General features: G+C 40.2%; 5 protein-coding genes across 39 annotated transcripts; 2 read left to right on the top strand and 3 right to left on the bottom strand.

Annotated features, from left to right (window-relative positions):
- Window positions 1–97,599: 97,599 nt before the first annotated feature.
- On the bottom strand, window positions 97,600–112,812 carry RTL9 (retrotransposon Gag like 9). Its single transcript, XM_015443884.4, has 3 exons — window positions 108,676–112,812; window positions 99,281–103,375; window positions 97,600–98,739 (listed from the first exon to the last, which is right to left on the bottom strand). Exons 2-3 carry the CDS (start codon window positions 103,322–103,324, stop codon window positions 98,620–98,622), a joined length of 4,164 nt encoding a protein of 1,387 aa, XP_015299370.3. The 5' UTR covers window positions 103,325–103,375; window positions 108,676–112,812; the 3' UTR covers window positions 97,600–98,619.
- Window positions 112,813–113,586: 774 nt separating this feature from the next.
- AMMECR1 (AMMECR nuclear protein 1) lies at window positions 113,587–371,902 on the top strand. 6 transcript variants are annotated; one of them, XM_074029417.1, is made up of 7 exons: window positions 113,587–114,034; window positions 127,073–127,218; window positions 295,319–295,429; window positions 342,604–342,718; window positions 363,516–363,606; window positions 365,005–365,101; window positions 369,629–371,902. In XM_074029417.1, the coding sequence occupies exons 3-7, from the start codon at window positions 295,389–295,391 to the stop codon at window positions 369,867–369,869; spliced, it is 585 nt and encodes a 194-aa protein (XP_073885518.1). In that variant the 5' UTR covers window positions 113,587–114,034; window positions 127,073–127,218; window positions 295,319–295,388; the 3' UTR covers window positions 369,870–371,902. The 6 variants fall into 6 exon arrangements, with proteins under 6 accessions (XP_073885518.1, XP_065394869.1, XP_005594419.1 ...); XM_065538797.1 differs by lacking the exons at window positions 113,587–114,034; window positions 127,073–127,218 and adding an exon at window positions 232,617–233,103; XM_005594362.5 differs by lacking the exons at window positions 113,587–114,034; window positions 127,073–127,218 and adding an exon at window positions 232,617–233,103 and having other exon boundaries at window positions 367,408–371,902.
- GNG5B (G protein subunit gamma 5B) lies at window positions 193,966–206,825 on the top strand. The gene is made up of 2 exons (XM_074029428.1): window positions 193,966–194,059; window positions 206,455–206,825. The coding sequence occupies exons 1-2, from the start codon at window positions 193,966–193,968 to the stop codon at window positions 206,739–206,741; spliced, it is 381 nt and encodes a 126-aa protein (XP_073885529.1). The 3' UTR covers window positions 206,742–206,825.
- On the bottom strand, window positions 216,436–566,782 carry TMEM164 (transmembrane protein 164). Of its 30 annotated transcripts, none has more exons than XR_012429941.1 (9): window positions 566,019–566,083; window positions 565,037–565,701; window positions 502,113–502,162; window positions 458,144–458,210; window positions 422,518–422,596; window positions 394,506–394,606; window positions 392,575–392,783; window positions 219,638–220,176; window positions 216,436–217,668 (listed from the first exon to the last, which is right to left on the bottom strand). XR_012429941.1 is itself a non-coding variant. In XM_074029420.1 (9 exons), the coding sequence occupies exons 3-8, from the start codon at window positions 523,409–523,411 to the stop codon at window positions 392,577–392,579; spliced, it is 588 nt and encodes a 195-aa protein (XP_073885521.1). In that variant the 5' UTR covers window positions 523,412–523,455; window positions 565,037–565,318; window positions 566,726–566,782; the 3' UTR covers window positions 371,198–383,702; window positions 392,575–392,576. The 30 variants fall into 30 exon arrangements, 23 of the variants coding, with proteins under 23 accessions (XP_073885519.1, XP_073885521.1, XP_073885524.1 ...); XR_012429940.1 differs by having other exon boundaries at window positions 219,638–220,173; XM_074029420.1 differs by lacking the exons at window positions 216,436–217,668; window positions 219,638–220,176; window positions 566,019–566,083 and adding exons at window positions 371,198–383,702; window positions 523,328–523,455; window positions 566,726–566,782 and having other exon boundaries at window positions 565,037–565,318.
- LOC107128492 (uncharacterized) lies at window positions 388,214–390,228 on the bottom strand. The gene is made up of 2 exons (XM_015443779.4): window positions 390,184–390,228; window positions 388,214–390,085 (listed from the first exon to the last, which is right to left on the bottom strand). The coding sequence occupies exons 1-2, from the start codon at window positions 390,226–390,228 to the stop codon at window positions 389,600–389,602; spliced, it is 531 nt and encodes a 176-aa protein (XP_015299265.2). The 3' UTR covers window positions 388,214–389,599.
- Window positions 566,783–576,716: the final 9,934 nt, after the last annotated feature.

Here is a 576,716-nt window from a genome sequence, read left to right as displayed (position 1 = left end):
GGCCACAGAAGGCAGACCTTGATGTTCTAATTGAGATTCTATCCTCGGATGACTGTGGAGAATGTAAAATACCTCATATATAATCTGGGCTGCTTCCACTAGTGTCCAAACTTGCTGCCAGAAGAGGGGAATCAAACACTGGCAGGCTTTGACTTTTGAAAATGACTGTTTAAAATTACACAAATAATACCTGGTCATTGAGAAAACAAGTAGAGTATAAATAAATCAAGAAGTCATAAAAATGATCAGAAACTCAGGGATAACTACTGTTAATATCAATATTCTAGACCTTTTTCCAAGCATACATATACATGTATTTTTCAAATCTTGAAATTATAATGTACATTTTTTTCACTTAGCATATATTATAAAGATTCTTTCTTTCAAGACATACAGGTCTACATTATAGTTGCAGAGAACAGACAGTGAATATGTAATTATTGGGATGATTATTCTAAAAGTGGGACTCCAGGGTCAAGGAGTATGTTCATTTTAAGATTTATGATCTTACCTTTTCCTGACATTTAGTATTATCATACAAAAATAACAATAATTATTATTACTACTAAGAGCAGCAATTATTGAGATCTTACAATATGCCAAACATTATTTTAAGCATTCTATACATATTATCTCCATTTAATCCTGTAAACTAAAAATAAAATCGTAAGCCTCCCAATAATTGAACAGATGCCTTCTTGGTCAAGGGGACCCCAGAGAAATCTGAAAAATTGAGTTTTTGATCATGATGGGAAGGGAGGTCAAACACACCTCGTTATACCTCCTCCCTTTTTGTGTCTAGGCACAACTGAGCGGTAGTAATGTTAAAATGGAGATGATAAGACTGACAAGACAGAGTCTTCGTGGCAATAAGATGCTTAATTATAAACAAGACCTAAGGCCATGCTAGGGAAGAGTTAAGTCAGACTCATAGTGTTTTCCTGGGTGTGGAACAGGGAGAGAGGAAGAACAAGAATGGGATGACTACTAATGCTTACGCAGTTTCTTTTTGGAGATGATGAAAGTGTTCTAAAATTAAACTGTGGTGATGGTTGCACAACTTGGTGAATATGTTTTAAAAACCCTATTGGATTATATAATTAGAATGGGTTAATTTTATGGTATGTATCTTAGAGCTCAGTAATGTTGTTTTTGTAAAAGCTTATATACATAAAAGTGGTTAAGTTTGCTTCACACCACTTTGCCAGGAGTTTTGATCACATGTGATGGAGTCTTTTTGTGGTCTTAGTAGATGAAGATCAGATAAAAGATCAGTCCCTCTCCTGAGTCGTGTTAACCAGATTGCACCATAGCCCTCTAGGATCTTTGTAATCAAGTTGTCTGTTTTGAGTCTTATTAGTCATGGGAATACTCATTGTCCTGTGGTCTGCCACATTCAGGATAATTTCATGCTGCAAATGAATCATATTAGAAAGCAAAAACCTTGTCTATTCTATTTTCCATTGTATCCACAGTACCTGTATGGTACATATTAGGTGCTCAATAAATATCTGATGAATGAATAAATTGATGGATAAATAGACAACAGAATTAGTTGTGGCAAGATTTCGTAACTAGAAAGACTTGAAAATTTGAATCTCATGTCCACTACTTACTAAATATGCAACATCCAGCAAATCACTTAAATTCTCTCAAACCCCATTTCTTGTAAAATAGGGAAAATAATACCTCCTTCATAAGCAGTAAGGTTTAACTGAGGCAATACATGCTATGTGATAACTCAGTAAATGTTAGTTTCCTTCCCTTTTCTTCACCAATTAGAGAAGACTTGAGGCACTGCAGAGTTAACTACTGATAAATAGATTTATGTTCAGTCCTGAGGTGGCAGTAAACATGAGCATTGACACTTTCCTAAGCACAAATTTAATGTCATGTGATATCTGTCCTCAATCGTGGAAGCTGGCAGTGAAATTTGAGCCCATAAAATGCCAGAATTGGGAGGGCTCTTTGTAAGAGATCATCTAGTCCAAGCATTATACTTGACAGAGAATTCTCAAATGCCACGACATTAGTGAGCCATTTGGAGACTCTGGCTTAATAAAAATGAGTACGCAAAGAAGTAGCTGGCAAGGTGAATGGCAGACATCTGAGGGACCATTAGCGAGAAATTCCAGGAATGATTTATTGTCCTCACCCCTGAAAAAGACCCCTGTGATATTTGACAGCTTAATCACCATGGGTGTATTTATACAGGGTGAGGCAAAGGTCACTGTACAAGAGAGAACCACTAGAGGAACAGGTGTTGATCTTCAACCTTCTAAATATATTAGTCAAAGCCGAATGTCTGCAGCTGGGAAAAAAAAAAAAAAAAAAAAAAAAACAGTCAGCATATTTATACAAGATCCTGCTTACACTTCAATTTTAAATTTTAAATTTGAAGAAGGACCAAATTTTAGTTTTATCATTCAATCTTGGACCTCGTTTTCGTATGAAGAAACTTTCTAAATTTGGTTCCCTGATGTCCAGTGAAAGGTGGTATAAAACTAAAAGAGATAGATAGTATATTTATTATTAAGGTCCCAAATGGAGAATCAAAATGATAGCTAATGAAAGAAATAATTGCCTCATTTGGAAAGTAAATAAAATAATTAATTTACTAACTTGTTTTCCATAGTTAACTTCAAGTGTGACAGATATGTCTATTTTTATTGTATGGAGAAAATGTATGTCACAGAGTCTGTCTCTTTATTTATAAAATACACAGAAGCATCAAGGATGATACTGGAAACCTAAGAGGAAAAACAACACTAGGAGGCAGTAGAGCCTAGTGGTTAGGAGCAAAGGCTTGTTATTCAGTCAAGATCAAAGTCTAGGCTGATGTAGGAAATAATCAAACATTCCACTGACACACACACACACACATACACACACATACCACAAACTCACACATTCCGGATATACAGAAATGTCTTTTTTTTTTGAGACAGAGTCTCACTCCATTGCCCAGTGGCGCGATCTTGGCTCACTGCAAGCTCCACCTCCTGGAGGCAGAGCTCACGCCACTCTCCTGCCTCAGCCTCCCCAGTAGCTGGGACTACAGGTGCCTGCCAGCACGCCCAGCTAATTGTTTGTATTTTTAGTAGAGACGGGGTTTCACCGTGTTAGCTAGGATGGTCTCGATCTCCTGACCTCCTGATCCGCCCGCCTCCGCCTCCGCCTCCCAAAGTGCTGGGATTACAGGCGTGAGCCACCGCGCCCAGCAAGTTTAATACTCTGACTATGGTAAATTTTAAGCTGCCATGACATTACTGGGAAAAGATGCACAACAGCATACCATTATGTAGCATTTCCTCCATTCAGATACAATAGATGTAAATAACCTCAAGAACATAAATACTAGTAAAATGTAGTAAACTAATTAAGGATTGACAGGTTTGGGTGTGAATTCAGTTTGTTTTTAATATAATTTAATTATAATTTTATAAAATGTAATTTTAATAATAGTTGTCTTAACAGCCAGATGGCAAATTTTCTGAAAACATTACAATTGTTCATCGCTAGCTGATAGGAGCTGGCTCCAGCACACCACTGGTTAACCCAAAGAATGTATAAAGAAGGAAATGATAATTAATAATTTTTTTTTTTTTTTTGGAAACGGAGTCTCGCTCTGTTGCCCAGGCTGGAGTGCAGTGGTGTGATCTCGGCTCACTGCAAGCTCCGCCTCCCGGGTTCACACCATTCTCCTGCCTCAGCCTCCCAAGTAGCTGGGAACACAGACACCCGCCACCACCCGACTAATTTTTTGCATTTTTAGTAGAGACAGGGTTTCACCGTGTTAGCCAGGATGGTCTTGATCTCCTGACCTCGTGATCCGCCCCCCTCGGCCTCCCAAAGTGCTGGGATTACAGGCGTGAGCCACTGCTCCCGTCCTTAATAAAATTTTTAAATGGACAAATTATAGGGGTGATGAACAAAACTAAAAGCTCCTTCTTTGAAAAGATTAATATAATAGTCAAATATGTGTCAAGACCAATGAAGAAAACAGAAAAGATACAAATAAAGCACATTAGGAATGCAAAATGGGATAAATGCATACATATAAAGCAGAAAGTTTTAAATTATTAGAGAATACTATGTATGGCAATGATTTATGCTGATGATTTAGAGGAATGGATAATTTTCTAGAAAAATTTCATTTAACAAAATTGTCTCAAGAAACCAAAAATGTGAATATACTAATGACCATTAAAGAAAATAGACTTGAAATTGAAAATATCACTCCAAAAACAGATCTGCCCAGGCGGGTTTTGTGGGTGAATTTTACCAAACCCTCAAGGAAATGATAATGTCATCTTTTAAAAACTCTTCTATGAAATAGAAAAAGATTAAGAGATACCCATATTATTTTATTTGCTGGTATAACCTTGATACTAAAACAGAACAAAAACAGTAAGAAAAGTACACATTGGCCTCCTTTATGAACAGAAACTAAAAACAAAATCCTAAATAAAATTTAAATAAAACTCACAAATCAAATCAAATCCATCAGTGTATAGATACAACCACCATCTTAACCAAATATATCCAGGAATGCAAGGATAATTCAACATTAGGAAATCTATCAAGTCACTGGATTACTGGAATCACTGAGAATTGGCCATTGTGGTTGCCATGTTGAACAGGTATCTTCACTAGAGCAGATTAACATGGCTTCAGGTATATAGTTTGTGTCCATTGATTTAGAACATGTATTATTTTCTATCCCCTTCGGAAAAAGGTATCAGAAACAGATTGCATTCACATGGAATGGAAAAAAATAAACATCTACAATTTTGCCCCAGGTACATTTTAACTCTTTTGCTTTCTGTCATAATACAGTCTAAAGAGATCTGGACCATCTTCACATTTCGGGACATCACATAGATTCATTGCACTTTTGACATCATGCTCATTGGGCAGAATGGGCAAAGAGGTGACTTAATCACTGGAGGACTTGGCAAGACACACGTGTGCTGCACATGGTGAAAGATAAATCCTACAAAGTTTCAGAGACCTGCCATTTTGTTAAAATTTTTAAGGTTCCGGTGGTCAGGGACATGCCGAAATATCCATTCCATAGCAAAAGAATACTTGCAGCATCTTGCATTCCTTACTACAAAGGAGGAACCACAATATCTAATACATCTCTTTGAGTTCTAGAGGTGACACATTCTACAGTGGCCCATATGCTGGATGACAGAGAATGCTGTCAACTTTGAGTGGAACTAGGAGAAAAAGAGGGCTCTGCAACAGATTAAGGTTATGATTCAAGCTGCTCTTCTGTTTGCAGCATATGATTTGAAAGACCCTACGACATGGAGGTTCCAGTGGTGAGAAAAAAATCTACGTAAAATTAATGGCAAATTGTGGTGGAAAAATCACAGTGCTGGTCTCTGAGATTCTGGAGCAAGACCATCTGCAGCAGAAAATTACATACCTTTTAAGAAACACCTCTTGGAATGTTGCTGGGCCCTAATAGAGATGGAGCACTTAACTATGTGACATTAAGTGATAATGAACCCAGAACTGCTTGTTATGGCCTGAGTTTTGTAATACTCAACAAGGCATAAAGTCAGTCTGGTCCAGCAGTAGTCCATCATAAGACAGAAATTGTACTCCAGGATTGAGATATAAAAGGATCAGAGGACAATAGTAAGCTACATGAGCAGGTAAACTAGACCCCGCCCCAACCCCCCACCCACTACCACCACCATGTCACCCATGGTGTGCTAGCACTCTTCCTTCGGCTTGCTCCTATGGCTATATGGGTCACAGGTTGGGTATAGGTACCTAAATAATAAACAGATCACAGTATGTACAACATTTTTATGCAGTGTCTTCTAAAACTTTATTGAAGAACATAAGAGTAGACCTAAATAAATTGAGACATAAACCATGACAATTATCTTAAGATTCTTCATAAATGTTAATCAATCCCAAACAAAAATCTCAATAGTGTTTTTTTGGTATAACTTGACAAACTGATTCTAAAATTTGTATGGAAGGATTCAGGTTCAAAATTAGCCAAGAAAATCCTATAATGCACAGAAGAGCTTGCCTACCAAATAGCATGGATTTTTATAAAACAATATAGTGATGGCACAGGAATAGTCAAATAGATCGATACAACAGAAAAAAATCCAGTAGTAGAATCATATATATATATATATATACATATATATATATATATATAGGAATTTCATGTACGATACAAATAGTTTTATAGATCAGTGGAGAAAGGATAAACTGTTCAGTAATTGGTATTGGGATAATTAACTTTACTTTGTAAGGAAGCAAACCAATTTCCACATTGGCTAAACCATTTTACATGCCCACTAACAAAGTATGAGGTTTCTGGTTTTCTCCATACCTTTACCAACAACTTGTCTTAAAAAAATTTTTTTTTGTTTACTACAGTCTTCCTGGTAAGTGTGAAGTGATATCTACTTGTGGTTTTAATTTGTATTTCCATAGTGAGTAATTGATTAATGATGTTGGGATTTTTTTTATGTGATTTTTGGCCATCTGTATATCTTCTTTGGAGAAATGTATCTGTAAGTTCTTTAGCCATTTTTAAATTGGTTGTTTGTCTTTTTGTTGTTTAGTTATAGGAGTTCTTTCTATATTCTGGATATTAAACCATTATCAGATATATGATTTACCAATATTTTCCTCCACTCTACAGATTGCTTTTTTACTTTTTTTATTTGTAATTTGTAATTTTTGTGGGCATACAGTAGATGTTTATATTTATGGGTTACATGAGATATTTTGAAACAGGCATGGAATGTGAAATAATCACATCAGGGTAAATGAGGTATCCATAATCTCAAGCATTTATCCTTTGTGTTACAAACCATCTAGCTATATACCCTTTTAGTTATTTTTGAATGTACAGTTAAATTATTTTTTACTAGCAAATACTGTTGTGCTAGCAAATACTAAGCCTTATTCGTTTGTTCTATTTTTTGTACTCATTAACCATCCCCAATTACCTCCCACTCCCTCCCCCACTACCCGTTCCTGCCTCTGATAACCATCCTTGTATTCTCTATTTCCACGTGTTCAATTGTTTTGAGTTTTAGCTCCCACAAATAAGTGACAACATGCAACATATGTCTTTCTATGCCTAGCTTATTTCACTTAGCATAAAGACTTCCAGGTTCATCCATGTTTTTGCAACTGACAGGATCTTATTCTTTTTTATGCCTGAACAATATTCCACTGTGTATATGTACCACATTTTCTTTATTCATTCATTTGTTGATGAAGTCTTAGATTGCTTCCAAATAATGGCTATTATAGATAGTGCCAAAATAAACATGGGAGTGCAGATATCTCTTCGACATACTGATTTTCTTACATTTACATATATACCTAGGAGTGAGATTACTGGATTGTATGGTGGCTATATTTATAGTTTTTTGAGGAACCTTCAAACTGTAGTCCATAGTGGTTGTATTAACTTACATTTCCACCAACAGTGAATGAGGGCTCCCTTTTCTCCACAACCTCCCTAGGCATTTGTTATTGCCCAGTTTTTGAATAAAAGCCATTTTAACTGAGGTGAGATAATATCTCATTGTAATTTTGATTTTCATTTCTCTGATGACCAATGATGTTGAGTACCTTTTCATACCTGTTTGCCATTTGTATGACTTCTTTTGAGAAATATCTACTAAGATTTCCTGCCCATTTTTAATCAGATCATTAGAATTTTTCCTATAGAATTGTTTGAGCTCTTTTCATATTCTGGTTATTAACCACTTGTCAGACAGGTAGTTTGCAAATGTATCCTCCCATTCTGTGGATTGTCTCTTCACTTTGTTAATTGTTTCTTTTGCTGTGCAGAAGCTTTTTTACTTGTGATCCCATTTGTCCATTTTTGCTTTGGTTGCCAGCACTTGTGAGGTATTACTCAAAAGATCTTTTTGTTGGTGGTGTTTTGATTTGGTTTTTTTTGTTGTTTTATTTTTGGTTTTTGTTTTTGTTTTTGTTTTTGTTTTGAGACATGGTCTTACTCTGTCACCCAGACTGGAGCACAATGGCAGTGGTGTAATCTCCGCTCACTGCAACCTCTACTTCCTGAGCTCAAACGATCCTCATGCCTCAGCCCCCCAAGTAGCTGGGACTACAGGCATGTGCCACCACGCCTGGCTAGTTTTTGTATTTTTTGTGAAGACAGGGTTTCACCATGTTGCCTGGGCTGGTCTTGAACTCCTGGACTCAAAGGATCAACCCACCTCAGCCTCCCAAAGTCCTAGGATTACAGACATGAACCATTGTGCCCAGCCTACTCAAGAAATGTTTGCCCAGTCCAATGTCCTTGAGAGTTTCCCCAGTGTTTTCTTATAGTAGTTTCATAGTTTGAGGTCTTAGATTTAAGTCTTTAATACATTTTGATTTGATTTTTGTATATGGTGAGAAATATGTGTATAGTTTCATTCCTCTGCATAGGGATATCCAGTTTTTCCAGCACCATTTATTAAAGAGACTATGATTTCCCCAATGTACGTTCTTGCCATCTTTGTTAAAAGTGAGTTGGCTGTAGATGTATGAATTCATTTCTGGGTTCTCCATTCTGTTCCGTTATCTATGTGTGTGTGTTTATGCCAAAACCATGCTGTTTTGGTTACTACAGCTCTGTAGTTTAATTTAAAGTTGGTAATGTGATTCTTCCAGTTTGGTTCTGTTTTATTAGAATAGCTATTGCAATTTTGGGTCTTTTATGGTTCCCTATAGATTTTAGGACTGTTTTTTTCTATTTCTGGGAAGAATGTCATTGGTATTTTGATAAGGATTGCATTAAGTCTGTGTTTTGCTTTGGTAGTATAAACATTTCAACAATATTCATTCTTCTAATCCATGAATATGGAATTTTCTTTTCCTTTTGTGTGTGTCCTCTTCAATTTCTTGTGTTAATGTTTTATAGGTTTCATTTTAGAGATCTTTAACTTTTTTTTTTTTTTTTTTTTTTTTTTTTTTTTTTTTTTTTTTGAGATGGAGTCTTGCTCTGTCACCCAGGCTGGAGTGCAGTGGTGTGATCTTGGCTCACTGCAAGCTCCGCCTCCCGGGTTCACACCATTCTCCTGCCTCAGCCTCCCGAGTAGCTGGTACTACAGGTGCCCTTCACCACACCTGGCTAATTTTTATTTTATTTTTTGTATTTTCAGTAGAGATGAGATTTCACCATGTTAGTCAGGATGGTTTCGATCTTCTGACCTTGTAATCTGCCTGCCTTGGCCTACCAAAGTGCTGGGATTACAGGCATGAGCCACACCATGCCCGGCCTCTTTCACTTCTTTAGTTAAAATAATTCCTAGATATTTTATTTTATTTGTAGCTATTGTAAATGGGATTACTTTTTTTATAGTGTTTGCTGATGGCATATAGACATGCTATTAATTTTTGTATGTTGATTTTTGTATCCTACAATTTTATTGTATTTGTTTATCAGTTATAAAAGTTTTCTCTGTTGAGTCTTCAGATTTTTCCAAACGTAAGATTACATCATCTGCAAACAAGGATAATTTGACATTTATTTTCCATTTTGATGTCCTTCTTTCTCTTATCTGATTGCTCTAGCTAGGATGTGCACTACTATGTTGAATAACATGAGTGTCAGTGGGCATCCTTATCATGTTCCAGATCTTAGTGGAAAGGCTTTCAGTTTTTCCCTATTCAGTATGATATGAGCTGTGGGTCTGTCATATATGACATTTATTATACTGAGTTATGTTTCTTCTATACCAAGGCTTTTCAAGGTTTTTAACATGAAGGGATGTTGAATTTAAACAAATGATTTTTCAGCATCAACTGCAAAGATTATATGATTTTTCTCCTTCATTTTTTTGATATGATGTATTACATTAATTGAATTGCAAAGTTTCAACCATACTTGCATTCCTGGGACAAATCCTACATCGTCATGATGAATAATTTTTTTACTGTGTTGTTGAATTTTGTTTTCTAAAGTTTTGTTGAGGATGTTTGCATCAATACTTATCAGTGATATTGGCCTATAGTTTTATTTGATGTGTTTTTGTCTGATTCAGTTTCAGGATAATACTGGCATCATAAAATGAGTTTGGAAGTATTCCCTTCTGTCTCCATTTTTGCACCAATATTCACCAGTGATATTGGCCTATAGTATTCTTTTGTTGGTGTGTCTTTGTTTGATTTTGGTATCAGACCTCACAGAATAACTTTGGAAGTATTTCCTCCTCCCCTATTTTTCAGAATAGTTTGAGTAGGATTGTTATTAGTTCTTCTCTAAATGTTTGGTAGAATATAGTGGTTCAGGGCCAAGATGGCCTACTAAAAACAGTGGCATTCGAGGCTCCCATTGAAAAGAATTGTAATAAGAGTGTGAATCCTTCACTGGCAACTAAGGTATCCAGGTTTTCTTATCAGAACTGACTAGGAGGCTGGTGTGATCCATGGAGAGGGAGGAAGAACAGTGTGGTGTGGTGGCCCACCTGAGAGCCACATGGGACAGGGGAGCCCCTTCCCCCCCAACCAAAGGAGGCAGTGAGTGAGGATGCTACCCAGTTTTTCCACGGAACTGTGCAACCCAGGGATCAGAAGATCCCACTCACGCACCTACGCCATCAGGTCGTAGTGTCCCAACGGTGGAGCTGTGCAGATTCTCAAATACCTCTCAGCTAGAATCTGCTTAAGCCTACTGAGCTACTGGGGGAAGGGGTGACCAGCACCACAGCTGTGGCAGCCTGCTGTCTATGCCATTTGAGTTCCTTGAGGGAAGGGCAGCAGCCAGCGCTGGGACCCACAACTGTCTAACAAGCTAAGCTCCCTGGGCAGGGGAAGGGAAGCATCCCTCTGTATAGCTCCAGGCTGCATTTTTCCCTTGCTGGAGACAGGGAGGCTGGAAGGCTTGGTCCCAAGACATGTCACCCACAGCCCAACACACCAGCTGTGGCAGACTGTGACAAGAGTGCCCCTTCAGGCCTGACCCTGACTCATCCTTCCTCATTGGGTGGGGCTTCCCTGCAGGAACTCCAATAACTCCAGCCAGATGCTCAGGGAGAGAACCCAGATTTCCCTGAACCTGAGCTCGTAGGGGGAGGGCTGCCCACAGTCTCTCAGTCTCTGTGGACCAGCAGACTTAGCCTTTTCTCCTGGTAGTTCTGAGAAATCTGAGCATCCAGATGAGTGGGTTTTCCCCCAGTGAAGCACACCACCTCCACCAAGTGACACAAAAGAGACTGGAGGCCAATATTTAACATCCTTAAAGAAAATAATTTTCAACCCAGAATTTCATAACCAGCCAAACTAAGCTTCATAAATGGAGGAGAAATAAAATCCTTTACAGACAAGCAAATGCTGAGGGATTATGTCACCACCAGGCCTCCCTTCCAAGGGCTCCTGAAGGCATCACTAAACATGGAAAGAAAAACCCAGTACCAACCCCTGCAAAAACACATGAAAATATGAAGACCAATGACACTATTAAGCAACTGCATCAACTAGTATGCAAAATAACCAGCTAGCATCATGATGACAGGATCAAATTTACACTTAACAATATTGGCCTTAAATGTAAATGGCTAAATGTCACAACTAAAAGGCACGGACAGGCAAATTGGATAAAGAGTGAAGACCCATCGGTGTGCTGTATTCAGGAGTCCCATCTCATGTGCAAAGACATACATAGGCTCAAAATAAAGGGATGGAGAAAAGTTTACCAAGCAAATAGAAAGAAAAAAAAAAAGCAGAGGTTGCAATCCTAGTCTCTGACAAAACAGGCTTTAAACCAACAAAGATTCAAAAAAAAATAAAATAAAAAGACAAAGAAGGTCATTACATAATGGTAAACAGAACAATTCAACAAGAAGAGCTAACTATTCTAAATATACAAGCACCCAATACAAGAGCACCCAGATTCATACAAGTTCTTAGAGATCTACAAAGAGACTTAGACTCCCACACAATAATAGTGGAAGATTTTAGCACGCCACTGTCAATATTAGACAGATCAACGAGACGAAAAATTGACAAGGATATTCAGGACTTGAACTCAGCTCTGGACCAAGAGGACCTAATAGACATTTACAGAACTCTGCATCCACCCCAAATCAACAGAATATACTTTTTTCTCAGCACCACATAGCTCTTATTCTAAAATCATCCACATAATTAAAAGTATAACACTCCTCAGCAAATGTAAAAGAACGGAAATCATAACAGTCTCTCAGACCACAGTGCAATCAAATTAAAACTCAGGATTAAGAAACTCACAATGATGAGTTAATGGTTGCAGCACACCAACATGGCACATGTATACATATGTAACAAAACTGCATGTTGTGCACATGTACCCTAGAACTTAAAGTATAATTAAAAGAAAAAAAGAGTCCTTTTAGAAAGAGGAGCAGGATGCTGGGAAAGGAAAAGATGAGAAATAGGACAGTTATAACATTATTAAATTTGTATAAATCTGACTTGGAACAAAAACTTAAAGAAGACCAAATCATGTGAGATAAATATGCTGAAGTATTAAAATGGGACTCTTTTTCTAGCAGTTTACAACTGACAATAGAAATTAACATTCATGTAAAAGTACAACAAAAATCTGTACAATAAACTGAGATGTAATAATAATGGACAAATACAAATATACATGCTTTATGTGAAAAGTTTAAAAAAAAAAAAAAACTCACTCAAAACCACACAACTACATGGAAATGGAAAAACCTGCTCCTGAATGATTGGGTAAATAAGAAAAAGGAAGGCAGAAATAAAGATGTTCTTTGAAACCAAAGAGAACAAAGACACAACATAACAGAATCTCTGGGACACATTTAAAGCAGTGTGTAGAGGGAAATATATATGCCCAGAAGAGAAAGCAGAAAAGATCTAAAACTGACATCCTAACATCACAATTAAAAGAACTAGAGAAGCAAGAGCAAACAAATTCCAAAACTAACAGAAGACAATACATAACTAAAATCAGAGCAGAACTGAAGGAGATAGAGACACAAAAAAACCCTTCAAAAAATCTGTGAATCCAGGAGCTGGTTTTTTTGAAAAGATCAACAAAATAAATAGACTGCTAGCCAGACTAATAAAGAAAAGATAGAAGAATCAAATAGATGCAATAAAAAATGATAAAGGGTATATCACCACCAATCCCACAGAAATACAAACTACCATCAGCGAGCACTATATATACCTCTACACAAATAAACTATAAAAGCTAGAAGAAATGGGTAAATTCCTGGACACATACACCCTCCCAAGACTAAACCAGAAAGAAGTTGAATCCCTGAATAGACCAATAACAAGTTCTAAAATTAAGGCAGCAATTAATAGCCTACAAAAAAAAAAAAAAAAAAAAAAAAAGTCCTGGACCACATGGATTCACAGCCTAATTCTACCAGAGGTACAAAGAGAAACTGCTATTATTCCTTCTGAAACTATTTCAAACAATAGAAAAAGAGGGAATCCTCTCTAACTTATTTTATGAGGCCAGCATCATCCTGATACCAAAACCTGGCAGAGACACAACAAAAAAAGAAAACTTCAGGCCAATATCCCTGATGAATATCAATGTGAAAATCCTCAATAGAATACTGACAAACTGAATCAAAAAACCTATCCACCCTGATCAAGTCAGCTTCATCCCTAGGATGCAACACTGTTTCAACATACACAAATCAATAAATATGATCCATCACATAAACAGAGCCAATGACAAAAACCATATGATTATCTCAATAGATGCAGAAAAGGCCTTCGACAAAATTCTACAGTGCTTCATGCTAAAAACTCTCAATAAACTAGGTACGGATGGAATGCATTTGAAAATAATAAGAGCTAATTATGAAAAAACCCACAGCCAATATCATACTGAGTGGCCAAAATCTGAAAGCATTCCTTTTGAAAACTGGCACAAGACAAGAATGCCCTGTCTCTCCACTCCTATTCAACATAGTATTGAAAGTTCTGTCCAGGGCAATAAGGCAAGAGAAAGAAATAAAGCGTATTCAATTAGAAAAAGAGGAAGTCAAATTGTCTCTCTTTGCAGATGACATGATTGTATATTTAGAAAACCCCATCACCTCAGCCTGAAATCTCCTTAAGCTGATAAGCAACTTCAGCAAAGTCTCAGGACACGAAATCAATGTGTACAAATCACAAGCATTCCTATACACCAATAACAGACAAACAGAGAGCCAAATCATGAGTGAACTCCCATTCACAATTGCTACAAAGAGAATAAAATACCTAGGAATACAACTTACAAGGGATGTGAAGGACCTCTTCAAGGAGAACTACAAACCACTGCTCAAGGAAATAAGAGAGGACCACAAACAAATGGAAAAACATTTCACACTCATGGAAAGGAAGAATCAATATCATGAAAATGGCCATACTGCCCAAAGTAATTTATAGATTATATGCTATCCCATCAAGCTACCATTAACTTTGTTCACAGAATCGGAAAAAAACTACTTTAAATTTCTTATGGAAACAAAGAGGAGCCCATATAGCCAAGACAGTCCTAAACAAACAGAACTAAGTGGGAGGCATCATGCTACCTGACTTCAAACTATACTACAAGACTACCGTAACCAAAACAGCAAGGTACTGGTACCAAAACAGATATATAGATCAATGGAACAGAACAGAAGCCTCAGAAATAACCCCACACATCTACCACCATCTGATCTTTCACAAACCTGACAAAAACAAGCAATGGGGAAAGGATTCCCTGTTTAATAAATGATGCTGGGAAAACTGGCTAGCCATATGCAGAAAGCTGAAACTGTATCCCTTCCTTACACCTTATACAAAAATTAACTCAAGATGAATTAGAAACGTAAATGTTAGACCTAAAACCATAAAAACCCTAGAAGAAAACCTAGGCAATACCATTCAAGACATAGACATGGGCAAAGACTTCATTATTAAAACACCAAAAGCAATGGCAACAAAAGCCAAAATTGTCAAATGGGATCTAATTAAACTAAAGAGCTTCTGCACAGCAAAAGAAACTATCATACGAGTAAACAGGCAACCTACGGAATGGGAGAAAATTTTTGCAATCTATCCACCTGACAAAAGGCTAATACCCTGCATCTACAAAGAACTTAAACAAATTTACAAGAAAAAAACAACCCCATCAAAAAGTGGGCAAAGGACACGAACAGACACTTCTTAAAAGAAGACATTAATGCAGTCCACAAACATACGAAAAAAATCTCATCATCACTGGCCATTAGACAAATGCAAATCAAAACCACAATGAGATACCATCTCATGCCAGGTAGAATGGCAATAATTAAAGTCAGGAAACAACAGATGTTGGAGAGGATATGGGGAAATAGGAATACTTTTACATTGTTGGTGGGAGTGTAAATTAGTTCAACCATTGTGGAAGACAATGTGGCAATTCCTCAAGGATCTAGAACTAGAAATACCATTTGACTCAGCCATCCTATTACTGGGTATATACCCAAAGGATTATAAATCATGCTGCTATAAAGACACATGCACACGTATGGTTGTTGCGGCACTATTCACAATAGCAAAGACTTGGAACCAACCCAAATGTCCATTAATGACAGACTGGATTAAGAAAATGTGGCACATATATACCATGGAATACTATGCATCCATTAAAAAGGATGAGTTCATGTCCTTTGTAGGGACATGGATGAAGCTGGAAACCATCATTCTCAGCAAACTATTGCAAGGACAAAAAACCAAACACCACATGTTCTCACTCATAGGTGGGAATTGATCAATGAGAACACTTGGACACAGGAAGGGGAACATCACACACTGGGGCCTGTTGTGGGGTGTGGGGAGCGGGGAGGGATAGCATTAGGAGATATACCTCATGTAATTGACAAGTTAATGGGTACAGCACACCAACATGGCACATGTATACGTATATAACAAACCTGCACATTGTGCACATGTACTCTAGAACTAAAGCATAATAAAAAAAAAATAGAAGATATTTATGCAGCCAACAAGTACATGAAAAAAGCTCAACATCACTGGTCATTAGAGAAATGCAAATGAAAACAACAATTAAATACCACCTCTTGCCAGTTAGAATGGTGATCACTAAAAAGTCAGGAAACAACAGATGCTGGAGAGGATGTGGAGAAATATGAGCACTTTTACACTGTTGGTGGGAGTGTAAATTAGTGTAAGACAGTGTGGCGATCCCTCAAGGATCTAGAACTAGAAATACCATTTGACCAAGCAATCCCATTAGTGGGTATATACCCAAAGGATTATAAATCACTCTATTATAAAGACACATGCACATATATGTTTATTGCAGCACTGTTCACAATAGCAAAGACTTGGAACCAACCATTTCTAATTACATTGTTTGATTTTTTACCATTGAGTTTTAAGAGTTCTTTATATATTCTAGATACTAGTTCTTTTTGGCACACATAGTTTAGAAATATCTTCTACCAGTCTGTAGCTTGCCTTTTCATCCTCTTCATGTAGACTTTACATAACAAATGCTTTTAATTTTGATGAGGTCCAATTCATCAGTTTTTCCTTTATGGAATATGTTTTGGTGTAAAATCTAAAAACTCTCTGCCCAGTCCTAGATCCCAAAAATTTCTTCTCTGTTTTTTTCTAAAAGTTTTATAGTTTTAAACCCTGAAAGACAACTGGGCAATCCCATTCAGGAGATAGGCATGGGCTAAGATTTCATGACGAAGACACCAAAAGCAATTGCAACAAAAGCAAAAATTGACAAATAGAGTCTAATTAAACTAAAGAGCTTCTGTGCAGCAAAAGAAACTATCAACAGAGTAAACAGGCAGCCTACAGAATGGGAGAAAACATGTACAGTCTATATGTCTGACAAATGCCTAACATCCATTATCTATAAGGAACTTTAACAAATGTATAAGAAAACAAACAACCCCATTAAAAATGGGTAAATGACATGAACAGACACTTTTCAAAAGAAGACATATGTGCAGCCAGCAATTATATGAAAAAAAAAGCTCAGTATCACTGATTAGAGAAAGGTAATTCAAAACCACAATGCAACACCATCTCACACCAGTCAGAATGACTATTGTTATATAATATGTATTATATATAGTTTTATTATATGATAAATGACTATTATTAAGAAGTCAAAAAGTAACACATGCTAGTGAGGTTGTGGAGAAAAAGGAACTCATACACTGTTCGTGGGAGTGTAAATTAGTTCAACCATTGTGGAAGAGAGTGTGCTGATTCCTCAAAGACCTAAAGACAGAGCTACTATTTGACCCAGCAATACCATTACTGGGTATATACCCAAAGGAATATAAATCATTCTATTGTAAAGACACATGCATGTACATGTTCATTGCAGCACTATTCACAATAGCAAAGACATGGAATCAACGTAAAGGCCCATCAGTGATAGACTGGATAAAGAAAATGTAGTGCATATACATGGAATACCATGGAATACTATGCAGCCATTAAAAAATATCTTTTGCAGGGATATGGATGGAGCTGGAGGCCATTATCCCTAGCGAACTAATGCAGGAACAGAAAACCTTAATGTTCTCCCTTATAAGTGGAAGCTAAATGATGAGAACACATGGACACATAGAGGGGAACAACACACACTGGGGCTTATCAGAGCATTGGGAGTGGGAGGAGGGAGAGGATCAGGAAAAATATCTAATGGATACTAGGCTTACTACCTGGGTGATGAAATAATCTGTGCATCAAACCCCCATGACACCTGCGTAACAATCCTGAACTTGTACCCCTGAACTTAAAAGTTTAAAAAATAGAAGTTTTATAGGTTTATGTTTTACATTTATAGTCTATGATCCATTTTGAGTTAATTTTTAATATTTAACCATTTTTTTATATTGGGTACCCACAGATATAAAGATGGGACCAACAGGCACTGGAGATTCCAAAAGGGAGGATCGAGGGGGCTACAGGTTGAATAACTACCTATTGGGTACTGTGTACACTACTTGAGTGATGAGATAAATAGAAGCCCAAACCTCAGCATCATGTAATATACTCATGAAACAAAACTGCACATGCATACCCTGAATCTAAATTAAAAAATAAAAATAAAAATGAATTTAAAATAAACAATTTTAAAAATAATTATATCAATTTTTGTAACTTTTTGAGGATGAGGTTTTTATTTTTTACTTATGGATGTCTAGTTGCTCTGACTCTTTTTATGTAAAAGGCTATCTTACTTCTATTGAACTGCTTTTGCAACTTCGTCAACAATATAATTGTGTGTGTTGCTATTCTATTCCATTATCTATATGCCACCTACCTATGTGTCAATACCACACTATCTTAATTATTTTAACCGTAGAGAAGGAGTTAATATTACAGTAATTTATCCCACTTTATTCTGTTTTACAAGATTGTTTTAGCTATTCTAGGACCTGTGCCTTTCTATGTAAATTTTAAAATAAACCTGTCAATGTCTACAAAATAAATACCTTGCTAGGATTGTGATAAGAATTGTATTAAACCTAAATATTAATTTGATGATAATTGACATTTTTACTATGCTGAGTCTTCTGATCCATGAAGACACTATGTCTTTCCATTTAATTAGGTCTTCCCTGATTTCTTTTTTTTTTTTTTTTTTATTATACTTTAAGTTCTAGGGTACATGTGCATAACATGCAGGTTTGTTACGTATGTATACTTGTGCCATGTTGGTGTGCTGCACCCATCAACTCGTCAGCACCCATCAACTCGTCATTTACATCAGGTATAACTCCCAATGCAATCCCTCCCCCCTCCCCCCTCCCCATGATAGGCCCTGGTGTGTGATGTTCCCCTTCCCGAGTCCAAGTGATCTCATTGTTCAGTTCCCACCTATGAGTGAGAACATGCGGTGTTTGGTTTGGTCTTCCCTGATTTCTTTAATCAGTGTTTTCTAATTTAAGCATTCAGATCCTATGTGTTTTGTTAAGTTCATACTTACATATTTCATTTATTTCAAAGTAACTGTAAATAGTTTGTGTTTTTAATTTTATTTCCTGCATGATCTTTTTTTAGTATATAGAAATGCAATTTATTTTTGAGTTTTGATCTTATATCCTGTGACCTTGCTAAATTCATTTGTTAGTTCTAAGGAAATTTTTTGTAGGTTATTTGGGGTTTTCTACGTAGACAGTTCTGCCATCTGTAAATGAGAACATTTTATTTCTTCTTTTCCAACAGGTATGCCTTTTATTTCTTGTTCTTGCCTTATTGCAGTGGCTAGAACTTCCAGTATGATGTTAAATAATAGTAACGAGATGAAAATCCTGGCCTTTTCCTCAATCTTAGGAAAAAGAGGATTCAAAATTTCACTATTAAATATGACATTAGCTGTACTTTTTTTGTAGATGCTCTTTATCAGGTGTAGGTAATTATTCTTTGTTCTTTGTCCTAAGTTGCTGAGAGTTTTTATCATGAATTGGTGCTAGATTTTTGCCAAATGCTTTTTGCACATCAATTGATATGATCATATGATTCTCCTTCTTTAACTTGTTGACATGTTGGATTACATTGACTGAATTTTTAATGTAATTTTTATAATTATTATAAGTAGTAACTACTGAACACTGATAGTCTTATCTCATTTATAAATAGCAATAGTCATGTGAGATGGGTACTATTATTATCAGCCTAATTGTACAAAGGAAAAAAATAAACTTAGGTTAGGGAACTTGTGTAACATCAGTCAATAAAAGGCAAATTTGGGAAGCGAACCCTGGACTGGTTTACATCATTTACTTTGCCTTCCCACTCTGTTAGCCTCCCTTCAAGTGCTTATCAGAAGTTCTTTAGTATGGGAGCTTCTACTGTTGCGTAAATAAACGAGGAACTTGACTATACTAATTTTGGCTCTTTACAAAGATTAGGAGCCTCTCCTTTCTTGTTCTTGAACTTGAACAACAATCCATTTCCTGGAAATCGTTAAAACTGTTGCTGAGTCAGAGCCACAGCTCTTGAAAATGTCTTCTTGAGAACTGTGGATGGGTGGGGGTCACAGAGGCAGTGATGATTAAACTCAATTATTCCAATTTCAGGATTAGCTTGAGTGGCTGACTGAGCCTCCCATCCTAGAGATAATACTGTCTTATCGAGCTGCCCTTAAAAGGATTCATATGTGTGCAAAATCCGTCATTCTCCTTTAGCGACATACTGGAATTACGGATCCTCTGATGACTCAGAAGGGGCTTTCAAAGCAGAGTAGGAAAAGCTACTTCATGTAATTATTTTCCCCAAATGATTAAATTAAGCTTATTTCTCTGCTGATGGAATTTTCTTCATTTTTTCAAATAAACAACCGCAGGATTTTTTTTCCCTCTAGTTTGCTGAATACTATACTTACAGACAAAAGAGATGTCTGACATAAACACTTTGGTAGCAGAATTTACAGTGTTTATTAGATTTCCCTTTGTTTTCTTGATTAATCCAAATAAACATTTCCCTCCTCTTTTAAAGGAAAAAAGTATTTGGGGCCAACTCTTTGAGATCATTTCTCTCTCCCTCTCGCTCTTGCCCTTGCTCTCACTCTTGCTCTTGTTCTCTCTCACTCTCTTTGTTTCTTTTTAACCCATGACCCCACCCTCTGTATCTCACATGTATCTCTTTCTTCACAAGCTCTCCTCCCTAACTCAGTTTTTTTTCTTTTAATTTCAGATAGAAATTTTAAAGACCTGTGTCCCAGCTTCTTTAGTTTTTATTCCTCCAAAAATGGCTTCAATGACTATGTCTCATAGTATTTTGCTCAGTGGACTTGAGTTTTGCACTTACCTCCCTTCCCCTTAAAAGCTATGATGCCCACCGCGGATCACGAAGTCAGGAGATCGAGACCATCCTGGCTAATATGGTGAAACCCCGTCTCTACTAAAATACAAAACTCAGCTAGGTGTGGTGGCAGGTGCCTGTGGTCCCAGCTACTTGGGAGGCTGAGGCAGGAGAATGGTGTGAACCTGGGGAGCGGAGCTTGCAGTGCCACTGCACTCCAGCCTGGGTGACAGAGCAAGACTGTCTCAAAAGAAAAGAAAAAAAAAGTTATGACCCCCACCAGTTCATGGGCAGTCGGGAGCCATTTCACCCTGAAGGTATCAGAAAAGGGGCTCACTTCTTGACTTCCCTCCAGTGAGTCCAAAGCCTGAGGGATTTCTTTTATTTGGTTTCCTGGGCTCATTTACACTATCTCCTCATTTTCCATCTCTGTCTGAGAACCTTAGTCAATTGAACAAGCTCTCATATGTTCATCCAAAGCAGAAGTAAAGAAAAAAAAAAAGCAAAATGAACCACTGCATCCAGTTGTTTGTGATCCACATTCTGTGGAGGTGAAAGAACCCCTTTCTAGAAAAGTAATTGGGCCAGCCAAGAGCTGCCATTTAGTGCTGGCAAAGTGGACAGCTGCCTCCTGAGGACTAATAACCAACGTCCCTACTTACTCAGAGTCAGATCTTTAGATCTCTTTCTGTCCCAGTCATGGAGGGCCTGACAGGGCAGATATAAGGAAGAGTAGAGGCACATTGGCTGTCATCTTCCTAGAGAGGGAAATTACCTGAGCAGGTGCAGCCATAGGAAGGAGGAGAGAGAGCTGAGGGGTACAGTGTCCCAGGCCCTTGTAGGCAGTGGATGAAAAATCACACTGCAGCATGAGGAAGGCCTCAGGAAGAGTGAGCTGAGGTTTCTCTAAGCTAACAGTAGCAATATTGCAAACTTGCTCTTGGCTCACTCTAGCCAAAGTCTAACCCCAAATCTTGTGTTTTCCTTGGCTAAATAATGTTCCCTGTCATGTCCAGGTGATTTCCCCAAGGCCTCTTCAGAAGTATTTGTGTGTCCTGGCCATCCGACCTGCTGCTTTTTTTTTTTTTTTTTTTTTTTTGGAGACAGAGTCTCACTCTGTCACCCAGGTAGAGTGCAGTGGCACAATCATAACCTTTACATTCTGTAACCTTTAACTTCTGGCTGTAATCATATCAACCTTTAACTTGACTGTAACCTTTAACTTCTGAGCTCAAGACATCCTCCTGCCTCAGACTCCCAAGAAGGTGAGACTACATATGTATGCCACCATGCCTGGCTCATTTTTAAAAATGCTTTGTAGAGACAGAGTCTCACTATGTTGCCCAGGCTGGTCTTGAACTCCTGGGCTCATGTGATCCTCCCACCCTGGCTTCCCAAAGTGTTTGAATTACAGGTAAGAGTCACGATGCCTGGCCTCCAAATTCTATTTCTCTCACAGAGAAGAATTCCATAAGGAATAGTAATGTGTAGCTGAGTGAACCTTTAGCTGGTAAGATATTCTGGATTCTGACAGCTGCAGGATAAGAACACATTTCGTGGCCACCATTAATGAATGTGTTTGTGGCTCCAGCAATGTATCTCCAAAAAAATATATGCTGATTGGCTAAACCATAGAAGTTAGTTTGGCCTGGGCTGGACTGGACCAGGTTAGAGCAGAGGCAAGCATTGTGAGATATTCATAATACTGACGTTGGCTGGGATATAAGCATCTCCCCTGCCTCATCACCTCCATACCTCCAATTATAAAAATAATGGGACAGAAGGTAGCTAAAGACAGTGTAAAAGCTGAAGTTGCAAAATTGAGGGCATTCTTGTGGAGAAGGGGAGAGAACGGAGATGGAATAAGATAAGCCTTTACATAGAAAGAAGCTCAGAACTCTCTGGCTAGGCAGGAATTGACAGTTAGGTTTCAAGAAGTCTGAGGAGCAGATAATTTTGGTGATTGGATAAAGTTAGGTCAAAGACCAAGGGATCAGGGGTGTTCTGGTGGTTAGAAAAGCCAGTCCAACCAGGGGCTACTTACTAGGGAATGAGTTGCCCTTAGGAGGTGTTATACCAAATTTTTTTCTGGAATAGGAACACCTCCCGGATACACCAATTGCAATAATGACCAATCAACATTTATTGAGCCCAAGGTATGTACCTGTGCTTGATCAGGGTTTAAGACACTAGACCATGAGTTCACAGCCCAGTGGTGGAATTTCCATCACAATCCAAGGTGCTTACCACCTCCTGATTGCTGGGCTCCATCTTGGGGATTTAGCAGTGAACAAAGCAGTGTGGCCTCTAGAGACAGACTTGTTTGCCAAAATATTTTTCTTCTTTTTCCCAAGCACATGATTAGATTACATTCCCCAGCCTTTTTTTGAAGTTACATGTGGTTATGTGATTGCATTCCAGCAAACAGAAGAGAACAGAGGTGATGTGTGCCACTTATAGACCTTGCCCATAAAAACACCTAAGGTGCGTGATCTTGTCTACTTTCTCCCATTAGTGGGCTAATGGACGGGGACTTTGGAAGCCACATACAAAAGAAGCTAGCTTCCCATCACCTCGGTCCTAAATGACTTCACGGAGCAGAACATGTAACACTGCCACCTACTCTTGCTATCACCAACTATATGTGAGTGAAAAATAAACTTTACTTTGTTAAACCATTGAGATTGAGATTTGGGGATTTTTCTCTTCCTGGAGCTAGCATTATCTTTTTAAGTGTAAGTTTTTAAAAGTTTTTTAATTGACAAATAATAATTGTAAATATTTATGGGATACATAGTGGTGTTTTAACACATATAATGTATCATAACCAGATCAGGGTCATTAGTATATCCATCATCTCAAATATTTATCATTTCTTTGTAAGGAACATTCAATATCCTCCTTCTAGCTACTTGAAACTATATGACACATTATTGCTAACAATATCTTAACTCCAAAATCAGTGGTCCTTGCTCTCATGGAGCTTGCCATATAGTGGGTATAAAGTAGAAGAGTTTCTAGAGTCCTGTGGAAACATAAAGGAAGAAGCAATCAATTTGGCGTAGGGCAATAGCAGAAGACTTCTCATAGACTGTAACATTTGAGATAAGTCTTAAAGGAGAAAAAGATTCCCCATAAGAGATAGTAAGTCAGCCTGGGGGCAGCATATGCAAAGGCTCTAAGATTAGAGAGCTCAATGAGACTATGGCTGAAGAGCAGAAGGTGGTGGGGTTGAATGAGACCCATCAGGATTCAAGCACTGATGAGAAATGAAAAACTGCCAGGCCACTGTGGGGATATATGCCTAAGTGACCCCAGGCATCAGTGTATTTAGAAACATCTGGAGGCTGGGTGGAGGCCAGCATGAGACAGTCTCTTTCATGACGTCAATCCAAGTGAATCCCCAGACAAGAAGACCACGGGCCAAGAAATAAAGGCTGTGACCTTGGTTCTTGCTCTTGGTAAGTCTGGATTTTCTGACCCTTACACTGTACCCTTTCCTTCAACACTTTCACCCCTATTTTTACTGGGAAAGGAATTCAATTAGTGGTCTTGCCCTAACCCCTCCCATTTACAGAGAATGTTCTTCTAGGCAACAATCCACAGGCTGTGTTCTGCAGCTGTGGCCTGTGAACACCTTCCAGGAGGCAGAATCCTAGGAGGCAAAAAGTCGAAAGAAAAGAGCAGCCACCTGCATGTCTTGTTGTGTCTGATTAATTTCAAACAAATATTCCAATGTTTCAGATGTTCCTGGACAGCTCTCCAACATCCTGCAATTAACCTAAATCGATATGCTCCATACAGGAAGATGGAATGAAGGTGACTCCAATCTCAGGGATGAAAATAAATAAGTAAAACCATAGGCTGAACTGGAAGGGAGCTTTGAGATCACCCCAGTTGAAATGCCTTGTGTAACAGATGAGAAAACTGAGGTTCAGGAAGGGGTCATAGCTTGTCTTATGTCAGAGTGAGTCAGGAGCACAGACTGGGCCTCCAGGTCTCAATTCCCAGCCCAGTGCTCTTTCCACTATACTAATCAAGCATCTAGACCACTTGGAAGAAGCATGCTGAAAGCTACTGAGGAAGAGAATAGTGGGTGGTTCCAAGGCAGGAAAGTTTAATATCCAGCCAAAATGTTACAGACAAGAGTCAGTCACATGCTTTCTGTTTATAGTCTTTCCACTGGGCTGTGTGTGTCTGAGAACAACAGGCAGAGGAAAAATTAATTTAATTCAAGCCTGTGCCTGGTCTAGTTTGTAGAGGAAGGAAACAGTCATCTCTCTGATATAACTTGTGGGGTGCTGATGAGCCTCTCCTGGCCCAGATGGTCTTCCCCATCAACCTACTATTTCAGGTATGTATTAACTCTCCTATAGGCCGCCTTTAAAAGAGCCTTGGAAAGAAAACACTGAATGCTGTTTCCAGCGACTAAAATCTTGTGAATTAGGTCACTATTTGATTTTCAGGGATTCTATAAATCCACACCGAGGAAAGTAGCAAATGATGTAAGCCAGGAATCTGACCAATAGATCATGGAGTGCTTGGATTTCCTTAGAACTCTCCTGTCCACCTAGAGAAAGTGCCTGCTTTGGAGACTAACTGCAGTGAGAAAAGAGCCTAGAGAAATGGATGGGGCATAGAAATCCAGACAGCCTCACACTGCAAGTCCCAGGGAGCTCTGCTTTGTGCCCATTTCAGTTGTATTTACTGTCATCCTGAGGTCTCGCTGACCACACCCTTGAATTCACCACACAAGAAGTCATTTTTTCACCCCTTCTTGCACCTGGATTCACCATGATCATTCCTCCTTCTGATCCCTGATGTTAGTATAATGTGTGATAGCTTATAAAACTCTCTCTCCCTGTATCTTACAAGGCAGATAACACAGGTAGTCTCATGCTTATAATTTTACAAACAGGAAACCCGTGGCTCAGAGAGATTTTGTGACTTGAACAAAGTCAAAAAAGAAATAGAAGTCATTTTCAAGTCAACCTGGAACCTAAGTGTTCTTTCTGTCTCCAAATCACATCTTCTTTCTCTACACCAGAACTTCCCAAAGTGTTCTTCATAGAGCACAAGTTTATGGAGAATTACATTGGCAGAAAGAGAGGTTCCATGATCTAATAAGCTTTTGCTTATTTTTCTAACCTCTTTGTGTTGATACACTAGGCACATCAGCATGTCAAAGGATCCGAGAAGTTAACCTGTATAATCTAGAGTGTTCAAAAGTTACTTATGAATAAAAAAAGCTCACATTAATCAGGCAGTTACTGTGCCAGGCCCTGTGCTAAGAATTTTACTTGCATTAGCTTATTTTGTTCTTCACACAATCTTATGGTCTTCATACTGTGTTTACCCCATTTTACCAATAATGAAACTGAGGCTCTGAGAGATAAGGTGATTTTCCCAAGTTAGTACAGTGAGAACAAGACGAGAAGGGTTCCCAAAACCAGCAGACTATTATAATGTTTACCCACAGAAACTTTCTACCCATAAACTCTGTTTACATCCCTCAGAATTAGCCTCTTGCAAAGGCAATTTTGAGAAATACAGTCCCACTTTCACCAACTTCTTACCTATAACCTTGACTTGTTCCTACTGCCTCATCTTTCAACACCCAGAGTCACCCATAAATGATGTTACTTTCAACCACTGATCAGTGAACCCACAGACTGGAGCATAAGTCAGATATTTGGCTACTGGGGGAAGCAAAAGGTATGGAGAGCATGAGCACTGTGCCAGGAAAGTAGCCAAAGAGTGAGGCCGTGATAGATGAGACAGAAGGGCATCACCAATCAAACATGCCTGTTTCACAGTTTTGTTTGTTCTGTATGTTCAGAGGCCAAATCAGAACAGAATTTCCAGTTGAATCTATCAAGCCCATCTTCTCTCTACTCATCACAGTAACTGGGGTGATATATATCCACTGTGATGTCTGCTACTGGTTGCAATGCCAGGTAAATTGACCAAGGTTGCTTGGTTCAATCAAAAGTAGTGATTGAAACCACTGTATAATGATCCCACCACTGGGCGTGGGCACACACACACACACACACACACACACACACACACACACACACAGAAATTCACAGGGCCAAGAAGACTGGCTGGTGAGGTGGATTCAGTCAAACAACTAGTCAATATAGTGGAGAGAAAAAAATTAGTAAGTCAAAGGAAATGCCTGACTAAACTGGTCTGTCAATTCAACCCACTCACTCAGTCATCAGAAAAGCTCCAAAAGACACAGTTCAGTTGTCTTTAGACATATGGAGAGAGATAATGAGACAGAACTCAGAGGGGAAAAGGTGAATTGCAACACAAAATATTTAGGTTAAATGTAAGAAAAAGCTTTTTGATACACTTGTGAATGAGAACAAGCTATACTTCTCTGTCAGTGCCTGCCTTGTTTCACTTAAGGTAATAACCTTCAATTCCATCCATTTTGCTGCAAAAGGCATATTTTATTCTTTTTATGGCTGAAATAGTATTCTATTGCATATATATACCACATTTTCTTTAATCAACAATTGATGGACACTTATGTTGATTCCATATTTTATCTGTTGTTAATAGTATTGCAATAAACATATGAGTGCAGGTGTCTTTTTCATATATAGATTTCTTTCCTTTTGGTTGATACCCAGTAGTGGGACTGCTGAATTCATTGGTAGTTCTATTTTTAGTTATTTGAGAAATTTCCATACTGTTTTACATAAAGGTTGTACTAATTTACATTTCCACCAACAGTGTATGAAAAATTTCCTTTACTCTGCATCCTCACCAACATCTGTTGGGGTTTTGTTTTTGTTTTTGTTTTTGTTTTTTGTCTTTTTAATCATAGCTATTCTGACTGGAGTAAGATGATATCTCATTGTGGTTTTGATTTGCATTTCTCTAGTGATTAGTGATGTTCAGCATTTTTTCATATACGGGTTGGTAATTTGTTTGTCTTCTTCTGAAAAATGTCTGTTCATGTCCTTTGCCCAATTTTAAATGGGATTATCTGTGTGGTTTTTGTTGTTCTTGTTGAGTTGTTTGAGTTCCTTGTACATTCTGGATATCAATCTCCTGTTGAATGAATAGTTTGCAAATATTTTCTTAAATTCTGCAGGCTGTCTGTTCATTCTGTTGATAATTTCTTTTGCTGTGCAGAAGCTTCTGAGTTTAACAAAGTCCCATTTGTCTTTTTGTTTCTGTTGCCTGTGCTTTTGAGGTTCTTTGCCAAGACCAATGTCCAGAAGAGTTTTCCCTAGGTTTTCTTCTAGTTTTTTATGGTTTTGAGTCTTATGTTTAAGTCTTTAATCCATCTTGTGTTCATTTTTGTACATGGTAAGAGATAGGGTTCCAGTTTCATTCTTCTGCATATGGCAACATAATTTTCCCAGCACCATTTATTGAAGAGAATGTTCTTTTCCCAGTATATGCTTTTGATGGCTTTGTCAAAGATCAATGGGCTGTAAATATATGGCTTTATTTCTGGGTTATCTATTCTGTTCCATTGATCTATGTGTCTTTTTATACCAGTACCATGCTGCTTTGGTTACTATAGCCTTGTAATATAATTTGAAGTCAGATAATGTGATGCCTCCAGCTTTATTCTTTTTGCTCAGGATTGCTTTGGTTATTTGGACTTTTTTTTTTTTTTTTTTTTGGTTGCATATGAATTTTAGAATTAGTTTTTCTAATTTGGTCAAAAGTTAACATTGGTATTTTTATAGGGATTACATTACATGTGTAGATTGCTTTGGACAGTGTGGTTATTTTAACAAAAATAACAAAGCAAAGTTAGAATCAGTGTCTTGACTTTTAGACTTTTAGGCATGTTGAGATGATTTTTTTTTCTTTTTTTCTTTTTTTTTTTTTTTTTAATCTCTGCTCACTGAAAGCTCCACCTCCTGGGTTCATGCCATTCTCCTGCCTCAGCCTCCCAAGTAACTAGGCCTACAGGCACCCACCACCACGCCCGGCTAATTTTTTGTATTTTTAGTAGAGATGGGGTTTCACCATGTTGGCCAGGATGGTCTTGATCTCCTGGCCTCATGATCCGCCCACCTTGGCCTCCCAAAGTGCTGGGATTACAGGTGTGAGCCACCGTGCTGGCCTGAGATGCTCTCTTTCTAACAAAGCCAACTGGGATCCTGAAAAAGCTGTCTTCTTGCTGCCAGACAAGTCTGGCTGATTCTCATATCAATCAGATATTAACCTAATATTAATTGACACTAGTTAGATATTAATCCAATCTATAAGCACGGGATTTTTTTCCATTTGTTTGTGTCATCTCTGATTTCTTTAATCAGTATTGTGTAGTTTTCCTTGTAGACATCTCTCAACTCCTTGGTTAAATTTATTCCTAGATATTTTTTTGGGTAGCTGTTATAAATGAGATTGCCTCCTACATTTCTTTCTCAGCTAGATCATTATTGGTGTATAACACTACTAAATTTTGTACTTTGATTTTGCATCCTGCAACTTTAATGAATTTTTTTATTAAATCTAATATTTTTTGGGTGGAATCTTTAGGTTTTTCTAGATATAAAATTATATCATTGACAAACAAGGATAATTTGACTTCCTCTTTTCCAATTTGAATGCCTTTTATTTCTTTCTCTTACCTAATTATTCTGGCTAGGGCTTCCAGTACTATGTTGAATAGAAGTGATGAAAGTGGGCATCCTTGTCCTGTTCCAGTTATTAGAGAAAAGGTTTTCAACATTTCCCCATTCAGTATAATGTTAGCTCTGCATTTCTTGTATATGGTCTTTATTATTTTGAGGTATGTTCATTCTGCACCTAGTTTGTTGAGAGTTTTTATTATGAAGCTATATTGAATTTTATCAAATGCTTTTTTGAATCTATTGAAATGATCATATGATTTTTGTCCTTGATTCTGTTTATATAATGTATCACATAATTGATTTGCATATGTTGAACCATCCTTGCATTCCTGGTATAAAACCCACCTGATCAAGGTGTATTATCTTTTTGATATGCTGTTGGTTTCAGTTAACTAGTATTTTGTTAAGAAATTTTACATCTATGTTCATCAGAGATATTGGTTCAACAGAGACATTTCCTTTTGTTGTTATGTTCTATCCTGCTTTTGGTATTAGCATGATAATGGCTTCATAAAATGATTTAAGGAGGATTCCATCTTTCTCCATCTTGTGGAATAGTGCCGAAAGGATTAGTACCAATTCTAATTTGAATGTCTGGTAGAGTTCAGCTCTGAATCTGTCTGGTCCTGGACTTTTTCATTGGTAATATTTTTATTACAATTTCAATCTTGCTGCTTGTTATTGGACTGTTCAGGGTTTCTATTTCTTCCTGATTTAAGATAGGAGGGTTTTGTCTTTCCAGGAATTTATCCGTCTCCTCTAGTTTTTCTAGGGATGTTTGGGATACTATATGAGGAACAGCCAGACCTGCCTGGCAGCAAGAAGAAGACAGCTGTTTCAGATTCAGGGATAGCTTTGTCAAAAAGAGACCATCTCAAGGTGTCTAAAGGTCAAATCACTGATCCTGACTTTGTTTGTTATTTTTGTTAGAATGTAGAAAGTATGAGATATAAGAAGCCCCCTTTATTTTAAAAAAGTGGGTGAAAAGAGCCACATGAAAAAAAAACACAACCTTCCTTTTTTATTTTTTCTAAAAAAAAAAAAAAGGTGAAAAATTTTTAAGTTCCTAAAATTACTATGTCATGGTTACTTGTTAGATAATTTCACTAATGCAATTAGAAATAAAAGCAAAGTACTTGATATTCCAATTAGGCCAAGGCCATAGGAGAATGGAAGTTGCTTGAGTTGCTTGACATATGCAGATGGAATGGCAGGTCAGCTTTTTAACATCTGATGTGTGTGAGAAATATTCTCTATCCAAGATCTTTTGGTAAGATCATGGTATTTCAGATGTATTTCATGGTATTTCAGCTATAGTTCTAAAGCTGGGTGCACACAATCACCAACCATAGTGATATGTATTTATACATTTCCCTCTTTTAGCTATTTCTTTATTAAAATGGTTCATCTGCTCATAACTGTTATACCTGTGGACTGTCATTGTATACCTGAGTGTTCATGCTTGCAAAAATATGTATGTTGTTATTGCCTATTTTGTTGCATGAAGTGGCCTATGAAGTATTCTATCATGTTTGTATGTTTCTCAAATAAATCTCTCTTTTTAAGATGTAAGTAAATATCTTTTAAAGTATTTCAACTTATTTTTTCTAGAATTATATTTGCAGGATTTTGATTTTTGGGATTCTAGAATTCAAGAATTTTTAACTTTTGGGATTTCAATATTTGGGATTATGGTGTTTGGGATTGTGTCTTTCAAGATTATGATCACCTCCCTCTGAAAATTACCACCTAAGAAAAATTAAAATTTTTCACGGGTGCTGAAAGGTAAAAAGGGAACCAGCTATATTCTGCCAGCAGTAAGTCAGTTGGCACCAGCTTTGTCTGTGAAGAATGAGACACCATCCACCCCTAAAATAAAGCAAATCAAAAACGAACAATGACTTGGAACCCACAGTTGATGTGGAAAACTTTTTGTTTATCGAATGCATCAGGGGATCTACTCTTGGGGAGCTCATTAACTTAATTGGATTTACAGCTCCATTCCCTCAGGGCTCATTTTGCCATTCTGAAACAAGAATGGAGGAAATAGCCAACATGTACCAGTTATCTGTTGCTGTATCACAAACCACTGCCAAATTTAGTGATTTAAAACAACCACCAGTTATTTGGCTCATGTTCTGTGGTCCCCCAGGGCCAGGATTACAGGGAGCTGAAGTGAGCTTCCTAGGGCACAAAACTGAAGGAAGCATTCACTCTTATGGTCATGCTGGCAACCCTGTACTTGCATGACCCTCAAAGTTAGTGCCTCTTCTCATTTTTTGCTTTGAGTGCCTCACTTGTCTCACCACAGTCCCAGCCCTGATGGTTCTTGTCTAAACCAGGTGGGGTAATCACTGCTGGAGTCTCTTTTTCCTTTTCTCTTGAAAGAAACTTATTTTTTCACCCTGAAAAATCTTTTTTTGTTTGTTTTTGCCAAGTAATTTTAGCCCTACTCACTCTATGTGTTTTGCAGGCCATACAAAGACTCTATTTGCCTATAGGTTATTTGTAATACAGTTGACCCTTGAACAACACTGGATTAAGAGTGCTGACCTCCACCCACAAGCAGTGAAAGACTTGTGTATAACTTTTGACTCCCCAAAAGCTTAACTTCTAATAGCCTACTGTTGACTGGAAGCCTTACCAATAATATAAACAGTCGATTAACATATATTTTGTATGTTGTACCTAGTATATACTGTATCCTTATAATAAAGTAAGCTGGAAAAGAGTTTGCTATTAAGAAAATCATTAGGAAGATAAAATATATTTACTATTCACTAAGCAGAAGTGGCTCATCATAAAGGTCTTCATCTTTATCATGTTCATGCTGAGAAGGCTGAGGAAAAGGAGGAGTTGGTCTTAATATCTCAGGAGTGGCAGAGGCAGAAGAAAACTTGTGTATAAATAAACCTACTCAGTTCAAACTCATGTTATCCAATAGTCGACTGTATTCTGATTTTTACCAATTTCTTCATTTTCTTTCTATAATAACTGAAGTGAATTATAAACCCAGTTGAAATGATAGAAATTAGGCAGTACTTTAGAGTGCCTATTTGATTTATTGGTTAAAATAATTGGTACAGTTTAATTAAACTACAATATAATCTACCCCATGTCTGGGGGAACATTGGAACTACTTGACGGTTCTTTCATATTCACATCTCCTCCTGGAAAAAGTAATGATTTTATAATAAAGCCGTATGCAAACACAATGTATCCTGAAAAATGTTAATGATATTTTTTATAATTGGTCAAATGGGGGAAAATCTCTATTGGTATTAAGTAGACATATTAATGTTATTCACTCCACTGCTAAAAAAGGTAACAACACTACAAAGACTTTTCGTATCCAAGTTTTAAATCAACTTAATGTTATAGACTATTAATTTTCCCCAGGAGCCAACAGATGAATAATTTGAAAATGGACACTATAATGGTGCATATATAAAAAGAAAACTATAAAGCATTTTAAAATATCAACTCTGAGTTTTATGGGTCATTAGCTCTCCAATTCCACTGGGTTCTTTTATGCTCTTGTAATCAGCTTGCCAGTCAGCTAGCGGCTAGATGATCAAAAATAGTCTCACTCTCTTATCCAGCATTTCTTAGGCTATTGGCGGAAGCAATAAGGGTGACTGGACCACAGATCTGTCTTTATTCAGCAGGTTACAACAGGTTTCTTCACTTGTGTCCTTCACAGGATTTCTATAAACAATGAAAGAGAACAAGTCCCAATGTGCAAATAATTTTCAAATGTCTGTTTACATGTTCTATATAGTCCCATGGTCAAGGAAAGTCACACAGTCAAACCCAGATTCAGTAGAGACAGGGATTATACAAGGATATGGAACAGAGAAATATGAACACATTTGTAGTCGTTGCTATACCAATCTACTACAAGGCCCAAAGGTGAATTACAGAAATAGAAGAGAATGGCTCTGGTGAATGCATCAACCAAATAAAGAACTAAATTTTAATCAAGAGAGGTCCAGAGAAGGATTTTCTCCAGACTGCATAAGCCACACAAGAAGGAACTTCCTCACTGAAGAAATGAAGTTGGATTGATGTTGCATATATATCCCTCAGAGGTTCACACGTGAAATTTCAAAGAACCTGTCTCATGTGTGAATTGTTCCCTAAATCACTCCCTGGCCAGAACCCTGAGAAGGATATCTCCAACACTCCCACAGGGCATACATCACAGAAGGGCTTAGGGATTCTACCTATTGCAATTCCTCCTCTCCACTAGGTTGAGAATCCTTGTTTTAGAGGAAAAGCAACCTTAACTCTTACCCCTAAATATATAAATACCATTTCGCCATTGGATGTAAGCACTACTTCCGTCTGAAACTCAACCGCTCTCCAAATCTGTATCCAGTTGCATAAACAAAGGGAAGTTACATTTTTCTTAATTGGTTCAAGGTAGAATTTGACATATAAACCAATAAAAGAAATACCTAAATATTTTCTCCTCCTTCTAACCTCATCTCCTATTTAGTTAACTCCTATTTAACTCCTAATCTCCTATTTTTTTTTTCATTGAAGTATTTATTACGTACCATCATAGACCAGGTACAGTTCTAGGTACTTGAGTATTAGTAAATAAACATGATCATCACAGAGGATGCACAGGAAGCAGTTAATAAATTCAAGAGGAATTTAGCCTCACAAATTATGAAATATTGGGAAATCATTCATCATGTAAAAACTGGATATAAAAAGAAACTTTTCCTGTAAGAGCCTCTTCAAAAAATAAGATAAAAACCTACAGCCAAGCCAATAAAATAGAGCACATATCTCAGCAGAACTGCAGACAATTATGCTGGTATTACTACTTTTAGTTGGTGTTGTGCTGGAGGTTGAAATGAGTCCAGTAAAGCAAGGAAAATATATATATGTATAACCTAACGACTAAAGTGGAAAAATAAGAGTCGTTACTTACAGATTATGTGATTGTCTATGTGGAAACGGAAAAGAATCACACCAAGTACTTTGGACTGAATGATAACCCCGAAAATTCATATGTTGAAGCTTCAAATCCCAATGTGACTGTATGTGAAAATAGAGTCTTTAGGAAGTATCATGAAATGATGTCAAGAGATGGGTGGGGGAGAAGAAGGGGGAGAGAGAGATGGTGGGGAGAGAGGACAGAGGAGGAAGGAGAGAGGAGAAAGAGAGAGACACATTTGCTGGTTTCCATCCTGTGAAGACATGAGGAAGTGGGTATTTACATACCAGGAAGAGAGCTCTCACCAGAAGTTGACCATGCTGGTACTCTGATCTCAGACTTCCGGCCTCGAGAAATGTGAGACTATAATGATTTTTTATTTTTTTCATACGGAATCTTGCTGTCACCCAGGCTGGAGTGCAGTGGCTAGATCTCAGCTCACTGCAAGCTCCGCTTCCTGGGTTTACGCCATTCTCCTGCCTCAGCAGGAGTAGCTGGGACTACAGGCACCCGCCACCTCGCCCAGCTAGTTTTTTTTTTTTTTTTTTTTTTTGTATTTTTTAGTAGAGATGGGGTTTCACTGTGTTAGCCAGGATGGTCTCGACCTCCTGACCTCGTGATCCACCCGTCTCAGCCTCCCAAAGTGCTGGGATTACAGGCTTGAGCTACCGCGCCCGGCAGAATATAATGTTTTTAACCTATATGTTTTATTTACAATTAAATGAATTTGCAAGCCATTTGGTCTGTGGTATTTTGTTATGGTGGACTGAGCTCATTAAGGCAGATTAAAAACAAAGAAACAACAAAACTAAAAATGTGAAGCAGCTTTGAAAGTGACAAATGAGTAGTGGCTGGAAAAATTGTGATGTGCAAGCTGGAAATAAGGTTGGCAAGGGTGATTCTGGTGAGGTGTCATTGGGGAATGAGGAACATGCTATTGGGGAATGAGGAACTTGCTATTGGGAAATAAGACAACCCTTGATATGAAGCGGTGAAGAACTTGGCAGAACTGTATTCTAGCATTTTGTGCAAGGTAGAGCTCGAGAGAGATAAAATTAGGTATTTATCACTAACATCTGTAATTGAAGTGTTAAAAGACACAGGAAGCTTCATTCTTCCTGACTGCTTACAGGGAAATCCAAAGAGGAGACTTGAATTGCAGAAGCAACTATTAAGGAAAAAGGAACCAGAACCTGGAGATTTGGAAAATTCTCAGCCTATCCATACCGCAAAAATTAGAAAACTTGTGCTGAAGAGAATCCTGAATGTGTGGCTGAACAATCATTTGATAAAGAGATCATGAGTGGGATTCATGGACTATATCAGCCATCTTAACAGAAGTGAGGAGAGAGACTGGATTATACTAATCTCCTATTTAACTCCCATATCTATCTGGAATTTGGAACCAGATACAGTGAACCACATTGCCCCAAATGTGTCTCCAAGCAACTCTGTGGCTATTTTGATGGTGATAAAAGATGTTTTATCCCTTCTTTGGAACTCTGAAGAGCAGAGTTCTGAAGAGCATTTTCCTTGCCTGCTAGGTATTTTCAATCAAACATTGACAACACTGTTATATGTAAATGGGGAGACAAAGGAACAATTGGATCGCTATAGAATCAGTCACTTTACCTTATATGGTGTGAAAGCTTATCCCAAAACAAATCACTTGGAGCAATTGTCAAAGACATCAAGGGTTTATTCTGAAAGTGTCAGCAGTTTCAGTCACTCATTCTTCCCTGGAAATCATTCCAGATGAAGAGGATCTGAGCAGCTCATTTTCACGTGGTAGAACCAGAAAGCACATTATTCACTGGCAAGATGAGCTGACTGTATTTTATCCATCAACAGTTATTCCCCAGGCAGATTATCAGAATGCAGCTGTTGAAGTAATCATGGAAAAATGTATTCCCACACATGTAAGATAGGTCATCTTCAGATGAAAGACCTTGCAACTGAGGCAGGGCTTATTTGAGAATAAGCACTCGGAGCCCAGTTTTAAGAAAACTCCTACATTGTTTGCTTAACAAAGGATCTGAAGTGGTAATGGGGGCACCAGGGAAAAAGTTACCCCAGACATTACAGCACATGCAGCTTGCCAGAGATGGATCAATTCCAGCAAGAGCCAGCACATTCTCTAAAATAGTGGGTATTTTCCTGCCATTGTGTAGTAGCAACTTTTCCCTTTCACCAAATTTTGACTGTAAATGAGAAAGAAATAGGCCCTTTCAAAACTGAAGGCAATTAATTCCTGCAAGCAAAGTTTCCAAAACTGTTTCCATGACCTTCCCTATGATCCCTAACAACATTGCTCATTCTAGAAAAAAAAAAAAAAAAAAAATGTCATTTAAGGACCAATGTTTTCCATCTGCTATTTGAGTTCTCACACTGATTTAATAGGCGTTGGTAGAGTTACCACTAAATTTTTGAAACACAATTAATTTTGATCATTTGCCACATGTGTGAAGGAAGGTATCCCGCCAGGACGTTGGACTTAATCAAGATAATGGTCTTTGGCCTATTCTTTGGGAAGAAGAAAAGTCATTGGATTGTATCATGACTATATGAGACAGGTAAAGTAGGGTTTGAATGCTAGCCAAAGGAGTTTGGGCTGAGCTTACCCCTCCACAGACATACTTTCTGATTCATTTATACTGATTGTCTTGTTGCCCTTCTAACTTTTATGCTTCTAATTCCTATATTTCCTGTGTTGTTTCTCCACTTGGAATTATTTTCCTCTGTTTCCTTTGCCTATGAACATCCTAATACATTTCAAAACCTAGATCAAGTTCTCTGTCTCCTGAAAAACCTTCCTTGACTGCCTCAGACTAAGGCCATCTCTCTCCGTAATCAATAATACCCACACTAGCATTTAGCTGTATACATCTTGTATTGCTCTATGCTGGTTTCTTAAGTCTTAGCTTTGCCCCCCTAATTTGATTCCAAAATCCTCAATGGCAGGAACGATATATGTTATGTTGTTCATTAAATACTTTTTCTTCTACACACACACACACACACACACACGAGTGTCTTCACACAAGTGAAAATAAATGTTAATTATCTAATGTGTCAGTAAGGGATCATTGAAGGCTCTTCTGTAGGTAGATAGGATTTTAATGAGAGCGAAAACCTCAGAATTATTTTGAAACAAATTTAAGGAAACATAAAATATATCATATTGCTTTCCAAACTGATAAATCATATCCCAGCACAATTAGTTAAATTGATTCATCCTACGTGGAAAATTTGTACAGATGTGTCTACTTTGAGGAAGGGTGATAATTTCTGTTTTCTTTGTTCACATGTACATGTAGTCATTTTGGTTGGATAGTCAATCAGTTAAGTGACTGTGATTTATGAGCCACTATTTCCTTCTTTTCAACCAGTGGTTATAATGTCAGACATATATAAAATCTCTGTGGTGAAAGTGCCTGCCATAAGAGCCAAGCTAGCCCAGTGATATAAGCGGTGTCACCACAGTCAGGATGGCAGCATGGGTAATAAAATAATTCTGAACTGGAGAATCAGGAAAGTCAAGTTCAAGTTTAGTCCCTGATATAGCTAGGTGATTAATTAATTAATCACTTCACCTCTCTGTGTCTGTTTACTCATCTGTAAAGAGAGGATCAACAGCTCAAAAAAGCCAAGATGATAAAGAGTCACCGCACCTTAAATCTGGCTGAGATGATGTCTGAACAGACAGAAGGAAATTTTTTTCCACCAGCTCTGGGCTGTACCACAGCTACAACATACTAGGTATAGCTGATAGGCATCAGAAACAGTGCACTACCGTGGGGTTCATCCATCTGGCAAAGACTGGCACATTGTGCTTTATGAACTCGAGCTATGTTGAAAACACAAGCTAGTTTTAGCTTATTACTGTCTTAGTTCACCCTCATGTCATCTGAGTCTTTATGGAAAGGGATGTTCTCTAGAGCAGGGAATTTTATTGAATGCCGTAAATATGAGCTGTCACCTCATGTCAAAGTTTTCAGCTTTGGTATGGCTTAAAATAATTCTCTTTTAGGAAGAAATTCAAATGTTTAATTGCACAGGCTGTGTTTTATCACTGTGTGTTGGGGAAATAGAGGGATAAAGATTAATTATGTTGGTCAGATGAGTATTGTACCTCCCCCCACCCTGAAAAATAAAAAAACACTGCTAACAACAACCTACAGATGTTAACTGGAAGAATGGGCTAAACCAGTATGTAAAAATTTTATGCAATTATTCATTCATTTAACAGATGCTTTCCTGAGTACATAATCTACATCAGGAATTGTGTTAACTACTGCTTTATTAAAAGACAAAATATGGTTCTTGTTCTCCATCCAGGGTTCTGTCTCCTGTTCCTACTGCCTTTTCTGGATTCCATGGTGAAGATTCTGGGTATATTAGGGCTGTAGGTTGACCTCTTTGGGCTTCCAAGTTAAAGCCCTGCTACTCATGCAAGGGTTAACCCATCTGAGAGGATAAAGCTTCATGCAGAAGTCTTCACCCTATTTCTCAGTTATCAGAGTCAAAGTGCACAAATATCAAAAAAAGAAAAGTTAAAAGAAAGGGAGAAAAGCAAGCAAAAATTATACTAAGAATGTAAACCGAATAAATTTTTAAATAGCCATGAAAATCATGTTAGTCAGCCACAAAAAGGTCAGATGAGTCAAAGTTTCTATGAGCTTTCATGGACTATATGATACTTCTTTCCTCAGCCAAGACTGGTGTTCTTGGATCTCCACGGTTCTCATCCACTGTGGGGAGGCCCAGAGATGTCCATTATGGACATAAAAGTCCCAAATATTGAATCATTGTTGGCTTCTAAGAAGGAGAGAGCAAAAATGAGAGCAAAAACCTCATTCTTCAGGGTCTCAACAACCATTTGTTTAATGTTCCAGTAGTTGGCATTGAGGGATAGAAAATGAAATAATGGGTATCCCCATGGCTGAACAGAACAGAGCAACTGGTCATCCACAGGTGAGTGACATTTGAAAATCTAGGTAGAAAGTCAATATCCAGGCAATATGTTGGCAAATAGCAGGGCCCCAACCACTGGGCAATGTGTATATGACAGGATTCCTATGCCAAGAGGACATAGACAAAGTGTAACTGGGCACTAGATAGTTAAGACAAAATGAACAATCGAGAAACAAGACTGAAGGGAAGATAACAGAGCTAGAACACAAAGTCAGGTCTCACCTAAAACAAGATTAACCTAATACCCTTTTCCAGAATATTAGACAAGGTGACTGTTAGTCCTTTCTGACCATAGTCAGGATTGGTCCTAGAGAATGGGTCGAGCCGAAGCCTGCCAGAAGGAGTCAAGCAGCTTCAGTTCTGGGAAGGGGAGACAACACAAGCTTGAAAGCAAACAGCATGTGATACTCAGAGTCCTGCCCTCTAACAGGAAGCTAATAAAAAGAATCAAGCCAAGGTATTATTGGCTAACTATGTCAACCTTTTCCAGAGCACTCTTACATTTTAATCTAATAAAAGAAATAACTATGTAAATATATGTAAATGTATTTCTGGATGGATTTGAGGGGAAGGTGCAGAAAGTAAGAAAAAGCCTAAGTGTTACCAAGTCTAGGAGTCCAGAGATACAAATTACCTACTTTGTGTAATGTGAATGTTTTGCCTAGATTGCAATTTGAGACTATATTCTGGGAATATGGATTTCTATAGAATTGAATCTGCCTGCTCATCCTAACCTCTGAGAGAAAACAAAGATATGGAGCAGTGGGTGAGGCATCCAAAGATATGGAGCATTGAAAGCAGCCACCTGAAACCCATCTGGATTTGGGTTTGCTATTTTAGGAGTCAGAAACTGTTTATCAGAAACCGTGACATAAAAAATTCTAAATTTTACAACTTGGCTCCATGTTTGCTATTTGTGCTGGCCCATGTCTGTTCTCCTGCAGTGATTAGCCTTCCTATGCCCCTGCTTATTCTCCTGTAGTGATTAGCCTTCAAACCTCTAGAGCGAGGATCAGCAAACTTTCTGTTAAGTGGCAAACAGTAAATATTTCAGACATTGTAGAACATCAAAGTCTTTATTACAACTGCTCACCTCTGTCATTATAATGCAAAAGCAATCATAGACAGAAAATAAACCAATGAGTGTGGCTGCATTCTAATAAAACTTTATTTGCAAAAATAAGTAGTGGCCTCAGATTTGGACAGTGAAGTGTAATTCACTGACCTCTGCTCTGGACTCCCAAATGGACTATAGACTTATCATTAGAAACAGCAGCAGGGTGAGGCACCAGGAAGATTGCAAGCCACTCTGCAACCAAGTTTGGGCAGAAAGAGTCCGAGTAAGTCAGCTATGGAGGAAACGGAAGCAGTCAGAAACTTTGGGCCCTGCTACTGCAAAGAAAGAAAGGATCTCAGAAAGTAGGTATGGCTCTTACAATGAGATTGAGGTTGATCAGTTGGAAAACCTTGTGTGGGACTCTCTGGTCAATGCTTCACATGGTACTTCTGAAATTATAGCAGAAAACTACTTCCTTTACTTATCCATAGGGCCAATTCTGGAAGGAAAAAAATTTAGATGAAAGAAAAGTAAAGAAGGAAAATTAGCTCAAGGAAGCTTGGAAACAAAGTCTGACTTCCCTTTATTGAAAGAACTTGGGCAAGAAGATATCTGAGAGTATCTGGGACCCTGGCACAGCCCTGTGGCTCTGAGGCCTACAGGGAGATTTGAAAATGCAGATTATAGTTATAACAGCCAAAGGAGTAATTAGCAGTCATTAAAAGAACTCCTTTTGAGGTATGAATTAAACTGTTGAGTTTTTCTTAAACTTCTGTGAATGTACAAATGTTACATTTTGTTCTTCAGGGTTCTTAGGGACTAATAAGTATGCAGACAACCCTAAACCACACTTAAAATACAAAATAGATGTATATGGGTGAAGAAACATGTACATATGCTTAGAGATTTTTCTATTAAGACATATTTTCAACTGTGCCCTACAAATAACAACTGGATCCTAGACATGCAGCCAAAGTTTGTAGAATCCAACTCTAGTCCCCGTGAAAACAAAAACTTCTGTTTCTCACTGTCTTCTGATATCCTAGCAAACACTCAAAGGTGAGGGCTATTAGGAGACAAAGGATTTGCTATCCCAAGGAGAAAGAGTTACAATGGGCGAACAACCCAAACTTCAGTCTCCCTCAAGTCAAAATGATCTGATCCTGTTACTACTTAACTCTCTCCAGAAAGAGAAAGGCACACCCAAAAGGACTGTTCCAACTTAGTCACAATCATGGGGTAAGCCAGCTAAGTAACTTAGGGATGGAGGGGAAGGGAAGTTTACAAAAACACACCCTCAAGCATGTGCATGTACTCTACAGCCAAAATGAATCTGAAGAAGAAACAACTCCTCATTTTCCACATAGTTTTCATTAGGTTTTCTCTCTTTTGTTGTGTGAGCAGAAGACAGTCTCCTTGGTAAATAAGGAAGGCTTGAAACAGAATCTAGACAGAGCTCATGAATCAGACATGATGGAAAATTGGTGACTCTAATTCATTAACCCAAGCCCATGACCCCTCAATGGCAGAGAACTAGAAATTCAACTCTCTTGGTTTATGGAGCCATCTGCATAAGCTGGGACAACTTAGAAACACTAAGACATTTCAAATACACTCAGTTTAATCATGTGCCTGTAGATTAGGCCTTAATATAAAGAGACTCCATCTATTGCAAACTCGTTTGCACAAAGGCATGCTCATATATGTTATGAACGGTGCTTCAAATATGGCTCTCCTTATACCAAGACCATGTTCACAAAAAAATAGTCAACTATTTTGACTGAATAGACCAGAAACAATTTAAGATTTATTCTACCTGCTAGCCAGGTATTAACTAGTAGAATTCTTGGAAATTACTATGAAGACTATATGATTTATTATACATTAAATACCTCATTATTCTATGAGAGAAAATGAGCCTAATTTGTGGCAACAGAGATGTGGTCTTGACAACAAAAAGTCCTTCTGATATGGTTTGGCTCTGTGTTTTGGCCCCACCCAAACCTCATCTTGAATTGTAATCCCCATGTATGGAAGCAGGGACCTGTAATCCCCACTTCTCAAGGGAGGGAGGTGATTAGATCATGGAGGCAGTTTCCCCCATGCTGTTCTCATGAAAGTGAGTGAGTTCTCATGAGATCTGATGCTTTTATAAGTGTTTGGCAAGTTCCTCCTTTGCTTGCTTCTCTCTCCTGACACCTTATGAAGAGGTACCTGCTTCCACTTCACCTTCCACTGTGATTGTAAGTTTCCTGAGGCCTCCCCAGCCATATGGAACTGTGAGTCAATTAAACCTCTTTTGTTTATTATCTACCCAGTCTCAGGTAACGTCTTTAGAGCAGTGTGAGAATGGACTAATACAATGCCATAGTGTTTACTCATTAAAATAGGTTAGCCATTGACTTGAAAGTGGATGGGCACACTTGAGGTCTACCCCAGATCTACTACTTGTTTTCTTACGTAAACCTAGGCATGTCACTTAGCCCTCTGATCTGCAGTTCCTCACCTGTAAAGTGGAATACTGGTACCTATTTTGCATGGTTGTGGCAAAGATTAAAGTGAAATGAGACCATTGCATTGACTGTAACTGAAAGCATGCTTCAATTTAACCAGTGTTTATTGAAAGGCTACCATGTGCCAGACACTGGGAGTTACAAAGATGTAGACAAGAGCTCTTGGGTTAGTGAATGAAATATCCACATACACAATATGGTAGAGTGCTGTGAAAGCCCAGGAAGAAAGAGCAACTAACACGTGGGGAAGTTTGAGGTTGACTTTGATAATTTTGCCTCTAAATAGGAAGAAGTGTGCGGTGGGCTACTCTTAAGAGGGTGGTGGTTGTCTAGGGAGTGTATTCCAAACAAGCAACACACTGTGAAGCAGGGCAAGGTCTAAATAAAATCTTCAATGACATGAAGCACTTGAAAAACATACAGTGCCCATAATGCCCCTACTCCATAAGTAATTCAAAATCGAAATTTTGTGTAAGGTACTACAACTAGGTTCTGAATTTATCCAAGGAAATAATAAGCAATTATATAATGCTTACAGCGTTCCAGGCATTGTGGTAGGCATTTTACATTTGCTAACTCGTCTTATCTTTATAACAATTCTATGAGACAGGTATCATTACTGTCCCCCATTTTACAGATGAAAAAATAGGTTACATAGAGATCAATTAACTTTCCCAAGGTCACATTTTTGATAAGCATCAGAGACAGGATTTGAACCAAGTTTATGTTCTTAATTGCCATGTTATTCAGCCACTTTGAGCTCTCTCTCTTTCCTCTCTCACCCTCCTCTCTCCCTCCCTCCGACCCTCCCTTCCTTCCCTTCCTTCCTGTCTTCTGAGAAATCAAATATCAGCAATTTGGCCCTTACAGCTGCTTTTCTTAAACAACTTTAGACATCAAGGAAATGTATTCATCCTTCTCAAACTGTAACTTGTGTGATTGTATGATGACAGAATATAAAGTCAGAGACTAAACAAGGCTCATCTTCATGGAACATCGATTTTAGCAAAGCATATAATGGAGCTAAAATTTACTGAGTATTTAATATAACTCAGTCATTTAGGCTTCAATACAACCCCATGAAGTTGGTAATATGATTATGTCCACTTTAATGATAAGAAACTGAGACTTACAGAGACTAAGTAACTTGTCCAAGTTAACATAGTTAATAAGCAATAGAGGTAGCCTAACTTGAATCCTAACTTGAAGCCTGACAACTGATGCCAAATATTCTTAACTACTATGCTCCATATCTTTAAAGCATAGATAGATAGTAGAAAACAAAATGCATATACATAACAGTTGGAAGAAATGTCCAACTTGTAGCCAACTTGTTCAGGCAATAACCTCAGATCCCAATGATAGAGCAAAAATACTGTCTTGTGAGCACCAAATTCTGGTTCCCTGTGTTAGTTAGGGTCCCAAAAATAAACCGACGACACATTCAGGTTAGGAGAATTTCAGGGGAGTTGCAATAAGAGACTATATGAAAGTAAATGAAACATAGGGGACACACAATGGATAGTGCAATAACTCAGAGCTATTAGCAAAGCTGTTATCAGACCTAGATCTGAAGAGACAACAGGGAAGAATAGTTACTAAAGTTAGAAGAAAGTGGTGTAGAGAAGGCTGCCTTGAGAGAAGTGGTGACCTTTGGTTGAGGGACACAGCCATCCCAAGGAAAACTCATAGCAAGAGAACCAAAGGAATCAATAACCTGAACTCATTCTCATCCTTCCCTCTGACCTCCTGCGGCAGCATCCTATTAGCCAAACTCAGCCAGATGCCAGAGGGCAAGGGAGTTGGTTGATGTAATGGTGTAGTTCAGATTATGGAGGCCAGAGAGCAGGAAAGAAAGGGGAAAAGACTGGATTTGGAAATGGCAAATAGAAGATAACCAGCACAGTTTCCTTGTGAGGCTGTGAGACCTACCAGAATGTAGTTACCACTTTCTCAGTCTGTTGATACCATGGAGACTCAACATAAGTGACCTCCAGGTCATCATTCCAGCTCACAAACACTAAAATTCACAGTGTGTTAAGATATCACTAGTTGCTCTAATAAGCTCAAAACTCTCAGTGTCATAACACAGTAAAAGTATTTCACAGTTCAATGTGAATGTTTCTGGATACGAAGGGCTTCCGCATCGCATCGACATCAAGAACCCAAATCCTTCCATCTCATGCCTCTGCCCTCCTGGGGGAGCTTGGAATTTTCTCTATTCAGCCAGCAGATGAAGAAATAGACTAAAGTCACTGCTTCTTAACTACTTTGGTGTAAAATAACACAAAGCAATTCCTCTAAAGTTCAATTAGAATTAGTGATATGGCCCCATCTAAATGTGAAGGGGGCTGGGATATGCAGTTCCTGGCTAGATAGCTGCTATTCAACAGCAACCCCCCACTGTGAAATGGCAGCAGGAATCTTTGGGGGTCAGTAAGGCATCTTTGTCACAGGTAGCTTTTCAGACTAATATAAATGTAAATTATTTATACAGACTAACAACATCCTACCAACCATTTAATCAAGCAGTTATTGCAGGACGCTATAATGGTAGGCATTGTGTGGAAGAGAAAGGAATATGTGCAAGCATAGTAACTATCCTTAAAAGATTTACAATGTTTGCAGGTAAAATATCTAAAATTGAATCAATTATTCAGTTGTTTTCCAGTTCCTGATGCTTGGGTACCATGGAAATATAAACATACGAATGGTTGATTTAACTAATTCTTTTTTTTTTTCATTTAGATGTTTGCAGGCTTTCTACACAAACTCAAATAATTCTCTTTCTGATTAACATTGATCCATCAGTTTTGTTAAGCTACCAGTAACTTATTTGTTTACTCAGAAAATATAGTCAAGCATTTTGTCTGTAGCTGTAGCAACAGCGTTGGGTCCCATAATCACTACAGATTAGCCCCCTTAGAATTTTAAGGCCATTCATTTAATCCCAAGAAATAGTTACTAAGGAGCCTAATTTTATTATCTCATAGAAAAAAAAGAATTCCAATCATTTAAATGTAATTTTACCCCCAAGTTTTCAACCTCTAATTCAATTTTTATTGATTTAGGGTTTTTCTTTTTTCCTTCCATATATCCTTTAAGGGCACCTTAGTTATTTTATTCTTTGAGATTGAATTTTGTGAAAAAGAGCAGCGACACACAGATCAGGTTTGGTTTGTAAAAGTCAAAAGCTGCCTGGCAGAACAATTAGTAAGGAGACTGTGAGAAAGACTGGAATCCACAGATACAGACAAACATCTGCATTCCTGGCATGCCAGTCTCGTGTTTTGTTGGAGGAAATATTACACTTCTAATGATGTGAATATGTGATGTTTGTTTTTCTTCTTTAGATCAATAAAAGGCCATAGTAAGTTTCAAAATAAATAAAGCAGCAGCTACAGCGGGCTGCCACTGAGGACATAGCACAAAATCTATGGAGGCTCCATTCAAAGCTTGGATAATTGAAGTTTGCAGTTACTTTAAAAATTTAAAATTAGCCTGCCAAACTTTCAGCCTCCCCATGTACCACCCAAGAGTTGCTCACAAGAAGCAAGACCAGCTCCTGCAAATTGCAGCTGCTTTTCCTGGTCTTTCCTTAAGAGATATTAATTAGCAGTGAAAGGGTTGTAGATCTATGATAGAAGGAAGAGGAGCTCAAAGCCTAGTAAAAGCCCTACATCATGGAGAGATTACCATTGCTACCATACAATGCAGATCAGATGAAATTAAAATAAACTATCTGACAGAATTCACTGAATATGGGGCTCTGCTGACTGGCTACACTTCCTCTAGCACAGCCTTTTCACCATTTCAGTGGAAATGAAAAAGGGCCTTAAGATATTGTACACTGGAGAGGAACCAGTCCAACAGCCAGTCTTGTGCTTAGACAGAACAAGTGGCCATTATGAAGTGTTGTTTTGGTGTTCCAGAAAGATCTTCCTGCCCAAAATAGCTATTCTTCTTCACTTCTGTGCCTAAATTCCTTTCAAGAAAACCAAAGCTCTTTCTTTCACAAATTGAAATAAAATGAAAATATTAATCTTATCAGGGTGCCTGGGGCTCTGATGCTTGCCCAAACATTTGGCCAAACATTGTTCCAGGTGTTTCCAGATGAGGTTAATATTAGAATAGACGAATTCAGTAAAGCAGATTGCCCTCCTTAATGTGGGTGAATTCATCCAATCATTTGTGGGCCTGAATAGAACAAAAAGGCTGAGTAAGAGGGAACTGCTCTGCCTGACTGCTTGAGTTGCGACATCAGTTTTTTCCCTGCCTTCAGACTAAAAATTGAAACATGAGTTCTTCCTGGATCCCAAGCCTGCCAGCCTTTGGACTGGAATGACTCTGTATCTCCAGCTTGCCAACTACAGATCTTGGGACTTATCAGCCTCCATAATTGTGTGAATTAATTCAATGTGTGTGTGTATATATGTGTGTGTGTGTATGTATGTGTGTACGTGTGTGTGTGTGTGTGTGTGTGTGTGTAATCTACCCATCCTACCCATCCTATTGGTCTATTTCTCTGGATAACCCTGACTAATTTAACAAATGCAACTTATCATTTCAAAAAATTTATGGTTATTGCTTTTTGTGTATCTAAAGAAACCTTTATCAACTGCAAGATCTTAAAGACTTTCTTGTATATTTTATTCTATAATTTCTACATTTGACTTTTACATTTGGTCCATGATCCACTTTAACTTAATTTTGTGTATGAAGTGAGGTATGAACTGAAGTTCTCTTTCTCTCTTTAAAGTAGTTGTGCCTCAAATCCTTTTTCAAAAAATAATAAACTTCATTTTTTAGAGCAATTTTAGGTTCACATGGAAATGCTAGGAGGCCGAGGTGGATGGATCACCTTAGGTCAGGAGTTCAAGACCAGCCTGGCCAACATGGCAAAACCCTGTCTCTACTAAAAACACAAAAATTAGCCAGGCGTGGTGGTGCGTGCCTGTAATCCCAGCTACTCGGGAGGCTGAGGCAGGAGAATCATTTGAATACGGGAGGCAGAGGTTACAGTGAGCCAAGATCACACTACTGCTCTCCAGCCTGGGCGACAGAGTGAGATTCTGTCTCAAAAATAAAATATAATAAAATAGAAAAGAAGAAAATTGAGTGGAAAGTACACAGATATCTCACTCCCTCCTCTAACCTCCCCAGCATCAATATCATTTGCTACAACCAATGAACCTACACTGAGAACATCATTATCAACACAAATCCATAGTTTGCATTGTTTCACTCTTTGTGTTGTAGTGTACGAGTTTTGACAAATGTATATTGACATATATCTATAATTATGGCATCATACAGAATAGTTTCATTGCCCTAAAACTTCTTTGTGCCCCACTTTTTATCCCTTCATCTCCTCAAGTCACTGGCAGCCACCAATCTTTTTACTGTCCTTGTAGTTCTGACTTTTCCAGAATGTGATATAGTTAGACTCGTAGAATATGTATGTAGCCTTTTCAGATTGGCTTCTTTCACTTAGTAATATACATTCAAGTTTTTTCCATGTCTTTTCATGGCTGGGCAGCTCATTTATTTTAAGTGTTAAATAACATTCTATTGTCTGGAAGTATCACAGTTTACTTAATCCATTCACCTACTGAAGTTTTGGTAATTATGAATAAAACTGCTACAAATATTTGTTTGTAGGTTGTTGCATGCACATACATTTTCAACTTTTGTATTTAACTTTGCATGAAATTTCCAAACTGCCTTCCAAAATGAGGGTACCATTTTGCACGCCCACCAGCAGTGAATGAGAATTACTGTTACCCCACATGTTCACAAGCATTTGGTGGTGTCAGTGTTTTGGATATTGACCACTCTAATATGCATGTAGTGGTATCTCACTGTTGTTTTAATTTGCAATTTCCTAGTGAAATTTGATTTTGAGCACCTTTTCATAAGTTTAATTTGCCATCTGTATATCTTCTTTGATGAGGTGTCTGTTTAGACCTTTTGTCCATTTTTTAATTGGATTTTTCATTTTCTTATTGTTTAGTTTTATGGGTTCTTTGTACGTTTAAAGTAACAATCTTCTATCAAAGATATATTTGCAATTTTTTTTCAGTCTGTGCCTTATCTTCTCACTCTCTTCCTAGTGTCTTTCACAGAGCAGAACTTTTTAATTTTAATGAAAGTCTAACTTATCAACTTTTTTCAAAGATATTTTATCAAAGGCACAATCAATGAGAATCATCGCCAGATCCAAGGTTATCAAAGGTTATCAAGGTTATCTATGTTATCTTCTAGGAGTTTTACAGTTTTGTGTTTTACATTTAAACCTATGATTCATTTTGAGTTAATTTTTCTGAAGGGTGTAAGGTCTATATCTGGATTTTTTCGTGTGCATGTTTGATATCCAGTTGTTCCCGAACCATTTAGTCTCTTTGGACTATCCTTTCCCCCATTAGATTGTCTTCACTCCTTTGTCAAAGATTTGTTGACTATATTTGTGTAAGTCTCTGTGTGGGCTTTCTATTATGTTTCATTGATCCATTTGTCTATTCTCTCACCAACAACCCACTGTCTTATTGCTGTAGCTTTACAGTAAGTCTTGAAGTTGGGTAGTGCCAGCCCTACAATTTTGTTCTTCTCCTTCAATATTGTGTTAGCTGATATAGATCTTTTTGCTTTTCCATAGAAACATTTGAACCAGTTTATCAATACGCACAAAATAACACTGGGATTTGACTGGGATTGCATTGAATCTATAGTCAAGTTTGGGAAAGTTGACATCTAACCAATATTGAGTATTCCTTTTTATGAACGTGAAATACCTTTCCAGTTATTTGTATCTTCTTTGATTTCTTTCATCAGAGTTTTCTAATTTTTTCATAGATCTTGGACATATTTTTGTTAGATTTATTCCTAAGTATTTCATTTTTCTCATGTTAATTAAATGGTCTAAGTGTTTCTAATTTCAAATCTCAATTGTTCATTGCTGGTATATAGGAAAGCAATTGATTTTTCTATATTAACCTTGTATCCTGCGACCTTGCTATAATCATTTATTATTTCTGGGAAGTTTATTTGTTTGTTTTTGTCAATTCTTTGAGATTTTCTACATAATCATGTCATCTGTGAATACTGACAGTTTTATTTCTTCCTTCTCAATCTGTATATCATTTCTTTTCTTATTGCATTAGTTAGGAGTTTCAATACAGTGTTGAGTAGGAGTGGTGAGATGGGACATTTTTGCCTTGATCCTGATCTTAGAGGGAAAGCATCCAGTTTCTCATGACTAAATATGATGTCAGCTGTAGGTTTTTTATAGATGATCTTTATCCAATTGGGGAAGTTCCCTTTTCTTCCTAGTTTTCTGAGAGTTTTTATCATGAATTGAAGTTAGATTATCAAATGCGTTTTCTGTATCTATTGATATGATCATGGGATTTTTCTTCTTTAGCTTGTTGATGTGATGAATTACCTTAATTTCTTTTTGAATGTTGAACTAGCCTTTCATAACTGGAATCAACCCCTGTTGGTCATGGTATATAATTCTTTTTATATATTGTTGTATTCTATTTGCTAATATTTTGTTAAGGATGTTTGCAACTATATCCATGCAAAGTATTAGTCTGTAGTTTTCATTTCTTGTAATGTTTTTGTCTGCTATTGGTTCTAGGGTAATGCTAGCCTTATAGAATGAGTTAGAAATATTCCTTCTTCTTCTACCTTCTTTGCCTACCCCAAGATAATAAAGACTTTCTTTTATATTTCCTGCTAGAATTTTTATATTTAGCATTTATATTTTATATTTGGGTCCATGATTCACTTTAAGTTATTTATTTTTCTTTTTGTATGAAATGAGGTATGAGGCCGGGTGCAGTCGCTAACGCCTATAATCCCAGCACTTTGGGAGGCCAAAGCAGGTGTTCAAGAAGTCAGGAGTTCAAGACCAGTTTGGCCAACATGGTGAAACTCCATCTCTACTAAAAATACAAAAATTTGCCAGGACTGGTGATGTGTGCCTGTAATCCCAGATACTCGGGAGGCTGAGGCAGTAGAACTGCTTGAACCTCTGAGGCAGAGGTTGCAGTGAGCCAAGATCCCACCACTGCACTCTAGCCTGAAGGCGATGGAGTAAGACTCTGTACAGAAAGGAAAAGGAAGGGAAAGGGAAAGGGAAAGGGAAAGGGAAAGGGAAAGGGAAAGGGAAGGGAAGGAAAGAAAGGAAAGGAGGAAGGGGGAAGGGAAGAGAAGGGAAGAGAAGAAGGGAAGAGAAGGGAAGAGGAGGAGGGAAGAGAAGGGAAGAGAAGGGAAGGGAGGGGAAGGGAAGGGAAGGGCAAAGGAAAGAAAGGGGAAAGGAAAGGAGAAAGAAAAGGAAAGGGGAAAGGAAAGGAGAAAGAAAAGAAAAGGAACGAGGTATGAGTTGAGGTTAATTTTCTTTTTCTTTCATCATTGGATATTCATTAGTCTCAGCAACATTTATTGTGTGGCTCCATTTCTGGACTCTAGTCTGTTTCATTAATATGTGTGCCTATGTTTATACTGATAGCATGTTTACTTGACTACTGTAACATTATATACAGTCTTGAAACAGTATCAATCATCCAACTTTGTTCTTATTCAAAATTATTTTGGATATTCTAGGTTCTTTGCATTTCCATATGAATTTCAAAATCACTTTGTCATTTTCTCCAAAGCACTGCTGAATTTTTTCTTGAGATTGCATTGAATCTATGGTTCTATTAGGGAAAATGAACATCTTAGCAATATTGAGTCTTCTGACACATTCAAATAATGTGTCCCTCTGTTTATTTAAGTCCTCTTTGGTTTGTCTCAGCTATGTTTTCTACTTTTCATTGTCCAGATCTTACATGTATTTTGTTAAATTTATCCCTAAGCATTTCATAATTTTGATACTATAATAAATGGTACTATTTTATTTAATTACAATTTCCAAATTTTATTCATGGCATACAATTGATTTTCATATATTGACTTCGTATCTTGCATCCGTGTAAAATGTATCCATTAATTTTAGTAGTCTTTCTGTAGATTCTTTAGGATTCCCTATGAACATAATCATGTTGCCTAGGAATAAAGATATTTTCATATCTTTCTCCTTAATATTTATTGCTTTTATTTCTATTTTGCCTCATTGCACTGCCTATAACCTATAATAAAATCTTACTTATTCATAAATTTAGTGAGAAAGCATTCACTATATCACCATTTTGTAGGACATTAACTGTCTTTTTTGTGTAGATGGCCTTTATCAAATTGAGGAATTTACTTCCTTTTCATAATTTATGTGTGTGTATATATAAATATATATATTCATAAGTAAACATTGGTTTTTACCAAATGATTGTTCTTCATTGAGATTATTGTAAGTTTTTTATCCTTTGGTCTTTAATGTACTGAGTCACATTGATTTTTTAATGTTAAAGCAATTTCGCATTTCTGGGGTAAACCCCACTTGGAGATGATGTATTATCCATTTTATATATTACAGCATTTGATTTGCTAATATTGTCTTAAGGATTTTTGTGCCTATGATTATGAGGTATATTGGTCTGTAATTTTCTTCACATATTAATCTAATTTTGATGTCAGGGTTATGATGGTCTCTGTTTTCTGACAGTATTTTTATGAGAGTGATATGATTTCTTCTATAAATACTTAATAAAATTCACTCTCTGGGCTTGGGGTTCTCTTTGAAGAAAGGTTTTTCATTATGAATTCAATGTATTTAATAGATATCTATCTGAATTTTTCTATTTATCCTTGGGTTAGTTTTAGCAAGTTGCTTATTTTAAGGAATTTGCCCATTTCATCTATGTTGTCAAATTTATTGGCCTAAACTTGTTTACAATATTCCCTTATTATCATTTTAATGTTTGTAGATTCTTTAGTGACAAAGATTGCTCCAATTTGTATATTCTCTTTTCCTAACTGGTCTTGCTATGGGTTTATCAATTTTATTAATCATTTCAAAGAGCAAACATTTTGCTTATATATTAATTTTTTATTATTTATCTAATTTTTACATCATTGGTTTCTGCTCTAACCTTTATTATTTTTTAAATTTTACTTACTTCAAGTTTAATTGGCTCTTCTTGGGTTTTGCTCTGGCAAGCAGTTAATTCATTGCCAGCTATTCTTGATGCTGTCAAGGATTCGTTTTAGGCTTTATTAGGGTGAAGCTAGATTGGTGATTACTCTAAAAGGTGGTCCTTACTCCTAAATTGTGTTTTTTCTTGAGCCCCAACTAAATGCCCAGGATATCAATGAGGTCTCTCCACTCTGAATGGTCCAATTCTTCAACACTCTCCAGGACTGTGCTACCTCTAGTATCTTCATTCAACTCTCAAACTTGCTGTAGCTCAGTCTCATGGAGTCTCACTCTATACATGTAAAAACAAAACTTTTGCCAAAGACACACATGGAAACACCTCTCAATAAATTTATGGGAACTCTTTCTGTGCAGTTCATTCCTCTTTGGTACTCTACTCTGCAATTTTCATCTGCCTCAATAACCCCAAAATTTAATCTCTGCCTCATCAGCTCAAGAGTATTGTCATATTCCATTTGGGATCCACTTTCCTGTGCTGTGTTCAGGAAATTGTCCCCGGATAAGTAACCAGAGTGACCATGGGACTCGTCCTATTATAAGTTTCAGTTTTCTTGGAGATCACTCTCTTACACTGCTTATTAGCTGATACCTGGAAACAATTGCCTCATACATTTGTCCACTTTCCCAGCTGTGTACAGTAGATGCACAAGTCTGGTACTAGTTTCTCTACAATGCCTAGAAGCAAAAATCCTCAATGACTTGTTTTTGTTTCCAATATTTCTACTTGATCCTTAACAAAAAAACTTACCAATATTCATTCATAGTATCCTGTTCCTATTTAATGGACTCTATTCCTTCATCAATTTTAACATTATAAACGTTCTTATTTTACATCCTCATTTAGAATATCCTACTATACCTATTTATTCAAGTATGAATTTCCCTTTGATCAGTGTCTGGAGTGTTTTGGCCTCAGATATTTCCATATGTTTTATAATTTTTGTTTGCAAGGTCATCTTTAGTAGAACTTATATTTTTAGAAGTCCTTCATGTGCCTCTGTGCTAGGTTCCCAGTGGGACCATTTTGTTTGCCTCTGCCAAGAACATATGAAATTCATAGTTTCAAACTAGATTTTAGGTTAACTTTTGATTCAGTGATTCCCCATCATGTGTGCAGTGCCAATTAGGATCTCACACCCACGTAGGCCCAAATACCATTCATGGATGGTGCAAAGCTTTTTCAGCACCAAGTTCTAAGCAGGAAGGCCAGTTTTAGCTCTCTGGCGTGTACTGCACACCCTATACTCCCATGTGAATATTTAAAATCTCAGTCCTTTAGGCCTATGTTCATTCCTTTTGCCCTCACAGCCTCCCTTATGGCTCCGTGATTTCTCTTTCTTTGTGATACTTAGAAGATCACTTTGTTGTTTTTAAACTTAACTATGTATTTTTAATATTTATTGCTGTAATTCTATATGCTTAGAATAAAAGTGGCAGACCATCAGTTTTAGTTCTTTACTTGAGCTGCCTGTACACAGAACCTTGTCTGGCCCCTACCTCTGCCCTTCGCAATTGCAACATCTTGCCTGCAAGCCTAATAATAGCTAATGTAAATAATTTCTTCTTCTTCTTCTTCCCTCTCTCTTTTTTTTTTTTTTTTTTTTTTTTTTCTGAGACAGAGTCTAGCTCTATCACCCAGACTGTAGTGCAGTGGCGTAATCTGGGCTCACTACAACCTCCACCTCCCAGGTTCACACGATTCTCCTGCCTCAGCCTCCTGAGTAGCTGGGATTACAGGCGCACGCCACCACGCCTGGCTAATTTTAGTATTTTTAGTAGAGACAGGGTTTCACCATGTTGGTCAGGCTGGTCTCAAACTCCTGACCTCGTGATCAGCCCACCTCGGCCTCCCACACTGCTGGGATTACAGGCCTCAGCCACCACACCCGGCCTAATTTAAATAATTTCTAACAAGTATTAAGCACCTACTGTGTGCCAAGCATTGAGCTTGATGCAATATTATTAGTTCAGTTAATCATCACAGCTACTCCTTGAGGTAGGTTCTAATACTATGCAAATTTTATACACATGAGGAATTTAAACATCAAAGATGTTGTGACCCTTATACAGGTATTAAGTGGTAGAACCAGATTTAAGTATGTGCCTACAACAACTATGCTATATGGTCTTAACTAGTGAACTCTCAAGATTGAACTTTTAGAGTGACCAACTATGTCCAGAACTGTCCTGGTTTTAGCACTGTACGTTCTACATCCTAGGAAACCCCTGCGTCCTGAGTACCTGGATAATTGGTCACCTTTGTTTATCTGACAGTAATTTACTAGTCACAACCTATATGGATTTTGCCTTCCAAGAAATGACTGGTGACAATAAATGCAGAATTCACTTACTATGGTGATACCTGAGACCAATCTAATTACCTTTCAGTGAAACCATCAACTCTGGTTCATCTAAAAGGTGGAACAATCACAAGAACATGGCAGGATTATTTACTGTGCCTCACTGATATATTTGAGAAAAAAATGCCACCGTAAGTGGAGACACAGGCCCAAGTTTTTCCATCACCCTGTCATTCTTGAAGTTCACTGCAATTAACGCTGTTTACCATATTCCTTTGAGATCCTACCTAATTGGAACCTACTAACTAGATTAGACTATGTCAAATGGCCTCTTCAATTTAGAAGTGACAATAGGGTACTGGCAGTTTTCTGGTATATTTGATCAGTGTAGGCAATCAACCCACATAGATTGGTGCATCCAAGTGGACTTTAAGAGGCTAGAGTTATTTGCTTTACTTGTCTTCACATTAGACACAATCTCAGCTAGCTTACTGCAAATCTTCTTTTAATGTTGAGTAAGCCCAAGCTAAATGGCCTTTCTCATAACTCTGTCAGGCCCTCAGCCCCTAAAATCCCAAGGAGAGTGTTTGGGTTTAAGGAACAGGACCAAAAGTGACACTTGAAAAGTTCAAAAATGTACTCAACCAAATTGGCAATATCTATCTACCTGGAAAAAGATTTTTAGTGAATTAGATGAATCATATTTCTCTATACTTATGCAATAAATTGTCACTAGTGGGCTGACTGTACATCTTTGCTTTCTGATGTATCTAACTTACTACTAAAAAGGCACTAAGGGAAATTGCAGCCCAACATTTCTTAAGCTTCCTCAAGATGAAAGGTCTTATACAAGGGCATTGTATGAGTATGGTCTTTAAAATAACATAAGCTATTTCTAAAAGTCTCAAAGCTACCTGCAATTTTACCTGTAATTGCTTCTGACTCTAAAAGCTAGAATTACAAGCATGATTTTAAAGCTTTTCTTGATGCCCAACTGGTAAGCATTTTGTTTGGCTCTCTTGGTTTCTTTTAATTCACTTTGGTTGCTCTGAGTTTCTCAGTGGTTTCAAACGTGAAATGCAATTGAACTTACTGGTATCTCTTTCTTTGATTGCATTCGGCTGCCTGGAAAATCAGGTATTTTTCAAAACTAAGATCTAAAAGTGTTTTTCTATTCTACTGTTATGAAACCAGAATGTGGTAATATTTTCAAAAGTTGTGCAAACAACTGAACTTAATTCAAGTTTACAGAGTATCCAAATAAGCAAAAGTTATTTTTTTATATATAATTTTTAAAAATTAATTTTTAAAATTGAATCTGCCTATTAGAGGGAATTTTTATTAAATTAGTGTTTAATACCAAATTGTTAGCTGTTGTCCAAGTCATTGCACAGGGAAAACCTTACCCATTTCCTTCCTATAGTGCAGACCCTCCAAATATATTCTTGTTCTCTTTTCCACTTGATCCTTGGAAACAACACAACTCTTTCTTTGGCAGCCCTTGCACAGTGTCTTCTCTGGGTCCTAAACAAATATTTTTGTTATCTAAACTATATAGCTAAAACATTGGAAAGGGAAGAATGGAGAAAAACTAAACTCAAAATGTTATCATCATTAAGACTGTAAGTATTGGTGGGTCATGAATATGAATAGAGGAGCAGGAATTGGGTGCATTACCATAGAAGGTAGGGCTTGGAGCTAGTGTGAAAGATGAGCTGGGTTTCAGGAGTCAGGTGTGCAAACACATACCGCAGGTTAGTGTATAGAAGTTGCACATGCCTAGGCACCATTGAAAAACTATTTATTGAGCACCAACTATGTACCAAGGACTATTCTAGGTGCTTGGGATACAGCAGTGAATATGACAGACAAAAATCCCTGCTGTACTAGAGCTTGTATTCTAATGCCATTAAGATGTCACTTCCTGCCAAATTGAGCATCCAAATGCTTTGACTTTGTCCTTTCATCTCTATTCCCACTACCACAGCCCCAGTTTTGTCCTAAATTTCCTCCTGTCCAAGTAACGATCACCTCCTAACTAGTTGCCTAATCTCCAAGTTAACATCCCTGAAACCCACCCACCTAATTGCCAACAAATTAATTCTTCCAAAGCACATCTTTAAGTATATTACTCTCCTGCTCCAGAACCTTCAATAGTTTCCCATTATTTTGAATTAATCCTAAAACTCTTTAATATGGCATTTGGGGCCATTCACAAAATGGCCCCAAACTACCTTCCCAGCCTTATATCACACCACTGATCTACCCCTACATTTCAGCTATTCTGTACCTTCTCAGCTTCATTTATTTCCCTACCTTATTCCCTTTGACTTGAATTCTGTTCCCACAAACAATCCCACATGTCCAAATCATACTTGTCCTTCACAGTCTATCTGGCAGCTTAAAGTGGATAATCACTGACAATCTGTATATGTGATCTCCTTTTCATTCATATGACCTCCTCATCCACAGAGTGATTTTCTTAGCTTGCTTTTTCCCAGCTTTCTCCCAAGAATCAAATCCTAGTCCAGGAGCTGGGGACCTTACAGCATGTGGACAGAACTACTCCATGATGACCTAACTGATTGAGTTGAGTAGTGTAATTAAGTGCCGCCTGCCCTAGGTATCCTGCACTGTCCTGGTGAACAGACTTGTCCTGGTTTCTGGCTCCCTCTTCCTTGTCTGCCACATGTGGCACTACGTTCTGAATGTTTGTGTCCCCTTGAAATTCATCTGTTGAACTCTTAGCCCCCAAGATGATGTTATTAGCAGGTGGTAGGGTCTTTGGGACCCCATCAGAGTGGAACCTTCACGAATGGGATGAGTGCTTTTGTAAAAGAGACCTGAGAGGCAACCCCTCACCACTTTCACCATGTGGGGACACAGCAAGAAGGTGTCATCTATGAGAAAGTGGGCCCTCCACAGGCAGCACCGGCACCTTGATCTTGGACTCCCCAGACTCAAAACTGTAAAAAATAATTTCTGTTGTTTATAATTTACTCAGTCTAAGATATTTTGTTGTAGCAGTTCAAATGGATTAAGACATGTAGTACTAAGAAACTTCATATCTTGTGACCAAGACCTCAAATGACAATGATGGTTTCACTTCATCTACCAACTAACTCCACGACTCTTCCTTCATTGGCTACTTGCTAAGATCATTAAGTGTGAGGAATTACACTCAGGTAATTCTCTCTATAAACAGGTAATAGTATAGTAGTCTATATGCAGAGCTCACCTTCAGTGCCAAAATTTAAAAATTTCAGATAATCTGCCTTCCCCTCCCCATTTTGCCGATTGTCCAGGCTGTCCAGAATCCAGAAAGCTATTCAGGATCCACTGCATCCTATAGTTACTCGTGTCAGCATTCATATGGGCAGCCCCATAAAAGTGATTCATGATTGTTGCTCATGAACTAACACTCACCCCAATTCCCCCCAACAATATTTTCAACCAAAGCCCTTTGTTTGGTGACTCTCTAAAGCAACAACAATTTTGACTAGAAAATATAAAATACTCATAATATAATAAATTATGAGAAGACTCACAACATTATAACGATGATGATAATAATAGGTAAAATCCATTAAGTGTTCAGTATATGCCAGGCACTGTGCCAAGTACTTTGCCTGTATTATCTCAATTCTTACAATGCTAGGAGGTAGACACTATACTATTTTTGTCTCCATTTTACAGATGAGAGAACTGAAGCACACAGAGATAATAGTAACTTGTAAAATGTCACACAGCTACAAAGTAGCAGTAACCTTGACATCTGCTGATTGTGTTCCTATAGTCATTGCTCCCTGGGATGTCAACTTCAAACCCCTTTCTCTGGCTTTCAGGGCCCTTGACTAACAACAATCCTCTTATTCTAATTTCTGAGTACTGCTGAATAAGGACTCTTCCCTTTAGCTAAGCTAATTATCCCCACTCTGGAGAATAGTATTTCTTCAATTTGGGAGGTCTTTCTTTTATTTTCCCCTGCTCTCTGGCCTTCTTCCTTTTCAAAGCACACTTCCAAACACACCTCTAGGAAGGCTTACATTAATCAACTCCATCTCTACTATTTAGCCTAGAAAATCTATTAAGAAATGTAGGAGCATTAAAACATCACCAACCAGTTCACAATGCTATTCAAAGAGCTGTCCTGCCCTGCCCTTGGCCTCTAGGTTAAGAATGACTCTGACTTCATTCACTCAAAAAAATATTTACTAGGAGCCTATATTATATGTGAGACATAATTTTAGGCTTTGAGGATACCACAGTGAGCAATTATTGCCTTGGTGGGCTTACATCCTGGTTGGGGAGACGATGAACAAAATAAATAGGTCATTGTCATAGTATGTTAGATAGCAGTGAGTACTAAGGAGAAGAATAAAGAGGGAAACATAGTAGGGGGTGTTTTGTAAGGGTGAGGGTTGCAATTTTTAATAGAGTGGGTAACGTAAACCTCACTGAGAAGATGATGTTTGACATAATTCATGTAAAGGCCAGAGATGACCCACCTAACATCCACTTCTAAACACTTGATTTTTCAGCCTCCACCAGGAAAATTAGTTCAAATGTGGTTGCATGTTGAAAGTGGATTTTAAAATAGTTACTTTTCATGTTCAACTGTAGGTGGCAGTGGCCAACAATTGTAGAAAAACAAATCAATAAGGCAGCTGAGGGAATTACAATAACAAACTGCTGCAACTGAGAATGTTGCTTCAATAGCTATTTACTAATATGAACAGATTCTCTTTAGGGAGAAGAGCAAGCCTTCAGCAAAGCTGGAAGTGAGTGCCATTTCAGCATATGACTTAATGCCAGAGGTATTCTGAATCAATAAAGATGCATTGCCTATTTAACTTGAATATAACTTTTCTGTTTTGCTGACAATTATTTGTGGGTGGAAAATGCATCAAAAATACGTGTTTGAGGTAACAAGAGACATAGATTAATTTCAAACATATAAACAAATATGTTTTGAAGTTCAATGAAAACAAATTTGTTTTGGAGTCAACACCTAATATTCTACATTACAGCCTAAAGTCTAGTTTTTTGTTTGTTTTTTGGGTTTTTGTTTGTTTGTTTGTTTTGTTTTTTTTTGAGATGGAGTCTCACTCTGTCACCCAGACTGGAGTGCAGTGGCACCATCTCGGCTCACTGCAACCTCTGCCTCCTGGGTTCAAGCAATTCTTCTGCCTCAGCCTCCCTAGTAGCTGGAACTACAGGTGCGAGCCACCACGCTAATTTTTGTATTTTTAGTAGAGACAGGGTGTCACCATATTGGCCAGGCTGGTCTCAAACTCCTAGATCTCATGATCCGCCCACCTTGGCCTCCTGAAGCTCTGGGATTACAGGCATGAGCCACTGCGCCCGACCCTAAAGTCTAGTTTTTAAGCCAAATAATAAACCCATTAAGATAGAAGTACAGAACAGAAATATTGACACATTCTTCACACTGAGAAAATGCATAATCCAAATTAATGCAATTTGAGTCCTGCATTTCCATAATTTTTTACGTATTTGCCACACTGCTTAAATGCTTTTCAAGAGGATTTTTTAAAAGTTGATGGAGGAAAGAAAGAAATGGACCTAGATATTGAATCCTGGCCTTGGCCAATTCAGTTACTCTTCACCAACGTTAAGTATACATATATACTGAAAGGTCAGACTACATCCTAATTACTGCATTCTTCTAGGAAATGAGAAAAAAAAAGCCAAAAAAAGCCTTGTTCTTTAGTATTCCTTCCATGAAGCATGAACATTTCATTGTCCTTCTACCATTTGAGTCTTCTCTTCTTCTGAGATACTTGTGGGAATTTGTCTTCCATAGATTCTTCCAGCAGAATCTTGATTTTCCTTGGCTTGCTTCAGTCCCAGTCATCCACAAAGGAATAGTTGGAGGGCAATAACACTTTTGAAGAAAATAGTATAATCTTTGTGTTTTCATGTGGTTTTCATTCTGTGTTAGATTTCTTGTCCTCACCATGGTGTCTCACTACATATATTCTTTTCCCCAATCTGCCCGCTCTTGGTATCTGTATTATTCTTCTTCGAGAAGCTCTTCTCCCAAGTATCTAATCCATCATCATGGTTCTCCTAGCCATCAGCTTTTCTTCTCTCCATACTCGTCCATATACATGACTCCCAACTCTGGCTCTAGCAGAAATCTCTCCCTGGGACTACAGTCCTATTTCTCCAGCTCTATATGGCCCGTGTCAGTGGTCCTTGGTCACCTCAAAATCAAGCTTATTTCAATATAAACCCATGATTTTCTCAAAAAATTGTTCCCTTTTTTTGTCTCCCCAGTCATCAAAGCTTGAAATCTTGGAGTGAGTCATTTTTGACTCTTTCTTCTTCTTCTTGTGTCATAGTCAAGCAGCATTCAAGTCCTCTAGTCTTAGTTCTTACTATTGACCATATGATTTAGTGAATGGCCCCTTCAACCTCCATGTCGCATGTAAGTAAATTCATCAATATGATCATATTTAGCCCCATGTGTTAATTTTGTTGATACCTCTGACATACACTCCTTACTCATACTTTCTATTCATCACACCAACATCATAGTTTAGGATTTCATCACTTAAGACAATATGGTCACTTTGGGGAGACTCTTGTGTCCTCTCTAAATGTGATACTTTGCATGTTTAATCTCTCAGAGATGAGCAGAATAACTATTCAATTAGTGTGGTGATGTTTAGTCTTAAGTGTCATAACAAAATACTAAAAACCCACAGAGCAATACCACATCTACAGTATTATATGCATGAAAGAATGATGCATATAAGTTAACAACAACAAATCATAAAAAGTTAATAGACTTTATAACTATAATGAAATAAATCAAAGAGTATCAAAACTAAGGGCAAAAGAAAAAAGTACTGCTATGTAATCAATGGTCTTAAAGTTCAGGCTTGATACAGCAGATACAGGGTCAAGAGTCACCTCAGCAGACTCTGGTGCCAGGCAGGTCCCTGCAGACTGAAGTTCCAGGACAACCCCCTCAAGACACAGGTTCCAACTAAAATAAATATATAAATAAAAATAAATAAATGAAAATTGATTTTCAAAAAAGGATTATAAAAGAGCATTGTGAATAATTGTATGAAAAATTCTGCTAGAACAACCCAAGTAGATAATAAAGATATAATGGACAAATTCTTAGAAACACACAACCAACAAAGATTGAATCATGAAGAAATAGATAATCTGAATAGACCTATAACTGGTAAGCAGATTGAATCAGTAATCAAAAACCTCCAAATGAAGAAAAACTCAAGACCAGATGGCTTCACAGATGAATTCTACCAACATTAAAGAATAATTAACACCAATATTTCTCAAACTCTTCCAAAAACTTCAAGATGAGAAGATGCTTTCTAACTCATTCTATGAGGCCAGCATTATTACCCTGATATCAAAGCTAGAGAAACACTGCAAGAAAAGGAAACTACAAACCAATATACTTCATGGATATTGACGCAGAAATCCTCAATAAAACACTAGCAAACCGAATTCGACAACATATAAAAAGGATTTTAGACCATGACCACATGGGATTTATGCCTGCAATACAAGGATGGTTCAGCATATGAAAATCAAAGCAATATATGACATAAACAGAATGAAGGGCAAGAAGGTATATGATCATCTCAATTGATGCAGTAGAAGCATTTCACAAATATTCAATATTTTTTCATAATAAAAAGAAAACTCTGGACTAACTAGGAATAAAATAAAACTACCTCAACATATGAAAGGCCATATATGCAAAACCCACAGCTAAAATCATGCTCAACGGTGAGAGACAAAGCTTTTCTTCTAAGATCAGCAACAAGACAGTGGTGCCCTTTCTCATCACTTTTATTTAACATAGTATTGGAAGTCCCAGCCAGAGCAATTCAGCAAGGAAGGGAGGAAGGAAGGAAGGAAGGAAGGAAGGAAGGAAGGAAGGAAGGAAGGAAGGAAGGAAGGAAGGAAGGAAGGAAGGAAGGAAGGAAAGAGAAAGAAAGAAAGAGCAAGAAAGAAAGAAAGAAAGAAAGAAAGAGGCCGGGTGCGGTGGCTCAAGCCTATAATCCCAGCACTTTGGGAGGCCGAGACGGGCGAATCATGAGGTCAGGAGATCGAGACCATCCTGGCTAACACGGTGAAACCCCGTCTCTACTAAAAAATACAAAAACTAGCCGGGTGAGGTGGCGGGCACCTGTAGTCCCAGCTACTCGGGAGGCTGAGGCAGGAGAATGGCCTAAACCCGGGAGGCAGAGCTTGCAGTGAGCTGAGATCCGGCCACTGCACTCCAGCCTGGATGACAGAGCCAGACTCCGTCTCAAAAAAAAAGAAAGAAAGAAAGAGAAAGAAAGAAAGAGAGAGAGAAAGCAAGAAAGAAAGAGAGAGAGAAAGCAAGAAAGAAAGAAGAAAAGAGAAATAAATGCTATCCAAATTGAAAAGAAAAAAATAAAATTATTTTTTTCAAAAATAACATGATCTTATGTGCAGAAAATACTAAAGATTCCCTAAGGAAACTGTTAGAACTAATAAACTAATTCAACAAAATTGCAGGACACAAAATCAACACAGAAAAATTAGTTGCTTTAACAATGAACGATTAGAAAAGAAAATTAAGAAAACAATTTCATTTACAATTGCATCAAAAAGAATAAAATGCTTAGGAATAAACTTAACCAAAGAGGTGAAAGACTTTTTCACTGAAAACTGCAAAATATTGCTGAAAAATAATTTTTAAAACCTCCAAAATCGGAAAGACAACCCATGCCCTGTTCACAACTGGAAGACTCAATATCATTAAGATATCAGAGGGGATTAAGATGGCAGATAGGAGGCAGGACTAGCTTGCAGCCCCCACCTGGACAGAGAGAGCAGTGTGTGCAGACTTACATCATTAACTTTTGCTCCAAGAACTACCACAGGAACATACCAGAAAAGTCGAGATAATCCACAGACCCTTTTAAGGGCAGGATCACTGCTGCAGGCTCCCTGAGATGCCAAAAACCTGTAAATCTGCTTGCTTTCTCAGCGGGGAGGCTGGTGGTCTGGGGCAAGTTCTCAGCCCTGGTCACCAGCCACCTGGAAATAGACTCAGTGCTGTTGAGGGGGCATAGTGGGAGTGAGACTGGACGTTAGGACTGTGAGCTGCATGGGAGTGGGATGAGGACTGTGACTGCCGGCTTTCCCCCACTTCCCTGGCAACCCGTATGACTCGGCAGAGGCAGCCATAATCCCCCTGGGAACATAACTCCATTGGATTAGGAAACACACCCCCATTCCCCACAGCAGCTGCAGGAAGCCCAGCCCAAAGAAAGGCTGAGCTCAGACATGCCTATCTCTGCCCCCACCTGGTGGTCTTTCTATACCTGCCCTGGTAAATCTCTTGGGAGCTCTATGACCCTGCCCACCACCTGAGAAACCTGAATGCTTAACCAGGTATCCCTAGGGCAAGTTTGCCTCCTCCCTATAGGACCACAACTGATGCACTCTTGAAAGTACCTACCTCCTGGCTGGAGGCCAACCAACACAAAACCAGCCCACTAAACAAAAACACAAGCAAGGACCCTCACAGAGTCTACTTCACTCCCCTGCTACCTCCACTGGAGTAGGTGCTGGTATCCATGGCTGCAAGACCTGAAGATGGATCACATCACAAGACTCTTTGCAGACACTCCCAGTACCAGCCCGGAGCCCAGGAGCTCTGCTGGGTGACTAGACCCAGAAGAGCAAAACAATCACTACAGTTCAGCTCTCAGGAAGCCACATCCCTGGGGGAAGGGGGCTAGCACTACATCAGTGGAGCACCCCGTGGGACAAAAGAGTCTGAATAGCACCACTTGAATCCTAGATCTTCCCTCTGACATAGTCTACTCAAATGAAAAGAAAACAGAAAAGCAATTCTGGTAATATAATCAAATGAGATTCTTTAACCACCCCCACCCACCCAAAAGATCATATCAGCTCACCAGCAATGGACCCAAGACAAAATCTCTGAATTGCCAGAAAAAGAAATCAGAAGGTTGATTATTAAGCTAATCTAGGAGGCACCAGAGAAAGGTGAAGTCCAACCAATAGAAATAAAAAATATGATACAGAATATGAAAGGAAAATTCTTCAGTGAAGTAGATGGCATAAATAAAACACAATCACAACTTCTGGAAATCAAGGACACACTCAGAGAAATGCAAAATGCACTGGAAAGTCTCAGCAATAGAATGGAACAAGCAGAAGAAAAACTTCAGAGCTCAAAGACAAGGCTTTTGAATTAACCCAATCCATCAGATGAAGAAAAAAGAATTTTTAAAAATGAATGAAACCTCAAAGAAGTTTGGGAATATCGAGTGGCGCCCAAGATGGCCAAATAGGAACAGCTCCAGCCTCCAGCTCCCAACATGAATGACACAGAAGACGGATAATTTCTGCATTTTCAGCTGAGGTATAAGGTTCATCTCACTGGGGCGGGTCAGACAGTTGATGCTGGTCTGCGAGTGCAGCCCAACCAGTGAGAGCTGAAGCAGGGCGAGGCATCACCTCACCTGAGAAGTGCAAGGGGGAAGGGAATTCCTTTTCCTAGCCAAGGGAAATTGAGACATACAACACCTGGAAAATTGGGTAACTCCCACCCTAATACTGCACTTTACCAAGGGTCTTAGCAAATGGCACACCAGGAGATTATATCCCACACCTGGCCTGGAGGGTCCCATGCCCATGGAGCCTTCCTCATTGCTAGCACAGCAGTCAGAGATCTAACTGCAAGGCGGCAGCGAGGCTGGGGGAGGAGCGCCCGCCATTGCTGAGGCTTAAGTAGATAAACAAAGCCACCAGGAAGCTCGAATTGGGTGGAGCCCACCGCAGCTCAAGGAGGCCTGCCTGCCTCTGTAGACTCCACCTCTGGGGACAGGGCATAGCTAAACAAAAAGCAGCAGAAACCTCTGCAGATGTAAAAGTCCCTGTCTGATAGCTTTGAAGAAAGCAGTGGTTCTCCAGAGGTTGAGATCTGAGAATGGACAGACTTAAGTGGGTCCCTGACCCCTGAGTAGCCTAACTGGGAGACATCCCCCACTAGTTGCAGACCGGCACATCACACCTCACACAGCTGGGTACACCCTGAGACGAAGCTTTCAGAGCAAGAATCAGACAGCAACACTTGATGTTCAGCAATATTCTATCTTCTGCAGCCTCCGCTCCTGATACCCAGGCAAACAGGGTCTGGAGTGGACCTCAAGCAAACTCCAACAGATCTACAGCTGAGGATCCTGACTGTTGGAAGGAAAACTAACAAACAGAAAGGGCATCCACACCAAAACCCCATCAGTATGTCACCAGCATCAAAGACCAAAGGCAGATAAAACCACAAAGATTGGGAAAAAGCAGTGCAGAAAAGCTGGAAATTCAAAAAATCAGAGTGCATCTCCCCCTCCAAAGGAACGCAACTCATTGCCAGCAATGGAACAAAGCTGGACGGAGAATGACTTTGACGAGTTGAGAGAAGAAGGCTTCAGTCGATCAAACCTTTCAGAGCTAAAGGAGGAACTACATAACCAGTGCAAAGAAACTAAAAACCTTGAAAAAAGAATGGATGAATGGATAACTAGAATAATCAATGCAGAGAAGACTTTAAAAGAACTGACAGAGATGAAAACCATGACATGAGAACTACGTGACAAATGCACAACCTTCAGTAACCGACTCAATCAACTGGAAGAAAGATTATCAGTGATTGAAGATCAAATGAATGAAATGAAGCGAGAAGAGAAATGTAGAGAAAAAAGAGTAAAAAGAAATGAACAAAGCCTCCAAGAAATATGGGATTATGTGAAAAGACCAAATCTACATCTGATTGGTGTGCCTGAAAGTGATGGGGAAAATGGAATCAAGTTGGAAAACACTCTGCAGGATATCATCCAGGAGAACTTCCCCAACCTAGTAAGGCAGGCCAACATTCAAATTCAGGAAATACAGAGAACGCCACAAAGATACTCCTCGAGAAGAGCAGCTCCAAGACACATAATTGTCAGATTCAGCAAAGTTGAAATTAAGGAAAAAATGTTAAGGGCAGCCAGAGAAAAAGGTCAGGTTACCCACAAAGGGAAGCCCATCAGACTAACAGCAGATCTCTCGGCAGAAACTCTCCAAGCCAGAAGAGAGGGGGCCAATATTCAACATTCTTAAAGAAAAGAATTTTCAACCCAGAATTTCATATCCAGCCAAACTAAGTTTCATAAGTGAAGGAGAAATAAAATCCTTTAGAGACAAGCAAATGCTGAGAGATTTTGTCACCACCAGGCCTGCCCTACAGGAGCTCCTGAAGGAAGCACTAAACATGGAAAGGAACAACAGGTACCAGCCATTGCAAAAACATGTCAAAATGTAAAGTCCATTGATGCTAGGAAGAAACTGCATCAACTAACAAGCAAAATAACCAACTAATATCATAATGACAGGATCAAGTTCACACATAACAATATTAACCTTAAATGTAAATGGACTAAATGGTCCAATTAAAAGACACAGACTGGCAAATTGGATAAAGAGTCAAGATCCATCAGTTTGCTGTATTCAGGAGACCCATCTCACATGCAGAGACACACACGGGCTCAAAATAAAGGGATGGAGGAAGATCTACCAAGCAAATGGAAAACAAAAAAAAAGAAGGGGTTGCAATCCTAGTCTCTGATAAAACAGACTTTAAACCATCAAAGATCAAAAGAGACAAAGAAGGCCATTACATAATGGTAAAGGGATCAATTCATCAGGAAGAGCTAACTATCCTAAATATATATGCACCCTATACAGGAGCACCCAGATTCATAAAACAAGTCCTTAGAGACTTACAAAGAGACTAAGACTCCCATACAATAATAATGGGAGACTTCAACACCCCACTGTCAACATTAGACAGATCAACGATACAGAAAGTTAACAAGGATATCCAGGAATTGAACTCATCTCTACACCAAGCAGACTTAATAGACATCTACAGAACTCTCCACCCCAAAGCAACAGAATATACATTCTTCTCAGTGTCCTTTCTACACTTCATCATTAAGCATCATTAATTATCAGAGAAATGCAAATTCTATTCAAATGCAAATCAAAACCACAATGAGATACCATCCCACACCAGTCAGAATGGCTATTATTAAAAAGTCAAAAAAATAACAGATACTGGCAAGTTTACAGAGGAAGGGGAATGCTTACACACTGTTGATGGGAATGTAAATTAGCTCAGCCACTGTGGAAAGCAGTTTGGAGGTCTCTCAAACAATTTAGAATTACCATTCAACCCAGCAATTCCATTACTGGGCATATACCCAAATAAATATAAATCATCCTACCATAAAGATACATACACATATATGTTTATCATAGCACCATTCACCATAACAAAGACATGGAATCAATCTAGAGGCCCGTCCAAGACTCCTTCTGCTTGAGAAAAGCAGAGGATACAGTAAATGGGACTTTGTCTTGCACCAGCTCAGCCACCGTGGGGTAGAGCAGCAAGCATGCTCTTGAGGTTTCTGATTGCAGGATGTGGCTCTTGGATGACATTTCTGGACCTGCCCTGGTTCAGAGGGGATTCCACTGCCCTGAAAGATGAGTCCCAGGCCAGGCAGCATTTACCACAAGCTGACTGAAGAGCCCTTGGGCCTTAGGAGAATATCAGTGGTAATCTGGAAGTACGTCCTGTGGGCCTGTGGTGGCAGTGGCCACAGGGTGAGGTTCCTCCTCCTGTGAAAGTGGGAGGGAAGAGTGGAAAGACTGTTTCGTGGTTTGAGTGCCAGCTCAGCTGAAGTACAATAGAACACCAAGTAGATTTCTAAGGTTTTCTACTCTAGTCCGTGACTCCCAGACAGCACCTCGGGACCCAGGCCTGGGAGAACTCACCACCCCGAAGGGAAGGACACAGGCCTGGCTAGCTTTATCACCTGCTGATTGTAGAGCCCCAGGGCTTTGAGTGAACATAGGCAGTAGCCAGGGATTGGTTACAGCAGTTCTTGGACAAGACCTAGTGCGGCATTGGCTTCAGGTCTGACTCAGTGCAGTCCTAGTGGTGGTGGCCTCAGGGGTGCTTATGTCACTCCACCCCAAGCTTCAGGCTCAGAACAGAGAGAGAGATTTTGTTCATTTGGGAGAAAGTAAGGGAAGAGAACAAGAGTCTCTGCCTGGTAATCCAGAGAATTCTCCCAGATCTTGTTCAAGACCATCAAGGCAACACCTCTACAAGTCTGCAAGAACCACAGCATTACTGGGCTTGGGGTTCCCCATAAACCAGATGGAGCTTAGATCACAACACCCAAGTCCTTTCAAATATCTGGAAAGCTTTCCCAAGGAGGATGGGTACAAACAAGCCCAGACTACAATGACTATAATAAATACTTAACTATTCAATGCCCAGACATAGACAAACATCTACAGGTATTAAGACAATCCAGGAAAATATGACTTCACCAAATGAACTAAACAAAATACCAATCCTGGAGAAACAGGGATATGTAGCAACCTAGATGACCATCAGTGGTGAACTGGATAAAGAAAATGTAGGACATATACACTGTGGAGTACTATGCAGGCATTAACAAGAATGAAATTATAATTATGTCCCTTGCAGCAACACAGATGCAGCTGGAGGCCACTATCTTAAATGAATTAATGCAGGAAAAGAAAACCAAATACTACAGGTTCTTACTTATAAGCGGGAGCTAAACACTGAATACACATGGACACAAAGAAGGGAACAATAGACATCAGGGCCTACTTGAGGGTGGGAGGTGGGAGAAGGGTGAGGATCAATAAACTACTTATTAGATACTATGCTCACTACTGGAGTAACAAAATAAGTTGTACACCCAACCCCAGCAATACACAATTTACTCATATAACAAACCTGAACATGTACCCATGAAGCTAAAACAAAAGTTGGAAGGAAAATGAATTTGTCCATTTCACCTATGTTATCGAATTTATTGGCATATAATTGTTCATAGCATTCCTTTATAATCCTTTTTTATTTCTGTAAGGTTGTTAATAACGTCATCTCTTTTATTTATGATTCTAATAATTTGAGTCATCTTTTTTCCTTGTGCAATCCACCTAAGGATTTGTCAATTGTGTTAATCCTTTCAAAGAACACAATTTTTGTTTCAACAAAAGAACCAACTTTTGTTTTTGTTGATTCTCCCTATCGTCTTTCTATTCCTATATCATTTATTTCCACTCTAGTATTTATTATTTCATTCCTTCTGTTTACTTTAGGTTTAGTTTGCTCTTCTTTTTCCAGTGTCTTAAGGTGTAAGATTAGGTTACTAATTTAAGATCTTTTTTTAATTAGAGCTATAAATTTCTCTCTAAGAACAGTTTTACTGTATCCCACAAGTTTTGGTATAATGTGTCTTCATTTTCATTAATCTCAAAGCATTTTCTAATTACTTAAGAATATATTGCTTAATTTCTACACATTAGTAACAGCTCAAAGAAGGCTTCTTACCCCATCCATACCATCTCCTTCCCTATTGGTTGCCTTCATTCTTGTCCATAGCAATAACTGATGGTAACATAAGCAGAGTGCAAGTGTCCTCATGCCCCGCTTTTTATTCTTCTTTCTCTACTACAGATTGACATTGTTAAAGAGGGTCTTTCCTCTATCAGTTGACTGTGTGTATCTTAGGAAAAAGCCTAAAATATATTTTGTTTTTGCCAAGTGCCTCTGAAGCCTCAGATGCTACCTTAAAGTGTTGCCCAGGATGGTTTTATATTCCTGAGCTCAAGCAATCTGCCCACCTCGGCCTTCCAAAGTGCTGGGAATACCGATGTAAGCCACAGCGTCTGGCCCAACAATTACAATTTTTTGGAAATAAGGCTTTATGGGGGAACTTCAAATGCATTTTGCCTCCTCATGACTGCCTGGCTTCTGGGTCTCACAACAGCCATGGTTGTGAAGCTGTTGATTTTCAAGGCTACCTCTGTGCTGGGGTGAGAGACATGGAAATAGAACAAGTTTAAATGCCACAAAGCTCACTATTCTTGTCAAGATTTATTGATTTTTCCTGAATGAATAGTTATCACAACTTTGGTTAATTTCCAGAGTTTTTTAAAAGGTTGATTTTGATATTTTTTCCTAGTTCATTGTTGCTTTTATGAAGGAGTGGATTTTTGGAAGTCCTTACTCTACCAATCCAGAAATACTCTTATAGCAGTGCTTTAATCATAAAATGTTTGTTATTTTATGAACAAGGTCCAAGTACCCCCAAACCTGTTATACATATATACCACTCACACCCACATATATCACATTAATAGCTACACACACACAAAGAGGGGGAGAGAAAAGAGTTTTCATTCCATTCAATCAACAGCCAAGTGGGTTGAGGTAAAGGAGGGAGATGCTTCAAAAGTCAGTTTTTCTCTTGCCTTCATTCTGTGAATACCTCAAACACCCCATGCAGGTAGATAACAATCTAAACCATGGAAGCCATTACTGACCCGTGTACCTCCGATCTTAAAGAAATCATTGTTGGCTTAATGAAAATAGTCAGTAGACTAAAAAGGAGCTGCCCGGGAAAGATTTTTAATATACTTAACCTCCTCTCTGTTTCTTTTATGTTTATTGTTATGGCTTCTATGTTTGATATGACTTTATAGAATATAGCTTCAAGCAACATAAATATGTAACTACTCTTCTTAATTGTATAATTCTTTCCAATGCCTACTTAATTTAGAGTGAATTTTTTTTCTTCCTGCCTTGAGTAGAATTCTTATTTCAATTCACTTTGGGAAACATTCTGAGGTAGCATCTGAAGCTTCAGAGGCACTTGGCAAAAACAAAATATAGTTAAGGCTTTTTCCTAAGATACATACAGTCAACTGATAGAAGCAAGACCCTCTTTAACAGTGTCAATCTGTAGTAGAGAAAGAAGGATAAAAGTGGGGACATGAGGACACTTGTGTTCTTCTTATTTTACCATTAGTTACTGCTATGGAGAGGAATGCAGGTAACCAATTGGGAAGGAGAATGGTATGAATGGAGTAAGAAGCCTTCTTTGAGCTGTTATAAAACATTTCCCCTTACACTGGTTTTGAACCCTTATCAATGCTAAGACCTCTTTAAATTCTTCTAAATCTATCAATTATATATTCACAAAATCAAAAATAACTCAGGTTGGAAGAGACCTTAGATTTCATAAAGTCCAGTCCCCATACTATCTAATACTTCAAATTCATCTACAACACATCTGCCTAGTGAGCTTTCAACTTCTGTTTGCTCACTTCCAGTGATGGGAGAGCTCATTACCTCTTGAGGCAATTTATTTCTTCTTTAAATTGTGCTGAACATTAATAAATTATTTTTTATATTGAATTAAGAGCAGTTGCCATGGAATACCCCCTGCCACATACACACGTGTGCAGTGTTATGAATTACCATTTAGAGAAATAAAGATGACATCTAATCCCTCTTCCCATATAGCACAATGATGTCCATCCAAGTCTTCTCTTCTCCAAGTAAAACATTCTTCGCTCTTTTATCACACCTCTTAGACCCAGCTAGTTTTACTGTATATTAAGTTCCAATGTGTTGGTAAATGTTTAACAACTGCCTTTCTGGGGAAGGAAGGATGAGGGTGGATGGGTGTTGATTTGTAGTATTTGCCAATTTCTGTAGTGTAAATACTTCCATCATGGCTGATTTTAAGCTACCAAAATGATGTCGCTGAAAGCAGTTAGGAAGAGATGCACATAATTAGTGCTAATCAACTGCTGCAAGTCAGCCTCGGCACACTGGTCTTGGTCACTTTATCCCTACTCAGTCCTTTGGAGTCAACTCTACAGCAAGTATTTGATCTACCTAAGACCAGACATTAACCCAGGGTACATGGGATACGTGTTCCACTCCCTTGAATGAAAGTAGGCTTTCTACATTCTTCACCCTCTGCTCTCCATGAATGTATGGAAATTCATCAGCCCCTTGCCAAATCAGAAAACAGAGTCAACTGGGGATCTACAATGTCTTTCTCAATAGATTGGCAATTCAATGTCATGTTCTCTAGTGGTCAGAAAGAGTTAATGTGACTCTTTGTACCCATATTGTCTATATGTCATGGCCAATCTGCCAGAGTAAATAAATTCTTCCTGAATCAAGAGGAGGGATTAGGTTCAGAGTACAATCAGCCCTCCATATCTACACATTCAACCAACTGCAGATAGAAAATAATTGAAAATAATGATAAAAATAACAATACAACAACAAAAATAATGCAAATTTTAAAAATACAGTAAAACAACTATTTACATAGTGTTTATATTTTATTAGGTATTGTAAGCAATCTAGAAATGATTTAAAGTATACAGGAGGATGCGTAGGTTATATGCACCATATTATATAAGGGACTTGAGCATCCACAGATTTTGGTATCTATGGGGATCCTAGAATCAATCCCTCATGGATGTAGAGGGGATGTCTGTATAATTCATTCCTTCTAAAGGCACAGTTAATCTCATATACAGCCTATTCTTCAGTCCTCATTCATCAGAAAAAAACTCTCAGACTTCCTTTATCTATATCCAAAACTCTAAACTCCAACTGGCTGGTACTAGTGAGTTATGGCTCACACTGCTTTCTGGTGAGTGATGAATTTACTTGGTTGGGCATTCAATTGACTTTACTGTCTCACATGGAAGTCTTGATAGGTCACCTTAAAAATTCAGTTGGCAGCATTTGTCCATTTTCCAATGACTTTTAGGTGTCATACTGAAGATAAAACAAATGGTATTTTATATAGAAATACATACTCAGACATTTAGAAGTGGCTGAATCTACCAAAACAGAAACTTGGGGCAAGCATCCGGCCATGCTTTACCTTTCACTCCAATTGTTTGGGAAGCTGTATTAAGCTCTTCTTTCTGGGCCTCATGGTCCAGAGATTCTGGAGCTTTTGTCTCTTTTCACTTTTCCTTGTACTGCTGGAAGACAAACTGGTAGAAATAAGCAAGAAGAGATTATTCTCAGTCAAATGAGATTTTCACGGTTAAAATATAGTGATACAAAAATTTTATTTAGTCCAGTGGTCCTCAATCCTATTCTACATTGGAATTACCTGTGGAGCTTTAAAAAAAAACAAAAACAAACAAAAACAAAAACAAAAACAAAAAACTTATGCCTGAGGCTACCCCCAGAGTTTCTGATTAATCTGGGAAGTAACCTGAGCATCAGGACTTTCAAAGCTCTACTGTTGTTGCACCATCAAAATCGGGAACCATTGATTTAGACAACTGATTTGTGTTGTCTAAAAACTTTTTCACTACTGCTTTTGTAACCAATTAATGCTGACTTAGTGATTTAAAACAGCACAAATTTATTACCTTATAGTTCTGGAGGTCAGAAATCTGAAATGGGTCTCACTGGGCTAAAATCAAGGGGTAAGCAGAACTGTGTTCCTTCTGGAGGTTCTAGGGGGTAATCTACTTTCTTACCTTTTCCAGCTTCTAGAGGCCACCTGTATTCCTTGCATCATGGTCCTCCTCCTCTATCTTCAAGGCCAGTAACATCAAGTCGAGTTCTTCTCTTCTCATGCTACATCATTCTGGTTCTCCCTCTACTGCCTCTCTCTTCCTCTTATAAAGGCACTTGTGATTACACTGGGCCCACACATATAATCCAGGCTAACCTCTCAATCTCAAGACCAGCTAATTTGCTACCTTAATTCCCATTTGACATTTAACATAACATATCCATAGTTTCCAAGAAATAGGATATGGATATCTTTGTGGAGTCATTGACCTGTCTATCATACTTGGGTCTCTCCTGGATCATCTATAACAATTCTTCACGGAAGGCAAAGGGATTAGGTGGAGAAATGCATAACAAAGAGAAAATAGCTAAATCAATTTTGCTTTCCTTCAGAGCACCTGAAGAGAGACACAGTCACACATTTGTGTTTAGATGCTCATTTAGTGATATATGTAGTCAATAAACACTTATGATTGAGGCAAATATACACTAGTCACTCAATAAATGCCCAATGAATGAATGAATGAATGAATGAATGAATGGCTGATTATATGTTTCTGAATGTGAATTTCCTCAAGTTTTCTACACATCTCTGTCTTGAATTATCTGTGGCCCAGATTTTTTTTGTTAACAAAAGAGCATCACTGTCCTGTCAAGATCAAACCTTCACTACAACACAGTTTGGGCAAACAGAAATATTAAAGGCTGAGGTGTCCATGATAGAGATAGAATCCTCAATAGCAAGGCCAAGTGAAAGCAACAGCAGCAGCAGGAATAGTGGTCAATGACTTCTGGGCCTCATCACAGCCTTTGGTGGCACATGACCTCCTCTTCCTCGTGTCAGAAATGAAGATAGTATTTGATGTTCTGTACCACCTTGAAGTCTTATTAGTTCAACAAGCCAAATGGTATAAAACAAAATCCCTGAAAATTGACAACATGAAGCAGTTACTTTGGTAGATAATGCTATCAGCATTTGGCTCTATAATACTCAAGAACTGCAGCTCTGAATCCTTACAATCCCATTTCTGCCGGGGCCAGTTTTCATCCAACATTTGTCTCTCCAGTTCAAAAGAATTTGGCTTTTCCACATGGTTCATACATTCATGCACCTTGGATCCTGAGAATGTGGCCATTTTAATTAGGGTCTAGAAATCCTGATGCTAATTCAAATGCTAGTGAATGACCTCTGCTCCTGTCTGAGCACCTAATTGTATTCTCATTTCAGAATTTGGGCTGGGGTAATGTCTGCAAAAGCCTGCTAGAGTGCTAAAGGGAAAAATGACAGACTCCAAATGGTTTCTGACTGTATTCTTTGTGCATACCTATGAGGCATCCTCCAGAACACTCAGAAAAACCTTTTCAGGTTTTAGAGACCAGAGTCAGCAAAATGTGGTTTATTCTTCATAGTTCACAACTCACTTTGCCATTCTGAGATTCAACTCCATTGCCTCCATAACAGGGTTTTGCTGGGTACCCCTGTATTTGCTGGCTACTGTCACCTCTGCTAGGTACTGCTTCTGTTTCCATGGGCTGCCACTTGGAGTCCTCAAGGCATCAAATCTTCATGGAGTTCTATGGTGAAATGAAGGGAATGAGTCTCTCATTTTATTTACACTCTGTCAAAGGAGGGATGAGTTACAAACACATCTAAGTGACATAAAACAGTGTTTTCCAGATTGATCCTTCTCTCCCCAACTAAGGCTGTGTAATTGGAGCCTGCCAGCCTGGTTCCTGTCCAGTTAGAATAAATTTTTTCCCGGATGCTTCTCAGTCCCTCATGCAGGTAGAGTTGCATGCAAGGATACATCTAAGTCCCAAACACAGGCACAATTTAAACTTAGAATTGGACTTCTTGCTATATAAGGTTGATCTTTTTGGTCCTTCCCAAAGTATTGGCTAAGAGGTTAACGGTCTTCTCTCCAGAGGGAAATTGAAAGCTTGAGTCAAGGCCATGAGAAGAGCTGAGATCTTGGTCTTGTTAATACTTGGATTCCTTCCCTAAATAACATCTACAACTTTTTCTGCAGACATCACCAGGAGTTCCTCATAGGGTCAAGTGTTTTTATCAAAGATCATGTATCTCAATTATTTTAATGTATCCAGTGAATTTTCTAATCAGGATTCTGGGGAAAAAAGTATTTGAATTGAGGTGAGTAAAGGAAGGAGAATTTTGTCAGAGAGCGCAGATACATGGAAATACAAATACCTCTTTTGGCCACATCTGAAGTTGTGGAATCCCAAAGCATTTCTGAGGAAAGAAGGTGGTGGTGGTAAATCAAATAACTGATTTTAGAATTTTAAACCACTAGCTAATAATTTTGCAATTAAGCAGTTGTTTACATTGAATTATTGGCTTTTAAAAATATCCAACTATTTGAACACATTAAACTGCCATTTGTTTATTTTCCCCCACCAAACCTGTTGGAGTATATGTGAAAACAAAGTGTAAATTCATTTCCTAAAAATTGGGAAAAATTAGTGGACCCAGAGCAACTAGTAGAGTATAATGTAGAAATGTAAGGACAGAATCAGTTGGAAAAGGAAGATGGAAATCAAAACTTCAAAAGAGAACTCTGAACATCATTACAGTCATGCCAGAATTCCTGACTATGAACCACATATACAAAAATTAGGTCTGGAGCAAGGGCATTGCTAGAACACAGCTTTCCCAGTACTTCTACCTTGAAATGTCTAGTTGGAGGCCATGAGATAGATTAGCTGAGTTTCAATTTGTTTTAAAGAAGGAAATATTTTTCTTTTAAAAATCAGAAGAGAACTGCCTTTTTATAAGAAGGCATAGTAATTAAGAGAACAACTTGTGAATTTAGACAGACCTGTTTTTAAATCTACTATCCCCCACTTAACAGCTGTGTAAACTTGCAACATTTCTGAGCGTTCCTGATAAGAGAAAGATAGTAGTCCACCAAAGTTTGTACTCCCCCTTCCTTAGAGTACAATTGTTACAGGGAAGCGGCTGCCCAGTAAAAAACTACATTTTCCTGTTCTCCTTGCATCTAGATGAGGCCATGTGACTAGTTTCCACTAATGAAATAGAATCTAAGGCCCTACTGTATAGTCAAGGCACAGCATGGAAGGAGCCAGTGTTTCCTGAAACACTTTATGGAGAAAGCTACCCACGAATCAAGAACACCAACACTGGATTATTATACGAGTGAGAAGTAAACTTCTATTGTGTTAAGCAACTGAAACTTTCAGGTTCATTTGTGGCAGTAGTTATAGATCTCTAACACAGATTCTGAATCCCCACTCTAAAATGAGACTATGGATGTGTGCATACAGGCAGTTGTGTGTGTCACCAGATTTACTATCTAAGAGGTCATCAGAGAGAGCTGTGTCAGTAGAATGAGGACTGACATAGAGGACTGATATGGTTTGGCTTTGTGTCCCCACCCAAAACTCATCTCAAATTGTAATCCCTAGGAGTTTAAGGAGGAGCCTGGTGGGAGGTGATTGGATCATGGGAGTGGTTTCCCCCATGCTGTTTGGATGATAGTCAGTATGTTCTCATGAGATCTGATGATTTTATAAGTGTTTGGCAAGTTCCTCCTCTGCTCACTTGACTCTCTCCTGCCACCCTGTGAAGAAGGTGCCTGCTTCCCTTTCCACTATGATTGTAAGTTTTCTGAGGCTTCCCCAGCCACACGGAACTGTGAGTCAATTAAACCTCATTCCTTCATAAATTATCCAATCTCTGGCAGTCCTTTATAGCAGTGTGAAAACAGACTAATACAAGGACACAGAGGACTTTGGTTTGATGACAAGGGCTAGTAGATAGGCAGGTGTTAGAAATATTTGATTGTGAAAGTCCTTTTTCTAGGAGTGTTATCTGACATAAATCCTGTTCCCAGTGAAGAATCCGTAAAAGGAGAGCACTTTTCTACACCTAATGAGCTCCGAAAAATGTTGGATAGGAGGCAGGGCTAACTTGCAACTCCCACTCAGATGGACAGAGCAGCGTGTGGAAACTCACAACAGCACTAATGATCAGGGAAATGCAAATCAAAACCACAATGAGACATCACCATACTCCTACAAGAATGGCCATAATCAAAAAAATTAAAACATAATAGATTTTCGCATGGATGTGGTGAAAAGGGAACACTTTTACACTGTTGATGGGAATGTAAACTAGTACAATCACTATGGCAAACTGTGTGGAGATTCCTTAAAGAAATAAAAGTAGATCTACCATTTGATCCAGCAATCTCACTAATAGGTATCTACTCAGAGGAAAAGAAGTCATTATACGAAAAAGGTATTTTCACACACATGTTTATAGCAGCACAATTTGCAATTGCAAAAATATGGAACCAGCCCAAATGCTCATTGATCAACAAGTGGATAAAGAAAATGTGATTTATACATATACATATATATACATGTATGTATCCCGTGGAATACCACTCAGCCATAAAAAGGAATGAAATAATGGCATTCGCAGCAACCTGGATGGAATTGGAGACTATTATTCTAAGTGAAGTAACCAGAATGTAAAACCAAACATCGTATGTTCTCACTCATAAGTGGGAGCTAAGCTATGAGGACACAAAGGCATAAGAATGATACAGTGGACTTTGGAGACTCAGGAGAAAGAGTGGCAGGGTGAGGGGTAAAAGACTATACATTGGGTACCATGTATACTAATCAGGTGATGGGTGCACCAAAATCTCAGAAATAACCACTGAAGAATTTATTCATGTAACCAAACACCACCTGTTCCACAAAAACCTATTGAAATTTTTAAAAATTTTAAAAATAAAAAAAGAAAGCTAATGAGCTCCAAGCTGTAGAAGTCTATACTATGCTGTCATCTCTCAAAGGGAAGGTCTTATTTATCTTTACACCCCTAGTGCTTACCTCTTATGCTAGCACACTGTAAGTAAGCAATAAAATCTTGTTAACCAAAACATCAACTGGTGAATAAATATATAAAATGTGGCGTGTGATATATAATGGAATGTTCTTTGGCAATAAAAAAAGAAGTCTGGAGTGGCAGGCAAGATGGCTGAATAAGAATAGCTCCAGTCTGCAGCTCCCAGTGAGATAAATGTAGAAGGCAGATGATTTCTGCATTTCCAACTGAGGTATCTGGCTCATCTCATTGGGACTGGTTAAACAGTGGGTGCAGCCCACGAGGGTGAGCAGAAGCAGGGTGGGGCATCAGCTCACCCAGGAAACACAATGGGTCAAGGAACTCCCTCCCCTAGCCAAGGGAAGCCATGAGGGAATGTGCCATGAGGAATGGTGCATTCTGGCCCAGATACTATGCTTTTGCCACAGTCTTTGCAACCCACAGACCAGGAGATTCCCTCTGGTGCCCACACCACCAGGGCCCTGGGTTTCAAGCAAAAAACGGGGTGGCCATTTGGGCAGACACTGAGCTAGCTGCAGGAGTTTATTTTCATACACCAGTGGCACCAGGAAAACCAGTGAGACAGAGCTGTTCATTCCCCAGGAAAAGGGGCTGAAGCCAGGGAGCCAAGTGGTCTAGCTCAGTGTATCCCACCCCCATTGAGCCCAGCAAACTAAGATCCACTGGCCTGAAATTCTCACTGCCAGCACAGCAGCCTGAAGCTGACCTGGGATGCTCCAGCTTTGTGGGGGAAGAGGTGTCTGCCATTACTGAGGCTTGAGTAGGCAGTTTTCCCCTCACAGCATAAACAAAGCCACCAGGAAGTTTGAACTGGGTGGAGCCCACCAAAGCTTGGCAAAGTCGCTGTACCAAGACTGCCTCTCTAGATTCCTCCTCTCTGGGCAGGGCATCTCTGAAAGAAAGGTAGCAGCCTCAGTCAGGGGCTTATAGATAAAACTCACATCTCGTTGGGACAGAGCACCTGGGGGAAGGGGTGGCTGTGGGCGCAGCTTCAGCAGACTTAAACGTTCCTGCCTGCCTGCTCTGAAGAGAGCAGCACAGCACTTTCTCAAGTGGGTCCCTGACCCCCATGCCTCCTGATTGGGAGACACCTCCCAGCAGGGGTCAACAGACACCTCATACAGGAGAGCTCTGGCTGGCATCTGGTGAGTGCCCCTCTGGGACAAAGCTTCCAGAGGAAGGAACAGGCAGCAATCTTTGCTGTTCTGCAGCCTCTGCTGGTGATATCCAGGCAACAGGGTCTGAAGTGGACCTCCAGCAAACTCCAGCAAACCTGAAGCAGAGGGGTCTGACTGATAGAAGGAAAACTAACAAACAGAAAGGAATGGCATCAACATCAACAAAAAGGACATCCACACCAAAGCCCCATCTGAAGATCACCAACATCAAAGACCAAAGGTAGATAAATCCATGAAAATGGGGAGAAACCAGCACAAAAAGGATGAAAATTGCAAAAACCAGAATGCCACTTCTCCTCCAAAGGATCACAATTCCTCACCAGCAAGGGAGCAAAACTGGACAGAGAATGACTTTGATGAATTAACAGAAGTAGGCTTCAGAAGGTGGGTAATAACAAACTCCTCTGAGTTAAAGCAGCATGTTCTAACCCAATGCAAGGAAGCTAAGAACCTTGAAAAAAGGTTAGAGAAATTGCTAACTAGAATAACCAGTTTAGAGAAGAACATAAATGACTTGATGGAGCTGAGAAACACAGCACGAGAACTTTGTGAAGCATACACAAGTATCGACAGCCAAATTGATCAAGTGGAAGAAAGGCTATCAGAGATTGAAGATCAACTTAATGAAATAAAGCATGAAGACAGGATTAGAGAAAAAGGAATGAACAAAGCCTCCAAGAAATATAGGACTATGTGAAAAGACCAAATCTACATTTGTTTGGTGTACCTGAAAGTAACAAGGAGAATGGAAGCAAGTTGGAAAACACTCTTCAGGATATTATCCAGGAGAACTTCTCCAGCCTAGCAAGACAGGTCAACATTCAAATTCAGGAAACACAGAGAACACCACAAAGATACTCCTTGAGACGAGCAACCCCAAGACACGTAATCATCAGATTCACCAATGTTGAAATGAAGGAAGAAATGCTAAGGGCAGCCAGAGAGAAAGCTGGGGTTACCCACAAAGGGAAGCCCGCCAGACTAACAGTGGATCTCCCTGTAGAAACCCTACAAGCCAGAAGAGAGTGGGGGACAATATTCAACATTCTTAAAAAAAAAAAAAGAATATTCAACCCGGAATTTCATATCCAGTCAAACTAAGCTTCATAAGTGAAGGAGAAATAAAATCCTTTAGAGACAAGCAAATGCTGAGAGATTTTGTCACCACCAGGCCTGCCTTACAAGAGCTCCTGAAGGAAGCACTAAACATGGACAGTAACAATCGGCACCAGCCACTGCAAACACATACCAAATTGCAAGGACCATCAACACTATGAAGAAACTGCATCAACTAAGGGGCAAAATAACCAGTGAGCATCATAATAACAGGATCAAATTCACATATAACAATATTAACCTTAAAAGTAGATGGGCTAAATGGCTTAATGCCCCAATTAAAAGATGCAGACTGGCAAATTAGATAAAGAGTCAAGAATGATTGGTGTGCTGTATTCAGGAGACCCATCTCACATACCAAGACACACATACATAGGCTCAAAATAAAGGGATGGAGGAATATTTACCAAGCACATGGAAAGAAAAAAAAAAAAAAAACCGGTTGCAATCCTAGTCCGTGATAAAACAGACTTTAAACCAACAACGATCAAAAAAGACAAAGAATGCCATTACATAATGGTAAAGGGTTCAATACAACGAGAAAAGTTAACTGTCCTAAATATATATGCACTCAATACAGGACCACCCAGATTCATACAGTAAGTCCCTAGAGATGTACAAAGAGACTTAGACTCCACATAATAATAGTGGGAGACTTTAACAACCCACTGTCAATATTAGACAGATCAATGAGACAGAATATTAACAAGGATATTCAGGACTTGAACCCAGCTCTGGACCAAGTAGACCTAATAGACATCTACAGAACTCTCCACCCCAAATCAACAGAATATACATTCTTCTCAGCACCACATCACACTTATTCTAAAACTGACCGCATAATTGGACATACCTCAGCAAATGCAAAATAACAGAAGTCATAACAGTCTCTCAGACCACAATGCAATCAAATTAGAACTCAGGATTAAGAAACTCACTCAAAACTGTACAACTACATGGAAACTGAGCAACCTGCTCCTGAATGACTACTGGCTAAATAACGAAATTAAGGCAGAAATAAATAAGTTATTGGAAACCAATGAGAACAAAGACACAACATACCAGAATCTCTGGGACACAACAAAAGCAGTGTTTACAGGGAAATTTATAGCACTAAATGTACACAGGAGAAAGCAGGAAAGATATAAAATCAACACCCTAACATTTCAATTAAAAGAACTAGAGAAGAAAGAGCAACCAATTTCAAAAGATAGCAGAAGACAAGAAATAACTAAGATCAAAGCAGAAATGAAGGAGATAGAGACATGAAAAACCCTTCAAAAAAATTAATGAATTCAGGAGCTGTTTTTTGGAAAACATTAACAAAATAGATAGACCATTAGCCAGACACGTAAAGAAGAAAAGAGAGAAGAATTAAATAGACACAATAAAAAATGATAAAAGGGAGATCACCACTGATCCCACAGAAATACAAACTACCATCAGAGAATACTATAAACACCTCTACACATATAAACTAGAAAATCTAGAAGAAATGCATAAATTCCTGGATAAATACACCCTCCCAAGATGAAACCAGGAAGAAGTCGAATCCCTGAATAGAACAATAACAAGTTCTGGAATTGAGGCAGTAATTAATAGCCTACCATCCAAAAAAAGCCCAGGACCAGATGCATTCACAGCCGAATTATACCAGAGGTACAAAGAGGAGCTGGTACCATTCCTTCCGAAACTATTCCAAACAACCAAAAAAGAAGGATTCCTCCCTAACTCATTTTATGAGGCCAGCATCATCCTGATAGCAAAACCTGGCAGAGACACACAAAAAAAGAAAATATCAGGCCAATATCCCCAATGAACATTGATACAAAAATCCTCAATAAAATACTGGCAAACCGAATCCAGCAGGACATCAAAAAGCTTATCCACCACAATCAAATCGGCTTCATCCCTGGGAGCCAAGGCTGTTTCAACATACATAAATCAATAAACGTAATCCACCACATAAACAGAACCAATGACAAGAACCACATGATTATCTCAATAGCTGCAGAAAAGGCCTTTGATAAAATTCAACACCCCTTCATGCTAAAAACTTTCAATAAACTAGGTATTCATGGAATGTATCTCAAAATAGTAAGAGCTATTTATGACAAACCCACAGCCAATATCATACTGAATGGGCAAAAGCTGGAAGTATTCACTTTGAAAAACCTGCACAAGACAAGGATGCCCTCTCTCACCACTCCTTTTCAACATAGGAGTTCTGGCCAGGGCAGTCAGGCAAGAGAAAGAAATAAAGCACATTTAAATAGGAAGCGAGGAAGTCAAATTGTCTTTCTTTGCAAATGACATGATTGCGTATTTAGAAAACCCCACTGTCTCAGATGAAAATCTCTTTTAGCTGATAAGCAACTTCAGCAAAGTCTCAGGATACAAAATCAACATGCAAAAATCACAAGCATTCCTATACACTAGTAGTAGACAAACAGAAATCCAAATCATGAGTGAACTCCCATTCACAATTGCTACAAAAAGAATAAAATACCTAGGAATACAACTTGCAAGGGATGTGAAGGACCTCATCAAGGAGAACTACAAACCACTGCTCAAGGAAATAAGAGAGAACACAAACAAATAGAAAATCATTCCATGCTCATGGATAGGAATAATCAATATGGTGAAAATGGCCATAGTGCCTAAATTAATTTATAGATTATATGCTATCCCCATCAAGCTACCATTGACTTTTTTCACAGAATCAGAATAAACTACTTTAAATTTCATATGGAACCAAAAAAGAGCCCATATCGCCAAGATAATCATAAGCAAAAAGAACAAAGCTGGAGGCATCATGCTACCTGACTTCAAACTATACTACAAGGCTACAGTAACCAAAACAACATGGTACTGGTACCAAAACAGATATATAGACCAATGGAACAGAACAGAGGCCTCAAATAACACCACATGTCTACAACCATCTGATCTTTGACAAATCTGACAAAAACAAGAAATAGGGAAAGGATTCCCTACTTTATAAATGGTGTTGGGAAAACTGGCTAGCCATATGCATAAAACTGAAACTGGACCCCTTCCTTACACCTTATACAAAAATTAACTCAAGGTGGATTAAAGAATTAAACGTAAGACCTAAAACCGTAAAAACCCTAGAAGAAAACCTAGGCAATACCACTAAAGACATAGGCACGGGCAAAGACATCATGACTAAAAGACCTAAAGCAATGGCAACAAAAGCCGGAATCAACAAATGAGATCTAATTAAACTAAAGAGCTTCTGCACAGCAAAGAAACTCTCATCAGTGTGAACAGGCAACCTACAGAATGGGAGAAAATGTTTGCAATCTATCCATCTGACAAAGGGCTAATATCCTGAATGTACAAAGAACTTATACAAATTTACAAGAAAAAACAAACAACCCCATCAAAAAGTGGGCAAAGGATATGAACAGACACTTCTCAAAAGAAGACATTTATGCAGCCAACAGACAGATGAAAAAATGCTCATCATCACTGGTCGTTAGAGAAATGCAAATCAAAACCATAATGAGATACCATCTCACACCAGTTAGAATGGGGATCATTACAAAGTCAGGAAACAACAGGTGCTGGAGAGGATGTGGAGAAATAGGAATGCTTTTCACTGTTGGTGAGAGTGTAAATTAATTTAACCATTGTGGGAGACAGTGTGGCGATTCCTCAAGGATCTAGAACCAGAAATACCATTTGACCCAGCAATCCCATTATTGGGTATATACCCAAAGGATTATAAATCATTCTACTGTAAAGACACATGCACACTTATGTTTATTGCAGCACAGTTCACAATAGCAAAGACTTGGGACCAACCCAAATGCCCATCAATGATAGACTGGATAAAGAAAATGTGACACATATACACCATGGAATACTCTGCAGCCATAAAAAAAGGATGAGTTCATGTCTTTTGCAGGGACATGGATGAAACTGGAAACCATCATTCTCAGCAAACTAACACAAGAGCAAAAAACAAAACACACCGTGTTCTCACTCATAAGTGGGAGTTGAACAATGAGAACACATGGACACGGGGAGGAGAACATCACACACACATTGCCTGTCGGGAGTTGAGAAGCTAGGGGAAGGATAGCATTAGGAGAAATACCCAATGTAGATGACGGGTTGATGAGTGCAGCAAACCACCATGACATGTTTATACCTATGTAACAAACCTGCACTTTCTGCACATGTATCTCAGGACTTAAATTATAATTTAAAATTTTTTTCTAAAAAGTAAAAAAAAAAAAAAGAGTCCTGATACATGCTACAACATGGACAGATATTGAAGAAAATGCTCAGTAAAAGAAGCCAGCCCTAAAAGTATGATGTCATTTGTATGTAGTGTCCATAAGAGGCAAATCTATACAGGCAAGAAGGTAGATTAGTGGTTTCAGGAGGCTAGGGAGGTGGTGGGAAATGGGGAATGATTGCTAATGGGTACAGGCCTTCTTTTGTGGGGGTGATAAAAACATTCCAAAATTGATTGTAGTATTGATTGCACAACTCTGTGAATATACTAAAAACCATTGAATTGTTCATTGCAAATGAGTGGATTATGTAATATGTCAACTATATCTCAGCAAAACTGTTATACAAAAATAAAAAGAAAAAAAGGAAGATTTGATTGTGAAAGAAATTGAATGCTTCAGGAAATGCCTAGGTCAGCAGGCAGACTGAGAGTAGTTTCTGCATCCAAATCTAAGCTCTAACACTTTACCAGCTGTGACCTTGCACAAATCACTTCGCTTCTCTGTACTTTTGTCTTATCTTTATTATTATAATCATTACAATTTACATGTGTAGAAATGGAGATGCCAGTAAGACAGCATGTCCAACAGGAAAATCAGGCTCAGAGCCAAATGGTCTAAGCACATCCAGGCTTCACCTCTGTCAGCTTTGTCATCAGAACTATTTGTCATTTCTGGTTCTCAGTTTTCACATCTCTAAATTGGGAATAGGACATACTTTATCTACAGGGTTGTTGGTGATATTCAAGAGAAATAATTTTTGAAAGAGTTTTTTAAAGCATAAAATGATATTGTAGAGGTTGGATTCCCCAATAGTCAAACTGCTTTTAGCAATTATCCACTTAGTCTAGCAATGAATGCCACTGTAATAAACAAGTCTGCAACCTCTCTTCGGGAGAGAATAAAACCAGCACCATTGCTTTACATTCATACCTCTTGTTTTTAACCACACTTAGTATTACTCAGCTTGAGCATACATCATTCACTAGACTTGATTCTTAAAGATTTCTGAACATTTCCAAAATCAAATCTACCTTCAAAGCAAGAAGATCTGCTGAGGGTATTGGGTGAATGTGTCTTGGCAACAAAGGCAGTTCTAAAGGAGGCATTGCACAGCTGGTTTTTGCATTTTAATCCAATCTGTAAAATAGTACTTTGCATATTAAAGGATCCTCACAATAGTTTTTCCATGGGTATCATCAATGACACTGGTAAGTAGGGTTCATACTGTTCTCAATTTAGAGATGTGCACACTGAGTACCAGAAAAACTACATGACTTAACTCTGGTCATATGCATTATGAGTGGCAGAACCTGGACATAATTCAAACTATCTTGCTTGCAAATGGGTATATGCCTTCCCAAATGCCTATCTTGAAGGAAGAAACAGTCATTTGGTTGTCATATGCTTATTTTAATGTCACTTGCCAATGATTGCAAATGACTGAGATGACAGTGACTGAACTAACAGAGTAGTGGATATATAAAGGACAAAGAAAAGTGGGTGGAGGTAAAATCAATGAAACTTTTTTTATCGTTGGCTGTGGGAGCTTGAGGGTTAAAAAAAAAAAAGACATTTAGAATGATTCTGAATTAGAGGATATGTCTTGCTTTATCCACCCAGCAGCCTCCTCTATTCTTCTGGGAATTGTCTCTCTGCCCACTCCAATTTTCTGTCCCAGCAGGAGCTGCGATGTTCCCACATGACCCTCTCCCTTGGGCCATAAAGAAATGCTCTAGGGGGTGAACACTTGGCTCAACTTCACTGGTAAGGCCCCTTTTGCTCACTTTTTGTGCTGTGGTCCCAGAGAACTCAATCAATCATCACTCCCCAAGTAGCTATAAGTTGTAACATTGTAGAGCTACGCTGTCCAATAGAAACATAATGTGAGCCAAGTATGTAATTTTAAATTTTCTAATTGCCACATTCAAAAAGAAACATGTGAAGCTAATTCTAATAATATATTTTACTTAGCACAATACATCCAATATGTTATCACCTTAACATGCAATCAATGTTTTCTTAATTAATGAGATTTTTTGCATTCTTTGTTTTTCTACCTTCAAAATTCAGCGAATGCTTTCCACTTATAGTCAGTGTATCTCAATTTGAACTAGTCACATTTCAAGTGCTCAATATACACATGTGACTGGTGGTTGCCATATTCGTGTAGGACTAGAGGCCTAAATGGTCCACCATGTGGAGAAAGTCAACCTACAGAATGAAAAGATGTCGATGTTCAGAGAGATGCAGAGATGCGAAGCAGGAAGAAAAAAACAAGAATGCTGGTGGCATTCAACTGCCTGATTCTAGGAGTTCTTGAGGATCAGCTGTACACTCCCCACCCCCAGGACCAGTCATTGCCTGGATATTCTATGAGGTATCCCAGGTTTTCAAAAATAATATCCTGCATTGTTTCTTAAATATATATTATTATTATCATTATTAATAATAAATTAAAACTACTTGCATGACTTTACCTTAAGGATGGCAATTTTTAAAATTTATACACCCACACCCTTGTTCTTAGCAGACATTAGTAATAAATTGCTTGCTTGCACTTTCTTATGGATAGTAAATGTGACTTGAGAATCCTTCTGAACAATGCTCTACCACTACCAAGTAACTGGAGTACATGTTAAGTGAAAATGTATCTGCCCCCCTACTTATAGTTGCAATGTGTATATTTTCTTCTTTCCCTTGATGAATGGTGATAGACCTGTCATTAGGAGCACATTACATGTGAGGCAACCCCTGCATCTCCTAGAAATAGTTTGTGTGCATACTGAGGTTGAGGGAGCATGACTTCAGAGGGTGACTGAAGAATCTGCAATAGCCAAAGGAGACAGAGCTAGAAATACATGGTTTGAACAGTTATTGTGGCCATACACAGTATATTTTTTCCCCAGTTTTGAGTGGCTTGGGATGCCACCCTGACATATAGAAACTTACGGACTGTAAAATATGGCAAGTAATCAAAAGATTTAATTGGGAACCTCTGAAATTTTGTTTGTTTGTTTGTTTGTTTGTTTTTTGAGACAGAGTCTCCCTCTGTTGCCCAGGCTGGAGTGCAGTGGTGTGATCTCAGCTCACTGCAACCTCCGCCTCCCAGGTTCAAGCCATTCTCCTGCCTCAGTCTCCCAAGTAACTGGAATTACAAGCATGTGCTACCACACCCATCTACTTTTTGCATGTTTCGTACAGACAGGGTTTCACCATATTGGCCAGGCTGGTCTTGAAATCCTGACCTCAAGTGGTCAACCCGCCTCGGCCTCCCAAAATTCTAGAATTACAGGCGTGAGTCACCGCACCTGGCCTGGATAATTATTTATAACAAACCAATTTCCTAAGTATTCCATTATTGGACTGTAATAAATATAAGCGAAGGAAGGAAGAGCCTGAAAATAATAAATGCCCTGATAAGAAATTTTGTCACTGAACCTGTGAAGCAAACCTCTGGAGGAGATTTCCGGTGAACTTGAGCATTTCCCTGGTGATGCTGGTGGAAATTTCCAAGAGGAAAATATATTTGTGCAACTGTATCCAAAGGAGACCAAAATCAAATAGGTTTGATTAGAAATAAAAGTATAAAATCTTTATTTTTCCGCCTTAAATTTGTTAACGGAAAATGAAATCTGCAGGGGGCCAGAAGCACTCTTCTTCTGGTTTCTCTACAGTTTTTCAGAAATTACCTGCCCTTTGTAAGAATGCCACTTATGGAAGAGGAAGAAACTATATTTTTAAATTAAAGAATTCTGAGCCAGTCACACCCCAGACAGCATTATTAGAATAATTACTGAAACAATGCTGCCCTCTAGCAATGGCTCAGAGTGGGCTTCCCCCAGCAATCTGCTCCCCAGGCCACTTAGACACCTTCCTACACCTGATGCATGTCCAAAGGGGAAGGGAATTATCACCTGGTCTGGCTCCCAAATGAGAGTCAAACAATGGTAAAGATGAGATAACTGAGGCCCAGAACGGTCAAGTAACTTCCCACAAAGTGGCACAGGTTGTCACTGGCACAGCTGGAATTTGGAACCCAGATTTTTAAGTCATTTTATTATTCTCCCGACTCCCGTCTTCCCCTCTCTTCCCTCTTCCTCTTCCTCCCTTCCCTCTCAGAGTGGAAGTGTTTTGGGGGATTAAGTTATGGAGAAACTCTGAGGGGTGTCAGGAAAAAAAAGGGTCCTATTCCAATCAGTGACCACAGTAATGAATTCTGCATTTAGGTTATTTTAGATTTTGGTGGAAGAAGGAAGAATCTGTAAGAGAGAGGCCACATTTCCCTGGGAATTCTCTTTTCAGTTCAGGTTCCTGGGCCTCCAGCAAACCTTAAAATATTAATATAAGTCCACACTCACCTTTGTTCTCAGGTAATTGCTGTTGCACAAGGCAGCAGTTGAAAGTTGTTATGGGTCTAAGCAAGGCCAGGAGTATCTGCCTGCAAACTCACTCCAACATCCTAAAGCCAATCACAAAAGATCACATGAAATATGATTCCATTTATATGAAATGTGCAGAATAAGTAAATTTCATATAAAGTGGTTTGGGGCAATAGCATATTGCCTAAAGTGGTTTGGGGCAATAGCATATATAAGAGTGGGCTAGAGAGCAAGGAGTACCATGGCTTCTCCCAGCATATTCTCCAAAGTGGAGCCTCCCAACAATATTCATGGCAATATGTTGCAGGATGGTTATCTTTGTAATAAAAACGTATCAGAGGAAAGCTCGACATCATTATCCATCACAGAAATGCAATTCAAAACCACAGAGAGATACCACTTCACACCCACTGGGGTAGCTATAATCAAAAAATCAGATAATAACAAGTGTTGACAAGGATGTGGAGAACTTGGAATGGTTACATACTGTTTGTGGGAATGTAAAATAGTGCAACTGCTTTGGAAAACAGTCTGGCAGTTCCTCAAAAGGTGAAATGTAAAGTTATCATATGCTCCAGCAATTCTACTCCTAGATATCTACCCAACAGAAATTAAAACATACGTTCACACAAAAACTTGTACACGAGTGTTCCTAGCAGCAACATTCATAACAGCCAAAAGGTAGAAACAGCCAAATGTCCACCAACTGAGTAACATATACACAAATGTGGTATATACATACAAGGACATATTATTTAGCTAGAAAAAGGAATGAAGTAATGATACGTGCTACAATACAGATGAACCTTGAAAACACTACGCTAAGTGAAAGAAGCCAATCACAAAAGATCACACGAAATATGATTCCATTTATATGAAATGTGCAGAATAAGTAAATCTATAGAGACAGAAAATAGATTAGTGGCTTCCAGGGGCTGAGGAGAGGGGGGAGAATGAGAAGTCACTGTTAAAAAGTATAGGGTTGCTTTTTGGGGTGATGAAAATGTTCTGAAATTAGATTATGTTGATGGTCGTGCAACTATGTGCATACACCAAAAAACATTGAACTATACAATTTACTTTTTATTTATTTATTTTCTTAGAGATAGGGTATCACTCTGTTACCCAGGCTGGAGTACAGTGGTGCAGTGATAGCTCACTGAAGCCTCAAACTCTTGGTCTCAAGCAATCTTCCTGCCTCAGCCTCCCAAGTAGCTAGGACTACAGGCATGTGCCACCACACTTGGATAATTTAAATTTTGTTTTCTAGAGACAGGATCTCACTATGTTGCCCGGGCTTGTCTCAAACTTCTCGCCTCAAGTGATCCTCCCTACTAGGCCTCCCAAAGTACTGAGATTACAGGTGTGAACCACTCCACCCAGCCTGAACTACACATTTTAAATGGGTGACGTATATGGAATGTGAATTATGTCTTAATAAAGCTGTTACCAAAATATAATAAATTTTTAAAAAGCTATTAGAGGAAATTGTGGGAAAACAAGGGTCAGTCTGTTTAATATCCACTTACACATCAGTGCTTAAACCAGTGAAATTTTCAGCAAAGTTTGTCAAAGGGCAGGGGCTTCTTTCTTGTAAATTTTGTCAGCTTTCCCAGGCCCAGCCTAGTTCAAAGTACAGCACGTTTTTTGAGAATGGGCGAATTGTCTCAGTTTTGTCAGAAAATGTTTTTGTTTCATTCTTATTCTTGCGTGATAGTTGAGCAGAGCAGAGTGTATGGAATTTAGAGGTCCAGAGTTTTGCTCCTCAAACACTGTATATAGTTAGCCTAGATCTCTTCTCACTCCACTACACAAGCCTTAGAGAGCTCAACAGCTTATTGCTTTGCTGTTAAGATCCCTCGTTGTTTGTTGTCCCTGGGGATGTTCCTTCTTCATGTCAGGCTCAGTTGTGAGTTTTTTCTCACACTTCACCCAACATTTCTCTGAGTCTGCAATGGGAAAAAGCCACTCTAGGTTGTCTCTACCAAGTTGCCAAAACCAGAAACGTCTGGTGCCTTTTTAGTGTGCGTATTCCCCCTCAATGTTAAAACTAGGTTAACCTTCCGTGGGAGGGGGGTGCTGTTGGAAGGCAGTGATATGGAGTATCTAAAGGACTAATCATTTTTCTTCCTTACCCACATTTCCCCTTTCCTGAGGGAGAAGTGAAAAGGAGGGAGAAATAAGTGATGAGAAAGAAGTGTCAGCTATTGGTGTAATCATAAAAATGCCTTCCAGCTTCAGAATCCTATACCCTTCCACACAGAATCTGGGTCCAAGATGCGTATCTGCTCAAAGGGAAGATGTTTAGGGAAGAATCTTATCCTCCTTCTTAGGCCAGAGCTCAGAACAGAGACTACTGCACTCTGAGGCTACAGTGAGATCCTTGGCAGAATCTCTTGAGCTCAATAGAATTCTGCAACTCTTGATTCTTTTCCTTGAATATTGAAGACATTCCCCCAAATACCTCCAGGAAGATTCACATCTGGATCTAAGACAGAGAAAGAGAAAAGCAGGGCCATTTTTGCTCAGACCTCCAACTTTATGAACTTCAAATATCGGTTGCTGTTCGGTGGCAAATTTGTTCAGGAGAAGAGGGTGAATGCTCACAGGAGCCATCTGGCTCTGAATAACGAAGCTGTACATACAGTGGAGCATTGCATGTGTAGGCTCTAGGGTCAGATTGCACGTGCTCAAATCCCAGCTCTGCTGCCTCTTAGCTCTGTTGCCTTGGGCCAGTTACTTAGCCTTTCTGTGACTCAGATTCCTGGTCTGTAAAATAGGATTAATGAGACCATCCACTTCTCAGGCTTGTTGTAAAGATTACATGAGATAATCTAGATAATTTAATTAGTCTAGCGCTTGAGCCTGTGTTAAGTGCTCAATAGTTAAGTGCTCCATAGGTGCTAATATTAAACTGTGGCTTTTGCCAGTTTTCTATGTTGGATTTACTTGTAAATCTGCCCTCACAGTTTAAATAGAACCCCTAAAGAGATTGGATTCTGAATATGTCCCAACTAGTCCTATCCTAACCCATGCACTTCCCAACACCCTCATGGCCAAGCAAATGTAAGAGAGCAAACATTCTTTTCTTCTGTCTTCTTAGTTCTGTAATTGGGACCTGAAAATCACACTAATAAAAGACAGATTTTAACAGGAGGAAAGAAATGCAAATTTTGTTTGATATTAATATTTCAATTGTTACATGCACAGGGGCTTTCAGAGAAAAGAACTGAAGACACAAAGAAGTGGTAAGATCTGGAGGCTTATATGCCATTTTAACAAAGGGTGATAATTTATGGAGAAGTGACAAGACAAAGGAAAAGAGGTTTGGGCTTCTAGGGGAAGTAAATTGTGGGAAGGTAAATATGAGTGTCTTGGGTGACAGGTACACTAAAATCTCAGTCTTCATCACTATACAATTCATCCATGTAACCAAAAACCACTTGTACCCTCAAAAACTATATATATAATATATATAATACATATCATGTGTATTATATATTATATATATATATATGAAACTAATAGAAGATACAGGTTGTTTTAGAAAAGTTTGTTTATACAGACCTATGTTCGTGCTGACTTTCTGTCTCTAGTGATGATGGTTGTTTTTTCATGGTACAGGAGAGGAGAGGAGAAACATCTTCACAAAGGGAAATTTACGTCCTACTTTAACGCATATGGGGGTGCAAAGAACTCTTTCTGCATTTGCTACTCCTTAATTGCACTTCTTAATTGCCCTCAGCTCAAAATAATCACAATGCTAAAGTGACACATTTGGGAATGGCATAGTCTGATCCCCCTCAACAGACAGTAACAAGCTCTTACATTTGTATGTCTTGCATTTGATTTTTCCAAGCACTATCACAAATCTTTACCCCACAATGCTGCGAGGTTTGCAGAACAATAATTACTCCTATTTTAGAGAAGAGGAAACTGAAGTCTCAAGAGATACAGTGTCCTGCCTGTTTAAAACTATCCAGCTTGTTAGAGGGAGAGACAGAAGTACTCAAAGTCAAGTCTTGGCTGGGCGTGGTAGCTCTCATCTGTAAATCCCATCACTTCGGGAGACCAAGGCGGACACATCACTGGAGGTCAGGAGTTCGAGACCAGCCTGGTCAACATGGCAAAACCCTGTCTCTACTAAAAATAACAAAAATTAGCCAGGCATGGTGGCAGGCACCTGTAATCCCAGCTACTCGGGAGGCTGAGGCACCAGAATCACTTGAACTCACGAGGCAGAGGTTGCAATGAGCTGACATTGCACCACTGCACTCCAGCCTGGGCAGCAGAGCAAGATTTTGTCTAAAAAAATTTAAAAATTAAAAAAAAAAAAGACAGAAAAAGAAAAGTCTCCCCATCCAGTGTCATTTCAAACTACTACAGTATCTATTCTATAAATCTTCCCTTTGGTCATAAGAGATCTAGCAGCTTGCTTCCCCTGTCCCACAATTGTTCAAGTTGCTTTCAGACCATGTGAGGAGGAAGAAAACACACAATCCATAGGGGGACTAGTCTCTCTATAGCATGAGTTATTTTATCTGTAATATTCTGATGGCAGAATGAGGTTGAAAGTGCCTCAATGTCTGAAGCAATGGTGTATTGGAAGAAATGGAGGGGAAGGGTCCCTCATTTGATCTGATCAAAGTAGTCCAGTGTAGTCCAGTAGTCCAGTGGACTGAGCCTGGCTGAGCCCAAAATGAAACTCAGAAATGACTGGAAACTGTCTGAGGCATTCATCATTCAGCAGCAGCCTGAGCCTGAGCCTGTACTTGTATGGGAATAGTGGTCTTTAAGAGAAAGTTCTCTATGCTGTTCCCTGAGGAGCAGAAACAGAGACAAGGTTGGTGGGTGACAGGATGGCAGAAGGATGAAGGAAGAGGAAAGGTTGACATTTGCTCTCCCACTGTGCCCCAAAGATTGGTTGTGTGGAGAGGGTTCCTGGCATTTCATCACCTGGAACAAAGTGATTTGGAAGAAATCTGGATTTACAGCACCTTGGGTGAGTCTCTACTCAGCAGGAGTAGAGACCAGGTAGAAGAACACAGAAATGGGGACTGAAGCATGGGTCTGGATAGAGGACCTGAGGGCCTTTGTTCTTGGCACAGGAACCAAGTCTGAACGTTTGAGCAAGGGCAGGGAGATGTTGCTGCAGGTAGAAGCTGAAACTGTTTTTCTTATGCAGGCCTCACTGAGACGTGTGGTAGAAGCAATGTTTTTTTGGGTGTCCAGGTGATAATGTGTGGCACAGAATTCCAAGAGGCATTTCCACCCTTCGGGGGGAGCCATCAGTTCCGTCAGCCAAGGCTACCAAAGAGAAGGCAGCACCACTTAGGCTCCACTCAGGTGTGCAGCTGTGAACACTCCAGAATCCACGCCTCCTCTGACGAGGGGTTTCTGTGTTCTCACAGCCAGAAGCACCTGCCAGTATCTGGGTGGGGTGTAGTGGCTCCCCTCAAGTGGCAATGTGGGCAGCTGACCCCCATGGGACAGGGTAGGAGTCAAAGAACAACAGGAGAGGACTATCTCAGAGCATGTGAAACTTCTGAAATCTGCCACAAATAATTGGGGGAAACCTTCAAGGGATTGAGACCCTGTAACACAGGTGGTGACAGTGGTCCATCACATCCAAGATTTTCCTGCTTATGGGACATTATTTTTGCCCACGGACCAGTGAGGCCTGGAAAAACTTGAAACTCCATTTTATAGCAGATGAAATGGTGTCAAGTACTTGGGCATATAATAGCCCAGCTCCATGTAGATGCTGAGGGGCTCTTGAAACATTTCTAAATAAAACCTTTAGGATAGGTAGAAGAACAGGGACTGAGCTCTGGCAGGGTACGATTGGGCTTCATTTGTTCCATTTATCTCTAGTGACGTTAGCTTGAAGGAGAGGACAGCAAAAACAATAAGAAGAAGAATGGCTAGGGAGAAAAATAAATAAAAGAATTGCCATCCTTCTCCATTAGCATGGCTATAAGAAAATAAGGTTCATTTTTAGGACATTGTCCTTTCTGTATACATTTTCCAGGCATAAGTTGCAAATTCTATATTATCCATTTCTTTTTCAGCAAAGAGAAAACTCGACAGTGCTTTTCCTAGCTAAAAGCAATCCTGGCCGAAAAAGGACGTCCAAACTCCACTCGGTCTTGGACTGGGCTAGGTGTGAGCCAACAGACCCAGAGAAGAGGGGGAAAGCTGGGTCCCCAGGGGCCAGCCATCTCTCTGGAATTCGTATTTCCTGACTTATCGCACCTTCTCTTTCCTGAGGCAAAAGCACTGGTGATTGAGGCAGCTGCAGGCAACCCACACAGCCAGATTCTTATGTACAGTATCAAGGGGCTGCCAATTTGTCTGCCAATCTGTCTTTCCTGAGTATCATTTTCCTCTTCCTGAAATCAGACCCAAAGTTAAGGGTAATGGAGCAGAGGACTTGAGTCCTGGAGCAGTGGACTTGAGTACTCAGAGAAGGTTAGGTCTCTGTCCATGAATTACCATCTCTACTGCCACCACCCTAGATTAAGTCACCCAGCCAGTCAGTTACGTGGACTATTGAAGTAGAGGGCTCAGCGGCTCTCTGATCCCTTCCTCCATCCTGTCTCCAAACTGTTGCCAATTTAACTATCCAAAATAAGTTTCTAATCATGTCTCTCCTACTGTTGTTGAAAGATTATTGAGTAACTCAATTATATGGACTACTATTGAATACATAAATTGGTCCTATTTGCATCAAATTCCCCATTGTCCTGATTTCTTCTCTTCACAGCTTTCACAATTCCAATCTAAATTCAGTGTGTTCTTGTTCTCCCCACTCCATTGGAATGGAATGTTCATATCAGCAGGATTCTTATCTGTCTGTCCCCCAAACAGTAGCTGACATAAGTTACATAACTAATATTGGTGGAATAAAGGACTCAGTAAATCAAATTCTAGGAGCCACAATGAACTCTTTTTTCATAAATGAAGTTTATTTACTTTTATAATTATAAATGTAATACATGCTTACTGTAGAGAATCTGAAAAGTATAGAGAAGTAGAAAGAAGAAAATAAAAACTACCCATAACCCCACCACCTGAAGGCAAACACTGCTCACATTATGTTCTAACTATCTATGCCTGTTTATAGACCAAGACCCTCATCAAGAGTGCTGGCCATGAAGCACAACAGCCAAGGGGAGTGAGAGCAATCAACAACTGAGGGGGTCACCCAGAGGTCAGAGCTGGAGAACGCGCACTGAGGGACACAACAAAGGCCAGAAACAACAGATCAAGAGGTCAGAAGCTGACAACACAAGAACAAGTTGTGTTACTGTAAGAATGTAGTGAGATGGTGCTTGTCAAGAGTTTAGCCCAATGCCTGTCACATGATAGATACATTATCAATAACTGGTAGCCATCATACTATCACTATAATTATTATTATGGGTCAAAACGAATGGTTCAGGATGGATACTATAAACAGGGCAAGGACCCTGGAGACCCATTTTAGGTGCTATGAGTTGGGGCATACAGGGCAAGTCTACTGGGTTACTAGGGTGGTATAGGAGTGGGCATCACTCTCCTTATAGGCTCCCCTGCCAGGTGAAATAGAACCAGGGCTTCCTCAAGTTTGCCTGCTGACACATGGCAAGATACACTAAGGGGTTTTGAGGTAAGATATGATTTATCCTGCCTAGACTTCTCCCTGGACCAAGAACTAGTACTGGCCTCGGTGGTGATGGGAGTTCAAAACTTCATACACCATACACTCCTGTGGTCCACACTCTGATTGTCAGGGCAGGTCATAGGCATGTGGGTGAAAGAGAAGGTCAAATCAGCCAAGTGAGAGGTAAGGTGGGATGTGCCTGGAGCAGGAGGCTGAAGGGTGAAGGCAACAAGGTTTATGATGTAGTTGAATGGAATGGGTCCAGGAACCAGTCCTCCAGTTAGCAGTCGAGTCAGGTATCACAGGAGAAGATTCCATGGAGTTTTACTTGTTGGTATGGGCCTTCTGATGATGGCCTGTGCTCTGTCCAAGGTGGTCATGAAGACCTTCTTGGGGGTCTCCGTGCTCTTTCAGGTAGTAACAGCGTTTGGGAACATGCTGGTGCTGCAAGTGAGAAAAAGACAACAGAGGTAAGAGCCACACTTACTATGACAAGGGATGTTCTGCCTGGATAAGTTCTGTAACCTAGCAGATCAAGGCACTTTGCTAATTTGTCTGACTTGCATACAGTGTGACCAAGGAGTAGGCTATTCTAATTCCTTAGTGACCTGACTCCACAGCACCTGTTGCTGTAGATGGGCCCCAGCTCCCAAAAGACCCGTTTATTAGAATTGGACTTGGAACAAGGGGAGAATTGGAACTGAGCCCAGCCAGTTCCCTCATAATGAGAAGAATTCGTACTTCAACTATCCCACGTCCTCAGTAACTTGGGCAGGACATTGTTCCTTAAAGTAGTTAACATACCCAAAATAACTGCAGAGCCATGCTCACTTGATGAAACTCCAGCTTAGGGTTTAATGGTCTAGGAGCTCCATGCCTCCCCCTTGCCTCTTCCCGATTCTACTCAAGGAAGCAGGATGTATTCCTTGTCGTGACCTCCTCATTTCTCTGCTCAAAATCCTTCGGTGGATTTCCCCCTCATTACCTCCTCAGTCTGCTGCTGAGAGCTCAGTTCATCCTCCATGGCCTCCTCATTATTCCGCTTACAGGCTGTTGGCAGAACCTGGCTTGAGTTGCCTGGGGAATCCTTCTCTTCAGCCAGCTGGCACTCGGTGTACAGAGACCTGTCTATCAGCTCCTTTAGGCTGCCAGCCACCTTCAGGAAGATCCGACCCATTTTGGTGGTAACAGCTTCTGAGAGTCCTTCCAGAAATCTGGTCCGTAGAATGGCATCAGACCAAGACAAATGTCGGGCCAGCAGCAGGAAGTCAGTGGCATACTGCCTGACTGACTTTTGGCCCTGTTTGGGATGGCAAAGAACAGCACTGAGGATGTCTATCTCAGATAGGGAGTCATATACGCCCTGGGATCTTCTCAGGAAAGACTTATTTTCATCTGAGAGAGGTTCTCCTACCTCCATCTGCAAGATGAACCACCTCTCTGCTGCTCCCAGATGAAGAGACACCAGAAATGCCATTCTCTCTGAATCGTCCAAAAACCCCTTCATTTGCTTCTCCTCATCAATCTCCATCTCTTCCTCCACAGAGCATGAGCCCCGGGCTGCTTCCTGCTCTTCTAAGAGGTAACAGAGTGCTGGGGTCAACATTCCGAAGGATGGCACTTCCTTTGGTGGTGGTTTCGTAGTTTCAGGAGTTGTGGCAGTCATGTGCGGTGTGGGCTTTGATCCAGAGGCTGTGATGTTACTGTGAGAGATGGACGCCTCTCCAGAGTCTGTGGCTTTGGTTTCCAGAGTGGACATCACTCCAAAGGCTGTCTGTGGTGTGGACATTGTTCTGGGGCCTGAGGCCCTCATTAGTGGTATGGACCTCCCTCTAGAGTCTGTGGCTGTCATTTGTGGCATGGACATCCCCATGCCACATCCAGAGGCTGTGGCTCTCGGTAGTGGCATGGGCATCGATCCAGAAATTGAGGGTCTCATAAATGATGTGGACATTGCTCCAGAAGCAGAGGCTCTAATTGGTGCTGTGGCCATCCCTCCAGACACTGTGTATGTTGTTTGTGGCAAGGACATAGATCTAGAGTTCGCAACACTGGTTTGCAATGTGGACATTGCTCCAGAGGCCATGGTTTCCATTAGCGGCATAGATATCTCTCCAGAATCCATGGCTGACATTAAAGGCATGGGCATTGTTCCAGAGGCCGGGGCTCTCGTTAGTGGCTTGGACATCCCTCCAGAGACCATGGCTGTTGTTTGTGCAGTGGACATATGTCCAGAGGCTGAAGCTCTCATTAACTCTGTGGACACAGTGTCACAGGCTGAGGGTCTCCTTAGTGGTGTGGACATAGTTCCAGAGGCTGGAGCTCTTACTAGTGGTGGGGACATCCCTCCAGAGGCTGGGGCTCGCACTGGTAGTGTGTACATGTCTCCAGAAGCTGTGGGCATCATTTGTGATGTGGATGTCACTCTAGAGCCTGGGGCTCTCATCAGTGGCATGGACATCCCTCCAGAGGCTGTGGATCTTGTTAGTGGCATGGACATTGCTCCAGAGATGGGAGCCTTCACTTGTGGCATGGACATCATTCCAGAGGCTGTGGTTGTCATTTGTGGAGCAGACATGGCTCCATAAGCTGAGGATCTCAGAGACGTGGGTACCTCTCCAGAAGCTGGAGCTCTCATTAGTGGTAGGGACATCTTTCCAGAGGATGGAGCTCTTTTGAGCCGTGAGGGCCTCTCTCCAGAGTCTGAGGTTCTCATTAGTGGTGTGGACATTGTTTCAGAGGTCCAGGCTCTCATTGTTGGTGTGGACATCACATCAGAGTTTGGGGCACTCATCTGCATCCCTCCAGCAGTCATGGATCTCATGGGAGACATGGACATCCCTCCAGGATCTTGGGTGCTCATTGGCTGACCGAGCATCTTTCCAGAGGCTTTGGCTCTCATTAGTGAGGCAGGCGTTACTCCCGGGTCTTGAGCTCTCATTAGTGGCATGGACATCCCTCCAGAGACTGTGGCTGTCATTTGTGATGTGGTCATTGCTCCAGAAGCTGTGTCTCTCATTAGCAGCGCAGACAACCCTCCAGAGACTGTGTCTGTCATTTGCGGCATGGACAGAGCTCCAGAAGCTGTGTCTCTCATTAGCAGTGTGGGCATTGCCTCAGAAGCTGTGGTTGCCATTTGTTCCGTGAACATCGTTCCTGAGGCTTTGGGTGTCATTAGTGGCTTGGACAATGCTCCAGAGGCCAGAGCTCTCATTTGTGGACAGGACATCACTCCTGAGGCTGTGTCTCTCATTAACAGGGTGGATGTTGATCCAGAGGTTTGGGCTGTCATTAGTGGGGTGGACATTGCTCCAGAAGTCATGGCTCTCATCTGTGGTGCAGATGTCAATCCTGAGGCCATGGTTCTCATTTGTGGCATGGACATTGCTTCAGAGACAGGGGCTCTCATTTGCAGCATGGACATTGATCCAGAGGCTGGGACTGTCAATTGTGGCACGGACATTGTTTCAGAGGCTGTGTCCATAACTCGTTGGGTGGACATTGCTCCAGAAGCTGGAGCTCTCCTCCGTGGCTTGGACTTCTTTCCAGAGGCTGTGGCTCTCGTGTGTCGTTTTGCCACAGCTTTCAGAGAGCCTGTGGGCATTGCTCCAGAAGTTTTGGCCATTGTTAACTGTGCGGACATTACTCTAGAGGCTGTGGTTGACATTTGCTCTGTGGACATCACTCCAGAGCTTGGGACTGTCATCAGTGAGGTGGTCATGGCTCCAGAGGCTGGAACTGTCTTCTGCAATGTAGACATATTTCCAGAGGCTGGGGCTCCCATTAGCGGTGTGGACATTGCTCCAGAGTCTAAAGCTCTTACTGGTGGTGCAGGCATCTCCCCAGAGGCTGTTGCTCTCATTGGCAGAGAAGATACGATTTCAGAGTCTATATTTTGTGTTGACCATGGGGACATCACTCCAGAGCCTGGGGCTGGCATCGTTTGGGTGGGCATCACTCCAGAGGGTAGAGCTGTCATTACTGCTGGGGACATTGCTTCAGCATCTGGAGCTGGCTTTGGTAATGTGGACATTTCTCCAGCATCTGGGACTGACAGTAGCGGTGTGGACATTACTTCAGAACCTGGAGTTGACATTAAAAGTGAAGACATTATTCCAGAGTCTAGGTCTGACATGAGAGGGGTAGGTATTCCCCCAGAGTTCTGGGTGCTTGTTGGCTGGGGTGATGTTCCTCCAGAAGCTAGGGCTGACATTATCAGTGAGGATATTGCTTCAGAGTCCGTGCCTGACATTAGCAGTGAAGATATCTCTCCAGAGGCTAGAGCAGTCATCAGCACTTTGGACATTGCTTCGGTGTCTTCATCTGTAATTTGCAATGGGGACATTGCCTCAGAGCTGGGAGCTGGCACTGGCTGTGTAGACATCACTCCAGGATTCATATCTTGCATTAGAATTGGGGATATCTCTCCAGAATCTGGGGCTAGCATGAATGGTGTGGACATTGCCTCAGAGGATGAAGTGCTCATTATAGGTGTAGACATCGCTCCAGAGGATGGAGCTGGCATTGCCAATGGTGATATCTCTGCAGAATCTGGTGCTACCATTAGTGTTGTGGACATCGTTCCAAAGTCAGGAATTGTCATCATCCCTGGGGACATTACCCCATACTCTGAAGCGGACAGCAATGGCGACAATGTTCCAGAATCTAAGGCTGGCATTAGCAATGGGGACAGTGCCCCAGGGTCTGAGGCTGGCATTAGCAATGGGGAAAGTGTCCCAGAGTCTGAGGCTGGCATTAGGGGTGGGGACAATGCTCCAGAGTTTGGTACTCCCATTAGAGGTGCAGACATGGTGTCAAAGGCTGGAGATGTCATCAACTGTGTGGATGTCCCTGCAGGGTCTGAGGCTGAAGTTGAGACTATAGGCAACTGTACATGAGAATGCAGAATCTGTACGTCTGCTCTGGTCTCCGTCATTGGTCCAGAGAAGGCCATCTGCTTGTTTTGGGGCTCAACATTTTCCTCCTTCATTGTATTGTTGAATCGCAGTGAATGTAAGGGTATTGACATATCTGCCACAGCCACAGGACAGTGTGGAAGGAGCCCAAGCGGCAAGAAAACCTGTAAATAAGAAACAAGTTTAGAGGTCAAAAGTCAGTATCAAGAAGATCGGGAAATAGACAAATTGCTCATGGAGACCCGTTTTTATGCGTTCTCAGGTATACGGCATTGAAGGTGAGGCTATCAGATTAAAGAAGCTGTGAAGCAATGAACAACTTTGGCGTTGGAGCAAATATCCCTTCTGCCTCTATCCTTTTCAAACCAACCCACAGCCTCTCAGTTTGTAAATGCTGTAAACGCCAGCAACCTCCGCAGCCAGGAGCCTGGGCAGTCCTGACTCAAATAAAGCAGCAGCACCACCTTCTGGCCAAGTGTGAGAAATGCAGGTTCCTGGCCTGTATTCTATCCCACGGCAGTCCTCACAAGCCAGCCAAGGTACTGGCAGACCTGAATAAGAAAGTCCTTTGCCCCAGGATAATCATTAGTTCCTGGAGTTCATTGAATTCTGCCAACGGTTTAATCCTCATTTTACTACTCTGATGGCCCTGAATGTTCTCCTCAGGAAAAGGGAGACATTTATCTGATCAATGACTGAGAGCAACATTCCATGAACTGAAAATTCTGCTTATTGTCTTCATTATTCTTATTAATAACAGCAACCACCACCCCATTACTACTATTTATTTATTGCTTCACATAGTATGTGCCAGGCACTGTACTTTAGACAACTGTTCACAACTTCCTATAACATAAGGGCCTTTGTAAGCATTATCCCATTTGGTTCTTGCAATCTCCTGGGCAATAGATACTATTATCCCCATTTTACCAGCTTTCTCAGATTATCCAGGGTCAAGGCTAAAATAGGGTCACTGCAACAGTAACAAACTGTATATCATTGACTGTGACCCCCTCCTGGGGGTTGCCTAGTGTTTGGCATCCCTGAGCTTGCATTCAATTATTTCTCTGACATCCTAGACCATGGGTCACTTAGAGCCCAGTCTCTAGCATGTCCAAGTTTCAAGTTTCTCTGATGACATGGGGGTGGGCGATCCAGAGCCTCACCCCTCCAGTCTGCTCCAATAGGCAGCCCCAGAAGGGGCTTTTGGACACACGACTTGGAAGCCAATGCAAATATTACACAATGTTGACATGTCCCCACAGCCTGCTCATGCCAAAAGCAGAAAACTTGCTACTTTGGGACAATGTCACAAAAGTCATCAACCTCATGGAATTGTGATTCCATAATAATGAGAAAACTTGCAACAGAAATGCTAACAGTGAACATTTCTTTAGCATGCACTGACTGGCAAACACTGTGCTAGGCACTTTACATGTATCATCTCATGTGGTCCCCATAGCAACACTAAGAGATTTCGGTTGTACCCGTCCTTTATCTTACAAATATGAAAATTCGGACCCAGAGAAGCTTGATAATTTGCCTGCGGTCACATAGATTCCTGGCTCCATCCACAGAGCCCCCTACTCTTCACCGCTGTGCTATAAAGATCCACCTCTCCCCCTTACTCAGTCACACTACCAAGTCCCCTGCCTCTGTCTCCAGCCTGGACAACCCCAAGATGGGTTGTCGCAAAAGAAATGCGGGCCTTCTGCTGACACCCTGGTTATTGTAATAATCGGTGCAATGGGAAAGATGAGTCAAAAGAGTGGCCATAGACCTCCACCTCCCATCTTCAGAAAAATTTCTGAACATGCCACAGTTTCCCACCAGGCAAAAGCCAGAAAGATCTTACCTTGCCAGTGACGGAGAAGAGGGAGAGAGTATCCTTTGCACCCCTAGCTCTTTTACTATGGCCAATTAACTTATACCTCGTGCCCAGCCAGTTCATTAAAGACCCAGTACCAACAGCTGTTCTCTGCAATATCCCTTTGCTATCCCCTGCCACGCCCCCCTGCCTGCCAGCCAGCCTGCCCGCCCACCCGCCCCACTGCTCCTGACTTGCTACTGCTTGCTCTGTCTCTCTGGTCCCAGATTCCTGCCTCTATATAGGCTCTGACATTTGCCTCTGGCCGCCTTTCACTTGACAGTCCTCCAGAAGCTCCGCTTTAGCACTTGGCCTATGCAACTCCACCCCTCTTCCCTGTCACCCCAAACAGTCCCACCAGCGTATGCCCCACCCCACTCTACCCAAAGAAAAGAGGAGACTGACACAATTAAAAAGATGCGATGAAAAGGGTCCCAGCTCAGGAAACAAGATATGTGCCCTGTGCGGTTGAGTAGACACAGGAGTCCTGGGACCCAGACACTGCAACTGATACGACGTGGAAGCACAGGCAGAGGGCTCGAGGGAAAGAAACTGAGGCTGGAGATTGAGTGGAACAGCATCAGAAACGTTCAAAGAGGTTCAGGTGCAGGGAAAGAGGGTTTGGGAGGATGGACAGTGGGGGCTGGCAAGCAAACACCTTAACAGAGCCCTGTAATGGTGATCATAACAAAGGCAATTTACCCCAGGGTCAGAGACACAGAGAAAAATCCAGCAACCAGATCCCTGCCACAGGACTAGGATTCAACAGAAAGGCTCCATGGATTTCAGACAGCTAGCAAGAAAAACATACCAGCCTTGAGCATACCAGGTGAGGGCTTGTTCATACAAATAGGGCTACAGCCTGCTTTCTAGAACTGGGGCACAAGGTCAGAGTGGAGCTAGCAGAAAGGTTTACCGGAGTACTCCAGTTTTCCTGAATTGGTGCACTCAGTCTAAGGGGAGAAACCCTCAGTCTAAGGAGAATTGGTCCCTGAGCCTTGGATAGGGCAAAGCCTCCAGGTGAAGTTCAAGCAGCCCAGGTATAGGGATATAGAGTTTGACAAGGGAGGCATTCAGGTCGTTATAAACCTCATCATTAGCAACCAACAACAACTGAGCACTTGGGCTAAGCACTACACATGCATTATGTAATTCCGACCTCCCAGCAACACGCGTAAGGTAGGCATTGAGGTCATTCCCATTTTATACATGAGGAAATGGGCTTGGAGAAGGCTATGTGACCACAGTCACATAAAATAATAATAATAATAATAATTTTTTAAAAGCCCAGATTTCAGCCCTGGCCATTCTGTTTCCAAAATAATTTTATCTCTTTGTAATCAGACAAGTGATTAGAAACTCAGAGTACTCTACTCACTGCCATCGCCCCCACATCCCCACACCACAAAGCAAGGAAACTTTCTTACTACAAATAGCTGAATCCTTGTAGTAATAATAACAACAACAACTGATATTCCTTGAACTCTTCCCATATGCCAAGAATGGGGCTGAGGGCTTCACCAGCATTATCTCATTTGATCTTTACAATTACCCTGTGAGCTAGATCCTTTAAATTCTCAGTACACAGGTAAGGAAACTGAGCCTCCGTGAGATGAATTGACATGACCAAAAGCACACAGCTCTGTGTGACTCCAGAGCTCACTATAGTATACTACACAAAAGAAAAATTCCAGTCACTCTCCTCTCCCCTCAAAGAAAAAAATTAAATACATAAAAGTCACAGAATAGCCATTCTATTAACAATGGCCTCACAACAACTATTATTATTATTATTAACACACCTAACAATAAAAGCTAACATTTACTGTGCCAGGCCCTGTGCTAAGTACTTTACCTACATGATATCATTTGACACTCACAACATACTACAAGGTAGGTTCTATTAGCCCCTTCATTTTCCAGATGAGAAACCAGAGAAACAGAGAGGTTAACTAGCTTTCCCAATGTCACACAGCTGCAGGGCACTGTTTATGTTCTAATGCAACAATTTTGGAAATAACCTAAGTGTCTAATGTTAGGATACAACTCATTTAATGATTAAATGAATCATGGTGCAATTGTAGCAGCCATTATTATAGCCATTGAAAATATATTCTAATGTGTACATGAGGATCTGATTATCATAAAGATAAATACGTAGACTTTTGCATAGAAAAAAAATAAAATCTGGAAAGATGTATACCAAATGCCAACAGTGGCCATAGTTGAATGATGGGATTAGAGGGGATTTTTTATTTTTATTTTCCTTATCTGTATTTTCTCATTGGTCTATAATGGACCCATAATACAAAAAGAGAAAAACTAATAAAAGTTAATTTTTTTTTTTTAAAGATATGTTTCCCTAGGGTTCTTTCTCAAGCCCTTTTCACTCCATTCCTTGCAAGCTCTCTCTAGGAATCCCCAACATCCACCCCCCTCCCCAACCCAAGCAACCTTTCTACCCCAACAAGCTTAATGGTTGTACCACTTTATTTTGTGTTTTATTTTTGGTTTGTTTTTAAAAATAATTTCTTCTTTCTCTAACTTTTATTTATGTTTAATAATTACATAAGTAATCTAGGAATATAGTCTTAGGATAAAGACTTGAAATCCTCCATACAGATAAAGCTAAAGTCCTGAAAATGCCCCACCCCACCCACCCCCCATCCTCCGCAAGTCCCATTCCTCTGTCTGTTCACAGTTGGGTGTGTCTCCTTCCAAACTTTCTCTAGCTGCAATGGCATTCAGAGTTCATATCATTCAATTGCTTGCAGAACCCAGTGTGTGCAAAGAGCTGCAGTTAGAAAACCATGCTGGCACTGGTCACTCCAGGGTTCCAAGTTCTGGCCCATTGTGACTATTTTCATCAGCCCGCTTCTAAGGAGGCTACTGAGAGAGGGTTCTTGCTTGCTCAGCCCATGTGAGGCATAGACTTCTGTTCTATTAAAGCCAGAGTCTCTAGGAACACAGAGAAGAGAGGCCTTCTAAGGAAAGAAAAGCCCAGAATTTGCTGCTTAGCATCTCTCAGGTCCCTCACGTCCCACCCAGTCTGCACTGATCAATACGGCTAGGAGGTGTCATGCTCCTGCCGCCTCACAAAAGGTAATTGAGTTTAGGGGATTGCATGGCTAGCTGCTCGGGGAAATAAGAATAAACAAGAGCTGGTTCAATATGTCAACAAATAGCTTTCCAGCTGTTGAAAATAAGCCTTTACCTAGATTCTCAACAATATTCTCTCCCCAAGCCCTAGCAAATAGGCAACCAGATAACTGAAAACAGACAACCTAAGGCTAAAGAAATACCTGGTCTACTTTAGGATCTTCTGCCTTCCTTGATCATTCAGGGAAGTAGAAACTCTCCCTACTTCCTTCCTCCCCCACAGCCCTGACACTTAAAATGCCCATCGGCTCTTTATAAATAAAGAGGGGGAAATAGCTAGCATTTACTGAGTGCTTACTATGCCAGGCACTATGTTAAACACTTTACATACCTCATCTTATTTATTGAACGATAAACCAATAAAGTGGTTTTTTTACTCCCATTTTCTAAATCATCTGAAGAACTGAACTACAGAGAAATGAAAATGAAGTAACTTACCTTGGCTCTCACCGCTGAGAGGGAGTGAAGCTGGGCTTGTCACTCGGGTCTGTCTGACTCAGCCAGTGCTCTTAACTCACAGGAGAGTCACACACTGTCTTCAAGTCTCTGAAGGGCTGTCATATGGAAGAGAGGGTAGGTGTGTTCCGGGTAGCTCCAAAGAAAAGGATTTGACTGTTAGTTGGGAATTATGCTTTCATTGGATGTGCTGCAAATTCCCCAAACAACATGTATATGCATGTCCAACTCTATAGGGAAAAGAACATTATAAGAAGAGCAAACGGAACTGCCTTGCATTAGGTGCCGGCCTGAAGGATCTGTGGAATCAAAGAGAACAGGAGGGATACCAGAGGACTGCAAATGGGCAGTGTCCCAATTTTCTTAAATAAGGAAACTACAGACCAGTATACCGTAAACTCCAGAGCTGTAAGCTTGATGTCAGTCCTCGGAGAGATTCTGCTGCAGATTACGAAGCAGGTAATTTATAAGCACTTAGAACATAAGTGGCAATAGGAGGTACCTAGAGATACTAGCAGAACACTCAAAATTAGACCAGTTCCCAGACTTGCAGCTAATGCAACCCAAAATTTGAGGGGCTGATATTGAACTCCCAGATTTTTATTTTCCCAAGTAAAAGCATTAAGGAACAAAACAACCACAAGTCATCATTTTCTAAAAAGAAAGGGCTTCAATGTCAAAAGAGAAGGAAATAACCTCAGAATAAAGAATAATACATCAAATAGATTCCTCTTCTCTGCGAAACATTTTCTACCTAGTCCTCAGGCTTTCTCATTGCAAGGTGGACTGCTGCAATTTTCCTGGAAGATGGGCACTTGTCCAAGGACCTGCTTTAGAGAATCACTCAGAGTTAAAATATCAACACAGAGAAGATCATATACCTGTAAAACAGGAAGTCTTTCTGGCCAGAAGAGAGAAGAACAGAGTTTGACCTTAGCCTAAATGAGGACATTAACACAGATAAACTATCCACAGGAACGGACAGAGAGAAATAAAAGTTGCCAAGTGCGGATTCAAGCCCTGCTGAGGCGGGACTTGGCCATCACATTTGACCTGTGCCACCCCTTGGACCACATGTCTCTCTTGTAGGAATATGTGTCTGATGCTATTAAGCATTTGGACCACAAATCAGTTTCTGGCTTGAGACTCTCCAAGCAAACTTCAGACCACTAGTCTTCCCAGGGAGAGTTCTTAAAGCAGAAAAATTCAAAACCAGTTGAATACCATTGCCAGAGTGGGAGTTCTGCAACAACCTAGAAGGAGGTCCCTAGTCTTGATCCTCTTCTGATTAGCATTTTTAATCAATGGTGTAAATAAAGGCATGGACGGGATTCTTACACAAATTCTCTAGGGCTGAGAAGAACCTCTATGATCAGCCTAGCAAGTAGGTTTACATTTTAAGCTCCATGGTTTACAATATGTCTATCTGCATTTGGTAATTTTCTCTCATGTTCTTTGTTGCCAGAGCACTGAGTTTCTACAGTTTACGCACCTCATGGAAAATGCTTAGTGAACATATGCTAGCTCTGCACCCACCCTGAAGTGCAGATCCGATCATGTTTACAACTACTGGGCATTCATCTCAATCGTATCTTCTGTCAAATAACTGGTAACAATGTAGACTTCCTTGATGAGAGAAGAGAACAAACTAATGTCCTCTTCTTTACATAACTGGCCCCATTTCCAAGACTTTAAATTGGAATTTAACCACATCTGTTGACATTGACCTTCATTCTGTAGGTAAAGGTAGCACAGTACACAGTACTTGCCATACCCTCTGAAACTGCATTTCTCAAAATAAAAGTGTGATGGGGAAACCCTGCATCAAGTGCTCCCTGGGAAAACTCCTAAAACACAGATTTGTAAGGGGAGGGAGGCTCCATCCTCAAAGAGCAGATTCAATATAGGTCTGGGGTGACGCCAAGGAACCTGCATTTAACCCAAGTGATTCTGAAACACTAGAGTTTCAGAACCACTGGCTTTGAGGTTCCTACACTCTGATTTTAACTTCAAACAGGCCTGGGCTTGAACCCCAATACTTCAAGTTATTTCACCTCAGTTTCCTCATCTGTAAAACAGGCATAATAACAGTACCTACCTCGCATGCTCTTTGAATGTTTTAAACAAAACAACGTGTAAAGAATCTGGCACATAGCTGAAGTTCAGTAATCTCTCCTGGTCCTGCTTATCCGGGGTCCCTGCTGCCTGCCTTCTCTGTGTTCAGCTTCTGCCCTTGCTGCCAATTGCTCACTCTTTCTAGGTCTGGTATTCAAACTCCCCAAGAGAGAGACTCTCATTGGTCTAAATTCAGTAACTGTACTTGCTAGGCAAAGTTCTCACCCAGGTTCCTTCATAGGCTATTTGCCAGCCTATAGAGTGACTGCTCATGGATCAGATGCCCTCTCCTGGCTCAAGTGGCTATTGCTAGGGGGAAGCAGGATCACGTGGTACCAAGCATAGTCACCTATTCATAAGAAACTGCTACTTCCCTCAGCTAGGGTCTGTGGATGGAAACTCCTTAGAAGGGGCTTGTGGGTGTGGCAGGAATTCTGAGGCTTAGTCCATCCAGTACACCTAGGCCTCTCATTTATCCAGCCTGCCAAAGGAATGAAGTACTGAAGTTCACTGAAGTCTCTATTTAATTCTGACTTTTCATCTCCATCAGGCCAGGAACACAAGTTTTTTAAAAACTAGACCACAGTCAAGGAAAAAACAAGATATAACCCTAAAATTAGACTCTTCTGTTTCTAGAGCACGTTTTTAAGTTTCCAAAGCACTTTCACATCTATTTACTCATTGCAGAGCTTGAAAACTGGCAGCCACAGGCTAAATTCAGACTGCAGACAGATTTTATTTGACCCGTACAATGTTTTTAACATTTTTTAAAATTAGTTGCCAACATTTAAAAGTCAGGAAATTTCAGATAGAAAGCTAGATTTCTGGCTTCTCTGAAACACACACACACACACATACACACGCGCACGCGTGCACATACACACACACACACACAGAAAGACTTTGATCCAAATTCCAATATAGCAACAATCAGCCAGAGCTGAACAACCTGCTCCCTGTAGGTGAGGCATGTGCTCACCAGTTTGCCTCAGTACCCATAGGGCCACCTTTACTTTTTCAGTGACCTGCTCGGCCCCTATAGGCATTTAAAGCCTCAATTTAACCCCATGGATTAGGCAGAGAAGGTGGATAAGAGCGGAAATGTGTGGGTTGGAATCCCAGCATTGCTCCTAACTGGCTTTGGGACCCTGGGCAAGTGATTTAACCTCTGAATCTCAGTTTTCTCATCTATGAAATGGGGATGATAAAATAATACTTCTTACCTCATAGGCTTATTGGGCCAGCTAAATGAGTTAATGCATAGTTAGAACAATGCCTGGTACATTACATGCACAAAATAAGTATTAACTTCCTTCATCGTCCACAATTTCCTATGTGCCTCTCTGATATCCTAAAGCTTCTGAAAACTGAAATTTTGTGGCAAGCTCATTTGGTGGCAAAACTAGGCCTGAAATGACATGAGGCTATTCATTTATCCCATTTAGAAATATTAATGAGTTTGATGACAGGGTATAATCTTGGATCTCATTAAGGTGTGATATATATGTTATATGTACCACATTGCTTTTCTAAAATCCAAATATTTTGAACTCTAAAACATGTCTAGCTCCAACAGTTTCAGATAAGGGATTGTGGACCTGTATTATTACTACTTTGTATACCCACTTGACAGATGGGAAAACTGAGCTGCTAAGCATTGAGCTACTTGCCAAAAGTCCCACAACTTGAAAGTGGAAACTATTTAGACTCTTAGACATGAAGCTCATAGTGCCTAGTACTGTGGGATGTCTTGGGCTCACTATAGGCAGGTGGATGCAGGTAGTGGCTACCAATCAGGGACTTTGAAGAACTGAAAAATGTCACCACTTACTGAAAGTGCCAAACCCTGCCCTTTGTAGCATTCTTTCAACTCTTTGAGTTACTCTTTACACCATTTGGGTTAGAATTAGGAAGAAGATTATTGTCTTCAGTTAACAGAAGAGGAAACTGAGGTCCAGAGAAGAGAAGTGACTCGCCCAAATTCATACAGCAAAAGACAGGCAGAGTTGGGATTCGAAACCAAATTCTGGGCTTTTTCTTCTTAAACCCCAGGGCCAATCCAAGAATGACATATGCTGACCTTTCCACATACTGAACCACACTCTCTGCAGACAATCCTAAGGTTTTTGACATACCTGATGAAAGGACAGTGTCCCAAGATCTCAGCAAATATAAAAATGAGACAGCATGTCTGGGTGGACCTCATCCTTCCCAGGACCACAGGCAGCAATGTACAGACACGATCCAGTCAGAAGCTAGGGAGGGGAGATTTCTCAAATCCCAAGAAAATCACAGAGACCCTACTGTTTGCTCTTCTCTGTTGATTTTTAAGAAGCTGACATTTACTTATGCCAAAGGCCAAAAGAAATGAAAAATCTACTGAAAAGGGAATTTCATCAGTCATGGAGCAATAACCTAAAGAAACCTTTGCATAGTATCAGTTCCTTTGTTTGAAATGCAGAAAACAGAGCACTGCTATTTCATACTGTTAGCGCATCAGAGACCTGGGCATGAAAACAGCATCCTCAGGACCTCTTTCCAAACCCCTGCCTCACCACAGAGGAGCTCTCTGACACTGCTACCAACTTCAGCAAGTTGGAAACAAGAAGGCAGGACATGACCCAAGTGACCTCATGTCACTCCTAAGCTCATGGCTTGAGTTCCTCCTACCAACAAATCTGCACTTTGATCACACACCCACAGCGACCCAGATCTTTAAATTCAGCAATTCTTTCTCAGGTTTCAGCAAGGCATTGGCAGCCTGAGCTATTTTGGGACACTTTCTCTGCTGTGGATGCCACTTTCGGAATACGCCAGGAACATGCTAAGGACCTGGAGCTCTCTACCCTGGACCCGTTTTCGGGTTTGCTTGCTCTCTCTCTCTCTTTCTCTGGGCTAATCGTTTAGAGGACAGTCGCTCCTGCCAACCTAATCCCATGAGCCTGACTACCTTGCCGGGCCACAGGCTCAAAGAGGCAGTGTGGCTGCCAGCACCCTCACGGGAAGGGGCACGGAGGCACCAGGCAGTCTGGCAGGATGAGAGACATCCTGGGGGTGGTCTGAGTTTGGATGTGGGCTGAGAAGACAAAGCAGGGGGCTTTCGGGGGACAAGATTTTCCAAACATCTTATTCTTAGGATCATCACTTCCTAATCTGATGCAACTGACTCGGCAGGCATTCGGGAGCCTGTAAGCTCCATTTTCCTGTTCCAAATTCTTCTGCACCTGTAAGTACCGGGCTTACTCATGCTCATGCTGTCTTTTGGGGAGGGGGAGAAGAAAGCAGGGCCTGGGGAAGGTCATCATTATCTGACTCAGGTGTGGGCAGGTCCATGGCGTTAGAAGAATTTCTGACATCCCCACCGCTCCCCTTCACCCGAAACTGCTTCTTAGTTTGGAAAATGAAAATGCCTGTTCCTTCTTTCCCAACCTCACCACCCCACCACCCCCCACCACAGCATACCAGAAACTCCACCCGTCCTTTGGGGTCTTCTGTTCATCAATGTTGTGCACACCTGATTTCTTATGTTGGACTTAATGGGAGAAGTGCACCCTTGGCATTTGAATGTCTTAAATGCAACCACAGCTATTATTGTGGGCACAGCCCCTGCTGGCTTCTCCATCTTTTATGCTGTCATTTGCTGAAACAGTGAAAGATGTTGTAAGCGGTAGGGTATAAATAAAAATCTAGAAACTCCTCCATGGTAAAAAGGAAGAGCAATGTGGTTAATTCTCAACGCAGTTAGAAATACTGCCACAATGGGGAGGCTCCACGCTGTGCCACGAATGGTCCCTTTCAATGCTTTCCTATTTTAATGGAAAGAGAGGCCAAAATAACTAAGGGCTCCCTAGGAAAGGAGCATTTCTGATGTTTTTACTGCTTTCCAGAGAGAGGACATTGTCTCTGGCCGGCTTGTCAGTCCCTGAAGCAGCTCCAATGGCTGCTCACAAAGGGAGAATCAGCCCTTCTTTTCCTTCTGCTGGGGACTGCTGAAGTCCCCTCAAATTAGCCCAGGATGACAAAGCCAGGCCCTGCTACCTACCCTCTTCCCCTAACACTGAGACCAAATCATTCTTAAGGATACGTAACTTGTTTGGAGGGGAGGGGAATATCTTGGCTAAGAAGCCTTCTGGAAAACCTGCCATGACCCATACTGAAAATTGTGCTCTTCTCTAAACTTTCATATGACCTCAGCCATGAATAGGAATAAAAGAAGGCAAGCACATTTTGCCCTTTTATTTCCACAGAGCACAATAGAAGGAACATTGTCCTTAGCAAAGGCAAAGGATAAGATGTTCCTTTGGCCAAGGCTGGCTGCCTTTAGTTTCTCTGATTGGCAAAATAAACAGCTTCTAATTTGTGTTCTAAAAGGGCTGGTTCTGAAGAGGATTTGAGAAGAACAATGTTAATATCAGTACTAAAAAAATCAAGACAGGAATTCCACCTTATGTCTGGTGGAGACTGGATTTGTTTTCAGGCTATAGGACAAAACGAGTCTCAGGAGGAATTTGTTTCTGACTTCACTACCGCCTGTTTGCTTGGTCCTTGGTAATTCATGAAGTTTCTTAGCTCTCCTCCTTCTAAGGAGCTCTGAGAAAATGATGCTTGGATCATAGAGGTTCATTGTCTGGAAGACTTTTGATCAAAGCCCTGAGTGCTGGGGTGGGGGCAGGTTACGGATTCTGATTATAACCAAAATAATCCAAGTCCTGTCTTGGCGGAAGCCTGAATTTTATGTCCACCTTGCGGCATTCCAGGAGCATTAAGAATGTTCCATCAGCCTTTCCAATCTCTCCATCCGCTCCCAAGGGCTTGAACATTTTTAAGTATATAATTCTTTTGACTCAGGGCTTTGGCATCAGTTAAAATGCCAACCTCTTGGGAGGATCAGTCTCTTAAATCTCCCATCCTGAAAGCAGGTTCTGATAGAGGGACAAAGAGAGAGGAGGAACATTAAATCATTCTAGGTACAAACATGAGCCTCAGAACAGGAGTCTGCAAGAAGGACCCAGGCAAGGCCAAAGTTCCAAGAAGCTCTGTTGGCAGAAAGGGAAGATTCTATTCTTGCTAAAATGGAGTACAGGCAACTTATTGGGGCAGAGACTCAGGATTTGGGGAATAAGAAAAGACCCACTTAATGTAACCGGGGTATAATAAGGAGGAAGAATCTCATGTACTAACATAGGATAAGAGATAGGCGAACTCCCTGCAAAGGTACCCTTAGGCTGAATTGCCCGAGTCACTGAACAAGGGCTCCAAAAATGTTACGAGGCCTCAGTACATGGAACAAATAGATTTAACAATCTGCTGCCCCTACAATCCTGGCATTTCTTCAGCCCAGAGTGGGTAGGTCAAAGGAGGGGACCACACTAAGACTTAGACTTTTGAGACCTTCTTCCCACCCTTTCCTTCCTCTGATACCAGCACTGAACTCATTCCCAAGGAGATTCATGGTAGATACAGTGATTCACTTCATTTACCAAGAGCTATAAGGTATGAAGAGGGGTTGCCCATGTACAGCCACAGGTCAAAGATGCAGCATCCCCACAGCTCTATGTGGGCTCCTTCCTAAGGCCTAGTGGACACGGTTTGGATTAAAACCACTTGGGTGCAAAATCTGGCTAAGCCACTTACTAGTTGTGTGGCCTTGGGCAAGTGGTATAATCTATCTAAATCTCATCTGTAAAATGGGCACGGTAATAGGAGCTATCATATAATGTTGTGAAGACTGAATGTGATGATGCCTGTACAGCCCAGTACAGTGCCTAGTACAAAGGAAATGCTTAACAAAAATCAGCAATGATTAATATTCCTGGCTCTCTGCTTATGCTTCATTGCCTGAGGATAGGTTATAACAGCAGATCATCCCACTCTGTGCAAGTCTCACAACTGCAGGGGTCAGGGGCTCACCATCTCCTTCAGTTAATGTCACCCTCTCACCTTTTCCTCCAAGTCCCACTAGAGAGCATTCCTAAGCCTTTCCTCCCGCTAGTTCTGATCTGCTCCATCTCCCAGCTAACTGAATAGATGGATTCACTGCTAAAGATTCATGAAATCATTTCCTTGGCTTTCCCCAACCACAGACTGAGCTTTGCTACCCACCTCCTAGTGGTGAAATGGAATCACTTCTGGGAGAGCAGGGTCCAGAAGGATTCAACTCCTGAAGCACTAACAAAGCAAAAGGAGCCCTACAGAAAACTTTGGGTCTCTGGTTCCTGTACAGCTCACTGCAGCTATGGCATCACTCTGAAGCCACGGTCACTCCCACTGTGACTCTCAGCTCCTGAGGCTGCTGGCCCATAGCTGCTCTCCTCCTCCAATAGCCCCACTCTCTACCTCCCTCAGGGGACTCCCTTGTCTAGGCCCCAGGGTACTAAGGCTTCCAGAGGCTTTCCATAGCTTCCTCTCTCTGTCCCTCCCCATCCTCTCCTGGGGATACAGAGTTCACTCTTTCAAGGGATGTGGTGACAAGCAGCTCAGCTTTCTGTACAGGCATGCCCTCAGCATGTTCTCTGCGTTCTAGTCTTCTCTGCTTCTCTGCTCAGCAGGAAAGAGGAGTGGGAAGCACCTCTAGTTAGGCTTATGGTACTTCTAGAACCAGAAGACAAGACTATATCCTGTCAAAGTAGACTTTGATGGTTCTCAAAGTAATTCAGCCTGAGAGTTCACTAAAATGCATATTCCGGCAGCTACCTCTATAGAGATACAGAGTGGGTTTGTGCTTCAGCCCTAGAATCTGCATGTTTACAGAGCTCTCCTTAAGCCACACCTTAAGAAACAGTGCACTCGATCTTGGGGAATGGGGGTAAGGGGTGGGGAGGAAAGTCACACAGCTGGGTCCCATAATGAACCCCAACCTACATCCTGACTCTCCAGGAGCACATGGAAATGCCTTCGAAGTCCTGACCCTGTCTTGTCCAAGCAGCAGCTCCTAAGCTACTTCACAAAGACCCTGAGTAGTTTCAGTTATCTAGACTCCAGACCTAAATCAGCGATGCTAGCAGTCTGAGGTGCAAAACACACAGCGATTCTTCATTTAGAACCATTTTGAGCTAGTTGGGGCTATAGACGACGTTACTGGTTAATAGCACAGTGGAGCCACACTGGCAGGCTTTGACTCTCAGTCTAAGCCTCTTATAGGCTGTGTGACCTTGAACAACTTACTCAATCTCTCTGTGATTTGCTCTTCACCTGTAAAATGGAGACAGTAATAATATCTCATAGTACTGTTCGTGTGGAATTATGAATTACTTCATGTAACCTGTTTAGAACCATGCCTCGCCTCAGCAAAATGTCTGCTATTCTTGTTACTATAAATATTATACATATATATAAACAGGGTTTATAATATTTGTGAGGAATAAATGAGATGATGAGTGTAAAATGTTCAGAACTATTATTGGTATGGTTCCAGGGATTTAACAGAGAAATCAGTAGAAGTCCTCAAGGTGTCAGAGACCAAGGCCATCCTGGATAAATATTCTGATAATGGGATTAGTCAAGGGTCATTCAGAGACTCAGAAAGAAAGTGGCAGTTAGGGTTCTCTTACATCCAGAGTGTAACTAAAACTCTCATGCCTAACTTGTTGCTATAGATTTTGGGATTATGGGATTTTGTTCTGGGACCTGCTAGGTCTAATTAAAGTGTTAGGACTCCTAGGAGACCGGCTGTGGTTTGCACAGACAGGAGCTTGAAAAATGCTGTCATGAATGTGCTCCCAGCTCTGCAAAAGTGGAGACGCAGTCAGTAGCACTGAGTGCTCCAGGGGTCACTGTAGACTTGTGGTCTTTGTCCTTGCTGCCCCAAATCCACAGCTGTCAATTTATTAGGTTTTGTTAGAAGACACTCCCACACTAAAGAACTCCAGAGCTGAAGTGACTGTCCTGTTTTGCTTCATGGCACCTGTGCGGGCATGAGTTCTGTGCACAGAGCTCCTTCCTTCTTCTCTCCCTCCCTCCCTCCTTCTTCCGCCCCTTCTTCCCCCTTCCCTCCCTCCTTCCTCCTCCCCCCTCCCTCTTTCCTCCCCTTCTTTCCTCCCTTCCTCCCTACCTCCCTCCCTCCATCCCTCCCTTCCTTCTATCACTAGCCTGAGTGCAGCCCTAGAACAAGGGCCATGATCATGAGGGGAAGGGGATGATGTTTCTGGGAAGGTCCAAAGAAGGCTATCTCCTCACTCCGGGCTGGTGTCCCCCAACACCTCCCTCATTAAATACTGGGGTTCACCTGGCTCTGTCCCTAGCCCTTGCCTTGGAGGAGTAAAATGGGAGAGGAGAAACCCCATCCAGTCCCATGAGGTCAACTAATACCCCTTGACCGTGGTGGCCATCCAGCCCCCATGTCTCGCCTTGGCTCAAAACCAAGATTCCCAGTTTCCTGCTGGACATGTCCACTATCTAGCATCCCAAACCAAACAAGTCCAAACGGACCTTGTCACCTGTCTCCCCTCACTCTCCCTCTCTACTAACAGTCTTGTGTTCCCTGCCTCAGTTGACAGTGTCACCACAGACCCAAGCTGGAACCTCAGGATTCTTGTCACCTTTTCCCTCTCCTTGACCCCATGACAGCCAGCCCTGAGGTTTCTACCTATTGGCATGTGCCTTGAGCCATCCCCTCCTCTCGGCTCTCACTGCCACAGTCGTGGTTCAGAGCCTGTTCCGCTTCTTGCCCAGACCCTGGAGATGGTCTCCCAATTGGTCTGCCTGCAGCTGGCCTCTCTTCCCTCCAATCCTTCCACACCCTGGTGCGGCAAGGACTGTCTTCCTAGTCTGTCCCGAATCTACCTTAATGAAAAGCTCCAGTGGCTCCCTCTTGCTCACAGAACAAAACCGTCAACTTGGCCAACAGGGCTCTGAATAGTTGACCGCAAACACTCGTCTGCTTCCCTCCTGCTGCTGCCAGTGGTGCACCCAGCTACAATTGTCCTGCCGTTTGAAACATGCACTAGGCTCTGTCCCGTAAATACTGTTCGCTTTGCCTGGAATGTCTTCCCCTGCCTCTACTGTTCCTCTTGACATAACCTGCCATCCCTCAAGATGCTGCTCAATCCTCCTTCATCTGTGGAGCCTTCCTCAACTTCCGCAGAGAGGTTCCTCTACCACAGCACCCTTGGACCATGAGGGCTTATGTGTGCCTTGGTCCCTCCCACTAGATAGGGAAAGCCCCAAAGTTTGCCTAGAACCATCTTGAATTCTTCTTTATGTTCTCAGTACCCACAAGCTTGGATAAAATAAGGTACTGGTTTCCTCATTTGTAAACTGGAAATAAAAAGAATAGTTGCTACGCCCTGTAGTTAGAAGAAAGAAATGAGATAATTCATATAATATGCCGATAATGACAATGAAAATGATGATGATAAGAAGAAAGGCTAGTTAACACTCATTCAGTGCTTTCTAAGTGTCACTGTCCTAAGCTCTTTTCATGATTGAGAATGAGCAAAATAGATGAGTCAATCCCTGGAAAGTGATTGTGTATGTGTTTGTGTGTATATGTTCACGTACATAAGTGATACACATAATACAAATGATCTATGTATAACATATAAACTTCACAATGTGCCTGGTGTTTATTAGGAGCTCCAGTTTTTCCCTTTCTTCCCCCGTCTCCCTGCCCTTCCTCATTACCCTTCCTAGTCATCCTCACATCCCCTTCTACCCCAGGGCTGCGATAAGAGAGATGAATTCAGAAGGGGGTCCCTGTGTCATTGTCGCTGACAAGAGACTGCTTAGTGGAAGAGAGAAAAGTCCTTGGAATGGCCTTTGGACTTGGTATCTAAGAGTTGTCTCCCCATTCAAGTTATCACTTCTTTGAGGACAGGGGCTATGCAATACCCCTGTTGTGTCTCCCATAAGCACCAGCACAGTGGTGGGCACATAACAAGTACTCAGTAAACTATCTGAGGTCAGGCTCGGCTTGAGGGTCCTGGTTTTCAGCACTCTCAGCGTTTTCAGCAATCACTGAGGCAGGTCTTGGAGCCACAGCTGACAGGTTCTCACGAGCTCATAGACAGCAGCAGCTGGAGCCACCCGGGAGCAGCCCTCTTGGCAGTGCTCTGCTGGGGATGGGCCACCAGGCCAGGAGGTCGAGGACTTGCTTCCCGGACACAAGTCTGCCACTAACTGTCTGGGTTAGCCTGTGCAAATCTCTCCACCTCCCTGAACCACAGGGTCCTCACCTATAAAATGCTGCTCCTAGAAGCGTCTGAGGATGCATGACATGGCAGCTGTGAAAGCTCTTTGCCAAAAGGCTGTGCAGAAGTGAGGTGTTGCTAATTTCAAGTGCTGGGACTTCACTCACTTGGAAACATTCAGGAAGCGGGGGTGGGGAAAGAGAGAGCAGGGACTTGCATATCCAGGACATATGGGGGCCTATATTTGTTGTCCTCCTGCTTAATAGCATTAGTGATTCAAGCTGGTGCTGCCTGTGGAACACTCTGTCTTTTGGGATCCTCAGGGACAGGAGGGGTTTCAGAGCAGCAAGGCTGCAGCCAGCGCACAATACAGTGAAAAATAGAGTGATAGCAATGAGGCGCCACGCTCACAGGTTCATACACATGCATTTGCACTCCTGACGGCCCCCAACGCTGCCTCGCAACAGCAGCTGGGGCTAATTACAGCCAGACAGACAGCGCCTTCTCCAGCTCACCCTTGGGGATTGCCTGATCTCTCAGAAGGGGTGCTGCTGATGCCACAGCTAAGTGCCTAGAAAGAACCCGGTGGGGGGTAGAGTGGTACAAGGGAGTAGGAAGCCACCATGTGGCTCGTCGTCTTGTGAGTGTGGGTAGAGAGGAGGAGATGAAATGGAAGAGAGCTGGCTGAGATACAGATGCAGCTTTGTGTTAACAGATGTGCTCTCCTGGCAAGAGGGAGCCAAGGCACTTAGCCCCTCCCTTCTCCTTCATCTGGATCCACCCAGGGATCCCCTCTTAACTCTTCTCCCTCTTAAATCCCCAGCTTCCTCTTCAACTCAGCATCTGGCATAAAGCTCAAGAAATGTTGAATAAATGAATGGGCGAATAAACACACAAACCCTCCCCAAACCCTTAGTACTCCCAAACCCTGTTCCCACCTCACAGGCTGTAATGACTCCACAAGCCCTTTCCTCTGCTTTTCTTTCTATATACTCCCTTTGGACAGTGTCAACTCTCACCTAATATGCTTTTAACTCCCAAATCTCTCCTGGTAGCCCAGACCTTGCCAGCTGCCCAAATGTTCCCCATGCTCCTCAAACCTAACATGCCCCACATTAGAATCTTCAGCAATGACTTCCCCTGGGGTTTTCTAGCAGTGAGTCCTGGTCTGTCAAGGGCATATGAGAAAGAAGGGCCTGCTGTATGCCCCCTCCCCCCACCAGCAGGACAGGGGCAATGAGTACATTGGCAAAGTCATCAGGGCAAACTTCTGATCCCGGGGTCTGTCTTTACACCAGGACACCAAAGTTCTTCCCATCAACCTTTTAACTGTCAGCCCTCCCTCCCACCCATAAGGAAAGCCAAATTAAGAATGAACTGCCAAATTGGAGCTAACTGCCCAATGTGGGCTTCTAATTGGAACCAAGCAAATTGTTTATATAAAGAAAAACCCTTGAAAAGAAGCCCATGTGAACTGGTGAAGTTATTTCTTCTTCAACATGCACTCTCTCTCCCAATCCCGCTCTCATTGCTTCAGAATCCTGGTATTCCTCCCACCTTCATCCCTCAGCCAGCACACACACACACACACACACACACACACACACACACACACACAGCCTTCCCCTCATTTTCCTTCTCATGAACCTTCACTTCATGTTGGAGCCCTGTCCCCATGATCACTGCAAACCCCCAAGTAAATATTGAACCAAGATTGGTGAAAACTGGAGATATTATTTCACCAAAGCAGTGTTAGAGGGAAGGCCCCCAGAATGTTTACTGAGAGTTCACAAATTATTTCCTGATCTTGGCAAAGATAGAAAATAAAGCCCCCCTTTCCTCCAGGTCCTCCTAGATTTGAAGAGCAGCCAAAGGAATGGATTACAAACACAGTGGCCCTTGGTTTCTGACCGCCTCAGGGCCTATGAAGGCAAAATCCAAGTTTCTTTATTCCTTTTCTCAGGGAGTCTTGAGTATTATACACTAGTACAAATGCAATGTGTCACTATAACCAGCTCTGTTATGACCACATCTAGGGATTTTTAGTTTTTAACACAGGGTGAAAGATGTCTCACCAATTTCAGTTTGACATGCAAGATGCAAAGTAATTTATTCAAAGCACTCCTGTGTTTAATTTCAAAACGGTCATTTATTCACTCAGCAAATCTCTGTTGAGCATTCAAAGAGCTGTAATTCATAGTTCCTGCTTTCAAACTACTCCTTTTCTAGCTGGGAAATGAAAACCCTACATACAAGGGTTAACTGACAACACAAGACCATGCCAAGTTCCTTCTCATGCCTGGTGTGGCCTATATGGCTCCCGTAGTTTTGGCAGTACTGAAAATTTCCACTCTATTGCTTCTGTCACTACTGTTGATCTCTTCTCCAATACAGGGTGGTGAGTAAATGTGTCTCTAGGGTGCCTGGGTTCATAGCTGTGTTCTGCCATTCACTCACTATGTGACCTTGGCCAAGTTATTCAGCCTGTCTGAGTCTGGTGCCTCCTCTGTAATGTGAAGACAATAATAGTAACCTACCTCACAGCATCATGGTGAGAATTAAATGAGTTAGTACACACAAAGCACTTAGAATGATATCTGACACATAATAATGGCTCAATAAATGCTAGTAATTATTATTTTCCTGATGTGCCTACTGTTCTTTAATACCAGAGGTCACAGTTCTTATTGGGCTTCAAGAGAAGCTGGTAAAGTATTCATTCATGCACTCAATCAACAAATATATGTTGAGCATCTACAAGTCCTTGAGTTAAGCCCTGGGGTCATATACACAAAGAAGACATGACCCTTGCCTTTGGGACTAAACAATTCACTGGAAGAAGTCCTGGATTAATAGTGCCCTGATGCACCTGGAAGAACCAAACACAAATCCTCCCTGGAAGAACATGCCCACAACCCAGTTTTCATAGGATTACCAAGGATAAAGTCAGATTGAACATGAACTCATAATCCAAAATTACAAAGAACATGATGAAGCCAGAAACAATGAAAACAGAATCAGGTCTTCAAAGACCTCAGGTATTGCAATTAGGTGATATAAAATATAAAATAAGTTTTACATGTGTTAAAAAACAAAAGAAGATTTTGAAAACATTACCAAAGAACAAGATACTAACAAAAACTAACTTTTTCTGGCCAGGTGTGATGGCTCATGCCTGTAATCCCAGCACTTTGGGAGGCCAGGGCGGGTGGATCACTTGAGGTCAGGAGTTCAAGACCAGCCTGGCCAACATGGTGAAACCCCATCCCTACTAACAATACAAAACTAGCTGGGCATGGTGGCATGTGCCCGTAATCCCAGCTACTTGGGAGGCTGAGGCAGGAGAATCACTTGAACCCAGGAGGCGGAGGGTGCAGTGAGCCAAGATCGCATGCCACTGCACTCCTGCCTGGGCAACAGAGGGAGACTCTGTCAAAAAAAAAAAAAAAAAAAAAAAAAAAAAAAAAAACTTTTTCCTCTAAGTATCATCTTTTTATAGATGGCAAAGTTAGGGCTCAGAGAAGTGAGGTGACTCCTTCAATGTTACATAGCTAATAATGAGGGATTTAAATCAGGTTTTCAGTGTCTACTGTTTTTTGGCAAATTCAATGACTGGAGTTGTATTATTTCTTCCCTGAGTCACTCAACAAGTGAGATGATTACAAAGTGCTATGCTAAGTCTATAAAAACAAAAACAAAAAAACATAAAGATGAACAAAATAGAGTCCTTGCCCTCAAGTAGCTTAAAATTCAGTAGAGAAGCAAGACTATACACATATAAAAATAATTATTAATAGCAGGCTGTGTAGTAGAAACTACTGTGGTCTGGAACAGTAGGAGACGAGACTTGAGCAATTCTTGAAGAACAGGGTGAATCTACAGGGAAGACAAGCTTTGAATTGGCCAGTGGGGTAGAAGAGATGGAACAGCCTGACAAAAGCCATGGAGAAAGTGAACTTACAGAGCAGTTGAAGGAGGAGCAAGTGCATTTGGCCAGTGTGCTGGATATATATAGGGGCAGACCTGTGCCGTCGCATAGGACCCTGCACTCAGAAGTGCCCCACGCTTGGTTTAATGCTCTGCTTTGCCGCTATCTTGAAATCCTTGATTATTTTTAACACAGGGTTCCACATTTTCATTTTTCACCAGGACCCACAGATGATATGGCTGGTCTTCCATAGGGGAATCAGGGGGAGGTATGGTTGGGAAGGCAGACCACTCTGGGGAAGGAAGGATCTGGAATTCCACTTTGATATTTGCCCTGCAGACAATGAGGAATGACTGAAAGTGTTTGAGCAGGGGAGGGATAGGGTGACTATAGTTTTAGAAAGCCACATCTTGGAGAGCAGGGAGTGTTCAGATGGCATCAGAGAAAGGAGAGATGGGAAATAGTCAGAAGGCTATTGCAATAAAGCAACGGGGGCCTGGACAGAAATAGTGGCTGAAGATATGGAGAAGAGGAAAAGGTCTTCATTGATTCAGTTGTTTATTCTGCAGATGGTTATGGCTACTGAGCACCTATAATGTGTTAGTCATTGGGCTAGGAGCTGGGATACAGGAATGTACAAGGCACTATCCCTAACCTCAAGTTACTTACAGTTCAGTGAGGGAGGCAGATAAGTAAACAGACTATGGTAGCCTGATAGCCCCGTGTGCTAAGGGCTGGGATCAGATTACATTTAGATTGTTGTGGGAGCCTAGAGAAAGGGTCCAGACAGAGAATCCTGAGACTCCCAAGAAGTGATATCTGAGCTGCATCCTGAAGGCCACAGACAAGGCACAGAAGGTCACTCCAAAAAGAGGGAACAGGACATACGGAATCATGGAACATCTACTGTGTGCCACGCTGGGGATCCTAGCTCTCAGACTGGTAGAGAAAGCAGACAACTAACCAGAGAAGAACAAGAGAATGTGTCCATTGCTATGATGGGGACACTGTGGGAGTACAGAGGAGGGGCATCTAACCCGGACTGGATGGGCAGGGAAAACTGTTCCTTTGAGGTGTCTTCTGAGTTATGTGTTGTAGATGAGATGGTGTTAGCTGGGTGAAGGGAGGGAGGAAGGGATGGGCACAGCAGTGGGAGTTATGTGTGCAAATGCACAGAGGTAAGAGACCGTGTGTGGCTCTAAGAGAATTGTAAATGACTCCCTGTGATTCAATTCTAGAATGAACAAGCGAGAGCATGGGAGCGGGGGTGGTTATGACCAAAGAGATAGGCCTTAAATGCCAAGCTAAAGAGTTTGGACTTCATCCTATAGAGCAATAGTTCTCAGCCTTGACTCTATATTAGAAGCACCTGGGGAACTTTTAAAAAATACTTATGACTGGATCCCACCCCTAGAAAATGATTTAATTAGTCTGCAGGAGAGGCATTAGAACTTTTAAAAGCTCCCTCCATTTATTTGAATGTGCAGCCAGGATTGAGAACCATGGCTCTAGGGGGCCAGTTCTCAAATTTGAGTGGTCATCAGAATCACCTGGAGGGCTGTTAAACACAGAGTGGGTGAGCACTCAGAGTTTCTGATTCAGTAGGTACTCTAATGAGTACGTACTCTAACAAGTTGCCAGAGATGCTGGCGTTGCTGGCCCCAGGACCCACATTTTGAGAGCCTCAAGTCTCAGGTGTTGTGAGGCTATTTGCAAGTGTTAAGTGGAGGGGGTGGAGGTGTGAAATTATTTGATTTGCATGTTTGAAAGATCACTCAGGCCACTTTGAGGAGAATGGTCACAGAGGAGAAAGGAGAGAAGGTGAGAAAATATTAAGGTATTGTAGGAATCAAGGCAAGAGATGTCTGGAGGTGGGAGGAGTCCTGACCTAAAGCCCTGGCAGTAGGAATGGTGAAAATGGGTGACATTCAAGCAATGCTTAGGAAATACACTTAGCAGGGCTTAGTGACTGACTGAATGTAGAGGTAAGAAATAAAGATGAGTGAACTACAACTCTTGGGTTTTTGCCTTGGGCAACCAGTGACTCCAATTTTACTAGGCATGGTAGTTACTGTAACAAAAAGTAAAATGTGTTATCAGGCTTAGGGTAGGACATGGGAGAGGAGGGCATTTCTGCCCTCAAATCTCAGCAATAGTCCCAGGGAATTCAACAGGCATCTCTCATTGTCCACTCAATCCCTATTTTCAGCACCAGGAGTCCTCGCCTTGACCGTAATCAACTTGGGATTCTCCTCAAAGTACTTAGAAAGGAAGAGGAAGACGGTGACTACACTGACATGATGGCCACTCACCCAAGCTCCAGGTATGAAGCCTGCTCCTCTGGAATTACTCTAGGTATGTTTACTTTATTCTTTCGTCATTTTAACAAATATGTATAGGGCTGCTGCCTAGAGGAATTTAAAAATATTCAGACGCCATGTCTCACACATAGGTAAGGAATTCATATCTCCTTTTACATAACCAACAAAGCAAATGCAGCTTAAGGACAGCCTGAAAAATAATTCATTCTACATAGATTTAAAATGTCTATAAATGAGCAGTTTTCCAGTGCATCATTGGTCGTGACTATTTGTAAGTCTCCTCCGTGGGCAAGTAGACTACCAGCAATCAACAAGACCAGCAGGAATGATGGATGGGATAATTGTCCATTAGGGTACAGATAACTTTTGTATCGTGGGAGGGTTCGACAAGATAGAGACATGATAGATGGAGGAAGAGTTAGCTAATATAATAGGAGTTGCAGCTCCATTTCTGGTAGTAACTATTCTCTGGCTGAATTAATGATTAATCAAAGACACATTCTCATTTGAAACACTTTGGTCACCGGTGCACAACCCCCGCTTTAGGTTAAATTTAATAGCATCATTAAAAACTGCTGTTCGAGACATTCAAATTACTTCTCTCCAGAAGAAATCAAGCCACAATACAGAATGCTTTTGTGAACCCCTGGAGGGCAAGGGCCACGCAGGGTGTGTGTGTGTGTGTGTGTGTGTGTGTGTGTGTGTGTGTGTGTGTGTTTGTGTGTGTGTGTGTGTGTGTGTTTGTGTGTGTGTGTGTGCACGCGTGCTAAACTTGTAATTCCTCAATGCCTAGCACAGGAGCTGACACAGAGCAATCAATAAATGTTTGTTAAAGTGAAGTGAAATGAATACATTTGTCCATTCATCTGTTTATTCCTTCGACAGACATTCATTAAATACAGGAATTAAAGAGCTCAGGCCCTGGACCTAGGTGCTTCAGGCTTCAAATTCCAGCTCCAACCAGCTATATGATCTTGAGCAAATGACTTAGCTTCTCTCAGCCTGATGCCTGCTCTGTAATGTGAGGGAAATAATAGTACTTGCTCCTGTAGGGCTGCGTGAGGATTAAATGAATTAGTGAGTGTTTAGCACAGGCCCTGGCCCATAGTAAGTACTCATTATAGGGCAACTGTTGTTGTTGTTGTATATGTTAGGCTAGGCTTTTCTCAAGTAACTAGGTCATTAGAAGAAGCACAGAACCTCTTAAGAAATGACAAGGCTTTTGGCCAAAGCTGGTTTTCATTAAAGTGGTTATTTATGGTTCCCAGCCCAGAGCCTCACTCCCCTAGGCCTGCCATTCCTGGCCTGGTGCCCTCCTGTGGCAGCACAGGCTGTCTTTAGGTGGGTTGTGCTCTCTAGAGAAGCCTGAGAAATCGCGGAGTGGGAAGGTGAAGGAAGAAGGTAAGAGCTGGCCAGGATTCAATTACCCATCAACATGCAACCCCTGCCACACCCCCATCATTAACTCCCTTGGTTGCCTTTCTATGCTTTTGTATAGCTCTTCCTGGCAACATTTCTACCTACTAATTGCTATTTCTAATGTTTATCCTCTTGGCTCAGTTGAACAAGATTATCCTTGATTTTAATTTTAATTTTCAGGTGACATAGTAGAGAAAACTTGACTTGGGAGTTGGGTCAGGAGGCAAGGGAGGTGATACAACTCAGTGATTCTAAGAGGATTCTGACATAGAAACAACTGGTCACTGAAGAGCTGTGTGACCTAGACATTACCTAATGTCTCTGAGCCTCAGCTGTAGAAAAGAGAAAGTGACAATACTGGTTGTCAAGATTAAATGAAAACCACCTAGCATACTGCCTGGTTAACAGTCAAGTACTCAATAAATGGTGACTATGACTATTATTTTGAGGTCCTTGATCTGGAAACAGAAGCCCAGAGAGATTAAGGGGACAACACTCATGTTGTTATTTGGTGGCAGAGCCTTGTTGCTCCTTGTTCTCACTACTAAACCAGGCCTGCCTCTTTCAAACCTTTTACAGAACCCCATTTACACATATTCTGATATACTATTTATAATTACATGCATGGTTTTTTGCATGTAGATTTAATAAATTCAAATGTATTCATCCCATAGTTGTCTGCCTGGAAGTTCTTATGAACAACTCCAGGGCAGGATCCATAGGCTGCTCATCAAATATGTGCTCAATAAATGATTGGTGAGTGAATGTTAAGCTTGCAGTCAATTACCTACCTGACTTATGGATGTCCCATACCTCCTGTGTTACATTACAAGCAGTGCAGAAAAGTAGAATGGGTGCAATGGACTCATGCAGGCCTGGGTTTAAATTCTATAACTGGTAGCTGGGTTCAAAGAACCTAGGAGTGCTGGAAAAATGCAGTTCTGGATAAATAGAGGAGGAGAAACAGTAGCAGTAGTAGTAATAGTAGTAGCAGCAGCAACAGCAGCAGTAGTAACTATCAACAAAAAGTGGAGTAAGGAAACTTTTCTAAGAATGAATTTTGTCCTCAAGAGCTGTGACAGGCCCACAGTGTGCTATGTGGAGGAAGTATAGTGTAAGTGAGTCAGATAAACCTGGGTTTGAATCCTAGCTCTCAACTTATTAACTGAGTGTGACTTTGCATTATGTTTCCTGAGCCTCAGTCTCTTGACTGTAAAATTAAGATAATGATAGTACCTACCTCACAGCTTTGTGGCGAGGATGAAATAAGATATGGTATATAAAGCATATCATAGCACAACACCTCACTCATAATAATGTCTCAAAAAAGCTATTTGATGAATTAATGAAAGTGTATCTTTAGCAAAATGCCATAAAAAAAAAAAAACTACAGACATCCTTTAGCATCTGCCTGAGAGGAGAAGGAGGAAGAGACAATTCCAAATAAGAACTGTCTCAACACTTAACCACCTGTTTCTTACCATGCAACATCTAACATTGAAAGCACTGGAAAAATAGCGTGATCAGTACAAACCATTCCCAGTGAATGCATAGAGAGAAACTCCTGCTTCACAGCCACACAGTTGCTGGACCTGAGTGAGTCCCTCAGAGTGTGAATAAATGTTTGAAAAGACAAATACAGGGCCTGACACATGTGGAATAGTTGATCAGCTTAGTTCCTTTCCTACCCTTCTCCCAAATGGGTAGAAACAAACACATCACTAACCAACAAAGCAGCAACAGAAAAACTGAGTTAAAGTGGTTGAGAACTGATTATGGCAGTGACCTTACTGAATGGACCCTTCACTCTTGGCTCTAGTGTGGCCTGCCAGCCTGGAGAGCCTCTCAGGCTGAGCAATTAACCCTAGCAGAAAAGTCATGATGCCACCACATCTTCTCCTTCTCCTCTCTTCTCTCTTCTCCCTTCTCTCTTCTCTTCTCTTCTCTTGTCTTCTCCTCTCCTCCTCCTCCTCCTCCTACTCCTCCTCCTTCCTCTTCTTCTTCTTCTTCTTCTTCTTCTTCTTCTTCTTCTTCTTCTTCTTCTTCTTCTTTCGTCTTCGTCTTCATCTTCATCTTCGTCATTGTCTTTGTCCTCTTCCTCTTTCTTTTTCTGTTTTTTGTTTTTTGGGTTTTTTTTTTTTTTTTTTTTTTTTTTTTTGAGACCAAGTCTCACTCTGTTGCCTATGCTGGAGTGCAATGGCACAATCTCAGCTCACTGCAACCTCTGCCTCCCAGGTTCAAGCAATTCCCCTGCTTCCGCCTCCCGAGGAGCTGGGATTACAGGCATGTGCTACCACGCCCAGCTAATTTTTGTATTTTTAGTAGGGACAGGGTTTCGCCATGTTGGCCAGGCTGGTCTCCAACACCTGACCTCAGGTGATCCGCCTGCCTTGGCCACCCAAAGTGCTGGGATTACAGGCATGAGACACCGTGCCCAGCCTCCTCTTTCTTCTTTATGAGCGTGGAGGGTACAGGACATGATGGGGTGGGATCAACTCATGGCCTAGGCTACAAAAGCTGTCTTTTCTCCTCTTTCTGTTCTTTGCCCCTCAGCCCCCAGTTCTTGTTTGGACATGCACTGAGAATAGCATTTAGGATTCCTGCATTCTCTATCTCTTTTTTAATGTTTGGATTGGCTATTCGCCAAGGCAACTGAATAGCATTTTCAAGGAGCAAGTGAGTTTGGGGAAGATCTCTTATCTTTTCCAATATATTAACTCCATGTGAATTAAAGCCATCAGAGACCCTCTTGGAAAGAGCATATAAGTTCTCCCAGGGCTTCCAAATTAAAGTCCCTACAGGAGACCCAACACGGTTGTCATTTTTAAGGGAAAAATACCCAGGCATGGTAGTTGCTGCTAGGAAATTTGAGAAGTGACCGGCAGGTTACATTTCTGAGGTGAAAACCACTTTGTGTTCTTTGTGAGCAAGTTTGATGTGTGGCATTGCAGTCATGGGTGTGAAACATCTGGTTTTAACCAGAATGTGGGTGATTTGCTCACAAGTGGGGAGGACAGGCAAATATGGCTTTGCCTCCTGGTCTCGTATCTGGCCCAGACGTGCAAATTCCAATCTGCAAACTCATTCTTCTCTGCCAGGATTCAATAGGTTAATGTCAGCAACTGGCAGAGGTCTGCCTGTGGTTACAGTGAGTGGCACATGGCAACAGGTAAGGACAACAAAAGGCTGCCAGAAAAGGGAGCCCAGCTTGTCTGAGGGCCAGGTAATCTGACTTGCCAGTCAGGGGAGGGAAGACGTCCTGGTTCTGGGCCAATACTGGAGGTACAGAGAACAGAACCAGAAGAAACCTGGACAGGGAAAAAGAGACGACAGGTACGATTTGTTGAGCACTTACTCTGTGCCAGGCACTATGCCAAGTCTGGGTGTGTTCTCTCATTTGATCCCAGCAAGAGCCCCATTTTCCAGAAAGGGAAGCTGCAGCCATAAGGCAAAAACAGATCAAAACTGGGAACTTAGAACAACACAAATACCAAAGCACCAAGAAGGCAAAGCAGTTGGAGCTAGTTGCCAAGAAAACTTCAGGAATCTGTGTTCCTTATAGCCATGGCCACTGGGATTTGTTGATTTGCATCTAAGCCACTCCATCCCTTCAGCTGACTCCCTTATTGAGTCAACTTTTCCTGTCATACCTCAAGGTGGTTGGCAAAGGCACAGAGCTGGTTTGGCAAGGACCGGGACCAGAAGAGGGATGAACAGGTGTCTGCAACAGATTCCTCTGAACAATACTTTAATGGCTATATGCCATAAAACTCAGGCTAGCGTGCCAGTAGAAGAGGATCGATGAGTTGCAATGGCGCATGAATTTGAGCTTTGTTTACACTTCTATAATCAATGTTACTCATTGCCTTATGTGGAAATAAGATTTTCTGCCATCAGTAATACCTGTCGATAAATGCAAATATGCTTGAATTTACTTAGCAGAGACCCCTGCTTAAGCATAGTGACAATTGCAATGAAAGCACAAGTCCCACTGAAACTAGCACACAACACAAGTCGCAACACAACTCTGACCCGTGGCTTATCTACATAGTCTTCCCTCACAGACATTAGGTCTCATTTGTTCTTGAGCCAAAATTGTCCTTGGCTCTGATCAGCAGTTAGTGAACAAATGACACTGTATTGCAGCATCCTGCCACTAGGGTGCACAACTCCCACACGCATGAAAAGCAAGCATCTCTCACCTTCAGACTGCTGTGCCTACAAGCAGCAAAGTCCAAGTGCATGAAAAGAGTTAAATCCTGCTTGGTCCCTTGAAGGGCTAGAAAGCATTTTAAAGGTGACATACATCAGAGCGATCCATTTACACTGGCTGGGCTGTGCAACAAAGTCAGAGGGGCTGGATGAGAACCTTAAACAATGACAACACAATTGCATTCCCAGCTGTGTTAAATGACCAGCATATCATGATTGCCTTTTCACGCAAATATCAATGACATAATCCTAACAGGCTTGCAGCTCTCTCGCTGGTGTAATAAAACAATGACCCAATTATTTTCAAGGGCTGAGGCAGCAGATGCAATGACTGGGTATGTTGTGCAGGGCGCTGTGTGTGATGGACGGGGCACAGTAGGGCAGCAAACTGTGTGCTGAGGATCGGAAACCTGCTTCCCGAGCCAAAACTCCTGCCATTCATCTGGTCGGAATAAAAATAAAGCCATTCAGTATGAAAGTTCCCACTTGTTCTCACGACGGAGGCCAGTTGGGAAAATGTGGTGCAGCGATGACTGAAGCAAATTCTGTTTAAAAAACCAGCCGGTTTGTGGGTATTTGTTTATTTATAACTGCCCCACCACCACCTCCCCACACCCTGCCTCATTCTGCAAAGGATTTGAGATGGGCTTGGAACACTGAAAGTTTGTTTAAGTCCTAAACAGGTCCAGCTACTTTTTAGACTGATGACAAAATGAAACCTTTGGGATCAAGCGCCTTGCTCCATGGAACACTGCTTTGGTTTTCCCAGTCAGAGCTAGTCCTCCTTGTACCCTGTGGTGAGAGGGACCTCTTGCACCAGAATACCCTTGTGCCCAGTGTTATGCTTGACCAGGGAAATACACATGAGTCCATAAGCCTGAAGCCTGAAAATTATTGAGGAATATGGATCCACTTACTCCCTCACTAATTTGCTCATTCAACGAATATTCCTTGGTAGCTATTCCAGAACAAGCTCTCTTCCAGGCACAGGGGAAGCAAAAATGGAGAAGATCCAGTCTCTGCACTTGAGAATCTCCTCATAGGAAGGACAGACAAGTAAACAAACCCCTGTTCTGCAATGTGGCCAGTGCTGTAGTAGAATGGTGCCTGGGGGTGGCGTGGGAGGTGTAGGGTAACATGAGGTAGGGGCTGCAGGTGAGATGATTTAGTTTGTGGACTTGGACTCAGACTGCCTTGGGTTCAACTTTTGGTCCTGCCTCTTGCTAGCTGTGTGACCTTGGGCACTTTACTTAACATCCCAGAGCCTCAATTCCTTCATCTGTTAAATGGAGCTAATAATAGAGTTGACGTCGTTGGGTTATTATGAGGATTAAATGAGATAATCTGTGTAGAACACTTAGAACAGTTCCTGGCACATAGTAAATACCCAATAAAAACTTAGCTTTTATGCTTTTTATTTCTTTGTTTAATTTCATAAGACTGTGTCTGGCGATGAGACTCAAAGGACTGGTTTCTAAAACAGAACTGTTTTCAACAAACTCTTCCCTTTTAGCCTGATTTTTTTCCTATGGAATGACACAGTTCTGCCATAATTTTTCCCTCAGCAACCATATGTCTGGCAAGAACCTCAGGAAGAAAATATTTTCCAGATGGTTTTGCTTATGTCAGCCTACTATGTGCCAAGCACCACTCTAGAGGAGAGGGATACATTGCTGAGTGACACAGACAAGGTCCCTGTCCTCTTGGAGCTTACATTCCAGTGGGAGAGACATACCATAAAAAGACAAATATAAATAGACATAATTACCCAGAGCAGTAAGTGGGGTTAAGGAAGCATTGCTAATAAAATACATGTAAGGGAGGAACAGGAGGCATCTAACTGTGGGTGGTCAGAGAAGGCTCATCTCAGGAGGTAACATTAAGCTGAGACTGAAAGGTTAGGAAGGAGCCTCCCATGCCAAAAGCAAGAGGAAGGGCAGTCCAGGCAGGAGCACATGCAAAGGCCCTGGGGCAGGAAAAGACTTTGAGAATGCTCCAGAAATGGAAAGACCAGTGTGGCTAAGACACACAGCCCTGGGAGGGAGGTAAAGCCAGCAGGATTAGTACATGCATTTTGAAGCTGAGGAAATGGAAAGCCCAGAGAGATGAATGGACTTACCCACAATGCCTTGCACAAGGTAGGCGCTCCATATGTTGTAGAATTCACAGTCGGTAGGGCGGGGCTGAGGCCCTTTGCCTTCCAAATCGGACTGAGATTTCCCACCACAACTAGGAATCAGCTACCCAGGGAGACTGAAACATACAGTCGTTTTTGTTGGTGAGTCATAGGCAATGCACATTAGAGTGTGGGGTCGAGTGGCCCCAGCTGCTGCCTGTGTGTATAAAGAGCGGGGGTGGGCTCAGGCCGTGGCTGAAGCTTTTTAGCATGTTTATGATGAGCTGAAAGAACTCACTGCTTAATTTAAAATACGGCTCACACATACACATACAATTCAGCAGCTGGAGGAGCTGCCAGGAAATGAGACTAAGTGTAGAAAATTGGAGGATCAGGAATATCAGGTATTCGGCTCGGTTTCCCAGCTCCCATGGGCTGTCTCTCATCCCATAAGGTCCCATCTTCCCTAACAAACTCTGGGAGGTCAAGACATGGTTGGGGACCGAGGCAGTTTGGGGGAAGGGAGGCCTCGCCAGAGCCCTTGACGCCAGCTACACTGATTGCCCCACCCGGCCTTAAGCTTGCCTGCCTTCCTCTCGTTCATGTTCCTTGAAATCTGAGGCTGGGAAAACTCATTTGGCCCTCATCGCAAGCTGCCTGTGCTAGCTGCTGCTTTTCCTGATTGTGTGTATCTTGCCTCCTCAACCACACGGGGGCCTTCGGCACACACTTGAGGAATTGAGTTGTTTTCTTTTGTATTCACTGCAGCTCTCAGCACAGTAGTATTTACACAGTGAGAGTCTCGAGGGTGTTTGCTCATGGGTTGCAAGATAGTATCATTTGAAAAGCCTTTGGGGCAGAGTACCTGCTCTTAATAAGAACCTCAACTTGACAAAAATGTGGAAGACCATCAGGTGTATCTCTGGTTTCCTTCATATTGTTCCTCTACACCCAGAGTCCCCAGCCTGCATGCTGGATGAACCTACAACCTCTCAATCAAAATGCTCCACAAGTCATCTCCTTGGGTTCTTTGCTCAGATTATCCCTTCTAACTGGGATACCCTCTCTCCCAACTGTACCAAGCATAACCCCATCTCACCCTTCAAGGCTAAATGTAAATGCCATCTCTGGCATGAAGCCTTTCCAGGCACAATTCATTGTTCTTGCCCCTGAACATACCACCCCGTGTCTACCTCTTTTATGGTACAGGCTGGTGGACTGGAATGACCTGGTTTCAAATTCCAACTCCATCACTTCCCAAGGCTACCTCCATTTTCTCTTCTAGAAAAAGGGATAACAACATCAGCCTCAATGAGATGTTGGAAGTTGCCAATAAAATAATATCTGCAGCCCACATAGCACAAGACTCGGCCTCCAGAGCTCAGTAAGTGTTTTTTGTCATCATCATCATCTTCATCATCTCTGAGAAGCAGAAGAATGTAATAGTTCCAGGACTGGTTTGGTCACTTCTTAACCATGTGACCTTGGGCCAGTCTCTTCCTCTCTGAGGCTCTGTTTCCTCATGTGTGTCAAATGAAGGGATAATAGTTTACCCACCTCCATCACAAAACCTGCTGGGAAGATGCAAAGACATAATAATGTAGGCAAGGCAAACTACTAAGCACAGGGCTTATCACATTAAAGAAAATGCTCGTTTGGGTCTACACACCTCTACAACCTAGAAAACTCCTTTAAGGGCACAGACAGTATTTTACTTATCTTTGCATCTCTTGCTGCCTAGCCTAGCCCAGAACCTCTGCAGCTGGCAGACTCACAATAAATCATTGTTGAATTGAATTGAAAACCCAAACCAGATGTGCCTCCTCCCCTGTCAAATGAAGCTTTCAAGCTGGTGGGTTGGGCCTGCTGCCTCTTCATCCCCCCTCCCTCCAAGCTGAGCAGCCACCATTGTCTAGGCCTGGCTCTGGGGAATGAGGCAGTGCTGAGAGGAGGGACTCAGAGTAGGGAAGGATAGATGGGACTAGGTGGGATGAGCGCAGTAGGGAAGAGCACTCCGTCTGTTCCTGGTGACCCCAAGCAGACTGCCTTTGAAGGGTGCTATCCTGAAGTATCTGTTGAATGAAAAGTGGTGACAGTCCAAAAGCCCTTTGCCACCAGCGCCTAGCTGTGGAGGAAACCCAGCTCTCCCCACAAAACCAAAAACTGGAAGTAAATGAAGATATCGGGAGAAAGCTTCCTCTTCCTTTAGCAAAGAGAGTGATACAGACGTTCAGAGAGGTTCAGCTCTGAAATAATGAGGCCAGGATTTGAAGGTGAGTTCAGCTGGCACCATGGGCATGCTTTAACCACTGGGCAACCTTGCCTCTAAGATAGTCTTGCTATAGAAGGACGGAGTATGTATTCGCTCTTCCCACCAACCCCACAGGACCCTTAGAAGCAGAACGTAGAGCTTTAATGGTGGACAGTACTTTAAAAAGTACAAATCTGTTACAAAACCACAAAAAGAGACCCATGTCTTCAGTGTTTCTGAGCCAGAGCTATGTAGACAGGGCACAGGGGGTAGCATGCTAACCAGCACAGAGTCAAGGGAATGGGCCACACACCTGAACGTGGCCACTTGGATTGTAACTCTGGCTTTGTCACATGCTAGCCTGACTGACCCCAGGCAAGTGATTTAACACCCCTGTGCCCCCATTTTCTCACCTGTCATATGATATTAATAATAGTACCTCCTCACAGGGTTGTCTATGAGGAGTAAATAATCTAACATTTGTAAAGCAGTTATCATGTGCCCAGGACATGGTAAACACTAAACAACTGTTCGTTAAGTCAAAATAAATACATACCTCTGTCCCTTTGTAGCCAGACTAGTCTAGAGGCACTGTTGCCAAATGATTAGCACATGCCCATGGAACCAGCTGAACTTGGCTTCAAATCCTAGTCTCATGGTTTCAGAGTTGAGCCTCTATGAAACTCAGTTTGACCATCTCTACCATGAGAACAATAACAGTCCCTTCCCCACAGGCTGTTGAGAGTTTTAAATGAGATATCTCCAAAGTCCAGAACACAGTGCCTTGCCATGGCAGAGTGAGTAAGCGCCCAATTGAGGCAGAGTATTCATCATCTGAGTCTGCTTCCCATCTTTTGCCTCTTCTGAGTTAACACACAATATATAGTTTCGGAAATCTTGCAGCAGTAAAGGAACAATTTCATCATTTTGCCAATGAAATTCCTAAACATTTTATTCAAGAGCCAGAAAAGGCAAACATTTTTGGTCATTTCTAAACCACTGAAATATGGACAATCAGTTTCCCCACTCAGCAAACCTGACTCCCAAAGCTGTAGAAGTCACTTTGCAGGACAAAATGGAAGGAATGAGTATTTTACTGCAAACAAAAGCCATCTTTGTTTGCGGCCCAGCTTTGGGAGAAAATAAATACCTCAACCCAGGAGCTTGGAAAATTCTTGAAAGTTCTCATTTTATTCCAGCAAATCCAACCTAATTGGCAAGATACCTGACCATGCAAACCTGAGTCAGAATGAGTCGCCTTTACCCACCCGTCTCCCCACGGCACCCAGAACCCAGCAGAGTACATTGGACATCAATACATATTGGTTGTCGGTTCCTGCATGGGAGCCCCAGATTCCATTTCTACAATGTCTGCTACATTGCCAAAACAATCCAAAAGCAGTACTAAAGAACATTTTGAAAATGGGGAAAAAAGCATCCATCACTCACCACTCTAACACAACTCTTAATTTTGTGTGGAAAGTTCTCTTCCAGTCTTTATCCACGTGCAGACATATTTTTATAGCACTGTAGTCATAGGGAAAAACTGCAGCAGCTTCAGCCAAGAATCAGATACCATACAGCTCATGTCACTAAACTTTCCAAGTGAGAGCTTTTTCTTCTCTCATTCACTCCATTCATTCATTCATTCAGTCATTCAGCTAACATAGATTTCACCATGGCTCTGGTGCTACGGCCCTGGGGAGTGCAGAGATGACTAAGGCACAATCCCAGTTCTCAAGCTGCTTCCAGTTTAATGGGGGAAACAGACAAGACAGCAGGAAATTATAACACACTGAGATAAACATGAATGCTGAGAAAGCACACAAGAGGAGCATTTAAGGTGCACAGGAAAGGGTGTGGAGGATGGGGAGGCAGAACATATATATATATATGCTTTTTTCTTTCTTCAGAAGAAAGCAAGGTGTCATCAGGTGACCAAAAATAGTTCTGTGTGACTGCATGGGCAAGTGGTAGTGGATGCAGTGAGAAAGGAAGGAGGGGGCCAAATCATTAAGATCAAAGGTTTCTGTTTCATTCTGAAGACTGAGGGGAAGCTCTGGAAGGACTTTAAGCAGAGTAGTAGCACAGTCAAGTGTGCATTTTAGAAAGATTGTCCCAGCAACAGAATGGAAGGTAGATTGTAGGCCATGAGATAGGTAACAGTGGAGCCATTTAGCAGCTTGTCACAATAATTCATCAAGATAAGGAAGGTCTAAACGAATGAGATGGCTTCTCCACGTACAAATTGTGTCACGTTAGTGAGTGACTTAACCTGTCTGTGCCTCAGCTTCCTCCTCTGTAAAGCAAAAATAACAGGAGTATTGACCTTGCAGAGCTGCTGGCAGGATTAAATGAAATACTGCATGCAAAGCACCTGGCACAGTGGCTGGTACCTAGAAGACACTCAATACATGTCACTTCCCCTTTCCCCTCATCCTTTTTCCTCCACTTCACCCTTTCTTAAAGGCTGGCATGGTATGGAGCATGGATGTGGCCAAGGCAGACTCTAACTCAGACAGTCTGACTCCAGAGGGCTATGGAGAAAGTTTGCAAGTGCTATTGTCAGGACAGTTAGTTAGAAGGATTGTTTAGCTGAGTCGAGGGGCCCCGCTGAGGTTGGAAACTATGACTTTCTGGTGGGACTAACCAACAAAGTGATGGGATTTTCTCCAGCAATGTTCCTCCATCTGGGCATAAGCACAGAGGAGGAAACTGTCCGTTAAATTTATCCAGACTTGGGATTTTGCCTCATGGATGCAGCAGAAAGACACAGGGCAAGGGAGTTGGGGATATACACAAGATTCTGAAAGCAAACAGACCTTACTTCAAATCTCATCTCTGCTGTGCGACTTTGGGTAAGTCATTCAACCTCTCTGAGCCTCAGTCACCTCATTAAAAGGAAAACCACAAGAGTACCTTCCTCATAAAGTTATTGTGAGGATAACATGAGATTATTGAAATGATGTCATAAGATGGGTAGTAAATGCCTGACATATACATATTCGTTGTTATTCTTATCATCATCATTTTGGAGGATGGAGAGGGAAGGTAGTAAGGTGAAAGGGGCTGATGGGATGGAAGAAATGAATGGAGGGGGCTCAGAAACCTGGAGAGCCTCCTGAGGTAAAAAGAAGAGTGTTGAGGCCAGCCAGCAAGGTGTAGATGGTAGGGGGTTCTGACTGATGATGAAGCATGGTAAGGCTAGGATGAGAGTGTGTCCTGTACATGGATCACGATGTCCAACTCACCCAGAATGATGTCAGGACTTGGGGTGGAGAAGAAGACAGTGAGCCAGATGTCGAACTCTTCTTTGAATGTGGGGAAGGGGGGCTGACCAGGAGGGGATGGTTATAAAGAAGCGTCAACGAGGAGAGAAGTAGCCAGATGGCATGAGAAGGAGGAGTTCTTGGCTGAGGACGGAGGACTAACAGCCTGGAAGCAAACAGGGGAAGCTAGAGCACAGATCCCACCTCCTAGCCCTAGGGTGCCTGTATTGTGGGAGTGTGAACAGTGTCCACTAGAGGGCGCTGGTGGCAAAGCCGTGAGATCCGCCGTGGAGACTCAGGTTTCAGCACTTCAGGCCCCGAGGTAGACAATAGTGTTCTGTAAAATTTATCCAGGGTGCAGGGGGAATTGTTTACTGCAAGGTGGAGGCTTCCAGAGGGTACTGAGAAGAGTGAGAGAGGGTGGTAGTGGGGAGGTGGATGAGTCGGGGTGGCGGGGATGGGAGCACTGAGCAGTATGAGGATGGTATGGGAGAGGACAGATGACGAGCAAGGAGGCTTAACGTTTGGGCTGTGGCCAAGAACTGGGGGATGTGAAGCCTGGTGGGATTAACTGTCCTCGGAATTCCAAATGGAGCTTTTTTTCCCCTTTACATCTTTTGTTTATTATAAAAGTAACACATGCTTGTTTCAAACAACTCTAATTATTGCTCAAGGGAAAATCTACCTCTCCTATTCTACTCCGCAGTGTTGACAGTCTGTCTATCCTTCCAGTCTTTTCCTGTATGTGTAACATATAATACCCTTAACAAAAATCAGATCCTACTATACTTACTCTTCTGCAACTTGCTTTTATCACAATACTATATTGGAGATGTCATTGCACATCAGTATTTAAAGACCTTGCTTGTCTTTATTTGGGGCTACATCATCATTGTCGTCATTATACTAGTAGTTGAAATATAATATAGCAATTATTAAATGCTCTGTGCCAGGTCCTATCTCAATATTTCACATGAATTATCTTATTTACTCTTCACAACTTCATGAATGGTTATTTTTCCCATTTTACAGATGAGAAAAGGCACAGAGAGGTTAGAAACTTGGTCGAGGTCGCATAGCTCATAAAAGCTAGAGGAGGAAGTCAAACCTAGGCAGTCTAACCAAGGCTCAAACTCTTAATCATTAGCATAGTAATGCTTAGTATGTCATTATTGGGATGTATTATAGATGATTTAACCAGTCCTTCACCGAGGTCATTTAGTTTTTTCAATTTGTTCCTATTTACAAATAATGTTTAAATGAACATCCTTATACATGGAGCATTTTGCAAAGATAAACTCCTAAGAGAGGACTTGCTGACTCAAAGAACATTTCCAGTTGTCCTCCAGGTGTGCATCAAGAGTGAATGAGTGTGCCTGTTTCACCACATTCTCACAAACCCTGGGTTTTCGTGACCTTTTAAATGTTTGCCAATTTGAGAGGTAAAAACTGACATCTCAGTCATCTCAATATTGTTTTAATTTGCATTTCTTAATTATTACTGATTGGAATTCCTTTTAATAGGGCATAGGCCCTTTGGGTTTCCTCTGTGAATTGCCTGTTCATTATTCTTTGAGCATTTTGCTAGTGAATTGTTCATCATTTTCTCATTGATCTATAGAAGTTCATTTATTCATTCCTTCAACAAGTATTTACTGAGTACCTACTGTATGCCAGGCACCAGTCTAGCACTAGAAATATAATAGTGAGTAAGCAAAGCCTGAGCTTTCATGAAGCTAACATGTAAGCAGAGGAAATAATAGAAAAGCAAACAGCTAAATCATGTCATTGCAAATCATGGTAAGTACTGTAAAGAAAATAACACACCTCTTACAATGGAGCTGTTGGAGTATTCTGAATAATAAACCATTGTCTTCCTTCTATGTTGTGACTTTATCCTGGTTTATATGTTGTCTTTCCACTTTGCATGAGATATCTTTCACCATACTCAAGTTGTTAAAATTTTGCATAGTCAAATCTATCATTCAGTTTCTTGTTGCTTTGCAAAGACTCCCTACCTCAATATTCTCTTATGCCTTCTTCTAATCTTTTAATGGTTCTCTTTTTAACATCTAAATCTGACCTAATTGGATTATATTTTGGAATAAGGAGTGAGATAAAGATTCAGCTTTATATTTTGATGGCAGGCTGGTTGTCACAGTAAATGGCACCATGCATTAAATTGTGCATCCTTTTCCCCAGAAATGTTGAGGCTGAGGCCCAAGAAGGGGCAACTCTTGCCCAGGGTCATGTAGCAAATTAGTGGTGACCAAACTCTTCCTAGATCTTGGGACTGCTGACTTCCATGCCAGTGATACACAACTGAACTCATTACAGCTCCATTCTCTGGTGCACTTGAACTGTCTTCCCTGACCCACGCCAAGGTTCACTGCCGGAGGCCACAGCATTTTTCCTTTCCAATGGACCCCCTGACTTCTCTTGCTCAGAGATACAAGTGCAGTGACCCATGGCAGCTCTGTTGCTTATAAATAGGCAGACACTTGCTGATTGCTGCTGAAATACCTCACATTAAGGCAGCTTTGGACACAGAAGACTGGAGGCAGAGAGCAGATAAATTTGCCATTTAGGAACCAAAATAGGAAGTGTCTAATTTTAAATAAAGAGATTTGGCATTGCTTTCATCCAGTTGCTAATGGAGCAGCTGCCATCGTGGAGCCTTTCAAGGAGGCTGCCTTGAATTATGCCAAAATGATAAGCTTGTGGCTTGGAGGCTGCCGGGACTTGTCCCAAGGCCCCAGCTACAACAGATCTAGGATCCAAAAGGTTATCTTGAAAGGACAGGTGACTACATCAAAACCAACGCAGCTTGACCTGACATCCCATTTCACTTAATATTTCCCTTCTCCCTCCATACTTCCCAAAGCTGTGGACATTTTGTCTGTGGAAAGCTGCTACCCCCAGGAGACAGGCATCTGGGAGAGCATCTCCACAGAAAAAGAAAAGTGAAGTGGGAGTTGATGACATTCAGGCTACTTGAGACAACAATTTTTAAAAGCTTCTATTTTCCTTCAGTTACCAGGAGATTTTCGGTCAAACTGTTCGAACAAAATAGGTGGATAATTACCTCCATTATTTCACTTGGCTTTTTATGGATAGACATCGTCAAAGATATTGGCGAGTTCTTCTTGTCCTACTAATCTTGATGGGTATTTTGTTGATTCACTTCCAAACTCTGAAGTAAATGTACTGCTTATTATAAGGAGAAACAACCTTTAAGATGCCCTCTGTCCTCTACCTCTAGGCAGAGTGAGCAGCAGCTTGTACAGTGAAATTTAAGGTCCTTCTTCCCACACTAATAATGTCAGATCGTCCCACCACCAATACAGTGGAGAAAAAACTCCGAGTTCCATTTCCAATTCTGCCATGACTTGCTATGTGACCCGGGGCAAGTCATCATCCCTTCAGTGACTCAGCTGGCTACCCATAAAATGAGGAAGTCAGTTTGAGTGGTTGCCCTAACTAGGTTCCTCATCGAAATCACCAGTGATACTGTTAATAATATGCAGATAATTCAAGTCCTCATCTCAGACTTACTGAATCAGACTCTGAGGATTAGGAGCCACACTGTATCTGTATTTCACCAGCATTCCTGGTAATTCCATTGTACAGCCAGGTTTGGGATCTAGTGAACCAGATGACCTCAGGGTCCCTTCTGCTCCTGACAACAGGCGGTTCAATACCTCCCTCTGTACTTATGCATCATATCTCTAAGTGAGGTGCTGCCCCCTGCCCTTCATGCTAAGTGGGAGCCCATTCTCTCATCAGGAGCCCTGAAGGCTTTAGCGATTCATTTGTCAGATATTTAGCAGTTACCTTTGAGGACAGGACCCAGAAGGAAGGAGTACACATATTATTTATGGGATCAGGGGAGTGGAAAAAAAAAAAAAAAAAAAAACCAGCAGCAGCAACAACAGAAAAATAAGGGGGCTGGATCTGCCTGAAGGCCAAAACAGCCTGAGATCTTAATGGGAGCATGGAGGGCATTGACAGATTATACATACAATACTCGAGCCTCATTTTCCCTGGTATCCTCTCTGTCTTGGCCAGACAAAACAATGCAAAGAGGTACAGCCAAGCTGGAAAACAGCCCTCTTTTTAGGCAGTGAGGTCTTTGGGCCCCTATGATTGATACCAGCAAGTGAGAATGTAAACACAACTCTTCACTACTGGGACCATCTGACGTCAGTCCCTTGGCTCCAGCATGTCTCGAGATAAGAGGACTGTAAGAAGCCCTGGGCCTTGACATTAGGACGCTCTAGCTTTGAGGCAAACTCAGAACTACAGTTTCTCTTCTGATAACTGGGATCCTGCCCTCTTTTGGTGCTCAAAAGTCCCCATCTCCTGCCAGTGTTATACACCCCGACTATGCTGACCTACATGCCTGACTCCAGCTGTGTGCTTGCATACACATTCATTATTCATTATTTATAAGCACCTCAGTTAATTAGGCCAAACGGAAGCAAAACAGACATGGTCCTGACCCTCACGAAGCCATCAGGCTAGCACAGTGGTGTTCAACCTTATCAGACTTAACATCCTCTTTTTTATAATAAATCTGCTTTTGCTTCACCCCTTTACTATCCTGAAATTAAATTTCTAGGTACTATAATCTACCTACACTCATAAGTTCAAAAAGATAGATATATGTCCTGCCATAGAAAGAGAAAATAAAGCAATCCATAATAAAACACTATGTATTTAATTATGTAAATGCTCACACAGGACTACATTGAAAGATTAAATGAAGTGGTCAGAAGCTTGTGCCTTTATATAGAATCCCCATGAATGCAACAGTTATGGACACAAACTGATATGCTGTATTGATCAATTCCAAAAGCAACATCACAACTGTTGACACGATTTCCTGAAATGGTGAATGAATGAGTCTGTATGAACCTCTGTAACCGTGTAATATTCCATATTTTTACAGAATAGTTCATTAAAACTGTCAGGTCGGGGCGGGGGAAGCAAAACTCTTTGTACTTAGGTATAAAACATTTATAGTAAAAGTTTAGATAATTAGAAAAGCAGATTTCAGCTCCATAGAAGTCCAGCAGAACATTCAAAAATCATTCGGGATGCTACACTATTTTTCATTTTGCAAGTCTGTTGTGGGCATTTGAGAACATCTAGCATCCCCATTTCCAGTCCTCTGAATATCCTCTTGCATTTTCCAAAAGTCCCCTAGGGGGCAGTATTGTCTCAGTTGAGCGCCACCAGTCTAGTCATTCAGTTTCAGTGGGACTGGGGTTTTGTCTGGTTCTTCCCAGGCTCCGAACTCCTTCACCCTTGCCTCCAAGGACTAGAGTCTCATCCTTGCTACTAGCACCTGGTAGGATTCCTAAGCCTCACCTACTCCTGCTCAGTTCAGCTAGGCTGGGCAGGACCTCTGCTTTCACCAAAGTCAAGAGCTTCTCTAAATTGGTATCTGTTGTGGCCACTCTCTTTGGGTGCCCCACTAAACAGCTGCAGTTGAGTTTCCTGCTCCATCCCAAGAGGGTGCATTTTGCGGCATATGCCAGCTCTTCCACTCTGAACCTCCAATCTCCAGTCCCCAGACACTATCATCACCCATGGACCCAGGTTGTTGATAGTCAGTAGAACAGGTCCAACTACAGCAAGGTTTGAACTTGTGCCTCACCAGAACCCTGTGGCCTTTTGCCTTCAACTAGATCCCCTTCTGATATTGAAACAGGGAATAATTATCTTCTGCAAATAGAAAGGAAATGAGAGTCAGACCTTCTGTTAGGGCCCTCTTCTACCAGCCTTTAAATAGTTTTCTTGTCAGCCTCACGCAGATAGCCCCAAACCATTTGAGAAGCCAGCACAGTTCCCTGCAAAGCACTGTAGCAAAAAGACTATGTACTCTGGAATCAGGCGGACCTGAGTTCAAGTCCAGGGTCTATCTCATACTGCTTAAAGACAAAGAAATTCACTTAGACTCTCTGAGCTGCAGTTTGCTCACCTGGAAAAATGGCAACAACAATGAATGTCTATAAGATGCTTAACACAGTACCTGCCACGTAGTAATCTGCTAGTAAATGGTTGTTATCTTTATTATTCTAGCAATCACATGGTATGTGCTGAAAACTGGCTTCTGCTGACCTTATCTGTCCTATCCTATATATTTCCACTGTATCTTCTAGACCAAAGCAGAGGTTCCTGTGGGGCTCACTAGGATGAATCTGCATCCTGGGTTGAAGTTCCAACAGTGAGAAATGCCAAGCTGGTAAAATCTTAAGGACTCTCTTCTCTCAGCCATCAAGAATGTATTTTTATTTTTTCTATTCTGTCTCATTCCACAAAGAAAATCTGTTATGTAGCATTGAGAAAACCAGGATGGGGAAGCAGAATTAACTAGAAACTATACTTAAACAGGTTTCCACTTTCCTATAAAATTCAAGAATTGTCTGCAAAGGTGGCTGGTGAAATTGGCAGCATTGTTAATCACCTAAAGCAGCATCTGCACAATACCAGAGCTTTCCGAGGAAAAGGAGAAAAACACAATCAATCATCCAGGTGCCAAAGAAGGCATTCAGCTCCTGTGCAGAGATGATATTAAAAAGTTATCTCAGTGCAAGCAGCTAGATTAAGACAACAGACATCTTGAAGGTTCTAACCTATTTGCTTAGCATTAAGAAATGGTGTTGAACAACCCAAAAACTATTGCACGAAACGTCCACACATTCATCAATCAGTCAATATTTATGGAGTACACACTGTATGCCAGGCCCTATGAGAACTATAGAAAGCAGAGGAGCATAAGACTTTCCAGAACCAAAAAGAAGAACACTTTTACACTGTTGGTGGGAGTGTAAATTAGTTCAACCATTGTGGAAGACACTGTGGCGATTCCTCAAGGATCTAGAACTAGAAATACCATTTGACCCAACAATCCCATTACTGGGCATATACGCAAAGGATTACAAATCATTCTACGATAAAGATACATGCACACATATGTTTATTGCAGCACTGTTCACAATAGCAAAGACTTGGAACCAACCCAAATGTCCATCAATGATAGACTGGATAAAGAGAATGTGGCACATATACACCATGGAATATTATGCAGCCATGAAAAAGAATGAGTTCACATCCTTTGCAGGGACATGGATGAAGCTGGAAACCACCATTCTCAGCAAACTATCACAAGATCAGAAAACCAAACACCGCATGTTCTCACTCATAAGTGGGAGCTGAACAATGAGAACACATGGAAACAAGGAGGGGCCTGTGGGGTGTGGGGGTCTAGGGGAGAGATAACATTAGGAGAAATATCTAATGTAGGTGATGGGTTGATGGGTGCAGCAAACCACCATGGCACGCGTATACCTAAGTAACAAAACTGCAAGTTCTGCACATGTAACCCAGAACTTAAAGGAAAAAACAAAAACAAAAACAAAAAAACTTTCCAGAACCTTCCTTAAAGAACTTACTATCCAATTTGGGGAGTAGGGGGTGGAGGTGGAGTGAAAAGAACAAATCTCTAAACAAAGCAATAGAAAGCCCTTCAGCTAGGGTTTTCAGAGTAAGCTAACATCCTTTTCGTTACTGTAATTACAGTCTCATAAAATTAAGCAGACCAGATGTTCTGCGATTTGGTAAAAGAGAAAATATAGTCGAGCTTATTAAAGGGGCTGTTTGACTTTACAAGGACTTGCACACCATGGTTCAGAACCAGGTGTTGGTGTCAGGTAGATCTGGGTTTAAGTTCTGGCTCCTCCACTTACTAGCTGGGTGATCTTGCCCATGTTGTCCATCTTCTCTGAGCCAGTTTCTTCCTATGGAAATTGAGGGTAATAGCAATACCTTTTTGGAAGGATCATCGTGAAGATTAATAGAGATACCTTATATAAAACACTTAGCATAGAGCCTGTCACACAGTTAATGTTCCCTTAAAAAGCAGCTTATTATAATCATTAAAAGACAGAGAATGACTATCACTAGCATTTGCCAAGGACATCTGGAAACTCTGAAAGAAAATTCCAACCTCTTCTATTAGCAATGGGGACAGGTTTCCCTCCCTTCTGGAGCACTAACATTCTTGGAGAAACAGCCAGCTGGACGTGGTAAGATGGTGAGGTAAACAAAGCGTTTCTCTAAAAGTTCCATACCTTCTCCTCCTAGGTTAATTTGGCTTTATGCTGCCACCCACTTGCCCAGGAGGGGCTCCTTTCAGCCATTGAGGCCCTCTCTGGGAGCTCTTGGGCATCCAATTTTAATATTCCCCGCTTTACAAGCTCCCTTTGCAATTTGGCATTCTACATCTTCTTGCCTGAGGGATAACAACACAAGAAAGGATAGAAAAATTGCAATTTGACCTTTTTAAAAAGAATGACCTGTATGCAAAATCCCAACAGTGCCTCTTAGAAAATACATTTACACAAAACCCCACAAAAGGCTCTGACTCATGCTTGGGGGAAGCAACAAGCACACCGGAATATATTTTTCGAATGTAACTGACAGAACTGTATCTCTGAATCTCCATCACAGTATGTATAGTTTCCACCCCAAAAGTAAACACTTTAGGCTATTAGGAGAAATGACAATGGCAGTTTCAACAGAATGCGGATGACAGAATTTGCTTCCGAAAATGCTACTATGTGTATTTTGTTGTTTCCTGGTTATTAATATAATACATTTTGCTTCTGAGTCAAATGTTTTTACTTATGCCAAGAAAAATTGTGAGTTACAGGAAGTCTAACAGGCTTAATTAGTGAGTTTAACTTAATCCGGTGATTTTGCAGCAACCCTGACAGAATCAGGTTCACTCCCTGAATTTAATGGGAAGTGGTCAGAAATGGCCTTTAGGAACCTTATTAGAGAAAAGGCACATGATGCACACAAACAAGGCTGGTTCTCCCAAGGTAAAAATAATAGGCTGAGGTACCGTAATTATCAACAGTGGTTTTTGTATGCAGGTGCCTATTGCAGGTGTTACCTGTTGCTTTCAGCTTTTGTAATTACAGTTTCTTATGATCAGACAGTGCTGTTTTCCCTTCCTATTACCAACCAGCATGCTCAGGAGAAAGTCATTCATGCCCCTAGAGTTTGTCCTGCAAGTGTATTTTTAAAGGCAAAGCTTCTTAGCCCAGCCAAATGAAACTGATTGGAAAAGCACCATAGAAACCAGAGACCTATTATGTGTAATAGCTGGGCTCTTTGCAACCCTATCCTAAGCACTAGGCCACTATTTCAGAAGGAAAGAACCTGTAAAGACTTCAGAAGACAGCAAGGAAGATGATTAAGGGATTGGAAAAGAGGATCTAGGGGAAAAGGTTAAAGGTATTAGGATTATAAGGACGATTTAGCCTCAAGAGGGAAAAAATGAAGGAGCCTGACCAACTGTTCTTCCTCGCTATTGATGGCACAGAATAAACGAATGGTAGCATGACGTACTTTAGTTTAGATGTAAGAAAGAACATGACAACAAGTCTCCTGAATCACTAAAGACTGTTCGTTCTTCATTCCTAAAACATTAGTCGAGCTTCCACCCCATGCTGGACTGTGTACTGAGCACCGGAGAAGAAGTTCACAGGCTAATGAGGGAGACATGCCAAACAGATCATTATAAGACAGTGGGAGGCATAGTATAATTGAAGGAATTCAGAATGCTTTGGACTTTTAAAAGGTGATAGGGTGTATATGGCACATATATATCACCTCCAGTAGGGTCTGAGGCAGTACCCAGTAATCACGTACATTGATATTTCTGAAGCAAAAACACATGAATATTCACACAGGGTGTGAAAAATAAAGACTATAAATAACCTCATGCCAGTTCAAGTTGCGCTGCCAAATGAGTTTGTCATAAACTTACAAAGGCTCTCAGTTTCCAGAGCTTTTGGGTTTTTGGAATGATAGCTATGAGACTATGAGTCTGGGTAAGGGGAGTCTGGCCCAGCACCAGGATCTGGGAATGACAGGGAGCTTCAGAATGCGGGCAGAGACTGTGTCTCGAATGTGCCCCAATTCTGCTGCCCTGGTATCATGGACATGTTTGGAGGAGCCGGGCATGTGCATGTGTGTGTGTGCACGCGCGCGCGCGTGTGTGTGTGTGTCTGTGTGTGTCCGTGTATACAGTAGGAGGAAGCTCCCTGCTGCTCCTCAGGTCAAGTCCACTTTCAGTGGCTCCTAGCAACATGCTTTGAAAGAATGAGGTCTTTATCAACCAAATAATCAGTAAATGGGTTTTGTTATTGTTTTCAAATTATTTAGCTCCATAGTCCCTATGAATATCCCCACAAATTTTGTAGAATAAGCATCCTCTGTGAGGTTTGCAATGTGTGGTGGAATCCCTGGGGTTGGGGGGTGTCGCATCTCTGGCCTTCCTTTTTCAGCTGTGTTCTGTGAAGAGCAGGGGCAGGGAAAGCCTGGCCTCCCAACTCCCTCTCTCATACCTACTCCCAAGGATGGCAGAGCCTGCCTAGCTAGTGATAAAGAAAGCTGAAAAGCCTACAGGGAGGGGCACCTGAGCTTCTGCTTATCTGGATTGGGGAACACCCAATTATCCTCTACCAGCCAAGCAGCTTCACGTAGGGGCTAACCTCCCTTAAAGGGGAACACCCACTGAACCCTGTCACACCCTCAGAAGTTGTTTGCTTCCTGAAGAAAAGGGGGAAGTCCTTGAGCTCATTCTTCTGTTCCTAATCATGAAAGGAGACACCCCCCTTTCAGAAACTATTTTCTTTTGTCACTTACCCCCAACTATCACCTATACCTAAGCTCAAAAAAATAACTAAAGCCCTCTTTTTGTCTTTAGACCTCCCTCTAAAAGCATGTCCTCCTCTCTGGACTGGTCCTCCTCTCCACCCTCTGGGAATCCAAGCCCACATATTTCAGGATGAGATCAGCCTCCAGCCACTCCCTCTGAGGCCTGGCTTCCCAACCTTGATGACTCCAAAGCACACATCTGTTGCAACACACAGGGCCCACCCCTAGGCAAATTGGAGCTGGGGACACAGCTCTCAGTCAGCTGAGCTCCCACACTCACATGCCCCACCCATGCTAGCACAGCCTTCCTCTTCCTTGGGGAGTAGCCTCCCTGGAACCCCTCTGTCTCCTCTCCCTGACAGGAAAGGCTCTGATCAAGGAATTTGCACTCAGATATAAATAATAACCCTGCCTTACCAAGGCAACCCTGACAGACAAACCTTGCAATTTGACTCAAAGGAATTGTATGCCGACCATGACGGTTTCTGGCATCACTCATAGGCAAAAAAGAAATATTTATAGGCAAGGTGAGCCTTCTTAGTGCTCATCAGATTATGATGTAGGGCCACCAAGTCAGCTCTTGTCTTCTTGATCTAAGAGAGACCATAGCAACATTCCTCAGAGGAAGGGATTCTGTTTCACTCTGTTTTCCCATTCAAATCAGGTCATGCAGTTGGATATCAAGAGAGATTATCTGGAATTGGGATTGAGCTGGAGAGTGTGGGACAGAGGGTTGCCAAAGGTTGAGCATACTGGAGGAAGGGAGTTGGGAAAGGAAAGGGAGACTTTGAAGAAAGATACTTGTTGGTGAGAAGAGGAAAAGAAACAAAGAAGCAAAGAGAGCCCTGGGTGGTTATGGGGGTGAGGCAGAAGACTAGTAAAAATGAATTTAAGGGAACAGTTAACATTTTTACATGCTTATTTTGTACTGGACACCGTAACTGTGTTATCTCATGTCATCATCACAACACATCTAGGAGATGAGAACTATTATTAGATCCATTTTACAGGGGAGGAAACAAAGGCTCACTGAGATTAATTGTGGGAAATCACGCAATCAGTGAATGGCAGAGCCAAGATTCAAATGCTTATTGATCTGACTCCAGGGCCCTCAGCCATCTGAGAAAGGGGCCAAACACCTTTTGGTTGTAGGGGGAGCCTCCCTGGTGTATCTTGATAGAGGCCCCCAGGCAACCCCTTCCCCTTACCACAACACAGAAACACCTATATGCCTCCCGTGGGAGCTGCCTGCTCCTAAGCTAAAGACTGCTTTCTGGGAGGGTATCAATAAATGTAATATGTGCTCTGGAAAAGGTTAGGTTAAGGCAGTTTACCTGCAGAAAACACAAACCAGAGGTCAAGGTCCTAAAGGAGTTGGGAAGGAGACGCTCTCAGCAGGATGGGCTGTAGGAGCCGTAGTAGGTGTTGCAGTGTGTAGGTGGCACTGTAGCACCGAGTCCCCGAGACAGACTGGGAGTCTGAAGACGCTAAAGACAAACTTGGCTTATTTCACCATTTTGCCCAGAGCTGACTCTGCTCGCCATACACACAAGCGAGGGAAGAGTGCACAGTGCAAGGGAGCTGATGCAGGTGTTGGAGCCTAGGTTCAAATCCTAGCTTTGCAGCCTACTTGCTATGTATCTTTGTTACTCCTCTGAATGTGGCAAGTGACTGGTCTAAATTTTCCACTTTCATCTGTAAAACGAGGATGAAAATAAAAACATCGACTTGAGATGTATGATTGTTTGGCTCAGCACAATGTCTGGTACTTAAAAGAAATTCATTAAATATCATGTCCATCTACCCTGCTCTTCACCACCTCTTGGAAGAAAAGGGAGTCCAAATTTAAAAGCTCTGGAAGTAGCCTCTAAAGATGACGAAGAACTGGGAACATTCATTGATTCATTTACCACATAATCCCTGAATCCCTCTTTTGTGCCCTAGAGACTCAGACATAAATAAAATAGTCCCTGTTCTCCAGGAGCTCACATTCAAGTGGGCGAAGATCCAACAAACTCTTGCCATACAATATAAAACATTATAATAGAGATAAATTTAGGAGGGCTCTGAGGGTACCTAAGGGCACTGAGAAAGCTTCACAGAGAAAATATTTGCGAGACAAGCAGCAATTGTTAGGCAGACAAGAAAAGAGAGTGTATTCCAAGTAAAGGGAATACCATATGTTAAGGGACAAAACATGACAGATTTAAGTGGAGCTGGAACATCAGTTCAGGACGTAGTGAGGACTGGTGAGAGATTACACTGGAGGAGGAGTCAGAAGAGGTAGGGTATTACTGAGTGACACCTCTGAGCAGAGAAAAGATGATATTCAAAATTTATGATAACCAATATGGCATGGGCATTAACCAATTAGAAAGGACTCAGAACAGTAAGGAAAACCATATTGGGGCCTCTAAGGAAGGGATTCCTTATATTTAGAATAGTTTTGACAACTGAAGTGAATATAGGTAGATAAATAATGGATTGGCTATCACTGAGGCTTCCATGTTGTTTGAACATTTAGCCTGACAGGAACAGTAATATCTGGCATACAAGTTATCTACTCAGTGGCACGTAATACTATTTTGCAGAAACAGTTTTAGAAATTGCACCCAAATCTGTGTGTAAGAGATTCTTCACTGTGCTGCCAAAACTTGGGTATCTATTCAGTAGAATGTCAGGAAAGAAGATTACAGCATCTCAGTAGCTCCTGTAAGCACACAGAGCACAGCCACACACATAACATGTCCCTAATCAATGTTGAATTGCTCTAATGAAGTCAGTTGAATTGACTGTCTTTCCTTTGAAATGTGATCCCTGTCAATTTCTTTGAAATGTTGTATCTCATGATTCTAATTAACTCACCTCTTCCCCTTATCTTATTCATTGCCTTTGCTAATAATGTCAGATATTCTTAGGATAGAGAAGGAACATTTTTTAATTATCTTCAAACTCCATAGAACTCCCTCTTAGTTAATTATCTTCTTATTCTCCCTGACTCATCCATGGTCATCCCACACTATAGTCTTATGCTAGCAAGGATTTTATTCTCTGACCTGTTGTTTTTCTGAGCCTCCCAAGTGAGAGAATCAGTAATGCGGACTAGCCACACAATGAGATTATATTAATCATTTATTTGTAAGTGAACCAGGTCGCCTTTCACATCAGCTCTCCTAACATGTCAATTTTTATCACATCTAATATGAAACAGCCCAAAGAAATCAGTTCCATCTAAGTAATGACCTGTGGACAAATCTTTTTAAGAAAATTAGTAAGCACAAAAATGATTTTTTTCACTCCAGTTTAGTCTTAATCGAAGCAATGGGACCAAGGTCATCTCCACCTGCTGTGAGGGCAAATTCAACATTGTGTTTGCAGGAAGTGAGACCACAAGGTTTAGGCTTTGGAGCCAGACCAGCCTACATTTAAATTCCAGCTTTACCACTTGCTCACTGTGGACCTTAGGTAAGTTTTAAAAATTCACTTAGCCTAGACTTCTGCCATTTCTAAGTTTGGGGATAAACGTACCTACCTTGAAGGGTTGTTGTGAGAATTTAAAGTAAGGTACAGAAAGTGGAATATGCTTAGGAGAGTACCTGGCAATGAGTAGACACTCATTAGGTGATACACTGTATTATATTATTATTGTTATTGTGAGTCCATTTTAAACCAGAAAGAACAAGAGACCATGAGTCAGGAGCCTGAGTTCTGTTCTGAGCTGTACCACTAATGAGGCAGAGACATTCACTGAGAGATGGCTAATAGGTAACACGAGTTCCACCACTCTCCTAGTCAACATCTATGGCAGGCATCAGTAATCAATCATAGCATTTTTTTCCTAATGAGCAAAGACATAGATTTAGAATCATTCTCAGCACTGGATTCCAAACAGTCTCTACTGCTCAATTAAAGTTGGCAAATGAAATGAAACTTATTTGCCTTCCCTAGATTAAATGGTCTTAGATGTACCTTTTAGTGTTAACATACTATGGATCTATGGGAGAAATCCTCTCTGATAATGTTTACAACCCAACTATGAGGTGAAGTGAAGGGTTCAAGGTTCAGAGAGTGACTTAATATAATGAGTTAGAAACAAATAATTCAACTTGGTGTTGTGATACAGTTAAGATCAACTGGATTTATGCCTGTTTCTTCTGCTGTGTCCTAGCTCTATGACCTTGGGCAAGTCACTAACCTCTCTGAGCCCCAGTTTATCAATTGTAAAAACAGACATAAGATGATTTTGTAAGATGTTAACATCAGGAGAAACTGAGTGAAGGATACATAGGGATTCTCTGTACTCTCTTTTCAACTGTCCTGTAAATCTAAAATTATTCTAAGATTTAAAAATTTATTTTTTAATGGGCAGAAGGGCATCTGCCTTGAGGAGTTGTGGAGAGTAAACGAAATAAGGTGTGGGGAAGCACATAAGTAGTTTGATGTCTTTCTTTTCCCCCTCCCAGCCATCTCCCTTCACCTACACATTCAAACTTGTAGAACACCTGAGGAATCAGGAGATATGTTTTCGGGACTGTGGTGCCAGCAGGTTTACCTGCCTGACAGCATTGCAGTTCAGAGCCTGGCTGCCAAGCTGAAGCCTTGCAGGCAAGAAGGTTGGGTTTACACAGTCCTGGGAGCCAATGAATGCATCACACACTGCCAGAAAGCAAAATGGCCGACTTGCCTTTGTTGGAGTCAGCCTATGCGTGGGAGGCGGCGGGATGGAGCATGCAGGAGGAAGTGAAATAAGAGGACTGGGGTAGAATCTGGATGATAAGACTTGCAGGTAGTCAAGGAAGCGGGTTCGTGCTCCACCCACCCCCTTTTCCTTACAACTCTTTCTTGTCAGCTTTAGAATCATTCTGTTGAGTAAATGCACTGTTTCCAAATAGACCCTAACATATCCAAATAAGTTACTTGGGGTTGGCGGGGAGGAGGAGACCCGTGCTATGTTCAGGCCTGTTTGCGCCCCAAGTCCATTCCTTCCTTTTCACATCTCTGCTCTTGTAGCAGAGAAGCGGTTGGGGCAGGTTGGCCTTTGCAGGCTGTTCCCCAGGCTCTGATGGGTTTGGCCAATGGAAGGCACTGTTAGGATATTAGAAAGCAAAAGGGAGAAATAAACCAGGGTATTTCTCTCTCCCTCCCCCTCTGCTTCATGTGGTGTCCCCAGCAGTGACTGTGTCTCTTTTTGTGGCTCTGGCTCTGCTGACCAGGTTACTGTGGCTCAAGTTTCTACTAAGTGTCCCAGCCCTGAGGTTCTAGCCAAGGAACAGTAGCAGCTCCCTGCTGTGACTAATCTCTAGGTTGCTTCATTGTCCTCTGCTTGGCATCACAGCTTTTCCATCACCTGTGTAATCAATTCCCTGCATTGAATTCCTTTTCCCTTAAATAAATACTCAGTGATTTCTATTTTCCTGGTTGGACTCAGACTGATCAGTCATCTACTCGCCAACAGCAATGATTCCTTCTTTCCACTAGCTAGTTTGTATTTTGGAACACAAGGCTCTGAGAGACTTACTTGGAAAATTCTGGCTGGGATATCAGGGGAGTGGAAGAGGTCTAGAGAATTAGACATGGAGGTCAAGCTCAGGAGAGCCCAGCACATAAAAGTAAGTCTTTGGAACAAGAAGGAGGCAGGAACAGAAAAGCAGTTAAGCTAGTCCTTCTGCTTCTCACATTTGCCCTGTCCCAGACTGTGGCTGCTCTGGGAGTCATCTGCTTTGGCAGAGAGCTAGTCCAAGCCTAGAAAGAGAGGAGAAATGAGGGCTCTCGAGTCAGCTCCAGGAACATGGAAAAAAAGAAGAGAAAAACTCATGGGTGTGGCCAGCCTGCCTGTAGGTGGTTGTTGCAATCCAGTCAGATGGAGGAAAACAAACATAGGCATCCAACTGATCCCATCAATCAGGCTGTTCTCATGGGTGAAGTGCAATGACTTCAACAGCAACAGAAAACACATGGTACTGTCCCCAGGACACGAGTCCCTTCACTTAATTTCCTTGCAAACTGTGTTTGGGGCTGTATAGACCCAGCCACAGTGCTTGAGTCCCATTTATCAGTCACTAATTGACTGTGTGACCTTGTACAAGGCCCTTAATAGCTCTGTGTCTCCATTCTTCTTTATAAAACAGGGAGAGGGGAATCTGGCCCCCTGCTTACCTAAAAGGGCACATTTTGAGTACCCAATACACATCAAACTGTAATTCTAGCTCTGAGGAGGTACAAGAGGAGATGCCTGAGAAATGCTTCCTGTTGGGGACTGGGAAAGAAAGTAGAATGGAGGAACTCCAGTGTAGTGCTCAAGAGCATGGTTTGAAGGGAATTATTGTTAGTTTTGTGACAGGGGGATAATAATTTTATCATTGTATGTAAAAATATCCCTATTTTTGAGTTGCATAATGAAACATGTAAGGGTAAAGCATAAAAGGGAAAAAGAAAAAGAGGTAGGTAAAGCTAACATAGAAAATCATGATAGATGTTGAATCTGGGTGATGGATACCTGGGGGTTCATTTTACTATATTTTTTACTTTTGTGTATGTATTTGAAAATTTCCATAATAACTTTTTTCAAGCATGTATTTTAGAGTCAGACCAGGGTTCAGCCCCATTCATTCAGGCAACAAATAGTATGACTAATACTGGATGCCAGGCCCTGAGCTTTGACTCAGTGGTGGTGGGCGGACGGGGCACAAAACAGGTCAAGTCAGGATTCCAAAGTGAAGAAAAGGCATTTGGATATTAGATAATCAGACAAAAATTGAAAAGTGCCCACTTCACCTCTCTATGTTCTTTGTAAAGTACTTTTCTGCTTGGAAAGGCAGAGTTTTGTCTGAAAAGTTCTTCCATAAGCCCTGGAGGCAAGAACCACCTCCAGTCTAGAAGGACACTGGAGCTGTCTTTTACTGGCCTCCAGTGGCCAGCAGCTAGGCAGACCTGGAGCCCTCCACATTGGAGATCACTGACTTCTGGTGTGGGCTGCATTACCAGTTTCCTGAGCAACTCATGTAGGACCCCCATCCTTATCCCCAGGAGATTTCAGGGCCTCCTTAGGTCACAAGCAAATTGCCATCTCACTCTCTCACCTGTCTCTCCCCCTCAAACATGCACAGGATTATGTAATTGAAATAGAGAAAAAAAAAAAAAAAAAGATTGTCTCAAAATTTAGACCTGTGTTTCAATCCCCGCTTTATCACTTACTATCAGTGTGACTTTGAGCAAGTCACCTCCAGGCTCTGAGCTTTTGTATCCTCTTCTGTTAAATCATGACAAAATGGTACTTCCCTTGTAGGATGACATGAGGATTACCAAGGAAACGCAGGCAAAGTACTTAGCACAGTGCCAGGTAGGTGGTATGTCCTCCAAAATCTGGGCACTGCTATTGTTCAGGGAGAGGAGAGGAAACAGTCTAGCCTCTGCCCTGGTGAAGAGGGGAAAAGACAGGAGTTGAGGTCTCGGAATCACAGCCCGGTGATGAAGCATGCAATGGTCCTCTTCAATGTGGGCTTTGAGACAAAAGATCAGATTCATCTCCCCACTAGGCTAGGGAGAGCAGAAGTGGACACCCTCTGGTTTAGGGGCACCCTCGAAATTTAGAGGACACCCAAAAAGGAAAGCCAGTTCTGAGCCCATTGCCAAAACGTTTGGCTTCCCACAAAGCAGCCCCTGAAACAACCTACACACACTCCCCACCTTCCATGACAAATGCTTTTCCCACACCCTGGCAGTTATCTAGAAACAGCCCTGAAACTGAGCAGGTTCTTTGGCCCTGTAACAGTTCCAGATCCCAAAGCTCCAGCTGCTAGCTCAGGATCTGGGAGTATAAGCCTAGGGCTGCCTGAGGCTGGCACACCACCGGCTGAATCACACACAGCCCCGCTATCCCCCATATGCTGGCTGGACATATAGAGGGATGGCCTCCTCTTCCTGGAGGCCAAGTAGAATGTTACAGAAGCAACCCTGGTGCCGCAACTTACAGATTCCATTTTCCAGTTGAGAAGGCAGAAGCACGGAGAGGTTAAGTGAGTCATCCACCAGGAGCAGATGCATGCGCAAAAGCCGGCAAGGGGCTCTAGGCCTCCTCGTCCTTCAGCCGGCCTTCTTGCCCTTTGCTCTCTGCTGTCTCTGAGTACAGTAAGTCCTCACTGAACGTCCTTGACAGGTTCTTGGGAACTGGACTTTAAGTGAAACAACGAATAACAAAACTAATTTTACTGTAGGTTAATTGATGTAAACAAGAGTTAAGTACCCACAGCTTATTTCTAATCACAAAAAATATCACCAAACTTCTAAATAAAGATCCAAACACCAGCCTGGGCAACATGGTGAAACCCTGTCTCTACTAAAAATACAAAAATTTAGCCAGGCATGGTGGCACATGTCTGTAGTCCCAGCTACTCAGGAGGCTGAGGTGGGGGGATCACCTGAATCCTGGGAGGTTGCAGCTGCAGTGAGCTGTGATTGCGCCACTACACTCCAGCCTGGGTGAGAGGAGGGAGACCCTGTCTCAAAAACAAACAAAAAAAACCAAATAAACAAAAACCACCCAAACACTTATAATATTAAACATTAATAAGTTAATTAAACGTTAACAATAAGTGTAAGCTACACATACATTTAGGAAAGATTAATAAGAACAAGTAAGAGAATTATTTTCCTAATTTTTGGTGAATCAATGAGTGACAGCGGTTGTAGCGACGGCGGGTCAGGTCAAGGAATAAACATTTGCAAAGTAAAATCATAAGGAGCCCCTCCTGCCACCCAGTATTTCCAGAAGAATCACAAAAGTGGCAACTCACTAAGCGCTTTCCTATCGTGTCATTTATTGTCATGGGTTTGTATGGTCATTGTGTACTTTACAAGTTTTCATTTTCCAATAATTTGTATTCACTCATTCAGTTATTTTCTAACCGGCTTATTCCAGTTCGGGGTCACAGGTGGCCAGAGCCCATCCTGGCAACACAAGGAGCACGAAAGGTGGGAACCACCCTGGACAGGACGCCATCCTGTCCATGGACAGTGGCCCTGGGGAAAACCAAATTTTCCCCATTAACATTATAATTAAAGGGCTTTGAACAAAACAACATTATTCAAGGACCTGCTGTATAGGTTTGTGCCAAGTAGTTCTCAGGCCAGGGTAGGCCAAGAGGCGGATGAAGAGAGAAGAGGGATGAACTCTAGAAGAAGAAACTTTTAGAAGCACCAGTGGGATGATGATATGGCAAATAGCACAGGCCTTAGGAGTGAGGGACAGAGGGGCTTGGAGCCTGGTTTCTGCTCTTCCTGGTTGTGTGACCTTGAGCAGTGTACTTTATCTCACTGAGCTTCAGCCTCCTCACTTGTAAACTGAAGATAATAGTATCTGCCTTGTAGGGCTGTTGTGAGGATCAGAGATGAAAATAAAGCACCTGGTACATAGTAATTGCTCAATAATAATAATGATCAACTAGGGTCTGCTCTCTGCCAGGCTCTGGGATAAGCACTTTACATGCCTTAATTTATTAATTTCTCATAACAACTATGAGGTAAATACTGTTATTAGCCCTTTGTGTAGATGAGGAAAGTGAGGGTCCTGGAAGTTAACTGGTCCAAAAAGACCCAGCTAATTAATGACGGTACCAGGATTTGAACCCATGTAGTTGGACTTCACAATCAGCTCTCTTAAGTGCTTTAGTTCTTGCCTTGTTTTCATGGGAGATGCAATCTCCGGTGGGAAGCAGGCCCAAGAAGAGGGACAATGTGCAAATTGTGCAAATGTGGTCTTAATCCAGGAAGCAAGGCTTGTTTCTGCACATGTCCCCATAAAGAAGTTTCAGAGGGAAGGCTAAAGCCCAGGCCCTTGCATCTGTTGCACATGTCTTTAGCCATATGCTTTCTAATCCACCCACAAACTCACAACCCCAGCTCAAACACTCAAACTCACATATATATACCATCAAGTCTTTTTATTGCTGTCTCTTTAATGCTTCCTTGCCTTTTTAATTTCATGGAACACAAAGAAAAATATATTTTTCAGGCCTAAAGGGTGTAAATGATCAATATCTTGGTACATCAATTGAGTCACTTTACTGTAACCCAAAGTACAGCACTTTGCTGTAACCCCTCTATATACTCTGGGCACAATGATCTGAATATAAATTTCCTGTCAAACACAGGCTCAAAAGGCACTCTTGCGTGAGCCCTTGTAAATGTATTAATGTATGCTATTGGCTTCTTTAAAAATTGTGGTAGAAGGCTGGGCACAGTGGCTCATGCCTATAATCCTAGTCCTTTGGGAGGCCGAAGTGAGAGGACTGCTTGAGGCCAGGAGTTCAAGACCAACCTGGACACCAAAGCAAGGCCTTGTCTCTACAAAAATAAAAATAAAATAAATTAACCAGACATGATGGCACATGACTGTAAGTTCTAACTACTTGGGAGGCTGAGGTGGGAGGATCACTTGAGCCCAGGAGTTTGAGGCTGCGGTGAGCCATGATTACACCATTGCACACAGACTGGGTGATAGAGTGAGACCTTGTCTCAAAAAACAAAACAAAACAAAACAAAACAAAACGAAACAAAACACCTGTGGTAGAAATGTGAGCATTTAAATCTTTCACTACATTTTGGGTTCTGGACCCATTTTCTCCCATGTACATTTGAAGCTGATAGTTGAATAATTACTTGACACTTAATGTGATGCTGTACATTTTTAGACATGCTATTTTAAATGTCAAATCAATATGAATTTATTTGTCAGTCTTTCCTACAAGCATGGATCATAATAAACTCATCCACGATTCATGAGAATGTAAAATATACTCTCATGGGAACTTTATCTTAATTCAATATTATTGGTCTTTTAAAATGAAACATTATCTGTTTTCCCTTTTGAACAGAGTTCATTGGTAACTGTTCATCACAGGAGAAGCATAATATTTTTCACGTTTTTTAAGCCTTTGACAAAATCAGGGATGAAATCTGGTTATGTGTTTATGATGCCAAAACATCTGGATGAATTAAAAAAGGGGAAGAGGATGCTGTTCAATGACTAGGCTGTTCGGTCCAAGTACTACTTGCCAACATCTGGGTGTCTGGCACAAGAGAGTTGACAGTATGTCCTTTTCATTCACATGTTATGGCTTTGTATATATAGATGGTTTCTCACTAAAGACAACTTAGATGCCTCTTTGATTAGGGAATATACCAGAAGTTTAAAGTGGAAGTGGTGGGAGGAAGAGAAAATTACAGCAGAAGACATTCCTAAAACGGTTCTGCCACTGCCATAGAGTTGTAGTCTGAGCAAAAGCCAGAAGTAGGAATGTGCAAGATTTCTACATTAAAGTAGTACTGGGAGGCTGCAATAATGTTATAGAAAATTGTGGCTACTATACAAATCATAGAAAGGGGGAAGAGAAATCTTTAATGTACCACTTATCAGAAAACTATTTAGTCTAAATCAGCACTTATTAATCCATGTTCACTGTAGACTGATGTGGTGCCCCCAAGCATGATGGTTGGGAAAACAATGATTTGATCATGAATTCAGCAGTCCAGGGCCCATGTGGCAGTCACATGTATTCTTAATACACTATTCAACTGTAGCTCAGAATTGAGTTGGTGGACATTCACAGCCTCAGCGTGAATGTGGGGAAAACCAAAAAAGGGGACTTCCTTCTATAAAACCAAACCCAAAAAAGCTCAGTAGACAGGCTGAAAATCAGCCTGGGAGAAAAGAGCTTTCAGTACACCTTTTAACACTGAAGATCACTAGAAAATAACCCAAAGTTCTGGAAGGAAGGAAGGAAACAGGCAAAGAGAAAGAGCTTCAAAATTATTCTCTCCATTCCCAATCCCAGAGTAAATCAGGCACCTTTTGAAGTCGAGGCTATGCTGAATAACCATGTTGCAGTTGACCAAAAAATGGGTATGAGAAGGTAGCAACCAGCTGCTGTTCACCACTGAAGCTGGTTCAAGAATAAATAATTTTCAACAGTCGTGGGAAAGAAAGGCATACTACAGAAAGGATTTACAAGGGAGACACAAGAAGCTTCCTTCTTGGAAGCCCTTATGATCAAATTCTAGATGAAAGAACAATTTCACCTTCATGACTGATAAGTTTGTTTGACTAGATTAATTAACTGTTTGTTTAGAGTGACCAGATAATTTTGTCATTACAGCTCAACCCCTCCTGAAACTAAACATGATCTAAGAACTCAGCAGAGCCATCTCTATTTTGCTGGACGACAGCATGTGAGATTTCTATTTAGCCCTCTGCTTTTTGGATCTACAGCAGTGGAGAGTCCCCTGAGATCCTCTGTGGGCATATTCAAGTTCACCTACGTACATGAGATCTGATTTCAAGATAAAATATTTTAAAAAACACTTCTGAGCTGCTACTTCTCAAATATTGTGGTTAAAAGCAGTGTTGATGTTCTCATCATTCTTTTATGCAATCAAATAGGTAATCAGAGTTATTAAAATATATGTATATATTTCAATGCAATTAAATATTATTTTTACTTTGAAATTTTAAAAAAGGCAGAAAGCTTGTAAACATTTATTTTATTTTTCAACTTGAATTGACCCTTGTGTTTAAAAAAAATAGGTTTTCATTATGGATCTACAAGGGACTCCATGTTTCATATATTTATGTACCTTGTAGGAATTCAGTAAATATAATTCAGCCTTGAATCCCATCAGTTTCTTTTCAAACATTGTTTAATGTAGGCATGTGTTTTATTTAAATATCAATGTAGATCTTTTATGGCATCCTGCCACATATAACTTGCAATGTTTCTCCATTGGATCAAGTTTGTATCTTGTTCAAGTGAAGAAAAACAACTAATGGTTAATTGCGGGACAAACACACTTCACACACTTCCAATACTCTGTGGTAAACAAGCGAGCTGACTCAGTGTCCTTGGTGAAATAAAACTTTCTCCTAGAGCCAGGAATCAAATAAACACAGGATGTATCTATGCTTCTCAGCCTTTTGTTTTCAGATGGAATCATGGTCTGTAATGACCCGACTGTCTGACTTCTTATTTTTCCTTCCTTCCTTCTTTCTGCTGTTCCTCCTCTCCTCCCTCCCTCCCTTCCTCCTTTCCTCCCTTCCTCCCTTCCTCCTTTTCTCCCTTTCTACTTTCTCCCTTTCTCCCTTCCTTTCTACCAAACTCTCAGCATAAAGCTTCTCATGTTTCTGGCTTTGAAGGTTGAATAGCTGTTACACAAGGTAACATGAGAAAAAAAAAAGCAAAAAGAGATTGAATAACCTTAAGGGTATGGTAAACTAGATTTTAAAAAATTGACTACGTGAGATTTTATTTACTTATTTTGGCTGGAGCTACTGGCTGCTACCATTTGCAAAGGGATGATAAATTTCAGTCATACCCATCTTTTTCATGGTAGCAAGCCAACTTGTGGCAGACCTAAGTGGCAGAGACAGAACAAAATCCCAGATGTTTTGACTCTCAGTCCAGTGCTGTTTCCACTGTTGCAAGCAACCTCATCTATTGATAAAATATTGTGGCATTTCAGGTGTAAACTAATGAGAGTTTCCTAAACAACATTTTACAGAAAAACAGTTAACAAAGGATCTTTTGTCAACTAAGTCTGAATATTCTGCATAAATTAATAAAATAAATACTGCATATTCTGTATTTCCTTGGAGATTTGCAGTGCATTCATTCACATTTTAAAGGCTCTTAGAAGCCATAAAGAACCCTGTTCAATTTTCTTTAACTCAAAATGTTCCAACTTCTTTGACTATGGATCCTTTTTAATCTCATTGCATACCTATTAATATCTTCTAGGGTTCCACAGTGCACATTTTGGGAAACACTAGTAAAATGAATCAGGAATATGTGAATTAAAAAGTACTTATTCTTTGGACACTGCTTAAAAAGATATGATACCCCTGGTACTGGAATCCGACCATTCTGGTTTCCTAGCCAATTCACACTCTCCCCACTACATACATCACACAGTTTCCTCATGGACTTTTTGCTTCCAGTTGCTAACTGTGCTCAGATTTCTCTAATTAGCTACTCTTGAGCCAATTACCTGGCAGAGCAATGGTTCTTAAAGTGTGGTCCCTGGACCAGAATCATCAGCATCACCTGAGAACTTATTAGAACTGCATATTTGTGGACCCCACTCACTTCAGACCTACTGAATCAGAAACTCAGGGGTGGGATATAGCAATCTGTGTTTTAAGAAGCCCTCCAGGGGCTTTTGATGCACCCTCATGCCTGAGAACCACTGATCTTCTAAGGCAAGGCTTTAAATCACTTTTCCTATACCTGCTATTATTTCATCCTTCCTCTTACCATTCAGAAAACAGCCAAGACAAAGTAAGGTACATCCTAGCGACATGTGCCTACATAATGGTCTCCTCCCTGTCCCTCCCCAGGATCTATGCCAAGAAGCTGCCCCACAAACTCATTGCAAAGCTGAGACTTCTTAAAGGTACCAGACCTTTGTCTCTGAACAATAAACACATTTTAACACACCTAGGTTTGGAAGGATGGTTACATACTGAGCTCTTCACAATCCTATCAATCAATAACAAATATCACCTCAGTGCCTATTTAGTACAAAGCAGTGTGCTCCATGTCACGGGCTTTCATAGAAAAACTTGATGTGGGTTCCTCTGCAGTTTGGGATGTTACAATGTCATTGAAGAGAGATAACGATCATATCAAAAATCGTCCAACAACACAAAGCAGTAATTAGGAAGTGCCAGAAGAATGCTACTGAACAATATGCATCCAGACTGTAAAGACAGATTGTTGAAAGAACATTCCGTTGAGAAGTAGAGAACATGGGTTTTAGCCCTCCCTCTTCCAGTTAATAGCCCTGTGGCCTGCGGCAAGTCAAAATCTCTGCGGGTTTTAGTTGATATTCTAAATCAAGTTGTAAATTAAGAGTAATATTATAATACCATACATCCCCAAAGGCAGGGAATAGAAACAGATGCACTCTTAAGATACCTTTTAGTCTAAGAACTATGATTCTAGGAAGTTAGGAAGTCTCAAATTGAATTCTGCAGGTGCAAGCAGGGATGCCATTGGCCATGGTCCTAGAGAATGCATGTTCCAATGCAGGGTGGCCAGGTCTTCTGATTTTTCTAGAGAAACTGGAAATTAATATTTTATGTGAAATTTGTCCACTTAAATGTTTTAGCAGCTAGTTCTAATATTTTAATTGGGCCAAACCAAATGTGTCTGTAAGCCAGATGTGGCTTGTTAACTTTGTTAATTGGTAACCTCTGGACTAGACAGAGGCCATGTAAGTCTTCACTGGAAAGGTGGGACTGTGGGGATTTCTGGAGAGGTTGAAAAGAAATGGTGGTATCAATTTAATCATTAATATGCCTCATCTCAAAAACAGTCAATATTTTTTTTCTCTTCAAGTCTTTGTTTAGTATTACACAGGCATGGCTGTAGTTAATTATAGACTGCTTAGATCCCTTCTCCTTAAAGCTTTCCCCGACCACCTCAGCCCCAAGTGCTTTCTCCCTCCCTTGAGTTCCCATAGCAATCCTTTTCCATGCAATTCATTTGGAAATTAATCATACAGTGCCCTGTGGCATCTTTTCTGTTGTGGTCCTGAACTGCTATTTAAATATGTTCTAATTATTTAAGTTTCCACATGTTTGCATCTTCTCTTCTGAGTTACAAAGCTTTTTGAGAATAGAGGTTAGGTCTTATTCCCCCACAGTGCCTGGCACAGAGGAGAAGCTTGATCTGTTTTAAATTTAATTTCAAAGGAGTGCAGGAGCAGGGTAGTGTACCATAGGGTACATCAGGTGATTTTAGATCTCATTCTTTCCAATACAATCTGTCCTCTTTATTATATGTGAACTTATAAATGTCTATTTAATAATAATAGCTTCAAGAAAATTCAAAAACAATTCACAGAATGACAGAATATTCACAAACGTATCTGACAAGAGATTTGCATGCAGAATATATAAGAACTGTTACAGCTCAATAATAAAAAGACAACCCAGTTTTAAAATGGGCAAAGAATTTGTAGGGACATTTCTCCAAAGTAGACATAAGAATGGCCAATAAGCACATGAAAAGATACTCAACCTCATTAGCCATCATGGAAATGCAAATCAAAACCACAATGAGATACTACTTTACACACAGTAGGATGGCTATAATAATAAAATAAAATAAAACAACAAGTGTTGGTGAAGATGTGGAAAAATTGAAACCCTCATTCCCACTACTGGAGGGAATTTTAAAGAGTGCAGGCTCTTTGGAAAATAGTTTGGTGGTTCCTCAAACCATTAAACATAGTGTTACCATATGATCCAGCAATTCCACTCCCAGATATATACCCAAGAGATTTAAAAACATACCTTTACACAAAAACTTGTAAATGAATATTCATAGCAGCATTATTCATACTAGCCAAAAGATAGAACCAATCCAAAATGTCAATCAACTGATAAAATGGAAAAAAAAGTGATATATTCATATAATGAACTATTATTCAGCCTTAAAAAGGAAGTAAGCTCTAATACATATACAACATGGATGAACCTTTAAAACATTATGCTATGTTCTCACTTGTAAGTGGAAGCTAAACATTGGGTACACATGGACATAAATATGGGAACGACAGACACTGGAGACTACTAGACGGGGGAGGGAGGGATCTGGGCAAGGCCTGAAAAACTACCTATTGGATGCTTACTCTCTGGGTGATGGGATCAGCTGCACCCCAAATCTCAGCATCATGCAATATACCCATGTAACAAACCTGGACATGTACACCCTGAATCGAAAATGCAAGTTGCAATTTTTAAAAAGACAGTTATGCTAAGTGAGAGAAGCTAGTCATAGAAGACCACCTATTGTATGAGTTCATTTATACAAAATGTCCAGAAGAGGCAAATCTGTAGAGACAGAAAGTAGGTTAGTGATTACCTGGAGCTGGGAAGGGGGAGAGGGAGCTGCAGGGACGGAAATGGCTGCCAGTGGGTATGAGGTTCCTTTTTGGGGTAATGAATATTTTCTAAAAATTAGATTATGGTGATGGTTATACAACTCTGTGAAATACTAAAAATGACTGAACCGTACACTTTAAATAGGTGAATTTTGTGGTTTTACAGTATGTGAATTATATCTCAATAAAGCTGTTTTTAAAAGCTAATATTTGTATAGCACCTACCACGTGCCAGACATTCTTTTAAGTGTTCTGTATGTATTAACTCATTTAACCCTCACAAAATCCTAAGAGGTAGGTAAGTACTTTTATTGTTTCTATTTGACAGATGGAGAAATGGAGGGATGCAAATGTTAAGTAATTGCCTGAGGTCTCACAGCTAGTTGGTGGTGGAGCTGGGATTCAAATTCAGGCCATCTGGATCTAGAGTGTTATGTTCTTCAATACAGTGCTACATCGGAACTGAATAGTCAACACTTGTTATTTTTCTATTATTCTGCTGGAACTATGATAGAGTCTTAGGCTTTCAAAGTGTCTTCTCTGCACAGACTTGGGCTACACTAGATGTGAGTGTGTGGAAAGCTGGTTAGCAAATAAACCAAACAAAGGAAAGAGGCAACAGAATAAGAAAGAGGGGTGAATACATAGCCATTCTGATTCCCCAGGTGTTTTGCACCTCTTTATTTTGCCCATTTCAGGAAGGGTATGCACCTTGCACCTAATATGAAAGATACTATGTCCAATGAGCTATGGTGGGGGGTTGGGCAAATCCTTATAGAAAAGCTCTTATAGTGACTCAGCCAGCCACATCTGTCACCTTCTGGAGGATGGTGACCCAGTTCAGAGTGAGCCATGATATAGAATGGAGATGACTCACATTTTCCTCTGGATTCCTAGGAACAAACAGAGTATCTGCCTGGATTCCCTTGATCCTCAAGTTCCAGAAGATGGCTGGGTTCATTCATTCAAGTAAAAGTATTTATTAAGTTAAATGCAAAGGGATACAAAGTTGGCAATAAAAACCATTTAGTGAGTGCTTACTATGTGCTACGCTTTATATGTACTAAGTTATTTAATTCTTAAAATATCCCTGTGAGGTAGGTACTCTTATTATTACCCTCATTTTATAGATGAGGAAACTGGAGCTCAGGAGGATTGAGGTCATACAATTATGAGCAGAATCAAGATCCAAACCCAAATCTCTCAGATTCCAGTGCTTTTTTCACTATAATATACTGACCCCAACAAATGTTTAATGAGCCCATATTTAACACCAGGCACTATGGGGGAGAGAGTAATACAACGGTTCTGCCCTCAAAACACTTTAAACCAGCTTGGAAGACAAGACACAGACACAACAAAAGTTAAGTAATGCTATAATAGTGCTATATAATAACACATGTATATTACATATACAAGTAGGTTAAATATATGATAACAGTGAAACAATAGAAGAAATGATGATGTATAATATTTACTAACATTTGCAATGTGTCAGGTTCTGTCCTAAAGGCTTTACAAGTATCATCTTATTTACTCTGTTTTATACATGACGAAGCTGAATCAAAGAGAGGCGAAGTAATTGGCTCAACATCACATAGCTTATAAGTGGCAGAGTAAGAACTCAAACCCAGGCAGTCTGCCTCCAGAGCCCATCCCTTTAGTTGTTATATTGTTTTGCCATGATAAGGATGGTGCTATCATAGGGACATGGAAAAATGCTATGAGAGCTCAAAGGAGGATTAATTAATTCTATCTGGAACAGTCTGGAAAGAGTTCCCAGAAGAGGCAATAGTTGCGCAGGGTCTTAAAGGAGAGTAGGAATTTACTGGCGAGATAAGAGTAAGGATGTCCTAAGGAGAAGAAACAGCTTGTGCATGAATTTCTGCAAAGGCTTGATTTATCTGAGGAATGTTGGAAAGTTCAGTATGACTGGAGTTTAGGGTATGTCAGGATTGTGAAGGGGTGGGGAGAAGCAGTAAAAGTGGAAGATGAAACTGGAGTGGTAGACTGAGTAATAAGAAAGTGAGGACCTTATATACAGTAGAAGAATTCATTAAAATGAGCTCTAATATGATGTCTGCTGTAAGATTCTGCCCCTTTTTATTTACCCCTGATTTGGGAAAAGGCCCCTTTCCTCTCTCCAAGCTTGGGAAATGAATTTTGCTAAGCAAAGATAGGAGTTCTTGAAGGGAGGAGGGTGTGAAATGTATACTCTTTGGAAAGGAGATGGGCCATGATGGAAAAGAAGACTGTTGTGGGCAAGCCTCCTGGGAAGAAGACCCTCTTATATTCAACTGAGAAAGGGACAGATAACCTTCTCCAATCTACCATCAGGTTGGGTGCAATCTTAAGTAACTCATCTCATATACACGCACTCTGGGAAGAGGGGTGGTTCTGAGATGAGGAGGAAAAAGCTATTAGTTGGCTTTTTGCAAGAGTTTCTGATCCCAGACTTAGCTCCTTAGTCGTCTCTTCATCCGTGGGTCTAGGGGAACCCTTTGATTCCGCTCCCACTGCATCATGTAAAACTGAGTGAGTTCTACTGTACCTTATAGGCCATGGGTCACCAAAGAAGGTTTATAAGCCAGAGAGTATAGGAAGCTCAATATTGGGGCAGATTGAAGCCTCAACTAGAGGAAGGAAGAAACTAATCAGAGGCAGGAAGCCTGGTCCAGCTGAGAAATGACATGGAATTCAATTAACACAGTGGCCCCGTGAGTGGAAATGGGGAGAAGGGCTTTGATTCAGGCAACCCTTCTGGGGTAGACTTGTAGGAATGGGTGACAAATTGAATGCAGAGGAAAAGGGAAGGAGAAAAAGAGAGGACTCTAAGAGATAACCCACTAATCTGCCAAACTAATGACCAGTGGGAGGTTTGTTTTCAACTCATCTACTTTTAGTGTGGCCTTCTAATGCAGGGAGACGGCCTTGGTTGTCAGACTGCAATGATATATCAAAACCAGCTATGAGTTACACCCTTCCTTCCTATTTCCTTTCTACTTTTCCTTTTAGTTTAACCTTCAAATCCATGGTTCTCCACTTCATCCTTTTTAGTTTCTCTTCTGCTATTTTAAGAAAGGGAATCAGAAAGTATTAAAGTGCCATTTTCACAAGCTTCATCCATGTCTCCCAGATCCTGGATGCCTTTGTTTCTTATTGTTGTCGGTGGTGTTTGGGTTGCTGGGTTGTTTTTTTTCCTGTACAATTAGAACATTGCTTATTCACCCTCTGTTCAATAAAGTTCATCATGACCCATTGTGCTCTTTCTTCCCAGACTTGTATATAATTATCTTGTGTTTGTGTGTGGTTTGTTTCTTCTATGTTTTTTCCACATGGCCGTCTGAATTTTCACTAAAGTATTGAAAAACAAAGAGAGAATTCTGACCAAAGCATAGGCCTGGAGTGAATAAAGAATTCTTAGGAAAGAATTTTTAAAAATACTATCAACAGCGTAGATTCAGACTTAAATCAGATTAATCTGCCTAAAATGCACCTGTTTATTTTTTTTTAATTTTTATTTTAGATTCAGGGGGTACATGTGCAGGTTTATTACAAGGGTATATTGCATGATGCTAAGGTTTGGGCTTCTATTGATTCCATCACCCAGATAGTTTTTGGAGTCCTTAATGTTTATCGTTCTCATCTTTATGTCCATGTGTACCCAAGGTTTAGCTCCCACTTATAAGTGAGAATATGTGATATTTTGATTTTTTTGCATTAATTTGCTTAGGATAATGGCCTTCAGCACATCCATGTTCCCATAAAGGACATGATTTTGTTAATTTTTATGACTGGGTAGTATTCCATGGTGCAGGTGTACCACATTTTCTTTATCCAATCCACTATCGATGGGCACCTATGTTGACTCCATGTCTTTACTATTGTGAATAGTGCTGTGATGAACATACAAGTTCAGGTGTCTTCTTGGTAGAATGATTTATTTTCCTTTGGATGTATACTCAGTAAGAGGACTGCTGGATCAAATGGTATTTCTATTTTTAGATCTTTGAGAAATCTTTAACTGCTTTCCACAGTGGCTGAACTAACTTACATTGCCACCAACAATGTATAAGCATTCCCTTTTCTCTGCAACCTCTTCAGCATCTGCTGTTTTTGACGTTTTGCCATTCTGACTGGTGTGAGATGGTATCTCATTGTGGTTTTGATTTGCATTTCTCTGATAATTAGTAATGATGAACATTTTTTCATGTTTGTTGGCCACTTGTATGTCTTCTTTTGAAAAGTGTCTGTTCATGTCCTTGGCCCTCTTTTCAGTGGGGTTGTTTTTTGCTTGTTGACTTAAGTTCCTTATAGATTCTGGATATTAGTCCTTTGTCGGATGCATAGTTTACCAATATTTTATCCAGTTCTGTAGGGTATCTGTTTACTCTGTCGATAGCTTCTTTTGCTGTGCAGAAGCTCTTTGGTTTAATTAGATCCCACTTGTCAATTTTTGCTTTTGTTGTAACTGCTTTTGATGACTTAGTCATAAATTCTTTGCCTAGGCTGATGTCTAAAGGGTATTTCCTAGGTTTTCTTCTAGAATTTTTATAGTTTGAAGTCTTACATTTAAGTCTTTAATCAATCTTGAGTTAATTTTTGTATATGATGATAGCTAGAGATCCAGTTTCAATCTTCTGCATATGGCTAGCCAGTTATCCCAGCACCATTTATTGCAGAGAGAGTCCTGTCCCCATTGCTTATTTTTAGTCAACTTTGTCAAAGATTACTTGGTTGTAGGTGTGTGGCTTTGTTTCTGCATTCTCTATCTTGTTTCATTGATCTATATGTCTTTTTCTGTACCAGCAACATGCTATTTTGGTTCCTGTAGCCTTGTAGTATAGTTTAAAGTTGGGTAATGTGATGCCTCCAGCTTTGTTCTTTTGGCTTTGGTTTACTTTGACTATGTGGGCTCTTTTTAAATTCCATATGAATTTTAAAATCTTTCTTTAAATCTGTGAAAAGTGACATTAGTTATTTGATAGGAATAGCGTTGAATCTGTAGATTGCTTTGAGCAGTATGGCCATTTTAACAATATTGATTCTTCTGATTAATGAGTATGGAATGTTTTTCCATTTATCTGTGTTGTCTCTGATTTCTTTCAGCAGTGTATGGTAATTCTCCCTGTAGAGATCTTTCACCTCTTTGGTTAGATGTATTCCTAGGTATTTAAATTTTTTTGTATGACTGTTGTAAATGGATTGCATTCTTGATTTGGCTCTCTGATTATGTTGTTTTCCTACTACAAAATGTTTTACTGCCCCTTCAAGACAATGGAAGGAAGTTCAAGTTTCTAATCCTTGTGTGTTCTGTCCCGAACACAATTTTGCGACCTTAATTCCTACTACTGTCCTATGTGTAGCTACATTTTCCCATGTCTGTACCTTTATGCATACTATCTTTCTCACCCTGCCCCATTCCCATCTGTTGAAATACCAACTGTACCAGAATGCCTGGGAAATCTGATGGGGATAAGGAATCAGACCCGTGTTTCAAAGTCAGATTTGCTGCTTACTGACTGAGAGATGTTGGGCAAGTCATTTCCTCTCACAGAGACTCAGTTTCCTCATCTGTAAATAAGAATTATAATAATCTCTTCTGAAAGTTGTAGTGAGAAATAAATTATATGATATATATAGCTACATCTACCCAGCACTCATCAAATGGTAGACGCTCAATAAATTATTAAATTGATATGTTTAGGGGATTTGAAAAGACCATTCAAAGGCCATCCATGCATTTCAAATCACAAATCCCTGAATTTTAGTTCATCAGTACTGGGAAGTCTGTCTAAATGAAAAATGGTCCTTTTTTGCTTCCCCATTTACCATTGCTTTCCTCATCCCTCAGGAGTATGTTTACATGTGCATGTGTGTGTGAAAGAGGGTATGTATGTGTTAGAGAGGGCTGGGTATTTACTTTGGCAGCCACATTTTGGAATGAGTTGAAAAAACAAGACTTGTTTTTAAAATACATAAAATCACAAGCTTGGGAAGTTGAGTCACTTTAAAGAAGGCCCGGAGTGGATCCAGAAAAGAAAAATAGGGCTCAGCAGAAAGCCACGAGAGGCTGCCATGTTCTTTAGTTCCGAAGTCACAATTTGTCACGGAGGAAAGTCTCTTAAAATGAAGGTAGCAGCCTAACAGAAGACTTCTGTGACTCAGAATTTCAAAGAATATGAAAAGAATAACTGAAGGCAAGATTTTTTTTTGTTTTTCTCTGTTCCTCATGGAGAAAGAATTAATATCAGATGAAAATCAGAATCTCACCAAACCATTTACTAAGAAAGTAGGCCAAGTAAAGACTCTCCTTGAAAACTATAATAGAAATGGAAAACAATCAAGAATGGAACACTAGAGAGCAATTGAAAGGTACAATGAAAAGCAGATGGGGGTGGTATGATAATGAGTATCACGAAAGAGCTAGCATGTTCTTTAAAAATCAGGGAAAGGTCTCCAAACTTTATTTGAGTAGTGAGAAAAATGGTGGGACCAGATGGCCAGAGTGAGCAGGCCCCATGGAGAAGCTGTGCTTGCTGTTAGGAGAGGTTAATGTTTCACGAGACTGGCAGAGGCAGCAGTGGGCAGCAGGGGTGGGGGTGGACGGGTGTCCAGCAGGTGCCATTTCAGTGTCTTCTCCATGGAGAAGCTGTGTTTGCTGTTAGGAAAGGTTAATGTTTCACAAGACTGGCAGAGCCAGCAGTGGGAAGCGGGAGTCGAGGGTGGACGGGTGTACAGCAGGCGCCATTTCAGGGTCTCTAAGGACCATTCAAATGAAATTGGTGGCATGTGTCTTGGGCATTAAAGAATGAATAGGCTGATGAACAGAGATCTCTGTGGCAGGTAGTTAATTCCAGATGGAAGAAACACTGATGCTAGAAAATATAAGGTGTGTTCTGAAAACAAAGAATGGTCGTTTGGCAGAAGCTAAAGCTATGTGCAGACGAGTAATGGGAAAGAAGGTGGAAAAGAAAGATAGGCAAACATATAAGCATAGAAAGCTTTGAATGCCAGGATGAGGAACTAGTACGTTACTCATTAGGCAAAAGGGAAACTTTAAGGATCTTTTGCCAAAAGCTGTGGTTTAGAGAGATGACTGGTAGCTATGTTTAGGATACTTTGGATATGGGGAGATTGGATGTGGAGTGACTGTTTAGGAGGCTATCGCAACAGTCAAGGAGAGAGTGGATGAAGAGCTGAACTAGGGTACTGCCACAAGGGATGGAGTGGAGGGAGAAATGTGAATGAAAATAAACATCTATTAAAATAAGTAATTATTCAATGAACTTCCATGACCTACTTTTTTCCTCCCTCCAACATTAAGGACCTTCCCATACCCAAAGATAGGTTATGATAGAAATATTTAGCATTTATAGCACCACAGCTGAGCCTTGTAGCCAAAAAAATGGGCAGAATAACGCAAGATTTATGTAAGATTTCAAAATGAATGTCCACAAGGAAATCAGGATCTTGAAGAAAAGGACAAAAGAGGAGAGGTTTTCAAGATGGAGGTAGATATTAAAATTCAAACTCCCTGTACAAATCAAAAATGTGTGCAGATGTATGGCTTATGCAATCTAGTGAAAAGAGAAGTTATGATAGCAGCCCAAGGCCAAATAAAAAGTAATTTTTCAAACAAAAGTAAAAGAAATGTTCCACCAGTCCTGAGTAAGAAAATACTGTGCAGCACATGGACATGGGCGGGGATTAGTACATAACAGTTCCAGCCTTTTCCAAGTTAATTACTAGTTTGATTGGAGTGGTTTTTATTATTAAAAAGAAAAAAAGAAAGCCAAGAAATTCAGTGATTTACTGCAATGTTCCCTTAGTTCTCATACCATTCTTTCTATGTTGTGTAAGGGACAATGAAGTTCCTGGAAAACTGTAGGTATCGGTGTTACGCTATTCTGGCCATTTCACAGAATTTTAAAGAGGTGGGATGGTGGGGTTTGCAGACAAATAGAAAGATATTAAGGTTGTTGCTATTCCAAGTGACTAATGCATATAGCTCTACTGGGCATGAGTGAATTTTATTCTTAGTCCTGATCTCATGAAATGTCCTTGTGGGTAAAACACTCAACTAGCAGGATTCCAAGATTGGACTTGGGCAGTTATCTCCTGTGAGTATCTTCAAGGCTAGGAGAAAAGCTTGAGGGCCCTGTTCTCCTGGAAAGTTTATTGTTATTACTATCTACTAGTGATCCCACTCCACTTTCACCCACTGCCTACCACTACTGCAGTGCTGTAGTTAGCAGCATTAGAGTGGGAAGTGGTTTCCATGCCCCTAGGTGGGTCTGGCAGATTTGGCTATTGGTCCATTAAGTGCTCAAGGAAAGGCAAATGATCCAATGTCACACCATCGCCACTCCCAACGGCTTAAAAACACAACCAACAGTTAACATTTATGGAGGGCTTACCCAGTGCCAGATACACTTGACTTGCCTCCTTCCCCACACCCCTGCAAGGCAGGTACTATGATCATACTCTAGATGACAGAACAGTCGCAGGGAGGTTTAAGTGATTTGTTCAAAAGCAAATAGCTAGCTAGTAATTGCCAGAGCCAGGATTTGAACCCACATCTGTGTAATTCTTTTCATTACACTTCACCTTCACTAAAAGAGTTTCTTTTTTGTTTTCTTTTGAGTGTTGGTGCTGCCTCATAGGGCAGAGCATGTTTTCTGTGTCCCAGATGATCATAGCACCATGACTTTCTCCGAGTCCTCTTATAAAATTCTTTCTCATCTGAAGCCTCTAAAGTGTCATGTTAGCTACCTTGGGATGCTCCCTTAACCCAGTAGTGCTAATAGAATAGAGCCATGGAGTATCAGATGAAGGCCATCTGGTCCTGTGCATCAGCTCATGCTGACGCCTCACTCTGACATCCCTGTCTGGAGGCAGGCTAACTTCTGCTTGCAAACTACCAGTCAAGACCAGCTTCCTGGACATAAGGCCATTTCATTTTGCACTGGGCCCTGCAAATTACATAGCAATCCTGCGTCTAGTGATGAGAAACTCATTAGCTCAGGAGGCAGCCCATTCCATCTTTGAATTGCTGTCTCTTAGCAAAGGCATCCTTATGGTGTAAAGAAATCTATTTATCTGCAGTTTTTTCCCACTGGCTTCAGAGACAAAAAGATTTGGGAGAAAATGTCTGGTTCTGCAACCTCCTTACCATGGTTTTAAGCAAGTCATTTCACCTTTCTGAATCTCAGTTTCCACATCACTAAAATGAGAATACTACTACCTTCTTTGAAGGGTTTTCTGTTTTGTTTTGTTTTGTTTTTTAAGGACAGACAAGACATAGCATTACTGTATGTAGTCAATGAATGGTAACTAGAACTGACATCAATATTAGCCCTACCATGAACACATTGCATGCAAATGACAGAACATGGTTCAGAACACAGATCCTGATGTGTTATTTACCTCACTCAAAATGTCTTATACTTTTCCTTTTCTTCTTACTTTCCATGCTAAGAAAACTTGAAATCATTAGCCCACTTATGATTTCACCCTTAAAGTACTACAAATAGCATTCTAATTTAATTTAAAAAATAATAATTGTGAGTAGTAGCTGTAGTATTTTACCATTGGACAGCTCAGTGTTTTAAGTTCATGTAATATTTCCCCATCCCTGATTTCATTTGAAGTTTATAATAACTCTGTGAGGCAGGCAGGGCAGGCTCTAATTGATTCATTCATTCATTCATCTATTCATCCAAAATTTACTGAGCCCCTACTATGTGCTAGGCCCTGTACCAGTGACTAGAGATACAATGATGAACATGGCAGATCTGGTTGCCACCCTCTAGAGTTTGTATTCTAGGTTGTTTGCAGAGAAAGAAACTAGCCTCAGTGTTTAAGTAATCTGCACAAGGTTGTGCGGTTAGTAGGGGTAGAGCTGAGACTAGAACTAAGGGTTCCTGTTGCTCATTCCAGTGTATATTCCACTTTCTCATTCTATCTCTTGTTCCCCTACATCCAGCATCTTTCCTTCTTATATTTCCCACTCAGCTCTAAAGCACCCTGAATTTGCTAGTAGAGTATTCTGCCTAAATACCATTTTTAGTCTTGCAATTCCAGTTTTATTACACTTAGTTCTCACTAGTCAGGCAGTTTAACATCAAGTCACCCTAGTGTCCCTGAGCTATTTGTTAAGCGTGACTACTTGCTATATAACCTATCCAGTAACGCAGAAACAGGAGAACTAGGGGCCTGCATTACTTCACCCAGCCTCCTTCCTCCTTCCTGTGTTAGTTAACCTTTCTCTGGCCAGTCAGATAGCACATAATTTCCTTTAAAAAGGCTGAAGGGACTTCCAATTGCCCATGTATAATATCATATGCAGACACTCTCCCTGGCTTCCTAGGCCCTCCATAATCTTGCCCCACCCCTTCCCTTGAACCTTATCTCTTTACTCACCCACCCTCCACATAACCACCCCAAGCTCATTTCCTATCCTATGGTCTATTCATGCACCTTATCACTCTTCTTACCTCCATCCCACAAACACAGAAGCTGTCCTTTGCACCCTCCACTGAAAATAAATTCTATGCAACCTAAGTCCTACTTCCTTTATGAAACCTTCTTTAACAGCTCTAGCTCTCAATGATCTCACCAATATCTTAATAACCCTGCTTCTAAGTTTTAAAGATTAATTGCCTAAGTACATGTTAAAGAGGACCTCATTTGATAGCCTTTCATTTGAAAAAGTCCTGGGGATTTTAATTGGTCTTATGCTTAATAGAAATCAATAGTGGTGATACAGTTACAAATATATAAATAAATAGATAGCTGGGGGATCCAATCTCAGGTTGTACTAAAATAAATATATGTTTAGATTGAGAGAAATAATACTAGACTCATTAATTCACTCACTCATGCATTTAAAACATACTCACTTTTTTAATGTGCATGTACCCTGGCCCAGAAATTCCATGTTTAGGAATCTATTCTACAGAAATATTTTGCAGCATTGTTTGTCTATAGTAGGTTTCAAGATTTTCATTTTATCTTTGATGTTCTACAGTTTCACCCTGTTGCATCTACAGGGTATCAATTTGTCTTTACTCTGCTTAGAACTAGGTACATGGTTTTAATCTCAGGACTAATGTCCTGTTCAGTTTTAGAAAATTAACAGCTATTTCTCTTTGAACATTATCTCTTCCTATTTTTTCTGGAGCTTTATTAGATGAATGTGAAGTTTCTTGTTATATCATGTGTGTCTTCTATTTTCCCTTTCATATTTAGCATTTTTATAGTGCCATGCTATATTCTATGATTATCTCAGCTCTATTTGTTATTCCATTTGTTCTCTCTTCACTCGTAACGTATTTGTAGTTTAAACTGTCAATTGGCTTTTTAAATATTTCATTGAGGCTAGAACTAAAATCTTACAATGCTCATCCCAAATTTTCTATATTCTTCATTTCTGGCCTATTTATTTGGTGTACACACACTGAGGAAAGTTGTGCTCTTGCCTTATGTATTGTGTTCCTGTTTTACATCTTGAAACCTTCAAACATACAACATGAGGGCTATGAAAAGAAGGGAAAAACCCAAAAAATAAAGTCCTTTCAGATTACTGTATTATCTGTAGTTCCTTGGGACATAATTCTCCCATTTCTTGTATATAGCAACTAACTAATTCCAGTCAATTTCCTCATGTGCTTTATCTTTTTTTTGCATGTGAGCTTATCTTCTGCAGGAACTGTTTTCTGTTAGAACCCTGCTGTGAGAATTGGACTCTGAGTTATGGAGGTGGGCCTACAGGCGGTTTTTCATTTGCCTGTGCTAGAGTTTCATTGTGTTCCTGCTCTGAGCCAGGTTTTATCTTAAGTTCTCACCCCAGGGTGCCTGCCTTATGTGGGTACTGCGAATTTTGGTTTCATACTAGTGTGCAGCTCAGATTTAAAGTTTTAAACTTCTTATGGGTGAGTTTATTTCCACCTCATCCTAAGGAAGATGACCTACATCCTGTTTGTGGAGAAGCAGTATAGCACATTTACTTACAGGCATGGTCCTAGAGTCAGGATGCCTGCGTCTGAATTTTACATCTGCCACCTCCTAGCTGGGCAAGTTACTTAAATGTTTTATTCCCTACTTATAAAATGGAATCTATAATAGTACCTAATATCATAGGGTTTCTGTGATGGTTAAATAAATAAATACATGTAAAACATGTAGAACAATGCTTGGCACATAGTAAGTACTAAATAAGATTTGTTATTATTGAGCCCCTGACTATTTGAGAAATCTGCTTTTAAATAATAAATGGGGCAGCATCCTTCTACTCCTTGTTTTACGCAGGAAGAACAATTCTAACTCAATTCTAAGCCCTACAGAAGACTTATAACCTCATCCTTTAAGGAATATACCTGGTCCCATTTTTCCTGTGAGTGGTGACATTTCAATTTATGCTCATTGCTGTGACTGTGAGTTTTCTCTGGTCTCTGGAATCTGACAGTTTTCCTTTCTTGCTTCTGGAGTTCAGCCATATATTTTTGGGCTTAAATTTGATCCAGTATGTCTCTGTGTTTTAAGCTGTGTTGCTTTTAACAGTGAAAATATTAGATAAACTAATAATAGAGAATTCGTTAAATAAATTACAGCAAATTCATCAAATGAAATACAGTGCATCCATAAAATATAACGAAGTAGGTCTGTATACTTACATGGACTGATATAGAAATACAGCCGTGTTGTTAAGCAAAAAAGAAAAAAAAAAAAGCAAGGAACAGAAAAATATGTGAGTCTACATTTTATGTACACAAACTTAAGCCTTTATGTGCATAAAAGTATACTGGAAGGACGCACAGCAAAAACCATTACCACTGTTACTTCTAGCATGGATGTGAAGGGCAGTGCCACTTTTATTACTTTTTTCTTTTCATTTTAATTTTAAAAAAATAATGTGTAGGCGTTTCTTTTAAAATCAAATAATTTGAAATAAATAAAAAGCAAATATCCTCCTTCCTTGATTTTATATCCTCCTCACAAAGCAAAAAAGATAACCAATACTCACCAAACATCTACTTGGCCAGGAGTTGAGAAAACAATAATGAATAGGCTTCATTCCCAATGATAAGAAACCCAAGATCTAAACACAGGGTGTTGTAAAAAATGTTCTCAAGGAGGTGGGGGAATAGTTAACTTTCTCAGAGGAAATGATATCTAGGAATGCACCACATTGTCCCAGGAGCTGGGACCTTAACAATGGGGAATATACCAAGTACACAAGGGAGTTGAAGGCATTTGTAATAGTAAAGGATCTAGTAGGAAATTGAGGGCATATTCAACAGGGAAGTGAGTGGAGTTTAATGAAGGGACTGTTTATAACAGTGTGAGCATTGTCAAGGGAAAGCAGAAAGGATGGTGAAGCACCCCAGAGAGCGCTTACCACCCTGAGACCTGAAGAGCCAAAGGGAGAGAGCAGTTAACCAGAACCTAGCCGTAGCTATACTCACAGCAGATCCTTCTAACAGGCTGAAGCCAAGCTGCACGCACTCCATAAAGAGGGAGCCAGGAGAAGAAATACCCAGACTTTAACCTGTCTCTGATCTCCAATTCCCTGTTAGTGCCTTACACTGGCCATATCCAAGAAGAATTCAGAGGACAAGGAAGCCAATTCATATGGTTATCAGAGGCTGGGAAGGTAGTGGGTGGCTGCGGGGAGTTGGGGATGGTCAATGTGTACAAAAAATAGAAAGAATGAATAAGATCTACTATTTGATAGCACAACAGGGTGACTATAGCCAGTGATAACTGTACATTTAAAAATAATTTAAGGACTGTAATTGGATTGTTTGCAACTCAATGAGTAAATGCTTCAGGGTATGGATACCCCATTCTTCATGATGTGCTTATTTCACATTGCATGCCTGTATCAGAACATCTCATGTGCCCCAAAAATATATACACCAACTATGTACCCACAATAACTAAAAATAGTTTTTAATGCAGTCTATAAAGGTCAGTCTTGGGAGGCACACAAAGAGGGTGAAGAAGGGTGAAAACTGGATCTTTAAGGGCCATATGGGAACTCTCTATGTTCCTCTCAATTTTGCTGTTAACCTAAAACTGCTCTAAAAAATAGTCTATTTTTAAAAGTGGATCTTGAGGGGCAAATAAAGAATATTCCACAAAGGCATTTTATACAGAGAGAGCCATATTGGCAAGGGAATAATAGCAAGGAATCTTAAGGGGTATTTGAGATGCAGGCACTACCTTAGTTTGATTAAATTGTCAGGCCTATGGGGAGGACAAAAGTAATTGATAGAGTGCAGAAGATGTGAAAGGAGTATCAACAAACTGTAGGAGGTCCAAATTTTTAGATTTGCAAGCTGCCTGCCCATAGTCCAAAACTGTCCTGAAAATATTTTTTGTTTGATTATGGATGTGTTATACGTGAGTTTGAATGTGAACATCTTCGCCAGGTGGACTCCACAGGTCCCACCACTTGCCATTGTCTCACATCTGATCCACTTCACTTTTTAAAATTATCAACTTGCCCCGATGGCATTTGAGGAAGAAACCCACATTAGAGCATGGAGGGAAAGCCTACAGGTTTGGAAACCAGGTCAAATTAGGAAAAGTTAAGAAAATTAAGTCATTAACTTTAGAAAAGGGATGACTTAGAAAATGATGGTTTCCTCAGGCTAACCAAAAGCTAACATAAAGAAGAGAGAATAGGCCGGGCACAGTGGCTCACGCTTGTAATCCCAGCACTTTTGGAGGCTGAAGCGGTGGATCACGTGAGGTCAGGAGTTCGTGACCAGCCTGGCCAACATGGTGAAACCCTGTCTCTACTAAAAATACAAAAATTAGCCAGGCATGGTGGCAGGTGCCTGTAATCCTAGCTACTGGGGAGGCTGAGGCAGGAGAATCACTTGAACCTGGGAGCCAGAGTTTGCAGTGAACCGATATTGTGCCATTGTACTCCAGCCTGGGTGACAAGAGTGATACTATCTTTAAAAATAAATAAATACATAACAATTTTTTAAAAAATTAAAAAGAGAGAGAGAGAATAGATTCATTTTATGTTGTCCCTTCATCCATTTCACAAGTTACCTGTTGTATGTCCTCTATGTACCAGGTCCTGACAGAACTGCTCCAAAAAGTGGAAATAGGGCTAAAGGGTAGGTGTTTCAGGAAGGCAGATTCAGACTCAATACAGTGGTTCTTACACATTTTGGGTCTCAGATTCCTTTCAATCTGATCAAAGATATGGGCCTGCTCTGCTAAAAGATGTACACGTACACATGCACACAGCTGTCAACATGCAGTTTCAGGAGATTCATAGACCCAATGAAACCCATACATGGACTCCAGACTAAGAATCTCTGGAGAATACAGTAGCCATACTGATACAACTGTAGCTATTAAAAAGAATGAGGTAGAATAAAGTGAGAAAAAAGAAATGTAAAAAATAGTGTGTACAGCTTAAAAATGAATTATACACACAGAGGTATGTGTGTATAATATATATGCTATCTCTAAAAATTTCACAATAAACTAGTAAGAGTGTTTGCCTCCAGGAAGGGATCTTGGTGTCTGGGGGCAGAGGGAGACTCTAGCTTTTACCTTGAGTGTGATCACATGCCCCAGGCTGATGTCAGCAGAGGAGTGACATCATCTAACTTCTGTTTCTAAAAAAAATTGTGCCTTAATTCCGGTTTAAAAATGCTGGTGGCTTGGAATAAGTTGGTAGTAGCGGGAGGTGGTAGAATATACTTTTCACTACTTGCTCTTTGAACATTTGGCACTTTGTATCATGTATACCTAATACCTATTCAAAAAATATTATGTATCAGAAAAGGACCCTTGGGAAAGATCTTTCTTTTTCTTTTCTTTCTTTCTTTGTTTTCGTTTTTGTTTTTGTTTTTGTTCTTGAGACAGAGTCTTGCTCTGTTGCCCAGGCTGTAGTGCAGTGGTGCCATCTCTGCTCACTTCAACCTCTGCCCCCTGGGTTCAAGTGATTCTCCCACCACAGCCTACCAAGTAGCTAGGACCACAGGCATGTGCCACCACACCTGGCTGAATTTTTGTATTTTAGTAGAGATGGGGTTTCACTCTGTCAGCCAGGATGGTCTTGATTTCCTGACTTCCTGATCTGCCCACCTCAACCTCCCATAGTGCTGTGATTACAGGCGTGAGCCACCGCACCCGGCCACAAAGATCTTTTTAGGAATTAAATAGCTTCAATAATGGAGTACTTTGCTTAAGAATGTATGGAACTTCCTGGAAGTCCTCATGTAAAGATTAACTCACTACCAGACATGCAGTGTCACAGAGTTTGGCACTGGGAGGGGGATTGCTGTAGATGATGAAGGATATCTGTGTCCATCTGAAGATGCCAGGAATCTTGGAATTCCTATTGTACTTGGAATCATTCTTTATTATAATAAGTTGAAATGTATTGAGCATCTATTATGTGCTAGCCACCACATTACACACTGGGGATACACGCAACAAAATAAAATTCCTGCCTTCCTGAAGCTTACATGCTAGTGGTGAAGATAGACAATAAACAAGCAATATTATTATATCAGAAAATGACAAGTACTATGGAGAAAAAAATAAAGCAGGGTAAAGTGGTAGGAAGCATGTAGAGAGTGGCAATTTTTTAAAAAGATGGTAAAGAAAGTATCACTGATAAAGTGTCATTTGCACAGAGATTTGACAGAAGCAAGTGAGTAAGCATGACACTCTATGAGGAAGAAACATCCTAGTTAGAGGGAAAAGCAGTGGACCTCTGGGAGTTTTCTTGGTATGTCTGAGAAACAGCAAGTAAGCCATATGGCTGGTCTCAGTAATCAAAGAGGAGAGTGGCGGGGCATGAGGTCAGAGAGGTAATAGGAATGAAGGTAGCTCATGTAGAATCCTGTAGGTCATTCTAAAGATTTTGGCTTTTATTGTGAACAATATAAAAGGCCACAGAGGGTTTTGAGCAGGAGCATGACATGATCTGATTTACATGTTTAATGGATTTTGTAATGATCCAAGTAAGAAATGATGCTGGCTTGGATTAAGGTTATAGCAGTAGAGAAGTGTTCAGATTCTAAATATACTTTTAGGCCAGGTACAGTGGTTCATACCTGTAATCCCAACAATTTGAGAGGCTGAGGTGGGAAAATAACTTTAGGCCAGAAGTTCAAGACCAGACTGGGCAACAAAGCAAGAGGTCTGTTTCTACAAAATAATAACAATAACAATAACAACAATAATAATAATTAGCCAGGTACTGTGGTGAGTACCTGTAGTTCCAACTACTGGGAAATCGGAGGTGGGAGGATCCCTTGAGCCCAGGAGCCTGAAGTTATAGTGAGCTATGATTGTGCCACTCCATTCCAGCCTGGGTGACAGCGTGAGATGCTATTTCTAAATAAATAAATTTTGAACTATTCAGCTGAAAGTATTGCTGATGGATAGGATCTGGAGTGTGAGAGAAAAAGGGAGTCAAGGCAGACTCCAAGGCTGGCCTAAATAACCAGAAGAATGGATAAAGAAGGCTGTGGGAGAAGCAGGTATAAGGAAAATAGTCACTTTGGCCTTGGATAATTTCAAGTTGAGATGCCAATCAGACAACCTAGTTATCAGAAAAATGAAGACATACCTGTAGAGGATATTAAGAAATAGTAGCTAGTGAAGTAGAAAGAGAGCCAAGAATTGCACGGTGTCCTGGAAGCCAAGTGGAAGAAAAAAGTGTTTCAAGGAGAGAGTGATAAACTGTGTCAAATGGCGCTGTTGGGTGAAAAAAAAAATGAGAATCGTAAAATGACCATTGAATTTAATACTGAGGAGATATTGTTGACCTTGATATGAATCATTTTGGTGGAGTGATGATGGCAAAAGCCTGACTGGAGAGGATTCAAAAGAAAATGAGAGGAGAGAAATTGGAACTAATGAGCAGCGACAACTCATTCCAGAATTTTTGCTCTAAGGAAGACAGAAATGGGGCTGTGGCTTGGGTGAAGAGAACAGATTTTTTAAACATTGAAGACGTTGTTCAATGAAAGAAAAATTGATGTCATGAGGGAGGAGTGAATGACTTGAGTAATGACCTTGATTAGGCAAAAAGAAATAAAATCTAGTGCATAAGTAGAGGAGTCAGCATTCAGTGGAATCCCAGACAGTTCACTCACAGTGACAAGAGGGAAGGCAGAGTGTGTGGATACAAATACAAATAGGTTGGTGGGAGTTCTTTTCTGACAACTTCTATTTTCTCAGTGAAATAGGAAGCAACGTAGCAGCTGAAAGGGAAAATGTAGAAAGAAGTGTTGGAAGTTTGAGGAAAGGAAAGATGTAAAACAGTCATCCAGGAGCATTCAGGAATGAATGGATGAAATAACTGTAGTGAAGTTAGCGGATAGTACTAAGGGCCCATTTGAAGTTAGTGGTCATGAATCTAAGCAAGACTGGTTAGCACGGTTATAAGCTTTTATCCAATCTCATTCAGGTGCTGGGGCAGGTTGGGAATACAGAGAGTAGGATTTAACAACGATTGGATGTCTGTTATTCCAATCACACGAAAGCAGAGAGAGCCCAGGGAAGCTAGGGTGTAAGCTAAATAGTGACTTTAAGGATGGATATAGAATCTAAGCTGAGCAAAGAAGAAAATGGAGACACTAGGGAGTTGAGGGTCAGCACTCTGTGGTTTAGCATATAATTGTTCTCTTAACTTCTATCATGTAAGGGCTGCAAAGTGTCCATTCTTGTTAGCAAGTCACTTTGTTAGCAAGTCACTAGTCACGTTGGAGTAGTGTTCTCATAATTGCATTTCTCAGAACCACTAGTCCCTCACCACCATCCCTGTCACAAAAATTTTTAAATCCAGTAACCCCATTAGTTTTTGGAGATTCACATTATCTGTTGACCTATTAAGGACTCTGAATATTCTCGCAGCCAGTAGACCACATTTGACTAATCCAGTGCTTTGTAACATTGCTTGTTCATGGAGCTCTTTACATAATACTGTCAACATTGATCCTCAGAAACTAGTACTCCATGGAATACATTTTGAGAAATGCTAGCTTAAGAAGCATGTTGGGGATTGGAAGCTGACTTTTAGGACAAAACCTTTGTTGGGCCAGAGTCACAGCAGCTTTTCTCCAAGACAATATGCATGGCAGGAGCCAACACATGTCCTCCCCAGGCCATCTCACTATTCCGCAGCTGAGCCAGTCCGCAGAGATTTCGGTTCTATCTCGGTTCTATCTAGTTCCCCTAAAGCCAAATAAACCTAATATTGTCAATACAGCTAATTCCCTAGTTTTCAGCTGAAGTTTCCTGATGTTATATTTTCAATAATTCAAGAGATAGTATTGTCACAATGCACTGGAAGCAGTATGCGTATTTACTAACCACTTCCTTGTGTCAGGCACTATGCTTGGCACTTTGCATATATTACCTCACTCACTCTATGTAATAATATTGTGAGAAGGTATATGTTATTAGAAAACACCCAGAAAGATCATGAGCAACTAATTTTCTTCAGAAATTTCTTGCCTGGAAGAAGGAAAATAGGTTCAGTCTGTAACAAGCAATGTGTTTTGCACAAACAGATTTGAAACCCTAGGAACATTCTTAGAATCAGAATGTTGGAGCCAAAAGGAACCTTAGAGATCAGTTTAAGATATTAGAGAGAGGTTATTGCATTCTCCCCAAAAGTTATTATGTAAATTGTCTCAGGAGAGCAGGATTAAGAAATCTTGCCATAACTGCCTTTGCTTTCATTTAAATTAAGTCATATGAAATGATATTGTCACATGAACTAAAGCATACAGATCATGCTGCAAGAATGCAATATGGTGAGTGATTATTGGCTGGAATTGCAAATGAACATTTGGAGTTTATTCTGTATTTCAATGTCATGGAAGCCTGATTTCACCAGAAGGCAATGATTCTCAAACTTGAATGTGTATCAGAATTATTCCAGAGTCTTGTTTTAAAATACAGGCTCCTGACCCTATCTTCAGATATACTAACTCAGTAGGCCTACTACAAGGACCAGGAAACTGACATTTTTAACTAGCTCCCCAGGTGTCACTCAGTGGACCCCCACAATAGGTGGCCCACAAACTGATCACAATCTGAGAAAGACATCCCTAGGAATATTTTATTCATAATTAAGGTGTGAGCAGGACAGTGTCAACTGGTCAGCTAGGGCAATTGCCCTGCAAAGACACTGATGTAGAGGTACAAGAAGTCCCTACTGTTTCTAGATTCCCATTTTTCTACAGAATCCTTGTCTTAATGTGATAATGAACTCCTAGAGACATCTTCCTTGTGACTTGATGCAGGGAGCTAAGGCTCGGGAACAAATACAGTAGGCACTACTGGGAATATTTCTGGATATGATATAAAGGTACATAAAAATTCACCCTGTAAGCTCTTAGATGATTAGACATTGTTCTGTAGACTCAGAATATTGTGCTATACCATTATATTATGGTCACATATATAGTCAAGAAATTAGTATGGCTGGTAGGCTGTGGGATGCTTACACTCTAAATGGACCTTGGTCCTCAGGATCCATTCATCAGCTTCACAGGTTCCAAAACTCAATTTTGTCCATTTTAACCAGGGATTGATCAGGCTCTACAGGACAAATTTCACACAACCTAAACTTATAAGGCAATAATTTGGAAGCCAAAATGTCAATTGATTAATTCATCTTCATAAATCCCAGTAGGAAATCTACTTAGGAAACCAAATAAAGACAAAAGGCTGTTTGTTTGGTGGGAGCAGCCTGCTTTAGTTAGTGGAAAGAGCCAGAGTTTTGGAGTCAGATAAGCTAAAGTCCCAGCTAGGCTATATGTAGTGGGTTGAATTGTGTCCCCGCCCCCAAAAGTTACATCCAACTGGAACCGCAAAATGTGAACTTATTTAGAATATGACTCTTTGCTGATGTATGTAAGATAAGGATTTCTACATGAGATCATCCTGGATTAGGGTGGGCTCTAAATCCAATGATAAGTGTCCCTATAAGAGACAGGGCACAGAGACAAGGAAGAAGCCCATCTGAAGACAGAGGCAGGGATTGGAATGATGCTACCACAAGCCAAGCAACACCTGGAACCGCTAGGAAGAGGCAAGTAACAGAATCTCCCCTAGAGCCTGTGTAGGGAGCATGGCCCTGCCAACACCTTGATTTTGAACTTCTGGCCTCCAGAACTGTGACAGTATAAATATCTGCTGTTTTAAGCCACCAAGTTTGTAGCAATTTGTTATGGCAGTCACAGTAAACTAATATACCACTCATTTCGTTTTATGGGCTTAAGTCACATAACCTCTCTGAGCCTCAGTTTTGTCATTTGAAAATGGAACTAATAATAGAACTCTATGATATCATAGAGTTGCTTTGAGGATTAAATAAGATACTTTATGTAAAGTGTTTGGCTCAGTGTAGGCACTAGTTGTATGGTGACTGTTATTACTGGTGAGTGAAGAGATAGTATATTATGTTGGGTGATCTGAAAAGATGGAGTCATGTAGTTTATTCAGTCTGTTGCATCCATCCATCATCCTATCAGAAAGCCAATAAATGTGTCAGTAGGCCAGGGCACAGAGTAATAAAAGCAACTTCTCTTTCTAATTATTTTTATTTTTCTTTCTATAATGGTCAAATAACTTGTTTGTACATGTCACAATATCATGAACCCCGTCTTAGTTATATGGACTTTCCCAGCCATAGCATTTCCAAGGCTACAGTTGTGTTTTCCACTGATTACATTTTAGAGCATTACTTCTTAATGACATATAGGGAGGTCCCTTATCTATCAGTAAATACTTTTCTGTGGGCAGCCAATCTCATTTCTACAGTGGGCAATTTCTTTGTCAGCTTAAGCCCCTGAGAATGGCATGTTTCTACCCTATCGGTTGACCTTAATTCTAGAGTTGGTGGCCCTATTCGCTCTCAGTCTGTAGCCCTCGGTCCATTTTTCAAAACTCCACAAATTCACAGTGCTGTGTCTACTTTCTCACCCACCTGTTTGTAAACAGAAAATTCCTTAGCTTCTGCATCTGACACTGCATTCCCATCCATATAGCCCCAATTAGTGTTACCTCTGGAAGGCTAAGGAGATCATGCCCTATTCATTCTTGTAGGTACTGCCTAGTGTGCTGCATGGCATATGGTAAATATTTGTGGAGGTGATGAAAAACAATGGATAAATCTTGGCTCTAGAGTTAGGCAGACCTGGATTGAAATACTAACTTCCTTTTCTGCTGGTTGTGGGGCCTTGAGCAAATTACTTCTGCTTTTGGTACCTCAGTTCCTTCATCTATAAAATTATGATAGTATATATCACTTAGGTGTTTTATAAGAATTAAATGAATAAATATATATAAAGCCCCCAGCATAATACCACATACATAGTGAATGTTTGGTAAATGTTAACAATGTGTGGAAGACTATATAAAATAATGAATGAATGAATGTGCATTTTCAATAGGAAGTCATATAACTACAGGATATCTTTAGTGCCTGTAAGAGATCCAGGGAAGTATGAAAGAATAGTCAGTAAGAACTGGTAAATACTTCATTTATCATATTTCCTACCATGTGATTCTTACCATTAGGAGTACATGAAAGCTGAAGTTTTTCAGAACAGACCATTCACATTAAATGCATGGAAGGAAAATAACATCTCATATCATAACAGTAACAGTTGCCTAGCTTCTGGGAGTACTTCAGAATATGATTAAGTGTTGAAAAGTGTAGAGTTGTCAATAGAAGCTATTGCTAGCAGTTGTTTCAAATTAATTAAAAATACTGATTTCAGCGTTCTGGTTTTAGTACAGAGTATTTGAGTTATTATTGTTATTAGCGGGAGTCTGAGTCAGGAGGGTTAAATAGACAAATGACAACAGTAAAGGAAGTCAGATGAAATTTCACACATCAGGAGAGTTGCACAGGCAATGAAAGCAACTTTTACTTTATATGACAAGTTTAACTGTTAGTGTAGGGATGAGGGGAAAAAGAAGGAACGAGAATTGATATGCCGCAAACCCATCCAAAGCTAGATTCTGCTCAGGATTCTGCACCATCAATGACTCTGTTATATATATTTTTTATTCCACAGCTCTCCAATCTCCCACTGATTCATTCATTCAGTAAAATATATCATGTGCCTACTATGTGCCAGGTACTATACTAGATGTTGGAGATATAGCAGCAAACAAAAGTCCTTGCCCTCCTGGAATTTACATTCTAGGAGGGGTCAGTACACTATGGTCCATTAGCCAAATCTAGCCTGCCCCCTGTTTTGGTAAATATAGTTTTATTGGAACACAGTCATGCTCATTTATGGCAGCTTTTGTATAACAATAATAGAGGTAGGTAGTTGTGTTAAAGACTGCGTGACTCACAAAGCCTAAAATATTTATTATCTGGACCTTTACAGAAAAAGTTTTCCAGCTCCTGTTTTAGCAGAAGGAGATAGATGATAAACAAATAAATAGATAAACATATATCATCTGGTAGTATTCAAAGTATAAAGAAATAAAACATGGAAGGCAGATAGAAAATGGCGAGAAGGCACTTGCAATACTGAATATGGTAGTCAGAGAAGATTTTACCAAGTTGGATATTTGATCCATCACCTGAAGGACGTGAATATGTCAATATCTGGGTTGTATACAGCATTATGGGCCATTATGAGGGGTTTTGTTGTTACTGAGTGTCAGATGGGAAGCCATTGGAGGAGTTTTGAGCAGAGGAATGACATGATCTGACATTCACATAATAAAATTATCCTGGTTCCAAAAAGCAGTGAGAGAATAATAGACTTAAGTGATGGTGTCAAGAACAGAAGCAAGGAGAACAGTTGGAAGGCTAGTGCAATATAATCCAGGAAGCAGATCATTGTGATATAAACCAGGATAGTAGCAATGAAAAAATGGTCAGATTCTAGATATATTCTGAAGGTAGAACCAATAAGATTTGCTGATCAAATAAATTTAGGATATGAAAGAGGGAAAAATCAAGATTGATTCCTAGGTCTTCTGCCTGAGCAACTGGAAGAATGAAATTGGTATTTAGGGAGTTGGCGAAGACTGTGAGGAGCAGATTTTGTGAGTGCAGCAGGTTTTATTGGGGGTGGTGGGCAGGGGCAGTTTTGAACATGGTAAGTTACTATTACTATTAGGTAAGATACCTGTTAGGCATGCAAGTTGATATGTCCAGCAGGCAGTTGGGCATATAAGTATGGAGATACAGATTTGTGACTCATCAGCAAATAGATAGTATATTAAGCCACGAAGATCAGAGCATCACTAAGAAGATAAAGGACAGAAGAGATCTTAGGCTTTAAACCTTCCTCTACCTTTCAACTCCAGAAGTTAGTCCATGACAAAATCCTGTCAATTCTTCCTATATAATGTCTCTCAATTCACCATTTTCCTTCCATTCCCACTGCTACCATTATAGTCCAGGATCTCACCTTGTCTTACTTGGCTTTTAAAATAGCCTCCTAACTGGTTTCCTTGCTTCCAAACGTCAACTTGAAACTCATCATCTCATTTGTCCTTCCCCTCCAAAAAAACTTTCTACTTCTCCTGGGCTCTCTATCTTAGAGAATGGCATCACTATTCATAAGCATTTGCTCAAACTTGAAAATTTGAAATCCTCTTTGTCACCTCCCTTCTACTCTCCATTGTGCAATTCCATTAACAAACCCTGACTTTCTTACCTTCAAAATATAACTCAATTCTGCCCACCATTCTCTGTCTCTGTTACTATCAATCTAGTTCAAGATAACATCACCTCCCATCTAGACAACAGTAATAGGCTCTTGACTACTCTTCTTCCCTCTAGTTAATCTTCCATATGGAAACCAGTGGAATCTTTCTAAAACAGTGCTATGTATATTTTGCCTACCTATTCTGTAGGTCCACAGAATAAAATTCAACAGCCCTTCATCATTTGCCCATAACTTTTCCTTCCAATGGTATCTACTATGGCTTCTCTGGAAATTCCCTTCATTTCATCCCTGTGACCTTGTCAGTGGTCTTTAGACCCACCATGACCACAGTGTGCCCCAATACCTAGTGCAGACCTTCCCAAACATATTACAAGTGTCTAAGCCTATGAGATTTCTCCTCTCTCCTCAGCTGAGCCCAGAGGCAGTGCTGTTGAAACTCCTAGGATGCTTGCCTCTAGATGTCAAACTGCTTCCTCCATTCATCCTAGTGTGCTTTACAAATACTATGCTTTTCTCTGCATGCCATGACACAATAAAGGTTGTGAAGGACTGCTTTAATGCACACCATTCCCACGGTTTGGAAAGTGCTGCTCCACTCTCTTCTCTAAGTTCTAAGTACCCTTCTATGCCAAATTCAAGTCTCACCTTTCTCATAGAGCGGTCTTTGATGCTACATGGCCAGCATCAAAATTCTTGTACGATGTGACCAGACCACTCAGTTGGCACTTAGTATATGTGCTGCTATTTAACTTTTTATGGTGAGACCTTATCTCATTGTGTTGTCTGTTGCTTAAGAGCAACAATTTTTATACCGACTTTTGCAGCCAGTGCCTTAACATACAGCAAGACACTCAGTATATTTTTACGATATTAATGAATAAACAAATTAATGAATAGATAAATTCCATCAGATGATGCAATGGACAAGAACATTAGATTCAGAATCAGAGAATCTGGATTCTAGTCCAATTTGCCACTAGATGGTTGTGTGAGACTTCAGGAAAGTTGCTTGCCTTAGTTGCCTCATTCACAAAATAGGAACAATACTTCCCATTGTGACTTCCCAAGTTGAGATGGGATAATTTATGGAAAAAATATTTGGCAAATGAAAAGAGCATGTCGTTCATGAGTGATGCCAAAGAAGGCAGTGTGGAGGATAAAGAATGAGCTCAAAGAAGCTGCAGAAAATATTAGAGGATTCATGGGTGAAAAAAAAAGCCAAAGGGGTAAGGGAAATTTGCTAGCAAAGTAGACTTGCCCAGGAGTGATTGAGAAAGGATGATGAACACAGAAGAAAGAAAAATCAAGTTTCTGTTGAGAAGCAATATAACACAGCCACTAGATCCAGACTGCCTAGGTTCAAAGCCTGGCTCTGGCACTTAACCAGCTGTGTGACCTTGAACAAGTTACTTAACATCTCTGAACCTCAGTTTACTCATGTGTATTATGGGGGTAATAATAACGCCTATTTTCAGGGAAGTGTTATAAGATGTAAAGGAGTTAATATTTATAAAGTGCTTAGAGCAGTGCAGACCAGTGCCTAGCATATAGAGCATTATAGAAGAACATGTTAGATAAAATAATAATCTTCTCCTTACCAGGCAATACTCCAATCCTCATGGCTGGCACTTTCTCCTGGGACCTGGAGCAGGGCTCACGAAAGTTCTGACTTGCTCTCCAGTGGACACGTCTCCTTTCCACATTCCAGAACCCAGTCCTCTGAGCTTAGCCTATCTCACTGCTCAAAGGACACTATGTTTCCCAGCCTACAAAGTTTCTTTTCAATTCTTCAGCCTTTTTCAAAACCCAATAGAGTTCCTTGTGAGAACAGATAGGAGTGAATTCCATAAGCTCCCAGAAGCAAATACAGACGGTATAATCTAATCTTTTAGAGCAATGGCTTTGTAATCAAGCAAAAGAGAGTTTGAATCAGGGCTCTGTAAATGACCAACTGGGTGACCTTGGACAAATCCAAGGTCTGAGCCTCAGCTTGCTTGTCTTTAAAATGAGGCCTCACAGGTGGTTGTCAGGATCAAATGAGAAAATGGACATGATGCATTCTGTATAGGGCCTGGCATGTGGCAAGCACTCAGAAAGTGTTAGCTCTTATCATTAATAATTCCTAGGATTATGGGTCTCGATTTTCCCAACTCTAGAATGTAATTTAATAGCACTATAGCTCTTATCCACTATTCCTCTGTCATCTCAATTTGACCCTTCCAAACTAAAAAAGTGCAAAAAAATATTCTTGGAGTGATAAGTTGACAACACTCTGCATTTTACACTCCATTTGAGGTTTATGCCCAGTTCAAAAGAGTTACAGAGAAAGAACCCACAACTCTAAGTATGCTTCAGATTTCCATATGTCTGTAAATGCCTCAAAGACAGCAGTGGTCCTCTTAGCCTAGGGTGAACATCAAAATCACCTATTTTTATTTTTAATTTCATTAAATATGATTCTTCTGAAAAAATGGCAAAGAAAAAAATTTTTGTTTCAAAATCCTTGCCTTTACCCTAGAAATGATACTCCTCATGAAGCAAATGTCCAATGGGGAGACAGTGGGCCAGGCAAGTATATTTTGCAAAAGTTATCCAAGTCAGTGTCATAAGCACCCCTGATGTGAGAGAGGGACTGGAACATGCATTTGGAGGATGAGGCCAGGGTCTTGCCTTGAGAAGAAATCCAAGAAGGGCAAGTATAACCATTCTGCCTCCCACACAATGTGGGTGTGTAGAAACATGCCCTGCACCCACAGGGAAAAGCATAGTATTTTCTCCTCCATGCATTAATCACAGAGGATTTCCCTCCTGTGATTGATGATACAAGCATCATCCTTGACACATCAGTTGAAGAACTGTACTCAGTGAGAATACAAGATTCATCCAGCTTTGAAAATGTAACTATATCTAACAACTGGATTAAATATATTTCATGCCTAAAGATCTAATACTATTTAATGCCTACAGCAAGGAAGAATGATTACCAAATAATTTAATTATTTTTGGTTTACACATCTGTCATCAAAGCTAATCGTTTGCTGGCAGAAACTGACCATTTGGTCTTGACCATGATCACTAATGAGTGTACTTGCATTTCATATCAAGAAATCAGTCTCTCAAATGCTTCTAATCAAATAAATTAAAAGCTGAAATATTTTCAAAAAGTGTAAAAAGGCACAATTTATAAGATTTATGAAGCGGTTACTTTTTCTTTTCTGATTTTATGTATATATATCACTCAACACTTGCTGTGCAACATATTAGATACACCTACATTACTTTGGAGGACCACCAAACACTTGATTTTCCCATGTACTTATCTAAAAATTTTATTAAATTTTCATTTAAATCTTTCAAAAATAGAGTGTTAAGTTTCATGTATATGTGTGATCTATACTAATACATCTAAGCTAATGTATACATACTCAGTTCTCATTTTTCTATTTGCAAAATTCAAACTAATGAATTGGCTTGAAAAAAGAAGACAGAAATGAAGAATTTTGAAAAGTAATTCTCAAAAATGCTTAAAAATAGATGCTAAATTCATTGAGCTACTCATTTCAATATTTTAATATAAGAATGCAAAATTTATAATGTAGTAGTTAGGTACACAGACTCGAAAATCAGGGAGAAGTGATTCCATTTTCCTTCCACTCTCTTGCTAACCATGCAACCTCAGGCAAGTAACTTCATTCTCTGAGCTTTAGTTATCCCATCTGTAAAATGAGAATAATAATATTATATGTCATAAGGTTGATGTGGGCGTTAAATATAATACATACAAAATATTATTATTTTTTCCTCTCAAAATTATTTTTAATTGACAAATGATAAGGTGTATATATATATATATATATATATATGTGATGTAAAATGTGATGTTTTGATCTATGTATATATTATAGAAAGATTCAATCAAGCTAATGAACATATCTATCACCTCACTAATTTATCATTCTTTTGTGGTAAGAACACTAAAAAGCTATTCTTTTAGCAATTTTGAAATATACAATACATTATTATTAACTGTGGTTACTATGTAGTGCAATACATCACTAAAAGTTATTCCTCTAGTTGGCCGGGCCTAGTGGCTCACGCTTGTAATCCCAGCACTTTGGAAGGCTGAGGCAGGTGGATCACCTAAGGTCAGGAGTTAGAGACCAGCCTGGCCAACATGGTGAAACCCCATCTCCACTAAAAAAAATACAAAAATCAGCTGGGTGTAGTGGTACATGCCTGTAATCCCATCTACTCAGGGGGCTGTGGCAGGAGACTCGCCTGAACCCAAGAGGCAGAGCCTGTGGCAGGAGACTCGCTTGTGAACCCAGGAGGCGGAGGTTGCAGTTAGCCGAGATAGTGCCACTGCACTCCAGCCTGGGCAACAGAGTAGGACTCCATCTCAAAAACAAAAACAAACAAACAGAAAAAACGTTATGGTCCAGTCTCACTGAAATTTTATATAATTTGATCAACATCTTCCCTTTCCCCAACCCTCCTCCTCCCCACTAACCTCTGGTAACCACCTTTCTGTTCTTTGTTTCTATGAGATCCACTTTTTAAGATTTCACATAGGAGATGACACAATATTTGTCTTTCTGTGCTTGGCTTATTTCACGTAGCATAATATCCTCCAGTTCCATCCATGTTGTTTTGAATGATAGAATTTTCTTATTTTTTAAGGCCATATAGTATTCCATTGTGTATAGGTACTACATTTTCTTTATCCATTCATCTGTTGATGGACATTTGGGTTGCTTCCACATCTTGACTATTGTGAATAATACTAAAATGAACATGGGAGTGCAGATATCTCTTTGACATACTGATCTCAATTCCTTTGGATTTATACCCACAAGTGGCATTGCTGTATCATACGGCAATTCTATTTTTAGTTTTTTGAGGAACCTTTATACTATTTTCCAAATGGTTATACGAATTCACCTTCCAATCAACAGTGTGCAGGGGTTCTCTTTTCACCATATTCTCACCAACGCTTATCACTCATCTTTTTGATAATAGACATTTTAACAGATGATACCTCATTGTGGTTTTACTTTGCATTTCCCTGATGACTATAGATGTTGAGCATTTTTTTTCTCATATCTGTTGGCAATTCACAACTCTTAAGAAATGTCTATCCAAATCCCTTGCCCATGTTTTTAAATTTAGAAAAAATGTTTAGAGACAGAGTTTTGCTCTGTTGCCCAGACTGAAGTGTGATGGCACAATTACAGCTCATTGCAACCTCCAGCTTCCAGACTCAGGAGATCCTCCCACCTCAGCAACCTGAGTAGCTAGGACTACAGGTGTGTACCACCACATCCTGCTAATTAAAAAATAATGTGTAGAGACAGGGGTCTTGCTTCGTTGCCCAGGCTGGTCTTGAACTCTTGCCTTGCCCATTTTTTAATCAGGTTGTTTTCTTGCGATTGAATTGTTTGATTTCCTTATATATTTTGGATATTAGTCCCTTGTCAGATGTATGTTTCCCAGTATTTTCTACCAATCTGTGAGCTGTCTCTTCACTCTGTTAATTGTTTCATTTGCTGTGCAAAAGCTTTTTAGTTTGATGCAATCTCATTTGTCTAATGTTGCTTTTGTCGCCTATGTCTGTGCTTTTGTTGCCTCTGATTTTTCTTGTTGCCAAGAAATCATTGTCCAGACCAATGCTGTGGATCTTTTTCCCTATTTTCTTGTAGTAGGTTTACAGTTTCAGGTCTTATGTTCAAGTTTATTTATTTTGAGTTGGTGAGAGATAGGGGTCTAGTTTCATTCCTCTGCATGTGGATATCCGGTTTTCCCAACACCATTTATTGAAAAGACTGTCCTTTCCCAATCGTATAGTCTTGGCGCCTTTGTTGAAAGTCAATTTATCATAAATACTTGGGTTTCTTTCTAGGCTTTCTATCATGTTCCATTGGTTGATATGTCTGTCTTTATGCCAGTATCATGCTGTTTTGATTACAATAGCTTTATTTAATATACAGTTATCTCTTGGTATCCATAAGTGATTGGTTCCAAGATGTCCCACATATAATAAAATCCACAAATGCTCAATTTCCTGATATAAAGTGGAATAGTATTTGTGTATGACCTATGCACATCCTCCTGCACACTTTAAATCATCTCTAGATTATTTATAATACCTAATACAATGTAAATGTTATGTGAAGAGTTCTTATACTATATTGTTTAAAGGGAATAATAACAAGAAAAAAGTCTGTACATGTACAGTACAGACACTTTTTTGGTAATATTTTTGATCCACAGATGGTCAAATCCACAGGTGCAAAACCCATGGATGCAGAGGGCTGACTGTATGCTGAAATCAGGGAGTGTGATGCCTCACCCTTGTTCTTTTTACTCAAAGTTGCTTTGGCTATTAAGAGTTTTTCTGGTTCCATATGAATTTTAGGTTGTTATTTTTGTGAAAAATGACATTGGAATTTTGACAGGAATTTCATTGAATCTGTAGATCACTTTGGGTGGTATGGAAATTTTAATAGTACTAATTATTCCAATGCATGAGCATGGGATATCTTTCCACATATTTGTGTTTTCTTCAATTTATTTCATCAATATTTTATAGTTTTTACTATACAGATCTTTCACCTACTTGGTTAAAGTTACTTCTAAACATTTTATTTTTTGATGCTATTATAAATAGGATTTTCTTAGTTTCTTTTTTAGATAGTTCATTGTTAGTATATAGAAATACTACTAATTTTTGCATATTTTGTAACCTGAAACTTTACTGAATTTGTTCATCAGTTCTAACAGATTTTGGTAGGGTCTTTATGGTTTTCTTTCATTCTCAAGTACACATAGAACACTCTCCATGATAGATCATGTTAGGCCACAAAATATGTCTTTACAAATTTAAGATTGAAATTATATTATTTTCTCTGACCACAATGGCATGAAAGTAGAAATCAACGACAGGAGGAACCTTAAAAAACTCATAAATATGTGGAAATTAAACAATATGTTCCTGTACAATCAATGAGTCAAATAAGAAATTCAAAAGGAAACTTTGAAATATGTTGAGATAAACAAGAACGGAATGGAATAAGAACGGAAACATAACATTCCAAAATTTATGGGATGCAGCAAAAGTAGTCATAGGAGGGAAGTTTATAGCAATAAATGCCTGCAACGTAATAGAAGAAAGCTCTTAAATAAACAATCTAACATTACACCTCAAGGAACTAGGAAAAGAAGATCAAAGTAAGCCCAAACTTAGCAGAAGGAAGGAAATAACAAAGATTAAAGCAGAAATAAACAAAATAGAGATGAAAAAAATTAGAAAACATTAACAAAACTGAAAGTTTGTTTTTAAAAAAGATAAAATTGACAAACTGTTAGCCAGACTAACAAAGAAAAAAAGAGAGAAGACTCAAATAAACAAGATCAGAAATGAAAGAGAAGACATAACAACTAATACCACAGAAATACAAAATATCATAAGATACTACTATGAACAACTTTACACAAGTAAATTGGATAACCTAGAACAAATGGATGAATTCCTAGAAAAGTACAACCTACCAAGACGAAATCAGAAGACATATAAAAGTTTTACAACAATGCCTGGCATTGTAGTAAGTGAATAATAAATGCTATAAGTTTTGTTAATATTTCTACCAGAATGTAAGCTTCATGGTGGCAGTTTTTTTTTACACCTTCTCTGTTTGGTTCTCAGTGGCTAACACAGTGCATGTTCAATAAATATTTGTTGGGTGAATTAATTTATGTGACAGCTATCTATCTGAAAGTCTTAGGGGAACTGCTTATTAATTATGCCACTGCTTCTAATCACACTTGGCAGCTGCATGAGTAACTCAAGGTGAAATTTTTAGAGGCTTTCTTGAGAAATAATTCACATACCATATGCTCTCTCCATTCAAAGTGTTGAATTAAATGGCTTTTAGTATATTCAAAGACTTGTGCAAACATCACCATAATTAATTTTAGAACATTATCATCACCCCACAAAGAAACTCCATGCCCATCAGTAGTCACTCCCATTACCTGGCAAACCCTCTCTCCACCCCACCCCTAGGGCACCACCAACGACTTCCTGCCAATATAGATTTGCTTATTCTAAACATTTCTTATGCATAGACTCGTATAATAGATGGGTTTTGTGACTAGTTTCTTTCATTTAGAATAATATTTTCAAGGTTCATTATATGTTATAGAATGTATCAGTATTCCATTCATTTCCATTGTATGGATAGACCACCTTTTGTTTATCCATTCATCAGCTGGTGGATATTGGAGCTGTTTCCACTTTTTGGCTATAACGCAACCATGAACATTCATATCCAAGTTTTTGTGTGAACATGTATTTTCATTTATCTTGGGTATATACCTAGGAGTAGAATTTATGGGTCATATAATAACTCTATGTTTAACTCTTTGAGAAAATGCCAGACAATCTTCCACAGAGGCTGTACCATTTAATATTCCCTTTAGGTTCCATTTTCTCCTCATCTTTGCCAATACTTGTTATTATCTCTTTAAAAAAAAAAAATTATAACCACCCTAGAGGGTATGAAGGGGTATCTCATGGTGGTTTGGGTTTGCATTTCTCTAACAATTATGCTGAACATCTTTTTCTTGTGCTGATTGGCTGTTTGTATATCTTCTCTGTAGAAATGTACATTCAGATCTTTTGCTTTGCCTGTTTTTAAATTGGGTTGTCTTTTTTATTGAGTTGTGTAAGAATTATATATTCTGGATACAAGTGCTTATCAAACATGGTTTGCAAACACTTTCACATCTTATTCTCTGGGTTGTCTTTTAATTTCCTTTGATTCATTAAAATTTTTAATTATGATTTAGTCAGTTTATCATTTTTTCTCTTATTGCTTATGCTTTTTGGTGTCCTATTTAAGAAAGTATTGCCTAATTCAAAGCTATGAAGACTTACATTTATGTTTCCTTTTAATAGTGCTGTAATTTTAGCCTTACATTTGGATCTTCACTCCATTTTGAGTTAATTTTTGTATATAGTGTGAGGAAGGGGTCCAACCTCATTCTTTTGCATGTGAAGATACAGTTGTCTCAGCACTATTTGCTAAAAATACTCTGTTTTCCTCGTGGAAATGTCTGGGTGCCCTTGATGAAAATCTATCAAACATAAATGTAAGAGTTTATCCCTGGACCCTTCATTCTATTCCATTGAATAGATCTATGTGTCTATCCTTATGTCAGTACCATACTGATTGTTGCAGCTTTGTAGTAAGTTTTGAAATTGGGAAGTGTGCATCCTCCAACTAATGTCTTTTTTAAGATTGTTTTGGCTATTCTGGAGCCCTTGCATTTCCGTATGAATTTTAAGATCATCATGTCAATTTTTGCAAAGAAGCCGCCGAGATTTTGACAGGGATTGTGTTGAATCTATAGATTAGTTAGAGTAGTATTGCTATCTTAACAATATTGTCTCCTGCACACAATGAACATGGAATTTATTTCCATTTACTTATGTTTTCTTCCACTTCTTTCAAAAATGTTTCATAGTTTTCAGTGTACATTCTTATACTTTCTTGGATACATTTATTCCTATTTTATTCTTTTGATGCAATGAAATCCTTTTCTTTTCTTTTTTGAGACAGGGTTTCACTCTGTTGCTCAGGCTGGAGTGTAGCGGTGCGATCATGACTCACTGCAGTCTCAACTGCCCAGGCTCAAGTGATCCTCCTGCCTCAACCTCCTGAGTAGCTGGGATCACAGGGTGTGTGCCACCATGCCCAGCTAATTTTTTTATTATTATTTGTGGAGATGGAGGTCTCACTATGCTGTTCAGGCTGTTCTCAAACTCCTGGGCTCAAGCAACAATCCCACCTTAGCCTCCCAAAGTGCTGAGATTACAGGCATGAGTCACCATGCCCAACCTGGAATCGTTTTCTTAATTTCATTTTCAGATTGTTCATTGCTAGTGTGTAGAAACACAACTGATTTTTGTATATTTCTCCTGCAAATTGCTGAACTCTTTTATTTACTTTAATAATTATTTTGTGGGTTCTTTAGGGTTGTCTGTGTATATGATCAAGCTATCTTCAAATAGATATCATTTGGATTCTTCCTTTCCAAACTGGAGGCCTATTATTTCTTTTTCTTCCCTAATTGCCCTGTTGAGAACTTCCAGTACAGTGTTAGGTAGAAGTGGAGTGAGTGAACATCCTCCTCTTGTTCCTGATCTTAGCAGAAGAGTTTTACTATTTCACCATTAAGTATGATATTATCCGTCGGGTCTCTATAGGTACCTTTTATCAGGTTGAGGAGTAAGGTGAACTTTATTTGAAACTAGAAGCCCCTCACCAAAGATGGAAACCTCAGGCCCACTTTTATTTTCTCTCCTCTGGTATGGCACAATTCTTCTGTTTCATATTCTCAAAACAGGGCAAGAATGTCTTAAGGGACAGACCTATACCTTATTCTGGATTTCAAACTGGGGAACATTTCACTTCAGATGGAAGTATTTTTGAAAGATAGCCTACTGAGAATTGTATAGATACTTAAGAATTCATTTGTAAAGCATAAGATGGCAGGCTTTCTTTGAGCCCCAACTTTATTTAGCTTGATTAAGTCTGGGTTCTACCAGTATACGTCATCTTTTCCGTAATCTCGTTGATGGGAGAATGGGAAATGGGAGACACATACAGGACTTTCTTACACATGATCCCTAGAGATGCAGTGGCATGTATGATAAGACTGCCTGGGTTCATTCAAATCCTTGCTCTGCCACTTACACATTTGACAAGTAATGTGTATGTATCTCAGTTTCCTCATTTTGAAAAATTAAGATGATAAAACTATAACAATAATAATACCTAACTCAGAATTGTTGTGAGAAATAAATGAATTATTATATACAAAAAGTACTTAGAACAGTATAAAAATACTAAAAATAGTCCCAGCACCATTGTAAACTCCATTTATGTACTTGCAATTAGGCTATGTTGTTCAGTAATAACAACACAGGTTTAAGAGCCAGATAAATCCATGTTGAAATTCCTGCCCAACTGCTTTTACCAGCTGAATTTGGTATAAAAATACAAATGAACTGAATTTTGTTCTCCTCAAAATTCATATGTTGAGGCCCTAATCTCCAATGTGGTAGTATTTGGAGGTTAGACCTTTGAGAGGGCAACTGGGTTTGGGAGGTAATTGGGTTTGCCATGTGAGAAAACCAGGAAGAAGGCCTGCACCACACTGAGCACACTGGCACCGTAATCTCAATCTTGGACTTCTCAGTTTCCAAAACTGTGAGAAATAAATGTTTGTTGTTTAAGCCACTCAATCTGGGGTATTCTTGATATAGCAGCCTCAACAGGTTAAGAGACCAGCTATGCGGCCTCTGACGAATTAATCTCTCTGAGATTTATTTTTTCATACCTAATCGCGTACAGAACCTACTTTTCAGGGTTATTATAAGGCATGCATTAGATAATTCCTGTGAAATATCTAACTCAAGATAATTGTTGAACAAATGGCAACTATTATTGTTGTTATTTTATTTTTATTTTCTTGTTTTAAGGCCAATGAGGTCCTATCACTGAACTTCTTTTGATCATTTAACAATTCAGGCCTGGGGATGATAACAGCAAATGGCATAAGGGGCTTTTAGTTTTTTTAAAGTAATATATACTTGTGAAAAATTCAAATTTTACAAAAAGTGAAAAGTAAAAACCTGTTTTCACATGCATTTCCCCACCCATTTTACTTCCCCTTTCTCAGGGATAACAACAACGAAAAGAATTTGACTTATATCCATCCAGACCTTTTTCTATGCATATACATAAATGTGAATTATACATAAGAACACATACACATACATATATATTTCTACATAAATTATACCTTATTATATATTGTTTTATGAGTTTCTAATTTTACTCGACAGTATATTTTTGATATCTTTCCATTTGAGCCCATAAAAATCTACCTCATTCTTCTTAATAGCAATTCAATAACCCAAGAGATGGAAGTATCACTGGTTTACTTTTTAAAAATCTTTAATAATTGCTGCCAAGATAATATCATAAGTCTCTAGTTGCAGTGCACTTTTTCTCTCAAAGCCTGTGTTTAACAATGTAGTATGTAAATGTGTAGTTTAAAGCAAATTCATAGTTTGCATGGATCATGAGCGTTTTGTTGAATTCTAGGTTATAGGGACAGAATGGAAAACTAAGTACTTAGGCAAAAAGGGACTGCTTTAGATAGGTCAGAAGAAAAAACAAGTCACCTAAATTATTACCAGCTTTTGAATTATTTTTCCTGGTGGGTTCTAGTATCGAAAGAATAAATGAAAAAGAAGACTGAAATGGAAATCAGTAAGTTCAACAAAGCCTTGAAAAGCTTATTAAATACAAAGTAACTGCGGATCTGGTGGAAAAAGAGCACTGAAGTTACTACAATAATTAATCTTTTGTACTGAGAAGTTGCTATAATAATAATTCTTTTGGATGAGAAACTGGCCAAAATAATTGAGAAATGCCAAAAAAAAAAAAAAAAAAAAAGTAACCATGTAGTCAAATCATTACATTTACATAAATAAATTCACAAAAGAGAAATTAAAATTAATGCTTCCAGAATAAGCAAAATACATTGTGTCAATATCCAACAGGTCCAAACTGTCTGTGTGCTACTAATGGAAGTGTCAGAATTCTGAGCAAGTATTCACAAAGATCAGAAGTGTCATAACACTGAAGCCATGTGATTATAAGAGAAGAAAATCTGTATAGATGGAATCGTGTGTATAGATGGAAATGTCACTCACTGTAGTATCTGAGCAGGAGGTTGTAATCAAAGCAGTTAGCAATTAGAAAGTACAGGGCCCTAACTCCCACAGAATTTTTGGTACAAGCAGCTCTGACAGTACACAGAACTGTTGTAAGATACTTCGTGAGAAAGCTTTGTCAGTGGTAATGCCTGCTTTAATGACATCTGGAAACAGCTGTTTTTCTCCAAAAGGCAGCAATATGTCTAAGCCTGCCAAATACAGATAATAAGGTGCTTACCTATCATTAACAAAATTATGCTTTCCTTATTGACAAAAAAGATCTGTTCACATTGTGAGGAGAATACATTAGAATTAGCGAAGAACTAACAATTGAAAAGTATCACACAGATGGCTGCCAAGCAGTGCTTTCCAGCCCAAAATCTGCAACCCTCTAAGGTGGCTACAATTATCCTGAGGTTCACCATGAGGTTTTTTTTTTAATATCTCAAAACAAAATTATATATTATGTACTTTAAATACAAATATATATGCCATAGAGCATTTCGAAGAAAGGGGAAAGATGGCATGAAAACAAGCTAACAATAGCAGGACATTATAAACTTCCACAAGGTTGGGAGCCACCAATAGTAAGATTCAGTAGCAATTTTTGTGAATTCAGAGCATTATGCCAGGGTACGTTGTCAAAATGTCTGAAATTTTATTTTAATGTCAGCAACAAAATTATCCATTCATTGAAGAAATATTTATTGAGGGAATACTATATGTCAGGTACCAATACACAAATTGCCTGCCAGAAAGTTTGTATCCTCAATGTATAGGAATGCTGGTTTTCCTGAGCCCTTCTAATAACATCTTAAAAATGATATTTAGCGGCCCCGCCGACCCACGGCCCACGGCCCGCGACCCACCGACCCACCCACCCACGAATCGGCCCGGCCCTTGCATTCACCATATCTGGCTCCTCCAGCGTCGCCGCTATGAAGAAAGTGGTTCAACAGCTCCAGCTGGAGGCCGGGCTCAACAGCGTAAAAGTTTCCCAGGCAGCTGCAGACTTGAAACAATTCTGTCTGCAGAATGCTCAACATGACCCTCTGCTGACTGGAGTATCTTCAAGTACAAATCCCTTCAGACCCCAGAAAGTCTGTTCCTTTTTGTAGTAAAATGAATCTTTCAAAGGTTTCCCAAACCACTTCTTATGATCCAGTGAATATTTAAGAGAGACACTTTTGAAGCCTGTACAAAAACTTGTCCCTGTAACACATGTGCCATGATATACAAAATTCTACTTTTGTCAGTCTTTAACATCTACCTCTGAATTTTCATGAATTTCTATTTCACAAGGGTAATTGTTTTATATACACTGGCAGCAGCATACAATAAAACTTAGTGTGCAAGTTTTAAAAAATGATATTTAGCAATATCATATTAGTGAAAAATAGTCTTATTGTGGTTTATTATTTCTTTGAATACTAGTGAGATTTGACACTTTTTCATGTTTATTGATTATATGACCATATGTAGTTCCTTTTTAAATAATCTACTCATAGCCTGTGTCCACTTTTTTTTAAACTCATCCATGTTTCTGTTTATATATAGGATAACAAATTCAAGAACAATGGGAAAGTAACATATAAAACCTTAATAGGAAATACAATAGAGATTTCAAAACACTACTATTTGACTTTTTATGCAAAACTTCAATATTCCAACATTTTTTCTCACTTGCTGCATAAAGCACACAACTTGAAATGCTAAATAATTGTGTTACTGTATGTATGACCTTGTTTATTATCTACCATAGACATCAAGATGATCATAGTTAATACCAATTTAAGCTTTACAGAATACTGTTTTAGGCCCAATATTGATCAGAGAATCTTGTATTTATGGCATCAGGTTATAAAGATCTATTCAAAACCATTTTTGTCAAAATTTAAACACTGGAACAAAAGTCAAGTTGTTTCTAAATGAGACACAAAATAATTCTTGCTAATACTACAAATTTTGTCCCATGGATAATACTATTGTCTTTTTAAAAAAAAATTATTTCAATTTTTATTTTAGATTCAGGAACACATGGGCAGGCTTGTTAGCTGGGTATACTGTGTGATGCTGAGGTTTGGGGTATGGATGGTCCCATCACCCAGGTAGCGAGCAGAGTACCCAGTAGGTAGTTTTTCAGCTCTTGGTCCCCACCCTCCCTCTCCAGTGTCTATTGTTCCCATGTGTCCTCAGGTATTACTATTTTCAAGTTTTTTTTCTTTACATGAAACTACTGAAAGCAAAAGTATGTCATGTTTACAGGTTACTCTATACATTTATCATTATATTAATAAATGTCTTAAGTAATTAAGTAGTATATTAAGGCCATAAACCAAGTCTTTATCTCATATCAAAGGACTATTGTTATTCAATCATCTAGAAAATTCATTTTAGGCCGAGTGCAGCGGCTCATGCTTGTAATCCCAGCACTTTGGGAGGCCGAGGTGGGCAGATCATCAAGTCAGGAGTTCGAGACCATCCTGACCAACATGGTGAAACCCCGTCTCTACTAAAAATACAAAAATTAGCCAGGCGTGGTGGCGTGTGCCTGTAATCCCAGCTACTCAGGAGGCTGAGACAGGAGAATCACTTGAACCTGGGAGGCGGAGGGTGCAGTGAGCTGAGATTGCACCACTGCACTCCAGCCTGGGCGACAGAGTGAGACTCTGTCTCAAAACAAAAGAAAATTCATTTTAATGTATGCCCATTTTTTTAATGGTCTTTTAGTTATTGATTCTAAAAGGCTCTTTATATATTACTTTGTCATCTGTCTGACATTATTACCCCCTAGTGGATGCCTGAAATGGGAAATAGTACTGTACCTTGTATATACTATGTTTTTTCCCATACATACATATCTACGATAAAGTTTAATTTATAAATTAGGCACTATAGAGATTAATAACAATAGAACAATTATAACAATATATTTTAATAAAAGTTATTTTTTTCTTTACTGAGAATATTTAGCTTTTATTTATTTATTTATTTCTGTTTTTTAAAAATGAGACAGGGTCTCACTCTGTCGCCAGGAATGAGGTGGCATGATCTCAGCTTACTGCAGCCTCGACCTCTCAGGCTCAAGCAATCCTCCCACCTCAGCCCCACAGGCTGCTGGGACTACAGGCCTGTGTCACTATGCCTGACTAATTTTTGTATTTTTTGTAGAGACGAGGTTTCACCATGTGGCCTAGGTTGGTCTCAAACTCATGAACTCAAGCGATCCACCTGCCTTGTCCTCCCAAAGTGTTGGGATTACAGGCGTGAGCCACCGTGCCTTGCCTACATTTTCATTGAAAGGAAGCACTTTACAGCTTTTCTTTGGCATGTCCGAATTTCCAGCCTCACTACTCTTGCAGTCTGGGGCACTTATTAAGTAAAATAAGAGTTACTTGAACACAAGCACTGTGATACCACAACAGTCGATCTGATAACTGAGATGGCTACTAATTGACTAATCGGTGAGTAGTTTAGACTGCATGGTTACCCTGACAAAGGGAAGATTCATGTCTCAGGGGACAGAGCAGGATGGTGCAAGATTTCATCACCCTACTTAAAATCGTCCATAATTTAAAACTTATGAATTGTTTATTTCTGAAATTTTCCATTTAATATTTTCAGACCACAGTTGGCTGTGGGTAATTGAAACCACTGAAAGTGAAACCATGTATAAAGGGGGATTACTATATATTTGAGTAAGAGCTTCTAGAGACTGCTAAATTTGCTCCGTAACTATCAGAGTGGAAGTCAACTAATGCTGTCAAATATTTTTATAAGGCCTGTGAGTATTCTGGAATTATTTTGATGCTGTTCACTTCTCCTGTTTCTGTATTAAATCTAATTTTATGTACACAAAACCAGATTATGTTACAGTCAAACAGATTCCAGGAATGTTCCACAAACAATATTGTTCAGTAGTCAATAGAGGACAAATTGGACTATAATCTTGCCAGTGACTTCAAACAAAGTGAAACAAAACATAAAAAACTAAAACATGTTACTATAGTTGCCGCCATCAACTTCCTCATCATTCTTGAAGTTGGTATTAATAGCAGCATCTTTGGAATATTTCAGCACTTTTTCAGTATTACATTTATGTAGAAAGGTCTGTGCTGGCATTTAAGCCAAACTCTATCACCCTGCTTTAAAAAGTCTTAGCAGGCATACACAATTACATCTTGGAGCTTTATGGATATGACAGCAATATTGACCTTTTCACAAGAAATGGCAAAAGCTAATTTGAGGCAAAATCAGTGCTGCTCAGAAACTTGAGCCATCATCCCTGATGACATGTAAGTATTAAAATCTCCATAGAATTATTTTCTTTCTGTGATACAGGGTCAACAAACAATTGCTGAATGCCTAATATGTGCCAGATGCTTTTCCATACAACCTTTTCCAATCCTCACCACTCATCTATAACATAGGTATCTTCATTTCCATATGAGGAAATTGTAACTCAGAGAGGTTATATGATTTGTTCATGGTCACACTAGTAACTATAAAGTGGCAGAGATGGGACCTGAAGCCAAATTTTCCAGTTCTGAAAATCTAGCGTTCTTTTGATTGTACCACAGTTACCCTCTTCAGCAAGACTGGATGAGACAGTGTGGATGCCCCAGGCAGGCTTATGTTCTGGTGCCTCTTCACCTGAATATATTTAAAATATTTGGTCAACATTTACTTAATAAGAGTAGGGAGAGACTGAGTTTCTATTTTAAATAGTGTATGCCTTTTTCCTTATGTTTGAAATAAAAAATTCACTGCCCACACTTATAACAATAATAGCTGTCGTTTATTGAGTGTTTACCATATGTCAGGAACTATGCTAACCACTTTACATGCATTATCTCATTTAATCCTAGGAGGTGAGCATTGTTATCATCATCATCATCATCACCACCACCACCACCACCATCATCATCCCCGTTTAATATGTGAGGCCCAAAGTTTAAGTCACTTAGCCAAGATCACACAGCTAGTAAGCGGTGGAGCCAGGATTTAATCTCTGGTAGGCTCACATCTGAGCCTATGAGCTTAACCACTATGTTGCGTGTGTGTGTGTGTGTGCGTGTGTGTGTGTGTGTTTTGCCTTCAACTACAGCAAAAAATCCTAAATTGGCATTTTAGATTACTTATTTATTACTTCCATTTCTTTTGTTTGTCACTCAAAACTAAATATAATGGCAGTAACTTACAGGGATAATTATAAAATCAGGTAACTTACCGGTATATAGTTATAAAATCACATTCAGGCCAGGTGTGGTGGCTCACGCCTGTAATCCCAGCACTTTGGGAAGCTGAGGCGGGCAGATCACCTGAGGTGGGGAGTTCGAGACCAGCCTGACCAACATGGAGAAACCCCGTCTCTACTAAAACTACAAAATTAACCGGGTGTGGTGGCGCATGCCTGTAATCCCAACTACTCGGGAGGCTGAGGCAGGAGAATCACTTGAACCCAGGAGGCAGAGGTTGTAGTGAGCCAAGATCGCGCCATTGCACTCCAGCCTAGGCAACAAGAGCGAAACTCCATCTCCAAAAAAATAATAGTAATAATAAATAAATAAATAAATCACATTCAAAAGACCTTAGAATTTCGCCTCCCTCTTTTTTTTTCTTTTTGACAACAAACCATTTCCCACTTTTCTGTAGTTTTTATTTTGTCCTCAGTGTCCTTTCGCAATTCTCCAAACCAGGTAACTTTGGGGAATGTATAGTAAAGGATTTAAAATTTGGATAAGGAAATTAACCCTTCGTTCTTGATAAAGAGCATTGCAACATGCAGTATTTTGTTTCTCAATATCAGGTGATCGTGGAGAGTTGCTTACTTTCAGCAACTCCCAGCTTGCTAATCTCACCGTTGGTGGCACACCCTTTAACTTGCACACACTTGTCAAGAAAATGGTGTGGTTGGCACCAGTGAGGACTGGCTTGCTTTTGCTTTTAATTTTTTACTCAAAGGTCCCAGCCTCCTTAGGTGAAAGAAGTGGCCAATTTTCATTTCACCAATTACTTTAGGAAGTACTGGCAGAAACCCAAGGTATGCAGCACCATATTTATGTTTTATTCCAGGGATTTTTAAACATCCCTTTTAAATTGGCACCCCAGGCAGCTCCCTGGCTGACCCATTGCTTAATTCTCCTCTCTGTCTCAGGAAGGCTATGGAGGAATTGATGGGTCTAATTAGGTATGCAGAACTAGAGAGTTGATGAAGAAGAAGGATATGGTTTGGATACATGTATATTGATTCAAATATTAAAGGACAATTTTCTATGAGTTTCAGCTGACCCTGAAAACCCATTGAGTGGATTTACCTCCCCTGCCATTTGTAAACAGGCGAAACCTGATTATAATGAATATCAGAGGGCAGCTGGAGCCTGTAGGTTGACTACTGATGTTAAGGGCTGTGTAATTACAATGCAATTTTATTACCAGGCATTTCATACATATAATTATAATGAGGTTTAGATAATTTAGAAAAACAGCTGATCATAAGCAGTGTCAGGCCATCTACAATCTGAGCTTCACCTTTGTGTTAATTAAAGCAAAATCTTCAAGTAGAACTGGAAATGAAGGGGTCACACCCAGTGAAATGTCTCTCCCACCCTGGCTTCTTGTCTGTCCACTCATTGTTTGTACTTCTGTGGAAAACTCAAAATTTCACTGCCTGGTACTTCTGTGTTCAAAGATCACTCCTCTTCCCTTCTCCATTCTTTGTGGGTAAAAGTCTGCTTTAGGTCTTCTTTTTTCTCGAATTTCTTATTGTGTTAGAATACATGAAAGATAAAACGTACCATCTTAACTTTTTACATTTATAGTTCAGTGGTATTAAACACATCATAATGTTGAACAACCATCACCACCATCCATCTCCATAACGCTTTTCATCTTGTACAACTGAAACTTTGTACCCATTAAACAATAACTCCCCATTCTTGCCTTCCCTCGGTCCCTGGCAATCACTGTTCTGTTTTCTGTCTCCGTGATTTTGACTATTCTAAGGACCTCATATAGGTAGAATCATACAGTATTTGACTTTTTGTGACTGGCTTATTTCACTTAGCATAATGTCCTCAAGGTTCACCCATGCTGTAGCATATTGCAGAGTTTCCTTCCTTGTTAAGGCTGAATAATGTTTCATTGTATGTATATACCACATTTTGCTTATCCATTCATCTGTTGATGGACACTTGAGTTGCTTCCTGTTTTAGCTATTATGAATAACGCTGCTATGAAAATAAGTGTACAAATATCTCTTCAAGGCACTGTTTTCAATTCATTTGGGTATATACCCATAAGCAAAATTGATGGATCATATGATTCTATTTTTTATTTTTTTAGGAACTGCCATACTGTTTCCCACCAACTGTACATGAGGGTTCAATTTTGTCTACATCTTCACCAATACTTGTTATTTTCTGTTTATTGATAGTAACCATCCTATGCTTTGGGTCTTAATAAGATGTCTCTGACTAGGATTGAGATTTTCAAATCAAGTGTAGAAAGTGGAGGCAGTTTTGTGTCTTTATACCTGAAAAAACAAACTCTTCTTCAAATGCTGAAGAAAAATATAGTGATGACATTTTAGAATTTCAAATGAGCACGAATAGTCTAAAAATGGAACAGAATGTTTGAAATGGAAACTGCCCCAGAAAACTTGAATAATTAGAGCTATAATGTATTTTGAGCACCTACTATGTGACAGACACCAGGAAAAGCACTTCCCACATATATTATCTCATTTAATCCTTTCAATAACTCTTTTAAGAAATGGGTCCTAGAGTCCCCATCTTTGCAGATGAGGAAACTAAGGTGTAGACAGGTTTAAACTACTTGCCCAAGGTCACATAGCAATTAAATGGCAGAGCTGGAATTCAGATCCAGGAATGACTAACTCTAGAGGCTTTTCACTTATCCACCAAGAGGACCTGCCATTTCCTTAGACATTTATAGGCTCTAAAATAATTTCTTTGTGGAAGGAATTCAAAGGCAAGAGAGTCAAATCAATATTTCCATCTGTGTATAATCTGCATAATTTTTGACATATCCAAGAATAACATAAATTACAGGAAGGGTATTTGGGCATTCTCTCTCTCATTCCCTGGGGGTGGGGGTGGCAGCCTTCCCTACCTCAGGTTCATCCCATAAGCCTATCCAGGGTCCATTGTTGGCCAACCAAGTTGATCTCTGGAAAGTGACTTGGCGTGGCTCTTCCTACGTTAATTTCATCAAAGCAATAATAATCATGAAATCATGGGCTGGATATTAGATGTTTTTTGTTTTTAGTTTTTTTTTTTTTTTTTTTTGAGACCTGCTCTGTCGCCTGCCTGGGTTCACTGCAACCTCCGCCTCCCAGGATCAAGCAATTCTCCTGCCTCAGCCTCCTGAGTAGTTGGGACTACAGAAACGTGCGACCACACGTGGCTAATTTTTTATTTTTATTTTTATTTTTATTTTTAGTAGATACAGGGTTTCACCATGTTGATCAGGCTGGCCTTGAACTCCTGATCTCAGATGATCCACTTATCTCAGCCTCTCTAAGTGACTTTCCAACCTTGACATGCAATGAAACACCTAACCTCTAAAAACAGCTCAAAAAGGTTGACACTGGTTTAGGCAGGATGGTAATTTGCCAATCCTTGCTCACTTTCTCCTTCTGCAGTCTCCAGTCTTTGCTTAACTGTCCTCCATTGTTGAGAGATTTTTCATAGCTTTTCAGAAGAAACGGGCACTTCCAAGAGAGCAACCTGCTTTTATTTCTGCAGCTACTGATCTTCATCATCCAACTTAGGTGTTACATCCTTAGAAATGAGGCTCTCTCTGACCTTTCTCTGACCACCTAATCCAAGGTAATCCCCCATAAAGTTTCCCTGCTTTATTTTTCTTGTAGAACTAGGTTATCACGATTTGAAATCATCTTATATGTTTGTTGACTTGCATGCTGCTAGTCTCCCCACTAAACAAGCTCCGGGAGGTTCATGGCATCTAGCATAATGCCTCGCATGTACTAAACACTCAAAAAGTATTTGTCAAATGAATGTACATGATGAATTAGGGATTCTAAAATTGGGATAGGGCTTTGGAGCTGATGAAATAGAGGCAACACAAGGAAAGCTGAACTTGGGTGATGCAAATTTATCCAACTATGGTAAAGTGGAAACTGATATGGTAAAGTACAACACTGTCTGAGGTTCTTACATCACTCATTCTTTCTTGAGCACATACTATATTCAGGGCATTGTGCTAAACTGTCAGTGGTGGGCTGCTATAGAGCTCTGGGACCTATGCCATAGGCAACCCCTAGTTTGATTCATTTATCTCATGTTTATTGAGTGACTACTACATGTGAAGCACCATTCTATGCTGGATATCATAGTAATCAGGACAAAGTTCCTGCCCCGTAGTGAGGAATGTATGTGTCAAATCATAATCAGACATGGTATTTTTTCCCAGATGGCATTTCCTAGTGATCGTTTGACTTTCCAGCAAATTCAGATCTTTGCTCCCAAGGTGATCTTGGAATCATTTCTCCACCACCCTCCCCCTGCCCACTGTTACTTTTATATTGATACCAGCTACCAATTATTGGGTATGCACAGTGTTAGGCACTGTGCTGAGGGCTTTACATTCATTATATGATTGAATCTTCCCAATAACCTCACGAAGAAGGTACTATCATTACCCCCATTTTACAAGGCTGAAATTAAATGATGTGTCTAATATCATGTAGTTGTTATGTGGTAGAATGGATTCAAAGCTGGACCAAGTGTCCCCTAGAGTTGTGCAATGCAGTCACCATCCAGAGTCAGTGTCCTTAACCATCAGTGTGCAATGGTGCCTCTTATATATTACATATGCCCTCCCTTCACTTAGGCAATCTGATTCTGCAGACTCTGGCAACCCAGACACTCTCAGGTTATAGGGTTTGCCCAAGGAGCTGGCAATGAAGCAGGCAGAAATGTTCTAAGATCTGACTCTGTGGTCCAGAACATGAGGCATCAGCAACTATATGTTATGACACAGTTGTTACAGTTCATTACATCCTAGGAATAACACTGTCCTCAGTAAAGATCAAATTATTGAAGATGTAGTTCATAATGGAAACTATATATCTGGACTTCTTTCATTTGAAAGCGATTAAACAAAAGGAAGTTAAAGAAAAGCTGAGGAAAACAACTAGTGCATTTGTAGAGAAAATATTAAAAACATATCTCAATACAGGCAATCTAGATTAAGACAATAAATATATTTGTGCTATCAGTTTTATAATAATACATCCTTTAGGTTCAATATAGAACTAAAGCTATCAAATATGGTTCTTTTTCACACTGATTTCTGTAATTTACTAACATATATTCATTTGTTTTGTGCCTTTTCAAAGCAATTTTTCTTACCTTATTTAATTCTTGTGTCATAAAAATCTTGTAAGGTAGAGGGAAGGCATTATCTTTGTTTTTAAAAAGTATAAATTTAAGGTACAAAGTGAGCAAGTAAGTGACCAACAACACCGAATTAGAATTGTAGCCATGAAATTTGGTCCACACAACCAGGGTGCAAAAATGTCACATTTCTTTCTTTTTTTGGCAATGATTTATTGAATATGGCACCAAAAGCACAAACAACAAAAGAAAAAAGAGGTAAGCTGGACATTATGAAAATTCAAAACTTTTGTATATCAAAGAATACCAACAGAGTGATAAGGCAATCCATGAAATAAAAAGAAACATTTTAAAATATTATATCTGATAAGGAATTGATATCCATAATATATAAGGAACTCCTACCACACAACAACAAAAGCAAACAACCTGATTTTATTTTATTTTATTATACTTTAAGTTCTGGGGTACATGTGCAGAACGTGCAGGTTTGTTACATAGGTAGACACGTGCCACGGTGGTTTGCTGTACCCATAAACCTGTTACCTACATTAGGTATTTCTCCTAATGCTATCCCTCCCCCTGGCCCCCGCCCCCCGAGAGGCCCCAGTGTGTGATGAGCCCTGCCCCTCCATGTCCATGTGTTCTCATTGTTCAACTCTCACTTATGAGTGAGAACATGCAGTGCTTCCTTTTCTGTTTTTGTGTTAGTTTACTGAGAATGATGATTTCCAGCTTCATCCATGTCCCTGCAAAGGACATGAACTCCTTTTTTATGGTTGCATAGTATTCCATGGTGTATATGTGCCAAATTTTCTTTATCCAGTCTATCATTGATAGGCATTTGGGTTGGTTCCAAGTCTTTGCTATTGTGAACAGTGCTGCAATAAACATACGTGTGCATGTGTCTTTATATTCATAATCCTTTGGTTATATAACCAGTAATGGGATTGCTGGTGTTCCTATTTCTCCACATCCTCTCCAGCACCTGTTGTTTCCTGACTTTTTTATGATCGCCATTTTAACTGGCAAAAAATGTCACATTTCTTTATATCCCTACAACAATCTGCTCGGAAACTTTCACCTTTCTAGCTGGCTAAAAATTCCATCTCACTCATGGTTTTTATCTCCCTTTGTCAAGGTTGTATGAAGACCCTAGCAAATGATACCCAGAACACAACTTTCAGTGTAGGCCCTATGCCCTTTTGTGCATACCCAATATTGTTGATATGTTTGTCAGGCAAATCCCCTTAAAGTTAGACAGGGTAGCTGCTTCTGTGCCACCCTTGCACATTGGTGGTGATAGTGGGGTGTTTTGGCTGAGGTTGGCATCCTCATGGACTAGTATTCAGACTTTCTTAAGTGTACCATGTCTCCATTCTCTCTTGAGATCTTGTATCTTCTTTAGGACACTAAAAGGCAGCAAAAGTAGTCCTTGATGCTCATGGAATCTACCATTACTCCCATCTCCTCTCTGGTACCGGAGAAGCTCAACTTCTATGTCAGACAGCTTATCCCACCTCTACTCAAAAGCATTCACCTGTTAACCCTCTGGGACAAGTCAGTATACTTTTCCTCAATGAACCTAGGCTTCTGAAATCAAAAGCTCTGGATTCAGGTGATCTTCCTGAACTTCCGATTTTGACCTTGCAAGCAAAAGCACCTAAGAAAGGGGAACAGAAGGGCTTGTCTATGTTTTGATTTGTAGGAGGGAAAAAGATCTACAACAAGGGCAAATTATTTAAAAATAATATTTGAATACATAATCCTTCCCCAAGCCCTGCTACATATCTTAATGGGAGTTTTTAATTTGAGGCATGGTACTAGTAAGCAGCAGTAATAATGGATCTACGGTTTTGCAGTTGATTTCAATATTGTATGTATTTATTAAACACACACAATGCTACTACTGCTGTACTATGTATTGCACGGCATGTTTAAGAAGAAAAAGATATATTATTTTGTCTTTGAGATGTAAAGAAATGAATCCACAATATGCTCTTTGACAGCCTGCTGCTGGTAACTTTCAGATCCCACTACCTAAGGGGCTAAAATTTTCTTTTCTTTAGAATATGAAAAAAATAATTTCATAGATATAATTATTTTATTTAGAGACTGTCCTTTATGGAGAGTATTTTCCTTCTTTATTTTCTACTTCTTGTAGTCACTCAAGAAACATTATATGCTAGTCATGGGGCCAGTGACATAAAGATTCATAACATTGTCCTTGGCCTCAAGGAAGGGAGACTAGGTGGTGGAAGGGAATAGATCTATAATATCAGAGTGGCCTGATAGAGGAGGCAATATTTAATTTAGGGCTTAAAGCATGAGTTGAAGTTTATTAGTAAAGAAGTGGGGAGGAACATTTCAAAAAGAGGAAACAGCATGGGCAAAGAAGGGAATAAAATAAATTTCCTAAAATAAAAATAGAGAAGTGAAAATACATAGCATACTCAAGGAACTGCCAATAATCTGACCGGAGTACAAAGTCTGGGGGCGGGGGGGTTAATGGTGAAAGACAAGGCTAGAGAACTAGTGTGGAGTGTGATTGTAAATGTTCCTATATGCAATGCTAGAGAGTTTGGGGTTCTCCTTATAGGCCATGAGAAATTAACCAAAGGTTTTAAGCAGGAAAGTGATAAGATCAGAACAATGTTTTCTGAATATTCCTTCTGACGGAGGTGCCAAAAATAGACTGAACATAGAGAGAGTAGTCATATGGCTCTCGGCAGGAGCTGATGAAATAAGGCAATAGAAGTGGAATGGATTTAAGGTAATATTGATGGACTTAGTATGAGAATGAGAGATAAGTAAGAGTTAAAGATGACTCCCAAGCCTGGGTAATCAGGTAGATAGAGAGGCCATTAACCAAAATAGGGAATACCCAAGAAGGCCAAGGTTGTGTATAATAAGTTTTTGTCTCAGATAAGTTGAATTTCAGGTGTCTTTGGGATATCCATGTGAAACTATCTAGTAAGCCAATTGAAAACTCAGCCTACAGCCTGGTTAGAGAAGTCAGGGTTGGAGTTAAGATATTTGGGATTCATCAGCATACACATGTTGAGTAAATTGATGGCAATAAATGTAGAGCAAAAGGAAAAAAGTCTGAGGATAGAGGCCTGAAGGACAGGTAGCTGGAGTAAGAGAAGACCCTAAAAGAGAGTTTGGGGTTCTCCTTGTAGACCATGAGAAAGAAAGCAACAATCAGATGAGGGCTATTAGAGAAACACAGAAGAAGAGAGGTCCTCAAAGGAAAGGGTGGTCTTTAGTAAACACAGAGTAGAGGTCTGACAGGACAAGGACTAGAAGGGCTATTATGAATTGGGCAATTTAGACATCACTGGTGACTTTTGTTGGAGCAGTAGTAGGGGCATAAGCCAAATTGCTATGGTTTGAGGGTTAAAGAGAAGATGAGGAGGGTGGAAACAGTATATGAGAGTTATTCTTTCAAGAAGGCTGGCAGTAAACAGAAAGTGAGAAATAAGTTGGCAACACAGTAGGCAAAGGTAATATGGAAGAATGTCTATGGAGAGTAAGAGTGAAGAAATGAGAGAGAAAAGGGTTAATGCATGGAGTCAAATCTCAGACAAGTTAGTGGAGGATGGGTTTTAGTCCAATACTTCTCAAACTACCTGTGGTGAAGGATCAGGTTTTCAAATTTTCAAGCTGTTGAGATTGGTACTTCTGTAAAATATAATAAAAATGAGTTACTAGAAAAAATGCAGTACAAAAACAAAGACATTCAAAATATAAACCCCAATTTTTCATTATTAGAGCCAATGAACATAAAATTAATTTATCAATTTGCTATGGAAGTTTCTAAATTCTTACTCTTAATTTCAGTGCTTAGGCTGTTGTAGATCAGTATCAAACAGTTTGAGGATTGGAAGGGGTCCATGACCACACCTTGAGTAACACTATTCTAGACCATAGGTAGAGAGAGCAGGAAAGGACGTAAGAAAGAACACCCCTTCTTCCAAGAGAGGAGGAAAGCAGGAAAAGGATGAAAAACAGAGGAAACTTCAGAATGAAATGAAGAAGGGTTGAATGGATTCTCACCTGAAAGTCTTTTTTTTTGTTGTGAAGTAGGAAGCTTCATTTTCCGAAATGATTAAAGGATGAAGAGGTTGGAGTGGGAGGATTGAAGTGTAGTAACGGGTTGAAACAGCTGCTGTGGGAAATCAGAAAGGGAACTGAATAAAGATGAATTAAAGATTTGTAGAACAATAGAGAAGACCCAGCTGAGGCTGAAAATCATAAATTTTTTATGGAGCCAATCAGCTCAATTTTGTGATTTATTTTTTCTAACAGTTTTACATCCTCAGAGCAGGGGTGGAGAAAACATATGATAGAATACTGGTACTATGGTGGGCTAGATATACAAACTGTCCCACGGAAAACACTTAAAAATGCTTAAAAGCACTTAAAAACATGAAATTCATTTATGTTTCATATACACCTTAAACACATAGCCTGAAGGTAATTTTATACAATATTTTAAATAATTTTGTGCATGAAACAAAGTTTGTATACATTGAACAAAGCAAAGGTGTCATTATTTCAGCAACCCAGGTAGACAATGTGGTTGTTTGGTATCACCATCATTCCTGACTCTGAATTTATATGCTACTGATAAGCAATCATTTTCTTACAGTTATTCTCACATAAGTACTTAACAGTTTTAAAAAATGACATACCATTAATATAGTGAAAAAATTACGTGTTCAGTGTAACGAAGCAGCACAGTGGCATCACCAGAATACCAGGATCAGCTGTTAAACAACAAACAATGGCAGGCTTTCGGTCTCCACCTACAATGCTGTGTTTTGATTAAAAGGTTACTGTACATTGTATTTTATTTTTTTAAGGTGAGAAGACACAGAAACAGTTGAAGGACCAGGAAGTGGGTCCTATAAAGATGAGAAGGCATTCTGCTGGATGGCTTTAAAAAAATATTTCCTCCAAAGTCATCTGCCTGATTAACAATGGATTTTTTCTAGAACAACTCCATCAAAAAGTGGGCGAAGGATATGAACAGACATTTCTCAAAAGAAGACATTTATGTGGCCAACAAACATATGAAAAAAAGCTCATCATCACTGACCATTAGAGAAACGCAAATCAAAACCACAATGAGATACCATTTCATGCCTCTTAAAATGGCGATCAGTAAAAAGTCAGGAAACAACAGATGCTGGAGAGGATGTGGAGAAATAGGAACGCTTTTACATTGTTGGTGGGAGTGCAAATTAGTTCAACCATCGTGGAAGACAGTGTGGTGATTCCTCAAGGATCTAGAACCAGAAATACCATTTGACTGAGCTATCCCATTACTGGGTATGTACCCAAAGGATTATAAATCATTCTACTATAAAGATGCATGCACCCGTATGTTTACTGCAGCACTATTCACAATAGCAAAGACTTGGGACCAACCCAAATGCCCATCAATGATAGACTGGATAAAGAAAATGTGGCACATACATACCATGGAATACTATGCAGCCATAAAAAAGGATGAGTTCATGTCCTTTGCAGGGACATGGATGAAGCTGGAAACGATCTTTCTCAGCAAACTAACACAGGAACAGAAAACCAAACACTGCATGTTCTCACTCATAAGTGGGAGTTGAATACTGAGAACTCATGGACACAGGGAGGGGCTCATCACACACCGGGGCCTGTCGGCGGGTGGGGGCTAGGGGAGGGATAGCATTAGGAGAAATACCTAATGTAGATGACAGGTTTATGGGTGCAGCAAACCACCATGGCACGTCTATACCTATGTTACAAACCTGCATGTTCTGCACATGTACCCCAGAACTTAAAGTATAATAATAAAAATAAAGTCAAACACCAAAAAAAAAAAAAGAAAGAAAGAAAGAAAGAAAGAAGGAAAGAAAGAAAAGAAAGAAAGAAAGAAAGAAAGAAAGAAAGAAAGAAAGAAAGAAAGAAAGAAAGAAAGAAAGAAAGGAAGAAAGAAAAAAGAAATAGACGTTTGTTTTACTAAGCCATTATATCTTTGGGTCTACTTGTTAGAACACTTTATTTAGCTGGTACAGGCATTTAAGTTAGACACATTCTTTTATGTAATCTTTATAACCATTTTAAGAAGTATGTACTGATATGCAATTTAAGAGATAAGGAAAATAAAGTTAAATTACTTGCTTGAAGTTGTGCAGTAAATGAATGGGTGATATGCTAAAGGCCCAAGAAGATGTTTGCTACAGCCCCAGCCAAGCTATGCTCATAGTAATCACTAGGCCTTGTTGTTGATTTGGGGAGCAAAAGTTTGCTGAAGCAGTAAAAATATCATGACATCAAAATTTTCGCTGGAGCCTCAAGGCTAGTTTATAAAATTAACACCCTTCCTCTTTACCTTTTAACTATTTCTCTCACTCCATAACTCTATAAACAGCATTTTGTTGCCTGTCTTTTCTCTGTGTTCATCATTTCCATCCAGATCGGTTCTTATTCTTTTCTAGTAGGCCCTATTACATTGATCTCCTTACTTATGAGACTAGAAAAGAATAATAATCGATGCTTTGAGGTCTCAGTATTTGCTCTTTTCAGGATAGAAGTGTTTCTGTTCAAGAATTGCTTGTAAGTATATTTCACTGAACACTGTAGTGATGACCATCAAAGAAATAATATTAATAATGATAATAACAACTACTTAAAATAATATTTCTAGGAACTATCCCTAATTAAATAAAAACCCTCCTTTGACCTAGTGCTCTTCTACAGCTACCATCTCATTTCTTTGTTCCTCTTCGGAGTCAAGTATTTCAACAGAGTTGTCTATATACACTATCTACAGCTCCCCACCACCCCATTCACTTTTCAATGCACTCCAGTCTGACTTCTGGCCCTGCCACTCTAATGAAACTACTCATGTTATTGCAACACGCAACATGCATGTTGCCAAATCTAATAGACTCTTCTCTATCCTCATTTTATTTGAAGTCCCTGCAGTATTTAACATCATTAGCCATTCTCCCTTCTTAAAAGATTTTCTTGTTTGGATATTGTGACACAACACTCTGCTGGCTTTCCCACTACGTCAGTTGCTACTCTTGTTTAGTCTCATTGGCCAGTTCATCCCAATATTGTGCAGTCTCAAGACTCAATCCTGGTTTTCACTTTTTTCTTTATAGTCCTTCTCTATTTTGTGTTGTCCAGACCATGGCTTCTAATACTATCTGTATGCTAACTCCTAAATTGATTTATCTAGTCTTGATTCATGACACGCATATCTGTCTACCTATTTCATATCCCTATTTGCGTATTTAGTGGACACCTTAAACTTACATTGTCAAGAAGTCTTGATATCCCATGGACCTGCTCCTGTCCTTATCTTTTCCATGTCAATATGTCATCACCACTTATTTGTTTACTCGAAGCAGAAATCTAGTCATTATCATAAATTCTTTCCTTTTCCTGACCTCAACAAAATACGTGTCAGTAAGTCTTGTTGACTCTACCTCCAAAATTTACATAGAAATTCTCCCTTCTTTTTATCTTAACTGCCACCACCTAGGTCCAGGCCTATCCTGAATTACTGAAGTCTCTTGACTGATCTCCTTATCTCTGCTCTGTTCTCCTCCATTACATTCTCCAAATACCAGCAAAATTATCTCACTAAACTGTCCAGTGTCTTTCCATTGCTCTTTGAATAAAAGCCAAATTATTTATCATGGCTACGAATGATCCACTCCTGTACCTCAATAAGGAAACAGAAGACTTGAACAACACTATACACCAACTAGAATTAACATATATCCATACAGCATTCCACCCAATAATAGCAGAATACATAATCTTCTCAAGTGCACATGAAACATTCTTCAGGACAGATCATAAGCTAGGTCATAAAAGAAACCTCAAAAAACTTAAAAGGATTGAAATCATACCAAATATATTATCTACCACCATGGAATGAAATTAGAAATAAAAAACAGAAGGAAATTTGGGAAATTTACAAATATGTGGAAATTGAACAACACACTCCTAAACAACCAATAGGCCAAAAAGTCACAAGGGAAATTAGAAAATACTTTGGGACAAATGTAAACCACAAAATATCAAAACTTACAGGCCAGGCATGGTGGCTCACACCTGTAATCCCAGCACTTTGGGAGGCCAAGGTCGGTGGATCACTGGAGGTCACAAGTTTGAGACCAACCTGGCCAACGTGGTGAAACCTTGTCTCTACTAAAAATACAAAAAAAATCGCCAGGCATGGTGATGCACTCTTGGAATCCCAGCTACTCACAAGGCTGAGGCAGGAGAATCTCTTGAACCCAGGAGGCAGAGGTTGCAGTGAGCTGAGATTGCACTACTGCACTCCAGCCTGGGAGACAGAACACGACTCCATCTCAAACAAACAAACAAAACAAAACAAAAGAAAAAAAGAAGAAAAGAAAAGAAAAAGAAACTTACGGGATGCAGCTAAAGAAGTGCTTAGAGGGGAAATGATAGCTATAATACCTATATTTAAAAAGAAGAAATAATTCAAATCAATAATCTAACCTGCCATCTAAGAAGCCAGATAAGCAAACAGAAGCAAACAGAAGGAAAGAAATAAAGACTGAAACAGAGATAAATGAAATCCAGAATAGAAAAACAATAGAGAAAAGTAACCAAACCAAAAGTTGGTTCTTTGAAAAGGACAGCAAAATTGACAAGTCTTTAGTTAGACAAAAAAAGAGAAAAGACTGAAATTACTAAAATCAGAAATGAGAGAACATTACCACAGACCTTACAGAAATACAGGGTATTATAATAGAATGCTAAGAGCATTTGTATGACAACAAATTAGATAAACCAGATGAAATGAACCAATTCCTAGAAACATACCAACTATCAAAAGTGACTCAAGAAGAAACAGAAAAATTTAACACATCTATAACAAATAACTAGATTGAGTCACTAATAACAAAAACTCCCAGTGAGGGAGAGGGGAGTGCGGATGGTTAATGGCTATAAAAATATAGATGGAATGAATAAGATCTGGTATTTGATAACACAATACTCAACAATAATTTATTGTACATTTAAAAATAACTAAGAGTATAATTGGAATGTTTGTAATGCAAAGAAATGACAGGTGCTTCAGGTGATGCATATCCTATTTTCCTGATGTGATTATTGTACATTGTATGCTAGTTTCAAAATATCTCACGTACTCCATAAGTATATACACTATGAACACATAAAAAAATTCAAACTAAAAAATAAATAAATTTTAAAACTACCAACAAAGAAAAGCCCAGGACCAGATAGCTTCATTGGTAAATTCTACCACACATTTAAAGAAGAATAAACACCAAATCCTTCTCAAGCTCTTCCAAAAAATAGAAGAAGAAGGAAACTTCCCAAATCATTTACGAGACCAGTATTTTCCTGATGCCAAAACTAGACAAAAACATCACAAGAAAACTCAGACCATTGAATGTAGATGTACTATGAATACAGATGCAAAAATCCTCAAAAATACTAGTAAATGGATCCAGCAACATATAAAAAATAATTATATACCATGACAAAGTGGGATTCATCTCAGGACTGGAAGGTTGGTTTACTATCCCAAAATTAATATAAACTATTAATTTTGTGGTATGTTAAAGTAATATACCACATCAACAACATAAAGAACAAAAACCACATGATCCTGTCAATAGACACAGTAAAAGCATTTGACAAAAAAATCCAACCTGTCATGATAAATTAAAAAAAAAAAAACACTCAACAAACTAGGGTAGAAGGGACCTTCCTCAACCTAAGGGAAGCTATGAAAAGTTCACAGCTAACGTCATACTTAATGCTAGAAGACAGAAAGCTTTCCCCATTATATCTGGAATAAGATAAGGATGTCTGCTCTCATCAATTCTATTCAACATTGTACTAGAGGTTTTAGGCAAAGCAATTAGACAAGAGAAAAAACTATATCCAGATTGGAAAGAAAGAAGTAAAACTATCAGATGACACGATCTTGTGTACACAAAATCTTAAGAAATCCAACAAAAAACTATTAGTAGTAAGAAATGAATTCAGCTAGGTGGCAAGGTACAAGATCTAAATTGTATAATGAGGCCAGGTGTGATGGCTCACGCCTGTAATCCCAGCACTTTGGGAGACCGAGGTGGGCAGATCACTTGAGGTCAGGAGTTGGAGACCAGCCTGGCCAATATGGTGAAACCCCGACTCTACTACAAATATATAAATTAGCTGGGCACTGTGGCGTGCACCTGTAGTCCGAGATACTTGGGAGGTTGAGGCAGGAGTATTGCTTGAACCTGGAGGGCAGAGGTTGCAGTGAGCCAAGATCATGCCACTGCACTCCAGCCTGGAGCGAGACTCCATCTCAAAAAAACAAAACAAAACAAAACAAACAAACAAACAAAAAACTACAATGAACAATCCAAAACTGAAATTAACAAAATTATTCCATCTTCAATAGCATCAAAAAGAATAAAACATTTAGGAATAAATTTAACAAAAAAGTTTAAAATTGTAATCCCAACTTTGACTCTGAAGGTGAGATTCTAAAATGGTACCGTTAATTTGGAAAACAGTCTGTAGTTCCTGAAAAGGTTAAGCACAGAGTTACAATATAACACAATAACTCCACCACTAGGTATATACCCAAGAGAAATGAAAACACACATCTACACACAAACTTGTAAACGAATTTTCTTTGCAGCATTATTCATAACAACCCAAAAGTACAAATACCCAAATGTCAATCAATTGATGAATGGATAAACAAAATGTGGTATATCCATATAACAGTATGTTATTTGGCCATTAAAGGAATGAAGTACTGGTAGATGCTACAACATGGAGGAACCCTGAAAACATTATGTGAACTGAAATAAAGCAGACACAAAAAGGCAAATATTACATGATTCCATCTATATGAAATGCTCAGAATAGGTAAATCCATAGAGACAGAAGGGAGATTAGAGGTTGTCTGGGGCTGAAGAGGAATTGGAAGGAATGGAGAGTAACTGCTAATGAGTAATGGGGTATCTTTTTGGGGGTGATTACAGTGTCCAAAATTGATTATGTTGAAGGTTGCATAATTACATGAATATTCTAAAAATCATCAAATTGTAAAATTTAAATGGGTGGGTGGTATCCTTTGTGAATTGTATCTCAATAAAAAGAAGAAAGAAAGAACAAACAAGAGAATTCTGGAGGAAACACAGAGCAGAGTGTAGCATGGGAAATTTCAAGCTCCTTAGAAAAGCCATATGCTGCGGGCCGGGCGCGGTGGCTCAAGCCTGTAATCCCAGCACTTTGGGAGGCCGAGACGGGCTGATCACGAGGTCAGGAGATCGAGACCACCTGGCTAACATGGTGAAACCCCGTTTCCACTAAAAAATACAAAAAACTAGCCGGGCGAGGTGGCGGGCGCCTGTAGTCCCAGCTACTCGGGAGGCTGAGGCAGGAGAATGGCGTAAACCCGGGAGGCGGAGCTTGCAGTGAGCTGAGATCCGGCCACTGCACTGCGGCCTGGGCGACAGAGCGAGACTCCGTCTCAAAAAAAAAAAAGGAAAAGCCATATGCTACCATGAAGTATCTGCAGTAGAAATAGCAGCTTGAAGTTTTAGAAGACCATCAAGTGGCATGAAAGAAACCTAGAATCCCTTGTGGAATCTCGTGGAGGATGCAGAAGGCAGCTGAGGATTAAGCAGCAGCCTACTTACCAGGCAGTGGCTGTGGCATAAGGTGAACAGCCCCAAAGAAAAGGCTGTACGGTGGATAGCCAACGTCAGGGGCCAGATGGAGGATCTGGCTGAAGTGTGGAGGGTTAGCTGCGCTACTAGGAGCTAGGGTAGGAAACCTGAATAGTAAGTAATGAGAGACGACTGAGCTTCCTGACACAATCATTGTGTGTTACTCATGCTGAGAGAATAAGCCATAAATTGTGAACATTTAAGCAGTGAATAGAGTGAGACAAAATGAGCTACACTTCAACTGGGATCCAGCAGAGGTTATGGGGATCAGATTTCTGCTCCTTGGTTCCATGAGTGAGTTTGAACTTTAAATTGATTATTTGTACAAGAGAGACTTAATTCAGAACAGACTTTTATATTTTAATTGACAATGTTAATCCTCACCCTGCCCAAACTGTGCCTCCAACCAACTGGAATACGTGCCCCAGAACACAATGAGATTAGTCAAACAGCTATATTTTTATAATTAAATTTTGAGGTGAGGCCCATTGGGCTTCATCATGTACATTTTCAAACCCCAATATATGTACAGAAGCTAGTAGATGAATTCTTTTAAAAAGAGAGAAAAGAGAAAAACAGTCAAGTAAAGACTTTTTCAAACTATAGTAGACACCTTCACGTTTTGATTGTTCACAATTCCTCTAACTGCCCTAAATAACACTGTTTGATCATCTTCTTCCTAAGAAGCCTTTTTCTCCAATCTACAACTAGCTAGCTTTATTGATTCTTCCACATTCAGAGTAGATATTAGCATATCTAAATCTCATTAAGGAGTTTATAGAACTTTCTCTAAAGGAAATAGGTAACGAAACAACATTCAATTAGTTTGTACTCAAGTTGACAATAGAAGATGTAAATGAAACAACTAGAAAACAAGGTAGATCATGGTGCTTTCGCTCATAAATGTGTTCATTAGATAAAGAATTTTGGAAAGAAGGATCTGTTTTGTAATCAGAAAAACAAAAACTGATTTACCAATTTGAATTGAAAAGTAGGTAAAGAATTTCAGTATTTACTCACGTATTCATTCAAACATAAAAGGGAACTGATTACCACCTCCACCACAACAACCATGTGTTATATGTGTACAAGGTTAGATCAAAGTGGTAGCTAAGAATATTACATTCTGCAGTTGTTCAAGGATGACAGTTGAGAAAGTTTGATGACAGAGGATAAAAATAACACTTGTTTGGGCATAAATGGCAGGTTTTTTTTTTCAATGAAATATGTGAATGTTTCCCCTTTTACCTACAACCCCAGAAACCTAAGAAAATAATTTTGCAACATTAAGTTCACTACCTCATCAAATTATAATTATTCTTATTTTCTGAAATGAAAAAATAACTATGTTATAAACACGAGAACAAATTGAGGCAATGATAATATATTAAGTAACTATTGGGTTTAATTCAATTACTAGCTTTGCTGCACAGTAAATAATATGCATAACCTCTGTTCAAGTATTTTTTTCCACAGTTGTAAAACAAAGCCTTTGACAGGAGTTAGTTAACAGCAATTTAGAGCTGCCTCTAAATTGCAGAAATAAAAATGCTCACAATTTGAATGTGCTTTGTTGACAAAGAGACTATGGCCTATTTATTTTATTTTTTTAAGTGGAATCTTCAGCTCCCCGATTGACAGTCAGTTACAAAGAGAGGAAGGCACCTTAAAGTTTCCTCTGGAGGGTATATCACTGCACTCCAGTATCAGCAGTGGGTAGAAACCAGGTGCTCTATCATACTTTGACCTTTATACTTCAAGCCAAGAGAATCCTGAGCAAGGTCAGTTTTTCTATCCACGCAGTGTGCACTTTGCATAGATGTAAAAAATTTTTTTTCACAGAATTTGTTCTGTGGATTTCGTTTATGTTTGAACGAAATATGTTTCTTTTTATGCTGGTGACTTTGCAAGAAAACCAGGCCAGGAGAGGCATTTCCTCAAAGGCCTAAAGGAGACATTACCACCACCACCACTACTTGCCAAGGGATTTATAAAGCATCTTGAGGCTCAAGGTTAGTATGGGAGATGAGCCAGGCTCAGGAGAAGTTAACACGAAGATAAAGGTTAGTGTTTTCCCCCGTTTTAGTTAGCCAATACAACAAAGTACTTAGATAGTAACCCCTAGTGGTCAGGTAATGATGTCTTTTCTGCAATTATCACATTTGTATTTGTCTATTTTCTTTATGCTAGTGAGGTTTGGAATTGGAATTGAAAATCCTCTAGGGAAAAGCTATTTTTGTAATTCAGCTGGGGTGTCCTTGTCTTTGGGTTTTCCCATTGCATCAGTCCCTTAGCCTGGCAGGATAGCCATGATAGTGCTTTGTCTTTTAGATGAAATGCAGAACTAAGGACATGACTACTGGTGCTTATTAAAGATTCCTTGCTATTTTTCACAAGAGTAGGGGCGTTAGACTCTTGTCTACTGGCCAAATTCTAAATTGGGAGATTACATTCTGCTTTCCTAAATTCCCCTAGCAGAAGCAGCCATCCATGATATCCTACTTTGCTTCCTGTGCTAAACTGTTTTGTGATGTCATTAAATGGCTCTGGTTTTTTACTCTAGAAATGATCACTTTAGTGGGATGGGGAGTAAATTGATACCTATTGTCTGATATTATGTTCAATCTAGTTTCAAAAAAATTAAAAGGTGGGCTGTGATAGTTAAGGACAAAGTACAAAACACCCTAACCTACAAAATACCGTAACGTACCAGTTGTTGTGGTGCTTTTTTAAAAAAACCAATCTGCTTTCTCTTCTGTAACATAGACAAAATATTAATGCATTTTTTTTTTTGCTCCACTAGTAGTTGACAAAGAATTGTTATTTGTTTCAAACATAAGGTTAATTCTAACAGTGATGAAGTTTGAGAGGATGAAATTATATATCACTGACCAATTAAACTATCTCTTTTGTCTTTTGGCTGCACCTAACCATTCCAGACTTTCATTTGTCTATCTCACAAAATCTTTTTGGAAGGAGATTTTTTCATCTTTCCTTGGTAACATATTTCAGTGTCTCTCAATCTTTCCATAAAAGCTAAGTTATTATTTCTGTTTAACCTCAGTTGCACCTGCTGGAGTGTAATGTCACTATCTTTTGTCCATCAGTAGCCTTATTATCATATATTGTTAGTGAGAGGCAATATAGTATAATGGCATGGTTTTTGGAATCAGACATGCCGGCATTCCAATCCTAGCTCTGTTACTTTCTAGGTGTGTGATCTTGGGCAAATTACTTCTGAGGTTTAATAGCCTCATCTGTTAATGAGTAACCTCAGAGCATTGTTGTGAAGATAAAATGAGATAATATCTTATTCTGAAGGATTATGGGGTAGGACGAGGTATGGTACTGGGCACCTAAAAAACATTCAGTACATACTATAATAGCTATTTATCTGATTATGTGCATGTATCTGACTTAATTCATAAACTCTTTGAGAGTGGGAGGCATACTTCCTGCGCACGCCCTGGATTTCAACAGAAGTATAGTGTTGTGCACATAGTATGGTGCAGAGGCTCAATATTACTGAATGAATAAATTGTTTTGTTTTTATTCCCTGAGTGGAATGAACAGCCCCCAGCTATCTGCAAGATCCCACGCATGTAGATAAGAGGTGACAAAAATCAATCTGCAGTTTTAAAATATGCAGATACCTGACTTTATCTAGATGTTCTAGCATGGTGTAGATACAATGCAAATAACTTACGCTTTCTATCAGGTTCATTTCTACAAATTTTAACATTTATTGTCATTATTTTTATTATTAAGCTACACTTAGGCACCTAGAAAGGGACTGACTCATATGCCTCCTCATCCATCCAAGCATTTAATTGAGAAATTTTTAAAGTGAATATTAAGAGCTAATTATATACTTAAACAAAATCTTTCAATTTGTGACTAAGTACATTACCTTCCCTATTTATCTCTAAGATCTGAGCACTACAGATAATATTCCTAATTGCTTTTTACCCAAGCCAAGAAATAAAAACCAAAACCAGAAAAGTCCACCACTGCAAGTCCCAAAGCACAATTAATATCTTTGAACCAGTGAAGTATTAGTTAGGACTTTATTTTTGGCTTTTTAATGTTTACAAACGGCTAGGAGGGTAAGTTGGGGGAACAAGTACAAGATACATCGATTCAATCGGACTTGAATATTTCTCCATAAGGAAAGGAAAGAGTACCCTGGTGTGTGCTTAGGCTGGAATTAAAAAGAGCAGCGTGGCCATTTCCCCGACTGCTTTGTACATACTTAACAGGGGCGGTCTCAGGTATGGAGCTTCAGGCACCTGCTCGCTCACACTCCAACAGTTCAGAAACCCGTGTATTTGAGGCCGGGTGGCTCAGGTTCCACGTAACTGGGCTTAAGTGTCATTAATACTACTTGCAGCGGGGGTCACTGAGCTGTGCTTTGGGACCTGGATGCTTACTTCGGACTTTCTCCTTTCTTCCCCCCTGCCCCCACTAGTTTCCCTTTCCCTCCTTCCTTCCCGGGCGTGCCCACCTCTTCCCTTAGCTCCCACTTTCCACTATCTGACTCTTGTTTCCTTCACCTTCCTTTCTAATCGGCTTCCTGGCTTCCATCCTCTGCCGGCCGCAGAGATTGAGATTCGGGCTGGGGCTGGGGCTGCGGCTCAGAAGAGGCACGAGTCCGGCGGGACAGGCGCGAGGCGCCCAGCCGCGAAAGCGAGGAGCGCGCACCGAGGCGGGGGCGCGCGCGGGGCAGCCGCGTGGCTAGGCAGACGGGGCCGGGAACGGCGCGCGCGCGCCCCGCCAGCCTCTGGCGCGCCCCCGGCGGCCTGGGCCGCAGCGTGCTCGCCCCCGCCGCCAGCTCGCCTCACTTATGGGTCGGAAACGCTGCGTGGGGGAGACTGTTCCAAGATGGCGGCGGGTTGCTGCGGGGTGAAGAAGCAGAAACTGTCCAGTTCGCCCCCCTCTGGCTCGGGTGGCGGTGGTGGCGCCTCCTCCTCCTCCCACTGCAGCGGAGAGAGCCAGTGCCGAGCTGGGGAGCTGGGACTAGGAGGCGCCGGTACGCGGCTCAACGGGCTGGGAGGTCTAACCGGAGGAGGTAGCGGCAGCGGCTGTACCCTCTCTCCCCCCCAGGGCTGCGGCGGCGGCGGCGGGGGGATCGCCCTGTCGCCACCTCCGAGCTGCGGAGTGGGGACCCTACTTTCTACCCCGGCCGCCGCCACCTCTTCCTCACCCTCCTCATCGTCCGCCGCCTCGTCCTCATCGCCGGGCTCCCGGAAGATGGTGGTGTCAGCAGAGATGTGCTGCTTTTGCTTCGATGTGCTCTACTGTCACCTGTACGGATACCAGCAGCCCCGGACCCCCCGATTCACCAACGAGCCCTAGTGAGTACCGTGCCCTCCGCCGCCCTCTCCCTTGCGCTCGGGATGGGGCTCAGAGTTGAGGCAAAGTGCGAGTCCGCCTCCCGGCCGGCGGATGCCCCTGCCCTCTCGCTGCCCGGGTCCCCGGAGCCACTCAACTGAACTAAGGGCACCCTGCGCTTTTTGCCCTCCGAGGCAGGCACCCCACACTTGGAGCAGGGTGCTGCTGCAAGGGATGGCCCCGTGGCTCCTAGAGGTGTTAGCTTTCTCTTTGCGATGACTTCGAGGAGTTTTGACCCCTTTACTTGTCTTCTTCACCACCCCTACCACCCCTCACCCTGCCCCGGTTTTGGAGATCTGGGTTACTCAAGGTGTTGACCTCTCCTCACTTTGGTTTCCGTTACCCCAAGTGAAAGCCCCGCCAGTATTCCCGCCCCGCGTACCTTGCACATGGAGAACTACTATCCCATTGCAGGGCGAAAAATAGCAAGTATCCAACTTCTGTTAGTGATGGAACTTAGCTCTGGAGCTTGTGAGGTTACCCATCTTTTCCTCTGGGTTTCCTTGTGCCCTGGGAAGGGGGGAGGTTTCTTAAAACACATTTTCCCTTACTACTTATTTTTATCCAAATACACCCATTAAAATGTGTTTCTCGTGAAGCGAGCGCACTGCCGGCTTCCTCACATTTGAAGAGTGAGACCTTTTTTTTTTTTTTTTTTTTTTTTCATTCCACTGTCTGGATAATAGCTCATTCAAAGAGAACTGTCCCCACAGAGCCACTGTCAGTTTGTACATTAAGCGTGCATTCGCTTTTGTGTCGATTTCACTTTTTAAGAAATCCATGTTATACTCGATGATTTGAGAACAGTTAAATAGTAAATGTGTAGGAATTGTTATGGTTTCCTTTGGTTTTGTACCTTAAATTATCTTACCCTTCAAGTGTGTGGTTGAAAATTTTTAAATAGCACTGTTACAGCTAAAAGCCAGGTTAATTCTAATCCCTGTCCATTTGCATGTGTGGGAGATGGGGCATATGGTTTTTTTTTTTAATGTGTAAACTGAATGTAAACTGACTTTTTGAGTTAAATGCTAGACAGAATGTAAAGACCAAGAGAGGGCAGAATGAGAAAAAGTGCAATTGCTTTTATTTGAGTACTTAGCATCAACAAGAAAAATAATACAGGAAAAATTTCAGTGAAACTCGTACTGAAAGGCATCACCCCCTTTTCCAGCTAAAAGTGCCGCTTGTCCCCCATATCATAAATACCTTAATTGATGTTCTTTTAAAACTGCTTCATTTTGTGAGATTAGAGGATTGGACTACTATTGTATAAGTATAAACACTTCTGCCTAGACTAAAATATTAATATGTAAAGTGGAAATTACAATAAAGTGTCCTGGAAATTGTGCATTTGTACTGTTTGTTTTATTTGGCTTTTATTCTTTAAATGTCTTAATTTTGTATGACTCTTCTGTGGTCTGTGCATTTTCTTTTAGACTTGGTTAATCTTTGGGCATTGGTTCATGAGAAGTGCATGAAAGAGCATCCAGGAGAACACTTTGTCAAACAAATATCTTTATAAATTTCATAGTGTTAATTCTAGAAGCTTAAATCCTAAGTCCACACCTTTATTTAGCCAATTAATTTTTTTGGTTAAGAAGTAAAATTGATTTTGAAAAGACTGCCATGTAAAAAAATCTATGAAATATTTATTAGCTTGAGTCACTTATTTGTGACTTTTCTGCCTTCTCTTGGATGTCTTTGATATATTAAAGCTAGTCCTGGGATGATACTTAGGTTGGCTCTGCAAAGTCATGGGACTGCAAAAATTCACTCCTGTTTAGTTCTTGAGCTGTTACATGAGTTTGGCAAAGGCTGCTTTAGTATTCACGCTCCATTGCTCCAAAGCATATGAGAACACACTTTCAGGAGGTGCTATTTTCACACATTTTAAAAGTGAGTTTGGGTTAACTCAATGACTATAGCAAGAATTTTAAAAGGAAAGTGAGCTTGACCAGTTCATACAGAAAATGCTTTTGAAAATTTCATTTTAACAGTAGCCACTTTGCACACATATTTAGATATTATTCTCTTCAAACACCCCAGCCCCTGGATTTCTTTTTCATGGAATTAAGCAGATGATAGGACACACTTTTGACCGCTGTGGATATGTTGAAACGGTGGTGGAAGAAGAATAACTATTATCATTTAGCAGACCTTGAATGTGTCAAGTATTCTATAAAATAACTAATGTAGAGTAGACACTGAAGATGACCAAGTGGAGAATGAAAGTTCACTTAAGTGGAAAATGGACTGTCTTATTTCCATATATCTTCAACTCATTTTTGAGGTGTACTGTGGAAAATTCAGGAAAGCTTCCTCATTATGGGAGGGAAATAACTAAGCATTTCAACAGTGCCTTAGTAAGTACCACACATTTGTCTTTCTGTTTTACATATTTAACAGCATTGTGTACTTATTAGTATTGCTTTATCCTAAGTGCCATAAGACATAAACAGACATACTGGGATTTTTTTTTTTCTCCTAGTTATTATCATGTCATGAGCAGTGTGTTTGCCCACCAGATGTTGTGCTTTTGACAATTTTAACTTCTCATACATAAATGCACACTCTTTTCATCCCTTCCCAGGACTTTTCTCTCAGAATGTCTGTAACTGGTGAAATCCTCATTTTATGGGTTTAGAAGCTCTAGATCCATCAGTTAGTTATCCTTCCACTCAGTATTGAGGGGATGTCAACATATGAACAGGCTGTCTGGATACAAATTCTTCACTGTTGCTCCCATTTTTTGATTACCTACCCAATTGCAGAAAGCATTGTACAGGCAAGTTTGTGCACAGAAATCTGGTTAAAGACATGAGGAAAACTTAACTTTACTGCATTTTGATATTCAAAATCAGCAGTCTTGGATTTATGTCAGGGAGCCCAGAAAGCTATTTTATAGGAACCTGTTTGCTACTATAAAGGGATCCACTGTGCCAGGTGTTGAGCTAGTTAGACTCCAGAGCAGTCATTCTTAACTTTGGCTGCACATTGGAATCACTGGGAAGTTATTAAAAATATTGATGCCTGAGCCCCAACTCCAGAGATTCTGACTTAATTGGTCTTGGATGGGGCCTGGGAATCAGGATTAGTAAAAGCTCACCAGGTGAGTTTAATGTGCAGCCAAGGTGGCGAACCACTGGTTATATTCTGAATCTTTCTCTTGAGATTTGGATAATTGGGGCTAGGGTAGTGCCTTGGAATCTGTATTTTATGAGCACCCTAAATTTCAGTAAACAACCGATTTGAGAAACTCTTGCATTGTGGTCTGCAGAAGACATCACCCGGGAAATCATTACAAATGTAAGCTCTCAGGCCCCGCCTCAGACCTGCTGAATTAGAGTCTGCATTTTAACAAGCTTCTCAGGTGATTCTTATGCACATTCAAGTTTGAGAAGGACTAGTTCTCAAACTTTGTAGTACATCATAATCTATGGTGCTTGTTAAAACACAAATTGTTGGGCCCCATTCCCAGAGTTTCTGATTCAGTTGGTGTGGGGTGGGGCTGTGAATTTGCATTTCTAACAAGTTCCCTGGTGATGCTGATGCTACAGTTCCAGGGCCACACGTTAAGAACCTAGGGAGAGAGAAGTGAGGACCTGAATAAGTACTTGAACGACTGTAATGGAATGGCAATTTTCAAGGCCAGTTTTCAGTATAAAACTTCCTGCTTCTGTGTCACTATGCTTTAGCATGTTCATTCTAACTTAGCACCTAGGAGATTGAGTGCTGCCGAGAGTGTAAGAGTGTGAGGTTCTCGGGATGGTTTTAGTTGAGGGGTGAGGGCGACTCTTGGAAACCTGTAGTATGATTTTAGGTCCTTTTTCAGAAATTGTTAAATGTAAGGGATACATTTTAGGAATTAAAAACATTACAAATACGATACCTTAAGGTGAATTGTATTGATTTTAATAAGTAAAGCCCCCTTTGTTCCCATAAAATGCTCTTATGATTCTTTCACTAACATATTGTGAAAAGATTTTAAAAGCTTTTATTTATGCTTATGGTTGCTGGATTTCATTTTAAGACCCCTTCTGTAACAAAAATATGAAATGATTCTGCTAAAGCACTGGGATTGTTCAGTCTTATATCTTTAATGCTGCTGCGTGTCATGTTACTTGAACTTTTTATTTTAATCATCTTACCACCTTTGAAGTTAACGCAATACTACATTTTTTATGGACCATAGCACGTAGAAGATTCTTTATTATTAAAGTACATCAGTAAGTGTGGTTTTAAATTGCAATTAATTAAATATATTTTTTTAAAAATCCACTCCCAGATATGCAGATTGTGAGACTCTGAAGAGGTGTTTGAACAGTTAACTCTTTCTCATCTTGCCACCGTAGTCAAGTTACTGTTTTTCAGTGTGCATGGGAGGAATTGGGTTGTGTTGGGGAGTAGGCATTTTGTTTAGACAGAACTGTAGCAATCCTATTGCACTATCAAAAAGATGATTTGATAGTGCAGCTCAGGTTAAAGTGATATTAAATTTGCATTTTTAAACATGAGCCATTATATTTCTATGTTTTCTGATGAAGATTGACCAGAATAGCCAGAAGATGTATCTGTCTATCACAGATGATGCCATGAGTCCATGACAGATTTCCTTATCCACACTAACATAATGGTACTAACTTGCATTCTCTGGTCATAATGTATAGTTTTTCTTGTAAAAGAAAAACACTGTCTGAAAAATTGTTGAGTCTTTTTGAAGGTGTAACTTTTTTTTTTTAAACAATGTTGATTCCCATTGAAAGACAATCTGATGTCATATCTTACAGATAGAAAAGAAGGCAGGCATCTTCCCAGTTGTCAGTTGTTCTGTAAAAGCCATCAGTGACTGAGCTAGAAGGATGGAGACATATAAATCACAAAATTGTTTTTATATCCATGCATAAAGGTGTATGTGAGACAAGGTATATTTAGTTAAAAAGAAAATGCTTATTTTGCTTTCTCCCCCATATGGCCAAATGGAGTGATAATTTAGCCCATAATTTTTCTTGCTTATGAATTATGTTTGTGCTGCACTCAGGTTTCAGTTAGCGGGTGGCAGCCAAGTAGGAATCTCTGCTGAAATCTCTCAGTCCAATAGGAAGAAAGACCACTACTGAAAAAGCAAAAAATGGTCTGTTAACCCATGCATGAGTTGTTTTTCAGAGTATGTGTTTCTCAGGCACATGTTAACATTTGTGTTGTTGTCTTTTTAAAAACTGTATGCTTTTTGAAACCAAATTTGTGTCATAAATACTAAAACCTTTAGCTGCAGTGGATTATATTTTTGAAGTGAGTTGCATTTCCTATTTATAGATAATTTTACTTTTTGAGAATTTATGTGTGAAACACTAAAACTTGTGTAATGAGATTAGTCAGTTCCCAAGTTTTCCTGATTTCAATAGGCATTATTCTGTACTCTCGATGTCACACATGCTTGGCTCTTATAAAGCAGCACAATGACCAGGGCTTTTACATTTAAATTTTGTTAAATAGTCTCTTTTTCAAACTTGTGTAATAATGTCTCTTTTTGATACTGTTCTGAATCAATTAAGCTAAGTAAGTGAGGACCAGCAGTAAAACCCAGCATCTGCCAAGAATGGACCCTCAATGTCTAAGCTGTCTTTCCACAATCAGTAATTGGCCAGTTGCTCACAGGACACTGGAGACAGTGTGGGAAACCAGTGGTTGTGTAGGTGGGAAGAGTAGATTCCCAACAGTAAGCTTATTTAGAGTTTAGCTTCTGTAGTTAGTGTTGCTAAGAGCAAAAATGACCCACAGCTTATGTAGTATAAAGAAAATAACCCAAAGGAAGAAGTACAGTGTAATAGTATAGTTGGTTGGGTGGAGCATATTTTATGTTCAGTCCAACTATAAGTGGCATCTTTTGTATCAAGTGTGGGTGTATTTTCTACAGCTCTTAATGTTTCAGACATTGAAACTTGCTCAAAGTTAAAAATGTTAGTGTTGAATAGCTGAGTGGAAATTATATGTCACTGGAGGAAAAAAACCCTGTTTTTGTAAAAAAGCATGTACATTATCCTGAGTTCCATGGTTGGAAACCAGAAAAATAGAAGAAATAGTTCTATCCTCACAAAGTTTACAGTCCTGTTCAAGATATGATACCATTATCAAAGTTGCTTGAAATACTTACAAAGCAATATATCCATGATTGTAGATTAATAAAATACACATAAAATACCTACACATGGAAATGACATGGAATAAAGGAGTGGTCAGGGAGAAGGCTATAGGGAGGGAATAACTGGAACCAAGTTTTGAAATGGAGGAGGTACAGACATTATTGGTAGAGTCTGTTTGACCAGTAGATCTTGAAGTCTTACTTGGTTGTTCTTAAACCCATTGCTGTCACCACCACACCCCTTGCCACAGGACTTGGGGATTCCCAGCAGCTGTCTTCAGTCAGCAACTTTCACTCTCAGCATTCTTTATATCACTCCCCTTGCTCTGGTCTCTAAGATCATAAAACTTCAAGGAAATTAAAAGTAGCCTTTGTGTTGAGAATCCTCTGGGGAGGCTGGATAAGAGATCTTGCATCTGCTTATAGTTTCTTGTATTAGGAAGAGAACAGGATTTGCAGAAGAGTCCTCTAGAGTATCAGATGAATTGGGAGAAGAGTCTCAAGATAGGGGAGACTAACTAGGCTTAAGGTTATGAGGGCAGTAGGAAAACTGGCATTGGAAGGTGGGAAAGCCACCCCAGGGGCAGAGTTTGTGAATATAGGAATGTTGCAAAATTAAGAATTGGAAGAAGTTATCAGCATATGCAAGGGCTGGTACTCTAGGGCCAGGTTTTGTGTAGGAGTGGAAAGATTGTAGCTCACCTGTTTTTGGCTTCCATCATTGCCTCTTCTTTTCTTGGCTCTGTGCCTAGCTATTCTTGTGCTCAGAAAAAGTTTGTTAAACAGCTCTGTTGAAATGGCTATGAAATTTGATCACAGGTATAAGAACTCTCCTCCCCTTTCCCTCTTCACCTATTCCCAACTGTATCTAATTTGGGAGAAAGGATGAGAAGACGCATCGGTTTATAGAATTTGTATCAAATATAAAGATAGCTGGAATAGCTTTTGGATGAGGACCTGTGATTAGGTGACTACACGTGCATAGAGAGGCACTGCAGGGAAAACAAAACAAAACAAATTCTGGTTGCTTGGCAGAAGTGAAAGAAGAGAGGCTTTGAACATAATTCAGAGTTCATAAGCCTGGGGAACCATGAGGATGGTGGTGCCATTAAAAAACATAGGCGGAATATGGGAAGAAACAAATGGTTGGGCAGGTGAAATAGATTTCTTACTATGTGTAGTTCCAAGTGTTGGCAATTATCAAATGTTATTTCTTTTTGAATTACCAGAACCACAGAGCAGCAACAGAGCTATTGTGATGGTTTGGTTGGTCCCTTGGGATCACTCCCCCACTTTGTGACTTCGAATGGCTCAGATAAGTAGAAATCAGTGATAGTTTTCAGCTTTGTACTGCTAGTAAAAATACCTGGCAGAATTTTGGGTTTCTTTAATGTAGGTTTTTACATTTTCTTAGTCTTCAGGCTTATCAATTTGTAAAGCAGGCAGTGATCCTTTTATTTCCTTATGTGTATATCATAGCACAGCCTTGAGCAAAATAAAGCCTCGTGGCAGGCCATCTCAGGAACTCATAACTTCAGAACTAAAAGGAAATTTTTGAAGAACTAGAAGTGCCTTTTGGTGCAAGATTCTAGGTTGTGTGTCCTAAAGCTTAGAAAGTAAAATGGATTGAATCAAGCTGAATCTGTTTTGAGGCTTTGCTCAATGACGAAGGATGGATGTTATGAACCGATGGGATCAGCCATATTGCTTTAGAGTCTTTGCAATCTTCAGTGGATGGGCAAAAGTGAAAAATTTTGCTTAAATAAAGGCCTATTAATATTAGTTTTTTTTCAATAAGGTCTGTGATAGTCTTGATAATTCTTGCCTTTTCCCTGTCTGTTTCATACAGATAATCCACATTGTTACCCAAAGCCACATGCAATACTGGGAGAGCACAGTTGACTGTGTTATGCAATATCCTGCCAGAAGATGCTGACCAGTTCTCTAGTAATAGAAAGTAGTGAGATTGAATTAAGAGCCTATATACTTCACCTTGCCATTCCATATACTTTCACTGTGATCTGTAAGCATATTACATACAACTTTAGTAACATTTTCTATTGAGATCTTGGATTGCTGCAAGGTGGTAACATCAGATTCTCTGCTTTGTTTCAAGTGTTAGTGGATCTTTGAGTCATTCTTATAGAATGGAATATCTGAAAAAATTGGTTTTGATGCTGTTAGCTTAGGGGTCCCACAGCACTGTATCTGCCTCAAATAAATGCTTATGTGCTAGTTACATTAGTGTGTTTCTTTTCTATGACATCATTATTGCTTATAGTAGCCTAGCAGCCACACGGTTAGGTTTAGGTACTTTGGGGTGCAAATAAATTATATAGCTTGTAAAACTTGGGCTTCAGTACATAATGCATTGTAGTAAGGCAAACACTTTGTGCTGATTTTGAACAACAGTGAAGTGTTTAGATTGACGGGTGCTTTTTACATCCTTTTTTATATGGTAGAAGATGGCATTGATAATTTATTCAATAAAGAAGAATCTCATGAAGTCTTTGCCTTTTTCCATGTTACTGTAGGTGTTCTCAACACAGTTCATGAGTTTTCCTATGATAATGACAAAAACAAATAAAAAAAATTGCCACAGCTTCTTTCGCATTAAAACAAGCCAATAAAAAACTTGCCACTAGCTTGGCTGGGTCTTTGATGTTAGGAGTATTAAAACTTTTTGTTGAGTTCACAGATCCATCTACCCCAACACTCTTCTACTTGTCCATTCAAAAAACCCTCACAAAAACAAAAAGGAATAATATTATATTTTTCTGACACTAATGAGGTGGGTGATATGTGGTTTGTGGTATACTTTACTCCACAAACTCCTCCAACTATTGTCCTGTCTGGCAAGTTGTTTTGTGGAAATTGACTCTCCCACATTGTAGGCATTGGCTGTGTGGAGAAAGAGAGTCACATGTGGCTTGAGGCAGGGACAGAGGGCTTATGGGAATCAGGGAGGGAATAAAATGAATTGTATTCAAGTGAAGTGAAGCATGGATTCAGGGCAGAAAAGGGAGACTGAGCACCTGATCTGGAGCAGGAGTGCTTTTTATGTTTTATGTCATAAAACTTAGATGTCCCTCCTTTAGGACCAATGGCCACAGCATTCTTGTTAAAAAATAATTATTCTGGGCCAGTGTGGTGGGTCACGCCTGTAATCCCAGCACTTTGGAAGGCTGAGGCAAGCGGATCACGAGGTCAGGAGATCGAGACCATTCTGGCTAACATGGTGAAACCCCGTCTCTACTAAAAATACAAAGAATTAGCCGGGTGTGGTGGTGGGTGCCTGTAGTCCCAGCTACTCGGGAGGCTGAGACAGGAGAATGGTGTGAACCCGGGCAGCGGAGCTTGCAGTGAGCCAAGATCGTGCCACTGCACTCCAGCCTGGGCGACAGAGCGAGACTCTGTCTCAAAATAAATAAATAAATAAATAAATAAATAAATAAATAAATAATTATTCTGGCTAGGTGCCGTGGCTCACGCCTATAATCCCAACACTTTGAGAGGCCGAGGCAGGAGGATTGCTTGACCCCGGAGTTCCAGACCAGCCTAGACAACACAGTGAGACCCCCATCTCTACAAATTATATATTTGAAAAACTTAGCTGAGCATGATGGCATGCGCCTATAGTCCCAGCTACTCGGGAGGCTGAGGTGGGAGGATTGCTTGAACCCAGGAGGTCAAGAGTACAGTGAGCTGTGATCATACCACTGCACTCCAGCCTGGGTGACAGAGTCAGACCATGTCTCCAAAAAAAAAAAGAAAAAAAGTTTCTATCATAAACAAATGCATATCATGAAGTTTCATAATATAAAGACCTGCTATGGGTCCTTTTAATACTTCTAAGAGACCACATTGAAAACCATTTGTATGGTGTCTTCAGAATGAGGCCTCTACATAACTCTGGAAGCTGTAGGACAAGTAGCTTTACCCAAAAGAGCATGAATGTAGCCACTCTCCTGTAATTATCCTTACTTATTTTTCTTGACTTGTCTATGCACATAGTTATAAATCCTCAGGTATTCAGACATACCTTCTTTTTAGGCCTGTATATTTATATTAATAGCCTCTACTTAGATGTGTGAAGTTTGTTTCATATAGTTTGCTCACAGTTATTATCTATAACAAAGATTATGGAACAGACACTATTAAATGATAGACCTAGGTATAATTTCTGACTGGCTGCAGAATACAGTCATACAAAGGTACATACTTATCTCTTTTGTACTTTATCTTAGAAGGACCTACTATGGTCAATTTAATTTGTAAATTACATTCTCACAGATAACTGGAGTGTCAGCAATTTTTGTTTATCAGTTTATCTTTTATCATATACATGTAGGCTGATTTTAGTTTACTTTTTTTTTTTTTTTTGAGACAGAATCTTGCTCCGTCACCCAGGCTAGAGTACAATGGCATGATCTCGGCTCACTGCAACCTCCGCCTCCCGGGTTCAAGTGATTCTCCCGTCTCAGCCTCCCAAGTAGCTGGGATTACAGGCACCTGCCATCATGCCCAGATAATTTTTGTATTTTTGTAGAGATGGGGTTTCACCATGTTTTCCAGGCTGGTCTTGAACTCCTGACCTCAGGTGATCCGCCCGCCTCTGCCTCCTGAAGTGCTGGGATTACAAGCATGAGCCACCGCGCCCAGCCACTTATTTTTTATGGTTGTAAAAAAGATGAGATTTTACCCTCTTAGTAAATGTTTAAGTGTATAATAATGTTAACTATAAGCACTATGCTTAGCTTAATTTTTAAAGGCACATAATAGTGGCTTTACCTAAAGCAACTCATTTCTTATAGGAATTTTGGGAATCCTTCACAAATTAATCTTACAAACTTACTGGAGGGGCCAGGCGCGGTGGCTCATGGCTGTTATCCCAGCGCTTTGGGAGGCCTAGGCGGTGGATCACCTGAGGTAGGGGGTTTGAGACCGGCCTGACCAACATGTAGAAACCCCATCTCTACTAAAAATACAAAATTAGCTGGGTGTGGTGGTGCGTGCCTATAATCCCAGCTACTCTGGAGGCTGAGGCAGGAGAATCACTTGAACCTGGGAGGTGAAGGTTGCTGTGAGCTGAGATCGTGCCATTGCACTCCAGCCTAGGCAACAAGACTGAAACTCCGTCTCAAAAAAAAAAAAAAAAAAAAAAAAAAAAAAAAAAAAAAGTACTAGAGGTGCACAAATCCTTTTTACAAGAGAGCCTAATTTAGGCTTTGAGGTATTTATTTTTTCAAACCTATTGAAAATCACGAATAAACTAAAGGAATTAAAATCAGAAGTAACTTTTTTTTTTTTTCCCGAGATGGAGTCTTGCTCCGTCACCCAGGCTGGAGTGCAGTGGTGTGATCTCGGCTCACTGTAACCTCCGCCTCCCAGGTTCGAGTGATTCTCCTGTCTCAGCCTCCCGAGTTGCTGTGATTACAGGTGTGCGCCACCATGCCTGGCTGATTTTCTTTTTTAATTTGTAGTAGAGATGGGGTTTCTGAGGAAATGTGTTTTCTAGAGAGATGGAAAATTGGAAGAGAAATTGCATAAGGGGATATTATAAGTAAAGCCTTTAAGTCTATATGTGTATATATAGACTACATAACCATTTCAGTTAAGCACTTCTTGAAATTGCTTCTTATAGCATACACGCTTGTTTCTAATGAAAAACTTACATCCAAATGTGACAGTGGCATCTGTGAAATAATAGATATGGTCAGGTTGCAAGTCTCAAAAGTTGTTTGTTTGCCCTGTTTTTGTACAACCAGTATGAGGCTCTCTATCATTAGCTGGGGTGTAGACATTTTAAAAGTAATATCACTGAATTGTAATGTATCAATTTGGGTTTTGGAGCAGTATCTAACTTGTTCCATTTAGAGATGGCTTTGCAGTTCTAAACAAGAAAGTAGAATTTTTACTATGATTATCCCTTTGCTTACAGACTTTTAAAATGAATATTTGTTGAAGTCTCAAGTCTTTTTTGCCAGTATTAAGACTGTGTTTGACATCAATACCTATCTGTTATGCTATGCAAGTACTCCTCTTAATATTATGACTGGTTCTAATATTTCATTTCAACAAGTAATACAGCTGTTCTGGGTAGAACACTATGCTAGACCCCTTTATGAGTATGGGTGAGAAGTCTATAAAATAGGCATAAACCATGCTTCATGTCCTTAAAAAGCTTGCAGTCATACTGAAAAGTCAAGATTCATGAAACAAATAATGATGTCACATATGATTCAACAGCTAAATGAGTGATGGAGACAATGATGTCTGTAGGACTCATTGTTTGGGTAGACTAATGTGGGCTAAGATTGTACAGGAAGGCTTTACAGACAAAATAGGATTTCGGCTAGGTAGAACTTTCATAGATGGAAAAAGCAGTCTAGGCAGAGAAATATCTTAGACACAGGTCAGGATGAGCATTATACAGTGGTCAATGGGTACCAATCAAAAGTAGGTTGAAGTGGGGGAGAACCTAGCAAGAAAGGTGACCTGTAAGGAGACTAGCTATAACAAGCATTGGGAAATGAAGGTCTAACAGTTGACAGTTTTAAACTTTTAATGGCCTGTGAGTGGCCTCTTTCCTGGTAAAATTTCTCTTTGTCCATTTAATTATGTCTTACCAGCACCTTTAATGTTGTGAATGTCATGAAGCCTGGACAAGAGACTAGGAAATAATACAAGCAGGTGTCTGCTCTGTAGACAAAGTGCTTTCATTCTTCAGTACGCATTCAGCTTAAGTCAGTTAGATTAACACTGGTTATGTCACACTGCCTGAGTGCCTTCTATGTTCAGTGATCTTTTTTCTTCTGAACTTCAGTGTCTCAAACATGAAGTTAGAAAAATTGTCTAGCTACAAAGTTATGTAGTTTAAAAATACCATAATTGTGACACAATTAAATGGTTTGGTCACTTTCTTTCCTCTTAATGAATAAATTTTACTTGGATATTGCAAATTTAACTGAGATAATTTAGGTACTAGGGATTATAATAATTTTAGGAAGATTGTGAATGATGACAGTCTTCTTTATGAAATTAGTTTAAACATAGATTAGGCTAATGGGAATGTTCCTTATGGTTCTTCACATGAGCTTTAAGAATGCTACAACTCTAAGAAACAATCTATATAAGCAAACTTGTAAAGGTTTTATACTATTATTTAGAAACAAAATTCTAAAATAGTTTCCTGAATTACAATGAGCAGCATATTTTTAGTTTATGTTGAGGAATTATTATGCTTTGAAGGAAAAAACAAGCAAAATTCTCGATATTTTAGCTGACGATGTGTCTTTAAGACATAAGTTTAGAACTTAAACTTCTTTTTCAGTGATCACTGTAAAATTCTATTTTAGTAACTCCCTTCTGTTATTCCCAGAATATGTTTTAGAATATAAGAAAATTATTTTCCAAATATGGGACTAATCTCTGACAGATTGTAAAGCATGAGCATTTTATCAGTATACTCAGGAAACAGAAAACAACACTAGCATGATGCTCACTAACAGTGTTCTCTGTGTAGTCAGTTTATGTCTATAAGTAAATGAACTCTCCCTCTTATAGTCGAATATGCAATTTGAATTATATACTATTACAGTGAGGAGAAAAAATACCAGATATTAACAGAAAATAGTAGTAGCACAATATTTTTGAATTAAAAGTTGTTGAAGAAGAGTTGGATGTTGACCCTATGTAATAATCATAGACTCCTGCCACATAATGGGATACGAGGCCAAATGGAATCCAGTGGTTTTCAGTACAGACCACACAGAGGTTCCTGATCACTTTTAATATCCATAAATCTTTGTTAACAAAGGTGGATGCCCTCATCAGGGGAGTGGGAGGCAATTTTGTTTATAGAGGGTTGAACTATTTAGATTTCAACTTCATTTTTCACAGACTTCAAACAACGTGCATCTTAAATAGGCACCTCCATAGTGTAGAGCACAGTTGGGGGAAAAAGTCAGGGCTTTTCTGTTTTGACTGTGGCAAGAGAACATGCAAACCCATTTTAAAATGAAAAAAAATGGATGTAGGTCCAACGGACGCCGATTCCTGTCTCCATTGGGCTACACATAGAACCTTTGCTTCCGTTTATTTTTGCTCAGTCTAGAGAAATTCAGATCAGTTCTTACAGAAGAGGAGTGCTTTAGTCTTGAAGGTTTCTTTCGCTTTCATTAAGTTATATTCACCATCTCATAATAACCCCTCATTAACTCTTAACTAATTTAAATAATTTGTACCAGTCCAGCACGGCCTCAGGTCCATTCATTTTCTCAGAATTGTTATATTTATTTAAACACTTTTTACTTCAATGTCTCCCACCCCAGATTTGAAGTATAAATTTAGGAAAATCAGTCAATCTCTCTCTCTTTTTTGTGGTGTTTTTGTTTTGTTTTGTTTTGGGAGACGAAGTCTTGCTCTGTCGCCCAGACTGGCGTGCAATGGCGCGATCTCGGCTCACTGCAACCTCTGCCTCCTGGGTTCAAGCAATTCTCCTGCCTCAGCCTCCCAAGTAGGTGGGGATTATAGGTGACTGCCACCACGCCTGGCTAATTTTTATATTTTTAATAGAGATGGGGTTTCACCATGTTGGACAGGCTGGTCTTGAAGTCTTGACCTCAGGTGATCCACCCACTTCGGCCTCCCAAAGTACTGGGATTACGGTAGTGAGTCACCGTGCCTGGCCTAGGAAAATTCTCCTCTTACCCGTTCTTCAACATAGTTTCTCGCTGGAGCTTTGCCATTTTCAAGAGCAGTAATCTAGAGTATTTGAAAGCTTGGTAGCACCTTCATTATAGAATTTTTACTATGTAAATTCTAGCAGTGTTTACCACTAGCAAAGTTCTTTACTGGTCCTGCTGGTTTTCCGTTGTGGGGAGGTGGTAGAATGATGGGAATCGGGAGGTGTAAATTTATGACTTCCAAGTGTTTTTCAGTCATTGGATTTGAGTATCTACAGCAGTGTATAGACACTGTCTAACAGGGGGAATTTTGGAATCAGGGCAGTACAAATCTAAAAAGTTTCTAGAATTTTTTCTAGGGTGATTTTAAAGCAGAGAATAAATGAGATGTCCCATTGTACCCCTTCCTCCTGTGCCTTACCTGAAAGTAGGTATCTTTTTCTCTTATGCTTATAACTGAAACCATAAGATCATTGTGGATTTATTTGATTTTGTTTGTTAGTTAGAGACTGACCTGGTTATATGTAGCTGTATTCAAGATGGTAGGACTTCGTGTTTATGGTTTTCGGTGAAGTATGGCACAGGCTTATCTTTTACTCTATGATTCCATTCCTATGGAAGATTGGAATGCTTGGAAAATTATTTGGCACTATTTATTTCTTCTTTTTCTACTGTTTTAAATTGTAGGTTTCAAAATGTTTAAATAACAGTTTTTTTTCTAATATGTTTAAAGTCATGGGCTTTTGATTTAGTGTCTAAGAATCGATTTTAGGGGGTTGGCAGACATAATGAAATTTTATGCAAAAGTTTGTATAAGTACATTTTTCTGATTAGAAGTTTCATATATTTCATCAGGTTTCTATAGAAGCTTCCTATAGTGCTGGCTTCTTAAGAATATTCAAGGAGTATCAACTAACTTTGGCTTGGAAAGTACAAGTTGGCTTCACAACACCCCTGAAATCTATCCCTGGACTCTAGGACCTCCTAATGGACTCTAGATTAAGACCCCCTGCAAGCTCCTCAAATATCTTTTCCCCAGATAATTGTCACTATTTGACGTGTCTGGCAGCTCCTTGGGAAGGCCCCATTCACGAGGCTTGTCTTTATTTGATCTGACTCAGTGGAAAAGCCCTATCCTCAGGACATTTGTTGAAAACAAGCAGCAGCAATCGTTTAATACTGTATCTGCCTGAGGTGGCTGACTTTTAGACCCTGTGAAAGCAGGAAGTGAAGGCTATGGCAGAATTGTAAACTCTCAGAGCATTGAAGGCATACCCAACACAGGGCTTTTTGGCAAAGGATGAAAGATCTGTTGGTTCAAAACATTTTAGAAAATATGTCGGTCATTAGCTGACCACTAGGTAGCTGAACAGATACTACAGTGGGCACACATGACAGGGAATATAGGCTTTACAGAACTAGTCCAGGAAAGTCACTAAACAAACAGTAACAACAAACCTTAGGGGAGAAGAGATCTGATTTCCAAACTTTCTACTTTATATTGTTTAAAATGTCTAGTTTTCAACCAAAAAAATTAAAATACAACCAACAGTAAACTGTGGCACTTAATTCAGGGACGTAAGCAGTCAACAAAACTGTCACTGAGGAATCCTAGATGTGCTTACTAGATGAAACTTTAGATCAGTTATCGTAAACGTCTTCAAAGAACTGAAGGAAATCATGGCTAAATAATTAAAAGAAAGTATGAGAATATTAGACATATTAGGAAAGGAAGAAGCATTTATCTAAACATAATGGAAACTATAGCTATGTGGTGGTGTGCTAGAGGATAAATGAAGCCACAGGGTAAACTTGGTGTCTCTTCTTGGAATGTCGGTTTTCTAGAGTTAAAACTGAGAGCATAAATTTGATATTGAAACAAATATAGGTATGTTATAGTGTAGAATGTAAAATTCACAAAAATAAAGCATTACGAAATTTGCCATTTGTGATGGGCCACTTATGGCAAATCTCAATTCCTACTCATTTCACACCTTTAATTTATTTTGCCTATGGTGTAAGTCAGTTGAAAAGTTTGAGAAGTCTAATGTAATGACCTGTTGATTCAGTGATTGTGGACCAACGACAATCCTATGTTAGAAACAAATGGGCATGTCACAGGTAAGAGATAACTGTAATAGAAAACCGATTTCCACAGTATACTCACTAATTGACCATTGTGTTATTTTCACACTTGGAATATCCTACCTTTGATGAACAAAAGGAATACCTTTATACCTGAATTGACATTTCTCCAAAAAAGACATGCAAATAGCTAATAGGTACACTAATCATCAGGGAAATGCAAATCAAAACCAAAATAAGCTATCACTTCACACATGTTAAGGATGGCTGTTATCAAAAAGACAAGAGATAACAAGTGTTGGCAAGGATATGGACAAAAGGGAACCTTTGTACACTGTTGGTTGGAATGTAAATTGGTTGTTGGTTTGAATGTAAATTGGTATAGCCATTATGGAAAACAGTATAGAGGTTCCTCAAAAAATTGAAAATAGAACTACTGTATGATCAGTCCAGCAATCCCACTTCTGCATGTATATCCAAAGGAAGAAAATAGTGTATTGAAGAGATATCTGTGCTCCCATGTTCATTGCAGCATTATTCACAGTAGCCAAGATAACAACCTAAGTGTCCATTGACAGAAAATGGATAAATAAATACACACAATGGAATATTAATCAGCCATAAAAGAAGGAAATCCTGCCATTTGCAAAACATGAGTGAACCTGGAAAACATTATGCTAAGTGAAATAAGCCGACAGAAAGACAAATACTATATGATCTCACTTTTTATGTGAAGTCTAAAAAGGTTAAACTCATAGAAACAGTTGTATGGTGGTTGCCAGGGTCTGAGGGGTGAGGGAACTGGGGAGATACTGAGCAAGGGTACAAACTTTCAATTATAAGATGAACAAGTTCTTAGGATCTTATATAGAGCGTGAGTGGTGATGGGTGTGATAATTTGATTGTGATAATACACAGTGTGTATACATATAACAATGTTGTACACCTTGATGATCTATGAACTCTTTACTTTTCAATTAAATAGTTTTGAAAGGGAATACCTTTCTTGTTTTGAAAATGCTTGATGTGGCTTTTCTCACATTAATGTAATTTAGATGAAGAAAAACAGATTTGAAGAAGCCTGAGCCAAGGGATTATAAGTTATCATTGAAAGCACAAATACTATTTATCATGCAGTTTCCTTCATGAAATGTTTTATGACAGACCTGTTTATCTCATAGATCTGATCAAAGCTGAACTTAACACATTAGACTTTAACTTATCCAAAATTAGTATCTTTTGTCTAAGAACCAGCACTAAAATATTTCCTTATGTTAATCACCAACACTAGAAATTTCTTTTTGCTTTATTTCTTTTTCAAAAACAAATTTTTTTATCACTTCTTGAGTTGCTGTATAGCTTGTAATGCAAAGAAAATATCCAAGCTTAGTGAAATGATAGGATAATTACTAACTTAGCAATTCATTCACACGTATTAGCTTTAAAGTACACAAGATTCAAATTCTTCAAATTAATTTCTCAAATGAAATACAATAAAATATAAATAAAATAATTAAATGAAAATTAAAGACCTTAATGGTTGCTTATAAATTCCTGAAATTGCAGATTTTATGTCCATGGAGTCTGAAGATCTATAGTAATGAAAACATATCATGTTATATACATTTATAGTCTGCTCATGCTGTTTTTTAAAATATGTATAGAACATTGAACTCCATATAATCGATAGCATCATAAATATCATTGAGACGACTGTTGTTGATTTTTATGAGTGATTTCCTCTATATTATCTGCTCTATTTAAGTTGATTTTCCAAGCAGAGGTCTTAACGACTTTGTAATCACTCTTATAGTGTTTTATTCATTGTGATTGACTATCAGTATTTTTCCTCTTGCAGCCTGACTCCCAAACCCAGAGTCTCATATACAGTTGTAGGTGCTACATTAAGAGAGACAGGGCAGTTATATGGAAAGTATTATGTGTTCTTTCTTTTTCCTTACTCTTCTCTCTCTCTCCCCTACCAGCCACACACAAAGGCATAAGGTTGTTTTCATATCATACCTGCAACTAAACTCATTCAGGATCCCCAGAACTCTGTAAATGGGAAACCACTTGTAATAGGTTTAACATCTCCTAATCTAGTATTAGGATAATGCTACCATTGTTGTAAAAGTTTCTCATATCTTGTAATTTGCTTTGGCATCATTATAATGAATAATCAATTGTATGATATAAAATAGTAAATGTTCTAATAAAATGCATTTTAAAAATGTTTGATTCCTTATAAAACTTAGACCTTATAATGACCATTTTCTCATTTGATCAAAGAAATACCTTAGTAACCTTCCTTCTGTTTAGTTATGACTTCACGCATTGAACTAGATGCTGTGCAGTCAGTCCTACCATGACTAGGATTGTTTATAGTTTCTCATTTTCTTTTATTTAAAATTAAAGTATGTGCATCTTTAAAAAAAGCAATATTTTAAAAATACTTGAAATACAGCCAAACGTTTATAACAATAAATGCTTTTTTAGTGCATCTCTTATTAAAAATACATTTATTTCCCTGTAGATACCAAAGGTAAAATAGAATATAAATCAAAGCTGATCATATTTTCTCTCTTCTAATTTTATAGATGTTTATGAACTTTACCTAGCAGCTTATGTGTACATACCACCAGGGATCCCACATATTTTGTTGGGCAATTTTAAGAGCTGATGCCTTTTAAGAAGACACCAATACCAGAATGATTTTCAAACTCAAGTGAAGAGGGGATTTCTGGAATATTGGAGTAAGGACTTCAGAAAATCTACTCCTCTATAAAAGCAATGTCTGGCAACAGTTGTTAAAAACAAGTTTTTCAGAATTCTAAAAATTAACCAAAAGCTTCCAGCAACCTGAGAAGTATTTATTCAATAAAATAGCTGATTTTTGGTTAAAAAAAAAGTTAGATTTGTTGTATTTTAACTTGCCCTGATCCAACCAACCTTTCCCCAGACCCAAAATATCTCTGGAAACTAGTAACCTTGCATCCATGGTAGCTGTGAAAACCTGCAGCTACTGGAGAGGTGCACGCTCCTCAAATATCTTATCCCCAGATAATTGTCACTATTTGACGTGTCTGGCAGCTCCTTGGGAAGGCCCCATTCACGAGGCTTGTCTTTATTTGATCTGACTCAGTGGAAAAGCCCTATCCTCAGGACATTTGTTGAAAACAAGCAGCAGCAATCGTTTAATACTGTATCTGCCTGAGGTGGCTGACTTTTAGACCCTGTGAAAGCAGGAAGTGAAGGCTATGGCAGAATTGTAAACTCTCAGAGCATTGAAGGCATACCCAACACAGGGCTTTTTGGCAAAGGATGAAAGATCTGTTGGTTCAAAACATTTTAGAAAATATGTCAGTCATTAGCTGACCACTAGGTAGCTGAACAGATACTTCAATGGACACACTTGACAGGGAATATAGGCTTTACAGAACTAGTCCAGGAAAGTCACTAAACAAACAGTAACAACAAACCTTAGGGGAGAAGAGATCTGATTTCCAAACTTTCTACTTTATATTGTTTAAAATGTCTAGTTTTCAACCAAAAAAAATTAAAACCAGCAGTAAACTATGGCACTTAATTCAGGGAGGTAAGCAGTCAATAAAAATTGTCACTGAGGAAGCCTAGATGTGCTTACTAGATGAAATTTTAAATCTGTTATTGTAAACCTGTTCAAAGAATGGAAGGAAACTGTGGGCAAAGAATTAAAGGAAAGTAAGAGAATGATGTCTCACCAAATAGCAAATATCCACAGAGAAAGAGAGACGTTATAAAGAACCAAATAGAAAATCTGGAGTTGGAAATTACAATAGATGAAATGAAAAAAAAATTATTAAAAGGGTTCATCAGCACATTTGAGCCGACAGAAGAATCAAGAAACTGGAAGATAGGTTACCTGAGATTATCATATGTGGAAAAAAAGAAAAAGGTAGCAAATCCTAAGAGACCTGTGAGACACCATGAAGTATACCAATGTACACATAATGGAGTCCCTGAAGGGGGTAAAAGAACATTTGAAGGAATAACAGCTGAAAACTTCCCAAATTTGATGAAAATACTAAGTATAACATCCAAGAAGCTGCTTGTACTCAAAGTAGGATAAACTCAAAAGGATTCACACCCAGACACAATGATACTGAAATTGTTGAGAGACAAAAAGAATCTTAAAAGCAGCAAGAGAGAAGAGACTCACAAGGGATCTTCAATAAGCTTAATAGCTAATTTCTCATCAGAAACTGGGCCGGAAGGGCAGTGGGATGAAATATTCAAAACGTTAGAAAGACTGTCAATCAAGAATTCTATATCTAGCAAAACCATATTTTATAAAGGAAAGATAATTAGGACATTCCCAGATAAACAAACAAATGATTTGTTGCTGAGGACCTGTTTTGGAAGAAGTACGAAAGGTAATCCTTCAGGGTGAAATGAAAGGAAACTATTAACTTGAATGTGCAGGAATAAAGAGTACTGGTAAAGGTAACTACATAGGTAAACATAAAAGAGAGTATAAAGGTATGTTTGTTTATAATTTCTATCTGATTTAAAAGACAGGAGCTACATAAAAAACTAATTATAAAACTGTTGATGGGCATATTTCATATAAAGATGTAATTTGAATGACAGTAATAGCACACAGAGGGAGGGAGGGAACAGAGCTATAGGGGAACAGAGTTTTTGTATGTTATTGACACTGATTGTTATTAATCTGAACTAGATTGCTTTAGGTTAAGATGTTAATTGTAATTCTTAAGGCAGCCATTAAGAAAGTGACTCAATCTAGAGTAAAGAATTGGTAGTTAGCTTTAGAAATTTCAGTGCTTTGGCATGCAGGTTAGATTCTGAAAGTGAGGTTATGGATTATTTCCAAACTTAAGCTTTAGTTGACAATTTCATATGTTGTAAACATGTACAAGTATATTGCCTAAGTAGAATATTTGGTACATTTTTAGATAAACTGTAACAAAATACAGAGAAAAATTATAATCATTAATTCTCAGAACATTTTCATGAGTTAAGAATTGATTATTGCTCCAGTTTTTGATATGAGAAAACTATACCAAAGAGATTTTAAACTTGCCTGCCTCTTCCAAGTATGATTTCTAATGTGGTGAGAGTTGCAGTACTCAAGCATGGTTTAGTAACATATCCCTCCCCTCTCCTAAAAGTGCTTAATGATATTTTTGATATTAAAAGTAATATCTTTAATGATTTCATGACACTTTTCAAGAAACTGAAGTTTAAAAATCTCTTTGAGCTTCTCTGCCTTTCTTTCAGAACAATTTCAAGAGACCTTCAGTCTGATGTGAAGTATCTATCACTTAATGTGTGCATCTATTGCCCAGAAAGTTGTTTTTAGCTCAGGTGGAGTCTCTAAATAGACTGTGGAAAATTGTTTTCTGAAATAATTATGACACATCAATAAAACTGTTGAGTCTTTTATTATTATTATTATTATTATTATTGTATTTCTTTTTTTAATACTTTAAGTTCTAGGGTACATGTTCACAACATGCAGGTTTGTTACATATGTAGCTTCAAAGAGAATAAAATACCTAGGAATCCAACTTACAGGGGATATAAAGGACCTCTTCAAGGAGAACTACAAACCACTTCTCAGTGAAATAAAAGAGGACACAAACAAATGGAAGAACATACCATGCTCATGGATAGGAAGAATCAATATTGTGAAAATGACCATACTGCCCAAGGTAATTTATAGATTCAGTGCCATTCCCATTAAGCTACCAATGACTTTCTTCACAGAATTGGAAAAAGCTGCTTTAAAGTTCATATGGAACCAAAAAAGACCCTGCATTGCCAAGACAATCCTAAGCCAAAAGAACAAAGCTGGAGGCATCACACTACCTGACTTCAAACTATACTACAAGGCTACAGTAACCAAAACAGCATGGTACTGGTACCAAAACAGATATAGACCAATGGAACAGAACAGAGCCCTCAGAAATAATACCACACATCTACAGCCATCTGATCTTTGACAAACCTGACAAAAACAAGAAATGGGGAAAGGATTCCCTATTTAATAAATGGTGCTGGGAAAACTGGCTAGCCATATGTAGAAAGCTGAAATTGGATACTTTCCTTAAATCTTTACAAAAATTAATTCAAGATGGATTAGAGACTTAAATGTTAGACCTAAAACCATAAAAACCGTAGAAGAAAACCTAGGTGATACCATTCAGGACATAGGCATGGGCAAGGACTTCATGTCTAAAACACCAAAAGCAACGGCAACAAAAGCCAAAATTGACAAATGAGATCTAATTAAACTAAAGAGCTTCTGCACAGCAAAAGAAACTACCATCAGAGTGAACAGGCAACCTACAGAATGGGAGAAAATTTTTGCAATCTACTCATCTGACAAAGGGCCTATAAAGAACCTATAAAGAACTCAATCAAATTTACAAGAAAAAAACAACCCCATCAAAAAGTGGGCAAAGGATATGAACAGACACTTCTGAAAAGAAGACATTCATACAGCCAACAGACACATGAAAAAATGCTCATCCTCACTCGGCATCAGAGAAATGCAAATCAAAACCACAATGAGATGTCATCTTACACCAGTTAGAATGGCAATCATTAAAAAATCAGGAAACAACAGGTGCTGGAGAGGATGTGGAGAAATAGGAACACTTTTACACTGTTGGTGGGACTGTAAACTAGTTCAACCATTGTGGAAAACAGTGTGGCGATTCCTCAAGGATCTAGAACTAGAAATACCATTTGACCCAGCCATCCCATTACTGGGTATATACCCAAAGGATTATCAGTCATGCTGCTGTAGAGACACATGCACACATATATTTATTGCGGCACTGTTCACAAGAGCAAAGACTTGGAATCAACCCAAATGTTCATCAGTGACAGACTAGGTTAAGAAAATGTGGCACATATACACCATGGAATACTATGCAGCCATAAAAAGGATGAGTTTGTGTCGTTTGTAGGGACATGGATGCAACTGGAAACCATCATTCTCAGCAGACTATCGCAAGAACAGAAAACCAAATACCACATGTTCTCACTCATAGTTGGGAATTGAACAATGAGATCACTTGGACACAGGAAGGAGAACATCACACACCGGGTCCTATTGTGAGGAGGGAGGAGACGGAAGAGATAGCATTAGGAGATATACCTGATGTAAATGACGAGTTAATGGGTGCAGCACACCAACATGGCACGTGAGTCTTTTTTTTTTTTAAATAGAGGTTTCTGAATTTTAGAATTTAGTTATCTATTAATAGCAGATTAAATGCATCCTTGAAAAAATTAATTCAAGTTTTTTTTTTTTTTTAAGTTTACTATATCTAAGGCAGTGTGGGAGATTCAAAGATAGAAGAGATGTGATTTCTGCCCTCATCAAGACTTCCTGTTAGGTTGGTGCAAAAGTAATTGCGTGTTTTGCTATTAAGGACAAGTGTAAAGAGTTGTAATATGAAAATGGATTACCTTTTATAATCAAGTTTAAGCATAATGTATCTCACCTAATGACTTACAGAATTACAAAGTTCAGTATCATTACCATTATAACTTACATTATAGTGTTGATTTGTTCCTCTGGGGAGAAAATCAGCTCTCCTTTTGACTTGGTTTGAATTCTGTTTATTTGAGAAAGAACTAATGTGGCAAACCAAATGAATAAAAGCTCTCAACGGTTTTTAATGCATCTTGAACCATCTGCTATTAGCACCAAGCCAGTACTGCAGTGTTTCTGGAGCTGGCTGTCAGGATCAGGGATGTCCAGCAGACAAAACAAGATTCCTTGTGTAGGAAGCTATTAAACTGGTACTCTCAGAAGTGACTACCATCTTCTTCCCTCTCCCCACTAGGGATCTTAGTCTCCTTATTTAGCATTTGTTTACCACGTTTCAAAAGAGTAGCTTAGCAATTTTTTAGACATGTTTCAGCTTAGATGTAAGCTATACATGATTGAGGAAGGGAGAAAGGACACGGTGCTAGTATATAGATAGAAAAAGTGCTGATCTCATCTCCATGAAGTCAGAGCAACATCCTCAAGGGATGAGGCTTGGTCTAGTTATGGTAACGTAATTTCTTTCTATAATATACTTGGAAAAATATTTACCCTCAGAGCAAATCCACTGTACTATTTTAAGCAAATTAGTTTGGTTTTAAATCATCTTTTAAAAGTTACTTAATTTTTAAATTATGAAATTTTAATTAAATGAACTGTCTTCAGAGATGATTGACCTAGATACAAGTAACTATGGGAATACTGTGATAAATAAGGCTTCCTTGCCCTTAAGAAGTTTATACTCTAGTAAGAGAGCGGTAAATACCAAGGAGCATGATTGCTGGAGTGTATGGTAAAAGTATGTTTAGTTTTGTAAGAAACTGTCAAACTGTCTTCCAAAGTGGTTGTACCATTTTGCATTCCCACCAACAAACAAGAGCTGCTATTGCTGCACATCCTTGAAGATGCTTTTGTATCACCGCACCTGCAACTTCCTGATTCTTTTCTTTTTAAAAACTATTTATTTTGAAATAATTACAAGCTCACAAGAAGTTGCAAAAATAGTGCAACGAAATCCTGTGTACCCATCACTCAGCTTCCCACTGGTGATATCTTGTATAATTATAGTGTCTTATCAATACTAAAAAATTGATTGTCACAATGTAATCAACTAGACTGCAGTACCTGTTTCTTTTTAATGCCTGCAAGACATTCCATTCCATGGGTGTTTTATTTAACCAGTCCTTTATTGATGGGCATTAAAATTGTAGTATTGCTGGTATAGGGAAAGATAGGAGAATATGTCTGTGTATTCAGGGCCACTGCTGGCGTTTACATTGCTTTTGTGTGAATTAGAAAAGAGTGCCCTCTCTGGGTGGATGTAGTCCCATAGGCACATGGCTTGGGAAACTAGAATATAACCTAGATAACTGTTTTTTAGCATCTCTGCATGTGTATCTCTTTGAACTTAAGTGGGAATACATATGCAGGATAATGGAGTGTCATTTAAATTCTGCAATATGACATCACTTTTCCAATGTGAAACTTCGAAGCTGTCCCTTTCAGATTTAGCATGTGCTCTCATCCTCCTACCTGTAACCCTCATCACTTCTCCCAAGTACCTTAGGTCTTGTATATTTTCTATTATTATTATTATTATTATTATTATTATTATTACAGAGTCTCGCTCTGTTGCCCAGGCTGGAGTGCAGTGGTGTGATCTGGGCTCACTGCAACCTCTGCCTTCCAGGTTCAAGCGATTCTCCTGCCTCAGCCTCCCAAGTAGCTAGGACTACAGGTAGAGGTGCACCACCACGCCTGGCTAATTTTTTAAAAATATTTTTACTAGAGATGGAGTTTCACCATGTTGGCCAGGCTGGTCTTGAACTCCTGACCCCAAGTGCCCACCTCAACCTCCCCATGTATTGGGATTACCAGCATGAGCCACCTGCCCGGCTGGTATTTTCTATTATTTATGTACATGTCTACCTCCCACATTGGATAGTAAGCTTCTGTCTTCATCTTTGTATTTTCTTTCCCTTCTCTTCCCCACTCCACTATTACCAATCTACATAGAACATTGTTTCTTATAAACGTGTTAAGTGAATTTTTGTTTAAAATTTTTATTAAGGTGAGGAAGTTAAGAGCAGTGAATTTTTAAATCTGCCTCTCAATACTTCAAGAGGTGTCATTAAATTTTTAAACCAAAATTATTTTCAGTTAAAATACCCACACACTCCATACTCATAGGAGAGAAAAAGAGTGTGTTATTAAGTCAACCAACTAATGATGGGGTGCTGCAGTTTCAAAAACATTAATAAGCATTGTAGTATTGAAGAAAATAGGGTAGTGGAACTTGTGACATTGCAAGCAGGGAAGTATTTTATATGTATTGTACACTCGTGTTCAATAAGTAGAATTCTGAGAAGTTGCATAAGTCTTGTGCCCTAAAAATTCCTAATTTCTTCAGATCTTAAATTCTATATGCCATTGATTTAGGAGGGAAGTTGTCCATTTTTAACACTGGCCTTTTCATTACTGTTAAGCACCAGAAATATTTTATAAAATTTTAATAATATTAAATATTTCATTAAAACTTAAATCATTGGAATCATATGTGGTACATATCAGGACTGCTACAAACACACGAGAATGGAAACGTACTTTTTTTTAAAAATGTGTTTCTATTACGTAGACTTTATATTAGCAATGTAACTAAAATTAGCAGAGTAAGCCTAATCAGCACTTAAATCTTATACAAGTGACAAGTTAAAATAGTTAATAGTAGTTGCAAAAGTAGCTTGACATCAGTATCAGGTGGTCATGTTTGCTTGTATATACTATTTAAGGAGGTAAGCATTGGGGAAGTTGAGCTGAATAAAACGGGGGACGCAAGAGTGAGAAATGCTCTTTAGATCTAATGTTCACAGTGCATCATCAAGTGAGAATTGCTTTGCTAGCAACACATAAATATTTTTTCATTATAGGGAATGACTGTTACTGGGAAAGCATTGGAGTAAATATTTGTTTTCCTTGAGTATTTGCTGTAAATAATTTTTTGTAACCAAATCAACAAAGTACTATGGGTTCACTATAGGATATTACATTGTTATATAGAAGTTCCTGTTTTCCTGATGTTAACTATAATGGGTTTCTACCTGTATTCCAGGAAATAAAGCAAGTTGGGTTGATTCCAGTATGTTTTATTTTTCAGCTTTAGTGCTAAAATCAGATTGTGTGCAACTCTGAATCATGGTTCTATAAATTCTTGGCTATACTAAGTAAATTACAGTATATCTTCCAGTACAATTATAAGAATGCTGTAACATGCAAGATGTTTTCTTGAGCATTTTTATGATTAAAGATTAATTTCTTCGTGAATTTGGCTTGATAGATTTGTATTGAAGAGCATTGTCAACTACTATTTGAGTGCCATCTGTGTATCTGACAGTATACTGTGGACTAATAGGAATTTAACGAATAAAATAGTGCATTTTTGGTTTTGCAGGATTTCTTACAGGGATGAATAGGCTGGGCACATTTGCCTTGTAGGTATATGTGTTTATGTACATACATGTTTCATATTAGCTTTGGCCTGTAAACTTCCAGTATAAATAGAATAATTTACCAGCTCATTCTTCCACTGGGACATATGTAAGTAAACTATCTTTTCTAGCTAACTAAGCAGGTGGCTATTTCTATGACTGGTTATGTTTCAAATTTTAATATACATTGATGTAATTAAATATTGTGTGTGTCTGTGTGTGTAATCATCTCTCATCTCTGCTTCTGTGGGGGATCCTAATGTAAATAGTATAAAATAGTAATATCCTTGCCTCCTTTTATTGACTTTTTCCCTCGTTCTGTGAACTGGCTTTATGTGCCTTCTCTCTCTTGCTCCAGTGCCTTAAGTGGGTGACTAAAAGAGGTAGAAATAGCCACATGTGAATAATGGGGAGTTGGATATTTATGATAATACATGGGAATGAGGGAGGCATATTAATCATTTTGAAGTTAATGGACTTATTTGTTGGGGGAAAGATTCATGGACAGTTTTGAATTATGTTTCAAATAAGGATTTAGAATTTTATTTATGGGGAGAGGACTAGACATTCTAGTCAGTGAGGATCGTAAACAGAGCTGAGTGAGTAGTTTTGTTTAGAAAGCTGTTGGGAAATAAGTCTATTTGAGAATTCTTGAATCAAGAGAGGGAAGAGCAGAGTGGCTTAAAATTAAAGCATCTGTTCATTCATTTTGACTTGATTTTCTAACCTATGTGGGAATGCTGTAGAAGTTGTATGGTTGAATAAGTGAGGGATTAGTCACATTTAAATCAGAGTCATTACTGAAGAAAATATAAGAATACTTTAGTCCAGAGTGGACTCTAGTCTGCATAAGAATTAGCTGTGAAATTAGATTTGTGAGGAAAGAATAACTACAAATAACAGTACAGGAAATAAATGGTATAGTTTGGCATTTAACTGAATAATGTGGGTGGTGATCTAGAGGCTCATGTTAGGCTAGCATTGTTCATCCAAAGAGAAGGGCTGTACAATTTCTAATGAATTTGGAGAGCTCTGTCAGCCATACATTGATGAAGCCCTGCAGTAATGTCTATGATTTTGCTTGCAGGTATACTTTGAAGATCTCCAGTATTCTGTCAAATTCTGAGAGCACACAATCTGACTCTTGAAATTGTGGTAGAGCTTGTGAGGAGAAATCAAGAGAAATTGCCGAGAACCTATTATATGGTGTACATCCTTCTGGATGTTTAACATACCTGCTTTGCTTCCCTGTTTTTCCACCAAATCAAATCTTCTGTAAAGGTATATGAGGGTGGGTAGGTAAATGGGCATCGTGCTGAGGGAGAACTCTCCACTCTTTAAAATTTTTGCCACCTAAAAAATACCAAAAGCCATGGTGCTATTTCAGCTCTTTGGGAGATTTCTAGCCTGCCTTCTTCCTTTTACCCTTTTTCATGTATGCTATCTGATGGCTCCAAGTCACAGATACCAAGCTAAAGTACTTTCTCCAGTCATGGTCCTCTTTCTTGCTTCCCTGAACTCCCAAACTGGGTAAGTGTCTCTCCTCTGTGTCCCAGAATTCCTCATTCATAACTATTTTCTTATCATTTACTGCTTTATATTAAATTCTATTCATGTATTTCTCTCCTTCACTTATTAGAGTATAAGCTCCTGAAGAGTGAGGATGGTCTTTTTCCTTTCTTATCCCCAGTGCATGGCAAAAATAGTAGAGAAGGTGGTTAATAATGGTTTCTTGTACTAAATTGACCCCGTCAACCGCAGTTTGGTTTCTCATCTTGTTTATCCTTGTGGGATGGCCTTGTACACTGTCTAAACCATTCTCTCTATTGTGAAAGAATGGGGCAAGGAAACTTCTTAACTTTCTTTTTAGTTTCTTTTATTCCGGACCACTCTATGCTTTGAATATCTAGTTTTGACTTGCTTCCAGGTAATGGACTAAGTCTTTCAGGGGTATAGTATTCACAACTCTACCTTGTACTAGACAGTGTCATGTAGATTAGTATCTTGGAAGATTAAGGTGTAAGAAATGGTTGAGGTCAGGTATTCTGAACATCAGTATACACACTGATTTATTCCCCAGAATGGTGATACTCAGGAAACCAGGGAGCCCCTGGTTACATAAGGAAGTGTGAACTGCTCCAGATAGAAATTGGAATAAGACATCCTCATTACTGTAACTCTGAGGTCTAATAGATATCCTCCCTACAACTACAAGGTGGTCTGTGTTTTCCAGAATTGGAGAGGAAACCAAAACAATTTGAAAGTTTTTGTCAGCTAGGTCTGGAGGCACTTCCCTGAAGTAAAAAGATCCTCTGATTCAACAACTCCTCCTCAGTCTCAGTCACATTAGGTGACTACACCAGTTAGTGTGTCTCTGCATTTTGGTTCTATTTGAGAAAAATGTTTCTGTATGGGAAAGTAACACAATAGTAAGAGATAGTTTATCCTTCATCCCCTCTTTTGACACCCTGCTCTTCAATTCTGATAGCTGGAGTTCTTTTATCTTTCTTAAACCTACTACTTTCACAAGAAGCAAATTGTTTAAACTCACCTATTGGCAGTAAGACCATTATCTCTTTTAGCCAATGGTTGAAAATTCTACTTAGTTATCTATTGGATCTCAAGAAACTATTAACTTATGAACATAATTTAGTATTGAAGTACCTTGTGGGCCTCCTGGCTATCAAAGGTAATCAGATAGTCCAAAAGGACCCTTGAACTGGTATCAAAATTCAGTAGTAACTAATGTAGGATACTAGGCATTAGCCTCATGATTTTTTTTTTTTAAACTAAGGTCTCCAGATGGCCAATGAGTTTATGAAACCAGAAGGAGCTGGTGGAATGGGAGGACAGAGAAGATGAGGCTAAGTAACTTTTCATACATGCTCTAATTTTTTTTTTTTTTTTTTTTTTTTTTTTTGAGACAGGGTCTCACTCTGCCACCCAGGCTGGAGGGCAGTGGCGCAATCACAGCTCACTGCAGCCTCAACTTCCCAGGCTTAGGTGATCCTCCCACCTCAGCCTCCCAAGTACCTAGGACTACAGGCATGCAACACCATGCCTGGCTAATTTTTGTAAATTTTTTATAGAGACAAGTTTTTGCTATGTTACCCTGGGTGGTCTCAAACTCCTGGGCTCAAGTGATCCGGCTGCCTGGGCCTCCCAAAGTGATAGGATTACAGGAGTGAGCCACTATGCCTGGCCTATGCTCTAATTTTTTTAATGGTCATGTGCCCATTCAGCATTCATCATTCAGGTGAGTCATAACTGGAGACTATATAAGGGTATTGTGAAACTCTATGCAGTTCTTTAGTCATGCTAGGGTTGGGTTCTTTTAAAAATAGACCATTTCCAGATAGTAACCATATATTCTGGATTTCCCAGGACAGCCCTGTTTCGTTTTTGTCCCATTGTGTCCATAAGTATAGTTATATTCATTAGACTTTATGCCAGTTTTTGGCTTGGAAAATATGGACATCAGGCATATAAGGACTTCCTTCTTGCCAACTGAAAACAGTTCATCACAGCGTAGCCTTGCTCTTTCAACCCTGCCATCCTAACTGCCAGCAGTCTCTGATTTTGCTCCCATCTTGTATCCCCCGCCCCTTACTTTAACCCTTTGTGAGTTAATGTATCTCTTTTTCTTTGGTGTCTCCTTGCCTCTGGAGACACCAGCAAATTGTGTATCCTTATACTCTAACAGAGCTACTTGTATCCTAGCATTTTGGTAATAGGATGTACTCTTTTGAAAAATGGGACACTTTCTTTTTTCCCAGGGTGCTCTTAGGGGTTGAAAATTGTTCTGTGAGATACTTATCTTCAGAGGCCTCCGGAAACACATTCAGTAAGAAGCAGTACTACTACTACTACCATTTATTGAGTGTTTACTATGTATGAGAAGTTGGGTAAAATATTTTAAAAATCTCATTTAATCCTAACCACCTGTGAGGTTGGTAGTGTTCCCTTTTCACAGATAAGGAAATATACTTAGAGAGTTTAGGTGAATTTTTCAAGGTCCTACATTTGGAAATCCTTGCTACATTCCGATAAGATATTAGTTGTACCCATACCAGACTTAGAATTGTAGATGAACTGACCAATGATTCTTACCCCATTATAGAAGAGAACTTTTACCTTTTTACTTGATACCACCAGGAAATAAGTATTTCTGTACTCTTGGTAGATGAATTTTTATACATTCTTCTTGTATACCAGTGGTCCTCAAACTTGAGAATGCATGAAAACCACCTGAAGGGCTTGTTACTCCCAGTTTCTGATTCAGTAAGTGTGAGAATTAAGTGTGTAAAATTAAGCTTGAGACTTAATTTCTAGTAAGTTCCCAGTGATGCCAATGTTGCTTGTCCAGGGACCACACTTTGAGTCATTGTTACATACTAATTATTTTTTATTCATCAAATCATTATTCAGTACTTACAGTGTTCTAGGCACAGTTCTAAGCACTGTGGGTATAATAATGAAAAGGTAAGGCAGGGTCTTTGTTTTCATAAAGCTTATAGTCTAGTGGGACAGATGACTAATTTTATTGGGATAAGTGAACAGGAATTGCCGTAGAGAACAACAGAGTTGCTATCCTCTACTTTAGATGGGTTGAGAACCCTGTCTAAAGGATAGTAGTTGGATCTTTTTGAGGAGGTGATAGTTAGTCCAAGACCTAAGGATATGAAGAGCTCATATGGCTTTCACACTTGAATTTTCTTAGCTCCAACTTCTGTTGCCATCACTGGTGATGACTACCTTGGGAGAACTCCATGAATTTCAGACTGACCTCTGTGTAATTCATTCTTTGGTACTTTGTGTGGCCTTGGCCAAGCTTGATTGCATATTTCCTTTATGATTGTTTACCCCCTCTCCACCCCAACCTTCCCCCACCATCCAGTGTAGATACAGAAGTCAGAGGAATTTTAAGGGTGGGCTACTTTTGTCTTCTGGCTTCATCTAGATCACATTCTTTGGTATATGATGGCTTGAGAAGAATATACGCTAAGGAATTGTGCCTGTGAGCCTGCCATTCATGGCCACTGCCCTTACCTTATAACTATCAATGATACCTTAAGATTCTGTCTTAATTGTCAGTTTGCAAATTTGCCTCAAAAGGGGTGACAGTGTGGGAATCCACACAATTCCTTAGCTACCCTGATGTTAGGTTTCTCTAGGGAAGATTTCTAGATTCTTGCAGTCTAAGAAGGTGCTGTCAGAGCAACACAAAACCAAACTTTCCTTCCAGTTGTGGTGACTAAAGCTGGAAAAATTCTAGATATTTGAAGGAGACTTTCTACCAAACTATCATGATTTCTTGCCTTCAGAGTTTTAGTTCTGAAGTTTGATGTCTTACTCTTTTTCCCCCCCTCTGGTTCTGTCCTGCCATGACTTAACTAGCTTTTGCTTCGAATCCCTCCTGCCTCTGGAGCCATTTCCTTGCTGTCTAGTTTTGTTTTATTTTTTATTTTTATTTTTGAGACAGAGTCTCGCTCTGTCACCCAGGCTGGAGTGCAGTGGCAAGATTGCAGCTCACCACAACTGCTGCCTCCCGGGTTCATGTGATTCTCCTGCCTCAGGCTCCCGAGTAGCTGGGATTACAGGCCTGCGCCACCACACCCAGCTAATTTTTGTATTTTTAGTAGAGATGGGGTTTCACCATGTTGGTCAGGCTGATCTCAAACTCCTGACTTCAAGTGATCTGCCCTCCTTGGCCTCCCAAAGTGTTGGGATTACAGGCATGAGCCACCGCACCCAGTCTCAGTTTATTTTAATTAAACATTTTATCTGGTATTCTGTTCCTATGGAGGAAAAGAGACCCTTACCATGTGCTATGGTATGAATATTTGTGACCCTCCACCAAATTCATATGTTGAATTCTAATCCCCAAGATGATGCTATTAAGAGGTAGGGTTCTTTGGGAGGTGATTAGATCACAAAGGTGGGGCCCTCATGAATGGGATTGGTGCCCTTTTATAAAAGAGGCCCAAGGGAGCTCATTCATCCTTCCCACTATGTGAGACACAGCAAGATGTTGTTGTTTATGAGGGATGGGCTCGCACCAGACACTGAATCTGCCAGCTCCTTAATCTTGGACTTCCTGGCCTCCAGAACTATGAAAAATAAATTTGTTATTTGTGAGCTACCTGTTTTGTGGTATTGTAAATAGTCCAAACAGACTAAGGCAACAGATATTTCTCTAGGTATTTTCAGGCAGAGCATTTCACTTGGCCTAGGTATATATATATTTTTATAACAGACTTCCTTAGTCTTCTCTCAATAAATTCCTGAACCAGAGAATGGGAATATTCGTAATTGACTTTTCTGGTTGCCAAAGATATCTTTAGTTTACATGAAAAATATTTTGAACAGTTATCCAGTGCATGCTTAAATGGGCTGTCTGTCATACCCATCTGCACATAGAGGCCAGATTTAACTACCTTACCCAGATTGAAAATTTCCTTTTCCTTGTGGACTCATAATTTTCTTCCTGCTGGTCTGGTTCCTGATGGTATACAGCAGATCAACATTTTTTTTTTTTGTTAACCCATATGTCAACCATAAGAATGACTGAAATAAAAAAGGAAATGGTGTGCCAGCTCACTCATAGCTGGAGACGATAAACCTTTTCTGTTGCTTTAGAGTCAGATATCCCTGGTTGGTAGTGTAAAGTCTGCTCCATATTAAGTGTCTTGGGCAAGTAAACCAATCTTGCCAAGAAGAATAAAATGCACATGAAAGCACATAATAGTACTTGATTCATAATATGCTCTCACTGAATGTTAATTCTTGCTTTCCTCCTTGATGTTCTTAAAGCCCTGAAACACGATTGAGCAAGGCATAATCTCTCATGGTGTACCCCATCAGCACCAGAATCTTACGTTTCCTAGATATGGAATCCACTTAAGAACTACGTGCTAAATTATATTTATTATAAAAAATGATAATCTCAGAGTATCCCTACTTCAAGGTACCCAAGAAAGGAAATTAACAATTTTGGGGGTCTACCTAGTAGAGGTCTTATTGACCCAAAATGATGATAGCATTAATAATTATACCTTTACTGATAGCATTATAATACTTAGCAGTTTCCAGGAACTTTTTAATGGATAGCGTCCTTGGATTCCTGTAGCAGTTCATCAAGTAAGCAGTCCCCATCTTACATATCTGTGTCCAAGGATGAAGGGAATTGGATGATTCCTTCATGGTCTTTTGACTGATTGATGGTGGAGTTGAGCTTTGGGCCTACGTCTTCTGACACCCCTCCTTTCCCTGCCCTATTCCAGCACTTTATCCTACTATGCCACATTTTTTTTTTTTAAATCTGAGGTTCTGGTACATGATTTATCAAATCACTAGAATTCTAAGACAAAATATTTCTTAGGTTTCCCCTAATTTTATCTCTGAGATGTTTATCTTCCTAAGAGATAGTTCTTATGTGTGGGAGTTTTAAACTCTACCTAGAGGTCAGAGAAAGCTGTTTATGCCTTTGATGTAAATTTTGTGCACCATACTTAGACTAGACTACACATTCTAAAACAGTATTTCTTGGGCCTAGACTTGTAACAAAACTCTCTAGTGTGATGTATTCTCATTTGCTTTTTTTATATTAACCTATTTTATTCTTTTTTTTTTTTTTTTTTTTTTTTTTGAGACGGAGTCTTGCTCTGTTGCCCAGGCTGGAGTGCAGTGGCCGGATCTCAGCTCACTGCAAGCTCCGCCTCCCGGGTTCAGGCCATTCTCCTGCCTCAGCCTCCCGAGTAGCTGGGACTACAGGCGCCCGCCGCCTCACCCGGCTAGTTTTTTGTATTTTTTAGTAGAGACGGGGTTTCACCGTTTTAGCCAGGATGGTCTCGATCTCCTGACCTCGTGATCCGCCCGTCTCGGCCTCCCAAAGTGCTAGGATTACAGGCTTGAGCCACCGCGCCCGGCCAACCTATTTTATTCTTTCAGCAAACATATTTAGCCCTTACTATGTGTCAGGGGATAGGAATAAGACCGGGCAAAAGACAACCTCTGTTTTCTTGGAGCTTACACTGTAGTGGGTAGGAAATAAGCAAATGTGTAGTGGTGTGTACTGTGAAGAAAAATAAAGCACTTTAAAATTTTCACTCAAACCATGAGATTACTAAATTGTGGTATCTATCAGTGACCCCTCATAGACCCCCTAAAAAGTTAGTTATTGAGAAGATGGCCTCAGCAAAGGAACATTGTCTCTGATATCCCTGTGCAGTTTCTACTTTCTTTTCCATTATTTGGACTAAGATCTTGCTTTCTTGTATGGTTGTGAGCAACCCTGATCGAGCAGAGTGTAAGGGCATGGCCAAACATAGACAGGTTGGAGAGGAGGACTGTTAGGAATAAAGCACCTTTGGAGAAATAGTCTCACAACAAATACTATTAGAGTTGTATTTGTCATTTATCCTTTAAATGTAATGTCTTGCCTTATAGAGTGTCACATCAAGAACACTGAAAACATGTATTTCAAAATATGTATTTAGCTATACTATGTTCAACAGAACACAGCATAAAAAGCAGCCTCCTCAAATGCTTCTAGTTTTATGGTGTACTACTGTAGAAAAAGTTCTTTTGACTTAAGTGTTTTAAAAGTTTTGAAGAACCAGGGAATCTGCAAGTTGGAAAGAAGCCATTCTTACCATGAGGCAAATATACTTGAGTTTAATTTTTAAACTATAACTGCTGTTTGACCTTAAATTAAGACAGTCTGTTTTCATTGTGGTGTTTTACTGGTTTAACAATGAGAACATTTAAAGCAGCTGCCACCAATTAAAATGATTCATAAATGCTGGTTGTAAATAAATATTCTTGAAATTTTAACTCAGTGAAGTCAGTCTTTTTAGTGGCACTTTCTTTCTGGAAAGCAATTTGGTAAAATGCATCAAGAGCTATAAAAATGTTCATACAGAGAGGGGGAGGTTCAAAGATGGCCGAATAGGAACAGCTCCAGTCTACAGCTCCCAGTGTGAGTGACGCAGAAGACGGGTGATTTCTGCATTTCCAACTGAGGTACCGGGTTTATCTCAGTGGGGCTTGTTGGACAGTGGGTGCAGGACAGTAGGTGCAGTGCACCGAGTGTGAGCCGAAGCAGGGTGAGGCATTGCCTCACCTGGGAAGTGCAAGGGGTCAGGGAATTCCCTTTCCTAGCCAAGCAAAGCTGTGACAGATGGCACCTGGAAAATCGGGTCACTCCCACCCTAATACTGCGCTTTTCCAATGGTTTTAGCAAACACCACACCAGGAGATTATATCCCGTGCCTGGCTCGGAGGGTCCCATGCTCATGGAGCCTCGCTCATTGCTAGCACAGCAGTCTGAGATTGAACTGCAACGCGGCAGCGAGGCTGGAGGAGGGGAGCCCACCATTGCTGAGGCTTGAGTAGGTAAATAAAGTGGCCAGGAAGCTCAAACTGGGTGGAGCCCACCACAGCTCAAGGAGGCCTGTCTGCCTCTGTAGACTCCACCTCTTGGGGCAGGACATAGCCGAACAAAAGGCAGCAGAAACCTCTGCAGACTTAAATGTCTCTGTCTGACAGCTTTGAAGAGAGTAGTGGTTCTCCCAGCACGGAGTTTGAGATCTGAGAACGGACAGACTGCCACCTCAAGTGGGTCCCTGACCCCCAGGTAACCTAACTAGGAGGCACCCTCCAGTAGGGGCAGACTGACACATCACATAGCAGGTACCCCTCTGAGATGAAACTTCCAGAGGAATGATCAGGCAGCAATATTTGCTGTTCTGCAGCCTCCGCTGCTGATACCCAGGCAAACAAGGTCTGGAGTGGACCTCCAGCAAACTCCAACAGACTTGCAGCTGAGGGTGCTGACTGTTAGAAGGAAAACTAACAAACAGAAAGGACATCCACACCAAAACCTCATCTGTACATCACCATCATCAAAGACCAAAGGTCTTTTCCACAAAGATGGGGAAAAAACACAGCAGAAATGCTGAAAATTTAAATATCAGAGCACCTCCCCACCTCCAAAGGAACACAGCTCCTCGCCAGCAATGGAACAAAGCTGGATGGAGAATGACTTTGATGAGTCGAGAGAAGAAGGCTTCAGACGATCAAACTTCTCAGAGCTAAAGGAGGAAGTTCGAACCCATCACAAAGAAGCTAAAAACCTTGAAAAAGATTACTTGAATGGCTAACTAGAATAACCAATGTAGAGAAGTCCTTAAATGACCTGATGGAGCTGAAAACCATGGCACAAGAACTACATGATGAATGCGCAAGCTTCAGGAACCAATTGGATCAGCTGGAAGAAAGGGTATCAGTGATTGAAGATCAAATGAATGAAGTCAAGCAAGAAGAGAAGTTTAGAGAAAAAAGAGTAAAAGGAAACGAACAAAGCCTCCAAGAAATATGGGACTATGTGAAAAGACCAAATCTATGTCCGATTGGTGTACCTGAAAGTGACAGGGAGAATGGAACCAAGTTGGAAAACACTCTTCAGGATATTATCCAGGAGAACTTCCCCAACCTAGCAAGGCGGGCCAACATTCAAATTCAGGAAATACAAAGAACGCCACCAAGATACTCCTTGAGAACAGCAACTCCAAGACACATAATTATCAGATTCAGCAAAGTTGAAATGCAGGAAAAAATGTTAAGGGCAGCCAGAGAGAAAGGTCAGGTTACCCACAAAGGGAAGCCCATCAGACTAACAGCAGATCTCTTGGAAGAAACTCTACAAGCCAGAAGAGAGTGAGGGCCGTTTTCAACATTCTTAAAGAATTTTCAACCCAGAATTTCATATCCAGCCAAACTAAGCATCATAAGTGAAGGAGAAATAAACTCCTTTACAGACAAGCAAAGGCTGAGAGATTTTGTCACTACCAGGCCTGCCCTGCAAGAGCTCCTGAAGGAAGCACTAAACATGGAAAGGAACAGCTGGTGCCAACCAGTGCAAAGTCATGCAAAATTGTAAAGACCATAGGCGCTAGGAAGAAACTGCATCAACTAACGAGCAAAATAACCAGCTGACATCATAATGACAGGATCAAATTCACACATAACAATATTAACCTTAAATGTAAATGGGCTAACTGCTCCAATTAAAAGACACAGACTGGCAAATTGGATAAAGAGTCAAGACCCATCAGTGTGCTGTATTCAGGAGACCCATCTCATGTGCTCAAAATAAAGGGATGGAGGAAGATCTACCAAGCAAATGAAAACAAAAAAAGGCAGGGGTTGCAATCCTAGTCTCTGATAAAACAGACTTTAAACAAACAAAGATCAAAAGAGACAAGGCCATTACATAATGGTAAAGGGATCAATTGAACAAGAAGAGCTAACTATCCTAAATATATATGCACCCAATACAGGAGCACCCAGATTCATAAAGCAAGTCCTTAGGGACCTGCAAAGAGACTTAGACTCCCACACAATAATAATGGGAGACTTTAACACCCCACTGTCAACATTAGACAGATCAACAAGACAGAAAGTTAACAAGGATATCCAGGAATTGAACTCAGCTCTGAACCAAGCAGACCTAACAGACATCTACAGAACTGTCCACCCCAAATCAACAGAATATACATTCTTCTCAGCACCACATCACACTTATTCCAAAATTGACCACATAGTTGGAAGTAAAGCACTCCTCAGCAAATGTAAAAGAACAGAAATTATAACAAACTGTCTCTCAGACCACAGTGCAATCAAACTAGAATTCAGGATTAAGAAACTCACTCAAAACTGCTCAACTACATGGAAACTGAACAATCTGCTCCTGAATGACTACTGGATACATAACGAAATGAAGGCAGAAATAAAGATGTTCTTTGAAACCAATGAGAACAAAGACACAACGTACCAGAATCTCTGGGACGCATTTAAAGCAATGTGTAGAGGGAAACTGATAGCACTGAATGCCCACAAGAGAAAGCAGGAAAGATCTAAAATTGAAACCCTAACATCACAATTAAAAGAACTAGAGAAGCAAGAGCAAACACATTCAAAAGCTAGGAGAAGGCAAGAAATAACTAAGATCAGAGCAGAACTGAAGGAGATAGAGACACAAAAAACCCTTCAAAAAATCAATGAATCCAGGAGCTGGTGTTTTGAAAAGATCAACAAAGTTGATAGACTGCTAACAAGTCCAATAAAGAAGAAAAGAGAGAAGAATCAAATAGATGCAATAAAAAATGATTAAGGGGATATCACCACCGATCCCACAGAAATACAAACTACCATTGGAGAAGACTATAAACACCTCTATGCAAATAAACTAGAAAATCTAGAAGAAATGGACAAATTCCTGGACACGTACACCCTCCCAAGACTAAACCAGGAAGAAGTTGAATCTCTGAATAGACCAATAACAGGCTCTGAAATTGAGGCAATAATTAATAACTTGCCAACCAAAAAAGGTCCAGGACCAGACGGATTCACAGCCGAGTTCTACCAGAGGTACAAGAAGGAGCTGGTACCATTCCTTCTGAAACTATTCCAATCAATAGAAAAAGATGGAATCCTCCCTAACTCATTTTATGAGTCCAGCATCATCCTGATACCAAAGCCTGGCAGAGACACAACAAAAAAAGAGAATTTTAGGCCAATATCCCTGATGAACATTGATGCAAAAATCCTCAATAATTACTGGCAAACCAAATCCAGCAGCACGTCAAAAAGCTTATCCATCACGACCAAGTGGGCATCATCCCTGGGATGCAAGAGTGGTTCAACATATGCAAATCAATAAATGTAATCCAGCATATAAACAAAACCAAAGACAAAAACCACATGATTATCTCAATAGATGCAGAAAAGGCCTTTGACAAAATTCGACAGCCCTTCATGCTAAAAACTCTCAATAAATTAGGTATTGAAGGGACATATCTCAAAACAATAAGAGCTATTTATGACAAACCCACAGCCAATATCATACTGAATGAGCAAAAACTGGAATCATTCCCTTTGAAAACTGGCACAACAGTGATGCCCTCTCTCACCACTCCTATTCAACATAGTGTTGGAAGTTCTGGCCAGGGCAATCAGGCAGGAGAAAGAAATAAAGGGTATTCAATTAGGAAAAGAGGAAGTCAAATTGTCCCTGTTTGCAGATGACATGATTGTATATCTAGAAAACCCCATCGTCTCAGCCCAAAATCTCCTTAAGGTGATAAGCAACTTCAACAAAGTCTCAGGATACAAAATCAATGTGCAAAAATCACAAGCATTCCTATACACCAACAACAGACAGAGAGCCAAATCGTCAGTGAACTCTTATTCACAATTGCTTCAAAGAGAATAAAATACCTAGGAATCCAGCTTACAGGGGATGTGAAGGACCTCTTCAAGGAGAACTACAAACCGCTGCTCAACGAAATAAGAGGACACAAACAAATGGAAGAACATTCCATACTCATGTATAGGAAGAATCAATATCATGAAAATGGCCGTACTGCCCAAGGTAATTCATAGATTCAGTGCCATCCCCATCAAGCTACCAATGACTTTCTTCACAGAATTGGAAAAACTACTTTAAAGTTCATATGGAACCAAAAAAGAGCCTGCATTGCCAAGTCAATCCTAAGCCAAAAGAATAAAGCTGGAGGCATCACGCTACTTGACTTCAAACGATACTACAAGGCTACTGTAACCAAAATAGCATGGTACTGGTACCAAAACAGAGATATAGACCAATGGAATAGAACAGAGCCCTCAGAAATAATACCACACATCTACAACCATCTGATCTTTGAGAAACCTGACAAAAACAAGAAATGGGAAAAGGATTTCCCATTTAATAAATGGTGCTGGGAAAACTGGCTAGCCATATGTAGAAAGCTGAAACTGGATCCCTTCCTTACACCTCATACAAAAATTAATTCAAGATGGATTAAAGACTTAAATGTTAGACCTAAAACCATAAAAACCCTAGAAGAAAACCTAGGCAATACCATTCAGGACATAGGCATGGGCAAGGACTTGATGTTTAAAACACCAAAAGCAATGGCAACAAAAGCCAAAATTGACAAATGGGATCTAATTAAACTAAAGAGCTTCTGCACAGCAAAGGAACTACCATCAGAGTGAACAGGCAACCTACAGAATGGGAAAAAATTTTTACAATCTACCCATCTGACAAAGGGCTAATATCAAGAATCTACAAAGAATGCAAACAACTTTACAAGAGAAAAACAACCCCATCAAAAAGTGGGCAAAGGATATGAACAGATACTTCTCAAAAGAATATATTTATGCAGCCAACAGACCCATGGAAAAATGCTCATCATCACTGGCCATGAGAGAAATGCAAATCAAAACCACAATGAGATACCATCTCACACCAGTTAGAATGGCAATCATTAAAAAGTCGGGAAACAACAGATGTTGGAGAGGATGTGGAGAAATAGGAACACGTTTACACTGTTGGTGGAACTGTAAACTAGTTCAACCATTGTGGAAGACAGTGTGGTGATTCCTCAAGGATCTAGAAGTAGAAATACTATTTGACCCAGCCATCCCATTACTGGGTATATATCCAAAGGATTATAAATCATGCTGCTATAAATGCACACGTATGTTTATTGCAGCACTATTCATAATAGCAAAGATGTGGAACCAACCCAAATGTCCATCAGTGATAGACTGGATTAAGAAAATGTGGCACATAGACACCATGGAATACTATGCAGCCATAAAAAAGATGAGTTCATGTCATTTGTAGGGACATGGATGAAGCTGGAAACCATCATTCTCAGCAAACTATCACAAGGACAAAAAACCAAGCACCGCATGTTTACACTCATAGGTGGGAATTGAACAATGAGAACACTTGGACACAGGAAGGGGAACATCACACACCAGGGCCTGTTGTGGTGTGGGGGGAGTGGGGAGGCATAGCATTAGGAGATATGCCTAAGGTAAGTGACGAGTTAACGGGTGCAGCATACCAACATGGCACATGTATACATATGTAACAAACCTGCACGTTGTGCACATGTACCCTAGAACTTAAAGTATAATAATAATAAAGTTCATATGCTTTGGTACAGTAATTCAGTTTCTTAAATATCCTTAGAAAATAAATCTGAGATCTGAGAACTTTAATAAATAAAGATGTCCCTCACAGTTTATCAAGGAAATAGTTGCCTAAATGATGGTCTAACTATATGATTTACCATGGGGCCATTAAAATATTTTTGAAGAGTATTAACCATGTAGGAAAATGTGTATGCAATTCAGTTGAAAAACAAAACTATACAAAACCATACAGTATGATCTTAAAAATGTGAAAATATTTCCATAGAAAGAGTGTCAGGAAACATTATAAATTTTCATTTTCTTTGGGTTTGAGATTGTGCATGATATTTATTTTCTCCTTCCTACTTTTCTGTATTGTCGAGAATTTTTTATAGTGAACATTTATTGAATTTATAGTGAATAAAAATGTTATATAAGTATTTTGATCCTTTCAATAAGGATGCCTTTTATGAATATCCAGTCCATTTATATTATTATGACATAATTTTTTCCACATTTTCAGCTTTAGAGCATTTTTTGGTGAATTTTTGTTTTTAATGTTTTAATGTTTATTTTTATGACCCATAATGTCAACAATTTTACCTCTGCTTGCTCTAATTTCTAGGTATTCTTCTTTAAAGGCAATAATTCAGTTCCTTGTTGGGATATTATTTTTCAGGTGGTTTACATCAAACAGCACACACATTCATAGTATGTGGTACACACACATTCATAGTATATGATAAAGAGAGTTGGCTCTGGAGCCACAATGCCTGGGTCCAGATCTTGGCCCTACCACACTTAGCAGCTATGTGACCACTGACAAGTTAATGGCACTCTCTAATTCTCAGTTTCCCTATCTTTAAAATAGGGGATAATAATAGTATCTACCTCATAGGGTTGTTATAAGCATTTCAAAGAGTTATTACATATAAGTACTTATTTTTAAAAGGCCTGATATATAGTAAATATTCAATAAAAATGGGCTGTTTTTAGTAGTTTGTGCAAATATGCACAATATACACATACATATTTTCATGATAATTTGAAAAATGACCTTTTATATCTGCCTTTTATACAATTTTAATTTTAAAATGAAGGGTTTTATCTTATTTTCAGATAAAATTAGTTTTCCTTATATGCTTTGAAATTATTTCAAAAAATTTTCAGCAGTAGAAACTTGGTTTGTTTTCAATCATATTTTTGCCTTATTTGGAACTGATCATTCATCTGGGCTGGATGGACTGAAGATCAGCTTCATTCTAGGTATAAAAGAACTTTTATTTACATACACAAAGTTGATATATTCATAACCAGCTACTCTCATCTATTATTTACCTCATTTATTAAAGTACTGCTTTAATAGAGAAGGAGGGGGATGGGTAGGTGTCAGTGTACTTCCAAAATAATAAAACTACATTTGTTTCTTTTAAAACTTTTTAATCCAGCTTTATCTAATCAAATGGATATTCCCAGACAGATTTGCGGCGGGGGGAGAGAGCTACCTTTTATTGAATCACATGTTGGGTTAGACCCTTACATGTATTATATAATTCTGTAGTCCAATATGAAAACTATTTTAAGTAAAGCAATCATTTGGCAATTTTACTGTCCTAGATTACAGAATCACAAATGTGTTCCTATAGAAAACAATTTGGAGTTAACTGATTAACTGTTTATTAAATAACTAATTGCAATAGTTTTTCCATTATTCAGTTTCATTTTTTTTGAAACAGAGGTGTTTCTGTGGTATGTTTGCATTGGCAGAATAAAGAAAGAATCTGGGTAAGTTTGAAAGGATGAAACTGGTCACTGAAAGTTTCTTTTCAAGTACAAAGGTTTTTGTTTTTTTTTTTTATCAATCTAGTAATATTCAACAGAGACACATATAGATAATCCAGATATCTTTATCTTTAGCTGGATATTTGGTTAGTGTTTAATGCCAAGAAAGAGTGTGAGAAGTAGTCCCTATGGGAAATTATATTTTCTTTGGTCTTTGGTTCTACAGCTATGTAGAAATTCTGGATCGAGTATGAAGTTCATTTATACATGTAAATGTACATTTATCTGTGGGATTTATCTAAGAAGCAGTGGGTTGGGGTATCATTCTCGCTGGTGAAAGAAGAGGACTGGGTGGAACTCTAGAGAAAAATTAGCTTTTAGGGATGATGAATATGTTCAATAGCTCAGGTGGCAAATTTTGCTTTATTGTATTGATGTGATAAGCTGAGTGGGTCACTGCCATTTCCAGACCATATACACCACCTTTGGCTAATTTGTCTTCTGTCATGTACCTAGCAGTTCAGCTGGAGGCTTTTTAAACCAAAGTATTTAAATATACATAGGAAGTTGTTGTACTGGTGCTTATTGGTGGCTACTGTGTTCTTTCTTATCTTCCTAGGGAGTTTGGTCCCTTTGTTTAGCTTCTGTTTCATTTGTTTACAGAGTTATAAGCTTTGAAGTAGGCAGTTATTTAGGATTGCCTAAAGAGATGTGTAAAGCAAGAAGTCTCCTTTATGGGTAAGCAATTATCCTTATTTCACTGCCTTATTACCTCAGTTTCTCAGCCAGTGTCTTTCACAAATTTGGCTTTTCTCATAGGCTTGACATTGGCTTACTTACTGCTATCCTAATTTTTTTGTGGAAACTTAGTTTTGTGTCTCCCAGATTAGATGCTAGCTCAGTTTACTTTCTGAACATTTAACTATCAAAGCTGTGTCTGATGTGTTCATGAGGAATTTTTAAAAAATAATTTTTGATAATTTAATGATACATATCACATTATTTTTTCTATTTGTTCCATCATAAAAGAAATTTTCATATCTGGTTTCCTTAATGTAGGGTTCCTGTCCTTAGGTGACTGTCCTTCTATAGATATGGCATTGTTATTACAAGATTTGTACTGGTAAGACTATGATAAATTTAGTGTTTTCTAGGATAGTAGTGAGGTAAATAGCTGTGCTGTAAGACTGTTTAAATCAACATAGCTGAAAAAATGGGCCTTTAAAAATAGCAATAACAGAGTACACATACGTTAGACATAATGCATGATTATTAATGACTTCCTCAAGATTTTTTAGGAGTTATGAATAAGGTCGTTCAGATTGCACTTTTTTTAAACTCATGGAGGTAGTATAAGAGGAGTGAGCTATTTTTGGCATGGGCTTAAAGAAGGAAATATCAGCATGACTGGTAACTGACATGTTTGTCAAGTTCAGTTTCTACCTGACGGCTTTAAATTTTTAAAAATTTCATTACTTTGGACTTTAGAGTTCTCAGTATGAAATTTTTTAAGAGTGACTTGTCTAACCTTTGGGTTCTGAGTAGTGTGTTGCCCCTGAAATTGGTTGACTCATTTCATATTCTTCTAAGAGTTTACCACCTGTCAAAGCTGAAGAGATCTGTCCCTTTTGCTTTTTACTTCCTGAACCATTTTTCTTTTTTATTATTATTATTATTATACTTTAAGTTCTAGGGTACATGTGCACAATGCACAGGTTTGTTACATACGTATACACGTGCCATGTTGGTGTGCTGCACCCATTAACTCATCATTTACATTAGGTATTTCTCCTAATGCTATCCCTCCCCTCTCCCCCAACCCCATGACAGGCCCCAGTGTGTGATGTTCCCCACCCTGTGTCCAAGTGCTCTCATTGTTCAATTCCCACCTATGAGTGAGAACATGTGGTGTTTTGTATTTTGTCCTTGCGATAGTTTGCTCAGAATGATGTTCCTGAACCATTTTTCTGCTGGCACTAGTCTTCTCTTATTTGTGATAGTTTTCCCACATTTAATATGTAAAACCTACCACAGAGTTTTAACCAATAGTTTCACATTTAATATGTGAAACCTACCACAGAGTTTGAACCTTAATGTGACTTAGGGTTAAAGTGCCTTGAGACTTTACTTTTGTCCCCGAAGAAGTAACTGGTGCAAGACTTGCTCCTTTCCACCTCACATCTCCCATAAACAACTAGAAACCAGACAAAATACATGAAACAACTGTTTTTAGACGTCAGGCAACAGACAGCACAGGACTGTGGTCATTGAGAGAAAGGGAACAAACGAAGTGAGCTCTACCATCACCCTGACTTTTTGTCAGCAGGCAGTTTCTAGACCACAGCATTGTGAGGGGGAACCCAAGCAGAACTGCAATCTTGCTGAATTGGTGAGACAGAGATAGGAACTCGGGGAAGCCTAGGTGGCAGAAATTTATGGAGCAGAGTACTGGAGAGGGAAAGCTACTCAGAGACATAGCTCCAGAAATCTGCATAGATATTCCCTTTATCTCTGACTCAATATGAATCTGTGCATGTATCAAGGGCAACACTATGAGGCTGGGCAGAAAACAACTGCTCAGGAACTATAAGCTGAAAACTTACCAGAGCTCATACAGACCTGAGAGACATGAGTTCCTACAGCAAGAGTTGTGAGCCCTTGTTGAACACCCAGGGCATTCCATAGAGACCCCAGAAGGGTCATACTTTAGTAGTAAAGGCTACTTTAAAGTAAAGGACTTTAAATAATTATCCACAAATAATTTAACTGCATGACAAAACTTCAACACTCTTTGAAGGGAGGACAGCAAATTCCAAACACTCAACAATATGATGATTATAATATCTGGCATACAAAAAATTACTAGACATTTCAAGAGGCACTACAGTGTGACCCATAACCAGGAGGAAGCCAGTCAGTGGAAACAGAACCAGAAATGATGGTTATAGAATTAGCAGACAAGGACTTTAAAACAGCTATTAAAATGTGTTGAAGGATTGAAAGGAAAACATGAATGTAGTGAGTAAAGAAATGGAAGACATATAAAGAACCAGATGGAACTTCTGGAGCTGAAAAGTATATTATAAAAAATGAAAAATTCATTGATGAAATGAATAGCAAATTAGATGCTGCAGAGGAAAATATCAATGAATTTGTATACATAACAGTAGAAATTATCCAGTATGAAACAGAATAGAAAAAATGGAAGGAAAAAAGTCTCAGTGAACTGTGAGACCGTATCAAGCCGATTAACATACTTGCAACTGGAGTCCCATAAGGAAAGGAGAGTGAGAAATAGGCAGAAAAAAAATTGAAGAAATAATGGCTAGAAATTTTCCAAATATGATGAAAATGTAAATCCATAAATCCAACAAGCTCAATGTATCCAAAACAGAAGAACCACACTAAAGCAATTATAATTAAATTGTTGAAAACTAGTGATAGAGCATTTTGAAAGCCACTAGGAAAAAAAAGGACACATTACAGAGGAACAAAGAGAAGAACTGAATACTTCTCATTAGAAACAATGGAAGCTTCCAGAAGACAATGGAATGGCATCTTAAAAGTGCTGAAAAAAAAATACTGCCAATCTCAAATTTGATTCCAGTGAAAATACCCTTTAAAAAAGAAATGATGGTGAAATATATATATTTTTCAGACAAAAATGAAAAGAATTATCACTAGCAAACCTTAACTGCAAGAAATTTAAAGGCAGCTGTCCAGGCTGAAGGAAAATGATAACAGATAGAAACTTGGATCTCTACAAAGTAATGAAGAGTGCCAGATAAGTGTGGCAAGTGTAGGGTAAATATAAAAGACATTTTCCCCTCATTAAAAAATTTCTTTAAAAGTTAAGTTATCGTTTAAAGGAAAATTAATAATCTATTATAGGTTTATATGGTATATAGAAGTTAAAGGTATAACAGTAGCCTCAAAGTATGGGAGGGGTGAAATGGACGCATACTGTTAAGGTCTTTACATTGCTTTTGTAGTGATATAATATTAGCTGAAAGTAGGTTGAAATAACATAAAGATGCATCGATACAACCTAGAAAAATTACTTAAAAGGGCATAACTAATAAGCTAATAATGGTGATAAAATTAAATACTAAAGTATACTCATTTAAGTTTAAAGACAGTAAAAGAGAAGTGGAGAACAAATGGGAAATACAGAAAACAAATATTAGATATAAAGATGGTAGACTTAAACCCAACTCTGTCAGCAGTTATATTAAATGTAAGTAGTCTAACCACTCCAGTTAAAAGGCTGCATAAAAAATGCAAGACCTAACCATATACTGTATATAAGAAATCCACTTTAAGGATAAAGACACAGGTATGTTAAAAGCAAAAAGACAGAAAAAGATATACAAACATTCATAAGAATGCTAGAGTTACTATGCCAATAAGAGATGAATTGGACTTCAGGACAGCCAGTGTTAGCAGGAATGAGGGCCATGTCATAATGATAAAGTAGTTAACTCAAGAAGACAAAATACTAAATGTGTATGTGCCTAACAGATCCTCAAAATACATGAAAGAAAAAAAAAACATAAAAGGATAAGTAGACAAAACTACAATTAGAGTTGGATATTTCAACATTATTAATTCAGTAACTGTTAGAGCAAGTAGACAAAAATCAGTGAGGAGATAGAAAACATGACCAATACTACCAACCAACTGGACCTAATTGACACTTATAAAACACTGGACCTAACATTACCAGAATACATTTTCTTTTCAAATTCACAAGGTATATTCACTAAGATAGACCATATTCTGGGTCATAAAACAAGCCTTCAATATATTTAGAAGAACTAAAGTCATATGCAGTATGTTATCTGACTCAAATGGAATTAAATTAGAAATCAGTGACAAAAAGGTGTCTGTAAAATTCCCAAACATTAGGAAATTATATAAAATTATACCCCTAAATAAATCATAGGTCAAGGAAGAAATCATAAGGGCAATTAAAAATATTTTGAACTGAATGATAATGAAAAGATAACATATTAAAATTTATGAGCTACAACTAACAGTGCTGAGAGGGAAAGTTATAGCTTTTCAAGAAGGAAGATTGAAATCAGTAAGCTTCTACCTTAAGAGGCTAGAAAAAGAGCAAATTAAACCCCAATTAAGTAACAGAAATCATAGAAGTATAGAAATCAGGAAAATAGAAAACAAAAAATGGGGAAAATCAATAAAAGCAAAAACCTGCTCTTTAAAAAGATCAATAAAATTGATAATAGCTAGACTGATAAAGATTAAAAAGAGAGAAAAGTCACAAATTAAAACAAATTACCAATACTACAATGAAATAATAGACATACAGATCCTACAAACATTAAAAGGATGATATGGGAATATCCTGAATGACTTTATGTCAATAAATTCTACAACTTAGATGAAGTGGAAAAATTCCTTGAAAGACACGATTTAACAAAGTGACTCAGAAATACTAGAAAATCTGAATAGCCTTATGTCTATTAAATGAGTTAAATTTGTAGTTTAAAAACATCCTGTAATTAAAACTCTAGTGTCCAATGAATTCAATGGTAAAGTCTATCAAATATTTAAGGAACAAATAAACCAAACTCATAGAAAATAGAGGAGGATAGAATTCTTCCCAACTCAAACTGTGAGGCTAGAAAAATTGGAACTTTTGTACACTGCTGGTGGGAATGTAAAATGGTGCAGCAGCTACGTAAAACAGCATTGAAGTTCCTAAAAATGTGAGATAAAACTACCATAAAGCAATCCCACTTTTGGGTATATATCCAAAAGAATTGAAATGAGGATCTTGAAGAGATTATCTCAGATCCCATGTTCATTGCAGCATTATTCACAGTAGCCAAGATAGAGAACAACCCAAGTATCTATTAATAGACAAATGATAAAGAATATGTGGTATATACGTACAACAGAATATTATTTAGCCTTTAAAAAGAAGGAAATTATTGTAGTAGTTATTTGCAACAAGTGGCTCAACCTAAAGAACATTATGCTAAGTGAAATAAGCCAGTCACAGAAGGACAAATACCACATATTTCCACTTTTATGAGATATATACTAGTCAAACAAATAGAAGTGTAGACTATATTCATGGTTACCGGGGGTTGGGGGAAGGGAGAATGGGGATTTGTTCAACAGGTATAAAGTTGCAGTTGTGCTAACTCATTAAATTGTACACTTTAAATATGTGCAGTTCTGTTTATATCAATTATACTCAACAAAGCTACTTTTTAAAAAGGCCTTGAACACAAGTTTCATGGTGGCTTTATTTATAATAGGCCCAAAGTGGAAGCAACCCTAGAAGCCATCAACAGTTGAGTGGACAAAAAACTGATATATCCATTCAATGGAATATTAATCAGCAATAAAAAAAAAGACAACATAAATGAATATCAGAAGCATTATGCTAAGTGAAGTTTGACACAAAAGATTGTATATTGGATGATTCCATTTATATGAAATTCTACAAAATGCAAAACTATAGTGACAGCAGGTTAGTGTTTGCCCCAGGGTCCAGGACTGTGGGGACGGGATTGATTGCAAAGTGATGCAAGGGAGATCTTTGGGGTGATGGAAATGTTTTATACCCTGGTCGTGGTTTAGGTTACATATATGTATACGTTTGCCAAAAGTCATTAAACTTTACACTTAAAATGGGTGCTTTTATTATGTGGAAACTATATTTTAATAAGGTTGGTTTTTAAAAAGAAGCACTTTGGAGGCAAGGATATCAGTTTCATCTAAAAATGCATCAACCTCTTGAATATTTCCTAGTAGAGGTTCTCAAGAGGCAGAACTGTTTTCTGAACGGTAAAGGAAGGGGCGGCAGAAGCAAAAGCAACATACGCAGCCCTGACACAAAATATGGTCTCAAGTTGTTGGTGACTTATCCCTCGATCTTGCCTTTCTTCTTCTCCCTACAGTGAGGAGGGCTTGCTATAAAGCTGTCTTTCCAGCTCTTTTCTTTCATGGGAGTGAGTAATCCAATATAAGGATCTTAAATTCATTAACAGTTACCTTTCTAAATCCAGAAAACGTGAAAAACAAATACATCACAGTTTTACTGCAAGTCTTACTTATTAAGCTAGCATCAGATGTCTTTGGAGTGGAAAACAACATAAAAACCTGGAATGAAGACTATGGATAGTTTTCTAGCTCTTTTAATATTTATGTTTAAATCAATCAGTATATTTACTTCCCTTCTACTCTATTTCTGCTAATTGAGTGATGGGCTCTGGGGAAGACAAGATGGTAGAAGATAGGTCATTAGCTGGTGGTGGGAATATATAGGTACAAAACCCAGAACAAGTAACAACATCCCTTCATGATAAAAACCCTCAGCAAATAAGGCATCGAAGGTACATAATCTCAAAGTAACAAAAGCCATCTATGACAGACCCATAACCAACATTATACTGAATAGGGAAAATTTGAAAACATTCCCCCTAAGAACAGGAACAACGATGTCCACTCATCACTCCTATTCAACATAGTACTGAAGTACTAGCGAGAGCAATCAGGCAAGAGAAAGAAATGGCATACAAACTGGAAAAAGAAAGTCAAATTATCTCTGATCGTCAATGACATGATTGTATACCTAGAAAACACAAATGACTCCTTGAAGACTCCTAGACTTCGTAAGTGACTTCAGTTAAGTTTCAGGATACAAAATCAGTGTACAAAAATCAGCATTTCTATACATAGTGTTCAAGCTGAGAACCAAATAAAGAAGTCAATCCTATTTAAAATAGCCACTCAAAAAATAAAATATATAGGAATACATTTAACCAAGTAGGCAAAAGATCTCTGTAAGGAGAACTACAAAACACTGATGAAAAATCATAGATGACATTAACAAATGGAAAAACATCCCATGCTAATGGACTAGAAGAATCAATATTGTTAAAATGACCATACTGCCCAAAGCAATCTACAGATTCCACACAATCACTATCAAACTACCAATGTCATTTTTCATGGAATTAGAAAAACAATCCTAAATTTCACATGGAACAAAAAAAGATCCCGAATAGCCAAAGCAATCTTAAAGCAAAAAGACCAAGTTGAGAGTCATCACACCGCCTGACTTCAAATTATGCTATAAGGCTATAGTAACTAAAACTAAAACAGCATGATACTGGTACAAAAATAGACAAACAGATCAGTGGAACACAATAGTGAACTGGATATAAAACCACATACCTACAACCAACTGATCTTCAACAAAGTAGAGAAAAATAAACAATGGGGAAAGAGTTCCTATTCAATAAATGGTGCTAGGAAAATTGACTAGCTATGTGCAGAAGAATGAAACTGGACCCCTATCTCTCACCATATACAAAAGTTAAGATGGATTAAAGACTTAAATGTAAGACCTGAAACTAAATCCTAGAGGAAAACTTAGGAAAAACTCTTCTGGACATTTTCCTAGGTGAAGAACTTATGATGAAAACTCCAAAAGCAAATGCAACAAAAACAGACAAATGAAACTTAAACTAAAAAGCTTCTGCACAGCAAAATAAATAATCAACAGAGTAAACAGAGAACCTACAGAACAGGAGAAAATATTTGCAAATTATGCTTCTAACAAAGGACTAACATCCAGTATCTACAAGGAAGTCAAACAACTCAACAAGAGGGGAAAAAACCCATTAAAAGCTGGGCAAAGGACATGACAGAAATTTCTCAAAAGAAGACATACAAGCAGCCAGCAAGCACATGAAAAAACATTCAACATCGTGAATCCTCAGAGAAATGCAAATTGAAACCACACTGAGGTATCATCTCACACCAGTCAGAATGGCTACTATTAAAAAGTGAAAAAACAACAGATGTTGGTTTGGATGTGGAGAAAAGGGAACGCTTATACATTGTTGGAGGGTATGTAAATTAGTTCAACTTTTGTGGAAAACAGGATGGCCATTTCTCTAAGAACTAAAAATAGAACTACTGGTTGACCTACCAATCCCACTACTGGGTATCTACCAAAAGGAAAATAAATCATTACATTAAAAAGATACCTGTACTCATGTGTTCATTGCAGCACTATTCACAATAGCAAAGTCATGGAACCAGTGTAAGTGTCCATCAACAGTTGACTAGACAAAGAATATGTGGTGTGTCATGCACCATGAAATACAGTGCAGCCATAAAAAAAAAGAATGGAATTGTGTCCTTTGGAACAACATGGATGGAGCTGGAGGTCATTATCCTAAGTAAACTAAGAAACAGCCAAATACCATGTATTCTCACTTGTAAATGGGAGCTAAACAGTGAGTACACATGGACATAAAGATGGAAAGAGTAATAGACACTGGAGACTCCAAAAGTGGGAAGAGTGAGAGGGGAGTGAGAGTTGAAAAATTACCTATCCATTTCAGTGTTCACTATTTGGGTAATGGGTACACTAGAAACCAAGTCCTCACCGGTATGCAGTATACCCATGTAACAACAAGCACATGTAAACCCTAAACCTAAAAGAAAATAAAGACAAATAAGAAACCCCTAACTGTTTTCATTGTTTTGTTTGAAGTGTTATGAATTCCCTGACCATCCTGCATATACAGTCAAATGGAAATACCAAAACAAAGTTCCATACAAGTTTTTAACGGCATAAAAAATAGGAGTTGACTGTATCAATTAATATTCATTCTAAAATTTCTGGACATAGTTCTTCTGTTATTCTTAGTTTTGCTTAACATTTAGCATAGGAATTGGAAGACTTCAATAGAAGCTCTTTTTTGCCTGATTTGTTTCATATTAAAATAATTTTTTTTTTTTTTTGAGACGGAATCTCGCTCTGCTGCCCAGGCTGGAGTGACTGGCATGATCTCGGCTCACTGCAAGCTCCGCCTCCCGGGTTCAATTCATGCCATTCTCCCACCTCAGCCTCCCAAGTAGCTGGGACTACAGGCGCCCACCACCATGCCCTGCTAATTTTTTGTATTTTTAGTAGAGACAGGGTTTCACCGTTTTAACCAGGATGGTCTCGATCTCCTGACCTCGTGATCCGCCCACCTCGGCCTCCCAAAGTGCTGGGATTACAGACGTGAGCCACCGTGCCCAGCCTAAAATAATTAATTTTTTTAATAGTAAAGAGTAAGTCTCAAACCTTAAAGCCCTTTGAACAAATGGGTTCAGAATAGGACTTCCAAATAGAAATTACTTCATTTTTGAAATCTATAGCAAAATGTCATTTAAAATTAAGTTGGATTTTCAGGTAATAGAGATTTGTGGTGTGTTCCTATTATCAGGAAAAAAAAACCCACAGCTATTTTTCCCTTGAAATGTTACTATATATTAAATTTAATACCCAACTGCAGTATAAACTAAGAAAATATGTGCAAAAATTCTGTTTTTTTCCAATTAAGGTGGTCTTTCTCATCTAATTTATGGCTCTAAAAAACTATAAGATTGTCTCAGCATATCAAGTCTGGGACTAATTTATTTTTTGTTTGCTGAAAATTGTTGATTTGCTCTTGTTAAAGGAAGAAATGGTTCTTTCAGTTCAAAAATTGGCAGAATCAAGCTAATCCCTTACAGTATGCTTGTGCTTTGGCTGATTGTATGTCTGTGGTGATTACACTTGATTAACAACAGCAAAAAATTCTACCTTCCCAATCATCTGTTAAGACTTTAGTCTGCATCCCTTCCTCTGGCATTTGCCAGTTAAATTAGAATTACATAAATGGGAGAAAGAGAATATAATGCTGCTATGATAGAATTTCTTGGAACACCAGGCAAAGAAAAGTATTGAAAGATTGGTAATTCCTGATCCCCGCTTTCAGATATTTGTGGTCTCCTATACTAATTTATGCTGTCTATCTAAGCAGCGTGACCTTATTTTCCTGAGCCCTATGGGATACAGGCTATTTATTATACAAAGGTTGGAGGGAGGAGTATGGTATAAGGATACAGTGGTGATTTAGTGCATTTTATCTACAGCAAATGGTTGGATGAGAAATGCATCTGAATCTTACTTCTCGACCCTGACTCAGATTAGCCCCCTCCTATTTCTCTCCATTCCTCTCAATTTGATTTTCAAATTATCTGGAGGAGTCTCATTCATTCTATAATATGAACTACTTAATCAAATAATCAGATCAATACCTAGCTGATGAGTTGTTAACCAATGGTATAATAAATGGAAATTTCGATTTGGAGGAAATTTGTATTTAACAGAGTACCTGGGTTTGATGAAGTCCAGCTAGACAACAGGAAAAAATGAAGTGAGAAGGCTGAGGGAGATCAGAAAGAGTGTTGGGAAGCCATCAAGCATAAAATGGTAGGCTTTACTGTGGGTTTCTTACATGATAATGTAGAAACTTATAAATCAGGGCTAGTGTTTCCAGGCTGATGCAGCATTTCTAGTTTGTCCTGGTATCTTTTCAGCTAATCTTTCTGTCTCCCCTACTGGGAGGAACAGGAGGAAGAGATTTGTGCTTATGCTCACCTATGTAGTGCTACGTAGTATTCATAGAATTTTCCTATTCTTTGGTCTTTTAGAAGACACCTAGGTTTGCCACTCACATTTTTTTTCCTGTAGTGGGGAAAAAAAAAAACCCTTATTAAACCAGTAGTAAGAAAATTTGGAGGACTTGCCAGGTTCTAACACTAACCAATTTGGTGATTCTACACTGTCTGCCTGGATGTCTTTTTGTATTTCACCTGTAAAATGAAAAGCAAATGGATTATCTCTTAAAGACTCTTTCAGTGAATGAGCTTACATACATTGTTATACACATTTTAAACTATGTACTAAAGTTTGGGTTAGGGATTTGTAATGGACTGAATTGTAACCCACCCCCCCCAACCTCTGCATTCATATGTCCAAGCCCTAACCCCTAATGTGACTGTATTTGATAAGGCCTACAAGAAATTAATTACGGTTTAATGAAGTCATGAAGATGGGGGCCTGATCCAATAGGATTAGTGTCCTTATAAGAGACACTTGGAGAGCTCGTGCTCTCCCTCTCCCTGCACACACTCAGAGGAGACTATGTGAGTACAAAGTGGCCGTATAGCAGCCTTAAAGCCTAGTAAAGGAAGAGAGCCTTTACCAGGAACTGAACTCTGCCAGTATCTTAATCTTGGGCTTTCTAGCCCCCATAACAGTGAGGAAATAAATTTCTGTTGTTTATGCCACCTAGTGTACAGTATTTTATTATGGCATCCCTATTACATGATTTAACCTTATTAGGTATGTTTTTATGAATTGAATCTGTAGTTTATATGATTTAGAAATGAAATGTAAAGCTTCTTTTTGTTGAAACAGGAAGTGAAAGGTTTTTACCTGGTGGTGGAAAGAAGACACCGTCATTTCTGTACTTCTGTAAGCTGCTAGATCCTGGGGAATTATGGTATTTTTAGCTGGATGTTATGAGGAATATAGTTGTATTTTTGAGCTAAATTGCTGAGAAACCTGAATGCAGTTGAGAAACAATCATTATTTGATGGTAGAAGAACAGAATAAGTTACAGGGCTTCTCTTTTTTCCTATATCCCCCCCTCCATTATAAATAACCTTGTTGAGTACCCTGTTTTATTAATTATTATTGCATTGGTAGAGATTGATGTTTTTTGTTAATGCTGACTCCTACAAATCTTATTCTAAATAATCTTATTCTAAAGAAGAGCAAATTGCCAGGGTCTAAGACTTTTTTGTAACCTCTATTTTGCCTTGATATGGCAGGAGAGATAGGGTTTACGGTAAAATAGTATTAAGTAAATACACCTTTTTCGTTGTATCACTTAATTGTATTCTGCTCCTGCAAACATATTTCTAATTTGTTCTGGCTCACATCAATAGATGGGGAGTGTCCTGTTCAGATTTACATTGCTTTTCGTACTTTTGCTGATTGTATGCAACTACATTTCCCTAGAGCTACTGTTGACCTGACAGTATTGGCTGCTAGTTGGCAGGGAGGATTCATCTAAATTAAATGATTACTTCCTGTTCCTGTCTACAGACATGAAAAAATGGAGTGTTTACTTTTCTGCAAAGGTTTCTCAGAAATAGGAAAATTACTTTAAAAGCTTTGTCTGGTTACCTTCAGATAAACATTTCCATTAATATTTCATCTCATTTTGAACTCTCTTCTAGTTTGTAGTATTTTTTCAATGTATGTAGGTGGCCTCAAACCATATGGCAAAAGCATTTTCCCAAAACATCCAATCTTTGTCTTACTATGAACTGGTTTTCTGTATTTTTTTCTCACTGAGCAGCTCCTCTCAACAGACTCAAAACCCTTTTTCTATTTTGATCTACCTCTGATTATGCTGATGTATTAGGTCCTTTTTGGAACTCATACATGTTTTAATAGCACATTTAAAAATGAAATTGCCTATTCCTTCCCTCTGTGTTGCGTGAAGAAAAAAATTTGTTCCTATTTTTAGATAATATGTATTGAATGTTCTCGTAGTCATTGCCCTGTACAACGTGGTTATCACACACAAGATACAATCTCTTGTGCTCAGTGATGTTTATTATGTGTCTGTCTACTTTAAAATGCTTAAATTCCCAGGTTCTTTCCCTGATTAAATGTTGCTTTTAGGTATTTTAGTTGTTTTAATTCCATACACGTGTACTTTATAAACGATGTTGGATGAGGATTTGTAATGAGAAATTAGAGTCCCAGATTTTTAATGAATAGTTTTATTCTGTCTGCTAAAAGTCTGACGACTTCCATCTTCAGGCATCTGTCCTAAACACAGTAGCACTCCCTCCATCTTTGACACACATACTTCCCCGAAATCCCAACTCCCAAAGTGGATGTTGCCGGGGGCAGGTAAGGATCAGGGAGAGTGTAGATGATTCTGTATCTGCTCACATCTTATGAGGGGTCTTGAGAACACATAGTCCACAGTGCTTCAAATTCAAAGAAATGTTAAATCTGAAAGAGCCCATAGCAAAAGTTATCAAGACTATCAGACTACTTCCTGTTTCCTGAATGTGCTGTGCACTTTTACATGTCCATACCCATGCTTGTTTTGGAGCATCTTTGCTCCTCAGGCTGCCTTGTAAAATGCAGCTTGTCCTCCAGCAGCCTAAGCTCTGAATTAATCATTCCGTCATCAGTGATAGCATGGCATTATAAGAAACTATTAATATATAATTTCTCCCACCATATGTTTGAGTGCCCTGCAACATATTTCATAGTATAGTGTTTAGTTTGTGTTATTTTTCTATTTATACTTTAAGTTTTAAATGTTTACTTGAGCAGATAGGGTTATGTTATAGTAAGAATGGTGTGTGTATATAAATGAGAAAGTAGAAGGTAAAAGACTTTTAAATGACTTTCATTTCTAGCGTTTTTGATAGGAAATGAATTCACTCACACTTTTAGGTTTCTTATGGAATTCATTGAGGAAGAGAATATACAACTTAGTTCTGACTTATTCAGAAACCATAATGGTATTTTAAAAACATGCTATTATCTATGTTTCATTGTGATTCACTTCATTCTGAAGCTGCCAAAAGACCTGTCTTATATAGAGATACTTTGTATAACCATTGTTATAGAAGAGGATTGATACATTTCTGTATTTCTGATTTCTTAATTTATGATCATATGCTACTTCTGTGATCAAAAAATAAAGTTTGTTTTATTTTGTTTTGTTTTGTTTTCAAAGAAGAGACAGGATGACAATCATTAAAAAGTCAGCAAACAACAGATCCTGGAGAGGATGTGGAGAAACAGGAACGCTTTTACACTGTTGGGAGTGTAAATTAGTTCAACCATTGTGGAAGACAGTGTGGCGATTCCTTATGGATATAGAACTAGAAGTACCATTTGACCCAGCTATCCCATTACTGGGTATATGCCAAAAAGATTATAAATCATTCTACTATAAAGACACATGCACACATATGTTTATTGCAACACTATTCCCAATAGCAAAGACTTCAAACCAACCCAAATGTCCATCAGTGATAGACTGGATAAAGAAAATATGGCACATATACACCATGGAATACTATGCAGCCATAAAAAGGATGAGTTCATGTCCTTTGCAGGGACATGGATGAAGCTGGAAACCATCATTCTCAGCAAACTAACACAAGAACAGAAAATCAAACACCACATGTTCTCACTCATAAGTGGGAGTTGAACAATGAGAACACATGGACACAGGGAGGGGAACATCATACACGGAGGCCTGTCGGGGAGTGGGGGGCTAGGGGAGGGATAGCATTAGGAGAAATACCTAATGTAGGTGACGGATTGATGGGTGCAGCAAACCACCATGGCACCTGTATACCTATGTAACAAACCTGCACGTTCTGCACATGTACCCCAGAACTTAAAGTATTAAAAAAAAAAAAAAGAGAGAGAGAGACAGGCTGGGCGTGGTGGCTCACGCCTGTAATCCCAGCACTTTGGGAGGCTCAGCCGGGTAGATCACGAGGTCAGAAGTTTGAGACCAGCCTGACCAACATGGTGAAACCCCGTCTCTACTAAAAAGACAAAAATTAGCCAGGCATGGTGGTGCACACCTGTAATCCCAGCTACTTAGGAGGCTGAGGCAGGAGAATTGCTTGACCTCGGGAGGTGGAGGTTGTAGTGAGCCGAGATCACACCACTGCACTCAGCCTGGCAGCAGAGCAAGACTCCATCTCAAAACAAAACAAAACAAAACAAAACAAAAAAATGGTTGCTGATGTTGACTATGCCAAGTTAGAAACTGAAAAATGAAGAGGTGAATTTCATCCTTAAAGATAAGGTTTAAATTTTAAGATACTGGTATTTATGTGAGTAATGAAAGAATTGGTGAGAAAGTAATCCCATCTAATTCTTGTCTTCCTGATCAGTGGTTAGTCAAGAACAATTGGAGAAAAATTTCCAAATGGAGCATTAGAATCTTGTCTCAAGTTATAACAGGTTTATTACATATGATATAGAAAGCAAAAAACCTGGCTTTTACCTTTTGTTTGTTATTTTAGTACCTTTAGTGTAGGTCGTCCTTCACTTGAATGCTAATGTTGACAGTAACTTGACCTTATGCTTTAGTCATCTTTTTGAATGCCACTGGACATTTGGCTCTTGGAAGATGGTAACTCTTAGTACTTCTTAGTAGTAAGTACTTCTCCCTGGTTTGTATATATTACTTATTTGAGAACCTATCTGCCATTGTGGCTGTCAGAGCTCAGCATAATTTAAATGCTTAAGGTGGGTGATTGAAGTACTTGAATGAGATATCTTTTCATCCATCTGCTGATGACTCACTAAAGAGTATTTTAAAGAAAGGATGTTCTCCAGCTCACCAGTGTGTTAGAGGAAAAATGACATATGGTATATCCCCTTAAAATTTAAGTTTTTAGAAAGCAGAAATGCATTATTCCAGTATTACTGTGAATACTCATATTACCAAAGATCATCCTCAATTGTAAGGTATTTATCTTTTTACAAAATGTCCTAAAATGGGTAAATTATTTCATAAAAACTGGCATACAAAGTTGCTGTAATTAGAACGTAATTGTTTTTAGACTTAACCATTAATTGAGGCTGTCAGTAGTTTGCAGCAGAATCCAAACATCTACTGTATTAAACTTCATCTAAAACCACATTATTCTTGATGATATTTTGTTATAATTGATACTTTGTTCTTTGATGCTTGAGAGATTGTATTTGCAGGTAATAATTTTATCTAAAAATTAAAATAAATTTTCTGGTTTCAGAGTATTATTTTGTTAATGTCTGCTGTTGCCCTTCACCTCTCTGAACCCTAGTGATTTTTCTAGGTGAAGCTAAAGAATGTCAAGCTTGATGAAGTTTTCTTCTATCCCAATAGCTTAAATTATGGCATTTGGACATGGTTTATAGTATCTATTTCCTTTTTCCTTGTATTAGTTAGCTGTGTAATAGTTATGCCTCCCTCTTATACTGGCTCCTAGAGAGCAATGACTGTGTTTTAGGCATCCTTGTAGCACCTTTCACAGCACATATCCCCTATATTTTCAGGAAGTATTTATGAAAATCATTGTTTTTTTATCCCAGATTTTCCAAATTAGACTTACAGATAAGTCAGTTATTTGAGGTTTAAATGAGTAATTATGCAGTTAGCCATAATGGTTAAGGCTCTATAGTTAAGATTGCCCAGGTTTGAGTGCCTACTTCATTATGTATCAACTGTGAGACTCCCTCATATAGGAATGTTAGTATTAGCCTCCTAGAGTTGTTGATGAAGATTAACATAATTTGTTTAAAACATTTATTGAGATGCCTAACATATAGGATACACTAAATATAATGTAGTAGTAGTATAATATAACTTTTGCTAAATGTAGTCCTATTGGGCTGGCCTCTGAGCCCCTTGAAGGCCTGTCTTTTGGTCTTTATGTCTCAGGCACCTAACCTAGCAGACAGTCAATACTCAATAAATACTTGTTTGAATTGAATTGATTGATTTACCCTATTTTTATCTTCCATTACAGCCCACTGTTTGTAACATGGAAGATTGGTCGAGACAAAAGATTACGTGGATGCATAGGTACTTTTTCTGCCATGAATTTGCATTCAGGACTCAGGGAGTACACACTTACCAGGTGAAGACCAATTTTTGTTACCTCTGCTTTTACATTTAAAAAAAAAAAAAACTTACGAAACTTGAATCTGATACTTTAACTCCTTTTCTTTTACTGAATTGTCAACGTTCTTGTTTTCCTTCATGTCAGGTTTTTCCTTGTCTTTGACCATTTACCTTCTCTCTGGTAAAATATTATTCATATATATTATCATAATATAAAATACTGGGATTAATGTATTTCTGCCATCGATGTTTTGAAGTGTTTTTTTCTTCCAGTGGCCAGCTTATTTTGTATAACTTGAAAACCAATGACCAAATGTCCATGGGTTGCCAAAATATGTGATTTCTATAGTAACAGTCATTATTTCTTCCCTGTTGTGTTTTTTGAAAATAGTTGTTGTCTCTTTCATCTTACACATTTTGTTACACTTTTAAGTACTTTTGAAATTGAAAGGAGAGCCTAGGAAGAAAGTGATGCTATAGCCTAGCAGTATAATCATTCACATTCACACTTCACCCAGAATTAATTGTAGCTTGCTTATTTTCTTTTATCTAACGCAAGGACAAAGCAATTCCTCATTACAATTGTTTAAAACTTCGTTCTTAATTTCTGAATTCACAAAATGCTATCTAGCACACAATGTGAGTTTTTTGGTTCAAGTTTATATTTCAAGCAAATTGTGACCCAAAATTATTTCAGAAGAAGAAAATTCCTTAGATAATAAGCTATTAGTAAAGGAATTTCCTGTTTTTGTTCACATTTTAGGGTGATTATCTGATACAGTTTCTATAGTTGTAACATGCACAGTGTCTGTCCAACAAGAAATTGCTCCCTGCTGACTATTGGCGCTTGGGGCATGTTGCTCAACCTCCATAGGTAAAATAGTCATTACAGTATTTTGTTCTGTATACTTAATAGAGGTGTTAGGAGAATGAAGTAATAATCACTATTTTACTTCAGGATTAATGTCGAACATTAATTATTTTACTGTAGAACTGCATAAATGCAGGCTCATAGCACCAGTTAATAAAATGCTGTAACTGAGTTTAGTATTCTCATATTTGAAGGTATGCAGTAGCTCACAGCTGCAGGGTTTTCTCAGCTTACAGTGAAGCCCAGAAAAAATAAAATAAAACAATGGCTTGGAGGATCATATTCATTTTTTAGTTTTTCGCAGGTATAAGAAACTGGATGTTTGGATTTGATTAAATAACATACAGGCTGTAAGGGTTGAAACACATATTCTGGAAATAAATTCAACTTGTTAAAGATAATATAAGTACTAGTCTAGGCATGTTAGATTTTTTTTTTCTGACATAAAATACAATGGGCTCATTTTTGGGACTTCAGCAAATTCTGCCAATGGCTACCTTTTTGAGATAGGTACAAATTAAATTACATATTTAATACTAATCAATGGCAATTTATTGTACATTTCCCAAAATAAGTTGTTATGAGGAACACTGGTTCCTTTGCGCTACCTGAAGAAAAGAATTCTGTGACCAGATAAGTTTGGGAAACACTGGTTAAAAACAGCTCTGCTCACTGTAGGACTTCTCAGAACCTTTTATGTTAATAGTGTTATGTATATCTAAGAGAGAGAAATAGAATGTAGCATTTTCCAGGCTTATTTGACTACAGGACCCTTTTATCCTCCCACCCCAAAGTCTGAGTGTTCCAAGGAACACATTTTTGGAAACACAAGTCTGTTTTCAAAACAGAGTATTACTTTATACTTGGGTAGTAAGAGTTGATAGTATAGAAACCCTTTGTGCTTTCTAGTGAAATTGTAGCAGAAATCCCATTATCAAACATTATATACCTTAGAAATCTTTCGTAGTAGTAACTGTGGTAGCAATTGGGTTTTGTTTAAAGAAAAAAATAATTTTGCTTATGTTGGCAAGGGGTGAAAATATCCAACTTTTCTGGACTTCTCCATTTATATCCTAGGGTAATGACCAGAAGAATTACAGTAGAATTTTCTGACAGTAATGTGATTCTGAATGAATTGTTCAAATACTTGAACTTGGAAATTTGCCTACATTTGTATACCTTTTTACCCTCATTGCAATCTATAGCTCTTCCTGTTTACTTTTCAACTTTTTTCTCATGTTTCTATACAGCTTCCTCAAATTGTGTATATCACATTACAGAGGGGCGTGTGTGTGTGTGTACATGTGTTTGTGTGTGTATACACACATGCACATACATGGTTTTACTTCTCATTTTTGTTTGGCTTAATTTCCTTTCTTTAACAAGATATTAACAATCATACTATTTGGAAAAGATGAACAAAAGAAAACGAGTCTTACAAAATACAAGTAATCTTTTTTCCTGGATTCATTTCAGCATCAAAATTTATAAGGAGTCATTTTTTAAAAGTTGGAATATAATATTTTTCTGTCCAGTAGTGTGCTTATCATTTTTACATATTATGTTATTATGATTATTTTTGTTAATGGCTGCCATTTATTAAGAATTTACTACATCAGACATTGTTGAGGAGCTTTACATGCATAGTCCTTGTAATAACTCTTAGGTACTAATATCTACATTTTCAAAATGAGGAAACTGAGAATTAGGTAATTTAAATAATTTACCCACTCACACATCTATTAAGTGATAGAACTAGGATTCAAACCCAGAACATGTGTCTACAAAATCCATCTCCCCTGAGACAAAATTTTCTGATTATTTATGTTTTGAAGCTTTGTCATGAAAATAATGAACTTGAAAACAAGTTACTATACATTTTATAAATCATAGATCAGTAATCCTTCAAAAATTCTAGTAGAGGGTTAAGACTGAAATTTTGCAACATTATTTAAAATTCCAGAAAATCCATAGATAATATTATGGAAAGTATACAACTCAGAGTTGTATAGACCAGGCAGAAGAAAATTGACTTGAACTAATATTGTATTAAGGATAAAGCTTATTACAAAAAAATACTACTGTAGGACAGGAAATTGCATTCTTTAGCTACATGGACTTGACTTTAAGAATACAATTTTTTTTTTTTTTTAACATAAAAATTGGTGATTCTTGGCCTCTGGTCATCCCACCTTAAAACCCATAACTCACAAAATGAATAAGTAGAATTAAATGAACTTAGGGGATGGGGCATAAAGGAGGGAGAAAGCAAAGCAAAACAAAACAAAACAAAACAAAACATAAACAGTGAAATTAAAGGCATTCTAGGCATAGGCATCTTTTTAAAGATTAGAATAACCGGTTCATCTGTGATTAGATAGACTTGTTTGATTTTCAGAATGTTACTCAATTATATCTCTTCTTTTTTTTATTGTGGGAAAATATATGTAACATAAAATTTACCATTTTAACCATTTTTAAATGTGTAGTCCTGTGGCCTTAAGCACAACCACATTGTCATACAGTCATCACCACCATCCATCTCCAGAACGTTTTTCGTCTTCCCCAACTCAAACTCTGTACCCATTAAACATGAACTCCACATTCTTCCTCCTCCAGGCCCTGGCAACCACCACTCTTTTTTGTGTTGCTATGAATTTGACTACTCTAGGTACCTCATATCAGTGGAATCATATGATAGTCATTTTGTGACTAGCTTATTTCACTTAGCATAATGTCTTCAAGGTTCATCCATGTGGTAGTGTGTGTCAATTTACCTTCTTTTTAAGGCTGAATATTCCATTGTATGTATATACCACATTTTGTTTATCCTTTCATCCATTGGTGGATGTTTGGGTGGGTGGCTTCTACCTTTTGGCTGTTGTGAATAATGCTGCAATGAACATAGGTGTACAAAATATCTGTTTGAGTACCCTTTTTCCTCTTAAAAGTTAACCAGTTTATAGAAGACAATGATCTAGCTTGTGTGTAGTACCTTAACTCTAAAACCTTTCTTAAAAATATGACCAGGTATTTTAAAAATGAAATGCCTATCCTGAATTAAGTTTTTATTTATAAATAAAATTATAAACTTTTAATTTTAATAAAATTTAATTTTAATTTTAATAAAATTATTAAAACTTTAAAAATTAAAGTACTTATCATTAAAGTACTTGTCATAGTCATGTTGTATGTTCAAATATGACCAGGTATTTTTAAAATGAAATGCCTATCCTGAATTAAGGTTTTTAAATATATATATATAAACATAATCTTTTAAATGTAAAGTACTTGTCATAGTCAAGTTATATGTTCTCCTAATTGAAATTTTGATTTTAGATTGAAAGAAAATCTTATAAAGAGGCTGAGGATTTCTTCTCAATTGTGAAAAAACATAGTATCTGTGTAGGTAATGCAAAGTTTGTGAGAAGTACATGGAACTATTATAAATAGACTATTCTTTCCCTGACCTTGAAGGATCTGGGTAAAAGCAGGAAAGATTATAGAAAATACGAAGCAGGATGGAGAGCTCAGAATTATTGATAAAAGCCTATCCATAGAATTTGGTGATAAAGTCCACAAATTACCCTATTTATCATTGCTGAAGACTTCAAAGTAGAAATATTCTTTGTCCGAGCTGAAGGAGATAATTTCCAGTATTGTTTATGGCTTTTATACATTAGAAAGCAGAGGCAGATTTATTTCCCCAATTTTAGTACTTAGAAAACATACTTTTATAAAGAGGAGAATTAACACTAAGATAGATGAATATAAACATCTCAGTCAAAAAAGATTCCTTAAAATTTTGTCTAATAAATTTCCCAGCAAAATGCAGATCTATTTCTTTATGTAAATTCAAGTTGGCTGTAATTCTTCCAGAACACATAAGTAATTAATAGATATATTCTTATTCTGCAAAACAGGAATGTGGCCTGTCACCACACTTAAAAAAAGACTTTTTTTCTCCTTTACTTTGTTGTACTTAGACCTCTTGGCAGTGAAATGATTATTCAGGTGCTGGCAGTTCTAGAGCTTGATTGTGAACTATGCCACTTTTGTTGAACTACTTAATTCTGAGAAATTAGCAATGAAAGTTTAGCCCTTTCTAGGGAACAGTGTGACCACATTAAAGGTGATGTGCTGTGTTTTGTTTTGGAGTTTTATTTTGTTCTGTGTGGGTTAGTGGGGTTGTGTGTCAGGGGAGTTTGGGGGGGGATTGATTGCTTGCATGATACAGATGTTCACTTTCCATTAGATATTTTGAGATATTGAAAATAGCTAACAAACCTACTTTATTACTTTCAAAGGTCCTAGCTACATTGGGTACTTGTGGGTGACTAGATTCATTGTAAACTGGATTTGCTTTTATATTTTGGTGTTGCAATCTGGCATTTTTCTAAAGCAGTATGAGTTTAAAGCCATTATAAGCAGCATAATATTTTCCCCTGTCATGGTAGACCGTCTTGTGATCATTTTTATTCTTGATTATTTGGGTAACCACTCTAGGCTCATTGTGAATAATTAGATTAAACAAGTTCCTCCTCCCTCTCATTTAATATTAGTCTTTATGGTAGCATCACCCAGATTGATTTTTCTTATGAAAAGAAAAGCTGTACGAATCACCTCTGACTGTACATTATTGTTATGGAAGCTCATTCTGGAGATGTTAAGGCCAAACAATTTTTGGCAAGTGGTTGTGGCAAGACTCCTGGCTAAAGTATGCATTTTGGGGAAATAAATTAGGTGTATTACAAACAATGCAAAATTAATTAGTTTAATTTACAACCTACATTTTTTGCCTTTTTATAGAACAGATGATGGCCTGAGTCCTAAAACTTATACCTAATTTGATAGTTTCAGTATATTAATTACAAAATGGGAAACATTTGTCAGATTTTATAGGCGCTTAATTTAAGGTACAGTTTGGAACCTAGGTTGTTGTATGCTCTTTACTCAAAATCATCCATAGGGAAGCATGGTGAAATATCTGCACAAATCTGGAATCCTCATTTTAGCCATGAGGTTAATGCACTCCTTCATTATCCCAAGATTGTGCTAATGTGCAGAGATGTAGCCACAAAATTCCCAGCAGAATGGAAACTAAACAGCAGGAACCATTTGCAGAATGGGTAATGGCTCCTGAATTGTAGAGAATTGTTTGAATTCATATAGCACCTATTGCCATAGGAATTAAGTGTAGTGAGTATATCAGATTCTAATTCCTTATCACATCTTTCAGATCTTCAGAGTTTGCAGTTGGAATCTCCCTCCTGCTTTGATTAAGAGCCACAGGCAAAATGCCTGGGGCAGAAAAGGCCATCTGTGAAAAGGTGGTGTTGAGAGAAGCTGAAAATGGGCTTTTTCAGCACCAGGGCTCTTGGTTCTTAAGTTTGATAGGGAGAGAGTCAACTGCAAGAAATTTACCCTGTTCTTACATCTGTCTGTAAAGTTTAATACCTCTCTGATCCTTCGAGGCTGTTTCCCCTTTTAATCATGTTTGAACAGTTCATTCTGCAAATCTTGTCTTAATTTTGCCTTAGGAGTTTATGATATATTAGGAGAGATAATAAGTTATCAAAATAATTGTAGTCCTAGGTAGAAAATAGTTTTTCTCAAGAAGCAGAGGAGGTGATACTGGATGATTACTACTCTGTATCTGTTAGAAAAGCTAAAAGGTATTTAAAGATAACTATGAAATTATTTTATTTGGTTCATCCCTAGTTCACTTTGTATAAAAGCAAAACAATATGTACCACTTTCTGGCTTGTTTTTATCCTACATGGGCCAAAAAGGTCAAATTTACAGGGATGTGTATAAATCATTATTATCAAAGCAACCATATACAAGGTGTTGGGTACTTATATTTTAAGAAATTTGTAATACATATTTTAAAGGGGAAAATGATCTTGTCATAGAAGAAAAAGCCTTTGAAATAGAGGACTCGTAAAAGAGCGTGCATGCACATGCACACACACACACGGAATTTACCAAACATTAGCTAGAACCAAGTTGGATTATAGCTCTGATGCTTGGCAAATGAAGAAAATTAAAAGTTATTTCACTTTCCTCTTGTCTTGTTAAAGTGAATTCATATTTTGTTTTAGTACAGTAAACCGATATCTCTCTCCTTTCCTGAGAGTCATTGTCTGCGAAAGTCTTCATTTTCTCAGATGAACGACTGAAATGGTAAAGCTAAGTTAGAACACAAATATTGTATGAAATTGTTACATTAGATGTGGCCTAAAATTATACTATAGACATTAAAAATATATTTCTTTTGTCTGAATATTTACATAATAAATATTGGGCTTACTTATAAGTGTCTAAAGTATTTGAGTCATTAGGACCTGAATGAACAGGAGGACAGATTTGTATCTTAGTGTTCTGGAAGAATAAGATGGTTATGCTTTGATGTAACTCAAGGTGATTATCATGCAAATCGTATGCTTTTACCACTTTTATGGGGACAATGTTAGGAATTTAAGTACTTTTAAATAATTGAAAGTTGAGCTTTTGGTGTAGCAATTGAATATTAAAATTTTAGTTATGATCTTATGAGCATGAGAAATACTTTTTAAAAGTAGAAGGCAAAAGAAATGAAGCCCTTCTCTGTGATCTTTCCCCTTCTCTCAAACTTTAAACTGCCTTAAATGTGGTTATCCAAAGTAGCAGTCTTTGGAAAAGACTTACTTTTCATCATTGATAATAATTTGTTGATCTTTAAATGCTGAACACTTATTGCATCATAAGTCCTTTATCTTGCATCATAAATATATTTTTCTTTTTTTTTTTTTTTGAGACGGAGTCTCGCTCTGTCGCCCTTGGCTGGAGTGCAGTGGCCGGATCTCAGCTCACTGCAAAGCTCCGCCTCCCGGGTTTATGCCATTCTCCTGCCTCAGCCTCCCGAGTAGCTGGGACTACAGGCGCCCGCCACCTTGCCCGGCTAATTTTTTGTATTTTTTTTTTAGTAGAGACGGGGTTTCACCATGTTAGCCAGGATGGTCTCGATCTCCTGACCTTGTGATCCGCCCGTCTCGGCCTCCCAAAGTGCTGGGATTACAGGTTTGAGCTACCGCGCCCAGTATAAATACATTTTTCTTAGAAACAACTCTAGTTTTTCTTACATTCTCTCTCAATTTTTAAATAAAGAACAAACTTGCAACATAAAAGTCCTGTCCTAAAGAACTACGTTATCTGATTTACTTCTTGTTAACAAAAGAAATAAAATACATCTATATTTATATAACAAAATAGACATGGACAAATTGTAACATTTAAAAAATTTTCTATTGGAATAGAATTTCACAGATGCTAGGAAATTCTAAAGATGGAAAACAGTATAGTCATGTACCGCATAATGACGTTTTGGTCAACAGTGGACTGCATATACAGCAGTGGTCCCATAAAATTATAATACTGTAATTTTACTCTACCATTTCTATATTTAGGTGCACAAATACGATTGTATTACGGTTGCCTACATTACACAGTATAGTAACATGCTGGACAGCTTTGTAGCCTAGGAGCAATAGGCTATATCATATAGCCTAGGTGTGTTGTAGACTATACCATCTAGGTTTGTGTAAGTACACTCTATGATGTTCACACAACAATGAAATTTTTAATGATGCATTTCTCAGAATGAATCCCTGCCCTTAAGCAATACATGACTGTATTTAATACATTCTTTTGAGAGTGAAGCTTAATTATTGTTAATATCAAATGTGCAGTGTACTTTTCAGTATATTTAAAATCTAAAAGTGAAGAAAATACATTTGGATTCATAAGGTACAGATTTACACTTGGTCTCATGTTCAGAAAACTCATTTTTATTAATTTTACTTCAGCTCAAAAAATTATCCTGTAAATATACACACTGAAACTACAGACTTGTTCAAATTAGATTAGCATGTTATTGTCTCCATTTTTAACACTCTGCTTTTTTATTTCTACATGGAAATGCTAACTTTTGTATCCTTGCTAGTAGTGAAAGAGAAAGTTAGAAAAGTCCATAAAATAAATTCTTAGAAGCTTTAATTAAAGGGATTGCCCAGAACTCAACTTCTTGTTGCTATACCCACCTACCTTCAGGACTACTTTATATGTTCTACAAAGCTGATTTAAAAGGTTCCAACTGTAGCCACTTCACTGAGGATGGCAGGAAAGAGAATCTCTTTTAAGTTCTGCAGGCTGCTTTTAACCTAAACCATTCTTCTAAGATGACCATTAGTTGCCTCCTAGCTAAGCCTGGAGAAGTATTCTAAGCCTTTGAAATAAGTGGAGCTGTGTTGCATATGAAGAACAGTAAACAACTGTACACTGCTGGTTAGACTTGTACTGCTAATGAGATCATGGGTTCAATTCCTATTTGGACCAGTTCTCTTTGTTTTGTTCCACATCAAAGACTGTACCCTGGATCCCAGGCACTGATTACAGTGGGGCTCAGACAGAGCATGTGGGCGAATCAGTACCAAACCCAAGTTTTAGCATCATTTCAGCATATGAAATGTGCTACATTAAAAGTACCCAAAACAATGTGGTCTTAAAATGTGATATGCACAAACCCTTTGAAAGTAGCAAGACAGACATGCCCTTTTTCTAAAATTGACAAATCCTGAAGAGGAAGAAAAGAGTTGGGACAATAAAACACTGGTTCTGGAATCTGGAATGTTGCTTTAAGTCCAGGCCAGCAGTGACAAAAGTTATTGTAGTGACCTCTGGACAGACACTGCCATTGAGCAGGCCTCTGGTATAGAAAACATGGTACATTTGGGAGCTGTGAATATAGCTCCAGGTGTGCTCCTGAATCAGTTCACGGTAGATTATGCTTAACAACATTGAGATGTTATTGGAGGTGTGGATGAGGAAGTTTGTTGTTGCAGTCCTTCTTTGCACCTTATTTTAAAGATTAAATGAAACATTTTTCTAATTGCCTTCTTAAAAATTTTAAATGGAAGGGAAGTTTACTTCTGATGCTTCAGTGTTTTAAATTCAACTTATAGACTGACAACCTAAATTCATGGTATAACACAGTTCTTTTCCCTTTTTTTGTATCTGTTCAATGAAAATAAGGTACAACCCAGGTTTTTACATAGTCTGACTAGAAGTATTCTACTTCAAGATCTGAGAGTAGCATTTTCTCAAACTTTCACCTTAAAAAACAGCATCACCAAATAAAAACTATCACACAGGATGGATAAGAAGTTTTATAGATCTTTTTGGTGATGAACTATGACATGATCTTTATAGATTGTAAAATATAGTTGAAACTATGTACATAACTAAAATTTTTAAACTTTATTTGCTGTTAAATTCTGTGAAATTTTAGTTATTTAAAATAAACATGCAAAAATATGAAATGTAATGTTTCAGATTGCAAGGTAATATGTAATGTAGTTTAATGTAGTGTTTGTAAGATACTCTTGTCTAATACTAACTAGTAGTATTTTGATTTGTACAGTCCTAATTTGTTCAAATGACTTCATTTTAACATGTACCGATGTAGATTAATAATGTAAGTTCTGATTTAAAGAATGGTGACAAAATGGTGCATGTAATTCTTTTGCAAGTGTTGGGGAGATCAGTATGTTTTGAAGAGAGTAATTTAACTTTTGGGTGCCAGGAAATGGGTTATCTCAAAGACCATTGCTGGCAGTGGGCAGGCCTGGTAATACTGGCACAGAGCATTAATCATAACACCTTATTAACGGTGAGGTGAATAACTTTGAAATAAAGTTTTAGGGAAAAAAAGAGACTACCCAAAACGTAGCTATCTCATGAATAGTTAATTATAATAATAATTGCTTTGAATCTAAAAGAAAAAAGAATATTTTTAGATGCTAATTTTTCTTCACAAACTCTCTGAAGAGTGTCATTGTGACATTAGAGAAAAAGTCTTTGGAGTGGCGGTAGAACTGACAACACAGGTTGGACTTCAGCAGGCCTGAAAATGGTATGGTCAAAAGGGAAGCTTTCTTTCTGCCTCTAATAAAGAGTAGTGGCTAGGAATAGGAGTCATCTCAGATGATACTGGATTTCAGCTGAAGCAACTCTTAAATATTTCAGTGGTAAAAGGATGACTATGTTAAATTCATGGGTTTGTAAATACATGTTATAAAATGTAATTGTTCTTTTTAAAAGTACATATTTTTTTAAAAGGCTACATTTTAAATTTGTCATCTATTGTGTATTGAGATGCTCCCGTGCCTCACAGATCAGCTCACTATGTGGTAGCTATTGTCTAAAAATATGTACCCTCTCATACTGTTGCAGCTTCCTCTTCATAGGCTTTATTATTGCCCAGAGCAGCACATTTACCCCATTAGCCAAAATGGCACAAACACACCCATTGGCATGACTGAACTCTCCTCAGTGGGTGTCAATCCTTATATCTGAGATGAGAAGCTTTCCTGTGTCTACCTTTCTCACCTAGAATAAAAGCCAGAGTATTTAAAACACATATATTTCACTCAAAGGAAAATTAATGTTCTGCAATGAATGCCACCATGCTCAGCTTGCCCCTCTCACCTCATCTCCTACTCCCCTCTTCCCACCTCCATTCATTCTCTTGGCCTTAGCCAGGCCGGTTTCCTTGTTTTCCTTTGAACCCACCAAGCATGGTCCCCCACTAGGGCCTTTGTGCTTGAATTTTCTTTGCTTGCAACAGTCTTCTACTAGATAGACATGAAGCTTGGCTTCCTCACTCCCTTCAGGTCTCTATTCAAATGATACCATTATCAGTGACACGTATGTAAAATAGCAAGGCCTACATTTGATATCTGGCTCTCCCTGCCTGTTTACCCTGCTTCATTTTTCTCCATAGCACTTATCACCACCTGGCATACTCTAAATTCACTTGTATATTTGTGAGTCTCTCTTAATGCGAATGTAAGTTCCATGAGGGCAAGGACTGCTGTAATATTCCCCAAAGCCTACAACAGTGTGTGGTACATAGTAGGCATTCAGAAAATATTATTTTTAAAAGTCTTGTTTTTATCAGCATTTAGGAATAGTGGATTATAAAGTATGATTCTTTGTCTTACTACTTTACCTAGATGTGAAGTTATTTGGTCTTTTTGTGGCTGGTTTCTTACAGTTTTCATTGAGTGCATATTGAATGTATTTTTGTGTGTGTGAGTGGTTTGACATTAAAATTCCCTTTTAAAAGTCATTTTATCATGAACACTTTTAAATACTCACAAAAATAGACTATTATAATGATGCAGTCATTTTTATAATAGTAATATTTTTCTCTTTTATTTTTGTGGGGAACAGACTCTCACTATGTTACCCAGGCTAGTCATGAACTCCTGGGCTCAAACGATCCTCCCACCTCTGCTTCTCTAAGTGTTGGGATTACAGGTGTGAGCCACCACACCTGGCTGCTTTTTCATTTTACTTATTTTTGTTTTGACACTTGCTTTTTAAGTACAGAGGCAGTATGAGGTTGCAGAAAGAGCATGGGCTTTAGAGGTAGCCATATCTGGGTTCTAGTTGTGAATCCCTCAATTCTTAGCTTTGTGACCCAAGGGAAGCTACTGAAGTTCTGCCATGCCTTGGTTTTCTCATCTGTAAAATGGGTATAATTCTAAACTGGTAAGTTTGTTGTGAGGATTAGGATATATATGTATACGAAGTATCTTGTACATACTAGGTATGTAGTAAATATTTATATTGTAGTACATGTATAGTAAATATTTATATTTCTACTTTAGGAAGAAATTAAGTAGTGAGAATGGCCAAGAAATGAAATTTTAAATATATTTATAGCAATTTCAATTTTTCTTTTCCTCATGGACACATGTAGGTAGGCAGGAATTTTTATAATATGAGAAGAAACAAGCATCATCAGTAAATAAGCCTGTGACCCCATAATCAGTCACCATCACATATCTGTTTATGTAATTCTTTAAAAAATACACACATACAGCAAAACGCTATCAGTCTATATTTCCTGTTGGTTCTGCCCCACAGATATCTCTTGAATCCACCCCATCCTCTTCAGCCTCACTGCCACTGCCTTTGTCTGGGTTCTTATTCTGGCTCACTGGTTTCCCTGCTTCCCTTTGAAGCCATTCTACACCAATCACCAGAATTATCTTTCTTGACAAAAATCTATCTCACTCTCCTTAAAACAGTGCCTGTTATTCCTTATTACCAGAGAGGAAAACCTATTTTTATTAAGAAGCATAGCACTTAAGGACCTAACCTCACACTCCAGCTATGCACAATTATTCACCACTTCCCAAATATATTCTTTCATGTCTCTCTGGCTTCACATTTTTTTCTTTGCCTCTCCCCATTTCCACCCAGTCAATTCCTACTCATCCTTCAAGACTCAGCTTGCTCATTGCTTCCTCTGTGAGATTTCCTTGACAGTCCCCATGAAAATTGGTCAGTCTCTGAGTTCACACGGCACTTAGTTCAGGCCTCTATTATAACACTTAACACACTGGATTATAATTATTAATTTTATGTTTGTCTCTCCCTTTTGAAATTGCGCTCCACAGTAGTTTACCAAGCAACATCAAAGCAAACTAACAAAAACCAGTCTCATTGCTTTGTAGCAACTTTGCTTGATCCTGATAACCATTCTATTCTCTTTCTTTTCTGTTTGCGTGTGTTAGCTTACATTTGTCACCTTTTCTTGCTATCAGCATACTTGAGCAAGTAAGAGTTACCAGTGTTGATTGATAGTGCAAAGGGTGGCTTAAGGCCACTTGGAATTAGACTGAGCCAGAGGACAGGGATCCTTATACGTAACACTTTAGAAAGCAAATTGACATGAGGTTGATCTCATTATAAGTGATTGAAGATACACTATGTGAATTGATTCCTGCCATGGAACCATAGAGCTAGAAGAGATTCTTTTAAGTCATCTAGTCCAACCCCTATCAGATACTTTAATCTCTCTTAAAAATCTCCTGAATAATGAGCATCTAGCTTCTATTTGAACATCTCTGTAGACTTGGAAGTCACTTCCAGTTAAGTAGCCCATTTCATTTTCATACACCTCTGAACTCTACTGCCATAACTCCAGTTACCACATAGTTTTAGTCGAAGGGGTAGAAGTCAAAGATTGCCTGCAATTAGTACTTTATTCTTTATAGAAAGCTGCATTAACCAGCAGTGGTTAAGCTTAACCCTCTGGTAATGAGTCTTTAGGAGTTTAGGACTAGTAAGATAACACAGCTTTACAACTGAGTCCCATCCACCCACCCATACAAATTTTAACTCTTCCTTATTATTGAAACCTTTGAAGCTACTGCTGCACAACTCTCACAGTCTGCCTTAGACTTCTGGAGTTGGCTGAACCCTAGAGCCCAGAGATTCCGAGATACACCTGGTGCTAGATCTTTTAGTGATCCCAACAATGACACAGAGTTGGAACTAGAGTTAGAACACAGGTCTCCTGACATTGCCTTGGACTATCTTTACAAATTCCAAAATAGAAAGTACCCATATTATATGTGACTTGATGCTTAAAAAATGAAAAAGTACCCATAAAAGTATATGAATTTATTAGTTTTAGTTAGGAAGCATACAATTTCAAGGAACCCTGTAATGAAATAATGATTTTGTAATGTAAAGATTTATTCTTGCTGGGCGCGGTGGCTCACGCCTGTAATCCCAGCACTTTGGGAGGCCGAGGCGGGTGGATCACGAGGTCAGGAGATCGAGACCATCCTGGCTAACATGGTGAAACCCTGTCTCTACTAAAAATACAAAAAATTAGCCGGGCGTGGTGGCGGCACCTGTAGTCCCAGCTACTTGGGAGGCTGAGGCAGGAGAATGGTGTGAACCCGGAGGTGGAGCTTGCAGTGAGCCGAGATCAGATCGCGCCACTCACTCCAGCCTGCGTGACAGAGCGAGACTCCGTCTCAAAAAAAAAAAAAAAGATTTATTCTTGAGTTATCTTCCTTGTGTCAAGTTTAGGCATACTTCCATAAAATGAAGAATACCCTTAGAACTATTCAACTGCAAGAATAACAGAATATCAGAGTTAGAGAAACTCAAAGAAACACCTTAAGTTTATTATCTTAGATTTCCCTCTTCTCTTCTTTTCTCTTCTCTTCTTAACAGAGTCTCACTCTGTCACCAGGCTGGAGTGCAGTGGCACGATCTTGGCTCACTGCAACCTCCGCCTCCCAGGTTCAAGCGATTCTCCTGCCTCAGCCTCCCAAGTAGCTGGGACTACAGGTGTGCACCACCACGCCCAGCTAATTTTTGTATTTTCAGTGGAGACGGGGTTTCGCAGTGTTGGCAAGGATGGTCTCGATCTTTTGACCTCATGATCCACCCACCTTGGCCTCCCAAAGTGCTGAGATTACAGGTGTGAGCCATCGCGCCCAGCCAGATTTCCCTTTTCTTTAAACATATCTCTGCTTGTTATGTGTCCCAATCATACTTGTAACTTCTGTTTTGTGTGTGTGTGTGCTGGAACTCTCATAAGTATTTTATATAAGTTACCTCGTCTAATATTTCCAACAACCTTGTGAAGGTGAAAGTATTTCACTTATATTGCAGTTAGGGAATACAAGGTCTTCGATGGTTAAGTAATTTGCTGAATGACAGCTAATATATAACCTGATTCTATCTAACTCCAAAGCCTGTGCTCCCAACCACTGTGCAATACTGCTTCCTTCCAGTAATATCACTCCCCCTTCCCTGGTGAAAGCTTCTTATGGACATTTGTTTCACTGACTCAACAGGTATTCCCTGGTGTCCACTTACGGAAAACAACAACAACAACAACAACAAAATCACTGAATAACCTTTCTCTTCATTTGGGAACTCAGTTTCTTAACTCAGTTTTCCAAAATCTCCCTTATACCCCTAGTCCATTAATTCCAGTCTCAACTTCTCTTGGGTTCTCTTTCCTTTTAAAATCTTGAGGCACTGTCTCCCTTACTATGCCTTTTTTCTTCACAGCTACCCTCCCAGTTCAGTTTGGTATTCTGAACTTCCATAGTCCCATCAGAATTTACCACCTTCTCAGGGATACATACTCCCTAAACTTTGATTTCTTTCTACATTTGATCTTAACCAAAAGGCCAAGAAGTGATTGATCTCTTACTGTACAACATTTGTACTTAATATCAGTAAATTTATATGGAATACTAGTTTAGCCCTTAGATTCTAGCCAGACACAACTCTCTGAAATCCACTGCCGACTAGAGAGCCTCGGGGGAAGGATTCACCATAAAGGAACTGTATAAAAGTCCTGACTCTGCCCTTCTCTTCAACTGGCCAAAAGGTAGACATCATTTAGGAGTTAAGAAGTGGGTCAGTTCCTTAGAAATTATAATTAAGGAAACAAATTCTAAGTTTCTAAGTAATTAAGAACAAATATATTGTCTTAGTTTTATTTTTTGCAATTTGAAGTTCCTTAGGGGCAGTTTTTGATAGAACAAATTATCATAAAACAGTTATATAAATGGCGGACAAATATATCCATGACTGGTATCAGGAAGGAATTGAAAGTATGTAGTCATGGACTGTGTCCATCTTATTGAACTTAGATTTCTTACAATACTAAGGTTTAAAAAATAATAAAATTATCCAGATTGTATTTTTTTTTCTTTTTTTTTTTTGAGACAGGCTCTCGCTCTATCACCCTTGCAGCCTCAACCTCCTGGGCTTAAGCAATTCTCTCACCTCAGCCACCCAAGTAGCTAGTACTACACGTGCACACCACTATACCCAGCAAAATTTTTATAATTTTTGTAGAGACAGGGTTTTGCCATGTTGCCCAGGTCTCAAACTCTAGGCTCAAGTGATCTACCCAACTCAGCCTCAAAAAGTGCTGGGATTTCAGGTATGAGCCACCACGGCCAGCCTCAGATTGTGTCTTTTTCTTACCACAGCTGGGATTTGAGGATATCAGTATTTGAAAGGCAAAGAAGATTTTTAGAATGTGCTTTCTATAGTATACAAGTATTTTATGATGCATTCTTTTAAAATTTTGTGGCAAACAATAGTGAAAACTTTAGAATCATAGGCATCATTCATTATCTTCTGTTTTGCTCCTGAACCATTTAAAAACTTTTGTCTGAAACAAGTATTATTGGAAACTGTTATCAGGATAGGTGTTTTTAAATTTGACAGTGACAATACCTTTCAAACTTGTTTTCATATACTGCCTGTTAATAATAATGAAATTAATAAATTAATAGCCGGGTTGGTTGGGACATTGTCCATGTCACACGTGCTTCTTTCTTTACTTTTTTTTTTTTTTGAGACAGGGTTTCACTCCTGTCGCCTAGGCTGGAGTGCAGTGGTGCCCACTGGGTACACTGCAACCTCTGCCTCCAGGGCTGAGGTGGTTCTCCTAACTCAGCCACCCGAGTAGCTGGGATTATAGGCGCAAGCCACCACACCTGGCTAATTTTTGTATTTTTTGTAGAGATAGGGCTTCACCATGTTGTCCAGGCTGGTCTTCAACTCCTGGGCTCAAGTGGTCCACCCACCTCGGCCTCCCAACGTGCTGGAATTACAGGTGCAAGCCGCCACACATGTCCAATTTTCGTATTTGTGTAGAGACGGGGTTTCACCATGTTGCCCAAGGTGGTCTTGAACTCCTATGCTCAAGCTATCTACCTGGCATGGCCTCCTAAAGTGCTGGGATTACAGGAGTGAGCTATCATGCCCAGCCCATGTCACGTGTTTCCTAATAGGTTTTCAAAGATTTTTGCCACAGTAAGAAGTTTTTATTTCACATATTCAAGTCCCACATACCTGATCATGGCAAAATGGCAAATTAATGATGTAGTTGAAGAGAAACCAGCAAAGGGCTGTACATGCTAGCCCAGAAATTAGTAACATTTTTAGTCTTTGGGATATCAGTGATGCCATACAGTGTATTTAAGTGTCATTTTTGTCATAAGCCAGAGAAGTGGGAGAAAAGAGTAATGGGACATGGTAAAGCAGAAATTCTGCTAAGTAGCTGAAAGTTAGAGTTGATTGCTACTGTTCTGTGTCTTGCCTAAAGTGTAGCCCATTTTAAGTTCAAGACTAACAAAACCTTCCAAAAAGTTAAAAAATTTCAAAGCAAATAAACTAGTAAATGCTCATGGCTCTACACTTTTACACTGCAGATTTCTTCTATTTCCCAAAGGACTCACCCAATGATGTCTCCTAGCTCCCCAGAGTTACTGTTTCTTCCCTTGTGTGTTCATAATACATTACTGGTACCTCTGTTACAGCACTTGCTTTATCTTGCCTTCCAATGTAGTTTCTTACATGATTGTCTTTCCTACTTAGATTGGTAGTCCCTTGAAGACCTGAACTATATTTTTCACATATTTGCATCCCCTAAGTAGCTATGAGGGAATAGGCATAGAGCAAAATAAATGTTTGAATAAGAGAGTCATTTCCCGTAGTATACTGAAGTATTTGTTTACTAGCTGGGTAAGATAATTAAAGAAAGTGTTAGGAGCCACAGCCTATGCAAAGGAAGTGAGAAATGAAGATTAAAGCATCTCTGAAAGTATAAGTCATAGGAAAATAAAATTAATTTGCAAAGGTGATTTACTTTTTAGGAATGGCAAGATGTATCTGCATTTTGTTTTCTATTTGTAGTTTTAAATCAAAGAAATTTTTACTCACTTGTTTTATAACTGGATCAGTTTTCATTTAATGAAGGATAGGAACACTCAATTCTTATGGGATATTTAGGTATTCTAGTCACACCTATTAAGTTGTGCTATTATAAAAATGAAACAATTGAAATACAAGTTTAAGCTGTGCTCCCATGGAAGAATCTATATATACTAATTGTACAAATGAGATGACACACAGAAATAGCCTGGGGAAAAGAAATGGGGATGCTATTTAACATCCTGTGTATTACCTCTAGCAGACAATTGCAACTTACAATCACTTTATAAGAAAAGGTGCCATGAGGGCTGCTTATTAGAATTCTTTTATGAAGGGCATTTTATTCACAGTAGCACTACTGTCCATGTATTATTTTTAAAACCCTACGAGAGAGAGATGGTCATTTCTGTGAAGTTTTGGTTGTAGTTCCTGGTCCTACAAAGGTTTAGTGAGTGAGTGATGGCTTGTCAGAAATGATCTTTCTGTGATGGCTGAAAACTTTGGGAGGACCAAAGTTTCAGGTGAGCAATCCCAGGTCATAGCTTCACATCCTGCCATTTATTATCTAGTTAATTATGCTTGATTCTGCTAATGCATGAAACCACCTAGAGATGCTGTGTTGATACAAAAATAAAACTTGCATTCAACAAACAAAACAGTACCTCACCTCTTTTTCACAAAGAAGAAGATTTGGGCAAGGGATTGGGAGATTTTATATTTAGCAAATTTTAAAAAGTCCTTTTGAGATGTGTCTTCTGAGGGCTTTTGTTTGCTATCATTAACTGTGGGAATATTTGCTCCTGAATGGATCCCACCCTATGCTGAGCCCAGCTTCCCTTGTCATTCCCCCTGCAATAAATACTATACAATAAGTGTCTATGTAACAAATAAACAGTTTGGAGGTTAAATGGAATGCTCAATATAATAAAGCTCCATTGCAGTAGGGAGAAAAGTCCTTTTGATATGCATTTGATAGGAATGTGTTAATTTCAACAAAACATCTGGTATAAAAGAGTTGTGAATGCAGGACATTTGAGGGGGTTACAGAAGGAGAAGGGATTTACTGTGCTTAACAATTGCCAGTAGTCAGGCTACTTCCAAGTTGTGATTTTGTCAGACTTGGAAATTAAGTGGGATCACATCTACTCAGCCCTTCAGTGGGAGAAGATCCAAATCCAGCTGCAAGGAGCAGTGACGGATTCAGAACTAACGCGCTCTATCCAGTGTCTCCTAGCTAGTTTTCATTAATATGCTTACTATTGCCCTCTTTATATTCTGGGTTTCAAAAAAAAAAATATGGCCTTTGTGGTTTATTGGTTGAACTTGTACAGCTGAATCTACTGTAAAAGGTCTTTTTTCACTGGCATTATGTCCTACAGATTTGAGCATTCTTGCTGTTTTACATAAGATAATTCAAACTTAGAATAGTCACTATAGTTTCAAAGCTTGATTGAAAGATACATTCAGTGTTTTCTCTAAATATGTAGCAATTATAACAACACAGCTGTAGTTAAATACATAACTTATTATAAATCCTGACAGTCTTCCTTCTCATTTATATCCGGCTGACATAAGGTTTAGTCAGTTCAATTCCACATTTATCGAGCACTTAACTCTGACCATGGTACTGCACTAGGTACTATGCAGCTACAAAGATCAACAATACATAATGTCTGTGCTCAAGAGCTGAGTGATGTCTTTTGAGGGAAATTGGCATGTATACAAAATAACTATAAGGAAGAATGTAATAAGTGTTGCATTAGATGTAGAAACAATGCTACTGGAAGTGGGAGAAATTGGCTCTAGTTGGATAGATTGGGGAAGGTTTTACCGACTGACATGTAAGCTGAACCTCTATGGACATATACGACTCAATTTCAACATTCAAAAGTGGGGATATGGAGAAGATATTCATTATGCATCCCGAAAACTTCCTGAGCCAAATGTAAGGAGACAGAGAAATATATATGAGAAGAGATATATATACAAGCAGCCCGAGTCACATCGCTGACTCGGGCTGCTTGTATTAATATATAGGATGGAATGGAAAGGATAGAGATTAGAGACCAAACAGTTATGAAGCTAATCTTAAATATTCCAAATGAAAGATGGTAGAGGCCTGAATTAGGTTAGTAACAGGAGGGATGTAAAGAAACATATAACAGAGACAAGGTAGTAACTGAACAAGATGAGACTATTATGTGGAAAGTAAGCTAAAGGGAAGAGTTGAAGATGGCTTCAAAGATTCCATCTTAGATGATGGGGGCAGGGGGAAGACAATAAGATGAAAAGTGATAGGCACACAAGACAAGAAGCATGTTTGACACATTGTTAAAGAGTCATTTTTAATGTGAAAGTAATTTTGAATTAATCCTAGATTATCTTTTTTCTGAATTTGAATGTTGAAGATTTTTTAAAATTAAGAATTTATTAAAAATTGTTTGCTTTCAGGATATGGTAGTGAGAGTGAAATACAGTAATATATTATTATACATTGTATCTTATTTAATATTTTATTTAAAATTATAATAAATAAAATAGTGGGAAAAGACCCTTGATATCATTATTTTCTCTTAGGCCATGCCACAAAGCAAAGCTTAGAAAATACAGCTGAACCCTCAAACTTCTTTCTAACCAAAAATACATTTTGTGGATGAGAAATCTATAAAGAAATAAATGTTTGTAAACATTGGGTGGTTGTTATGGAATTTAAATATCTGTTCTTATTACCTAAGAATGTCTGGGTTTCAAGGCTGAATTAAAATAGATTCCAGGCATCTTTAAAGGTAAACAACACATCTGTTGATTTGTCTAGTACAATGGAAACTGACTGAATTTTGATTATGATAAACGTCAGCATCTTCCGTCTATTTAGCAATACTTTTGGGTAATCTTTTCTCCTTTGGGGAATTTTCCAGATGTTTTGTGAATATAATTCCAATTTACAAGAGTTGTTTTTACATTGTAGTTGAATGATGTCCTAACTATGAAACTCTTAGGTTGGTGTAACAGTATCCAAAGGGTCATCTGCAGTGTGTGTAAGAATGCCCTGTGACACCTTGGCTTCTTTGACTTGCCCAGACTCTCAAAGCTAAGTGACAGGGAAGTTTCCTGGAGACAAAGAGTCCAGTTCTCATTGTAGTAATTTACATTAACAAAGGAATTAACATTTCCAGCTATCTTCTGGGGTCACCCAGTTTTGAGCAACATTCATATAATGCAGTGAAAATGAACAGCTAGTACCACAAAACAATTTAGATGGTTCCTTTGGTACAGACGTTGACTTGTATTTTCTGAAAGGAAGAGAAGCTCTGAAATTCAGTGAAAATGACAGGGCGGTTGCTATTGTACATATTACTAGAAAGAACCATTTCAAATAACAGATTATAAACATGTATTTTAATGCTAATATACTGTAATAGCCTAGCATTGAGTAGTGAAACAATTTCAGACGTGTCCAAATTGTCTTATGACTACGTTTATTTCTTAGTGTTTATTTAGAAAATTAGTAGTCAATGCTTAGTTTTATCCCAGTATGGATTATGACTTGTATAATGTTCTATAGAAAAATGTTACCTAACTGGAATAACTCAGAGCTGCCTCCCTCTGCCCCAGCAGTTGGTTTGTGCCCTATGTTTGCTGATTACCTTAAATATTTGCCCAAGTCAAGCCATAATTTAAAAAGCGAAATTCTCATTCAAAGAGTCACAAGCTTAGGGTGTCAAGTTGTAGATGAGTTCGGACTTGCGGGCCCTCTTGTTCCTCCTGATTAACACAGATGATACAGAGATGACAAAGATGATTAACCCAGCATATAAAGAGACATAACATCTTAAAAGAGAGGAGAGATTTTTGGTGACTTTCTTGACCGAAACTATTTTGGAGATTTTTTTTCTGTATGAAACTTACTGGCTAGCATTTCACTTTTGTTGGAGCATTGACCTGATTATTTTATTCAGTATTCTTGCATAGGCCTTTGAAAGGATACCTATTAATTTTATTGTACCAAATTTTCTTAAGAAAACACATTTGGTAGTTCTGATATTTTGAAGGTTTCCATAGAAACAAATCTTGCAACCATTTTTTATATTATTGCTCTAATTTACAATTCTGTATATGTAAAGGAGGAGTCTTACCACCTCAAACCAAGCAAAATTTGTAGAGCACCCATGATGTGCAAGTTTTATGTCTTACGGTAAGGGAAACCTGTACAAATCCAGGAGCTTACAATATAATTAGAGTAGCTAGGCTCTCTTTGTGACAAGGTAACTAAGACTCCTAGGCAGTGAGCCATGCTTGCAGAGGGAGTGGTTGTGGAGAGCTGGAAGACTGCCCTGTGCTAGTGAAGTGAGAGCCAGTATAATGTGTGAGGAGTAACAACCTCCAGGAATGCTTCCTTTGGACAGTGATGCTACTTTGTTGGGTTTGCATTGGATATTTATTTTATAATGATCATATGTTTAGTACTTAACTTACAGGTTTCCAAAGAATTTTAGCTGTTGTTTTGACTTTTTATTATGTTTGTGTTTTTTGTGTGTGTGTCGATCTATAACCTCAGGAGCATAAGCCTTTTTTCCCTTCCCCCTATTTTACATCTAGATATACCCCCAAGGTATCTACATTAGGTATTTCTCCTAATGCTATCCCTCCCCTAGGCCCCCACCCCCCGACAGGCCCTGGCGTGTAATGTTCCCCTCTCTGTGTCCATGTGTTCTCATTGTTCATCTCCTACTTGTGAGTGAGAACATGCGGTGTTTGGTTTTCTGTTCCTGTGTTAGTTTGCTGACAATGATGGTTTCCAGTCTTGGGAGGGTGTATGTGTCCAGGAATTTATCCATTTCTTCTAGACTTTCTAGTTTATTTGCATAGAAGTGTTTATAGTATTCTCTGATGTTAGATTGTATTTCTGTGAGATCAGTGGTGATCTCCCTTTTATTATTTTTTATTGTGTCTATTTGATCCTTATCTCTTTTCTTCTTTATTAGTCTGGCTAGTGGTCTATCTACTTTGTTAATCTTTTCAAAAAAACAGCTCCTGAATTCACTGATTTTTTTTGAAGGGGTTATCGTGTCTCTATGTCCTTCAGTTCTGCTCTGATCTTAGTTATTTCTTGTCTTCTGCTAGCTTTTGAATTTGTTTGCTCTTGCTTCTCTAGTTCTTTTAATTGTGATGTTAGGGTATCAGTTTTAGACCTTTCCTGCTGTCTCCTGTGGGCATTTAGTGCTATAAATTTCCCTGTAAACACTGCTTTAGCTGTGTCCCAAGGATTCTGGTATGTTGTGTCTTTGTTCTCATTGGTTACCAAGAGCTTATTTATTTCTGCCTTAATTTCGTTATGTACCCAGTAGTCATTCAGGAGCAGCTTGTTCAGTTTCCACATAGTTTTGCGGTTTTGAGTGAGTTTCTTAATCCTGAGTTCTAATTTGATTGCACTGTGGTCTGAGAGATTGTTTGTTATGATTTCTGTTCTTTTGCATTTGCTCAGGGGTGTTTTACTTTCAATTATGTGGTCAATTTTAGAATAAGTGCTATGTGGTGCTGAGAAGAATATATGTTCTGTTGATTTGGGGTGGAGAGTTCTGTAGATGTCTATTAGGTTCCCTTGGTCCAGAGCTGAGTTCAAGTCCTGAATATCTCTGTTAATGTTCTGTCTCGTTGATCTAATATTGACAGTGGGGTTTTGAAGTCTCCCACTATTATTATGTGGGAGTCTAAGTCTCTTTGTAGGTCTCTAAGGACTTGCTTTATGAATCTGGGTGGTCCTCTATTGGGTGCATATATATTTAGGATAGCTCTTCTTGTTGAATTGATCCCTTTACCATTATGTAATGCCCTTATTTGTTTTTTTTTTTAAATCTTTGTTGGTTTAAAGTCTGTTTCATCAGAAAGTAGGATTGCAAACCCCCCACCTTTTTTTTTTTTTTTTGCTTTCCATTTACTTGGCAAATATTCCTCCATCCCTTTATTTTGAGCCTATGTGTGTCTTAGCATGTGAGATGTGTCTCATGAATACAGCACACCGATGATTCTTGACTCTTTATCCAATTTGCCAGTCTGTGTCTTCTAATTGGGGCATTTAGCCCATATACATTTAAGGTTAATATTGTTATGTGTGAATTTGGTCCTGTCATTACGATGCTAACTGGTTATTTTGCCCGTTAGTTGATGCAGTTTCTTCATAGTGTCAATGGTCTTTACAATTTGGTATGTTTTTGTGGTGGTTAGTACCGGTTTTTCCTTTCCATATTTAGTACTTCCTTCAGGAGCTCTTGTAAGGCAGGCCTGATGGTGACAGAATCTCTCAGCATTTGCTTGTCTGTAAAGGATTTTATTTCTCCTTTGCTTCTGAAGCTTAGTTTGGCTGGATATTAAATTCTGGGTTAAAAAATCTTTTTTTAAAGAATGTTGAATATTGGCCCCCACTCTCTTCTGGCTTGTGAGGTTTCTGCCGAGAGATCCACTGTTAGTCTGATGGGCTTCCCTTTGTGGGTAACCCAACCTTTCTATCTGGCTGCCCTTAACGTTTTTTCCTTCATTTCAACCTTGGTGAATCTGATGATTGTGTATTTTGGGGTTGCTCTTCTCGAAGAGTATCTTTGTGGTATTCTCTGTGTTTCCTGAATTTGAATGTTGGCCTGTCTTGCTAGGTTAGGGAAGTTCTCCTGGATAATATCCTAAAGAGTGTTCTCCAACTTGGTTCCATTCTCCCTGTCACTTTCAGGTACACCAGTCAAATAAAAAATATTTGGTCTTTTCACATAGTCTGTATTTCTCCATATTTCTTGGAGGCTTTGCTCATTCCTTTTCATTCTTTTTTCTCTAATCTTGTCTTCACGCTGTACTTCATTAAGTTGATCTTCAATCTCTGATATCCTTTCTTCTGCTTGATGATTCGGTTATTGATACTTGTGTATGCTTCACAAAGTTCTCGTGCTATGTTTTTCAGCTCCATCAGGTCATTTACATTCTTCTCTAAACTGGTTATTCTAGTTAGCAATTCCTCTAATCTTTTTTCAAGGTTCTTAGTTTTCTTGCGTTGGGTTAGAACATGCTCCTTTAGCTTGGAGGAGTTTGTTATTACCCACCTTCTGAAGCCTACTTCTGTCAATTTGTCAAACTCATTCTCTGTCCAGTTTTGTTCCCCTGCTGGCAAAAAGTTGTGATCCTTTGGAGGAGAAGAGGCATTCTGGTTTTTTCAATTTTCAGCCTTTTTGCGCTGTTTTTTCCTCATCTTTGTGGATTTATCTAACTTTGGTCTTTGATGTTGGTGACCTTCAGATGGGGTTTCGGTGTGGACATCTTTTTTGTTGATGTTGATGCTGTTCCTTTCTGTTTGTTAGTTTTACTTCTAATAGGCCCCTCTGCTGCAGGTCTGGTGGAGTTTGCTGGAGTCCACTCCGGACCCTGTCTGCCTGGGTATCACCAGCAGAGGCTGCAGAACAGCAAAGATTGCTGCCTGTTCCTTCCCCTGGAAGCTTTGTCCCAGAGGGGCACCCACCAGATGCCAGCCGGGGCTCTCCTGTATGAGGTGTCTGTTGACATCTGCTGGGAGGTGTCTCCCAGTCAGGAGGCACGGGGGTCAGGGACCCACTTGAGGAGGCAGTCTGTCTCTTAGCAGAGCTTGAGGACTGTGCTGGGAGATCCACTGTTGTCTTCAGAGCCGGCAGCAGGAACGTTCAAGTCTGCTGAAACTGCGCCCACAGCCACCATTTTCCCCAGGTGCTCTGTCCCAGGGAGATGGGAGTTTTATCTGTAAGTCCCTGACTGGGGCTGCTGTCTTTCTTTCAGAGGTGCCCTGCCCAGAGAGGAGGAATCTAGAGAGGCAGTCTGGCTACAGAGGCTTTGCTGAGCTGCGGTGGGCTCCACCCAGTTCGAACTTCCTGGAGGCTTTATTTACACTGTGAGGGGAAAACCGCCTACTCGGCTTGAGCTATATTTCTGATTCAGTTATTAGTGACTGTAAGATTTATACTTAGAGATCGTTGAGCATGACAAAGACTGTAGGCGAGGATCTAGCAACACCAACATGGAAGTAAAAGCTCTCAAATTCACAATAATTGCAGGAAGCCCAGTGTACTCAATAAAGAATGAATGAAATATTTATTTAAAAAGTAGTTTTGCTTGTTTTAGTGACACTGATTTGCTTGTGTTAGTGACAACAATAACTCAAAATAGGCTAATGGAGTGTTACCAAGTAGAAGTCCCCCAGAGACGTGCTTTTTAACATACTACACAAAAGATTTGTAATTATGATGTTACAGTGCCTGTAGATGGTTAACTCCAGAGTCCTGGAAATAATTTGTTCTCTTTAAGCAAGTCCTGTATTTCTCTTACAACCTTAATTATAAAGTTGATTTGCTTAGCAGACCCTTCTTTTCCAAACTTGCTAAGGAAAACCTTCAGTCTAGGTCTGTTTGAATTAGCACAAATTTTGAAATAGTAGAGTTCAAATTAATGAGGTTTTATTCTGTTATGAAGAGCTTGTTTTCCATCATTGATAATTATTTCCAGGAAAGTTAAGTCTGCAGAAGGCATTCTCTCAGTTTCCTTAATGTTGTTTACCAAAGTTTAAGAAGTGGTTTTTTTTAGTTACATGGGAGGAGAGTGAGGACACGGCAGTGGCAAAGGAAAATGAGGTGCTATAACGTGGTCTCTCAGATTTGTGGAGCAGGCTTTGAGCAGCATTCTAAACCAATATTATTCCTTGTAAAAGGCAAACCAGACCTTGGAATTTTAAAGTCTAATGTGATTGAGAGAATGTGTGCTGGTGCATAGTAATACTTTAACCCCCCCTTCAGTCGGGTAAGTTTTAGAACCTCTTAGGTGACAAATATCCTGACAGCCCCACGAGGCATGCACCATTTCCACGCATTTTCCCTAGAGTCAGCCTTTCTCCCACTAGATAATTCTCATTGCTTCAGAGGGTTGATTTTCAACAAGTCCTCCTTCCCCCTTGACTGCTTACTAACCTGAAATCCCACAGAGAACTGGAAGAGTGGCCACTGGATTTTTTTGGAGGATTTAAAAAAATTTGTGTACTAATGTCTGATTTTCTTTAGGCCCATGTTCATCTAAAGAGTCAGTTATCTTATGTTTCTTTTTTCTGTGCCTGCCTTTGATGTCCTATGATTCATCCAGTTCATAAGATGTTCCTTTATAAGAAAGTGAGAAAAGCATAAAAATAGACTACTAATATGGGTCCCTATGTGTTTCAAACTACAATAAAATATTATTTTTAATTACCCCCACAAACATAAGAAGCAATGGAGCTACTTCAGGATGCAAAGTTTATGTGTGTTTTCCAGGGGGGTGATAGAGGCTGGGAGATCAAAGCAGTTCTGTAACTTTATCATGGAATTATATTTTTATCTATTTATAGCAGTCTATGAGTTTTAGACAGAAAAATGTTGCCAAACTTTGCAGTACTTTGAATGTATAGTAATCTAACGAATAAAAAGAACAGTTAACACCTTCTAAATGAACAGCATTAAATAAATAAAATCGGGGAAGACACACTTTAGTGGAACAATTTTTAAGTTGATGAATAAAAGGATATTTTGAATGTAGGGGAACACTGACCATTTAATAAAGTATAACCAGTAATGCCATTTAATGTTTGTTATACTGCCAATAACTGTTTATTAAATTTGAAACTGCCTTCCTATATTCCTTCATTCATTCACTAAATATTTATTTACCAGCTACTATGTGTTAGGCACTGGGTATATAATGGTGAGTAAAAATGAGCACAGTCACCATACTTATAGAGCTAAAGTTATACCTATAACATATACATGGGGACAAAGAGTCCAAAAGTTAGTTTTTAATTTGAATTTCTATAGGGTTTTGCTTAGTCTGGTAGATTTCTACAGATAGGCTAGTATCCATAAACTTTAAGAAGTAGTAAGACCTTGTGAGTTTAGGTGCCTTCCTCTTTTTTTTCTTTTTTTTTTTTTTTTTTGTGTGTGTGTTTCTGGAATGTGACTTCGTTTATAGGACTTGCACTTCTCATTAGGTGCTTTGAGTAACTCATATATATATGTTATCATAGTGTAGTAAAACTTCAATGAAACAAGGTGTTCCACAGGACTGAAATTGAACATAGGATGCTCCTAGATGTATACTTCTGCTTGGCACATAGCAGGCACTGAATACATATTTGCTGAAATAGTTCACGTTCATAGTTATGCCCTCATATCACTAATCATTAGGACTGCTATTATTCGTGAAAAGTTTTGTCACTATGGGAACAGAGCTTTTATCACATCATTGTAATTTAAATTGCATGGATTTTATCCATTGCCCTTTTTTCTTTTCTTTTCTTTTTTTCCAGTCCTAACTGCTAGAAATATTTCCCCTGAAGGTATTTTTTTTCTTTTTTTTTTTTTATACTTTAAGTTCTAGGGTACATGTGCACAACGTACAGGTTTGATACATAGGTATACATGTGCCATGTTGATTTGCTGCACCATCAACTCATCATTTACATTAGGTATTTCTCGTAATGCTATCCTTTCCACAGCCCCCAACCCCCCAACAGGCCCAGGTATGTGATGCTCCCCACCCTGGGTCTAAGTGATCTCATTATTCAATTCCCATCTATGAGTGAGATCATGTGGTGTTTGGTTTCCTGTCCTCGTGATAGTTTGCTGAGAATGGTGGTTTCCAACTTCATCCATGTCCCTGCAAAGGACATGAACTCATCCTTTTTTATGGCTGCATAGTATTCCACGGTGTATATGTGCCACATTTTCTTAATCCAGTCTATCATTGATGGACATTTGGGTTGGTTCCAAGTCTTTGATATTGTGACTAGTGCCAGAATAAACATACTTGTGCATGTGTCTTTATAGTAGCATGATTTATAATCCTTTGGGTATATACCCAGTAATGTAATTGCTGGGTCAAATGGTAATTGTAGTTGTAGATCCTTGAGGAATCTCCACACTGTCTTCCACAATGGATGAACCAATTTACACTCCCACCAACAGTGTAAAAGCATTCCTATTTCTCCACATTATCTCCAGCATCTGCTGTTTCCTGACTTTTTAATGATTGCTATTCTAACTGGTGTGAGATGGTATCTCATTGTGGTTTTGATTTGCATTTCTCTGATGACCAGTGATGATGAGCATTTTTTCATGTGTCTGTTGGCTGCATGGATGTCTTCTTTTGAGAAGTGTCTGTTCATATCCTTTGCTCACCTTTTGATGGGGTTGTTTTTTTCTTGTAAATTTGTTTGAATTCTTTGTATATTCTGGATATTAGTCCTTTGTCAGATGGGTAGATTGTAAAAATTTTCTCCCATTCTGTAGGTTACCTATTCACTCTGATGCCAGTTTCTTTTGCCGTGCAGAAGCTCTTTAGTTTAATTAGATCCCATTTGTCTATTTTGGCTTTTGTTGCCATTGCTTTTGGTGTTTTAGACATGAAGTCCTTGCCCATGCCTGTGTCCTGAATGGTATTGCCTAGGTTTTCTTCTAGGGTTTGTATGGTTTTAGGTCTAATATTTATGTCTTTAATCCATCTTGAATTAATTTTTGTATAAGGTGTAATGAAGGGATCCAGTTTCAGCTTTCTACTTATGGCTAGCCAGTTTTCGCAGCACCATTTATTAAATAGGGAATCCTTTCCCCATTTCTTGTTTTTGTCAGGTTTCTCAAAGATCAGATGGTTGTAGATGTCTGGTATTATTTCTGAGCGCTCTGTTCTGTTCCATTGGTCTATATCTCTGTTTTGGTAGCAGTACCATGCTGTTTTGGTTACTGTAGCCTTGTAGTATCATTTGAAGTCAGGTAGCGTGATGCCTCCAGCTTTGTTCTTTTGGCTTAGCATTGTCTTGGCAATGCGGGCTCTTGTTTGGTTCCATATGAACTTTAAAGTAGTTTTTTTCCAATTCTGTGAAGAAAGTAATTGGTAGCTTGATGGGAATGGCATTGAATCTATAAATTACCTTAGGCAGTATGGCCATTTTCACGATACTGATTCTTGCTATCCATGAGCATGGAATATTCTATCATTTGTTTCTATCCTCTTTTATTTCATTGAGCAGTGGTTTGTAGTTCTCCTTAAAGAGGTCCTTCACATCCCTTGTAAGTTGGATTCCTAGGTATTTTATTCTCTTTGTAGCAATTGTGAATGGGAGTTCACTCATGATTTGGCTGGCTGTCTGTTATTGGTGTATAAGAATTCTTGTGATTTTTGCACATTGATTTTGTATCCTGAGACTTTGCTGAAGTTGCGGGTCAGCTTAAGGAGATTCTGGGCTGAGACGATGGGGTTTTCTAGATATACAATCATGTCATCTGCAAAGAGGGGCAATTTGACTTCCTCTTTTCCTAATTGAATACCTTTATTTCTTTCTCCTGCCTAATTGCCCTGGCCAGAACTTCCAACACTATGTTGAATAGGAGTGGTGAGAGAGGGCATCCTTGTCTTCTGCCGGTTTTCAAAGGAATGCTTCCAGTTTTTGCTCATTCAGTATGATATTGGCTGTGGGTTTGTCATAAATAACTCTTATTATTTTGAGATACGTTCCATCAAGACCTAGTTTATTGAGAGTTTTTAGCATGAAGGGCTGTTGAATTTTGTCGAAGGCCTTTTCTACATCTATTGAGATAATCATGTGTTTTTTGTCATTGGTTCTGTTTATGTGATGGATTACATTTATTGATTTGCGTATGTTGAACCAGCCTTGCATCCCAGGGATGAAGCCGACTTGGATCATGGTGGATAAGCTTTTTGATTTGCTGCTGGATTCGGTTTGCCAATATTTTATTGAGGATTTTCACATCGATGTTCATCAGGTATATTGGTCTAAAATTCTCTTTTTTGTTGCATCTCTACCAGGCTTTGGTATTGGGATGATGCTGACCTCATAAGATGAGTTAGGGAGGATTCCCTCTTGTTCTGTTCATTGGAATAGTTTCAGAAAGAATGGTACCAGCTCCTCTTTGTACCTCTGGTAGAATTCGGCTGTGAATCCATCTGGTCCTGGACTTTTTTTGGTTGGTAGGCTATTAATTATTGTCTCGATTTCAGAGCCTGTTATTGTTCTATTCAGAGATTCCACTTCTTCCTGGTTTAGTCTTGGGAGGGTGTATGTGTCCAGGAATTTATCCATTTCTTCTAGATTTTCTAGTTAATTTGCATAGAGGTATTTATAGTATTCTCTGATGGTAGTTTGCATTTCTGTGGGATCGGTGGTGATATCCTCTTCATCATTTTTTATTGTGTCTATTTGATTCTTCTCTCTCTTCTTATTTGTCTTGCTAGTGGTCTATCAGTTTTGTTGATCTTTTCAAAAAACTAGCTCCTGGATTCACTGATTTTTTGAAGGGTTTTGTGTGTGTGTGTGTGTCTCTATCTCTTTCAGTTCTGCTCTGATTTTAGTTATTTCTTGCCTTCTGCTAGGTTTTGAATGTGTTTGCTCTTGCTTCTCTAGTTCTTTTAATTGTGATGTTAGGGTGTTGATTTTAGATGTTTGCTGCTTTCTCTTGTGGCCATTTAGTGCTATAAATTTCCCTCTACACACTGCTTTAAATGTGTCCCAGAGATTCTGGTATGTTGTGTCTTTGTTCTCATTGGTTTCAATGAATATCTTTATTTCTGCCTTCATTTCATTATTTACCCAGTAGTCATTCAGGAGCAAGTTGTTCAGTTTCCATGTAGTTATGCGGGTTTGAGTGAGTTTCTTAATCCTGAGTTCTAGTTTGATTGCACTGTGGTCTGAGAGACAGTTTGTTGTGATTTCTGTTCTATTACATTAGCTGAGGAGTGCTTTACTTCCAAGTATGTGGTCAGTTTTAGAATAAGTGTGATGTGGTGCTGAGAAGAAGGTATATTCTGTTGATTTGGGGTGGAGAGTTCTGTAGATGTCTATTAGGTCTGCTTGTTGCAGAGCCGAGTTCGGGTCCTGGATATCCTTATTAACCTTCTGTCTCGTTGATCTGTCTAATATTCACAGTGGGGCATTAAAGTCTCCCATTATTATTGTGTGGGAGTCTAAGTTTCTTCGTAGGTCTCTAAGGACTTGCTTTATGAATCTGGGTGCTCCTGTATTAGGTGCCTATATATTTAGGTTAGCTCTTCTTGTTGCATTGATCCTTTTACCATTATGTAATGGCCTTCTTTGTCTCTTTTGATCTTTCTTGGTTTAAAATCTGTTTTCAGAGACTAGGATTGAAACCCTTGCTTTTTTTTTTTTTTTTTTTTTTTTTGCTTTCCATTTGCTTGGTAGATCTTCCTCTATCCGTTTATTTTGAGCCTATATGCATCTTTGCATGTGAGATGGGTCTCCTGAATACAGCACACTGATGGGTCTTGACTCTTTATCCAGTTTGCCAGTCTGTCTTTTAATTGGAGCATATAGCCCATTTACATTTAAGGTTAATATTGTTATGTGTGAATTTGATTCTATCATTATGATATTAGCTGGTTATTTTGCTCATTAGTTGATACAGTTTCTTTCTAGCATCTATGGTCTTTACAATTTGGCATGTTTTTGCAGTGGCTGGTACCGGTTGTTCCTTTCCATGTTTAGTGCTTCCTTCAGGAGCTTTTGTAAGGCAGGCCTGGTGGTGACAAAATCTCTCAGCCTTTGCTTGTCTGTAAAGGATTTTATTTCTCCTTCACATATGAAGCCTAGTTTGGCTGGATATGAAATTCTGGGTTGAAAATTCTTTTCTTTAAGAATATTGAATATTGGCCCCCACACTCTTCTGGCTTGTAGGGTTTCAGCTGAGAAATCCGCTGTTCCCTTTGTGGGTAACTTGACCTTTCTCTCTGGTTGCCCTTAACACTTTTTCCTTCATTTCAACCTTGGTGAATCTGACAATTATGTGTCTTGGAGTTGCTCTTCTCAAGGAGTATCTTTGTTGTGTTCTCTGTATTTCCTGAATTTGAATGTTGGCCTGCCTTGCTAGGTTGGGGAAGTTCTCCTGCATAATATCCCGAAGCGTGTTTTCCAACTTGGTTCCATTCTCCCCGTCACTTTCAGGTATACCAATCAAACGTAGATTTGGTCTTTTCACATAGTCCCATATTTCTTGGAGGCTTTGTTCATTTCTTTTTATTCTTTTATGTCTAACCTTGTCTTCTTGCTTTACTTCATTAATTTAATCTTCAATCACTGATACCCTTTCTTCCACTTGATTGAATCGGCTCTTGAAGCTTGTGCATGCATCACAAAGTTCTCGTGCCATGGCTTTCAGCTCCATCAGGTCACTTAAGGTCTCCTCTACACTGTTTATTCTAGTTAGCCATTTGTCTAATCTTTTTTCAAGGTTTTTAGCTTCCTTGCGATGAGTTTGAACATCCTTCTTTAGCTAGGAGAACTTTGTTATTACCGACCTCGTGAAGCCTACTTCTGTCAACTCGTCAAAGTCATTCTCCATCCAGCTTTGTTCCGTTGCTGGTGAGGAGCTGCGATCCTTTGGAGGAGAAGAGGTGCTCTGATTTTTAGAATTTTTAGCTTTTCTTCTCTGGTTTCTCCCCATCTTTGTGGTTTTATCTACCTTTGGTCTTTGATGTTGGTGACCTATAGATGGGGTTTTGGTGTAGATGACCTTTTTGTTGATGTTGATGCTATTCCTTTCTGTTTGTTAGTTTTCCTTCTCACAGTCAGGTCCCTCAGATGCAGGTCTGTTGGAGTTTGCTGGTGTTCCACTCCAGACCCTGTTTGCCTTGGTATCACCAGTGGAGGCTGCAGAACAGCAAATATTGCAGAACAGCAGATATTGCTGCCTGATCCTTCCTCTGGAAGCTTTTTCTCAGAGGGGCAGCCGCGTATATGAGGTGTCTGTCAGACCCTACTGGGAGGTGTCTCCTAGTTAGGCTACATGGGGATTAGGGACCCACTTGAGGAGGCAGTCTCTCCATTCTCAGATGTCAAACGCTGTGCTGGGAGAATCACTGCTCTCTTCAGAGCTGTCAGACAGGGACATTTAAGTCTGCAGATGTTGTCTGCTGCCTTTTGTTCAGCTATGCCCTGCCCACAGAGTTGGAGTCTAGAGGCAGTAGGCCTTGCCTTGTTAAGCTGAGGTGGGCTCCACCCAGTTCGAGCTTCCTAGGTGCTTTGTTTACCTACTCAAGCCTCAGCAATGTTGGACGCCCCTCCCGGAGCCCGGCTGCTGCCTTGCAGATGCATCTCAGACTGCTGCACTAGCAGTGAGCAAGGCTTCGTGGGCGTGGGACCCGCTGAGCCAGGCACAGGACAAAATCACCTCGTCTGCTGGTTGCTAAGACCTTGGGAAAAGCATAGTATTTGGGCAGGGAGTGTCCTGTTTTTCCAGGTAGTCCGTCATGGCTTCCCTTGGCTAGGAAAGGGAAATGCCCCAACCCCTTGCGCTTCCCATGTGAGGCAATGCCCCGCCCTGCTTCAGCTCGCCCTCCGTGGGCTGCACCCACTGTCCTACCAGTCCCAATGAGATGAACCAGATACCTCAGTTCAAAATGCAATAATCACCCGTCTTCTGCATCGGTCATGCTGGGAGCTGCAGACTGGAGCTGTTCCTGTTCAGCCATCTTGGCAACTCCCATTCCCTTTTTCATCTTCAAATGAAACTATTTCCTTTCTGTATCTATTGTGGTTTTCCTAATATGTAGCATAGTACAGAATCAGCAATTGCCATTATTTCAGCAGCATATTTTGAAGGTTTTCCAACATATTACCCCATGTGCTTGTCTCATGGAAACAAAAGTAAAGTAGGACCTTTTCAATGGGAGAATTAAATAATTTTTAAGGGTAACAGAATGGAAAACTATGTAAGTAAAATTTTTCTTTGAAAACTAGGTTCTTAAGATAGAACCAGATAAGAGATGAAGAGTTAAAATGTCCTTTTCTGTTTTATCAGGCTCAATTTAAACATGTTTGTTGAAAGGAGTAAAGTAAAACCTGTTCCAAGTTAAGAGATTGGAAAGAAGGTTTGCTTGAAGTATGAGACTTTAGTAGTACATCAAGAATCACATATTTGACCTGAACTGAATCTACCCCATGTCATTATGCTATTTACTTGAAAATGAATGTTGAGATTATCTTGCCCTGACCAATTTTGTATTTATACATGCACAACCAGAACATACAGTTGCTTTTACAATAGGGACAGATTCTCTATTTAGAGTTTGATAGAAGAGAACCAAATACTCTATTTTAAAAATGTATAACTTTTCCCTTGGATAATCCTTTATGTAGCTCAGCAGCTAAGTAGAAATGATGGGACAGAGTGGATGAACTGCAAGGTGAGACCAGCCCCTACTAGGAGTGTATAAGCAATATGAAGAGGGAGCGGAGTGGATAAGAAACACAGAGGAAGGCAATAGTTAAGACTGCATTCTCCACACACACACACACACACAGTGTTGGTGCTCCGCTGCTCCCCCACCCTTATCTGCTTAATTTCTAAGTTCTGCTTGGCTTCAGCATGCTGACACGTGCCAGGTGCCTGTCAGTGCTGAGTTATGTTGGGCAGCTCACTGTTTTACTGTTTTAGCTATTCCCTGGTGCCCTAGGCATCATTTTCCTCTTTCCATCTTGAACATCTGCTCTGGAGTGTTATTGGATTATGTGAAAGAATGATGGAAAGATCAGTGAATTGGGGAAGTCAGGAGATGTCGCTGCTTTCTAAATAGTTTTGTGACTTTGGGCATGCAGCTTTTTGCTCTTAGTTACCCCCAAAATCAAATGAAGGATATAGACTAGATGACCTCTAAGCACTTCTAGCTGACATTTGGTTGACCCCATGACTTTAGGGGGCCTTGTTCTTGGAGGACACCTATTATGATTTCTAATATAATGTAGTATTAGCTTTGTCTATTTCATGGGACTGTTTTGAGGTTCAGCTAGGATAAAAGATGTGAAGATGCTTTGGAAACTATTAAGAATCATATGAAACAAAGATGATATGAGTAGTTTAAAGGATTCTTTCCTCCAAAGATACCATATAGTGATAAAAATTAAAATAATTCCATTTAAATGAATGTGAGGCCAATTACAGAGGCCATAAAAACAGACATGCAGTTATACTTACCATAGATAAATATGCCATTTAAAAGTACACAGATCAAGGAATGATTCAATAAACATTGATTGATTGGTTAGGCAGCTAGGCTGTGGGGATGAGGTACTCTACTTTTCTTCCTGATTCCCCTTGTGCTTGTCAAGTTTGAAAGAAACAGGCAGTGGATCATGTTATTTTCTCTGTCACTATCACCCATCCACTCCCCAAAGGTTGGAATAGAACATTAAAACCTGTACAGAAGGGAATGGGTCATCCTGACCCAATGGCAGAGTATGAGAACATGAGGCCGCCTTGCATACTGGCTTGTCAGACTTGGCCTCGCCAGCACTAGGTAGTGGATGAACTGCAAGGTGAGACCAGCCCCTACTAGGAGTGTATAAGCAATATGAAGAGGGAGCAGAGTGGATAAGAAACGCAGAGGAAGGCAATAGTTAAGACTGCATTCTCTACACACACACATAGTGTTGGTGCTCCGCTGCTCACTCAGCAGTGAAGGCAGCTGCTGTATGCCTTTGTCTTTGTGGTCCTCTTCTCTTCCTCCACCCCCATTCTGTTCTTTCATGTCCTTCTTGTGACCTTTTACTATTCTTTCTTCCTTACCTCACTAGAGTAGAAAAGAGGAAAGCATACAAAAAAGGTGGGGAAAAGGAAGAAGAGAAAGGAAAATAAAGATTAAAAACTTCACAATGAGTTAGTGGAGGCTGGGATCCTCTCTCTCTTTCTCAGTATGACAGACTTGATAATTTTGCTTTGTACCTCACCTTTAAGTTTAACTTCATTCTTTTCTTTAGTTACCTTTAGTCCCCGAGCAGTGACATATGCAAACAATTATAAACAGGCCGCATGATAGGAACCAGTGTCCTACCTCTCAGCAGACTTGCATCATCTAGGACTGGCAGTAGTTTTAGAAAGGACAACTGAACCAGCCTAACATGACACATAAGTTAGAGTGACAACACATGTTTTGCAGTTTATGGAGTTAAATTGATAGATTTGATTGCCATGGAAAGAGGGAAGGAAAAGAATTGCATGACTCTTATACTGAGTATGAGAGAGCTTATTCACACAGGTTGGAAAAGCAAAATTAAAAAATCAGAAACAGGCCCACCAACCTAGGTATGTCCAAAACTAGTACTTTGGTAACCTATTATGACTTCCAGCAGATACAGTTTCAAAATTGTGGAAAGGCTTCAGAATCAGGGAAGGCTTAGCATCCCACTAATAAGGCTTATTAAGTTTAGATAAAACAGATGTTTTTCAGTGGTAGCAGCTCTGAGTCACCAAGATCAAAATGGAGAAAGAAGAGAACAAAAACAAGCTAACACTCTCATTAAAAACGTACTATTTTTCTTAGGCATTTTCAGAACCTGCTTACATTTATACTTAATACTTTCAGTTAAATCCTGTGAATGGAAGCATTAATTGGGGAAAAATTCCTTAAAACTGATTAAATGTATATACATTTATATTGATTTGCTGACATTCTGAAAGTGGTACTATGAAAAGAGAATGGGATTTAGAGGCAGGCGGTCCTGACTTCATATGTCAGCTCTCTTACCTGTTTTTTTTTTTTTTTTTTTTTTTTTTTTTTTTTTTTTGAGATGGAGTCTCTGTTGCCCAGGCTGGAGTGCAGTGGCGCAATCTCAGCTCACTGCAACCTCCACCTCCTGAGTTCAAGTGATTCTCCTACCTCAGCCTCCTGAGTAGCTGGGATTACAGGCGTCCACCACCATGCCAGCTAATTTTTTTTTTTTTTTTTTTTTTTTGTATTTTTAGTAGAGACAGAGTTTCACCATGTTGGTCAGGCTGGTCTTGAACTCCTGACCTCATGATCCACCTGCCTTGGCCTTCCAAAGTGCTGGGATTACAGGTGTGAGCCACCATGCCCGGCCAGCTCTCCTACCTGTTTTTACAACCGTCGGCAAGTTACTAAATCTCACTGATCATCACTGAACCTCAGCTTCCTCCTCTACAAAATGAGTTGTTTTGAGGACTAAATAAGATAATACATGTATAGTACCTTACTCACAGTAGGTACTTAGCAGATATTGGCTCTTTGAGATTTTAAGCTGCTTTTGCTCATAGTACCATGTCTAAATATCTTAGGACCAGTCTTCTAGAGCTTGATTAGGAGCTTTAGGCCATCCAAAGAGGGATGTACCTGAAAGATCCATTGTGGGGTGAGACAAAAATATTAGAAATTATATTTATGATCATTTTAGATAAAATATAAGAAAGTATTTAAACTCCACTAATATTTAACATATGGATTGACCCTGATGCTCTCCTTTGGTCCATGTTGGAGAGTCACTGTCATATACTCTAAATGAGGGATCCTGAGAAAAGTGTGAGATTTCTTGATTTGGTGAGATTTCATAGTGGCATGTACATTCTTTTGCTCACTTTAGGCATATTGTAACATATTTCAGTTTACATGTACCTAGTTAAGTAGATTTCTGGTCTTAGTACAGGTTGAGAATCCCAAATCCAGAAATCTGAATTACTCCAAAGTCCAAAACTTTTGAGTACCAATGTAACGCTTAAAGGAAATACTTCAGATCTCAGAATTTTGGATTTGGGATGTTCAACTGATAAAATGCAGATATTCCCACATCCCCAAAAAATCCCAAGTTTGAAACACTTCTAGACCTCAGCATTTTGAATAAGGGATATTCCAACCTGTATAATCTTCATCCTGTGGTTTCTTTGCAGGAATCTTCTTAAGCTGTGTGACTATTGTGTGTTGGTCAGCTAAAGCTAGATAAACTAACCCATGCAGAATGGACAAGTGGCTTAAGATTCCTGCAAGGAAGAAAATGGGTTGATGATAATAGTAATAATGCAAGGGCAAGAAAATGGTGAACTAGCTGACACTTCTATGAGTTTCCTCTTAATTTAGCCAAGTCATGAAGTGAAAACAAAAATAATCTAATCAGATCTGACAAGATGTCAGCCCCAAAACGAGAAAGAAAAGATCAAGAACATTATTTGATTTATACCCACTGTCTTCAATAACAAAGCCTACTCTAAGTATCATGCTTTGATATATTAGCCTGTGATAGTAGGACAAGTATATACTTTATAAATATACATATTGAGGATGTGTGCTCAAACTTTTTTTAGTGATAAGAATACTCAGTCAAAACTGTTTGGATCCTGGTGATGACAGATGACATTGTCAGTCAATCCCCATGTGGTAGTGAGGACATGTCCTGCAGTTCTGAAGAAATTCAATGGATTTTTTTTTAATTTAAAAAATAAAATAAAAAACTAATTAAAAAAAAAACAGCTTGGAGACCGCTATTTTAAATGAGGAAAGTGGTTGCTGCCTATGGAATCTCTCATCTCTCATTCTATATCCGCTGCTTAGAAATTATTTTTCTTGTTTTTTGTTTTGTTTTTTACCTAAGGATTTTGTTATGGTATGAATAGTAGGATAGAGAGTAATATATCTAAATTATCAAACATGATTTAGGGAACTTTATTTCTTGATAAACATTTCTTCTACAGAAGTAAAAGACCAATTCCTGCCCAAAAGATTTTAAAACTGTAGTTGAAGAAAACTAAGAAAATGTTTCAAAGCAGCATATGAATCCCCGCCTGCAGGATAATGGAAACTCTTGGTGAAGATGCACCTTACTTGATGTAGATTTGTTTGTGAAAAAAAATTATATATATATATATATATTTCTGTAAAACTCCCTGTAACTCTGAGTCAGTTGGTAACCAGTAAACTAGTAGCAAATTGTAAAACACATCTTTTCAGAAAGAGCGCTAACCTGCTGATTATTCCTCTCAGCATTCCTACAGCATGATTTTAACAAGTATTTTATACATATCCATATATTATTTAATAATCTACTATTCTTATATTCTCCATGGCTCTTTGCATAATAAAAAGCATATAGCGGGTGTTTAATACTTATTTTGAAAATGAAAGAAAATGAAATGAAAACACCAGGACCTGGAAAGGTAGCTATTATCCCCCAAGATGGCCACATTTAATTCCTAGAGAAGATAACTTGTTTAGTTCTTCCCAAAGCACAGCTTAGTCCTGTGGCTCCCTTCCTTTCACCAGAGCCATAATATGGGGCAGCCCTGTGGACATGAACTTACCAAATAGATGGATGACCAATCAGAGTTCTTTGACAGCCACTACTTATTGAGTAGGTTAGTAAAGGCACTTATGCAGTTATTATTATTTTATTTGTTACAGTCGCTCCATTAGGTGGATACTATTATGATCTCCATTTCATAAATGAGGAAATGAAGGCTGGCATAGATTAAGAGACTTGCCCAAATGTCGCACAACTAGTGTGTAGTGGAGCCAGGATCCAAATGTAAATATATCTGACTCCAGAACTCAAGCTGTTGGCCATTCTAATAGGTTATGTTCTAGAGAACTGTGAAGTTGCGCTCATTAATTAATGATTACTTCAATTTTGCATTTTTGGAGCTATATTTATTGGCATAAGTCACAGAGAACTGTTGTTATACCTTGGAGACACACTTTTGATGGGTCTGGGGAAATAATACTAATTTGGGATTGTAGACCAGGTTTCTAAATTCCAATTCAGTTCAAGAGGTGGTTCATTCAGTTTTGTAGTATAGCCTAACTTAAGAGAACACATGGATGAGATCCCTGGAAATTTTGCCAGTCTGTGTGTTACACAGTCTCTTGAAGGTAGAGACAATCTCATATCTTCACATTTCCAAGCTTATAATTGTTAGTGGTCATATCGTAATCTTTTCCAAACCCACACAATTTTTCTTGCCAAGGCCTTGAGAGCACTGTTGTTATGGTGTACAGTAACAAATGACCCAGTTATATTGAGTTTTAAAGGTGAACCAGAGTCATAAAGAGAAAATTAAAATATTCATTTTACTTTGGCAGATTTTCATCAGAAAAACATAATTTAAACAAAAATAGTTTCTAGTAGTTCATTTCTAAAAAAAGGTAGAGTAAATCTAGAAACTCTGCAGAGAAAGCATTATGTAGACATTTTGTAGAGGGAAATAAGAAATACTTTCTGTATATACAAACGTTTAGCCATCTGTTTCTTTATGTATCTTTTATTTTCCAGTTTTAGCTCTGCTCCACTAAATCAAATTCAGACCCAATTCTCTTAATTTAGAGGGGAGGAATTTGTGGCCTAGGAGGCAGATTCTGATGATACTTGCTGATCCTCACAGCTGGCAGCTCACAGGGGGTTTTCCCTTCCTGGTGGGCAGCTATGGCTATCTCCTAGAGAGTAGAGGCTTTTAAGAATTCAAGATCAGTGCATTTCAGGAACTTTAAATCAGAGGGCAGTAAGTGATAACACTCTAAAGCCTAAGTGAATCTCATAGGATAGGAGCCCGATAATATATATCAAAACCTACTGAACCTGTTGTCCTTTATCTCCCTCTCCTCTCTCTTACTTTTCCATTCTCCCTTTCTTGCTTTCTCCTTGTTTCTTTGCATGTGTCTCTATTTGAGCCCTAAGTGTCCCCCTTCTTTGTACTTTCTTTGCCTCCTACTTCTGTTTTCAGCTTCTTGCTTTTCTCTTCATTTTTCTTTTTACATATTCCTTTTTCCTTTTTCTTTCTCTCCTATATTCTCTTCCTTTTGTTCCATCCCTTGGTTCTTTCCTCTGTTCCCCATCATATCATATTAAGCATATATATTAAAATTAATAAATGTTAATGTTCATTGCGCAGCAAGAAGGTTTTATTTATTACTGTAAGAGGAAAACCATCTCCCAATTAAGTAACACTGTACATATAGCTTACAGTTGAAACTTTTATTTTGAGTAACAGCCCTCACCAAAATAAGGTACCTTTCCTCCTTCCTTAACCATAATTGTGTCTTTTGTTCTTCCTCTCTACCCTTAGGTTTGATGAATAGACACATTTTTACATTTTGTTTTGTGTCCATTGCTTCTTGAATTTTAGAAAGCTAAAATTGCTACTTCGTGAGAAAGAGAGGTAGTTAATTTTTCAGATGTGGGTTTAGGATTCTAGTATTCTGAGTTTCTGAGGTTCAAACATGCCACGTATGCATTCTATTCCAGAAGCTCTAGCAGGGAATGACAGAATATGGAATTTCCTGGTGGTTGAAACCCCTCATGAAGAAACTGCTTTTAGTTTTAGACTAATACAAGTTGAATTGCTTCTCTTTGCCTGTCCCAACAGGGATTTTTAATTTGGGTTTTAATTACTTCCTTGTCCTGAAAAATAGTAATACGTAATATGAAGCCCCTCTCAGTTTGATAACTTTCCAGCAGTTAATCGATTAAGTTCAACAATGTTTTAGAAAGTGAATGAACAAGTGAGCGAATGACTAGACAGAGTCCCTTAAATTATTTCTGTTGCATGCTGTATTGTTTACGATGAGCCTTGTAATATCTAAGGTTTTGCCTATTTTCAGCGACTTTTTTTTCTTTTTAGCATAGTTTCCAGGCACTGTCACAAACTCTTTACTTCTTTCATAGCTAAACTCTTAATATCTTTTCTTCAAATGTTCATTTTTATGAAAGTACTACATAACATTATTTAACTTTGACAAATGTTAATGCTCCTTCTCAATTAGGTGAGGTGTATTCTTGAGAAGGTGCCAATTTGAATTGAATATATTTGAATTTGGTATGTGAACTAAACTGTGATTGTTTAAAGCTTATCTATCCAGTGGGTGATGGAGCAGCTGACTGGTTTTATATGTAAGTGTTTTGTTTTGTTTTGTTTTGTTTTTCTAGCAATATTTAAACATTAGAAAATGACTTCCTATTCTAACAAAGAGAAATTCATATGAATTTACTTACAGGACCCCCTTGTCAGTTCCTTAGACTGCCTAGAATTTAAATTGGCAGATACTACTTCAGTATAAAATGCTTTCTATGGACAGTATTAATATTTTAAAATATTTTACTCCTGCAGATTTCCAGTAGACAGGAAGTCTAGCTTTGTTTACCCTTTGGCTACTAATGAATGCTACTGAATGATTATTTATCATCTTAGATAGAGGTACCACAAGTATGAGATCAGAATTGCCAAGTAAGGCAAGCATTTAATTTTAAAATTTGAAAGCAAATCCATGCAAAGGTGACAACTAAAATGTAGATACTCGAAAGAATTTTGGACTTGAGTCAGAAAATCTTGGTTGTATCCCTACCCTTGTCATTAACTTAGCTGAGTCACCTTGAGTAAGTCACTGCCCAACTCCAGATTACAGTATTCTCTCTAAAAGCACAATTTCAACATTGCATATTCTAAAAAGAGCTTGGTTAAGGAAAGCTTGGCTGAGGAAAGCTGAATCTTGTTTTTCAGCTATCCACACCAGCCTGGCAGCTCTGAGGTCAATCTCCAGCTGTATTTTCATCTTTTTGTAATCTCTTAAATCCTTGCTAGGCTTTCATTGCTAGTTCATTTCCCTAGAAATTTACATGTGGAGACATTGAGGACTTCCTACCTTTGGAATTTTTCTGTGTTCATGAATTTAATGAAAAATTACTTAGAGCTGGCTAAAAAATGCAAGAATCAAAAGTCTTGTTTAAATGTCCCTGTAAAATCAGACTATTCCCATCATGACTAACAAACCTTTACTATTTCAGAGCTTTGAAATCAGTATATTTGAACCTTGACATGGTGAGGCACCATTGTCATTTTATCCCATTCATTGTTCTAGCTTTTTCCCACTAACTCCTTGTTCTAAACATTCTTCTTTTTTTTTAAGCCTAGAATGAGTGAACAACAAGGCTCCATGTCATGAGAAAAGCATTGTAGCCTAATCCTCACTTATGTTTTAGGTATTTGAAAATTTCATTGATTTGAAATAGTTTGAATTGCACTGCAAATAGTTTGAATTTATCTTTTATTGGTCTGCTAGGAAATGAACTAAACAAAATGATAACATGCCTCAAAGTATTGAGACATTAACTGTATAGTGACTTCAGCATGTGTATTTTTAAAATGAAAAAGCTACAGCTACGTACAAAATGTGCTTCATTAAAGAAGGTCTAGCACTATATTCAAAAGGTCAGACAACAACAAATATTGGTGTGGATGTGGAGAAACTGGAACTCATACATTGCTGCTGGGAAAGTAGAATCGTGCAGCCATTGTGAGAAATAGTTCGTTGGTTCCTCAAAAAGTTAAAGGTAGAATTACCTTTATGATCCAGCAGTTCCACTCCTATCTACCCAAGAGAAATGAAAACATACATCCACATTAAAACTTATATGTCAATTCCTTAGCAGCATTATTTATAATAGGCAAAAAGTGGGAACAGCCCAAATGTCCATCAACCCATGAATAGGTAACAAAATTTGGTGTATCCATACAGTGAAATACTATTAGGCAATGAAAAGAATGAAGTACTGATACATGCTACAACATGGATGAAATCTCAAAACATGCTAAGTGAAAGAAGCCAGATGCTAAAGACAATATATTGTATGATTTCATTTATACAGAATGTCCAGAATAGGCAAATCCATAGAAACAAAGTAGATTAATGGTTTCCAGGAGCTGGGAGTGGTGCCAATATTCACTGACTGCTATTGGGTACATGCTTTCTTTTAAGGATGATGAAAATGTTCTAATATTGAATAATGGTGATGGTTGCACAACTGTGAATATACTGAAAGCCATTGAATTATATACTTTAAAAGGGTGAATTTTGTGGTATGTGAATTATATCTCAATAAAAGTGTTATGAATTAAAAACATTAGTGACTGTATTACTATAACTATTTGAAATTATAAAAGTATATTTAAATTACATTTTATGCCAGGACTAGGGGCGGGAGGAATGGGGAGTTAGTATTTAATGGGTACAGAGTTTCAGTTTGGAAAGATGAAAACGTTCTGGAGATGGAAGATAGTGATAGATACACCACAAATATAATTAATTTTACAGAACTATATACTTAACAATGGCTAAAATAGTAATTTTATGTTATGTATATTTTGCCACAGTAAAAAAATCCATAACCCCTTAAAATTATATTTTGTATTATTCTAATGAATAATGTGTCTTTTACTCTCTTTTTCTTCTTTTAACAGTAAAACTGAAAATGTGATTGGGCTTTTGTTTTTTATGCATACAATTATTCTGGTCTGTGTTTTAGAACTTCTTTCCTGTGTGGGGTTGGGGGGTGTGGGTTGTTACACACACACGTCTTTATCTTGGCTTTGAATGAGAACTTGGAAGTATTTTTTTAAACTTTTATTTGTCAGTAGGAAAATAAAAGAAGCCAAACCATAGGAAATTTACGTCATTAAATCATAAAAGAGTGAAATGCTGTTCTCAGAGTATGAATTATCACAGATTTCCTGATTTTCTTGGTTAATCTTGGCTTCTTGAATGGGAAAAACATTTATAATTTTATACATCTATAACATCTCTATATCTTCCTATAAGCATTTTCCTTTGTATAGCAGGATAAAATGAGCACCAAAATGTGGTGCAATATGAAAACGCAGTGGATGAGCTTCAGAATGCAAACAAAGGGATGGGAAAATGAAAAAAAGATAATTCAGCGTGAGAAAGTCACTGAAAAAGGAATTAAATTCTTTCCAAGGCTATGGAACTATGTTATGACCCAAGCAGTTTGTAGAGTCTGAGTTTGTAACCTCTGAGGATTAATCCATGAAAATATTTCTAAGCCTGGCTCCTATCTAGGACATTTGAAGATGGATGTTATGAATACCAGTAGTGCCATTAATATAGTAGGCAATCAGAAGTATGTTTGTTTTTCTTGATCAGGAAGTGGTTTCTTTTAAAAGTACAAGGAACACACACACTCTGTGTGTGTGTGTGTGTGTATGTGTGTGTGTGTGTATTTTCTGTTCCGTTGCAGGACGAATTACGGTTTTTCCACATTTTACAGTGGGGTTTTTCTAGAGTTTGGCACTATGATATACTACACTTGATTACAGGATCCAATCAGAGTTGATGTACTCAGAAATTCATTGACGTGATTAGTGGTCTCCTAATCATACTTTTATTTCCTAGATTAGCCCTATTTCCTGTAGTTTCACAATTTTTGCGTCATATGTTAAATTATCCTTTATAGGGGGCCTGAAATTCTTATGAATATTTTTAGTCTATACTTTGCATTATTATTTCCATTTTCTTTGTTTTTTTTTTTCTTGAAGAAAATGAAATTTCGATCTTCCTTTGAATTCTTCGAGTGCTATTCTATGGTGACTGGCCTTCCTAGTATGATCTTTTTTTAAAACAATATTGTGTATATGTGTATGTGTATGCATATATATGTATACACACACATACACATGTGTATACATACACACATGCACACACACATATATAAAATTTATTTTTACTGCCACCAGCACTAGATCCGGAAACCTTCCTGCAAGTTTCCACTAGTCGAGTTTTTATTCTTCTCAAAAGCAAAATAAAACATTCTTAGATTCTACAAGTAGCAGGGAAAGACATCAGGAAATGGCTGTACAGGAAATGTAATTGATGATTCACTCTTTACAATTGAAGTGGTCACAAGATTGGCTAGCAAACACAATCTATTAAATGAAAAAAAGGTGACTTCTAAAAGAATTTGAATACATTTGAAGCTTATTGGTACCTTTGACATCTTACTGATTCTTTTTGAAACTCTTACATTTTTCAAACAATTGTTTGCATTTGAAATTGGCAACTTTCATATCCAGTGATTGCTTTAATATTTGCTTTGTTTTTAACAGTGCCCTTAAAGATAGCCGTTTTCCCCCAATGACAAGGGATGAGCTGCCACGGCTTTTCTGCTCAGTGTCTCTGCTCACTAACTTTGAAGATGTCTGTGATTATTTGGACTGGGAGGTAAGATTATAGAAAAATTTTAAAAGAAAAATAAAGGTAACTCTTGAGGACATGTTAAAAATTAGGCCCAGAAAATAACGCTTTCAGCCCATTCTCTATTGTAATGGAGGTCGAGAGTAATATGGATGAATAAACCTCACAGTTGAACGAGATATAAGTAAATGAGTTTTTTAAAGGACAAAGTGCCACGTGTTGTTATAATCCCCAAACTGAATTTGGTTTTCATTTTTATCCTACTACCTCACCAAAGCACCTCATAAAAGCTGTTAACAAGTAGTAAGAAGGACTGACTGGAATTTATTTCTCCTCTTATTTTCATTCTGGTGCACTCTGGTATAGCCGCCACTAAGTAACTAGTTGGTCACAGGATACATCTTAGAAACAAGAAGAAATAGTTAGGATAATACACCATTTGGGGAAATCAGCTTGTGATGATAACAAGGTATTGATTAACTAGAGTTAAATAATGTGAATTCATTCTTGGCTACCTTAGTTTATATACTTAAACACTCTAACAAATAATACTAAGGTTATTGGGTATCTCTGTGCATTGCTATTATTAGAGTAGCTTATATTGATCATATTTTTATTCTTCTTTAGTACGTGGAGTTGGCTAACATCGTTAGTGAAGTTCAGAGGTTCTCACCATGATTTGTTTTGGTAGCTGGGAGGAGATGTTGAGTGTAGGTCTGTTGGGTCTATGAAATTTTACAGACAAACACACCCATATTACTGAATGCCTGTTGTATTCCAGGCAATGTGCTACATGTATAAAAGTGGTAAGATTTGGTTCCTACCATGAAGCATCTCCTAATTTAATGGCAAGTAAATGTGTATAGAAAGTATGAAGAAATAAGTGCTATGAATGAAACAATGGGAACTCAGTGATAAACATAACATTCTGTCTCACACATACATTCATAAATGGCATTATTGTATCCTTATGACAGATTTTAATTCTGCTGTTTTAGAAGGACCATTACCCATAGTAACTGAACTATTCTGCCTTGGGGACAGATCACTCTCTTCACAGTTTATTAGACTTGAATTTAATTTTGGCTTTGCCCTGGTTCCTTGTGAGACTGAACAATTTACCTACTCCACTGCAATTCAGTTTTCTAATATACAGAATAAGACATTTATAAGGTTCTTCATTTGAAAAAAAAATCTCTATGATATAAATTATTGTTGTTATACCAGAGCTATTTAAAAAGTTTCCGGGAGTGGGGTGAAAGAAAAAAACCTTTTCTACAGAGAGTACGATGCAGGAGTCCCCTCTGGGTTTTGTGATAACATTTTCTGGAGCATTATCAGAATAAGAACACATCTTAGGATTTTTGCAAAGGAAGAAATAAAATAAATTTATACTGTTTTTCCTACCAAAGTTGGAATGTGGAAAACCTTTTGTAAACTTGACATTTCTAATTTATTATTTTCTATAAGTTTGTTGTTCTTATTTGACTTTTCTTAAAGAGAAGTCTACAAATATTACGGAAATATTCCCTAGTACTTTATTTTTAAATGGTCCCAAATCATGTTCCCTACTTATTAACATATATTATAGTCTGGGTGGTTCTTTTACTGTTTTAAGGCTACTGTTTCCTCTTCCGCAGTCAGATTTACTTTTGCTTTCTGGATTGCAGGGTGTTGTGTATGTAGTAGTGGGGGTGGGAGTGATTATATGGGAAAGCCTGAGATCCAAGGGGGATGACCAAGCTACAAGAACACTTCTGCTCTTGCAGCTACTGAGTTGGAAGTACAGTTCTGGCATGTGTGTTTCTGTGTGTGCGCATGTGTGTGTGTGTGTCACAAACATGAACATACTAGTATTATATAAATGTGTGTGCATGTGTTTGGGGAAAAGGAAAAAGGGGAGAATCCAACGGCTGTTACATAGGCATGGTTAAGCACCAAGTATACCATCATCATCCTTAGCCCAGTTAAAGCACTGTCTACGGCTAAAATTAACCTTGATATTATTGGGCTATTATGTCCATAAGATATATCAGCTTTCTGTTTGTTAGGAGACCGGGATGTAAAGCCCTTAAGAAGTAGTACTGTGTACTCTACTGTATACTATTTCAAGGCATATTTATCCTCTTTGGTCACCATCTGCCAGCCTGAATTTCCAGAAGATTCTATATTGTTCCTACTTGGTATTGTGTATTTAATATATTTTAGGGGGCTTAAATATTAATTTCTATTAAGTATTATTTCCCTGTTGAAGCAAAAAATACACTCTTTTTTTTTTTTTTTTTTTTTTTGGAGACAGAGTCTTCCTCTGTCGCCCGGACTGGAGTGTAGTGGCGTGATCTCGGCTCACTGCAAGCTCCGCCTCCCGGTTCACACCATTCTCCTGCCTCAGCCTCCCGAGTAGCTGGGACTACAGGCACCCGCCACCACACCGGGCTAATTTTTGTATTTTTAGTAGAGACGCGTTTCACCATGTTAGCGAGGATGGTCTCGATCTCCTGACCCCATGATCCGCCTGCCTCGGCCTCCCAAAGTGCTGGGATTACAGGTGTGAGCCACCATGCCCGGCCCACTTTTTCTTATTTTTACTTTTAATGTACAAGCATTTGAAAGTGAATTGGTCATTGTTAGAATGGCTATGCTAAGAGGAAAAGCCCATCCTTTTCAGTTAGTTCATCATTGTTTCAGGTATTTGGCAGAAGGGAAATTTGTGTACAAAGAGTAAGGGTGGAAATTATATTTTTAAGTACAAGAATGTGATTTGGTCTTTAAAAAATATGTACCTTACTCAGTGATTGAAAATGGAGTAATAGTATTGTGGGAATGATATTCTAAGGGTTATCCTTAATGATTCTGAAAAAGCATTACTAAACACAGAATGCCAAAATAGAATTAAAGGCATTAAAAAATTATATGTTGACACAATTTCACTTCTAGGTACATACCCGAAAGAATTGAAGTGTTGAAACAAAAACTTGTACATGAATGTTCATAACAGCACTGTTCACAATAGCCAGAAGGTGGAAACATCCCAAATGTTTATCAACAGATGAATGGATAAATAGAATATGTTATATTCATACAATTGAACATTACTCAGCCATAAAAAGAAGTGAAGTACACGCTACAACACGAATGAACCATGAACATATTATGCTAAGTGAAAGAAGTGAAACACAGAAAGCTACATTCTGTATGATTCCATTTATATGAGATATCCAGAATGAGCAAATCCATAGAGATAGAAAGCAGATTAATAGTTACTAGGGGATAGGGGGAGGGGTAAATGGGAAATGACTACTTAATGATACACGGTTGCCATCTGGAGTGGTGAGAAAGTTCTGGAACTAGATAATGGTGGTGGTTGTACAACATTGTGAATGTATTTAATGCCACTGAATTGTACACTTTAAAATTGTTAAAATGGCAAATTTTATGTGTATTTTGCTACAATAAAAATGGAAAATAAACTTTATACATATACTCTGTTCATAATAGTAATTTTAATTTATCAAAGAAAATTTTTAAAATTAAAAAAATATAATGAGAGAAATGCAAGCCATTTATAATTACACCATTCTGAGAATAACTACTGTTAACCTTTTGGAATATTTCTTTCCATTATCTTTTTTATATTATACTAAGACTTTAAAAAATTTTTTTCCATTCTTTATCTCTTTGTATCAATAAATCTGCATATTTGGTTACATAACAGATCATATTTAATATACAATCACTATTTAAAAGATTGTGGAGAAGTCTTTGTTTATGGTTTATCTTTGTATGTAAGTTAATTATATTTTGAATTTCCTTTTTGAGAAGTCAGTCTATATTATGAAAGTATATGCTTCATGAGAATTTTCACACTAATAGGTACAACTTTTCTTCTAAGAATTAAATATCCTATTCACCATAAGTATGCAATTTTAACCTGAAATGTGAAGTCCTGTGTATGTTTATGCCACAGGGGAAAGCAAGGAGATTATTACAGAATTTTAATACAGAATGTTAAAGTCGAAGATAGATAATGAGCATGTTTTATACAAACAGAAGCTTCTAACATAGCAGTGTTCTGGTGGAAGTACAGTTTGAGAATTGACCCCCACTGGTTAAGTGTGTTACTGCAGTGGAATTCCTAATTAAAGGGATGAAAATGCCCGGATCAAAGCAGGAAAAGGGCAAAGTCTAGAAGTCCCAACGCATAGAGGTAGATATGTTCGCTATCAAGACAGACATCTCTGTGGTCATGAGGATGAGGAATGTGACCATGGCCAGTGGTAATAGCCACCCAGTTTTCAGATGATCAGGAAACAAATGAATTGCTACACGTCTGGCTACCATCTTACTGTCTTTTTCACTCAAGGTTTTTAAGTCGGTCTGTTTGGGAACTTTCTTTTGATAACATGTCTCTAATTTTATAATGGGGGTTAGTAGGAAAGTAGGATTTACTTTAGACCTTGTTTTAGGAGCCAGAGTGCTTCTGTTTGACAGTGTGAGGGATGTTTGATAAAATGGTTTTACAAATGGATGTAATTAATTTCAAGTCAATACTGAATTGACAGACTAATCAATAATACTTCCATATGTTCTGTTTCCTCAGAATAATAATTAAAACATTTAAAATAAGTGTTTATAGCCTCTGAAGGAATCTGGTTAGTCATTAAAAATGACAGCCATCCACAAAAGGCAGTAAGGACAAATTAGAGCAGAGGCCCCACCCTTCCAAGAATAACTGATCATTGCCCACATCATGATCTACTTATTGTCCTAGTAGGTATGAGAAGAATGAAGAGTGAATAATTTGGGGAAAAATTTCATTAACTGATAAATTGGAATATCTACCTGCAAGGCTAAAATGGTTGTTAAATGAGGCAAATTGCTCCCCTAGATAAATCTGACATGATACGCCTTGTGTTTGAACACAGAAACTCATCACCATTGTTCTGTGTTCTTCAATTGACATCATTCTCTTAATTCTGAATGACAGGGTGATTGACAGAAATGGTGCTTTGTAAAGAGAAAAACTCATGCAGCATGTTGGAGCCTGCCAAAATGACATAGCCTGGAACTTGTAGAGTTAAACTGTTTGGGAGCCATGTTTCCTTTTTTAAAGTCTCAAAGGATATAAAACCAGACATTACAATCGACTGGAGCATGACTTGAGGGGTGATTCTATGTGTGTCACCTCATAGCTGCTCATTTTCAGGATGATATAAATGAATAAACTTTTTGTTTGTAGAAGAATTCGTATAGCAAGTATGTTACCATGATTTTGTGGAAGCTAATGTAGCAATTTGCTGACAGAAGTCAAAATATTTTCTAAATTGTAATCAAGCATCTTTTACTTCTGTGCTTTAGAGACAAGATCACTTGAAGGCATGAATTAAAAATTTTCTCTGTATTCTAAAGTAACTCCTTAGATCAGATTTCAAAAGATTAATGACATTTTCACAAACCATTAGTCACTTTCTCCTATATCTGGCTCCCTGGATCACTGGTATCTCACTTTGTCTATACAGCTGTCACCTGGGCAATACATTGTGGTCCTAAGATAGGCTGTTCCATTAGCACACAATAGGTACATGGAATCAACCCATGCTGGGTGGGGCTGGCCAGCACAGTTCTTGTATGATGCCAAAAATTTGTCCCTGGACTATAAAGGTATACGTCAGGCCCCTGATCTCACTCTGTCCCTAAAGTACCAAAGCATCTGTCATTGTACTTGAGCCTTGTTGGACTCCTGGTACTCAGAAAGCTGTGTTTCACTTTAAAAGCAGCCTCCAAAGCACACCTCTTGAGTGATCACAGCTCAATTCTGACGTGTTCAGTTGCAGTTAATAATAGGGTGCTTTTGTAACAACCTTCGTGAGAGTAAACAGATGAGATGAATAAATTGGCTACCGTCATTATCTCCCTAAAGTTAATGTTCTTTTCACCCTCACTCCCCCCTTAAAGGTTTACATTTTTTAGCTCCTCTTAATGTGCCACTGAAAACAGAGTTCCCATTCATACACAGATGGTAAGCATGACTCATGAAGTCACCCAGCGAAATGACTTCTAGTTGTGTATGTTCTGTTTCCCCTCTTGGTTAGTTTTTCCCAGCTATGATATACATCATGTTTTTTCTCTCTTCTAACTTAAAAAATATGAGCTTCGTGTATCCAGGAAAATGCTTTTCACAGTACATATTTTCCCAGGGACGTTGAGATTTTTTATAAGATGTCACTGTCATTAAGATTAGTCCTTTCTTGATGCTCTACTTTAAATGTTCTTTTTTTTTTGAAAGTGCTGTGGAACATTGGGAAAGGAAGGCTTCAGGCTTCCCGGGCATCTAGAAAGAGTTTTCTGGGCATCAACAAGTCAATGTATAAGAAGCCTAGTGGGGAAGCAAGCTGTACAAAGTAGAGTAACTTCTTAGAAGGTGATTTAATGCATACAAATTTCCATTAGCTGTTAGTTCCCTTAGCAAAATGGGCTGCTTGTTAGTCCCTTCTCAGGCCGCCTCAAGTTGTCTCCAGCTTTACTCGCAGCATGTTTATTGGTTGGAGGGAGTTAGCCTCCTCCTTCCCCCGTAATCCATAAACTCCCTGCCCCTTCCCTAGTACTTTTGTTATAACCTAATATTTCATGTATGGTTTGTATGTGTATGTGTGTGTGTGTATCCCCGGCATTTGATTAAAAGAATGCTGAATTTTGGGAATAAGGAGACCTGGGTTCTGTTCCCGACTGCCACTGCCCAGCTCTGTGACCTTTCTGGGCCTTAGTGTCTTCAGGAACCTGAAGAAGTTGGACTAAGTGATACCTAAGGTCTCTTTGGACTCTGACAGAATGTGATTCTGTGACATACTCCTTTTTAAAAGATGGCTTCTGTTTCATTGTCCAGAAAGAATGAATCATCACTAGCCATTTAGAAGTCTTAAGAAGAGATCCCTAACTTTTAAAGTGGCCATTGCCAAGTTAAATGTAGGCAACAAAAGTGAGAAATAGTCCAGTTTTTAAGTTGTACCTTCTAGATTTCCTGTTCACAAAAAGAATTCCCTTTAGGAAGAAAAATGCTCTAAGCCATTAATGTCTCCATTTAATTACTGTATCATTCCTGTTTTAAGTCAATATTATATATTTAACTCTAAATTAGGCAAATACATTAGAGAGCAATTATTCACTTTATGAATACGTATTTTGCTTTGTAGAAGAACTCACTATAGAATTTTATTGTTTTCCTCTTGACTTTAAGATTAATTCATTTATGTAAACTCAACCCACATGTAACTTTTTAGGAACAAATGTCTTTTGTAGGCTAAGTTAAACTGTATTGAGTCAGACAGTGTACAGTTCTAACGAATACAATTTTATTTTTCTTAATTTCTTATTAGGCAAACAGCATTATTTCCTATTAGGTATGTTTGCTTCTTCCTCCCCACCCACCCTGTCCCCACTAGCCTTTGGAAAGTAAACTAAGTCACATCTCTAGGTTTTGAGAAAATTTTATAACTTTAGTTTTCTTGTCTGTAAATTCACTCCCTTATTCCCTTTTTTAAGAAATGGAAGGAATGTATTTTTCTAACTTTGATAGAAAGCAGGCTTTTTATTTAAAGGTCACCTGTGCTGCCTGAACGTTCCTTGGGAAGCTTTAGGATGTTAAGTTTTTATGGGATGCTCATTATAATTAATCATTACAGAGAATTGGGTTTTTCCCCTTAGTTGCACTCTGAGCTGTCACTTGTTCTCTACAAAATCTTAGAGTAAGAACAATTTCTTTCATTGCAAAAGCTATATAAACATGTTTGGCTTCAGAGTTTTTCAAAGCACCTCTTCCTTAGCCATACTTTATTTAAAATTTTACTAAAATTTCATGGTGACTATTAGAGAGTTCAGGTATTTTAGAACTATGTGTCAGCTTTTTTTTTTTTTTTTTTTTTTTGAGACAGAGTCTTGCTCTGTCACCCAGGCTGGGGTGCAGTGGCCGGATCTCAGCTCACTGCAAGCTCCGCCTCCCGGGTTTAGACCATTCTCCTGCCTCAGCCTCCCGAGTAGCTGGGACTACAGGCGCCCGCCACCTCGCCCGGCTAGTTTTTTGTATTTTTTAGTAGAGACGGGGTTTCACCGTGTTAGCCAGGATGGTCTCGATCTCCTGACCTCGTGATCCGCCCGTCTCGGCCTCCCAAAGTGCTGGGATTACAGGCTTGAGCCACCGCGCCCGGCCTTGTGTCAGCTATTAAAATAAATGTTATCAGATTGTTGTTCAGTGGCTTTTGTGAAATAAATTGGCAGGCTTGTGTTCCTGATAGACAAGTAGTCTAAGTCTCCTACATAAATCAAGATTGGCCCTAATTGGTCCTTTGGTAAGCTCTGTAAAAGCCAAGAATTGGTTCATGGAGACTGAACTAATATCTAAGCCAAAGGTGACTAATTTGCAGGGATTTTAGAGAAGAGCAACACATATGTATTTTGGTCAAGGGGACCTTTTTCACAAAGTAACAAGTGGGAAAAGAAGAAAAACTTCAGCTGAGACAGATGATGAAGCAGAGGTTTTAGAGTAGAGTATGTTAAAAGGTTAGTCATGCTCAGGTGATGACTTTGCAATCAATTATCCTTTTTGATTTATGTTTCTGGTATTCTGCTTCTAAATGCATCTCAAAGGATATTTGAAAATAAAGACAGGTATAGGAACTGGTCACATAATGTATGAAAACAGCCTAAAATATAGTCTGTGGTGGTATCTCAGTTGGTTCAGGAGAAAAATATTTTTTATGTCACTAAGATAAGAGTTATCTCTAGGCGGATGGTACTAGGATTACAGGCCATCTTTATTTCCTCCTTTATGCTTTCCTAAAAGGATGCTTTGTTTGTTTGTTTGTTTGTTTTTTAGAGACAGGGTCTTGCTCTGTTATCCAGGCTGGTCTCAGATTCCTGGCTTCAAGTGATCCTCCTGCCTCAGCCTCCCAAGTAACTGGGACTACAGGCTCGAGCCACTGTGCCTGGCTCTAAAAGGAATCTTTTTGTAAGACATATGTACTACTTTTATAAACAGAAAAAAAAAATGAATGTTTACAGTTTCTAATGTTTACAAGAGTAAATAATACTGAGCAAAAACAAAAGCTGAATTGCAGCAACACCGTTGTAAAAATTTACAATTTGGCCAGATTATGAAGGGATCATGTTAGATAGATGTGTACCTTCAGAACTCCAGAACTGCTTTTCAAATTGGTGGGCTGGTTGAAGTGATGCAGAGTAACAACTGTGAAGATTTGATGGGCAGATCGAGATAATATGTCATCTAAATTTTTTTTAATAGTATCAGATTTGGGGAAAGTGGTTTATTAGGATCTGTACAAATCCTTATCGGCTTCTATGATTAAATTCTTAACTTTTCTAGCTCAAAGAATTATCCAAGAGAATAAACTTGGAGTAGGCCTCAGTTTGAAGTATTTTTCTCTTTTATGCTGAATTTGCTTTCACTAGGAAAAGGAAGAGTTTCTGTTTTCAAAACACTAAGCTGGAGCAGGGCAGAAGGAACTGTGGGGCAATAAGTTCAAGAGTGGACCATGCTGTACCATGGGTTTTGTGCTGTTAGGAGATGTAGCACGTAGTTTTTTTCCTCCTAAGAATGTAAGAAACACCAGACTCTGGGTCAGACCCATGGACAGTCCAATACAGTGTTTGTTTCTGTCCGTGGTACCCAGGGTTGTTTTGTGAGAGAGCATGCATTTCTTCTGCGATACCAGCCTCTAAAGGTTAGGGGATGTGCCAAACATCCTAAGCTCCTCTCATTAGGAACAGTGTCCTTTCATTCACTTCAATTGGACTGGCATATTGAGCGTGGCAGGTCAGTCTTATGTGAATGGCCAGTAACTGGATGCTTTGTTAATTGCAAAGCATATTTTGCCAAATGATTTCATCCAAAAAGACATGTCAAACAACTTTCGATTCTTTGACCTCCTGAATTTCTTATGTTATTCAGATGAACTCACTGAAAATGAGTAGAGTAAGCCATGGCCATAATATTACAGGGAAACCCAGCATTTAGTTCTGAAAATGGAGAAGAATGGGACTGACCATGGTATTTGCTAAAACAGGATGCCACCCAAGGAAGTAGAGTGGTTCTGTTGGCCAGGATACAATCGGGAAGATTTAGCTTTGAGGCTCAGGACTGTGGAGGTAATTGTGGACCCAAACTGTCAGAGGTTTACATGGAGGCTACTCAACTTAGCCAGAGCACATTTTATACTCATTTATGCTTTTAGCCAGATGGCTGTTTTTCATGTTTCAGCATATTCAGATTGTTGGCTTGCTGACAAGGCTCACAAGTAAAAGTGAGACCCTTTTGTAGCGCTGCTTGTGGATTACAAGGCTAACACTTGCCTTATTAGACAGACTAGGGTACATTAAGCTTTGACTGTGCAATTACAAGGAATATAATATGGGAGAGGGTACATTTAAAAAATGCTCTTGTGTTGAGGGTCACTGCATTAGAGGATGATAGTTTTAAATGAAGCCACATTTCTAACACGGGACTAGATAACAAGGATAAATGAAATCTGCAGACAGTCTCAAACCTTCATTTTAGCCATTATTTATAATCTCTTCTCCTACCAAACCTTTTACTATGTAGCAAAATTGATTAATTTGTGTGTACCTCTTCTTTCTGTGACCACGTGCTGTCTGATAGAGGAGTGAAAAAATAGAAAAATGAACAAGAGCTGAAAGAGGATGGGGCTGAGGCCAGGTGGAGCTGGGGATACATAATCCCTAAACTGGATAATCAACCCCAGAATAATCAAGATATATTTGAGGGTCTTAACATTAATCTTGATATTTAATCATTCTGAACAATGTTAAAAACAAAAGATTGTATAATAGCATTAATAAAAATCACTTGCTATGGAATGGTTCAGAATAAATATGGCTTTCTTTTTAGCATGAAATATGAATCCGTTGAACTGGTCTTAATGTTCTATCAGCACGCACAAATACAGCTCTGCTTAATTCCATATCCTCTTATCTATAAGTCCTACATTTAATTTACTACCATTGGAGTTGATTTATAGCTTTGCTTAGCAAAAGTACAGTCTTGATTAAAAGAATATTATCGCAATTGATGGACCTCGAAAGCATTTTTTTCATAGACCATCTAGTAATTTTGAAAATGACCTGCAGACCCATAAGGCTAGATTTTCAAGTTTCCAGTTTTTACCGAAACTGGCTGGACTTCAAACAGTGGCAGGATTAGTTAGGGGTATGTTTAGTGACATAGTATTCCCACATGCGGCCCCCTTATCCATACTTAGAAAGTTACTGTGGTAGAATTTTAAAGATCTGCTTCGGGGAATCCCAGTTCCCTGGTTCGCTGATCATTTATCTAGTTTTATAATTGCAACTATAGCCTTTGTCTCTTGGGATATTGCTGGGCCAAAGGATTCTCCAATATGTATAAGGGAGGATTCAATTATTATGTATGAGGGTTACATTTTGGAGTTGTAGCTGTGACAGATGCCTCCCTGAAACAATATGGAGTTAGTTTTGATGCTCATTTCATTGCAAAGCCAGTGATTTCCACAGGTTGGCCAGAATTGGCCATTCTCCACAGTAGGCCATATTCTCCTTCTCCTGTTTTGATTGTGCAGTATGACTCTTTAGTGGCTTGTGGTTCTAGGAGTAAAGAAAATGCTGTTGCTCAAGAGGTGACAGAAAGAAAGCTACTATGCTTTGATTTTGTTACCATTCTCCTAATTCTGCTAGCTGAAAAAAATGAGTCACTCTGGTTTGGGCTTTGTAGCTTTGTGGAGAGTATTTATGACCTATGAAGAAAGTTCATAAAAAGAATTCACTTTAAAACCACTATACTTACAGTTCAATTTACAGGGGTTTTCAATTGTTCAGAGTCATAGGAACCCAGAAAACAATTAAAAGTTGTAAATGTGGTACTAAATCAAAATTGGAGAATTTGGGTTTTTTTTCTTATCAAATTTGATGTTAAGACCTTCTCAAAATGCAGAGTAAATAAAGCAGTCTTATTCGTGAGTAATTTTTGTTTTGGCCACTGTGTCCTTTGTATCCATACACACACAGCTTTATTGAGATACCATTCACATACCATACAATTAGTCTTAACTTCTTTTTTTTTTTGAGACGGAGTCTCACTCTGTCGCCCAGGCTGGAGTGCAGTGGCCGATCTCCACTCACTGCAAGCTCCGCCTCCCGGGTTTACGCCATTCTCCTGCCTCAGCCTCCCGAGTAGCTGGGACTACAGGCGCCCGCCACCGCGCCCGGCTAATTTTTGTATTTTTAGTAGAGATGGGGTTTCACCGTGTTAGCCAGGGTGGTCTCGATCTCCTGACGTCGTAATTCGCCTGTCTCGGCCTCCCAAAGTGCTGGGATTACAGGCGTGAACCACTGCACCTGGCCTCTTAACTTCTTTTAATTGTTAAATTACTAGAAATTAAAAATGTGACATTTTTGTTCAAGAACACAGGATGTACTCCTATAAAGAAAGGACTTAAGTGTCTAAATTACCCCCATTTACCTAAATCACTTTTAACAATCTTAATATGTAGCCACAGTTTGTCAGAACTAGAATGCTTATTAGAGGTTATCTAGTTCAATTAGAATAAAAATTACCTGGGGAGCTGTTCTTTTTCCAAAATATATTTGTTGAAGCATGAAACCTCCTGAAATTCTGATAAACTTTGCAGACCCGCTCCCCACCCCTTGCCAGTTAAATATCATTAATTTTGTCTGACACTCTCATCTCACAGAGAGGGAGACATTCTTCCTATCACAATTTTGACTAGACACCTTAATAAACACCAAAATTCTTTTCAATTTTAACATGACAGATTTTTGATAAATAGAGTTGAAGATTCAAAATTCACTTCAGTGGATAATGGAGTATAAATTACTTATGCTGTATATTTTAAAAAAAACAAATTATGAGGAATCTGATATTGTCAAAGGAAAAAAATTCAAAGCTACTGATCAGGAAGTCAGTATACAGAAAATGTTGCAAATTTGTCATTGTCTCATCAGGCACTGGAGAGATTAGGAGATGTCCTTTATCCTGGAAATGCCTGATAGCTAAGCGCTCATATTTCTTCTCAGCTATATGTAGTTATTTCCCACATGGTATGGGAGGCAAGTATTGTGTTAGTTTTTAAACAGCTACCCTGGTCTCATTTTTAGTAGAAAGAGATTCATAAAAAATACTGATATTAAATAGATAGAAGAAATAGCCAGAGATGTGCTTTAATAAAAATTTTTTTAAAAAAACATGAATTCCTCAGAAGATCTGACAGGCTCTAATGGATAGATGGGTGAAGACCTAGGGAAAGAATGAAATAAAATAAAAAATCCTAGAGGACTTTTTATTCCTGAAAAAATTAGAAAACTTGAGGCTGAGGGCAGAAGAAGCAAAATAAGTTTTCATTGACCCCTTTTCCTCCTCTAGACCCTTACGTGTATGGAAAGTATAGAGGTCTATGACTTTACTCACCTGCTCGGAAAAGAAGCCTCCATCTTGGGTAATAATGTTTACCTGGTCTTACATCTGCATTCCAGTACCTTGCACAACCTGACCCTCCACCTGGGAACCATTGATCTGAGGCAACCACAGATCCAAGAGAACAGAATGGGGTCATTATGCTTTTGAAATTTTGTTTTTATTATCAATGTTTACAAAGAAGTTAAAAACTTTTAATTTTGATCTTTAGCCCTGTATACTATTCTATGTGAGATATGAGGGGAAAGGACAGATTCCTTTCGATCATATGCTAATCAAAGGAAAAGCACATTATTTAAAAAAACATTAGCAAGAAATTGCTCACAGTTACTTAGAAGACTACCTTTTTTTTTTTTTTTTTTTTGCATTTATTTTTATTTTTTTTTTTAATTTATTTATTATTATTATACTTTAAGTTGTAGGGTACATGTGCATAACGTGGAGGTTTGTTACATATGTATACTTGTGCCATGTTGGTGTGCTGCACCCATCAACTCATCGTTTACATCAGGTATAACTCCCAATGCAATCCCTCCCCCCTCCCCCCTCCCCATGATAAGCCCCGGTGTGTGATGTTCCCCTTCCTGAGTCCAAGTGATCTCATTGTTCAGTTCCCACCTATGAGTGAGAACATGCGGTATTTGGTTTTCTGTTCTTGTGATAGTTTGCTAAGAATGATGGTTTCCAGCTGCATCCATGTCCCTACAAAGGATGCAAACTCATCCTTTTTGATGGCTGCATAGTATTCCATGGTGTATATGTGCCACATTTTCTTAATCCAATCTGTCACTGATGGACATTTGGGTTGATTCCAAGTCTTTGCTATTGTGAATAGTGCTGCAATAAACATACGTGTGCATGTGTCTTTATAGCAGCATAATTTACAATCCTTTGGGTATATACCCAGTAATGGGATGGCTGGGTCATATGGTACATCTAGTTCTAGATCCTTGAGGAATCGCCATACTGTTTTCCATAATGGTTGAACTAGTTTACAATCCCACCAACAGTGTAAAAGTGTTCCTATTTCTCCACATCCTCTCCAGCACCTGTTGTTTCCTGACTTTTTAATGATCGCCATTCTAACTGGTGTGAGATGGTATCTCATTGTGGTTTTGATTTGCATTTCTCTGATGGCCAGTGATGATGAGCATTTTTTCATGTGTCTGTTGGCTGTATGAATGTCTTCTTTTGAGAAATGTCTGTTCATATCCTTTGCCCACTTTTTGATGGGGTTGTTTGTTTTTTTCTTGTAAATTTGTTTGAGTTCTTTGTAGGTTCTGGATATTAGCCCTTTGTCAGATGAGTAGATTGCAAAAATTTTCTCCCATTCTGTAGGTTGCCTGTTCACTCTGATGGTAGTTTCTTTTGCTGTGCAGAAGCTCTTTAATTTAATGAGATCCCATTTGTCAATTTTGGCTTTTGCTGCCGTTGCTTTTGGTGTTTTAGACATGAAGTCTTTGCCCATGCCTATGTCCTGAATGGTACTACCTAGGTTTTCCTCTAGGATTTTTATGGTATTAGGTCTAACATTTAAGTCTCTAATCCATCTTGAATTAATTTTCGTATAAGGAGTAAGGAAAGGATCCAGTTTCAGCTTTCTACTTATGGCTAGCCAATTTTCCCAGCACCATTTATTAAATAGGGAATCCTTTCCCCATTTCTTGTTTCTCTCAGGTTTGTCAAAGATCAGATGGCTGTAGATGTGTGGTATTATTTCTGAGGACTCTGTTCTGTTCCATTGGTCTATATCTCTGTTTTGGTACCAGTACCATGCTGTTTTGGTTACTGTAGCCTTGTAGTATAGTTTGAAGTCAGGTAGCGTGATGCCTCCAGCTTTGTTCTTTTGACTTAGGATTGTCTTGGAGATGCGGGCTCTTTTTTGGTTCCATATGAACTTTAAAGCCGTTTTTTCCAATTCTGTGAAGAAACTCATTGGTAGCTTGATGGGGATGGCATTGAATCTATAAATTACCTTGGGCAGTATGGCCATTTTCACGATATTGATTCTTCCTATCCATGAGCATGGTATGTTCTTCCATTTGTTTGTGTCCTCTTTGATTTCACTGAGCAGTGGTTTGTAGTTCTCCTTGAAGAGGTCCTTTACATCCCTTGTAAGTTGGATTCCTAGGTATTTGATTCTCTTTGAAGCAATTGTGAATGGAAGTTCATTCCTGATTTGGCTCTCTGTTTGTCTGTTACTGGTGTATAAGAATGCTTGTGATTTTTGCACATTAATTTTGTATCCTGAGACTTTGCTGAAGTTGCTTATCAGCTTAAGGAGATTTTGGGCTGAGACAATGGGATTTTCTAGATATACAATCATGTCATCTGCAAACAGGGACAGTTTGACTTCTTCTTTTCCTAACTGAATACCCTTGATTTCTTTCTCTTGCCTAATTGCCCTAGCCAGAACTTCCAACACTATGTTGAATAGGAGTGGTGAGAGAGGGCATCCCTGTCTTGTGCCAGTTTTCAAAGGGAATTTTTCCAGTTTTTGCCCATTCAGTATGATATTGGCTGTGGGTTTGTCATAAATAGCTGTTATTATTTTGAGGTACGTTCCATCAATACCGAATTTATTGAGCGTTTTTAGCATGAAGGGCTGTTGAATTTTGTCAAAAGCCTTTTCTGCATCAATTGAGATAATCATGTGGTTCTTGTCTTTGGTTCTGTTTATATGCTGGATTATGTTTATTGATTTACGAATGTTGAACCAGCCTTGCATCCCAGGGATGAAGCCCACTTGATCATGGTGGATAAGCTTTTTGATGTGTTGCTGAATCCGGTTTGCCAGTATTTTATTGAGGATTTTTGCATCGATGTTCATCAGGGATATTGGTCTAAAATTCTCTTTTTTTGTTGTGTCTCTGCCAGGCTTTGGTATCAGGATGATGTTGGCCTCATAAAATGATTTAGGGAGGATTCCCTCTTTTTCTATTGATTGGAATAGTTTCAGAAGGAATGGTACCAACTCCTCCTTGTACCTCTGGTAGAATTCAGCTGTGAATCCATCTGGTCCTGGACATTTTTTGGTTGGTAGGCTATTAATTATTGCCTCAATTTCAGAGCCTGCTATTGGTCTATTCAGGGATTCAACTTCTTCCTGGTTTAGTCTTGGAAGAGTGTAAGTGTCCAGGAAATTATCCATTTCTTCTAGATTTTCCAGATTATTTGCGTAGAGGTGTTTATAGTATTCTCTGATGGTAGTTTGTATTTCTGTGGGGTTGGTGGTGATATCCCCTTTATCATTTTTAATTGCGTCAATTTGATTCTTCTCTCTTTTCTTCTTTATTAGTCTTGCTAGTGGTCTGTCAATTTTGTTGATCTTTTCAAAAAACCAACTCCTGGATTCATTGATTTTTTGGAGAGTTTTTTGTGTCTCTATCTCCTTCAGTTCTGCTCTGATCTTAGTTATTTCTAGCCTTCTGCTAGCTTTCGAATGTGTTTGCTCTTGCTTCTCTAGTTCTTTTAATTGCGATGTTAGAGTGTCAATTTTAGATCTTTCCTGCTTTCTCTTGTGGGCATTTAGTGCTATAAATTTCCCTCTACACACTGCTTTAAATGTGTCCCAGAGATTCTGGTATGTTGTATCTTTGTTCTCATTGGTTTCAAAGAACATCTTTATTTCTGCCTTCATTTCGTTATGTACCCAGTAGTCATTCAGGAGCAGGTTGTTCAGTTTCCATGTAGTTGAGCGGTTTTGATTGAGTTTCTTAGTCCTGAGTTCTAGTTTGATTGCACTGTGGTCTGAGAGACAGTTTGTTATAATTTCTGTTCTTGTACATTTGCTGAGGAGTGCTTTACTTCCAATTACGTGGTCGATTTTGGAGTAAGTACGATGTGGTGCTGAGAAGAATGTATATTCTGTTGATTTGGGGTGGAGAGTTCTATAGATGTCTATTAGGTCTGCTTGCTGCAGAGATGAGTTCAATTCCTGGATATCCTTGTTAACTTTCTGTCTCGTTGATCTGTCTAATGTTGACAGTGGAGTGTTGAAGTCTCCCATTATTATTGTATGGGAGTCTAAGTCTCTTTGTAAGTCTCTAAGGACTTGCTTTATGAATCTGGGTGCTCCTGTATTGGGTGCATATATATTTAGGATAGTTAGCTCTTCCTGTTGAATTGATCCCTTTACCATTATGTAATGGCCTTCTTTGTCGCTTTTGATCTTTGATGGTTTAAAGTCTGTTTTATCAGAGACTAGTATTGCAACCCCCGCTTTTTTTTGTTCTCCATTTGCTTGGTAAATCTTCCTCCATCCCTTTATTTTGAGCCTATGTATGTCTCTGCATGTGAGATGGGTCTCCTGAATACAGCAGACTGATGGGTCTTGACTCTTTATCCAGTTTGCCAGTCTGTGTCTTTTAATTGGAGCATTTAGTCCATTTACATTTAAGGTTAAGATTGTTATGTGTGAACTTGATCCTGCCATTATGATATTAACTGGTTATTTTGCTCGTTAGTTGATGCAGTTTCTTCCTAGCCTCGATGGTCTTTACATTTTGGCATGTTTTTGCAATGGCTGGTACCGGTTGTTCCTTTCCATGTTTAGTGCTTCCTTCAGGGTCTCTTGTAAGGCAGGCCTAGTGGTGACAAAATCTCTAAGCATTTGCTTATCTGTAAAGGATTTTATTTCTCCTTCACTTATGAAACTTAGTTTGGCTGGATATGAAATTCTGGGTTTAAAATTCTTTTCTTTAAGAATGTTGAATATTGGCCCCCACTCTCTTCTGGCTTGGAGAGTTTCTGCCGAGAGATCTGCTGTTAGTCTGATGGGCTTCCCTTTGTGGGTAACCCGACCTTTCTCTCTGGCTGCCCTTAAGATTTTTTCCTTCATTTCAACTTTGGTGAATCTGGCAATTATGTGTCTTGGAGTTGCTCTTCTCGAGGAGTATCTTTGTGGCGTTCTCTGTATTTCCTGGATTTGAATGTTGGCCTGCCCTACTAGGTTGGGGAAGTTCTCCTGGATGATATCCTGAAGAGTGTTTTCCAACTTGGTTCCATTTTCCCCCTCACTTTCAGGCACCCCAATCAGACGTAGATTTGGTCTTTTTACATAATCCCATACTTCTTGCAGGCTTTGTTCATTTCTTTTTCTTCTTTTTTCTTTAGACTTCTCTTCTTGCTTCATTTCATTCATTTGATCCTCAATCGCAGATACTCTTTCTTCCAGTTGATCGAGTCGGTTACTGAAGCTTGTGCATTTGTCACGTATTTCTCGTGTCATGGTTTTCATCTCTTTCATTTCGTTTATGACCTTCTCTGCATTAATTACTCTAGCCATCAATTCTTCCACTTTTTTTTCAAGATTTTTAGTTTCTTTGCGCTGGGTACGTAATTCCTCCTTTAGCTCTGAGAAATTTGATGGACTGAAGCCTTCTTCTCTCATCTCGTCAAAGTCATTCTCCGTCCAGCTTTGATCCGTTGCTGGCGATGAGCTGCGTTCCTTTGCCGGGGGAGATGCGCTCTTATTTTTTGAATTTCCAGCTTTTCTGGCCTGCTTTTTCCCCATCTTTGTGGTTTTATCTGCCTCTGGTCTTTGATGATGGTGATGTACTGATGGGGTTTTGGTGTAGGTGTCCTTCCTGTTTGATAGTTTTCCTTCTAACAGTCAGGACCCTCAGCTGTAGGTCTGTTGGAGATTGCTTGAGGTCCACTCCAGACCCTGTTTGCCTGGGTATCAGCAGCAGAGGCTGCAGAAGATAGAATATTTCTGAACAGCGAGTGTACCTGTCTGATTCTTGCTTTGGAAGCTTCCTCTCAGGGGTGTACTCCACCCTGTGAGGTGTGGGGTGTCAGACTGCCCCTAGTGGGGGATGTCTCCCAGTTAGGCTACTCAGGGGTCAGGGACCCACTTGAGCAGGGAGTCTGTCCCTTCTCAGATCTCAACCTCCGTGTTGGGAGATCCACTGCTCTCTTCAAAGCTGTCAGACAGAGTCGTTTGCGTCTGCAGAGGTTTCGGCTGTGTTTGTTATTGCCCTGTCCCTAGAGGTGGAGTCTACAGAGACAGGCAGGTTTCCTTGAGCTGCTGTGAGCTCCACCCACTTCGAGCTTCTCAGCAGCTTTGTTTACCTACTTAAGCCTCAGCAATGGCGGGCGCCCCTCCCCCAGCCTCGCTGCTGCCTTGCCGGTAGATCACAGACTGCTGTGCTAGCAATGAGGGAGGCTCCGTGGGTGTGGGACCCTCCCGGCCAGGTGTGGGATATGATCTCCTGGTGTGCCTGTTGGCTTAAAGCGCAGTATTGGGGTGGGAGTTACCCGATTTTCCAGGTGTTGTGTGTCTCAGTTCCCCTGGCTAGGAAAAGGGATTCCCTTCCCCCTTGCGCTTCCCAGGTGAGGCAATGCCTCGCCCTGCTTCAGCTCTCGCTGGTCGGGCTGCAGCAGCTGACCAGCACCGATCGTCCGGCACTCCCCAGTGAGATGAACCCAGTACCTCAGTTGAAAATGCAGAAATCACCGGTCTTCTGTGTCGCTCGCGCTGGGAGTTGGAGACTGGAGCTGTTCCTATTCGGCCATCTTGCTCCGCCCCGCCAGAAGACTACCTTTTTAAGGGTATCACCACAAGCTCGTTTTACATAAAAAAGTTACATTGGTCTCTGGGCTAGTATATAAAGAGACTGTGCAATAATGCACTACAGTGAAGTGATTTGAAATCTTTATTCTTAAATTTAGTAGAGCTGTGTGAAGACAATGGTGTAGATGAACAGTGAAGGTCTGCTACTACCCCACTCTAAGTCATAATGCATTTTTAAAGAAATGCTATCTACACTGGGTGATGATGTAGGATCTGATTGTTTTCATTATTATATTTCAATCTTACCTGACTGTGTTTGCTTGCCTACATATAATTTAAGGTTTTAAAGGGAGTAGACAGTTTGGGAGGGGATCAGCACCAAAAGTTTTGGAACTTAATCAGAAGTGGTGAGTGTACCTGCAAAACAGGATGGTTGTTTGCTATCTCTTTGAAGCCAGTCACCTTTGTCTCTAGTTCCTTATTGGCATGAGCTACAATTTGGGAGTGGGGGTAGGATTTTTGCCATCAACCATCTTATTCTACACACAGCTTCAGAATAGTTGTTCCAGTTTTCGAAACACAGTATCATAGCCTAGTGCATGTTGGGCACATGCAAATCAGTATTTTCCCTCTCCATGGCCATCATAATGGCCTTCAAATCCAAAGTCAAAGCTTTGGAAAGAGAAAACTGATATGTCCTTCTAAAAACAAGGGGAAAGGAAGAACTGCATTCTCTTGAAAGTTAAGTTATAACCTTTTCTTTCTGATTCTATGAAGAAGACTGTACTAATAAAACTGCCAATTTCTTTCAGGTGGGTGTACATGGCATTAGAATAGAATTCATCAATGAAAAAGGATCAAAACGCACCGCCACCTACCTACCGGAGGTTGCAAAGGAGCAAGGTCATTGTTGTTCTTTATTTCATGTGATCTGGTGAAGAATTTAAACAAATATACAAATCGAAATGCGATAGCTGACCTTGCAGTTATGTCTGATAATTGAACAGTGTCAAATTGTAAGAAGTGACTCTTCCATCACTGCCACTGCAATGTCTGTATCAAGTCGGTGAAATACTCACAGAAGTTGAATCCCTGCATTGAATTTTGATGGCATAAACCCATAAGTGTATATTTTTTAAAAAGCAGAATTAATATTAGTTGAGTTTCATTTTAGGCAACAATTTGCTACTGATTTGAAGTACCTTTTTCCCATATTCCATTGTGGCATAAAGAAGCCTTTTGTTTGACAATCAGCCACATAGTTCTTTGTCATTTTAAGTATCAAATGTTTCATTGTTAGGTGGTTGTCATTACTCATCCTGCTAATATTAAGATTGTAGGTTTCCCATGAAGATTGGAGCATTGAGAAAACATGAAATATTAGTGTTTTATATGCTTGGTCTATACTTCCTAATCAGAATTTTCCTATTTCACACATAGAGCATAGACCCGTATGAACCAACATTGTAACACAGAGTAACTTTTCACTCTGTAGTATTGTATCCTTTCTTAGCAACTACTAAATTCTGATTTTGTGTTGGTTGAAATGAATCTTTTATCTTGGGGAGCTTTTCTTCTCATCAGAAAGCATTTGTAATTTGGTTTCCCCATGTTTGTCTTATAAATGGGAGATACATAATAGCAAAATTTAATGCCATTAAATCCCCAGATCAGAAAGTCTTCAAGGCAGTTGCCTGAAGATTTATTTGGGTTGCTTTAGAAAATGTCTTAATCTCCTAGTATCATTAACTTTGTAAAGCATACATAAAAGATAGAGGGCCTCAGATACTAGTATACCATCCATGTCAGAACTAATAAAAATACCCTTGAATACTGCACACAAACTTGAATGGTTACAGAATTACAGAAGATACCATAAGAAACAACAATTACTGTAAGGTGGTGTGGGAGTCCTAAATGCTGAGTTGGCAAAATGGCATATAGGCTTTTCACTCCCTTTTAAAGATGTCGCCGTTAGAGGAAAGTACAGCAGATATGGTTTGTTACAGTCACGACTGAGCAATTTCTGTCAGCCCCTTAGACCCCTTGACTTCGAATGTGAAGATAAAGGAGCCAATGTTGTTTGACACTGTGGATAGCTAGAATTTAAGGAGTGTGGTGATGGCCCTGCTTTTGTAAAGGACGACATCGTAGCTTTTCTGTGTGATTGTTTTTAGGACCAAAAGATTTGATGGCATTTGGTGACAGTGATAGCTGACCTCTACAAAGTCATTTTGTATTTAATGAAAGGTGTTTGTTACATGTGCTTGACTGATATTTTATCTGGTCAACTCTCTACAGGATGGGACCATATTCAGACCATAGACTCCTTATTGAGGAAAGGAGGATACAAAGCTCCAATTACTAATGAATTCAGGAAAACCATAAAACTGACCAGGTACAGAAGATATTTTCTAGCACAAGGCTAACCTGTACATTTTGATGTGTATGCCTATAACGCTTTGATTTCTTTGGTCTCTCTAACTACACTTCTCTTTTCTGAAACAGAGTGGAAATGAATGGCAGGGTCATACTGAGGGTGGATACAATGGAACTCTGCTTGGTAGTAAAGCCTGTGTGATGTATGAGCCTATCTTTCCCATCTTCAGCTCTGTGTGATTACTCTGGCTTTTGTATGAGCAAGCCCTTGGAGACTTTAGACTACTTTACTGGAGAAAGTACTTGAATTAGCAATTGACTAGCTTTTGACATTACTTAGCAGAACCCCAGGATTCTGATAAACAGTCCTCAAATTTGAATTTAACCTCAGAATTTTGGCAGTGATAGAAGTCTACCAAGAAAACTTGTTAGCTTGCTGAAAAACACAATTGAGCTAAACTCAAATGCTAAATAAATTGCAGCATGAAAAAATACAGATGCTTATTTAAAAAGGAAAAAAACATACATTTTAGGAAAATGGGCTGCTGGTTCCATTTATTTCAATTCCATAAAACTACACTGAATGCCTATAGTATAAAAATGGCCTATTCTCAGCTCTGAGGAGTTAGAAATTCAGAAATACCTCCATCCCTGCTCTCCCTGAGTTCACCGTGGAGGCGAATAGAGGGGGCATGGACAAAAGTATTAATCTAAGGCAGAATATGATGGGTAATACAAGATCCATTCCCATGAAGTAGGGAAAGAGGAATTCTAAGAGGGTGGGAGGGGGATAACGGATAGTTTCAAAGAGATCCGTTGGGGGCTGGGTTTGAAGAATGGGTGGAATATTTGACAGGTAGAGAGTGCGGGAGGAAAGGGATTCCCTTAAGGAAGACCTTGTGAGTCAAGGGTGGTGAAGTACAAAGCAAGTTCTGAGAATGCGAAATAGTCTGATTGGGCTGATCTTTCAGTGTAATAGAGAAGCTGATCATTAGAGGAAAATGTGGCCACATGGTAGGTTGGGCAGACCATTGAGGGTCCTGAGTTCCAGAGTAACTAATTTGGACCTGGTTCTATAGGCAATTGGTAGCTATTGAAGGATTTTAATCAGATGGGCTTGGGGAGGTATAAGAATGGAATTGGAAACAGGAAAATTAGCCAGGAAGCATTGGTATTATCTAAGAATCTGCGGCAGCAGTCCAAAAGAGGTGCAACAGGGGCCTTAACTAGAGCTGTGGCAGTGAGATGGGAAGAAAGGTGGGAATCGATATGAAAATAATGTGGAAGAAATGAAAGGACTGGGTCATCATTTAGAAATAAAGAAGGAAGTCAAGGCGTTAATCTAGATAAAAAGGACCAAGGTAATCCCTTTAATCAAAGTAGGGACCACAAGAGGAGCATGTTAAGTTTATGCATTGATTTTGGATTTGAGGTGCTTCTTAGGATATCTATATAGAAATATCTAGTAGGTCAATGAAAATGTATGAGCTCATAGCTAGATATGATTGAAATTGTAAGGATAGGGTTCACTGTGGGGAGACAGTATAGAGCCAAAATAACCAAATACAGAAACATAACAAAATTCTACAAGGCAGGGATAGGAGCATTCAGAGAGAAGGAGCAATCTGAGAGGCAGGGGAGAACCAGGGGCATGTGGAGGTATAGAATCCTTAGCACCAGAGAGCTTAAGGGTGTGATGAGCAAATGGAAAGGTCAAGCTGAGTCAGGGGAAGCCTTCTGACAGCTATTTCCGTAGAAGGGTGGCAGCAGAAGCCAAAGAGCACTGAGCTGAGTAGTAGTGTGAGATGGGGATTGAAGGCAGAAAATATACACAACTATTTGAGAAATGTGGCAATGAAAAGAAAGCCCGACATAGGGAAAAGTGAGAGTTCAGGATACCAGAATTAAGAAAAGTTGTTTTTGTTGTTGTTACTTAATGGTAAGACCTAAGTAGATGTATGGACAGAGAAAAGAACAGTAAAAGAGGGAGAGGTGGAAGACTTCTGAAGAAAAATAATCAACTGAATTGAATGACATGCATACTCCTGTTAGAAAACTGGGGCTGAGGGGGCAATAAAAATTCTAAAAGAACAATTTAAACAAGGAGTAGTAGAGTGCAAAGAGCACTGGACTCAGACTTTTAATTTCCAGGTTCTGATCTTAGCTTTGTTACTTACTATCTCTGTGACCTTGGGCAGTCACTGCTTCTCTCTGGGACCCCATTTCCTGATCTATAAAATTATCTCTAAGGTCCTTCCTAGCACTGACAATGGCATATCACCTATTTCTCGATGTTAACTTTTCTCTTCCCTGACTTTCTTTCAGGTATCGTAGTGAAAAGATGACCCTGAGCTATGCTGAATACCTTGCTCATCGCCAGCATCATCATTTCCAAAATGGCATTGGGCATCCCCTTCCGCCATATAACCATTATTCCTGACACTGAGCCGCACAACCAGTCACTGGGCCTCTCTGCAGACCTCTTCCCAGGAGACCCTACACCTTCTTGGTCTAGCTATCTCTTTTACTGTACCATTTTATGATGATAGTTTCCGTTGCCATGGTGAAGCTTCGACATCGTCAATTAAGATCATCATGGTAACGGGTAGAAAAATGGCATTTGTTAAGATCCTGTTTTATTATTTTAGATCATTGTTTTTTTTTTTTTTTTGCAGCATATGTGATTTTGGGTTTTTTTTCTTCCAATATTATGTAGAATTTTGCTTTGCTATCTCAGTCAGGTTTCTGTTTTTCTGTCCTCCTTGCCTTTCTTCCTGTTTTGCTTCCTGTTTTCCTTCTTCCTTCCCGTTTTCCTTCTTCCTTCCCTCCCTCCCTTCCTTTGACTGTGGATGGAAGAAAGTGTGCAGTTTTTAGGGATTTTACTTAGGTTTGTCTTTAGTCATCCTCAGTAAGATAGTTGTTTTTTGATACCTGAGTTTGGGATTCATTCATATCAAATTCAGTTATTTGCATATTACTCTTGATTTTTGTCTGAAATTCACTTTGCTATAACAGCTTAGTAGTTGGGTCTTCACTCCTTAAGTATATGTTTTTCCCATGGTGAAAATATATGAACTTTAGCTCTAGTAGTGAGCATTCAAAGGTCCGTGATAGGGCTTGTCACAGAGAGAGAGAAATCATTTATCCCTATTGTGCTGGTTATCATAGAAGAGACTGCCTCACCACTTTATAGAGCCAATTTGCAAACTAAAACACTGTTTTGAGAAGGTACAGACTACCTTTCAAAAAGGCTACAGGAAACATTTTTATGAGCAGCAAATATTAGGAAGAGAGCAGATACAGAATTTAGTGCCTTTGAGAAGAATATAAGTGGAATTAAGAGGGGTTAGAAAAAAGGCAATTTAGAAAAATATTCTTGTAAAATTTTATTGTTTCTATATGTGAAACAGAAGATTAGACAAATTCCTTACTCTTAAGTATTTTTTTAAGCTGAAAAAAATTATTTTGAGCAAATAACCAAAAAGAGACATTTGTCTATTTTATATTAATTTAAATTTGTTAGCTCTAGGTTTCAGTAAGTCGTGATTGGCTAGAGTCCATTTTAGCTACCATCTAAAGGTATGGTAAAGATAATTTAGTGAAACAAAAGTTCATATTTGTCATGATTTCAGATATGTTTGTCATGGGGACAATACTAGAGTTTTAGAGATACTATAAAATAGCTTGAATCTCTTTCTGCACTACATACTTTTGATAGAAACACATTTACTACATTGATGTTATGTCACACCTGTGAAAATGGAGTTGGCATTCAGATGTGCTATAGTAAGAGCCCAGCTCATCTGCAAGGACAGTCTTCCCATGATGCATACAAAGGATAACTTACTGATGTAGATAGGAGGTCCATACATATATCCCCAGGAAAAATGACAGATTATTCTGGAGGAAGATGACCTTCATTTTATGGTATATGTGTGTGTGTCTGTGTGTGTGTGTGTGTGTGTGTGTGGTATATATATACATACCACACACACACACCCCTTTGGAAAAATATATATAATGTTTTCAAATAGGAAGCCAACATATCAAGTGATGAATTAAAGTATGCTGCAGAATATATATTCTAAAACTATAAAAAATGTCAGTGAATATCAAAATGATATAGCTTATACATATAGTTACTGTGACAAGTGACAGACTGCTAGTTCAGAATTCAAAAATCCTTTCTTAGTTTGTGAGATAATGGGCTAAATTCCTTCTGCTTGCCACTGGGGCACAGCAAACTGCTTTAGTTTTTGATGAGAGTTCTTAGAAGTTTGTTGGTATTCCTTCATCCACAGCATCCATTGTTGAAATAACCATTTTCAGTTGTGATGCCTTAACTAAGAAGCCAATTGTTAGCCTGAAATGCAATCTTGGTAGCCAGTTTCAGTGAAGCTAGAGATTAGTCAGAAAAAGTTAGCTGTTGGGCTTTAGAAAGGGATTTCGAGTCCTGTCATTTCTACTTGGGAGCATTTTGGAGCAGATTAGTCTTTCAGTATAAAAACAAGTGGCTACCTGATGGAAACTTTTCTTACCCTTATAGGGAAACTGAGCACAAGCTGAATGATATTGTCTGCTGCAAAAAAAAAAAAAAAAAGAAGAAAAAAAAAGAAAATGAAAAAGAAAAAAAGATAAATAAAACAAGCAAACTGAAGAAAGACAAAATAGACCAATATTATCGTGAAATCCATCTTATCCATCATCTCATCAGTTCAACAGGCTCCTCATCCTGGGTGAGCTTATGGTTAGAAGTTTTTTTTAGCAAAGATTTATTACATACATAGATGTGTGTGTGTACATATACTTATACATACATACATATATGTGTGTTTATGTATTTAACGGTGCTAATCAATCTTGAGCAGGTCACGTGACTGGTCATGCGGACTCTAAAATCATATCAGATTTTTTAAAATCCTTGATATATGCAGATGTTATACAGATTTTCTTAGCAGTGTAATAATGTTATACTGAAGAAATAACCATCCTGCAGGCTTCAAAGGACGAGGTCAGCAATATTTCCCAACATGGCTTGGGGGAAAAGGATAGTTTTGTCTCCTTTTGTATTCAAGTAATGCAAAGTGCATTTTTGTCTCTAAGTAGCTTTTGACTAAAAGACTTTGTAGTGTAAAGGGTGTTATACAAACTGTAATGGTGTGCTTCAAACAAATGCTAGACCCTTTCACCTTTGTCGTATATACAAAGCTGTTAATTATGTGGTATGAATTAACTTTGAACATGTTGAAATATGTAGCATGTCTTTAATTCAGACAAAGATTCTAATTGCACAGGTTGTGTTCTAGCCAGTTGTGATTTATTTGTTCAGAAACACAAATGTGAATTGCACTCTTATCATCAGAATATTGTATGAGTTCAGTGATCTTTAAACAGCTCAGAAGTAATACTTGAACTTCATTTGAGTAGCACAAAGTTTACATAGCCCCTTTTAAATGTTAATTCGTTCCATTTAAGTTTTCCGTTTTCAGATGCAACTGGGTATTTTTCCTCTTGGAAAGAGTACGTACTTTGCTTTGGTATGTAGCAAAAGGCTTCCATTTCTGGAAGGGTTTTCTTGTTCTTAAACAAGGTCAGCCAGGTACCAGATTCTAAAAGAACAAATTGTCCCCCACCCCTCAAGTGGCCTTCCGACTGCACGAGAATGTGCTACTACCCTCTGTAGTCTCCCCTAACATGAGAGGTCAGTGAAATTGATGGAGGAAGTGCAAGGCTTGCTTCCCCTCACCCTTAAAGCTTAAAGCAGTTATAAGATTTTTTTAGTCCAGCACATACAGTCCCAATGCCCAGCACACCGGAAGTTTGTATACTGGCCTCTTATCTTGTCTTCGTATGTGCAGGAAATTTGAAACTGTCATCTGGAATAGGTTCCATCTCTTATGTGTGTTAGATCAAACCAAAGAAGCCCCCAGCCATGCCCAAATGCTGCTTCAAAAGCCTGCCTTCCAGTCCTTACAAAAACCTTGCAGGATTAAATGTGTTAACTTTTTTATTTTTGTACAGTTTCTAAGTGATTTTTGCTAGTGATGTTAAAATGAATTAAGTTTATTTGAGGGGTGTGAGCACCTCCTCCATTTAAATAAACTGGTGACTTTCCTTTTATTTTTTAAAAGTGGAAACCCGTTGTGTGCCTCTCGATTTAAGGGTTTCTGATGACATTATTCTTAAGACCAGCATTGATCCTTTATATACAAAGATATGTTTTCCTTGTTTTTTATTGCTATTTCAGAAGAAAATGAACCTTTTATTTTGCTCTACCCAGTAACTGCGCTGGTACATAGACGCACTGAGCAAACAAACTTTTGTAACCACCTCTGACTACTTTTGTATATCAAAGTTGATTACTTTTGAAATATTTGGATCTAGTTTCTAAGTTATTTTAGTGTTTTATATGTTCCCCAAAATTACTTTGAATCTGTCACCAGCATAATGAGTTCTTGGTGATACAATGGTGAGACTTGTAATGAGCAAAAAGCTACCTGGAGTAGCTCCTCTTTTCCTTCTTTCTTAGTAACCTGTTTTTTGATTACCGTAAGACATCACAGATTACCTGAAACCCCTTCCAGTATAACTAGGCCCTCCTTCCTTCCACATTTAATTGCTTAATAGTTTGAAGAAACTATTGGAAATGGGCATTTTATATGACATGTATGGCTTTAAAATATTAAATATGAGCAAAAAGAAAAAATATGAGAAGGTTTATGTGGGTCTGTAAGGTATGGCTGTGGAAAGATATTGTAGTAGTTTTGACACTATTGTTATTACCTTTAAAATCATTTACCCAATAAAATGTTAAAACCGAGTTATTTTGTGTTTCTTTTTTAAGTTTAACCTCTCTCATCATAGGATCTTGGTCTCGTCGGTACTTCTTACTAAAAGGTTAACAGTTGAAGGCTCTGAAGGAATATAGTTAGGAACAGATACTGATTTATTGCCAAACTAGCACTTGGGAAACCTTACCTGCTTGCAGCCACTCCCTGCCATATGATTTGCCAATGTCATCCTTTTGTCTATCTCTGAATCCTGGCTTGCTGATATGGATTAGCCTTTATTTGGACACCCTAACGTGGCCACATTGATCCTTTAAGGATCCTTTAGAGCCTTTGCCACGGAACTCAGACAAACATCAGACTTGAATTCTGGAGGGAGCTTAGCTGTGCTTAGGTCCGCTCCGAATTCCTTCCAAATCAGTCAGTGGTTATTGGGCATTTCCTCTTTGTGAGCTGGTGAGGGGCAGTAGCAGTGCTATTCAGTGAAATCATCTGATGTGGGGGCCCTTTCTCCTACCATCAAGGCTTGCCCATTTTCTGAGTACAGGACAGAGTCTGAAAATGCTCAAGATGTGGTCACCCAGAGCTTGTACGTACTCATACACACACTAGGCATACCACACGCTTACACTTATTACCAGCTATTTTTTCCAGTTCCAGAGTGGTACCCCCAACTTGGGCTTGGGGGAAACACTCGGAGTGTAGGGTAGGGCAACTGGTGCTACTGACTTTCAAGGGCCAGATAAGAGCCTATGTCAAGAAAGGAATCTCTTGGGGTGCTGCCTCTGCCTACTGTTGCCTTATCCCTTTCTCTATGGAAAGGCTACCAAGGACATTGTTGAAATACCTCTGGCTCTTTCTAAAACATTTGCTGTCTCACGCACATTTCAAGATTAGTTGCTAGTTGAATATATCCAGGACGATTTTCTGTTACATTGCCCCAAAGCCCTGGTAACTATGTAAATTTTATGACACGTGCTTATGTCAATCACAGTGGCTAAAAACAGGGTTCTCAGATCCTAGAGGACTACTGTGGTTTTGAACAGTGCTCCATAAAGGCAGCCATCTGCTCAGGGTTTACCTATTTTCATCATTCATGTTTAATGGGACATAAGATTTTTCAATGATTTAGACAATATTAATAGGTTCAGGTAGAATGAAGTAGTTTAATGAGCCCACAGCATTCTTTTTTTATAGCATTAGTGGTTAACTCTGGTCTGGACAAATTTCAACTTCAGTAATCACACTCCACCTACCTAAATTCTTCCCAGAGTTTCAGCATTTCCACTTCAGATTTCATGCCCCACTGGACACTGTAAATAGCTTTCCTGCTTCCGAGGGCAAGTATGGGCGTGTAGGATGAAGCAGTGCCTCTCTGTCACTGGGAAATACTGCCGTATCTAAGGGGTCCTATCAGCGTGAGGTAAGGAGAAGTCTGCGGTGGGGAAGTCACACCGGGATTCACAGCTGCCAGCCAGGAGAGCCAGTGAATGACTGCCCATTCGGAGAATGGCTTCTCCCACTTCTGCAGCTTCAACCACGTGAGCCAAGATAAGTATGGGTTTGGATAGGGTAAGCTCTCATAGCTTGCAATCTGTATGCTCAAGCTTTTCACCTACAGGAGGAAGAAATGAATGGGAGGATGCAAGTGAGGAAAGCCCTGGATATACTGTTTTTGGCTACTGCATTAAAAGGCCTGCCTTGACACCTGTAGCCCCATGGGACAATCTCGTGTTCCAAAGCTCAAACTTGTTGGAGGAAGTCTTTCAAGAATTGGAGGGAATCACATTAGGTCTCAAGCACTGTTCTGAAGTCAGTCTACATCCTCACCCCAAGCACTTGGTTACAACCTTGTTTAGATATGACGCCTTAATAAAAATTGCTATACAATGGGATATTATTCAGCCATAAATAAGATTGAAATCCTGTCATTTGCAGCAACATGGATCAGCTTGGAGGACATTATGTTAAATACTCCAGACACAGAAAGGTAAATACCACATGTTCTCACTCATGTGGGAGCTAAAGAAGTTGATCTCATAGAAGTGGAGAGTAGAATAGTGGTTACTAGAAGCTGGGAAGGGTTGAGAGAGTGAAAAGGGAGAGGTTGGTTAAAGTAGGGATCCCCAACCCGCGGGCCATGGACCAGAACTGGTCTGTGGCCTGTTAGGAACCGGGCTGCACAGCAGGGTTGAGCAGTGGGCAAGCGAGCATTACCGCCTGAGCCCCACCTCTTGTCAGATCAGTGGTGGCACTAGATTCTCATAGGAGCATGAACTCTATTGTGAACTGCACATGTGAGGGATCTAGGTTGTGTGCTGCTTAGGAGAATCTAATGCCACCTGCCCCATCCGTGGAAAAACTGTCTTCCATAAAACCGGTCCCTGGTGCCAAAAAGGTTGGAGACCACTGGGTTAAAGGATAGAAAAGTACAACTAGATTGGAGGAGTTAAGTTCTGGTGTTCTATAGCACTGTAGGGTGTCTATAGTTAAGAATTTAAGATATATCTTTGGGTAACTAGAAGACAGGATTTTGAATGTTCCCAACACAAAGAAATGATAAATGTCTGTGGTGACAGATAGACTACCCTAATTTGACCACTATACATTGTACGTATTGAAACATCACTGTGTAGCCCATAAATATGTACAATTATGTGTCAATTAAAACAATTAAGAATTACCTCTTAATGTATTATGTTTGGAAGGTACTGACCGTATATCTCAAATTGTTTAAATGGACCCACCCAGACAGCTGGTGGAGGGTGCATGCTGTATCTAAACCAACACTGACCTGCACTTGCAGCTTTCCATCATGACAGATGATTACTTAATTTGACAGAGGTGAGATGTAGAGTATGCTCTCTGTCTGCAGCACACAGCTGGGCAGTGGCTGAATTATATGCCTCCGTGCTCACCAACTGCCATGGCATCTTTGAGCTCATGCTCCCATTCTAAAAGGACGCATCCAAGTCACAAGGGGTGGGTAATCTGTTCCCCCTTTAGTCTCCCTCCATGGTGGGAGAAGCTCTTTTTTACTCAGAATCTTAGTTGGCACCTCATTATGTTAAAAATCAGATTGAAAGAACTATTTCATCTCTATTAAGCACAAATGTATACAAGCTACTTATTAAGGAGAATGAGGTTGTTTTGATAACTATAAAATGTTGCAGTTGGGCTGAATGACAGCAAACAGTCTCAGCACTCTATGTCTATGTTTTAGCTGTACAACGACAAGGTCCTGATTTGCATGGAGATCAGATTGCTCAATTTTATGAAAGTCCACAGTCTTTCTGAAGCTTACAAGAAGTTTGGGCAGGAGAAGCATAACTCCTGAGGTTTGAAGACAAATGAGTAACCTGACGGCTTCTGCTAACCCACTGGTGGTCTTCAGTTGCCATTCTGTATATAACTTACCAGCTGTTTGTTCAGTGTTTTTTGTTTTTGTTATTCTTACTGTTCCAAAATATTATGTATTTCAACACACACGTGTTTTTTTGTATTAAATGTTTATAGAGAGCCGGGTACAGTGGCTCACGCCTGTAATCCCAGCACTTCGGGAGGCCCAGGCAGGCAGATCATCTGAGGTCAGGAGTTCGAGACCAACGTGGCCAACATGGCGAAACCCCGTCTCTACTAAAAATACAAAAATTAGTCAGGCATGGTGGCGCACACCTGTAGTCCCAGCTACTCAGGAGGCTGAGGCAGGAGAATCGCTTGAACCCAGGAGGCAGAGGTTGCAATGAGCTGAGATTGCGCTACTACACTCCAGTCTGGGCAACAGAGCAAGACTTCATCTCATTAAAAAAAAAAAAAAAAAGTTTATGGAAACTTGGGCCTGTTCCGACAGAACCCCAGGATCCCACAGGACAATCAAAACCACTGCTGGAGCCTCAATATGCCCAGTTATTTTGAGAGCTTTTGGGAAGCCGACATTTGATGAAATGACAGCTTTTCTTTTTTTTTCTTTTCCTCCCAAATGTCAAGCTCAACATGATCCATCAATATTTATTGAGTGCCTGTCCCTCCAGAGGCATGGCACCTTGCTTGGTTACAGAATGAATATAGTATAATTTTGTAAGATAAATTAACAATCCACTCTGGGCTAAGAGTTGTAAGGAGCATACTAGTTTGGTCTAGTTGGGTAAAGTCCTTCAGACTGGGGCCCAGGTAACATTAGGGTTTTATATGTTTTCACTAAATAGCTTCCACCTCAGTGGCATTAGAACATAGTTGTAGCTGCCCCTGTTGAGAAATTATATTTCTTTGCACTCCAATATGTCAGCACCAGAAGCCACCCCATACTGGACATGATCATAATTTGTTGAATGGAGGAGACTGTTTCTGTTCCCATAATGTGGCTCTCTTGCTCCTTAGCAGGAATATGCAAGGTGGCTGGAAGAGAAGTGATGTGCTTGTAAAAGAAATAGGTCTGGACACACAGAATGGCATTGGGTGGCTGAGAATTGTGGTCCTTACTGTGAAGCTGCCCTCTTAGAGGCACTGGGCCCTTCCTATGATGAGGAGGTAAGAAGAGACAGAGAGAGGCTATCTTGAGGCCTGAAGAGGAGAAGACAGTTTATAGTATGTTTACTGGTTGAAAATTATCCCACAGAGAAAAAAAATCCATGAAGCAGAAGGAGGGAAACAATAGTAAGAGTAAACCACATGGAAAGGAAAATCGGAGTAACTTTCAGAATCACTTGCTATGCAGAAAGGACAGGAAGGTAGTATTAAATGTGGACTCTTGTAAAGCAGGAAGCACAACTTGTATACAATAGAATGTTTAAATCACATTTTAACTGACAGGAAGCTGCTGAGTTTCCAAACATCAGGCAGATATTGAAACTAAGAGTTACTATAGTCACGTTCCATCTAAATGGTATTTTGGAATGACCTAAGGTTACCATATGGGTCAACATGTGTAGGTGGGTTTCTGTGTATCCGCATAGGAGATGGGGGCTGGCCAAAGAGCTGGATGGGACAATCATATTCCCCACTCCCACATATCCTAGCAGAATGGAAAGGATGTCTTGGACTGGACAGAGTGGGAAACCCCCATCTTTTTGAGGGACAGTGCTGGTATGAGTAATGCAAACATTTCCCTAAGCTTTCTCTAAAAACATCCAAATGAATTTCAGGAACTCTGCATGAAGACATTGCCACCCCGCTGGCATATACCTCAGCAATGGCCTCTTTCCCAGAATTGTGGTCGGGCCAGAGGTGGGTAGCCATAGTGACCTGAGTACATGAAGTCATGCTCCTTGGTGAATTGGTTCTTATTTATCTGGCCTAGCATATCTTGTGTGGTACTCACGAATGATGGGGCTTAAAAGGGAACCATGGGGTTAATCCAGTTGTTGGATCCAAATAGGATGGGACTGTTCCTGTTGGGTAGATGGGTCTAACTGGCCCTGCAGCCTTGGAGAAGGTCAAATAGACATTGCTAATAGTCAGCAGTAGGCTGGGAAAGTACAGGTAACATTCTTTGCTCTGAGAAATGTTACACAGTGGGTCCTGCAAGCAGGGTGCACAGAGCACTTGATTGTGAAAAAGAAACACGTTTATTTTCAATCTCGCTCCCTTTTTGGACATTTTTTTGAGGTAAAATTCATATAACATACAATTAACCATTTCAAAATGTACACTACGGTAGTTAGTGAATTCACAATGTTGTGCAACCCTTGGCTCTCTCTAGCTTTAAAACTTTTTCATCGCTCCATAAAAACACTCCACACCCATTAAGAGAAGTCACTCACCAACTCCCACCCCCCTCCCCACTAAGTAACATCTAATCTTCCTTCCATCTCTCTGAATTTACCTATTCTGGATATATCATATTAATGGACTCATATAATATGTGACCTTTTGTATCTGGCTTCTTTTGCTCAGTATGTTTTCAAGGTTTATCCAAGTTGTACCATGTTTTAGTACTTTGTTCCTTTTTATGGCTGAATAATATTTCATTGTATCATGTAACACAATTTGTTTATCCATCATAATGGATATTTGGATTGCTTCCACCTTTTGGCTCTTAGGACCAATGCTATATAAACATTTGTGTACACGTTTCTGTGTGAACATGTTTTCATTTCACTTGGATATATGCTTAGGAGTGGAGAATTACCGAGTCATGTGGTTATTCTATCGTTAACTTACTTACTTACTTATTTATTTATTTATTTATTTATTTATTTATTTATTTATTTTGCAATGCAGTTTCACTCTTGTTGCCCAGGATGGAGTGCAATGGCACGATCTTGTCTAATTGCAACCTCCACTTCCTGGGTTCAAGCGATTCTTCTGCCTCAGCCTCCTGAGTAGCTGGGATTACAGGCATGTGCCACCATGCCCAGCTCATTTTGTATTTTTAGTGGAAATGAGGTTTTACCATGTTGGTCAGCTGGTCTTGAACTCCTGACCTCAAGTGATCCATCTGCCTCAGCCTCCCAAAGTGCTGAGATTACAGGCATGAGCCACTGCACCCAGCCTACCTTTAACTTTTTGAGGAACCACCAAACCATTTTCCAAAGTGGCTGTACCATTTTAGGTTCCCAGTAGCAATGTATATAGGTTCCTATTTCTCATCCTCACCATCATTACTTTTCTTTTTTTGATTTAAGCCATCTTAGTGGATGTGAAGTGGCATCTCATTATGGTTTTGATTTGTATTTCCTTAAAGATCATTGATATTGAACACTTTTTCATGTGCTTATTGGCTATTGGTATATTTTCTTTGGAAAAATGTCCATTCTAGTACTTTGCCCAGTTTTTAATCAGACTGTTTGACTTTTATTATTTTTTGAGACAGGCTGGAGTGCAGTGGCAGAATCTTGGCTCACTGCAACCACCATCTCCCGGTTTGAGCAACTCTCCTGCCTCAGCCTCCCGAGTAGCTGGGACTACAGGCGCACACCACCACGCCCAACTAATTTTTGTATTTTTAGTAGAGACAGGGTTTCACCATGTTGGCCAGGATGGTCTTGATCTCTTGACTTCGTGATCTGCCCACCTCGGCCTCCCAAACTGCTGAGATTACAGGTGTGAGCCACTGCGCCCAGCTGATTGTTTCACTTTTTATTGTTGAATTGTAAGAGTTCTTCATATATTCAGGATATTAAACCATTATCAGATATATGATTTGCAAATATTTTCTCTCACTCTGTAGTTTGTCTTTTTCATATTCTTGATAATATCCTTTGACGGACAAAAGTTTTTCACGTTTATGAAGTCCAACTTATCTATTTTTTTCTATTGTTGCTAATGTTTTTGGTGTCAAATCTAAGAATCCACTGCCAAATCTGAGATCATGAAGATTTACTTCTATGTTTTCTTCTATTAGTTGTATAGTTTTATTCCTTTTATTTAGGTCTTTGACTTACTTTGAGCTATTTTGTATGTGATGTGTGGTAGCAGTCCAACTTCATTCTTTTGCATGTGGTTATCCAGTTGTCTCAACACTACTTGTTAATACTATTCTTTCCCCCATTGAATGTTCTTGGAATCCTTGTTGAAAATCAGTTGACCATAGAGGTCTGCATTCATTTCTATTATTTCTCTATCTTATTCCATTGGTCTGTATGTCCACCTTTATGCCAGTACTACACTGTTTTGATTACTGTAGTTTTGCAGTGAGTTTTGAGATCAGGAAGTGTAATCCTACTTTGTTTTTCTTTTTCAATACTGTTTTGGCTGTCCAAGGCCCCTTGAGTTCCCTTATGAATTTAAAGATTGGCTTTTCCATTGTTGCAAAAAAAAAAAAAAAAAAGGCCATTGGAATTTTGATAGGCATTGCACTGAATGTGTAGATGGCTTTGGAGACTATTGTCATTTGGATATTTTTTCTAATACATGAACACAGGATGCCTTTCCATTTATTTAGATGTTTTAAAATTTCTTCCAGTAATATTTTCTAGTTTTCAATGTACAAGTCATTTACCTCCTTGGTTAAATGTATTACTAGGTATTTTGTTATTTTGGATGCTATTATAAAGGAGACTGCTTTTCTTCATTTTATTTTCAGACTGTTTATTACTGGCATTGAGAAACATAACTGATTTTGTGTGTTGATCTTATACACTACAACTTTGCTGAAATCATTTATTGGCTCTAGTAGTTGTTGGTGTGTGTATTCTATGGGAATATAGTCATATTATCTGCAAATAGAGATAGTTTTACTTCTTCCTTTCCAATTTGGATGCCTTTTCTTTCTTTCTCTTGCTTAACTGCTCTGGCTAGGATTTCCAATACTATGTTGAATAGCAGAAGTAAACATAAACATCCTGGTCTTGTTCCTGATCTTAGGAGAAAGCTTTCAGTCTCTGTCTATTAGGTATGATGTTAGTTGTGGGTTTTTCATAAATGCCCCTTTATCATGTTAAGGCATTTGCCTTCTACTCCTAGTTTGCTGAGTGTTTTATTATGAAAGGGTATTAACTTTTGTCAAATGGTTTTTCTGCATATATTGAGACGATCACGTCCCCACCCCACCCCCCACTTTGTTCTATTACTGTGGTGTACCGCATTGGTTGATTTTCTTACATTAAACCACCCTTAAATTCCTGGAATAAATCCCACTTGGTCATGGTTTGTTATCCTTTCAAACAACCAACTATTGGTTACATTGACTCTTTTTCTTCTATTATCTATTTCATTTATCTCTGCTCTAATCTTTATTATTTCATTCCCTCTGCTGGCTTTAGGTTTCATTTGCTTTTCTTTTTCTAGTTCCTTAAGGTGTAAAGTTAGAGTATTGGTTTCGGATCTTTCTTCTTTTTTAATGTACGTGTTTACGGCTATAAATTTCCCTCTGGGCACTGCTTTCACTGTATCCCATAAGTTGTTGTAGTTGTATTTTCATTCTCATTCATCTAAAAGCATTTTCTAATTCCCCTAGTGATTTCTTCTTTGACTCATTGGTTCTTTAAGAGTATATTCTTAATTTTCACATATTTGCAAAATCTCCAGTTTTTCTCATTATTGATTTCTAGCTTTGCTCCATTTAACCAAACATACTTTGTATAATTCCAGCATTTTAAAATGTTTTAAAATAATTGTTTTATGGCCTAATATATGCTCTAACCTGGAGAATATCCCATGTACATTTGAGAAGAATGTGTATTGTGCTGTTGTGGGGTATAGTGTTCTGTATGTTTATTGGATCTAGTTGGTTTATAGTGTTGTTGAAACTATTTCCTTACTGATCTTCTGTCTAGTTGTTCTATCCATTATTTAATATGGCATACAGAGGTCGCCAAATATTATTGTAGAATTGTCTACTATTTGTTTTTAATTCCATCAGTGTTCACTTCATATATTTTGGAGCTCTGTTGTTTGGTGCATACTTGTTTATCATTGTTATATCTTCTTTATGAATTAACCCTTTATCAGTAAAAATTTCCTTCTTCATTTTTTATGACAATTTTTTACTTAAACTCTATTTTGTCTAATATTAGTGTAACCATCTCAGCTCTCTTGTGGTTACTATTTGGATAGAGTATCTATTTTAATCCTTTCACTTTCAACCCCTGTATCTTTGGGTCTAAACTGAGTGTCTTGTCAGTAGCACATAATTGGATCATGTTGTTTTTTAATCCATTCTGCCAGAGTCTGTCTTTTAATTGGTGAGCTTAATCCATTTACATTCAAAGTGATTACTGATAATAAAGGACTTGTGCCATTGTGCTATATATCTTTTTTTGTTCCTCAGTTCCTCCTATACTGCGTTCTTTTGTGTTTGATGTATTTTTTTTTGTAATATCCACTTTGATTCCCACTTCATTTCCTCTTCTATTTTAGTTATTTTCTTAGTGGTTATCATGGGGATTATAGCTAACATCCTAAGTTTATAACAATCTAGCATGATTGCTCCCATTTCTTTCTTTTCATTTTAAATAGACTTTATTTTTCAGAGTAGTTTTAGGTTCACAGCAAAATTGAGCAAAATGTATACAGGGTTCCCCTATATTTCCTATATACCCATCACACACACAGCCTACCCCACTATCAACATCCTGCATCAGAGTGGCACATTTGTTACAACTGATGAACCTGCAGTGATACATCATTATCATCCAACGTCCAAAGTTTACATTAGGGTTCACTTTTGGTATTGTATATTCTATGAGTTTTGACAACTACATAATGAAATGTATCCGCCATTATAGTAGTATACAGAATAGTAGTCTCATTGCCCTAGAAATCCTCTGTGCTTAGCCCATTCATCTCCATATCCTCCTAACACCTGGCAACCACTGACCTTGACCACTCCTTTTTAATAATTATAATAGCTAACATTTATTGAGTGTTTACTGTGGAGAACCATGTTATACACTTTTCAATAGCCTTATGAGTTTCCCGTTTTACAGAATAAGAATCAAGTTCAAGTTTAAGGAAGTTGTCACTTATCTGAGGCCACCTAACTATGAAGTGGCAAAGTCAGGATTCAAACCAAGTTTGTCAGGCTCCAGAGACTGAGCTTTTCCCATTCACTGTTGTCTTGATGAGGATGATGATGGTGACAATGGTGGTGGTAATGGTTGTGGTGATGGTAGTGGTGGTATCTAACAAACGTGCTGCCAGGTACTGTGCCAAGTGCCTTATGTGCCTTTTCTTTTTAATCCTCACGATAGCCTATGAAGTAGATGCTATCATTATTGCCATTTTGTAGATGAGCAAACTGAGGCTCAGAGGTTAGTTAACAATCTCAAATGCACAGAACCTACTGAGTGGAGGCTAGTGACTACAACTATAATTGAAGATTTTATTTTGGCGATCTGCTACCTCTCTTTAGCTCTGAAGATGGCAAAGGTGTAGGACTAGGCCTATCCCTGAAAACTGATTGGTTGGTTTGGTTTTTGAAGTTCAAAATCCAGGGACTTAGCCTTGATATTATTTGGTTCTTTTACAAGAATACATGAGTTCTGACGGCAATGCTCTCCTATGGGCAAATCTCACTCTGCCCTTGGCTGTCCAGCCTTGGTCATTGTCTTTCTAGTCAGGGGAGGACCGCCCTCAGGCTTCTGGGTACACGACTAGATCTCAGAAATAGCCCCCTAATCGGCCTCATCAGCTTTGAAGGAGGCCACTGCAGGAGGGGCCTAAGTAGGCCAACACTTTAACCCAGTTACGTGAGGGCGGCTGTAATCCAGGCTGATCATGTCTTGCTAAGCTCTCTGGGGGAGAAATGTCCAAAAGCGGCTTCCTGTGACCAAGTATCCCTAGATCTCACTATGCAGACACTCCTCTTCCCTTCTGGAAGAGGATGGCCTAAAGGTTACAAGGGCAGAGTTTAATTTGAGTGACTGCCAGGACTGAGGGGATGTTGGTGGCAATTCCTAATTGCAGTGAAATGCCCATGGCTCAGGGTTCCCTAGGACAAAGTGCTGCTTTTCCTTGAAAGGCTTACTACCTGACTCTTCTTCGACCTTGTTGGAGGAGGTAGGGAAATCAGTGTGTTCTTCTGCATGGGCCAGACAGCCACTCACATTAACCGAGGGAGTTCAGGACATGTTGGGCTTCACACCCCACCCCTACTTCTGCCAGCTTACCTCACCTCTGGCAATGACTAGCCCTAGGAGTTCCCCAGGGAAGTAGGCTGAGTTGTCTGGCCAGGCTGCTGTTGGGGAAAGAAAGAAACCAGAGCTATTGGGGCTGGGTGGCCTAGCTTGTCTGACTCCTTCCCTGTCATTTGGCACAGTGGGCTTCCTTATGCAGGTATTACTCTGCCTCTTCCCTCTCATGTCCCGCAAACCATCTGTCTCAAGAGAGAGCTCAACAAAGTGGGTCCCCTTCTGGTCAAGAAGCAGAAAGCTTGCCTGGCCTGGGTGGATGCTGGCAGGGAAGAAAAAGAGGAGTGTTAGAATGAGGCTGTAAGCTAAAAGTCTGTATATTTTTCCAAAACGGTTTTCTCTAGCAAGAAGGTGACTTTCATGGGGGAAGAGGAAGAGGAATCTAAGTTAACAATTACAGTATTTCATTGATTCTAATATGCCTTAGATTATAAGATGTCTGTTATTTTATATACTGCTGAAAAAGAAGAAAGTTGCTGATTAAACTGTCATGCCACTGATTTTAAGATGCATTCCAATTTTAATGATGTTAAAATGCAAAAAAAAAAATGTCTTAGAGTCCATGAAATAAACTGAGGTATCACCTGTCCTACATACAAACACCCACTCACAAACACACCACAGACCACAACCCCACAGGGCACATTAAGGCAGATTGGGTATGAGTGCAGTCAAAACCCCAGCTAACCTCTGTGCTCTGAGAACAAGCATAGTAACCAAACTGTCTGGAAATAGGAACACCTTCCACTGGACAGAACTTTATAGAGCCCTCTCACACCCACTGACCTCACTGGATTCCTCATAGATGTCCTGTGGGGTAAGCTAGACAAGGGTATTTATTACTATTTTGCAAATGGAGTTCAGGAAAGGTATGACTTTGCCAAGGGCACTCGGGACCTGAAAGGGAGGAACTGGGACAGCGGGCCCTGCCTGCTCAGTCCTGCTACAAGGCTGGTTTGACTACTACAGGACAACAACTATTATTAAGGCAAAGGAGAGAGACATAACTACTGAGGTTGTAAATAAGTAACTTTTAGGTCCTTTTCCCAACAAAGTTATTTACAAAACCTCAATATACAAAACAGAATAAAATTGGAGTTGTTCTGGGTGAAGCCAGGGGAAAGGCCAGAGCACCGCCCACTCCGCTGCCATGCATCCCCTGCTGCCGGAGGTGACTTCTCCCAGCATCCCTGAGGTGCTGAGGAAGAATCTGTAAACCTCTGGAGCAAGGGGGCTTCAACTGGATTGGTAATGTTCTTTTTTTAAGCGGGATTCAGTTATTATTCTTCATACCTTTGGTATATCTTAAATATTTCATTTTTTTAAAAGGCACTGCTATAGATGATCAGGTCAAAGAGATGACTCAGAACCTGCCTGGAGACTTGAAAGCAAAAGAAGTTTGCTTTGAACTATAAGCTTGGGTGAGGCCTGGGCACTGAGATTTTTAAAGCTCCCCAGGTGATAAATGTGCAACAAAATCAACGATCCACTGTACTAGAGGCATCTTATCAGCTCCGACACGCTAGTAATCTGAGTGTATGTCTTGGAATGCACAGGAAGGTCCCTCTGTTCTCAGGGGGCAGAATACTAGCGAGCCCGAGGTCTTTCTAAAAATGCAAGACCAAAAAGCATGAGCCTCCTGAGTATAGCGAAGGGACAACAATGGCAGGTTGGCATCACCTGGGCAAGCCCCTTGGATGGAGAGGGGAAGTGTGGAACGGAGCAGAGAGGCCTGCTGGCTGGAGCAGTGGTGGGGCTGAGAATAGGTTGTTGGACAGGAGAACAGCTCTGTGACTCATGCTACTGGCCCTGTTTCCTAGCAGAGATGTGTCAAGGAAGCATCCACCCCCACTGCAAAGACCTGCCTCGGTGTGAAATGCAGAGATTACCGGCTGGCTGGGATGCAGGAGTTATTAAAAGTTAAGAAGTCAGCTGTGGAGGGCATCCAGTAGCCACAGGAGAAGCCTCTCCCTACTGCCTCCCTGGCTCTTAAACCCCTTTGCCCAACAGCTCAGACATCCCAGGTGTGCAATTCGGATGCTGGGCAGAGTGCTGACTGTGGGGAGGGTGGGTTCAGGCAGTGACAGAGTCCTTGACTTTCGACTACGTCGGCCTTGCCTGTTGCCAAGGTTAGCAAAGCACACATCCTTTGATTAAATCATTGCATTTGTCAGACTGACATCGGTGTATTTCTGTCCCTCCACTGGCATTGGCAAACCAGGACAAGGCAAAAGCTCCTCGGGGGATCAGGCTGTAACCATCTCAAGCTGCTCCCTACCCATCGGGGGTGGATGACACATTCCATGGGCTGGTGGGGCTTTTGCCATGCAAACACCAACTCTGTGTGCCTCCAGGGAAGGAAGGGGTGACCCTGGTGGTGAAGAACAGCTATGGAGGATATGGAAAAGCAGTTGGACACCTTGCCCAGAGGTCCAGGGAAGAGTCAGGTGGAACAGTTGCCGTTGGTCTTAGAGCTTTTCCCTCACAATACTGCCTCCTTATCCAGGACACCAACTATACAGAGCCCTGCAGAGAAGCAGGATGGGGCCCCTCGGCAAGGAGCTTGAGGTGCCTGGGCAAACAAAGGCATCCCAGCCCCATCCAGGAGAATTCATGGGATGGGCATGGCTTACGAAGCCTAGGGTTCTCCATCAGAGAACAGTGGTGCCCCCTACCATATTTTAGCACTCAGCTGGAAGATCCTTGTTGACTGAGCACTTTCTTACGGAACGGATCCTGGACCGGGGGCTGGAGGATGAATCAGATCCCACCTGGCCCTCAAGGAGCTTAACGTCTACAGAGGGAGAAAGACCAGTAATGAATCACGTGGGGGGTGGGGGGGGCGCAAATGGTGGCCAGAGTTAGTACCAGGTGCTGTAGGAGCAAAGTGGACCAGCACCTAACGTAGCCTGGGGCTTGGGGAAGACTGCAAAGAGGAGCTAACCTTCGTGTGGAGGCCTTAGGATGAAACGGGAGAGTGGGGAGCTGAGAAAACAGCACAAAGGAAACAAATGGCAAGGACCTGGGAAATGGCGGCATGCCAAAGCGGAGCACGGTCCCACCGGAGTGAAGGGTCTCTGTGCATGCTTCTTTTGGGAGTGTGGGGTGGAGGAGATGTGGCTGAAGATGCTTACAGAACCCGGGGCTTGTGTGTTACATGAAAGAGCCTGGGCTTTATATTCTAGAGTGACGGGCCCAGGGAAGTGATGCAGATTTGCATTTGAAAAGACTGTGGCCTGCAGGAGGGAATACAGACTAGAGTGGGTTTGGGCATGGTGGTAGGGGCAGATGCACTGCCCAGGGTAGGGATGGCAATGGCCTGTGTCATTGTCTTTTTTAGCTGTCTTCCTAAAAAGGAACACATGGGGAAAGGACACAAACCAACTCTCCTCACCTCCTCTCCACCAGCCTCTTTCCATCCTTCCCCTTTGCCTGGCCTCCTTTCTTCCTGTGCCTTTCAGCTCTGCTTTGAGGCTGCTGCTGACAGGCCATGATTCCTCTGCTTTCTGTACTTGTGGGCCTCCTCTTCCTCTCTCATCTTCCACACCACTGCCCGGCTCTCTTTCCACTTCTATAAGGACCGGGGGCCCCTGGGCAAGGGTCTACCCAGCAATGCCAGCACACTGGAAAGGCAGTGGAAGCTGGTGGAGAGTGGAGAGCATGTGAGTTTTGGGGTCTAACAAAACCAGTTTCCAACTCCAGCTCCTCCATTTATGAGTGAGCCTCCATGTTCTCAGTTTCTCCCTACCATACAAGGACAGCATTGCCAGTCAGCTAATTGTACTTTGATGGGGATTCTAAGAGGTAACGGGAGGGATTTAGCCCCATGCCTGGCAAGCAGTTGGAGCTACTACTTTGCTGATAAAGAACCTGAGGCAGCAAGATAAGTGACTTTTCTAGGCTGCTAATCTTCTAGTCCACGATTGCAAGTCCCTGCCTCATTCATAGCCTGGGTGCCCAACCACTGGCAAATGAGGAGATCCACCTGCACTGGCTGCCAGGTCTGGCTAGCTGTACAAAGACTGCCCAGGGTAGGGATGGCAATGGCTTAGGTCACTGTCTTTTTTAGCTCTCTTCCTGAAAAAGAACACATGGGGAAGAACACGAACCAACTCTCCTCACCTCCTCTCCACCAGCCTCTTTCTGTCCTTCCCGTTCGCCATATCTGGCCCCCTTTCTTCCTGTGCCTTTCAGCTCTGCTACCCCTCCCTATCTGGCTACCTCTCCCCTCTAGAAACAGCAGCCCAGGCGAAAGCCTGAACAGGGCCTCTGTCCTGTGTAAAAGGGCGGATCACAGTCATCATGGGCTGCTCAGCAGGTAGCCTTGGAAAAGCGGGTCTGCTTCCAAAGGGTAAGGCTATCTCGTTCATGGTCCAGCCCATGCTGGGTGCAGGACTGCGCTGAGAAGTGCTGGTGCAGAGCTGACCCTCAGGAAATTTGGGTTGAGTGGGCCTGAATGTGTTTGCCTTCTCCAGCTCAGTCCTCCAGCCTAGCCCAGTGCACTTTGGGTCCCAGAGAGCCCAGCAAATGTGCCTGGCAGACAAGCCCTCTGCTAAGAGCAAATGGCCTGCTGGGTCCCTGGCAGAAGTAGGCAATGTGTGGGAATTCAAGGCCAACCAGCCACACAGCCCCCAGGACAAAGGTGTGCTGAGACAGCCCAGCTGTCCTTTGAGGGTCTTCCACAGCACAGAGGGCCAGAGGCCCCTTTTGTCTATTTTTCAAAGCAGAGGGCCTTCTGAGAGGGTTCTGGGAAGCAAGGCCAGGACTCCTGGGTTCTCATATATCTTTTAATAACAGTAAATTAAGAAACATTAAAACAGTCAGCCCCATGGTGAGGGTTCCTTTTCATTCAAGGATCTTCAACAACAGAAACACCTGAGACTAAAATTCAGAATGCTAAGTACACAAATTAATGACTATTTATTTCCAAAGGCGACTGCAGAAACCATTTCGGTACAATCAAAAGGTTTTACAAGACAGAGAAAACATATTACAAAATGCCCCAAGAGGTGAGCAAACTGGTGGGGGCACAGAGCACTCAAGAGCCAGCCTGACAAAAATCCTCAGCCGCTGCTGTTTAGGGAGAGTATAAAGACTGGTTCTAAGGGCAGCCACTGTGTGGGGATTCAGGGGAGACAGTGAGAGGTCTGCCCAGTGCATAGCAATCCCAGCTGGGAATTGAGGAAGGACAGGGGTAGGGGAAGAGGGGCAGAGGCATTTGCTAAGCTCCTGGCAGAAACCATTACAGATCAGCCTATCATATTCTCTTCACTACAGTAATACCAATATAAATGAAAGATTCTTTAAAATAGAACACAAAATGGACACCAAAAGAAAGAGTTTTGAAAACAACAGCTTTGTTTGAAATGACTTTTGTTTTGTTTTGTTTTTCATGGGGTTTTGTCTGTTTCTTGCCATGAGTAGCAAACCAGTGTACAAAAATGTCACAGACAAGAGCAACAAGCGACTAGGTTTTCCTGAGCCCAAATCAGCCCACTCTATATACACAATAGGAGGGCTGCCTCCCTGTCATTGACTCTACCCACCACAGTGCAGGCAGGATGGGCTGTGGGGGAAGCTCCTTCCCAGCCTGGGGCCTTGCCAAGGAGCCCACAAGGGCCTGCAGGAGACCCTGCATAATCAGCATCAGTGTCTTGTCTAACAGCATCACACATGGTCCTTTTTTCCTCCTCCCCTACCTCCCCTTCAGTAGAAACCAGTAAGAAAATTCTCTTCAGGAGGGGACAGATGACTCTGGGTCAATGTCTACAAATCCAAGGAAGTCTTTTTGGCAGAGGGAGGGGGGAACAGGGCCCGTCTGCCCTGAGCCACCTCGCTCACCCCCAGGGCACTGCCCTGCCCCAACACCAGTGCACAGAGACCTGCTGACAACTTGCTCTCTGTGGGGAGCTGTGCCCACTTCATAAGACACCGAATTACCAATGATCACAAATATAAAAACCCCAACAGAGGCTACAGCAAAAGGGATGATCTGACAGCTAGACTGAGGTACTGTACGGTAAAGTTCGCCGATCACCCTGGTTAGCCCGGCGACCCTGCAAGCAGCTTCTATGAATGCGATGAAGTTTGAGGACAGAGAGAGAAAGAGATTGCTGACTTGGGGAGACTGAGTCTGTGGCTTCAGAACCCTGCATGCCTTCACAGGCTGACAGAGGAACGTGTTACTGTTGTGTCTCTGGGAGGAAGATGGGCCAGATCATCTTTGGTGTACCAAACCAAATACTGAGGGCAGGGAGGACTGGAAGTGGGCGTGACTGGGTCTCTGCTATTTCGAGTGGATGCCACAAGTTGGCCAGCTCCACAGACTGTTCTCCTCGGCCCATATCCCTGGCCAAGGCTACCTGGGGGCTGAAGGGAGCACTCTTTTCCCTTCCTGAGGCCATTTGAAAGGAAACTGCCCTCTTCTACAAACACCCTCACACACGCGCAGAGCTCCCACACACTGGCAAATGACACATGGAAACCTGGCTGGGGAACTGGCTTGGCACTGACAGGAAAGCCCTGAGGAGGAGCTGGGAAGACAGCCCCACTGGCCACTGGCTGTGCAAGCTCCGGCTTCTCCCTCAGTCCTGTACCAAAGCCGGGGCAGTAGAGGGCCGGCACTGCGCAGATATGAGAGCTACCCTATAAGGCGGGCTACCCTGTAAGGCAGGCTGCCAGGAGTCTGCTTGGGTTGCTTCTCTCCACGTTGGCTTGGCCCAAGATAAGAGTGAGATCCAGACCAGTTCAGATGCTTGCTGCTCCCCAGTGCCCCAAATACAGGCCATGGCTCCCTGTGAAGCCTATAGACTGGGCCCCCTCTGTTCTTTTGACCTACATGTTTCTGAGCCAATCTGGCCCCCCAAAGCCCTGCATGCCCCTTTTACTTCTTCCTTCCCCTGACAGGCGGATCTGTCTCTGGCTTGGCCATGCCAAGTATGTGGCTTTTGCTTTCTTCTCTCCTTCCAAGCACCAGAAAGTGCCCTCCAGAATGGGGTGCTAAGCTGTAGACAGAGCGAAGGCAAGCATGCCAACATGGGGAAAGCTCGAGCAACCAGGCAACCTGTGCCATGCCACAGAAACGAGCAGGAGCAGAGGACGCACACAGGCACACCCCTGTGACATTCCGCAGCTAGTTCTCAGCTGAGGCACAGGTCCTCTGCTGGCAGCAACTCCAAGTCCTGGTGGAGGACAGGCCAGGCCCCCAGGGGCTCCTCCCACAATCCCCTTCCAACTTCTCCTTTTGTAAAGAGGCCAAGGGGCACTGAGGCGTTGTGCATTTCCTCATCAGCAATTCCTACATGTAGCAGTTGGATGGTGGGCAGGGCCAATGCAGCCATTCAAGAAGCGCCTCCACTGGAGGGTGAGAGGCACTAAGAAAAGCTTGGCCCTGCCTTCAAAGAGGGCAAAAACAAAGCTTACACATCAAAAGGAGCTCAGGAGAGTAAGAGCACTTGGTGTTCTCCCCTCCTGCTCCCCAAGCCCTGGGGATTGATAGCCTCAATGCCTCAGGCCTCTGCAGAACGACCGTCCCTCCCAGGGTGGCTTCCCATAGGTCCATTTGCTAAAATTATGACCACTGAGGCACCGAAGCTCAATGTAGTTGAACATGGTCAAACTAGAAATACTGGAACCGGCCTAGGTCAACTGCATTGCCCAGAGTTGGAGAGGGGAAGGGAGGCTCACCAGACAAAGTCACCAAATGATCTTTTCTGTTCTTAAGCAAATCTGTTCCTAGTGGGAGTCAATGAAGAGTCAGCAATGCCCAGTCACTTCCTGCCTGCTCGAGGTCTGTGCATAACTGAGCTGAAGTCATTCAACGAAAGTTTCTCCTTGTGGAGCACCTGAACCTCCACCCACGAGGACCGAATTCCTTGGCAGCCCCCTTTCAATCTAGACATAAGATTCTGGGGTAGACAGGATGAGGAGGAGGTGATGTCCCCCACATTAAACGATTCAGCACTGACTCTGGGTACACTGCAGAAACCTGGCCCTAGGGAAACAACAGTGGCAAGAGCTATAGCTGCTCAAACCCAGGATGCTGACATTCCCTGTAAAATCAAGACACAGATCTACAGGGTCTTCCAGAAATGGGCCCTGATGCAAGGATTCTCCAAACTCAAAAACCAATCAACCAGCCAATTCCGGCTCATTCTTCCCTGAAGCTGCCTGAGAGAGGGAGAGAGGGAGAGAGGGAGAGAGGGAGAGTGGGAGAGAGGGGGAAGGGGAGGGAGGGAGAGGGAACACATTTAAGGGGCACTCAAGATTAAAATCATATCTATTATCAGCATTTACCTAAAACAGAGTGTATGATTCAAATCACAGTTTTCTGTGCTCACTTCTGATTGGGATATGCATCAGTTCTCAACTCTCACAGGCAGAATTTACACAGGGTCCGGCCTAGTACTGTATATATCTTGACCCTCTTCACTTTGGATTTGTCATTGCAACAGGTCTCCAACCCTCTCAATGCAATCTAGCCCTCGGGCTGCGTGGTGCTCTCACCTCCCATCCCAGGCAGCATCCTGGAGGGAGTGCTGGTTGGCTGCTTACTTTGAGTCATGGGACACCAGTGACCAGAATCTGGCTGGTTCTGTCTTGACCGTGAGCTGTGAAATCCCTCGGCTCTGGGCTTGCCGCTGGTATAGAAACAAGGCCTCAGTTCCCTGTGGTAAGAGCTGTGCTGGAGACTAAATGGGACGCCAGCATAAGCCTGGAGGTCCCTGGCAGTGGAGAAATGAAACACAACGCAATCTCATTGCTTCGATGCCAAAAGAACTACTACTACTTGTTGTTCCCTTTCTCCTCAACCAGCTATTGTTAAAGCACCGACAAGCAGAGTGAAACAGCCGCTCACTGCAATCTCCCCATGTAAGGCCACTAGGAGCAGAGAGAGAGCCAAAGGGAAGGAGGAAAATCCAGCGCCCAGCACTACACCCCAGGCTCAAGGAGACATCCTAGGGGGAAGAGCTGGGGAAGGAAGAGTGGTAGAAGAAAGGGACAGAAAGGAGGAAAAAGAAATACACCAAACATCCTACTGCCCTCTCCCATGATTTCATCAAGAACTGGGTGTTCTCCAAGTCAAGTCACGACTTGCTTCCTCAGGGAGAAAAAAAAAAAAAAAAAATAAGCACCTTCAGTCTATTTTCTTGGCTGGAAGCCGGAGCAAATCCAGCAGATATTTACACAAGGGCCCAGCCATGTATGAGAACAGGATGACCAGCTTCCCGTGGGTCATGGTCATGAGAGTCTGGTGTCCCGAGGCCCAGATGCGATACCAGGGGCCGTAGAATGGGTCTGAGATGGCCGGACACAGCATGTTGTTCAAATTCACTTCGGTGACCTGCAGGGACAAGGGAGGTAGAGTGAGCGTTCACCATCCTTAGGCTTTCTCTGGCTTCTGCCAGTTCGGCCATCTCTACCTAATGGGGGACTGGACAAGGAGGGATTGACCAATCCCCACCTGTTTATAAAGGGATTTCTTCTCTCCCCTCGGTTTTCTGAGTGAGTCAAGGCTAGAGGCCTCTGGAGGTGATGGGGGAGGGCTGTCCAGTGGAAAAGCTGTTCAGTTTTGCTCACGGTCTTGCCTTCCGGTTGGGCCCAGAACTTGTTGCCATTCCTGAGCATCTACTATGTGCCTGGTCCCCGGAGAGGTGTTGCAGGCTAAAAGTACAGCCCACAGCGTGGTCCCTGCCTCCACGTAACCGGCAATCAATCGGGTGGGGGTGGTCAAAGGTTTACTACATCTGACCCCAAACCAGACAGGGCTCACCCAGCTTTATACACCATGAGGAGGTCTGAGGAGCATACAGTATGGGGGCTGAGTCCTCAGAGAAGATTTCATGACAGAAGTAGTACCTGAATGGACTCATGAAAGATGGATGGGGGTTTACGTTGAGGAATGGGGTGAGGGTTGCCCTCCTTGTAGGCAGCGTTGCCTGAGCATGGTATGTAGAGTGACATGAGCACACCGATGCCCCTGGAATCTGGGTCCCAGTGGAGAGCAGCGAGTGGTAAGGGTGTGAACTTCGTATGGCTTCCTCCTGAGAGCGCGGGAAGCATTCACACTGTTGGCAAGGAGCTCAGACTAAGCCCCCAGCAAACCAGAGCAGAGCCATACACCACCAAAATGAGGACGAGAAAGTGATTGCTTCTACAAAGGTGTTGGGGACATCGGTTACACGCCCTAGTCATGCTAGGTCACGCGAGGCTCCACATGGCCAATGCTACATTACTGCCGCTTGCACACAAAACCAGACATGCCACACCTGCCCCAAGGACGGTCGCGGCACCTGCCTTCCAAAGCCCTTCAAGCCTGTTCACATTAAACACGAGTCCTCACCACCTCTCAGGGAAGTTGGGGCTTTTATACCATGTCACAGAGAGGTGGAGAACTCTCTGCCCTCAAGGATGAGGTGACTCATTCAGAGCAGTGGCAGAGCCAGGACTTGAACTTGGGTCTCCTGACCCCCAGCTCCAGCCCTGAGCTCTTCCTACTCATTTTGCCACTGATATACACTCTTACACTCAGCAATTTTGGGCTCTGGATAACTCAGCTACTGAGTCCAACCATTCTTCATGACTCCAGGAAGTTCTAAACACCCCAGAATGCCATAGGATTTCCCCAACACCACACTTCCACTGGCCATGAAGCTCAGGGAATAGCCCAGCCTTCAGGGCCTATGAAAGGGACCAGGATGGACCCAACGTCAGAAGACTCCCCCAGGCCAAGGGCCAGGGTTAGAGTCCTGCCTCCCCATGGGGTCCACAACAAACCACTTTCCAGTTGCAGCTCATTGTTTCCGACCCAAGTGGCCATGAGTGAAAGGCATCCTTGCCTCCCCAGGGATGAAAGAAACAGTCATTACTGAAAGACTCAGAAAACTCTTTGGAGAGGCCAAGGCTGTAGATCATAAATCAGCAATCCAGACACAACAATCTGACATCCTGGCCTTTAGCATCTTGTATTTTCAAAACAAAGTGATACGCCAGCGCCAACCAGGATTATCGAGATTTATGGAGAACTGCAAACAGAGGGGATAGAAGGGGATATAACCAAACTTACCAGGCCGAGGATCTGCAAGACGCTGAAGTGATAAAAGAACATGAGGCCAGTTGAGAGAAGAGCCCACCGGAAACTGCTGAGGGGCTCTGGAGTGTACGCACCTGGAGGAAGAGGGGAGATAGTGAGATGGCAGGAATAGTGACCCACTTCACCTTTGCACCATGAGGGTGCAGGTACTGAGGTCACAGCTGCTGCCTGATGACTGTTCCTTCTACTGATCAGTGTCAACTACTCAAGAGACAGCCCCGCTGATTAGCTGGGTACTCAACCCAGCCCCTTCCTGCCCTCTGTCCTGCCACTTGTTTCCGGGGTCACTACAAAGAGAGGACTTTTTTTAATCATGAAAGTGGTATGTACTCATTAAAGAAAATTTTCACGAGTTTGTCTCTTTGGTCATTTTCTCTATGCCTCAGGATTTTCTTTTCTTTCTTTTCTAAATTAATATTTGCAATCTTACTGTATAGATAATTGTATAGCCTTCATTCCTGTATTTATTTCCTCATGTTTCTAAAGAGAAATGTCATTGAGGAAGTATGCTGTAGTGATTGAGAATGTTAACTTTGAAGTTAGATTTGAGTTCAAATCTTGACTCTACCGCTTACGGGCCATGTGAAAAGTTGTTTAAAATCCTCATATCTCAGTTTACTTGCCTATAAAATGGGGACAATAGTACTACCTACTTCTTAGTGTTGGAGGAATAAATGAAACAATATACTGAGAGCTCTTAGTTCAGGGTCTGGTACAATGTAAGTGCTCAGTGAGTGTTAAATGCTGGCATTATCATCATTATCATTCAAATAACTGAAGAATGTGCCAACTCTCCCCCAGGGATACCAAAAATGACGTATTTTACCTCTATCATTGCTAAAAAGTACCATCCCAGTAGGGCTGGATGTATTCCAGAGCTTGGAGAATGGGGGCATGGTTTATATGATGTTGTGGGTATCACTCTGAGTGGGAACTCAGAGTGGGGAATGCAGAAGAGTGAAAGACCTGGAACCCCCACCCCAAGCAATTAGGGGTGACATCACATCCTAGACTATTATTTTCCCAAGTCAGTCTTTCACTGATTCATCCATTCATTCAACAGTTATAAGGCACCCTGTGTATTCCAAGTCCTGTGCAAAGCTTTGAGGACAGGAAGATAAAGAAGGCAGGTTCCCTGCAATTGCAGACTCACAGTCAACAACTACAACATAGGGTAGCTGGTGGGATGACTGAGGTCTGCGCCACCTGTTATGGGAAAACAAAACTCAGCCAGGGGCACAAGGAATGCTTCTTGGTAGAGCAAGTATTGGTGCAAAGCCCAGAAGGACAAATAGGTGTTGAGGGGCCTAGGAATTCCAAAGCATAAGCTTGCATGGAGGCAGACAAGAGTGGGGCAATTCAGAGAACTATGGATAACAGTTTCATGGGACCACAGGGGAGAGTGTAATGGGGCAGTTAGCAGGTACTAGACTCAAGAGGTTGGCAGGGCTGGTCTGCTCCAGGCTGGGACACATAGGACCCGAGAAGCCATGCTGAGGGATTTGGGCTTCATCCTATGCACCAGGGTCACGAGCTCAAATGCCCCAACTCTCAGGCAGACAATTGGAAGCAGGGGTGTGACCGGGGCCTAAGAGACGCTAGGGGATGCTGGAGACTGTCAAACTGAAAAGCCCACACCCCTTCTAAAGAGGGCAACCACCACTCAGCTCCATGCAATCACTGCCCTGAAGGGATGTGGACCCAGAGTTACCAGTTTTTTTTCACTTTTGCAAGAGAAGCCAATATATATGAACTTTTATGTGAAATTTCCTGATTTTCCAATGTTGGCGACTAATTCAAAATGTTTTAAGAACATTTTGGACCAAGCAAAACATGTCTTCTGGATGGATTTCAGCCCATGGGTGGCCAGCTTTGAGCTCTGCTGTGGAGTCACAGAAAGCAGTCGAAGTTTTGAAGCAGTAAGGTGCGGTGATCACATGTGTGTTTGCAAAGGATTGCCCTGGCTGGTGTGCAGGGGATGGACTCAAGCAGACAGAGTCGAGGCAGGGAGGCTGGCAAGAAGATTGCTGCAGGAGCCCAAAAAGAGAACAGGATCAATGGCCTTGGAAAGCAACAGCAGCGAGGTTGGAGGAGAGTGGGGGAAAAATCACCGTGATGTGGAAGAAGATTGGAGAAGATTGTTGGGGAGATGGGGGTTGGTAAGGGAGAGGAAGGATCCTGGAAGACTCCCAGGGTTCTGGCTGGGGTATCACTGGGTTGATGGTGCCATTTATTGCAATGGAGAAGAGAGGAAAAGGCAGATTGGTACAGAAGGGAAATGATGAGGCCAAGTTTAGACATGAAATTGAGGCGTATGTGAAATATCCAAGTGGAAATAGGTCTTTGGCGGCTGCCTGTACTCTAGGACATATAGTGTGATGGATAAGAGCGTGGGCAGTGGAGCTCAATAGGTAGAGGTTTGCAAATCCTGGCCCCATCATTTATCAACTTTGGGGCCTTGGGAAAGTCTCAGCATCTCTTGAACTTGGTTCTACTCACCTATAAAATGGGGTGGCACTGCCTAATTCACAATATTGTTGGACAGATGAGATGAGATAATATACCGTAATTACAGTATTGTATCTGGGATTTAGCAAATGCTGATTATTTTCATTGTTATATGAGTCACGAACTCAGTGAAGAAGATGGGGGCGAGCATGGAGATGTAGGTGTCATCAGTACACAGTGGTAACTGAAGTCATGGGAACATACGTAGAAAGAGAGAAGGAAAAGGCCAGAGGCAGAATGCCAAGGAAAACCATGTAAGGAGAACATGTGGGGGAGAAGAGAAAGGAGACTTTCTTCAGTGACTAAAGTGGGGACCAGGGATGGGGGCTCTTCTGTGGAAGAAGCTCAGGCTTGCTTTAGCCTCAAGGCATATCTGAGTCAGAAGGCCCTTTGCAGACATAGATATCATTCCTTCCATTTTATAGATGGAGAAATTCCAGGTTGGACGATGGGCAATGTCACAGTCAAAGTCATAAGAGTGGAGGACTGGAGAAATGAACTCTCACATACTGCCAGGGGACTCACTAGGGAGCTCAATGCTCCTGTTGCCACTTGTGAAGACCTCCAGCACACAAGTTGGATTGTCTCTTCCCTTGTCTGTCCAACCCTCTAGACCAAGTACAACTCAGGGTCAAGGACCACGTCAGGCCACTTCTGCATTCCTAGCATCCAGCACAGTGCTTGGTGCGTACGTGAAAACGCACTGAGCTATGCCCTTAAGGCATGCACACATTCCTGTCTGCTGAATGAGTGTGGACTGGGCACCGTGTTGTCACCCTGGCTGCGGTGGGCATACAGGAGAAGAGGAGGCCTGGAGGACAGACGAGTGCTTAGGCTGCCGCTCCTCCCACTGCTGGAGCCCCCAGTCCTGTTGTCCTGGGTGCCCCCTCCCACCATCCTCTCTGCTCGGCGCCCCCTAGTGGCAGATGGGCAGCGAGGTGGCGGCTGCAGGAAAGCCCGTAGGTGTTGGCGGGGATGTCCTCAGCCAGGAGGCAGCTCTGTAGCCAGCCCTGTTATCATGCTCCTCCCCTGTCTTGCCCAGTGCTGCAAAGGGAAAGGAACACTCACAGATACTACCAGGGGACTGTTTCTCAGTGCTCTCACTGCCCCTTGCCTAAACCCCCACTTCAGTAGCATTCATTCTGTGCCACATCATCCATCCCATACCAGACTGTTAGTTCTCTGAGAGAGAGGCTGTTTCTGAATTACCTCTTCACGTCCAGCACCTGGTACACAGTGGGCACTCCAAAAGCAATCACTGCTTGGGTGAATTAATGGTATAGACTTCCTGGAGAATCATAAAATTATAACTCTTTGGCTCAAAAATACTACTTTGTGGACCACATCAAATACCTAAAAACTCCAACAAACCACCCTAACTTGTGCAAAGATATTTACACCTGTACTATCTATAATATTGAGAAACTGGAAACAAACCAAGTAGGGAGATGTTTACATAATATGTTATGTCAACATTGTGCAACAGAGTCCACTACCATTCAAATGACAGCCAAACTATGTGTCTGTCTATGCCTGGTAATGGCAAGGACAAAAGACAAAACACCAAGCAGTACACAAATGGCAGAAAATACAGCTTAGTAGTTTAAAAACAAAGGCCTTGGGGCCAGATAGCCTTGGGTTTGAATCATGGCTCTGCCACTACCCACAGGAGTGACCTTGGGCAAATTTTGCTGCCCCTCTAAGCCTGTTTTCCTGTTGGTGGGCTGAGGGTAACATTTACCTCTAAGGGCTGGTGAGTGGAAAAAGAGAGATAAAAGTATACACGACAGCTATCCTGGCATGGAGATGGCTGCTGCTATTTTTTATCATGGCAACCACAACCATCCAAAATCTTACAAAAGACTAGAAGAGGATGGGGACTCTTCTAAAGAGGTGATCTCTATGAAGGGGGACTTCCACTGTGGTTTCCACTGCCTTTCCCTGTTATTGATTCTTTCCATTGAAAAGTTGATCAAGTATTCAATTTTTTTTTTGAAAAAAATAAAAAAAGAAAGTCCTCTGAGAACAGATGATCCAGTCTACACGGATATATGCAAATTGTATGCAAACACATATCATTCTCTTTTCCGTATACCTGCATGTGGCCCTTGAGAAAATCCCAGTGAAAAATCAGTTTTCTTCTAAAAGAAAACAGAAACTTCAGCACTTTCAAAAAATTAAACATATAAAAAACCTTTTCCTACTTTAAGAAAAAATGTGACCTTTTTTTGCTAGCATCTTATATCCCAGGAAGAGAGAAGCATGTCAGCTGTAAAGGTAGGGGGAAACCTAGATAATAGCTTTTTCTAAAATCGATTTCGGCCAGAAGCGAGTTTTATGAGTCCTGGGAAAGAAGTCAATTGCACCAGCAGCAGCCAAGACTGATCCCCACAGGCCTCCCAGGGGCCCCTTTTCTCATCCTATAATCCCACCAATGGAGGACTTATACCAAGGAGATGAGACTGGGCAGTGTGGCATCCCCCTCTCCAATCTTCTTCCGGCTTCCTTCAACTCACTCACTTATTCATGGTACCTATTCACTCAACATCTACAGAGTCCACATTGGGAGTAAGACTCCATGCCAGACAATGGAAAGAAGGAGGCAAAGATAGTCTCTGCTCTTGAGAACTACCTGTGTTTACAAGTGAATGATGCAATGGTGTAGTAAGGTAAGTGCATTAAGTAACAGAGACACTGAAGAAAAGTAGCTGGAGAAGATGACAGTTGAGGTGAGCTTTGCAGAACCAGAAGGGGTTGGGGTAGGGCCTTGAAGGAAGGAGGGTAAACTCCAGGCAGAGGTTATAGCCTGAGAAAAGGTGTGGAGACATGAAACAGCATGCTGTTTGTGTGCAATTACAAGCAGTTCTGCGTTACTAGAAAGGAGAGAACTTTGTGAGAAGGGACAGGAGATGAAGCTGGAAAAACAGGCAGGTGAGGCTGGGTCATGAAGAGCCTTGTTTGCCATGCTGGTAACTTGGCCTTTATCTTATATACAATGAGAAGCCACTGAAAGGTTTTAACAAGGAGAATAAAAAGGTCAAATGTATGTTTCAGCTACCTAGACTGCTCTGGCAGCAATGTGGACAATGGACTGGAGAGGGACAAGACTGAAGACAAGTTCAAATGCTGCTGCAGTGGCATAGAGGACTTGGCAGTTTGTCAGACAGGAAGGAGACATCTAGAGTAACTTCCAGGTCTATGACTTCAGTAACTGAGAGGAGGTAATTTAGGGAAGAGATGAGCTCAGGTTGGAGCATGCCAGCACTGAATGCCTATCCGCTATGCCAGCAGATGTCTCCAATAGGCTGTTATGTCCAGGTCTAGCACTCGGGAGAGGGAGATGGCCTGGAAACAGGGCTTGGGGTATGGATAAGATCAATGAGAGTCCACAAAATGTCATAAAAGGATCAAGGAGGAAGCCTGGAATATAGCAACAGTTAAGTGGCTAGCAGAAGGAGAAAGATCCATGAGAAGTCAAGATTGAAGACAAAATTAAAGAGGCAATCAAAAAAAAAATCAAAAAAACTAGGAGAGAGGTGTGCTGGAAGTCAAGAGAACATTAAGTTTCAAGAAAGAAAGGATCAATAGCGTTAAGCGCTCTATTACTTGCACTGACGAATAAATAAGGTAGCCACTTGCCACATGTGGCTAATTACATTTAAATGAATTAAAATTAAGCAGAATTAAAACTTTGGTTCCTCAGTCACATCAGCCACATTTCATGTACTCAGCAGTCACATGTGCCTAGTGGCCACCATATTGGACAGTGCAGAGATAAGAGTATTCCCATCACCATAGAAAATTCCATTGGGAACACACTTCTCTATAGGGGTACAGTAAAGACAAGCACTTCCACTGGGTTTGGCTACATGCCACTCACTAGTTAGTAACCTTCGCAATAGCAGTTTCAGGAAAGTAGCAGTGTAGGAGCAGGATGAGGAAAGATGAAGAAGAATTTTCTATGTGTACAAGGTAAGGAAGGAAATTCCAGGAAAAGGGAACAGGATAGGCAAAAATCACAGATAAATCATTAGCTCAGTTCCTATGTTCTCAATCTCTTCTCTGAATGTTCCCTTCACCCTTTTGTTCTTACCCAACCTACCTCTCCTTGCCTGCTTCATCTGTGGCCCTCTAAAGTAGTGACTGATTTTTCTCCTTTGGCCCATGTAGGTAGAGTGAATAACTTCATTCTTTTCATTGCAGTCCCAGATGGGTGGTCCTCCCTTCTCCCTAAAATCCCACCACTACCATACTGTACTGTACGCTATCCTTCCCTTTCACAGTCATCTACAGACATATGGGTCATGGCCCTCATTCCTTTAGTACCTGGCTCACTACCACCCATCAGATTTCTTGTTAATTTCAACATGCATCTAGATGCATCCTTCAGCATCCTGATCTGTCAGTTCCTTGGCCTCTTGTTTTCAATGACACTGCCCTTTACCACATCTCAGCCACTCATTGTCATGGTTGTGCCTGAGATCTTATAATTATGTGCATCTGTAGCTCCTCCCTAATCTCCAAGTCAAGCATTCCCACTTCAACCACCACTTCTATCTTTCCGGCTCACTCCCAATAACGATGACCCCAACACTTCTTTGACCCCACTGGAGTCTGTGATCCATTGGTCCTATGATCTTTTTACTGTCCCTCATGGCTCCCTTTTCTGTCCTTAAATTCCATGGCCCATGGTTTTAATTATTCCTTGCATACACCTTCGACTCCATTGTTCCTCTCATTATTGTACTCAGCTGGAAAGAAAACCCAGCCCTGGTTGAATTCAAAGCTCCTCCTCTGCCCTGCTTGTCCCTCACAGCTGAATGTACTAGAGAAAAACAACAGCGCTGACTGTTCTCATTTCAAATTCGTGATCACAAACCTCAAGTGCATCTTTCACGTTGCCAGGCAATCATACTGTATTTCCCTAGTCCATTTACTCTGTCTTGCTCCTAGACCACAATTTAATACTTTCTCTCTTCTCAAATCTTTAATACTTCTATCCCATTATCACTCTCAGATATTAACCTTGCTTCCCACTTCACGGAGAAGAAAAAGAATCAGACAAAAACTTCCATAAGCTCCCACAATCACATTTACCCATCTATCTGCATCAGTGCCCAATATGCTCTTCCTTCACTCCCCCGCTCCCCGTCACCACAGATGAACTGCCCTGTGTCCTAGCCAAGGCCAGAATTTCTATTTGTATCCAGGTTCCATCCCCTCTCACCTACTCAACAGCATCACTCCAGTCGCTGTTTCGTCATCTTACGTAAACAATTTCTTCCTCTCTACTGGATTAAGTCCATTAGTGTATAAACGAAAAGTACTGTAATAGCTCCCGTTCTAAAACCAACAAGTCAACACTTGACCTCACTTCCCCATCTGGCCACTACCTCACTCCTCTGCTCCCCTTTATAGCTGAATTCCTTGAAATAATTGTCTATGCCGGTGCTGTCCAAATATGGTAGTTACTAGTCACATGCAGCTGGCGGGCACTTGAAATGTGGTTAGTTTGAACTGAGATGTGCTGTTATTACAAAATGTGCACTGGATTTCAAAGGAAATCCAGCAAAATATCCTGGTGATAATTTTTATATTGATTATACTGGAATGATAAAATACTGGATATACTGGGTTAAGTAAGCTCTATTATTAAAATTAATTTCACCTGGTTCTCTTACCTGCTTTTAATGCAACTACTGGAACATTTGAAATTAGGTATGTGCCTCACATGTTTTTATTGGACAGCACTGGTATACTCCCTACCTATAATTCCTCTCTCTTACTGTTCCCTCTTAAACTCACTCTTATCAGGCTTCCCTCCCTCCACCAAAACAGCTCCCATTAAGGTCACAAATGACTTTTTCATTACTAAATCCAATGGCCAATTCTCAGGCCTCATCCTACGTGCCCTTAGAACAAAACAGGGTGAGACTAGAGGCAGGGAAACCAGTTAGATGGCTGTTGCAATAAACAAAGTCAGGGATGATCTGACCTGACGTAAAGTTGGAGTAGTGGAAATAAATTTGAGAAATGATCAGGAGGTCAAATTAATAGGATGCGGTCACTGATTGGATGGGGGCAGGGACAGGAGTATAGACCAATGATTGGCTTTAGATTTTTGGCCCGGATAACGAATAGGTGATGGTATCACTGAAAAGGATGGGTAACATTGGAGAAGGTGCAGGTTTGGGGATAGGAAAGAGAATGACAAGTTTGGTTCCTGACAATGTATTCCCATCTTTGGTACTCTTTAAATGAGATACCTCCATTTTTAGCCTTTGTAATCTGTGGCTGCCTAAAAGATATCTCAGCATGGCACAATCCCAAGATAATCATGAATATCTGATCCCCATTCTTACCACTGAGTGTTGGCTCAAGTCAGGTTTCCCCTCATCCAGGCATTTGACCAAAAGAACCTATCCTCTATTCTGTTTACTGTACTTGGAAGTGGAGGATGTCCTGGGTTAGGTGTTCACATGGAAGGTCCATCTTGTCAACCTCCCATCCTAAGGGGCTGGAGAGTCTACCCAGGCCATGCTTCACTCTCGAAGAGCCTAGTTGGGGTTGACTGGCCACCCAGCCTGTGGCTAAGGCAACTTAAAGACCCACCTTCATCCATGAGGATCAGACAGGCAGCCCCCTGACAGTAGTATACAGGATGAGGACCCTGAACTGGCAAAGAATCCAATAGGTGGACCTGACCTAGCAGAATATGTACTGAAGTCCAAGGACCCAGGTCCCAGCTTCTACTCTTACCAAGCTGCTGTGTGGCCTTGGCTGTGTCTCCTGCTGAGCTTTACACAAGGGGGAACCAACTCTTGGATCATCTGAGACAATAAGGTTTCAACTCATTCTGTATCAGAATCTGCTAGGGCGGTGGCTCTCAAACTTGAGTGTGGGTCAAAATCAGAATCTCTAGGAGGGCTTCTTAAAATCCAGCTTGCTGGGCCCTACTTCAGAGTTTCTGATTAGAGTTTCTAGTAGGTCTAGGGTGAGGCCTGGAATCTGGAATCTGAGAATTTTCATTAATAACAGGTTCCCTGGTTAGGCAGATACTGCTAATCCAGGGACCACACTTTGAAAACAACTATCCTAGGGAAGCTGTGGAAAATGCAGCTTCCTGTGCCCGGCCCCATAGAGTTGAATTCGGGGAGTATGAGTGGGCCCTGGAATCTCCACTTTAGTAACAAGCACTTCAGGATGATCCTGATGCTTGGATCCTCCAACAATATAGGAGAAACACTGACTTAGAGGGAATCCTGGAGCTGGGAGATGAACCAAGAGACCTGGGAAAAGCTGCCAGTGAAGGGGACACAGTCTGGCCAGGTGTGAGGAGCAGTGTGTCCTGGAAGGTGATAAAATTAAGGCAGAAAACTCTTAACCATTTGCTCCCACAAAGGACTCCTGAGCATCAATCGCTTCTTCCTCAGCAGGGACAATCCAGTGGTCTTCAGAAACTCACCTATCCACCTGTTGCACAACGCTCAGCCCTTGGCCAATCAGTCAAATCCCTCAGTTCCTCCCGCACCCACTAACCCTTTAGGAGCCTTCAGGATTTACCAGAGTTCCTATACTTTCACCTGCCCTTACCTGACTAGTATAGTGGAGCAGGGAAGCCTCATGGAAGAGAGGAACTTCTCCAACATCCTAACACTAGCTAGATGGAAGGGGCAATGGGCTCACTGGTATGGAGGAGAAACAGGAAACTCAACCTGGATACTGAGGTCAGCATGTCCTTGGGGCCAGTTTTTGAGCTGCCATTGGCCAAAGTGCTTCCACTTTAACTGGTCCCAGAAAGTAACTAGCACAGGAGGTCCAATCCTCATCCTCCAGAAGATGAGCTGAAAGCCCACTCGACAGAGAGGTGGCCTGCCTAGAACAAACAACACTGAGGTTCTTAACTCCAGTTTCCTGAAATGTCCTCCAAAGATATCTGAATTGCCTGCAAAACAGCCTTCTCAGGCAGGCACGGTGGCTCACGCCTGTAATCCCAGCACTTCGGGATTCAAGGCCAGCCTTGGCAACATGGTGAAACCCCACCTCTACTAAAATTACAACAATTAGCATGGTGACGCATGCCTGTAATCCTAGCTACTCAGGAGGCTGAGGCATGAGAATCCCTTGAACCCAGGAGGTGGAGGCTGCAGTGAGCCAAGATCACACCACTGCACTCCAGCCTGGGTGACAGAGCAAGACTCTATCTCAAAACAGAAAACAAAACAAAACAACCTTATTACTGGGTGTCAAGCCTGAGGGTCACTGCTCACCAATTCTGAAACAAGAGCTCCCTCTAGTGAAATAGAAAGGGATTTCCCAGCAGCCTTGAAGCAGGCCCTCCACCCGATCCCCTGCACCCCAGCAGCCTGGGGAGACCAAAGGACTCCTTCTCAGAACAATGTTTGAAATGCATAAAATAAAAGGCGAAGGAATTCAATTATATTAAAACATAGTCACCAAAATACTTTTAAAATTTTGTAATATACTAATTATGTTTCTTTATAAATACATTTAATCACAAGATCTAGCAGCAGGCCTAATAACTACCATCACTTTCAAAGCAGATAAGCATAAACACTGCCCTGAGATGGCCGCTACTACTGTAATGTGATAGGAAGCCATCTATGATTGCTACTGACAACAAAGACGCAGGTAGGGCTAACACCACTGGTGCTTGTTGCCTGCGTTCATGTGCTACATTTCTGCTAGAGGTCAGGGAAAATAAAGATGGCACTTTCCCCCATTCAAGTTAATGAACCCCTTAAGATCCTATTTGTGAACCCCAGGTTAAGAACTGCTGCCAAAATGAAAACCACCACAACCAACCAATCAAAACACATCACAAGGATGAAGAAAGGGGAGTTCTCGGAGGGGAACTCCTGAGTTGTGTCACCAGCCCTGTAGGCAGGACCAAGCTGTGGGCCTAAAGCTGTGTGGGCCCTTTTCTCCAACCACCTTGTGGCTGACTTCCTCCCAACCCATCCACTAGAACCTCTGGAGGCCCACCACCACCACTGGCCAGGGGTGTTCATGATCAACCAATCTGTCTAGACCTGCCACCTTTCCCCAGAATGTCCCTTTCACCTTCTCACCCTAAGGAACCCTGGCTGTCCATTGAGCATGTGATTTCTTCCACTAACAGCTCTGAGAAGGCTGTTCTTTTTTAATCCTTCTATTCCTGCAGCAATCTTTTGTGGGGGGAGGGAAGTTGAAGATTCCTCTAGCCCTCCATTATTGCTTCTAGATGTTTACTCTTGCCATGTTCTCTTTCAACATTCAGTTCCTCCTCTTTGTCACTGTCACCTGTTGTTGGCCTCCAGGTCATTGGATTCATCTCAGATCAGTGTCACTTAGTTTACCACCTTCTTTTATACATTACACCTTTTCCTGATGGCATTCTGGGTGATTTTTAACATCCATGCAGGCACCTCTTCCAATACCCTAACCTCGTGGCCTCCTGAACCTCCTCAACTGTACTGGTCTACTCAACCGCACTAACCACAACCTGCCTTCTGTTATCACGTTGAACTTCCCCACCTCTGCTGGGATCATCTGACCACAGCCTCCGTGGTTTCATATCCTTATTCCTACTATGCACGTGCCCCTAGACCTCCTCGTGACCTGTGATCCCTTGATGCTCCTTACCTCCCTCCATAGAATTACTCCTTGTTCCCCAGCTCTCTTCTAGCCTTTCTTCCACACCAGCTTGGACTCCATGGCCTCAAACTCTGACACCAGCACTCTCAACTCCCTGGTGGGAAGGAGAACTCTTCATCCCCCTCTCCCCACACTTCTACCTATCCCCTCCCCTCACTACATCATCCCCAAAGGGTGGCTTACTAAAGGTGAGAACCTAAGAAACTGCACAAACCACATTTTATTAGATTAGTAGGCAGGGCCACAGTGTACTGGCAAGCTGAAACCATACTAATAATAGCAAACAACTTACATGCCACCATTACACGACAAGGACTGTTATAAGCGCTTTATATATTAATACATTAAGTCATTTAATGCTCATGACAACCATGTGAGAAAGCACTATTATTATTTTTATTTTACAGATGAGAAAACTGAAGCAGGGGAAGGTAACGGAACTTGGCCAAAGTCACACAGCAGTAAGGAGGAGAACCAGTATTTGAAACCGGGTAGCCTAGCTTTGTAATGGGCAGCATGTGTATTTCGTCGTGCACATCTCAGCAGAATCTTGTCTCTTTGCATAGCTAGGCCTCTTCACCTTCCTCTCTACTCTAGCTTCTCAATGCCTTTGATAGGGTGGAAAGTAAGGGGGGGCCTGCGTTACACATGTAGCCACATTATATTCTCTAGGTACAGAGTGGGAAGCTCACCTAGATGTTGAGAACAAAGCTGCAAGCTCTCGCCCAGCCTGCCAGAGAAGCCCTGCACTAAAGGTCCTGGGTGCCTGCTCAGCTAATAATAAAGTGCTGCTCTGTCTGCCATTCTGCTATTGGTCCTTGGGTGACCTGTCCTTGGTCAGAAACCTGAAAGCAATACAGTGTGTTGCAGGATTACCAAAACTTTCTAGTACCACCCAAACATCCCTTACTTTCTAGATTTTCAATAATACTGACCCTACTTACACAAAATCTCAACATTGGATGGATCCCTCCAGCCAGACGTCCTGCTCCTCCACTTAGGCTGCTGAACCCCAAATGGGGTAACCGTACAGATTAGTGCCAGAAAAATCCACAGATTCCTCTTTCAGGAGGGCCCCACAGTGCCAGTCACCAACCTTTGAGACCTATGTTGTCCAATATAATAGCCACTAACCACACATAGCCATTTAAACTTCAATTCAGGTCAGGCAAGGTTGCTCTCGCCTGTAAACCCAGCACTTTGGGAGGCCGAGGTGGGCGGATCATTTGAGGTCAGGAGTTTGAGACCAGTCTGGCCAACATGGTGAAACCCCATCTCTACTAAAAATACAAAAATTAGCCAAGCATGGTGGCATGTGCCTGTAGTCCCAGCTACTTAGGACGCTAAGGCAGGAGAATCGCTTAAACCCGGGAGGTCGACGTTGCAGTGAGCCAAGATCTCGCCATTGCACTCCAGCTTGGGCGACAGGGCGAGACTCCATCTCATAAATCAATCCATTAACCAATCAATTTCAATTCAAATTAATTAACCTTAAAATCGAAGGAGAAATCCAACTCCTCAGTCCCCCTAGGCATATTTCAACTGCTCAAAAGCCACATGTAGCTAGTGGCTACCATATGGAATAGAACAGATATAGGATATTTTCATCATCACAGAGAATTCTATTAGACAGTGTTGAGAGAGTCTAGGCTTATCTCCTTCTTCCATTTCCCATAGCACTTACTTCTCTTGTCATTACCCTTCTCAATCCACCACCAAACCCCTGTCATTCTCAGCAGTTGTCATCAACCTGTAATTCATCCGCTCCCCTTTCTCCCTGGTACCTTCAATGTTCGCGGGCTCTACTGCGCTTCAACTTAGCATTTGAACATGCTCAGCCCTGGGGCAGAGAGAAAGGGAAAAGGAGGAGAAAAGGAGAGAAAGGGAGGGGGAGAAGGGAGGGGGAAAAATGCCCTCCCTTGGCTCTGTAACGGCCTTAACCTCTCCTTCCTTAATGCCCTTAACTTCTTCCTTCCAATTCCCACTTCTCTGAGGGCCTGATTTTACTGTACCTCTTAGATCCAATGTGGCTTGGCTAGTACTACTTTGGGGAAAATTTCTACTGCCTTAGTTTTCAGGACAACCAGCCTCTCCTTCTATTACTCTGATCTTTCCTGCAATCACCTTACACTCTTCTTCTTCTGTCTACTGTTTGCAAGTTGATGTTCCCCAAGGCTTTCTCTAAGTCCTATTTTCTCCCTACCTACATAGTTACCCTGGACCAGCTCATTCATTCCAATGTTTTCATCTACTAGTTCTATAACCAATGATACCAAAGTCAGTGTCTAGTCCAGACTCCCCTGAACAGCTCCAGAATACTTTATCCTAATGCTTCCTGGGCATTTCAACCTAGATAGCCTAGAAGCACCTCAAACTCAAGTAAAATCATCTTCCTCGCTATGGTCTGAATGTTTATGTTCCCCTCCTCAGATTCATGTTGAAACCTAACGGTCAGTGTGATGATATTAAGAGGTGGAGCCTTTAGGAGGTGATTAGGTCATGAGGGTGAAATCCTCATGAATGAGATTAGTACCCTTATAAAAGATGCCCAAGGAAGCCTGTTTGCCCCTTCCACATGGGAGAACACAGTGAGAAGACCCCATCTATGAGGAACAGGCCCTTACCAGACACTAAACCTTCTGGTACCTTGATCTGGACTTCCCAGCCTCCAGAACTGTGAGCAATACATTTCTATTGTTTATAAGCTACTCGGTTGATAGTATTTTTGTTGTAGCAGCCCAAAAACACTAAGACACTCTCTAAAACATGCTCCTTCCTTCTGTACCCTCTTCTTAGTTAATGATACTCTATCCCACCCAGTCACTCAGGCCAAAATCCGGGGGCCTCATGGACTTTACCCGCACCCTTATTCCCATAGCACCTCAATTACAACAATTAATTTAAGCAACATTTTTAATGATTAAAATAAATCAATATCCAATATTAATTGTTTATCTTAATCTCCTGAAAAGATGTGACTACTGCCGCCTAGTGGCAAAACACAGACAACTAGAAATGGTGGTTGCTACACTCATGGCATATTATAATAAAAGTACTAGAAAGGCACATTAAGGAATACATGCCCTTGGCTGCCTAGGAAAGTCAGAGACACCTCCAGAGAGGAGGTAGTACCCTTGAGCTAACTTGTAAAGGAAGACACGAAGTTTGCCAGGTTTCAAGTAGAATAGATAGTGTGAGCCTGGACACGAAGCAAAGAAGACTGGGCAAAGATCAGCAGATCTGTTTATTCAGAAAGTAAAGTAATGAGCTGGGTGCAGTGGTGTGCACCTGCAGTCTCAGCTACTTGGGAAGCAGAGACAGGAGGATCACTTGAGCCCACGAGATCCAGGCTGCAGTAAGCTATGATTGCATTACTGCCTTCCAGCCTGGACAACATAGTAAGACTCCATCTCTAAAAGAAACTAAACAAATAAAAACCAGAAGGTAAAGTGATGGAATTGGAGTCTAAGCAATGAGAAATGAAGCCAAAGAGATGGACAAGAATGAGACTGTGAATGGTCTTGAATGCCATGCAAAGAAGTTTGGTCTTCAACCTGGATGGGATTTTTAAGCAGTTGAGCAAAATCAGATCAGACTTCCTCTTTCCTTAAAATGGTCACTCTGGAGACTGTATAGAGGATAGCCTGGGTAGGAGGTAGGGGAAATCAGGGCGCAGGGAGAGGAGAGAGGAAGTAAAGTAGTCCTGGTAATACAGGCTGAGAGCCCGCACTAGGATGGGGTGGTGAGGATGGGGAGGAAGGGCCAAACCTGCAAACAATTTTGAGAATTTAAACTGTCAGAACTTTCTGAACTGACTGGTATATGGTATGACACACAGGAAGAGATCCAGGATGTTGCCTACGTTTTTCGCTTTGCTAGTGGATGGAGAGTAGAGCCACTAACCTAGACAGGAAACAGAGGAGGAAGACAAGCAGGATGAGAGAAGGTGTACAGAAATGAGGAGTCTAATTGTTATTTTTGAAGTACCTGTACTGCTTCTCAAGCCTGTGTTAGCTCTATTGATGGAGAACACCAGGATCTATGGGGCAGGCAGAGCAAAAGAGCCCAAGGAGAAAGAACCAGAGAAGCAGGAGAACCAGGAGAAAGAGGTGTCCTAGAGCTCAAAGGAGAAACATGTGTCTCAAAAGGAGGGAGTACCAGTAATGTTAAATCCACTGACAAGCATATTCTCAGTTCATGCAAGGTGCTGTGGCTTTAGAACACAGCAAGGCACAATCCTGACCTCTAGAGACCACAGTCTAGTTGGAAGAAAGATGTATAATTAACACAAGGCAGAACAGTGCTTAATTAATAATAATACAAACCCGGCTGGGCGCAGTGGCTCACGCCTGTAATCCCAGCACTTCGGGAGGCTGAGGCAGGTGCATCATGAGGTCAGGAGATTGAGACCATCCTGACTAACACAGTGAAACCCCGTCTTTACTAAAAATACAAAAAATTAGCCGGGCACAGTGGCGGGCGCCTGTAGTCCCAGCTACTCGTGAGGCTGAGGCAGGAGAATGGCGTGAACCCGGGAGGTGGAGCTTGCAGTGAGCTGAGATCACATCACTGCACTCCAGCCTGGGCGACAGAGCGAGACTCTGTCTCAAAAAAATAAAATAAAATAAAAATAAAAATAATAATACAAACCCAATACATAGTATTTACTACGTGCCAGGCATTGTTCTGTATACTTTTCATATTATCAGCTCAGTGAATCCTCACAACATCCTGTGAGGTAGGTACATTACTACCCTCGTTTTGCAAGTGAGAAAACAGACACAGAGAAGTCAAGGTAGTCAACCAAACGCCAGAACTAACTAGCTAGTGGGAGAACTAGGATTTGTACCTACAGTCTGTCTGAATCCAGCGACTCCATGGACAGGCAGCATTAGAGGCATCTCTACCCACCTGGTTTCAAACACCAGTTTAAACTCTAGTGCAGGCCGGGCACGGTAGCTCATGCCTATAAACCCAGAACTTTGGGAGGCAGAGGCAGGCGGATCACTTCAGGCCAGGAGTTCCAGACCACCCTGGCCAACATGGTGAAACCCCATCTCTACTAAAAATGCAAAAACTAGCCGGGCGTGGTGGCACGTGCCTGTAATTCTAGCTATTCTGGGGGCTGAGGTGCGAGAATTGATTGAACCCGAGAAGCAGCGGTTGCAATGAACCAAGGTCAGGTCACTGCACTCCAGCCTGGGTCACAGAGCGAGTATCTGTCTCAAAAAATAAAATAAAATAAACTCTAGCAAAGGGACTCCTAATCTTGGTGATACTATGCACTCCTTGGGCAGTTTGGGGAAGTGTAAAGGCTCCCTCTCAGAATAAAGTATTTAAGTATATGAAATAGAATATATAGGATTACAAAAGAAAATAATCATCTTGAAATATAGTTATCAAAATGCTTTTAAAAGGCACTCTGTTTTTAAATTTTGAGGTAATGATGAATGCAAATGATTTTTTGAGATATCTGCAACAACTGTAACATAAGAGGAAAATATGTGTAATTTACATTAATGACAGCATGCCAAGTGTTGCTAATGTAACTGTGGTTTGTTATCTACATTCCTTACTAAAGGATGTACCATACAGTCGGCCCTCCATATCTGCAAGTTCCACATCTGTGGATTTCACCAACCACCGATCAAAAATGTTTTTTAAAAACAAAAATAATAATAGTAAAAAAATACAAATAAAAAACAGTATAACAACTATTTACATAGCATTTACATTGTATTAGGTATTATGAGTAATCTAGAGATGATTTAAAGCAGGGGTATCCCAATTTTTTGGCTTCCCTGGGCCACATGGGAAGGAGAATTGTCTTGGGCCACACATAAAATACACTAGTGATAGCTGATGAGCTAAAAAAAAATTTGTTTTTCAAACATAATGTTTTAAGAAAGTTTACAAATTTGTGTTGGGCCACATTCAAATCCATCCTAGGACACAGGTTAGACAAGCTTCATTTAAAGTATACAGGAGGATGTGTGTAAGTTAGATGCAAATACTGTGTCATTTACATTAGGGACTTGAGCATCCTTGGATTTTGATATTTGTGGTCGGGGGAGTCCTAGAACCAATTCCCCATGGATACTGAGAGATGACTGTATTTCAGTTGGAGTTAACGGACATAAAGATGTGATTATTTTTCTCATTCAAGGTCATGGGCCTCACGTGATGTACTCCCATAAGTCTAGTCGACACTGTGGGGATTAAATGAGATCAAAATCACACATGTAACAAACACAGTGCCTAGTAAACATTAGCTTGTAAGATGTATAATAAGTTATGTGCAATTTGCAGTACATGAATATATCCCTGAAAAGAAGGTCGTTCATTCATTCATTCATCACCTACATACCAAGAAGAAATGAAAAATTCCTGTCCTCAGGGAGACCAGCATGTAAAGACTACACTGTGAGGATGACAACGATGGGAGGAACAGAGGCAGCTGGCGGGAGCTGGGGTAGAATAGTTACAGAGGGCTTCCTGGAGAAAGTAACTACTGAGGTGAGTTTTGAGAAATGAATGTTTTCCAGGCCCACAGCTGGAGAAGAGCATTCCTGGGAGAAGTCACGGCATTTTCAAAGACACAGAGGCATGAAAATTGGAAAAAATACTCAGGGAACCCTAAGGATTTGGGTATCACCACAGTGTACAGTACAAAGAAGGGAGCATAAAGACATGAGGTTGGAGAAGGGGTAGGGTACCAGGTCATATGGACTTGTGCACTGGGGAAGATGGGGAGCCACTGAAAGCTTCCACACAACAAAGTGCTATGATCCTATTTGAGCTATAGAAATAGCTTTGGAAGCTCCAGGAATGGGCTTGGGGGAGCAAAGGAGGCTGGCTGGAGAGAGATCACACAAAGCCACTTATCATCGTTGAGGGAAGAGATGCGCAAGGTTTGGCCCAAGGTAGTGGTCCTAGAGATGGTAAGGAGGGGATGAGTCTGAGAGATATTTAGGAGGTAAGAGCAGGAGGACCCGGTGATTTCTTCACACAGCAGCTAACGTGATCTTCTCCACAAGCAGATTGGATCATGTTGGACTATTTGATAAACATTGCAGGGACAAATGGGAAGTCAGCTGGAAATAAAGTTGGATCCTTTTCTCGCACTGTATATCTGAATATATTCCAAGTGAATAAAAGATTTAAATATTAAAAAATAAAAGGAGCTAAGAAGAAAATATGGGATATATATTTTTATAATCTTGGAGTAATAAAGGGCTTTCTAACCATGACTCTAAATCCAGATGCCATAAAATAAAAGATAAATTACATAGAAAGGTAAAAATTCAGCCGGGCAGGGTGACTCATGCCTATAATCCCAGCACTTTGGGAGGCCAAAGCGGGCAGATCACGAGGTCAAGAGATCAAGACCATCCTAGTCAACAGGGTAAAACCCCGTCTCTACTAAAAATACAAAAATTAGCCAGGTGTAGTGGCGCATGCCTGTAGTCCCAGCCACTTGGGAGGCTGAGGCAAAAGAATCGCTTGAACCCAGGAGGTGGAGGCTGCAGTGAACCGAGATCACGCCACTGCACTCCAGCCTGGCAACAGAGTAAGACTACATCTCAGAAAAAAAAAAAAAAAAAGAAAAAGAAATTTAAAAATCCTGCAAGGCAAGAATAAAACATTAGCAAAGTCAAAAGAAAACACAACTGAGGACAGTATCTGTAGCTCATATCATAAAGGGTAAACTGTTAATATTTATATATAACGAGCTCTTAGGATTCAAATTTTGTAAAAAAGCCAACACTATTGAACAATGAGCATGTGATAGGAGCATGTAGTTCAAGGAAGAGGAAATCAAATGCCAATTTTATTTTATTTTATTATTTTTTTGAGACTGAGTCTCACTGTTTCACAGGCTGGAGTGCAGTGGCACAATCTCGGCTCACTGCAAATTCCACCTCCTGGGTTCAAGCAATTCTCATGCCTCAGCCTCCCGAGTACCTGGGATTACAGGCGTGCACCACCACACTTGGCTAATTTTTGCATTTTCAGTAGAGAGGGGGTTTTACCATGTTGGCCAGGCTGGTCTCGAACTCATGACCTCAGGTGGTCCGCCCACCTCAGTCTCCCAAAGTGCTGGGATTACAGGCTTGAGCCACCGTGCCCAGCCAAATGCCAATTTTAAATATGTAAAAAGACACTTGGCTTCACTCAAAGTGAAATTCAAATTAAAATTGAACTGATATACCTTTTTTTTTTTAACCCATCAGATGGGCAAAAATCCAACTTGGTGAGGCTGTGTAGAAACAGACACTCTCACATATTGCTAGTAAACATTTAAACTGGTACAACTTTTATGGATTTGGAAATATCCAATAAAAATACAAATGCATATACTCTGATTCAGCATTACCACTTAAGGAAATATATCCTATAGATATTCTTGCACACATGCAAAATGGCAAAGGTACCAGGTCCTTCAGTGCAGTGTTATTTATATTATCAAAAGATTTGAAACAACCTAAATGTCCATCAATAGCAGACTGAAAAAGGAAATTATGGTATAGTGTTGTAACCTTGTGTTATGATTAAAAGCAAGAACCGTGGAACCATACTACTGGGTTCAAATCCGGGGACTGTCACTTGCTATCTGAGTACCAGTTTCCTCTTCTATAAAAGGGAGATAATAACAACACCTTCCTAAGAGAGTTGTTATAGGGATTAAATGAGTTAATGCACGGGAAAAGTGACAATATCTGGCATACAGTTGTCTTATATCAAAGCTTTGCCATTTTTATTATACTGTATTATATCATCCACACAATGTAATATTAGGCCACTATAAAAGAAAAGAAAGGGGGAGCTTCCTGTGGGCTCACATGGAACGCTCTCTAAGAAATATTGCTAAGCAAAACAGTAACAACAGGATGGTTGTGTATTTGCTATTTTAAGATGAATGTCTGAAGAAGGGGGAAAATATTTTTAAAATGTACTTGTATATGCAAAAAACAAACTCTGGGAGGATATGCCAAAACCAAAAATGGTAGTTACTTGTAGAGTTGCAGCAGGGAATGATATGGATGAAGGGAAGGGATGGGAAAGACATTTTTCACAGTCTGGCTTTTTATATTTTAGATTTTTGAATTAAAATGTGTAAATAAGTTAAATCAGAGAAGAATCAATTAGTGAAGCAAGCTGATGTTATACCCCTTCTTCAAATTTTCACAGTCTTTCCATAGCTTTGGCAATCAAGGCCAAACCCCTGACCATGGGTGACAAAGCCTTCCTATCTGACCCCAGCCTGCCCCTCAGGCCCAGTGTCATCCACCTGCCTTGTGCTCCCCACTGCCACAGTGCTGTTGTGCATGCCATTTTGCCCATCTACAAGGAGTCACCTCCCCTAATCCTGTACTTGCCTAATAAACTCCAACTCACCCTTTGGATTTCTGTTTAAATGTCATTTCCTCAGGGAACTCTCCTCCAAATCCCCAGACTCGGTCAGCTTGTTTTGTTCTAAGTTCTCATAAGGGCATGTTCCTTTCTTTCAGAGTACTTATCTCAGTCATAATGATATATTCAGGTGATATCTGATTCATACCCATCTCCCCCCGCCACTAGCTTATACATGTTATTAGGGACAAGGGGTGGTGTCTGATTTTTGCTTATCAGGACACCCCAGTGGTCACTCTGGATCCTGGCAGGAAGAAGGCATATGTTAATATATGTGAGATGAACGGACGAATTGCATACAGGAGGCAGGGATGATTCCAAGATTTTAGCTGGGGTGATTGGATGGTGCTACTTGGCACAAACCACAAGAAGAGCAGGAGGGCTGACAGGGAAGATAATGAGTTTAACACAGACAGGTTGGGTTTGACATATGCTTGAGACATTTAGGTAGAGATGCTGAGTAAACTATATGAATGTGAATCTCGTAAGTCCAAGCTGTAGACAGTGATGTAGCAGCCATAACTAGACAGACTAGTAGTTAAACCATGAAAGCAGGCAAAACCATACCAGAGAATTAGAATAAGATGTGAGCCTAGAACAGAACTCTGAGGAAATCAACATCTCAGAGGAGTGAGAAAAAATAACCTGTGAAGGAGACTTGAGAAGACATGATTGGTGAGGTAGGAAAGCCAGGAATGGGAGGAGCTTTGGAAGCCCCAAAACAGAGCATTCCAAAATGGAGTGACCAATACCATCCAATGCAGCAGCATTCCGTAGGATAAAGACTGAGAGATGGTCATTAGATTTGGTCAGATAGACGTTGCTGGCGATCTTTAGAAGCACCATCTCTGTGAAAAGCCTGATAGAGGGTTAACTATCACAGTGAAATGTTCTGAGGAATAAAGGGTAATTGAGAAGAAAACTCAAGGGCAGACCCAAGTGTCTCCCAAAGTTATGCATCATGTGTGAGGTGATTTCAGGTGGCAAACATATAAACATTTCATTTTTAATAGTTTTGTATATAAACTGTGTTAAAAGAGATAACCAGTAAATCAAAGTCACAATCTCATGGATATTATGAGGCTTCTCTCGAAAGTTTATATATTTTAGTTAAAAAAAAACTCAATAGATTTAAGGACATGTATTACATACTTAATAACATAGAGTTACGTGGATAAGACAAAAATTGTCTTGCCCAAAGAACTAAATTTTAGAAAATATTGTTTAGATTATTCTTGTAGGATGCTTAGCTGTGAAAGGAAGAGGGAAGACAGAGTTGCATGGGACTGCTAGAAAGTTTCTTAGAATGGGAAAGATTTGAACATCCGTATTGGCTGAAAAGCCAGCAGTGAAGAAAGGGTTGGAAATTCAGGTAATGGCCAGGTACAGTGGCTCATGCCTGTAATCCCAACACTTTGGGAGGCTGAAGTGGGAAGATCACTTGAGCCCAAGAGTTTGAAACCAGCCTGAGCAACATGGCAAAACCCTGTCTCTACAAAATACAAAAAAAAAGAGCCGGGTGTGGTAGTATGTGCCTATAGTCCCAGCTACTTAGGAGGCTGAGGCGGGAAGACCATGTGAGCCATGAGGTTGAGGCTGCAATGAGTCGTGATTGCACCACTGTACTCCAGCCTGGGTGACAGAGGGAGACCCTGTCTAAAAAAAGAAAAGGAAAAGAAAAAGAAAAAGAAAAAGAAAAAGAAAAAGAAAAAGAAAAGAAAAGAAAGGAAAAAAGGAAGAAAGAAAGAAAGAAAGAAAGAAAGAAAGAAAGAAAGAAAGAAAGAAAGAAAGAAAGAAAGAAAGAAAGAAAGAAAGAAAGAAAGAAAGAAAGAGAGAGAATATCCAGGTACATAAGTGATTAATTGATAGAATGAGGCTGCAGAGGTGGGAGCTAATCACACAGGGGTATTATTGGCCAGAACAGAATGAACACCAATTCTTCCAGGATAAGAAGGAGGAAGATAGGGGTGGATGTGGGTAAAGAAGCTTGTAGAGGTAGAGATAAGTGTTGAGGAAATTTCCATCCCAAAACCTCAATTTTCTCAGTCATTTGTGGGGAGAGGTGGGGATCTACCAAGGGTGGAGAGAACAGAAGGTTTGAATAAAGTGGACAGGAAGTTTGAGAAGGGTGGTAAAGATTTAGCACAGGACTTGTGAGGGCAATTGTTGCGGGAAGTCAGGGACCCCAAACGGAGGGACCAGCTGAAGCCATGGCAGAAGCACATAAATTGTGAAGATTTCATGGACACTTATCACTTCCCCAATGAATACTCTTGTGATTTCCTATGCCTGTCTTTAATCTCTTAATCTCATCATCTTCGTAAACTGAGGATGTATGTTGCCTCAGGACCCTGTGATGATTTTGTTAACTGCACAAATTGTTTGTAGAGCATGTGTATTTGAACAATATGAAATCTGGGCACCTTAAGAACAGGATAACAGCGATTTTCAGGGAACAAGGGAGATAACCTTAAAGTCTAGCTGCCTGTGGGCTGGGCAGGACAGAGCCATATTTCTCTTATTACCGAAAATGGGTTAGAGAAGTATCGCTGAATTCTTTCCCCAGTAAGGAATATTAATAATTAACAGTCCTGGGAAAAGAATGCATTCCCAGACGACACCTCTGAAATGGTCGTTCTGGGGGTGTCTGCCTTATGCAGATGTAGATAGGGATGAAACACGTCCTAGTCTCCTGTAGCACCCCCAGGCTTGCTAGGATTAGGAAATTCCAGCCTGGTGAATTCTAGTCAGACCGGTTCTCTGCTCTTGAACCCTGACAATGTGTACACTGCAGGACATGGAAGTTCATTAGTGATTCTAGTTTCGTCCTGACCTTCTGCCTTGTGATCTTTTGTCATCCTTGAAGCATGTGATCTCTGTAACCCACACCCTATTTGTGCACTCCCTCCCCTTTGAAAATTGCTAATAAAAATTTGCTGGTTTTAAGGCTCAGGGGGCATCACGGAACCTGTCGACATGTGATGTCTCCCCCAGACACCCAGCTTTAAAATTTCTCTCTTTTGTACTCTTTCCCTTTATTTCTCAGACCAGCCGACACTTAGGGAAAATAGAAAAGGACTCACATTGAATATCAGGGGTGGGTTTCCCCCAATAGGCAATGTGTGGAGGAGCTGACCATAGACAGAAAATAAATTGAGCAATGGTGTTGACAGCACAATTATAATAGACATCATGACATTTTCATGGCCCTAATTAGAATGGCTTGAAAGAGTTCCTCCAGTAGGCCAAGACTGGGCACACTGAAAAGGGATGGGACACTGACCCCAGTTGGAAGGGACAAAGGAGGTGAGACGCTTTCAGGAGCTAGTGAAAGTTTCAATGACAGGTCATGGAGATACAAGCTGAATAGGAAGAAAAGAAGAGGAAAGGAGTGGAGATTTGGGTCAAAGAAAGAACATAACAGCAGTTATGTTCTCATACAGCAGAGCTTTACAGGAAAACAAGGTCCTGGTGGCTGAAAGGAAGGAAATGCTGAGGTCATTGCAATTAAGAAGCTCAGACCTTGAGAAGCTGGGGTGGATGGGAGGTCCTTACAAGAAGTCTCTCAGGATGTTGGCTCAAATTGTAATGGAAATACTGAGAGCTACAGGCCAGCGACTTCTAGGAATGTGAGGGAAGTGACTAAGAGGTCAAGTGACGGTGGTGATGAAAAAAACGAGAGAGAATGGCAAAAGAGAAAGCCTTTTTCCCCTAACATACAGATGAGATAGTGCTCTAGAAGAGACAGAGGGGGCTCTGCAGCATATGGGGCAGGGCAGAAAGAGCAGCCTCCATTAGAAGAAGCTGCAGGCAAGAGATAGGAAGGCTCTGTGCCCCATGTGGAGCTGCTGGTGAGGCTGGGAGTGGTTTGTAAGAAATATAGTTTGTTAATCAGCTTGATTCAATCATTCTGCATTGTATACACATAGTGTAGCATCACCTTGAACCCTATACATATATAAAAGCATAATTTGTCAGCATCTAATAAAAATTAAATTTAAAAATACTGTAACACAGAAAAAAAGAAATGCATTTCCAGAGGACCATGGGCAACAAGTCTGAAGGAAAGGAAACAGGGAAACGAAGGAACAGGCCAGAGGAAGAAAAGAGCAGTGTGGATGAGAGAGGTTCCATGTACTGTGACAGTGCATAAGGTCCGCAAGAGTAAGGGATGAGTGGGTTTCCCACAAGGCACCACCTACCCACCCACCCCAAACAATAGGAAGAGGCACTATATGCTCAAGCAAGACCTTGCCTTTCAGGAAAACAGGGTTCCTGGGCATGGGAGATACCTATAGGAGAGCTGTTTTGTATTGGGTAAAAATTGCTAAGCCATTTATTTCTACAAAATTACAAGAGACTTCTAGGGAAGAGAAACCCCAAACTCTCGGCTTTCTTGGTTTACAGAAAACTAATCTTCTGACAGCTTGCTTCAGATCCATTCTCCCTCTTCAAGGCCTAGGTCCAAGGCTTGGGATCAAAGCTGAAGAAATCCAGATGTTTCTCTCAATGCTCATAATTCCCCCCAAGTGAACAGCAGATGGCAGTAAAGAGCTGGAAAGGGAGATGGGAGATGAGTCCTCAAAATAGCTCAAAGTTGACCAGATAGAAGGTACTGGGGCCCATCAACCTCTGCGGAGTGGTAGATGCTCTCATTCAGGTCCTGGAGTAAAGTCAGTTTGGTGAGATCACTCCACTTGTGCTGCAAGCTAAACCCTCACTGCGCCAGGGTATCTATGGGTTATTAGCAATAACAGACCATACTGTCTCTCATTACAGCCCTACTATCTCTCCCCTTGCCACTTAGGGAACTGGGCTACCGGGAGGATCTGCTCTAAGAAGATACAATTATCTTAGAGTTAGCCAAGTCTTGAGGATGTGGCTTCCTGGATTATTCTTTTGGAGGGAGGAAAGATGGCTACTTGGTATTTCTCATGTCAGACCAGTCTAACCCAGCTACCTGACAGATTTTTATGGTGACCTTAGAGTACAAATATGTTTAAATAACAGCCATGCAGATTTGGCTAGGACTTCCATCATACACCTCAGAACCCAGGAACAATGAGTAGCACGGGTCTGAGGCCCAGGAACACCTATCTGCCTGGTTCTATTCAGAATACGTGTATTTCTGAGACTTAATATTAAGAGGCTGTTTCCTGTGCCACAGGGGACAGACCTAAGAAATGGCACAAGTCTCCTGGATATTGGAACTTCAGACTTTCCTTAAAGCTTTGTGGGGAAAATAGTGCTTTTATAGCAAATTAAAAGGAAGCGTTTTTGGACATCGTGAGACCCCAAGTGGCTGCACAGGGTAAAAGCAGTCTCAAAGAATATTTAGGCAAGTATGGAGAACTGATAGAAATCAAAGTACAGGAGGCAAATCTCTGGAATATAAGTAGATTCCATCTTGTAATATGTTCCTAGGTTGACCGGTCCTTGGGGCTATCTCACACCAGATCTTAAGATCTGCCAGAATGCCTGAGTTAGAGCATCCACGCATAATCCAAGAAGCAGCAGCGTCCAGCAGAACTCCCAGACCATCTTCCAGTGAGCTCAAGGGCCCATGTGGCCTCATGCCACTTTCAGTATGGTAGAAATGAAACCCTTGCTGCCTGGAGTGAGGTAGGAGCAGAAAAGTCTCAGCAACTGAGATCGAGAGACTGGGGCTAAAACTGAAAGAGGATGTCTTCCAGTCACAGGGACTTTCAGGAAATAAAGAACACTGAGAAGGAGTGGCTCTCACAACAAGCCTAGATGGACAAGCACTTCCCTTTCCTTTTGTCTATTACACAATAGAGGGAAGGGATAATCTAAGGGTCACTGAGAGGTTACAAATAGATCAGCTTCCTTTCCAGGCTGCCTCTACCAGGTTGGTGGTCTCTCCCTCTTCATCAAATGAAGGTTTTCAGTGGTTTCTTTTACATGGGTGACACTGCTCTTTCACCTGCCTCTCCCCTCAATCCCATAATTGTCCTGGTCCCTGGACTTCTTGGCCCTTACATATCTTCTTTTGTTCTTGAGGGGACCAAGTGTTTCACTCTCTTCTTCTACCCCACACTACACATTGAGGCAGGGGGAAGACACAAGTACAAGAGGGTGACAGTGTGGGGGGCTCCATGCAAATGCAATGCCACCACCAAGACACAAAGCCCAGGCCCTGTGACAGGCAGTCAGCAGCACCATAGTCACCCAGTGAAGTACGGGTCTAAAAAGTCCCCAGACCCCTTGCAGGCTTCGTCCATTCCCATCTCCCCACTTCCTGGTGCCCGGCATAAATCACGCTGAAGAAACTCAGCCAAGAGGCAGCTGAAGATCCTGGGAAGCACCCAAGAGGCTGTGACTCCCAAAAACAGAAGGGAGAGGCTAGGTGTGAGGGTTGCATAGGAATGTGGTTTGCTGGCCTTACCTCCTTTCCAAAGCAGATAGATGGGTACCACGTAGAGCATAACATGCTGAATGTAGTAAATCTCCAATTCAAAGGGGAGCTGTGAGGATAGGAGGGAGAGAAGTATTTCAGAGCAGGAAGCATTCATTTCAATAGAGTCCAAAGTTGACCTCCCTTGCTGTTTAGGACCCATATTTTAGCAATCCCATGCATTTCACCAATTCACTTCTTTATACAATTGCAGGAAAAAAAAAAAGAACAAAATGAATATTCTTCTGATCTAGATCAGGATCTTCCTAGATGTCTTTCGTAGAGAAGGGACTTGTAAATGCTCCACTAAGAAAGTCTGGTTAAAAATTTAGGAAATGTGGCATACGATATATCCCCTTGGTGGTTTCCCATGCGTATTATTGGAATATGAAGGACCTGAGTGGTCCCTATAGACAAGAAACCTACTTGCCATTGTTTATCCAGTGTTTCCCAAACTTTTTTAGCAAGTGACTCTTTTTTTAGTAACAGTTTGTATTCTGCAAAATGTACTTTAAGAATCACAACCTTATGTCACTTCCTGCTCCTGGTGACTAGATGGTAGATTATTTACAAGTTTATTTCTCATTTGACATGAAGAACATATGGAGTAGAATTATCCCCATATTCCAGATGGGGAAAAAAAAAAAAAGATTGCTAGGTCTCGTAGGGTCTAGATCCAAGAATAAAGTTTCCCCATTGGATATTTGGGTGTCAGCCCAGCATTAGCCCTACTTTTGAGTTTAGACCAAGCTGCTGGGCCAATTTTGGCACAGCTTACCAAAAAGAATGTCCTCACTCTCCCTACATCCAACACACCCACTCACTCGCTCCTGTTTCCCATCTCTCTCAAAATGGAATCTCTGTATTATCAAAGCAGAGCATGTTTTGACCTGCCATAGGGGCCCTGCTGTAGAGCTTAGCAGCGGGCAGAGAATGGAAACAGTTGGGTGGCTAACTCAGTTCTGGGGAAAAAAGAACTTTGGCAGCTGACAAGAGGCCTAGCCTCTTGGGCTTACATAATCCCTACCATACACACACACACGTACACACGCGTACACACACATACACACACACACCAAAGGATGCCAGGATAGACAAAGGCACCCAGGGGAAAGGATCAGATGCCTCCCTTTCCCCACAGGGCAAGCACATAACCAAGACTGTGTGCTAATGAGAGGAGGCAGTTACAGGCTACCCAAGCACAGGAGCCCAGGTCTGTCTTATGCCAAGGGCTGAAACCAAAAAGATGGCAGAGCTCCCAGAATGGGAGCTGGGACAACTGTGGAGCCTGGACACAGACATTGGCTCTGGCTCTTTAAAATAAAAATCCACACGGAAAATAATTTCCCAGGAACCCACCTGCTGCTCAACTATTACTTTACACTCACCAAGGGAAATGTAAAAACTGAGAAAAGGAGGTAAGATTCCGAGTACCACTGTAGACCCCAGTGGAAAAGGTCACGAGATTGGATACTGGGCATTATCAGCACAAGGTAGCTATGGAGGTCTGAGAGGCCTACACTGGACCTCACAGTAATGTGGTCTGAGATCACTCTAGTATCTGAAAATTAGGTACTGCTTTATGCTTTTCAAATGATTTCACATCCACAATCTACTCAATGTCTCAAAATCCCCAGGAAGCAGCCAGGTCAAGTATTACCCTTAATTGACAGATGAGGAAACTGAGGTGCAAAAGGGTTATTAACTTCCCTGAGGTCGCCTGGAAAATAGGGAAGGAAGGAAAAAGTCCCAAGAAGGCTCAGCTCTCTGGCTGAAATGAGCACCTTCATGCACCTAAGGGACTTGACCTCTCCCTGAAACAGGCCTGGGAAGCCAGGCTGCTCTCTCCCATAGCAAGGAGCTGGGCCAAGGGCATGCAGCTACTAGTCCCAGGTGTGTCCTCAAGCAGTACTTCTGCCAACCTCTCAGACTCCAATTGCTGACCATCCACCTTGACTCACATTGCCCACCTGCCTCACCCTGCCTCCCAGCTCCTAGAAAGCAAAGTCTCCACCTGAATGTCCAGGGAGGCAGTTAAGCATTGCAGTTACAAGCTAGGACTTTGGAGTCTGTCAAAGCTGTGTTCTAGATTTGACTCTGCTGCTCGGTAGCCCTGTGGCCTTGGCCAAGGCCCTTAAACTCTCCATCTCCATTTTGGCATCAGTAAAATGAAAGTCAGTCTTCTAAGATTGTTGTATGATTTAAAAATTTTTTTAAATATAACAAAAACTAGCATGGTACTTCTTTTATGCCATGAACTATGAAAATCACTTTGTAAACAGTTAATTTAAACAAATCTTCATAAGAACTGTATTGTTCCAATTATATCCGTTTTAGAGATGGGACACTGGGGCACAGGAAAGTTAGATAACTCACTCAAGGATACATTCTCATTCAGTGACAGAGCCAAGATTCAAATCCAAGCAGTTTGGCTCTAGAATTTATAGTCTTAGCCAGCACACTCAGCTGTCCCCTGCTCACTCGCTCCCTCCCACAGAAGTCTGACTCATAGGAGTTGCTCCGTGGGGAGGAGCCACCCTTATGAATGGGAGTAGTCATAGTGGTATCAGCAACAGGACAGAGGCAGGACATGCACATGTCCTCACTTGTCCCTCCACACGGTGATTTAGCCCAGTCCTCTCCTGTTCAAATGATCCTCATCTTCATAGCATGCTCTGCCTACTGTCTGGTGCCCCAGCCACACATCATACAGTAGCCAAACTTGCCCTGCAACATAGGCCTCCCAGCTCCTGAGCCTCTTGTCACTGGCCCACTTCATCTCTGCAGCCACTGTGGCTACAGACTTCAGATGGAGTGGCCAAGAGACTGTCCCCACCAGCAGTTTCCTTCCTCTGCTGGCTGCCTCACCCCTACTCCAAGACTTCTCTACTTCAGGGGGCCACAAAGAGTACTGAACTAGGTGCATATGCCACTGCACCCAAAGCCAGGGGAGAGAAAGAGGAAATAGGTGAAGGAGGAAGTGTGGAAAAAGAAGGAGAGAAAGGGAAGAAGAAGATGTAAGAGAAAGGGGGTGAAGTAAGAAGAAACATAATGGCAAGAATAAGAGAGCTGAATGGGAACCAAGAACTTAACCACTTGTCATTTAATAGCAAATCATATTGAAGTACTTATATTATGCACCATGTTCTGTGTTAAATACTTTTACATGTTGATATGATTTGGCTATGTCCCCACCCAAATCTTATGTTGAATTGTAGCTCCCATAATTCCCACATGCTGTGGGAGGGACCCAGTGGGAGATAATTGAATCATGGGGACATTTTCCTCCATACTGTTCTGGTGGTAGTGAATAGGTCTCATGAGATATGATGGTTTTATAAGGGGTTTCCCCTTTCACTTGGCTCTCATTCTCTCTTGCCTGCCACCATGTAAAACGTGCTTTTCACCTTCTGCCATGATTGTGAGGCCTCCCCAGCCAAATGGAACTGTGAGTCCATTAAACCTCTTTTTCTTTATAAGTTACCCAGTCTTGTGTATGTCTTTATCAGCAGCATGAAAACAGACTAATACACATGTATTATCTCATTTAATTATTACAACTTTCCTATGAAGTAGGGACTATGATCATGTGCATTTGACAGACAGGAAACTAAGTCACAGAGAAATTAAATAACATCCAAAGAAACAGCAATAGGCACAGGGATGGGGGGAAAGGGCATTCAACAAAGGAGAAAAAAGTTTTTGTTTTTGCTTTTAAAGAAATGGGGTCTCCCTATGTCACCCAGGCTGGAGTACAGTGGCCATTCTCATGCACAATCATGGCACACTACAGCCCTGAGCTCCTGGGCACAAGCAACCCTCCTCCCTTAACCTCCCAAGTAGCTGGGACTATAGGCATGCACCATCATGCCCAGCTAAGACAGTTCTTTACTGAACACCGAGTCTGGGCTGAGTTCCAGGAACTTTCTCAGGGAGCCTCCCCTGACCCTCTTTTCCCCATTTTATATCTGTGAAATGCCATACTTCCCTAGAAAGAGTTCCACTTGGTTAATTCATTTCTACACACTAGAGAACTCATACCTAGAACTCCACTCTAATGTACATAGCCTGGTTCTTTTTCAACTGGAGGAATCCTGAGGTTATAGACAAAAAGTCCTGCATCAATGCAATTTAAAGTCAAAAGCAATAAAAAATGCTTTAAGCAACACAGGCCATTAACTACCTTCTCACAAGTCAACATCCTTTTTAGAATCAAAAGACCAGAGTGGTAAAGTTCTCCAGGCCTCTAGAGTTTAGACTGCCTGAAACATTAGGTGCATGGACTCTGTTCATGGCAAGAATCTCAACCTCCTTCCTCCCGCAACCCTGACAGCTGCACCACTGTTCTCTCCCATGGAGACCACTGATCCCACCACGCCCCTACTTCCCTGTTTACAACAGTCACCTGAGCAGTCCCTTCACCTTTTTTAAGAAAAACTTAATTATCGCTCTCTGAAGACACTGCTACACTGCTATCCTGACAGCTCTCTCAAGTAGTGGGGATTTTTCCTCTCATATAACCTTACACCACTGGGCCAAGGGAATGCCTCTCTGTGCCTCACAGATGCTTCTAAATTGCTGTCTCTTCCAGACCATTATCGCTGCCTCCTTGCTAACCACTCTCCTGATTTGAATCTCATGTCCTGAGACTATGGCACCCACTACTCCTTTCTGTTGCAGTTATTTACGGCCCCCTGCATGTATACCCTCCCCTCCTCAGTCCTTGAAGGTTTTGTGTTACCCCTCCCTGTGACGCCTTTCCAACATTCCTTTGTCAAAATCCCTGCAGTATCAATATTTAGGAACACTCTGGCCTCTCAATGCCTGCCCTCCATGCTCCTCAAGATCTCTCTCCATTTTACCTCATACCTTTTTCATATGGTCACACCAGTTATTATTAATAGCTGTGATCTCTCCATAACCTCTGTCATGTACCCTACTCTCCAGCCACCACCTTGTGTCTGGCCAATTCACTCCCTCTAATATCCCTACTCTCACAATTTTCTCACTTCACCAGAACCTACAGTCTTGATCCTACCACCTTTTTACTGTCCCCTCACCAACCTCATGTCCTTACTTCTATGCTCACCAGCGTTGAGTTCAAGGCCCATCACTTCCTTCAGTACATTCCCAACTCTCCTGACACACTCTCTCCTTTTGTCCTACTTACCTCACAAAACCACATTCCTGGCTAAATCCAACTGTCTGACTTCACATCCCTAAACCCATGTGAGCAAACATGTCTGGAGAAAAATATAAAGCCATGCTATTAGCCCTTTACATTCATGACAACAAACTTAGTGCCAGATTTTCATGCTGCTCTATAATCTCACTATATTCCCAAGACCATTCATTCTCCTCTCTCCCAGGCCACTATTCCACAACTTCTCCTGCTTTCCTCAGACCTTCGCCATTCTCCCTCTCAGCTGAGGAAATGGCTTTCTACTTCAGTGGGGTGAGGGGGCATGGAGAACCATTGGAAGATAACAGACACAAGTTCCCACCTCCACATCTCCCTCCTCCCTGCACCCATACCCACAGCTGCTTTTTCCTCTGCTACTATGCAGGAAGCACCTGTGCTGCTGACTAAGGCTAGTACCATCATTCCTGTACTAGATCCTATCCTTTCTCACCTATTCAAGAATGTCACACCAGCAACTGTCTGTTTTTCTCACTGGATCATTGCTATCAGAAAACAAACATGCTAAAATATCTTTCATCTAAAGAAACAAAAGCTCTTGACCTCACTCCCATTTGCGGTAGTAATGGAGCTACCACCTCTATTTCTCTGCTTTCCTTTATACTTTATAGCAAAACTCCTCAAAAGATGTCTCTACTCATTGCCATCACTGCCTTTCCTCTGAAGTATTCCTCCATCCAATTCAATCACATTTTCATTCCTACCATTCCACTCAAATTGCTTTTGTTGAGGTTACCAATGACCTCCATGTTTCTAATTCCAGTAGGCAACAAAAGGATGGAAGTTAGCCCACATGGCATCTTTATGTGAAATAGGTGCTCCTTCTTCTGCCAAGGCTCAACCACATGCCAGGGTGTCAGAGAGATTCTGGATACCACTCACTCCATTATGCAATTAACAAGCTGCACAACTAGAGATACTAATCCTGGTCTATTTTTAGGTCTCATCTTACTTGGTCTATCAACAGCATTTGATGCAGTTGATTATTCCCTCATCCTGAATAGACTTTCTGTGCTGGGATTCTCGCACACCACCCTCTAATCTTTCTCTACCTCAATGGCGTTCCTTCTCAATCTCCTTTGCTGAATTTCCCTTATGTCCCTCATCTCTAAATATTACAGTGGCCAAGAACCAATTCCATGTCCCTCTTCTACAGCTACTCTCACTCACTAGGTAATCTTATCCAGGTTCCTGGTTCTAGATACCATCTGTATACTGATGACTCCCAGTCGGTATCTCCAGCCTGGAGTCAGGCTGCTGAGACTGAAATTCTGTCTCCATCATTTATTCTCTATACAACTTTGGGCAAATCATTTAATCTTGCTGAGCCTCAGCTGACTTATTCATAAATGGGAATAATAGTATCTACTTCACCCAGTTGTGGTGAAATAATACCTGTAAAATCCTTGGCCCAGTGCTGGCATATAGTAACTACTCATTAAATGCTGGCTGTTATAATCACTATCCCCCTTTTCAACATCAATCCAGCCAGTAACTAGGAAAGCCAGAATTTCCATCCCAGGCAGTAACACTTAATGCCAGATCTTTCTAGTCGAAAGCTGGGGTTTCATTTCATCATTCTGCCTCAGCAAGAAGAGATGGTATCACCTGGGCCTGTCCCACAGTCCTAAGTCACACATTAGTATGTTTACCAGATGACTACCAGGGTAACTTTAGCTCCCCACATTAGTCCATTCATTTGGCCTATCTATAGGCCAGAGTTTCTCACTGGAAACCTCTTTATTTCTCAAAAAAAAAATTTTCTTTCTTTATTTCTCAACTCCACTCTCCTGTTCTTACCGAAAACAGTCCTATTCTCACTTTCATCCAGTTGACCAAAAACACCTATTAAGACACGCCTAAGTGGTACGTAATGTGCTTGCCTCTTGCTATGTGGCAATAATGAAGACATCTTGTAGGGTAGGGATCCCGGCCCTACAACAGTTCATAGTCTAGTTGAGGAGGCTAACAGATAAGGAGAGAATATCAGTGCAGGAAAAGATCATGGGAGGCCCTGTAGATCATGTATTGGCTTTGGTTTGAATTTTCTGAGAGGCATGCATAATATGTAGTTTTGCAGGGCTCCTTTTGGTGGTTGTGTGCAGGGTTTGCTACTTGAGGCAGAGAGACCAGTTAGGGGCTGGTGATAGCAATGTCTAAGCAAAGGCAGACACAGCAAGAGAAGAGAGGATGGGCAGATTTGAGAGAAGGTAAGGAAGTTGAATTGCCAGGACTAATTAATTGACTGGACAGGGCATTGTGCAGAAGTAAGAGAAGAAAAGAAGTTGAAGATGACTCACAGGCTATGGCTTAGATGGATGGTAGGACGTTGGGGCTTCTCCCTATGTTGGGACCTACAGTCTAGGGTGCAGATTGGAGGAAGTGAGGTACAAGAAAAGAAGCTGGGGCCATGCTGAATTTGTGATGCCAGTGTGACTGCCTGGGAGAGAAGCTCATAAATTGGTGGGTGTGGATCTTAACGGGGCTAAAGAGGATGAGAAGAATTGAAAGTAAGGCAAATGATATACATGCCTAACTGTACATTATAAAATATGCACACCTAAATGTACATCAGGACACACAAACATGGAAATTTAAAAGAATGAAATTTTATTAGAATAGATATCTAATATTTTCATCACAGACTCAATGAAACATCTCTTGTACCCCATTTGGTGGACCCCTGGTCCTCAGTAATCTTTTGAGAAGAGTAAATGCCTGGAGAGAGATGAAAACTATAACTAAAGGGTAGTATCAATATTGAGAAATAACTGTTAAGAACAGGAGAGATTCTATATACACTGAAGGAAGGAGTCAGTGGACAGGGAGATGCTGGAGAAGCATAAGGTGCAGGAGGCACTAGACAGCCAGAGGACTGGAAGCAGGTGAGAGGGAACAGGACCCAAAGCGCAGATGGAAAGATTAGCTTTCGGATCCCAGGAGATGAGGAAGGAAGAACAGGCTGAAGTGAGAATAACTGCTTGAGGGAGGGCTGCACATTGCAAATTAAGGGAGCTCACACCATACCTCAGGTGACTTGGTCTTACCAGAAGAGTCCATGGCTAATGATTAGGTGCCAAGTGAGAATAGGCAGTTACAAAGACAGAACCCTGGTCTCAGCTCAGCCCTAGACTACAGACTCTCAAAATAAATCAGGGAATCAAAAAAGATAATCCATCCCTTTAGAGGGGAAAGGATGCAATCGACAGTTACAACTGCCCTTGATAATGTTCCTGCCAATGAAGTTTGGTTTTGGAACACTTTATCTTCATTAACTGACCACAGACTTTAACTGTGGCCTACTGGGGCCACAGACTCCTTAGGACGAAATACCACTTGTAAGAGGAGCCACAAAAGGAATGTCATGACCTAAATGACACTGATAGGGGACAAGTTAAATAAACCATGATGAATTCATGGTACAGCAGACCACATTGCCATTAAAAACAACAAGGTGTCTGTCATTAAGGAAACATTCAAATCTAGAATATGGGACATTCTACAAAATAACTCCCTAAAATTTCAGTATCATAAATGAAGAAGGGGGTACTGTTCTTAGGTTAAAAAAATGAAAACCAGTAAAGAGATGGAACAATCAAAAGCAATACTTGAAACTTCACTAGATCCTGATTTTTTTTTAAAAGACATTCTTGGGACAATTAAGGAAACTTAAACATAAGCTGATTAAATAAGGTAGATGATAAGGTAGATGGTATTATAGAAATGTTGATAATTTTCTTAAGTGTGGTAAGGTATTATAATTATACGAGAGAATGCCCTTAGTCTTAGGAGCTGAAGTACTTAGACTAAAGCGTCAAGATGTCTACAACTTTGAAATGATTCAGCAAATTTAGATAGAAAGTGAATATGGAGAAATGTTAGATATTGTTGAATCTAGCTGGAGGATATAGAGTCACTGTTCACTATGCTACTTTTCAACTTTTCAATGTGTTTGAAAAGTTGTATAGTAAAAACTTAGGAATTTTTAAATATTTAACTAAATTTAAATGATGTAAGTATGAATTAATATGGCAAAATCCTAAGATACAGTACACCAAAGAAGAAACAAGATACATTATTTCTGGAGAACAATTTGTCAATATCTATGAAAACTTTAAAATGCCCACTCAGTTTGACTCAGTAATTTTACTTCTAGGAATTTGTACTAACAGCAATACTTGCCCACATGCACAAAAATATATGCATAAAGATGTTCGCTGCAGCATTATTTATAGTTACAAAAAAATTTGGAATTTAAAAAAGCAAACTAAATGACCACCATCAGCAGGATGATCAAAAAACACTCTGGAAGATGTATTACTCCACCAAGTTTTTTTGTTTTTTTTTTTAAAGGCGGTACAACCATTTCTAGGTAAAACAGAGCAAGTCTATATTGTATAAGGCATGATCATTTTTTTATAAGAAAAGGAATAAGTTTGTATGTGTATTTTTGGGTGTATATAAAATGGATCTAAGATAGCACCCAGTTACTATTCCCCAAACTGGAGAAGGAAACAGGATTGGGGAAGAGAGACTGGGATAGGAAAGGGAAGATCTTGAGTTTGGGTTCTATATACTTGTATATATATATTTTATAACAAATGAATGTATTCATGTATTAATCATGTAGCTAAATTCTTTTAAAGGATGAAAAAAGTTAAAAGATAAGTACACCAAACAGTTAACAGCAATTCTCTCTGGGGAGTAGGAGGTGGGAACTTTTATGTTATATTCTTTATATCTCTACATTACAGGAATCCTAAACCAAGAGGATGCATTAAATTATTAATGATGATTAGTGTTAATTTGTTCTAGTTTTTAAGAATTCCCTCCTTTGGAGAATATTAGCATGTTAAGAAAATAATGTGTAAAGGGGGCATCCATAGACCCCAAAATCCCTTGTTCTCTTTGTATTTTTCCCTTGAGACCCTACTCCCACTCCACACCTCACCTCCAGTAAGGACAGATGCCCACAGTCCTGCCAGGCACATGCTATTCCATCTAATTTTCACCATCTGATGTGGAAAGGGGCAGGGGGGCATAATAAAGGTGGCGGGGAGGCCACCGGTCCTTCCTTTTCTTTTTTTTTTTTTTTTTTTTTTTTTTGAGACAGAGTCTCGCTCTGTTGTTCAGGCTAGAGTGCCATGGTGTGATCTCGGCTTACTGCACCCTCCGCCTCCTGAGTTCAAGAGATTCTCCTGCCTCAGCCTCCCGAGTAGCTGGGACTACAGACACAGGCCACTGTGCTTGGCTAATTTTTTTTTTTTTTTATTTTTTTTTTTTTTGTATTTTTAGTAGATACAGAGTTTTGCCATGTTGACCAGACTTGTCTCGAACTCCTGGCCTCAAGTGATCTGCCTGCCTCTGCCTCTCAAAGTGCTGCGATTACAGGCGTGAGCCACTCTGAGTCCAAACCCTATCGGGACTACTACTGACTTCCTCCTTAGTGCTCAGAGCCCTTGAGAGAGCAGGGGAACAGAGTTGTGGTTATAAGGTGCCTTCCCCTAGCCAGCTCCCTGTCAAATACTTTGAGCCCATGAAAGATGCTGTTTGTTCTGGTGGCACAGTCACTTGTGCAAGCGTATTTCCTGGTTTGAAAACTATAACAGCCCGGACCTGCCTGCCTCTTTCAGGAAAATCCACAGAACTTTACCAAGTGGTAATTTTGAGTCTGTATACCATTAGATACTCTACAAGAGCTCACTTAGCTGTTTCTTTTAACCAAGATGAAAATGAAACCTCCTCACTCTCCTCCTCCTACATCTAACTGACTCAAGGAGCTGCTGCCTATCATCTTATGAAACCACAAAGTACCACTTTTGAATACTTGTTGCTGGTATCAAAAGTCATTTCTGAAAAGGCAGGGAAGGAAGCTCTGGTGTTTGGTCTGCCTATGAATAATAATAACAGCTCACATAATAGTGTTCCTAGGGGATATGTCATAACTAAGTCTGTTACATTTTCTTGAGCTTTCATGATAAGGAGGAGGGTGAAGAGAATGATGGTCATAATGAATACTTACTGACTCTTATGGCCTGAATTGTGTCTCTCCCCAAATTCATACATTGAATTCCTCACCCTCAGTACCTCAGAATGTGACTGTATTTGGAGATAGTAAAGGTAATTAAGGTAATTAAGGTAAAATGAGGTCATATGGGTGGGTCCTAATCCAATACGACCAGTGTCCTCATAAGAAGAGATTACAGGCTGGGGCACAGTGGCTCACGCCTGTAATCCCAGCACTCTGGGAGGCTGAGGCGTGTGGATCACCTGAGGTCAGAAGTTCAAGACCAGGCTGGCCAATATGGTGAAACCCTGTCTCTACTAAAAATACAAAAATTAGCCAGGCGTGGTGGCAGGTGCTTGTAATCTCAGCTACTCGGGAGGCTGAGGCAGGAGAATTGCTTGAATCTGAGAGGTGGAGGTTGCTGTGAGCTGAGATCGTGCCATTGCACTCCAGCCTGGGCAACAGAGCAAGACTCCAACTAAAAAGAAAAAAAAAAGAAGAAGAAGAAGAGATTACAACACAGACGGACACAGAGAAAAAAACCCTACAAAGACATTGGGAGAAGACAGCCATTGACTGGTGGAAAAGAGAGACCCTCAGAAGAAACCAACCCTGCCAGCACCTTGAGTTTAGAATTCTAGCCTCCAGAACTGTGAGGAAATAAATTTCTGTTTTTTAAGCCACCCAGTCTGTGATATTTGTCATAGCAGCCCTAACAAACCAATACACGGACCAACAATATGCTATGACCAAGGTCTTGTTCTAAGCACTTTACAACTATTAACTTCTTTTATCTTCATAACACCCTTATGTGGTAGCTCCTATGGTTATTCTCCAATTTGAACATGAGAAAACTAAGGCACACAGGAATTTTTCATGATAGTAAAATATTGGAAATGACCAAAAACCCATCCCAAGGAGACTGGAGAAATACACTGTGGTATATTCACATGATGAAATGTGATGCCACAGTGAAATTGTAACTACAGTTATACTCAGTGGCAGGAATGAACCATACTAATATAATGATGAGTAAAACAAGCAAGTCCCAGAAAACTATCTAAAACATAATACTCTTTTAATGAGGGCCAGAAAAACAACCAAGTAATATCTTATTTAGGAATATATATCTACATGTATATATCTATATATCCATATCTATATCAATATGAATATAAATATCTTTGTGCATATGAGAGAGATAAAACTCCAAAAGAGCAAAAGAATAATAACCAAAATTCAGGCCAGCAATTCCTTCAGGGTGGAGAGGGAGATAGAGAGCAGAATTGGGGGAGCAGCGCACAGGTAGACTGAGTTCTCATCAATGTGGCTAATTCTTAAGTTGGGCTCACAGTTGTCATATTATCCATAAAAAAGTAAATGTACAAATAAATAAAATTAAAGCAGGCTATACATGGACGAATGGTGCAGCATGAAATGAGTCAAGGATTAGAAATATGATTATTCCAATTATGTGTATCCAAGGTCCATTTTAAAAGAAAAAGGGATAGGGTTTCAGTGAAATAATTTGCCTACGGTCTCGGGTTTATTAAGTGTCTCAGCCAGCATTTGAACCCAGGGAACCTGGCTCCAGAACCCATCATCTTAACCATTATTATCTGTTCCATACTTCAGGCTGCTCCCTGATGAAAAAGAAATAGAGTCTACTATGAAAACGGAAGGCCTTACGCTACCTAGCTACCATAATATAGGTACTACCTAGCCATCAAAGTGGACCCAGGGAACTCCGAATTCACAAAATGCAAATTTATTTACCAGTTCTTCAAACTGAGACAAAGGTTGAATTTCATATGGAAGAAAGGCATTTTGAGTATACAAGATGGTGTTTCAGGACTTCGAAGTCTAGCCCTGAACACATTATTTGACATTTTACTCAATAAGGGAAAGTTAGTATTTGTACAGATCTCTCCACAGAACTCAGAGGAAAGTCTAATTAAACAGAGAGATGGTTCAAAAGCCTACCGAGGAACCAGGCCAGCTGCAAGTCAAAAGAAAATTGGCTTGTATGTGGAGGCCAAACTGTGCCTGCACACTGACTTGCCCAGGCCTAACATTCCTGCTTAGGTAGTGGAACAAGGGGCTCAACGAGACCCCTTTCCACCAATGACAGGACCAACACATCATTTTCCTCTACCCTGGGTTACAGATTCCACCCAGAAAACTTAGGCCATGTAGAGCAGTAGGTATGAGAGGAAAGGTGCTAAACTCACAGCCCTTCATCTGCCCAGGTAGTCTGTTACCCTCCACCCATATTGTAATGCCTTTAAAAGACTTCAGCATCAGATGGCGTGATTGATATAAAAGCCAACCCTCCACTAGCACTAGAGCAAAGGCAAGCAGGAAAGCATCTGGATTTGGCTTTCAGGCCAGTCAAAACAGCTCGAGGGCACTCAGCCTAACCCCTCACCCCACCATCTGCCAAGAAGGGAATCTGGTTAATCTACTCCCTGGGGGTCATTGCTTAAAGGCAGCCACTGGGCCTGGCAGTCATTTGTGAGGCAGGCTTCCCTGGCCTGTTACGTCCAACATCTCCCCCTAACAATCCCCATGACCTCTGCTTTAAGTTGGAGCCAGGTTCATAAATACCTAAATCAAGGGAAAGCAAAAGTCCCATATCCCCTGGAGGCCACCAGAGATGGATGGGATTTGACCATCTCCTGACCTGAGTACACTCTGGTCACTTCTTTTGACTTCTTTCTTGTCTTCCCTTCTGTTTAACTCTCCAATTCTCTATGTCTTCTCAGGCTCCAAGCCTGCTCCCAGATTTTCCATCAGCACTGAAGGATGGTCAACTTAAACCTGCAGCAGTTCCTGGCTAACCTAACACACAGAGAATGTATAGAATCTTTATTTTCATCACAGATTTTTAGAGAAAGAAATTTCTTTGGACCAACTGGGATGGGGCCCAGCAACCTGTATTTAAATATATTTCACTAAAAAACAATGTGGATACAGAGGTATTCAACCCATACCTGGAGAAATACTCTAGTAGGGCAGGCCTCAAAATTCTAAGGCATAGGTGTGAAAACTCAGAATATTTCCATATAGAAATGACAGATAACTCCCAGGAGAATGTATTTTTTTATGATGTGACTGGTGTTCAAAACAACAAAGGAGATAATAATAATAGAAATAATAAGTAATAATTATTAGTACATGGCACTTCTCTGCCAGGCATTGTCCTAAATACTTGGTATGTAGTAGCTAATTCTTACAACAACTCTCTAAGATAGGTTCTACCATCCACCTTTTACACCTAAGAAAATTGAGACACAAAGAGATTAAGTAACTGACCCAAGGTAACTTACAGAGCCAGGATGAAAATGGGCAGTCTGACTCCAGAGTCCATGTTCTTAATCACCGATTTATACTATCTACATGTGCCCTGAGGCCCTTTATGGTAGAGAGGAGACCCTTGACTTTGAAACTTGATATACAAATGACCCAAATACATGATGGTTTGACCTCCTGCTATTGAGATATTCTTTTTCCTCCACACCTGTGAGCATGGATCTGGAATATTCTAATTAAATTGCCATGGGAACTGATCAGCACTGGAATCTGCCTCCATGACCTCCCAGATACGCATTATTTATTGAGCATCTACTATGTGCCAACTATTATAAACAAGATACAAATGGCCTCTGCCTTTATGTACCTTACAGTATTACAACCACATCATTCCAAATGCTAATTTCTAGGGCTTAAAAGGGTTCTGAAATGAAAATATGGTTTAAATCAGTGTTCCAAGGACTTAAGGCCACCACTGCCAATGTTCTGTTAGCTACATGAGAAGCTACATGGGCTTCCTGACATTTCATAGAACTTAGCACAATACTAGATACATGGTAGGTATTTATCAACTTATTTAGAGATATTTCAGGAGAGCACTGACAACCAATGAATAGAATTAGAATGTCCTCCTGGTTGCTCCTGAAAGTAAGGACATAGCCATAAAAGGGTTGGAAAACAAGACCCAGATGTTCATTTCTGAGCACATAAAAGGCTAGTTCTTAAACAAATCTACCACTGAAAATATCCAAAAGTCCTGGATAAAATATTAAAAAAATTTTTTTTCAATCTATGAACTGTCAAATACACAAGGAATTTTCTAGCCAGAAAAAAAGTGAAAGTGGGAACCCAGAGACATAAGTGGGATATTGCATCCAATTTTCACCCGAAGTAGATTTGCTAAGCCAGCTGAACTTGAGCTTTGATTTTTCATAGCTTCACAGGGCATAAGGGATAGGGGACAAAGGTCAAGATAGCCCAAAGAGTCTGAAAGGAGATAACTCTCATAAAGCTGGGACCCCCAAAAAAGCTACACTTCAGTGTAAAGGTATACTAGAAATACAAATTACTCCTGCCCCCTAGGACAGTAAGGAAAATCTACTGCCAAATCTTCACATTGGGTTGGAGTAACAGCGAAAGGCACTAGGTTATCTCCAATAAAAACTTGGAACTGCAAGCCAGCCATCATGTGTATTTGAAAAGTGAATGTACACTACTTGGGTAATCAAAAAACCTGAGGTCAAGAATTTCATTTAGCATGATTCCAGAATGGCAGCTGTCAGGTGCCTAGCAAGAACGAAGACAGATCCTTTCTAGAGGAAACCAGGAGTCAAAAACTTCCCATAAGTAAAATCCCAAGGAAAACAAGCAACCTACAGTAAAGCAACAACAATAATATTTAAAACAAAGAAAACTTAAATACACAAGGAAACAAGCTAGGAATCCTGAAAACAGAAATTCAAAGACTGCAGATAATAAAATTACTTACAGACTGTTTTGTATGTTTGAAAAAAATTAAAAATATAATAATTGAAATAAAAACTCAATGGATAGAATTAACTAAAGAGATAAATAATAAAATGGAATATACAGCTGAGGAAATTAGCCAAAGTGCAATACAGTAAGACAAATTAGAAAATATCAAAGAAAGATTAAGAGATAAGAAGACACAGTAAGATGGACAAACATATCTCTAAAATGTGGTCCCAGAAGAAGAGAATGGAACAGAGGCAGAGTTTGAAGTTATAACAGCTGAGAATATTCTGAAACCTGATGAATGATATATACCCACACACAAGAAGCCCAAAGACTCCCAAACAGAATAAGAAAGAACACATCAATACTGAAACATATAACAAAATTGCAGAACACCAAACAACAACAAAAAAAAACCCTCAAAAGTGACCTGAAAAGATTACTTTCAAAGGAGTAAAAAGGCTGACCACTGACTTTTCAAAGCAACAACAGAGGATAAAATGCAGTAACATTTTATCTGTATTATGAATGAACCTGCCCTGAAATGTGGCATCCAAGTGACACACAGTAGTCACAACTGTGCCGAGAACTAGGCTCTTTTGTGTGTATGCTGAAATTTTGAGGGAGCAGAGGCTCAAGCCCTACCCAAACCCCTTCATTAACAGAGTCCTTGGGGGCTGGGGAGGGCGACCCTATGCAAGGCCTGCAACCTCCAGATAAAAGCAATCTTTTGAAGAGGCATTCTCCCTTTGGTCACCAGAGTATTCTTCAAATTAGTTACGGGTCTTAGATTCTAAAGAAAAATAAGTACTTTTATTGCTTAGGGGTTATCTGAATTTTTGCATCCATACCGGTCCGAACTTTTCAGACCATAATGGGTTTTTAGGAACATACGTTTAGTGGACCAATGGGTAATTTGTGCATGCAGGGCCCATCTCATGCATACCTGGCTACTTGTATAAGGACCATGAGTGCACCTAGCATGCTCTATCATACGCAGGGTCCCTGGTCCTCTTTCAAAGGCAGCTTGCTGATACAAGACCCATATTTGTGCTGTGGTTATTTTAGTTCTTGGAAGGAGGTGATGAGAATCCTGTCTCTCCTCTGATCAGAGGAGGTGGAGCTCCCCCAATTTTGGCTGGAGTGTGGGGACCCTAGTTCTTCCTCTACCCTGGACTACTTGCTGTTCCTTTCCCCCTCCTACACTGTGGGGAGGAGTTAGTGAAATTAAAACATGTCTGTATATCTCAGCTAAGGGCCTACTCAGTTAAAGAAAAACGAATCTTCCCTCACTTCCATCTTTGGAAGCAGGAGTTGAGTTGTGGTTGTTTTGTTTTGCTTTGTTTGAGATGGAGTTTTGCTCTTGTTGCCCAGGCTGGAGTGCAATGGTGCAATTTCGGCTCACCACAACCTCCGCCTCCCCGGTTCAAGAGATTCTCCTGCCTCAGCCTCCTGGGTAGCTGGGATTACAGGAATGCACCACCATGCCCGGCTAATTTTTGTATTTTTAGTACAGACGGGGTTTCTCTATGTTGGTCAGGCTGGTCTCGAACTCCCGACCTCAGGTGATCTGCCCACCTCAGTCTCTCAAAGTGCTGGAGCCACCGCACCTGGCTAGGAGTTGAGCCTTTAACTACACTAAAATACCTTGCCAGGACGAGACTCCGGATGGTACGTCCTCAGGACAGCTCTCACCATGCATCTGCCAACAGCACCCCCTGGACCCTGCTAGATATGGAGAGCTGCCATTCCCTTGCTCAAGACTGGAAACAGAAGGCACCTTTGGCCCAAATTACAGTTGACCTCTGGCCTAGTTTGGAGACCAAGACACAGTTATGTACAGTGCATGTGGCATAAGGCACAAATGGGAGTTGCTCAATTCTTTCAGTACCACCTAGATGACTTACAAATTGACCTTCTCTTCAGTCAGTCATATATTGAACACCCACTCCATGAAGAACCTTATGTTCTTCCCACCAACACACACACACACACACACACACACACACACAGAGAGAGAGAGAGAGAGAGAGAGAGAGAGAGAGAGAGAGAGACAGAGAGAGAGACAGAGAGAGAGAGAGAGGAGTGGCCCAGCCAGGAAATAAACCTAGAAAATAGGTTTATTTTCTAGAAAATCCCTGAGCTCATCCTCAACAACTACACTAGGGTGAGATTTGCTGGTTGCGAAGTCCCATCCACATGTAAGGAATTCTTATTAGAAAAGGTTGAAAAGATAGGAAACACATGTAAAATCTAAACTATAAATTATAAGGGCTAAAAGACAGGACAGAAGCAGTGTCCCAGGAGATTGCTAAAGCGCTCTTCATGGATTCCTATGTTTCCATTGTTTGTGCTCCACTGTGGGCCTTGAGAAAATAGAAGTGGAGAGCAGGCATTGATGACCCCTTAGAAAAGAATCCTGAAAGGCAGTAGGCTATGGATAAGTCTCTTTCCCAGCCAAAGCAAAGTTCAAACTCTCCAGATCACTGCTAAAGCCAACAGTCTGTAACTGTCCCAGAGCAGGAGCTGCTGTGAGTCAAGAGTTGGGTGTTCCTCCTGCTTTGAGACTTACTGTCTTCTGTGGCAGGGAGAGATGTGCTCTGGATCAGCAGGAGAGGGGAGGCAGGATTCCCTTGTCCTTCTGTCAGCCCTATCTGTCCCCAGAGGGCAGCTATAGGATGACTCCTAGAGGGCAACCTGTGAGCCAGGCCAGCAGCAGAGAGGAACCAGGCAGCTTCTGGAAGATTCATTCTCATCTTGTCCTCTCCATCCACCAACCAAATAGCCATTTCTAAGTTACTGCCATCTTAGAAAAACACACTCATGGTCTAGATGAGCATGTTCAGCTTCACTGGAAGCCCCTCGCCCTGCCATTTGAGCCAACATAATTTACAATTCCCGGAAATGCGTGAGAAGCAGTGTATGCGCTTCTGCTGCCAAGCCTGGCCAGTTTTGCAGATTTTCATTTAGCAGGTGTCTGTCGCTAAATCAGTAGCAGCTGCTAATTGCTTTTCCTCTCTCAAACCCTCAGACAGAATGAAACATCTGGTGTTCTCTCACTTCAGGTTAAAATCAGATACCTTATCACATCTCCTTTGGGTTCCATTTTTATTAAAAAGCTTTCAGCTGATGCCTGGAACTGGCAGCAGAGAGCAAGGCCATTCCTGAGCAAGGGGAACGTTTCTAACACAATGGAGCCCGCCTCATGCCTCCAGACTCTATGCACAGAAACAGAGTCACTCAGACCATTCCCCACAATGTGGGGCTTTAGGCCCATGAGCCCAGGGAACCTGAGACTTCATCTCCTGAGCCAGGACTCTGCAGGCCCCCAGCCCTTGAATTGCAGTGCCCCTTCTTGCCCAGAATACTTTCTAGTATTTGCAACCCCCACCCGAGCCAGTTCTCCTCTCTCCTCCAGGGGAATTGCAGGGGGAACAAACTACATACAGTGGAAGAAAATGACCAGGACACCATCATCTCCAGCTCCACTTCCCAATTTATACTAGTGCTGTCTTTTCAGCCACTTTGGAAGTTTTTTTGTTTGTTTCGCTTTTGTCGTTATTCCTCCCCGCAACAATCATTTCGCTGGGCTCCAAATCTGCCTCTTGATTCTAAGTCAAAGCTATACTCAAAAGCACCTTAAGAGCAACTCAAATATTTTCTACTATTATTAATAAATAATCTTAGCTAACCTTTATTGAGCACTTACTACTTTGTATCAGACATTGTGGTAAGTACTTTACATGCATCACCTTATTAAAGATTCAGGAATTGTTACGACCATCCTCATTTTACAATGTAAAACAGGCTCTGAGACAGGCTATTGACGCTGTAGAAGGAAGACTGGAACAGTGATTTGGCTAGATTAAAAGCCTGTGCTCTGCTGACTAGGTGTCTTTGATGATATTAAGGAATTATTGCTAGTTATTATAGGTATGATAATGGTATTGTAATGTTTTTTTTTTTTTTTACTGTGTCCTTACATTTTAGAGATGCAAAATGAAATATTTACAGTTAAAATTACATGAGATTTTCTTCCAAATAATCCAGGGATAGGTGTTTGTGTTGGGGGTGGAGTGGATTTGCGGTGGAGTGAGGTGTATTGTTAAAAAAAAAAAAAAAAAAAAGATGGGCTATGTGGTGACAATCATTGAAACTAGGTGACAGATGCATTAGGGAACATTTTTTCTACTTTTGTGTATATTTTCAATTTTCTACAATATAAAATTATACACATACACTCCTGTTCTTATCCACTACATCATAGGACCTCCTAGCTTACACAGTTTTTCCACCCCAAACTTCTTTCCTGTGTTAGCTCCTCTGGCCTGATCCTACCACCAAAGCTTCCTCAACCGGCACCCATGCAGTGCTGGGACCCAGAATGATCACTCTTCCCTTGGACTTTCTAAAGAAACCCTCAGTTTGCCCTAAAGTCTCAGTGCACTCCACTCAAGGTCCTAGGTGTGTGGGACCTAAGGGGAGGTTGGCAGGCCACCTGTTGAGGTAAGAGATGGGCCTCAGAGGGAGCTCTGCCTACCCCCCAATTCTTTTAATGCAATGGAAAACTGCATTCATCTTGCCAGTTGGCACCCAACAAAGGATTATTTCACTGAATCCTCTTAATAACCATGATGTACCTCTCTCCCTCCCTCCCTGCTTCCCTCTTTCTCTCCAGCCTGCCTGCCTGCCTGCCTGCCTGCCTTCCATTTCTTATTACAGGGTCTCACTCTGTCACCCACACTGGAGTGTATAGCATGATCCTGGCTCATGGCAACCTTGAACTGTTAGGCTCAAATGATCCTCCTGTCTCAGCCTCCCAAGTAGGTGAGACTACAGACACATACCACCATGCCTGGCTAATTAAAAAAAAAAAATTTTTGGTAGAGACCAGTCTCACTATGTTGGCCAGTCTGGTCTCAAACTCCTGGGCTCAACTGACCCTCCCACATCAGCCTTATGACTAGCTGGGACTACAGGCACATGCCACCATGCCTGGCTAATTATTTTATTTTATTTTTTGTACAGACAGGATCTCACTTTGGTCTTAACACTTCGGCTCAAGTGATCCTTCCTCCTGAGCCTCCCAAAGTGTTGCAGTTACAGGCATGAACCACCAGGCCCAGCCAGTGATGGAGGTAATATTTCTGTTTTACAGATGAGGGTCTGAGCAAAGTTCAGTTGCTTAAATAACCCTGAAGTCTCTTGCTCAGAGTGTCCATTAACCAAAGGCATCTCATTCAGTAGTTATGCAACAGGGGAGGTGGAAAGAGCACTGATGTGGAAGTCAGAAGACCTGAGTGCTGATCCAAGATCTGCCACTCACTGGCTATGTGGCCTTAGGCTAGTCAATTCCCCTGGGCCTTATCATCTCAACACTATATTGCTCATTTTGCTTTCTCTCAACTTTGCTTTCCAGCCCTTTTCAACTTTCACACACACACACTAATCCCCAGAAGATCTTGTTACAAAGCACACTCAGTTTCAAAGCTTTCTACAAAGCAATCAAGACAGTGTGGTGCTGGCATATGGATAGACATATAGAGAAATGAGACAGAACTGAGGGTCTAAAAATAAACCTTCACATTTATTTTTCATTGATTTTTAAAAAGGATACCAAGATATTTCAATGGGGATGGATAGAAGAGTCTTTTCCACAAATGGTGCTGGGACAACTGGATATCCACATGAAAAAAAAATGAATTTGGACCCCCTCCTCACACTACATGTAAAGATTTACTCAAAATGGATCATAGACCTACATGTAAGAGCCAACACTATGCAACTCTTAGAAGAAAACAGTCATACATCTTCATGATCTTGGACTAGGCAACAGTTCCTTAGATATGATACCAAAAGCACAAGCAGCCAAATCAAAAATAGAGAAATGAGACTTTATCAAAATTAAAATATTTTGTGCCTCAAAGGATACAATCAAGCAAATGCAATGATAACCCACAGAATGGGAGAAAAATACTTCAAATTATATATCAGATAAGGGTCTAATATCCAGAAAGAACACTTATAACTGAACGATGAAAACAACCCAATTAAAACTTGGGAAAGGATTTGAAAAGATACTTCTCCAAAAAGACATATAATGGCTAATAAGTACATGAAAAAGTGTTCAACATCATTAGTTATCAGAGAAATACCATTCAAAAATCCGAAATCTGAAATGTTCCTGAATACAAAACTTTTTGAGTACTGAAGTGATGCTCAAAAGAATGCTCATTCAAGCACTTCAGATTTTCAGACTAGGGATGCTCAACTGCTAAGTATAAAGTGCAGCATTCCAACATCTGAAACACTTCTAGTTGTAAGCATTTTGGATAACAGATACTCAACCTCTACCACATCATACTCTCTAGAATGGCTATAATAAAAAAAGACACAATAACAAGTGGTAGTGAGGATGCTGAGAACCTGGAATGCTCATTAATTGCTCATGGACATATAAAATGGTATAGCCACTTTGGAAAATAGTCTGGCAGTTACTCTAAAGGTTAAACACTGAGTTATCATTTGACCCAGCAATTCTACTTCTAGGTACATACTCCAAAGCAGACATTCAAACAGATAGCTTTATACAAATGTTCATAGAAGCATATTCACAATAGCCAAAAGGTAGAACCAACCCAAATGCACACTAACTGACGAATGGCTAAACAAAAATGTGATATATAATACACACGAATATTATTCAGCCAGAAAAAGGAATGAAGTACTGATACATGCAACAACATGGATGAACCCTGAAAACACTGTGCTGAGTGAAAGAAGCCAGTCACAAAATGCCATATTGTATGGTTACATTTACATGAAATGTCCAGAATAGGCAAATCCATAGAGACGGAAAGTAGATTAGTGGTTTCCTGGGTCTGGAACAAGGAGAGAAGGAATAGGGATGATGCTAATGTTTACGCAGTTTCTTTTTGGGGTGATGCAAGTGTTCTAAAATTAGACTGTGGTGCTAGTTGAACAACTCTGTGAATATATTAAAAACCACTGAATTGTATATTTTAAAAGGATAAACTTTTCATTTGTAAATGATATCTCAATTAAACCCCCTTCCCAAAAAGTTGTGACTGAAGTCAGAGAACAAGGCAAGTGCTCATTTGTGTAATGCTTTTAACTTTCCAAAGCTCTTTGTTATCTTTCCACTGTTATCTTTTGTTATCTCTGTTATTTTTTCTTTATAACTTATCTGAAAGGTAGAGAGGGCAAATTTTACAAATCCCATTTGAAAACTGGGAAAACTGATGTTTAATATGGTGAAATTAAATCCTTCAAAGCCCCAAGTTCCAGCCAGTGGCAGGGCAGAACTAGAACAAAGTGTACAGCAGAGCTGCCCTGGTTGCACACATTGGAATTGCCTGGAGTGCTTTTAAAAAATGAGTATGTGCAGAAAGATAAGTACCACATGTTCTCACTTATATGCCAGAGCTAACAAAGTTAATGTCATAGAAGGGGAGAGTAGAATGGTGGTTACTAGAGGCTGGGGAGGGTGGAGATAGGGAGGTTGGTTAACAGATACAAAACTATAGCTAGATCGAAGGAATAAGGTATAATGTCCTATAGCCATGTAGGGTGGCTATAGTTAACAATAATGTATTGTATATTTTCCAATAGCTAGGAGAGGATTTGAATATTCCCAATACAAAGAAATGATAAATGCTTCAGGTGACAGATATGCTAACAAGATTGATTTGATCTTCGCACACTATCTGTATCTAAATATCACAATGTACCTCCAAAATATGTGCAATTATTAGGTGCCAAAAATAAAATAATGTATAATTTTAAAATATGTGTGTTTTGAAAGTGGCTCTGGGGATACTAATTGTGCAGCCAGCGTTGAGAACCACTGATCCACAGACTAAGGAGTGAAAGCACTCACTAGATAAGGCTTCTACTGCACAAAGAAACACTGCTTGAAGTAGTGGCTCAAGGTGGAGAGACAAGACATTGGGGAAGACTGCCAGAGGCTGTTCCTTCTAATGTGATTTTTAGGAAGACAGGGCCAAGGCAAACAAGGGCCAAGGCAAACTAGTAAGCTCTGGAGGCAAACAGGCTGCTGCCTGGCACTCACTGCTGCCACTCCCTAAATGGGCTGAAGGGCTTGGGCCTACTGACAAACCTAAAAGGCCTGGACATTTTATTTGAAAACCCATAAAGGAGTGGGCCCAATTCACCTGTCAGGAGGGAGAAAAGCAGATTGGCCAGTTCCCTAATCAAACAGGCTGTCAATGAAACAAATGTGAAAAACAAAGGCAGTGTTAGTCAATGTGGATAGGAAAGCCTGCCTGGGAATTTTAATCTCACTCAGCAAGGCTAATGCAGAAACAAAGCCCCCTTCACGTTACCAGCACTGAAAAGCTCAGGGAGCTGGGGCCAAAGCTCTCAAGACTAACATCAACAAGGGCATGTACCTCCTCAGTGTTTAGGATAATATTAGTAATAGTAGTAAAAACAACAGCATCTGACACTTATTGGTCACTTCCTATGTGCCAGGCACTGGGCTAAGTGCTTACCACACATCATCTCCGTTCAACCAAGCACCATTGCACAGATAAGAAAATGAGGTCAGCAAGGTTAGGTGTCTTACTCAAGGTCACACAGCTACAGGCAGAAGAGCCAGCCATAAAACCACAGACCAGCTGGTTCCAGGATTGGTACTTCTGACCACTACACTATAAACTCTTAACATCTATGCAGAGACAAAGAGACTTCCAGAATATGTAACAAACAATGTTAACAGCTGTTACTGCTCAATGATTTGTTTTATTCTATTTTTCCTTCCCCTCCCCTCCCTTCCTTCCTTTCTTCAAGAAATGGCGTCTCCTTATGTTGCCCAGGCTTGTTTCAAACTCCTGTGCTTAAGTCCTCCTACCTTGCCCTCCCAAAGTGCTGGGATTACAGGTGGGAGCCACTGCACCTGGCCTCTATTTTTTTCTGTTTTGAACATATATTACTTCTGTAAAGAAATGATACATAAGTGTATAAAGACAAAGGCACAAAGCCTCCTCCTTTTTGTTTTTCGATGTCCAGAAAAATAATCACCTTTGCATTAGTGATGATTATTTTTAAATTTATACTTTTCTATATTTCACAAATTTTCAACAGTAAATATGTCTCTTGTTGTAATCAAGAAAATGGCATTATTTTAGGTGGTTGAAAAAAATAATTCTCCTGGAACAAAATATTATCTATCACCCCTCTGTCTTCGCACCCAAGATCCCAGGACATATGTGAGAGGGATCCCCAGAATTTCCCTAAGCAACATAGAAGTTCCGGTTGGCTGATGAATTCATTTATTCTATCTGTAGATACCTACCATGCGCTAAGTACCAGGCTATGTGGGGGTCAGCGACAAAACAAAAAACACTTGTCCTCAGCTCCAATGGGGCTTTCTACAAGTCAATTCAAAATGAATCAAATGTTGCCATTTTTGAACTTTGAAGTATTTATTATTGATCTCCATCCATGCTCTACAATCCACTGCTTGGTTCATTAGACTTTGACGTCATTACAGATTTTACCTCATAAAGTGAGGGGGTACTTTGGCAAAGGTTGGAAAGGACACCAGCCACATGTGTGTGTACTGAAATGATGTGTACTCGAACATTTGGAATTTGGTGTCCAGGCATAATCCACTTGCACATGCACTCTGTGGAAACTATGGTCTTCAGAACTCGGGAAGAATGAGAATGGCAAAGCAGAAAAGAGTCCTGGATTTGAAGTAAACAAATGGGAATTCTAAGTCTGTACTTCAGCTTACCATTATCTAACAGTGGACCCTGGAACAAACCTCTCTGTGTCTATTTTTTGTGTAACATGAGGGGTTTGAAGTAGTTCAGTGGTCCTCAATATTTTTATCCTATTAAACTGCTCACTTGAAAGAAAAAAGATATTGTCCTTACTCACAGAGAATAGGCGGAATATATGAATATATAGTCCAACCAAACTATGGATGAAATGAGTTATGTCCATGCCTGAAGAGATTACTGATTATCTAGTGTTTAAGTTAAACAAAGAAATATACTGGGCCAGGCGTGGTGGCTCACGCCTATAATCACAGCACTTTGGGAGGCCAAGGCAGGTGGATCATTTGAGGTCAGGAGTTCAAGACCAGCTTGGCCAACATGGTAAGACCCCACCTCTGATTAAAATACAAAAATTAGCCGGGCATGGTGGCACATGCCTGTGATCCCAGCTACTTGGGAGGCTGAGACAGGAGAATTGCTTGAACCTGACAGGCAAAGGTTGCAGTGAGCCGAGATCACACCACTGCACTCCAGCCTGGGTGGCAGAATGAGACATCAAAAAAAAAAAAAGAGAGAGAGAAAGAAATACACTGGAGTAGTATTTATAGTAGAATTCCAAGTGTGTAAGAAGCTGGAACCCAAATAAACCAACAATCCTAGAAATATGAAAATCTTTATCTGCATGTACAAGCAAAGGATAAGTGTAAAAAGATATTTTTAACACAATTTACCCTTGAGGCAACAGGACTGAAAGCTAGTAAAATGATTAGCTTTTTCTTTATAGTCCTCTAAGTTACTTTTCAATGACCATGTATTATTTTTTTTCCTAGAACTTATCTGAAATAATTCATTATATTTCACATATCTCATTTTAAAAAAAAATCTTTTTCCTTTTATGGATACATAATATTTTAGAGATGTATGGGGTACATCTGAGTATTTATTGAATGCATACAATGTGCAATTATCAAGTCAGGGTATTTGGGGTATCTATCCCCTTGAGTATTTGTCATTTCTATGTGTTAGAAACATTTCAAGTCCTCTCTTCTAGCTACTTTGAAACGAGTTGATGGGTGCTGACGAGTTGATGGGTGCAGCACACCAACATGGCACAAGTATGCATATGTAACAAACCTGCACGTTATACACATGTACCCTAGAACTTATAATAATAAAAAAAAAAGAGGAAAGACTGAAAAGACATAAATCAGTATTTAGATAAGGAAGAAATACAATTTTAATAAAAATAAATGCAAAATTAGAAAAAAGAAATATACCATATATTATTGTTACTATAGTCATGGGCATCTACTATTTTTGTAACAAAAAAATCCTAAAAGTAAAATTGAGCCCCCAAATTGCTAATAGATACTGTATAAAATTTACCAAAAGGCAGTCATATAGCTGAATACTTAAAAATCAATCTCAATAACTAGGAAAGAAGAAGACCAAACCTCCCTTTGGTACGATGACCTTTGGTATCAGAAAGACCAAAGTTTCCATGCTAGTTCCGGCACTTCCTGTGTGCCCCTCCGTACAGGTTACTTAAACTTTCTAAGGCTCGGTCTGTAAAATGGACATGCTAATACACACTTCACAGGGTTCTGGTGAGGATCAAAGACTAATAATGGCTAACGGTGCAATGCTATTTGCTTTACACACATTAACTAACTTAATCCTCACAACAGCTTTATGAAATAGGCACTATTATCACCCCCATTTTATAGATGAGAGAACTGAGGCCCACAGAGGATAAGTAACTTGCCCAAGTTTGTTCTCCTTGTGTTTTCTCTGTCTCCCACCCCTGCCCCCCTAAACACACACACGCGCACACACACACACACACACACACACACACACACACCCCACACACACAAGAGAGTGGCCCAGCCAGAACATGAACCTAGAGAATCTGATTCCTGAGCCAATCCCCTTAACAACTACACTAGGGTGAGATATGTGTAAAAGAGCTATTCTGATTCCAAAGTCCCATCCACATATAAGAAATTATTATTTGTGGAGGTTGAAAAGATAGGAAATGTACACAAAATCTAAATACTGTAAGGGTTAAGAGACATGACAGAAACAGTGTCTTCTCGTGATTTGCAGGTAAGTGGTAATGTCTCTGTGTACAACTGGAATCCGTGACTCCCACCCTGCTCTTCAGAATCTCAATACTTGGTTGACTATTTTCTGCCTCCACGGCCATGTGTTCCCTTAGCTTGCACAGCCTCCTTCCTATGCAATTTGCATGCACATTCTAACCATCCTTCAAGGCTTGGCTCAGGCTTTCTTTCTTCATGAAGCCTTTCCAGACCACTTACTCCAGGAGGCTGTGTATTAAGGTACAAAGTACACAGGTTTAGCTTTAGCACTTACAAATGATGTAACTCTGAGCAAGTCGTTTAATCTGATCTAAACCTCAGTTTCCTCATATGTAAAATGGGGTTCTTACGAGAACTGAATAATATATATGTAAATTACCTGGAAAATAGTATGGGCTCAGTAAATGCTAATATTAATCTTTTTTCCATTTCTTGAAGCATAGAGCAACTGCAATTTAGCAGTCAAGCCTGAATGCCTCGTACTTTTGTTCTTTTATTTGTGACAGGGTCTTGCTCTATCACCCAGACTGAAGTGCAGTGTTGTGGGCCATAGCTCACCGCTACCTCGACCTCCTGGGCTCAAGCCATCTTCCCACCTCAGCCTTGAGTCTCAAGTAGGTTGGATTATAAACATGTGCCACCACGCCCAGCTAATTTTTTATTTTTTGTAGAGACAGGGTCTTATATGTTGCTCAGGCTGTTCTCAAACTCCTGGGCTCAAGCAATCATCCTGCCTTGACCTCCCAAAATGTTGGGATTACAGGTATGAGCCACCATGCCCAACCGTGATTTTTCCTTTTTCATGTTCTCAACTTTAATACTGCCATAACTTTTCAGGCATTTATACCTTATCTTTCTAACTAAACTGCAAGTTCTTGGAGGACCAGGAATGTACACTGGTTGTTTTTGTATCTTCTGCAGCACATGGCACAATACTTAACACAGGAAAGTGCTCAATAAAAATCTGTGGATTGACTGGTGTGATCTAGGCTGGATTCATCAAGGATTTAAGACCCTCAAAGCTTAGTCTTAAAATAAAGCTAGTAAGTTGACATAATCTAGGATAGTCCCTAGAATTTGGTTTGGACCAGGAATCCCAAACTCATCTCAATACCCCCCACATCCTCAGACACAATGCATTCATCTGATCAGAAACACACTGGCCTTTGCAGAAGGTTGAGGCACTATTTTGCCTCACTCAGTTCTTTAGAAAATTAATACCCCTTTTGAAACCAAGCTTTGTACACTTTAAGAACCCTCAGGATAATAAAGGGATATTCTGTCCTCAGTTCAGGTCCAAAATCCAAACTATCACTTTTCAAAATAGCCCAATTTGCCAGTCACAGAAATAACTTTTCTAGGTCAACTAGCACATTTCGATATGCCAATTAGCAAAGAGTGAGATTTTCAAGCTTATTTGCATCGGCGACAACAAAGTTTTTCCAGCAGCACACATGGGTACAAGGTGCGTCAGTGGAAAAGCTGCATCCCAAGAACATCGATACAATGTTTGTGAATGGAGGATAGACACCCAGTAATGACAGAATCATTACTATCTTCTTCCACTCAGTCTGAAGATTAGGAATATTCAAAAGAACCATCCTATCCAACAGAGCAAAAAGAACTGGGCAAAAGGAGAGTGGTAGTAAAGAGGGTAAAAAGGAACTAACTAACATAATAGATCAACTAGGATATATAATAATGGGCAAGTTTGATAATAAGATAATAATGTGCTTAAGGCTTTAGGCCCTGAAGAAGAAAGGAGTTTGATGAAAAGAATAATTATCATGCTTCTTCTAGTAGAAGACAGATGGGTACAAACACAAATGCAGGCCAGGCTAGCGTTTTTGGTCTGGGAAGAGGGCTGATATAGTATCTTAACTTTCTTTTCTGTATCCAGTCTCCCTTGCTAAGAACATTCTGCATTCAGAAGAAACTCTCATGGGGGTTACAGGGCGAAAAGCAGAGCGCTGAGGTTGCAGCATGGGCCCAGTGTCTCATTTCAGGGCCAGATCACTAGCTTTGCACATGAGTACCGTAACTGAAAATCTAATCTGTTCCGTAGACACCCTACTTAGCTTCCACCTCTTGGCTTTAATTTCCTGAAAGTGGTTTATCCTGGATTGGATGAGATTTTTTTTTTTTTTTTTTTTTTTTTGAGTCAGAGTCTCGCTCTGTTGCCCAAGCTGGAGTGCAGTGGCGTGATCTCGGCTCACTGCAAGCTCTGCGTCCCAGGTCACACCATTCTCCTGCCTCAGCCTCCCGAGTAGCTGGGACTACAGGGGCCCGCCACCACGCCCAGCTAATTTTTTGTATTTTTAGTAGAGACGGGGTTTCACCATGCTAGCCAGGATGGTCTTGTACTTCTGACCTAGTGATCCGCCCACCTCAGCCTCCCAAAGTGCTGAGATTACAGGCGTGAGCCACCGCGCCTGGTTGGATGATATTCTTTGCAAAGTCATGGGTATAGATAAGGAACCCAGCATCACCATCAGGACAAATGGCCAGTGGCTATAACAAGGAACTGACAAACTAGACAGCACATCTATTCCCTAAGCTATGAACTATTTATAGCCTAGGCAGGAAGACATTAACATGGGATCCATAGGTGGGCTTACAGAGGGGAGAGGGGCTAGGAGAGGAAGTGGTAGTCTGTGTCCCTCCTGAAATTGTCTGCAAAATTGTGTGTAAGTGCATTTATCTAGGAAGAGGCTCTATCACCAGCACACAAACTCTCCCTGAATTTCATTCATGGAATAGAAAAATAACTCTGAAGTCTCAGTCAAGAGATATGGGTTCTGGGAGCACCCACCTTGACTACTTAAACCAGTCATTTATCCTCCTAAATTCACCCTCTGGAAGATAAGATTACATCAGACAAGCTTTGAGCTCCCTGCTAATCTAATAATCAATAGGTTCATGATGTACTTCCCCTCCTTCCCTCCAAGAAACAAAAGGGCGTATCACTGGAAATCACCCTTTAATATAATTCACCTGAATCCAGAAAGAGCCCACCCCACCCCCCCTTTTTCCAGAATCCTAGGTGTAAAGAGCACTTACTTGTAATATGGGTCACTGGAATACACAGTCCTTCTTTTAGGGTTCAGCTTTGAAGATGGAGAACGCAGAGAAACTGAAGCCTAGGCATTCTCTAGCTGATTTGCAAATCCCGGTGCCAGTAAGTCACAGGGCAGAGCAGAGCACTAGAAATTCACTGAGGACCCCACATCCTTTAGCTGACTGTGGCAACTACTTTGAACGCCCTCTCACTCTGTCTTTGTGTAGGTGAGTATATGTATATCTATGGTACCGGTACACACAATGATCAGTTCATTTTATTTTTCTTGCTTCCTCATTACTGCTAATGAGCAACAAAATAAAATAATTAAAAAGATAAAGGGCCAAGAAGGAAAAAGTTAAAAGCTGTCTTCCTGCCTAATTGGATCATCAGGTTTAAGAAAGAGTTGCCAATCTTCATGTGTCTCATGTGAAGTCAATCTGAGCTCAACTAAGGGGCTGCAAGGCAAAACTCCCTAAAGCCAGAGTAGTCCAAGAGAGGTCCCAATCATCTAAAAGAACCAGACCTAACCCAATTGCAAATACATAGGCAAATGGAGATATCCCCAGCTTTTCTAAGTTCTTTTCTTTAGAAAAAGAGCACAAAGATTGACCAGATTGACTGGAATCACTAGTTAAGAGACAGCCCAACAAAGAAGTTTCAATGTCAAGAAAGGTTACTTGAACATTTTTGGTAAGTTAGTTGACTACAGCCTCACATTTATTTGGAAAGTATTAGCTGTTAATGTAACAGATATACCAGCACATCTGCTATGACATGGGGGAAAAGGAGGGAGGAAGGAAAGCAGGGTTGGGGGAAGAAACAGTGGTTTCTATATAGGGTAGTATGGGTGCTATGAGCTGAATTGTGTCCCCCCAAAATTTGTACGTTGGAGCCCTAACTCTTAGTACTTCAGAATGTGACTGTACAGTATTTGCAGATAGGGCCTTCAAAGAGGTGATGAGGTTCAAAGGAGGCCATCAGAGTGGGCTCTATGCAATCAGATGTGTGTCCTTAGAAGAGGAAATTTGGCTAAACAAGAGACACTAGGGATGTGTGTGTAGAGAAAGGACCATGAGAAGAGGCAGCATGAAGGTGGCCATCTGCAAGCCAGAGAGGCCTCAGAAGAAACTAACCTTGCTGGCACTTTGATCTTGGGAATAGTAACAGTACCTTGCCTCATAAGTTTATTGCAATGATTAAATAAATTAAGCCATGTAAAGCACTTAGAACAGTGGCACATAGCAAGCACTCAAGAATCAGCAGCTGATAGTGCTGCTACTGTTACTTTTTATTTTTTTAAAGATGGGGTCTCACTCTGTTGCCTAGGCTGGAGTGCAGTGACATGATCATAAATCACTACAGCCTTGAACTCCTAGGTTCAAGCGACCCTCCCACCTCAGGAGGGAGGGAGGAAGTCTCAAGCAGCCTGGACTACAGGCTTGCACCACCATGTCCAGTTAATTTCTATTTACTGATTTATTTATTTATTTGGAGGCGGAGTCTCGTTCTGTCGCCACGCTGGAGCGCGATCTCGGCTCACTGCAATCTCCACCTCCTGGGTTCAAGCAATTCTCCTGCCTCCACCTCCCAAGTAGTTGGGATTATAGGTGCACGCTGCCACGCCCAGCTAATTTTTGTATTTTTAGTACACACAGGGTTTCACCACGCTGCCCTCGATCTCCTGACCTCGTGATCTGCCTGCCTCTGCCTCCCAAAGTGCTGGGATTACAGGCATGAGCCACCAGGCTCAGCCGATTCTTTTTTTTTTTTTTTTTTTTTTTAAGAGATGAGTTCTCACTGTGTTGCTCAGGTTGGTCTCAAACTCCTGGCCTCAAGTGATCCTCCCACCTCAGCCTCCTGAGTAGCTGGGACCACAGGTGTGAGCCACTGCACCCAGCAACTGCTTGGGTTTGATTGATAAAGGGACTAAGGCTACTTCAGCAGACCTAGGGAGATATGTACCTTTTGTGTAACAATACTGACTGAATGAAAACTTCACCACCAGCTTTCTAACTGATTTCGGTACGTAATGGAGCATTTTGGGGCCCTCATTCTCATGCTTCTACAGTGAGAATCAAAATTTCTGTTTACATTCAATGGCTTTGCAAGAAGGTTATTTGGTCTTCATTGGGGGAAAGGTCCTACTAGAAAGAGAGCTGAAGGTGGCCTGTCTAGAGGAACTATATCTATCCACCTCAGCAGGTGCTGTTTGGCCAGAATTGTGGGCTGGAAACACTCCAATTCAGGATCATTAACTCTATTAGCCTAGGGGGAGATTTTCTGATGCACCTTCCTTTTCTGGGATCTGACAGAGCTGCTGAAATTTGAGAAAGCAGCTCTCTATCTGCCTGACCTCTCAGTCTCCTGAGAAAACAGGTACAAGGGGGAGCAGAAAGATGGTAAGATAGCATTGGATCTATTTTTCTGCCCTAGCAGGTTACCTCCACAGGCAGGAAGTAACTTCTGCTCCAACCCTGTTCCACTTCCCTGAGGCAGGAAGGACTTAAGCTGTGGTATGGGAAATTCGCTGTTTTTTGTTAACTGTTGTTTTTCAATTTGGTTTATTTTTACCATTCTTTGAAATTATCCCCTCTACCTCTGAGACCAAGGCAGGAGTTCTGATTCTACAGTTCACCAGGTGAAGTCAGGCAAGTCACAGACCATGGGAGATGTAGAAGGCAGGGCAACAGTGCCTGTGTCAGTGGCCAGTGCCTACTGATCCCAGCTCACAGGGGAATGTTGAACCAAGTGCACCCTATTAAGACAGAGGCTGTGCCCCCTGCACTCCCCAACACAGACGTTACCCTCCATCAAAAGCTCAAATGCTTTATCTGTAAGATGCTTTGGGGTCCTTGGCAGAAAAGATCTAGTCCATATAAGCTACCTTGGGAGTCCTGCTAAAATGTAAATTCTGATGCAGGTGTCTGCAGGTGGCCCCTGAAATTCTGCATGTCTAACAAGCAACACCCATGTGATGCTGATCCTAGGACCATACTTTGAGTTACACACTTGGAGTAACTGTGAGTTATGAACACCCGGGACAGTGATTCTTCAAGAGTGGTCTAAGGACCCCCTGCATCGGCATCACTTGGGGACTTGTTACAAACATTCAGTCCCTGCCATTACTTGCAGACTCTCTCAATCAGACCTTCTGGGGATGGAGCCTGACAAGCCTCATGTTTGACAAGCCCTTCAGTTGACTGCTATGAATGTTACATTTCAGAATCATTGCATGAAATCAGGGGTTCTCAACTCCCACTCCATGCTAGAATCACCTGGGGAACTTTTCAAAACACAATGCTCAGGCTTCATCACAGATCATGAACTCATCCTCTCCAAGGGCGGGGCAGGGCATCAGTGTTTGTTTTTAATTTTATTTCTAACTGACGAATAATTGTGGGTACTTATAAAGTACATACAGTATGATGTTTTGATATATGTTTGCATTGTGAAATGATTAAATCAAGCTAATTAGGTGAGCCTGGAACATATTAGGGTTCAAAATTGCTGCTTTAGATGAATGCTTTCTCTGTTAACTTCTACTGATATATGACATGCATCTTGAAAATTGTAACTATCATAAAGGTATACATGAATATTTGTGGGGAGGAGATGACAGGAATATTTGTGGAGAGGAAGCAAAGCATAGCTGTGGTTTTAGGATCAAGAGGCTTAGGCTCCAATCCTAACTGCCACTTGGAATTTTACTCCCTGAGAAAAATTTTCTTCCTCTGTAAAACAAGAGGCCATAATTCTTGCCCTGTCTACCTCAAACACTGTTATGCGAAAAGCCTTGTACACTGTAAAATGCTATCCAAAACTGAGGATTATCAATTAAAGATTTAAACTATGATCTTAATGTTTAAGGCAAATTTAAGTCAGAAAGCAGTAGTAATAATTTTACAAGTGATTTCTTTTTCTGAGCTTCTCAATGTGACCTGCTAATCCCTCCACAGTCCCACATTTGGGATTCTGAGGACACAGCTCTGCCAGCCCAGCATTGTAGCTCCTGCTTCTTTCTGGGCTGGTTTATCACCCAGCCTGCTGCTGCGACCATGGGATTCTCCCTGCTAGCCACTAGGGGCTGTTTGGTCCAGACTGGCCCATGGGTTTGGGTGAATGGGGAAGGAATCTAATTCTTGCCCTAGGAAGTCCTTGGAGAACTAGACAGGCTATGAGGCTCCCACAGCAAATTACTCAAGGCCAGTGTGGCTGAATCTTAGGACACCTGAAAGCTCCTTTCTTTCCATTAAACCTCTCAAAGAGTTTGTATAGGTTTCTTTGGTCTGCCCTGGTTATTTTACTTTTTTATTTTTTTGAGACCAAATCTCACTCGGTCGCCCAGGCTGGAGTGCAGTGGCACAGCGTTGACTCACTGCAAACTCTGCCTCCCGGGTTCAAGTGATTCTTCTGCCTTAGCCTCCCGAGTAGCTGGGATTGCAGGCAAACACCACCATGCCTGGCTAATTTTTGTATTTTTAGTAGAGATGGGGCTTCACCATGTTGGCCAGACTGGTCTCAAACTCCTGACCCCAAGTGATCCGCCCGTCTCGGCCACCCAAAGTGCTGGGATTACAGGCGTGAGCCACCGCGCCCAGCCAGCTATATGTATATTTTTAAAATCACATGGGCATATGGACAAGTACTGCTTTGGATATTGCTGGTACATTTCCAGAAGGGGCTACTTACCAGCCGAGTGTTTACCACAGGAAAGAGCAATGCCAGAAGAGCTCCATTCAACATGTGCATCTGTAGCCTAGTGGGAGAGAAAGATAAAGTTCAGGTCATACTCAGTCCCTGATACAAAGGGAGAAAAAAGACATGTCATGTTAAGCCACGCCATATGGAAGAGAACTATGTATACAAGTTGCTCTCTGTGGAAAATGGCACTAGAGTTTGCACAAAATAAATTAAAAGTGGCATATTTTGTATTAACTGAAATGTTCTGAAGAGCACCATCACTGGCTCAGAATCCCCCGAACACCTCCTGAACATGCTTTGGTTACAACAATTTATTACATAATGAGCTCTGTGCTCCCTAAACATTCAGTCAGTCCCAATCAACAGCTTCAACTGCTACAGCTTGGGCGGCATTAGAAAAGGGGAACTACGGGAGGTAAGTGTTCTGTTATTACAGTAGAAACCTATTTATTATAACATGGCTGCTTATTTACACTGTCATGTATAATCCTTTTCCCCAAACAGAGACCTAGACAGAAAAATATTGCTACAACCCAGGAAGCCAACTGCAGTGTTTTGCAAACTGTATTTCCCCACTTTCTTAGAAATGCCCTCAGGAGCAAAAGTGAGCAGCCTTCCAGGCTTTCATTTACATATTGGGCTCTGTGACTTAAAAGCAAAACAAAAAAAGAAAAAATAAGAAGAAAACCACTGGTCTCCAGCACTGGTTAATGGTACTGTTTCCCAATCCCAATGCCAGACTTGTTAAAGTACATGCGTATTAGAAACCCTTCATAAGTCAAGCACAATTAACTCAGGAACAAACCCTGCTTGTGAGGGCTCTGGGGATGGATTTAAGTAGCTTCCTTCATTATTAAAGGAAAATGGTTCTTTACTACTAAGAGAGATGAAAAGAATGACAGTCTGTTCCTCTTGAAGAAACATTGATTTGATGGGTTATGGACAACCACCACAGAGGCAACATGCCTCTTAGACCTCAACACTAGCTGCAGGTCGATATCAATCTCTCTCTCTCTCTCTCTCTCTCTCTCTCTCTCTCGCTCTCGCTCTCGCTCTTGCTCTCTCACATACACACACACACACACACACACACACACACACACACACACGCTCACACAGCATACCTCCTATGCCCTGGCTGGGAAAACAGTCCACATGTTGAAGACTCCCTAGAACTTCAGCTCTTCTCTTGGCACTCACAGATGTGTTTGTAAGACTAAGAGATGTGGCTGGGTGCAGTGGCTCATGCCTATAATCCCAGCACTTTGGGAGGCAGAGGCTGGCGGATCAGCTGAGGTCGGGAGTTCAAGACCACCCTAGCCAATATGGCAAAACCCCATCTCTACTAAAAATATAAAAATTAGCCAGGCATGGTGGCAGGTGCCTGTAATCCTGGCTACTCGGGAGGCTGAGGCACAAGAATTGCTTTAACTCAGGAGGTGGAGGTTGCAGTGAACCAAGATCATGCCACTGCACTACAGCCTGGGTGAGAGAGCAAGACGAGGGGAGGGGAGGGGAGGGGAGGGGAGGGGAGGAGAGGGGAGGGGAGGGAGGGAGGGAAGAAGGGAAGGGAGAAAGACTAAAAGACGTTACAAGACGACCCCGGAGAATGGCACAGAAACCCCAAGACTGCTTTTCACTTCCCCTAGTCTGTTTCTTCCTATTGTTCTTTGTCACCAAAACTTTGTGAATAGTGATGGTGTGCACTTAATATATTCCAGCCATCCTTAATCAAGAACCAGAAGAAAAATAATAATATTCCAGGCAAGTATCTGATTAACTGCTTTACATGAACTTTCTTGCTTAATTTTTATACCAATCTTCTGAGATAGGTACAATTACTTTTCCCATTTTGTTGATAAGGAAACGCGTTTCAGAGAAGTGAGGTGATCTGGTCAACATTACACATAAGAGAGTAGAGTCAGAGTTCAAAACCAGGTTTATCTGACTGCAGACCCCAAACTCTTACATCTCTCTTGCTGCCTTGTATAGAAGCCCCTGGTCCCCTCCTCCTGCCAAAGTATGACCTCAGGTGGAGGGTGAGAATGTTCCTCTTTCCTTCCTTTTAGTTTCAAGGGTCTCTCCACCTCCTTCTTCATTCCCTGCCCCTGGCTTAATAAGATTTCAAAGGATAACTAAAGTGGAAAAGGCTGTTTGGCTACCCAAGGCCATCACACTCCCTCAGATTAATAAGCTTGACCTGGTCCATAAAAGGGAAGAGGCACACCAATGCAATGTCACTCCAGCCTCCCTGGGGCTGGCCAGGTTACCACAACCCTTTTTCGGCAGTGTCATTCAAGGTGGCACCCCGTGTCTGACAAACCTGACAAACGGAGTACTAAAAATTCTGGCTCAAGCCTTAGTATCTACAGCAGGAGCTATTAACAGCCATTCCAGGCCTTCAGTGAAGTAGAATCTGGCTTAATCCCGCCCCTGGGCCCTCCTATGTGACAGCCACAACATAAAAACTCACCCTGGGAGAGCAAAAAAAAAAAAAAATCACATCAACAGTCCAGATGAAAGTTGGATTCTGGGCTGGGTGTGGTGACTCACACCTGTAATCCCAGCACTTTGGGAGGCCGAGGCAGGATCACTTGAGGTAGGGAGTTCAAGAGCAGCCTGGCCAACATGGCGAAACCCCGTCTCTACTAAAAATACAAAAATTAGCTGGGCAAGGTGGCAGGCGCCTGTAGTCCCAGCTACTCAGGAGGCTGAGGCAGGAGAATCACTTGAACCTGGGAGGCAGAGGTTGCAGTGAGCCGAGATCATGCCATTGCACTCCGGCCTGGGTGACAAAGCGAGACTGCATCTCAAACAAACAAACAAAAAAGCTGGATTCTGGTGCCAGGCTTTGCTATGGACCTCAAACGAAATGTTAGCATTTGCACAGGGTCAATTAGACATTTGGGCACCAAAAGTTAAATCTTGGGGTTGATGGAACTGATAAGGGCCTATGGATGGCCAAAGATGAAGATAAAACTAACATAAAGATCCAAAACAGTTAAGTCCCTAGATAAAGACAAGCATTGCTCTGGGTTCTCAAAATTCAGTTTATGCGAGCTATATATATGCCAGAGGGTGAATTATCTTTAATATATAAAGAAGCCTTACATACTAATAATCACAAACATTTCTAACATGTATTGAACATTTCTATGTGCAAATCATTGGGCTAAGGATTCAAATACATCATCTCATTCAGTCATTAGAGTTTTTATTATAACCACCATCATCTTCTTCATTTCATATCGGAGAAAACCAAAGCTCCAAGTGATTAAGTGATCTGCCCAAGATCAAACACATAATAAGTGACAGAGGCTGAAGTCAAGCTCAGATGTCACCAAGTTTCAAGCTTGTGTTTTTGCCATTGTACTCTGCTTTAAACCTATGGCATGAATGTTACATATGTTCTGTGTGTGTGTATGTGTGTCTGTGTTTCTATGTGTGTATGTATCAGACTGCAGGCCAGGAAGGAAAAAGTTCTTGAATGCCATTGGGGCAAGGAAGGTCATGCCTAAACCCCTTGTGTGTTCTGTGGCAACTATCCTGATCACGCAACTACATTGTCCTTTACAGACAAAGCACAGCTCTACAGGTAAATGACTGACCAACTCAGAAGCAGAGGCTTTTGTTTTAACTTTATACCCACCCGCAGCCTGCCACAAAAATTTGTATTGGGTATGGCAAATGGCTATAGGGCCACTAGAAACTCCTGTGAGGGAGTTCCCTCATCTGTACAATAGGAACCATAATAGTACCCAACTCATAGGATTGTTATAGGGAATTATATTTATAAAATGCATTAAAATGTGCGTGGCATATAGTAAGACTCACATAAAATGTTTGTTAAATAAATGGTGAAGAACTCACCTAAAGCCTCAAGATGGATGGATGGATGATGGATGGATGATGGATGGATGGATGGATGGATGGATGGATGGAAGGAAGGAAGGAAGGAAGGAAGGAAGGAAGGAAGGAAGGAAGGAAGGAAAGAAGGAAGGGAGGAAGGGAGGAAGGGAGGGAGGGAAAGGAGGAAAGGAAGGATGGGAATGGAAAAAGGAATAGAAAAAAAAATATATGAGAGACAAACTATTTAAAAAATTCAAAGTGTCAGAAAGAGGTCCAGAGAAAGCAGATGGACAGACTGAAGGCCAGAACCAAAAAGTAGAGCTTGGGGACAGACTTATATTTAGTTAGTCATACTTATAAACCTCCTTGCCAGCTCAGAGTATTGGTCATTGTATTATATATACAGTTGATCTTTGAACAATGTGGAGGTTAGGGGCACTGACTTCCTGAGCAGTCTAAAACCTGCCTATAACTTTTAACTCCTCTAAAACTTAACTACCAATAGCTTACTGTTGACCAGAAGCCTTACTGAGATCAATTAACACAAATTTTGTATGTTATATGTATTATATATTGTATTCTTACAGAGAAGAGAAAACATTAAGAAAGTCATGAGGAAGAGAAAATACATTTAGAGTACTGTACTACATTTATCAATACCGTAAGTCTGCATCATCTGTTCACAAGATGAATCGTCCATCTAAAATAGTGGGCAACTGCAGCTGCAGACCTCAATCAATCAAGCAATTCAACTTTTCCTTGTAATGTCTTAACTTTTCTCTGCTTCTTGGGAGCACTTCAGCATGACTAGTGCACTTTGTATGGGTCCTCTGGTGTTATTCAACATTTATGGTATTGCACTAAACATGATGAAAAATGCGAGAACAACAAGGATCACTTTTTATTGGGATCCACCATTTACTGGAGAAAGAACAGCCTATTCAGAGATGATTAGGGGCACAGGGCATTATAAGGGATACTCACAACACCTGAGCTCACCACAGGACGTGGCTATAAAATTATTACAGGAGTACAGTATGTACTACAGTTCATTTTATGCGGTTATGCTTTAATACTGCATCTTTATATCTGTTTGCATCTCTCAATTATGATGGCACAATGTACAGTCTGTAAATGTGTACATAAGCTTTGATAAATTTTAACTTCTTATAATAGATTGTGTATATTTTAGAGTAGTAAACTATAAAATACACTAGTGTCTACATATATTTATTCATTCATGACATACTTAACCTTATCTTAATCTTTTTCAATATTTCTAGACTATAAGACTTGCGTGCAAATTTTTTCAAATTGTCAAAAATCTCCAAACCTTTTTCCAATATATTTATTGAAAAAATCTGCTTCTAAGTGGACCTGCATAGCTCAAACCCATGTTGTTCAAGGGTCGACCCTTCCCTCATGTTTTCCATCCTGTTTAGTGTGATACTGTAATCATTGAGTAACACCAGGGGATCTAGATGAAGTGCCACTAGTCATGCTGGAAGTGCTCCCAAGAAGCAAAGAAAAGTCATGACATTACAAGAGAAAGTTGAATTGCTTGATATGCAGCATATATTTTATTTTCTGTATATTGTGATATTCTGATATCTTTAAAACCCTTTCTGGCTAGAGACAGCCTGCCCCCACCCCCATACTCCAGCCAATTCTTAGAAGATAGCAAGTACTCGGCCAGAAACATGCCTTTGATATGCAAACTAACCAATCCAAAGCCAGACCTCCTCTATCTGCCCCTTACACCCCAGGAGGCTATATTCCTCTTCCTTAATCGCCCCAGGGCCAGATATCAGGCAACTAGGGTGCACCCCTACAGCTTAGAGGCCTGCTGAAATTATTTGAACTAGCCAATCCTTAACTATCCACCCTGTCCTGCCTTGCTTTTCCTGTGGAAACCCCAATAAAGGCAGTGGCCTAAAACTTCCTCCTTGCTCCTATCTCCTGCCTCCTCACCACCCTAATGTCTTTCCCAAGTGGCCTTGCCTAGTATCCCAGGCCTCCTATCTCTAGGACCTGTGAATATAATAAACTTTGTTTTTTCCTTACCCTCTCCTCTGTCTACTCTTATGGCCACATCTGACTGATCATCACAAAAGAACACAAGATAACCATTATTACTGTCACAAACATTTCCTATAAGCTTTTTTGGTTTTGTATAGGATGCTACACTGAGTCTGCTTAGCTGGTAAGAATCTGAGGCAATATGGCAAGCACCATGGTTTTGATTCTCTTCTGGATCAGTTAATTTTGTTGAATTTAGTTCCACAAACATTAGCCAATCCATTACTGTGTGCCTAACATTGTTGCAGGTATTGTAGGGAAAAGAAGATCAGTGTAAGTAAGACATAGTATCTGCCCTCAAAAAGCTAACAATTTTTATGAGAAGGCAAGAAGTAAAATAACTAGAGGAAATGTACAATGGTTAAGGGGGGTTGGAATCAAGTCTACATTCCATCCCATCTCTACCATTTACCGGCCAAGTGACTATGGACAAATCACTTAAAATATGTGTCAATTTCTGGCCAGGCACAGTGGCTCACGCCTGTAATCCCAGCACTTTGGGAGGCCGAGGTGGGCAGATCACGAGGTCAGAAGATCGAGACCATCCTGGCTAACACAGTGAAATCCCATCTCTACTAAAAATAAAAAAATTTAAAAAATTAGCCGGGCGTGGTGGCAGGCTCCTGTAGTCTCAGCTACTCGGGAGGCTGAGGCAGGAGAATGGCGGGAACCTGGGAGGCGGAGCTTTCAGTGAGCCGAGATCGGGCCACTGCACTCCAACCTAGGCGACACAGCAAGACTCTGTCTCAAAAAAAAAAGTGTAAATTTCCTCACAATTGGTACTGGAACTAATAACAGCACCTACTGAAAGGATTAGAGAATTTAATAAAATAAGACCATGTAAAGTGATCAATGTAGTGCCTAGGATATAATAAGCACTCAATATACAGTGGCTATATTATCCTTAATAGATCAGTGTAAATGCATATCATATTATTCATAACAAATGAAGCTATTATGATCCTTCACGAGATGAATTCTATTTCAATTTAGTACTTGACAACAACCAAAAACAAAAAGATATGGAACAGATGACAAATTCTCTGGATGGCTGGAAAGGCAAATTCATAGACAGGAATTTGCAAAGGAAATTATAAAATATTTTGAACTGAACAACAACAAAAAAAGATGCCAGTAATAGGAAATTTTTTTTTTTTTAAGACAGTCTCACTCTGTCACCCAGGTTGGAGGACGGGAGTGCAGTGGCAGGATGTTGCCTCACTACAACATCCGCCTCCCGGGTTCAAGTGATTCTCCTGCCTCAGTCTTCCAAGTAGGAGATTACAGGCGCCTGCCACTACGCCCAGTTTTTGGTGGGGTTTTTTTTGTTTTGTTTTTTGTTTTTTGTTTTTTTTGTATTTTTTGTAGAGATGGGGTTTCGCCATGTTGGCCAGGCTGGTCTCGAACTCCTGGCCTCAAGCAATCCACCCACCTCGGCTTCCCAAAGTGCTGGAATTACAGGCGTGAGCCACTGTACCCGGCCTGAAATTATTATATTAGGCAAAAAGAATGATCTCAAATTAGCAATCTAAGCTCCCACCTTAAGAATCCAAAAAATAAGAGCAAAATAAATCCAAGGCAAGCAGAAAAAATGAAATAATAAAGAGCAGAGATCAATGAAATGGAAAAGAAAAACAATAGAGAGGCAGGGCCCAGTGCCTCTCTGGCGGGGGGAGTCACTTGAGCCCAGGAGTTCAAGACCAGCCTGGGATGTAGTGGTGCAAGACTGTAGTCCCAGCTAATCGGAAGGCTGAGGTGGGAGAATCACTTGAGCCCAGGAGGTCGAGGCTGCAATGAGCCATGAGCATACGCCACTGCACTCCAGCTTGGATGACAGAGTGAGACTCTGTCTCAAAAAAAAAAAGAACAATCAATAAAACCAAAAGTTTGTGTTTCAAAAAAGTCAATACAATTTATAAACCTCTAGGTAGAATGACATGGATAAAAAGAGAGAAGGAAAAAAGTTAACAGTATCAGCAATGAAAGAAGATATTAGAACTCTAGTAATTAAAATTATAAAAGAATACTCCAACCAACTCTGTGCACATAAATTTGACAACTTAGATGAAATGGGCATATTCTTCAAAAACCACAAACTCCAAAACTCACCCAAGATGAAAAAGACAACCTGAATAATCCTATTCAATAAATTAAATTCATAGTTAAAATCATCTGAATAAGAAATCTCCAGACTCAGATAGTTTCAGTGACCAATTCTACCAAATATTTATACAATCTTGTCCAGAAAATAAAAGAGAAGGAAACATTTCTCATTTTTGATTTGAAGAGGGCAAAGAATAAACACATCAACAAATGAAACAGAATGGTCCATCACTACATTACCCAGATACCAAAACTAGAGGAGGTGGGTAGTGGGGAGGAAGAAGAGGAAGAGAAGAAGAAAATAGAGGAAAATGAAGATGATGATGGAAGAAGAAGGAAGCAGGAAGAAGAGGGAGGGAGGCAAGGAGGGAAAGAGAGAAGGAAGGAAGGAAGGAAGGAAGGAAGGAAGGAAGGAAGGAAGGAAGGAAGGAAGGAAGGAAGGAAGGAAGGAAGGAAGGAAGGAAGGAAGGAGGGAGGGAGGGAGGGAGGGAGGGAGGGAGGGAGGGAGGGAGGGAGGGAGGGAGGGAGGGAGGGAGGGAGGGAAGGAGGGAAGGAGGGAAGGAGGGAAGGAAGGAAGGAAGGAAGGAAGGAAGGAAGGAAGGAAACAAGGAAACAAGGAAACAAGGAAACAAAGACCAATATTCCTCATGAACACAGACACAAAGATCCTCAGGAAAATATTAGCAAATCTAAAGTAGCAGTATAGAAAGAATAATACTCTATGACTAAGTGCGTTTTGTCCTGGTAATACAAGGTTAGTTCAATGTTTGAAATTCAATTAATATAATTCACCAAATCGTGCCAAAAAGACTAAAAAATACTAAAAAGTACGTGATCATATCAACTGACATAGAAACGGTATTTTGTCAAAATTCAGTATCTATTCATGATAAAAATTATCATCAAACTAGGAATAGTAGGGAACTTCCTCAACCTGATAAAGGGCACCTAAAATTACTACACCTAATGTAATACTTAATGGTGAAAGACTAAATGTTGCCCCCTACAACATTAGAAACATGACAAGGATGTCCACTCTCACCACTACTGTTAGACTAGAAGCTTTAGCGAGGAAATTAGGCAACAAAAATAATAGAGATTGAAAAGGAAGAAGTAAAACTGTCCTTATTTGCAATGGACGTGATTATATGTATGGAAAATCCCTACGAATCTACAAAAAAGCTCCTAAAAAAATATATTAGTTTTTAAAGGTCACAGGATACAAGATACAAAGTCAACACACAAAAATCAGTCACTTCTACACAGTAGCAGTGTACAACTGAAAACCAAAATTTTGAAAGTACCATTTAAAATGTTTCAAAAAGGCCGGGCGCGGTGGCTCAAGCCTGTAATCCCAGCACTTTGGGAGGCCGAGACGGGCGGATCACAAGGTCAGGAGATCAAGACCATCCTGGCTAACATGGTGAAACCCCGTCTCTACTAAAAAATACAAAAAACTAGCCGGGCAAGGTGGCGGGCGCCTGTAGTCCCAGCTACTCGGGAGGCTGAGGCAGGAGAATGGTGTGAACCTGGGAGGCGGAGCTTGCAGTGAGCTGAGATCTGGCCACTGCACTCCAGCCTGGGCAACAGAGCGAGACTCTGTCTCAAAAAAAAAAAAAAAAAAAAAAGTTTCAAAAAAAAAACTAAAATGCTTAGGTATAAATCTATCAAAATATTTACAGGATCCATATGCTGAGAATGGCTAAATGCTGATAAAATAAAAGAAGACCTAAATAAATGGAAAGACATACCATGTCCAAGGACTGAAAGGCTCAACATAGGAAAGATGTCAGTTCTCACCAAAACGATCTATAGATTCAAAGGAATTCTGATCAAAATCCCAACAGGATATTTTATAGATAGACTGACTTTAAAATGTATATGGAAGGTCAAAGAAACAGGAATAGCTAAAATAATTCTGTAAAAGAAGCAGATAATGAAGGAGTCACATTGCCTGATTTTAATGCTTGCTACAAAGTTACAGCAATCAAAACAATGCAGTATTGCCCAAGAATAGACACATCAATCAATGAAACATAATAGTCCAGAATTTGACCCACATAAATATAATCATTTGATTTTTGAAAACAGCGTAAATGGGGTTGAAGCAATTGGACATTCATATGTAAAATTACAAACTTAACCTAAACGTCACACCTTATATAAAAGCTAAGTCATAACTCTAAATAGAAAATTATAAAACTCTTAGAAGGAAATGTAGGAAAAAATCCGTGATCTTCAGTTAAGCAAAGTTCTTAGACGTGACACCAAACACACAATACGTAAAAGAAAAAAAATGATAAACTGACATTAATCAAAATGAAAAACTTTTGATCTGTGAAAGACACTTTAAGACAATGAAAAGACGAGCTACATAACATATAACATGGGAGAAAATATTTGCGAATCACATATCCAACAAAGAACTTTTATCCAGAATATATAAAGAATCCTCAAATTCAACAATAAGAAAACACACAACCCAGCCGGCCGCGGTGGCTCACGCCTGTAATCCCAGCACTTTGGGAGGCTGAGGCAGGCAGATCATGAGGTCAGGAGATCGAGACCATCCTGGCTAACACGATGAAACCCCGTCTCTACTAAAAATACAAAATATATATATATATATATATTAGCTGGGCATGGTGGCGGGTGCCTTGTAGTCCCAGCTACTCGGGAGGCTGAGACAGGAGAATGGCATGAACCCGGGAGGCAGAGCTTGCAGTGAGCTGAGATGGCGCCACCGCACTTCAGCCTGGGCAGCAGAGTGAGACTCTGTCCACCCCACCCCCGCCAAAAAAAAACAGTGCTATTAAAAAAAACGTGAACAGACACTTGACCAAAAGAAGTTGTTATTGAATATGTTGTTGTTTTCATAGCAAATAAGCAGATAAAAATACGTTCCCTACCATTAGAGAAATGCAAACTAAAACCACAATCAGATGCCACTTCTCACCTGAAAACAAAAACAAAAACAAAAAAAGACAATAGCAATGTGGAGAAACCAGAATTCTCATACACTGTTGTTGGGAATGTAAACGTAAAAGTACTGATTTGGAAAACTATTTGATGGTATCTTATAAAGGTTTTTTTTTTTTTAATAAAAAAAAAAAAAGAAAAAACTTTTAGAAGTTAAAAGTACTAGTACTCACCCTACAACTCAATAATTCTGTTCCTGGCTCCCTACTAAGATGAAAACTTATGTTTACACGGAACCCTCTACACCAATGTTTACAGCAACTCTACTCATAATAGACAAAATCAGCAGTCCAGGTACCCTTCAATGGCTGAATGGATAAACAAACTGTGGTACTTACAGACCATGGAAAACCACTCAGAAATAAAAAGGAATAAACAACTGATACATGTAACGACTCAGATGAATCTGAAAGGCATTATGCTAAGTAAACAAAGCCACTCTCTAAAGGTTACATACTATAAGGTTCCATTTGTATGACATTCTCCAAAGGACAAAACTACAGTGATGCAGAACTGGTCAGTGGTTGCCAGGGTTTAGAAATCTGGGTGTCACACTAAAGGGAGAGTATAAGAAGTTTTTGTAAGTGATGGAGCAGTTCTAAACCCTGTATGTGGTGGTAATTATAATAATCTATACATGTCTTAAGATTCATAGAACTTTATTCCCAAAAAAGCCAATTTGGCTGTATAATTGAACAAAATTCAAAAATGTATAAGAGAAGCAAAACACCGAACTCTCCCAGTCTCAGCTTTCACACTCACAAAATAAGTGATCCAAGATTCTGAGCATTTTAAACAACGTTTTTTGCCCTAGTTTTTTCTTTACACTGAAAGTTTTAAACATACAGTAAAGTATTTTTTAAAATGAGCACCTCTGCACCTACCATACAGCTTTAATAAATTTGAATATTATTGATTCAGTTGTCCTCTGTGTACCCTTCCTGAATACGATTCATCTCCCCCAACCCTCACCAAGGGGAACCTCTATTCTAAAGTAGTTGACTTCCTTGTTGCCCGTGTTTTTATACATTTACTATGCTTGAATGTATCCACAAATCACATATAGTGTTGTTTCATGTTTATATCCTTAAATAAATGGTACATTATATAGAGAAAGAGATTATGCAAATTACATTTTTCACTTAACTTCTAATTATCCATGTTTATACATGTAGCTCAACTTCATCTGTTTTTCACTGCTGTATATTATTCACTTTTATGAATATACCACAAGTTAGTTACGCATTGTCATGCTGATGGACATTTGGATCTACTTTTTTCCTTCAGCCAGACACTGAGATTTACTTTCTGTGATTTGCATTATAAAAGCAAAAGATCTGGCTGGGTACAGTGGCTCATGCCTGTAATCTCAGCACTTTGGGAGGCCAAGGCAGGCAGATCATTTGAGGTCAGGAGTTCGAGACCAGCCTGGCCAACATGGTGAAATCCCATCTCTACTGAAAATACAAAAATTAGCTGCTCGTGGTGGCATGCGTCTGTAATCCCAGCTACTCAGGAGGCAGAGGCTGAAGTGAGCCAAGATCACGCCACTGCTCTCCAGCCCGGGCACAAAGTGAGACTCCGTCTCAAAAAAAAAAATCTGTTTCTACCATCCCAGAGTCCAGAGTCCTTCCACACTGACTTTCTGTTTCGATAAACCCTTGGATCTAAGAGTGTATACATTTTTTCCCACTTTGTGAGGTCCTGTAGCACAATCCTGTCTGTCTTGTGGTAGGAAGTGCAGTTAGGAACTTGCATTTCAGAAATCACATATAAGAAAATAAGACACTCGCCTGTCCAAGATAGCTGAATAGGAACGGCTCCAGTCTACAGCGCCCAGTGTGAGCAACACAGAAGATGGGTGATTTCTGCATTTCCAACTGAGGTACCAGGTTCATCTCACCCAGCCTTGTCGGACAGTGGGTGCAGCCCACAGAGCTTGAGCCGAGGCAGGGCAGGGCATCACCTCACCTGGGAAGCACAAGGGGTTAGGGAATTTCCTTTCCTAGCCAAGGGAAGCCGTGACAGATGGTACGTGGGAAATCGGGTCACTCCCACCCTAATACTGTACTTTTCCAACGGCCTTAGCAAATGGCACACCAGATATTATATCTCGCGCCTGGCTGGAGGGTCCCATGCCCACGGAGCCTCCCTCACTGCTACACAGCAGTCTGAGATCGAACTGCAAGGCAGCAGCGAGGCTGGGGGAGGGGCGCCCGCCATTTCTGAGGCTTGAGTAGGTAAACAAAGCGGCCTGAAAGCTCGAACTGGGTGGATCCCACCACAGCTCAAGGAGGCCTGCCTGCCTCTGTAGACGCCACCTGTGGGGGCAGGGCATAGCTGAACAAAAGGCAACAGAAACTTCTGCAGACTTAAACGTCCCTGTCTAACAGCTTTGAAGAGAGTAGTCATTCTCCCAGCACAGAGTTTGAGATCTGAGAACGGACAGACTAGCTCCTCAAGTGGGTCGCTGACCAGTGAGTAGCCTAACTGGGAGGTACCTCCCAGTAGGGGCCAACTGACACCTCATTAGGCCAGGTGCCCCTCTGAGACGAAGCTTCCAGAGGAAGGATCAGGCAGCAATATTTGGTGTTCTGCAATATCTGCTGTTCTATAGCCTCCGCTGGTGATACCCAGACAAACAGGGTCTGGAGTGAACCTCCAGCAAACTCCAAGAGACCTGCAGCTGAAGGTCCTGAGTGTTAGAAGGAAAACTAACAAACAGAAAGGACATCCACACCAAAATCCCATCTGTACGTCACCATCATCTAAGACCCAAGGTAGATAAAACCACAAAAATGTGGAAAACCCAGAGCAGAAAAGTTGAAAATTCTAAAAATCAGAGCGCCTCTTCTCCAAAGGAACACAGCTCCTTGCCAGCAATGGAACAAAGATGGATGGAGAATGACTTTAACAGGTTGAGAGGAGAAGGCTTCAGACGATCAGTAATAACAAACTTCTCCGAGCTAAAGGAGGATGCTTGAACCCGTCACAAAGAAGCTAAAAACACTGAAAAAAAGATTAGACGAATGGCTGACTAGAATAAACAGTGTAGAGAAGACCTTAAATGACCCAATGGAGCCGAAAACCATGGCACGAGAACTCCATGACGCATGCATAAGCTTCAGTAGCCGATTCGATCAACTGGAAGAAAGGGTATCAGTGATTGAAGATCAAATGAATGAAATGAAGAGAGAAGAGAAGTTTAGAGAAAAACTGAGTAAAAAGAAATGAACAAAGCCTCCAAGAAATACGGGACTATGTGAAAAGACGAAATCTATGTCTGATTGGTGTACCTGAAAGTGACGGGGAGAATGGAACCAAGTTGGAAAACACTCTGCAGGATATTATCCAGGAGAACTTCCACAACCTAGCAAGGCAGGCCAATATTCAAATTCAGGAAATACAGAGAACACCACAAAGATACTCCTCGAGAAGAGCAACTCCAAGACACATAATTGCCAGATTCACCAAAGTTGAAATGAAGGGAAAAATGTTAAGGACAGCCAGAGAGAAAGGTCAGGTTACCCACAAAGGGAAGCCCATCAGACTAACAGCAGATCTCTTGGCAGAAACTCTACAAGCCAGAAGGAAGTGGGGGCCAATATTCAACATTCTTAAAGACAAGAATTTTCAACCCAGAATTTCATATCCAGCCAAACTAATCTTCATAAGTGAAGGAGAAATAAAATCCTTTACAGACAAACAAATGCTGAGAGATTTTGTCACCACCAGGCCTGCCTTACAAAAGCTCCTGAAGGAAGCACTAAACACAGACAGGAATAACTGGTACCAGCCACTGCAAAAACATGCCAAATTGTAAAGACCATCGATGCCAGGAAGAAACTGCATCAACTAATGAGCAAAATAACCAGCTTACATTATAATGACAGGATCAAATTCACACATAACAATATTAACCTTAAATGTAAATGGGCTAAATGCTCCAATTAAAAGACACAGACCGGCAAATTAGATAAAGAGCCAAGACCCATCAGTGTGCTGTATTCAGGAGACCCATGTCACGTGCAGAGACACACATAGGTTCAAAATAAAGAGATGGAGGAAGATCTACCAAGCAAATGGAAAACAAAACAAGGCAAGGGTTGCAATCCTAGTCTCTGATAAAACAGACTTCAAACCAACAAAGACCAAAAGAGACAAAAAAGGCCACTACATAATGGTAAAAGGATCCATTCAACAAGAAGAGCTAACTATCCTAAATATATATGCACCCAGTACAGGAGCACCCAGATTCATAAAGCAAGTCCTTAGAGAAGTACAAAAAGACTTAGACTCCCACACAATAATAATGGGAGACTTTAACACCCCACTGTCAACATTAGACAGATCAACGAGACAGAAAGTTAACAAGGATATCCAGGAACTGAACTCAGCTCTGCAACAAGCAGACCTAATAGACATCTACAGAACTCTCCACTGCAAATCAACACAATATACATTCTTCTCAGCACCACATCACACTTATTCCAAAATTGACCACATAGTTGGAAGTAAAGCACTCCTCAGCAAATGTAAAAGAACAGAAATTATAACAAACTGTCTCTCAGACCACAGTGCAATCAAACTAGAATTCAGGATTAAGAAACTCACTCAAAACCATACGACTACATGGAAACTGAACAACCTGCTCCTGAATGACTACTGGGTACATAATGAAATGAAGGCAGAAATAAAGATGTTCTTTGAAACCAGTGAGAACAAAGACACAACGTACCAGAATCTCTGGGACACATTTAAAGCAGTGTGTAGAGGGAAATTTATGGCACTAAATGCCCACAAGAGAAAGCAGGAAAGATCTAAAACTGACACCCTAACATCACAATTAAAAGAACTAGAGAAGCAAGAGCAAACATATTCAAAACATAGCAGAAGGCGAGAAATAACTAAGATCAGAGCAGAACTGAAGGAGAAAGAGACACAAAAAACCCTTCAAAAAATCAATGAATCCAGGAGTTGCTTTTTTGAAAATATCAACAAAATTGATAGACCGCTAGCAAGACTAATAAAGAAGAAAAGAGAGAAGAATCAAACAGACACAACAAAAAATGATTAAGGGGATATCCCCACCGATCCCACAGAAATACAAACTGCCATCAGAGAATACTATAAACACTTCTACACAAATAAACTAGAAAATCTAGAAGAAATGGACAAATTCCTGGATACATACACCCTCCCAAGACTAAACCAGGAAGAAGTGGAATCTCTGAATAGAACAGTAACAGGCTCTGAAATTGAGGCAATAATTAATAGCCTACCAACCAGAAAAAGTATGGGACCAAACAGATTCACAGCCAAATTCTACCAGAGGTACAAAGAGGAGCTGGTACCATTCCTTCTGAAAACTATTCCAGTCAATAGAAAAAGAGGGAATCCTCCCTAACTCATTTAATGAGGCCAACATCATCCTGATACCAAAGCCTGGCAGAGACACAACAAAAAAGACAGTTTTAGACCAATATTCCTGATGAATATCCATGCAAAAATCCTCAATAAAATACTGGTAAACCGAATCCAGCAGCACATCAAAAAGCTTATCCACCATGATCAAGTGGGCTTCATCCCTGGGATGCAAGGCTGGTTCAACACATGCAAATCAATAAACGTAATCCATCATATAAACAGAACCTACGACAAAAGCCACATGATTATCTCAATAGATGTAGACAAGACCTTCGACAAAATTCAGCAGCCCCTCATGCTAAAAACACTCAGTAAACTAGGTATTGATGGGACGTATCTCAAAATAATAACAGCTATTTATGACGAACCCACAGCCAATATCATACTGAATGGGCAAAACCTGGAAGCATTCCCTCTGAAAACTGGCACAAGACAGGGATGCCCTCTCTCACCACTCCTATTCAACATAGTGTTGGAAGTTCCAGCCAGGGCAATAAGGCAAGAGAAAGAAATAAAGGGTATTCAATTAGGAAAAGAGGAAGTCAAATTGTCCGTCTTTGCAGATGACATGATTGTATACTTAGAAAACCCCATTGTCTCAGCCCAAAATCTCAAGCTGATAAGCAACTTCAGCAAAGTCTCAGGATACAAAATCAATGTGCAAAAATCACAAGCATTCTTATACACCAATAACAGGCAAACAGAGAGGCAAATCATGAGTGAACTCCCATTCACAATTGCTTCAAAAAGAATAAAATACCTAGGAATCCAACTTACAAGGAATGTGAAGGAACTCTTCAAGGAAAACTACAAACCACTGTTCAACAAAATAAAAGAAGACACAAACAAATGGAAGAACATTCCATGCTCATGGATAGGAAGAATCAATATCATGAAAATGGCCATACTGCCTAAGGTAATTTATAGATTCAATGCCATCCCCGTCAAGCTACCAATGACTTTCTTCACAGAATTGGAAAAAACTACTTTAAAGTTCATATGGAACCCAACAAGAAGCCGCATTGCCAAGACAATCCTAAGCCAAAAGAACAAAGCTGGAAGTGTCACGCTACCTGACTTCAAACTATACTATAAGGCTACAGTAACCAAAACAGCACGGTACTGGTACCAAAACAGAGATACAGACCAACGGAACAGAACAGAGGCCTCAGAAGTAATACCACACATCTACAGCCATGTGATCTTTGAGAATCCTGAGAAAAACAAGAAATGGGGAAAGGATTCCCTATTTAATAAATGGTGCTGGGAAAACTGGCTAGCCATAAGTAGAAAGCTAAAACTGGATCCCTTCCTTACACCTTACACAAAAATTAATTCAAGATGGATTAAAGACTAGAATGTTAGACCTAAAACCATAAAAACCCTAGAAGAAAACCTAGGCAATACCATTCAGGACATAGGCATGGGCAAAGACTTCATGACTAAAACACCAAAAGCAATGGCAACAAAAGCCAAAATAGACAAATGGGATCTAATTAAACTAAAGAGCTTCTGCACAGCAAAAGAAACTACTGTCAGAGTGAACAGGCAACCTACAGAAAAGGAGAAAATTTTTACAATCTACCCATCTGACAAAGGGCTAACATCCAGAATCTACAAATAACTTAAACAAATTTACAAGAAAAAATCAAACAACCCCAACAAAAAGTGGGCACAGTATATGAACAGACACTTCTCAAAAGAAGACATTTATGCAGCCAACAGACACATGAAAAAAAGCTCATCATGACTGGCCATCAGAGAAATGCAAATCAAAACCACAATGAGTATACCATCTCACACCAGTTAGAACGGCGATCATTAAAAAGTCAGGAAACAACAGGTGCTGGAGAGGATGGGGAGAAAGAGGAACACTTTTACACTGTTGGTGGGACTGTAAAGTAGTTCAACCATTGTGGAAAACAGTGTGGCAATTCCTCAAGGATCTAGAACTAGAAATACCATTTTACCCAGCCATCCCATTACTGGGGATATACCCAAAGGATTATAAATCATGCTGCTATAAAGGCACATGCACACGTATGTTTACTGTGGCACTATTCACAATAGCAAAGACTTGGAATCAACCCAAATATCCATCAATGATAGACTGGATTAAGAAAATGTGGCACATATACATCATGGAATACTATGCAGCCATAAAAAAGGATGAGTTCACGGTCTTTGTAGGGACATGGATGAAGCTGGAAACCATCATTCTGAGCAAACTATTGCAAGGACAGAAAACCAAACACCACACGTTCTCACTTATAGGTGGGAAATGAACAATGAGAACACTTGGACACAGGATGGGGAACATTATACACTGGGGCCTGTCATGGGGTAGGGGGTTGGGGGAGAGATAGCATTAGGAGATATACCTAACGTATGAGTTAATGGGTGCAGCACACCAACGTGGCACATGTATACATATGCAGCAAACCTGCACATTGTGTACATGTACCTAGAACTTAAAGCATAATAATTAAAATTAAAAAAAAGAAAGTAGGACAACTGCTGAGACTAAGTCGAAGCTATACAAGCATTTTATGTACTGCGCTGTTCACTTTTCCGTATGTTTAAAAATTTTCAGGCCATGTGCAGTGGCTCACACCTGTAATCCCAGCACTTTGGGAGGCGGAGATGGGGGGAATCACAAGGTCAGGAGATCGAGACTATCCTGGTTAATATGGTGAAACCCCATCTCTACTAAAATATATATATATACATATATACAAAAAATTAGCCAGGTGTGGTGGCATGTGCCTGTAGTCCCAGCTACTTGGGAGGCTGAGGTAGGAGAATCGCTGGAACCCAGGAGGTGGAAGTTGCAGTGAGCCACGATCACGCCACTGCACTCTAACCTGGGCAACAGAGCGAGACTCTGCTCAGAAGAAAGAAAAAAGTTTCAGACTAAAAGAACATAAAAAACAAGCAAGTAAAGAAGAAAAAAATGATAAGTAGAACAGGGAGGCTGGGCTGGCTTTGCCTGTAGACACAAAGATAATTCCCTGGTTGCAGCTGGTGGTTTCCCACTTCCTTGTTCTGAACCAAATGGGGCCGCACAACCACAGAGACTGCAGAATATATATATATTTTTTTCCCTGTGAAATTCAGGAAGTTGGCAACAGCCTCTATCTGGAAGGTACTCAACTGGTAAAAGAGGCTACTTATCTAAAGGCAATTTTCATTCTGAAATTTTACTTATCTGAATGAAAGCAATTTTCTTTCCTTAAGACCCAAATTCTAACAGTGAGTACACAGATGACAAAGTGTCAAGACAAGGATAATGCTATACGTTACTACTAACAATTATTGAGTACCTAGTGTATGTTAGATTTCATGCTAAGAAATTTACATGGGTCATCTTATCTAATCATCACTGTTACTCAGGAGGGTGGTTACTATTAATAGCATTCTTTTACAAATGAGGAAATGGAAGCTAAGACTTTAATCTTCGCTCAGGATCACAGAGCTAAGAATTAAGCAGAACCGCAACTATGACTAATTCCACTGTACTATTCAAGATCCCTTCAAAGCATGTCTATCCCATAAATAAAATGCTGAATTTAACAGAACAGTGTTTAAATACATTATATTATGTTCATCCAAATAATGGAATACTATGTAGCCATCAGAAATCATGTTAAGAATACTTAATTAGATGGGTAAACAATCATGCTATATTTTAAATATTACAAAGTATCAGATGTAGAATGATCTTTATTTTGTTTCTAAAAATGGTGGCTCATGCCTGTAATCCCAGCACTTTGGGAGGCCGAGGCACATGGATCATGAGGTTAGGAGTTCAAGACCAGCCTCACCAATATGGTGAAACCCCATCTCTACTAAAAATACAAAAATTAGCCGGGTGCGGTGGCAGGTGCCTGTAATCTCAGCTACTCAAGAAGCTGAGGCAGGACAACTGCTTGAACCTGGTTGGCAGAGGTTGCAGTGAGCCGAGATCATGCCACTGCACTCCAGCCTGGGTGACAGAGTGAGACTCTGTCTGTTTAAAAAAAAAAAAAAAAAAAAAAAAAAGGGATATATACCTACAGAAGACTGAGAAGAAATTATACCAACATATTAACAGGAATTATCAGTTATTATTATTGTAGTCTTTATTGCTTTCTGAAATATTTTATTTCTTTTCTTTACAATTAGCATGGATTACTTTTATAATGAGAAAGAAACAGTTCTGTTTCTTCATTACTAACTGCACTGCTTCTATCTAACCTGCCCAAATCTTATCTATTATGCCGTACTGCTTTTTCTCCCCGCTTTGGAATTGCTTTTGATCAATATATAGCACAGTAGATTCTTCACTTGGATAAAGTAAAAAGAGGTCCAAAATAATCAGTCCTTATTCCTCTGCTGAGTACTGCTTTCCATGTTTCCGCAGATGGGAAAAGTTATCTGAATCTTTAGCCTTCCTTTAACCTAATGATGACGTACATCTAAACACATGCTTAAAGCCTAGGAGAAGGGGAAAAAAATAAAAGCAGTCCCTGCTCTAGGAACTTTCAAAGAGAACTTCTGGGAGACTTGGAGAAGATAAAACTGAGTATATGTAAAGGTAGGCAGCTTCTATTGTATGTGGAATGGGAAGAGAGACCTGTGAACAACCCAAAAGCACCTTCCCTCTTCTACAAATTAAGGGAAGAATACACATAGACAGAAGGCAGAACCTGACAATAAGGTGGCTCCTAGGAAAGCAGACACCTGAGCAGCATTCTCCATAAAAAAAGGGAAACTGGTCTCCCTGAATTGCTCTTTACTTACTGTGGTTTCCTCTTTCCCCTTTAAATCTGCAGCATTCATAAGCAGAGCCTTCTCTCCTTTGCCAATAACTGAGTCTTAATAAGGCTGCTCAGTTCAAAAACAACCTTTCAACTATCTTTTTCAGTGATGAGTCCAATGCTAAGCCAGAAAGCAGCCACCTCCAAGGTGAAGGTGGCAAAAGATTACCCCTTTTTAACTGCATATGACCCCAAACTAAGTCTCACTTTAGAATCCTTCAGGTTCCAGAGCAGCTGACCAGATGAGCACTGGGAGGGGGGGGTACTGAGATGGTAAAATCATTCCAAGACATTTACACTCAACAGGTTCAAACTGAGTCTATCTCATGACCTCAGAGCAGTCCTAGAGATCTGAGGTCTGAATTTCTCCCTGGGGAAAGTCATGCTGTTAAAAAATCTAAGAGTATCATAAATGAAATCTAGAAAAAGAAAGGGCCATGGGGATACTGCACTGTCATATCATGTGACCCAAAGGCCAACAGGATATCAGTCTTGCAATGCCAAGATCACGTGTCAGGCTGCCCCAGTTCTCCATGCCCACCCCCATGCTTCCCTCATCTACCTTGGCTCACATGCAGCCTACAGTCCTCTCTCCATCCAGCAACGCACCTCCTGCTCTCTGCAGCACAGATGAAATTTCATCTCATCCCCTTCAAAAGCTTCTTTAGACTGAGTCAGGTCATTATATGACCAAATAATCCTACTTGCATCACAGATCCACTCCTTTCCTCGCACACATGAAGATGAGCAACTTTAGGGTTTCAGTGGGGAGCAGAGGGGTACTGTACACTTTCTGAGGCAAAATATGTGTGTCAGCGCTCTGCTATGCACTTTTCTCACCCAAGGCGGGGTGAGGGAAGAGTTCCCTGCCATTTAAACCATACCACTCAGTGACTCACTCTCCCACCCTTGCTACATACACATGGATAACCAAGCACATTAAGTGCTGGGTGTTCAGAATACAGCTAAACCGTCTCATTACAACCCAAAGCCTGGGAAACCTTAATCTCTGTTCTCTTTTCCTTCATGTATTCCTTCAAGATATCCCAATTCAGAGGTCGAAGCTGTAGTGAGCTATGATCACGCCACTGCACTCCAGCCTGGGCAACAGAGCGAGATAGTTTCAAAAACAACAACAAACAAGATAGCCCAACTCAGAGAAAGTCTCAAAAGGCTAGTTTCTCTAAGAGGCTCCCTGCCCACTGTGAAATTCTTGAGCCCAGGTCTCTAGCTGATAAGGAAGAATCTTAGCCTGGAGGCTGTAGAAACAGTCGACTCAGATTGATGACTGCTCTTTTATTGAGTAAGAGTGTTGTGGTTAATACCTAAAAAGCTAGCATCTTCTAGTCTTGGGAGGAGCTCAGATCAACTACCAGAAGCATCGCTAGTCACCATTTGTACTACAAGCAAAAAGAAATGACTGGTTAGCTTTTAAGTTGTTTCTGATATGAACACTTCTAACAGCTGCAGAGGTTTCTCAAGCCTCTAGAGAAGTAGAAAATCCCTGCTCTGATCCTTATGTCAAAGAGTGTGAATGTGAACTCTTGTGTCTCTCCATCTGTAAAGATCGTGGGATGACATCACTAGGATGACTTGTAGCTTTCCAAGATCTCTCCATCCCCATTATGGTATTCCTCTTAAATACTCAAGAAACGTCTCCCACTGCCTTCTAGCTTATTAACAGAGTCACTGTCCTACTGTACATATGTAATATCCTCCTCTCTCTCTCTGCCTATGCTAGATCTAATTCCTCTAAACTCAGGGTCAGCAAAATATGGTCCCTCTGTTTTGGCTTCTTTATTGACATGATTATATATATAATTATATATATAATTTTTTCCATCTTAACTGTTAAGTGTACAGTTCAGTGTCATTAAGTACATTCACACTGTTGTATAACCATGACTGCCAGCTATCTCCAGAACTTTCTCATCTGGTCCTCCTGTATATATAAATAAAGTTTTATTTGAACACAACCACACTAATTTGTTTGCATTTTTCTGTGTTGCTTTCATGCTCCAACAACAGCTAAGTAGTTAAAACACAGACATCATATGGCTCGCAAAGTCTAAAATATTTACTCTCTGGCCCTTTACAGGAAATGGTTGCCAATCTCTGCTCAAATCCAAAATATGCACTGGATTTCTACTTTAAAATACCACTTGGCTAGCAGTCACTAACATAGCCCCTCTCAATTTCCCACTCAAATGCCTATGAAGATACAGAAAAAGATAAAATTCCCCAAACACTGAAAACTTAGACTGATGGCCAACTTATTACCAGGATCTGGGAGAAATCTCCATTAACAAGAAGCCTAATGCTGAAATGAGAAACAACAATCTGTCCAATTCATGCAGCAGCCCACAGAAACCTAAAAGAAGATAGGAAACGTTGAGTCCTTCCACAACTGTCAGCCTCATGGCTTAGAAGCCAAGAGTTCATTTGAAACTGGCAAACTGGATATCCATTTGGACTACATGGCTACTACTTTCAGAGGAAATCAGCAATTCTCAAATCTGGTCTGCATTCATATGGAGACTCTAATTCCCCCAAATCAAAGGGGCAGAAGTGGCAGAATTGGTGCTGGCACACTGTGTACAAGGAGTGAGAGCCCTCACAAGTAACACTCAGGTAGTAACACATGTGGGAGGCTGTACTGTTTCGCATCGTTTACCTGGTTCAGAGAACACTGTAGTAGGGGTAGACAATTCCATATGGGTCCAGCAGAACCCACTAGATGAGTAGCTGACAGACACTGAAACAGGTTAAAAGCTATGTGTATCAACCTGCCTGCCAACAGTGCAGCTGAAAAGGGTTCTAACCAATATGAGAATCTGAGCTTGAGGATAGTCAAAGGCAATATTCATACCCTGTATTTGATGAAAGACAGATCCTCTTTTGAATATTCATAAACCATACAAAAAACCTGACCGGGCATGGTGGCTCATGCCTGTATTCCCAACACTGGGAAGCCAAAGTGCGAGTATCACTTGAGGCCAGGAGTTCAAGACTGGGAAACACCACAAACCCTGTTTCTACACATATACATATTTTTTTTAAAATTAGCCAAGCCTGTAGTCCCAGCTATTTTGGAGTCAGAGGTGAGAGGAACACTTGAGCCCAGGAGTTTGAGGATGCCATGAGCTATGAACATGCCACTGCACTCCAGCCTGGGCAACAGAGCAAGACCCTGTTGCTTTACACACACACACACACACAAAAGGTTTATATGAAAACCTCTGGCAGCACAAGGGAAATGCATATCACTCTGACAACTTAGAGGAAACAAAAATGTCTTAATTTTTTGTATAAACCAGAAGAAATATTTTAGAAAACTGTTTATATCCTCAATAGAATGAAAGAAAGCATGGACTCTATGAAACAGGTATAGAAAGCCACTAGAATAAAACATTGAGAAGGAAAGACAAGCTAGGGTAAGTAGTTCAACAGAGCTAGAAAGAAATATAGAGAAATTAACATTGTAACAAAAATAAATAAATTTCACATTGGAGACAGCAGAGAGAAAAATCAAATTAATAGTATGGAAGCCAAATCTGAGACTCTCCCAAGCATGGAAAGGAAAAGGAAAATTTATCTTAGAAACTAACAAAGATTGATATTAGTAAATCTATAACATAATATACCAAATGGGGAGATCAAAGTAGAAAACACAAATGAACCTCTTAATAGATTCCTAGAAAACAGCAGCTAAACTCAACAACTATTCTTTTTTTTTTTTTTTTTTTTCCGAGACAGAATCTGACTCTGTCGACCAGGCTGAGTGCAGTGGCGCAATCTCAGCTCACTGCAACCTCCACCTCCTGGGTTCAAGCAATTCTCCTCCCTCAGCCTCTCGAGTAGCTGGGATTACAGGCATGCACCACCATGCCTCTATATATATATATAGTATTTTTAGTAGAGATGGGATTTTACCATGTTGGCCAGGCTGGTCTCGAACTCCTGATGTCAAGTGATCCTTCTGCCTCAGCCTCCTGAAGTGCAGGGATTACAGGCGTGAGTCACCACACCTGGCCAACTATTCTTGATTTTTTAAGGACTTCATAATTTAAGAATAAGGTAATTCCCTAACATTATAAAAAACATCTAACCTAAACTAATAGCCAACATCAGAGCCAACTAATATGAACCACTAGAAACATTTCTATTAAGTGAATCACTAGAAACATTTCCATTAAAATCAGAAGCAAGACAAGGAAGGACTCCTGCTAGTACTGCTATTATTTAGCCTTATCCCAAAAGTTCTAGCCAATATACAATCAGGTTTGAAATCAAAATAGCAGTTTTGTTCTTTAAAAGGAAATAAAGTTATCATATGGGATCTGATGTGATTAATTTCAAAAATAATCCAAGAGAAGCAACTGAAAAACTATTAGAAATAAGAGTTAAGCATAGACACACAAAATCAAAAATTTTCCTACCTACCAGTAATAACTAGTATATATAAGATACACACAAATGCATGCAAGCAACTAAGGAACATAAAATTAATAGATTAACATATTATGTCTTTTCCTGGATGACAGACTCAGTGTTGTGATGATGTCAATGAAATTTTAGGTTTAAAGTAATTCCAATCAAAATCCTGGTAGGATTTTGAGAAGAACCTGAAAAAAACATTCTAAGTTCATTTGGACGAAAGAATGGTTGAGACTAGCCAAGAAAAAAGTGTGGGTAATGTGCTAGGCTGCAGAGAAAGCAAAGGAAATCAGGCTTACCAGCTATTGCAAATATAAGGGTATGAAACTGTTGGAAAACCCAAGAGAGAGATCAATGAATAATACAAGCCAAAAAAAATAAATAAATCCTAGCATATATGAGAATTTATGTATGATAAAAGTATAATAGCAATAATCATAGGAAAATATTTGACGAATGGTGCTCAAATAAATGACTCTCTAGGGGAAAATATAAGCTATACTCTACTTCATACTAGTCACAAAATGAATTTTTGATGGACTGACAAGTTAAATATTTTTAAAACTATTTAAAAACTGGATTATCTATCTAACCTTAGGATGGGAAATGTCATTTCAAGTGTAAAAGCAATGGAAGAAATTACCATGATCTGAAGGGGGTTTAGAAATCAATCAATTTAACCAATAAAAATGTAAAACCAATCTATATCAAAAGCATCATTAAAAAGTTAGAAGACAATCTGGGGAAAACATTTATGTGCACAACGTGCAGGTTTGTTACATATGTATACATGTGCTATGTTGGTGTGCTGCACCCATTAACTTGTCATTTACGTTAGGTATATCTCCTAATGCTATCCTCCCCCCTCCCCCCTCCCCACAAGAGGACCCGGTGTGTGATGCTCCCCTTCCTGCGTCCAAGTGATCTCATTGTTCAATTCTCACCTATGAGTGAGAACATGCGGTATTTGGTTTTCTATTCTTGCAATAGTTTGCTGAGAATGACGGATTCCAGCTGCATCCATGTCCCTACAAAGGGCACTAACTCATCCTTTTTTATGGCTGCATAGTATTCCATGGTGTATATGTGCCACATTTTCTTAATCCAGTCTGTCACTGATGAACATCTGGGTTCATTCCAAGTCTTTGCTATTGTAAATAGTGCCGCAATAAACATACGTGTGCATGTGTCTTTATAGCAGCATGACTCATAATCCTTTGGGTATATCCACAGTAATGGGATGACTGGGTCAAATGGTATTTCTAGTTCTAGATCCTTGAGGAATCGCCACACTGTTTTCCACAATGGTTGAACTAGGTTACAGTCCCACCAACAGTGTAAAAGTGTTCCTACTTCTCCACATCCTCTCCAGCACCTGTTGTTTCCTGATTTTTTAATGATTGCCATTCTAACTGGTGTGAGATGGTATCTCATTGTGGTTTTGATTTGCATTTCTCTGATGGCCAGTGATGATGAGCATTTTTTCATGTGTCTGTTGGCTGTATGAATGTCTTCTTTTGAGAAGTGTCTGTTCATATCCTTTGCCCACTTTTTGATGGGGCTGTTTGTTTTTTTCTTGTAAATTTGATTGAGTTCTTTATAGGTTCTGGATATTAGCCCTTTGTCAGATGAGTAGATTGCAAAAATTTTCTCCCATTCTGTAGGTTGCCTGTTCACTCTGATGGTAGTTTCTTTTGCTGTGCAGAAGCTCTTTAGTTTAATGAGATCCCATTTGTCAATTTTGGCTTTTGTTGCCATTGCTTTTGGTGTTTTAGACATGAAGTCCTTGCCCATGCCTATGTCCTGAATGGTATTGCCTAGGTTTTCTTCTAGGGTTTTTATGGTTTTAGGTCTAACATTTAAGTCTCTAATCCATCTTGAATTAATTTTCGTATAAGGAGTAAGGAAAGGATCCAGTTTCAGCTTTCTACTTATGGCTAGCCAATTTTCCCAGCACCATTTATTAAATAGGGAATCCTTTCCCCATTTCTTGCTTTTCTCAGGTTTGTCAAGGATCAGATGGCTGTAGATGTGTGGTATTATCTCTGAGGGCTCTGTTCTGTTCCATTGGTCTATATCTCTGTTTTGGTACCAGTACCGTGCTGTTTTGGTTACTGTAGCCTTGTAGTATAGTTTGAAGTCAGGTAGCGTGATGCCTCCAGCTTTGTTCTTTTGGCTTAGGATTGTCTTGGCGATGCGGGGTCTTTTTTGGTTCCATATGAACTTTAAAGTAGTTTTTTCCAATTCTGTGAAGAAAGTCATTGGTAGCTTAATGGCAATGGCATTGAATCTATAAATTACCTTGGGCAGTATGGCCATTTTCACAATACTGATTCTTCCTATCCATGAGCATGGTATGTTCTTCCATTTGTTTGTGTCCTCTTTTATTTCACTGAGCAGTGGTTTGTAGTTCTCCTTGAAGGGGTCCTTTACATCTGTTGTAAGTAATTCCTAGGTATTTTACTCTCTTTGAAGCTATTGTGAATGGGAGTTCATTCATGATTTGGCTGTTTGTCTGTTACTGGTGTGTAAGAATGTTTGTGATTTTTGCACATTGATTTTGTATCCTGAGACTTTGCTGAAGTTGCTTATCAGCTTAAGGAGATTTTGGGCCGAGACAATGGGGTTTTCTAAATATACGATCATGTCATCCGCAAACAGGGACTCTTTATATATGTAAACTTCATACAAATTAACAAGGGAAACACCTGTACATCAAAACTCAACAGAGACCATGAGTTGACAATCTACAGAATAAAATACATAAATAGCTGATAGATATAAGTAATAACCATATTATGTATATGTTCCAAAATACCTATAATGATATTTGAAAGAAAAAAACTGACGCAAAAGGTAAGGGAAACAGAAAAGAGAAGCTACCAGTGAGATGTGAGATGTGTTGGGGGAACTGGGGGGTGAGGGGGAGGTCTGGTTACACTGCAACACAGTCTTTTATCTTATTCCTGAGGTTTTCAAAAGGAAATCTTATTTGTTAACTGGTGAGGCAGGCTAGTTCATATTTTGGGACTGGGTAGGTTCCCTAAGATGCATGAGACATGTAACATTTTTCCAACTTAGTAGCAGGATAAGAAGCAAAAAACCATCTCTAAGGATATATTGGTTTTATTCAAACCTAAGTGAGGAAAAGAATTCTGTGGCTTGGATGTCAACGGGACTGGTACCACTGAAAGTACCATTCACATCAGCCAAATGAGTCAAAAGAAAATGGCTCAGATTCAAAGAGATATAGAACAGCACTGCATGTACAGACACAATACAAGAAACAACTCTGATGCTGCTATGTAAACATTCACAGAGAACAGGAGCCAAGAACAGGGAGGATAAGAGGCCTTCAGAGGCAAAAGACTGCCAGGCTGGAATTCTAGGAGTTGGAGATACTAGAGATCAAAAGAACATGATGCCCAAGGTTGCTGTTGTAGTGGGCCAGGTAGTGGGCCTTCTAATTTTGGCTCCACACCCTGGATGCATGCTTTCCACTGAGGCAGCCTTTCCAGCAGCAGGCTACAGCAGCAGGACTTAGCAAGTCACATGTCAACTGAGGTACATATAAATGAAGCATTCCAGGACCCAGACATAACACTGTGGTACTATCATTCCCTCTTGTCAAGTGTACCATGGGGACCATGTGGAGAATCCTGTCCCTTCCCCACCCCAATGGGAGTTGCCAGCCTTTGCCCAGCACAGGACATGCAGCCTGCTGCACATGTCATACCCCTTTCCTATAGCGACTGGGCGTGCCTCCAGGAAGAACACAGTGGCCTCTGGTTAGCTGGGAAGCTGGTAAACTCATGTGTGGCTGGCACAGCAAAGGGCCCATAGAGAAAGCAAGAGAGATAGGTATACGATGCTAGTCAACAAACCTATAGAACACATGGGCCTAAAGATCACAGCAGAGCTCATCCATGTATACTGAGACATAGGGAATTTTAAACAAGATGCTTTCATACTTTTAACAATTTAAACAACAATGGGAGAGTAGAAAATAGTCACTTCAGCAACACAAGGTAATGATTAGCAGCATGGGCTCTGGAGCAAGAGAAGCTTTGGATCAAATCCTACATGTACCACATGCAAGCCACATCCAGTCACGTAAACTTTCTGAGCCTTAGTTCTCTTGACCAGACTTCTATTAATAGTACCAGTACTACTATTAGTACTTTCCACACAGTTTTGTTAGAAGGATTAAATAAAATAATCAATGTTAAGTGTTTCTCACCATGCCTAGGCACATAGTAAACCTGATTATGTTATGATCACTGGTAAGAGAATAAAGAACAGGAATCCTGACTCTGCCACGAAGTAATCTTAGTCAAGTTATGTAATATTTCTTGGTACCCAACTGCTCTATTTTTAGTATGGATAATGTATTCCCTATCCCCCAACACTATTTTAAAGATTAGATGAGAAAATTTAAAGAAAAGAACTTTTAAACAGTAAAGAACAACACTAATGTAAAGTGAAATTATTTTAAGGGCTCTCTACTTTTTAAAATACTGATTTTTAACTCAACATGGTATTTCTACACAATGGAATAATATGCACCCATTAAAAATGGTGTGTATCAGCCACCGTGGTGGCTCATTCCTGTAATCTCAGCACTTTGGGTGGCCGAGGCAGGAGCATCACTTGAGGCCAGAAGTTTCAGACCAGTGTGAACAACATAATGAGAGTCCGTCTCTACAAAAAAAAAAAAAAAATACATATATATATATATATATATATATATATAAAAGCTAGGCATAGTGGTGCACACCTGTGGTCCCAGCTACTTGAGGGGCTGAGGTGGAAGGATCACTTAAGTCAAGCAGGCCAAGGCTGCAGTGAGCCATGAATGCACCATTGCACTCCAGCCTGGGCAACAGAGCAAAACGTGGTCTCAAAAACAAAGAAAAAAATGTTGTGTATTATAAAAACTTGGATAACTCTCCAGGGAATTATGCTAGGTGATTTTTAAAAAGTCAACCCAAAGGTAATGTAATGTATAACTATACTTACACAAGATTCCTAAAATAGCAAAATTATAGATATGAATAATAGATTCATGGTTGCCAGGGATCAGGGATGGGGTTCAGATATGTAGATGGTGGGTATGGCTATAAAAGAATGACAGAAGAGATCCACATGGTGATGGAACTGTTCTGCTTTATCAGACTGTATACTGTATCAATGTAAATATCCTGGCAGTGATACTGTACTATAGTTTTGCCAGACGTTACCAGTGGCGGAAACTAGGTAAAAGGTACATGAGATTTCTTTTGTGGTTTTTCCTATATTATTTTTTCTACATTATTATACTTAACAGACAACAGGTTTTCAATAAGTTAATGGGAAATACATATTATTTTAAAAAATCTGTGCATGGATTTCAAATTTTTTTGCACCAAAATAAACTCGTGCTAACTTATTCTAACATGTCTAAACAGGATCTAGTTTGAGGCACTAAGAAGGATAAGACACCAGTATGAAAACAGCCCCTGCCAGAACAACAATAATTCTGCTAAAATTGAAGCAAGAACAAACATCAAATTTATAGTGAAGCTTCGGTGGAAGGATGGTGAAATCATTTATGCTTTATAAAAAGTTTACAGAGACAATGCCCTGAAAAAATCAGCAGTTTATAGGATAACTCATTTTAAGAAAGGCTGAGATGTTGATGATGAAGCCTGCAGTGGCAGACCACCTACATCAATTTGTATCTTGTTCATTTCATAATTAAAGACAAATGATTAATGGCAGAAATGATAGCCAACACCATAGACATCTCAATTGGCTCCGCTTACACAATTCTGACTGAAAACTTAAAGATGAGTAAACTTTCCAGATCATGGGTGCCAAAATTGCACCCAGATCAGCTGAAGATGAGAATTGAGCTTTCAATGGAAATTTTAAAGAGGTGGGATAAAGATCCTGAAGCATGTCTTCAAAGAATTACAACAGGAGATGGAACATGATCCTGAAGACAAAGCACAATCACAGCAATATCTACCAAGCATTGAAAGTGGTCCGGTCAAGAGCAAAGGTCATGACAGCAGGTTTTGGGGATGCTCAACACATTTTGCTTGTTGATTTTTTTGAGAGTCAAAGGACTGTAACACCTACTTAATTATGATAGTGTTTTGATAAAAAGTCAGCCAAAGTTTTAGTGAAAAAATGCCCAGGAAAGCTTCACCGGGGAATACTTCTTGACCAGGAAAATGCTCCTGCTCATTCCTCTCATCAAACAAAGGCAATTCTGTGAGAGTTTCGGTAGGAAATGATTAGGCAATCACCTCAAAGTCCTGATATGGCTCTTTCTGACTTCTCTTTGTTTCTTAAACTTAAAAAAAATATATCTTAAAGGCCCTCATTTATCTTCAGTTAATAATGTAAAAAAGAGTGCATTGACAAAGTTACATTCCCAGTACCCTCGGTTCTCTAGGGATGAATTAAATTGCGTTCTTTAGGAATGAATTAAATTGACGTTCATGGAGCTTATGTTGAGAAATGAAGTTTATAATTTTTATCTTTATGTTTAATTCCATGTTCTATGAACTTTTTGCAATCTCCTCATATTATATACTTATCTCAAAATATATAAAGTTTAATTTAATTTTATTTTTTGAGACAAAGTTTCGCTATTGTTGCCTAGGCCGGAGTGCAATGGCGCAATCTGGGCTCACTGTAACCTCTGTCTCCTGGGTTCAAGCAATTCTCCTGCCTTAGCCTCCTGAGTAGCTGGGATTACAGGAGCCCGCCACCATGCCCAGCTAATTTTTTGTATTTTTAGTAGAGACGGGGGTTTCACCATGTTGGCCAGGCTGGTCTCGAATTCCTGACCTCAGGTGATCCTCCTGCCTCCCAAAGTGCTGGGATTACAGGTGTGAGCCACTGCGCCCAACCTAAAGTTTAATTTTAAAATGTGATGATCCAAAGGATCGCACTAGCTCCACAGCAATGGATCCTAACCAGACTGAAATGTCTGAAAGGGCATACACAGAATTCAGAATCTGGATGGCAAGGAAGCTCAGTGAGACTCCAGAGAAAGTTGAAACCCAATCCAAGAAAGCCAGTAAAATGATCCAAGAGTTAAAAGACAACATAGCCACTTTAAGAAAGAGCCAAACAGAACTGCTGGAATTGAAAAACTTCACTACAGAAGTTTCCAAATACAATTGGAAGCATTAACAACAGACTAGACCAAGCTGAGGAAAGAATTTCAGAGCTCAAAGAATGGTCCTACGAATTAACCCTGTCGGACAAGAATAAAGAAAAAAGAATTTTTAAAAATGAGCAAAAGTTTCAAGATATATGGGATTATGTAATAAGACCAAACCTAAGACTCACTGGCATTCCTGAGAGAGAAGGAAACCCAGTGAGCAACTTGGAAAACATATTTGAGGATAGAGTTCATGAAAATTTATCTGATCTTGTTAGAGAGGACAACATGCAAATTAAAGAAATTCAGAGAACTCCTGCAAGATACTATATAAGATAACCATCCACAAGACACACAGTCATCAGACTTTCCAAGGTCAATGAAAAAGAAAAAATCTTAAAGGCAGCTAGAGAAAAGGGTCAGATCACTTACAAAGCGAATCCTGCCAGGCTAACAGCAGACTTCTCAGCAGAATCCTTACAAGCCAGAAGAGACTGGGGGCCTATTTTCAGCATCCTTAGAAAAAAGAAATTCCAAGCAAGAATTTCATATCCCACCAAACTAAGCTTCATAAGAGAAGGAGAAATAAAATCTTTTCTAGACAAGCAAATGCGAAGGGAATTCGTTACCACTAAACCAGCCTTAGAAGAGCTCCTTAAGGGAGTTCTAAACATGGGAACAAAAGAACAATACCTGCCACCACAAAAACACATTTAAGAACATAGCTCATAGACTCCAAAAAGCAACTACACAATCGAGACTACAAAGCAACCAATTAACAACACCATGAAAGGAACAAAACCTCATATATCGATATTAACGTTGAATGTAAACAGTCTAAATGTCCACTGAAAGGGCACAGAGTGGCAAGATGGATAAAAACAACCAAGACCTAACTACCTGCTATCTTCAAGAGAAGCATCTCACATGTGATGGCACCCATAGGCTCAAAGTAATGGGATGGAGAAAAATCTATCATGCAAATGAAAAACAAAAAAGAATAGGGGTCGGTATTCTTACATCAGATAAAAAGACTGCAAACCAAAAACAGTAAAAAAGGACAAATAAGAGTATTACATAATGGTAAAGGCTTCAATTCAACAAGGAGACTTAACTATCCTAAATATATATGCACCCAACATTGGAGCACTCAAATTCATAAAACACATACTTTGAAACCTACAAAAAGACTTAGATAGCCACACAATAATAATGGGGATTTCAATACTCCACTATGGTGTAAGACAGATCATCAAGTCAGAAAATGAACAAAGAAATTCTGGACTTAAATTTGACAGTTGACCAATTGGACCTAATAGACATCTACAGAATAGTCCACCCAACAATCACAGAATAAACATTCTTCTCATCTGCACACGGGACATACTCTAAGATCAAACATATGTTTGGCCATAAAGGAAGTCTCAATAAATTCAAAAAGCTTGAAATCATTCCAAGCATACTCTTGTTCCACAGTGGAATAAAAATAGAAGTCAATACCAAGAAGACCCAATTACTTGGAAATTAAATAACTTGTTCCTGAATGATTTGGGGATAAACCATAAAATTAAGGCAGAAATCAAAAAATTCTTTGACATTAATGAGAACATAGAAACAACATATGAAAATCTATAGGATGCAGCAAAAACAGTATTAAGAGGAAAATTTACAGTGCTAAATACCTACATCAAGAAGTTAGAAAGACCTCAAATTAGCAAGCTAAAGTTGTACCTAGAGGAACTAGAAAACAAGAACTAACTCCAAAGCAAGAAGAAAAGATATAACTAAAACCAGAGCAGAACTGAATGAAACTGAAACTCAAACAATCCATACCAAGGATCAATAAAAAAAGGTTGGTTATTTGAAAGGATATACGAGATCTATAAATTGATACCTAGATCAACAAAGAAAAAACAGAGAAGACCCAAATAACCACAGAGATGACAAATGTGACATTACAACTGATCCCCCAAAAATATAAAAGAACCTCAGAGACTACTATGAACACTTCTATGCCCACAAATTAGAAAATCTAGAGAAAATGGATGGATTCCTAGAAATACACAACCTCCCAAGAATGAATCAGGAAGAAACGGACACTTGAACAAATAACGAGTTCTGAAATTGAATCAGTAATTTAAAAAAAAGAAAACCTACCAACCAAAAAAAGCCATGGACCAGACAGATTCAGAGCTAAATTCTATCAGATGGATAAAGAAGAAAGAGCCGGTACCAATCAATCTTACTATTACAAAAAAAAAAAAAAAATCAAGGAGGAGAGACTCCTCCTTAAATCATGCTACAAAGCAAGCATCACCTTGATACCAAAATCTGGCAAAGACGCAATGAAAAAAGAAAACTACATAGAAGCAAAAATTCTCAACAAAATACTAGCAAACTGAATCCAGCAGCACATCAAATAGTTAATTCGCCAAAATCAAGTAGGCTTCATTCCTGGGATGCAAAGTTGGTTCAACATATGCAAATCAGTAAATGTGATTCGACACATAAACAGAATTTAAAACAAGGACCATATGATCATCTCAATAGTCAAAGAAAAAGGTTTTTTATATAATCCAACTTCCCTTCATGATAAAAACCTTCAACAAGCTAAACATTGAAAGAATATACCTCAAAATAATAAGAGTAATCTAAGAAAAACCCACAGCCAATATCATACTGAATGAGCAAAAGCTGGACGCATTCCCCTTGAGATCTAGAACAACACAAGGATGCCCACTCTCACCATTCCTATTCAACATAGTACCGGAAGGCTTAGCCAGAGAAATCAGGCAAGAGGAATAAATAAAAGGCATGCAAATAGGAAAAGAAGAATTCAAACTATCTCTCTTCACTGATGATATAATTCTATTCCTAGAAAACCCTAAAGACTCCAACAAAAGGCTCCTAGAACTGATAAATGACTTCAATAAAGTTTCAGGATAACAAAATCATATAAAAAAAATCAGTAGCAGGCCGGGCGCGGTGGCTCAAGCCTGTAATCCCAGCACTTTGGGAGGCCGAGACGGGTGGATCACAAGGTCAGGAGATAGAGACCATCCTGGCTAACACGGCGAAACCCCGTCTCTACTAAAAACACAAAAAATTAGCCGGGCGAGGTGGCGGCGCCTGTGGTCCCAGCTACTCGGGAGGCTGAGGCAGGAGAATGGCGGGAACCCGGGAGGCGGAGCTTGCAGTGAGTTGAGATCCGGCCACTGCACTCCAGCCTGGGCGACAGAGCGAGACTCCGTCTCAAAAAAAAAAAAAAAAAAAAAAAAAAAAATCAGTAGCATTTCTATACACCAGTAACATTCAAGCTGAGAACCAAATCAAGAATGTAATCCCATTTACAATAGCTGCAAAAAAAATAAAATGCCTAGGAATACATCCAGCCAAGGAGATGAAAGATCTTTACAAGGATAAATACAAAACACTGTTAAAAGAAATCACAATTGACACAAACAAATGGAAAAATATTAGATTCTCATGGATTAGAATAATCAACATCGTTCAAATGGCCATACTACCTGAAGCAATCTACAGATTCAATGCTATTCCTATCAAACTACCAAAGTCATTCTTCACATAACTAGAAAAAACTATTCTAAAATTCATACATAACCAAAAAAACAGCCCAAATAGCCAAAGCAATCCTAAGCAAAAAGAACAAACCCAGAGGCACATTACCTGACTTCAAACTATACTACAAGGCTATAGTAACCAAAACAGCGTCGTACTGGTACAAAAACAAAGACTAAAGGAATAGGATAGAGAACACAGAAATAAAGCCATACACCTACAACTATGTGATGTTCAGCAAAGTCAAGAAAAGTAAACAATGGGGAAAGAACTCCCTATTAAATAAATGGTGCTGAGAAAACTCGCTATACATGTGCAGAAGAATGAAACTGCACTCCTTCCTATCACGATATACAAAAATTAACTCAAGATGAATTAAAGATTTAAATGTAAGATCTCAAACTATAAAAATCCTAGAAGAAAACCCAGAAAATACCTTCTTGACATTGGCCTTGGCAAGGAATTTATAGCTAAGTCCTCAAAAGCAACTAAAAAAAAACAAAAATTGACAAGTGGGACCTAATTAAACTAAAGAGCTTCTGCACAGCAAAAGAAACTATCAGCAGAGTAAACAGACAATATACAGAACGGGAAAAAAAATCACAAATTATTCATCTGACAAAGATCTAATAACCCAAATCTATAAGAAACTTAAATCAATAAGCAAAAAACAAATGACCTGACTAAAAAGTGGGCAAAGGACGTGAACAGACACTTCTCTAAAGAAGGCATACAAGCAGCCAACAAGCATATGAAAAAAATCTCTTATCACTAATAGTTAGAGAAATGCAAATCAAACCACAATGAACCCAAGCATGGTGGCTCATGCTTGTAATCCCACCACTTTGAGAGGCTGAGGTGGGCAGATCACCTGAGGTCAGGAGTTCAAGACCAGCCTGGCCAACATGGTAAAACCTCATCTCTACTAAAAATATAAAAATGAGCCAGGCATGGTGACACGTGTCTGTAGTCCCAGCTACTTGAGAGGCTGAGGCAGCAGAATCACTTGAACCCAGGAGGAGGAGTTTGCAGTGAGCTGAGATCAGGCCACTGTACTCCAGCCTGGGCAACAGAGCAAGATTCTGTCTCAAAGAACAACAACAACAAAAATGAGGTATCATCTCACACCAATCAGAATGGCTATTACTAAAAACTTGAAAAATAACAGATGCTGGTGGGGCTGTAGAGAAAAAGGAATGCATGTACACTGTTGATGGTAACGTAAATTAGTTTATATCCACTGTGGAAAGCAGGGTGGAGAGTTCTCAAAGAACTAGAAGTAGAACTACCACTCAACCCAGCAATCCCATTACTGGGTATATACCCAAAGGAAAACAAATCATTCTACCAAGACACATGTACCCAGATATTCATCGCAGCACTACTGACAATAGTAAAGACATGGAATCAATCTAGATGCCCATCACTGGTGGACTGGATAAAGAAAATATGGTACATGTATACCACGGAATAGTATGCAGCCATAAAAAGAATGAAATGATGCCCTTTGCAGCAGCATGGATGCAGCTGGAGGCCATTACCCTCACCTAACTAACACAGAAACAGAAAATCAAATACCACATGTTCTCACTTGTGAATGGAAGCTAAACGTTGGATATACAGACATAAAGATAGGAAAAACAAGCCAGGCATAGTAGCTCATGCCCGTAATCCCAACTCTTCGGGAGGCTGAAGTGGCAGAACTGCTTGAGCCCAGGAGTCTGAGACCAGCCTGGGCAACATGGAAAGATCCCATCTCTACAAAAACTAAAATAATTAGCTAGCTAGGTGTCATGGCTAGTGCCTGTAGTCCCAGCTACGTCAGAGGCTGAGGCAGGAGGATCACTTGAGCCCAAGAGGTAGAGGCTATAGTAAGTTGCGTTCTCACCACTGCACTCCAGCCCGGGCACCAGAGTGAGAAATTGTCCAAAAAAAAAAAAAAAGATAAAAACAACAAACAATGGCGACTACAAGAGAGGGGAGGCAAGGAAGATGACAAGGGCTGAAAAACTACCTATTGAGTGCTAGGCTTGTCACTACCTGAGTGACAGGTTCAGTCATGCCCCAAACCTCAGCATCATGCAACATACCCTTGTAACAAACCTGCACATGTAACCCTTGGATCTAGAAGAAAAACTGGGGGAAAAAAGACAATAAATAAATAAGGAATAAATACTTGTCCTTGTCCTTGAGAGAATAAGAAAAAAAACAGAAGAGGGAATTAATGAAGATAAAAGCTGAAAATTAAGTAGAAAAAAAATAAATAAGAAAGAATAAATAAATTGAAAACACGGTTCTATGTAGCAACCAAAAACAGGTAAGTGCTTATTAACCTGATTAATATATAGAGGAGAAAACACAAAAACAGACAAGATCAAGTCCAAGAAAAAACACATGACTACAGATGAGGAGATACTTTTAAATTATAAAGTAAGAGGATATTACATGCTCAACTAAATATTTGGCAACAAATTTGAAAATTTAGAAGAAATAGATAATTTCCTAGCAAAACACAAACGACCAAAATTGACCCAAAAACGTTTGAATAGCTTACCACAGAACACATCAGAAAGGTGATTAAGGGTCTACCCATTGAAAAATGGCACCAAGATCAGATGGCTTCACAGATAAGTTTTATCTTACCTTTAAAGGATACATTATTTATTTGTTTGTTTGTTTGTTTGTTTATTTTGAGACAGAGTCTCTGTCGCCCAGGCTGGAGTGCAGTGGTGAGATCTCATCTCACTGCAACCTCCGCCTCCCAAGTTCAAGTGATTCTCCTCCCTCAGCCTCTCAAGTAGCTGGGATTACAGGCACCCACCACCACGCCCAGCTAATTTTTGTATTTTTAGTAGAGAAAGGGTTTCACCACGTTGGTCAGACTGGTCTTGAACTCCTGACCTCAGGTGGTCTGACCGCCTCAGCCTCCCAAAGTGCTGGGATTACAGGTACCTGCCACCACGCCCAGTCAGGATATACAATTTCTAACGGTAATTAAAGTATTCCAGGCAAGAGAAAAAGAAGGAACATTCTGCAGTATATTTTACATAGCCACCATAACTTTAATCCTTAAACTTGTTTTTTTTTTAAAGATGGAGTCTTGCTCTGCAGCCCAAGTTGCAGTTCGGCTGCACAATCATAGCTCACTGCAGCCTCCAACTCCTGGGCTCAAGTGATCCTCCTGCCTCAGCCTCTCAAGTAGTTGGGACTATAGGCACACATTAGCATGCCCTGTTAATTTTAATTTTAATTTTTTTTTTTTTTTTTTTTTTGTAGAGACAAAGTCCTGATATGTTGTCCAGGCTGGTCCCGAGCTCCTGGCCTCAAGCAATCCTTCTAACTCAGCCTCTCAAAGTGTTGGGATTGCAGGCGTGAGCCACCACACCTGGCCTCAATCCTTAAACTTGAAGAAAAGAGCACTAAGAAAAACATGACTCTAATCTCGGGAATATTGAAGCAAGATTCTAAACAAAATATTGACAATAGAATACAGCAATGTATCAAAATAATAATATACTATTATCAGCAGGGTGTATTTCAATGTAAGAGTAGTTCAAAACCAGAAAATCTATCAATGTAATTTATTGTATCAAAAATTTAAATGAAAAAATCCCACATGATCAACAGATGTAGAAAAAGCATTAGATAAAACACAGCTACCCTTCCTTCTTTTAAAAAATATTGGCTGGGCACAGTGGCTCACACCTGTAATCCCAGCTCTTTGGGAGGCCGAGGCAGGAGAATTGCTTCAAGTCAGGAGATCAAGACCATCCTAGCAGCAAAGCAAGACACTGTCTAAATAAATAAATATTTTAAAATCTCTACATAAATGTGAAAACTACTTAAGTATAATAGACTATTTAACAAACACCAACAGCAAATATGAAGGAACACAGAAAATATTTCCATTTAAAATCAGTTTTAGGCAAGAGTAACCCATCAGCACAATTTTTATTTAACTCTGAATTTCTAGCAAATGCAATAAGAAAATGAAATAACTGATATGACTAAGGAAAAGAACAGATAAAACTAAAATAAAATTTACAAGAACAAGAGAATTTGGTAATATAGCCAGATATAAGATATTTTTTAAAATCAACAATCTTTTCCTACTCTAGCAAAAAGCACTTAGGAACAGAAAGGGGAAAAATATTCCATTCATTACGGGGTGGTTGGGGGAGAGAGGGAATGTTGTTAATTCTTTTTCTTTTTTTATTCTTTTTTTTGGTGGTGGGGTAGAGACAAGATTTCACCATGTTGTCCAGGATGGTCTCAAACTCCTAAGCTCAAGCAATATGCCCACCTTAGCATCCCAAAGTGCCAAGATTATAGGCATGAGCCACTGTACCCAGCAGAAAAGCTGTTAATTCTTGAGGAATAAATGCATCAAGAAAGGCATGGAGCAGATAGGAAGAAAAAGATAAATCTAATTGAAACACATATGATGTGAACAGATGGAAAGAAATACCATTTCTTAGATAAAAGGAGCCATATAATTTAAAAATTGAAATATATACTTAAGGCAATTCTCATTAGAATTCCACTAGTATTTGAGAAAGGTAGGTGAATATAAGTGATCTTAAAATCTGTGTGTATGAACAAGTGACAACAAATAGCCAAGAATTTTTTTTCTTTTGATACAGAGTCTCACTCTGTTTCCCTGGGCTGCAGAGCAGTGGCACAATCCTGGCTCACTACAACCTCCGCCTCCTGGGTTCAAGTGATTCTCCTGCCTCAGCCTCACGAGTAGCTGGGATTACAGGCGTGTGCCACCACGCCTGGCTAATTTTTGTATTTTTAGTAGAGATGGGGTTTCACTATGTTAGCCAGGCTGGTCTCGAACTCCTGACCTCAAGTGATCCGCCCGCCTCAGCCTCCCAAAGCGCTGGGATTACAGTGTAAGCCGCCGTGCCCAGCCCCAGAAAAATGTTTTTTAAAGCCTAATGTAATCAAATCTGTATGATTTGGGTACATGAATAGACAAATAGAAGAAATAGAATAGAGAATCCATAAGTAGATCCCAGCATATAAAACATTTAATAGCTGCAAAGAGATCACAGGGTAAAATAGGGATAATTTAATATATTATTCCAATACAACTGGTTACCTATCTTCAAGAAAACTATCTTAACCAAGACTCGAAATTCAGAAGCTATGTAAGAGTCATATTTGGATATAAAAATGCAAACAATTACATGGAAATATATTCCATCAACAAAGTCAATATAGGTTGGGCGCAGTGGCTAATGTCTGTAATCCCAGCACTTTGGGAGGCTGAGACGGGCAGATCACTTGAGGTCAGTAGTTCAAGACCAGCCTGGCCAACGTAGTGAAACACTGTCTCTACTAAAAAAATAATTAAAAAGAAAAACAAACAAAGTCAATATAAACATATTTGGGAAAGATATCTGTAACAACGATGATAAACAAAGGGCTAAAATCTAAAATATACAAAGAGGTCTTAGAAATTAAGAAAAATATAAATAACCCATAGGAAAATGTGCAGATGATATGAATAAGGAACAAATTTAATTGGACAAAAAATTGAGATAATACTGAAACTCACTAGTAGCCAAGAAACTGCATCCATTAGGTTGTCAAAATTACAAAAGAACCATAACACCTACTGCTGATAGGGATACGAAGAAAATAATAATCTCACATATTATATACAAAAGCAAACAGTGTAGTACAACAGCCTGTTTTTGTAAATCAATATGGTGACATCTATTAACATAAATATATGTTTCAACATTCATATATACCTATATACCTCTACCTACATCTATATCTAAACTGAAAGCAACAGTACATAAGGGTGTATACAAAATCATGTTGATTTCAGCATTGAATGTAATGGCAGAAACGTGCAAAGAAAGTAAATGTTCACTAATAGGGGAATGGCTAAATAAATCATTGTGCATTGATGAAATATTTTACAACATTATAAAAGAATAAGAGCTACATCAATAGACTGTGATACATTTCTATGACATATGGCAGAATGAAAAAGCAAGATATATTAAAGTATATATAATATTCTATTTCTGTAAAACAAACAATGAACAACAAAGCATTCCAAAATTAGTGTGTGTGTATGTGTGTGTGTATCTATGCACATGGAGAAAAATGTGAAAAGATACATACTGTTTTGGTAATACAAAGGGATAGTGTGGAAAGGTAGAACTAGGAGCTGAAGGAAAAAAGGGAAAAGAAAGGACCACTACCAAAAAAAAAAAAAATCCAGTAATCATATTTATGATTTACACACGTATATGAATGTATCTATAAACCAAGTTAAATTTAGAAAAGATACAGTAAACACCTCAATATACAATATGATCTCTGCTTATTAAGAAAAAAAAGGTAATAAGCAAAATTATCTCTTGGTGCTTGGATTAGGGATGGATGATGTTTCTTCCTTATGTGTCCCTGTGTTTTCCATAATGAGAATTGTTACTTTCATAATGAAATAGAACCAACAAATGTTACTTTTAAAACATTACACTGAATAATTGAGCTCATTTTGGAAAATCAAGGGAGGAAAACAGGGTTAAATACCCCTTTCCCTTAGGAGCTGTTCAAGTAAGAAATACATGAAATCAGGATCCATTATCCCTCACGCAGCTGAAAGTTACTCACCTAAGGCAAGAGACTAAGTGGCTATTTCAAGGAGCTATTTGAAGCAGAAAATTGGGTCCATTTTCCCCTACCTAACACTTTAATGACTTAAGTAAATCAGAAAGCCATTTACACCACTCTCAATTATCCAAGAATCTGCTGGGCTCTTTATTTCCTGTTCCCTTCCTCTGGCTTGCGGCCATTTCACTGCTCAAGAACATCTCCAGAACCAGGGTCAGGGAAGGAGAAAAGAGATGAAATTAATTCAGTCGATTTAGCTTCTCATTAGCAACTCTAATAAAAGGTTTGATAAGCAAGGTGGTCACAATTCACGGTTAAAATGAGGGTTCCAGGACTCTTGATAATTTCATTTAAATAAACCTGCCTTCAGAGAAACGCTATTTGCCTGCAATATACTTTAATAGATTTGATGCTTGCTATTTTTATGAAAGTCCGAACTTGTAATAGTGGGTATTTTTCTCTCCTCACTTTAATTTGCACTTTAGGGGGAAAAACCCATAAAAACATAAGAACAATGCCCTTCAATGTGAAGAACCATATGCTCAGTGGAGCAGTAGGCTCACAAAGCAAAGATTCTTCAGAGAAAGGAAGCTGTCTGGCCCCTAGCATGCTCTCAAGAGAAATTTTAGCCGGGCAGCAACCTTCCAAGGGAGCATGCCTTGGCCACACATCCGCTACTGGAAGGATTTGCTAAAAAGGATTTGACAGGGCTTGACAAAAACCAGGTCTCGACACACAGTATTTCCCTGTTTCAGTAGGCCCTCACAGACCTTTATCCCTTTGGGAAGTGCAGAGACAAAATGGTACAGCTCCAAGGTATTCACAGCAATGCATTATCAGTCTTGTTTGCAAACAGACAAAAACACTCTGAAGAGCAACAGAGCAAAAGTCAATTTTCTCTTACTTGAAGACGACGATAGCTCCCCGACATGGAGGGCAGGCCAGGAGAAAGATCTGCAATTGAAGAATTAAGAATGGTTAGCAAGAAAAAATGCCAGACAGAGTGAGACAATGTTACTTGAACAATAACAAAAAGTAACCAAAACTCTAACACAATAATGTAACAGAAAAAATTTTAAAGGCAACAGGTACGTGTTTGTGCTTGCATGCATGCGTGTGTGTGTGTGTGTGTGCACATGAGAAAGGGAGAAGGAGGGTGAGAAGACTCAGTATTTCAATGCTTCAGTTTCAAGATGACACAAGTAGTCAGTCTTAAACTTAACCCAGGGCAGGTAAAAATAGATTCTGAGCATGGAACACGCACACACATGCCATCTGGTTTGCCTCCCATGGGAGAAGGTAGGTTTATCAATACTCAACATTGCCAAATTTAGCAAATAAAAATACAGGATGCCCAGTTACATTCTAATTGAAGATAAACAAGGAATAGTTTTAGTATAAATTTGTCCTGTATTTATTTTAGCTGGCAACCCTATCAAACTGCCACTCCCAGGTTCCAAGCCTCCCTTTGATTGATTCTTTTATTTCTAAACATGCCTAGGTGGTTTTACTCTTCCATTCTCCTCCCAGGTAAAACCAAACAAAAAGAACCTTGTCCTAATAGACAAATCAGTTCCCTGATACCTGGTGTGACATAGGTCCAGATTACAGCCTTTGGAACCCTGCAGCTGTGGCAGTTTGACCTTCCCCCATGCAGTGGTGCTCAACCATCAAGAGGAACAAAAAAGTCCTATGCAGAGCTTGTAAAACATACAAATTCCTGGGTTCCCCCATTAAGAATTCTGATTCCCCAAGCATGGGACTCCAGGAATCCTCATGTTTCACAAATGTCCCAGGAGATTGAATCACTCCTGGTAGCCTGAGATCCTGAATTTTTGCCCTTGGACTGAACTACTACAGGAGTCAAAAACATTCAGCAGAACTGAGGATTGACAAAGGAATGAAACTCATGTTTGTGGAGTTTCTTCGCCTGTAGTGACTGAATGGTGTGGTTTAGAAATCGTTGACATGTGTCCCTATATTGCTGAGAGCTCTTATTAATACAGGATATCTGTATTATGGACTTGTTGGCTTTGTCACTTGTATGTTCTTTAGTATGTGGTTCTTCTGTTCTCTCAGAGCCCATATTTAGAAGAAAAGGGTATTACAAGAAAAATCACTATAAGGAAAGACGCCTGCATGAATCCCTGCCAATAAGAAGAGGAAGAAGAATGAAAATAAGAAAGGGACTTAAAAAGAACACAGTCAGGAGACCATCACCTGCATGATACCTCATCAAAGGAAATACGTATCAAGAAGGTGCCTTTTCCCTTGATCAATTTCATTAAAAATACAAAGCCCATGATAATTACAGGTCCACAATCTTTTGTTGGCAATCCCAAAATCCAAAAAGCTCTAAAAACTGAAAGTTTTCTTCAAAGCTAATGTTACAGCAAAATACAACTTGAATTGAGGTGAGACGATTTATAGACTGTTTCTTCCACTTATGGTGAATATTCATGTTTCCCATAAAAATAATAATGTATTTAATTGTGGGGTGCTGCCTCAAACCCCACTGGGAGTGTATGTAAAAGACTCTACATGCACTGTATGGCCTTTCTGAAATCCAAAAAATTCTGATTTCTGAAATATATCTGATCTTAATGGTTTTAGATAAGGATTACAGACTTGAAATTTCAATTATCCAAACACTGACTTATCCCCACTCCCCATCCCACCCCTCAGGAGCAGTCCAAGAAATAAACAAAGCTAATATTCTTTACCCTTGATCCAGGAGTAAAGTTACTCACCTTAGGTAAGGGACCAAGTTGGAGGCTGCACATAGTTACCCAGCATCAGGCCCATCAAAGTCTACACTCAGAAGCTACAGTACACAGAGAAGAGGCAGGGGCCCCAACCACCTTAGAAAGGTCCTCAATACTTCTGGAGTCACCAGAGTCATGCCAGCAGCCTTCCTGAGCTTCTGGAATACCCAAGACACTTCCAACATGCTAAACAGAGAAGTAAAAATGCAACACTGGGCACCACAGTTAAATCTTACTTTTCTATACCCACAGACAAGAGAAGGCAAGCAGATTTTAGGGCACAGATTTCCCTTACAAGTCCATTTGGCTGGTTCTGATCCACAATTTCCCTAGGCTAGAAGCTCAGAAAACTACCAAAGAGAACAAGCCTCCAGTTTCAACCCAGTTGGTTGTCCTGTTATCCTCCATCAGTCATGGATCTAACTTCAGTTCTTTCATCTTTTCTGTCTTGCCTATTTCTATCACCAGCATAGCAGTATAGAGCGTATCTTTTTTTTTTTTTTTTTTTTTTTTTGAGACAGTCTCACTCTGTTATCCAGGCTGGAGTGCAGTGGTGCAATCATAGCTCACTGCACCCTCCAACTCCTGGGCTGAAGCAATTCTCCTGCTTTAGCCTCTCGAGTAGCTGGGACTACAGGTGTGCACCACCATACCCGGCTAACTTTTTTTATTTTTTTATTTTTTATTTTTTGTGGAGACAGCGTCTCACTATGTTGCCCTGGCTGGTCTCGAACTCCTGTCCTCAAGCAATCCTCCTGCCTCAGCTTACCAAAGTGCTGGGATTACAGGTGTATCACTGTGCCTGGCCTCTAGGGTCCTTTTTCAAATCTGCTGACTTGATATAACTAAATGTATCTGATTGAAAGATTACTTATTACATTACCTTCCACCTCCTATGATGGTACACAGTTATCTGGGGATTCCTGATTATTTATATTCCATTTCCAGTAAACTCATTGCCTCCTTTAGCAACTTCTCAGATTTATGATACTGAACCTCTTCACCCTGTCATGCTAGAGTCACATTCATATTCAACGTTAGCCGACAGAGCCACATGGAACTAACATTTTAATTCAGAGGTGCAAGGGCCCCCAGCCTTGGCCTGAATATCCCTGCTTTCTTCTTTGCTTGGCTTCCAACTGCCTGAAAATTTTGGTGCCATGCATTTTTAGACTAGGAGGTAAAAAGCTAAACTATCACTTTGGCTGCAAATAGAATAGGAAGAGATGAGACTTAGAAGTTCAAACAAGGATGGTACAAAGATGAGAATGTATCTGAGCATACCCCAGTACCAACATGGCACTTTGCATTCACACTGAAATCTGCCCATATCAGCACCTGAAACAAAAGGCATGAGCAGGTAGCATACAGAGAAGTGCTACAGAGCACTTCCACTTTGCCATCGCCTGGGAGGCAGGCAGGACCATGTTATTAAACCCCATTTCAGAGGTGAGGAAACAGAGGGAAAAAGGTTCTGACAAGCTTTCTGACGAGAACCCAGGTCCCCTAACTCCCAGTTCAATGCACTTTCCACTTCACACCTGACACAGACCAGGGCTCATGGGAGCTCCTTTTCTTTAGACTCTAGCCCTAGCCCTTGACCACATGGCACACAGGGAGTCACCCCAACAGCCCCACACCTGTGCCATCAGCCAACTCATAAGATCTACTCTCTACAGTGTGAGACATCTCAAAACACAAACTCAACTGGACAGCAAATTGCGTTTTCACAGGTGAGTTTCAGAGTCCCAAAGACAGGTTCATTATAGCTTCTGCCTGCCTCATCCCCAGGTCTGATGGGCACTTGTAATCCTTATAAAACTGAGGTCTTTTTTGGCTGGTTTTCCCAGAAAAATCCACAGGTTCCATTCAAAACCACACACTCTCTCAGCTTCCTCAGGAAAGATCCCTGTACTAACCTTTAGTTCTTTCCTAAGCATCCAATCTAGGCACCAGCTGTTATCCCAGTTCATCCTCTACCTGTGAATCTCTCTGGTTCCAGGTTCCCACCTTCCCTACCCAACCTCTCAGTCAACACCTGGCCTGCTTCCCATTCCTGTTCCCCCAGTCATATCAGCCCCAAGTTCACTGCCACCATTGTTCAGCCTCCCATCCACTTCTTCTCCACCCCAGTGTTACATTCAACAATCCCCATTTTCATAACTCTTAAAGAAGACAGCTTTTGTACACTGGAGCAAGTGTTAGTACTATGAGAAATATAATTGGAAAGGAGGGCCATTGACCACAGGCCATCCTAAATGAGAGGCTAGCCAGGGTAAGCAATGAAGGGATATGGGCAAACTAAATGAAAGGGAAACAGAGAGTGAGAGAGGTACAGGAGAGTCGTGTTTGGCCTAGCACACAACCTCCCCAAGCTTCAGTTCTCCTGTCACCACCTCCTGTGATGGCACACAGCTATCTGGGGATCGCTGAGGCCAAGTGCTTATGACTGTTACCCACCATAAGGAAGATTAACTCCCTGGGCTGCCCAAAGTTGGTCCTATGACTCTATCCACTTCATACCCTCAGGCCCTCATCATCTCTTCCAGGATCACTGCAATAATCTCCTTACTGGTCTCCTGCCTCCAGGCACACTGCTGTAAGAGGGATCTATCTAAAAGGTCCCTCTGATCTGCCATTGTAAATGCTTCCACGGCTTGCCACTACCTACTGAAAAAGCTCAAGGTTCTTAGGATGGCGGACAAAGCCTTCTTTGCTCTGGATCCTGCCTACCTCTCCAGCATGACAGCCTCGTGAGTTATGTCAAGCTGTACCCTGAACATATTCATGTCAATGACTACACTTCTACTATCTCATTTTCCAATACCTCCATTTTATTCAATTATATGGATATGCAATAATTTACTCAACCAATATCCTCTGGTTGCACATGTAAATTACATCTAAATTTTCAGTTCCTTTACTATTTCCTTAGCCCACATTGGTAGAAGACAGTCTACATCTTCGAAGGGAATATCCATTTGAAGGTTTTTTGACCCATAATGCTAAACTGCCCTCCAGAAAAATTATTTAAATTGCTATTCCCTCCAGCAATATACGAGGATCTGTTTTCTGCTGCAACCTGACAAACAGGTCACTATCATTTGGTAATTATCACGTGTTTAAAAGGCAAAACATACACACACAATTTGCATGCCTTAGATTACCAGAAATGTTAAACTATTTTCTAACAGGTGTATTGGCCAGCCATATTTCTTCTTTTGGGATGTGACCAACTGTGCACTTTGACTATTTTTCAGCTGGTGTGTTCTTTTCAATTGAGTTGTAAAGAGCTATTTATATATTAATGACAGCTAATACAGATTGTTTGAAATTTATTGCAAAAAATTTTCCCGGGCTGTCATTGTTGCAGCTGTTTATGGTAGGTTTTTATTTATGGAAGCTTTTTAAATCTTTATGTAATCAGATGTATTTGTCATTCCCTTTATGGCTTCTGTCTTAGATATTATGCTTTGAAAATCTTTTATAACAGTGGGATTAGAGCGTCACCTATTGTTTTCTTAATATTTTCATAATTTTAATTTTTAAATTTAAATCACCCACATCGAGAAATTGTGCCTTTGCTAATCCTATTCCCTCTTCAAGATGGTTTTTCCAACTTTCCTCTTGTGGCTCTTATCTACCCTTCAAATGCAAAATTAAACATTATTTTCTCCAGGAAAGCTTCCCTTACACTCCACGGTTAAATGCCAATTCTGGGTCATCTCATTATCTCCCTTGATTTGCCTATTTCTAGATTTTACTATTTTTGTCAGTCTAAGGAGTTTATAAAGAAGCTTCCCTCAATAATTTAAATAAAAGGGATATAAGAGTGTGCCTACTAAGAGTTAAGCTTTAAAATCCCAGACTTGAAAGACCAGATTGTAACCTGCTCGAAATAAACCCAAAGAAAGAATGGGGTTGACCAACCACTGAGGTATAAAATAAGGAGAGTTGCAAACATGTATTTGGTAATGTCCACAACCAAGCAGTGTCTACATCCAAGCCCATAAATATGTTTTCTAGTCCCACTGGCAAATTCATCCCTACTAAGAAGATGGGAGGAGGACAGTCAGCAATGCCAAGTGGTTAAGAGTATAGGCTTTAGAGTTAAGACAGACTTGGTGTAAATGACGAGTTGATGGGTGCTGACGAGTTGATGGGTGCAGCACACCAACATGGCACAAGTATACATATGTAACAAACCTGCACGTTGTGCACATGTACCCTAGAACTTAAAGTATAATAAAAATGAAAAAAAAAAAAAAAAAGACAGACTTGGATCCACATGGTGGGTCTGCCACTCACCAGCACTCTGGCCTTGGGCAAGAGATTAGAGGAATTTTCACCTGTAAAATAGGGATAAAAATAGTGCCTATGTCTCACAAGGTTTGGGAGAGGACAAAATGAAACAAAGCAAGAAAAGCATTTGGCACAGTGCCTAGCACATAGCTAGCACTCAATACATAATAGCCATAATTATCCTGATTTCAATAGAAAATTCATCCCTACTATGCACCACATCAGCAACAAATCATATTAAATTTTCAATTCCTCTAACTTCGCTTGTTTTAATTCCACGTTTGCAATAACAACGTTCTGACATATTACTCAGTTTCCCTTGTCCAGCTGCCTACAGAGAATACTTAACCCTTTAGGCTCAGTTCCCTTACCTGTCAAGAGGATTACAATAGTATTATTTCATAGGGTAACTATAAAATTTAAATGCTTAAGGTACCTAGTTCAAGTGCCTGACACACCGTAAGGAATAAAATAAGCATGAGCTATTGATAGTATCATCCTTATTGGATGCCCAAATTGTATAATCTCCATGGAATCATGAAAAAACATCAGATAAACCCAAATCAGGGGCATTCTACAGAGTAAACTGAACAGTACTCTTCAAAATAGTCAAGGTTGTGAAGGCAAAGACTAAGGAACTACCACAGATTAGAGAAGACTAAAGAGAGATAATATCTAAATGCAATTAAGGATCCTAGATAGATCCTGCAACAGAAAAGGGACACCTGTGAAAAAAAAACTGGTAAAACCCAAATAAAGACTATAGTTAAGTTCATGTTGCACTGTATACATGATAATTTTTCAGTTTTAATAATTTTACCATAGTTACGTAAAATGTTAACATTAGGGGAAGTTGGGTGAAGGATATACAGGAATTCTCTGTAATATCTTTACAACTCCTCTGTAGGTCAAAAGTATTTCAAACTAATACAAAGTTTTAAAAGGTACTATAATCTAATCCATTAGCCTCTCTTCACAACCCAGAGTTATCCCCGATCCCCCACCTTTCTCAGCCCCACATGTATTCAGTTCCCAAATCTTGTCTTGACACTCAGACCTTTTCTTTTTTTTTTTTTTTTTTTTTTTTTTCCAGACAGTGTCTTGGTTTGTCACCCAGTCTGGAGTGCATTGGTGTGATCATGGCTCACTGCAGCCTCAAACTCCTAGGCTCAAGCAATCCTCTCACCTCAGCCTCCTGCCTAGTTAGGACTACAGGCATGTGCCACCACACCTAGTTATTTTTATTTTTTGCACATATGGGGTCTCATTTTGTTACCCAGATTAGTCTCGGACTCCTGGCTTCAAGTGATCCTCCCACCTCAGCCTCCCAAAGCACTAGGATTACTAGTGTGAGCCACAGCACCCAGCCCAACCTTTTCAATATATCTGAAATCCACCCTCACTATCTTTTCCTAGTTCGGTCCCTATCATTTTCTTAAACTACTACAGCAGTTTCCTATCTGATCTCCAAGTATCCGGTGTTTTTCCTTCATCACTCTAATTCAGGGGTGTCCAATCTTTTGGCTTCCCTGAGCCACACTGGAAGAAGAATAATTCTCTTGGTCTACACATAAAATACACTAACACTAACGATAGCTGATGAGCTTTAAAAAATAATCGCAAAAAAATCTTATAATGTTTTAAGAAAGTTTATGAATTTGTGTTGGGCTGCGTTCAAAGCTGTCTTGGGCTGCATGCAGCCCGCAGGCTGGACAAGCTTGCTCTAATTTTATACAGTATTGTCAGGTTCCTATTCTTAAAATAGCATTCTGATCCTGTTACACTCCTCCTTGAAAGTTTTAAATGACAGATTCATCACAGTACTTATCAGAATCCCAGCTGACATTTTTTTTGTAGAAACTGACACGCTGATTTTAAAATTCATATGGAAATGCAAGGGACCCCAAATAGCCAATCCAACCTTGAAAAGAAAAAGTGGGAGGACTTACACAGCCTGATTTCAACTTACGATAAAGCAACAGTAACAAAGACAGTGTGGTACTAACCTAAGGAAAGACACAGAGACCAATAAAATAGAATTGAGAGCACTGAAATAAACCCTCAGAACTAATTTTTGACAAAGGCATCAAGACCATCCAATGGTAGAAAGAATAGTCTCTTCAACAAATGATGCTGGGACAACTGGTTATCCACATACAAAAGAATTAAGTTGGACCCCTACCTCATAACCCATATACAAAAATTCACTCAAAATCAAAGACCTAACTGTAAGAGCAAAAACTATAAAACTTGTAAAAGAAAGCATAGGGATAAATGTCATGACCTAGGATTTGGTAATAGACTCTAAGATGTAACCAAAAGCACAAGCAACAAAAGAAAAAATAAATATACTGTACTTCACCAAAATTAAAATATTTTATGCTTCAAATGACACTATTAAGAAAGTGAAAAGACAACCCAGGCTGGGCATGGTGGCTCACACCTGTAATCCCAGCACTTTGGGAGGTCGAGGCGGGCAGATAACTTGAGGTCAGGAGTTCGAGACCAGCCTGGCCCACATAGCGAAACTCTGTCTCTACTAAAAATAATTTTTAAAAAATAGCCAGGCGTTGTGGCACATGACATGTCTGTAATCCTAGCTACTTGGGAGGCTGAGGCGGGGAAGTGCTTGAACCAGAGAGGCAGAGGTTGCAGTGAGCTGAGATCACACCACTGCACTCCAGCCTGGGCATCAGAGTGAGAATCTGTCTCCAAAAAAAAAAAAAAAGGAAGGAGAGGGGAGAGGAGGGGAGGGGACCCAAAGAATGGGAGAAAAAAATCTGCAAATCATGTATCTAATAGGAGTCTAGTATCCAGAATAAATAGCTCTTAAGACTCAACAATAAAAACACAAGTAACAGATGGACAACTCGATGAAATCAGGAAAACAATGTATGATCAAAATGAAAAGTTAAATAAAAAGATAGAAACTGTAAACAACAGCCAAACAAATTCTGGAGCTGAGGAATACAATGACTGAACTAAAAACGGGAGACTTATCAAGCAGAAGAAAGAACCAGCAAATTTGAAGCACAGTTATTTAAAATTACCTCATCAGAAGAGAAAAAGAAAAAAAAAAAGGATGAAAAGGAACGAAGAACCTTAGAGGGTCAAAAATACGCAATGGGGGAAAAGATGCTTGCTTCAGTAAATGATGTTGGGGAAACTGGATATCCACATGCAAAGTAATGAAATTAGACTCTTATCTTACACCACACACAAAAACCAACTCAAAATGGGCTTAAGACTTAAATGTAACATCTGAAACCATAAAACTCCTACAAGAAAACAGGAAAAACTTTTTGAAATTGGTCTTGGCAATGATTTTTTTAATATGACATCAAAAGCACATGCAAGAAAAGTGAAAAACAAACAAAAACAATTAGGACTACCATCAACCTAAAAAGCTATATAGCAAATATTTGCAAACCACAAATTTGATGTCAATATTTAAAATATATAAAGAACTCATAAACTCAATAGCAGAAATACAAATAACCCAATTTAAAAATGGGCAAAGATCTGAATAGACATTTTTCCAAAGAAGGCATACAAATGGACAACAGGTATATGAAAAGGTGCTCAACATCACTAATCATTGGGGATATGCAAATGAAAACCACGGTGAGATCTCATGTCACCCTTGTCAGAATGGCTATTATAAAAAATGCAAAAGATGGCAATATTGGGGAGGGTGTGGAGAAAATAGAACCCTGGAAAACTGCTGATGGAGATTGATAGAGCCATTATCAAAAATAGTATAATTTCAAAAAAAAAAAAAGAAAAGACCTATTCTATGACACAGCAATCCCACTTCTGGATACTTATCCAAGAGTTGAAATCAAGATCTCAAAGGGATATCTGCACTTCTATATTCCTTGCACCATTATTCACAATAGCCAAGATATAGAAACAAGATAAATGTTAATCAATGGATGAATGAATAAAGAAAATGTGGTATATTATCCAACCTTTAAAAAGAAAGATATCCTATTATCATTTTCAGTAACACAGAAGGACCCAAAGGACATTATGTTAAGTGAAATGAGCCAGACACAGAAAGAAAAATATCTTATGATGTCACATAAATATGAAATGTAAATTAGTCAAACTAACAGAAGCTGAGTATAACATGATGGTTAGCTGGGGTTGGTGCTAGGAAAGTAAAATGTTAGTCAAAAAGTACAAAGTTTTAATTTTCCAAGACGAATAAATCCTGAATACCTAATGTATAGCAAGGTGACTATAGGTAAAAATACTGTACTGTATACTTAAAATTTGCTGTAAGAGTAGATCCTAAATATTTCCAACACACACACACACACACACACACACACATAAATGATAACTCTATGAAGTAATGAATGTGTTAATTATGATGGTTTACATATATATATAATCATTAAGTTGAAACCTTAAATATATACATTAAAAATAGCCAAAGTAGGCCGGGCGCGGTGGCTCAAGCCTGTAATCCCAGCACTTTGGGAGGCCGAGACGGGCGGATCACGAGGTCAGGAGTTCGAGACCATCCTGGCTAACACGGTGAAACCCCGTCTCTACTAAAAAATACAAAAAACTAGCCGGGCGAGGTGGCGGGCGCCTGTAGTCCCGGCTACTCGGGAGGCTGAGGCAGGAGAATGGCGTAAAAACCCGGGAGGCAGAGCTGGCAGTGAGCTGAGATCTGGCCACTGCACTCCAGCCTGGGCGACACAGCGAGACTCCGTCTCAAAAAAAAAAAAAAAAAAAAAAAAAAAAATAGCCAAAGTATTAAAAAACTCAACAATAAAAAGACAAATAACCTTGAACAGACATCTCTCCAAAGAAAACATACAGGTACTCAACATGCACATGAAAAGATGTTCAACATCATTAGTCATCAGGGAAATGCACATCAAACCTACAATGAGATGACACTTCATTCCCACTAGCATGGCTAAAATAAAAAGTCTATCACAAGTATGCACGAGGATGTGGAGAAATTGGAACCCTTTTATACCATTGGTAGGGATGTAAAATGGTGCTGCCACTTTAGAAAAACAGTCTGACAGCTCCTTGAGAGGTTAAACATAGAGTTACAATATGACTCAGCAATTCCACTCCTATACCTGAGGGAAATGAAAACCTATGTCCACCTGAAAACTTACACACAGATGTTCACAGAAGTATTATCTCTAATAGCCAAAAGGCGGAAACAACCCAAATGCTCACCAACAGACAAATGGATAAATAAAATGTGGCATATCCTTAAAATGGAATATTAATTGGCCATAAAAATAAGTGAAGTACTGATACATGCCAAACATAGACGAATCTTAAAAACATACTAAATGAAAGAAGCCAGTGGAAAAAGGTCATATATTATAATTACTCGATTTATATGAAATGTACAGAATAGATAAAATCTATAGAAACAGAAAGTAGATCAACCATTGCTTAGGGCTGGTGAGTGGGGGAAAGGTAGGGAGGGGGGTGAGTTAAATGGTATGGAGTTACTTTTTGGATGATTAAAATGTTCTAAAATTGACTGTGGTGGTGGCTGCACATATATGTGAATATACTAAACAACATTCAATTGTACACTTTAAATGAATGAATTATATGGTATATGATTATAACCCAATAAAGCTGTTTAAAAAAACAAACTTTGGATAGCTCCTTATTGCTTGATAAATAAAAGTCCAAATTCCTTAACTGGGCATTCAATTCCCTCCCCTCCTACATCATCATTTGACCCCCAACCAGCATCATTGCTCACTACTCCCTTTTACATGCTTTTCTATCCAACTAAGATGAATTAGGCACCATTACCCATATACCCCTTGTGGTCTCCCATCTGTCTTTCCTCTCGCTACTCCTTCCCCTGAGATTCTCTCCTCCTGACTCATCTCCACATGTTAATATTCTACTTCTTTCACAAAGCCCAGTTCAAATGCTCCTTCCTATGCAAACCCCTCCCTGTTCTTCAACCCTCACATAGTAGGCACTCAGAAAACTACTGAGTGAATGAAGGTACGTAGTTCTCCTATACGATGGCTCTCGTTTTCAGAAGATAATCCTCCCAAAGCCACAACTTTACTTCTTTCTTCCTTTCTTGGTCACAGCAGCAGCTCACTGCTACAGCCCCCTTACCCTGAGGACAATCCCAAACTGGTACCTTGATGAAGAAAGTACTGACATTACATTATGCCAGGGCCGCCGAGTACAGTTGTGCAGGTTGTGCACTGCACAACCCTAGTGGCGCCATTCAATTATAGTCTATGTGAATGGCACCCTCTCCTAGGGTTGTGCAGTGCATAGCCATTCGTGGCGGCCCTGCTTGGAAACATTCCTAGTGTTTGGGAACAAAGCCAAAAAGAACACTCAAGGAGAGAATCACTATGTTGTCGCTATGAAGTAGGCAACTCAAAAATCTTGTCAACAAGGAAGAAACTCAAGAGAATAGCATGGTCATAGCACACAAACAGCATTTGCATGGAATTTAAAACAGGAACATCCAAGAGAAAAAATGTTACTGATGTTTCTCCAGCAGTGGAGAGAGAACAGTACACACGTTCTGGTCACACTACAAACCTATGACAGATATGCAAAAGGTACAATTTTCCATGGACTACCAAAGCCTATATGGTCTCACTCATGAGATTTTTCAACTCCATTAGGTTCTGATTTTAGGTTATAAAACAATCTCTGTCTAATTTGGCTTCAGGTACCTTGATATCAGACAGGGCTGATACACACAAGTGTTCTCATCTCAATAAAGGTCTCTCTTTCATCGTCAATTGACTTATCAGCCTGGTAGTTTATTTATTAAGAAGTGTTTTGTAATGTTGGGGAGTGTGACTCAGTCCACTAGAAACCAACGGCCGTGGGTAAGCTGATAAAAATTAGGCTTTGAACCTACGAACCAAGTTGCAGAGTTAGGACCCGTGTCAACTCCACCAAGGCACAGACACCCTCAAGCTCAGCCAGAGCAGCCGGCCAACTAGCTGGCTAAGTCAAAACTGCAACCAGTAATTCAGGGCACTCCAAAATGGAGAGCCATAAAGGACTGGACATATTGGTAGTGACAACAGGTGAGCTGGTGATAGAGTTCAGGGGTGCCAGACATTGGGTTTGTTTCTTCTTTTTGTTCCCCACTCCAGCTCAGTTCAGCCTCCCACTTCCATATTTGCTCCACCTGGAATATTTCATTCCACTTCTTCTGTCTCCTCTAGAGATTTCCTGAATAACTCACAAAAATTAAGCATTCTTTTTCTGAACTCCATTTGTATTTGTTGGTACTATACACTAATCACTTATTAGTCTCATACTGTTGTTAGTAACAACAATAGCAGCAGTAGTTATTCCTTGTTGAGTGCTTACTAGATGCCTGGCACAACAGTCAATGTCTTACATGTATTAGTTCACATACTCTTCATAGCAATCCTATTATGTAAGAGATTATTATTTTCCTCCTGTTTGCATACAAGAAAACTGAGCTACAGAAAGGTTAAACAAATTGCCTAAGGTTGCACAACTGACAAGTGAGTCAAAGAGTCAGGCCTGGAACCCAGAACTATCTGATTCCAGAGGTCATGTTTGTTGCCAATACTACCTTTTGTCTCCACCATAAGATAATTTGTCTTTTCTGGAGTTCCCTCTGCCCCAACTCCACACACCCCAACTCCTAACACACCATCGGACATATAAAAGTCCTCCAGAACACATGCGTACATCGACCTCTGCTCCCTATCCATAGCTCAGCCCAGGATATAAGCTGGAATAGACAGGAAGACAGTGTAGTTAGCATGAAGGGGCTTGACTTTTCCAGGAGCCATAGGAGTCGTCCTCCTCTGACCCATTTAAGAGAGGATCCTGCTGCTCCTTGACCTCAATCCCAGAAAAATATTTAGAACAGGATGACCTGGTTACCTTGAAACTCGTCAAGAAAACTCTGAAGTAACACAGCCTAGGCCAACCCATGGGAGGAATGGATGATATCCAGTTCCCTGAAGCAAGAGGACCAATTGTGTCAGAGCCAAAGTCACATGGGACAGCTAATGTTTGCAGTGCTCCACCACCAATGAACTCTACGGTCAAAGTTGGGGTTTTTATGAGGGTGGGGGAGAGGTGTATTTTTTTAAAAGGAAGTATTTTTTACACCTCCTTAAGCCTCAGTTTTTTCATCGTTTAAAATAGAAATACGAATACCTACCATTTGCAGTGCTTCTAAGGCATAAAATGAGAATGTAATAAAAGCATCTATTTCCTGGTGCCTACATCAGTTAGTACTAGGTTCTGAGCACACAGTGATGCAGGACATAATTCCTGTCTGCAAGAAGCTCACAGTCTGGCTAACAAAGGTCTTCTAAGGCATCCTGTCAACCAATAATAAAGCTGGTTGTTGAGTTACCCTAACTCTCAGCAAGACATTTTATCAAAGGAAAATTTTGGTGGGAAAGAAGGTAAGACCTGTTGGCAAGAGTAAAGATTGTGGGTTATGTCTTTGCTTCCCTATCTTTGCTGCAAATCTCCCATCCACACCTTTATATTTAAAAATTGGGGACGGGGACTCCATTAATCACTGTTTTAAAAAATGATGCACGTAGGCTGGGCGCAGTGGCTCACGCCTGTAATCCCAGCACTTTGGGAGGCCAAGGCGGGTGGATCACGAGGTGAAGAGATCAAGACCATCCTGGTCAACATGGTGAAACCCCGTCTCTACTAAAAATACAAAAAAATTAGCTGGGCATGGTAGCCCCACCTACTCGGGAGGCTGAGGCAGGAGAATCGCTTGAACCTGGGAGGCGGAAGTTGCAGTGAGCCGAGATGGCGCCATGGCACTCCAGCCCGTGCGACGGAGCAAGACTCCATCTCAAAAAAAAAAAAAAAAAAAAGCATGTAAACGCTGTTCTTTTCCTTCACAACACATATCACCATTTCTCATTTATATTTAGCTATGTTTTGATTAAATGTTGATCTTCCCTGCTGACCATAAGCTCCTGGAGAGTTTGAGCTGTGTGATGGTCCTCACTGTAGGTTCAGAACTTAACACAGTGCCTGGAACACACGAGATGCTCATCAGGTACTTGCTGAATGAATAAATGAAACAAGATGTCTCTATACAATATGGATAGACTTGGTTACCTAAGCAAAAGCCATTTTAGAATATTCAAGCCTTGTTTATGCATGCAGTAATTCTCAAGATTTCCAAGAATCTGGTAATGGCAGTTTGTTTCTGGGGAGAAGAACTAGTGGATTAGGGGTCAGAGGTTGGAGGGAATCATATATGCTATTCTATTTCTTTAAAATTGTACGAATTTTTAAATAACAACCAAACATAAATATACCAGATAGAATGGATTTGCTCTATTTGAAGCCCAAACAAACAAACAAAACCCAAGCCTTTCCATAGGAAAGCGAAATCTTGGAGGGAAGGGGAAGGACATTGTGCCCTTGTGTGACTAAAATCCTAAGAATCAGGGGTCCTTAAGAATGAGGTTGATTTATTACATGGAGTGATGGCTAAGATACTAAGGGGAAAAAGTACAAACGTTGTTGAATGATCCCATTTTTAAAATAAAAGTATAAAATGTTTAGCATATGCAGAGATAAAAATCAGAAGGAAAAACATGCTTACAGTGGATATGTCTGGGAGACTGACTTCTAGGGGACTCTTGTTTGCTATGTGTCATATTCCTATAATTTTCTGGGCTTGAATCATGAACATGTGTTGTTTTATGTTAGGAAAATACTATTAAAAGGCAATTTCACTAAAAATATAAGTATGGTGCCTAACTCTGCTAACCACCTGGGGCATGAGAAGGGAGTCAGCTGAAAGTTGGGGCAGTTTTGAAAACCTGGAAAGCACTGGCCAAACCATACTGGGGAATGAAGCTGCTGTTCCTCCACACACTGGAAAGATTTATTTTAATCCTCAAGCCACTGTTACAGTCCAGAAGCCAAGCCAGCTGAATAATTGGATTTTCTTTTTCTTTTTTTTTCTTTTTTGAAAGAAAGTTACCTCTCTTTTGTATGCAATAGTAATGACAGGAGGGTCACAGTGAGCCTCTTTAAATTCTTAAGCTTTATTGCTTCTCTGTTCTAGGCAGGTAAAACTAAGGTACAGAAAAGTTGATTCTATTTACTTCACCTGGCTCAAACAGCTGAAACCAAGTTGTTTGGCTTTGCTGTAAAACTCAGCGGTTCTAAATCCTGAATGCACATTAGACTCACGTAGGCAGTTTATTGTTTCATAAAAGAAAAAAAAAATTTTCTGGGGCCTACTCCTCAAGATCCCTACTCAACTGGTTGGGCCTGAGGTCTGGGCATCAGTATTTTAAAGTGCCCCCGCTGATTTCAACGTACAGCCGGTTTATAAGTCACTATTCTACCCACTGCTTAATATCCCAGTAACCTTAGAGAAAGGGACCTTAGTCACCATTTTTAAAAATCTTCTTTAGGCTGTATATTCCCCTCAAAGGAAGGCAAGCCAAAGAAGCCTGTAACCAAGACAACAAGCTGGGAGCACAAAGAGATAGGTCTTCTGTGATCTGAAACCAAAGGAAGCAGAAGAGAAAAAGTAGAGGTCTGAAAGCAGGTACTGAAAAACTGGAAAGAAACTAGATAACCAAGACGTCCTGTCTGAGAAAGTTCCCAAATGTTAGCACGTCAAACTTCTGTTCCACCTCCCAAACTAGGCGCCTTGATACAGATGCCCTAACAGCTGAAAGCAACCCTGAATTAGCAATTAAACCCTTAAAAACTTGCTTTTTTCTTAATGGAACTTCTGGGGGAAAATGAGAATGTCTGCTTTTGTGGAGGTAACAAACCAATTTTTTTTTTCTTCCAAGCCCACTCTCTCCTCCACATATGTACCTGACCCAATTGCAAAGCAGGATGACAATGAAACATGAATTCCTCATGTGTTTGGATTTTCAAAAAGGGTTCTTCCTCCACATGTACTCTGACCCTGGAGCTTGGGTTTTGTTCCCAACCAGGGAAGTACTGAGATGGATAAAAGGGCTGGGGACGCTGCAAATTGAAAGCCACAGAGTTGGCCTTTTGTTCTTTTTTCTCAGGCAAGGGCTATTCTAGAAAGCCGACATCAAAAGGAAAATGCAGCCTGAGATGAGCTGAAATTGCACAAAATGTGATGAGGCATAAATGAAAAAAAAGAAAGGAAAAAGGAACACGGGGCTTTTTGTACCAGAAGAGGCTCTTTTCTGAAAACTGCCTCAAATTACAGCACTTTCTACATTTGCTTCACTCCAGGAATGGTTGTATCGTACCTAGCACCAAAATGTGTTTTGCCACATTATGAGGAGAAATTAAGCCACATGCAAATGGCCCAGAGTTTGGTGGTTTGGCAGTCACAAGGAGGAAAGAAATGCGTGACTCCAAGAAGAGTCCCTCTATACTCATTTGGTTCCCTTGGCCCAGAAAGACAAAGGGGAGTTTATTCAGAGTGACATAAAGGAAGAGTCGCACAAGCAAATCAGTGATGGGGCAAAGCACTGATGGCTTGAAGGAAGACATGCATTACCTTTTCTTAACGGTGTTCAATGAATTTCCTTTATTATTCATTATATTAGCCTCTAAGGACTTTGGGCAGCCCAATGGAAGGCTCTCAAAGCCCTTTGAGTTTAGCTTTTGGGCTTACAATGGTTTTAATTAGCCACTTGCCAGCTGTTTTCTTCACCACAGGGAGAAAAAAAGCCATCCTGATGTGGGACTCCTGAAGTGTGTCCTACTGAAAGCCAAGTGGAGAAAGGAGCTATGTCATCCTCTCCACCCGGTCATGTACCTACCACAAAAATCCAACCCTCAGTCCCAAGCTTACACATGGAAAAGCACTGCTTTCCCTCTTCTCCAGGGGTCTACAGATATTTCCTCCTTGCACGTCATCTGATGGGTCCTTCCTCCTAAATGCCTCTGAACTTTACTAAGATGATCCATTAGGCCAGGGGTCCCCAAGCCCCAGACCACAGAATGGTACCAATCCATGGCCTGTTAGGAACCAAGCCACACAGCAGGAAGTGAGTGCCAGATGAGTGAGCATCATCGCCTGAGCTCCACCTCCTGTCAGATCAGTGACAGCATTAGATTCTCATAGGAGCATGAAGAGGGATCTAGACTGCATGCTCGGGATCTAGGTTGCATGCTCCTTATGAGAATCTAATGCCTGATGATCTGAAGTGGCACAGTTTCATCCTGAAACCATCCTCCCTCACCGCCCCCCACCTCAGTCCATGGAAAAATTATCTTTCACAAAACCTGTCCCTGGTGCCAAAAAGGTTCGAGACTGCTGTATTAGGCTGTATGCCCTTTAATCCAGTCTTATGGAATTCTATTCTGAGCAGCAGAAACCCCCAAGAGCCACAATGAGAAGGCAAATAACATTAGGCAACAGGTATTTAAGATACTATGCAATTTCTAATAGCTAAGGCAGGGCCCCAAATCAAATGATCTAAAGGCCCTTGTATCTCTATAAGAACTACATAAAACCACTACTACTAATAATGACAACAACATTTATCAAACCACATGCTTATCAATTAAATGGTAAATGGAATAGAAAACTCTAAATGGTATTTTGAACACACTAGCAGAGAGACTGTAGCAAATCACATAATCAAGAAATACCCGCTGAGCATTCAGTTATGTTCTACACTCTGTACAGATGTGGAATCCCAGAATAATGAACAGCCATCTGTTATGTCTAAATTCTGTAAGCAGCGCCATGGGTAAACTGTACTCCCCTAGCTCCTCCTCTCCAGGCCCAGCAAAAATGATCTAAATCTAAATTACAGAAGGTATGTTCTGCATTACTTCACTCTCCTATTTCCCTCTATATATCACCAGTAGTGAGCCTGATCAAATGATTTGAGACTGCTACAAATAACCCCCAGGATAAGTTATTCCAATGCATTCAGACTTTATTTGTAGAAACATATACCTCTGCAAGAAAATACCATTGCCTGGAAGTCAGAAGGCCGAAGTTCTAAATCCAAAACAGCTGCTAACTATGGACTTGGAAAAAGAAAAAAAAAAAACTTGGCCCCTCTAAATCTCAGAGTTCACATCTGTAAAAGAGGGTGGGAACCCCTGTACAAGATCATTATTATTAAGAACCGGCCATATCATTATTAAGAACCTGCTACTTGCCAGGCACTATGCTAAGTGCTGGGGATACTACAGTGAGTAACATACACATGGTCTTTCCTTCTGTGGAGTATTCAGTCTGGCCGAAGGGAAGATAAATGACATAAAGCATACAAATCACTCTATAATAAAAACGGTGATCAGAGCTTTGAGAGCTGTAACACAAAACACCAGTGAGAAGGCACAGGAAAGAGGAGAAGGCTCCAGGTAGAGGGAAGAGCATAGCTAAAGGCTTAAATGGCCCAGAGGTTACAAAGACACATTCAGGGAACTTAAAGTAGTTCCTGTTGCCTAGACAGTATAGAGTGCCAGAGGAAACATGGTAAGAAATGATACTGGAGAGATGAGCAGAAAAGTCAGATCACACAAAGCCTAGGAGGCCTAGAAAAGGAGTTTGAATTGTTCCCTCCAATAATAAATCCCTATGGTGATGCTCAGAGAATGAAGCTGGGATGTATGCCTAGGATCACAGGTCTGAACCCTGAGGCTTTTCCCCATCAAAAATACTTTTAGGCATTCTGGTAAGGGGCTGGAGGGGTTGTACTTCTACTCCACTTCCCATTAAATAGGCTTTTGCCAGCTGGTCTGGGAACCTGAACCACAAGAAGAATATTGTGTCCTTGGGAAAATGCAATCTGAATTCTAAATAGACTTCCAAAGAAACTTCTGCAACAAAATCCATTCAACACTTGTTAGGGAATGTGTGGAAAGCAATGAAACACAGGATCCTGCTTTACTCCATAGAGACAGTTTTTGAAAAAAGACTCAACACTATAACCAGACCAGAGACTACATAGCCAGACTCTTAAACACAATATCCTCATTTTGATTAGTAGGGTTGTATTTAGGCACAACCATTGAATGGCATTATGCAGTGCCTATTAGATATTTAAATTACCACAAAACCCCAAATATGTTGGGAATGACTATCTATTTTCACTCTGAAGAAAGACAATGCAGAAATGGAGAAGGTGGTCTCTTTAGAAGGAAACACGGATGCAAGCCAAGTCTGTAACTTAAACAGAATCTTCCTGTGTCTCTGCCCAATCAACTCTTAATTATTCAGGCATTAATTCAGCAAATGTTTGAGTGTTAAGTGTCATATAATTTAGCATGCTGGCATCTCTATTTTTCTTCACTTTCCTTTCAGTAGACAGCTTTTAACTATTTGCACTTAGAAAAATACCTTCTGACACCTGGAATGCCCCACTTTCCTCTCCCCACCCACTCACTTGCTCTACAAATAGTGAGTGAAAGAGAAGTGTTGGTAATTTCCCAGAGCTACCCTCCAAATCCCCTCCTGTCATTTTACAGAGTAGCCTTTCTCAAGGTTTAGTGCACACAAATATCACCTGGAGGTGGGTGAGTTAAAATTCATATTTCTAAGCCCATTCTGTCCCCCATCCCAATATCTGGACTCAATAGTTTGGCGACAGGGCCCAGGAATTAGCATTTTTCCCTCAGTGCATTCAAGGTGGAAGGAATCAGCATTTTTAATAAGCACACATGGTGACTCTGATGCAAGTGGGTCAAGAACCATACTTTGAGAAATACTATTGTGGATATTTTGGCTAGCTGAGTCCCAAGTCCTGAACGAAGAATGGTTGCTAGGGGCCCACATTAAACTCAGCCAACAAGAAAGCTGGCTGGCACCAACAAAAAGGGGGTACAACAGATGGGAGAGGAAACTAGCATCCTAGTCAATTGCCCCCAACTCTATTTTAGTTTTTTAAAAGATCCCATATTTTGACTTAAATCAAGCAAATGGCATTGCTGTTCCAGCAATCTCCTAGTGATACCAGAAGAGAAACTCAAACAGGCAGCGTTTATTAACAGAAAGAAGATATAAAAGTAGAAGAAACAATGTTAATTTGCTTGGCCCCATCCCACCTTTTTTCAGCCTCCTTACCTCTCCTGCTAGTTGTTTCCATTTCTGTGACTGGATGCTGCTGTGGCAGGGAAGAGAGGCCAAGGTGGGGCAGTCTTCTATCATTCACATTAACGCTTTCCTCTATTACATGAATAATCAAGAGTTGACTGGAAAGAGGAATAAGCAAAAGGCAAATACTCTACTGAGAGGTTAAATAGGTTAAAGAAGGCCCCCTGTTGGTTGAGAGCTGTGAAGTGATAAATGAACAGTCAGGATCCCTGCCTCTTTTCATTCTCACTGTTTGCCAGGAACACAGATTCAAAGCCCATAACGTCAGCACTGAGCTTGACAGAAATAATCAGGTATCTGTGTTTTTCCACTGTTCCCCGTAATACCTAGAATAGTCTTCAGCACTTCATGTTAGCCTTAAATGTAAACCAACTGTTGTTGACTCAATCCAGAAGTCGATTGTAAAGGTAGGGGCCTATATCTGGTCCGATAATTTCCACTGTGGGAAAACAGAGTCTCATTCAAGCTGGCCCAAGAAAAGGGAGGTTTGTGGAAAGAATACAGGTATCCCATTCGAATCCTAGGGTAGGATAAAGCTGGGCCTCAGGAGAACTGGAAGGTGGTTCTGGGTTCATGGTGTCTGTAGGAAACAGCTCTTCTGTCTCTCAAGGCATCTCTCTTCCTCCCTTGCAAGGTCCCTCTGCTCATGGTTTCTGTCCCTTCATAAAACTAGCTAGGACATGGACTGTCATGACTACTCCACTCCCCATCATCTTTTGGCTCTTTTCCCCCGTTACAAACTGCCTTAGGCTCTCAGCTTCCCAATTCTAATTTCCTAGGAGAGGAATATGAAAGACTCAGCTCTCAGCTGGTCAAGCCCATGTTACCTGCTAGGTGACAGATGGGCTGTCTTGGTGACAGGTGGCCACTCAGTCCAATCAACCTAAGTCAGGGAGGCAGGGTCTCTGGCATAGTTCATGGCTGCTGGCACCTAGCACAGCTGGCATGGAGTGGTTTGTCTGGGATATGGACCGGAAGACATAGTAAAATACATATGATACAAGCCTGATCCTTAGCATGTAATTTGAAAGATAATGACATGTCCATTCATGAGCTTCAAACATCCATAATCTTTCTTATCAAGGATAGTACCTGACCCCAACTCTAAAAACTTAGTCCCCTTTACTCCCATTAAATTAACTTCTTTAAACTGGTAAAAGAATCTAAATATGTCATATTACAGAGGAAACACCATTCTGCCAGCTCCCTGGGGTAAAGAGGGAAGGATAAGAGAGTGTAAGGCAGACAAATCCTGATAAACTGATACCACTGGCCTTTAGCCCATCTCTCTGCAAGCGTTCAGTCAGTTTGCTTTACACCCTGTGATCATCTTCTCCTTCTCTAAGTTTCTCCAAGTGCCATGTGAGGTCAGTGTTCAATGTTAACTAGAACAAGGCAAGCAGCATCACAAACCAACAGATGGCAATTGAGAGCTTATCATTCTTGGATTATTTTATTCCCTGGAGTGATACATGCCAGGGAGTAAAGCAAGCTATTTTGACAGCAACCTAGTAACAGCTGTCTTCTTCCTCCACTTCTAGGTTAACTCATCCCCTAGATAACCTTCTTTTCTCTTCTCAATTCCCTGTTGCAACAATAATAAATGCCACACCTGATGGAGTCATTAGGCACTTACCTAGTGACAAGTGCCTAGGACAGAGGAGAAAACAAATAAACACTGACAACCCCTGAAAACTGACATATCAGGCCAGGCATGTCAGCTCATGCCTGTAAGTCCAGCACTTCGGGAGGCCAAGGCAGAACGATCATGTGAGCCCAGGAGTTCCAAAATAGCCTGGGCAATATAGTGAGACCCCATCTGTAGAAAAAAGGGGAAAAAAAAAAAAGCCAGGAATGGTGGCAGTCCCAAGAGGCTGTGGTGGGAGGACTGCTTCAGCCTAGGAGTTCAAGGTGGCAGTGAGCTATGATCACGCCACTGCACTCCAGCCTGGGTGACAGAGCAAGACTTTGTCTCAAAAACAAACAACAACAACAACAAAAAAAAAACCTGACAGATTATCACAACAAGAAAACATGATGGTGGCCATCTCTCAAGATGAGGAACAAATGAGGAGAAATTAAAAGGTTGTATTTCCTGGAAAACAATGTTTCCCGAACTCAAAGCAGGGCCTACTGGAGATTAAGAAAGATTCCAAATAGGATTTCAAAGACCAGAGCTGTAAAGCCCTAAAGACATGTGAAGGAATTTGATATGTAGCCTTATCTCTCAATTATCCCTGACTAGCTTAGTTTGAGTTTTCCTGTAACTCTTCCCAGTGCTCATGGATTTTCGTCTTACCGCTTCAGGTAAGTAAGTTATAGTAGCCTCTGGGGGGAGAAATGGAAAGTATGGTGCTCTATTGTTGTTTCCAACAGTAGTTTTCAACCTTTTGTCCCATGTGCCACCTATCATCACTTCTTCAAAATAGCCCTTCGAAATCCCTTACATTTCCTTCACACAAGGGATATGATGTAGCTGTTAAAGTGAATGAAGTAGAGCTGTTAAAATGAATGAAGGAAAACTATACACACTGGCATGGAAAATAGCCTAACTGTATTACCAAGTGAAAAAAGTCTCAGAGTGGAAGGAATCATCCCATTTTTATTTTTTAAAAAATGTGTAAAGAAAAAGCTCTGAAAGAATAAATGCTAGTTGTTAATAATGATTATCTCTGGCAGATGGGTTTATGGGGGACTTTCACTTTCTATTTTGCCATTTCTCACTTGCTTAAATTTTTCTTACAACACATGCTTTTTTGCAACCAGGAAAAAGATATTTTTAACCCCTTACAGTTCGTTGATATGTGGTACCACCACAGCTTTAGTTTTCAATTCCAATTTGAACAGGATTTAGAGAGGCTGGGGGGTACAAAGTAACAAAGAAGCATCCCTGGGGTTAGAAGAAAGTAGTCTACTCCATTTATAGTAGTCAACACTCAGAAAATAAATTCCACTAATGGGATAGAAGACAGTAGGGTAAAGATATCAAACACATGGGTTCTGGAGTCTGACTTCAAGTCCCAGCCTACTACTAACTTATTCTAAATTTCCTCCTCTATTTACTGATAATATCTCGTAATACTTGGAACACGTCTAGCATATGATGTGCTCAACAAATAATTATTCTCACTTTTACTGAGGGAGCTAAATTGTTGTAATTGAAAATTATTTTCATTTACTTTTAGTTATGTCTAATTTAATTTAAATAGTTTCAGTGTAGACACTGTGATAAATACGCCTCTGTGTTAGTTTTATTCTACACCACAGGGTGGTGAGTTAACATTCTGTTGCATACTGGGAGCCCAATAGCACTGGCTAGAAAGAGTTGATTGTGTACATCTCTTCCCAACTCCTTTGTTACCTTAGTGAGGGGGCAGACTGGCAGCTTGAAATTGACCATGGAAATTGGCAAATGCCATAAATCAGAGCTTTAAACATTTACCACACACCACTGTTGACATCTGAAGACCCCTGAGAATACAAACTCCAGGGGTGATATTAGTTAGCAACTGAAATTTCTAATCAAAGCCTACAATCAAGAATTCCTGCAACTCAGCAACAAAAACAAACTAGGTTTTTTCAAAAAATGGGCAAAGAACTTGAACAAACATTTCTCCAAAGAAGATATACAAATGGCTAATAAGCACATGAAATAATGTTCAACATCATTAGTCATCAGGGAAATGCAAAACAAAACCACAATGATATACCACTTCATACTGCTAGGATGGCTATAATTTTAAAAATAGAAAATAACAAGTGCTGGTGAGGATATACAGAAATTGGAACCCTTGTACATTACTGGTGGGAATGTAAAGTGGCCAGTTGTTGTGGAAAACAGTTTGGCAGTTCCTCAAGAAGCTAAACATAGAATTACCATATGACTCAGCAATTCCACTCCTAGGTATATACATACCCAAAAGAACTGAAAACAAGGACTCAAACAAATACTTGTATGCCAACATTCATTGCAGCATTATTCACAATAGCCAAAAGGTAGAAACAATCTAAATGTCCACTGACAGATAAATAAAATGTGATCTATACATACAATGTAATATTACTCACCTTTAAAAAAGGAACAAAGTTCTGATACATGCTACAACCTTGAAAACATTTTGTTAAGTAAAACAAGCCAGACATAAAAGGACAAATATTATATGATTCCACCTATAATAGGTTCCTAGAATAGGCACATTTATAGAGAGAGAAAGTAGAACAGTGGTTACCAGGGGCTGGGGGAGGTAAGAATTGGAAGTTATTGCTTAATGTGTACAGAGCTGCTGTTTGGTGTGATTAAAAAAAAAAAAAAGTGTTGGAAATACGAGTGGTAGTTGCATAACATCCCGAATGAAATTAATGCTACCAAAGTGTACACTTAAATATGCTTAAAATGGCAAATTTTGTATTTTATATGTATATATTTAACCACAATTTTTTTTAAAATGTAGTATATGAAAACCACTGAATTATACACTTTAAGTGGGTGAATTTTATGGTATATGAATTATATCTCAGTAAAGCTGCTCTTAGAAAGTCCCACAATCAAGGCACAGGGGAATCTTTGGGGGTGATGGGAATATTCTCTATCTTGACTGGAGTGTTCATAGAACTGTATGCATTTGTCAAAACTCACAGAACTGTATCACTAGAAGGGTGAATTTTACTGTATATTACATATACCTTAACTTTTTTCTAATGGGGAAAAAAGTCACTTACATGCTTCAGCTCTGAAGTACTTCTGATCGTTTGTTCGTTACAATGGATACTAGAAATATTTCATTAGGGAAACTGCCTAGTGTTAAAGATACGTATTTCATCTAGAAATATTCAGTTGTTCCCACTTTTGCATGAATTGGATATAAGACTTTGGTTAGCCCAACATCCTTCACCCCTTTAAAATGACACCTTAGGCTCAGGAGTCCCAACAAATCTTATGTCCAGACACTTAATGGAGGACTCAGATGTACCCTCTAATTAGAAGGTAAGCTGAATCCTACTGCTAAAATACCGTCACATCTATCTCCGGTGAACCTTTCACACAATATGGTGGTTTGCAAAAAAAGAACTGGAATGTCTCTGGGTGTACAGGTCAGACTGTGTAACTGTCTTGTGCCTGATTATTAACACAGTTACGTGGCAGAATTTAATCAGAATTCCTTTCACTGTAATCTACTGGTTGTGGGGGCAAAACCTACAGCCCTTACCTACCTCTGACTATTGGAGATTAATGATATCTACCAGAATAGAATCTAATTAACTGTGGAAAACCAAATTGGCTCAGATCAATTTACAACAAATATTCTCGAAACTTCTGTACAAACAGGGGTCTGATCTGACAATTCACTTAAGTAAAACCATAACAGAAGCGACAAAGAAACAATCTACTTTTCCATTCTGGCTATATGGGTTAGTGCAGGTTAGGGGGTAGAGTTGTGTTTGTTACTATTTATGAGGTAACCCTATTAAATGGATTTGCTTCACAGAAACATTTCCCACTTAATTTGTTGCCTGCCCACCTGTTTTATCCAAAGGGTCAAATAGGGATCCACAAAAAAAGATGACATTTAGCAGTGGCATTTCTTCAAATCAAGCTGAAAGTTAGGGTCCAAATATTAGTGTTCAGCTGTGCCCACTAGCCTCGGAGGCAACACGGTTACTTGTTGCTAAGCCTTAGGACTTCAGCCCAAGCAGCAGGTAACCCCAGACGGTAGGTGAGCAAAGGGGAAAGGAGGTTTCAACCAAGGCAAAGACCAGCAGAAGGGACTAAGGAAAGAATTCATTCAGTTTGCCTTCATTAAAATACAGAGGGGAAAAAAAAGATTCATTCAGCTCTTTTTTCAAATCATATTACCCTGCATCTTGTCATCATGAAAAGTGACACTGTATACAACTCCTTAAAATACAGACAGAGAAATGCTGCTGGGAACCGGTATGCTGATGGAACTCGCTGAGTTGCTGCTACAGCTCTGAGGTCTTAAGTCTCTGGGAACTCAGATCAAGGGAGACCCTGACACTGGTTCCATTTCCCTGAGTATTTTATAAAAGGAATGTACCCAGTCATTCTACTAAAAAGTAAAAAATAGGTAAACTGCTTGAAGCAAACCTATATATAAAAATCAAGATTTAACAACCAAGAAATTCAAAGGCTATAATTCACGTTACCAAAGGAGTTTATCTAAAAGGCTCTCCATGGAATTTACTTTTTGCAAGCTGCCTCTCTGCACTAAAAGTAGGATTTAACATATAGATTTGTATCATAAACCGTTTTTCAAGAGTATCTTCTCATTCTAACAAAAGAGAGAGCAACACAGACGAGTAAATTTGGAGAGAATGCCTTAGAGTTGGCTCTTAGAAGGAAGTCCCCTTAACATTTTATTTTAATATCTACGAATAAGCCAGCCCCTGGCCCTATTTGCTAGAATCCTCGTTAGGGCAGTAGACAAGGAAACGCCCTCAGCCTTGCTCAGGGATTTTGAAGACAATGCTCCATACCCTCACCCTCTGAGCCACCCCCAACCCCTTATCCACACACATCACACATACCACTCTCAGAAAACCTTGCCCGAGCAGTACAAAAATCAAATATCCAGGCACACTGAATCCCTGGAACACAATCTGCTAAGTGGAAGCTAGTTACTTTTATAAGGAAAGTGATGGCATAACTGATTTCTGGTGTTATTTCTGAAGATTAAAAGATCAACTGGAAAGCTTTCCTTAAATCAGGCCAACAGAGCATCCCAGGGTGGGGGAACCTGACCCCTAAGTATGGAACACAAGGTTTCCTTCACTCAAAAACGATATCCACCCCCCGCCCTCACTCCCACACTGCAGAAAGTAGTGGCTATTTTCCTGGGAATGTATTCTTCAAAAGGCCAGCAGAAGGCTGTCATCCATTCATCCATCCACCCCCCATTCCTACCTTCAGACAGGACAGAAACCTCTCAGACAGGGTGGCAATTGCTTTAGATTTCCTCGGCAAAGGCCACTCTCGAGTTTTCCTCACTCATCCAACACCTAAGAATCCCTCTGTCAAGAAAATCAGTCTCATTAAATCCCTCACACCCAATGTCTCTTGCCCTGAGGATAAATACCTTCAGCTTCAGGAAGGCAAAAGCAAGCATGCTGAGGGATGAGAAAAAAGGACATTGGGACAATGAGCTTAACCCTGTGGTTGTTACAAACATAAATGACCTGCTTTAATAATAACAGAAACTACCTTTTATTGAGTCCTTACTAGGTCCCAGGAATCATGCTGTACAGACACTCTCTAATCTTTACAACCACCACGCAAGGCAAGCATTATTATCCTCATTTTACAGACAAGTAAACTGAGGGTCAAAGAAGTTAAGAAACTTCCCCAAGTTCAAACAGCTAGCAAGTGACAGAACCAAAATTCTAGTCCACTAGTGTCTGATTCTACTAGTATCCATGCCCCAACCCTTAAACCATACCACCTTCGTGATCAAAAGAGAAACCAAATATAACTGATTTTTGTAAAAATCTTAAGTGGGACGCTCAAAGTAGTTTTAAAAAAAAAATTCCCCTTCCCCGCCCCCCCACCCCATGGTAACTCAAGGCAAGAACTTTTCTCCTTCATTGAATTGAGCAACAGTGAGGAAGCTGCTTCACTATGCCAAGGGAGAAGAGCTACTCACAGTTACCTAGTTGTCTCTCAAGAGCAGGAAAGGTGAGGTGAGGTAAGGTGAAGTAAGGTGGGGTAAGGTGGGGTGAGGAGTGGTGATGCCAGGTGAGGTGAGGCCCACACAAGGCACTGGCCTCTGTCAATTATGAGTGAGGTGGAAGGGGCATTCAGTTCTCAGTTGCAAGATCCCCTGACACCAGGAGATTTAATTGTCAGTTGTGTCCCAAAGGCCCTCCCGGGTCAAGGGTTTCTGAACACTTCTAGGTATGATTGAACTGGAGCATGTTTTCCCAAAAGGGAGGTTGTTCCTCAGCTGGACCGTCTCCCTGAGCCAAGGTGGGCCTGGAGGGTGGGAGTACAGGTAGGGTAGAGAACGAGGGTGGCTGGGTTAGCTGGACATGTGGGAGAGTACGAGAAGAGAAAGAATCCCTTCAGTAGTGTTTTTCTTTTTCTTAAAAATGAGTCCAAAGCTGTTCTTTAGGAATATGATAGTTAATCATTAAGTCCATGTGCTAAGGTCACTACGCAGTTACGGAAATATAAGCAATCTAATAAAGGATAGAGTGAGGACAGTAAGGAGTAGGTAGTGGGAAGAAATATTAATTCAACTTAACTGAAAGGTTCAACTTAATTTAAAGGTTAAAAAATGAGATTGAAAATATTCTCCTAACCGTAAAATTAGAAATTTGCTATCAGCCCCTAAAGGAAGCAGGCAAGTGAGAACAGAATGAATGGGCTCCCAGATTGTTTCTGAAGAGTCAAAGAGCCATTCAAGACACACCTGTCAAGGCACCAGGGTCACAGATGGCAATTCTGCCTGTGGCTAAGCAGAGGTGACAGGCCTGCCTTCCCTCACACAGGTGGCCATTCTCCATAACCCCCCAACTACAAGCCCTCCACAATATATGGTGGTGTATATCTGAACCACAGGAAGGCACACAATAACTGGAAGCTAATGCAGAAATAAACCATTTGTGTTTTCTGATGTGGCTGGGTTTTGATGGAGTTTGTGAATCACTACTGCCCAACCCTATCCACTGAAGGAGGGGCCAGTAACTCACATCCTTTCCCAACAGCTTCATACACCTGGCAAAAGTGACCTTGCAACACCACACTCATCTGTCACTCCTCTTTTCATGAATCTTTAATGGTTCCCTACCACCCATCGTATCATGTCCAAATGTCTCCTCTTGGTACTCCAGCTTATTGTACTCTGCCTCTATCCTACCAATCTGGCATCATCTCCCTTTTCTCACAACATAGACCTCCCGCTGGAATCAGTTTCCATTTTGAACCAAACTTACGGCTTCCTCTCTCTCTCTCTCTCTCTCTATGGTTCTACCAGGGTCTAGACTGTCTCTCCAAAATTCCAGACAACTACAATGTCAATGTTACCGTGGCACTATACATACCCAGCTTCTCTTGGCCATAAAAAAGAGACCATAACTTTAAATATTCTACATTATCCTGCACTGTCCCATATGGTTACCACTAGCTACATGCAGCTATTTAAATTATTTAAAATTAGTAAAATGAAAAGAAAAAATCAGTTCCTCAGTTGCAGTAACCACATATACAGTGCACAACAGCCACATGTGGCCAGTGACTACTATATCAGACAGTGCAGACATAAAATATTTCCATCATCACATAAACTTCTACCAGATATACAAGATAATAGCCTAACATATGCTAAAATTGTTTTTTATAACTACTTGGAAAACTTGATGATCCAAATTTCACAAAAAAGAGTGACTAGCACTTATAGATAAAGCCCATCTTAAGTAACCAGCAAAGCATCTCTTATCAGTGATCCCAATCCATTCTGTAAACATCACAGGTAATTGCAACATCGAATTTTTTGAAAGATCATCTGCAGCAGACCTCAGGCACCTTTCAACATAGCTCTGGTAGGCTAATCAGTCCATTATACACTAAGCTCTCTACTAGGCTCCGTGAGTCAACGCAAAGATAACATTACCTAGTGTCCATGCTACAGGCATAAAGCCAGTACAGAGATAACCACAAAAAGGGGCAGAAAGAGATAAATCCCACAAGAGAGGTACACAGTGCTACAGGGATTCAAAGACAGAGAGATCATATCGAGTAGGAGGAACTAGGGAGGACTCCACAGACAGGTACCTGAATACAGATAGGACTGAGCCCTGAAGAATGAGTAGAATTCTAACAGAAGGGGCCAGGAAGATGAAAGGGGGGAACTGCATGAGGAAAAGGAGAAGCAAGTTAGGGCCCAAGGTACATTTATGAAAAACTGAGTCAAAGAAGAACTATGTGGTCCAATTCATCATTCAACAATCATTTGAAACTTTTTCTCCAATCACCTTAATAATAAAAGAATTACACATTAACTTAGATGCCATTTTTTAAAAATTTGCTTAAAAAAGGATTTTGCTTTAGTAAGAATGTCTGACGTTGGTGAGGATGAGGTGGAAGAGACTCTGTCCCCACTGCTAGTAGGAATGTACATAAGCACTACCTTTAAAAAAAAAAAGAGAGAGATGTTAAGCTCCTTAAAAACATCCATACCACCGTCCTGGTAACTCCACTTCAAGGAAAGTGACCTACAAAATAATGTGAAACACAAACATTTGTACAAGAAACTTTTTAAAGTTTATAACTGCAAAAAAAAAAAAATATATATATATATATATATGTATACACACACACATATAGGAGCACTTTGGGAGGCTAAGGTGGGCAGATCACTTGAGATCAGGAGTTCGAGACCAGCCTGGCCAACATGGTAAAACCCCATCTCTACTAAAAAATACAAAAATTAGCCAGCCATGGTGATGGTAGCCTGTAGTCCCAGCTACCTGGGAGGCTGATGCACGAGAATCGCTTGAACCTGGGAGGCAAAGGTTGCAGTGAGCTGAGATCGTGCCACTGCACTCCAGCCTGGGTGACAGAGCAAGAATCCATTCCCCCCCTAAAAAAAAAGGAAATGACTAGGTAAATTATGATCCAGTTACAGGATGGAGTACCACATACGCATTAAGAGTTATGCCAACAAGTTTTAAACGTTTATGAGGATGCTTAGTGAAATAAATCAGGTATAAAATTGGCAATATATAGTATAGACACAAGCATGTAAAATAATTTGAAGAGAAGGAGAATAAGCAAAAATGTTAACATTTTTGTGGCAAGACTATGAGTGATTTTTATTTTCTATAGCAGTGTTCAGCAAACAATGACCCGTGAACCAAACGTGGCCCACTGACTGATTTGTATATAGTTTTAGTAGAACACCGCCATACACATTCACTTACATACTGTCATTATCTGTGGCTGCTTTTGTGCTTCAGTAGCAGAGTTGAGTAGTTGTGGCAGACACAGCATGGTTCACAAAGCCTAAAACATTTACTATCTGGCCCTTTACAGTGAAAGTTTGCCAAATTCTTTAGTTTCCAGATTTTCTATAATGAGAATGTGTTGCTTTTGCAACCTTTTTCTAAGAAGTCTATTTCCACATCATGAAGGGCCTTAAGGAACAGCTCACCAATTCTGGATATTATTTTATAAGTAACTGAGAGCACTAGAAGTTTCTGAGGAGGGTAGAACATGATCTGACATGATGCCAACTAGTAAAACACAGAACACCAAGTCACATAAAAAGGTGAAATTTAAACTGTATGCCAGGCAAATTCTATGATTCATCAAACAGCTGTGATTCTGGGCCACTTCTCTTTTACAGGAGAAGGTTAGCCTAAGATCTGGCTTATTATTTTCAGACTTCCTCCTCTGAAAGAACTCTATGACACGGCCGCCTCCCAAGAGTAATGACCAATGGAATTTTTCTCTCTAAAGAAGTTGGGTGGGCAGCAGGGCGGGGGGGAATACAAATTTATGAGTTTTGCCTGCAGAGGCAGTTTAAAAGTTGAGGGTAGTTATTCCTGTCCTCTTGGAGTCAGTCCTCCATTTTCCAAGCTTTTCCCTGTTTCCTACTTTACTGTACTGTTCTGGAAGTATAAGGGGAAAACAGGAAGATGGTACTGGGTAAAAGTGGGGAGCAGGGAAAGGCAAAAAAGGAGAGATTAGAAAGTATCTGATCCTCTGCCTCAAGAGCCCTCAAAGAGTCCTTATAAATCTACCCAACCTCATAACGTGATGAAGAAGACTCTGAGACCTTTCCACAGTGAATACGGGCCATCTGTTTGGTTTCACCTTTATGAAAAGGAAAGAGCTATCTTTCTAAGAGAAAGCCTCCATATCCACAAGCCTCCTCCAGATGCTAGATGCCTTGCTACCTGCCTGATACCTACTTCCCCAGGGGAACTACAAATAACCAGTTCATACAAATGACTGTTTACTCATTCTCTCAGGCATGAACATGGTCAAAGGATAGAAATGGTCTGAAGTGTAGTTTCTTTTCAAATAAAACATACTACCGATCACAAAGAAGATTAATCACCTACAGAATGAGAAACTCCCAACTACCATCATCAGGTTTGGATGGCATGAAAATACAGTGAATAGGTCTCTGGGTTCTTTTTTTCCTGTAAAGAAATGACATTTTTTGCATTCCAGCAAATTTTAGCTGTGAATTTCATTTGGGCACCTTATAAAATGGAACAATTTGCATGTAACTCTGTTAGCTGTTTTTTCTTTAAATTTATTTATATTGTCTTTTATTGGTTAGAGTGAGTGAAAGAAGAGACAGAATGCACTGAGGTGCTCAATTATTTAACAGATCATACTTAACATTTTATATTTTAACATAAACCCGTGCCAACAATTGTTCTCATGAGCTTTCTAAACCATTAAGCTACCCTGTTCTCCTTCTTCTAAATCAAATATAAGTAATTTGTTGTCATAGCAATGCTTCTTCCTACTCCAAAACAGTTCAATACATGCTTTGTTTTAGCCGGCAACTATCTGTCTACCAAAATTGGCCACAATCTTCCATCTCCTTGACAAATGTCTTATTAAATTTAGCTGCCTGGCTTTTACAGTCATCAGGAGACTGTATTTCTATGGCACTTTCTAGCACCTGTACAGGAAAGGGGATTGCAGGAACTCTCAGGAACTGCCTGGAAGCATATCACAGCTAAGTCACTGGGTGACAGCCAATCTCAGTAGTCATGATGACAACAATCCTTGGCATTATTATTCAGCTTTACAGTTCATAGCGTGCTGTCATCCACTTTACTGTATTTGAGGTAGTACTAGATGAAGCTTATAGGCTTCCATTTCCTGCATCAGGTAACTACTGTGCACATCAATAGTTAGTTATGTTCTGTCCTTTATTCTCTGAGTTTTGAGTTCTGCTTTTCTACGCTTTTCACATGGTATATATTAAGCTAATGAAGGCAATTAACTAAGCTTTTAGAATTGCAAAACAACAACAACAACAACAACAGAGGTACAGGATACCGTTGTGGCAGTTCCTTGTGCAATGGACCACAGACAGATATTAACTAACTGTTTAGACAAACACACAAAGCCACACTGGAGAGTCAGGGCCAATATTAACGCTAATCTCATATTTATAGGGCATGTTACAGTTTACAAAGCCATTTCACAAAAATGATCTCATTTGAACTATACCTCTTGTCCATCCATCACCCCAACACACATAAACATAGCTAGATCAGGATGTGTATACCTAAAATATTATTTTCTGCCTTATATTTACCCATTTTTAAATAAAGATGAGTAATTGGTATTTTCAATTCCAGTTCCTTCAGCCCCTGACGTTTACTTCATGCAGCCATATTCTGTAAAATCTGGAGCCCTCTCCCCCATCAAGTTGGATTTTTTTTCACATTACATTTTTGTGAGAAATGCAAATTTAAAGGAAAGGATCAGAGAGTGAGGAGGAGATGTTCTTTCACATTAGCCGAGGTCTTTAAAAGAAAAAAAAAAAAAGCAGGACTAAAAAAGTTGATCTCATAGAAGTAGAGAGTACAGTAGTAGTTACTAGAGGTGGGGAAAGGTAGGGGGAAAGGAGGGATTAGGGAGACATTGGTTAATGGATATGTGTATCAAAATCTCACACTGTACTCCAAAAATATATAAAGTATTATGGGTTAAAAATAATAACAAGCAAAAAAACCTTTTTAAAATTATTACAAAAAGGAAGACTAGGATAGGGCACGGCAGCACATGCCTGTAATTCTAGCACTTTGGGAGGCTGAGGCAGGAGGATCACTTGAGGCCAGGAGTTCGAGACAAGCCTGGGCAACATAGTGAGACCCCCCCATCTCTTAAAAAAATATATAAAACATTTGCTGGACATGGTGGTGTGCATCTGTAGTCCCAGCTACTTGGAAAGCTGAAGTGGGAAGATAGCTTGAGCACTAGAGTTTGAGGCTGCAGTGAGCCCTGATCATGCCTTCTACTCAAGCCTGAGTGATAGAGTGAGACATCGACTCTTTAAAAAATATTAAAACCCAAATGCCCATCAATGATAGACTGGATAAAGAAAATGTGGCACATATACACCATGGAATACTATGCAGCCATAAAAAAGAATCAGCTAATGTCCTTTGCAGGGACATGGATGAAGCTGGAAACCATCATTCTCAGCAAATTAACACAGGAACAGAAAACCAAACACTTCATGTTCTCACTCATAAGTGGGAGTTGAACAATGAGAACATATGGGCACAGGGAAGGGAACATCACACACAGAGGCCTGTCGGGGAGTGGGGGGCTAGGAGAGGGATAACATTGGGAGAAATACCTAATGTAGACAAAGGGTTGATGCGTGCAGCAAATCACTATGGCACAGGTATACCTATGTAACAAACCTGCACATTCTGCACATGTATCCCAGAACTGAAAGTATAAAAATTAAAAAATACGTAAAAATTATAAGACACAATGTACCATAATAGTTCCATTTGAAAAGAATGTACTATCTTTTCCTTTTTCTTTTTCTTTCTTTTTTTTTTTTTTTTGAGACGGAGTCTTGCTCTGTCGCCCAGGCTGGAGTGCAGTGGCACGATCTCGGCTCACTGCAACCTCCGTCCCCTGGGTTCAAGCAATTCTACTGCCTCAGCCTCTGTAGTGTCTGGGGTTACAGGCACCCGCCACCACTCCCAGCTAATTTTTGTATCTTTAGTAGAGACAGGGTTTCGCCATTTTGGCCAGGCTGGTCTTGAAATCCTGACCTCAAGTGATCTGCCCACCCCGGCCTCCTAAAGTGCTGGGATTACAGGCGTGAGCCACTGCACCCAGCGAATGTACTATCTTTTAAATGGCAACTGTCTCTTGATCCGTTGGCATTTTCACATCTGAACAATAATAAAACCCACATTCAAAAACATGAAAAAAAAGTGCTAAAAAAACAAAAGAGGCTGAATGCGATGGCTCATGCCCATAATCCCATCACTTTGGGAGGCAGAGATGGGAGGACTGCTTAAGACCAGGAGTTCAAACCAGCCTGGGCAACACAGTGAAACCCTGTCTCTACAAAAATACAAAAATTAGCCAGGTGTGGTGGCATGCACCTGTAGTCTCAGCTACTCGGGAGGCTAAGGCAGGAGGATCACCTGAGTCCAGGGAAGTCAAAGGCTACAGTGAGTCATGATCATACCACTGCAGCATTCCAGCCTGGGTGATAGAGTGAGATCCAGACTCAGAAAAAAACACACACACACACACACACACACACACACACACACACACACACACACACACAGAAAAAGAGACAGAAGAGAACAGGTCAGGGAGACAGATGACCAGAAACTTTCGCTTTTGTTTTATACATTTCTATATTTCTAATTTCTTAATTTGTGATCATATGCTACTTCTATAATCAAAACATAAAGTTTTTTTTTAAAGAAGAGACAGAGAAGTATTGTTACATTCAAATGAAAGAACACCTGAAACAGGGGACCCTAACTGTCACCTGCTCCCCCTTCATTGAAACTCTCTGAGTAGGAAGGAAGGCCTAGCCAAGAGGACCAGCTCAGAGTGCTTATTTAGGAAATGCAATCAGAATCAGGAGCTGCTGCCCTAACAGAGCATGAAAATAAGATTTCTCAGCACCACATAGGCTCAAGAGCTGGAGCTGAAAAGTTCCATTCCCACCCATATGTGACCAAATGTAATTTGTCTCTCTGTATGCCTTCCAGCTTCACATAGTCTGATTTCATTAGAAAATCTAATAAAAGGGGGAATCATTGACATCATTTCTGTTGCTTGATCCTTGTGAACACTGTCTTCTATAGACTTTTTTTTCCTGCAGAGCAAGTGAGGGAACTAATAAATTACTTAGAACCTCTATGCAACTATTATTTCCATTTCTCCACACCTCACTTCTGTCAGGGGAAAGGGGAACCAGTCATTCTAAAAGGCAGAGAGGTAACAGGATTTGGGTCAGGTTTCATAGAAAATACTAGGCAATAAGAAGAAAGTCCAAAGGTCTGAAACATGTCTGACCAACCAGAAGTAATGTCTGTAAGGGCCATGAAAAATAAAGCTTTCCTTCCCAACCCCTCATGCATCCCAAAAGGAATGCAGCTTTTAAGAGTGTTTTTAATAACAACAAAAGCCTCTGGCACTTGAGGATATGAGGGTGTTAATTTTGTTTGGCAATGTCGAATTTAAGAATTCTTTAAGAAGGTACAATTTTGATTTTAAGGGTGTTTCTTCCCTGGAGCTGAAAATCCAATTTACCCAGCCCACCCAGAGGGATGCTTTCACCATTACCAAGCCTCCCTTATAGCATGTAGATCTATCCACACTCTTAAGTTGCCACGGGACCCCTATATTGAACATCTGATCAATAGATGTAACAATAAATGTAAAAAGTAACATACTATACCTAATAATACAACCTCAAAAATATATAAAGTAAAGGTTAACAGTACTAAAAGAAAAAATAGATAAACCTACCTCTGTGGTAGTAAACTTTAAAAACTCTCCCAGTAACTGATAGATTAAGCAGAGAAAAAATAAGGTAAGGTGATTGAAGAGCAGCAAAATTAACAAGGTTGATCTAGTGGACACTGTATCATACTGGGCCACAAAACAAATCTCAACAAAATTCAAAGAAACAGAACACACAGATCACATTCTCTGATCACAATGTTATTAAGTTAGAAATCAGCAACAAAAAGATGACTTTTAAAAGGTTTAGGAAAAAAACTGTTAATCCTTCTAAACAACCCATGAGTTAAGAAAGCACAATGGAAATTCCAAAACACTTGGAACTGAGCAATAACAAAATGTTATAACATATCAATATTAGTCGAATGTAGATAAACAGTAGGTAGCAAAAATTATTAACCTTTTAATGCATATAGTCAAATAAGAAAGTCTAAAAATAAATAAGCTAAGCATCCCACCTAAGTTAGGAAAAGAACAAGAGGCATAACTCCAAAGAAAGTATGAAGGAGAAAACAGATTTTTAAAATAAGCAGCAATTAACAAAATAGAAAACAAACATAATAGCTCCATCAACAAAGCCCCAATTATTTCCTATAAAAGAAAAATAAAACTTACAAACTACTGGTGAGATTGATTTTTTAATAGTAAATAATAGTATGAGAGAAAAGGAAGAAATCTTTTAAATATCTGTAGTGTTTATAGTTAACAGGCTATTAACAATTTTAAACTAATAAATTTGTAAATTTAGACAAAATGGTCAAATTCCTAGCAAAACATAAATTAAACACACTGACTAAAGAAAAATAGAATGTCTGAAAATTCCTATAACCATTAAAGAAATTGAATCAGTAGTCCATAATCTTCCCACAAAGACAATACCAAAGCCCAGATAGTTTCACGGGCAAGTTCTAACGAACATTTAAGAAACAAATAACTCTGATCTCACGCAAACTTTTCCAAAGTTTAGAAAAAGAGAAAGCAGCATTGGCCAATTCATTTTATGAAGCTAGCACAAACTTAATACCAAAACCTGACAAAGGTACTATGAAAAGTAAAAACTAGAGCCAGATTCACTCACAGACTTATTTTATTTTATTTTATTTATTTATGTATTTATTTTTGAGATGGAGTCTTGCTCTGTCGCCCAGGCTGGAGTGCACTGGCACGATCTTGGCTCACTGCAATCTCCACCTCCCGGACTCAAGTCATTCTCCTGTCTCAGCCTCCCAGGTAGCTGGGACTACAGGCGCACACCACCACGCCCAGCTAATTTTTGTATTTTTAGTAGAGAGGGGTTTTCACCATACTGGTCAGGCTGGTCTTGAACTCCTGACCTCAGGTAATCTACCTGCCTTGGCCTCCCAGAGTGCTAGGATTAAAGGCGTGAGCCACCGCACCCGGCCCACTCACAGTTTTTAAGAATATCATGTAAAATATTAGCAAACAATATCCAGGAACAATAAAAAAAATACATCATGATCAAGGTGACTTGATTCTGGGAATACAGAGACAGTTTAATATTAGAAAACCAATCAGTATAATTGACCACACTGAAAGACTAAAGAACAAAAGCAGTATGATCATCTCAACAGATAAAGAAAAAGCTTCTAATAAAATGCAACATCCATTCATGATTTTTAAAAAATCTTAGCAAACTTAGAATAGGAGGGAACTTCTAGAATCTAATAAAGAATACCAACAAAAAATTATAGCAAAGATCATACTTTATGATGAAACACTGAAAGCATATCCTTTAAGGCAGAAAACAAGGTAAGAGTTGCCCAATATTGTCACTTGTATTAAGCGCTATACGGGAGGTCTCAACTAAAACAATAAGTCGAGAAAAAGATATTAAAAAAAAAAAATGGCCACAAAGGAAGAGACAAAGTTCTCATTATTTGCAGATTATGTATGATTGCCAACATAGAGACCCCAAAGAATCCTCGGACATATTAATTATAATTAACTTAAAAGCATTTAGCAAGGTTGCTGGATACAAAAATGATGCACAAAGATCAACTGCATTTCTAAAGACCAGCAGTTACAAAATTACAACATGTTAAGTAAAAAAAGAAAACCGAAGGACTAGAGACTCAACCAAGCAGCTGGTTAAGTTTCTGGGCTCTGAACTCAGACTGCCTAGCTTCTAATCCGAGCTCCAGCCCACTAGCTGTGTGACTACAGGCAAGCTATTTAGTCGCTCTGCACCCTACCTTCTAGAATTCTTGTGAGGATTAAATGAGTTCATGCACATAAGGCACTTTAGGACAGTGCCTGGCACAAAGTAAGGGCAAAATAAATGTGAGCTGTTATCATTACTGTGAAGAAGTAGGTAATAGCCCTATTACCCACGGTTCTGAGGTTCTAACTATTGGACTCCAGTACATCTCCAGGGTAGACAGAGTCAGGGAGCCACAAACTGCTATAAGAGCCAATGAAACTTACCCATGTTTTCCTGAAGGCTGGGCACTGAACTCCCACACCCAGCATACAGCTCATTACTCACACGCCCTGCTGTCTACAGAGTAATTAGTAGAGGAACACGCCCTTTTCTCTGGAGATTTCCGCCCCATTCTTACCAACTCTTTAACAAGGAACAAAAGTCAACAACTTCAAGCTTCCTGTGAGGATGAAATCTAGAATTTCTAATGACTAATCTCCATCGTTAAAAGAAAAAGGCAAACTTCAGCCCCTTCAGACAGCTAATGCCAGGAGAAGTTCGTGAGGTATTAGAAGAAAGGTGGTTGTTACTGGCTCTATTTCTTGGGGAGCAAGGAGGAAGACTGTAACTAATATTTTTGAATACCTAATATGTACCACACAGTGTTCCCAGAGCTGAAGAAATATTAACTCACATAATTCTCTAAATAACTTGAAGAGGTAGATAGAATTTTTAGCCCCATTTTTCAAATGCAAAACATAATGACAGTGATTAGGTGACTTGCTTAAAGGCACACAGCTCGTGAGTAATAGAAATTAGCTTTGAGCTCAGATCTAACTCAAAAGCCCTATGCCAAGCCAGAAGAAGAGAAGAAAGAAAGGAGGCTAGTTTGTGAAATGAATGAGGGTGGTGGGTGTAATGCGTGTGATGCTGAGTATTTCAATTATCCTTCTTACTGAGACCAGAGGCCAAAATTAGAATGGGAATGCAAACAATAATTATGTGAATAGAAAACTGAAAGGCAGCAAACCAGCAGGGTATCCAACTGAGTGTTTAGGAGGTACCCATTTTGTGGCATGACTGAGCAAGATTGAAAACAAAAACAAACAAAAAAACAAATACTGCCACACTGTGGCCTCATCTCACTCACTCTTTTTCTGAAAACCAGGATATTCATGGCAGGAACATGCAATTACATGAACTTACCCAGACCTAGGTAAGAATAAGGCAAAATCAGATTGAGGTACAGGGTTGGCAGCTGAAGAACAGAATGTGTGTGCAGCTTGGGTTTTGATGCCATCTGGGTTTTAACTCCTTCTGTATAGCAATATTGTAGGGCTTTCTAACTCAGCTGCCCTGATACCTGAGCCCACAAGTGATGAGCATCCCAAGGGCTTCGACCTAGGACCAGTGAGCAGAATGCTTAACATTTGTGTAGCACTGACTGTGTGCCAAGCAGCACTGCCATCAGAGCCCACCTGTTAGGGCTTCTCCTTCCTGTCCCAAGGTAAATAATTTTGTTTCTTCTAATAGCAGTACCTAGTCTATTCTGCCTTATAAGAAGAACCTGGAGACATACGTGAGCCAGCAGGAGAGGAGGAAAGAGCCTGGCTTTGGGGGCAAGCCCTCAGAGCCTTCCCTGACGCAAGCTGATACACAAACCATCCGAAATAAAGGCCACTGGGTTCAAGAACACATATGCAAACACACACACACGCACACACACACACCCAACAATAACAACACAAACATTTTAAGATCAAGCCTACCATTCTAATAGTATTAGATTTTGTAGATTATTAACCTAGTGTTCCTGAATACAAGATCTTTTCACGACACACAGATAAATGAACGATGCCATACACTAGACTTAGTTCTGTATCTGCCTGCTCTTAAACTCTGCAAGGAGATAAAAGTTACATGTACAATCTGTTGTTTAAATTGCTTCTCTTCTAGAAACCATCATCTCCCAAGGTCCTCTTGTAAAACAGAACACAAATTTTACTAATTCTCACACAGAGCAATAAAACATGGCATCTCATATTTAAGTGCCCTGTTACCTTTCAGCCTTTATTCAATGTTTACCAACAGTTTTAGAGACTACAAGGCCTGAAATTAGATAACAGCTACTTTAAGAAAGCTAGAGGCCAGGCACAGTGACTCACATCGGTAATCCCAGGACTTTGGCAGGAGGATCATGTGAGGCCAGAAGTTCAAGACCAACCTGGGCAACACAGTGAGACTGTCTCTACAAAATTTTAAAACTCAGCCAGGTGCGGTGGCACGTGCCTGTGGTCCTAGTTACTTGAGAGGCTGAGGTGGAAGGAACTCTTGAGCCCAAGAATTCGAGGTTACAGTTGAGCTGTGATTACACCACTGCAGCCAGCCTGGGTGACAGAGCAAGACCCTGTCTCAAACAAACAAAAGAACCAAACAACAAAAAAGGAAAGCTAGTACTTTCTGATGTTAGCAAGGAGCTCACTGGAAAAAAAAAAAAAAAACACACACACACACACACACAAAACAATATTGTCTCATTATAAATTCACAAGGGAAATCAGAAACAATGTGCAACTGGCTAACTGACCCGTCCATGATGAACTATGTATTCTCTTCACATTTGTGTTTCTAATGCATTGTGTCCTTCATCCAATTCTACAATTTTCCCATTCTACCAGGAAGTAGCAAATGAAGCCAGAAAAGGTCTTAGATACCATCTGGTCTGACCCTCTCATTTACAGAGGCAAAAACTGAATCTCAGAGAAGGGAAGTGACTTACTTGACAAATGCAGGTGACTGGCAAGCCTCTTCATAGAGTCCACCCCACAGTGGAACAGAACTATAGGTAGGATGCTTCTCTTTCAACCAGTTCTTTAAACTGACTTGCAGGAAATTGGTAAATCGTTCTTCATCAATGCAAAAATATAATTGGTGACTTATTTTCATGTTAGGCTCTATTAGCCTAATAGTAATGAGTCAACCGGATCTACACATCCATACCAGCTTGGTCACTTTCTAGCTGTGTGACCTTGGGTATGTTACGTAACCTCTCTGATCCTTATTTTTCTTATCTATAAAATGGGAATGCAAATAATAGCATCTATTCCACAGGGTGCCTGGCACTTGGTAAGTGTTCAATAGATGTTAGTGGTGACTAGAATTATACCCTAATACTAACTGTATGGGGAGAGGGGTCTGAAAGGAAGAATACCTCTATCTTGAATTATACTTGAATCTTCTGAGAAAGCCCCAAACTTAGATCTAAATTGCTGGCTTGGGAAGTAGTAGGGGACAGGGCCAAAAGAACCAGCCTGATGCTAATATTACTAGGAATTGGCCCCACTCCTCTAATTCTCAGGCCCACCCATAAGGACAGGCACCTCTTATCTTTAAGGTGAGTTTCATAAAAAGGAAAAAAAAAATGAGGAACTGAAGCAGAAAAGTCACAAACACACTGAGCTTGGGAAAGACCCTTAGGAGGAGTAGAAAAGTGCCCTAATTAGACTAGAATCAATGGTTGTTTCAGTAAAGGGAAAATTAGCCATCTTCGGAACGCTTGGGCTTGACCCAGAGGTAACCAGTGCTGGCCCTTCCCACTCAAGGTTTTAAGAAAGACTAAAATTTAACCTCCCCTCCCCCAAATCATAAGGAGGCCCGGAGGCATAAAGCACAAAATAGAACTATCGTTAAAGTTCTAACATGGGCCATTAGGTTCACCTGTCCTTCAAGGGCGACAGAACACAGTGTAATAGGACCTCAAAGGGTAAGGCCATATACACCAGCCCTGGTTCTGCCATTCCCAAGTGGTGTGACCTTCAGCCAGTAGCTTTCTGCTCTGGGCTTCTTTCTCTATCTACAAAACGATGGGCTTGAACTTTAGGAACTTGAAAGCCTCTCTGATCTCTAGCATTTTCTCGTCATAAATTCTGTACATACTTGCCACCTAAAAATACAGTAGTCAGACTGTTAATGAGCCTTGATAGTAAGTTTCCTGGGGGCAGAAACCACATATAATGCTTTTGTATCTCTCTAGTACGACTAGGCCTGGAGTGATTGCTTAATACATGTTATGTGATCTAGATTCACCACACAATACCTAACATATCATAAGCTTTTTGAATGCCAGGCAGTTCTCCTCAAACCTCTTTCCACCAGACTTTTCAAGTATGTCAGATTTTACCACTGCTGGGTTTTTAATAAAAAGAAGCATCGCACAAACAAACAAAGCTCCTTGTCACATCATGTGACAATGATCGAATACCTATATGCCAGGCACTCTGCTCAAAAGGGGCAGATCTGGTCCTAGTGCTGGCACCCATCCTACAAGCTGTATGATTCAGGGTGAGTCTGAAAAAGGCCCAATAAAGGCAGTTACTATTATTGAGAATCTTACATCTCAGATCTTTCTTGACAGGTAAATAACTAACTAGCATGCAATGGGACCAACACTTTACAAGCAGTCCACTCCCAAGGCTTTGGGAATACAGAGGAGGAAATAACTATATTGAGATATTTCTCAATACACACACACACACACACACACACACACACACACGCATTTCTAATGGTCAGTTTAGGCTCAGAACACATTGAATCCAGTCTTCTCAACTATTGATTCCTAACCCTGGCTACAGATTAGAATCACTTGAGGAGTTTTTTCTTAAATGCCTATGTCCAGGCCCCAACTGTAATCAATTATCTAAGAACCGGGTGTGGGAGCAGACATTGGTTTGTGTTTTATTATCTGCTGCCCCAGGTGACTGAGAGATGCAGCTAGGGTTGAGGACTCTGACCTCCACTGTTCTCCATCTCCACTTCTAGTCCCAAACTTAGCAGCAGGTCCAGATGACTTAAAGGCCTTCAAGGGCTCACAAAAATTCCATTTCAGTCACTCACCAGACTATTCTCTGAGCCAGTACAGTTAAGTCTGCTACTGCCAAAACATTTTTGTAACCAAAACATAAACAAAAAGGAGCTTTCTTAATCTACCGTTAGAGAAGGCGATTAGCTAGTCCAGCCTATTCCCCAACCATTCCATGTATCAGAGGCTTAACTGGCCTGAGATCTCATGCTTTTCTGGAAGCTTCCCTACTACTAAAATTGGTATTTCATTTGTCCCTTCTCAACGACCCTGCTCCTCGCTTCACACTGATGTTTCCTCATAGCAATGAGTGTCCCCTTCCTTTTCTCTCTGCGGCTCAGCACTGAATCTGTCTGACTCACACACACACACACACACACACACACAGATTTGCTTTTTTAATTCCTTCTTAATCAGCCCCTGCCTGCCTCTTGGCCACTTAGCTACTCTTCTACTTATCCCCTCCCTTTTCGCTGAACTTCCTGGCAATGGGGTAACTGCCTCATTCCAGCAATAATCTCTCCATGCCCCCTGCCTCACCCCCACCAGCCACACAGACAGCAAGGCACCTGTGGCACAGCCTCCAAAACACATGATGTTTTCTCAGTTGCCAAATGTTCTCTCGAGAGTTGACTTCCTTTGTCCATTGAATCTTTTTTAGAAAAGTAAAACTATTCTCGCAGGCTGCCAATCATCCTTTCTTTATTTAAATAAGTATTTCTCTTAATTACTAAAGGAATCTATACTTATACCAAATTCAAATAATACAGAAATGTGGTCATTAAAAAATGAGAATGCCTCTCTTTCCCTAATCACTCAGGAGTAAGTGCTATTTAGTATATATTCTTCTAGATTTTTACAATGTGTTCATAAACATGCACATATAAAGGGGCTGCTTGGGCTTCTTTTTTTTTTTTTTTTCAGAAAAAGGGGTTTCTCTCATACATATGGTTTTGCAACACTGTTGTATTTTAGCAATATATTGTGAACAACTTTGAAAGTGAATTCAGACATCAGCTTCCTTTTAAAAAGCTATACTATTCATTGGCCAGATTTACCATTCTGCTATTAATGGGTTGTTTCCCAATGTTCTGTATCCACCAACACTGATGCCATAAATATTCTGGCATGCAACTCTTCACACATTAACATTTGTAGAGTAAATATTTTAAAGTGGGTGGGGTGGCTGGCCACAGGGACCAGCCTGTAATCACCAATTCTAATTACCTTCTCTCAGGTCTTCCTTGGCCTCACCCTCTACATTTCATGACACAGAGGACAGCTCCTGCCTTCTGAAACTCCTTCCTCTCCTGGATCTCATTCCACTTCCTGGATGGCTGCTCCGTCAGGAGTCTTCTTTCTGCTCCCAAAGGAGACATTCCCCAGAATACTTTCCTTCTTTCTCTTCTCTAGCTTGCATGATGCTCTCCTCTTCTCCTCCTTTATCTTCTCGAAGCCAATACCTCCTAAATCAACATTTCTAGCCTTCACTACATCTCAATAGCCTGCTGGACAATCCATCCTCAACATCTCAAACATCTGAAAATCAACAAATCTCAAAATGAACTAATGACCTTTTCCTCTAAGCCACAGTTTCCTCATCTGGAAAACAAAGGGATTGGACTAGACTTAATTTTTTTAAAAATAGGAGTCTAGAATGTACCAGAAGCTGTGGGGGATACAAAAGTTAATAAAAACATAGACCTTACATTCGGGGAACATACAATCTAAGGAGTAGGGAAGATACACAAACAATTACATAATATAAGGCAGAATAACATGCTAAAATAGACAAGAGAGGCTAAATCCGGCTTAGAGGCTTGAAGACAGCTTCATAAGAGGGAGTGTTTGGGCTGAGCCTTGAATGATAACTAGCATTTCAACAGGAAGAGAAAAGAAAGAATATTTCTGTCTAACAGTGCATGCAGCATAAACAAAGTATAAACTCAGAGAAAAATGGAAGTGCATGGTGCTGGTGGCTGGATCAGAGAACGCATGGAAGAATATACTAAATAACAAGACTGCAAAAAATGGTTGGGACCAAAATCATAGAAGATACTGAATCCTATCATACGGAGATTAGGATTTCTCTACAGGCTTTATCTATGTGCCATCCCTAGTCTATATATTAATACCAACTCGGACTGATTGATAAGTGGCTACCTAGAATGCTATGCTAAAAAGATTTTAAACCTACTTGGAGACTCCCTGGGAAAGCGTGCCTATGACTGATTAGCACAGTCGGTCAGGGACAATATAAAGTGTATGCATCTATGTGTTTACCATCCCTGATGAAGGCAATAAGGAGTTACTGAAGGTTTTGGAGGAGGGGAATGGCATGATCCAACATGTATTGTACTTGTATCATTCTGGCAGTAAAGGGTCGAGTAGTAGGTCGAGTAAAGGATAGAGTAGTGTAAAGGATAGAGGAGGCGATCAATCACAAGGTTGCTCTAACAAGCCAGGTGATGATGATGACAATGATAAACAAGATGAACCAGGGCAGGGGAATCAAAGAGGAAAAGGAAGAGAAATGGAAGAGATGATGAAAGGCAGAATCAAGATGACTGAGACTATGATGATGAAAAGGAGGAAGAGGAGGGAATTGAGATGTATCGAGGTTTCTAGGGATTTAACCTGGGTCACTGGATGGATTGTGATGCCGTTAAATAAGATAAGAACACTGAAGGAACAGTATCATAGCAGTCCTTCCTTTACATTCCAAATCCCCCAACCACTTTCCTTAGGATGCATGGCTTTCAAGCCCTCTTGAGTACACTGGGAAGAATAAAGCAGGATCTACATTGCTTGATGGCCCCAGCATTTATGTAACCCTACATATAAACCTACCTTTCTCCCTTCTGCCAGGCTACCAAGGAAATAACTATCAATATCTGATCCTAGAAACAGTGGGCTAAGAAACGTTTAAATATTCCTGCTCTCAAGACATGATGATTGTTCTCATTTTGATAGCACTTTCTTATATTCACAGCCCATTCACATACCTTATTTCACTTGATTCTCATATTTACCCTATAAGGTAAGAAGGGCAAAGACCATCTCTGTCTTAGAGATGATAACAGCCATACTCATATTTACTAAACATTTGCCATGCACCACTATTCCAAACACTTCACATGTAGTCATGCATTTAATTCTTACAAGAACCCCATCAAGTAGATGCTACTATTAATCCCCATTTTGCAGATAAGAAAACAGGCCTAAAGGCTTTAGGTATACTGGTCTAGCAACAAACAAGACAAATAATGAACTTGGAAGACCTCAAAAAAAAACAAAACAAAACAAATACCATGCCTAGCTATGTCAATTAACTTTCCCAGAGTTGCACAGCTAGAAAGCAGCAGAACTGGGATTTGAACCTGACTAGTCTGGCTCCAGAGCCTGCACTTTTAACTACCACACTCTATTTCTTATTATATAAGAAGACTGAGGCACAGAGAGGCTACCTGAATGGCCAAAATGACTCTGTTTTGTCAACCTGTTACTGATGAACCTACAACCAGGACCCAGGTCTGGCTAACCCTTAATCCAGTGCTGTTTCTATTACTCAACATCATTTACCAAGATGAACTAACCTCTACTACTGGGCTGACAGATAATTCTGACGTTTTTCTTCTTTGGCCTTTGTCACCTCTGCTACACTAAGGTTCTAATTTTGATCCCTTGCCCTGGAGCCTCATACAACTGTTTACTAGGATCAGATGCAGGCCTCTATTTGGAGGCAGGAAATGATGGCCTCAGTTATATCCACAGCTGAGTGCGTCCCATTTCCAAACAACCAATATCTATAAGCAACCCATACTGGCTCTACATGCAGGCTCATTAAGCACACACATCCCTGTGAACTGCCTGTGCAGGGCAAACAGCAAGTAATAGTGACACCAGGGCCAGACTCCTCTGCGGAAGACACGAAGCAAGGGCAGGAAAGTAAACTGAAAAAAACAGTTGCTATACCAGCCAGGTAAAGAGGTGGCCTGCAGGCCGGGCGCAGTGGCTCACGCCTTTAATCCCAGCACTTTGGGAGGCGGAGGCAGGTGGATCACCTGAGGTCGGGAGTTCGAGACCAGCGTGACCAACATTGAGAAACCACATCTCTACTAAAAATACAAAATTAGCCGGGCATGGTGGCTTATGCCTGTAATCCCAGCTACTCGGGAGGCTGAGGCAGGAGAATCGCTTGAACCCGGGAGGCGGAGGTTGCGGTGAGCCGAGATCGCGCCATTGCACTCCAGCCTGGGCAACAAGAGTGAAACTCTATCTCAAAAAAAAAAAAAAAAAAAAAAGGGTGGCCTGCAGCCAGGAGATCCTCACTCTCAAGAAGGCAATGAACAGTGACGCTCAAAAAACACAAGATTTCCATTTCTCTAATAGTGAGCAAGAAGAAAATTCCATTTCCTTCACTTCCTTTCATGCCAGAAGGTTAGGGATAGAAGGAGGCCATGTGTGGTATTATAGAGAGATACTGAAATGGGAGTGAGGAGACCCAGCTCTGCTTCTATTTAGCTGTGTGACTTTGGGCAAATGACTTCACCTCTCTGGGTCTCAGTTTGCTCATCTGGAAAACAAGGGATGAAGGAGAGACAAATTAGTTGATCTCAGAGATTTCTTTCAGCTCTGACTTGGTATCACTCTGCCATTTTAACAACCTGACAAAGTACAGCTAGAACATCCTGTGCCTATAGTCCACCAAAGGGGAAATCAGCTAGAAGCAAAGAAAAGAAGAATTAGATAAAACAGGCCAGATGTGGTGGCTCACTCCTATAATCCCAGCACTTTGGGAGGCTGACGCAGAAGAATCGCTTGAGCCCAGGAATCCAAGACCAGCCTAAGCAATATGGCAAGACCCCATCTCTACAAAAAATAAAAACTAGCTGGGCATGGTGATGCGTGCCTGTGGTTCCAGCTACTTGGGAGGCTGAGGCAAGAGGATCACTTGAGCCCAAGGGGACAAGGCTGCAGTGAGCCATATTCAAACCACTGCACTCCAGCCTGAGCGACAGAGCAAGACCCTGTCTCAAAAAAAAAAAAAAAAAATACATGAAACAAAAGCAACCTTTCTGGAGGCTGCAAATGAGGTAATATACAGGCAGCAGACTAAGTACCATGCCTAAAGCATAATTAACGTGTATTCAAAAATGTTACAAGTGTTATTACTACTAGTCACTTTTCCGAGTGTACAAAGATAACCAGAAATTATAGTGAGTTTTCTCCTAAATTCGACTCTTTTTTGCCCATCTGACCCTGTTACACATTTCCAGCATTTAAAAGGCCTAAGGGAGGCCCTGAATGAGCAGGGGCACCAGCTGTCCTTAATGTCCATGGACAGTTATAACTGAAAAGCAAAAACCCAACACTAAGGAAAGAAGGGAAAGAGAAAATACAAGTGGCAAGAGCCAGGATTAATCCTCCGTTCACTGCAAACTGATTGTGGAAGAGGGGGATGAAAAAACAACAGGTGCAGACCACAATGTACTTGGCAAATTGTTTTTTAGGACAGACCCAAAGCAGGGAGTAAGACATTTGGGAAGATGATCCTAGCCTGGTTTCCATGTGTGTCCATCTGAGCAAACACAGCACTGGCTGTGAGATATGACCAAACACTACCCAGCCAGTCAGGAGACCCTGTGACACGGCGGGCTTCACATTCTTCTCCACAAAGCTAACGCGGCCTTGGCCTGAAGGCCACCCCTGACTCTGATGACCAAGACAATACCCCCCCTGAAATTCCCCACAGGGCTGGGGGTCAATCAGTTCGCTTGGCTGAGTGGCCAGAAACCCCACATGCAAGCAAGGAAACATGACCTTGGCTTGGTGCTAGCTTGCAGGGCTATTCTGAGGAAAGGTGAACTTGAAAGCAGAGTAAAGTCAGCTGCTACGCAGCAGAAGAGAGATCCAAATGTAGAGGCGGCCCCTTTCCTCAGGGTGCCAACATTCCCTGTGGGGCTGGGGGTCCAGGAAATAGGAAGAAATACCCACATGAAGCAGCAGCCAGTAGCGGTGGCAGCCCAAGGGACCAAGTATGAAAGCACTGCTGATAATGAGGCACTTGTGCACATGACCCTGAGCAACATTCCTGCAGGGTGCAGAGAATAAAGTGACAGGCACACACACACACACTCAAGTTCCTGGAACTTAAAAAAGGAAACTCTTAACAAATGCAAACCAACAAAGAACAAGTGCCGATATGAAGAGGACCCTTTGTTACAATCTTCCCTAGGTCTTAGAATGTGTGAACTTTCATAGCTTTTAATTTCCAAGCGCTGCTGTTTATTTGGGTTGCTGATTGTTTAGAAATGCCCTCTAAACCAGCTCCTCTTCCAGGGAACCAGTTTATAGAAAACATGATCTTAGCCTTCTCAACTCTCCCACCTCCAAGGCTAAGAAACAGCCTTCTTACCCACAACACTTGGGAATATGCCCAGAGGCCTTCCAATGGCCTTAGCAGGATACAGCACATCCCCCACATCTCAAAGCCTGAAATCACATGACCAAGGTCTAGGCCCCAGAAGGCTGCACTTAAAGGGGGCCTTCTCTAGTGATTGGATGCTTAGGCCCCAGAGCAGTCTTGAAAATGAGGCCGCAGAACAAAGTCTTGAAAAGGAGGAGAGCTGGTCTTAAGGAGAGAGGATTACCATATCCCAGAGATGTAATTGGGTTTTTTCTGTCCATTTGCTGATGCGAAAAGCCAAGGCACAGTGAAGTCTCCTGAAAGCAGTACAGTTTCCACTATACTGTGCTTCTCCTTCAGCTAAGATACTGGTCCACTTGAAACCTGCCTTTCACCCAGGAGCTCTGGGGGTGGCCCTTTCTCCTCTAATAGTTATCTAACTCTGGTAATAGTTGGCCCTGGAGAAGGTTACACTCCCCTTAATCAAAAGAAATAAATGAAAAAGTAAAAAAAAAAAAAAAAAAAACTCATTCACCAGTCTATGCCCACCCCATTCCCCCAAACTCACTCCTTTCATACTTCTGTCACAAACTCACTGGTTTCCTAGACTACCAATCTCAAGACGGTTTGCACCATGGAGCCAGCCCACTGATAAAGAGCAGTAATAATGAAGCCAATAGGTCCCCCGAAAGCTAAGCTTCCTAACAATGAGAGCCACCCTCTAAATTCTTTAAATCTTACAGATGTAAGAAGAATTGCCATTTTAAACAGAATCACCCAGTCACCCAGAAAGGACTGGATAATTTAAAGTATCTTCACATTACCCACAAACATGTCCTTAAGCCTCAAACAGTCAAGCAACCCTGTCCCGCAGAAATTATTACATGGGTGCTAACTTCATGGAACCAACACCTTTGCCCACTGCATACAATTATGATACCAGGGAAGATTTTCTTGGAAAAGCTTTCCTGTAGCAAATCCCTACCATCTTATTGCAACAACAGGCACCCAGGCTCGAAGCAGCAGCCATAGTGAGAATGATGATGACCGTCATCATCACCCTCACCATCTTAGTTGCTGACATCATTGTCATCATCATCATCATCATCGTTTAAATGTACTGAATGTTTCGGCCGGGCGCGGGGGCTCACGCCTGTAATCCCAGCACTTTCAGAGGCCGAGACGGGCGGATCACGAGGTCAGGAGATGGAGACCATCCTGGCTAACACGGTGAAACCCCGTCTCTACTAAAAAATACAAAAAAACTAGCTGAGCGAGGTGGCGGGCGCCTGTAGTCCCAGCTACTCAGGAGGCTGAGGCAGGAGAATGGCGTAAACCCGGGAGGCGGAGCTTGCAGTGAGCTGAGATCCGGCCACTGCACCCCAGCCTGGGCGACAGAGCAAGACTCCGTCTCAAAAAAAAAAGAAAAAAAATGTACTGAATATTTCTTATGTGCCAGATACTATCTTAAATGCTTTATTAATATTCTCTCATTTTTCTCACTTAATCCTCACAACAACTCTGGTAATGTTCAAGTTTGATCATACCATTTTATGAATGTGGGAACACAGGCTCAGAGAGGTTAAGTAATTTGCCCACGGTTACAGAGCTAGTGGTAGAATTTGAATCTAGGCTTTTACCACCCTAGAGCCTATACTCTTACCCAATACACCACTATGATCTTGAAATGTTAAGTAATACTATTATTATTTAAAAACTGCTAACATTTATTTAGTGCACACAATAAGCCAGAAATTCTGCTAAATATTTGATTTAAATTATTTTATTTAACCCTCTCAACAACCCTATTAGTATTCCCATTTTACAGATGCAGCTAAGTAACATGCCTAAGGTCACATGGTGATGGCGCTCAAACCCAAACCCAGGAAATATGGTCCAAAGGCTCTATCCACCAAGCTGAACTTGCATTAGGAAAATGAAGCATTTCTACTGCCCTACTTAAGTCAGGATCCCTGCTGTGTCCCAATGCAAGCCTACAATGTCCCAGCAAGAATTTGGCAAGTAAATGCCAATGAGGAAACTTATCTGGCCCTGATGTGTACATACCAGCCACTCAGATCTGATTAATGTAGGAAAAGAAGACCAAAACTCTTTATAGAAGTCTCTCTTTACCCCATTTTCCTTCAACCTGATTTCTGAAGAGAACACCTGACTACCAGCCTTTTTGCACTCTGCCCAGAACATCTAATAAGTGTTTACCCAGGACTCCCAGAGCCATACTTAAGGGCCTTAATGTGCAATCTGGCTCTGTACCTTATTTAATCAGCACCTGAATGAAATGTCTCTTTGCTAGCAACAGCCAGAGCACAGTCAGTCAGAGTCTTTCTGCAAACACAGCTGGTCGATCGGCAAAAACAATTCAATTCACAGGCAAAATACACCCTGACTTTATACCACTACTGGCATGTGATAGAGATGGGGAGACTGAAGGCATTTGGCTAGAATTAGGATGGTACCATGCTTCCTTTCCCCTCCAGATGATCTCACTCCTCCCTCTCCTACCCACCTAAACACATGGCCACAGGGCAGAGTTTGCACTGTTTTCGCCAAACAGGCCAATCCTGTCTGACTTCCTGGCTCCTGCAATATTCTCTTCCCTCAACACCACCCAGCTCAGAATAAAACTCTTATTATCCTTCCTCCCTCTGCCATTTCCTCCAGCAGCTACTAGACAGGAACCAAAACCAATCAAGAGATCCCCCAAACTCTCCCCTTCAGGATCTCATGCTGGTAACAGGTCCAAGTGCCTTGATGCCCATGAACTGACAGATGTACAAGCGCTGCCCTACGTAGCCAGGAAAGAGCTGAGTAAACACAGAGGACTGACCGGTGCCCAGAAAAGGGGTCCTCCCCAGGCCTTCAGATTAACTGCTGCATCCAAGCACTGTGGAGGGAGATTTACATTAATATGAAACCCTGAGGGTCAGCACGTAGGGTGGCAAGGCATAGATAACTCCAGTTCTCCTGATCAGGGGCTTTGGGGGAGAGAAGAGGCCAAAACCTGAGCAAGGGACATGAGAAAGAACATCTGCTTAAAAACACTAGACACAGTCTACCAATTATATATAATGTTAGGGTAACAGGCCCTTTTTTAAAACTCATCCTCTCCCTGATGCCCAGTGGAGTCTGTCCACTCACACTTCAGTATGAACCTCTGAAATAAAACTGCTTTCTTCCTAATCCCCCCATGGCTATCATCTCCTCTGAAGAGATGGACATTTTGAATTACAGAAAGGATTGTTTTGGAGCTTGCAGTACTCTGGAAGGCGCCAAGCTTGTGTGGGGTGGATCAGGTGGAGAGACTTGGAAACAGGGAAGAAGAGATATGAAAAAGAAAGGTAGAAAGATGGCACCACATTTCATTAGTGCTGCTGTGAACTTTAGAGCAGTAACCATCCATGAGCCACTAAAAATCATCTACTGGTTGCAGGTGGGATGCCTGCTATCTCCTCATTTCTCACATTTAATGTCTGCTCACTTACGCCAATGTTCTGTGCCTCTGTCATTGACAGTGTGGGCCCTCCTTGGGACAGCACAGAGAACAAAATTTTCTATCTCATCCCCTATCAAGGATGCAAGGGCATCTGCAGTTTGCTTATCAACAGCCTAGAAATAACAGAGCATTCCTAGAGTTTCACTTAGTTGGCCAAGGGAGAAGACATCTACCCCTGATAATAAGCAGCAAATAATTCCAGGTTACAGTTGAGACACTTTTCTGTGAAGGAGGAAGCAACTCTGCGAACTTATGTTAGGATCTCTCAAAGTGAGGTCAAAGGCTCACAGGCATTAGAATCATCTGGGATTTTGTTATAAATGCAGATTCCCATCCTCATCCTAGACCTGGTCAGAAATGCTGTGAAGAGAGCTAGACATCTACGTTGTAACAAGCTTCCAAGGGATTCTTTCACAAATAAAGTTTGACAATCACTGCTCTCCACATCCATCCGCTTCCTGTCCACTTGAACTCTGGGTAAGTGAACAGATACTAAATAGGAGAAATGGGGAGATAGCACATAGCCTTTGCACTTATTGTTTCTTATGCCTAGAATTGCTTTCCTTCCTCCATCACCCAATGAACTCCTACTCATTCAAGTACATTTATTGAGCACCTACTAGAGCCAGTCTCTGTTCTAGACACTAAGAGAACAAAAACCAAGGGTCCTTGCTTTCATGGCGCTAACATGAGCCAGCTCAAATGCCACCTCTTCTAGGAAGCTTTCCTTAATTGCATTAGGGGAAAAAAAAGACCCCTGTCCTGTATGCTTCGTTCAAACCTGTTACTATACATGTAATGCTGTAATTTAGTTGTTCTATTTCCTTGTCCATCTCATCAAAACTGTGAGCAAAATGAGGGCAAAGGCTACTGCTTTTTTTTTTTTTTTTTTTTTTGGTTTTGCTTTTGCTTTAGAAGGTACATCAGCAATGACTGCTTCTTATTTCTCTTTGAATCTCCAATGCCTGGCACCAATGTTTGGCACACAATAGGCATTCGAGAAATATCTGTTGAGTGAATGCAAGAAACAATAAACTCCCATGAACATTTAAAACAAGAGTCCTGCAAACAAGAGCGTTAGCATGCAACAACCATGTGTCAACATTCCCTCTTGTTAGTCCCTGCAGATCTTAGAGACTGGAAAGGGGGGGATATAGAATGACTGGAAGGATATATTCCGTATATCACTGGAAGGTAATAAAGGTGGCCTGGTTGAAATACTCCATTGACATAACTAATAGTCACCAAACAAGCCACTGGAACTCTACAGCTACCTAAAAACCCTCTTCACGATAACTTGGGGCCCTCATCCTCTAATATGAATCACACTATTTAACAGGTATTGAGACGGTGCCAGAAGACTTAATGCCTTGCCCACAGATCACCCAGACTCATGCTCAGTTAGGACGGGCACTGAAACCAACTTCCCACCTAATTACTTCAGCCACTACATAATGTCTTTACAAGTGGGGTCCAAGGCTGACCAGTTTTAGAATCACCCAAGAGCTGGTATAAATGCAGATTCCCATCCTCACCCTAGACCTGCTCAGAATCACTGTGTGGAGAACAAGGTATCTGCATTGTAACAAGCTTCCAAGAGACTCTTTTACAAATAAAGTTTGACAATCACTGCTCTCCACATCCATAGTCTCTTCGTGTTCACTCAGCCAGTTACTGGCAGGGAGAAGAGCACCTGAGACAAGACATTCTCAATTTAACAAAATATATGAAAGACCGGGAGAAGCAGAGAAACCTGGCTCTTCATTTCAATGAGGGACAACAATGAGGTATCCACTGAAAAATACAAGAGGAGAGAAAAAGGAAAAGTGAGGCTCTGGTTTAATAACATTTTTTATTTATATGATATTAAGAAGCAAGAAAGTTGGCATGTCCAAGAGATTAAGATCAAGATCCAACAGCATAATTTCCTGATTGGGAGAAAAGCAAACAGACACTTTGGGCCAAGAGTGGAGATTCTAATAACCAGTTCTTTGTGATGGAAATTCTACAAAAAGATGTGTGAGCAGGACCTGAGATTGCCTCACTCCTGTGGCTATTTCAAAAAACAGGCAGAGGCCGGGTGCAGTGGCTCAAGCCTGTAATCCCAGCGCTTTGGGAGGCCGAGACAGGCGGATCACAAGGTCAGGAGATCGAGACCATCCTGGCTAACACGGTGAAACCCCGTCTCTACTAAAAAAAAATACAAAAAACTAGCCGGGTGAGATGGCGGGTGCCTGTAGTCCCAGCTACTCGGGAGGCTGAGGCAGGAGAATGGCGTGAACCCGGGAGGCGGAGCTTGCAGTGAGCTGAGATCCAGCCATTGCACTCCAGCCTGGGCAACAGAGCGAGACTCTGTCTCAAAAAAAAACAAAAAAACAAAAAAAACAGGCAGAAAGATTTTTTTTTTTTTTGGAGACAGAGTCTCGCTCTGTCACCCAGGCTGGAGTGCAGTGGCGCGGTATCAGCTCACTGCAACCTCTGCCTCCCGGGTTCAAGCGATTCTCCTGCCTCAGCCTCCCGAGTAGCTGGGATTACAGGCGTGTACCACCATGCCTGGCTAATTTTTTGTATTTTTAGTAGAGAGAAGGTTTCCCCGTGTTAGCCAAGATGGTCTCGATCTCCTGACCTCATGATCCGCCTGCCTTGGCATCCCAAAGTACTGGGATTACAGGCGTGTGCCATCATGCCCGGTCGGAAGATTCTCTTAACAGGAACATAAGGCCACCAGTGGAGAAAGAGAAAAGGAAAGCAGAAAGTCACTTCCACCAATCAATCAGTCACCATTATCCAGTACACATTAAACAATTAATGTGCATATACAGTATTATATTCAGCTCTACAAGGAGTTACAAAGGAAAAACCCACTATTCCTTTACTTTAAAAAAGTGTTCCCACTAATGGTAGAGAAACATTAAAGAAAAATGAAAAAAAAAAACAAGTGATCTGGCCAAACACAAGATTACCTACATGCATACAAAGGTATTCATCAAAGAGCCCAACATTCTGACAAGTATTCAGATGGCTGAGAAAGGAGGACAAAAAGTGTTACTTGAATGACTGGAATAACTGGAGTCAGGTCAGGCTCCTCTGGAAAGGTTTCTTCAGGGGAGTATTTACAGAGGGGAGGAAACTAAAAACAAGTCCCACAAAGACTGAGAAGAAGGTGGCACATGTGTGGCAAAGGAATAAAAATTGTGGGAGCTTGTGGATCATCCACTGAGTAGAGGCCAGCAACATACTGTTATTTAAAAGCAAGCTGACTTGTATTAACAGGTGCAAGGCATGAAAAGACTGGGAAAAAAATATTTCCTCTCTGCTTGGTGTGGGCTGGACCTCTGATAAGTTTACAGTGTCCAGTTTTATAGGCCATGCATCAGAAAGGTATCCAGACACAGGCAAGGATCCAGAGAAAAGTAACAAAAATGATTAGAGGAATGCCTTCTAGAAGCTATCAAGATAGGTGTAAGGAGTTGAGCTTTTTCGGTTTCTGAGTATGAAGTTAAAACTATATTGGTCATCTGCCATCTTTGACCAGTTTTGCCCAGCTTCTCTGTTTAAGTGACCACATAATTATTCAGAGAATTCAAGTGCTTCATTTCCACATGGCCCGTTTCACAGAGAAGACTGAGATAGCAAAAGGTTAAATAGTTTGCTGAGGTTCCTGTAGCAAGCCATGAGCAAAACTAGCATCATAATTTTAAATCTCGGGGCTGTCTGTAGGTTGTTTAATTCACCGATCTACAGCACCTCTCTTTATATGGACACCCCCAAAGACTGTAACAATGAAAGATGGAAAAATTCTCTGCAAATTTCCTTGGGGGGAGGAATAAACTAAAAAGGAATGTCGTGTCTCACTAGTGAGGCCCCTATAATCATCATCTCCTTGTATCCCCCTGGACTGATGACACAGGACACAGTCCATCTGATAAGCTGTCAGCAGATGGCTGGATTCCTTATTGTACCCATTACCCACCAACGTTAATTCCAAGCAGGAATGATAATCAGTGCTCCAGACAACAGATGGAGAATGAGGAGGTGTGTCTGGTCTGAAGTCAAGGGGGAAAACAGAAAGCCAAGTTTCTCAAATCCATCAGGTTTTCTCTAAAACAAATTCATCGCATAACAACTGGAATGCAACAGTATGTATTCAGCGAGTTGCAACGGGTTTCACGAAAAGCTCAGGACTTTCTGAGTGTGTGTCATTCTACACTTTTAGCAAGGAGGGAGGAAGTAAGAAAATCAGTGAACCCAAAGCGGGTAAGCCATATTTGGTTGAAGTTAGATTTCTAATATATTGTAAAGAAGACAAAAAATCAAATAGCTACAGCAACTCTAAAAAAGGATGGGATTCAGCATTACTCACTAAAAACCAACAGCTTGGGACTAAGGGGTCAACAGCACCAATTATTCTTTGCCAAATGTCCAGCCTGGATACAGCCTGCCTTATGCGCATAGACATCGAGGGTTAAACGGCATATGCTGCACCCCACTAAGTTCTGTGCCTAATCAGGAGATGCTGGCACAGACACATACAGAACCAACAGGAATTGGACAATTAAACAAGACATCCCAAATGGGATCTTTTCCTTAAATTTCTAAGACAAAGACAATATAACTGCACTCAAGGAGGGTAAAGGGCCACTAAATTAAGACCAGCAGTCTTTACAACCATCAGTCAAACTATCCAGCATTTTAACCCTTCTGCTGAGAAACTGTAGATTTTTAAGACTTAAATAGCTATGAGAATCTCTTCCTGCTAAGCCCAGATTCCCACTGTGGCAGCTCAGTTCTAAAGCCACCTGTGCCACTAACTTACTGGGTGATATTTGGTAGACAGTATAGTCACTCCATAAATTCACTCCCTGTCACCCATACCTGCCAAAATCATAAGCAAAAAGGGACTAGCCATGCTTGAAGAAATACTTATTGGTATAATTGATAGACACCACTGATATTTAGCAAGGGGTTTGGCAACCATGTGCTAACCTTGGTGCTTGCTGATCTTGAGAACACTCAAATTGTATCTCTGGCTGGAGGCTTAGCTATGAGATAGTGCAACGTCAACCATACATGCCTGGATCAGTCTACAGTCCCAGGACACGTTTGAGAAATCAGACAAGGCCAAAAAGAAACCTGACAGGATGAATATTAATCAATAACAGAACTTGGACACAAGTACTGCCCTTCCTTATGCTACTGAAGTTGGCAGTCACCCAAAGGCAGCATGGCTATGACGAGAGCCTGTGTAACAAGGCCTTGGGAATGACTATTTTGCAGACTGAAAAATGAGATAGGGAGACTAACCAATTTCCCTCCAACTTATCTATTTCCTGGCCTAAAGCAATACCTCACTTGTTACAAACTTACACTGACTCTCTGAGGAAGGCCTTTTTATAAAGCCCAAACTGAGTCATCCTGTTGAGAGACACACATCAGACATGTCTCTGCTAAGTTATCCCTTTCACTTCAGCTAGTATCTTTCCTTGTTAGGACTTCTAAATTCCACAGAATTTGCCACTACAACATAGCCTAATTCAGCTAGTTCACTTGCTAAACATTTCTTTGTATATAGCATCTGCTCTTTGGAATATATGCTGTTGCAGGAAACATTTTAACATCCCTTTCTCCAGGCCTAAGCTAAATGTAACAATGTATATGAAAGTGCCTTGTAAACAGTAAGTGCTAGATGAATGCAAGGTATTATGGTATGCTGGGTATACATACTATTATTGGTCATTGCTGCAACCAAGTCAGAAAATTATTTCCAACCATCTGCTGTTAATTTTTTTTTTTTTAGGACTCATCAAATTTTAAAAATCCATAGATTCCTGCTTCCCAGGAAAAGCCATATGGAGGGTATAGAAAGTTGGATGAATCAGAGGCTAGGTCTCCTGGTACGCCAGGGGTTACTATTTAAATGATACAAAGCAGTGATATAGGAGAAAAGGGCAAAGAAGCATAATTCTGATGGGGCTCGAGAACTCCTTGGCATGGCTCTGTTCCATGCCCCCATCCTAAGGCTTCAAAGTCCTAAAATGCCATCATCCTCTGCATGTGTTCCCAAGCATGGCCCAGCTGAGTTTACTTTACTGGAGAGACACAGGAGAAAACAATGAATGGGGACTGGCCACCTGACTTCCACAGAGAAGAAACTAGCTTCCTTTTTTTTCCACACAGGAGGTCAAAAGCATTTCAGGATAGCTCTCTGTTGCATACCCATCTACGACTTATGGGGACAAAAATCACATAAACCGTCAAGAGCTAGGAGGGCAACTCTGCCTCATTTTATAAGTAGGCAAACTGAGGACCAGGATTAGTACTTTCTCCAAAGTCACACAATGAATTAATGCCAGCACTAGGTCTCCAGAGTCTTCTAAGAGCCTCTAAAAATCTTTCTTCTAAAAACCATGGTGTTGCCAGTCTTGACGTCATCACACTAGCAGCAGCCAGGCTGAATTTAGTCCTTTGTTGACCTTGTAGATGTATGGTTGCCAGAGCCCTCAAGGCCACTTTGTAGAAGATGCACCCTTTGACCCTCACCACCTGCCATCCTAAAAAAAAAAGCACTCCTGTCCCGACAGCCTCACACAGCATGGGCTGAGATGCGTTGTTTCCTATCATTAACAAAAAGCCCATTCATTAAAAAAAGAAAGAAAGAAGACTGGCTCAAATTTACACAGAAGATCTAGCTAGGGCAGCCCTGGACTTCCTGTGAATGGCATCACTTCCCAAGAAGCCCTTTCTTTAAAAATGCTGCCCACTCCAACCCGGATGCTTACGCCACCCAATCAAAAACAGCCGCTTTATTCCAAAGCTATCCACACCTTCTTACCATATCTGCAAGAAGGGAAGAGGCCGGGGTCATTCACCACATCCAGGAGCCTGCAATCAAATGAGTTCCTAGGAACACAGTGCAAGTATCCAAGCCATGAGTAGACAGCGTGGTGCTCATCTGCCTGACACTTCCCACAGGACTGCCCCACCACCCACTGCCACCCTCACTTTGGGGGTGACAGCTTACAACCTCAAGGTGGATGAATCTGCTTTCCAACCCAAGCACTAATTCACCTTTTGGCTGCAAACAAATGACCTGTCATTCATAAACCCCGCCAGGCCTGTAAAATGGAGATAATAATCTCAACCTCCTGCCCCAAGCTAGGCTGTCACAAGTCTCCAAAGAATAACCTTCTACAACCATAAATACAGTAAAGATGCTAATGACAGGTTTCAAAACTGCCCCTGAATAAAACACACTGGGTTTTCCACAGTCTGAAATCTAAAAAAGACTGATTGCTCTCCCAGTCTCCTCTTCATCCTCCTCTATGATTTTATAGCTTTAGAACATCTCTCCACACAGGCTGAGTACAGACAGTCTCACTCTTGGTCCTCACCCAGATTATTTTTATGTATCTGGCAACTTGCCTTTTCAATCCCATTTGTTTTCCTTAGCACTGCTAATGGGTGGAAGTCGAGGAGGTAAAGAAATCAGCTTCCTAAGCACCCTTGGACTATGACCACAGGAGACAGAATGACAGTGATAAGATGGAGAGGTTTGCAAAAAAAGAAATACCCTCTCACCGTAACGATCACCAGCCCAAAGTTCACAGGTCAGCCTGGGAACCTGCTTCAGAACTCACTTAGTAGGAGCTTGGTGCTGCTCCAATGCCTCAAAATGAAAAGGCAGACCTCACTCTAAGAGCATACACTCCCAAATGAAAGAGTCATTAAGAGAAACCTGTAAAAGTATTTCCCCAAAGTACCACAGTGTAGATGAGAAAGTTTATGTGACCACCTCCAGGAAAGAGTGTCACCAGGCCCCGGGGAAATTAACTACCACAGAAGGCAAGGGAGCTGGGTCATGGTCCACTGATGTGATTCAGAAAGGACACCTGGCTGGGGCTGGACTTCCTGCTTGTGAAAGGCCAGGGCAGGGCAGGGCAGGGCTGGGCTGGGCTGGGCTGGGCTGGGAGGGGAGGGGCAGCCAGTGTGAGTGCCAGTCGTTCCTAGGGTTAAGGCACAAGGTTCCTCACCTCCACTGTGGGGCTGACGCATTGTGCAAAGGTGAAAGAAAGCCAAACCTGAAATCGGCACAAAGGCAGCCACTCGCTGGAAAATCATTTTTAAGGGTCCCACTCCCCGCCGGGATGAGATGCTGTACACTATGGAGTGTCCTGAGCACACAAATGACTCTTATCACTTAGGCTGCCTAGGAAAAAGTCAACAGACTCACATGCATCATGGTGACCAGGTGACAGGGGTTGAGCAGGTAGATGACGGTCTTGGTGGCGAACTTAAAGCCCACCTCCACCCCGAAGGTCAGGCACAGGGCTACTAAGAGCAGATTCTTGCTCAGGCTCTCCTTGCCTTCCTCTGGCCGCTGGGTCACCTGCTCTGGCTGGCTGCCAGGGCTACCCCTACCGTCCTCCTTCGTCTGCCTCAGGATGTGCCGCAGGGCCACCAGGATCTCCAACAGGGCCAGGGTCAGGACCACCACACTTTCCAGCAGCCGCTGCTGCCAAGAGAGGAAGGCAGCACAGTCGGGGCCCCCATTGCCTGCAAAACTGGGGTCCACGCCCCCATAGAGCCAGTCCAGGAGGCTCTGGTAGCTATACCGGGACATGATGCAAAGTGGTTCCCCTTGACCACAGTGCAGGAGGCAAGAGTGAGATGGAACACAAGCCCAGAGGGTTGCCCGGGTGGTGGACCATGTAAGGCGGGCACACCCCACGACCCCCCTCCAGACACCAGGGCACCGAGAGTAGGGGAGGGGAAGCTACACGCAAGGCCCGGGGTAAAGTGCTGGCTCTAACTTGTCCCCACGGCTGTCTGGGGGAGCCCCCCGCGCTTCTCCAGTGGCCACCAACGAGGCAGGGTTGAAAGGAGCCGTTGGCCAATCTAAAAGGAAGGAGAGGAAAAAAAAAAAAAAAGGTCTCAAAGAGGCAATTGCATCGGGAATTAGGAAACGGGAGGGGTAACTAGCGAGGGAAGAAAAGGGGAACGGGGCAGTGGCGAAGCAGGGGTCAGGGGAAGCCGGAGGCCGAGAGGGTCAGGGCGGGGGCCAAGGAGACCCGGCAGTGCTGCGGCAGCGAACCGGGAGCCAAAAGGGGTCAGAGCTAGGGGACACGCGGAGGCCAGGAGAGGAGCTAGCGGGGCCAGGCAGGCGGGGAGGGCGACGGGGATGGCAGGGACGCCGGACTCCTCGTCTCACGCACTCGCCACAGAGGGATCTCTTACTCCTGCAACCGCGTGGCCGTCTCTGCCCCCAGCTAGCAACTTCGCCGCCGACGGGCCCCTCCAGCCAATTTAGAGCGGTCCTGGTCCAGCCTCCCGCCCCCGGGTACACCCCCAAACCCCCAGCTCCACCCTCCGGCCCCAGACGCCCGCCCTCCAGGCAGCACCACCCCCAGCCCGCGGCCCGCCCGGGACCTGCCCCCCTCGCGCAGGCAGCGGCGGGAGGAAGCCGGAGGGAGGGCGGGAGGCCGGGCCAGCCGGAGGTTGGACTAAAGCCGGCCCCCTCCCTCCGCCCCGGCGCCGCAACCTCCCGCGCCTCCCGCCCGGCCCTGGGGATCAGCCGCCGCGCCCCTCGGGGCTTCACTCACCGGCAGCTCGGCCCGCGGCCCCGGGTCGGGCTACTGCTCCGCTCCCGCGCTCCCCGCGCCGGGCGCTCAGTTCCCCTGGCGGCCGCCGCCGCGGCGCACGGCTCCTCCTCCCCGTCTTCCTCCCCCTGCAGCAGCCGCGCTCGCTTCCTCCTTCTTCCCCTCCCTCTCTCCTCCCCCTCGCCGCTGCCACCGCCACTGCCTCCCTCCTCCCGTCCAGTTCAGCTCTCGCCCCACCACACGCCCTCGGGCCACGACTACTCCTCCTCGCCTCCTTCCCTTTTCTGCCTCTGGCACTCCCCTCACCCGTCCACCATTCACACCTCCCACCCTCCGCGGCTTCGGCTCTCCCTCCTCCTCCCTCCTCCGGCTCAGTCTCCGCCTCCTTCCTCCTCCTCCCTGGCCTGCCTCGTCTTCTGCACTCGGATCCTGCACGCGTGCACAGCCACCCTCCTTCACAACCGTGTACAGAATTCGCCCCCTCGGTGAAGGCCTGTTGACTGGCTCCGCCTCCCGCGACCTGGTTCTCCAGGGCACTTCTTTCTATACTGGACACATAGTAGGCACTTAGCCGGCCCGCCCTAACTACTTGTGCAGCGAATAAGCCTTTCTAGTAATGAGCAGCTTGGCTTTGGGGTGTGTGCTGGGTATGGCCGGCTCCTCTTAGCGATTCCTCCTTTCTGCCACGACTCATGCAAGACCAGAAAGGCATCTTCTCTCCCCTTTCTAGCCACAGCCCCACTCCACACTTCGGTGCCTAGGACAGGGGCTTCTTTTCCCTGCTCCTCCCCCTCCTGCTCTGATCCAATATTTTCTCTCTACCTCTTGCCACACAGACCACCCCTGCCACGCCCTCTCCCTCCCCCACTTCTCCCCTTTCTCCTGACAGGCCTTCAATGGCAGGCCAGTGGGGGGAAGAGAGGCTTCCCCTGACCTCTTTCCCTCCCCCTCTTTCCCCCTTCCCCCTCCTGAGAGCAGTTGCTTCCTAACCTATGCGTGGAAAAGCCAGCCAGGACTATATGAGTGTGGAGGAGCAGCTCTAAGCCCAAAACCTGGATGAGGGCAACTGACTGAAATAAAATCCCCTCTTCCTACCTGCTGCTTTTTACCCATCGGCTGTTTGCTTTTCTTGAAACAAGGGACAGTAAAAGGACCTTCTCAGGACCTACCTCATGTTGATTTAATATTTATTGAAGACTCACGATGAGTTAGAAGAATATCCAGAAAAACACAGTTAGGCACCTTGCCTAGGAAACACTTTTGGATGTTGGCTGCAAGCCAGGCTCAAAACATAAAATGCAATCTACTGTATTATCAGGCCATCGCCCTCCCGTTTTTTCCAAGTCTGGTTTTCCTAACAAGTACAGTCAGGTAGCCTTGTGTGGCTCCAAGTTTTGTACAACATCTACCATAGGCCTGATGTTCTCCAAGTGTCAGAGGCTAGAACCAGAGCGACTCCATCTTGAATAGGGGCTGGGTAAAATGAGGCTGAGACCTACTGAGCTGCATTCCCAAAAAGTCAGGTATTCCAAGTCACGGGATGAGACAGGAGGTCGGTCGGCACAAGATTATAGGTCACAAAGACCTTGCCGATAAAACAGGATGCAGTAAAGAAGCCAGCCAAACCCCACTAAAATCAAAATGGTGATGAAAGTTACCTCTGGTTGTCCTCACTGCTCATTATATGCAAATTATAACGCATTAGCATGCTAAAAGTCACTCCCATCAGCGTCCAGAAGTTACTCTATATGGTCTGAAAGGGGGAGGAACCCTCAGTTCCAAGAATTGCCCACCCCATCTCGGAAAACTCATGAATAATCCACCCCTTGTTTAGCATATAGTCAAGAAATAACCCTAAGAATTATCTGTGGAGTAGCCATTCTTTATTCCTTTACTTTCTTAATAGACTTGCCTTGACTTTACTCCGAATTCTTTCTTGCCCCGAATTATTGCTCGAGGTCCAAGAACCCTCTCTTGGGGTCTTCATCCAGACCCCTTTCCGGTAATACAAGTGCCAATTAATAAAGAACAACAACAAACAAGGCTTAATTCAGAGGCTCACTAGTTCATTCTCCTTAGTTGTTTTGTTAAATCCTCAGCAACATAACCAAGGAACATTAAGGACAAAGCTGTGGAGCACCTAGCAATGGAATACAGCATCCCAAGACCTCAAGTTGCTATCTTCAAGGAAGCAAGAATGAGGGCATAGCACTTAGCCAATGGCTTCAGTAATCCCTCCAATTTCCACCTGAGCTTCTGTTGGGAATTTGGCCTAGACTGTCCTGAGTTTGCAGCAATGACTATGGTTAATAATGACTGTAGCCAGGCCAGTTTTCTATATTGAGCCATAAATTCCTTTTTCACAGGCATGTTGAAGAAAAACGCCAAACTCTGTAAAATATCTGAGGAGATTTATTCTGCACCAAATGTGAGGACCATGACATGTGACACAGCCTCAGAAGGTCCTGAGATCCTATGCCCAAGGTGATTGGGTTACAGCTTGGTTTTATACATTTTAGAGAGACAGGAGTTACAGGCAAAGATATAAATGAATACATGTAAGGTATACATTGGTCTTAGCCTGGAAAGGCAGGACATCTCAGGTGGTTGGGGGGAGCTCACAGTCATAGGTGGATTCAAAGATTTTCTGACTAGCAATTGGTTGAAAAAGTTAAGCTTTATCCAAAGAGTTGAAGTCAGCAGAAACAAATGCTTGAGTTAAGATAAAGGGTGTTGTGGAAGCCAAGATTCTTGCTACATAGATGAAGCCGACAGGTAGCAATCTTCAGAGAGAATAGATGTAAAATCTCTTATTGGACCTTAAAAGGTGTCTGACTCTTAGTTAAATCTCTCTTGGATCATGAAAGGACCTGGAAAGGGAAGGAGATTCTCTACAGAATGTACATTTTCTCCACAAGAGATAACTTTGCAAGGCCATTTCAAAATATGTCAAAGAAATGTTTTTTGGGGTAAAATACTTTGATTGCCTTCAGGGCCTGCTTTCTGTCATGTGGTGCTATACCAGGGTCAGGTTAGAATTTGGTATCTTATTGTCACGAAAAGTCTGTTTTGTCAGTCGTATGATCTCTATTTTAATGTTAATACTGATCAATTGTGCATAAACTCCAAAGAGAGGGGGTATAATGAAGAATGTCCTCGAGGTTTTTTGAACATGGGAAATTCTGTGATGGTTTCTGTCAAGGTTTCTAATGATTTTTTATTGTGGTAAAATATAAAATTTGTCGTTTTAACTATTTTTTTCTTTTCTTGTTTTCTTTTTTTTTTTTTTGAGATGGAGTCTCGCTCTATTGCCCAGGCCAAAGTGCAGTGGTGCCATCTCGGCTCACTGCAACCTCTGCCTCCTGTGTTCAAGCAATTCTCCTGCCTCAGCCTCCCAAGTAGCTGGGACTACAGGCATGCACCATGCCCAGCTAATTTTTGAATTTTCAGTAGAAACAGTGTTTTGCCATGTTGGCCAGGCTGGTCTCAAACTCCTGGCCTGAAGTGATCCACCCACCTCATCCTTCCAAAGTGCTAGGATTACAAGCGTGAACCACCGCACGCAGTTGTTTTCGTGATTTTTTAATTGTGCAATTTAATGACTTTAATCACATTCACAATGTGCAACCGTCACTATTCTATTTCTGAAAGTTTTCATCACCCCAAATAGAAATCCTATACCCATTAAGCAATTTTTTAAAAAAAATCCAACCTCCATGAGATGGAGTCTTACTCTATCCCCCAGACAGGAGTACAGTGGTGCAATCTCGGCTCACTATAACCTCCGCCTCCTGGGTTCAAGTGATTCTCCTGCCTCAGCCTCCTGAGTAGGTGGGACTACTGGCGTGTGCCACCATGTCCTGCTAATTTTTGTATTTTTAGTAGGGACTGGGTTTCACCATGTTGGCCGGGCTGGTCTTGAACTCCTGACCTCAGGTAATCTACCTGCCTCAGCCTCCCAAACTGCTGAGATTACAGGCATGAGCCACCGCACCTGGTCAGCCTGAGCTAGTTTTTCAAACTTTCTTTCCAGATCCCCTTAGCCAAGGTAGGGGGGTGTGTGTTGGGGGGTGTGTCTGTTCAGTCATTTAGGGGGGCTTAAAATTTTATTCTGGGTTTACAAGTAGAATAACAAAGTGTTTTTAGGATACGGATTCTAATCTAACCCCATTTATATTATTTACTTGCTGTGTCACCTTGGACAATTTACTCAACCTCCCTGTGCCTCAATTGCCTCATCTATTAACTGAAAGATACTATTATCAAATCTATGAGGTTATGCACAGTCAAATGAGCTGAATGTTGGGGACCATAAGGTAGTGTCTGGTGCATAGAGAATGTTCCCTAAGTGCTCCCTATTATTACCCATCCCTGCATTTGCATATGTACACACACGCAAGCACGTGCATGCACACACAACCTCAAATTCAGTGCCCTCCCCCGCATCTGCATAAACAATCCTACCTTCCTTCAAAGCCCACGTAAAATTTCACTCCCCTCAATCCCCCTCCCTCTGCTCCCGGAGCTCGCTCCCTCCTCTGAACTTGTACAGCATTTATTGCCTGCACTACTCATTTTATTCTGAATCACATACTGCCTTCCATTGTTCTCTCATTGTGACTCTTGTCTCCCACACCAGGCTCTTTGAGAGCTGGAAATGGATCTTAATCTTTTCTAAACCCCACCCACAGCACCTAGCAAAGTGGCAAACTCCTAGTAGACACTAAATAAGCACTAGGAGATTGTTGTCCCCATAAGTAAAAGGCAGGTAATAATTGAGCTAAAATAGTATGTTGAATTTAGAACTACAAAAGCTTCAGGCAAAAGTCCCGATCATTTCTTTGCTGGGACACAGGCCAGAGCTTTCTTGTCTCCAACCAGTAACAAGAGCAAATCAACTTTGCTTTTTAAGTAGAGCCTTGAAGCACAACAGTGAAAACGGAACCCGGAATCCAGGCTTGGTTCAGTGAAACCTTGGGGAAAACCATCTCTCTGTGCTTCTGTACACTGAGAAGCAAAATGAGAGGGTTGGACTAGAATGGTCTCTAAAATACCTGCTGGCATTAATCTGCTATGATTCTACGAACTCAACCTTCCCGCCTTTTATCTCAGTCTGGTTTGAATCTTAAAGCAGAAAGATAATCTACCTACCTGACGGAGATATGAGCCTGGGGAGACAATGCTCTAAATACTTGTGGCGAAAGTGCCTCCCAGCTATGAACACAGTTGCCCTACTGTGGAGTGCAAAGTGTCAGAAATTATTACCTCTGCTGTACCACAACCAAACTGAGGTTCAGAAAAGTGAAGTGACTTGCCTAAGGTCACACAAGTTAGTGGCAGAGTGAGGACTAGAACTTGAGGTTCTCACTCCTGGTCCAGTGATCTTTCAATAGTAGGAGCCAGAGCAAGCTCGTTCTCTTTGACCTCACCATCTTACCTTTTCTTCTCTCCATTTTTCTTTGAATCAACTCCTACCACTCTGTCCACAATGGAACCCGAGAGTCGAATGCATACATGATCTTTCACAAACAAAAAACAATGCACACTCCCAACATTATATGAAGTGTTAGCAGTAAAAATAAACTGCATATGTATGGAGGATGAAGAGAGAAGTCTTTGTCTTAATTTGACTTATCTGCTTACTGCTTCTGCCACTCCGCAAAACATTCGACACCAGCATTCATTCCGTAAGTATTTTCTGAGTCTCTATTATGTTCATAGGAATGCACTATTGCCTGTGAGCAATGTCTGCTCTCAATGAGCTTAAAATTCAGCTAGGGAGATACTCACAAACAAGGGAGGTTAGAAAACAATAAATGAGGGAAGTATAAACACAAGCCAAGCAGACATGAGCTGCTACCACAAGAACAAGTCTTGTATGTGTCAAGTGACTTTTACCAACAAGGAGAGTGAAAAGAACTCAGGCGTAGTTCAACACCAAGTAAGGTCATCTGTGGGGAGAAAGGTCAGCCTGGCAGGTACCCCAGAGATACTGACAGGAAGGGAAAAGGAGGAAGCCTCCTGGAATGCTAGCAATGCTCTGTGTCTTGATCTGAGTGATGTTACATGGATATATACATATGTAAACATACATAGAGTGCACACTTTAGAGTTGTACATTTTACTGTATGTCGGTAATGCCTTAATTTAAAAAAAAAAAAAAAAAAAAAAAAACCGGTCAGAAAAGAGGGAAAACACCAGGAGCAGGAATTGCCAAGAACATGTTCATAGTGGAAGAGGCAACATTTGATTGGGGATGTAATAAATCTAACCTACTGGATGTTAGCTCTGGCTCCTACACTTTAGAGCAGGGGTCTCCAGCCCCTGGACTACAGATCCACACCAGTCTGTGGCCTGTGAGGAACTGGGCAGCACAGCAGGAGGTGAATGGTAGGCAAGCAAGCAAAACAACTTCTGTATTCACAGCAGCTCCCCAACACTCCCATTACTGCCTGAGCTCCACCTCCTGTCAGATCAGTGGCAGCATTAGATTCTCATAGGAGCATGAACCCTATTGTGAACTGCGCATGTGAGGGATCTAGGTTGCATACTCCTTATGAGAATCTAATGCCTGATCTGTCATTGTCTCCCATCACCCCCAGATGGGACCATCTAGTTGCAAGAAAACAAGCTCAGGGCTCCTACTGATTCTATATTATGGTGAGTTGTATAAACTGTTTCATTATCTATTACAGTGTAATAATAATATAAATAAAGTGCACAATAAACGTAACACTCTTGAAACATACCAAAACCCCGCCCCCTCACCCTGCTCCCCCACAACCAGTCCTTGGAAAAATTGTCTTCCATAAAACCAGTCCCTGGTGCCAAAAAGGTTGGGGACTGCTGTTTTAGAGTCATTTGGCCAGTTCTTTAAAAATACTGATTTTGGGGGCCCCACCCCAGAGCAATACAATCAGAAGCTCTGAGAGTAGAGCTTAGTATGAATTTTTTTTTTTTTTTTTTTTTGAGATGGAGTCTCACTCTGTCACCCAGGCTGGAGTGCAGTGGCATGATCTTGGCTCACTGCAACCTCCACCTCCTGGGTTCAAGCGATTCTCCTGCCTCAGCCTCCCGAGTAGCTGGGATTACAGGCGCCCACCACTATACCCAGCTGATTTTTGTATTTTCTAGTAGAGATGGGGTTTCACCATGTTAGGTTGGTCTCGAACTCCTGACCTCAGGTGATCCACCCGCCTCAGCCTCCCAAAGTGCTGGGATTACAGGCATGAGCCACCGCATCCGGCCAGTATGGATATTTTTTTTAAACTAAGATTGGGAACTACCATGGGTCTAGTCAGTAAAGCAAGAAAATCTAACTAAGGGTGATCAAACACCACTAAATGGTTGAGTGCTTTGCATATAGTATCTCATTTAAGCCTTATGACAAACAGCCTTGAGCAGTAAGTACTATTGTTTTAATCCCCATTTTATGGATGTGAAAATGTATGCTTAAGTCATACTGCCTGTATGTGCCAAAACTGGGATTTTATCCCAGATCTGCTAGCTCCAAAGCCAGTAACCCGATCCCATACACAATACCGTTCTTGGTAGATAAGCTGACTGTCCATGAAGACATCACTGCTTTCAATTTCTTTCTTTCTTTTTTATTTATTTACTTACTTATTTACCAGACAGAGTCTGGGTCTGTCGCCCAGGCTGGAGTGCAGTGGTGTGGCGCAATCTCAGCTTACTGCAACCTCCACCTTCCTGGCTCAAGCCATCCTCCCAAGTAGCTGGGACTACAGGCTTGTGCCACCAGACCCAGCTAATTTTTGTATCTTTTTTTTTTTTTTTTTTTTTTTGAGATGGGGTTTCACCTTGTTGCCCAGGCTGGTCTCGAACTCCTGAGCTCAAGCCACTCACTCGCCTTGGCCTCTCACAGTGCTGGGATTACAGTGTAAGCCACTGTGCTTGGCCTAAATTATTTCTCTTTTTTCTTGGGGTTTAATTTACATACACTAATATGCATTATTAGTTGTAAGTGTACAGCTCCATGAGCTTAACAAATGTGTACACCCCTGTAATCACCACCCAGATGTTCATGCCCACCTCCCTGTCAATCCGTACCCCTAGAGGTAACCATTGTCCTGATTTTTATCACCATAGATTCACTCTGCTTATTCTTGAATGCCATATAAGTGGAATTGTGCAGCATGTAATTCGTTGTGTCTGGCTTATTTTGCTCAGCATTCTGTAAGGCTCATCAGATCACTTCTTATGTCAGGAAATGAATGTTAAGAATGTAGAAGATGCTAAAACCAATCAGACTCCGGACAAAGCTCAGTTCTTTATTGCCGAGCTGGGAACTGCTGTTGCCAAGAAGCCCTTCTCCACCCCTGGCACCATAACTCCAGTGGTGCTCCCACAGCTGATATTAACAATGGGGTCCGCATAGAGTATTTCTACAGAATTGTTCAAGACACTTGGAATACATCAATTTCACACAATCTGGGAAGCAACTTCACACAACCCAGCTTCCTGGAATACGAGGAAAGTGTGTGCTGCAGTAAGTTCAGCCTCTAGACTCCAGGAGCGTGGGAAGCATTCTGATCCTCCCAGTTTCAGAATGATCCCAAAGAGCATGATTAATATTTGGCAGGTGAGGGGTGTAAGTGGCAGGGAGGTCACTCGTGGTACAACCCTATTTTTTGAAAGTTTAGTAAAGTCCTCATACTCCCCTGTGCTCCCCGTCAGAACTGAGCCCAGAATGCCATGGTGGACCCCAAAATAACACAAACTGGACACAACTGCTCTCCTTTTCCTTCTCTCATCTTTCCACTTCAAGCTAATGCCAGGCTCCTATCTTCAGCTATTTTATTTTTTTATTTTATTTTATTTTTGAGACGGAGTCTCTCTCTGTCGCCCAGGCTGCAGTGCAGTGGCACGATCCTGGCTCATTGCCGCCTCCTCCTCCTGGGTTCAAGCGATTCTCCTGTCCCAACCTCCCGAGTAGCTGGGATTACAGGAGCATGACCACCCCCAGGTAATTTTTGTATTTTTAGTAGAGATGGGGTTTCACCATGTTGGCCAGGATAGTCTTGATCTCCTGACCTGGTGATCCGCCCACCTCGGCCTCCCAAAGTACTGGGATTACAGGCTTGAGCCACTGCATCCAGCCTGGCAGCTATTTTATTTTTAAGAGCAATTCCAAATTTCTGAATTTTTCTAAGTCCATTGCTACCTGCTAGCTCTTCTCCCCATAATAGAAATCATACAACCATTTTAGATGAGTCTAGTCGTATAGAAGCAGCTTTACTGTCTCTCTCCATTCAGAGTCTCCAGCATGAGGCAGCAATAACTTGAGCTCCCCCACTGTGCAGAATTCTTTAATCAGAGCTGTGAGGGGTAGAGAATCACCATCCCTGCCTTTTATTTCTTGGTTTGATTATATTTCCTTTCTATAACTCTGTCCTTCAACCTTTGAACTTTATTTGTAAGTCTCCCATAGTCTCTAGATACCAAGCTGACTTTTCCATATGGTTCCCTAGTATCTGGTGGATTATTTTTATTTGACAGTTTGCTTCATTGTTTGGATCTCCAACTTCTAACCTACTTGATCCCTCTAGCAGCAATTTTCACTTGCTCCCCACTGTATCACTTGATAAGAGACCTGACCTACTGGTTGAAAAAAACACTATCTTAGGAGAAAGAAACTAAGTTCTAACCTTGGGTCCTTGACATGCTGCCTAACCCACTTCCTGCTTCGCTTTCCTCATATTTGGCAGAAAAATACACATCCCAAACTCTCCTTGCTTCACAAGGATATCCCCAGGACAAATAATATTGTACACATGAGTGCTGTTTGCAATATTGCTGATAAATCAACTCAAAAGGTGATTGCTATCATTAAATCTTAATAAGACAGTAATGAGAAAAGCATGCTTTCACAGGGAAGCCACATATATATATATATACACACACATATATATGTATATATGTACATATGTGTACAATCAACTACATAGTAAGAAAAAAAAACTTTAGTGACAGCACAAAAAAAGTCTTTGGTTTGAGGTAAACTACTTTAAACAGACATTGACATTATTAAACATTTACTTATAATCTAGAAAGCCCAAGCCAAGTTGAAACAAAGTTCAAGACTAACAAATTACTCCTCAGGCTTCCAAATGTAAACCTTCCCTTAATTCTATTTATTGACTGTCATCGGATAAATGTTTTCTTGACTTGTAATCCTAAACTGCCACTTACCTTATCATCAAAAACTCAACTTGGCATAATTTGGCTATTTAAATCATGAAGGAGTCAAGCTGTTGTCTTTATTTCAGGGATTCCAAGAAAGGTATGCAGTTA

This window comes from Macaca fascicularis, chromosome X (assembly GCF_037993035.2).
Source record: "Macaca fascicularis isolate 582-1 chromosome X, T2T-MFA8v1.1".
NCBI lineage: Eukaryota > Metazoa > Chordata > Mammalia > Primates > Cercopithecidae > Macaca > Macaca fascicularis.
The sequence above is the reverse complement of the archived record's forward strand: the minus strand, read 5'-3'. Positions and strand labels throughout refer to the sequence as shown.

What these genes read in the sequence shown, in the direction of transcription:
- RTL9 (XM_015443884.4), bottom strand. Translation starts at nt 103,324, where the DNA reads ATGTCAATACCCTTACATTCACTGCGATTCAACAATACAATGAAGGAG. An exon ending in CTCAGCAGCAGACTGAGGAG is followed by an intron (nt 98,740 to 99,280) that starts GTAATGAGGGGG and finishes TCTCACTTGCAG; the next exon opens with CACCAGCATGTTCCCAAACG.
- AMMECR1 (XM_065538797.1), top strand. Translation starts at nt 232,631, where the DNA reads ATGGCGGCGGGTTGCTGCGGGGTGAAGAAGCAGAAACTGTCCAGTTCG. An exon ending in GTGATTATTTGGACTGGGAG is followed by an intron (nt 342,719 to 363,515) that starts GTAAGATTATAG and finishes AATTTCTTTCAG; the next exon opens with GTGGGTGTACATGGCATTAG. An exon ending in AAAACCATAAAACTGACCAG is followed by an intron (nt 365,102 to 369,628) that starts GTACAGAAGATA and finishes TTACCCTTATAG; the next exon opens with GGAAACTGAGCACAAGCTGA.
- TMEM164 (XM_074029418.1), bottom strand. Translation starts at nt 565,426, where the DNA reads ATGTCCCGGTATAGCTACCAGAGCCTCCTGGACTGGCTCTATGGGGGC. An exon ending in GGAGCTATCGTCGTCTTCAA is followed by an intron (nt 458,211 to 502,112) that starts GTAAGAGAAAAT and finishes CTCTCCCACTAG; the next exon opens with GCTACAGATGCACATGTTGA. An exon ending in CTATCTGCTTTGGAAAGGAG is followed by an intron (nt 394,607 to 422,517) that starts GTAAGGCCAGCA and finishes CTCTTCCTCCAG; the next exon opens with GTGCGTACACTCCAGAGCCC.
- GNG5B (XM_074029428.1), top strand. Translation starts at nt 193,966, where the DNA reads ATGCCAAAGAAGGCAGTGTGGAGGATAAAGAATGAGCTCAAAGAAGCT. An exon ending in TGAAAAAAAAAGCCAAAGGG is followed by an intron (nt 194,060 to 206,454) that starts GTAAGGGAAATT and finishes AATGATATTTAG; the next exon opens with CGGCCCCGCCGACCCACGGC.
- LOC107128492 (XM_015443779.4), bottom strand. Translation starts at nt 390,228, where the DNA reads ATGGCCTGTATTTGGGGCACTGGGGAGCAGCAAGCATCTGAACTG. An exon ending in AGCAGCAAGCATCTGAACTG is followed by an intron (nt 390,086 to 390,183) that starts GTCTGGATCTCA and finishes CCCGCCTTATAG; the next exon opens with GGTAGCTCTCATATCTGCGC.